This window comes from Pelodiscus sinensis, chromosome 1, assembly GCF_052426305.1.
Source record: "Pelodiscus sinensis isolate ZL-2025 chromosome 1, ASM5242630v1, whole genome shotgun sequence".
Classification (NCBI taxonomy): domain Eukaryota; kingdom Metazoa; phylum Chordata; order Testudines; family Trionychidae; genus Pelodiscus; species Pelodiscus sinensis.
This window is the reverse complement of record NC_143052.1, coordinates 89,298,097-89,792,146: the sequence shown is the minus strand read 5'-3', so window position 1 is coordinate 89,792,146 and position 494,050 is coordinate 89,298,097. Positions and strand designations below refer to the sequence as shown.

Here is a 494,050-nt window from a genome sequence, read left to right as displayed (position 1 = left end):
ACCTGTCAGTGAAGACTGAAAGAACTGGGCTTGTTTAGTTTAGAGATGATTGAGATGGGATACGATAGCTGTTTTGAAGTACCTAAAAGAGTGTTACGAGGAGGGAGAAAAATTGTTCTCTTTGACCTCTGATGATAGGACAAGAAGCAATGGGCTTAAATTGCAGCAAGGGAGGTTAAGGTTGAACATTAGGAAAAACTTAACTGTCAAGGTGGTGAAACACTGGAATAGATTGCCTAGGGAGGTTGTGGAATCTCCATCACTGGAGATACTTAAGAGCAGGTTAGACAGACCTCTATCAGAGGTGATCTAGACTGTGCCTGGTCCTGCCACGACAGCAGAGGATTGGACTTGGTCACCTCTTAAGGTCTGTTCCAGTTCTAATACAGGCAGTCCCCGGGTTACATGGATCCGACTTACATCGGATCCCTACTTACAAACAGGGTGAGGCAACCCCGCACTAGTTGCTTCCCCCCAGCAGACCAGGGAGACGCAAAGCTAGCGCCCCCCTCCCAGCAGACCAGGGAGACGCAAAGCAGCTTTTCTTAGCAGACACCTCAGCTTGAGAGTAAAGGACTGAGGGAAGTGAGATGTGGGAGAATAAAACTGAGCTCTGGAGAAATTTTGGCTAGAGTTTCCCCTACAATATGTACCAGTTCCGACTTACATACAAATTCAACTTAAGAACAAACCTACAGTCCCTATCTTGTACGTAACCCGGGGACTGCCTGTATTCTATGAAGGAGAGGAAGGGCCTTGTAGTTGAGAAACTACTGATCAGATTCAGTTTATACTCCTGTCTCTCACAATCTTCCTATTAGTCTGGGAGCAAGTGTAATTCCATGAGCAAATTCATGATAGAAGATAAGGGAGGTGTCATTTGATGCATAACCCCCCCCCCCCCCCCCTACAGAATCATAATTTCAATGTCCTTACCCTCTGTGGCGTGGTGGTAGCTGAATCTCTGGAGAAATCTGATCTGTCCCCCCCGACTGCTTGTCACCTGAGATGTCCAGATCTCAGTGTAATCTTGATCTAGGGGAGATTTTGGGAAAGTATGAGTCCTCTGTAGTACCACAATTGATGATTAAACATCATGGAGAACTGCATGTGCGCCAGACAATAGTAAGCTAACGCACATCTTATATGGTCTTCCTAAGGCAGGATCTACTGACAATGTGATTGGTGGTGCCTCATGCTAACAGAGGCCTTTCAGCATAGCAATCATAGATGGTATGACAGCTAAGAACCTGTTAAGTACTCTCAAGATTTGGCTGAACACTTCATTATGAGGCTACAGAGAAAATAATGGGTCTGCAATAAAGTCCACTCCGTGTCTGCATTGTATGCAAAGAAATTAAAAATATCAGAAAAGACTCCATATGGTATTGCAACTGTCTACTACAAAATCACTGACTTGGCAAACATCTCCAGTGTCTTAGAGAAGAAGCTATTATCTCATAAGTACATGGAGAAATTAAATGCATACTTCGCAGGAAAAATGCTCCAGCATGTAAAGAATTGCTTAAAGAATTTCATAGTCACATGGCATTATGAAGCTGCTGCCTCACACTGTTCAGTGGTTTCTTTGTAAGCTCTAGAAGACTGACAAATATCTTACATGCCATAAATGCCACAGATTACCAAACTTGAAATTTTTGTGCTAGACCTGTGGTTGTGATAGAACTGGTGGTCCATGGTGACTTTCGGTGGTCCACAGAAACATTGTCCAAAGTGACACGGTGTGAGCAGACTGTTAGGCTGTTTTACGTCGTGTTCACAAGCACGCGGCACGTCATCCATAGTATCACCTAGGACGCAACCGCGTTGTGCTGCCAGTAACTTCCATCTGAGGCTCTGAGCATAAGTGTAGCTGCTGCCGTCATGCTGAGCAGTTGCTGTGTCGTTTGTCCTGTGCTACACGTGCTGTTTTACAGGTGTGGTGTAGTTTGTTTATATTGGCAACGACAGGAAGAAATGTCAAGCGCAAGTATTCAGAGGACTACATTAAATTCGGCTTCACTTGTCAAGAAAAAGAAGGCATGGATTTGCTACAATGTGTCATTTGTTTCAAAGTCTTGGGGAATGACTCAATGAAGCCGGCTAAGCTGAAACTCCATCTCGAAAAGTGTCACCCCAACGTGTTGCAGAAGGATGAAGATTATTTTGAGCAGCAGTTATCAGGTCTGAAATGGCAATGCCTTGACTCAACAAGTGCATTCTACAATAAGACAAGCAATGCAGTGCGTGCTTCCTACATTATTGCATACAAAGTTGCACAGGCCAAGAAGCCTCATACCATTGTACAGCAACTTGTACTCCCCTGTGCAAGAGAGATGGTGTGGCTTGTTCTTGGCAAGGAAGCAGCAAGGAAGCTAAATGATATATCTCTCTCTAATGACACAGTATCTAGACGGATAAATGAGATATCACAGAACATCAGTGAACAAGTTGTGGATGAAATAAAGAAGTCTCCATTGTTTGCCATACAATTGGATAAATCGACCGACATTGCATTGTGCTCTCCAGCTATTGTTATTCGCACGATACGTGGTTGAGGGAGACTTCAAAGACCAGTTTCTTTTTTGTAACTCTTGATACCACCACAAAGGCTGAGGATGTGATGGAAATTGTTCATTTCTTTGAAGCACATGGTCTGGGATTGAGTAAATCTTGTGAGTGTCACCACTGATGATGCACCTGCCATCTGGGCTCAAGATAGGGCTTCCAAACGCTGGTGAAACAGCAGGGTCCAATGGTAACTGGAGTTCATTGCTTCATTCATAGGGAAGCTTTGGCATAAAAAACATTGCTTGATCAACTGAACGTCGTTTCCAAAGGGTTGGTGAAAGTGGTGAATCACATCAAATCATCGGCTCTCGACACTAGGCTGTTCAAAAGATTTTGCTTGGATATGGGCTCCGACTTTGATGTGTAACTGTTCTACACTTCTGTACAGTGGTTATCAGCAGGGAACACACTCAACAGAGTTTTTCAATTGAGAGAGGAGTTGGATTTATTTCTCCAGGCTCAAAGGAAAGAGGAATTCCAAAATGTGCTGAGCTGGGGGTTCAAATTTAGAACTTGCGTATCTTGTCAATATTTTTGGAATCTTGAACAAACTGAATCTTCAGCTGCAAGGGAAAGGTGCAAACCTGTTCTCTCAGCAAAGCATCATCAGGGCTTTTCTTGACAAATTGGAACTCTGGATCGTAAAAGTCAAAGGCAATAATTTGGTTCAATTTCCATATGTGGATGCCATGCTGGGGGGGAAAGGAAGCCATTTGGACGCAAATTCTCGATCATTTACGGAACCTACGAGACTAATTCCATTGATACTTTCCAGAGGTGGACAGGACAAGGGATGGATTATCTTTCATCAGGAATCCATTTACAACAGATGTTAATAGTGTTCCAGAGGATCTGCAGGAGGAATTCTTGGATCTGAAAAATGATTTTGCGGCTCAAGATGAGTACCAGCAGTCTACCATAGAGAAATTTTGGGCCAGCGTAACCGGGAGTTACCCAAATCTGTCAGCACACGCAGTCAGATTTCTTTTGCCATTTGCATCAACTTATAGGTGTGAGAGTGGAGTTTCGTGTTTGTTGCACGTTAAGTCCAAACAGAGGTATCGGCTTGCAGTGGAAAGCGATATTCGTTGTGCATCATCAAGTACCACTCCAAACATTGAAAAGCTTGTCAGTGAGAAGAGAATCCAAAAATCTATTAGTAAGAAATAAATTTCAAACCAAAATGTTCATTGTCTGCTTTTTTGTCTCAAAGGTGGTTGTCCACAAAAATTTTTTGATTGGCTTGATGGTCCGTGGACTGAAACGAGTTGAGAACCACTGTGCTAGACATAGCTAGTCTAGTGCTTTTGAGACACACTACCGAAGACTTCCACAGGATTCTGGTTTTGTGCCTGCTGGGTGTCAGCCGACGGTCAGGGCAGTGTGTGCGTGCGTGTTATACACCCGAGACTTCAACTGCTGAGACCGGGGTCCCTTGCAGCGGGCAACCTGGAGGAGGTTGACGGGCGCCCCAATAAGTTTACAGGGAGAACTTATAACACCTCAGATTTTAGCTGCTAGGATACAGAAATCCCTTTGCAGCGGGCAGCCTGGGGAGGCCGAGAGGTGCCCCAACGAATCTGTCCCCTGGAAGCGACACGATCCAAAACGCCCAAGCTCTCCCTATATCTGTTCCTTATGACCGGCTGAAGTTCTTTTAAAATTGTGCTTGGTTCTGTTACAGCAACTGAAGGAGTCAGGTTAAAGCTTAAACAGTTACTATTTTATTGTTACAGGGTAAACTTAGTTGTTAAATGCTACTACTATGTTACAGATAACAGTCACTACAAAGGACAGGACAGAAATTACACTAATAAGTCACTTACAGGTACCATGAAACCCTTTTGGTTCTCTGAGCTCTTATTAAATGCATGCAAAATAGACACCTAGCAGGTATAATTCTTACCCTGCGTTCCAGACTTGGCGTGGCCAGTGTCTCTCTCTCAATCCCTCGGGAAGAAGTAGGGCGAGGTTGGGCGTCCCACAGACCTCAGGAGACAATCAATACCTGCCAGCAGGTATAGATGATTGGAGCTCAAATGGGGTGGACTACTAAACCCCTCTTTATACCCCTTGGGTCACGTAGGCTTCTTCCTGGTCTCAAGTGGCCAATTAGGAAAAATGGCTTTGGATGCCAAGTTTCCCATGAAGGATGCAAAGCATAATTCACACCTGGGAAAATGCAGACAATGGGCACCTCTGGCATGTGATGGGCGAAGATTCCTCTCCTGGGACAGTGCAGGCGTGTCAATTACTGGTACTAGCCATCAGGGCAACAGGAGGCCCCAGGTCGTCAGCTAGCCCATTTACTGTCTGGTTTCTGTTTATGGTAGAGTCAGGGACAGGCAGCACACCTGCGTTCCCAGGGCATCAAAGGCTGACTGCCTTTCTCTTGCTCTCTGGGGGGGCAGGGAAACAAGATGGGGTTCGTGTCTGGCTACACTGGGGAACAGAATTATTGTATATCTATCAGAGATGTGTTCCTAATCGCTTGGATCATAAGACCTGCCGCACTGGCAGGTTTTCCATGCCCTTTCAAAATGTGACACTAGTGGAAGGATGGCTAGAAAGACCAAGTTATCTTACTTGAAGGCATGTGATTCAGCCTCCAAATATTCTCTCCTCATTCAGAAGGTGCTGAGAAAAACCAAGACAATCACTGAGGATATCTGAACATCTCCAGTGCACTTATGACAAGTTTTAACATTTGAAAACTAACATTATGACATATGCTGAACTACAATGCTGGATGTTTTCCTAGATATTATATGCAAATGGAGAAAGAATGTTCAACAACAACAGGTGTGTTTCTACCTACTATCAAGAGGGTAAATTATCAAGCAATAGAGTGGCTCTAGGATGACTGAGCACATCCAAAACTACCTTCCCATACTGGGTATGGATGGGCTTTGGAAGATGACCTGATCAAACCAGTTGTGAGAGAAATATATGATTCTGAAACAAATTTTCCATTATCAAATGCTTATTTGAAAAGATCTGTTATTCACCACCATAAGTGTTTGGCCAGACACCTGCCTTGTTTGGAAGTGAGAGAGCTGCATGGATAAGGATCAGGGTGACGTATAGCAGTGGTGCCCTATGGTTATGACATTGATGAATTGAGGAATGTTTTCAATCCTACATTATCAACATTAACTTCTTCAGGATTACCACAATCAAAAATTTTTTTTTGGGGGGGGGGGAGGTAAGCAAGGTATCCCTGTGTTAAAGTTGATTTTTAAACATTTTCACAAATGTATACAGGTTGGACCTCCCTGGTCTGGCAACCTCAGGACCTGAGTCATGCTAGAACCAGGGAGTTTGCCGGACCAGGAGAGGTCAATGCTCTCCCCTGCTGGATCCCCACTGCCAGCTGCTCTCTGGGGCTCCCAAGGCTGGAGCTTCCTGCCCTGCCACTGCCCCACTAAAGCCGGTCCGGCTGACGCGCGCCCCACCTTGCTGCCCACTCCCTCTGCTAGGGTTGCCTGGCCACCCCCAGCCTCGCTGCCTCTGGGGGTTCCCAGCTGGGGCTGCCTGGTTGCCATCAACCCCACTACATCACAGGGTTCCTTAGCCTCAGGTGGCCCAGACCTACTGTGGGTTTCCTGGCTGGGGCCACTAGGGGATTCCCCTGTTGGTGCCGGGATTCTACTGCTGCCACCTGGCCGCACCACTGGGGTTCCTCAGCCAGAGCTCCCAGGCTACTGCCTGGCCCAGCTGCTATCAGGGGTTTCCTAGTCAGGATTGCCCGGCCATCCCAGCCTCACTGCAGGGAGGTCTCTTGGGTTCTCTGGCTGCTACCAGCCCTGCTGGCAGGGGCTCTTCACCTGCATGACCCCACTGACACCGGAGTTCCCCTGCCCGGCTGCAATTCTGTAGACCTTAAGTTCTTCAGCCTGGCACCCACTCCTGGGGCTCTTCGATCCAGTAACATCCATGGCCTTGCCAGACCATGGATGTTACTGGACCAGAGTCCAGGATTTGGGAGGTTCAGCCTGTATCTACATAATAGCTATTCATGTTTGATAAGATTGTGTTTGTGGGAGAAAGGGCTTTGAATGATTCCCCACTCGATCCATTCCTGGGGAAACTCTAGAGAAGTCATACAACCTCCCTGTATCTCATGTTCCTGAGCAGTAAAATGGATATACTTACCTTACCTTGCAGGGCAAATCCTTTAATGTGTATGAGGTTCTCACATACTACAGTGATGAGCTCCATAGTAAAGCCTATAAATAAATATAAGGAAGAGGTCTGCATTCAATCACCACCTTACCCATCCCCATCAAAACCTTTCACCTAATGTCACATTTCTTTTGATCTCTACTACTGATGGATCGAAGCAGATAGTGTTTTATTACATTAAACAGAAATACTATTGCAAACTAAAATAAATATGAATGAAGTCAATCTCTACAAACCATAAAGTCAAACAGGCTCTCTTTAGCATTGTTCAAAAACAAAAATCAGAAGCTAAAGGACATTCCACTAACATGGAGCGTTACTATAAAAGATGCAATTCAAACTGACTATCTTATTTGAGTGATGACATGTTATTACCAATATTGCAGTTATTTAGCAAGGATTTAAGGACAGGTAGATTTTTGTACTTGAAAGCCAGATGTAGGGTGATTTATTTTTACAATGTACTTGGCAATATATACAAATTCCCTAAAAAGTTCCTGGAGAAGGAACTGTATTTGCTCCAGATTTAAGAATGGTTTCATGGCATTTTAAAAATTGTCCAAACTACTATAATATCTTGGTAAGTTCCTAAAGTCACCGACCTCAAAAAGATACTGTTGCATGTTGGCGACAAAAACAATATTTCTGTACCTTCTGGGCATCTATAAAATTCTTTACATACAGTTTAAAGTGTAAATGTGCCCGGCCCACACTATTTTATACTCAAATACTGCTAGATCTACAGTGGTATACCTGGTTAGTACTGAGCAACTGTGCTGCCCAGTGCAGGATTGAAGTATAACTGAATGGCACAGTAACCCAGTGAAAAAGAAATACATGCACTAACAGTCACAAGGTATGAGGGGGCAAAGATATGCTGTATGTCTATGTTGCAAGGGCTCACATGTGCCCTTACCGGAGGATGCAACGAGCACAATGTGCGTCTTTTTGAACAATGACTGTATATCACTGTGTAATTTAGGTGTGGGAATTCAAACTCAGAGAAATAAATATAATAACTTACATTTCTACACCACCTTGCATTGTATAGGATCCCAAAAGAATCCCTTTTAAGGGACCACTCACACACAAATGACACAGCTGCCTCTGGGGTGGAAATACAGAGAATATTCTCTGTTAGCAAAATAATGTTTATTATTATTAGGAGAAGTAAATAAACTTTTCCAAGTTGAAGCTGCTAAAAATAGGTATTGGTACAGGCAGGACACTGATGGCGATGGTAAAAGCTTTTATCTCTTTATAATCTTGGAGGAGTCATGGTCTGTTTTATGTCTCATCTGAAAGACAGAACAGTAGTAGAGTTGTATATTTAAAGCATTTTCCTTCAAATGAGAAAGTTCTACACTGTGTCTTTTCATACAATTGACCTATTAAAGAACACACACAAATAATGAGTCACATTCACCATGAGACACCAAGGTGCTCAATCTTAATTTACTGGACAATGCAGTTTACTTTTTAATTTTTATTTTATTTATTTATTTTTACAATTAAGGATGTACCATTTACATCCCACAAGAAAAAGCAGAAAAAGTCCTTATGGAAAAAAAACCCAAATATACTGAACATATACCAATCAAATGGTACAGAGATGTGAGACTGGCTTTGATTTCAAAATTTCAGTAAAAATTAAAAAAAGATGTAATGCAACAGCTGTTCAATTCCCCAGTCTAAATAGGCACTGTAAAAAATGACATTTCAGCACTCTCTGGCACAAATTCCAGTCTAAATGCTCTGACAGTAACCAACTCCTAGGTTCCCATACAATCACTGGGAAACAATCTCAAAGTAAAAGTTTAGTTACCCACCCTCCCCTCTTAAAAAGAGCCTTCAAAGCTGCTGTTTGGACTGGAACAGAATTAGAGATTTTTATAAAGGTCTGAAAGCATCCAACGCAAGTAGGACAATATAATTTGTTCACTATTTAACTTCTTTTGGAAAGGAGAGTAAAACATTGAGATCTGCACCTTGGTACATAAAACTGTCATCCTGGATAAAGATAAATTGTTCAGAAAAGTTTTACAGCTTGGTCGAAGACAAGGACACAACTTTAGGCATCATCAATTGAAGGGGTTCAATTCTGACTTAGTTATAACCACTTTTATATACTGTACATCTACCCTAGTTGGATCAGTTTTGGGAACTGCTCACTGGTGTCCCTTTGAACAACTGTAAACTAAACCATAGTATGCAACTCCATAGGAAGCTAGAGGATCCGATGAACGTACAGCAGTTATATTTCCCCTGCTTCACGTTCCTCTGAGCTCCTCCGGTCTTCTGATCGGCCATTAGCACTTTCATATGAACGTTTCCTGTCTTTATTATCACGGGGTGACCTCTCTCTTGAGCTCCGGTCTTTGTCACGCGACGTTCTGTCATGATCTCTTGACCGTTCTTTGTCTCTGGAAGATCTTTCTTTTGAGGATCTGAAAAGTGCACATTTGAGAACCCAAATCAGTCAGGAATATGCTGCTGCCACAAGAACATGTTTTGTTAAAATTCTGGTTTTATCTTTCACAAACATACCCCAACTTGGGTCAAACCCACTTTATCAGCTGAACTGGAGTAGAAATTACCAAAACCAAGAGATACATATAACAGAAGTACCACCTGTCAATTTTAGGACCTGGATTATTCAGGCTAATTAAGTGGGCTGGACGTGTCCCATGAAATAATTAAGAAATGAGAAGAGTTGTTACATCCTGGCCCACTTATCACCCTGTATGGTAAGTCTGTTATGAATGAATCCAAACACCACATCCCATTGCACTTCTAAATCAACTGGGTCTCTGTAGAATGTAGTCCCTTTTAGCAAGCACTGCTTCTCTCCCCACCGCCGCTGCTTCTGATATAGAGGCAGCAGGGGAGGAGTGCATGTAGCCCTGAAGGCTAACCAATGAGCCATTTAAATGAAGATGTTAACTATCATGGATTTGTGTAAATATGTAACTGCTTGAAGAGCTTAAAGAAGCAGCAGCTTGACGTGTACCAGCTCTGGCCTAACCCCTTTCCTGGCACTGCTGCCTGTGATACAGACAGCTCTGTGAGATCCAGTGGCTCATGGGGAGCTGACTCCCCCTGAACACCAGCTACTGCCTGCCCTGTCATGTTCCTGGATTTTAAGGGGAGCAGCCAGATCAGTGCTGCACCCATGAGGTGGGGGTGTTTGCCCCAAAGTCTGTACAAAGGGGGCCATGTGAAGTGTCAAATGAAAGCTTATGTTCTACTGATTCTGTAAGTGCTCGCATATAACTGTATGATGTCTATGTGGATTTATGAATATGGACTCTGTGCTAATACGGGGAATGTTCTCTGCCTGAGGCAGAGCAATGGGTTCTGAGCGGCCTGTTGCGAAGAGCAATTGTTCAGTCACTGACTATGCTAACTAGCAGGGCACCAAGGACAATGGCTCTCAAGATGCCCAATACACACCTGAGGAATGCGTCTGGAACCTACAAACCAGTCAGTATCTAATGGTCACTGACATGGGACTCAGAGATAGGTCACTTGGCCATGTGACTCACTCCATCTTGGAAGGTACCAGGGATGGATATAGTGCGCCATGAGGAAAACTCCATCTTGTCTTCAATTCTGCTTCTGATCCCAGATGCAGCCTTGCGAGGGACAGAGAGCCGAGAAAAAGCATGGACCCATTCTGACACAGGATGTACACCAGAGACTTTTAAGATAGCAGTTTGTAACATCTCTGCTGAGAGCCTGCATCAAGAACTTGGTGATTGGTGCATGTAATGTATTTTCTTTACTCACTACCTTTTCTTTCTTTTATTAATAAACCTTTAAATTTTAGATTCTAAAGGATTGGCTCAGCGTGATCTTGTGGGTAAGATCCAAAGTGTAAGTTGACTGGGAGCTGTGGCTGGTCTTTTGGGACCGGGAGAACCCGTTCGGGGTAGGTGAGATTGGGTTCTATAACCCCTCACCTGTGTGTTAGGCCCGGGGCTGATTGTGGCACAGGGAGAGCTTGGTTGTCCGAAGGGTTTTGCTTGTGAGGCTTCCTGCTGGCCAGATTGGCAGCTGAAGCACTCGGTGTGACTGGTTTGTGGCCTATTTGGGAAAGGCCTCCAGTCAGGGGCTGTAAGCAACCCTGATTTTTGAGCAATTCTCCCTGAGTGGATGCCCTCAGCAGTGCCCAGACCTGGCCCGTTATCCCCGCCCCCAGTGCTGCTGCCTGTGTGTGTGTGTGGTGGGGGGGGGGGGGGGGGGGGAAGGGGGGGGGCTGTGAGGGGACTGGCACTCACAGGGAGCTGGTTTAAAAGCCCCTTGCTGCCTCTGATAGAGGTATCAAGGTGTGTGTGCGCGCACATGTAGTTAGGATTAACTGATAAGCCCAAGCTATACGCTAGCATCCCTACCATTTAGAGGATCACACTATCACATCCCTAGTTGGAATTTAGTACCACAGTGCTAGTAGTACAGAACCAAGAAACAAATGACTCAATAGTAAAGATGTCAGATCCTGACTACATCTTAGGCATTTTCTCTCTTCTTGGCAAATATGCTTGACAGTTATTCATATCTGGCTGCTGAAGCTAGATCCATGTTTTCACTTTAATCCACATTTGGCTGCTAGATTCAGACATATGCTTTGTTTCTGGCTATGGATACATACTTGCCAACCATGAATCTGTGCTTAGCTGTAAAATTTTTATTTTTTTTCGTGGCCTGGACCCATGCTTTGCTGCAGCCCCAGATCTGGCTTTTACAGCTCCAAATCCTGGCTTTACTAATCATGCTCCTTCAGAAACTGGAGCCAGTGGCCAGAGCGCCCCTTAGGTCAACCTAGATAGACCAGATCCCCAAGCTGATGCTAGACTTACAAATGGCCAGACTAAGCTGATTGGGCCTGTCAGCCTGTTGACTGATGCTGTGAAATAGCCCAATCTGCTCCTGTCAAAGATATTCCAGGACCAGGCAGACTACTTCCGTTACAAATTCATTCTCACCTCCTTTAGTTCTACCACTTTCCTTACTAAGCAATGCCCTTTTACTTCTCCACATTAATTCAGTCCTACACCCAGAACCCCAGCCACATTTCTGACAACTTTGACTGAATCGTCAAATTTTCCTGCCTCCATCACTTTCCCCTGACAGATCTCTGATTTCTCTCAAGAGAAAATTGACAAGTTACAACATATGACCTTCACCCTCCTTTTACTTTGGTTTCCCTTTCCTACACTTCTCACTATTCCTCCACCAGCAGAAGTTTCTAGTTTGCACTCCTCCTGTAACCTCTCCACTTGTCTTTCTGATCCCGTCCTATGTCCTTATGTCACTCATGCCTTTCCTTACTTTTTCTCCACAACTTCTGGTTCTCCCCAATACAAGCAAGCATGCTTTAATATCATCTGCCATCTTTAAACACACCACACTGAATTCCACTTGCATCTTCATCTATAACCCCCATCTCCCTTTCATCTCTAAGCTCTTTGAACACACTGACTACCATCTCTGTCTGGAGTGCCTCTTGACCTATTCAGCCCTTTACCTTCTCCCATCTGATTTATATCCCCTCCCTCTCCACTGAAACCACACTAACGTATCTCTTATGTTTTCCTTCTAAAGCTCAGAATCAGTACTCCATTCCCATGCCTGACATGGAAACCCTCTAACACCACTGACCACACTGCATTTCTTAAAACCAGAGTTAGGCTAAGCGGTCTAAGGTGCTGTGTTAAGGCTGCAGTCTCCCATAGCTGTATGGGTTGGAATAAGGATGGCTTATTGGTGTAGGGGCATGATTCTCACTTAGAGTGCAAGAGATCCCAGGTCCAAATCCAGGACAAACCCTGGCCTGCTTCCTCTGCTATAATTCTGTAAACCCAAAGTACCTATAATTCTGTAGACCCAAAGTACATCCCTTCTGGGGAATGAAATGATAGGTGAAGCCTCTTACCTCAAGTCACTGGTTAAAATACAGCTTAGTGCAACAGGCTCGTCTCAGGCTTGTTATTTGACAAGAAGAAATGGGCTTAAATTGCCGAAAGGGAGGTTTCGGTTGGACAGTAGGAAAATATTCCTAACCTTCATGGTGGTTGAAAACTGGACTAAATTGCCTAGGGAGGCTGTGGAATCTCTATCACTGGAGATATTTAAGAACACGTTAGACAAACCTCTATTAGGGACGATCTAGATGGTGCTTCATCCTGCTGTGAGGGCAGGGTACTGGACTTGACCACCTCTCAAGGTTCTTTCCAGTTCTAGTGTTCTATGAGTTCTCCTCGCCCCCCCAGGCTTCTATAACACTCTCTCCCCGATACGCTCTTCTACACCTTTTATAACTACTTTAACATACGCTTCAGATAACCTTCCTCATGCCCCCACTTTCTGTGAAGATTCCACAAGGCTCTGCCCTTTTTGCCCTCTCTTTTCCCTCTATACCTTCTGTCTAATCTCATTTGCAAACAGATTCAACTACTATCATGATGCCGATGATTCATAGATCTACCTTTCTATTCCAGACCTTTCTCCTTCTATAGTAACTATAAAGCCTGTATGGGACACCAGGTAAACCCCCGGGGACATCAGGTTAAACACAGGGAGATGGGGCACAATTTTTTTCTAAATCCATTTGGGGGATCATAGGATTAAATGGGAGATTGACACGGTGTCTGCTTTGCTTGGTGGCTAGTAGGTCAACCCTGGGGACTGGGGCAGAAATTTTTCCAAGTCCAGCAGGGGCACCAGGTCAAACCATGGAACTGATAGGGCACCATGTTAACCCAGGGATTGGGGAGGGGAGGGGTGGGAGGACACAGGGCAGAAAAAGCTGACTCCTGGTGCACACTGGCTCCTGGGGAACCACTTGCTGCCCCATGCTGCTGCCTCTGATACAGTCGTTCAGTGAGGTGTCAGACTTTTTCCCCAGGCAGAGCACCTCTGGAATGTAGTAATATAGGTTATCTTCAGGGAGGTTCAGGTTTATTTTCATTCACAATGGAGTAAAGGATAAGGATGTTAAATTTAGATCAATCAACTAATCGAACAGGCGATGTAATTTGCCTTGACTATTCTATTAGTCAATAAGGGTGCCTCCACCTTTGAAATGTAGCAAGAGCCCGGCTGTCTCTTGCTACATTTCAAAGGTGCAAACACCCCCCAGTGCAGGGCTTCTGCCTTTGAAATTTAGAGGGCTCTTGTACATTTCAAAAGCAAAGTGCCAGAGCGCGGGGGAATTTGAGTCCCCTGCTCGCCCCAGGCTCCCCGCCCCAGGCTCCCCGCAGTGTTTCTGCTTTTGAAATGCAGCAAGAGCCCTCTACATTTCAAAGGCAGAAGGGGCCACCAGTTCCCCACTGCGCCTCTGCCTCTTCTCCCCATGGAGACGGTGCTGGGAGGGAACCAGCTTTTAAGCTAGCTCCCCCCTCCCAGCACTGGATCCTGCTCCTCCCACTAGCTGCCTCTCTTTGATACAGGCAGCAAGGGGGCAGGAGAGGAGGGCAAGCAAGAGAAAAGCAGCTAGTCAAGTCACTAGTCAACTATCTGATAAGTATTTGCTTATCAGTTAGTCAACTAGTTGCTTACATTTCTAGTACAGGGTTCACAATTTGACAAATATACTACATTTTGTCACAGCAGTAACCCTGATTCTGTATCACTGCTCATTTTAAAACTGACTGAAATCTGGAAATGTCCCACAAGGTGTTTAAAATTATTAAAGCAGCGAGGAGTCCTGTGGCACCTTATAGACTATCTGAAGTGTAGGAGCATAAGCTTTCGTGGGCAAAGACCACTTGTGCATCTGACGAAGTGGAAGTGGGTCTTTGCCCACGAAAGCTTATGCTCCTACACTTCAGTTAGTCTATAAGGTGCCACAGGACTCCTTGCCGCTTTTGCAGATTCAGACTAACACGGCTACCCCTCTGATACTAAAATTACTAAGTGTTCTTAGTAAACAATTACATTTCTACCCTAAGTGTTTGGAAACATTAACAACTGTTTTCTGATCAGTAGACCAGGGAAGGGAAACTACTACTCTCAGCAGGTAAACATTTACCTTTTTTTGCGCTCTCTGCTCCTATCCCTAGAACTATGCCTGCTTCTCTGGTGGCTGCAGCTCCTGCTGCGGCTGCTGGAGCGAGACCTGTGATGGTGGCGTTTCTCACGGGATTTGGAACGAGTTCTTCTCTTTCGTTCCCGGGAGGCAGAGCGAGACCGATGTCTGCGGCGATCTCGGGACCTCGATCTGGAAATAAAAAGAAAGAATTTACAGTGAAAGAGGCAATCACCTAGCTGCTCTACCAATATAGATCTATTTAATGCTTTATAAAATAGTAGTGAGTCTGTACAGAGATCTGTCTCCCATTATCACAGCTATTATAATTCTCAGAGGGACAGTATTTAAAAACCACAATGTTGATGGTATCAAAGATGCAGTGACAAATGTGCTTCTGGGAAGTGCTTTATTTTGCAGCTCTGTCTAAGACGATTTCTATTTAATTCCTGATAGATACATAGTACAGGAGTGGAGCTCCCCGGGAGCCGGTACACACGGAAAGCACACTGATGTTTCAAAACAAGAGCAATATTCTTATTTACGGCCACTAAAATAAGACTATTTGCAGACTTTCAAACCCCTGAAGGTTTATAATTACAATTTTTTTTCTATTGAAAGCATAACATTGCAAATTAGTGGCTTCCAACTAAAGCTTCACAGACAAAATTCACTGCCTGAAAGCTCTGGATAGGTCACCTGTGCATACTGAACCTCGGATCTCTGGATCTAAAAGCACAAATCTCTATTGCTTAAGCTAAAGGACCCAGGCATTAACTTGCAAGCAGACAAATCCAAATTTTGACATTTTCTTACTACTACTAGAGGACAAAAACCCACATTGTGTTAGCCATGGGCAAACACTTGAGCAAACAGTCCACTTCTACAGAGTGCGCAAAATAAATTGGTTCACAATGGCCAACATCTATGATGCTTTGGTGCTGAACATGGACACTGCAGTCTAGTAAGACTTGATAATTCAATATATTATGGGGTTGCACCCTCAGCTCGATATGCTTACCCACTCCCTATCTGTCTGTTGCAGCCGGATTGTGGCTCCCCCTCCTACCCGTACCGCAGCAGGAGGGGGGCTGCCACCAGCCCTTCATGCAGCCAGATGGGGGCTGGACCACGGAGCCTGCACCAGGATCAGGGCCAGGACGCTGTGGCCAGATGGGGGCTAGGCCCCGAGTGGGCAGGTTGTCTGGCCGAGGGGGAGGGGGAGGGGGCAGGAGCAGGCTGAGGGTGCGGTGACAGAGGGGGTGCATGAGCTAGGCATGAGGAGCTGGGGGGTCACTTTCTGTGCCATAGCCACTCCCAGGCATTAGAGACTTTCCCTGCTGCTCCAATGGGGAAGAAGCCATTGCCTTCCTTGGGCCAGGAGCTCCAGCCTCGCCACTGCTTCCCCACCCCCCCGGGAAATTATATACCTTCTGGGATTCTTGCTATGGGATCTGGACCTGAAATAAATGGAGATCAGCTTGTGTTACACAAACAATCACAATCAGAAAATGCAGAATATTATAAAGATTAATGAGAACAAGCTAAAGTATTGATTATTTACCATTATAGTTCTCTGAAACAGTTAAGATAAAGGCTCTTTTTAAAAGGTAAGTTACAATCTCTTTAGAGAAATTTTTCCCAGGCTATACTGATCTGTCCAAATGTTTCTGATGCACTGAACACCTGATTATAGATGCATTTCACAGTTGAGATGTGAGCTCATCAATGATGCTGTAGCATGCCTTTGTGGACTTAAGTCCACAACAAAATGCACACAAAACAGCAGTGCACATGCAGACTATTTAAATTCCTAGAAACAAAGATCATGTAGTTCACTAAGAAGATTCAGAAGTACTCCTACTGTCTAATCATATTCTCAACCTCTTTTTGAGTTCTGGTTTGAGTGTTGCTGATGCTTTCCAATCTATATTTTCCCTAAAAAACACCTAATGTATAATTTGTTAATTCTCAGAAATGTACATGTCTGAAATCACACTGAAAAGTCAATATTTATTCATGTGTATATTCACCCAGTTATATCCATTAGTTATATAGAAGAGTGTTCTAATAGAAACAAGGAGTTATAGGCTTGAGAAAAGCTGTCAAATAGCAAATAATTTTCAATTCATATAGAATGTTCAGCAAATGCAGTCTGTTGTGTCACCATGCATAAATACACATGTAAACAAAATTCAGTGTAAATATATTCTAAAAATGGCTATTAAATATATGCTACCAAAAATAAAGCAAATCGCTACCTCCTCAGCTTCTCCCTTTCTTCTTTTTCCCTTTCCTCTCTGCGTTTCAGGCGCTCCTGATTTCGTTTTTCCTGTTTATCAGCCACAACCCTCTAAAAAACAAAGGGATATTTTTCAATACATCATACTCTCAGATCTTCTGCTGAAAGGTGATATCAAGTCATCTAAACAGTTGGCTCTTTTTACTTCTTATGCATTTAATATTTACCCCTTTTCATTCTCTCAGCATCATACTGGACTTAGATATTTTATTTAGAAAGTAGACATTACTACAAAAGCGCTACAGAGAAAAGATGGTATTAATGTCAAGACCAGAAGGTGGTAGAACTATATTAATTCAGTTTTGCATGTGAGTTCAAAAGCAGTGTCAGGATTTCAATGCAAGAGATCCAAAACTAATTTTATCACTCTAGCCAATGGGTGGTAAATCAGAACAAACAATGCTATAATTTTATCTTAATTTACAGTGGAAGATAAACAAGATCTGCAGCAGAAAGACCCTGAGTGAGCTGCTGCCTGGTTCTTAGGCTACTTGTCTCCACACGAATATGAGTTACTATCTCAGAAAGGAATCTTCAGCTAACAGTATGTAGGATGAATTTAGCTAGGGACAGGGCACTAAACAGAGGGCCCTTAGGTATCTAACTCACTGCATCTGGTTATTAGGAAAAGCCCAGTCTTTCCACCTTCTGGGCATAATGAAATAAATGAATCTCTTTATCAAGGTCGTCTTCTGAGATGAAGAATTGCCCCGAGCATCTTGATATATGGATCTCTGAGGAGAGTGAGGAAAAAGGAGAGTTTTTTGTTTTGTTTTTGTTTGTTGGTAAGTGGCATACTTCCAAGATTACATATAGGATTATTATTTGTAAATCTGGAATTATACATAGACAACTTTCAGTTGTTGGAAAGAGTCAAGTATTTAATTTAATTTAATAGGGTTTTTTTTGCCTTTGTACAATAGAAACTTTACTTTATTAAAAATAATTATGCCGCCTATCTTTAGTAACTGTTGTTCTTCAAGATGTGTTGCTCATGTCCATTCCATTCTAAGTGTGTTCATGCTCACGTGTGCAGTAACTGGAGATTTATATTTTAGTAGTATCCGTACAGCCAGCTACTGCATTCCCTTATATCCTGGCATAAGCACAGCACTTATCAGGCACCACAGGTTCTATCCCAGTTCTTTCTTGATAACTCTAAAGAATAGATAGGAGAGTAATGGAATGGATCTCAAAGAACCATTAGTTATGAAAGTTAAGTAGCTCTTTGAGTGCTTGCTCTTATCGATTACATTATAGGTGACTCTCTAATAACAGAATCCTGGAAGGTAGGCTTGGAGTTTACAGACTTGCAGATTGAAGCACTGCTTTGCTGAAGTCAGTGTCATTTCAAGCTTGCTAGGTCCACATATAATGTGAAACAAATTCATGGATGGACAACTGGGTCACAGCCTGACAAATGTCTTGGACTGGCACCTGAGTGAGGGGAAGTCTGCCAAGAATACCAGTACCCTAGTCAAGTCAGCTGTCACTATCAGCAGTAGGGGCACTTTTGCTAGCTCATAGCTGTAGTGAATACAAGCCATGAGCCACGATAATATTCTTTGAGCAAATACTTGGTAATCTTTCATCCTTTCTGTGACAAACAACTGCAACAACTTGATCCCAGTGGCAGGTGGGTAAGTACTCAAACTCTTGTGTGGGGATGAAGTACATTTTCTCCGGCCTCAGACAGGGGTGAGAGGATAGAGTTTTGCCAGATGCACTTGGGAATATTCAGGATTCCCTTGTGCACTGGGAGTGTGACAAAGGTCACGGTGAATGCTGAGAACACACTGTTTAATGTGTCCATCTGCTCTTCTATCTCCTCTGACTTGAGGCCCAAGTCCAAAGCTACCATATGGAGCAGCGACTGATGTGACTTGAAGTTGTCCAGTGGGCTAGCCTGAGGTGCCCGCCACCATTTCATCCACAGAGGAGGAGGGGGAAAGGGACTGAATCATTAGGCGAGATCTGATGGTGTCCTCACATGCCAGGGAGGGTAGCCTTGGGGGTGAGCATTGGCTCCTCACCCATGATAGCCACTGAAGTATCCTGCACTGAACCCATGGCCAACACAGCCACAGGTAATTTCAGCCTGATGTGGCAACTGAGTGCTGACAGAAGTGGGGCAATGGTGACAACCCCTCCACTCCCAAATATTCCAATAAGACCACTGCTGCCAAGCTGGCACTGGAGTCATTGACACGTACGCCAGAGCTCAGGCCTGTTGCTGTCTATGTGAGGGACTGAACAGTGCCTCTGAAACAGAGGCATCATTGCCCTCTGGTGACCCTAGTGAGACCATTACCACTTAGTCTGGTAGCAAACGGTTGCCACCAATGCCCAGTGCAGGGAGTATTCTTACTGGATAAGAACGTTCTGACTGATGTGGGGAGTAGAGTGAATGGCATCATATCAGGAAGCAGCCTTGGAAGTCTTAGCACTTGGCGACAGGATGAGGATTGGTGCAGAGGAGCCTGCCTACATCAGGGCTATTCAGCATGTGGCCCGCAGGTCATCCGTGGCCCGTTTGTTTGTGGCCTGCAGTGAAGCTTGGGTTTACGTGGGGCTCAACATGTGGCCGGGAGCTGAATCAAGAAAGTAGTCAATATAATGGGTCTTCTGTTGATATGCGTTTTAGTAGTTAAATTCCTGGACTGTCATTGCTCATTAAAAGCACTGTCATATGGGTGGAAATCAGGTAAATATTATATTTTATTAATATCAGCAGAATTGACTTAAATGGAGCCTGTATGTTGTGTAATCTTGTCTTAGTTTTTATATTCATGCCCATCACTGTGAAAGAAGCTATTTGCATATATATTTGCATGTATATGCAGCCACACTTAAGTTGCGGCCCTTGGCATGTGCTTTGAGTATCATTGTGGCCTCCAGAGCTTCCGAAGTTGAGTAGCCCTGGTCTAGATTGGGGTATTCAACACAGCCCACAAGTGGGATCTTTTGAATATGGGCCTCCACTGTGAACATGCTCCACAATCGTGAGGTGTCTCCCAGGCAGGGTAAGCACTGAAAGACAAACAGACAGGCTTGCTGGAAGAGACTGGTACAGGGTGTTGGTGTTTCTAGCCCTTAGGGATGTACATGCAACCACACTTAAGTTGCGGCCCTCGGCCTGTGCTGTATCATTGTACCCCCAGGGTTTCCGAGGTTGAGTAGCCCCAGTCTAGGTGATCCTTGGGAAAGGACGGGAATTGAGAATGCAGTACTGATGATTGATAACTATGGGCCAGAGACCTGAGCTGATGTGGCGACCAAGAATGGGGCAACTTAGGGCTCCGTCTTGGTTCCAGAGACTAGTGGTGCTCACTTGTCTTGTGTAAGGCCTTGCAGGCAGGCTTGCCCTTAGGAGCCATAGCCAGTTCCATTGCCAAATGTAGTGCTGACTGCAGTGGGAGCTCTCCTGGCTTTGCAGGTGCTGAGAGGTCATCAAATGAGCCGTTGACTTGGACCTTTTACTGCTCCCTCCCTAGAGTCAGGTCTTTTCAGGGGATTAACTCCCCAGGGCAGGCCCATTTGTGAGTAGAGAATGAGCAAAAAGTCTAAACAGGGTCCTTTGCCCAGAATACCTTTATCTGGCTTACTCAGTGATGTCATCTTCGGCTTGTTTGGCACCCGCAATGGTTACTGGTGACAGGAGGAGAGCAGTGCCCAAGGGTACACTACGCAAAAGCACCCAGAACTTGGGCATTTCAGACCAACCTGGCTCTGAAGCTGGACACAGATTGTATGTCGCATTCCCTCTGCATCCGAGGACAAAAATTCTTCCTCCTGGGACAACTTCTCTGCTCAGAGCCACAGATGAACACCAACTAACGAACAGAGCTATTTACAACTAGAAGTACAAGTGCTTGTGAAACAAGGGATAGAGGGTGTCCAACTGACCACCAATGACGATAAGAAGAACTAAGAGGAAACAGGGCTGGCAGCACTGGATATACAGCACTATGAGTGCAGCATGCCATAGGGCACCACAGCTGGTCCTATGGATACCGCAAATGCAAGTATCTCCAGCAAAGGTGCATGAGTGCACACACCCCTAGAATGGAATTGAAATAAGCAAGCACTCAAAGAACTATTCTTGTTTTAAAAGCTATTTGCATTAATGCCTTTCCCTCATATGTATCACACACAGCCCAACACAACACAACACTCTGGATCCACTAGTTCTTTTTATTTATGATCCTAACAAAAGCATTTTCTGAATTTGGGCTTTAATTCAGGAACACTTCTGCTTCATTCCTAGCAAAATCAATGGGTCTCTTAAGCACAAGCTTACATGCCTTGCTGAATTGCCAAGCCATAATTCATAGATTTTCAAGGCCAGAAAGGACTGTTATGATCATATAATCCTACTACTCACATTAACACAGGACAGAATTTCACTCAGTATTTCTTGCATCAAGCCCACAATTTCTAGTTAGGTTAGAAAATCTCATTTAGAAAAGACATGATAGAGGACAGGTGGTATGGAGTAGGGATGTTAAGCAGCGATTGATTTGCTAGTTGAATAGTCGATGGAATTTCCATCAACGACTTGACTAGTCATTAAGGAACGGCACTTAAAGTGCTCACTTCCGGCTCACGCTGGGTCTTAACAACTCCCGGGTACCACTCTGCACTCTTAAAGGGACAGAGAGAAGCTGGCATGAAAAGACTCAGTCTCTGGTCCCCAGCAAGGTCTCAGGATAGCCCTCCCCCACCACTGCAATTCTGCATTCTGAAAGGGACAGAGCAGCAGCAGCTGGTCCGGTGGGTCTCTCAGCACAAGCCTCCCTATCCTCGTTGTCACTCTGAATTTTTAAAGTAGACTACTTCAAAGCTGACTATTCAACTACTTGTTCACATCCCCAGTATGGAGGTTTATCAGCTTTTAATTCTCCATCTGTGTGTGTGCTGGGACCTCAGGGAGTCCCAACCCGTTCCTTCTTGCTGCGTATTATAGGGTCTGGAGGACTGCTCCTTCCTGCCCCTTCATCTGAGATGGGATGTAGGGTAGGGAGACTGAAAGCAACACATTTAAACATCTGAAATCCAGAAAATGAATATTTAAGATAAACATTATCTCTGAGTGAGAGAACTGGCCTGCTCTGGAAGAAGGGAAAACTGGATGGCCCTGGAGTATAGAGGGGAATACCTAGCAGGCAGAAGTCTCAGGTGGTAGTGCGGAAGCCAGCTCAGTATTCAACTTGGGCTACTTAAACCTTCTGGAAAAGTGTACACAGCAGCACAGAACAGGAAACCGCAAAAAGCAATTTCTTACATGTTTAAAACTTCTACAGGGCTAACTAATGGCTTAATAGAATGGGAAAAGCAACTGGAATCAGTGGTAATGGAGATGCTACATTTTGTGGGGAATGGCAAGAGAAGAGGGAGAATGAGTACTCAAGAGAAGATGTGTATCTAAGTCACTAACAACCATATAATAAAACTGTCAAAGCTTTGGGACAGACTGTGGAAGAGATTTCTCATTGGCCCAGTTCGCAATTACACATGGCAAACATTTCAAAGCATGACCATTTTCACCATTCCACTATAACAAAATGTGCAGAAGGGGAGAAGCAATTAGATGCCACACAGCAATTGTGTGACTTAGTGGAAAGATCAGTGAACTAGGACTTTTCCTAATGCTGTTACTAGCCTGTTGGGTAACCTTGAGAAAGTCACTCCCCTTCAGTTTCCCCCATCAGTAAAATGGCTGTAACAATTTAAAAGATCTTTGAGAACCACTGATGAAAAGCACTACAGGCAGTCCCCGACTTACGTCGGATCCGCACTTACGAACGGGGCTTTTCTCACCCCAGAGCTCATGGGCGGCGAGTCGCCGCCTGTGTCCTCTGGGGCAAGAAAAGCTTCTCCCGGTCTCCCTGGTCTGCTGGGGGGGTCCAGCAAAGCCGCTGGACCCCCCCCAGCAGACCAGGGACACCCGAGCAAAGCCGCCGCCTGGGCGCCTTTGCTCGTTTGCCCGGGAGCAAAGCCGCCCAGGCAGCAGGACCCCTGCCGCCTGGGCGGCTTTGCTCCCGGGCAAACTAGCAAAGCCGCCCAGGCGGCAGCTTTGCTCGGGTGTCCCTGGTCTGCTGGGGGGGTCCAGCGGCTTTGCTGGACCCTCCCAGCAGACTGGGGGACAGGAGGAAAGCCACCCAGGAGGCGGGGGTCCTGCTGCCTGGGCGGCTTTGCTCCCAGGCAAACGAGCAAAGCCGCCCAGGCGGCAGCTTTGCTCGGGTGTCCCTGGTCTGCTGGGGGGGTCCAGCGTCTTTGCTGGACCCCCCCAGCAGACGAGGGAGACAGGAGCAAAGCCGCACGGGCAGCGGGGTCCCTCCGCCTGTGCAGGCTTTGCTTGGGTCTCCCTGGTCTGCTGGGGGGGGAGGGGGCGCAGCTAGTGCGCGCTGCCCCCCAGCAGACCAGGCTTTTGTTGCAGGACGCCTCGGGTAGAGCAGCTGGGGTGCTGCCGGGTTGGTCCTGTGGGAACCTGTCGGACAGCACCCCAGCTGTTCTGTCCCAGGCTCCAGATTCAGCAGCTGTTGAAACTGATCAGGCTGATTCCAGGAAGCTGGGGGCAGAGCAACTCTGCCTCTGGCTTCCTGTAGTCAGCCCCTGGTCGGTTTCAGTGGCAGCAGCTGAATCTGGAGCCAGTTCCGACTTACATACAAATTCAACTTAAGAACAAACCTATAGTCCCTATCTTGTACGTAACCCGGGGACTGCCTGTACAGTAAACTTCCGATAATCCGGCATCTTTAGGACCCAGAGTGTGCCGGATTATCAGATATGACGGACTATCAGAAGGTGGGGCTATGAGGGGTCTGGGGTGGGGTAGGGGGGATGCCACCCCAGACCCCTCATGGCCCCCCTTCCGATAGTCTGGCTCTGCCCCAGGCGTCCCCGATTCAGCCACTGCTGGTCAGTTTCAGCAGTGGCTGAATCAGGGACGCCTGCGGCAGAGCATCTGGGGTGCTGCCGGGTTGGTCCCGCAGCGCTGAGGGGCGGCGCTACAGGACCAACCCGGCAGCACCCCAGCTGCTCTGCCCCTGGCTTCCCCGATTCAGCTGCTGGTCAGTTTCAGCAGGGCTGAATCGGGAAAGCCGGGTGCAGAGCAGCTGCAATTGTCCGGCTGCCCCGAGCACTTCCGGGTTCCTGATGGTGCCGGACCATCAGGAGTGCCGAAGCGTTGGATGCCAGACTAATGGAGTTTTACTGTATATAAAAGTTGATCTGCTGATGACTAGTCTTCAACTGCTGCAGTGTTGATCTCCACGGGAGTGATCTTCCAGTGTTCAATTTAGTGAGTCTAGTAAAGACCCACTATATCGAATGCTGAGGACACCCTCATTAATTGTGGCATTACTCCTTGCAGTTGTGAAGAGTAGGGGAAGTTGGTGTGCGCATGTAGCAGACAGACCAACACCCCATCTCATCCATCTTATTTGCCTCTCTGAAGCATACAGGGCAGAGAAGGAGCAGTAAAATCAGCATAGTCTATGCTGGCTCATCTGATCCTGAGAAGCTAAAAAAAACAGATATGTGGAGAGAGCGAGCGATTAAGGCAATCAGCATAGCCATCAAGCTTTGATCTGCTTTAATGCAAGATCAGGATATGTGAGTGTGCCCGGCTGGCACCTATGTTGATACGAACACACAGTCCCTGGGAGAGGAATCCCCCACTGAGAAAAGAATGCCCAGTACTTCCAATTTAATCATCTCAATTCTCTCTTACAAGTGTAAATTAAGTTCACAACTCCCTTGTAAGAACTGGTCTCACAGAAGACAGACCAGCCCCATTTGGCATGAAAGACAAGAAAGAGAAATACGTGACCCCATGGGTATATAAGATGGGCCCAGCACACACTCACTTTGTGTCATTCTACCCTCTACCTGCTGGTCGGGTTAGGTGTTTGACCTCCCGAGGTTCTATGGGGACGCCCACCTCGTATTTTCGTCTTTCCTAGGAATTGAGGGACCGGCCCTGGCCTGACATGCTGGAGTCGAGAGGCACAGAAGGGGGTAAAAATTGTACCTGGATGTGGTCCTCTGTCTTAAGTGTACACATAGAAAGAGTAAGCTGTTACTTGGTACCATTATTTCTATTTTTCTATCTTTATCTTCTTTGTAACCATTTTTAAGATCTATATTTTGCTAGTAGTTAAGAAATAGAACAATAGCCATTGCAACCATATGATTTATAAGCTTCCTCAATAAACCTGTAACTGTTTAAGCTTTAACCTGACTCCTTCAGTTGCTGTAATAGAACCAAGCACAATTTAAAAGAACTTCAGCCGGTCATTAGGGACAGATATAGGGAGAACTTGGGCGTTTGGATTTGTGTCACACCCAGGTGGCACAATCCACTGGGCACCTTTCAGTCTTTACCCAAGGCTGCCCGCTGCGAAGGAATTATGAATTCTAGCAGCTGAAATCTAAGGTGTAATAAGCTCTTCCTATAAACTCGGGGCGTCTGAGAGTCTGTTGGCTGCTCTCTGCGACGGGACCCCGGTCCTAGCAGTAAACTCACAGACGTTAAACTATATTTTCGGGGCGCCCTCCAGCCTCCTAGGCTGCCCACTGCAACGAGACTGTGTGTCTCAGCAGTTGAAGACTTGGGTGTAACACACACGCACACACTGCCCTGACCGTCGGCTGACAGCGCATTTCTCCTGTTGACCTCCAACTGTGGAGATGGCACCAAAACTCGCTTTAAGGCACATTGACTCCAGCTACATTATTTACATAGCTGGAATTGTGTAACTTAAGATGACTTTAGGCTGTAATGTAGATCTGTCATAAGTCACAACAGCATATCAACTGCAAACCTAGACGATAGCTACAAAAGCTAAACAATCACAAACTTTTACCAACGAACAATTATTTGTTTAAAAAGCTAGGAAATTAAATGGCAAAAGACTTCATTAACACCAAGTTAAGGTGGCATGATAGCTCAAGCCCTTTTAGAATGTTGAGTTCTGCAAAATCAGACTTCTGAAACCCCCAATATAGTCAGGGAACATGCTCTCACACCTTACCTCTGTTTTCTTTGAGCTAACAAATGCCATTAGGAATTATTGACTTTATACCAGCTGCATTCATGATGTCAAATAAAGCTGTTTTGAATGGTGGAGGAATAAACTGAAGCAGCTTGAAAGAGCTGTGACTGTGATGAGACAATCTGTGTCAATGCCCTCATTTGAGTTATCAAAGAAAAGGAGGCACACATGTACCTAGGGGTTCTAGTCTGTACCACTTCAATATATAATTTTGTAGGTTGTGTCAGTAGCAGGGGACTGAAGCCTTCTTCCTATGGATACTGTCATTATGAGAGATATTTGTGGATTTAATGATGTGTTGGAGAAACCATCGTTTTAGGCTGCATCCTGTGTGTACATGTGAAGGGATTGTAAAAGGGTATGTAAAAGGTTGTTAAATATTATAAGTGCAGTTTTCTGCTGGGGGAGCAGGACCAGTGTTTGAATGTAGTATGGGTGCAGGCAGAACCTGACCACTGAAGAAAAATGCTGAGATCATGATTGTGTGTTCTGGAGCATCACTAAAAAGAGGGAAAAGGCTGTGTGGGCTTCTACCTTACCTCTACTTTCTAGTTTTCAGAAAAGTTCTCTCAAGTTGACATTATGGAAGGGATGAGGCTATTACAAAAAAGTCTTAACTCTGTATTTAAGTTTTTGCCATTTAATTCAGCCTTAAAAATTTCAAGTGATGGAGAAACCACCACATCCCTACAGAAGTTATTTCAACGGTTAAGCGAGTGTTAAAAATGTGCATCATATTTCTAGTTTGAATTTATCTAACTTCAGCTTGCAGGCACTGGATCTTACTGTGCCTTTGTCTGCTAAACTGAACAGTTCTCTACCACCAACATCTCTAGGGGTAATCAAGTCTCCTGTTAACTGTTTTATGGATACATTATACAGTCTGAGCTTCTTTCAGATCTTTGTTGGATCATGTCCAATTTTTCAACATCTTTTCTGAAACATGGATATTAGAACTGGAAACTATATTCCAGTAATGATCCTGGTCATGTTGAGCAGTGAAGAAATATCGCCTCTATCCCTACTCAATGTTTCCCTGGCTTCTACATCCAAGAACAGCATTACCCCAGTTAGCCATAGTATCATATCAACAATTCATGTCCATTTAATTATCCACCATGGCCATCAAGCCCTTTTCAGTGTCACTGCCTTCCAGGATACCGTTCCTTCTTCTGAATTACATTCTTTGCTCTGAGATGAATAATCTTGCATTTGACTGCATTAAAATGCACGTTCTTCAAATGAATCTACCATACCAAGTAATCCAGATCAATTTATAGAACTGTCCTTTTATTATCTTTAATTATCTTTAACTTACCACTCTTGTGAACCTGTTAAATGGGCCTACTTCAAAAGTTTAAAAATACAAGATGAATACATTCACACACAATAAAGAGCATCCATTAAAATCTTCTCAAATCATTAAGTAATCAGTAGAAGAGAAAGAAAAAAAAATAAAGTAAGACTGATTTACCCTTAGCTCCTCAAGTTTCTCCCTTATTTCAATAAACCCTAAGTGCAGTTTTCCCCCAAAGTGGTCAGCAAGCCGTCTGTCATTATCATGAAGACCAAGATAGGCAGAACACACTTCACAGACGCGGAGCTTCTGCTGCTGAAAGCTGGAGGCAGGCATTGAATTCCTGTACACTTCCTGGAGGGAAAAGACATTTTAAGAGCTTCTTATTCTTTAATACGTTAAAATATGAACACAAGAATTTTTTTACCAGAAGCAACACCCAAAATCAGGGTTAAATACTATAACCTCTGTACTCCAGGTGCCCCTAATTCAGGAACACCCATGGTATGGAACCTGAAAAACTGCCACTCCTTCTTCTTACCCAGCTGGGGGGACAGCAGCACAGTGATGTGCTCTGCCAGAGACTTTTCCCTGCCGCCCCCACAGTGTCTGGGAGTGGCAGGAAACAGAGTACCAGATAAGCACCCTACCACCCCCATATCCCTCACTCCCTCCCTGGCCCAGGAAATTCTTTAATCTGGCAAACTATGTTTCTCAAGGTTGCCGGATTAAGGACGTTCAAGAGTACTTGTTAATTAAAAGTCACAATAATTCAAGATACTATATTAGGTCTATTTTACTCACGGAAGGTATAAATCAAATGCCCCCTTTAAAAGCACAAAAATAACATTATTTTTAGATACACATTATTTGGACACTAATTCCAAAAAACAGGGCCATGGACAATTCATTTTGCTTTCCCAATAAAAACAAAAGAAAATGGACCTGTTCTTTAATCTCTATCCCACAGTAGGTGACTTTGGAGGAACTGGGCCATTTTTTTGAGAATTCAACATAGCTAGTAAATATTAGCAGCAAACCCTATGAAGATTGCAGTGGCTTCCAATGTGAATGTTTAAAATAACAGAATCCTGAAAAAATCACCTAAAAATCATATTTCCAGTCTTGATCTCTTACTGAAGGGTTCTTTTTAATTGAGCAAAATTTGTATGGCCATTTGAGTATATGAGAACAGCTGGGTAAAAGAACAAAGTCACACATCTGTTAAAAACTATTTGCAGTTATTTTAAGTTGCTCAAGCATCAAAATGATTCAGATAGAAAGCAGAAACATGACATGGAAATAGCTTTCAGTGAAAAGAGCCTTTTGAAAGCTCCAGTTTGTGTTATCTGAGTTGCACATTGCTGAAAAAGTCTCAGTGCAAATCATGATGCATAAGGCTTAAAGCTAGTCATCTTAGCAATACTGGCCAGGACACTAATGGGTCTAACAACAATAGAACCAAATGCAGTATCCATAGAAACTGAACAGCCCAACATAGTTCAAATCAAACAAAAGACTCATTGTGGAAATAAATGCATTTGAAATAGTGCAGGACTACCTAAAAAAAGTTTTATTTTATAAGATCATGGGAATACCAGCAGATACCCCAGTGGACTGAACAACAAAATAGTGAAAATATTCAGCTAGATCTAGACCATCTAACCCTGTGCAAAGTTATAATCGATTGTTTCATACCCTCAATCAAAATTAAAGTGCTCATGATTTTAAGAAATTGTACAGTATATAGATGCTGACAAGATTTAAGTTATTTTTTAATGTCCAAAAATATTTTAGATACCAAAATACACACCTCCAAAAGAAAAAACCCTTTTACATAAAAGTTCAAGTTAAAGACACTCTATTTCCATTCTGTCATGAAAAATAAGTTTAACATTTCCAATGAATGCTCAACATTTTAATCCAAAATGTCCAGAGAAATATGGTTGAAGAACCTAAAAAACATCTGAAATGAAGTGTCAATGAATTCACAGAAATAAATACAACACAATTACCTCTGCTTCTCTCTTCTTTGCCCGGGCTTTCTCCACTTCATCCATTACTTTCTGGGATTCCTCCACATTTCCATCAGCTCCCAACTGTTCTACTTTGGCCAACAGCTTCCCAATTTCTTCATTCAATTCATGAACTCGTTCAGCCTTGGAAAACAAGGGGAGCTCAATACTGGCAAGCTTTCAGGTGTGTTAGAATTGGTTTCTCACAGAGAAGCTAGATTGTGTTTGTTGGGATTAAAATCTAAAGTCATTGCTATATAAAAAACCTCTAAGGCAATGTCAATAGACATATGTAGATCAAAGGTATCTTTAACTGAACAAGTACTGTAAGCCCCACCTACCCTGTATTCTCCAACAAGTATATTCCAGAGCAGAAAATCTCCCCTGCATATTCACAAGTTATTAAATTTTCAGGTTATGATATTTCTATAGCTGCCTCCGGGATTTTCATTATGATAATTTATGATGCAAGACTCATTGCTGCTGAAAGGGTTACCTTCACTCTACTTGCTTTGTCTCTAGTTATGCTCCACTTTAAGACCATAAGTCTGTTTAGAAATGCTCCACAATGCAAAAATTGTAAGGTCATTGCTCTCTATTCGATAAATAAATACGTTTGTAAAATTAACATATCTATTTCTCCCAACATGTGCATGCACTCACTGGAAGGAGACTGGAATTTTACAGTTACAAAAATTAGATGAGACTGCATTAACTACTAAGCTCTCTCAACTGCTGAGATTCTAGGCAAAAGACAGTTACTTCTTTTTGAAGGCATGCTCCACCACAGACTGAAGTTTCCTGAAAAGAAGTGGATGACCAGTCATCTCCCTGTTCTTCCCTCTCATTTTAGTTAGTGTTTTGCAAGCCATTGGTCCCAAATCACAAAAGGGTTGCAGGAAGGTATCAAGATAAGTAATCACATCCAAGGCCAGATTAAGCTACCACTGGAGCCTAGTCTACAGACATAAGAGCGGCCATACTGTGTTAGACCAAAAGTACATTACAGGTGTGTTGTGAGCAAGACACGAGAAGTCATTCTTCCGCTCTATTTTGCGCTGGTTAGGCCTCACTTGGAGGATTGTGTCCAGTTCTGGGCACTGCATTTCAAGAAAAATGTGGAGAAATTGGAGAGGGTCCAGAGAAGAGCAACAAGAATGATTAAAGGTCTAGAGAACATGACCTATGAAGGAAGGCTGAAAGAATTGGGTTTAAGTTTGGAAAAGAAAAGATTGAGGGGGGACATGATAGCAGTTTTCAGGTATCTAAAAGGGTGTCATAAGGAGGAGGAAGAAAACTTGTTCATCTTGGCCTCTGAGGATAGAACAAGAAGCAATGGGCTTAAACTGCAGCAAGGGGCTCTTGTACATTTCAAAGCAGAAGTGCCTACATGAAGCCTGGGGTCAGCGGGGACTCCCCACTGGCTCTAGGCTCCACGCGGCGTTTCAATCTTTGAAATGCACAAGAGCTCCTGCTGCGTCCCTGGCCTGTCCCATGGAGCTGGAGGGAACAGGCTTTTAAGCCAGCTCCCCGCAGCACCCCCTCCTCTTCTCTCCCTTGCTGCCTCTTTGTGATAGAGGCAGCTGCAGGGGAGGGAGGGCGCTAACTGACCATCCGATAAGCTTTTGCTTATTGGGTAGTCGATTAGTTGCTTACATCCCTACAAGGAACAAGCAGTGTCCAGTCCCCAGCTCTGCTCGTCCCACCCCCAGCTGCAGTCCTTTCCCAATACAAAGCCTGGATCCCAACCATGGCAAAGCTCCACACCAGTGACAGGACCAGCTGTTTCTCTGCTCCAACCCCCAGCCTATGGCTGCAACTCTGTTCCCAGCTCTAACCTCAGATCCACCCCTCAGTCTCAGCCCCTTTACTCCTGGCCACCCCAGGCTCAGATTGGCAGGGAGAGAAGGGGAGCATCCTTAAAAGTTTAGAGATCACACCTCTAAATTTCCACATACATCAATCCAGGATCAGGGTTGAGGGTGTAATGGTGGGTTGCAAAATAGACAAAATGCAATTGGGTCATGTTGGTAAAAAGTTTGGGAAATATGAAAAACATTCAGGGAGGAGAGGCAATTTCTCTTGCTCACACCAAAATCCACTGTTTGGGTGGCCTATCAAAGCCTAAATTTCCTTCCTTTTAAAAATTATTTGAATTTCACTAATGGGTAGTCTCATCTGAGTTCCCTTCAAGTGCACTTGGGCTAAATAAGAAATGGTTGTTTCCTGATTAAGGAAAATCACCCCAATTAGATGTATTCCCTTAAGTTGTATGATAGGAACCAGTTGTAAATGCTTACTTTAGCTGCAACTTCAGCACTGATCTCTTCTTGGGTTTCTGCTAGTCTTTTCTTCGCCACTTCAGTTCTTCTGTCACAATCAGCAATGAATGACTGCAGGTGATCCATTGCCTAAAATATGAAAAGACCATCATGGCCAGAAAGAACAAGCAAAGCCCTCTAGACAAAGCCATAGCTGAGTGTTTGGGAAATACCAAATAAACTTATTTTAGGTTCTCATCATTAGGAAAAAAGGATCTTTTTAGCCCACGTGTAACTTATAGTGCAATCTCGAGTTTTACCTCGACCAGCCAATATGGATTACAACTCAAAATGCTTCATCATTGGGATTCTAAATTAGTTAACTAACATGGATTAGTTTAGCATGGGCTAAAACCATATCTTTATTACTAGTGAATATTAGACTAAGGGATCGCACAATATGACTATTCAAAGCACATATGACCACCGTCATTGTATACAATCTGTTACCCCAGATGCAAGAGAAAAATAAATTTTTAATGTTGTGGACAAAAATAGCACTCTAAAGCCTCTCCTCAAAGCACGAATGTGTTACTCCTGGAGGAATTCTGGGTCACTATGCACATTCAGAACTCACGTCCCTGTCCAGATTTTTTTAATTTCTTTGCAGAAAATACATTTTAGTAGGCAGGTGTTGTTGCTACTCGACTGCATCTTCTGGTTCCAAATAAAGTGTGTTTGACCAGTTCATAATTCTGAGGCATATAATAGAAACTAAGAATTACATGTATCTAGTAAAACCTGTGCTATCTAGCACACCGGGGGATTAGGGTATACCGGTAACCTAAAAATTCTGGTTATCGGGGGGGAGGGCATGCGGGAGCCAGAATGTGGCCTGCTTGGGGGGGGGGGGGGGGGGGGCGGAAGCCAGGGGGATGGAGATGGCAGGAGCAGCCTGCCAGGGGGTGTGGGAGTCGGGGGGGGGGGGGGGGGAAGAGATGGACTAGCCTGACAAGGGTGCCAGGAGCTGCAGGGTGAGCCGAGATGCTTGCTGCTTGCTTCCAGCTGCCATTCACTCCTCCCCCAGGTAAGTGCTGCATGCTCATCCAAGGAGCAGCCCACGACTTAAAGGGCCAGTTTCCATTTTTTTCCCCCCTCCCGGTGTCAGAAGTTTGCTCGTTTCTATAGTTTTCCGTATGCTTAAGTTCCGGATAGCACAGGTTTTACTGTAGTAAGGAAACTATTAGTCAAAAAAAATTTCTTGATTTTTTTTGTTGTCTGTATTGTTATAGACATACTCATTAACAAGTCTTTTGAAATAAATTACCAAAATAATTGAAATTAGCATGATTGTGTTATTTTGACAAAATATACACAATTTTAAAATATGGTGCACTGAATTTTTATTTTTGGAGCAAAATTCCCCTCAAGAGTTATTTATGATTTGCTATTTATGCACTGTAATGAACAATAATGAATTCTAAGATAGGAATTGGATAGCAACCGCCTGATGATATCCAGAGATATGGGGATAACAGATATGGAGACTGTTAACTGATCAGCCATGGACAATGCTCAATTCTTGTCACCGACTAGCAATATAGACTGGTAACTTTGCTATTGATATGTCACCATCATTGTAATCATGCAAGAGCCCTACCTTTCAAATCCATCAACTATAGTTTTGTGGACAAAGTTTACATCCTCTATATACTCAGCACTTTATATCCATTGTACATGTGTACTCAGTTGCAAGAAAAGTAGTATATTTAAATGAAAAAAACATACATCAAGCTCAAAGAAAAAATCTTGCTCCTTGGATGCAATTTCATAATCTGCTCTTAATGCCAGGTCATGCACCTTCAGACATTCTCCAAGATCCATCCTCTGAAAACAGACAAATGATTATTTGGGGTTGGAGAAGCAGAGGTATAGCTTAATCTGTAGGACAAATATTCCCGAAGTGAAGTTTGCATGACTTTTTCAACTGTAAGCTATTGGAAAGTGAATCATTTTTCTGTATGGAATTTCAGATAGATTATTTTAGTACTACTACAGGTTATTTCAGTATTGCTACAAATACAGTGTGGCATTTGGAATTATTACAGCATGCAGGTGTAAGAGGACGTAAAAACAGACAAATGACTAGCATTAAGTCAGACCCAATTCATGCTATATGTTCTGAGAACTCTCATTTCCCACCGTAATTTAACCCATTTACTAACCAAAGTCCATGAAGAAGATTGAAGTAACTGAGATCCTCTACTTAGCTAAACAATTTAAAAGGTGCAAGTCACTGCAACACTGTTTTTAGCTGAGTAACAGAATCTGCAGTGACGGTTATTGGAACACACTAGAAGGTATTTTAGTCTTAATCATCCTTGAAAATGCTGCAATTTAAGCTTAATTATAGTGAAGCATTGTTTAAAAAGCAATCCTGGACAGCTTAACTAAAAAGTTGGGATCAATCTCCCCTTCCCTCAGAAAATTTTGGTGATGAGGAGTAAAGACAAACCAGCCGTCTAAATGCATGAATTAAGACTGAGAAATTAAAAACGGAAGTGAACATAAAATGCTACACACGAAGAGGAAGAGGCAAAAAGAATGAGGTAGAACATGAAATGGATTGAGCCACTACGTATTTAATATTATAGAGAAAACACCTGCAAGAAATACAGAATTTAAGTGTGCCCATAAAGGTATAACCACTAGCAATTAAATTTTGTTTCAAGTGAAAATCAGCTATCCGTGAGTTTGCAAGTAGGTAAGAAACACAATCCAATTGGTTCATATTGAAAAAAGAAAAAAGCATCCCCCAAAATACCATATTATTATGCAAAATAAGACTCTGCAAATGTATGTCTGATTTTCCCTCATGTGAAAAGACTAAAGCAACAACAAATATAGCTAACTAACATTTTCATTATTTAACTTATACCTCATAACTTTTTTTAAACAAAATTAGTAGGGTTTTACTTAAATCAACAACCTAAGATAACAATGAGAAATGTTTAATTAATAAACTATTAAAAGTATCGGAGAAAATACAATAATTTGTAAGTTTTAAACTGCTTGTTGGCAGTGTCCATCCTCCTAAGAAGTCACCTCATGCTTGTAATTGTCAGTATGCATGGAAACTTGAATATGGTCAGAGACTAGAAATAAGTGACTGCTGTGGGTTAATAGTGATTTTACAACCAAATTATCAAATATTAGCTCAAAACATTTTTAAAAAATAAACACTGCAATAAAATGGGTTAATTTAGAAGTCAAGTATCATGTGACTAAGACAATTTCACTGGAACAAGATACCAATGTACTGCCAAAGATTCAGAAATTACTGGCATTACAAATCATTCACAAAGGTAAACATTTAAGACAACAGCCTCCAACAGCTCAGTGAAAAGTATGTTTAAATTTAACATTTTAAAATGTTTGCGGAGAAGTAAAGAACTATTAACATTGGTTAGCTTAAAAATCCCCAAGTTTTAGTTCTTTTCATAATCATCTGGTTAATCCAAGGTATTTTTTCTTTAGGATTTCATTTAATTATTGAGCTAAACAGAAGACTAGCGTTTTGCCTACAACTGCTACACAGGACAAGCATGCTGTTAACTGATAACAAATGTAATTAATCAACATTAGAAAGTGCTTGTCTTGCAGCCTCTGAAAGCATTACACATTGCATCTAAAGCACTGTTGAAATTAGAACTTGGTAAATTATAATTTAAGAGTTAAAACCTCAGGTTTTAAAGGGAACTATTAATTTTTCAGCATATTAGAGTTCCCTACTTTCAGGTGCATACATGAAACTTTCCTTCATATTGGTGATGTGCAGCAATATACCCACTATGAAGATATTGCCATAAGTTCTGAAATATGACATGCATGAGAGAGTGATTAAAGTAAACCTGAAATGTTTCCAATTAAGAAACAGAGGATTAGAGTAGAAGGAAAATTACTAATTATACTTCAAGTTATTAGCTTTAATGTTCTAATGTATCAAAAACCAAGTTTTGGACATAAAAATATTCGAATTTAAAATTCTTATACCAAACTTTGCAGACATAAGCAAAGCCTGGCTAGATGACATAGTTGTTAGTGTTAGCAGACTTCAGCCAAGTATACCGTGCAGCACGAGACACAGGGAAGTCGGGCGGGAGGTATGGCTGAATTTCTTGTAGCCACATTCACTACAGCCTTAATTATAGCTTTAAATCTCAGAGTAACAGCCATGTTAATCTGTAACTAAAAAAAACTTAACAGTCCTATAGCACCTTAGAGACTAACCAAAAAAGCGTACAGATAATATCATGAGCTTTTGAAGGCAAAGCCCACTTCTTCGGAAGACAAATATGGAGCAAGAGGCATTGAGGTTGAATTCAACTCATATAGTCTCTAAGGTTCCACAGGACCATTATTGTTTTTTAAAGTTTTTTGAGAGCTATAAGTGTCCATCTGATTTTTGTGTCTTGGAATGGAGTTAATATTGATACATTGGTCACTCAAACACCCAAGAGGTCTTCACTGAACTGACTGAAGATTCTTCACTGTGCTTAGACCCCAAGACTGCCAATGTCTGATAAGTGTCAGAAGGGTAACCATGTTAGTCTGTAACTTTAAAAACAATGAGTAGTACTGTGGCACCTTTGAGACTTAACAAAAATGTACATTCTATCATGAGCTTTTGTGGGCAAAACCTGCTGCTTCAGATGAGTGGGAAGCTGGAGCTCTTCCAGCTCATCTGGAGGAGTAGGTTTTGCCCACAGAAGCTCATGATATATATATATTTATATTTTTGTTCATCTCCAAAGTGACACAGGACTACCCACTATTTTTAATGTTTGGTAATTTCAATCAAGTTAATGACTACAGCACAAGATCAGGTCGGGGCCATGAGTATCAGGGGACTATAAATATTTGATTACCAATCAGTTGACAGATCTGGATACAGTTCAGATAAGTATTTGGAATGGGACTGTAGACTGAGCAAGACATTATTAGGACAGACCTTTCACCTGTGATTTGAGGTCATGACATCTTTTCCCACAGAGGCAGAGAATATGTTGTGGTAGTCCATGCATCAAGATGGCTCCAAAGCAAGGGTGGCCAACCCGTTATAGGCAAAGAGCCAAAATAGCTGTGAATATAGTACAAAGAGCCAGGGAGGAAAAGGTCCCTCTCCCTCCAACAAAAGAAAGAAAAGAAGCCCCCAGCCACGTGGGGGGGGGGGGGGAGAGGAAGAGAAGGACTGCCTTGTTAACAAATGCAGTTAAAGGCTTTTTGGCCACATCAGGCTCCCACTATCCGCCGCCATCTTGAAGACGCCATTTTGAATGGCTGCGCTGGACAGCTCCCCTGCCCTGGAGAGCATAGGGAGCCGGGAGCCATTTACAGGGGCAGCTACACAAGCCGCAGGTGGCGGTTTCACAAGCTGCACTTTCGGGGTGCCACGACTGCTCTAAAGTAGGCCACGACTGCTCTAAAGTAATATTATTTTCATTCAGACTACTACTGAAAGGTTGGGTCTGTGTAACAACCTCTTGCCATCTATCAGTGATCTAGTGACCTTAAAATGTCCTCTTAATCTCTCCCTTAAAAGTCATGATATTTTATAGAGAAGGTATAGCACAGACTGGCTGCAGCACTGGAATTCCCCATTTGAATCGGACTGCAAATTTATGGAATATTTGTAGTCACGTACTAAAAATGCAAGAGACAAAATAAAAGTTCTTCACCTCCACCACAGTATCTGTTAAGTCTCATTGAAAGTTGGATGGAAGTCCTTCACTAGCAATGGCAATTGGGGTCTATCAACATATCCATATGGGAAAAAACTTCCTTAAGAACAAATGATCCTGTGATGGAGCTCTTGCCTCAGAAATGACAGCCTACCAATGTGTATCAAACTATCAATTTTTCTGGAAAGATCAGCAAGTTGAAGCAGATTAAACGGCAATTTCTTGAGCCCTCCAAATGTCCTAGTTCCAAGCCAATCAAGTTTTAGATAACTATTCATCTGTATTAAGAGATCCTACATGTAGGCTCTTTCAAGAAACAGTTTTACCACCCATTCTATGTAAAATGAACATGAGACCATCAGAGTTAATAGGGGAATATGGACTGCATTGAATTCAGTATACTCAGCTTTTCAATCACGTAAGATCCAGCTGGAGCAATGAAATGAATAAAATCAAAGTCTTATGAAGATAGAACAGAGTAGTACCAGCCTGATGAGTAATAATTAAAACAAGACTGAAGCATTGATGGTGTGCTGGGAATAGCAACTGAAAGACGAGTACAGGTACTCCTGGATAAGGACAGCATCAACCATTTGTACCCCAAATTCACTTTTGGAATGATAAAATTCCAAAAGCAGCCCTGAATCCTAACAGCTGTAGCTAAAAAGGTATTTTTAAATAATTTGGATCTAGTTAGAGCCGTGGTATCCAACACACTAGCCAATAGCTACATGTAGCTATTTAGTCAGGGTATGTCTAGACTACACGCTTCTTTTGAAAGAAGCTTTTTCGAAAGAATCTTTAGAAAAAGCTTCTTTTGAAAGATTATCTAGACAGCAACAACTTTTTTGAAAAAGCGATCCGCTTTTTTGAAAGAGTACCCAGGCAATCTGGATGCTCTCTTTCGGGAAAAAGCATTCTTCCTCATAAAATGAGGTTTACTGCAGTCGAAAAAACCGCCGTGTTTTTTATTTAATTTTGAAAGAGTACGGCAGCAGTCTAGACGCAGGTGAAGTTTTTCAAAAAAGGCCACTTAATCTCACTCTTAAGTTCATGGTGTCCGAACAGTTCTGCTATAGCTGAGGCTATGTCTAGACTACAAGGTTTGGGGTTTTTGTTTTTTGTTTTTTTTGTTTGTTTGTTCGTTACAGACCAAGGCATCATTGATTTCTTTGCTACCTTGAAACAAGACTGGTGCAAAAATGGACACCACAGGGGTTGCAAAAAGACTTCAGAAACTGGAAGTAGTGCACAATGCAGACGGTCATATGATGAGACAGCCATGATGAAGCAGCATATAAACATCAATACTTCCAGGAACACCACTGCTTCCCAACAAGTTTCTGGGAGACTTTAAAGGTGCCCTTCCTATTAAGTTTTAAATGGGTTGGTATCTGAGGCATTGAACTTTGTCTTCCACTGTGGCAGTAAGAAAGAAAGGCACTCATGCTGGAGTACCATTTCTACAAATGAAAGGGAGGCTTTTATGAAGTGCACTCAATTATAGAGATGTTAAAAATAATTTATTTTAATAACTATGTAACTGCAACAATTTTTAATGGTTGCATGTGGTGGGGACCTTTTTGGATCAAGGGCCGCACACAAGTGAGAAGAAAAAAAAACCCCCATGGCTTCAAATTGAGGTGGTGGCCTAGGCTAATAGATTTTTTTTACACTCCAGTTCCACAGAGGTGCAAGGGCGGGAGGGGGGCGGAGAGGGAGGGGAGGCTGGAGCACCACATTGGGCTCCCAAAGCTTCAGGGGAGCCCTGAATCTCCAGGGCCAGGGCCAGGCAAGTCAGGGGCCACATCTGGCCTCCGGGCCTTAAGTTCCCCACCACCACCTCTGGGTTACAGTTACTCAGTGTTCCCCTGGGGGCAGGGCCCGCACCACTGCACTCCCTGGGAGCCCCCTACCACTCATGCTGCTGCCTCCAGAAAGGCTCCCTACCTGCCACCCCACATTGCTGCCTCTAATACAGCAAGTGGCAGGCAGTTTCCCTCTGTGTTCTTCATTTAAAACTTGGACCAGCAGGCTGGTACTGAAGATATTGGATAGCAATTTACAAGACAACTGTAAACAATTTACAACTTGTAAACAGTAGTTTTGTTGCTTGGCTGCTTGAGTATTTGATAGGGAAGTATGGTCAATGGTAACATGGTAGAGTTGAGATTATGGCAAAGGAACATCAGTGAATTTCCTCAGTTTCAAGGATAAGTTTTTGCTTCAAACATTTTAATAATTTCCTGAATATATATTTATAACTTGTGTCAGCCCTTCATTTTCGGTTTAAACCAATTTTTTTTTAAAAAAAGAGGTTTTTCAAAATATTTTTTCTAATTTTCACCTTTTTATCATTCAACTATACACCAATATTTTGGAAAATATAATATATTTTATGAAATACATGTATTATGATTAATATATTAATCTGTGTGTATATGCAAAGTTGCTTGTTGAAGTAATACAACAGGCACACATGCAACCTCTGAAGTGTGCACACTTCTGAATATACTGATGAACCTTCCACCCACCTACCCCATTGAAATTTTAGAAACCAACTAGACACACACACTGGGGACTTGCTTTCCTATGCAAATTTGACAGTATCTCTCATGGCTTGAGCAAAGACATGAACTGGATGGACCCCTATATTCAACACCAAATGACATCAAAAGCTAGTTGTAACACTTACAGCCCACTCAATTAGCCTCATTAGCACTGGCACTACAATTGACAGGTTTTTTCCTCCTCCCCTTCTCCCTTCGTTATAAATTTGGAGGTTCCCCTTTTTTTCCCCTCCACTCATCTTAGGAAGTGGGTTTTGACCTCAAAAGCTAATGATTATTTTTATTTATATATATATATATATATATATATATATATATATATATATATATATATATAAACTTATAAACATATTTTGTTCGTCTAAGGTGCTACAGGACTACGCTTTTTTGAAGTTTGACTAACATGGCTACCCCTCTGAGTCTTTTATACATGATCTATATTATGCTCGTTTGCCCCGGAGCAAAGCTGCCCAGGCAGCGGGACTCCCCCCGCCTGGGCGGCTTTGCTCCTGTCCCCCTGGTCTGCTCCGGGGCAAACGAGCAAAGCCGCCCAGGCAGCGGGACTCCCCCTGCCTGGGCGGCTTTGCTCCTGTCCCTCTGGTCTGCTGGGGGGGGGGGGGGGGGGGCCAGCAAAGCAGCTGGACCCCCTCAGCAGACCAGGGACACCCGAGCAAAGCCGCCCAGGCGGCGGGAGTCCCGCCGCCTGGGCGGCTTTGCTCGTTTGCCCCGGAGCAAAGCTGCCCAGGCGGCGGGACTCCGCCCGCATGGGCAGCTTTGCTCCTGTCCCCCTGGTCTGCTGGGGGGGGTCCAGCAAAGCCACTGGACCCCCCCAGCAGACCAGGGACACCCGAGCAAAGCCGCCGCTTGGGCGCCTTTGCTCCCGGGCAAACGAGCAAAGCCGCCCAGGTGGCGGCTTTGCTCTGGTGTCCCTGGTCTGCTGTGGGGGTCCAGCGGCTTTGCTGGACCCCCCCAGCAGACCAGGGGGACAGGAGCAAAGCCTTGGAGCACGCCCACAGCGGGACAGCCCAGGCGCGCTTGGGCTGTCCCGCTGCGGGCGTGCTCTGCGACTTTGCTCCTGTCCCTCTGGTCTGCTTGGAGGGGAGGGGGGGGTGCAGCTAGTGCCCCCCTCCCCCCAGCAGACCAGGCTTTTCTTGCCTACCCCTGGGGCAGAGCAGCTGGGGGCTGCTGGGTTGGTCCCGCAGCACCGCTCCGGACCAACCCGGCAGAACCCCAGCTGCTCTGCCCCAGGCGTCCTGATTCAGCCACTGCTGGTCAGTTTCAGCAGCGGCTGAATCAGGACGCCTGGGGCAGAGCAGCTGGGGTGCTGCTGGGTTGCTCCAGTAGCGCGGAGGAGCCGCGCTACTGGAGCAACCCAGCAGCACCCCAGCTGCTCTGCCCCAGGCGTCCCCAAGTCAGCCGCTGCTGAAACTGACCAGTGGCTGACTACAGGAAGCCCGAGGCAGAGTTGCTCTGCCCCAGGCTTCCTGGAATCAGCCGCTGATCAGTTTCAGCAGCAGCTGACTTGGGGACCCCTGGGTTTCTTAAGTTGAATCCGTATGTAAGTCAGAACTGGCATCCAGATTCAGCCGCGGTTGAAACTGATCAGTTTCAGCAGCGGCTGACGCCAGTTCCGACTTACATACAGATTCAACTTAAGAACAAACCTACAGTCCCTATCTTGTACGTAACCCGGGGACTGCCTGTATTGTCTTACTTCCAATGTTCCTAGAACCAGAGTACACAAAAAAAGTTTCTCTTCCTCCTCTTCTCCCTAATTCCTAGAATGCTAGCTTCTCCTGCTGGCATAAAGATGGTTGTCTGATCCATGCAGTGGTTTTCAAAGTAGAACTGGGTAAGATTTCCAGATAAAGAGTTTATTCATTGAAAAAAGTAGTTTTAGATTGACCAGAACTATACATAAATATATTGATCAAGCAAACCAGACATTTCAGTAATGCCAAAACAAAATGTTTTGTCCCCAAAAACTTGTTTATACTTTCAGGCATTTTGACAAAAGCATAGGAAAGAATTCACAAAACAGCCAGAGGAGCCTCCCTTATAATTTTTAGATCAGTACTTAGGGTATACTCACATAGGACGTGAGAGTCTGAAGTTGAACTGTCCAGGATGTGGGAGTCTGGAGTTCAACTGTCCACTCTGCCGAATGAAGAGAGCTGATGTGGGATTCCTAGTTCAGGCAGAGCAGCAAACTGAACTCTGGTCTCACATCCCAGATGAGTGCCTTAATCACTAATCTAAATCTTACAAGGGAGGTTCCTTCTCAGGCTATTTTATGAATCCTTTACTATGCTTTTGTCAAAATGCTTGAAAGTCTAAAAGTTTTCTGGAACAAAATGAAACGTTTCAACAGCACTGAAACACTGATTGGAAAATTGAAAAAAAAATCAAGTTGAAACTAAATTCAAAATTGTTTTCTATTCAATTAGCAACAATTTGTTTTTGATCTTCTGAAATTGCCAGATGAATACAAAAAACATTATTCATCCTTCTCTATTTTAAAGTTATGGAGAAAAAAAGGTTAGAGAAGCATGTCAGTACTCATTTGAATTGAAGAAATTTAAAAAAAAGATAAGATTTAAATATGCAGTATTTTGTTATTAACATTCACTCTTTCCAGTTTAATTCCATGACAGATGAACAGAATCTCCCATAATAACCTGTCTGGCCAGAACAGCAAATCCTATATACGAGAACATGAAATTACAGGTAAGGAAACTAGTTTTAACCTTTCTCCATAGCAGGATCCATCACTCTAAGCAGTAGTTATGGCAGTGGTCCCCATCCTTTTGGGGCTGCCGGGTGCCCGTGCACGCGCCGTACATCTGGGGACGGCACCGTGCCTGGGGCCGCGTATGTGCGCTGCGCGCCCAGGGCGCAAGGATGGTTCGGGCTGGCCCTGGTCACTAAGTGGGCACACAAATGCCCTGGCGGGCACCATGGTGCCCACGGGCACTGCGTTGGGGACCACTGAGTTATGGGAAATAGACAGAAGTGCACAAACTCCCTTCCAAAAATATGGAGGGTGATGTAAATTTTAGAGATCCATTGCTCTAACAAGAGGAAAACAGAAGCAGAGGTACTTATTATCTGATTTGGGAACAAGTAAAACAAAGCAAGAACACATCTGATGTACGGTGACACCATTTATATGAGGATAGCAATCTAAAATGTTGCCATCTTTCAAGATTTTGTCATGAGACTAGCAACACTTTGTGGGGTTTTATTTTTTATTTTACTTAAGAGCTCCTGTTCTCGGAATCATTTGATTATGCAAGAACCTCTGCTTCCATACCAAAAAAATTGCTCCCTCCTCACTGGGGGACAAAAACCTCGAAGATATGAATTCTAAAGGTTCAAAAATAGAAGACAGTTAAAGGTCTCATGATAATTTGGGTCCATTATTATTTTTTTGAATGTTTGATAGTGTGTTTATGCATATTATGCAGAAAGTGTCTTTGTAGGGCAAAATCAGAAATAAGTCTGAAAACCACCTTGTCTGCATGTAAGGTCATTTACTAGAAACATACTCACTCTCAGACAGCGATTCCTATAAAGTGAGTGCTAGGACTGCCATCCAAGAGATTAATCTGCTGGACTGCATCTGAACAGATTTCCCATAGCTGTTATCATATGTTTCTACTGGAGGTGCCCATCCACATCTCAGTGTGTAGAATAAAATGTATTCCATACATGGATGGAAAAAATTAGAGGGAACACTGCTCCTGGCATACTGGCTATTGACTTTATAGTGTTAGAATATGCTTAATGCTTCTACCCTCTGTTTGTAGGATGTCTTTGACAGAACCCAAAATACTCTGTTTTAGGCGCAGGAGAGGATTCTGGCCTGGGGGAGGGTATAGGAAGGGATACAGGGTCTGGAAGGAAGTTGTGCCCTGGGGCAAAGGGTTTGGATCGTGACCTGGGGGAAGGGCTGGGTGCTAGAGACAGGCTTTGGCTGGGAGGCACTTACTTAAGCATCTCCCAGACAGGAGCCTTGCAGCACCCCCAAGGCAGGGTGGGCTCCCTGCCTGATGCAGCCCCAGACTACTTGAAAACACAGGCTGCTCCCTCCATGTGGCTTTCACCTTTGGGAGGGGTGAGAGACTTGCACTGTTCTCATCCCTCTGGCCAATCTCTCAGCTCCTATTGGCTGTTTGTTTCCAGCCAATAGAAGCTGAGGATTGGACTGGAGGCAGGAAGATCACATGAAGCCTCCCTCTCCCTCCAGAGCAGAGAGACACACAGAGCAGCCCTGCATTTAAAACAGTGGCTGTTGCGTGCTTGAGTGTCCTGGCAGGTGGGTCCGTGGACTGAGTCATATCTTGCCTACTCCAGGAAAGATCATGTAAAAGGCCTGCCTATGGGGATTCTTTTGCAATTGCTGCAAATGAAAGCAATAAGTTCTTCAGTTTTTTTTACTGGGTTCAGAGCTACATGGTAGGAGATGCTCTGTATCTTATAGGGATGGAGAATTCAATTTAGTTAGTTAACCAGTTAAATTTTAAATTTAACCAGTTAACTGATTAAACAGGAGCAAGTGAGGCCTCCCTCTCCCACCCCAGACAGAAGCTGCTCCTGCCCAGCTGCTTCCAGCCCTACATGGGGCCAGCAGAGCTGCTTCAACTTCCAACAGCGGGCCATGGACTGCTCCTCGGGTACTGGTTACGTGTTAATATCCCCGGTATCTTAAGGATTCAGTCCGAGTAAGGTGGAAAAAATGTTGCTGATAAAAATGGAAATACGCCTTAAGGAGACCAGTTCTCCAGAGGTGCAAATCCTTTGTTAGAAGAGATATCAATTCTACATGAAATAATCTAAGAATACAATATTTAGAGCAGAGAGGTCCAGAATACATAAGCCTTCAAAGCACATAGGGTATGTCTACACTTGCAACCTAATTCGAACTAGGGCTGCAAATGTAGGCATTCAGAATTGCAAATCAAGCCCGGGATTTAAATATCCCGCACTTGATTTGCATCTTCCCGACCGGGCGCCTTTTTAATTTACAAGCCCGAAGTAACTGCCCGCGTCTACACGTGGCAGTGAAACGGGCATTTGAAATAAAGCCCTAGTTCGAACTACCTGTTAAACCTCATTGCAGGAGGAATAACAGGTAGTTTGTGTAGACGCAGGCAGTTACTTCGGCCTTGTAAATTTAAAAAAAAAAGGTGCCCGGCCGGGAAGATGCAAATCAAGCACGGGATATTTAAATCCCGGGCTTGATATGCAATTCCGAATGCCTACATTTGCAACCCTAGTTCGAATTAGGCTTCAAGTGTAGACATACCCTTAGTGAGAATGAACACATTTGAAAACAGACTAAGCCTTTTCATTTTTCTTGAACCAGGAAGTTTGTCCCACACACAAAAAAGGAGTTTTTATGCTGAATATAAGACTTTGAAGCTCATCTGTAGATCAGTGTAAAGTAGGCCAGGAAGGTGCTTATTTGAACAAACTTTGCAAAAAAAAATTTTCGAAGGGGAGGGATTTTCTGAGTAATTAAGTGTGAACACATATGAATATTACATCTTTATGCAGAATTATGGCCCACATACTTCTCCAAGCTAGTGATAATAAAAGCAGTCTGTGGAGAATCCTAACAGAGTATGGGGGGAAAGGGTAGGCAGGCAGCGGGAGGTAGAGAGAGGTATTAATCCCCATTCTCCATCCATGCATGAGGTCTGCAACCCATTACAATGTTTCCTACATTGCCAGGTTTCCTATATTAACAAATCAAGGAGTGGTTGAAGGTGGAGTAATACAGGCAGTTATTCATAGACCATCACTGTTTCCTAACCTGCTAGCACACAGAAGAATTTGAGAATACAAAGTGTGTTAGTCATGGTATTCCTGGAGTGCGTCAAAGAGTCTGCTTTCTAAAAACGCTAAAAGCTTGAAGTGAGTTAGTGACTTGGAGATCAACTGCTTTACCTTTTCAGAAGACTTGGGATTGAGGAAGAGTGGGGAGCTGTTGATTTAAAAAATTATCTTTGAGACCAGGACAAAAGTTAGTTATGCTAACGTAAGGAAGAAACTGTTTTAGGTAATGAGGAAAGATAAGAGGAACACAAATATCTATGCAATTCAGTGAAGCTAAAGATGTGCTCTGTAAATGGCCCTTACTGTTCTAGGTTCAGCATCTTCCACACTGTTAAGAGAAAAGCTAAGACTTTCAAATCAGCCATAATTTACTTACTTAGCCTTTTTTCCTTTTTCCTCTTATTTCTCTCATTCTCTTCTGTCTCTGATTTGGTAAAGGCCATTTAGGGAAGGGAGGGACAGAGCTACAACTTCTAGATCACAAGTACAGAGAACACGAGGCTTTCAAATGGGGAAACCTGTGTATGAGCTGTCATTCATGCTAAAATTTGACACACTACATCTGAGTTTAAACAAAGGATCTAGTTATCTTACCCATTACAAAGATAGCTTCCCCAATTATCACCTCTAATATCATTAGCCCACAGACATTCACCTTCAGAACCCCCTTCTGTTCTGAAATTTGATTTGTCCTTTTCATATGTGTTCATTTTTTAAAATTGTATCCTTTGGTATATATGGTTGTGACTATTTTCTTCTACTACTTGATCTGAGGAAGTGGGTCTAGCCCACGAAAGCTCATCATCTAATAAACCATCTTGTTAGTCTTTAAAGTGCTACATAGTCCTGTATTTTGTGATCCCCTTGTGCATCTGAAAATACTGTGAAGGGCCTGGAAAGGTTCTTTATACCTTAATTCCTAAGGGAGGAAAAGGGAACCAGCCATCATGGCTACTTGGGAAGTACACTAACGGTGCATCTAAACACTAGGGTTTAACTTGAAATAAACTAGACAAATTGAGCTATGTCAATTGCATAGCTTATTTCAAAACAGCTTATTTCGAAATTGGGAGCATCTACACAGTACTTATTTAGAAATAGAACTCTCTTCCTCTGACTTCCCTTATTCCTCATACAATGAGGGTTACAGGAATCAGAACAAGTACAGTAGAGTCCGACATAGCCGGATAAACCCTGGGGTTCCACGGACCATTGTCAGGGGTTCCGCAAGAAATCCCCAGCCAGCCTAGCGCAGCGCGAGTATGCAGCTCCCCCAAGGCCAACTGCCCCACGCTGCCATGCCGCATGCAGCCTCCCTGGCTGAAGAGGCTCCAGCAGCAGCCCCTGAAAGCCAAACTGAAACCCCGCGCTGCCGCCGGCCCGCCCTGTGACCAGGCTCATTTCTCCTGCCCCAGCTGCTGAAGTCCCTTGAATTGCAGCGCACAACGGGCGATTGACAGTCCAGCCTGCGGGTTGGAGCCTCCTGCCAGCGCCGCTTGGTCCCCATCTCTCCCTGCAGCCCCCAGGCATGGGCCGAGAGAATGGCCCTACTTGCTGCCCCGCTGCTCTGGGCGCTGCTGATACTGCTCCTGCTGCCACCACCCTCCTCGGCGGCCTCCAAGCGGAACATCCCCAACATGCTGCTGCCCTTCGCCCGGAGCACCCGAATCAACTACTGTACAGGTAATGTTCTGTACTCCATATTATCCAACATTTTCGGTAATCCGACCACCTGTCGGTCCCGTTTAGATCGGATGATCGGGACTCTACTGTAGTCCTCCAGCTTGACAGTATTTCGACATTATTTTGAAATAGTCCGCATCTATACAGCAGGCAGTTAAGTTATTTCAAAGTAATGCTAGTTATTTGAAATAATGTTCCTGTGTAGATGTACCCTAAGCTTATGTCTACACAATAGTCTCGATTTTCCGACCTTTGCTTATCTGAAATTCTGTTTTATCTGACATGCTGCCCACCAACATGAAGAATTGACAAATAAGAAATCAGCATGTACAACAGCCAATCACAATCAGCGCCGCGTACCTACACCACACACAGAAGTGTAGTTGTGCTTTTGTTTGATTATTCCAAAGTAGACTGAAATTTCTTTATCAGCATGGCAAGTGAAAAGAGAAAGAAAGTAGTTGTTTCATTGGAACAAAAACTGGAAGCTTTACAAAAACCAGATAATGGTGAAACTATGCAAAAAGTGGGGTCAGAATATGGTGTGGGGTGTATTACTGTTGGCAACTGGAAAAGAAAAAATGAAATTGAAAAATGGTGCTCTGTAGGGCTTCAAATGCAGGTCTGAAAAAAAAAAGACGATGAAAAATGCGAGTATGAAAGGTGAGTGAAGCTTTATTTTTGTGGTTCAACACAGCAAAGACAAAGCTTTATTTTTGTGGTTCAACAGCATGCCAATAACTGGACCTATTCTACAAGAAAAAGAACTGGCATTTCACAATGAAGGAGAAGCCGACTTCACAGCTACTACTGGCTGCCTCGATCATTGGAGAAAATGATGAATATAACGAAGAATCAAGTCAAGAAAGTTGTGAAAATCTTTTAGTCTTATTGAAACAGATACCGAGCTGTGAAGATGTTAGCAATGATGATGTACAGGAATGGATGGAAAAAGATGAGCAACAAGAACTGACTGATATTTAATTGACCTTGTGAATCATGGTGATGACGATGATATTATCAAGACTAGAGAAAGTGCATAAACTGAGTGACAGTGAACGAGTAAAGGCTCTCGACTCAGCACTAATTTACATTGAGCAACAGAGGGAAGCAACTGCTCCAGATTTACTGCTGTTCAGATGCTGGCGTGATCTTGCCACGAAGAAAAGTAAGGATGCCCAAAAACAACTCCCGATCACTCATTTCTTTAAAAACTAAACTTTTGTATATTCATGAAAGTGTTGTAAATTCTATTTTTGTTTGTTGAAATATTCTATTTTATTTTTTCATTAGATTTAGTAATAAATTAAGTTTATACATATTTGTACCTCTGTTTTTTATTAGTATTCCATATTATTTGACATTTCCACTATCTAACCATCCTCCGGTCCCATTTAGATTGGATAATCGAGACTCTACTGTACTATAGGACAAAGTAGAGGTATGCAACTTCAAAGCTGAATTAAGATATGCATAGCTGAAGTTGAAGTAGTTTAACCCTACTTTTTGGCACTGTCTACACTGCAGGAAGTTGAAAGAAGAACACTTTAACTTCCCTTACTCCTTGTGAAATGAGGGTTACCGGCATTGACAGGAGCGTCCCCTCAGATTGAATTAGCTGTCTTAACGCGACTGCTAATTCGAACCTGGAAGATTTACAGCAGCAGCTTTGATCTCCCTCTGCAGCGTAGACATACCCTAAGGGATAGGTGAATCAGCCATATCAAGTCTACTAATTTCAGTTCTTTTGACTTCCAAGTAAGTTTCCAACAAGGCTTTTTGTTGTTTCCAAGTTCCATTTTGGAAAATATCTCTGAAGGACATGCTTAAATGATTAAAAAAGAAAGCATAGAAAATTGATATAAAATATATAAAAGTAAAAATAAATAAAAATCAGGTCCTGCATAAAATAGGCTCCCAAAAGCCTTTTCCAGCCCTGCTACTAAATAGTAGGAGCATCTGCCTACATGTGGCACTTCTGTTAGCACTGAGTCATAATACTTCTACTTCTTCTAGCACTGGGGAAATGCTACGGGAAATCCACCAAGCCAAAAAACCTATCCGCTATCCTGCTTTTTGCAATTTATTTTCAATTATTTTTTTAACCTTCTCTAGTGGATGTGGCAGAGGAGAGGCCACTGTAATGGATTCTCCAGTAGAAAGAGCTATTTTGTCTACATGGACCATCATAGCTTCCATTACAAAATATTATATTCAACCATTCATTCCTTCTCTATAACCTTTCTAATGAAAGAGAGAACTTGAACATAGCTGCATTTCTATAGGATATATCAGAAATGTTACAGCACAGAACCCATGCATGATAAATGTCTGTAAGGATTATTTACACATGCACCCACATACTCTCTGACTATGTACGAAGTTGCCCAAAATATTCCAAATATTAGAGGGGAAACCAAGGCAGACATTTTCAAAAAACTGTAAAGTTAACTCTTTTGGATATTTAAGTCATTTTGCAGGCATACTGAGACTGAAATAGAAGACTGGATTTCTATTATTGTTCCTGTAAACAAAATACAAGATTAAGCTACATACTGTTCCTGAGAGGACATCATGAGGGCAGCAGTTTAGGAGGTGGCTCTTGCACACTCGGTCATCACTGAATTTGATTCGCTGACGGGTAGTATCCCCTGAAATATAGAAATGAAGACACTCCAGGTTAGAGAAAAGCCAGTCTGCTTTGACAAGTGTTATGTTCAAAGTGTTAACAATTCCTTTGTCCCACAATGAACAAGGAAAACCTAATGGAAGCTAAAATTTGAAGGATTAAGTATCCTTTAATATGTACCCAAACACTAACTATGTTTTAAATTAAATTAGTTGCTGCTTAAATATAATTATAAGCTTCTACTTTTCCAAGTATCTTAAAATACTTTTTTTTAGTGAAAACAGTATATTAGAGAAAAATTTTTGGCTAGGATAGCATCATTGTAAGATGCTATAAAGGTGTCTTTTCCAGATTTTATGTTAGCTACCATGATGGATTTGTACTTGGCAGTTAGCATATAAATTATCTTACAAACATGTAATACACATTTAGAGCCTCCACTGAATACCATCTGCCATTTCTTCTATTACTTTCTTCTTGGATGCAAAGCAACCTCTTATTTCTGGTGGGGTACGGTAAATAGAGGACAGAAGAATGGATTAAGTGATTAGAAACCTGAAAGAACCTGTCACACAAATGGAAATTGCCTGTAAGTAACATTACTTTTATAGAAGCTTGCAACCCCCATGTCATAGATCCCATCTGCTGCATGTTGCTGAGCTGGAAGCATTTTAATTCAATTTTCATAATGGTGTAGCTCCTGCATCACAGCAGAAGTATCAACCTGCTTACCACACAACGAAGTCCAACTGCAAGTTTAAATAAGTCCATCTGTGAACAAGGTTGTATACTTCAGTTCCAAATAACCAATTATTCAGGGGAAGAGGGGTTTATTGCAGGATTTGTTTTCCTTAAAAAGTCATAATGGAACAGTCACTATTCCATTTCTGGAAGTGAGGTCATTCAATTTTTTTCCTGTAGAGATACAGGAGTTATTAAACATCTCAAAAATCTCACAGAGTGTGTCTATCTACTCATTAAAATGCAATAAACTCCTAAGATCACTATTAAATGAAAACCTACTGGTGAATTACTGAAGCAAGGACAGCTGTTGGAGTAAAAAATACAAGTTCAGTTTACAACTTTTTCCCATCCCACCATTACTGATGTATGTTAAAGAGGGTGGATAAATTTTGCAATTATGAATGTAGTCACTTCTCCATTCTAATAAACCTGAAACATCTGAGAATTTTAAATCTATTAAAAGGTTCAACAAGCCCAATCCATTTGTATAAGTATACAATAAAATGCCATCCTTCATTCTATTAATCTCATTTTTAAATATCACTGCGATGCACAGAAAAACTAAACTGTAACATTTTCAGATGGGCTGAACTTTATTCAAGTTTTTAAACAAATGAAAATTTCCAGAACAAGAGACACCTAATTTGCCTGCAGGTGCAACACAATATTAAGACCAGTAATTCACAGGCTAGAACAGCTTCGGAGCAGTTCAACAATAGGTTTTCTAGAGGCTAAGTCTTCAGTTTTAACAGGTTATTTGTAAAACTAAAAATTTAGAAAAATCCCTTATTCAATCACGCCTGCTACTGTGGTAAAAGGTTTTTTTTTTGGGTGGGGGTTCATTTTTTAAACACAAAGCTGCGTTTGTTCCACATTCATTAACACATCTGAAAAGTTAGTGATAACTCACGGCTCGGCGAATGCGGGGCCTTTCTGACACTCCCTTGCAGATTGAAGTAGGCAGGCATAGATACATTGAACCTTTATAAATAAAACAAGGGGCCAGATTGTTCAGTTTGTATAGAATAGACTCTGCCAGCAATTTCAACACAGCATCTAGAAATACATGTTGACTGTAAAGATTCTTGTACATAACAACAAATGAACAAAATCAACTAAAGTGTTAGACAGCTGATGGCCTACTAGAACTACTACTGAGAGGGATATTGAGACTGGGAGCTAATGACTTATGTGCCTCAGGCCTAATGAAACTAGTGTTTTCAGGGATGTAACTAAGTTGCAGGAGCATTCTTTCTATCCTTCCCACAAACAGCTGAGTGTACAGCAGCAATATACCCAGTCTCTCTTGCCTTTCCATTACATGGCATGCGAGACTGAGGAAGAAGGAATGGGACAACACAGAGAAAAGAGGTAGCTACAAAAATGAATGCATGAGGCACAACTGCTTTAAGAACTTGTTCCACATTTACATTTTAGTCACTATTTATGGACTCTATATTAGGTCTTTACTTTAGCATCTAAATGTTTCCTGCTTAAGTTAGATCCGCATAAAACATTCTGTTCTTCACTATAAAAGACTGGTTTGATATATATTTGGATTTTTTTTAAATCGACTCTGCTGTAATTATAGGAAAGCTCTTGGCAACATGGCCTGAATGTGGTTAGGCTCTGAGTTAGTTCATCAGATAACTCATTCTACAGCTAGACAGACCCCTTAAATAAAAATACTCCGTCTCAAGTATTCTATGAACTGGTACTATCCCAAAACTGCACAGATGTCTTGGCAGGTCACAGAAGTAGCTTGCTCCTAAACCCACTAATGATCTGCTATAAGACAGTGAGGGCCCATTTGGTATGTGCCTTTGCTGGACAAGGTGAGAAGAAGAGAAAGACAAGGAAACACCAAATGCCTAAGGCTCAGTCTGCTGCAGAGGGAGAAACCTTTTAAGAATTATTTTTTAATGGATTAACAGATGTTCCTTCCCAGAGCTTTCCAATAACCAAATGATTTCTGTGTGAATAAGCCAAGGTTCATGAGTTCTACTATTCAAGATAAATATTTCTCTTGGTCTAATCGGATTGATTAAAGAAGCCACGGCATTGACTTTAATATTATCACATGAAAACAGTCACTAAACAATCCTATTAAATATTTAAGAATATAACCTTGTGTTTTCACAAGGGAAAATCATTTAAATGCAAGAGTAGTAATAATTTACAAGTGTTTTAAAACTATCCTAACAGATTAAATACAATGAATTAAACTCTGTCCCTTTGAAAAAAATGCATGCTTATGAAGAAATGGAGATCTGTATCACTGGCAGTTCAGACCTAGCTGCATATCCTAATTTTTAAAAAGTCAAGGTATTAAATCAGTTCAAAACAGGAACCATATTTAAACAGGCTCAGGAAGTTGGTCAACCAAACACTTATTTGATCCTTATCAAATATTCCATGAAGAATGTCCTCATACAGGCAGCAGCCTAACTTTTTGATTGCACCATTCTGCCTTTGAGGAGAAGGGGAGGAATTAATTTGTGTTTCACATTTTTCTCAGATAAAAATTCAGGTAAATTACTTATTTTTAGTTAATTTGAGATATGTACTGTGAATAAGCCTACTGGAGACAATAAAGCCTTATTCTTTGTTACCATTCTAATAAATTGGTCCTTTAAAATATCTGATTCTTGTTGATATTGGTCAATTGACAAGTCAATTACTATTTTTCAACAAGACAAAAGCCTATTTTTAAACTTGCCTTTGCAGAGTACTACATGCTTGATAGTCAGGGTTTACACTTATTAAGGATCTAACATGGTAATTTATTAATATGTTACGGAAATCGGCATCTATTATATTATGACCCATTTCAGTGCTCCAAATTGGATTTTATTTATTTGTGCTGACTGACAGTGGATTTATACGGAGACTTGAAATGACTAATTTAGTTTACCTAAGGGAACAGCAGATTCAGTTTTATTCAAGGTATCTGACCCAAACCATATTTCTGTGATGTAGTACACAAGAGGTGAGCGGGAGAAGATCTTTTAAACAGAAATAAAGCTATTCAGGAAAAATAATTGTCAAGGATGCTTCTGTGCTTACCCATCTCATTTTCTGATATGTATGCACACAAACACTCCCTCCCATTAGTATTAGTACACATATCAGGAGGAGACCAGATGCCAAACAATGGCAGTAATAATGCAGTTATTTTAGGAAACTGCTTTGCTACATTAAGTAAAAAAAAAATTTACTAAAAAAGCAGCAAAAGTCAACAGCTAAGACCAAATTATATTGCTAAGCTTTAAGGAAAATCTAAGGGCTAAGAACATAGTAGCTATAAGCTCTCAAGATCAAGCCTCATAAGTACAAGTCAAAACATCCTCCAACAATCAAACTTTGTTGTGAACATCCACTAAATTCCTTCACGGGTGAACTTAGGAAAATACAGTACATTTTGACTGCTGATTTCAGCAATGAGTTTGTATAATTCAACCATCTTTTACAATAACTACTTACAGACTAGTTTCATTTCAGTCCATCATCTTTTGTTCATAGTATTGTAACATACTATGAACCCCAATTTAATTCTTCCATTTTAGACTCAAATATTCTAGAAAGAATTACCATTCAGTGCTAAACCTTGAACTCTAATATCAAGGCACAAGTACAATGAAACCAAAACATAATGGCCATATGTATCTCCATTAGGAGTGCAGCATCAAGCTCTTACTTTTTTCTGTATTAAGCTATATTACTAAAACAGATTAGGGATGTTAGATGGCAGGTTACAGAATAGTTGACTAACCACATGAATTCTTAGGAGTTAAGTCACCTGTTCTATAATCCCGGGACAGGGCCAGCAGCCAGTGCAATCTGGCCCCACTCCTGGGGAGCCCCCTGCCACCCTATGCTGCTGCCTCTGTAACAGAGGCAGCAATATGGGGTGCCAAGTGGGAGCTGGTTCATGAGGGGAGCCAGTTAAAAAACCTGCTTCTCATGGACAGAGGCTGCAGGGTGAAAGGGGGGGGGAGAAGAGGGGAAGAAGAGAAGACGGCAATGCAGAGCCATGCTGGGGGGAGGAGGGGACCAGAATGAGAGTAGTCAAGAAGATTAACCAATAAGCCTAGGCTTATCAAGTAATCATCTATTTGACTACTCATTCACTTCCCTAAAACAGATTAGGTTCCCCCTCAATCTACCCATCTAAAGTTTACATTTAATGTCTTTACTATAATGTATTAATAGGAATTAAATATTTTTCTAAGGGCACTATTCCACATTCTTTACACTGTGTGGATATAAAATTGACAGCTATTTGCCACAGTCACAAACAGTTAACTTAAAATGTACTTCGGAACATGCAACATATTGAGAAGGAACATTATTCCCATGTGTGTCCCAAGAGGCAAGAAGCTACTCCCAATTTACTTATAGAGAGGTTGTTCCAATAGGATCTTTAATTCTAGATATCAACTCTGCAACCTGAGAGCCACAGAGGTACCTTACCATTTTTATATTTATTTAAAGAGTAATACCAGCAAGGCTGAGCACAAATCAGCAGCTCAATAGCAGATATATGCCATTCATTGAGCATGAGGAAACTCCTGTCAGTTCCTGATTATTAAGAAGTAAACCTCTCAAAAGAAAGAAATCCGACATTAAAAATCTGCATCAAGAAGTGAAATAAAATTAAACTGCAAAAAGCAAAGATCACTTCAATAAGAAAACTTCCAAACTCTGAAGGAGAAGTGGGCAGGTGAGAAGAACGCTGCTTCAGAAAATAATTGCATATAAGGAATTATATCTTCTCTAAAGATATCATCTAACTAGATTCTCATTCTTGGAATGTTAAAAGTATATGGGATGTTCCAAGAGAGCAAAGCTGCAAAAGACAACAGTAAGTCCAAAACCAATAATGTTTATAAAAACAAAATTAAACACATAAGGGAAGGTTTCAATACCTTCTAACCTCAGAAAATACAAACAGCATAAAAAAGTATAAAAACCTCAAATTCAGCCAATTCACACACAGGATATCCTAAAATTAAACAAAATACTTTTTAGCATGGAAGAGTTTGTTACTCTGTACTCTAAACAAATTTTGTAGTACAAAGAAACCAAAATGTTATTCACTCCTAATAGCTAAATCCAAGGAGTAATGTTCTGCAAACATGGAGAAAAAAAATGAAGCCTGTGAGAAACTCAGAGGCAGGAGACACAAACTTTCCTTGGATTCCATGAGGTTTGACATGTCTATCTAGTTCATGCCAGCCACACTCCAGCAACACAAAACACAACCAGCCACTTTGAAAGTATTTAGAAAAAAACTGAATCAATTCTAAATTAATCATTTCCAAGGCTGTTGGACTTTGCAAGATGTTAAGAGTGTAACCGACTAGCTGTTTAACCAAAAAGCTAATTCTTATTGGTTAATGGTGTCAGTTACACGCAGCAGGATCCTGGGGAGGCAGTTTCACTGTAGCAGGGCAGCAAAGCCTCCTCCACAGGAGCTGGGCAGGCAGGGGCTGGCAGCCCTGCTCCCAGGGAGGCTTCGCTGCAGGCTCTGCAGAATAAAGCTTATTTAAACTTTATACTGCAGAACCCACAGTGTGTAACTGCTGAAATTTTACATGGTTACCTACTTAACTATCTTTTAACATCCCTAATTTACAAGGCTGTTAGTCCCTCTCAAGGAAAGTTTAGAAAAACTTTTAAATCAAATATATGGAGAAGGATTTCCCCAGTATGGTTTACATGGAACTGGCAGTTACTTGAACACAGCGTGAGAGGACGCCCCCCCCCCCCCCCCCCACCATGATTTGTTTTTTCAGAGATCTCAGAGGTCCTCTGAGGTTGTCACATGTGGAGATGCATCATGGGTACTACAAAGCAATGGCCACAAGTGAGAATCTAGGTCAGGAAAGGGCATGATGCATCTCATGGGCCAAATCCGGCCCACCAAGCCACTGAATACAGCTCACAGGCCCCCTTGCCAGTACCCTAAGACACACAGAAGCTGCTGTTTTAAGCACAGGGCTCCTCCGTGTGCCTCTCTGCTATGGAGAGGTTTTATGTGATCTCCCCACACCCAGCACAATCTCTCAGCTCCTATCGGCCAGAAACAAACAGCCAATAGGAGCTGAGAGACTGGCCATGGGGAGTGGAGGGGCAACACAAGTCTCTCCCTCCTCCTGGAGCACCACATGGAGGGAACAGCCTGCATTTTCAAGTGGTATAGGGCTGAAGCAGGCAGGGATCCCAGCCTGCCTTGGGGGCTGCTGTAGGCCTGCCTGCCGGGAGACACTTAGGTAAGTGCCTCCCAGCCAAACCCTGCCTCTGGCACCCCAACCCCTCCTGCACACCAACTCTCTCCCAGAGGTCACCATTCAAACCCACTGTACCCCCTGTCCCAGGTCACAAGTCCCTCCCAGACCCTGTAAACCCTCCTATACTCCTCCCCCAAGCCAGAATCCTCTCCTGCTCACATACTTCCTCCCTGGCTCTACACCCCAATACCCAACCCAGATCACAACCCCCATCTTCACCCAAACTCCCTGTCAAACCCCACACTGTCTCCTGCACCCCAATCCCTTACTCCGTGCACCCTTCTCAACCTCCATCCTAGACCCTACATTCTCTCCACAGAAAAATATGACCCTTGACCACTTTCCAAAATCTTGAAGTTTCCCCCCACTTAAAAATATTGCCCACCTATGATCTAGGTACTTATTTAGCCCCTCTGTTCACTGTAGCAAACAACAATATGGGCTCACTGACTGTCAGGGTGTACTAGATTTCTTCCAGCACCTCTTCCTAGAAGGTGCACAAACATATTCTTGATGGGGAAGGATAAGAGGAGAAAGTATCTGAATCAGTCTTCTGAAAACCTAAACTTGTAGCTCCATTGAACAACTCTCAGAATGCATACGTTCAAGGTGAGCATAAATAAATAGGATAAAACTCACATTTTACCACTAACAAAGATCTTAATAAGATAGATAAAAGTGGTAGATGACTTGATGAAATCTTTTACAACTTTTTTTTTAAAGGAACTCTGGAAAAGGATTTTTAGACATTCTTTGCCTTCTGATGCTCCTGTGAGGCAGGACACTGTGCACAGGAGTTCTTAGTTCCATTAAAGCTAAAGATATCAATATGAAAGCCAAGTTGTTAGAAAAAGCAATCTTTTCCTTCCATCCATTAGAAGACAGACCTGAGGATTAAAAAACAGATTTGAGAGAATAGAGTGACCGTTATCTCCTTATCCTTCTGCAGTAAGACTTTACATGTTCCCCCAAAAAAGCTCTTTCCCATGCAAGATATTTTTGAATTTCCTCTGCACCTTTGATGAAAAGTAGAGACCTGAAACCAAGTGGATAACAAGGTATCCATATGAGACATCAGTTTACACTATTCTATTACCCACACTGAATGCCACTCATACCTAATGCTGGACTAGGTCTACATTCTTGATCACTAGCCTTCTGGAGATTTGACAAGGGGTGGGATGGGGGGGGGGGAGATTTGACATGTCTATAAATCACCAGAGCATCTGTCTTCTTGCTTGCTATGGTTAACTTCACAACCAAACTTTCATATGAAGGGTATAAATGTAACAAGCAGTATCCTCTGGAAAGACATCAATTACCTTCAGACCTTCAAGATAAAATGCATGTATGTATGATGTATGTGCCAACCTCCTCCCAGCAGCTGCTTCAAAATAAAATGCAAGGACATAACAATTGCATTGGACAGGGATCCCAATCATTGTGTCTTTCTACATTAATCCTTGTAGATTTCTGAACCAATATCAAATTAAACCCAGCTGTTCTTTACTGCTTCTGCAAAAATTTGAGAGAAGCAAGACCTTCCCTACAGAGTTATCTTCATCCTCCTCTCTAGTGGAAATAAAGCTTGGCCTCAGAAGGATCTCTTGGCTCATCAACATGATCCTCAGCTTAAACCTACCCAGATAGCTGGCACAGTCCAGTGCATGAAGAAAGACGTGGATCATTGAAACTTCCTTGAAAAGCCCAACTTTCCCTTAGCGCCAAGTGCAAGAGATTCTGGGAGCTGTAGTGTCAAAGATGCAACTTTTGAGCACTAAGAGCACTAGCCATAAAACAAAATATACCCATCTACAAAGGGAAACTCTGTTCCCAACTGAGGAATAAAGAAAGGGCTTTCAGCTGGTACTAGACACCTCAAGGGAGCCTCACAGAAGACCTGCAGTGATCTGGCTGGTTTGACAAATATACGTCATTGGCAATCCCTCAAAATTCAAGTATGACTGTCTTCCATAAAATGATAGCCAGTCTGTGGATCAAGGATTGTCTTACTAGTCACTCACAGATCCACCAGTCAAGTCATTAGCTCTCTTCTCCACTCCTGCACCACCACACCTCTGGACAGGCCCCTCTATCCAAACCCTCTTGGCCCATCCCGCCTTCTCACAGCCTTCAATCACCAGCCATCCCTCCCTCCCCCTGCACCTTTTCCTGCTCCTGCCCTACCCGCCAATAAAACAGTTTGTTCACATGCAGAGTTCGGAGACTCTCCTGGCAGCTAGCACTGGGAAGGACCATACTCTGCAAGCTGGTGAGCCTCACATGCAATTGAAAACCAAACAATCAATAAAACGGGGCCCAACACTATGCAAATCCCCTTTATTCCAGGTGCTCCTGGACACCCGGCTCACTAGTGAGAGGTAGGGGCTGGGTTACATGCAAGCGGAAAGGTAGGGAGAGAATTCCCTGCTCTTCGTGCCCGGTCACTTCCTGTCTTTGCAGGGTGGCAGAACTCCAGATGTGCTCTTCCAGCTGGCAAGCGAGCTCCTGCCATGGGGCCAGGACATGCTCCATGCAGATAGGGTGCAATGGAGAGACATGGAACCACAAGGGAGTCCCCAGCTTAATGTGCCCGCATTCTACTGAGAACCATAATTGGGTCATGAAGGAAGAGAGTCTGATGAGGTAATATGGGCCACTAGTCCTTATTCTGGAGCTCCATGACCTACAGTTCACCCCCCTCCTTCCACCTCTACCCCCGTCTCCATCCCTATACCCCTTCCTCCTGTCTCCATTCCTACATCCACCATCCTCCCTCCCCCTCCCCACACTGTCCACAGGGAAGGGCACACGGCTCCTGCAGCATGGGGAAGGGTGTGTGGCTCCCCAGAGCATGGGGGAGGCCACACAGCTGAGGGCGGTGGGATGCAGAGTGATGTGATGACATCCTGCAGAAAAATTTTTATATAGATGGAGAGGGAGAGAAAATACTAAATTTCTCATTTAAAATAACAGTTGCAATTAAATCTTATCACAACCATCCTACACCTACACTCTGTCACCTAAAAATCAATGAATTACTCTAGTCTGTCCAGCCTAACAACCAGTGCTTACCTTGTTGCATGCTAGGGGAGGGGGCGTCGGCCCCGGAGGAGGAGTGTGGAGGCTTCCCTGCGCCGGCAGCGCTGGAGGAGTAGTTGAGCACAGGGGTTTCCCTGCACCATGGGAGTGGGGGTCGGCCCCGGGGCTTTGGCTGGGCCGGGCCATGCTGCGGGAGGGGGGTTTGGCCCCGGGGCAGGCGCCCGCGGGGGTTGGCTGTGCTGCAGGAGGGGAGGGCGGGGGTTGGCCAGGGGGGAGGTTGGCTGAGCCGGGCCGCACTGTGGAAGGGGGGTTTGGCCCCGGGGCAGGCGACCGTGGGGATTGGCTGCGCTGCGGGAGGAGAGGGTGGGGGTTGGCTGGGCTGGACTGGACTGTGGAAGGGGGTTTGGCCCCGGGGCAGGAGCCCGTGGGGGTTGTCCATGCTGCGGGGGGGGGGGGGGGGGGGGGGGGGTTGGCTGCGCTGCACCGCAGTAGGGGGGTTTGGCCCCGGGGCAGGTGCCCGCAGGGATTGGTCGCGCTGTGGGAGGAGAGGGGATGGGCCGGGCCACGCTGTGGAAGGGGGGTTTGGCCCTGTCATGGGAGCGGGGGGGGGGGGGGGGAGGTTTGTCCCCGGGGCAGGCACACGAGGGGTTTCCCTGCACCGCGGGGGAGGAGGGGAGGGGAGTCGGGCCCGGAGGAGGCATGTGCTGGCTTCCCTCGGGGGGGGGGGGGGGGGAATCCTGGGAGGAGGCAGATGCAAGGGACTCTCTGCTGCCACTGGCACCCTGTCCCCACTCCCCAGACCCTACTCCCCTGTCCCCAGCTACAGAACTCTGTCCCCATTCCCGTCCCCATTCCCTGAACTCTGTCCCCACTGGCACCGTCCCCTGCTCATAGAATCATAGAACTGGAAGAGACCTCAGAAGGTCATCAAGTCCAGCCCCCTGCTCTTGGCAGGACCAGTTCCAACTAAATCAACCCGGCCAGGGCTTTGTCAAGCTGAGACTTAAACACCTCTAGGGATGGAGACTCTACTACTTCCCTAGGTAACCCATTCTAGTGCTTCACCACCCTCCTAGTGAAAGAGTTTTTCCTAATATCCAACCTGGACCTCTCCCACCACAACTTGAGACCATTGCTCCTTGTTCTGCCATCTGTCACTACTGAGAACAGCCTCTCTCCATCCTCTTTGGAACCTCCCTTCAGGAAGTTGAAGGCTGCTATCAAATCCCCCCTCACTCTTCGCTTCTGCAGACTAAACAGACCCAAGTCCCTCAGCCTCTTCTCATAAGTCATATGCTCCAGCCCCCTAATCATTTTGGTTGCCCTCCACTGGACCCTCTCCAATGCGTCCACATCTTTTTTGTAGTGGGGGGCCCAGAACTGGACATAATACTCCAGATGCGGCCTCACCAAAGCCGAATAAAGGGGAATGACGACATCTCTGGATCTGCTGGCAATGCTCCTCTTAATGCAACCTAATATGCCATTAGCCTTCTTGGCTACAAGGGCACACTGTTGACTCATATCCAGCTTCTCATCCACTGTAACCCCCAGGTCCTTTTCTGCAGAACTACTACTTAACTGGTTGGTCCCCAGCTTGTAACTATGCTTGGGATTCTTCTGTCCCAAGTGCACTTGTCCTTGTTGAACCTCATCAGATTTCTTGTGGCACAATCCTCCAATTTGTCTAAGTCATTCTGTACCCTATCTCTGCCCTTAAGGGTATCTACCTCTCCCCCCAGCTTAGTGTCATCCGCAAACTTGCTGAGGGTGCAATCCATCCCCTCATCCAGATCATTAATAAAGATATTGAACAAAACCAGTCCTAGAACCGAACCTTGGGGCACTCCGCTAGAAACCGACCGCCATCCTGACATCGAGCCATTGATCACTACTCACTGGGCCCGGCCTTCTAGCCATCTTCCTATCCATCTTACCATCCATTTATCCAATCCACAATCCCTTAACTTGCTGGCAAGAATATTGTGCAGAACCCTGTCATCTGCCCTCCCAGCACCCTGTTCCCTCTCCCCTGCCCCCAGCCGCAGAACTCTGCCCCACAAAATGTATAATTATAAATGCTTAATTTTAGATTTAAATAGCATGAATAAAAAACAGACCATTTATTTCATAACTATAAACATGTGATTTTAATTTTATATATCGCATAATTTAAAAATAAACTGTTTATCAGAGTGTGTAAGTAAGGGTTGGGGATAGCAAGTGATGGAGAGGAGGAGAATAGAGAGGGCGGGGCTTCAAGGAAGGGGCTGGGCAGTAGATCTTCGCCTGTTCTGAGATTTAAAAGTGATCTTTGGTGTAAAAAGGTTGGAGACCACTGCTCTAGACAGTACTGGGTCCTGCCAGAAGGGCAAGGAACTGGACTCAATGACCTCTTGAGGTCCCTTACAGTCCTAGTATTCTAGGATTCAGGTTTGGCATGGGACAGAACACTGATGTAGATGTGTCAGTCATCTTATTTGATTCAGAAGATCTTGCAGAGGCACAACTGACAGTACTGTTCAAGAAATTTGAGGCATTCACTGTACATAACCCAGGTTTCAGCAACATACAAGAGAGCTGGGATAACAGCAGGGCTGGGCAATAATTTTTGCTAGAGGGCCATTCTAAGATTTTGGAAAGTGGTTGAGGGTCACACTCTTCCATGGTATTAATGGAGGAGGTGCAAGGTCTGGGAGGGAGTCTGGGTGCAGAAGGGAGTTTGGGGTAAGGGACTGGAGTACAGGAGGGAGAATGGAGTCTGGGAGGGAGTTTAGGTGAAGGAGGCAGTTGTGACCTAGGACAAGGAACTGGGGTACAGGTTTCGGGATGTGACCTAGGACAGGAGGGGATTGTGATCTCAGGCAGGAGCCTGGGGTGCCAGATCAGGGAGGGGGTATAGGTACATGAGGAGTAGCGAGGCTGGAGTGGAGGGCAGAGGAAGGGAGTGGCTGGGGTGCCAGAAGTAGATTCTGGCCAGGAGACTTACCAGCTAACAGCCAAACCAGCCTGCTTGCAAAGCTTAAAATGTTTCTACCTGATTAGCCATGCGCCTGAGTGAGTGAGCAGGAGGGTGGCTGCCAGCTATTCAAACAAGCAGCTCCCATTGGCCAATTTCTGTCCAGAAACTGGCCAATAGGATTGTGCTGGGGGCGGGAGCAATGTCTGAATCTTCTCCCCCCTCTCCCCTTCCGGACTCAAAAAGAAAGTCTCAGCCACATTTCTGAGTGGCATGTGGGGCAAGCAGGAGAGCCTGCCAGAGGCTCCCCACTGCCTCCGCAGGCTGGATCCGGTAGCTTAGCAAGCCAGATTTTGCCCAGGCCTAGATAATACCCTGCTACACGAAAAGCTTGGTTTGTTGTTGATGTCAAAATCTGAAAACATTTTCTCAAGTATCTGAAAATGACTGTGGTGCTTTGAAGGCAGTACAGTATTGAATTTCCTCACCAATGCCAGCTGTCTATGACAGATAGCTACCAAAGTAAAGGAAGTGCTTGATGTTCTCCAGGATTTCTTTATTGATCTAAGATGTGCAAGAAGGAGCCTGTTGATGCAGAGCCTTCTGGAAGAGTGTTTCATATTCTTGCTGTTGTATTTGGGGCAGAGTTGGTTGTAAGCCTCAGGAAAAAGTGTTGATTTATTTGAAGATCATCTTCTGAGTGAGCGCGCAGGGAACAGTCATCTGCATATTGGAGTTCAATGAATGAATGATGATGATAGTGATAATCTTTGTTATGAATCAGAGGTGATTGAAGCTGAAAAGCTTGCTACCCATTCTGTACTGGATGTCAAATCCAAACAATGCATCATTAAATCACCAACTCCACCTCAAGAACATTAACACAGATGGAGTTTGAGGCCTCCTGAATGAAGTCTGGATTCTCAGACTTTCAGCAATGTGTCAGAGCTGCTGATTCTCTTCTAATACTTCATGAGTTAACAGGAGCTCAGTAGCACTGACTTTGAAAGCTGATACTCTCAGTGTGGCAGACACAAGGCTTGGTAGGGCACTTATATTCAGGTGATGGTGTGGGGCACTTCAAACAACTGTGCTGCTTCACTGAGCTTACTGGATAAGTGCTACAGTTGAGCCACAATGGCTAGCACAGGCACCAATGCCAACGACTCATGTCTTGGCCATGTGCGGCTTCTGCTTTGAAGATTTACCCTTCAAAGCACTTTGGCCCAGGCTCATGTCAAATGTACATAACTTTCTGGAGTTGCCTGGAGGATGCATTAGAGACATTCCTCATGTCTTCTTGGAGCTCAAGGAGACATGTGCCAATACATCTGGCACTGCTTAATGTTGTGGTGGAGTCTAAGCACAGATAATGCAACAAATACACTCATCTGTCATTAATAGTCCTATTGTAAGGATGTGGTTTGAAGCTTATGAATGATTTTCCTGGCTCCTTATGTCCTTCAGAAAAACCAAAGCAAATACAGCACCAAGATTATTAGGCTAAAGTTATGCACCAGAGCAAAGCAGATGCATCACAATCACCAGCACCAGGGTGCTGAAGTCAGGCTCCCAATTTAGGGATGTCAACATGTCAATGCCTGAGCTTATCAGTTAATCCTGTTAATTACATGCATTTCTCCCAATTGCTGTCTCTGTAGCAGAGGTGGCAAGGGAGGGGGAGAGGAGGAGGAGCCGGTGGGGAGCCTCCCCCTCCCCACCAGCTGCCTCAGAGAGGCAGCAGCATGAAGGGCAAGGGGGCAGGCAGGAGCTGATACTCGCAGAGAACCGGCTTTTAAGCCAGCTCTTCTCCGCACGTACTGGTTCCGTGTACCCACTTGTCCCTGAGGTCTCCTACAGAGGCTGGGGGGGGGGGGGGGAGAGGGCAGGAGCTGGTGCTGGGGGGAGCTGGCTTAAAAACTGGTTCCTCCTAGCACTGGCTCCATGATGCTGCCTGTCCCCTCCCAAACTGCTGCCTCAGAGGCAGCAGTGGGGGTGGCACAGGGGAGGTTACCACAAAGCAGCCTCTGTCTACAGGGGACCTGGGCCTGCCACAGATAGGAGCTCCTGCACTGCTGCCTCTGCATCAGAAGCAGCAGCGCAGGGTGGCAGGGGATTCCTCAGGACTTGGGCTGGGAGCACACTGGCTATCAGCCCCGCCTTCAGAGACTATCGAATAGTCATGTAATCACCAAAGTTTCATGTGGTTACATGACTATTCAATTACATGCTATCTAACAATTCCAAGGAAAGTGTTGGCAAAACTACTAAACCCATGATGTCCAACACACTAGCCAACAACAACTACATGTGGCTATTTGACTGGTTGAGTGTGGCTAGTTTGCTCCAGCAGCAGTCACAGCCACTATAGTGGCTACTGCTTCAGAAATGGTTGGGCACCATGGTACTAAATGGGCACCTAAGGTATGGGGTGCATGCAAAACTGCTTCAGAGATGAAGCACTGCAAATCAACAAATAGGCAAAACCATGTCTAAATGATTGTAGTGTTGAAGCAGTTGGTGCAAAAGACAAAAGTAGAACTTGGACCAGAGTGGCAGCCAAAGACTTCACTAAGAAATTATATTCTGTGTATTTCAAGGAGCTGGGCGGGGGGGGGGAGAGGGGAGAGAGGGAAGAGCTGCAGCAATGACTGGAGAGGTTCTTTGCAGACCAATCCAGGAACTGCACTGAAGGTGGTGGTTAAACTCTACAGGATGGAATAGAAGTGCTGGCCTAGTCACCACCACACCAATGATGTCCATGGAATAAATGTGAAGAGGTTGAGAATTTCTGACAATCTCAGGATTCTCACCTTCTCAGCTAACAAACATTACGTTTGTTAATGGAAAACAAAACCTCTAATGTTGCTTCTGAAGATTCCAGTTCTTATAAATGCTTGCAATCTAAAACTACACGCAAAAAACAATTATCCAACTGTAAAGATTACTCTATTCAACTCATTAAGAGTTTCTTCTACATCACTTGGAATTTTTTAAATCCCTGATTTTCTCATCAGCCTCATCAACAGACTACTCAACTCTGACTCTACATAATCTACCAGTTTATATTCCTACAAGATGAATGGCATACCCTGAACTTTATGAATACAGTTTACTACATCACTTTACCTTGGAAAGTCATTGGGCTCCATTTGTTCAATACCTTAAACTGTTTACATAGTCACAAGCATGTGTGTGTGATGTTGAAAACCATCAAAAACTTAAATTTGTACTTAATAAAAGTACTAAATTAAGTAATCTCAACAATCCTGCTATGTGGGATGGGAATGGGAGTTCAATAAGAGGCTGAAAGACAAATTGCTACTAGGATGTAAAATCAGTTAAAGTAAGAAATGCTTAAAAGATGAGCCCCTATGCCAGGGGAGGGGAACCTAAGACCTAGGACCTGGATGTGGCCCCCGGCTTGCCTGGATTAAACCCCCGAGGCTCTCCTCAGCACTGGGGGACCTTGATACACTAGACTCCCCACCATCCCCCCGTGGGGCTGGAGCACACAAAATCAACTAGCCTAGGCCCCCTTAGGCTTTGGTGTGCAAAGGAAACATGGGAAGTGTCTTTCTCCTTCTCAGTCAGGGACCACATCAGTGAGGGATCTGTTTTCTTTTCCTAGCTTCACTTCCTCCCTGGATTTTTCTGTGGCTCAGTGGCCCTCAACCCAAAAAAAGTTCCCCACCCCATGTAAGCATTTCTCAGTCTCACTCAGTTGCTGAAAATCTCAGCAATCACACAGTTACATGCATTGACAGCTCTGCTTTATACTATAGAGCCCGCAGCGAAGCCTCCGCCAGCCCCTGCCTGCTCTGCTCCCACGGAGGAGGCTTCCCTAACCTGTGGCGGGCAGGTGGAAGGGGGGGGGAGATGGGGGATGCGGTGGGCCTGGAGCAGTCCTTTGCCCAGGGCAAGCAGGGAGCTGCTCAAGACCCTGCAATAAACTGGAACCAGTAAGCATTACCCATTTACAGTGATGCTTACTGGTTATCCAGTTAACTGGTTAACCTTTCACATCCCTAGTTTCTACCTTGTCTTAATATTGAAGAATTATTTAACATTTCAATAAAATGTTACTACCTAATAAATAGATATTACAGTTTTGTTACCAGTACTAAAGCAAAATGAAAACTGATTTTAAGATGTGACACTGAGCAAATATAGGCATCCTCAACTTAAGTTATTTCAATTTAAAAATATTGTCAGGACAAAGCTACTACCTAACAGTTACATGAGATAGAGGCATTTTTAAAGGGTTTAATAACAATTAGCATCCATTGAATGTACCAAAAAAGTTAATGAGCTCGGAGCTAAGTGTTATCAACCTGAAGCCTCCCCTACTCTCCCTTTTACAAGCAAGTTTTAAAGTATTGTGTTAGATTCTTCTCATTCCAATTACGGTTTTGAGATTAAAAACAGCCTATGTGAAAGAAAAAAAGGCATGCAAGTAAATTAATGGACATGTAACGAAAGTGTGAGATGTGTATTTCCAGCCCTAAGAGAAATTAAACAATTTTACCATAACACGTTTACTTACCATGAGGCAAAAATGTATTTTTGTAACTTCGTAACTTTCATTTTATCATGGGGTATGTCTACACTTGCACCCTCTTTCGAGAGAGGGATGCAAATGAAGACATTTGAAATTGCAAATGAAGCCACGATTTAAATATCCCGCACTTCATTTGGATAATCATGTTACAGCGCTATTTCAAAATAACAGACGCTGTTAAGACACGGTTATTTCAAGAAAAACCCCTTCTCTCAAAATAACCTTTATTCCTCATACAATGAGGTTTACCAGTTATTTCGAGATAAGGGTTTTTTCTTAAAATAACAGCATCTTAACAGCATCTATTATTTCGAAATAGCACTATAATGCAAATATGCAAATGAAGCAAAGGATAGTTAAATCCCAGCTTCATTTGCAATTTCAAATGTCTTCATTTGCATCCCTCTCTCAAAAGAGGGTGCAAGAGTAGACATACTCATGCTTAATAAACCCTCATTTCCCTCCTGTAGTTTGCATTAAAATACACCTGTAGTATAATACAAACTCTACATACTCTCTAAATTAAAAATTACTGAATTTAAGATGTAACTTTTACCTTCTACTAAATTAGGACTACTTAATCTCAGGGATAGTGTCCCTAGCCTCAGTTTGCCAGAAACTGGGAATGGGCAATAGGGGATGGATTACTTGATGATCTTCCTAAATTTGAATTGTGGGATTTTTGTTACTGAATTTACAGAACTAAAATTGAGTTTGCAGGGCTGGCAGTTATATTTAAGTCACCTATTTGCTTGTAACTGAGAAAATCTGATTTGCAAATTACTGGGGCACAGATTCCAAGGCCAGAAGAGATCATTATGCTCATTAAATCTGACTCCTATATAACAGAAGCCATAGAACTTTCCCAAAATAATTCCTAGAGAAGATATTCCACAAATCATCTAATCTTTATTTAAAAGTTATCACTGATGGAGAAGTAAATTGTTCCAGTGGTTAATTACTCTCACAATTTACATCTTACTTCTTGTCTGAAATGTGGCAAGGGTCACAGTCAAAATAAATCTCCAAGGTTCAAAGGTAGTAAAAAATGCAACATTTAAGTACCAAAAGTTCAAAGCACCTAAATCTGCAGCTTTCATTATCTTCAGCACCTCTGAAAATCAAATCATTTAAAGCATCTTCATTTTTTAAACTTGACAATTTTCCATACTTCCAGAGTAGTTTCACTGCAGTCATAGCTGTGTTAATCCAGTTTTATGCTGCTATCATGGCACTTGAACTGATTTTTTAAAATTATGGCATGGTCTGCTACCAGTCTTACCTGACCACTTATTTTTCTCCAACAAGCATTTATAAGACATGCTTAAAAGCTGAGCCCCTAGGCAATTATTTCTCAAACTCACTCAATATACCCTTGTCAGAAAGGTCTGAGAAAATAGGAGAGTCTGAAAGTCAACCTCATGCTTTGTATTGCACATAAAAATTTAAAATATCTAAACTATGTCTCAATAACAATACAATAGCCTGTCAGGTTGTGTTCCTATTTTTTAAAATGGAAACCTGAATAGCGAGAATGTAAACAGTAGCACCGGAAAAGCCCTTCTAAGATGAACCTGCAGACATTAATCATTCCATTTTACTTTCTGAACAGTTCTCACGATGATGCCTCAGCCACGCCGGACTAAATTTTAACAACCTGATTCTCGTTTTCAAATGTGATCATCACTTTCCCGCCTGCTGACTGAAATGATGGTTTGGGTCAGACTTTCCTTAGACAGACTCTTAACACCCCGCCATAGCGCTGCACATGACTATTTGAAAGGCTGAACCCTCTGCCCGAACAAGGCAAATTGCTGCGTCTCAGAGCAACGAGACGAGGGCGGATTTGCACGTGTTTTATCCGTGCCGGAGCCGGGGTGGGAAGGACGTGTCCGCGGCCTCGGCCGGCTCCGGAGACAGGCCTGCGCCACCCAGCACAAGAAAGGAAATAAGGGCTTCTCCGCCTCCTGCCCGGGGCGGCTGGGGGGGACAGGGCCGCAGGCATCGGGGGTTTCCTGTCACACTCGCAGCCCGGTTCCGCCCGGCGCCCCTCACACAGCGCGTCACCGCCTCCAACCGGCCCGCGCGCCGCCCATGACCTTTCACCCCTTAGTCCCGCCCCGAACGGGAGGGGGGAGCTGGCGCCCGTCCTGCCAATCATCGCTACCAGCCGCGCTCGCTCGCTCCCCAGCCGTTGCCCCCCCCCCCCCCGCTGTAACCGTGGGGCGCAACAGCCTCGGCCCCCAGCCGGGTGGCACTTACCGTCCCGGGACGTGCCCATGAGCTGGTCCAGCATGGCGCGCATCTGGGCCTGCGCCGACATCCTGAGCGCGCGGGGCCCGGCCGAGCCGGCGGAGTCGGTGTGAGCCCCGCCGACAGCGGCCTACAGCGCTTCGGGCCTGACGCTGCGCTCGCCCCCGCCCTTTGGCGGGTCCGGGCGGAGCCTCTCGCCGCGGCCGGTGAAGGCTACGATGGCGCCTCCGCCTCGCGTTCGCGGTTCGTGCCGAAGGGCAAAGCGGGAAACTGCCTCGCGCTACTCTCGGTCTCGCGACTTCGCTTTCCCTCCTCCCCCCGCGCCGCGCGCTCCCTTCACGCTTGCTAGACGCACGCGCGGCAGCGGTAACGGAAACCCGCGCGCGCGCGCGCGCTCTCCCTTTTTGACGTCAGAGCCATTAAGTTAAACACCCGCTGATTGGGCTTGTGGACGTATCTGTCTGTGACACAAGCGGCTCCGCGGTTCCTGGTTGGATTCTGGAACCTTTAGTCAGGCTGGGCGAGCGAGCGAGCGCTGATTGGGCACGGGGCTCTCGTTCTCGTTCTGTGTGACGGCCTCGCTCTTCTCCCGCCCTCGAGGCGGGCGAACCCAAGAGTTGTATTTGCCTCTTCATTCAATAAAGGCGGAAGAACCAACCCCCGCCTCTCCTCCAAGACTAGTACAATCCGAGCGCCGCTTGAGGAGCGTACAGCGGCTGCGCTGTCCCCGCACGAGCCGCTGGAACGCGCTGTGGGGAGGGCTCGAGGGCTGCCTGCGTGGCCGGCGGCGCAGGTGAGCACCTAGGCTGCGTTCCCTGCGCGCGCCAGCCACGGGGGCGGCGCCCGGCAGCCAGGGGTTGTCAGGCTGGCTCTGCGCGCCGCCCAACGGGAGCGCTGCGACCCCGCGCCAGGAAGAGGCCGAGCTCGAGGACCGCCACGCTCCCGTGAAAGCAGCGCAGTCAGATCTTGCCATAATGGAGAAGGCGGGGGCCAGACTCAGTGACTCCCACAGGTGGCTGTATTGATGGGGACAGACCCCCCCCAGCTGCGCACAGAGACCCCCCCCCCCGCCACAAGGGCTACAGGCCCCAATTAGGGTAATTCTTTCCTCTCAACCAACTGGGGAAGTAGAATCATTTAGCCTAGATCTGCTCCTTCCACAACAATCACGAAAGAGTCAAATACACTCACACACTCTCCAAATCAGTTCATGTGTATCATCACTTCCATTTCTATACAGCACTAATCTGGCAGTTGAAGCAAACTGTTTCATCCAAACACAAATACTTAAGACATGAAACCAAAGTATTAAAAATGAGTCGACAAAGGTTTATCTTAATTGAAAATCACACCATTTTTACCAAACTGGGCTTTTCAGTCTTCAATTAATTCAACTGACAGAGACCAAAGTCTCTGTGCATGTTCTACTCCAATCTCCAAAATACAAAGGAATGAGATAATTTGAGGAAATATTTTTATCATGTGTAATAATACTTTACATTGAATATGAGGAAGAAAACTACATAGCTCCAGGAGAAAAGGAAAGAAAAAGCAGTAGCAACTTTCTTCCAAATCAGAATTGGACATAACAGACATACTGAGTCAAACCAAAGGTTCATCTAGTCCTCTATCATGCTTTATGACAGTGGCCAATGTCAGGTGCTTCAGAGGGGATGAACAGAACAGGGAATCATCAAGTGATCCATCCACTATCACCTATTCCCAGCTTCTGGCAAACAGAGGCTTTGGACACTTTTTTAGAGTATGGTTTTACAATCCTGCCCATTCTTGCTAATGGTTATTGGAGGACCTAACCTCCATGAACTTAGCTAGTTCTTTTTTGAATTATAGTCTCTTGGCATTTACATCCTCTGGCAGAATTCCACAGGTTTACTGTGCATTGTGTGAAGAAATACTTCCATTTTAAAGCTGTTGACTATTAATTCATTTGGTGCCCCCAAATTTCGTGCTATGAGAAGGAATAAATAACACTTCCCTATTTCTCCAAAACAGTCATGATTTTAACGATCTCTGTCATATCTATAAACTTGTATTTTTCTGTTGTTCTTGTGTAGGCTCTATAGCAACATCTGTATAGCATGTGGCTGTTGGTACCAGCTCTTTTAATTGAACAGCCAATATCTTTCTGTCCCTCTTTTCCACACATTCCTCTCAGACCTAAGATTTACTGCTTGACACAGTAGCTCTTTGTACTTGGTCCCTTTCACATACATGGATACTTTGTCACAGTATATCCAAAATTTTTCTGTACACTGGTGGATGACAAGCCAATTCCCTTTATTGATTTTGTACAATTCATTGCCAGTTTCTTAACTGTATTTGAAAGATTCTGCTTGTTTTTCAAGTTGTTGCAGAATTTTTGTGTGTGTGTGATCTTTCTACAATTTTTATAGTAAAATATATTAGCTACTTCATTGGAGTCTTTATATTGCACTAGAACACTTACCCAGCATTGCCCAGGGGCGGAGAGGTGGGTATGCAGGCCTCCTGCCAGGATGGAGTGAAGCAGTACACGGGCCCAGACTGTCAGTGGGAAGTAGGGGGTATGCAAGCCTGGGTGGGTGCAGGGGTGGGGAGATGCACAGGCCTCCTGCTGGCGCTCCCTAAGCCCATTACAGAGTTGTGGGAGGGCTTGCAGGCCTCCTACTGGCCCATGGGGGAAGGGTAAAGTCATGCAGGCCGGCCGGCCATGGCCATGCTGAATCTGGAGGAGAGGTGAGGATGGGGCCAGCAGAACTTTCCCACTGGAGCTGAAGGGCAGGGTTTGGGATAGGGGAGCCACTTACTTGGACTGGTGGCAGGCTATATATGTATACATATACACACATTTTTGGATCTCTATGGCTCTCTTGGTTTGGTCTGCACACCTTTATCATGTGTGTTTTTAGACTTTTGCTCTGTTCATGGACCCTTTCTAGAAACTTCTGAATCAGATTCCATTGTTCATTCAGAAACCACAGCTTCATAACAATCAAATCTAAAGCAGACAGAGGAAAAATACATAAAATCAATGTTAAGGTACTTAGACACAGTAAAGTACTATGACCTAAGATGTAAGTTGAAAAATAATGATTTTAATGCCAGTAGGATCAAAATATGTTTTTACATGAAGCATTGTGTGCTTCTGCCCCCTGTTGTTAGGTTGTTGGTAGTTGCCATGGCAATTGATTATACTTTTCATTATTTTAATTTAAAAAATTACCCCAAACTGAGTGAATATGATTTATTTTTAATCAAAAGTATGGCCCAAATTTGTTTTTTACCCAGTGTCTGCTGTTATATGTATTGTTTGGTTGGAAGCCCTATAACTCTATCTTCAGCTATCATACAGAAAGATCGACCCCTATTTTTGTAATTGTATGCATGGAACTTTAAAAAAAAATGGGAATTTGCCTGCCCCATGGTACCAAACAGTTGCCTGGCTCATGGTTTAATGCATTTGCTATCAACGTACTTTTTTTGCCCTTCACAATGTAGTAATAGTTGTATAATTTTAATGTGAATAAAATATAATTGAATGGAATTGTGTGAGGTGAGTGAATGCATAGTATGTCAGAGCACCTGCAACATCATATGCCGAACAAGTACTTTTTTTACAAGGTTTTTTTTTTTTTGTGTGTGTGTGTGTGTGTGTGTGTGTGTGTGTGTGTCCTCTGAGTCCCTTTCTTTGGATGGAATGTAACTTTTCACATCAGGGTAAATTTGGAGAACGATCATGTTAAAATACAGAATGAAATTATGGCAGTGTAATAACAGCAGTTCTTTAGAGACCTCTCTCCTGAAAGTCAGGTTCTTGTGGGTGTAACTGGCAAGACCAATAGGTTCGATCTGCTTCTTAAGTTTTATGGGCAATGTTATAGGAGCTCATTTGTTAGTCTCCAAGGCTACATCTACACTACATGCTTCTTGCACAAGAAGCCTTTTGTGCAAGAGTTTTTGCACAAAAACTTCTTGCGCAAGAGCACTTCACACCTCAAAGCACATGGCAAAAGCCATGTGCTTTTGCACAAGAGAGCGTCCATACTGCATGGACGCTCTTATGCAAGAAAACTCTGATGGCCATTCACAGAATGGCCATCAGAGCACCTGTTCTTTTTCCCATAGGGGTTTCTTGCGCAGGAAACCCTCTGGAGCATCCATACTTGCCTTCTTGCACAATAGCTGTAGCGCTAAAAGCAGTTATGCCTCAGAAAAGGAGGTTTACCTATGGTAGAAAAAGCCCTCTGTTCTGCCGTTTAACTGCCCATTTAATTGCGCAAGACCTCATTTGAGGTGTGGATGCTCCACAGATTTTTGCACAAAAACAAATGTTTTTGAGCAAAAACCTTGTAGTGTAGACGTAGCCTAAGGGTAAGTCTACACAGCAGCATTATTTTGGAATAACTGACATTATTCCAAAATAACATAGTCTAAATAACATAGTCTGCATCTACACTATAAGCAGTTATTTTGACATAATGTCCAAATATTGTCGAGCTGGAAGACTTCTTACTTTGACTCCTGAAACCCTCATTTTACAAGGAGTAAGGGAAGTGGGAGGAAGAGGTGCCACAGAACTACTAGTTTTTAAAGTTACAGACTAACACGGCTACCCCACTGAGACATAAAACAGAGAACTGCAATAGCAATCCTGCACACAAAAACCTACCAGCTGTCCAATCCCTAGAACAATGTTGCCATCTAGTGTCCCAAAAGATCCTTTGATTTGTTGTGCAAGTTCCAAAACAGCTAAGCTCTCACTCTTCTGTATCCAGAAACACATTAAAATGGTTTTACACATTGCTAGTATTGAACCAAAATGTTTTTTAAAAAGATTTAACATAATTAAAGATTTGAAGTTATTGATAAAAATTTGAGTTAAAGGGGGGGAAGTATGTTGCATTGCTCAAAATCTACTTTAACCAGATTAGGAAGGGAAATATACCACACGCGAACACACACACTCACCTCTCTTCAGCTGGAGAGAGGGTGAGCACTACAATAGTGGGGAAGTACTGCAGAGAATAACATGTATATTTTAGGGCTGTCAAGTCATTAAAAATTTAATTGTGACTAATTGCATCATTAATCACGCTGTTAATAGAATACAATTTATTTAAATATTTTGGGTGTTTTTTACATTTACAAATATATTGATTTGATATTACAACAGAATACAAAATGTACAATGCTCACTAACAAATATTTGCACTGTAAAACAGTATTTTTCAATTCTCCCATTACAAGTAGTGTAATGCAGTCTCTTTACATGAAACTTGAATTTACAAATGTAGCATTATGTACAAAAAAACCTGCATTAAAAATAAAACAATGTAAAACTTTAGAGCCTACATGTCCACTCAGCCCTATCTCTTGTTCAGCCAATTGCTCAGACAACTGTGTTCACATTTGTAGGAAATAATGCTGCCTATTTGTTGTTTACATGACACTTGAAAATGAGAACAGGCATTCACATGATACTGTTATAGCCGGTGCTGCAAGATATTTATATGACAAATGTGCTAAAGATTCATATGCCCTTTCATGCTTCATCCACCATTCCAGAGGACATGCATCCAAGATAATGGTGAGTTCTGCTCAATAACAATCCAAAACAGTAGACCAACACATGTTCATTTTTATCATCTGAGTCAGATGGAACCAGCAGATTGATTTCCCTATTTGGTGGTTAGGTTCTGTTGTTTTCACATCAGAATCTTGCTCTTTTAAGATATCTGAAAGCATGCTCCACACCTTGTCCCTCTGAGATTTTAGGAGGCACTTTAGATTCTTAAAGTTTGGGTTGAGGGCAGCATCTATCTTTAGAAATCTCATATTGATACCTTCTTTCCATTTCTGTCAAATATGCAGTAAAAGTGTTCTTAAAATGAACAATGTCCTAGGCCATCATCCAAGACTGCAATAATATGAAATACATAGCAGAATGCATGTAAAACAGCAGGAGGTATACAGTTCTCCCCAAAGTAGTTGAATCACAAATTTAATAATATTTTAAAATAAACCTCATCAGCATGGAAGCACATATCCTTTGAACTGGTGAACAAAGCATGAAGGAGTATGCCAATGTTTACGATATCTGGTATGTATATACCATGCAATGCAGATTACAAAAGTGACATGTGAATACCTGTTTTCACTTTTTAAAAATATTATTTTTACAGTTCAAATATTTATAATCTACTGTATATTTGAGTTTTCTGTCTGTCCATCTACCTGTTCAAGAACTCCTCCTAAACAGTGAGGCTACGTCTACACTGGCATGATTTTCCGGAAATGCTTTTAACGGAAAAGCTTTCCATTAAAAGCATTTTCGGAAAAGCGCATTGAGATTGGCAGGATGCTTTTCCGCAAAAGCACTTTTTGTGGAAAAGCGTCCGTGCCAATCTAGACGCGTTTTTCCGCAAAAAAGCCCTGATCGCCATTTTCGTGATCGGGGCTTTTTTGCGGAAAACAAATCTGGGCTGTCTACACTGGCCCTTTTGCGCAAAAGTTTTTCGGAAAAAGACTTTTGCCCGAACGGGAGCAGTATAGTATTTCTGCAAAAGCACTGACAATCTTACATGAAATCGTCAGTGCTTTTGCGGAAATTCAAACGGCCAGTGTAGACAGCTGGCAAGTTTTTCCACAAAAGCAGATGATTTTGCGGAAAAACTTGCCAGTCTAGACACAGCCTGAGAGTTAGAATCTCCAAATTTGGTATATAGCTTCTTCTTATTGTAACTTAAAGCAAGGTAAAAGTTTGGTTGTGCTAGGAAAACAGGGTGTGCCTGGAATGGGATCACTTATCATAAAACCATACAGAAAAGAGACAATCACCAGGCAGGTGAAAAGGGCTGCCTAGGGCCACACCCTTTCCCTTACAGGACTGCCCAGCTCCGAGTTTTCTACCCCATGGGCACTCTTTAGGGAGGATGGGGGAAGGAGGGTGGTTAAGCTCCCCCCCCTAGATTAGTATGGGGACATTGCTGACTGCTCCCCTTCATTAGGGAGAGGAAAGTGCAGTGTGCTGCATTCCTTATCATGCCTGGCAAGCACAGGAGGCAAATAAACGTGGATCTGCCCCAGTCAGGGGACATGCACCCCTTCCCTGGCTGCGCCCACTTGATTTGCAGCAACCTTGGACAGGTTCTTCTCACCAGGCCCCAAGTAGCTTCAGTGAGAGAGATCTGGAGTAGTCCTCCCTCCCACGGCAGTCTGCATACTGAACCCTGATCCATAGCCCCACCTCAAAGCGAAGATTAAAATGAAGCAGCTGTATTAAAAAACTAATGAAGGACTCAAATCTGGTAGTAAAAAGTTAACAGAAATTAATCAACAGCCCTAGTATATATATATATATATATATGTGTGTGTGTGTGTGTGTGTGTGTGTATGAAAGATTTCAATAAATAGTTTGGAAGGTATTAGAAAGGGAAAAGTGCTTGGCCAGTGCTAGTCGTACTAGGTTTTAACCTCAACAAACTCTACTTTTATGACACTCTATGAAGAATCATCAATTTGTCACAAATTTATTCAGCTAATTTCTGATAATTTTGCATGTGCAACTAAGCTTTTTAATCTGACAAGGAAGATGCACCTAATACAGCTACCTTTCATCAAATTCACTGGAAACATTAATAGTGCTGTGGAAATCAGTTACAATACCCATTTCAATTCCCAGCATATACACATCTTGACTTTTAACAGCCCATAGAAGTCCTGATAAAAAATTGAAAATGATTGTTGGGCAGGGGATCTTGAGGAGTAAGTGTAGGTTACATCTAACCACACTGTTTAGTTACAAATGATGTTCAAACCCTCTCAAACACTGCAAATTTTAGGAGTTGCGGGTGGCTAAACACCAAGGCTGTGTCTACGCTGGCATGAATTTCCGGAAATGCTTAAAACGGAATACTATTCCGTTTTCAGTTTTTCCAGAAAAGGAGCGTCTACATTGGCAGGCTGCTTTTCCGGAAAAGCCCTTTTTCCGGAAAAGCGTCTGTGGCCAATGTAGACGCGCTTTTCCGGAAAAGACTACTGGGCTGTCTACACTGGCCCTTTTCCGGAACAGTGTTCCGGAATAAGGACTTATGCCTGAGCGGGAGCAGAATAGTTTTTCCGGAATAGCGGCTGATTTTGTACAGTAGAGCGTCGTTGCTTTTCCGGAAATTCAAGGGCCAGTGTAGACAGCTCGCAGCTTATTCCGGAAAAGCGGCTGATTTTCTGGAATAAGTGGCCCAGTATAGACACAGCCCAAGGCTACATCTAGACTGGCATGATTTTCCGGAAATGCTTTTAACGGAAAAGTTTTCCGTTAAAAGCATTTGTGGAAAACAGCATCTAGATTGGCACAGACACTTTTCCGCAAAAGCACTTTTTGCTTTTCCGCAAAAAAGCCCCGATCGCTATTTTCGCAATCGGGGCTTTTTTGCGGAAAACAAAACTGGGCTGTCTACACTGGCCCTTTTGTGCAAAAGGACTTTTGCCCAAAAGGGAGCAGCATGGTATTTCCGCAAGAACACTGACAATCTTACATGAAATCGTCAGTGCTTTTGCGGAAATTCAAGCAGCCAGTGTAGAGAGCTGGCAAGTTGTTCCAGAAAAGTGGCTGATTTTCCTGAAAACTGGCCAGTGCAAAACTGAGATGTGCTTTTGTGCAAAAACATGCTGCCCGTCTACACTGGCGGGGAGTTCTTGCGCAAGAACACTGATGTTCTAATGTGTGAAATCAGTGCTTCTTGTGCAAGAACTATGATGCTCCCGCTCAGGAATAAGCCCTATTGCGCAACTGTTCTTGCGCAAGAGGCCAGTGTAGACAGGCAATATGAATTTCTTGCGCAAGAAAGCCCGATGGTTAAAATGGCCATCGGAGCTTTCTTGCACAAGAGAATGTCTACAGTGGCACGGATGCTTTTGCGCAAAAGCACATCTCTTGCGCAAAGGACATACCAGTGTAGACGCTCTCTTGCGCAAGTACTTTAATGCAAGCAGTCTTGCGTTAGAGAGTATTTGCGCAAGATCATGCCAATGTAGACGTAGCCCAACTGTTTTCACAGAATCAGGTAGAAGGAACCAAGAGTGCTACTTCCCATATGCTTTTGACCTGGAGATTGCAACATGTCCTCATAGATTCAGACCTGGCTAGAGTGATTTGTAATTGGATCAGACTACTGCAATGAACAGGCTTCATCTTAAATCCATTTGGAAGATGAAACTAGAACAGAATGAAGCAACTGACTTGTTAAATAGAATAGTTCTGTGAGTACATTACATCTTTTCTCTGGAAGATCCACTGGCTGCCTCTGTATTTTCAAGTAATTTGACTGATCAAACCCTAAATGCTCAGGGACTTTTCTACATGGGATGTCACCCGTTGCCAGCTTTGTCCACATATTCATTCTGCTGATACCATTATTGGACCTAACCAAGTGAGTTATAAGATCAAGAACACATATTCCTGCGCATCCAGAAATATAATCTATGCTATCATGTGCCGAAAGTGTCCGTCTGCTATGTACATTGGACAAACATCTCAGACACTTCGCCAAAGGATTAATGCCCACAAAACAGATATCAGACAAGATCACAAAGAGAAAACAGTTTCTTGCCATTTTAACCAGAAAGGACACTCTCTCAATGACTTAACCACCTGCATTCTGCTACAAAGACCTTTTACATCTGCACTTGAAAGGGAATCCTCTGAACTGTCATTCATGTTAAAATTCGACACTTTTCAACAAGGACTTAACAAACATTTGAACTATCTCACCCATTACCAAGATAGTTTCCCCAATTATCACCTCTAATACCATTAACTCACAAACATCCCACTCTCCCTACCTCTAATATCAATTCACAGACACTTACCTTCCTTCCTCCCCCCCCCCCCCCCCCGCATCCTCCTCCTGTTCTGCAATGTGATTTGTCCTTTTCATATTTGTTCATTTTTTTTAATTGCATCCTTTGGTATATATGGTTGTGACTACTTTCTTCCACTATTTGATCTGAGGAAGTGGGTCTGGCCCACGAAAGCTCATCATCTAATAAACCATCTTGTTAGTCTTTAAAGTGCTACATTGTCCTGCATTTTGCTTCAACTACCCCAGACTAACACGGCTACATTTCTATCACCTTCCTTCAATACTTCAATACTCGAGATCAACTGAGGAGCAGCAGGTAGAGCCTTCTCAATCAAGACCCCATATTTCTCCTCTTCCCTCCAAGTAGGCAGTTGGGGATAGTACTTTTTTGAACATGCTGGAAAGGTGGGTTGATCATGAAATTAAAAGATCTTGATTTACTGACTGAGAGGAAAGAATGTTGCTGATTTCCTCCCCCCCCCCCCCCCCGCCCCAACAGGATATTTTTGTTAAATAAAACTAAATAAATATAAACTTCAAATTTCTAGCCATGTCAATTCAATTTATATAGTAGAGATACTTCACTTTTACAGACATGTAACAATGTTTTACTTTTCTTTAGTGGCTGCTCTTCCTAAAGGAAGTGAAAAAACCTAGTAATTTCTGCAAGAAGTGGGACAACAAGCTCTCTCATACCCAAGCTTCTATTTCTTTTCTCAGGAAATCAGACTTTAATGTTCCAGCACATATGTTAAGCAAACAGTTGCCATATTTACATACATAATCAGTGTACTTATAACAGTGGCACTCAGCTCTCTTTTGTGAAACATTTGAGAGACACACTGTATTGAAGGTACAGGCAGTCCCCGGGTTACGTACAAGATAGGGACTGTAGGTTTGTTCTTAAGTTGAATCTGTATGTAAGTCGGAACTGGCGTCCAGATTCAGCCGCTGCTGAAACTGACCGTCAGTTCTGCCTTACATACAGAATCAACATAAGAACCCCAAGCGTCCCCAAGTCAGCTGCTGTTGAAACTGATCAGCAGCTGATTCCAGGAAGCCCGGGGCAGAGCAACTCTGCCTCGGGCTTCCTGTAGTCAGCGCTGGTCAGTTTCAGCAGCAGCTGACTTGGGGACGCCTGGGGCAGAGCTGGGGTACTGCCGGGTTGGTCCAGTAGCACCCAGAGCGGCGCTGCGGGACCAACCGGCAGCGCCCCAGCTGCTCTGCCACAGGTGTCTGGAGAAAAGCCTAGTTTGCTGGGGGGGGGGGGGAGGGTGTACTAGCTGCGCCCCCCCCCCCCGCACCCCAGCAGATCAGGAAGACGCGGGCGGCGGACCGAGACGCACCGCGGTCCCGCCGCCTGGGTCCTCCAGGGCTTTGCTCCCAGTCTCCCTGGTCTGCTGCCGGCTTCCCCGAGGCTTTGCTCTGCGTCTTCCTGGTCTGCAGACCAGGGAGACGCGGAGAAAGCCCCGGAGTACACGGGCGGCAGGACCGCGAGGTCCCGCAGTCCGTGTCCTCCGGGGCGAGCCCCGTTTGTAACTGCGGATCCGACATAAGTCAGATCCGCGTAAGTCGGGGACTGCCTGTACAGAAAAACCTGTGTTATCTGGTACGCTCGGGGATTAGGGCATTCTGGTTATCTAAAAATTCCAGTTATCTGAGGGTCCCATCAACCTAGAAAAAAACAATGGGACAATAATAGTAAAACTCAAGTTTTTAATATTGATAGTTTTGTAGTGTGAGGCAGATGGTCTCACATTTCTATTTTGAGTTAAAGATTATTAGCACTTCTTAAATAAAAAATTGTGAAGCCAATCATGGTAAACCAGGCCAGGCCGGTATGCCTGAAGGTGTGACAGTATTGTGGCTGGGAGCAATGCTGGTTAACAAAGTTTTCTAGTTAGAGTGCAAGATAACAAAGGTTTCACTGTTTTAGAGAAAATCCAATTCTATTCCCTGAAGAAAATAATAATAAAAAAATAGTAAAAATTAATGATTAAGGCAAATGGCGCTCTTCTCTCCTGCATGGCCGATAGCAGTGGTAGGTGCTAGTGAAATCTTTAAAAAATAAACAAAGCTCTGTGCTTATTAGGAATCCTCTGCTGTTTTTCTTACAAGCAGTTCTTCACTCTTAAAATGATCAGTTAAGGACAGCTAGAAAATGTTTTAAGGGTCTAGAAAATACATTAGACAAGTACAGTCTTATCCAGAGATTCTGGACAGTTTCTGCACAATGTCACATCAGCTGAGAGGTTTGCCCTATTTCTCAGGGCCTTATCTGTCACATCTGAAATCAGCATCTGAAAAACAGATTCAGTCTCCTTCCCAAATCTAAGGAAAATAGAAAATCTTTCGTCTGAAGTGGGTTGTGTGCAAGAAAGCTCGTGATACCATCTACACGTTTTGTGAAATCTTTAAGGTGCTGCAAGACTATTCCTTGTTTTGAAAAATCTATGTGTGAAAACGTAAATAAAAGCGTTTCAATAAATTGACTTTTATTTACAATAAATAGGAAGTGCAACTGAACAAAAGATACTTTTAAGTCCGTGAAAGGAAAACATTCCAGTGACCTCTCCCCTTCCTATGGATCCCATCCTTTCCCCCCTGGCTGCTGAGGCAGTTTAAGACCCACAAGGCCAGCAACTTCCTCAGTTGAGCGCTCTCCTTTGGCGTGGTACTCCTGGTGCAGCGCTAGGTGTTGGCGGACGCTGCGCAGAAGGCAGAGGTAAGTAGCAGCCTGGAAATGCAGCTCATGCTGGGCCCGGCAGAGTTTCTCGCTGGTGACCTGCAGACAGGAGAGGAGAAAGCCAAAGAGCAGCCTCAGCACGTGTACGACGGGCGGGCGGGCTGCAGGCCCCCGCTGCTGAAGACCCGCCGTGACCTTTCTACCGCCACCCCCCAGGGAAGGGAATGACAGAAGCGAGCCCTGGGGGCTCTTTTGGCGCCTGCAGTGGCGGGACGCCTGGCTCAGCCCGTCCCGGCACCAGGGCCTGAGCGCTGCCCGGCCTGCCGCGCGCTGGAGCCCCTCAGGCGAGGACGCGACGCCCCTTCCCGGCGCTAGCTGCAGGGGGCGGCAGAGAGCGCCCCCGGCTCGCGGTTCCTGGGGGCGGGGACCGACGGGCTTGGCGAGGCGGGCGGGAGGCTCCGCCAGCGGCGTCCCGCCCCGCACCTGGTTGGCGCGAAAGGCCTCCGTGAGGTGCCGATAAGCCGCCGTGTCCCGGTAGGGGCGGCCCGCCTGGGCGCTGACGTAGCGGAGCTCTCGAAACAGGCTCCGTAACGTGCGGAGCGGCGAGCCCAGAGCCGCCATCTTGCCCATCCGCGCCCGTCTCTGCGCGCCCGCAGCCAATGGGGTGCAGGCGCCTGTCCTGCCAGCCAATGGGAAGCGAACACCTGGAGGAGACTAGACGCCGCCCTGGGTCGGCGGGCAGCAAGGCGCAGCACGAGCCAGCGAGTCGCCCTCGGGATAGGCGCCGCCAGGGTGCGCTATGGAGGGCCGAGTCGCCAAGGCGCTGGCAGGACGGGCAGTCGAGCGCCGAGGCAGAGTTGCCATTGGAAGAGCTGCAGGGGGTGGGGGTCACTGCCCGGCAGGGCCTGTGACCAGTGGCCAGACAGCCCCGCATCCCAGCGCTCGGTCCCAGGCACCGCACCAGCCTCCTGAGTTACCTGCCTGGGCCTTGTGCGCTCATGGTGCCCCGAGGGCTCGCGCTGCGCTTCTTTAGTGTGTGACAGTGGCCGAGCTGTCACACTAAAGCTACACAACCCCAGCCCCGCCCGTCATGGTTCCCCCCTACTGAGAGAAACGGTTCTAGCAGGTTGGGGAGTGACTAGGAACATTTACTGGTTGGGCTTCTCTACTCATGCTGGGCAAGAGCCCAGGGATTTGTTAATCCCGGCAAAAAAGAATTGACTTGCATTTATGTGTTTTATGTCAGCTTCTTCTCACCTGAGCTATTTTGGAACCTCTTCTGCTGTATTTTGAGTGCCTGGTGTCATAAGACTGATGAGCAGCATTTAGGGTTACCAGATGATATCAAAAGTATATGGGACACACTTGATCTCAGATGGGTGGGGGGACCAGCTGGCTGGGAAGAGATGGGGGAGCAGAGCTGGCCAGGGGAGATCGGTGTGTGTGTGTGTGTGTGTGTGTGTGTGTGTGTGTGTGTGTGTGTGGTGAGGGGGAGGAACCAGCTGTGGAGGGGTGTCGGGGTGCGGAGGGGTGGGGACTGGCTGGGGGGGAGTGGGGCTGGCCCGGGTGCACGCAGATCCCAGGGTGCTGTCCGTCCTGCGCTCGGTCCCAGCGGGGCACATGGGCAAGTCTGGCCCCAGGGATTCCATCCCGTCCTGGGCCTGCCCCCCTCCTCTCTACTGTGTAGTTGCTACTGCCTGGCTGATAGACATGATACTCATGATAATAATAAAACTTAATTAGAAAATACAAATGTCCAGTATTTTCTCAATTTGTTTCCCGGACAGAAAGGTCAAGTACCGGACTGTCCGGTTTGAAACCGGACACCTGGCAACCCTAGCAGCATTTCAATAATAAATCAGTGTTTGTACTCTTAGTAGCTTGTGGGCAGAACTGTAGCAACACACTGATGTGCACAGCTTAGTGCAAACACAAGCTAGTGTTACCAACTTGTATTTATCTTGAATTTTGCAATATTTATTTTTGTAGGAGTTCAACAACTGGAGTCAAATGATTACATGAGCCTTTCAACTTTAATTTAAACATTCTGTTTCTTCTGTTGTAGAGAAAAAACCTCCAAAACATAAAGGCTACGTCTAGACTGGCACGATTTTCTGCAAATGCTTTTAACTGAAAAGTTTTCTGTTAAAAGCATTTGTGGAAAAGAGCATCTAGATTGGCATGGACGCTTTTCCGCAAAAGCACTTTTTGCGGAAAAGTGTCCGTGCCAATCTAGATGCGCTTTTCTGCAAAAAAAGCCCCCATCGCCATTTTTTGATAAGGGCTTTTTTGCACAAAACATATCTGAGCTGTCTACACTGGCCCTTTTGCGCAAAAGCTTTGCGCAAAAGTTCTTGCGGAAATTCAAGCGGCCGGTGTAGACAGCTGGCAAGTTTTTCCGCAAAAGCAGCTGATTTTGCAGAAAAACTTGCCAGTCTAGACACAGCCAGACACTAAAAGCTAGGGGGAAAAAACCCATCACCAACCCTTCTCCAAGCAACATCAATCTCTCCCCAAAACAAACACACACCTGTCTTCATCATCTAGTACACAGAGCATTCATTTTCTGCCATTTCATTCATGTGCTCATTTGTTGCTTCTGAGTGTCATGTCAATGGAGTGGCCTTTTTTTTTTCAATTTTTCTGTGTAACATTTCTCTAAGTGCCCTGTTAATTTGCTCACTTACCATGGAAGTTGTGTTGCTGTCATTCTCAACATATCCAAAATATGTCCAGTATTGTCTTTGTGTGATAGTTAGATTGGTTTGTTTTACTTAAAAGTTTCTTATGCTGCAAGCAACTCTTTCTAGTGGACTCTGAAGATCTTCCACAGGTATTTATTATGAGTTGATTTTCTTACAATTTCTGTGAAAGATTGATGTTGTCATTAATAATAGCAACATATTATTGTGTGTGGACCAATTATGTTACTTTTTTCAAATCCAGTAACAGCTTTGGTAATATTTGATGTGTGACAAATGGCCTGGTGCTGCCATCATTACACATCTAATTCCTTAATCACATACAATGACTTACTTCTAGTGTTTCTTCATCCAGTCTAATAGTTGCTTTGGGGATATTGGTAGCCATGTATTTTAGCTTCCGTTTGTTAATGAACTAATCAATTTGTTTTGTTGTATCAGACAAAAGCGATGTGGTGGAGGGGGTCACAAAGACACTATTTTATTGAACCTGATCTCAGTACAATATTATCAACCCAAACACTCAAAAATCACTTTACGAAATCTGGGGTTATTTTTATTTGCTTTATGGGGTGGGGGTAAATAAAAAGAACCTATAGTTATTAAAGTCTCATAATTTTGAAGCCAAACTCATGATACTTAAATGCTTGGAGCTGATACAACTGGGCTGGACAGGTTCAGTAAGAGTCTGGTTCCTTCCCCCAGAGTGTGGCAGGCAACCTACACAACTTTCGCTAGGAGCTGAGATGTTTATGCTTTCAGTCAGCTCCTTTCAGTGTTTAGTTATGCAGAGGACTATATTAGGCACTAGTCATCGCTAGTGACTTCACTTGCCCTCTAGCTGAAAGCAGAGCATACAAAGGCTTGTCCTTGGAAACATCTAACTTCAGGCCAATTTTTGAACGGATAAAGGGTTTGGCAAAAAAAAAAAAAAAAAACCACCACCCCAGATGGGACTCGAACCCACAATCCCTGGCTTAGGAGGCCAATGCCTTATCCATTAGGCCACTGGGGCTACCGCAAAACAAACTGCTTCATTCATTTACTTCTCTCTAGATCCTACTGCCGTCTCCTTTTAACGAATGGTGATTGGTCAATTTACCTGCATTCGCAGTCAATTTAGCCCGGAAGCAGTGCGCGCAACCCTCTGGGACTTGTAGCGTCTCTGCGCGCTGCCTTCTGTGATTGGCAGCGCTCCCCGCACAGAACCCTGGGAGATGTAGTTTACTCGAAGCCCGTAAGCGCTAAGGGCTGTGCGTAGCCTTAGGACCTGGCCCCTTTGTTAAACTGGGGAGGCCACGGACTAAGCGGAAGCCTCGTAGCTGGCGAGGCCATAAGGTTGTGCCTGAGTCTGCTCCTGCCACGTGGGAGCTGACAAGCATGTTTTACCGCCGGAAGGCAAGCACCGCTGCTCAGCTCCCCCATGGACCCGGATAGCAGGTTGCCGCGGGGCAAGGCGGGCTGGGTTTGCAGTTTCTGACAGCTGCGGTTGGGAGTTAATTGGTCAAAAAATAAATATGGGTCAACCTTTCCGCTCTCTAATTTAAGAACTTGCCCCTCTGCACTGTAGCCGACCTGCGAATAAAACTGATGGGAATCAGGGCAACAGTTTAATGCAGAGGCTTTCCGGTTAAAAACGAGATGAGGTGGTGCTAAGATGGTGCTTACAGGCTAAGATGGTGGAGCAAAGCGGAAAACAAAACGCATCTGCCCAGCACCACTCCCCGGGCCAGAAGCAGCTCTGGCCGTTTCAAGGAAGTGAAGGGCATTTTAAAATTATTCTGATTGGTGGAGGTAGAAGAGGGAAAAGTAAGATGAGATGTATTTTAACATCCTTACTTACTGCCACGTTTGTCAGAGTAGCCATTAGCCAGCTTGTGTTGTATAACTCTGTGATTCTTCCTCAGGCTTTTCAGATTTAAGATATGGCAATCTACATTCTTTCCCAAACAGTGGGGGACTGATTGATCATTGTACCTGACAGTGAATCTCTGATTAAATTATAATTTAATTAGTGCACCAGTAGAAATAAAGGCCATAGGAGAAATCTTAGATATGTATATGGTCCAGTCTTTATTGTGCTGAGTTCACAACCACACAGACAGTGCTAATATGTACATTCCTCTTTATTTAATACAGCACAGACACATGACATACAAAAAAATACACTCATGAAAAAGAACCCTGTCACAATTAAGGACAGGAAACATCTACACGGAATTGAATAAGGCTCTTTAGAACACAGGCCTGCTAGCTACACTTGGAATCTCAGAGCAAGACTATTGCCAAAAAATCTCAGAACCCTCTTTAGGGCAGTGAATGTAGGGAGAGAGAAAACATGTTTAGAACCTGAGAGACAGGCTCAGAAGATTGAGTTACCACACTGAGATCTGCTAGAATGAGGGCACAGATGTGGTTATAAGATAGCATTAATTCTCTGCCATTAACCTACAGGACTGAAGCATGATAAAAAGGAATTATGTTCCACCACCTTTTCTTAGAGAATGTCAGCTACAGAACCTGTCAAATCAGAACAGTCCTGCAAAACACAGGATAGTCTATATGAATATTTGGGAGGAAGGGGAAAACATCACAGTATCAAAGTGGAGACTTACCAGGAACCTCCCAAATGGACAAAGCTCTGCCAGCCACACTTGGAAATGTACACAAGAAAAATTAGCTTCCTAGTTAAATGACTAGCATGTATTAAACTGATCTGTAAGCATACACATTTGGAACTGGTACAGCCTTTTGTGGCAGCAGCTTCCCCAGTTTTCTGCTCCAGTTCAGGATGGAAATTAAACAGGCACCAGTTCCTCTGGCAAAGAGCCTTATACACTTAATTAAAAAAAAAACTAAAATAGAAAAAAAGGGAGACAAGTGTATTTACAAAATCCATGGCTGGTACAGTACATCATTTTTAAGACACGCTAAATGCTACAATCGTTCAGGTCCTGAGATTATTACAAAAAAAATCAACTCAAAACTTGTGTTCGGGTCCAGTTTTATAAGGAGAGAGAAATCAAAAATCACGTTTAAAAATACAGTATCCCTTCAAGTTACTGAAACGCATCTTTGTAAAAAAAAAAAAGTAATTGGCACCCGTCACCAATAAGTAGCTGGATTTGGTTATTAAGGTCCCTCTCTTCAAGGGCGGCTATACATACTTATTGTCACATGGGGGAAGCATTTCACAGGGGAGTTCATTAGGTAAGCACATGGCTTGCTTTTTCACCAAGCCAAGGGCTTTCCCATGTTCTGAAAGCAGGTATTAAGGAGCAAGGTGACATGAATTTGTGTGGAATAAAAAGAAAAAAAAAACACAGAATCCCCACTTAAAATTGTTTGCCAACTCACAGGAATAGTACATTCCCTTTCTTAGTAGTAAGGAAAATTACAAGAGGCTATATATTGACAGTTTATTTTTAAGTTTAGTTGAAGCATTTTTTGTTCTAAACTTGGCAATGACAGTCAAAGTACCCAAATGAAGAGCCTTCACTTTAAATAATCTACATTCCCAAGAGCAACATCCAGCCAAGCAGAATTAAGCTGGGTAACTCTCATATTTTTAAATGAAACAGCAAACAAGGATACTGCAGCCTAAACCCTTTCACTGAGAGGACTCCTGTTGCAATTAGAATAGGCAGCTTTTAAACTTGGAAGCTCTCCTGTTGAGCAAATGTCTTCACTAGGCAGAGGTAAACCATATCTGTTCACAAAGAGAGTTTAGCACAGTGCTTACAGATACCCTTACCCTTGTCCTCCTATAGTAAAGCATCTTTGACTGGTAGGCTAGAAACTGCCAACATTCTAAGGGTTATTTCACCACAAAATACATTTGACCCCTGACCCTTAGATGAAGGAGGCTGGAAGAGGGAGAGAAAAAAAAAAAATCAGGTAAATAGTGGACTAATTTAACTGGTAAAATATAAATGCTCAGCAGAAACTTTGAGGGGGAAGTAAAACAGAATTAATAATGAATGTAGTTTACTTTTTAAAATTAATAGTCCTAAATAAATATTATGGAGAGAAATAAATCCCAGTGTAAACCTTGAGAATATATGCAAGAAAAGTGCACAAGTTGCCACAGCAAGATGGAAATACTGACTTTAAAAGAGACTAACTACAGCTCTTGCCTCTGAGCTAGATTGTTCTGCTGTAACAATTGCAACACTGAGCAGTGGATGAGAAGTGGGTGTCCCAACTCATCCTCTATTTAGAAGAGATTCCATCTATAAGACATCTAGTCACTGACTAGTTGAAATCTCCTCTTGATTAGAAGCAGTCAGTTCACTAAACATTTTAATGACTAAATCCTATGTTTCTGTGGTAGGAAGGGCACAAGAAATCAATCCCACACTCACCAAATAGTGTAATTATATATCAGAATTATTTCAGTTTACTGTGGCTTCTTGATCCAGTTTTGCAAAGCTGAATATTGTGCAACCATCTAAAAGATCTCAGAATCAAACCTACCATCAACAGGAGATTTTAATCTCCCTTCTAAAGCCATTTTATTAGACTTCTGACATTAGGGTTTGCACCAGAGAATGGGTTTCTTTTCTTTTTAAATACACAGTTCATTTTCCATGCTAGAAAAAAATACTTTTTGTAGTACAGACATTCAAAAAACTATGCCATATTTCTTTGGGTAGAAGTTTAACATTTGTTTATGGGGGCAGCGTGAGGAGTGTACATAACACTGGAACATGTAAAGAATACATATCTGCATAGTTGATATTCATGACTACTAATTAAACTAAGGCCTTATCTGGAAAAAGCTAAGAACACAAAACAGTCCACCCCCTTCCCATTGTGGAAACTAAATCAGTCCCAAATAAGCTCTGGGTGTCTCATCAGCTACTTGGTTTATCTTAAACTTGGTAGTCTCTCCTAGCTTTTTTTGGTTGGACAACAGATCTTCCCCCTCTCATCCTTTTTTTGGTGCTGGGCAGTCAAGAACATTGTCAAAGTTAACCAAAGGTAGTGTACCCTGCCTATACTATACATTTTCATTAGGATTGCACATTTATTATCAGCTTATTGCTTCGAAGCCAGGATGGGGGAGACAAGAGAAAAAAAGTTGCAGTTCATTTCCACAAATATGGAATAAGTAGAAGAGAACTTCTTTCATTATAAGAGTTGCTTTGTAGAGTTATAGTTATCACATGTTGGATACTAAAAATAGACACATCCTTTGCCTCAGCTAAGGGGAGCACAGCACAATCAGGTAGAGGGTGCACATATAGAGGGAGGGCACCTTTTTGTTTCTTCATATCCTAGAACAGCTGCATGATCTATTTTGGAACAGCTTCATGGATTCTCTAAATTATCTCAACTAGCAATAATCCCAAGGGGCTATGTCAACAGCCAGGGATTGATGAGTAGAAGGGAGAGAAAGCCAGCTTTGGGGCTAGTTTGTGCTAGCAATGATCCCTAATTTATATAGATAGGTTCATGATTTTCAACAGGTTAAAAAAAAAAAAAAAACTTTTAGCCAAGTTAAAAACTAAAATCACAGCCATGCCCTATTTTCATTCACAAAACCATACCCTGGTATTTGACATTCTACTATGCTCCCTAGATTAACTTTGTCCCTAATTAGGGAGGGGAGTTCTCAACCCTCCACCTAGTTTCTGGAAGGGGAAAGCTCACTGTTCCCCATCACACTGCAACCAGACCAAACCCCTCACTAAGAGAAACACTTCACAGGGCCACCATAGCATATTTAATTTTGTCATTTTAGGTTGAAGAATATTCAGTATTAGTCAATATTTGATTTTGACTTTGACTAGTCAACATTGAATTCTCTGAATGTTTTTATATAAATGCAAAGCTAGACATTTGTTCAGTTATTTTTAGCATATAGTAAAACCTTGCTAATTTGCATTAAGTCACTTGAACAGCCATTAACAGATTACTTATTATATAAAGAGCAAAATTTAACAAAACATATGTACATTTAGTTTGATCGCTGTAGTTAAGATGTATTGTAATTATTTATGCAGCCAATTAATAAATGTTCGTACAAATAATGAAGTGTTAATACGACATCTCTCTCCAGTCTTTGCTAAGAGTGGGGAAAAATACACTTTTTTGGTGTGTGATTTCAGCAGTTTGTGAATTATAGCAAGGTTTTATTGAGACTAATTACAGGAGAACAATATAAGGAAGCCCTCTCCATACATCTATTGCATGTGAGAAAAAGTGGCACAACTTTGGTGAATTTAAGTACTCATTTAAGATAGGGACTGATGGCATGATTAATGCCAGGCAGATGTGGATAGCACCATGCAAGCTTCCCTGTAATGCACTCTCAATTCTGAGTTGTTGCAAATAGTATTTTAACTCAATCTCTTCTAGTAAAAGGGCTATCAGTTGATGGGAATCGTGTCAAACTCTAGGAGTATGAGAGAGAGTCTAATACAGGTAGACAGATTGAGACTACCAAACTAATTTCATTTGAGACCTAAACAAGATTCAAACAGACCTCCAGAGGGAAATACATCCAATTCCCTTCACACTAACCAACCTCTCTCTCTCTCTCTCTCACATACACGGCTACTATAGTGTCATCTATGCCCAAATGTCCACCTTCAGAAGGAAAACAGGATTTTTAGGAATACTGCTTTGTGTGTGAGAGAGAGCGCACAAACAGAATGAATGCCATGGTACAGCAGCTATAACATATTACACACACTCACTACACACTTTTTACAAAAGGGAAAAATAGTATAACAGCATAAAGTCATCTTGGCAAGTTTAAGATTTTTCTCCTAAATGCCTCACAGCACTTTAGGATCTCTGAGAACAGTTTAAAGGAAGGGGGAGGGGGAATAAAATAAAGAAAAGGCACTTAAACAAAGGACAAAGGCCTGAATCAAGTCAGTCATGGAGGGGTAACAGCCATTTCACCAGAGTTTGGACCAATAAGAATCTAGCAACTTTTATTTTTAAACCTCTATAAAATTAAAATTGCATAAAGTGTTAGTTAGCCAGTCATTTACCTACCACATTTATTTTCTGGTTCATTTTAAGAAAACAAAACAGCAAGTGTCCCTATTGTTATCCCCATCTCAGCAAAATATAGGGAATTGGAGTCCTGGTGTAAGCCTTCCAGAGCTTTGCTTGACTGCAGGTTTTGCTTTTTCCTGCAATTCCATCTTCAAAGAAAGTCAAAAACTAAAACAGAAGAGGGAGCACTGTGCCTTTAACAATGCACTAAAAAAAATAATAATCAAACACCCAATCATTCCTAATCCATCTGTGGGCAAAAACTACTCCAAGAACAAACTGTAAACTAGATTAAAATTTGCTAATAAATACAGCCAAAAGTTCATTTTACAAATGTAGCAGCAAATGTGATAAAGTTAGTTGGAGTCCTAAGAGTCAACCCCCGAGGGTTAGGGTTTGCGCAACTGATGGCAGGTTGGGAGAGTTGCGGGATTTCTCTGCTTTCATGTCCTCAAGTGTCCTAGACCAAGTGGAGGAGGAGTGTAGAGGAAGTTTCAGGGAAAAGAACAAGATCCTGTGTGCCTGCTTCACTCAAAATCTATGCACCAAACATCTTTGACTGGATTCAAACAAAAAGCAGAATCCAGGTAAGTAACAGTCACTTCTGATTAGCTGAAAACAGATGTTAAACCCACAGCAACCACACTCACGACTTGGTGCCACAACTCATTAACAGCAAACTAATAGAGAATGATGGGCAAAAACCGATTTAGGCCATCAATGTTTTACCTATGGAGGTGGAACACACAGCAGTCATGATCCAAATAATCACAAGCTGCAAAATTTCTGGTTCTTCTAGTCTAGCTCCTATCTCTATTGTTTGCAAAAAGTTCACAGGAAATTTAACATAGCTATTTATGCCTTTTGGAGCTTTGGAACATGTAGCAGAAGGCATTACCCACAGGGTTTTAGCTTCTAAAAATTATGTTTGAAATTATTGCTTGCACTATTTGAGGTTCAGAGTGAGCTTGATACTTTAGCTCACATAAAATCCTCAAATTAAGGTCAGCCCTGCTGCCCAGAAAGACAGCTCTTCTGGCTCTTATTGCTTGTGAATACTGAGGGTTATTTAGTATGTACAACAGTTAAACCAAAGGCCCTTAAAGTAGTAAGACTCTTGAAAAACAGCTTAAACAACACATAGCTGTGCAAGGACTAGTGAAGTGTATTAATCTAATTTTGAGTTGGGATGTTGCAGATATCCTTCACTGCATATCTGCTCATGCTCCCCCATTCTGCAAAGATCCTGGGAATTACTCTATAGATATCTTTTGACCTGGTGTTTCTGGGTTGAGCAAGTAGAGAATAGAGAAGGAGTTGGAATACAAAATCTTTCTCCTCTATGTCACTTGGTTCTGAAGTGGCCTACCAGACTGGTAGTGAACAAAATCAGTTATCCTTTGAGAACAGTTTCAGAGGCCTACAGTAAGTGATTGTGTGATCTCAGTCCAGTTTCTCATCATACAACTATTTCAACAACTAGTATTAATATGCCTTCTTGTTACCAATCTCAGTAAACATGCCAATGATTGATTGGAATGTGGAGACTGAACTCCCCCTGTCAATCCTAGAGATGATACCCTACAAATGAGGCACACTTGCGGTATGGGGAGAAGGAAACTTGTGCTGTCATCGTCTGTGCTGTATGGATAAAGGGCTCCAATCTCTAGAACTGTCAATTGTGTTCATGTCACTAGATCTAGAATTTCACTTTTTTTTTTTTTTAAAGTGTCAATGTAAAGGATAGCAATATGAGTGAGACACCTTGATGGAAGAAATATAGAAGGAGGCAGAATTCTCTTAGGGTGGGGGGGTCTTTTCCACATATTGCTGCTGGATGGCTCTTCACTTCAGCCCTCTCCCCATCCCCCAGCTACATGCATTATTAGAAATGTTGGTATGTTTGGCTTAGGTCAAAGAATTCTGGCATTACAATATCTGCTTCCTTCATCCTTCTTGGAGTAAAAGACCACACAAAAGTAAAACTTGAATGCTCCCCTCTGAATAGTTAGTGGAATCTTATGCCTCGGAGAATTTTCATCTGACTAGGAATGCCACTGTCTGTATGAATATATATACACACCCTTTTTTAAATTAACCTTGATGCCAAGAGTTATAGTTTAATCTAACCAACAGGCCACCTACAGAACACTTACATTAGCAGAAATATCAATTTGCCTAGTGCCATGGGGTGAAATCCAAAACCTAACGGATCTTATTTTGGTTTAATCTGTCATTTACAGAAATTCCTTGTGCAAAATTCTTTATTGCTGGGCTCAACCCAACATTCATTTATTTTATACTACATATACAATATATATTATCTTAAATTCATGTTTATATAAATTTATATATAAAAATTAAAGAGATCTAAATTGAAAAAATGAACTGTTGTCTGGTTTCAAGAAAAATAGTTCACATGTAAAAGAAAACAAAGCTAAAAGTTAGTCTAGCAAAAACACTAGAGATTTAATAGCCAAGGGTCAAAGTTTGTACTTGGAAGGTGTGAGATAATCAGTCACAAGTACAATCTCTAATCAGAACTACTGGAAAGTTCAAGTAAAACTAAAATTCCAATATCTGATCATAAGGATGTACTGGATTTACAAGTGAAAATGTCTCAAATCAGAAACTGATGTTCCAGATCAGAAGATTTCATACTTTCTTGCTTTTATGTTGCAAATTCTGCCAGGCTTCCCTTTCCTCTTATAGAACGATGGGACTCAACAATACAGTTTTAATCTAAAGATCTCTTCTGTCCTATTGTCAAAAGTGCAAGGTGTGCTAAATGTTTCCTAAACTTACAAATGGACCACCCAATATATTGCTGTTCAAAAATGAAAGCTAGCCATACAGTCTTGTATTACCATGTAGGGCAGAGTTCAGGTCATGAGTACCCCAGGCCAGCAGGGGCCAGAAACGCTGGAGAGAAAACACACTTAGCCCCAGGAGGAGAAAAGGCACCCCAGGTCGCTTTTGAACGACTCCTCTTTGGCTAATACTTGAAGCAGTATAACCTGGCTTTGAAGAATGCCTCATCCAGCTCTGCTTAGCTGAAGGGTTCACTAAAATGTCTGGCTTTTGAAAGTAGTTGGATGGAAGAGGGAAAGGATCCAGCAGGAATGAGGAAGTGCCCTTGTGCTTTATAAAGGATGAAGATTCCACACTGTAACAGTAGAGATGCACAAGGAGAACCAATTGAAGAAATGAAGCAAGTTTAAGGGTGGAAAACCAGAGTGTCCATCTTCCAAAAATAAGTTGTGGGGAGATAAGAATTCTGTCTGATGTGAAAAAAATCTATTTTATGTAAAAAGACAGAATTTTGTCTTTAAATACCAATCATTCTATGCTAAAATTAACTTGGGAGCAGAGATTAATAGGAAACCCCTTTGATTCTTCTCCTGCTTCTCCAACATGATTATCTCTTTGAAAGGGAGCTCTGTCTGGGGAGTACTGAGATGGCTTTTCCACAGGATCCACAAAACCAAACAGGGCCTATATTTGTTAGGCTTTTCCAAAAAGAGGTAATGTTGGACAAATGTCCTTATTAGAAACTATCTGTACAAAGTTAATTTCTTACTTATGCCATAGAGCACCCAAGCAGAGACCACCTCTGGTCTGCCACTACATATGGTCCACAACTATATGGTACACTAAGGGCCCATTTATATTCTTTTACAAGGGCCTTCAACTTGTTGAAGTGGATGGCTTTTCATCTCCCAAGATAGATGGAGAAATTTACTCCATCTTCCTTCATGCTTCAGCCTTAATAAATGTTCTGGGTAATGCATAATGATGTGCCACTGTGGGTTTGACAACTGAAACTTGCCAGTCAGAATGGATTTTGAAAGGCTGAGTTTCTTTAGGTAAGCTCAAACTATGACCAATCTACATGAAAGCATTTCCTCCTTTTCCTCCTCAATTTGATCAAGTATTTTCTTTTTCTTCTTTCCTCTCACCACAGTGCTTGGGATCAGAGTATGTAAACATTGACAGAAACAGCAGCCCTGTGACCATGTAAGCATTTTCCCAACTGGGCAGATTCCATCAGCCAATCAGAACTGCTTCATGCTCCCTTGCTCATCCAGAAATCACTGGGTTTTCCGCTGTAACTTAGTGTCCCCTTTACTTTGGCCTCCATCTAGAATTTGGGGGTGGGGACAGAAGGGGGAAAGAAGAGGAACAAAGAAACACAGGCATAAAGTTATTTTGTGATTATCTAAGTTACACTATAAATAAAGCAATGTACACTGCAGAATATTGAACTGCATTCCCACTGGTTGGTGTATTCTACCATTCAGGATACGTCTAGACTACATGCCTCTGTTACCAGAGGCATGTAGATTAGGCTACCAGACATAGGAAAATGAAGCGGCGATTTAAATAATCGCCGCTTCATTTAAATTTACATGGCTGCTGCGCTGAGCCGACCAACAGCTCATCAGCTGTTGGTCGGCTCAGCGCAATAGTCTGGACGCGCGGGTGTCGACATCAAAGGTATCTGTCGACCACCCAGGTATACCTCATCCCAGGAGGCATACCTGGGTGGTCGACAAATACCTTTGATGTCGACACCCGCGCGTCCAGACTATCGCGCTGAGCCGACCAACAGCTGATCAGCTGTTTGTCGGCTCAGCGCAGCAGCCATGTAAATTTAAATGAAGCGGTGATTATTTAAATCTCCGCTTCATTTTCCTATGTCTGGTAGCCTAATCTACATGCCTCTGGCGACAGAGGCATGTAGTCTAGACATACCCATAGTGGGCGTGCACAACTTTGACTTGTAGTAAATGAATGTACTTTTTTGCGTCAAAAGCTGTGACTGACTGACAAGTTTTCTACAGAGTGAGGGCAGATTCTGTTTTTTATTAAATGCATTTCTATTAGGGATACCCAGGTCAAACACTACTAAAATGTACTCTCTCATGGGCTGGAGGATCCCCTTATCTTCTCACTAGCTTATTTGATTTGAATTAGAGTTGTTGATGCTTAATGCTCAGCTCAAGACACTTTTCTCTCGAAATAACTAAATTGTCATTTGAGAGAATGCTAAGATTGACCTTCAGATCATTCTAGTACTCTTTACCTTGTAATAAAGCATATAAAATCAACCTGTGGAACTTACTGCCACAAAGACTTACTGAAGCAAAGAGTTGAGTAAGAAAGGTTGGACTATTTTCACAAGATCTTGGAACAGCACTTCCTAAAACCCATGGAGCAAAGCATTATGTGAGTGAAGTAAAAAGCACTCCCAAACAAATCCACCTACTTTAGACTATCTACTTCCTGTCTGAGTCATGATTCAAAGTAGCCCAGAAAGTTCCTTGCCCTAATAGTTGTAAACTTCCTCTACAACTGTGGAATGATTTTTCAGCCATAATGAGCCTGTGGACCAAAAAAGATGGCGAACCTCTGATCTAAACCATCCTGCCTTAAAAATCAATAACCTAACCTTCTCAGAAGCCACAATATTCTTCTGAACTAATATTCTGTTAGGAATTTTTAGCCTGCTCCTCCTACTGAAAGTATGAGATTTTGTACTTAGGCAAAGCAATTAACAAAAAATGAAGAAGTTGGTAAATGGAAGTTCAGCTTCACCTCCAAAGGGGAAGAATGGCTCCACAATTAAATCCCTCCTTAATCTTGTAATCAATAAAATAATTATTTCCTGGGCATTAAAAACTACATTTCATTGGAATCTTAGGATTCCATCTTTCAGTGCAAGGAAGTTCACTATCCCCCAAGATTTTTGACATTTTGAGGCAATGGTAGTGACAATTTATGACTGAAAGACCCACCTTCCATTCCCACACATACAACTGCAATAGCATGTGCACTATTTGCCATTATTGCAGCCTGAGAACCTTCCAACCACTTCCTCTGTTGTCTTCATTATCTTCAGAACAACATCAGTCTGGTCCCCAGAAAGGAAGCTGAAGCTCAGATAAATTCTCAGGTCAAATATTGAAATTTGGCCTTTTGGTTTTTAACCTCTGAGAAAGGGAGCTGGGGAAAGGATTTCCTTACCTGTGTAAGCTTGCTGCAAGTGAGCAGGCAGAGGTGAATGAGATAGCGTTGCTGCATGCTGAGCACCTGGCTGTAAACCCTTCAGCAAATCTGAAAGAAATGAAAAGAGCAGGGAAAAAAGCAGGAATTTGGACCCAATGTATACGAGAAGGCTGCCATCTTTAAAAATAGCAGCCTCCTATTTTCAGAGCTATGTTGATGGGCACTACAGAAAAACAAACAAACTGTTACCTACCTATCATAACTGTTTTTTGAGATGTGTTGCTCATGTCCATTCCAAGCAGGTGTATGCGCGTTGCGTGCTGTCATCGGAAGATTTTCCCCTAGCAGTACCTGCCGGTTGGCTGTGGAGCCCCCTGGAATGGCGATGTTATTGTGCTGTATATAGCCCACTGCCGATCCTCCCCCTGTTCAGTTCCTTCTTGCTGGAAAACTCTGACAGAGGGGAGGCGGGTAGGAATTGGAATGGACATGAGCAACACATCTTGAAGAACAACAACAGTTACGAATGGTAAGTAATAGGGATGCTAAAAGTTGTTTAATGAGGTAACAAGCCATGTAAGCTGCTCAGATTTTTGTGGTTACAAGTGCTGCAGACTCTGCCGTATAAAGCTTAAATAAGCTTCATACATCATAGCCAGGAGCAGGGCAGAGTTTAACCAATATCATTAACTAATAAGATTAATCTTATCACATCAACTTATCTGTTAACCGATTAATTGGTTAATCTCTAACTTGCCTAGCAGGTAACTGTTTTTTCTTCTGCTAGCGATTGCTCATGTCCATTCTAAGCAGGACTACCAAGCAGTTCTCTGATAGAAGGGCCAGAAATTATTGAATTGCCAACTGCAGCACAGCCCTTCTGAACCCAGCATCGTTCCCAACATGCAGGTGAACTGCTTAGTGGAAAGTGAACACATGGATAGAGGACCAAGTGGCTGCCCTACAAATATTCTGGATAGGTACATGCACCAAGAACGCAGTGAAGGATGCTTGTGCGTGTACAGAAAGGGCAGTCAGTGGTGGAGCCACAATCTTGGCCAGGTCATAACACACCTTAATACAGGTTGAGATTCAGGAAGAGATTCTCTGCAAGGTAACTGGAAGACTTCTCATTCTTTCAGCAATTGACACCAAAAACTGAGTGAACTTCTTAAATGGCTTAGTTCTAGCAGAGAATGAGCACTACAGTTCCTTGATGTTTGTCGGGCTGTAGAGTTTGATTTAGAGCACTTTGGGTAAAAATTTACACTTTGGGTAAAAATTTTGCAGGAAAATGTCCTGGCTGGCATGGAAATAAGAAACCATCTTTGGTAAAAAGGCTGGACCTATGGTTCTTATCCTTATAAAAAAAACTGTGTAAAAAGATTCCAATATGAATGTCTAAAGTTTGGATACTCTCCTAACCAATGCAATAGCTACTAAGAAAGCCACTTTCCTTGATAGATGCAGAAGGTAACATGTAGCTAGAGGTTCAAAAGGTGATGTCATTAGTTTTGATAATACCACAATAAGGTTCCACTGAGGGTCCAGCTGCTTCACATGTAGGTAAAGCCTGTCCAAACCCCTGAGGAGTCTGGAAACTGCTGGGTCTGTAAACACCATGTAGTCAGCTGAGCCAGGATGAAAGGCTGAAATGGCTTCCAAGAGCACACTTACCGAGGCCACTGTGAACTCTTACTGTTTTAAATGAAGCTGCCTAAGACAGTGTTTCTCAAAATGTTCTGTGGGCTTGCTCTGGGAAAGCTGCTAGCAGGCCTTCACTGCTTTTTTTTTTTTTTTTAAACCTAAAGGGTCCATAGCTATGGAGCCTCACAGTTACCATTGGCTCCAGTTCATCATTTCCAGCCAACGGGAGCGTGGACAGAAAGGAGGGATGGTGATGGTGGGTAGGAAGGAGGGAAGAAAAATGACTGGAGGGCATATCCCAATTGCACCAGGCTTTAGATCCATTGGTCTTAGGTGATGTGAGATAATTGTTGGCTAAACATGGGGATAGGATATGGTCCACGAGGCTGGTAAGTCATCCTTGATCATACCTTGAAAACTTTTACTTTGGACCAGGGGACTACCTGGATGACCCCTGGCCATGATTATTTGAGGAATTTGGTGGTCTATGTCGATTCCTATGACCATTCCTCCTGCCCTGGTTATGCCTCTGATGGGGTGGGTAGAGAGTGTAATACTGAGGCAGTGGTTGAGGTTTAAAAGCTTTCCTCCATGGTGCAAGTGTGTGGAGGTCCAAGGATTTCAGTGTTGCCCTGGTGTCCTTGAGGCTATGAATCATAGAATTTGCTTGTTCAGAAAGAAGTCCAGAGCCATCAAAGGGCAGGTCTTTGGCAGTATGCTGGACTTCAGGAGGAAGACCTGAGACATGGAGCCAGGAGTTCTTATGCAACAGGACTCCTGTTGACATCGGGTGCACTGTCAAATCTGCTGCATCTAGTGTTGCCCGGAGAGAGGTCCATGATATAGTTTTCCTTCCTCTAAGATCACCGAAAATTCTGATCTAGAATCCCCAGGGAGGACCAGGAGTTAAAATTATATTGGCTAAGAACTGCCAGCTGATTAGAAATCCTCAACTGAAGACTGCCTGATGAGTAAATTTTTTTGCCAATAGGTCTAATTTTTTGGCATCTTAATAGATTTAGGGGTAAGCCCCTAATGACCCTGCCTTTATTTGGGATTCACCACATCAACCACTAGTGTCCCAGCTGCGGGTGTGTATAAAAGGTACAAAGTATTTCTACTCCACAACCCTTGCAGTGGGAGGAATTGAAGCAGGGGTTAATCAAAGACTTAGTGATAGCAGATACTGTCTTAATAAAGAACAAGGCCACCCCAGAGGTGCCTTCAGGGGTCAATATGTTCACCACAGAATCAAGGTCTTCTACAACCTTCTCTACCTTGAGACTTAAATTAGCCACCCTCCCAAGGAGGTCTTAGTGGGCACAACTGTCCATGAAGACAGTGATGTAGATCTGGTCACTGCCTCATCTGGTGATGAGGAGGAGGATGATCCTAATGGTTCAGGGTCCTCTTGACCTATGAGCTCATGTTGCGTGGGTAGGTGCTCGATGCTGTGATGTCCTGCACATGATGTGTGGTGCTGAGATGGACATTGGTCACTTAATGAATCTCCATAGTTGAAGGGGCCTGCTTACCAAGCGTGGTGCTGGCTTGGATGTGGGAGGGTGTGGGTTGCGGTGTTCCCAATGCCTTGCCTTGTCATGGTGTGCATGCAGTTCAGGGGGGCATACTTGGACTTGGTGTTGCTTTGTGGTGCAACAACAGTGCTCTGCTGAATATCTGACTCCATGCTGGCTTGACCACCATATTCAGTGCTGGGTTGCATGCTGTTTCGGTGCCAGGATGTGCTGCATGCTCAATGCCCTGGAAAGTAGAGGTGCCCTGGCCAAAGAGTAGGACTGATGACCTCCTCCTGTCGGATACTACCAACACTGATCAGAGGCTGGATCTCTGGGCTTGATGGTACAACCATGGCATCCGATAGAGCCACTGTGGTGGTGCCTGCCATTGTGGCCACGACATTGCTGAAGGCCAGTGTGATTGATCCCATTGAGATTGCACTAAATGGCAACTGCTTCTCCTGGAGACATGAGCGCCACGGTCTGAGTCTAAGGACCAACCCAATCTTGATGACAAAGGAAGAGCTGATCCTGATGGCGCAGGAGAGCTGTGCTGAAATGATTGGCCTCTGGGAGTGGCGGTCTCAAGGAGAGAGGTGGTGGGATGAGGAAGACTGTTGACTAAGGTTGGCAGGGTGGCCAGCACTGAAGCAACAACAGACTAGTCTCGCAACCATGGATATGAAGAGTGCTGGGCCATCAGCTCTGTAAGATCTTGAGCCACTTCAAAAGGTCTCTGGAGTAGATAGCAAGTCCAAATCCCCAATTTGGCTACCTCTTGATGGGGACTCAAGGTAATCGGACTCAACGGCTTCTCCAGTAGTGGTGGAATCAGTGGTGCCAGAGTCAGTAGTGCAGGTGTATTTCTAGGCCCAGTAGAGTATCCCAGCATGAGGACACACTCTTTGGGCCTTATTGGACTTGATAGGCATCCTTTCTCGCTGGGTCTTTTCTTCTTGTGTGGTACTGGTGAGTAAGATCAGTGCCACAAAGAAGTGTCTGTAGCTCTTGCATTGGGAGAGTGTCAGAGCCAAGAGGTCTCGGCAGTGGCTTCTTTCAGTGCTGTGCTGTCTCGTACTGAAGAAGGCACGCTGCACACCAAGAATGCTGGTTTTGGTGTTGGTTGCATTGACTGTGATTCCAAGGCTGATTCCAACAGGAGAAGCCTTAGTCTAAAGTCTCTTTCTTTTTTGGTACTGGGGAGAAAGCCCTTACAAATTTTGCACTTCTCTCTTTGACGTCCCTTGCCCAGGCACTTAAGGCAAGATTTGAATGGTGTGTGACAAGAAGCACAGGGCTTGAAGTCTTGGGACTGAAGCATGTCCTGGCCCCTAAGATGGGGAAGACAGTATTACTCCCACTATCTAAATAACTGTAACACTTACAATAGAACACTAATTACAACTACTAGCTAAGGGAAAACAGTTGCTGGAGGCAAGAGAGTAAAGCTCCAAAGACCATCACTGGTGGTAAGAAGAAACTGAGTGGGGGGAGGGTCAGCAGTGGGCTACATATGTCACCAGCCATATGTATAGCCGACCAATGGATATTGCGAGGGTAAAATCTGCTGACTATGCATATGGTGTGGACACATCTGCTTGGTATGGACATGAACAATCACTTGAAGAATAATTAAATGCACAGCAGCACATTCCTGTTTGTTTTTTTAAAGCCATACCTCAAATCTAAAATGAAATATCAAGAATTACACGATAACATTGTCACAGGCGGGTTAGGGCCATTTGGCTATATCGCCAAAAGTTGGTCTATTCAGTCATGGTCCTGTTCAATACTTTAAAAAATGGGATAAACAAATACAAGACATGTTCAATTAACATATATATGATAAGTGCTATTAATATATTAGTACTGGTCATCTTGAATACACTGTGGCTAAGTTTTAGAACCGAGAGACTTATATAGAACATTATAACACTGTTCTTTGCCCAATCCAATTTGAAAATAACTTTAGCAGTGGTGTTTCTATAATTTCCTTCCCAGTTTGAATTTGCAAGTGGTGAAGTAAAGAATGATGTAATTACTCCCGAATTAGACTGCAGTGTGAATAATTAGCTTCACTTACTCTGAGTTAGGCTGTGGTGGAAAACCGCTGAGGTAGATCCCGAGGTGGTTGTTACTCCAGCTGTGTCCGTTCCAAAGCCAAGCAGCTCCAAGGGAAATTGGAAGGGCACGGTCACAGGAACAAGGCCACCCAGCATCCCAAAAGGAGTCAAGGGTGCAGACGTCACATTCTGATTGGTTACAGACAGCGGTGATGTCATAAGAGTCAGAGGTGAGGCATTTGCCAGTAATGATGCTCCTCCTGTTGACTGTACAGAGATGGGTTAAAATAACAACTTTTACATGCATTACTGTGACACCTACGAACCCTACTCTCAGACCAGGACATCATGGTGCTAAGTGCTGTACAAACAATGAAAAAAAATCAGTTGTTGACCCAAGGAGTTTACAATCAAAGCCTTAATGGAATAAAATCAAGAATTTTAAATTAACATATTAAGCAGTGGTTCTCAAACTGCAGTCCACTGACCACTAGTGGTTTGCGGCTCAAGCTCAGCCCCTTCTTTACTCCTCCCACAGTGGAGAACCCGTGCTGGAGCAGCAGCCTCATGCACTTGCAGCCCTGAGGTTGGAGCATTAGTGCTGGCTTGACACTTTGGGGAAGGGGACCGTTTTGAGAAAGCCCCAGCTTCCCTGCTGCATTCAGCTCATGGGGAGCCAGAATCAGCTGTGTGCTTCTGCTTCCCTTCCCACTGATAGGGGAATAGCAGCGCATGGATGCATTGTCTGGAGTCTTTCCCTGATGCTCCCAATGGGAGAAGCAGGAGGTCATGCCTGGGACATGGTGCCTGAGAGAAGAAGGGGGCACAAGGCAGGAAAGTGCCCCCCTTCCCCTCATGCCCAGTCCCTGCACTCTCATCTCCTCATGGATCCCCCTACAGAGACGCCACAATTCCAGCCTGCTCCCGTACCCTCCCACCAGCCAGATAGCCTACCCCCAGCCTAATCCCGAACATTGCTCCTACACCCTCTCTCTTGGCCACACATTGCTCCCTCTCTTGCTCCTGCCCCTCTTGCTCCAGGGGAATGAGGTGTCTCAGTTGGGGGACACATCAGTGAGGGTTTTGTTTTGGACAGAAATTAATATTTTACTTTATTTAAAATGAAGTTTGGTAAACTAACATGAGAAAGTTTAAGCACTTCATCTGTTTAATAATTTTGATTAATATTTCCTCTCTTACTCGTTAAATTAAACCGTTCTCTCTAGCTGCAGCACTAGCAAAATGGCTCAGGTGCAATTATGTAATTAACAGTGAATTTTCATTAGCAACTGGTGCTCCGCAGAAAGGTTTTCATTGATTTCATTGAGTGGAGTGGACCGGACCATAGGCCAAAAAGTCTAAGAACCAACGATTTAAAGAATTCAAATGTTCTTGTTATATCTGGTGTTTTTTAAAATACTAAACTCTTTATAAGTATCTGCTATCAGTGTTTAAGCTTCTCTCACACTGTTGGCTTGTTACATAAGCACTTTATAAGATTCATGCATAATGACATTCTTGTTCATCTCTTGTGTTTGCCTTTAAATTTAGACATAACACCATTTCTTTGTGGGTTGCACATGAGGAAGAGGGTAATCAGAGCTCTAAATAGGACATTTTCCATTAAGTTTTTGTACTGTTATTTTTCATCTAATAAGAGGAGCTCTGAATTTTGAGGCAGACAACCTCTTCCCCCTTCAAAAATATATTTTTAAAACACCGAGTCTTAATACACTAGCAGATTTTTTTATAGTTGCTTACAATAAGAAGTCCTGAAAACCACAGCTCCATATTTAAAAACAGTTCTATTTCAAGAGGTATGCGACTCTGCAAAGAAGTGTCCATAATCACACTAATTAGAATTTCAGAGGGAAAGCAAATGAAAAAAAATCATGCTTAAAGAAAATATCTGCCCAAAATTAGATATCTAAATTACCAGGGCTTGCTGAACCGCAGCGAGCCCCGCTTGCCAGCCGTGCTATCCGGCGATCTGCGCATGCGTAGATCGCCCGAACCCAGCTCTTCCGGGTTACAATCTACTCGCTACGGGCAAGTAGACCGTACTATTTGTTGAGCCCTGTAAATTACAATTGTGTTCTCTAGGACTGAAGCAAGAAGAGTCAAGAATACCCTCTAAAATGCATTAATTCACCTGCCATTTAAATATCAGCAACTGTTCAGCCCATTCCCATTAACCAATCTTCCTCCATCACTAAGTAACTAGAAAATTGATCTATCGCTATTCATTCAAGAATCAAGGTGAAAAGGACAATAAAAACAGAAAAGCAAGCCTGTGTGAATGGACACCAACATGGATATGTAAGGGCTCATCTAGACTACGCTAAAGGGTTGAAAGAGGATATGCAAATTCCATGGGAATTTGCATATCTTCTTCTGATCTCACTTACGAAAGCAGAGCTTTCCTCAAAAAATGAGGTGTACGTAGCTTTTTGAGAAACAGGGAAGGAGGGAATTGCCAAAAAAATGCATCTGGATTACTTTTCCGCTGAATTTGCATATCCTCTTTCGACACTACAGCGTAGTCTAGATGAGCCCTAACAGGCATCTGAGACACAGACATCTATTGAATATAGTACTAGGAAACAGCTTGTATCTGAATAGTAAACTTGGATTAAATACATAATCATTTTTTAAAAAGGAACTGAGATCACCAAGATGATGGAGAAATCTCTCATTTTTAAATAGAGATTCTGGTAGGAGAAACCAAGAAAGAACAGTTCATGACAGAATGGTGAAAACTTCTGCTGACTACATCAAGAATAAAACTAAGATGAAAGTGATTAAAGAAAGACCAGCTGCTGCCTGCTTTCTACAAAGCAAGCAAATGGAATGCTAGAATATCCAGTACCCCAGAAGGACAAAGAAATAAGACTGGTTGTTAAAAGCTTTACTTGTCCTCGTAGTGGTAACAGGGAAAGATCCTAGAGTAGCTGGAGGCCTACTGAATCCCATAAGAAAAAATAAACATTGGTAACAATTATTTTTTAAAAAACAAAAACACTTATTCCTGCTCTGGAGTCCTTAAAAACAACTAACGTATCATGTATAAAATCACATAAGTCAGCTGTTCACTGCCTATATAATTATAATCATTAGTCCTGCAAAGACACAGAAAAAAGGTTATATTCCCTGCCATTACACGGGCCTTAGTCATTGGTGTACCTCAGTCCTTTCTGTTGTTTGCCTGTGGCACATAATAGTCTCTTATGGGTTGTAATACCACGTCTAATTTTGATTGTTGGGTTTAATATGTGAATGCTGGGTGTGTTGGTAGGTTTGTGATATAGGAAGTAAGATTAAATGATCTGGTGATTCCTCCTGACCGTAAACTTTATTACTCTAATCTCTTCCAACAGTTCTTTTGTGAAATGTTGGAGAACCAGAGATGAGCTTCTCACAATGTTCAAAAGTAAACAAATCCAGGTTCTGCTAGACCAAAGGGCAGGACAGAACATTCCAGGACTGAAGATATATACAGACAGAGCTCCAGCTCAAATGCCTCTGATTTCTCCTACAGCTACAAGACACAATGAAAGAGCTAACGCCTGGTAACTCAGACTCAACCCATTTAGCGTTTTAAAGGTCGAAACTCATGAAGTAGCAGTAGAACAAATGAACACAAAGCTCTACTTAAATAATTAGGCTGCCATATTTTGGATTAGCTTCAATTTTGAATGTTCTCAACATATAGCCCCAAATATAGTATGTTATATTATCTATATGTCAAGCTGACAAAAGTACACATAGGTTTGTTGTGGTCTATGTCAGAACTAAAATAAAATAAAATGAATCACACTTGCCATATCAACCATAGAGGGAAAAAACGGTTACTAACATTCTGTAACTATTGTTCCTGGATATGCATTGTTCATTCCATGTTTGGCATATATGCCATGTGCACTGTAGCCAGAGTTTCTCTCTCAGTGTTATTTGTTGGGCCAACTCTAGTGCCCTCTGGAGCCTTCTTCTGCTTATATGCCTGTAAATGTGCAGAGCCAGCAGTACCCCTTATACTGTTCTTTCTTGCTGGTAACTGTCAGAGGGATAAGCAGGGTGGGTCATGGTGTAGGCATGAGCAACACATCTCTAAGAACAATGAGAGCAGCAAGAAATGGTGGCCTGGACTGCGCCACATCCTGCAGCTCCCACTAGCTGGGAATGGTGAACTGCAGCCACTGGGAACTACGAGCAGACATGCCTGTGGATGCTCAGGAAAACAAATCAACTTGTAGCCCACCAACAGCTAACTCTGATGCATCATGTGCTGCCAGCACTCCAAATGTTTCCCACCCCTAAAGAACACCATGAATCAGAATACTAGAACTGGAAGGGACCAGGACCAAGCAACCCTAGAACCACCCTGTTTATCTAACTTGCTTTAAATATTGCCAATGATGGAGATTCCACAGCTTTCCTAGGTAATTTATGTCAGTGCTTAACTACTCTGACAGGAAGTTTTTCCAGATGTCCAAATCTAAACCTCCCTTCCTGCAATTTAAGCCTACTGCTTCTTGTCCTAGCATCAGAGGTTAAGGAGAGAAATTTTCCTTCCTCCTCCTTGTAACATCCTTGTAGGTATTTGAAAACTTAGCACGTTCCCTCTCAATCTTCTTTTATCCCCCAAACTAAACAAACCCTATTTTTTCAGACTTACCCCATAAGTCATGTTTTCTAGACTTAATTATTTTTGTTGCTCTTCTTTGGACCTTCTCCACTTTCTCCACATCTTTCCTGAAATGTGATCCCCAGAACTGGACAGAATACTCCAATTGACACCCAATCAGCGCAGAGTAGAGCAGAATTACTTCGTGTGTATTGCTCACAACACTTCTGTTAATGCATGCCAGAATCAGAGAGTAAACAGACCCTATCCACATCTGGAGGAATCAGACACAGCTTTGTGTATTTAATCATGCAAGTACAAGCTGCCATGTGAATCTCCCGAAAAGCCTGTATGCAGGATGTACAGGCAGTCCCCGACTTACGCGGATCCGACTTACGTCAGATCCGCACATACGAACGGGGCTTTCTCGCCCTGGAGGTCGGGGCGAGAAAGCCCCGTTCGTAAGCTGCTCCAGTGCCCCTGGTCTGCTGGAGACCGTCTCCAGCAGACCAGGGGCACCGGGCGGGTTCCCGCGCTTCTGAGGCTTTGCCAGAGCAAAGCCTCAGAGGCGCGGGGAACCGCCGCTGCTGCGGCTTCAGTCTGGGTGCCTGTGGTCTGCTGGGGACGGTCCCCAGCAGACCACAGGCACCCGGACTGAAGCCGCAGCCGCGGGGGGGGGTCCCGTGCCTCTGAGGCTTTGCCAGAGCAAAGCCTCAGAGGCGCGGCACCCCGCTGCCGCTGCGGCTCTGCTCCCCGTGTCCCTGGTCTGCTGGGGGGGGGGGGGGGGGGGCGCAGCTAGTGTGCTCCCCCCCCCCCCCCAGCAGACCAGGCTTTTGTTTTGGACTCTGGGGCAGAGCAGCTGGGGTGCTGCCGATTGGTCCTGCAGCGCCCGCTCTGGGCACTACTGGACCAACCCGGCAGCACCCCAGCTGCTCTGCCCCAGGTCCTGATTCAGCCGCTGCTGGTCAGTTTCAGCAGCGGCTGAATCAGGACGCCTGGGGCAGAGCAGATGGGGTGCTGCTGGGTTGGTCCAGTAGCACCGAGGAGCGGCGCTACTGGAGCAACCCAGCAGCACCCCAGCTGCTCTGCCCCAGGCGTCCCCAAGTCAGCTTCTGCTGAAACTGACCAGCGCTGACTACAGGAAGCCCCAGGCAGAGTTGCTCTGCCCCGGGCTTCCTGGAATCAGCTGCTGATCAGTTTCAGCAGCAGCTGACTTGGGGACGCCTGGGGTTCTTAAGTTGATTCTGTATGTAAGTCAGAACTGGCGGTCAGTTTCAGCAGTGTCTGAATCTGGACGCCAGTTCCGACTTACATACAGATTCAACTTAAGAACAAACCTACAGTCCCTACCTTGTATGTAACCCGGGGACTGCCTGTATAGTAAAGTGAAAATAAGAATTCTGCAGGTTGAGGAAAGGTCATCGAGTCCAGTCCCCTACCTTCGCAACAGGACCAAGTACCATCCCTGACAAATTTTTGCCCCAATCCCTAAATAGCCTCTGCAAGGATTGAACTCACAACTCTGGGTTTGGCAGGCCAATGCTCAAACCACTGAGCTATCCCTCCCCCTAACTGGAAGGGAATACAGTGGCAGATGCCATGGCCGGATGCTGATGCACTGTTGTAGCAGTGGTACAGGGCTGCTTTACAAGAGTCAGTGTGGCAATCAGTGCCAATTCTGGTTTCAGTGCCATGGGTTCTGGAGCATTAATGGACAGGCTGGATGCATTAGCAGTGACACTGGACAAGTAGGTGCTGCATGAGGCTGCCGCTTGTAAGGTGCCTGAAGTGCCTAGAGTACCAAAAGTGCTGAGTCTAAGAGCAGTAGGCACCATTGACAGAGACTGATTGGAGAGCTTTTTCCGCTTCTTACTTTCTATGCAGTAATGTAGGTAGCTTTTTTTGCTGCTTTTCTCAATCTTAAGGACTGAGGCAGGGAAGGGACTGGAGACCTGTGTGTGGAAGGTCTGCCCAGCCCGGGTTAGAACCTGGTCAGAGTGACCTCTCCATTAGAATGGGTTGCAGGCTCAGGTCCCTGTCTCTTCAAGCCCTAGCCTTAACGTTGGAGCACTGGGCACATTTCTGGGAAATATGGAATTCTCCGAAACACTGGACACATTGACTATCAGAGATTGGTTTTGCCTCACTGCAGAGAGAACATCTCAAAACACAGGGAGCTGGGCATCCTGTTGACTGAAAAAGTCCATTTGACAGATACTCAGAGTGGATAAAAATCAATTATTTAAAAAAAATTTTTTTTTAATTTAAATCTGATTAAAAAAAAAAAATCAATAAAATATTAAATTTCTAATCTAAAAATAGCAGTTACAATTAAATCTTTTCAGAAACATGCTACATCAACACGAACAACCTCATAAAATAAAATAGCTTTAGTCTGTCCAGTCTAACAACCAGTTCTTGTTTTTTGAAAGTTTTGGGCTTTCCATTTCTGCTTCTGAGAAGATTATCATGTGCAAAGACAGAGACACGCTGGACAGGATTGTTTTTGTTTTGTGCTTATGTAGTGGCAGACCAGACAGAGACACAATATATCGGAACAGTGGGGCTGACTATCACCGTGGGCCCCAGGACAAGATGTGTGTGAGGGGAGGGAGTGAGAAGGCAGTTCAGTGTCCCTGGGCCTTGGGCAGAAATGGCGGGTCCAGGGGCAGCCAGCCCTCAACACTGCCCGGATTGTGGTGCTGGGCTTCCCCCACGCCGCAGAACCACGTGGAGTAGTGCTCTAGCTGCCGCTGCAATAGCAGAAGCCGGAAGCCATAGATCCCTTTGATTTGGTGGGCCCTAGTGCAACTGCCCCACTTTCCTCCCCCATCTTCCCAGTGGCAGCAATATGTAGGAAAGGATGGAACAAACACTGACCGGAAAGAACAAGGGAATACATTACTCAGCACACACACAGCTTCCTATATTTTCCTACACTTTTGCCACAGAAAAAAGGTCATGGCTTCTGGATGTAAGAGACCCTATCTAGGAATATTTTGAAGAAATTTGTTCCCTGGGTAAAAAAGGAAAATGTGTCCAGTATAAGCTATGCAAGATGATGATAAAAGGCCTCGCTGCAAGAAAACGAAAAACTGCTTATTAGGAGAAATGATGTGGATGTCAGAAAAACAATGTGGATCAACTTTGCTATGCATGGTTCTTCAAGACTCTCTCTAAGCCTTTTAATATAAGTGTCATTTAACAAGTAAGTTTCCAAGCTGCTTGCTATTTTGGATGCTGCTAGAAAAAGGTTTTTTTAGCTAATCCTTATGGCTTGTTTAATTAAATAGGGTATATAATAAATAATATATTTAGATTTGTCTTACTGCAACTTTCTGTAATGAATACTTGGACGGTAGATTCTAGAATTGTCAGTTGCAACTGAAAGTCATTTTCTTATTCTGTATTACGTAATTCATGCCTCTTATTTTGGAACATCATAGTCAGACCATAACAGTGATGCCATAAGTCTATTCCCTATTTTATTTCAGCATAACAGCTTTTCCAAAGAAACCCCGCCCTATACTTATTTTCAATGGGGCTTACTCCAAAATTAACTGGACCCTAAGCACTCTTTAGTAACCTGGAACCAGATCTGCATCAAAATGACAGTAGTAGTGGGGAAGATGACAGCTAGCTGTAGATCAAGATACCATAAAACACTAGAACGGGAAAGGACTTCGAGAGTGTATCGAGTCCAGTCCCCTGCCCTCACGGCAGGACCAAGTACTGTCAGACCATCCTTGATGTCTATCTAACCTGCTCTTAAATATCTGCAGAGATGGAGATTCCACAACCTCCTTAGGCAATTCATTCCAGTGTTTAACCACCCGGATAGTTAGGAAGTTTTTCCTAATGTCCAACCTAAACCTCCCTTGCTGCAGTTTAAGCCCATTGCTTCTTGTCCTATCATTGGAGGCCAAGGAGAAGAATTTTTCTCCCTCTTCCTTGTCACACCCTTTTAGATACTTGAAAACTGCTATCATGTCCCCTCTCAGTCTTCTCCTTTCCAAACTAAACAAACCCATTTCTTTCAGTCTTCCCTCATAGCTCATGTTCTCTAGACCTTTAATCATTCTTGTTGCTCTTCTCTGGTCCTACTCCAATTTCTCCACATCCTTGTTGAAATGTGGTACCCAGAACTGGACACAAAACTCCAGTAGAGGCCTAATTAGCACAGAGTGGAAGAATGACTTCTTAGGTCTTGCTCATAACACTCCTGTTAATGCATCCCAGAATCATGTTTGCTTTTTTTGCAACAGCGTCACACTGTTCACTCATATTTAGCTTGTGGTCCACTCTGACCCTAGATCCCTTTCTACAGTACTCCTTCCTAGACAGTCTCTTCCCATTCTGTATGTGTGAAACTGATTGTTCCTTCCTAAGTGGAGTACTTTGCATTTGTCCTTATTAAACTTTATCCTATTTACCTCAGACCATTTCTCCAATTTGTCCAGATCATTTTGAATTATGAACCTATCCTCCAAAGCAGTTGCAACCCCTCCCAGCTTTGTATCCTCTACAATTTAATAAGCGTACTCTCTATGCCAATATCTAAATCGTTGATGAAGATATTGAACAGAACCGGTCCTAAAACAGACCCCTAAGGAACCCCACTTGTTATGCCCTTCCAGCATGATTGTGAACTGTTAATAACTACTCTGAGAACAGTTATTCAACCAATTATGCACTCACCTTATAGTAGCTCTATCTAAGTTGTATTTGTCTAGTTTATTGATAAGATGATCATGTGAGAGCATATCAAATGCCTTACCATGTCAACTGCTTTTCCATTATCCACAAGGCTCATTAACCTATCAAAGAAAGCTGTCAGATTGGTTTCCCGTTTGTTCTTTACAAATCCATTCTGTCGGTCACCTATCACCTTATTTTCTTCCAGATGCTTGCAGATGAATTCCTTAATTACTTGCTCCATTATCTTTCCTGGCACAGAAGTTAAATTGACTGGTCTGTAGTTTTCTGGGTTGTTTTTATTTCCCTTTTTATAGATGGGCACTATATTTGCCTTTTTTCAGTCTTCTGGAATCTCTCCTGTCGTCTTCCACGATTTTTCAAAGATAATAGCTAAAGGCTCAGATACTCAAGAAGCTGATAGAGGAGGTATTCTAGGATACATTTCATCAAGCCCTGGTGACTTGCAGATATCTAATGTTTCTAAGTAATTTTTAACGTGTTCTTTTTTATCTTCTAAATCTACCCCATTCCTACTAGCATTCACTATGTTAAGCATTCCTTCATCATCAGACTTCTTGGTGAACACTGAAACAAAGAAGTCATTGAGCACCTCTGCCATTTCGAAGTTTCCTGTTACTGTTTCTCCCTCCTCACTGAGCTATGGGCCTACCCTGTCCTTGGTCTTCCCCTTGCTTCTAATATATTTACAGAAAGTCTTCTTGTTTCCCTTTATGTCTGTAGCTAGTTTGAGTTCGTTTTTTGCCTTTGCCTTTCTAATCTTGCCCCTACCTACCTGTATTGTTTGCTTATAGTTCTCCTTTATAATTTGTCTTCGTTTCCACTTTTTATATGACTCTTTTTTTTTTTTTTTTAGATCACGCAAGCCCGGTGAAGGAACCCCTTGCAAGGCAGTCTTTTGCCATACTTTCTGTCTTTCCTACACAGCAGAATAGCTTGTTTTGGGGCCCTTAATAATGTCCTTTGAAAAACTGCCAACTCTCTTCAGTTGTTTTTCCTCTTAGGGTATGTCTAAACTACATCCCTTTCTCCATAAAGGGATGTAAATTAGATGTATCAAAATTGTAAATGAAGCCGGGATTTGAATTTCCCGCACTTCATTTACATAATGGCAGCTGTGGCTTTTTTTCCCCCCACGAACAGAGATTTTTTGAAATAAACCCGCAGTCAAGACTGGGATCTTTCAACAGAAATGCCCCATTTCGAAAGATCCTGTAAATCTCGGGTTACAGGATCTTTAGAAACGGGGCATTTCTGTCGAAAGATCCCAGTCTTGACCGTGGGTGTTTTTTCTTTAAAAGCCGCTTTTTGAAAAAAAAGCCACGGCTGCCAGTATGTAAATGAAGCATGAGAAATTCAAATCCCGGCTTCATTTACAATTTTGATATATATAATTTACATTCCTTTATCGAAAAAGGGATATAATTTAGACGTACCCTTAGTCTTGCTTCCCATGGGACCTACCAGCTCTCTGAGTTTACCAAAATTTGCCTTCCTGAAATCAATTGTTTCTATTTTGCTTTTCTCCCTTCTACCATTCCTTAGGATGCTGATCTCTATGATTTCATGATCACTTTCACCCAAACTGCCTTTCATTTTCAAATTCTCAACCAGTTCCTCTGTATTTGTTAAAATAAAATCTAGAACAGTTTCCTCACTAGTAGCTTTTTTAACTTTCTGAAATAAAAAATTGTCTTCAATGGAGCCCAGGAATTTATTGGATAGTCTGTGCCATCCCTAAAGGGCATCCGCAGGGTGGGAGGCTTGGGACTGGGGCAGTCCTAGATGGGAGAGGAAGGAGGGTGCACCCCCAGTCAGACTCTTTCAGCAGCCTGGTGATTCTGTCTCTTTTCTGTACGGTTTTACGAGAAGCAATCCCATTCCAGGCATATCCCATTGTCTGGCTGTGGCCAGACAGACTAACCCCATATCATCCATCTTATTTGCCTCTCTGAAGCACAGGGCAGAGAAGGAGCAATAATATCAGCATAGTCTATGCTGGCTCATCTGATCATGAGAAGCTGAAACACAGATATGTGGATAGAGAGCAGTTAAGTCAATAAGCTGGCCTCGAGGCTGCGGCTGGCACCTATGTTGATTCGAACACACACAGTCCCTGGAAGGGGAATTTCCCACTGAGAAAACAATGTCCCGTACTTCCAATTTAATCATCTCAAATCTCTCTTACAAGTGTAAATTAAGTTCACAACTCCCTTGTAAGAACTGGTCTCACAGCAGACAGACCAGCATCAATTGGCATTACAGGTAAGAAAGAGAAATACTCATTGCTCAGATCCTTAACTCACGTAAGTCTGTTTTTCTTAATTTAAAACACTGTTCTGGGGTGTGCCTTGGGATGAAGAGTTCAATATGCAGGCTGCTCTGGGGAGAGGAAAACCCCAGCAGCCTGGGGCCAGGAGTCCATGGCCGCTGTAGCAGGCACAACCATGAGAGAGGTGCATGTCTCCTGGCTGCGGGAAAGACACTCTCTGAAATGTATAGTAAATAGCTGTCCCTTTCTCCAGACCTGCCCCTTGCTGGCCCAGTAGGGTTATAGCTGTCCTGGTCCCCATCTTGGGCCCCTTACTACCCTCTGTGGTCACTGTATATTATAACTGTTACTCCTACCAGACCCCTCACTTTCCATTTTATGAGACAATCAAATTCCAGGCACATCCCATTGTCCTGGCACAACCAAACCCTGACCTTGCTTTAAGTTATGATTAAAAGAAGCTACATACCAAATCTGGTGGTCCTAGCTCTTACAATTTAGCAGTTCTCGAACAAGCAGACTTATAGGCAGATAAATGCATACTTCTAAAATATATAGTAAGATTATCATCCTTCATTTTGGATACAGTGGGCATCTCTCTCCAGTTATGGTGCATTAAGGATACTGTGGCATAGGGATATGAAGGACTAGTCGACTATCCGATGTATGCTTATTGGATAGTCAACAGGATAGTCAACTAGTGACTAGTCACTCCGCCCCTCCCCTCCACTGCCTCTATCAAATAGAGGCAGCAAGAGGCGGGGGGGGGGGGGGAAGAGAAGAGAAGTAGTAGTACTTAAAAGCAGCGGCACCTCTTGAAGTCTATAAGAACACCACTTGTCACCTACAGCCCCCAACTTAAACCCGTCCAACACATTATCAATAAACTACAGCCTATACTGGAACAGGATACTAAACTCCAAGAGGCTCTGGGAGACAAACCCATAGTCTCCTATAGACAACCACCTAACCTCAGGATGATTCTTACCAACAACCACAGGACATGCCACACTAATACCAACCCAGGTACCTTCCCTTGCAACAAACCCCGTTGCCAGCTTTGTCCACATATTCACTCTGCCGATACCATTATTGGACCTAACCAAGTGAGTTATAAGATCAAGAACACATATTCCTGCGCATCTAGAAATATAATTTATGCTATCATGTGCCAAAAGTGTCCATCTGCTATGTACATTGGACAGATGTCTCAGACACTTCACCAAAGGATCAATGCCCACAAAACAAATATTAGACAGGTTCACAAAGATAAAAAAAACAGTTTCTTGCTATTTCAACCAGAAAAAACATTGGCTCAATGACTTAATTACCTGCATCCTGCTTCAAAAGCCTTTTAAGACTGCACTTGAAAGAGAATCCTCTGAACTGTTATTCATGCTAAAATTCGACACGTTACACCTGAGTCTGAATAAAGGATCTAATTATCTTACCCATTACAAAGATAGCTTATATACTTATATATTAAAAGTATGCCTTATATATTAAAAATGTATATAATTGTGACAGATTGAGATGGACACAGGTCACAGATGTGTTGAGTGTTAAGGTAAGGTTAAAAGGGGTAAAAAGCCAAGGCGATGTCATGGTAGGTGTCTATTATAGACCACCTAAAAAGGAAGAATAGGAAGATGAGGAATTTTTAAAAACAATGATCAAAATCATCCAAAAGCACAGGACTTGGTGATGGAGGACTTCAACTATCCAAAACATATGGTGGGAAAGTAACATAGCAGGGGACAGAGTATTCAACAAGAATTTATTTATTTCAGAAGTTGGAGAAAACTACTAGGGGGGAGGCTGTTCTAGATCTTATTTTAACAAATAGGGAGGAACTGGTTGAGAATTTTAAAATGGAAAGCAGGTTGGGTGAAAGTGATCATGAAATCAGAGTTCATGATTCTAAGGAATGGGAGAAGGGAGAAAAAACAAACAAAAAAAAAGACAATGGATTTCAAGAACACAAACTTTAGCAAACTCAGGTAAGGTCCCATGGGAAACAAGACGAAGAGGAAAAACAACTGAAAATAACTGGCAGTTTTTCAGAGGGACAGTACGGTTGCAAAAGCATACTATTTCTCTGCACAGAAAAAAAATAAGTAGTAAAACAAGAGAGCATCTACGTTTAACCAGAAGACTGAACGATCTCAAAATCAAAAAGGAGTCTATGAAAAGTAGAAACTAGGGAAAAGTACAAAGGATGAATGTAAACAAGTAACACAAATATGTAGAGGCAAAATTAGAAAGGTGAAGGCACAACACAAACTCAATCTAGCTAGAGACAAAGGATAACAAGAAAACAGTCTACAAATATATTAAAAGCAAGAGGAACACCAAGGACAGTGAAAGGTCTTTATTAAGTGAAGAGAAAAAACAAAACAAAAACAAAGTGTGGAAATGGCAGTGGTTTTTAACAACATCTTTGTTTAGGTTTTCACCAAGAAGGTTGGTGGTGACTGGATGCCTAACATGGTGAATGCTGGAGGAAAAAGAGGAAGGTTCAGAAGTTAAAATAGGGGGAAAACACACATGTTAAAATTACTTAGAGAAGTTAAATGTCTTCAAGTCACCAGGGCTAGAAGAAATACATCCTAGGATACTCAAGTAGCTGACGGAGGTACCTAAAAGAGGAGAGATTCCTGAAGACTAGAAAAGGGCAAATATAGTGCCCATATACAGAAAGGAAAATAAGGACAACCTTATTTAAAAACCAGCTCTCCTCACAGACCTCCTGCCTGTCGCCCTGCACTGTTGCCTTTTTTACACAGGCAGCAGTGTGGGGTGGCAGCAGTCCCTGTCCAGAGAGTTGTCTGAACTTCCAGACCTAGCATGAAGCGGAACTGAACCAGGCTGCCTTCCCACCTGGCTTCTAAAACACTTTAAATGCAGAGCCACAGCAGGGGTAGGTCCTAGATCCGATGCAAGTCAGGACTGAGCTGGGCTGCTGGCCTGCCGGCTAAAAAATTTACTGGGGGGGGGGGGGGGGGAGGGGGGAGACGGGATGTGATGTGTATAGTCTATAGCATTAATTGATAAGCTTTTACTTATCAGTTATTTGGTTAACCGACTATACTATTACATCCTAATGGAGGGCTACTCAACACTTGGGCCGTGGACCACATGTGGCCCACAGCCGATTTGCATATGGCCCGTGGTGCTTTGAGTTGCTTCCTGGGCCGCCTATCTGCCTCATCACTGTGGGCTCCAGTAGCAGTGCCTCCCCGTGAGCTGAGTGGCACCACATTGAGACAGGCAGCGTGTGCAGGAGCTGCCAACTGGCTGGTGGGGGCGGGAAAGCAAGAGGCAGTGGCAGAGCCCACCTGCCGCATCGGCCACAGTGGCAGCGCTTCCCCATGAGCAAAGCCATGCGGCGCAGCACTGAGCCAGGCTGCAGTGGTGCGTGTGCAGGAGCTGCTGGGGCAGCAAGAAGCAGTAGTGGATCTGGGCAGTGAGGCACATGGAAAGGCAGTGGCAGAGCTGGGCAGCAAGAGACATGGGCAGTGAGAGCGAGGTGGCGGCAGAGCAGGCAGTTAGGCTGGAATGAGAAAAGCCTGCACTGGGGCTTGGGTAGGCTTACCGTATGTCCGGTTTTGCCCGGACATGTCCTTATTTTCCACATGTTAATCACCATCTGAACAAGTTTTTTAGAAGGCAAAAAATAACCAGGAAATTTTGCCCCGCAAAGGGGACTGGGGAAAGGGGCCACAACATGTACCCTGAATAGAACAATTGGAGCCGCGCGCCCAGACCATTAACAGCCGCTCTGTGCACGGGCTCCAGAGCCTGGAGGGAAAAGCACATGGCTCTGGTGAGACCCAAGGCGTTACCCTCCGCCCCATTACATAAGAACATAAGAACAGCCGTACTGGGTCAGACCAAGGGTCCTTCTAGCCCAGTATCCTGTCTACCGACAGTGGCCAGCATCAGGTGCCCCAGAGAGGGTGGACCGAAGACAATGATCAAGCGATTTGTCTCCTGCCATCCCTCTCCAGCCTCTGACAAACAGAGGCCAAGGACACCATTTGATCCCCTGGCTAATAGCCTTTTATGGACCTAACCTCCATGAAATTATCTAGCTTCTCTTTAAACTCTATTATAGTCCTAGCCTTCACAGCCTCCTCTGGCAAGGAGTTCCACAGGTTGACTACACGCTGTGTGAAGAAGAACTTTATTTTATTCGTTTTAAACCTGCTACCCATTAATTTCATTTGGTGACCTCTAGTTCTTCTATTTAGGGAACTAATAAATAACTTTTCTTTATCGGCCCTCTCCACACCACTCATGATTTTATAGACCTCTATCCTATCCCCCCTCAGTCTCCTCTTTTCTAAACTGAAAAGTCCCAGTCTCTTTAGCCTCTCTTCATATGGGACCCGTTCCAAACCCCTAATCATTTTAGTTGCCCTTTTCTGAACCCTTTCCAAGGCCAAAATATCTTTTTTGAGGTGAGGAGACCACATCTGTACACAGTATTCAAGATGTGGGCGTACCATAGTTTTATACAGGGGCAGTAAGATATTCTGGGTCTTATTTTCTATCCCTTTCCTAATAATACCTAGCATCCTATTTGCCTTTTTGACTGCCGCTGCACACTGCGTGGAAGTTTCCAGAGAACTGTCCACGATAACTCCAAGATCCCTTTCCTGATTTGTCATAGCCAAATTAGCCCCTATCATACTGTACGTATAGTTGGGGTTATTTTTCCCAATGTGCATTACTTTACACTTATCCACATTAAATTTCATTTGCCATTTTGCTGCCCAATCACTGAGTTTGGTGAGATCTTCTTGGAGTCCCTCACAGTCTGCTTCTGTCTTGACTATCCTAAACAGTTTGGTTATCATCCGCAAACTTTACTACCTCACTGCTTACCCCTTTCTCCAGATCATTTATGAATAAGTTGAAAAGGATTGGTCCCAGGACTGACCACTAGTTACCCCTCTCCAATCTGAAAATTTACCATTTATTCCTACCCTTTGTTTCCTGTCTTTTAACCAGTTCTCAATCCAAGAAAGGACCTTTCCTCTTATCCCATGGCCATGTAATTTACACAAGAGCCTTTGGTGAGGGACCTTGTCAAAGGCTTTCTGAAAATCCAAGTATACTATATCTACTGGATCCCCCTTATCCGCATGCTTGTTAACCCCTTCAAAGAACTCTAATAGATTAGTAAGACAGGATTTCCCTTTAAAGAAACCATGTTGACTTTTGTCCAACAAATTATGTTCTTCTACATGCTTCACCATTTTATTCTTTACTATTGTTTCGACTAATTTGCCCGGTACTGAAGTTAGACTTACAGGTCTGTAATTGCCAGGATCGCCTCTAGAGCCCTTTTTAAATATTGGTGTCACGTTGGCTACCTTCCAGTCATTAGGTATGGAAGCCGATTTAAAGGATAGGTTACAAACTACAGATAATAGCTCAGCAATTTCTCATTTGAGTTCTTTTAGAACCCTTGGATGAATGCCATCCAGTCCCGGAGATTTGTTAACGTTAAGTTTTTCTATTTGCTCCAAAACCGCCTCTAATGACACTTCAATCCGGGACAGTTCCTCAGATTCATCACCCACAAAGGACGGTGCAGATTCGGGAATCTCCCCAACATCCTCAGCTGTGAAGACTGAAGCAAATAAATCATTTAGTTTCTCTGCAATGGCTTTATCATCCTTGATTGCTCCTTTTATAGCTCGATCATCTAGGGGACCCACAGGTTTTTTAGCAGGCTTCCTGCTTCTAATGTACTTAAAAAACATTGTTATTTCTTGAGTTTTTGACTAGCTGTTCCTCAAAATCTTTTTTTGCTTTTCTTATTACATTTTTACACTTGATTTGACAGTGTTTATGTCCTTTCTATTTATCTCACTAGGATTGGACTTCCACTTCTTAAAAGATACCTTTTTGTTCCTCACTGCTTCTTTTATATGGTGGTTAAGCCACAGTGACACTGTTTTAGGTCTCTTGCTATGTTTTTTAATTTGGGGTATACATTTAAGTTGGGCCTCTATTATGGTGTCTTTAAAAAGTTTCCATGCAGCTTTCAGGGATTTGGCTCTAGTCACTGTGCCTTTTAATTTGTGTTTAACTAACCTCCTCATTTTTGTGTAATTCCCCTTTTTGAAATTAAATGCCAGGGTGCTGGACTGCTGAGGTGTTCTTTCCACCACAGGAATGTTGAATGTTATTATATGATGGTCACTATTCCCAAGCGGTCCTGTAATGGTTATTTCCTGGACCTGATTGTAGGGTAAACTGAGGCAGCCCTAAATGTGCTAGTAGGCCTCTAAACAGCATAACTCCATTCTAGGATTAAGGCCTGGGAACACCACAGTCAGGATAAGAGCTGCAGACAGTAAAAGACCCATAGCACCATAGCAACCACGTTCTAAAACACTCGGACAGGGTCTCAGTTGGTAACGCAACACATTTTGCTTAAGATAACATTCATAAAATTTGCTTAAACTGTCTTGCTTCACTCCTAGATAATAAGCCTGAGAACCAAGCGCTGCACCACCTCAAGGCCATACCCGCCTGCTATAGCAACATCATCATCTATGCAGACTAAAATGTTATTACTGTTTTGCTGACATGTTTTGGCATTTGAACAATAACCACCTGTATATTAATTAATGAGCTGTTACTTTGCAATGGGCGGAGATATTATGTAATCTTTAGTAGTTCTATTGGCTTATGTGCTCATTTAGTCTTGCTGCTAGACCTATCAAATCATTTTTCCTCCGTCCACCTGCTGACTATATAACCTATTGTATTGTGTTAATTAACCAGTGTTCGCCAGGGTAACCCCTGCGTGTCACTCCATCAGCTGGTGTAATAAATCCTCTGCTTGTTTTCACCTGCATCCAGAGTGTCCTGGCTTATTTCCAACACTGATCCTGCACTCCACTCAGGACTAAATCGAGAATTGCCTCTCCCCTTGTGGGTTCCTGCACCAGCTGCTCCAAGAAGCAGTCATTTAAGCCATTGAGAAATTTTATCTCCACTTCTCTTCCTGAGGTGACATGTATCCAGTCAATATGGGGGTAATTAAAATCCCCCATTATTATAGAGTTTTCTATTTTGGTAGTCTCTCTAATCTCCCTCAGCATTTCAATGTCAGTATCGCTGTCCTGGTCAGGTGGTCGATAATATATCCCTACTGCTAATTTCTTATTTTGGAGCATGGAATTTCTATCCATAGCGATTCTATGGGGACACGTTGATTCATTTAATATTTTTATTTCATTTGATTCTACATTATCTTTCACATACAGTGCCACTCCGCCACCCACCCGGCCTGCTCTATCCTTTCAATATATTTTATATCCTGGTATGATTGTGTCCCACAGATTTTCCTCATTCCACCAGGTTTCAGTGATGCCTATTATGTCAATCTCCTCATTTAATACGAGGTACTCTAGTTCACCCATCTTATTAGTCAGACTCCTAGCATTTGTGTAGAAGCACTTTAAAAATTTGCCAGTGGTTATTTGCCTGCCCTTCCCTGATGCATTGGATTCTTTTGAATGTGGTTGTTTGTCTGCTCTTGCCCATGGTTTGTCCTCTCCCCTCCTCTCTTTCCGACTACAGCTTAGAGAGTCTCTATCAATGGATTCTCCTCTAAGAAAAGTCTCCCTCCGATTTACGTGCATCTCCGCACCAATCGGCTTTCCCCCATCTCTTAGTTTAAAAACTGCTCTAAGGCCTTTTTAATGTTTAGTGCCAGCAGTCTGGTTCCACCCTGGTTTAGGTGGAGCTCATCCTTCCTGTATAGGCTCCCCCTCTCCCAGAAGTGTCCCCAGTTCCTAATAAATCTAAACCCCTCTTCCCTACACCATCGTCTCATCCACGCATTGAGACTCTGAAGCTCTGCCCGCCTACCTGGCCCTACTGGAAGCATTTCCGAGAATGTCACCATAGAGGTCCTGGATTTCAGTCTCTTTCCTAGCAGCCTAAATTTGGCCTCCAGAACATCTCTCCTACCCTTCCCTATGTCATTGGTACCGACATGTACCACGACCACTGGCTCCTCCCCAGCACTACACATAAGTCTATCTAGATGCCTCGAGAGATCCGCAACCTATGCATCAGGCAGGCAAGTGACCATACGGTTCTCTCGGTCATCACAAACCCAACTATCTATGTTTAACAATCGAATCACTACTAACACCTGCCTCTTCCTAACTGGCATTCCCTCCCCCTCAGAGGTATCCTTAGTGCGAGGGGATACCGCAACATCCTCTGGGAGGAAGGTCCCAACTACGGGATGGTTTCCCTCTGCTCCCATTGAATGCCCTGTTCCCTTGAGGCTTTCATCCTCCTTAAGAGCACTGGGGCTCTCAGACTGGAGGTGGGACAGTACTACAGTGTCCCGGAAAGACTCATCAACATAGCTCTCTACCTCCCTTAGCTCCTCCAGTTCAGCCACCCTGAACTCCAAAGCCCGAATTCAGTCTCTGAGGGTCAGGAGCTCCTTGCAACGAGTGCACACATACGCCACCCGCCCACCGGGCAGGTAATCATACATGTTGCACTCGACGCAATAAACAGGATAGCCCCCACTCTGCTGCTGGGCTTCTGTCTGCATTTTTCTAATGAATAAGTTTAGGTGTAAATGGGATTCTTTTTAAATCTCTGGAATATAGATTATTCTAAGAGTTATGTTTTAAAGAAGGTCCGAAGTCACTGGTGCCCTCTAACCTCCCCCTCTAAACTCCCTCTCCAAACTCTCCTGTTAGCTTTATGTTCCCTGCTCTACAGGAGGGAAAGGGCATTGGGTTAGAGCAGGAGAGTCTGGGGGTACCTGGCTCTGGGGGAGGGGAGGAGCATTGGGTTGGAGCAGGAGGACTAGAGGAAGCCTGGCTCTGAAGGAGGGGTGGGTACACTGAGTTAGAGCAGGGAACTGGGAAAACTTCTGGCTTCTTTCCTTTCCTGGATGTGGGCAGTGGGTCTGTTGGTTAGATTTGGGGATTCCAGTCTCTGCTCTGAGAGGACTATGGGAGCTGGTGCTTGGTAGGGAGGGCAGTGGAAAGGAAGGGATTCTGGGAAGCAGGATTCCTGGGTTCCTTTTCTAGCCATGCCACTTCTCCCCTCGGTGCCTTTAACTTCACATTGACTGTACTTGTATTTCAGTAAATATTATATGGGCAGTATGTGTTTGATTTGTTAAAATTGTGAAGCAAAACCAAAAAAGTAATCAATACAATGGTCTTCTGTTGATATGTGTTTTAGTAGTTAAATTCCTGGACTGTCATTGCTCATTAAAAGTGCTATCACATGGGTAGAAATCAGGCAAATATTGCATTTTATTAATATCAGCAGCACTGACTTAAATGGGGCCTGCATGTTGTATAGTCTTGCCTTAATCTTTGTAGTCATGCCCGTCAGTGTGAAATAAGCTATTTTCATACATTTGCATAAATATTTGCATATATATGCAACCACACTTAAGTTGCAGCACTCGGCATGTGCTGTGGGTATCATTGTGGCCCCTGGAGCTTCCAAAGTTGAGTAGCCATGTCTTCATGCAAAGTACTTCACAAAGGAAGGAACAATTAGTTGCACATATCCAAAATGGGAAGTGCCTAGCTAGGAAGGAATACCGCAAAACAGGATCTAGGGGTGATTGTGGATCACAAGTTAAATATGAGTCAACAGTGTGACACTGTTGGGAAAAAAAGAAAACATTCTGGGTTGCATTAATAGGAATGTTACAGAATAGACAGGAAGGCTACGTCTAGACTGCCCCTTTTTGTGTAAGAAAATACGCAAATGAGGTGAAGCGGTGAATATCTTTGCACCTCATTTGCATATTTAATGAACCACCATTTTGCACAAGAGACGTTTGCCCAAAAATGAGCCATCTACACGGCTCCTTTTTGCCAAAGGGGGCTTTTGCCCCTTGCCCAACTCATTAAGCATACAAATGAGGTGCAGCAATATTCACTACTTTGCCTAATTTGCATATTTTCTTGAACATAAGGGGGCAGTCTAGACCTAGTCGAAAAGTAATTCTGCTCTACTCTGCGCTGATTAGGCCTCAACTGAAGGATTGTGTCCAGTTTTGGGCAGCAAAATTCAGGAAAGATGTGAAATTGGAGAAGACCCAGAGGAGAGCAACAAAAATTATTAGAAAACATGACATATGAGGTAAAACTGAAAGAATTTGGTTTGTTTAGTTTGGAAAAGAGAAGACAGAGGGATAGAATAGCAGCTTTCAAGTACCTAAAAGTGTAACACAAGGGCTACTTCTAGACTACAAGCCTCTTTCGAAAGAGGCTTTTCCGAAAGATTCTTTCGAAAAAGAGCATCTAGACTACAACCAGTACTTTCGAAAAGGCGAGCTGCTTTTTCGAAAGAGAGCTCCCAGGCAGTCTGGATGCTCCCTTTTGAAAAAGCAGTTTGCATTACATAGCGTCTTTTTTCAAAAGAGCACTTTTGAAAAAGGCATTATTCCTCGTAAAACGAGGTTTTCCGCGATTGAAAAACTGCCATGTTCTTTCAATTTACTTTCAGAAGAAAGTGGCAGCAGTCTAGACTCAGGGGAAGTTTTTTTTTTTTTTAAAAAAAAGGCCACTTTTTTCGAAAAAATCCTGTAGCCTAGACACACCCAAGGAGGAGAGAAAAATTATTCTCCTTAACCTCTGATGATAGGAAACGAAGCAATGGGCTTAAATTGTAGCAAGAGAGGCTTAGGCTGGGCATTACGAAAAACTTCCTAGCTGTCAGAGTGATGAAACACTGGAATAAATTGCCTAAAAGTTGTGGAATCTCCATCATTGGAGATATTTAAGAGTGGGTTAAGGTAAACATTTGTCAGGAATGACCTAGATCAGGGATGGGAACCTTTTTTGAGTCAGGGGCTGCTGACCCACAGAAAAACAACAGTCAGGCTCAAACTAGTAGATTTTGTGTGCTCCTGCCTTATGAAGGGAACCGAGGGGGGGGGGGGGGGGAGTACCAGTGGAGTACAGGCAGTCCCCGAGTTACGCGGATCCGACTTATGTTTCAGCAGCGGCTGAATCTGGACGCCAGTTCCGACTTACATACAGATTCAACTTAAGAACAAACCTACAGTCCCTATCTTGTACGTAACCCGGGGACTGCCTTTACTGGTACAGGCTCCCCAATACTGAGGGGGAGCCCTGAGCCTCAGGAGCCAGATCCAGGCAAACCTTAGGTTCCCTACCTGATCTAGACGGTATTTGGTCCTGCCATGAGTGCAGGGGACTGGACTTGAGGACCTCTTGATGTCCATTCCAGTTGTAATATTCTATCAGTACCACATGACATTTTGAGTAACAAACTAGTCTAATACAAAATCAACATGGCACACGTTAAACATATTAAAACAAGGTGATAGGTCTTGAAATGTAATTTTGAACAGGGAGCCATCATGCATGTTTTTAGTAGGATGCCACAGGATTCAGTTCTTGGTCCTATGCTATTTAACTATTTGATCAATGATCTACATAAACCATTACTGGCAAAGTTTGTATATAACAGAAAGACTGGGTAAGTGGTAAATAATGACGATACAGATACACTGATAGAGGGAACTGAAATGCTTGGAAAGTTGCAAGAATGCAAAACACGCATTTCAATAACCAAACTTAAAGTCATACATCTAGGAACAAAGAATGCAGGCCACACTTGAAGGAGGATTTATTCTGGCAAGCACAGTTTCTCTAAAAGAGACTAGGGGATCATGGAAATAATCAGCTACACATGAGCAACTAGTGTAACGTTATGGCCAAAGGGGTTAGTGTGATCCCGTGATATATAAACAGTGAATACTGAGGAGAAGGAGAGATTATATTAATTCTGAATTCAGCACACGTATGACAGCTAGAGGAATATGGTGTCGAGAATTTAAGAAGAACATTGATAAGTTGTAGAGGGTTCAGATAAGATTCACAAAAACAACTGAAGAATTGGAAAATATGCCTTAGCAAGAAAGACTCAAGGAGCTCAATACAACTTATCAGAAGGTTAATGGGTGAGTTGTTCATGGTGTATGATTACCCACGTAAGACAAAACTTCGGTAATAGAGGCCTCTTCAGGCTAGCAGACAAATGTATAATGAGATCTAATGGCTGGAAACGAAACCAAGACATTCAAGAAATGGGGCACAAATTTTTTAACAGTGACTAGGGTTGCCAGATGGTCTCCCAAAAAATACCGAACACATGGACTAAAAATTTGCCAAGCAAACGCCGAACACACATCCTTTGTGGCTACTACCAAGAGCCACCAAGCTAGGAACAAAGGGGGAGGCAGCAGAGCCTGCTCTGCAAAGCAGCAGCCTGCTACCCAAAGGAGAGAGAGGTAGACCCTGGGACAACACAATGGCGGGGATGGGGGGGGGGGGGGGAGAAACATGGGTAGGAAGAGGACTCCCCCATAGCCAGGTCTTTGGGAGTCCCAGTGGGAAGAAGCAGAAATTCCACCCCAGTCAGTTTTGGCTGAGCGCCCATGAAAGGCGCCTCAATGCAACTACAAAGCACCTGTGGGCTTCTCTCCTGGACTACGGCACCACAACGCACTTGAACAGCACTCAGGAACAGGGATAAGGCTTCTCCTCCTCCCCAAGGCATCACTCCTCCTCAGATGCAATCAGCTGAGTGCTCCCAGTGTGGATTGCACCCTGCCTCCCAGCCACTCCCCCCGCCTGGCTTCTGCACGCAACTACAAGCTCCCTGGCTGGGAGGTGGGGCCGCGATCAGCGCTGGGAGCCTGTGGTTGTGTGCAGAAGCTGGGCGGGGGAAGTGGCTGGGAGTCCCAGCCACTCTCCCCGCTCCCGCCAGGCTCTTGCACACTACCAGAGTCTCCCAGCACCGATCACCGCCCTGCCTCCCAGCCACTCCTCCCACCGCCCGCCCCTCCCCACTTTCTGGAAAAAAGTGGAAAAGTGGAAAAGCAGCTGGAAAAACAGAAAACACCAGACACTGCACATGTCCTGTATTTCTGAATTTTTTTTTAAACCGGACAGAGGGCGCAAAAAACGGACTGTTTGGTAGAATACCAGACACCTGGCAAACCTAACAGTGACAGTAATTAACTATTGGGATAACATTAGCAAGGTTTGTGGTGGATTCTCCATCACTAGACATTTTTAAATCAAAACTGGATTTTAAAAACAAACACACACACTCACACTCACACTCACACTCACACTCACACTCACACTAATTCAAACATGAATTAATTCAGGGAAACCCTATGGCTAGACTAGATCACCACAACAGTCCCTTCTGGCCTTATCGATGAACCATAATTCTCATACTAAGTGGAATGCCCCAAACTTCACATCAACCTTTTTTTGATGGGGGCACCCACATGGGCAGGAGCTCCTGAAATTCAAGTGGGAAGAAAAAATGGACCAGGCTCCCCCATAAGTCTCCAAATCCACAATATGGTGCCTGTAAGACTCTTTTTACTATGGGATAAACAGTGATCTCTTGCTACTAGCAAATATAGCGAGACCTGTAAGTACTATAAATCTTCAGCACAGAGGCTGGGTTCAAATCTAGCTGATGATGCATTATGAAGGAGGTCATTACAGATGTACATAACATCTATTTTTATGCCATTAAAAAGAATCTAAGATTACATACAAAATGCCATGTTAAGTTATTTCAGTTGCAAAGTCAAGCACTCAAGAAGTTAGGAAAAGCCAAATTTATAGTTATCTATCCAACTTTAAGTCAGCCCAGTTGTATATATATGCATTATGACAAAGTGTTTGATTACATGATCACAGGGTCTATTTTTTCCTACTTTCTCCAGTTCATCTGTGCAGCAAGAATAGTCGAGTAAAGACGTGTTTGATGAACTTATTACACAAAAATGTAAAAGCATAAACAGCTTATGAATAAGAGTATGGAGAACAACAAAAAAAAGTAACTGTTTACATGCTAACTTTTCTCAAATGTTAACCTGAGACCTAAAGACCTCAGACCTGGAGTGATAATTAATTTGAAATTCTGTTTTGCCCAGACCTTCCAGTGACCTGATTATCCTACTAAACAGAACAGAATATTCTGGAAATTATAAATTCTCTTCCCTGGTTCGTGGTACCAAAGCTCTCTCAAGTCTGGCCAAGGACTACTGTCAAACTCTAGTATGAGCAACTAGGAAGACTAATCTTACATAGGCTGTTTTTATTCATGTACGAGCAAATCTTGCCCATGCTTTTTTTACTAAGCTCATTTCCAGGTCATACATGCATTATTAAGCTTTCATACTCCTTCTGAAAGTATTCCATAGCCTACGTAATATGTATTAGCATAAATACTAAAAACATGCTAGTTATCCAACAATTTAACAGACGTCATACTTGCTAATCTAACCCTATACATCTTAATTCTCATTGTGCAAGTCAATCTTGGAAGAGTCAGAGCAAACATACTAGATACCCTTATTATTCAGTGACATTAGAATAAAGGAAATCAAACCCAGAAGATGTAGACAGGAAAAGTTCCAGTCTACCAATGTTTGATCCGATTGTGATTTCCAGAAACCCCATTAACTAGTTACAGTCCACAGAATCCAACATGTCTCTTCTCAGTGTTCTATAGAAGAAAATCTCTACTGCCATATACCACAGACCTGCCAATATATGTTGTGATGAAAATTCCTTCCCTCCCGAGCTATAAGATCAGCTGGAACCCTTCCCTTGTGAGAATACAACCCTTTCATGAATGTGAAACAATTTCAGCATATGCATTAGAGAGATTTAGTAAAAACACATTCATGACCTATCTTCAAACACATTTATGAGAAAGAATAGCTACAAAAAGAAACTTCAAAGCAAATCTAATTACAAGTTCCACAACCTAGTCCCACTGGATACATACCTGCACGCTGGCTGCTACAACTGGAGACCCTGAGGCAGAAGACGGTCTGTGTGGAGTTGACAACTGTTTAGTAGCACCCTGTGTTCCACTTCCTGTTCCCCCAGAGAGACTAGTCCTACTTGCTCCACTTGAATTAGGGTTACTGCCCCTGCTGGCAGGTACATTCATTCCAACTCCACTCAAGTTATTTTTGCCAATAGTCCCAGAGGAAGAAGAGTTGGACAACTTTGAAGAAGCCTGAGTGTTCTTTGCAGACTGAAGGCCTGCAGTGCGACTAGAGGGCAGCAAATTCATTGTGGGAGACTGCCTGCTGATATTAACTCCACTGGGCTGTTTATGAAGGGGGTTGTTGCTGGAGTGACTACTCTGGGGGGCTAATGCACTTGAACTGGAAGAAGTGGGTGATGTTGTGGGCCTGGAGGATGAGGTTGATTTAGATGGAAATTTATGTGATGCTGTGGGCTTGGGTGTCACAGAGGGTTTGGATGCAGTGGGCTTGGGAGAGGCAGCAGGTTTAGGGGAGGCAGCCATGGAAAAGGGAGGCTTGAAACCGTGGGAAGAAACCTGTGACACCATAGCCTTTGCAAAACAGTTACTAGAGGTAGAGGAGCTGGATGCTGTCCGAGAAACTAGTGGGTGGGATACTTGAGAACCACTTCCAGATGATGGGTTAGACAAAGGAAGGCGATACACTACTGTCTTATCTGGACTCTTGATGACTGGAGATGAACAGGAGAGCTTGGGATTACTACTCAGTTTCACCACTGGATTGGTCTGTGACTTACTAATAGTTGCTTGTAGAGGAGACACGTATTTCTGTTGGACAGCTGAATGCTGGTGCACCTTTCCCACTTGTAATGTTGAAGAACCACCTTGGCCTTCTGAAGATGATACCAGGAGAGGAGCATCCTTGCACCTCTGAGAGGAGGACGAAGTAGCTGCTTGGCCCTTGGAGGAGGAAGAAATATGGGTCTGCGTAGAGGAAGCAGCTTGGATCTGGCTTGACCTCTGTAGTCCTTGCTGAAGTAGCTTGGCTGGCAAAGGTTCTAAGGAAACCTTGGGATTTTGAATTGAAGAACCAGCAATAAGGCCAGAAGAGATGCCTGTGTGAACCAAGTCCTGGGGTTTCTTTGGTACTGGTCCTGTGTGACCAGCAATAAGACTTGATGAATGTTGAGTTTGGGCTGGTTCTACCTTCTTTGAAGTTGCTAGAGGCAACTTACTCATGATACTTGCTAGCTTCTCTTCTCTTAGCCCAGGGCGAGGTCTTGAGGCTGGTGGGTCTATAGTGGACACCACTGGAGAGATCTTGGCTCCATTGTTGATAACTGCCAAAGCATCAGATATAGAATCCAAAGAGGGTGGGTGAAAAGAGAGGTCTTCATCCAGTGAGTCATCCAGACAGATGGTCTCTGGAGCTGGCGTACTGATAGAGCTAGCGAGTGTACTTATAGGTGTGCTGGAACTCAGTGTAGTAACACAAGCTGAAGTCACCAAAGTAGTACAGGGTTTCTGCTCTTTCTTTGGACTGGAGTCCTGGTGGAAGGAATGGGATAAAATAGAGAAAAACAATAAGAACTCAGAATGCCTTCCCCAAAGCAGAGCAATATAATTTTAGTGCAAATCCAGAAGTGCAGATCTACTTCTGTATTTTTCCTTTAAAGATAGACTTAGCATTATCTGACACCTACATGCTGCAATACAGAATACCTCGCTCACCAAGTAGTAAGGTATAGGAATGAGACAACAGCCTATTCAATTATGAGGAACAGGTATTATGCTCCACAAGCAATCATATTATGCATGCTGAAAGTAAAAATGTGAGGTAAGTGGTAAGGCACCAGGAAAAGCCTCTATGATATCTTGATGCAAAATTCCAGATAATGACCTTGCTATGAGAAGCCCAGATCCTCCAAAAGGTATTTGGATGCCTAACTCCCAATGATTACAATGTGAGTTAGGTGCCTAAATACCTTTCGAGGATCTGGGTCAGAGTTTATAGAAGACCTATAAAGAAAAATGTGAGTATATATAAGAAACTTACCCCCTTAATAAGCTAAGCATCAATAAAGCTATACATTGTGGCAGACTATCCCACTTTTCTCTTCCTGTGTGACTGAATCACCAGAGGAAGAGATGGTGTAGTAAGGAAATGGTTCTAGGATGAAACATTTTAAAGTTTTCAGTCAAATTCAGTCCTGTGTACTCACAGAATACTAGAACTGGATAGGACCTCGAGAGAAAAATCAAGCCCAGTCCCCTGCCCTCACGGCAGGATCAAGCACCGTCTAGATCATTCCTGACCGATGTCTATCCAACCTGCTCTTAAATATCTCCAGTAATGGAGATTCCACAACCTCCTTAGGTAATTTATTCTAGGACATAACCACCCAGATAGTTAGGAAGTTTATCCTAATGTCCAACCTAAACTCCCTTGCTGCAATTTAAGCCCATTGCTTCCTGTCTATCATCAGAGGCCAAGAAGAACAATTTTTCTCTCTCCTCCTTGTAACATCCTTTTAGATACTTGAAAACCACTATCATGTCCCCTCTCAGTCTTCTCTTCTCTAAATTAAACAAGCCCAGTTCTTTCAGTCTTCCCTCATAGCTCATGTTTTCTAGACCTTTAATACTTTTTGTTGCTATTCTCTGAACCTTCTCCAATTTCTCCACATCTTTCTTGAAACATGGTACCTAGAACTGGACACAATACTCAGAATCATGTTTGCTTTTTTGGCAACAGTGTCACACTGTTGACTCATATTTACCATGCGGTCCACTATGACCCCTAGATTTCTTTCTGCAGTACTCCTTCCTAGACAGTCACTTCCCATTCTATTGTGTGTGAAACTGATTGTTCTTTCCTAAGTGGAGTACTCTGCATTTGTCCTTATTAAATTTCATCCTGTTTACTGTAAACAATCTATTGTATTATTTAGAACCAGACCCATATGCTCCTGGGCTATGTCTAGACTGGCATGATTTTCCGCAAATGCTTTTAACGGAAAAGTTTTTCCGTTAAAAGCATTTGCGGAAAAAAGCATCTAGATTTGGCAGGGACGCTTTTCCGCAAAAGCACTTTTTGTGGAAAAGCGTCCGTGCCAATCTAGATGCAGTTTTGCGCAAGAAAGTCCCGATTGCCATTTTCGCCATCGGGGCTTTTTTGTTCAAAACAATACCACGTTGTCTGCACTGGCCCTCTTGCACAAATGCTTTTGCGCAAGAGGGCTTTTGCCCGAACGGGAGCAGCATAGCATTTCCACAAAAACACTGACAATCTTACCTGAGATCGTCAGTGTTCTTGTGGAAATTCAAGCGGCCAGTGTAGACAGCTGGCAAGTTTTTCCACAAAAGCAGGTGCTTTTGTGGAAAAACTTGCCAGTCTAGACGCAGCCCAGGGGTATGTCTAGACTGTATCCCTCTGTATGCAGAGGGATGCAGATTAGGCAGGTCGACATTGCAAATGAGGCAGGGATTTAAATATCCTGTGCCTAATTTGCATAACAATGGCCACTGCATTTTGCCGACTCAGCACTTTGTCAGCAAAAAGCAGCAGTCTAGTGGGGGATCTGTCGAGAAAGAAAGCCTTTTTCGACAGATCCTGTAAACCTCCTTGCAGGAGGCATAAGGGATCTGTAGAAAAAGGCTTCCTTTCTCGACAGATCCCCTCTAGACTGCCGCTTTTTGCCGACAAAGTGCTGAGTCGGCAAAACGCGCTGGCCTTTTTTATGCAAATTAGGCACGGGATATTTAAATCCCTGTCTCATTTGCAATGTCGACCTGCCTAATCTGCATCCCTCTGCATATAGAGGGATGCAGTCTAGACATACCCCTGAAGTGTATTATTAGTACAGTTAGTATGGCTCACAGGAGCAAGACTTAGAGCTGTAATTTCACTTGGAATATCACAGTAAAGAAGAATAAACTTTATTATACAGGGTTGCAGAGCTAATCTTCAATATGAAGAAAATTAAAGTAAATCTGAGTTTCAACTATACCTACAACAGAACGTGAGACATACAGTCATTTAGAGGCTACCTCAGCTTATTGCATTGAACTTTTCCACCCAACATGCAGAATTTTCTAGTACTCACCTAATTTATGATGAAAATTCAGTCACCAAAGCACCTAAAATCTGTAACATTTTAATGCATTTACAACCTTCTGATAGCCTATTTTCAATGTTTATATATCTTAAAAGTACAGTAAAACCAAATGGTACGTTACCTACTTTAAAATCTATGTCATAAGGGTCTAACATGCTACCACATGCAATTAAGTGCTGTTTAAAATATCTAACCATAATTTTTCAATTGATATAAAACAGGATCATGAGCTAAATATTCATGCTAAATGGTTTAGTATGTAAACAAAAACTCCACTGTGTGGCAGGCAGGGAGCTGCTCCAGCCCCCACCAGTTAAACCTTCACATATCTACGACAGCCATGAAGCTAAGCTCTCCAGATGTCACAATGAACAGGAGGCAGACTTTTCAAAAGTGCATGTGCTGTTTTAGGTAGGTTGCCAAATTGGTCCACTCAAAGAACCTAGATAAAATGTTTGATAAAAAGTGCTGACCAAAAACTGGAATTTCTAACCTACATGGAATTCTGAGATTACAAATCTGGTTCAATCCTGAATTATTATGAAAATTTGAAAAAAAAAATTTTTGGTGCGTGAAATGAAATATTCTACAGTATTTCATTTTGATCTCACTAAAATTAGACTCTTTTTTACTTTGACTTTCATGTATAATATATGTCAAAATACTGACTTGTTATAATAATAATATAAATTGAAACAAAACTTTGACCTTAATGTTAAATTTCATTCTCTGTTGAAAATGTCAACGTTCCCCAGAAACGTTTTGATTTCATGCAGTCAGCATTTTCTGAGGGAAATATTTGCCTATTGAAAAGTTTTCAACCTGTACAAATGACTTGGCGATGGAAAAAAATAAATGTTTTAATCATGCACTATGTTAAACATCACTTCCTGAACGTTTGCATGAGTGGCTCCAATATTTACCTTTACTTTGGGCTTAGGTGCTAGAATCACCTTCTTCTTTGCCCTAGTGCAGGAGAGGGAGAGGGAGAGGGAGACACACACACACACACACCAAAAAAAAAAAGAGGGTTAGTCATTCTAACTCTAGAAGACTTAATCAAAATACGTTCACAGGACTACAGAAGACATTCTCCCTCCTTTCCTCCCCCCAATATAAATTGTAACTTTTGTCTCAGGGACTTCTAAGGGTGGGAGGGAATGGGCTAAAAGGAAGAAGCAAAGGTTATATATCATAATATCATGCTGTGTCACACTTCCCTGGGCTTCCTTAGATCAGTAGTTCTCAAACTTTTTTTTCCTCATGACCCAGTTGAAGAAAATTGTTGATGCCCATGACCCAGCATAATTTGACTAGAGTGAGAGTTCTGGGATGGGGCTGAAGATGAGCTTTGGGAAAGTAGTCAAGGTGGGGCAGGAAACACTTACCTTGAGCAGCTCCCATCAGCAATGCAGTGGGGGTTCTAAGGAAGGCTTCCTGCCTGTCTTGGCACCACAGATCATGCTGTGCCCCAGAATAGGATGTTACATTTTGATTAATTGACTAATCAAATAGTCAATTCAATTTGCATCGACTATTCAATTAGTCAATAAGGGAACCTCAACATTTGAAGAGTAGAAACAGCCCCAGGGCTGTTGCTATACTTCAAAGGCGAAAGAGCTGCAGGGAGCACGGGGCCAGTGGGGGACTCCCCCACTGGCCCCATGCTCTCCGCAGCATTTCAAAGCAGCAGCCCTGCATTCAGCCCAGGATCAGTGGGGGAGTTCCCAGCTGATCCTGGGCTCTGTGCAGTGTTGCCGCTTTGAAACATTGCGGGGAGTTAAGTGTCAGGCTCCTTGTGGCATTTCAAAGCGGCAACGCACCATGGAGGCTGGGATCAGCTGAAACGCCACATCAGTCTGGGAACTCCCCAGCTAGTCCTGGACTGCACACAGTGTTCAAAGAGGTAGTGCTGCATGGAGTCCATGGTTTGTATAGAGGAAGAAGCTTGGATCTGCTGCTTTGAAGCACCCCCTCTGCTCCTCCCCCCCACCTCTTTCTGATAGAGACAGCAGGTGGGGGTAGGGGAGGGGGAACGACTAGTTGACTAGTGTGTTGACTATCTAATGAGCATTTGCTTATTGGATAGCTGATTAGTTGTTCACATCCCTACCCCAGAAGCAGCCAAAAGCAGGCTCCCAGGAGTGCAGGGCTAGTGCTCAGAACATGGTGTGCTCTTCTGTCCCCCGGCCTCAGCTAGGAGCTGGTCCTGTTGCCAGCCGCTTCTGGGGCGCACTGCACTCTGCGATGCCAGGACAGGCAGGCTACTTGCCTTAGCACCCCCCACTGGTCACCTGACCACCCTGCAGTAATAAGATTTAGTGCCCAACTTTGCACAACCCAGTATGAGGTCATGACCCATAGTTTGAAAAACATCTGACGTATTTGCTGACTAACTAAGTTAAAAGCAGCTCTCTCATTTTGTACTCCTGAGGCAGAGAATATTTTTATTCCTATTTACAGAGAATACACTGTTTAATGTAAACTCATATTTCAGCCTATTTCAGGGACAACTGTTTACGCCTATTTAGTAGCTGCTATAGCTTTGTACAAACTGGAGTCATCTCTCATATTTGGAAGCCTGTTGTGTTACACAGACGTGGCAGCTGAGCCAAATAATTCACCAACTTGCAATCTGCCTCACAATCAAGGAAACTGTTGCATGCAAATTAGGTGTACAGTAAGGATGATGGTTGGATGAGTTACCACTGGTATTACAATGGTCTAGAACAGGGTAGGGCAAGATGCAGCCCGCGGACTGGATCCAGCCCACCTAACACTTTGATCTGGCTCACAGACTGCATCTGACCACTTTCTATTTATATGCTCCTACCCATGCCATTAAATTGTCAGGCAGTGGCTCAGGCAGCAGATCCTATTTAAATGTCTCCTAGTTGCGTGCCTCCAGGTCCAGACAATCCTAGGGGGAAGGCTGGTCTCCGCCTTGCCCCTTCCACCTTAGACCAGATCTGTTCCGGGGGTGGAGGAGGCCCAGGACCATGTACCAAAATTCATTAAGTGCCCCCTTGAAAATTATTGCCAACCCCTGGCCTAGAACTATTAATGTGGCATAGATGCATGTCTTGCTGTTGCATAGGTTTAGTTTCAAAATATGTAGATTGGATTGGTAACAGACTACAAATCCTAGTAATGATGGAATCTGGTGATATTCTGCAACAAAAAGAGCTCAAAATACTTGTGGTTTCTATCACTTCACATGGTCACTCTGAAGCCAAGAATGTCTGAATCAATCATGAAATCTTATTATTCAGATAAAAGTGGCTTATATACCTTCTATTATAATTGAGAACAACCTATAACACCTGGGTGTCCTGAATGTTTTTACATCTGTATTGAGTTGTCAAACCATACAGAAGAAATAAATATTAAAATAGACAAAAAAGCAAAAAAGACTAAATTTCTGTCTGACAAGCTTATAAAATGGCAAAATGGTCACAATTAACTTTTGGCACTTGTGTTATTGAAACAACCAGTTTGGTAAGATGCAAAAATAATTAATCATTTAAATTAATATGAATAGCATCTGTCGTTATACCAACTCAAATAATTATAAGAACTAACATTTCTTAGCTTCAAAGTCTGAGGACTACTATTCACTCACCTGTACCCTCCACTGTACACATACTTTTGCCCTTCAATTTCCTCGAGGGATTAAATATTTTTCTGCAATATACTGTTTTTATGCCCTTCTCTGAAGCATTTGGTAATAGCCATGTTTGAAACCATATATGGACCATAGTTCATACTTTATGGACCACTGTTCAGATCTGCTGTTACTATTGGTAAGATTAAGAATTGTTTTGTTTTTTGCTTATCCTGGGAGTTACAAGTCGCTTTGTGCTCCAAGTTATAAATAAGTATTCTAATTCTGGCTGAACTACAAAGACTCCTCACAGAGAAGGCAACAGCACTAGTGTTGTTTGAGGGCTAGAGAAGGTAGAGTTTTACTTACACCAGAGTGGATATCTTACTAGATAGGTTTTTGTGGAGTGAAGCCAAGAGAGGAAAAGTGAGAGAAATACCCACATGCTACAATACTTATTTGCTAAGGGTGTAGCAAAGTTTAGGATTTGTAAATCACTCGGAAATCCTTGGATGAAAGGTGTTATACCAGTATTAATATCTGTTCCAGATATTTACCCACTTCATGCTTGAATTCCACAAACCACAATGCCTCAAGGACACCAAAATGGTAGGTCAGAGAGTTAAATCATTAAAAGAAAAAAATTGGGTATATTTTAAAGCTACTCAAGCAGAAAAACAAAACAAAAAGCAGGAGGTAGAAGCAGTGAAAATAATCCATAATCCATCTGAATTCCTAAGGAGTAGAGCAACACACAAGACTTGCCACAGCTACCCAGACAACTGAAGCACAAAAAAAAGATACCAGCAGGTGCCAGCTTTGTACTCACGGAGCAGAAGTGAGATGATTGTGAACACTTCGACTTTCTTTAAAGAGCATCCTGAAAGAAAGAGGAGAGAGACAAAGTAATTCTATAGAAGCAATCATGACATGGTCATCAGCAAATCATCTACCACCAGGTTTCCAGATAGGCCATTTACTTATCTGCCCCCTCTAAGCACTAAGCAGAAGTTTATTTGCAGTTTTCTTGGTATAGTTAAAAACAAATAGTCAACCATAAACAGAAGAATGCTGCAAAACAGATTACAATTCACATTCAGTATACATAACTATTAAGCTGTCAGAAAGCAATGCAGACTAGTATTACCTTTAATAGGACAAAAGTATTGTATTTTAAAATGTCACCCCCCCCTTGTCAAGGTTTTCAGTGTAACGTACAACCAAAAATTACCATCAGTATTTCACATTATAATGGTATTGGCAATACCATGGTCCTTGATTTAAATTAACTTCTGGCACTGCAAGGGGTCTACACATCAGTTTCCTTACCATGGAGGAGGAGGAAAGCATAATCCAAAAGACAAGCTAGATCCCAAACATCTCAGCATCATGTACAGAATACTAAAAAAACTGCTACACATAACATCACTTTGGTTGCTTTGACACTGTCAAAATTCACTAATGGGGTCAACAAGTACAGCTCTACCAATGACCACAACAGCAGAAGTTTCAAGGTAGATAGCGTTCAGGTATTATTACCTTGTCACCAGATCCTGCTCTGAGATGGGTTGGACATCATGGTGCTATAAATGCCCACATCCACTTGAACGTCCTCTAATGCCACCACACCACCACCGACAGCTGCATCAGACGTGAATTACAGTCCCCCCCCTTCTTTCCTGCCAGGCCCCCTCCCCAAGTTTAGGCATCAAGGCTTTAAAGGTGCACTTGGACAATGAAGCATTTTTTTGCACCGCTTCCATTGTCAGGCAACTCATCCACCATTTCACCTAATCCTGAACAGCTATTTATACAGCTTCCACTACTGATAACACACTGGAGAGGTGCACCCCAGCAGAAAGTTTTCCAAGTATATAAAGTGCATTGCAGCATGATGCACTCATGCAGATTCAAGAGTAGAATTTCATAAATCCCATCAGAAAACTCTTCCAAATGTCTTTTCAGTACAGCACCCAACTCCCACCTCTCCTCAATTCCATTATTCATTCTTCTGACTTCATTCTCATGACTGCTCTCCAGTCCTATGTTCTCATTCAATTCCATCCATTTTAACAATCTTCAACCTCGTTTCACATCCCCTGTACCGTTCCTGCTCCTAAGCCACTGAATGTCTCTAGTCTAAAGAAAATCCAGGGAGAACATGGACTTCCTCCTTTGCAAGTTTATTTTGTTTACTCTTCCAACTTCTTCCAACAGTTATACATTTCAATCTCCTCCCTGCATCCCTTCCAGTGGCATAGCGAGGGTGTATTGCACCCGGGGGCAAAGGCAAAATTCGTACCCCCCCCCCGGCGCATGGCTGAGCCCAACTGTGGGGGGGGCAAGAGAAGAGGGGGGAAGCTGGTACTGCATCTTCCCCCGCCCCATCCAGTTTGGAGCCAGGCACCGCCCCCCGTACTGATCCACCGGTGGAGATGGAGTAGGGTCGGGCTGGGAGCGGAGAGGAGATCTCCACCTGCCAGCAGCGGGCAGAGGAGGAGCAGGCAAGGCGAGGAATGACAGGGGGAGTGAAGGGGGACTAAATTGGCACCCCTCCTCCAGCATGGTGCCCGAGGACAACTATCCCCTTCAGCCCCCCTTTGCTACACCACTGAGCCCTTCTTTACCTTGAGATCTTTTCCTCTGAGATCCTTCAGCCTGGAACTTACAAGGTTCTCAAGGTACAAAATAATGGGCTTATTCAGTAAACTAAAATTAGAAACGATTCTCAAATGATAGAGCACCATAGATTCTAAAGCAAAAAAAATCCACACACCCTAGAAATATTGAATTTTCTGAGTACAAATGCCGTGCTTAACAATACAGGAGGAAGCATTGCAAGGAGGAGGCGTTGTAACTCGAACCCTCATTTATGATCGGTGCCATGGTAAATGTGGGCCAAGGATGCAAGTCGGGGGTTTTCAGCCCCATCCGCACTTACAACAATTGTTGTAAGTGCAGAGGGTCAGAACTCGGGCAGTAGCAAGTCGGGGGCCTCCTCTATATGAAAGTTTAACCTAATGAGAATGTTCAGTTTAAGACACTCAAACTAACTACGCCCTTCAAATTATATAAACCTCATCAGACTGCAGCACCAACAACAGCTGGACCAAAACACTCAGCAAAAGCAAACAGTAAAATTCTCTTCAAGAAAGATGAATGCTTTCCAATGATGAAAACATACTTTCTGCACCTCCTTTGACACTCAAAGGGGAGAAACAAAAAAAAAAAACAAAAAAGGGACAGATGTGTGTGCATGCCTGCCACATGCACCAGAGCCAGAAGTTTTTCCCTAAGCAGTACCCATAGATGCCGGGGTCCCCAGTGCCCCCTGGAGAGGTGTGCATATACCACTCTATAAAGGCACTTCCTCGCCTCTCCCTCCTCAGTTACTTCTTGCCAGAATTCTGACAGAGGGAAGGGGGATGGGAAGTTGAATGTACACAAGCAAACATCTCTTGAAGAACACCAGTTACAGAACAGGCAACTGTCTCCTCTCCATCAAGTGCTTGCTCATCTCCATTCAACACTAATGGCTGCAAGCAGTGTCTGCGGAGGTGGATAGGAGTTAAGGACATGCAGACTGCCGTATAGCCCTGCCAAACGCAATGTCATCCATAGCCTGTTGCATGATAGCATAGTGAGATGTGAAAGTGTGCACCGATGATCATGTTGCTGCCTGACAGACTGAAGTGGGACATACGCGAGATAAGCGCATGATGAAGCCCAAGCTCTGGTAGAGTGGGCTCTGATCAACGCTAGCATCTGGGCCCTTTTCAATTTGTAGCATGTACGAATACAGGAGGTGATCCATTTTGAGAGCCGCTGGGAAGAAATACAGGAACCTCTCCCCTGCTCTACATAGCCCACAAAAAGCTGTGTGGACTTCTGAAAGGGTCTTGTCTTAAGTAGAATGCCAGTGTTGTGTAAATGTCCAATGTGTGGAGATGCCTCTCATTGGTTGCATGAGGTTTGGGATAAAAGACTGGCAAAAAAATGTCCTGACCAAATGAAAGGCAGAGACCACCTTAGGAAGGCTGTCTGGATGAGGCTGCAGCTGGATCTTCTCCATGAAGAACCAAGTATACAGAGGTTCTGATGTCAGGGCTTGGACACTCTTCTAGAGGACATGATTGCAATCAGGAAGGCTACCTTGAAAGAAAGCAACAACATAGGGCTCATGGCAAGGGACTCTAACGATGGTCCCATGAGCTACACCAAGACCAGGTTTAAGTTCCACCAGGGAAGATGATCTTGGGTCTGGGGGTACAGCTGTTCCAGATGCTTCATGAACTAAGATGTGACATTGTGGGAGAAGACATAACGACAGAGGAAATGTGGAAATGGGCATTAGGCGCACTCTAATGGTGGCCAGTGCAAGCCCTTGCTGCTTCAGATGGAGGCTTTGACAGGACAACCTGTCACTGCTGTGCCCACACTGAAAAATGAGTCCATTTGGCCATGTAGGTAGACCATGTTGAGGGTTTTGATTCTTGAAGAGATCCCTCCAAGCCTCACCCAAACACACCAGCTCTTGAGTGTTCAACTATGGATGAACCACACCGTCAGGTGACGAAGAGTCCGTCGCTTTTGCAGATTCAGACTAACACGGCTACCCCTCTGATACTTGACACCGTCAGGTGCAGCAAGCTGAGCTTAAAGTGTAGGAAATGCTGATAGTCCTGGGCCAGCACATCTGGTTTCAGGAGCAGCTGCTTGGGCACGTGGGATACCAGATTCATGAGCGCCCCAAACCAGTGGTGACATGGTCAGGTCAACATGATGAGAATCATTGTCGCCTTATCCCTCTTGACCTTCTAGAAGACCTTGCCAATGAGGAGAAATGGAGGGAAGGCATAGAGAAGACCTTCTGACCACTGAAAAAGGAATGCATCCACTAGGGAGCCCTACTCAAGACTGAACTAGGAGCAGAATCTGCTGCATTTCACATTCTATTGTGTCACAAAGAGGTCCACTTTGGGAAAGCCCCAATTGCAGAAGTGGGAAGTGATCAGAGCTGGGTGAAGAGCCCACTCATGGTGAGAACTCTCTGCTGAGACGGCCCACTATTGTTTTGCATGCTCCTGGAAGGGGACATGCCTCTAACATGATGTTGTGAAGTACACAGAACTCCCGAGAGCTTCACTGCTTCCCTGCAGAGCTCTGGGTATTGGGCCCTAAATTGTCTGTTTATGTAGTACACGATGGTGGTGGTGTTGGTGAGAATGCGCATCTCCCTGCCCATAAGGCGAGGAAGAAAGACTGATCACCCTGAGCTCTTATTTTTAAATGGAGTGATCTCTCATGTACAGATCACACCCCTTGAGTCTGAAGGGTCCACATGTGGGCTCTCCAGCTGCACTCTGAAGCATCAGCTACTAGCTCCCTCAAATGCAGCTGAAGATGGAATGGAATGCTGGTCATGATGTGCTCCATCCTTGTCCTCCACTCTAGGGCCCTTGGGACATGAGGCGGGGCTGTTACCACTTCTGTCAAAGGATTTCCTGCCTGGTGCATACAGCGCCGCTAGCCATTAGTTGAAGGGGTCTCATCCTGACCCTGGCTAGGGGCACACCATGTGTGTAGGCAGTCATGTGCCCCAGGACTTGCAAAACACCCTTGCTGTGGTTATGGATATTCTGGCGAGCTGCTGCAAGAGGGCTGACAGGGCCTCAAAGTTCTCTTGAGGGAGCAATGCCCTGGCCTGGGTGGAGTTCAAGACCACCTCTATGAATTCTATCCATTGGGTTGGCACTAACAGTGACTTCTTTTCATTTATTAATAGGCCGAGCTGGTGGCACATGTTCAGAAGAAGACAGTTGCGTTGGACCTAGATCCTCGACAGACCTCTGAGAAGCAAACTGTCCAGGTCAGAGTACTTACACTCCTTGGCACTTCAGGTATGCTTTTACCACTGACTGCATTTGGTGAAAATCCTGGAGGTCAAAGACAGACCAAAGGACAGGACAGCCAACTGGTAGTGGTTCTTTCCCACTACAAACCTCAGGACTTCGAAGATGGCAATGTGGAAGTACACATCCTTGAGGCTGAGGACAGCATACCAGTCCCCGGGATCCAGATTGGGAATGATAGACGCTAGAGAGACCATGCAGAACTTGAGACAGACCAGGAACTGGCTGAGATCGCAAAAGTCCAATATAGGTCATAGATCCCCTTTGGCCTTGGTAATCAGGAAATAGCAGTAGAAGCTTTTGTTTTCGAAATCTGGTGGAACCCACTTTAGTGCTCCCATCTGGAGCAACTGAGAACTCCTGTTTGAGGAAGTGCTTGTGAAAAGGGTCCCTGAATAGGGACAGGGAAGGAGGGTGAGAGGGCAGTGTGGAGCACAGCTGGAGGGAGTAGCCATGCTGGACAGTGGCTAGGACCCAACAGTCCAATGTGATGTCCCTCCATGCTGGAAGGAAAGGCTGGAGTCTGGAGAACAAATGGGCATGATCTGGGGAGTCTGGTATACCATCCTCGGGTGCACTCTCAAAAGGTGCACTTGGCCTGAGGCTTAGACTGGCTAGTTGACAGCTGGCCAGACTGAGGATGGTGGCCTGGCTTCCTTCTGGAGGACTTTGAGCAGGAGTGGGCCGTATCCTACTGGGGATAGTGGCCCTTCAGTTTAGATGTCTGGGGTTTACATTTCTTCCTCTCTGTCCCTGGGCGGTATAAGCCCCAGGTTTTTAATGTTGTTTAAGACCATGCATTAGCGTCCATCTGCTCTGCAAACAGGGCACTCATATTGAAGGGCAGGTCTTGGATGGAGTTCTGCACCTTTGGAGATAGGCCTGAAAGGAGGAGCTATGCTGGTCACCTAATGGAGATGGCAGATGCCATGGAGCGAACTGCCAAGTCCACCACATGTGAAACTGCCTGCAGTGCCACCAGAGCCACTGAAGACCCTTCCTTGACCAGGGCCTTACTTCAAGGCCCATCTGGCAGGGAGGACTCGAACTTGGCCAATGCCTGCCATGTGTTGAACTTGTAATGGGCAAACAATGCCTGGTGGTTTGCCACCTTCAGCTGAAAGCTGGCTGAAGAATAAAGTTCTGCTAACAAGTCTAGGCACGTACAGTCTTTATACTTGGGGGTGGGTGTAGGCTGTCCCTGGCTCTCCCTGTGGTTGACTGATTCCATCACAAGGGAGTTGGGTGGCAGGTGGGTATAAATGTAATCATGGTCTCCCCGCAGGGACGAAATACTTCTTTCTTCCTTCTTGGCTATACATGGGATAGACTAGAGGAAGGGGTCTGACATAAGGTCTCAACAACCTTGACGACTGCTTTGTGTAGAGGTAAGGTGACCCTGGCGGGGCTCACTTTTCCCAGGACTCCAAACAAGCTTCGCCTGGTTGCCCATGAGGTGCTAAGGGCATGGAAGGGGCTTATGATGCTCCAGTGACTGAGCAGGTAAAATGGGGTTGGAGCAGGAAACCCCAGGGAGACCATGGGCACCACAGCCTGCCACTGCAACTGAGACCTTGACATAGCTAGTGCCATCTCAGGGTATGTCGAATGCAATGAGGCAGAGGGCTGAGATGTCTGTGCGGGAGGGATGGAAGCAGAGTCTGAAGCCACAGTGCAGGGCCAGATGCTTCCTGATGCCCAAGATGAAGATCTTATAGGGCAACTGCCCCGGTACCAGGATTCTATAACCAGTGGAGACCTTGAGCTACGACACTCAGACCTACCCCTCAAGTGTGGGGATTGGCATCAAAGAGGGGAGCCTCAGTACAGTGATGGAGACTGGGACTACCATAACAAGCTTCTGCAACTGGCATAACTTGGTGCCAGTTTGTACCTACGGCACAGTGAACGGTGCCACAACCGACTCCAGCAGCACACAGGACCATGAATCATGCCCAGGCCTCTCTCTGACAGACCTCTGAGGACTTTGAAGAGGCCATGGAGGTTGCCATCTCTCTAGCGGAATGGGCCCTCAGTCTGGGCGGTAGCGGTCTATTGCGCAAGGAGTAATATCGCGTAATGCAGGATACAATCAGGTTGGAAATGTGCTGTGCGGAGAGCTGTTAGCCTTTTGAATGCTCCGCTATAGATAACAGAAAATGCTGCGATTTTCGAAAGACTCGTGTCCTTTCTAGGTAAAAGGCAAGCACTCTTCTGACGTCCAGCGCATGTAAGCGCATCTCTTCCGTGGTGGAGTGCGGTTTCGGATAAAAGGTTGGAAGGCTTATAGGTTCGTTTATGTGAAAGGTCAAGTTTACCTTTGGCAAAAAGGACAGTTGAACGCAAAGCATTACTCCATGCTCTGTGAATAACGTGTATGGGGGATCAACAGAAAGTGTTGCAAGTTCACTCACCCGTCATGCCAAGGTAATGGCAAGCAAGAATGTCACCTTCATAGCGAGCGTGCAGAGATCGCATGTCGCAAGTGGCTCAAAGGAGGGGGGGAGGAGTTAGAGGGTCCAGGACTAGACCTAGGTCCCATGGCTCCCGAGGAGGTCTGTGAGGGGGGCACAGGTTCGCAAGACCCTTCAAAAATCTTTTGGTTAATGGGTGAGCGAAAATTGAATAGTCAGTCATTGATGGGAGCTTGAAAGGCTGATATTGCCACCAAGTAAACTTTCATTTCAGGACTTTGGAGCCAACTAGGAGCCATGCAGTGAGGTGCAGGCAGTCGATGTGAGGATGGAGGACTGTACCGTGATGTTGCGACAGTAAGTTGTATAGATTCGGCAGTCATCATGGTTGGGACACAGACAACCATGATAACTGCAGCAGCTGTGTCTGTTGGGGCCAAAATGGCGTTAATATCACTGTGGCCCTGTCCATTGCTATTTTCTCCAATACTCATGGGATGAGTGGAATAGGGGGAAAAAGCGTACAGCAAACAGTGAGGACCCCAGTTGAGGGGGAAGGCATCCCCTGAGAAGCTGCACCAATGCTGGCCCTTGAGCAATAGCAGTGACACTGTGTGTTGTACTGGGTGGTGAAGAGGTCTATACTGGGGTATCCCCAGTGTTCAAAGAGGTTGTGGGCCACATCATTGAGCAGTTCCCACGCGTGTTGTGGGGGAAAACTCCTGCTGAGGGCATCAGCAATAACGTTGTTCTTGCTGAGGAGGTACACCGCGGTAAGGGTGATCCCGTTTCAGATAGCCCAATGCCATAAGCAGATGGACTTGGTGCAGAGGGATCGAGATCGAGTGCCGCCTTGCTGGTTGATGTAATAAATGGTGCATATGTTGTCAGCGAGGTTCTGTACTGTGATACTTTCCACACATCATACAAGGTATTTGCAAGCGTTGAACACCGCCTGCAGTTTGAGAAAGTGTGCGCGCTGCAGGGACTCCTGAGGTGCCCACAGACCTCGAGCACGATAGTTCCGTAAGTGGGCCCCCCAACTGAGTAAGGGTGCATCTGTGGTCAGTTGTGTAGCTGGTTTCAGGCTGTGAAATTGAATGCCCAATAGCATATTTTTGGGCGTGTGTCACCACAGAGTCTGACATGTTTGGGAACAGCGACTGCCTTACGCATGCTCTGGATCCCTGGTGCATATACAGTGAGTACCCAATGTTGAAGGCACCGTCAATGGAGCCTCGCTTGAGGCACAACATAAGTAGTGGCAGCCATGTGTCCCAGTAATTGTAGGCAGGTAAGTATGGGGGTCTTGGGAGTGACCAATAAGGTGTGGACCAGATTTTGGATGGTATGAAATCTGTCTAGGGGTAAGTATGCTCTTGCAGTTATCGAACCCAGCCTCGCCCTGATGAATTCCAGAGATTGGGACGACATTAGGGAAGATTTTGCCAGGTTGATAATGAGCCCCAGGGTTTCGAACGCTGCCCTGGTTGCGTTACTGCCAACGTAGCCTCGTCTAAGGTGGGGGCCTTCAGTAGACAGTTGTTCATATAGGGGAAGATCGTGATGCCGAGATGTCGTAGGTAGGCAGCGATGACCGCTAGGGTCTTGGAAAATACTCTTGGCGCTGCCGAGAGCCTGAACAGTAGCACTCTGTATTGATAGTGTTCCATGCCCAGTACAAAACAGAGAAACCTCCTGTGGCCCGGGTGTATCGTTACGTGAAAGTAGGCGTCCTATAAATTGAAGGATGCGAACCAATCCCCTTTGTCTAGAGCTGGAAAGACTGAGGCTAATGTGACCATTTTGAATTTGTGTTTTCGAAGGTGGTGATTGAGCCGACGCAGGTCCAGGATAGGCCTCCAGCCTTCTTTCGAGTGAGGAAGTACTGGGAATAGAAGCCCTTCCCTCGGAAATGATCCGGTACCCTCTCCTCTGCCTTGATGGTAAGGAGGAATGAGACCTCTTGGTGCAGAAAAGGTTCGTGAGAGGGGTCCCTGAAAAGGGACAGGGAAGAAGGGGTGGGAGGGGGCAAAGTAGTGAAAGGGATGGTGAAGCCCGATATGAGGATCTCTCGGACCCAACAGTCGGTGGTTATAGCAAACCAGTGCAGGTGGTATGGCCTCAGCTGGTGATGGAATAAACCGCCTGTGTCATGCGGAGCCTCTGTAAGGGGGATGGCACACAGTCCCTCGATCGACACATCAAACCTGCTGCCAGGCATGTTGTTGATTGGACACTTTGTTGGGCTGCTGGCAATGCTTCTGTGGGCATTGTCTCTGTCTGGGTTAGTCATATGGCCTAAAACAGGGTATGGCATAAGAGACCAGTCTCTGCTTATTGTAGGGCACGCATCTCCTGTGTCTGTATGGTGGCGTGTACATTCCCAGCGTTCTCAATGTGGTGCGAGAGTCCTTGCCCGAGTGAAATATTTGATCAGTATTTTGGGCAAAAAGCGACTGATGGTCAAAAAGTAAGTCTTCTACCTTTGATTGTAGGTGGATGCGAGGTAGAGCCAGGAGGAGCGGCGCATGACCACCAACGTGGCCGTGGTCTGTGCCGCTGTGTCTGCAATGTTGAGGGTGATCTGTAGTGCTGTACGAGCTGCTGTATAGCCCTCCTTGACAACCACTTTCAGGATCTGCCTCTTGGTAGCAGATAAGTGTTCTAGTAGAGCGACCAACTTAGTATAAGTGGCAAGGAGTCCTGTGGCACCTTATAGACTAACAGAAGTGTTGGAGCATAAGCTTTCGAGGGCAAAGACCGACTTCATCAGGTGCATCTGACAAAGTCGGTCTTTGCCCACGAAAGCTTAATCTCCAAACACTTCTGTTAGTCTATAAGGTGCCACAGGACTCCTCGCCACTTTTGTAGATTCAAACTAATACAGCTACCCCTCTGATACTTGACATCTTAGTATAGTTGTCAAAGTCGTGGTTGGAGAGGAGAGCCACATAATTAGCCATCCTCAGCGTGGCAGTGGCAGACTAATAAACTTTTCTGCCCAAAATGTCCAAGCATTTTGCATCTTTGTCACTGCCGGCGCTTTTGCCCTGTGGAGTTTTCACACTCTGCTGAGCGACGTCCAGGATGATGGAATTGGGTTGGGGGTGTGTAAACAAGAATTCTGTGGCCTTAGACGAAATGAAGTACTTTTTAATCTGACCGCTTGTTCATCGGCAATGTAGAGGCTGGAGTTTGCCAGATGTCATTAGCAATTTCCAGGATGGCCTTATCAAAGGGAAGTGCTAATTTGGATTTTTGGGACAGCTGTAGGTTCTTCAGCAGGCGATGTTGTTTTTGTGCCATGCCCATGGTCTGTACTTCCTGGGACTGAGAGACTCTTTTATAAAGCTCCTGGAATTGCTTGTAGTCATCTGTCGGGGAAGAATCCCCCTAAAACACTGCGTCGTCAGATGAGGAAGATGACTGGTCGGTGGGGGAATCTAAGCGATGCTGCTCGCGGTCAGGGTGCAGGCTGTCATCCCTCTCCTGTTGGCTAGTGGCCGAGGGCACGTCTCCCATGGGTGTCGGAGGAGATGTACAAGGAGGCGGGTTGTCCTGGTCTGATGCTGCGAAGACAGGGATTACCTATGTCTTGGTGATCTAGATCTAGAGTAGTCTATGCTATGTGAGCATGGGCGCTCGCGATGGTAACAGTGTAGTGTCACCTGTGATGATATGCATGAGGGGAGTGCCTTGGGGAATAACTGCTTGCACTCCTGTAGTGCTGGGAATATACCCAAAGCGTTGGAGATCTCAGCGATCTTGACCTCAATGTATAATGTGAGGGCGACCGGAGTGGAAAGAAAGATAATATCATTGAAGCATTAGAGATCGACGTGGTGATCTTAGGTACCGTTCCCGGGAAGAAATGTAGCATGGAACACGTTGTTGGCTCCCAGAGTGATACGAAGCTGAAAAAGGAGGCTCTGGAGAAAATAGCCAGCTCCGGACTAGGTGACGGCGTGCGGACATGCTTAGCTTTTCGCTGTGCCTCAGTGGGTATTGGAGGAATAAGCGCAGGAGGTGAAGCTGTGCGCTGCGGGCTGGTCGGTACAGAGACAACGTCACCCGGTTCCAAACCATCCTGGTGCTCGGACGGTGCTAAAGGCGTCAGTAGTGGTGATGTCGGTGCCGTAGATGTCACCGGTGCCACCTGTGCTGCTGGTAGCGGTGCTGAGGCCATCGGCACCGCAGGAGGGTGTTGCGGTGCCGATGGCTTCAGTGCCGAAGGCTTCAGTGCTGAGACTACTGGCCTCGTGGTAACATGGGCCCTTGGTGCCGTTGCTGACTCTGGTCGCAGCACCGCATGCACCGTTGGTGCCGGGTTGCTAACTATGGCAGAGCTCAGAGCCAATGTGCTACGGCCCTTACTTGCCTTGCCACTAACATGCCTGGGTGGCAAACTGGAGGTGCCAGGTCTATCTCCTGCACTCGTGCTCCTGTAAGGCGTGGAACTCCTCTTATCTTGAGACTTGTGCACCACAGGCGTCTCGTCCGCTGGCGACTCTCTGGCTGGTGGCTTCAATACTCTATTGAAAAGAAGCATTTTGAGCTGCATTTCTCTATCCCGCCTGGCTCGGATGGTTAACTTGGTGCAATGCATGCACTTTTGAGGGATGTGATCCTCCCCAAGGCACTTAATACAGCGTGAATGGCCATCTGATGCAGGCATCCCATCTTGGCATGTTGTGCACTTTTTTAACCCGGGGGACCCAGGCATGATGGTAACTGTCCCGTGTAACCAGAAATCTTAAAGTAGTCTCTCTGTCTCCGTCTTCTTTTCTTTCTTACATTGTTGGCAAACAACGAACAGGAGAAAAACGTTATATTTTTAAACTAGAACAGAATGTTATGAACTATAACTAATGGAAAGGGCTAAACTGGGACGAATAAAGTAATCTCTTATTTTTCTTATTCTTATTTTTCCTCAGAATGGAGGAAGAACTCATCTGGATTCCGTCCGTGGCTGTGGATGGTTAGGAGGAACTAGCAGGGCCAGACCTCGCTCCGCAAAAGAACGCAAACGACGCAAGACGGCGAGCGAGCATGCACGCACATTCAGCTGGGCTACTGCTAATGAAAAATCTCCGACTTGCAGCGCCAGGACGAGCCCGACTCCTTCAGTGGAGCACCCACAGGGACACTACTAGACAGGGAATCAAAAAAGTTCACAAAACTATTCACAGGTACTTAAATAAGAAGATAACTATCTACCATGCAATGGAATAGACAATGCTATCTACAAATAAGTCTGAAGCATGCTGTTCCAAGCACCACCACTGGCGATAAGGAATTGAGGGATGGAGGGTCTGGGAGCATCCTATGTAGCATGGCACGGGTACAGGAGGCCCCTGACTTGTGACATGATTGGTTCCAGGGGAAGTGTTGAAAGTCGGGGGCATCATAACTTGAACCCCATTTACGATAGGCACCATTGTAAATGTGGGCCGAGGACATAAGTCAGGAGTTTCTGGCCCCTTCTGCACTTACAAAAATGGTTGTAAGTGCGGGAGGTCAGAACTCGTGAGGTCGCAAGTCGGGGACCTCCTGTACTACTTGGGGAAAACCTTCCGGCACCAATGCATGCGGTAGGCATACCCACCTATGTTGAATGGACATGAGCAAACACTAAAAAGAAGAATCAACTGTGTTTCAGATTAAGAAAAAAAAACCCTATCAGTAAACTAAATGCTTACCAAGAATATTTTACTTTCATACAATGCTTTTCATCCTGAAGGATTCCAAAGCATTCCATCTCTACAAATGCACACCAGTGAAATAGAACTGCTGGGGTGGAGTAAGGCAGATAGTATCTAGCATATCATATGACAATGGGGGATTGCGAAATGGTGATAGGTTTTGGCCAATGACACTGGGGGCCTACTAACCAAATGCCAAGAGATCTTTAATGTCCAAGGCAAAACAGATGAGACATTGATTTAATGGTTTCTTCTGACAGTCTCTCTGCACACAGTAAATTACAAGGAATTCAATGTGTTGGTTTAGTTCATAAGAGGGAATAACTGATCAGGACTAGACAGAATCTAGATATTTCAAACCACTTGTTCAGATCATTAAACCGGTGTCATCTGGAATTCTGCATGCTTATCCATCCATCCATGATTTAACATGAAGTGTCTTATTAATTTCCAGTTTACATAGTTCCTACTGTTGAACAAATACCAATCCAAACCTAAAAAAATGGTATACATAATGGAACATACTGAGCATAATTATCAACACATTTAATAAGCAGGCTGGTTAATAAATGAGACATACCAAATGTTAAGTACTAACTGATTATTTACCCCCAATCACTCAGCAACTGCTATTACCATCTGGTGGTAGGGGCTTTAGACTGCTCTATTCATATGAACCTGGCTGTCTTCTGCTCAGTGTCCCTCATGGGTCTCTCTGGGGAGCTGAAGCAGCTGGGGCCGAGATTAGAGATGTCAGGGAAGCATCCTGAAGTCAGATTTCCAGTAAAAGGAATTAATGGGATATACATTAAAAATAGGACTGAACAAGAAATGTTCCTTATCCTCAGAGCAGACACACCTTGCAGTACAGTTGGACTCATGTCTACTGATCAGTGGTTCATACAGTTGAGTATGTAGAAAGGACTAGCTTCAGGCTGACCTTTTTTCACTGTTTCTTCTGTGTACATGTTGGGGACCTGGGCTCATTAATAGTCAACACTGAGGACTATGACCATTGCTATAGCCAGCCAGGTTGAACTGTTTGGATATGGTATTGCAATCAACAACATTAATTTTGGGTGTTGGTCAACCTCACACATGTGGAAGCCCACCCCCCTCCTCACGAAGGTACCATCTGATGCTGGACTAACTGTCAATCTGCCAATCTAATTTTTTCATTTTGGCTATTGAGAACTGCTATGTGTTCTGAAACTACCCAGGCAGGAGTGAGTGCAAGACATTTTTCCATCACTGTTAAATATGACATGTCTGACTTGATATGTGGTACACATCAGTGACATATCCTATCTTCCACATTTTCTCAGTATACATGAACTCTCTTGATAAAATATCCTCTAAATCAGGGGTAGGCAATAAATTTTTGCCAGGGGGCCACTCCAAGATTTTGGAAAGTGGTCGAGGTCCCCACTCTTCCATGATACTAATGGGGGAGGTGCAGTGTCTGGGATGGAGGTTGGGTGCAGAAGGGAGCTTAGGGTAAGGGACTGGGGTGCAGGAGGAAGAATGGAGTTTGGGAGGGAGTCTGGGTGAAGGAGGCAGTTGTGACCTAAGGCAGGGGACTGGAGTGCCAAGGTTTTGGGATGTGACCTAGGATAGGAGGGGATTGTGATCTGGGACAGGAAATTGGGCTGCCAGATCTGGGAGAAGGTATGGGGGCAGAGGGTTGGGGTACGGAGGGGCTGGGATGCCAGAGGCAGGAGACTTACCAGCTAGCAGCCAAACCAGGGTTAAGGCTTGCAAAGCTTAAAATGTTTCCCAGCCAGTCTGCTTGCCCAGCCATATGCTTGTGTGAATAACTGAGCTGAGGAGAGGGGGCATGGTTCTTCTTGGCTGCCTGTTATTCAAACAGGCAACTCCCATTGGCCAGTTTCTGGCCAGAAACTGGCCAATGGGATCGTGCTGGGGGCAGAGGCAGCACCTAAAGCTTTCCCCCACTCAGCTCCGGGACTACAGTTTTGAAAGTGAAACTGGGCCAGGCAGCTACATTTAAGCAGTGTGTGGGGCAAGCTTAGGAACCTGCCTGGGGCTCCTCACTGCTTCTGCGGGCTGGATCCAGTGGCTTGATGAGCCACATTTTGCCTAGGCCTGCTCTAAACGCAGGTTACAATTGCATCAGTATGTGGATATGTAATTATGTATGTCTTGTTTTGTAAACCTAGCAAGTTATTTTTCTGTTACACAATTACCAAGTAGATACATAAAACTAAACTCTGATAAAAGAGAAATCTTGTTTGGATGAAGAAGTGATTTAGATGAGAGTGCTGTTTCTCCACTTGTTGATATCACTTGTCTGGAGGTAATAAGAGTAAAATCTTGAAAGCTCTTTTCACACATTCCTCCCATTAAAAGCCATGTGCCAAAGGTAGTATAATGTTTTCAGTAGCAAAGTATGCCCAGGCTTAGCTTTCATTTATCTTGGAATAACTTCGCAACAGGAGACATTTTCATTTTCCTCACCAATAATCTCTCCTGACCCTCTCTTACTTAAACTGTTGTCCTAGGTCTCGTTTATCAGAGTGTAAAGAGTCACCGCACTATATAAATACATTAATACAAATACTAGACATACCCATGAAAATTGGTATTCATTAGCACATTTACTCACTATTTAAAAAAATCATTACATCTTCCTTTGTATTATTTACATAGCAGATTGGTTATTTATTTATAACCTACCAACCATAGCACAAGTGTTTATTTCAGCAATAAGTAGTGTTGCCTTTTGGCTACACTCATGATCTCCTTCTCCTTGTTTTAGATTATCAAAACTTGGACATTATCCACCTTTTAGGACTTAAAGTATTATGCTCAGGGGTGGCAGAATTCACTTTTAAAAATAAAAAGCATAAATATTATCCATACAAATTAAAAAAGCTTTTAAAACAGATTTTTATTGATCTTAATGATCAAATTGCAGAAAGTTATGGGGAGGGTCAAATAGCTATTTAATGAAATTAGATGAGACAGGAAAAAAAGTTAAAGCTTACAAATGTTAAACTGTCAACAAGTCCACATATGCAAAGTAAATAGCCCTAAACCAACAAAACATACCAGTATTTACTATTCATTTGCTAGTCCACTTTGACATTCCTTCATACATTGATTTGAATTTTAACAAGAGTAAGGCCATGTTTATACTAGCAAAAAGATAGATGCTTTGGCAGTTGATCTACTGGCAATTGATTTAGTGGGTGTAGTAAAGACCTACTAAATTGAATGTGGATGGCACCTTCCTCCCCTCACACCTGTTGATGACGATACTCCTTGATTAGTAAGGAGAAAGTAAAGTCAATGAGAGTATTTGCTCCTGACCTCCCTCTATGAAGCCAGCGCAGAAGGCTGAATTTAAAGTATGTTGACTCTAGCTATGCACTTAACAGGTAAGTAGACATGGCCCTAGAAATTGCTGTATTTTGCTTATGTCACTGCACATCAGACATGTGTTAGCCAGGGACAGTTTAGAAACAGAAGTATAAAGGATTGTTAATAAAATGTTTTGTGCACTGATAAATTAAAATCATAATCAAGTCACCATGTTAAATTGGTCAGAGATTACAGAGACAGCTTCACTTTCTACATCACCCAAACCACCAGAGGAAAAATCTCCCCAGCAATCTCTCTGTAATCTCCTGAGCTTCCCCAACAAGATGTGGTTTGAACCATGATCTTCATGTTCTGCTCTGATGTTGTTTAGCCACAGTGGCACTTTTTTAGTTCTCTTTTTATGCTTTTTAATTTGGGGTATACATTTAAATTGAGACTCTACTCTAGTATCTTTAAGAGTCTTTAAAAAGTTTCCATGCAGTTTCCGGGAATTTCATTTTTGGCATGGACATTTTAGTGTCTGTTTAACTTCATTTGTGTGTCATTCCAGTTTCTGAAATTAAATGCTATTATATTGGACTGCTGCGGTGTTTCTCCTGCCCCAGAGTGTTACATTTAATTTCCAGAGGTTTAAAAGTGTAGCCATGTAAATGGCTAACTGATAAATATGAGTTTATTGGTTACCCAAACAATTTTTCAGCAGTTACATGGTTAGCCAATTACCTGCATTTTAACATCCCTAATTATTACCAAATGTCCAGCTATATGCACCTTTTGGCCCAGATCTTGTGCTCCACTTAACGATTAAATCAAGAATTGCCTCTCCTCTTGTGGGTTCCATGACCATTTGCTCCAAGAAGCAATCACTTAAGGTGTCAAACTCTCTTTCTGTATCCTGTCCTGAGGTGACACGTACCTCATCTATATGAGTATAATTGAAATCCCACATTGAGTTTTTTATTTTAATAGCTTCTATAATCTTCCTGAGATTTGACAGACACTATTACCACTCTGCTCAGCCAGCAGTAAATCCGTACTGCTACATTCTTATTGTTGGAGCATGGCATTACTCTCCATAGAGATTTTAAGATACTTTTGGTTCATTTAAGACTTTTTACCTCGTTTGAGTCAATACTTTCTTTCACATAAAGGGCCACTTCCACACCAGCAGGACCTGTTCTGTCATTCAGATATTTTTTGTACCAAGGTATTACTGTGTTCCATTGATTATCGTCATTACACCTAAGAGTCTGATGCTTATTGTATCAATATTTTAGTGCAGGATTTCCCAATCTTTTCAGGCATCGAGTCCCTATCGGGGTCCTGAAAATTTGGCAGAGCCCTTAAAATATTTTCATTTTTAATTAAATAGGTATCCAAATATACAAAGATTTAGAATTCTATTTTATGTATTTTTTTATAAGTGTTATTTTTTCAAGAAAACTAAATAAGAAAATTAGTAACAAAAGAGAGTCACTGTTATTGAAATTAGAGATGTGCATGGTTAATCAGTAAGTATCACACTTAATGGGTGATAATTACAGGATAATGATTAACTGTTACCTGGGAGCAAGACCACCAGGGCAGAAGGCTACTCTATTATGAGGGGCTACTGCCTCCCAGCCCACATGGGTGAAGAGTCCGCAGCCTCGCAGGGAGGAGGGAGAGGTGCAGAAGTGACAGTGGAAGAGGGGCTACCAGATCCCAAGCCTGCACGGGTTGGTAGCCAGCAGTCCTTTTGCCCCCCTTCCAAGTCCCGCAGACACTTCTAGCCCCACATGAGATTGCTGATTCCCAGCTCATACGGGTGGGAGCCAGCAGCCCACTGTGGGGTCAGAAGCAGCCAGGCTTGAGCAGCCCCTATCTATGGCGCAGGGGCTGCTGCAGCTCACCTCCATTTAATCAGTTTAAACATTAAATTTAATGTTTAACCAGTTAACCAATTAAATGGGATTTTACATCCTTATTGGAGAGCAGTGATCCCCTCTTAGGTGCGCGCTTGTGAACAAAAAATTCTAAACTTGCCCACCTCCTTCCCAGCAAGGACCCAGAAGGTCCTGGACCCAGAAGGTGAGTGGCATGGCTGCTCGGGTGGATGGGATCCGGGGCCAAGTGGGGGGCGGCTACTAGGGTGGCTGGGACTGAGTGTTTTGGAGCAGCTGCTCTGGCTGCTCCGGGCCAAAGCCGAGTGGGGAGGGCTGCTCCAGCAGCTGGGAACTTTCCATTTAAATCTTGCAGTCTTAATTTTGCTTAGTCCAGCTGGAGGAGGGTCTGGGAGAGGATTATAAACGGAGGAAGTTGGCTACTTAAAATTTTGCTGTATTAATTTTTTTTATTTTACTTCATATTAAACTTAAAGTCATGCATCTTGTTAATTATGCCTTGTTTTAGAGAGAGAGAGAGAGAGAATAACTTTGATGCCAAGGTGGCACACATCCGAACAAGCACACATGTTGGTGCACAAGACAAAACTCACTGTGCTCATGAATGGAAAATCTTAGAGGGAACTCTGTTGGAGAGCCCATTAAATTATGAAAAAAAAAATGTAACCACTTTTTTTCTTTCCTTTGCAAATCCATTTAACATCAGGAATGATGCTGCAAATCTGGATTCTTAGGTGCAGCAGCAAATTTGTTCCTATCTTCTGTTTTTGATGCAGTATAATACAAAAATCCAATTTCACACAAATGTTGTAGCAGAGAGAAGGAGTTCATAAACTGCATGTTTCACAACTTTTCGGTACTCTTGAATCAGGTTACTCCAAAACTTAGTGAAAGTTTGCTGAAATTTTGCTTCAGAAGTCATGTTGATCAGGATCTCAGTCTTGAGTTGATAAGCCAAATGACTTGGCTATTATTAAAAATAGATGTCTCTCTCAAGAATTGTTGTTTGTGTGTGGAAAGTGTTCTAAAAGAGAGGAGTGTAAGTCACTTAAGTGCTGTACACAGTCACTGTGAATATCTTCACTGAGAATGGAATTTGTTTCAGTCCAAAAGTCATTCAGTGTAGGAAAGCAATCAAAGTTTTTTTCTTCTACAGAAGATGCACAAAATTCCAGTTTCCGCAATAGTGACATTTTATCTTTTACGGTGAAAATGTTCGGCTTTCTTCCTTGCAGTGCCAGATTAACTTCATTCAGCTTAGTGAATGCATATGCAAAATATGCAAGTCACAGCTGCCATGAGTAATTTTTAAACAACTAGTTGATGTTTGTGATCAATAAAGTAAACTAATTCTTTGTGACAAAGTTCAAAAAGTCTTATAAGCACTTTCCCTCCTGATCGCCACTTCACCTTCATATGTTGAAGGAGCGCTGTGTGCTGACTGCCCATTTCTTTGCACAGAATTTTTGAACAGTCTGGATTGGTCTAGTTTTTATATAATTACTAATTAGCACTGCCTCATCCAGAACACATAAGAGGTAAACAGGCATCTTCTTAACAGTAAGAACTTGTCTGTGGAGAACACAGTGACTGACCGTGCAGTTTGGAGCCACATCCTTAATTTGTGATTCAGCTTTGGCCGTTTTCCCAATCATTGCCCTAGTACCATCACTACACACATCAATGCATTTCCCAATTTCATGTCTTGTAAAAGTTACTTATCCAGTTGTATTTCTCTGCAAGGATTCGCATGCCAGCAAGTTCTCTTCAATGGCTTTATCAAACATATAATGGAGAAACACAAGTAACACTGCTAGCCCCGTCATGTTATATTGTATCCAGCTACAACGAAAATAAAATGTCAGTCCAGAAATTAGCTCTGAGGTCAGCAACAAGATCTTGAATGCGAAGTGCAACAATAGTGTTTGATAGCAGCACTGCTTCCACTTTACTAGATTGCTCATCAAGCAGACACATTGCAATATCTTTTGCACAAGGCTTGATGAGTTTTTCTGCCACCGCAGATGCTTCCTCAGTGAGTGCAATAAAGTAGCTCACTTTCTAGAATGCTTCTGTTAAGTTTTCTTTTTCCAATTTAGCAATTTTAATCATTGAGATTTTACTATTTGAAAGTATGCCAAGCTTTTATTTGAAAAAACTTATATTTGTGTCTTTGTGTTCAGAATGATTTGTTTCTAAATTCCTTTGCAATTTAGCAGGTATCAGAGAACTACTGGAACCACACACTACTCATTGGGAGCATCTTCCAATGCAAGTAATTGCAAAAAATTAGTAATTCTCATCATACTTATGTTTCTTGTTGTCTGCCGCTATTAGACGGATGAAAGTGTTTTTTTCTTCGACAGCTCACTTTCAGATTTTTTAGTCACAAAAGGTTGTGATTGTCCTCCTTTTTCAGTCCTGATATTTTGTTCATTTGTTCCAGCCAAAGTCCAATTGTTAGAAAACAAAGGGTTTTTTTTTTTAGCCTCTTATCCATGGAGAACGTGTTTGGTAATAAAGGTGATGCATTGCAAAACACTGAATGAAAACGCAGCGTGAAGAGCGCTGTATTGCAGAGAGCTTTGGTCCAAAAAAAAGCAGGAAATAAATTTCTTAAATCTTTGACTTGTGAAGAACTAGGCCACATGGATGAATTGGGCATTTAAAGCATTTAATATAAGTAATCAGGTCTGCAGCTCACAAGCAACTTGTTATAAGCTACCGCAAAACACCTTAATTTATGTCAGCTGTAGTCCCCATGTTTCATCGAGCTATGTAGTTTTATATACCCTCTGCCTCCATTTCATGTTGCAATGTCGAGCTTATTTACTGAATGTTGCCACAATAATTCTCAATATAATAGGCTATGTATAAAACGTTGCTTCATACAACTGTCATTAATATTTTCCCACGGACCCCCTGTACTCATCGGACAGAGGCTACTTGGGAAGCCATGGCCTAATGTAATACGAGGCACTCTAGTTCACCCATCTTTTAGACTTCTAGCACTGGTATATAAGCACTTTAAAAGCTTGCCACTGTCTGCCATTACATGATGTAATCGAACGGGCCTCTTTTTTAGATGACAGATGTTTTTAAATGTTCAGGTTTTAATGATCTAAAGTATTATTAGTAATAGTGTCCTTCTATACCAACAAGCTGTAGAAGGACGTCACCTTAAGTGAGACTCAAGAAGCTGTTACGTAGTGGCAAATGGAGATACTGAGGAAGTTTCTTACCTAGCCTGCATCCAGCCTTTAGGCCAGAGTGGTTTCACCTCGGTCTCCATAAAGGTCTTGAGATAATCCTCTGGAGACTGACTTCTATTTGGCTCTAGGTCATAGCATCCCAGCTTTATCTTGACAAGGTTACACAGCAAAGCCCTGTTGAAAGAGAGAAGCCAGACATGAACCATCTAATGAACTGCGGAAGTCAAGCTGAACACTCAGCAGAGTGAGGAATGTAAGAGTTGCTACTATATAATGGGGTGTTCAGTGGCCTCTGTGAAAAAGTCCTCTTATAGGAAGGGAACCAATGTAAAAGACAGTCATTGGAACATAGTGATGACCCATCTCTCCACTCTTCTTTAAATTCCCTCCAGGCCTTATATAGCTAACTCCCTCTGCTCTCTGACTCTTGACTCCTTGTCCTTTTATGTGGCGTCCCCATGTCTGGAACCTTCTCCCACAGCTGGTTTGTCATAGCTGTAATTTCTTCTTGGATCAGAGGATGCTTAAAAGCTCTATTGATAAACCATATCCTACATCAGAGTACATTGTTCATTTGAACCACACACTCATCTAGGCAGAGACCTTGTCCTTTTATTGTAACTAAAGTGTCCAGACACAAAGCTGTACCAGAAAAACTGGGTGTGTGATGCAGCCCTATGTCAATGTTAAGCAGTGAGCTGTGGAGCTGTTTAGAGTCTTGCAAATTTGTGGATATCTGCATCCATAGTTGTGAATAAATGCAGATACTTTTTATAGATCGCATGAGGATACACATTTTTGTATATGTGAAGAGCTCTACTAATCAGTGTCCAAGAGCTGCAAATTCAGCACCTTTCACTAATGCTAAATTCAGAACAGAAACTAAGACTTGCCTAGACTGGGAAATACAACCTTTCTTAATACTGATTTAGTGAGATTCCTTTGCTAAAACACAACTGTCAGTAACTGTTAAATTTCCTGGAGTAGACAATACATGTCAGGTGAGTTTCTGTGCTTTCCAGAATCTCTACCCACAGTATATCCTCTTATAATAGGGCTTTTAAGGTGGGTCTCTGGGATGCAGCCTTTCAACTGTCTTCTGAAATTCCTGCATCAGGGATATCCTCCCTTTGGCCAGATATAGTATTCTGATGGCCTTTTATACTGTTCCAACATTTTTGTATGGCATAAAGGGGTTAGATTGGAGATAAAGGTCCCTCACCCCTCAAGTTTGATATAAAACTGCCTGGTAAACTGAGATGCCTTCCTTCATATATGCCTATTTTTTTATAAAGTCATTTTCCTCTTATCCCTTTCCCAAACTTCTATCAACTATGTTTCTGACTGGGATTGTATATTAGACAATGCCGTGATGCAATGTCTCCATAGGTATGTTAAAAAGCTTGCGCAAAGTGAAAAGGGCAATTTTGTGTCACACCTCACTGTATCATCCCAGCGGAATTTCTTTCTTGGCCCAACAATCCTCTTGCCTGGCTTCTCATCATCATCTTCCTCAGACCCATTTTTTTCTCGTTCATCTTCTGCTTGCAATCTAGAACAATTTTTTTGTGAGAGTTAGACCTTAAAGACACAGGTGTATTCCCTTAAAAAGTCATCAATTCTCTACCACCAAGCTGTACAAACAGGAACACTGTCCTCAGAGTCTCATTATACCATTCCCAAAGAGGTAAACATTTGTTCCTCCTCCCACACCTCTCCATGTGATTCTCAACAACTGTGGCTGGCAAGGCAAGTTGTGTAGATTTCTTCAGGGCTGTTCACTAAGTCTAGTTCTGTGAATGGAGAATGCTCACCAGTCAATTTTTATTCCTCTACCCAACCTCAAGCCCAAATCAGTTTCCCTCATGTAGTTAAGAGGTAACGATTTTAATAATCAGGACAAAAATAATTAAGAACATAAAAATACATCTCATTTCCAATATTCTTGCTTATCTTTTTCACTCGTGTGGAATAAATGTTATGTGCTCTGAGGAGGCATGTGTACCACCAGGAGAAACACAAACTTAGCTGTGGGTGCTGTTCATCAACTAGGCAGTAGTGGACTCTCTCCTGAGCAGCTGCACAAGCACACAGCTTACAGGGAACACTGCTCAATTCCATCTTCTTGTTTTGCATTCTTAATATGTTACAGCCTCCTTTTCCCCCCATTCCTAAGATTTTACCTTACTGGGACTTTTCAGTCAGTTAACAACAGTAATTAGCTAAAGGAATCAAAAAGACTACTTTGCACTGTCCCAATTTCCTTTTACACCCCTATATGGTGTGAGTACACTGCCCTTGCAGTATTTATACCCCAGAGCTGGGAAACAGAAATGTAATCCATGTTTCCTGCACGAGTCCCCAAGCCAAACACATCCTATTCCAACTTAAAAAGTACACACTTTGCATTCTTAGCTTGGTTGCGAGCCTGACAGTCTTCCTGATACTTGAATAATTGTTCAGGCATGACGTTACTGACAGCCAGTCTCAGCTTTTGCAGCGGTTCCCGCAAACGGTCATCCTGGGAAAAGGCAAAAACATCAAAGTAATCTTAGTATATACCCTCTAAAGGCCACACCCAAGATTTTTTTTATGAATATCTACTCAGATTGCAATCAGGCCTCTAGAGTGATTTCTAATCAATGTCCCCAACAAAACATTTAGAAACTTTAGAAACAGTTCAAGAAATAACTGCTTACTGGAAAAACAACAAAATCAAGGAAGATTTTGTCTAAAATGGCCCTGAACTATTATGGTTTACAATGGTACAAAACAATGATACGCTTTTTAACTGATAATACAGCTGAGATGCTCTTGAAACCAAAAAGACAAAAAACCCCAACTGGAAAGAAACATTTCTATCTCTATATGCTTCTCACAACATTACTTCCTGGTCTTTTCAGATGACCCTTTTTTGTAAAAAGGGGCTAAAAGAGTTTGATAGAAAAATAAGAAAAATGGACTAACGTGTGCACCAACACTTACCAGCAAGTAATTAAAATGACCAAGGATTCCCGGTTGTACATGAGCCATTTGGGTAATATGGAAGATCGCTCCCCAAAATTTGGTGATCATATTCATAACAAAAAACTCATCAAACGTTAAGCTGATATTGTATTATTCCATTTACCATTTCACCAAATTGTAATTATCTTACCCTGGCCACTGCAACCATTTGTAATGAAGGAAGACTCGAATAACATTCCTACAATCAGCAAGAAGATGCTATAACATACAAGTGGCATTGTTCATTTCTTACCCTGCCCCTTTTCCTCCCCATACCACACAGGTGATGAACCTTGTACCTCCATGGAACATTTACAGGCCCTGAACAAGGCTTGGTCTCGAGCTCTTCCACCACCAACCCTAACTACACACACAAGTGGCAATGCATTTAACAGACTCTCAGGACAGCTCTGCTATTCAATCATAGATCACAAAATACCATCATTTACTCATCTGTACCAGGTAAAATAAATAAACCCATATTTAAAAGCAAAGCAACTGTGAAAATGAAGTACTAAAATAACTTAACAGTAATAAGAAGCACAAAAAGGGGTTAAACCAGATGACTCTCACGGTTCATTCAAACCCTATCATTTTGTGAAAGAGTACAGGCAATCCCCGGGTTACGCGAATCAGACTTATGTCGGATCCATAGTTACGAATGGGGCTTTTCGCGCCCCGGAGGACGCGGATGGCGGGACCGCCCAGACGCGCCGCGGTCCCGCCGCCCGCGTCCTCCGCGGCGAGAAAAGCCACTCCGCATCTCCCTGGTCTGCTGGGTGGGGGGGGGGGGCGGGGGCGGCGTGCACTGGCTGCGGCCCCTCCCCCCCCCCCAAGCAGACCAGGCTTTTCTCGCCGACACCTGGAGTAGAGCAGCTGGGGCGCTGCCGGGTTGGTCCCGCAGTGCCACTCCTCAGCACTACTGGACCTGGCAGCACCCCAGCTGTTCTGCCCCAGGTGTCCCCAAGTCAGCCGCTGCTGAAACTGACCAGCGGCTGACTACAGGAAGCCCGAGGCAGAGTTGCTCTGCCCCGGGCTTCCTGGAATCAGCTGCTGATCAGTTTCAGCAGCAGCTGACTTGGGGACACCTGGGGTAGAGCGGCTGGGGTGCTGCCGGGTTGGTCCCCGCAGCGCCGAGGTGCAGCGCTGCGGGGACCTACCCAGCAGCGCCCCAGCTGCTCTGTCCCAGGCGTCCAGATTCAGCCGCTGCTGAAACTGATCAGCGGCTGATTCCAGGAAGCCCGGGGCAGAGCAACTCTGCCTCGGGCTTCCTGTAGTCAGCCGCTGGTCAGTTTCAGCAGCGGCTGAATCTGGACGCCAGTTCCGACTTACATGCAAATTCAACTTAAGAACAAACCTACAGTCCCTATCTTGTATGTAACCTGGGGACTGCCTGTATTAAGACTCACAAAATGGGTTAAGATAGTTAAACTTCTCTTATGCGAATGGCCTATTTACATGGAATTCTGTATAATCAGGTACCCCAGTTTTGTGTGTACTTACTGTGTGTTATTGTGTAATTTACCATTGGATTAGAAACCACGCAGTGCAGCCACAGCCTTCTTGATTTCTAATCTCATCTAGCCTTCAAGAAGGAGCAGTGCAATTTTCATAAAAATCCTGAAGACAAAGCTACCTGGCAAACTAGCTTTGCCTTCAGCATCTCGTCCCCCCACCCCGAAATGTCCTTACCGTTACATACATCACTCGTGAAGCAGCAACTAGTTCCCTTTTACCTGAACATTGAGGTGTAATTTCTTCAGACGCTTTATCAGTGTGTCTTTATTGCATGGCACAAAAGCCTCAAGATGAGAGTACACGCTGTGGCGGATGACAGGACTTATCTCCTGTAACTGCAGCTCAATACTGACAGAAACAAACAAAGATAGCTAACTAGTGAGGCAATCCTGAATGAGGATGGAAACAGCAAAAACTTAACCATACTTTAGTTATGCATACAAACACATGTTGAGGATGGAAAGTATTTATATAAGTGTATCAGTAAGAATAATTCTCGCAGAAAGATGGAAGCACAAAGAAAGTATATTTAAAAAAAAAATCGAATCTAATGCATATTAGATGTTGGCAGTACTAAGGTTTGTTTTGTATATCATTCAAATTTGCAATTACTCCACCAATTTCATCCCAGGAATGATTCAGTTGTGGTTGTTACATTTACTCAGAAATAATTTGATAAAATTTTCCAAAATATTTCTTTCAACGTATATTACAATCATACAAGCGGCACGTGCATGCATGCACACACATACCACCCCAAACAAAAAATCACCTTCACACATCAGACACTAAACTGCAACGATTAGAAAATTAGAATGAGCTAGATTTTTCCTTCTTAATAAAATCTGAAATCATGTAATTGTATGAAAACATGGGCTGTAGGAAAGTGATGTACAAAACTTCCACAGAACTCTGCTAATGAACTCAAGGCCATGGGTACTGAAAAAATATTTTACACTGGTTAAACCATACATTTACATCTCTGTATTGAACTGGTTGTCACTTGTACCAGTACAGATCTTCAGCTGGTCACTAAGGCTATGTGTACACTCACAGCTTCTTGCGCAAGAACATCTTGAGCAAGTGTTCTTGTGCAAGAAGTCTTGTGCAAGAAAATGTCCACACTGCCATGTACGAGCTGTGCTTTTGCGCAAGAGTGCCTATGGCAGCGTGGACGCTTTCTTGCGCAAGAAAGCTCTGATGGCCATTTTAGCCATAGGGCTTTCTTGCGCAAGAAATCCCTGCTGAGCATCCACACTGCCCTCTTGCGCAGCAATCTAAAGATAACATTCCAAAAACATTCCAACACACACAGAACTGAAGAGATAAACACTTACTCCAGCAGAATATTGTTCATATCCTGTGTGAAGAATTTCTTCCTACCTTCTTCATCAAACAGCTTGGCAGCCTGGAAGGAGAGCAATAAAAATACCAAGAAATTTATAGCACATTTCACCCTAAAAATCTTTACAGGATTTAAATGATACACAAACTACCTTTGTGGCCATATATCACACTGTCTTGAAATCCTATACCACCATGAAATACAAAACCACTACATGATTATTTAAACCAGGACCTGAAAAAATATTACTACAGGTTGTACCTCCCTTAACTGGAATTCTCTGGTCTGGCAACACCATGGAACCCAGGAATAGGGGAGTCTGGCAGCAGGGCAGGAGCACATCTGGTGGGGGAGGGGGCGTGACACAGCGGGGAGTCTCTTCTGGGCGTGAGGGAGGGCAGTATGACAGACAGCTCCAGCCCTAATGACTAGGGATCCCCGGCTCCAGCCACAGAGCTCTGGCCTCATTCTGACATAAGTGGCCAGGGAGCTCCAACCCTAGCTGCAGAGTCAGAGCTCTGTGGCCACCTGGCTCTGCAGCCGGAAGGCCAGAGCTCCGCAGCTCCCTGGCGGCAAGCCTGGGGCAGCAGGGCTGGGCTCAAGCCCTAGCCCAGAGGCAGCAGAGCAGCATGAGTCATTAGGAGAGGGATCTCCCCTGGTCTGGTAAATCCCCTTGTTTGGGACCTTCAGGTCCCGAAGGTGCCAGACCAGAGGTCCAACCTGTATATCTGATTAAAACTACAGAAGTGCTAACAGGCAAAACAATCTTTTAATTTAGAATGTGGCCAGGTCTGTGAGGTTAGAACCCCATTCTTGCTACAAGTGCCAAAGGACTTTTAACTGGAAAGTTATTAGGATCTTTGTTTCAATTTGCTCCAAAAGATACCCCTCTAACAGAGATATCCTTCCCCAATAAAAACAAAGAACAAAAAAAACAAACAAAAAACAAAACAAAAAAACCCACACCAGACTAGAAAGGTGGCTCATTGTTTACTTGAAGGAAAGAACACGACTCAGTATACTGTACCAACAGCAGCAACAACAGGCAAATCCCTGCTTTCAGTTCATTAAGGGTTCTGTTCCTCCTCAGCATTACTAATCCCTGAGGAAGACAGAGGATCTGCAGAAGAGGACCTGTTTCCACTACTCCTGGTGAAACCCTTGTGAAAGAACCATGTAGACAGAAAGAACAACCACTTCCTGCTGTCTAGTACTGTCCAGTGTTCTCCCCAATTCTGGTCTTGCAGAACAGAGAGCTCATTTGTGCGCCCTCCTTCTCTTCCTGAATCTATGTACCTTCTTAGCTCTGTAGGAAGTGGGAGGAAAAGTGGCCTCTCTCCTACGCCTTCCCACTGAATTGAAATTTAAGGTGTGATTCACAGCTCTGGTAGGCATACCCACGCTAGCTTTCAACTAGCTAGCAAACTAAAAATAGGAGCACAGATACCGTGGCATAGGCTTTAACATAGGCTATATAAGCTAGCCTGGTCAATCTGAGTACATACGTTACTAATCCATGCTGCTGCATCTTCACTGCTATTAATATACTAAACCTCTTAAAAAGAGTGAACTTGTGAATGCCTCGAGTAGTACATGAGTATGGTATCATTCTAATATGTGTGGCTACAAATAATGTGACAATCCCACAGCAGTGCAATTGATAATATTTATGTGGAGAATGTCAATCCTTTTGAAAATGGAAAACATTCTTCATCTATTTCTACAGTGAATGTGTTATTCTTACAAGAGTAATTAAACTGCAGACAGATATCCTGAGTTGACAAAGCTCCTTTAATATTGCAACACATCTGTTCTCATTCTTTTGTAATATACACATGAACTATTTCACTTTCAAACATGTATTATTGGGATAGTGCATTTTGTAGTGCATTTTGTACTGCATAAGAGTTTAGTAGTCAATAACAAATCATTATGTTTTGTCCTTCAATCATGCACAGATAAGCCTATAATGGCAAAATAGTTTAAGTGCTAGAGCTAGACTGTATGCACTGCATTACTATAGTAGAGTTCCAGAGTCTGGTACTGTATCTCTTTATCGGTCGTAAAAGCCCTGAACCATTTGTTTTGTAAAGACTACTAAAAATACATGAACTTTACAAGTTATTTATAAGGAAAACTACCACAAGACAACAGATTTAATTGTAAACCTTCCAACCCCAATGCGTGATTAAAAAGGCTCATTTTGTAAAGTGGATTCTATTTCATTTCTTCTGACAGCCACATCATCACAGTCTATTTCCTTCCTCCAACTTAACAATATTCTCAACTATTTTTATTAGTTTCTCTTGCTTCATTTTTAGCCTTGTATCAGAAGGCTGCTGAAAAAGATTAGTTAGGGTAGGTGAGAGGAGTCGAACTGACCAAGAATAAACTGAAGTATAGTAATGACTAATGTACTCTGGCTGTGCCTGTTCCCCGCAAAGGCAGCACATGACTGGAAAAAAAACCCCATAAAGGGTTCAAAGGTGACCTCAGAAGTCTAGGTCTGCCAAATGGAATGCATGGTAGTTTTCCCATTGAAGAGAAAAACATTCAGAGGTTTGGGTATATTTTTAATCACACAGATTTCTCTAGAATAATACTAATCTGTTGACTTGTTGGAAGGCTGGTATGGCATTTGGACAACTATTCTCACAGGAAAAAAAAAATCTCATCCTGCAGCCTCCATTAGACTGCTTCTTGGTATGCATCTTTCATACAAAGGAGTAGCCAATCCTACCCATACCAGAAAAATTACTGGAAAATTAAATATTACTTGTCTGTCACAATAGTGGAGATAGCGTGTATGTGAGGGGGAAGGAATTACCTGAATTTATTTTTTGAAACAAATTTGGGAATTCACTTACATTTGTTTAAGAAAATAATGAAATGTTTAGTAGGACCATGTTTTTATTCAAATTAATCTCATGGTTTTTAAAGATCTCACACCTATTCTTGTCTGCAACCAATATTATCCATAACTGACAAGGCTAGGTAAAAGGAGGTTATTCACTTTGCAATAACTGACATTCTTCAAGATGAGTGTCCCCATGGGTGCTTCATATTAGGTCAGTGCGCCGCCATGGATTGAAGTCTTCACCACAATGTCCCTGGGGCTGCACATGCAGGCGCCACTAGCCACATGCTCCTATTATACAGGCATTGCACATGTATGACCCCCCCCCCCCCAAGTTCCCTCTACTTCAGAGTTCTGACCTCACTGACGTAGAGAAGGGAGGAAGGTAGAGTAATGGAGCACCCAGAGGAACACTCATCTCGAAGAACATAAGTTACAGCACAGGTGAGTAACTTCCTCCTCTTCAAGAGATGTCCCTGTGGGTGCTCCTCATCAGGTGACTTTATATATGTATTTATGGAGGCAGAGACTTCAGATTTGACATAAAAACCAAGTCCTTTGTTATGGTTTGCTATGGAAACGAATAGTCTAGTAGAAAACCTAAGGTGCTTAGTATGATGTAGATAAAAATAAAGTGTTCTACACAGCTCTAGAGTGTGCATTTTTTACTCAAAGGAGTTAGTATGAGGTTTGGGGAAAAACATGGGTAGGTTTATTATTTCATTGAGATGGAAGGATAATCTTTATTTTTGGGAAGAATCTGGGGTGTGTGCATAATGTCACTTTGTCCTTGAAAAGGATAATATATGGAGGGTCTGCCATGAATGCTGCAATTTCTCCTACCATCTGGCCAAAGAGATGGCTACTAGAAAAGCTGTTTTCATAGACAAGTGCAACAACAAATTTGCAGTCATTGGTTCAAATGGAGGGTGGGGAAATGCATTTAAGACCAGATGCAGGTCCCAAGGCTCCACAGGTGGAACCATCTCTCGGTTGAGTGCTTGTAAACCTTTCAGGAATCTCTTACAGACAGCATGTGCAAAAAATCAAGGAGTCGTGTATCTTAAGGTGAAATGTTGTTATAACAGTCAGATGGACCGTGACAGTAGTAGTAGCAGCAAGGGCAGATTATTTAAGCTAGTAAAAACAGGTACAAGTTATATATAACTACAAGGATACAACTTGCAATAGCACGACAACTGTCATGGGCAGTGAGAAGGAACTGAGGAGGGGAAGTTTGGAACAGTACCACCCTCTATACCACTATGCAGCAGTGCAGCGCAGCTGGGGATGCATGTGTTGCTTCAATGGGTATCCCTGAAGGAAAAAAATGCTGACAAGAGTGCAGTGGATGCACATTACATGAGCATTCCATTTATGGGTATCACTCAAAGAAAATCTGACTAGTTTATTTTTCATCTTTCAAATAGATTTGCACAAAGTAATCAAGCAATATAGTGAAAAATTCTTTCAGTATCAATAAGATTAAGGTGACAAAAACTTGAGAGGTAGCCATGTTAGTCTGTAACTTTCAAAATGAATAGTCCTGTGGCACCTTAGAGACTAACAAAAATATATAGGATGCACTTTCGTGGGTAAGACCCACTCCTTCTTACCTCTACAAATAAAAATGTTCAGAAATCATTGAAGTTAGCAAAAGGGTCAAAGTTCCAAAAACTACCACTAGAGCAGAAGCTCAGAAGACGTTTTCAAGTGTCTCTCCGGGTGTTTCTAGACCACATCCCTCTGTAGGCAGAGGGATATAAATGAAACACTTCAAAAGTGCAAATGAAGCCGGGATTTAAATATCCCACGCTTCATTTGCATAATCACATAATGGCACTCTTTTGAAAGCGCTATTTCGAAAGAGTGCCATTATGTGATTATGCAAATGAAGCATGGGATATTTAAATCCCAGCTTCATTTGCACTTTTGAAGTGTTTCATTTACATCCCTCTGCCGACAGAGGGATGTAGTCTAGATATAGCCCCCCGACACAAAATGGAAAAGTCTCTTTAAAAACCTCACAGGCTTACTCCTTCCTGACAGAACATGGCAAGAAAGGAATGAATGAAAAGACATTAACTCCTAATTCCTTATTAATTTATTTTGCTAATAAAGATGGAAGAGCTTTATTAAGTCATCTTGTCTACCCAAGCCCAAACCTCAGGAGTGCTGGATTTTTCTCTACAAAATATTCAAAATTGTTTTGTCTAGTCAAATTCAAGAGAGAGTAAGGTACCACTACCTCCCTAGGGAGAGCATTCTACAAGCTTTCATAAGTTGAAATAAAGAATAGATCTTGTTGCTGGTAATTATTTCCTTGTTACTCAACCTTTGCTCAATTTCATCTAATTAAACCAAACAGTTATGCTCCCTTCTTGATATTTCTACCAGCATTTGAAGGGTATGAAGTCACAGCTTAAGCTGTAATTATTCTTCTCAGTTCTCAAGGGTTGCTGAATGTAATCCCCCACCAATGAGTTTATACTTACTATTCGTAGGTCTCCAACACGCTTTTCAAGAAGTACAGGCAGACCTTCTGGGAGTGCAGGCACCTGCTTTGGTGTCGTGACCTGAGAAGTGTTGGTTGGCTGAGTGGCACTTCCATTCTCTCCCGATGGCTCAGACCCTGGGCTGCCATTAGAGGTGCCATCAAGCAGCTTGTCAAAGTCAATATCTCCCAAAAACTCCAGGGCACTTTCGGTTTCCTGCAGGAACTCATGCTCATTTGTGCTACCAAAAATGGGGAGGACAGGATCGGTCACCCTGAGGTTTAAGTCAGAAACATCATTTCCTGTGGTAGCAGAGGAGGAAGGGATTTTACTAGGGGTGGAGGTGGCAATAGTCATTGGGGGTTCTGGATTGGATTCTTTCTTCCTCAGTGTTTCCTTCTCCTTTTGGAACTTCCGGATCATGGCTGCCAGAGAGAGTGAGTCCTTGTATAATTTCTTCTTCTTCTTTTCAGATTTGTGTGAATTTAAAGCCATTACTCTGTAAAGAATGGAAAATTTTGTTAGAAAGCATATCACTGCCAATGCCAACATCATTTTCTGCAAATTCACAAAAGCTAAAAATAACCTGTGGAGAGGAAAGAGCAAAGTCAGCCTTGTGTGCATGCATCATGAGATTTTACCCAATCAAAACATTACAGACTTCATTGCCAACCAAAATGTTCCTTTTCCATGCTGCCCATCTCTTAATTGTTCAGCACTAATAAATCCTGTACACTATATAGAATTAGCAAAGTAAAGCTCAGACAGAGTCAACACTTATGTTCTAAAGTTATTTTCTGTATTGCCCTGCAAGCATTTGAATGATGATCAGTTTGCTTGTGATTAGGTATGTTTAACTAGCATATAATACATTTTTCCTAAGAATTTTGAAAGTGTAGGATTCACATTTATAGTCTACTCAATAAAAACGAGGATTCATTTTTATAGTCTACTCGTTATTTTAGCATGTTATAAGCTATATGAGGTTTTCAGAACTAATTCTTAGACACTCAAATGGGTTACTTTTAGTTCATGGAGAACTTTCCAAGAGTTAACGTTACAAATCTTTTTCTTTACATACTAGCCAGAGAGAACAGGTACGATTAAACTAAAAGATAATTTAGCTACCCTTACCGTTTGTTACTAGTATTTAAGATTTTGGGGGGATTATAAAAAGTTCTCCAGGATCAGACAGCAGAACAGTTGACACTCTCCTAGTATATAGTTGAAACTTAAAATGTTCTAACAAAGACTGCATTGGTAGGAAAACTGGATAGAATGGATGCATGGAGTAAGAATGTATGGACTGAAGACTTTAAAAGAAATTTATCTAGAAAGGAAGACTGATATGGTTATGAAATGCAGTGGGGACAAGCAGGATAGGAGAATCTAGCTGTGCAAAGAAACGGAGGTGGTGGGAACAAAACAGAAGATGTACACAAGAAGAAGTATGGTGAAAAGATGAAAAATAGACTAAGGTAAATTCAGGAAGGACAACATATAGCAGAGGTAAATGACTCAAAGGAGAAAAGTCTATTAGAAAATAGGGAAGAGAAGGAAAAAAAATGCAGCAAGTGCCTCAAATGTGCTCTTATTTAGCAATATCAATTTGGAGTTCAGTATCATCTTAGAGCCCAACATCAATGAATTATTTGAAGTTGAAGCTCAGACTCCATATTTAACATGTTAAGATTTCACTAGTGCATGAATGCCCAAGTTCCACTACAACTTCAAGCATTGAAACATTCAGCACTGAAATCTTTATCATCTTCAGAATTCATGTGAAATCACAGTTAGAAAATAAAGGTACCGGTATAGGAGAGGCATGGAGAAATGTGGGGAGGAGGAGGCACAAAGAGCAACAATACTGCTTTCCATCTTACCTGTCTAGGAAACTATCTAGAAATTGTTTCTTTCTCATTTCATGTCTCTCTATGCACTTGCCCTTAACAAATGTGAATGGAACAAAGGAAAGCAAGGGCATGAAGGTGAGGGGGAAGGAAAAACAAGAAAAAAGAAACTAAGGATAGGAAGGAGTCTTCATGACATTAAAAAAAAAACACAAGGGAAAAGAAGAAAATGTATTGCTGGTGTAAGGGGCCTTGGGCTGAGTAGTGATGCTGACTTTCATGGATTCCAGGCTCCTTTTGCATATAGCAGAATCTCAGTTATGAACTTGTAAAATGAAGTTGTTCATAACTGTGAAACATTTGCAACTCTGAACAAACCATTATGGTTGGTCTTCCAAAAATTTACCACTGAACATTGACATAAAAGAGCTCTGAAACTTTATTATTGAGAAGAAAAATCTCTCTCTTTCTAGTAGTTCACATTTAACACAGTATTGTACAGGTTGAACCTCCCAAACCCGGGACTCTCTTGTCTGGCAACATCCGTGGTCTGGAAGGAAGGCCCATAGATGTTGTTGGACAAGAGAGCCCTGTAGGCGAGGAGCACAAGTCAGGGAGTCCTACAGGTGCTGGGGAGCCCCAGCAAAGCTGGCAGGGGCTGGTCCTACAGTGGGTGGGGAGTCCAGCCCTGGGGAGCCCCTGCACAACTGAAAGGAATCCCCAGTCCTGGCTGAGAACCCCAGCAGCAGCGGGGCTGGCACCGGCTAGGAGCAATCCTTGGCCCCAGCTGGGAACCCAGGTGGCAGTAGAGCTGGTGGCGGGTACAGGGACTTCCCAGTGAGGACCCCGGGTGGAAGCAGGGCCAGCAGTGGCTGGAGGGGAAGGGACCCCTGGGGGAAGTGGGGCTAGCAGCCCAGAGAGGAGCCTTGACCTCCCATAGTCCAGCAAACTCCGTGGTTCATGACCGCTCAGGTCCTGAGAGTGCCAGACCAGGGAGGTCCAATCTGTACTGTGTTTGAGTTTTTGTGTGTTTGCTGTTACCTAATTGTGAAATTTCAGTTCCAAGTGAGGTATGTGGTTAATAGATCAGTTTGTAATTCTGAGGTTTCTATGATACCTTCATTTCTCCTGTTTCTCTTTCCTGCTTAACGTGTTGTGCAATACAGATGTTTAAATATTAATTACTAAATGCAAAACCACAAATTCCAAAACAAGAGTTTTGTTAGCTAGCAGTTATGGTTGAGAACAAATATAGTTATTATAGTAGTTATGAAAAATAACCTGTGGAATTGCCTGCAAAGGTATACAATTCTGATACCAAACTTTGGACATATTACAATGCCCTGCAGTTCAGACTAAGGAGATGTGAAAAGCTGTGTGTACTAAAGTGCTGCTCTTGTAATTCCTTCGTGCTGATTGTGTAAATTATTAGTGAGAAGTCAGGACCTCTAAGACTATACCCACAACATCCTCAGAGACGAGATAAAGCTCAGCTCTTTTGTACACACTGCTATTCACACTCCCTTACTCAAAAGGGCAGGCCAGTGTAATCACGTCATCTCCATCAGTTCGTTAATGTACACTTACCTAGACTACAAATCTCTGTCTGAGTAACAAGCCAGTCTCAACTCTACATCTGTATTGCTGCTCTGAAGTTGGGGAGAGAAGAAACTCAAAACAGCCTTCCCATCCATAAGAACTTTTATCTCAATGACGACAGCCACTGTAATGCATTATTGAGACTCGTATAGTAGATGCACAAATGCTATTCTGCTTTGTAGGTATATATAGTCTGCCAATCAAACATAAGAACATCCATATTAGGTCAGACTAAAGGTCCTTTAACCCAGTATCCTGTTTATTGACAGTAGCCAGTGCCAAGTGCCCCAGAGGGAATGAACGCAGCAGGACATCAAGTCATTTGTCCCCTGCCCATTCCCAGCTTCTGGCCAACAGATTAGGGACACCATCTGTGCCCATCCTGGCCAATAGCCATGGATGGACCTACCCTCCATGAATTTGGCTAGGTCTTTTTCAATACATAGTCTCGGCCTCCACATCATCCTCTGGCACAGAATTCTGTAGTTTGACTGGGTATGGTGTGAAGAAATACTTCCTGTTATTTGTTAAACCTATTAATTTCATTTGGTGACCCCCTATTTCTTGTGTTATCAGTAAGCAAACACTTATTTACTTTCTCCACACTAGTCATGATTTTATAGATCTGTATCATATCCCCCTTACTGATCTCTTTTCCAACCTGAAGCAGTCCTAGTCTTAATTTCTCCTCATATGGAAACCTTAATATTTTTGTTGTCCTTTTCTGAACTTTTTCTAGTTCCAATGTATCTTCTTTTAAATGGGGGTAACCACATCTTCACACAATATTCCAGATGTGAGGATACCATGGATTTATATACAGGCAATATATTTTCTGTGTTATCCTTTTCTTAATGATTCCCAACATTCTGCTTTTTTGACTGCTGCTGCAGAGTGGATGAACTATGCAAGATCTCTTTCTTGAATCTCTGATTATAGCTAATTTATATGCTATCATTTTATATGTACAGTTGGGATTAGGGATGTAAAATCCTGTTTAATTGGTTAAGAAGTTAAACGTATTGATTAACCAATTAAAGGGGAATAGATAGGGAGGGCTGCCCCAACCAGGCTGGAGCAGCCCTCCTTCCTGCCGCTGGAGCACAGACCCCCAACCAGGCAGAAGCTGTACTGATTTGGCTAGAGCAGCTCCTGCCTACAACCCCTGGCATGCAGGGTATATGGGCTGCTACAGACAGAGGATGTTGGAGCAGCCCCTGCCTGTGGTGAGCCCTCTGTGAGGCTGGAGGAGCACCTGCCCCTGGCAGGAAAAGAACTGGTCCAGCCCCCACTTGTTAACTGGTTAAACATTCACATCCCTAAGTGGGATATTTTCTAATGTGCTTTACTTTGCATTTATCAGCATTGAATTTCATCTGCCTTTTTGCTGCCTGGTCACCAAGTTTGAGAGATCCCTTTGCTGGTCTTCACAATGTAATTTTGCAACCTCATTCTTTTCCCCTTTTTCTAGATCCATTTATGAGTAGTTTGAATAGGACAGACTCTTGGGGGACACCACTATCCACCTCTCTACATTCTGAAAGTTCCATTCATTCCTACCCTTTGTATTCTATCTTAATTTTTACCAACCCAGGAGAGGATATGAATAAGTCATACATATTCCAATTCTCTCTTTGCCCTCTCCACCAGTTTTCTATCAGTCTACTCCCTCTAGCTTTGCATCCTAGCTTTTCACCTACTAAGCATTTGTCTCCCTCTCTAAATAGCGCGTATGAGTCTTCATTTCACCACACCAGCTCCCAGTACCAGTTTCCATCCCCGGGCTCTTCCCTCCAGTCTCCTTATCTCACCAGTCCCAGCCCGCAACCCATCATTGGCTCCTCATGTGAATGGTCTTTCACCCTCCAATGGCTCTGCATATTTCCTCCTGAACTGGTTCCCAGACCTCTTTCATGCCCATATTCCCCTTCCTCCCAACTGGCTCCCAATTTTAGTTTCCCCCTCCACAATGTATGCTCCCATTTCTATCCTAGCCCAAGTCTCAATCCTCTTGTCCCCACCTACTCGCTCTACCACCACCCATCTCAGATCCAGTTCTAGTCCTCTCTGCAGTTAAGTCAGAAGGCTGCTTCTTCCTTTCTGCCAGAGCTCCAACAAAAGGAACACAGACTACACAGTAACCCTTCTTTGAAGTTAGTCAGTCAGTGCTACTGCAGCCAGGAACAGCAACTACAGAGTGCATCTTGCTCACCCTTTGCAGATCTGTAGAATTTAGCTGACAAACTCCAACAGCACTATTGAGCATGTATAAATGGAGATTATTTTCAAAAGGCCTATGTGTGTGGTTTTAATCCCAGGAACAAGACCATGCAATTCCAGGAGGATACCCTTGCCAAATTTCCAGTCACTACTCCAAAGAATGATGGCACTAAACTGCTCAGTGACTCTGTTTTTGGATTTGATTTTAATATACACAAAACAATTTACTTTTCCCTAATCATCTTATTTTCAGAAACTACTGAACCATTTTTGCTAAAACAATCAAAAAAGTGAGCCTGAGGAAAATTCCAGCCCACATGGCTAAAATTTGGCACACTTAAAATTAAGCAACTGAAAACAGGGTCTTAATAATCAAAATGGCTGTGTAAACCTTAACTATAAGTATAACAAACTCCTTTTTGGACTAACAGCATAAAGAGTATCATACCACCATATTTTTGTATTTGTTGGTATACTTTAGGCTCTCTGAAAACTCTATCACCGTGGATTACAAAAGCAAATAGTAACAGGTGATACTATTATGCAGGAAGAGCTACAGTTGTATAAATGTGTTATATACCCCCCCTGGGTTGAAATCACTCTTAGATTTCATCTTGTACTTAAAACTGATTGTATTCTTTATGATAAAAATCATCCTAAAGGAATAATAAAGAATGGGAACGATATAGTTATGATTGCAATATACTGGTATTTTAAAAAGGTCTTGTGTCCAAAATTTAAATTCTGTAAGCTACTTAAAGTTCTTCATCCAAAAAGAACAAATCTTTCAACTTAATGGCCTCATTTTGCAAGCCTTTAATACCTTGAGTAATACATGTAATTGTGCATCTATTAGGAGAAGCACTTTTCCACTTTAAACAATCAACCACTTAAGTTTGTTAGAAACTGCATTAAGATCAAAACTAATCATGAGAAGAAAAGAAATAAGGCGACAAAGTATTAAAAAAACAAAGGGCAAAGGAAAACAAGATGGGACTGCAAAACTGTCTGGGCTTGACAACAGTTTTTTTTTGTTGCTATGGATAGCTAACCTGCTATTTTTCGTTTACTAGGTACTGCAACATATTAAATATCAGAACTAGGGATGTAAGCGACTAGTCAATTATCAAGTAACTAGTCGCTCCTCCTCCTTGCTGCCTCTATCAGCACTGTCTCCGCAGGGGACAAGGGATAGCAGGGACCATCCATCGACTAGACGATTAATTGAATAAACTAAATTTAACATTCGTAGTCAGAACCAACAGACTGCAACGTTAGCAGAAGAATCGCAATAAGGATATACATCGAAAGCATTGGCTTTTTCTGGTTTGCATAATGCCTTCAATGTCAAACAAAAAGTAGACAAGATTATGAAACGTTATTTTTTCAGTAGCAGATTATTTCACTCAGTAGACGTTCAGTCGCACCTTCAGATCTAACTTCATCTCTAACCCCCATATCCGATATAGACAGAGCATTAGTGCCAGTTGCACTTAGGTTGGAAACTATTGGTCAACTATTGGTCAACCTTAACAATGACTTTAGTCAGTCATAACTATCAGAATCTTACATCTTTAGGCTGAAAGTTTTCCAGGCCTGTTCTCTATCTGAAGGTAAATATGGAAAGTCCGAACAACAATAGTTTAACCATTTGAGTAGGAGCATGGGAAAAATAAACTCCACAGCAAAAAGGACATGTTTTCTCCCTCTCCCCACACCGTTCTAGCACCCAAACAGCGGAAGTTACAGAGCTGAAATTTGGCAAAGATACAATCTATGGAAACTACCTTTGAGCAGTGAAAAATTGACTTCATTTGGCAGTTATGACCCATATAAACACACACACACACACACACCATTCATTCACAATATCATCTGTACTATTTTTGAAGCAATGTTTGTAGGAAAATTATGTTATGTAATACGTAGTGCATGACACATGGCTACATTATCAGCAAAGAGAAAGATTTTTGTATTGAAGGTACACTGTCAATTGAAGTGGTGTTATATAGAAACCCTTGTTTTTTTCCATTGTGCTTCAAGTATTCTGATGACTTTCACAAACTGTCACACAGACTAGTATTCAGAAGTTAAGATGCCACTCATGTAGCTAAGACTGGTAAATTACACAGGTTGAACCTCTCTGATCCGGCAACATCCATGGTTCAAAATTATTTGAGTTAGCCAGATGTCCACTTATCATGGGTGCGGCCAAGTTTCCCATGATCTCATAAAATTTGTTTACAGCCACCAGTTCTGACTCTCTCAGTTTTTTGTGCTATTATTTAGCTCTAATTTACCCCTAAATGTCTTCCAAGAGCCTAGTAAGCAGTGACAGCGTTGGTAATGCTGCTATACAATACTGACCTCCTATGGTCTGGCAAATTCTCTGGTTCGGCACTGGTCAGATCCTAAGTAAGAATGTTAAGAAGCAGGTAATTCGCTAACCATGTAGGCAATACTATTTGTATTTACTACACAATTAGTCAATAAGGGAAGGGACTCTGTACTACATTTAAACTGCAGAGCCTCAGCAGGGATAGATCCCAGACCTGGCATGAGCTGGGACTAGGACCACTGCACCAGCCTACCCTGTCCCCCACCCTCCACATTGTGGAGATGGTGCTGGGGGGAACTGGCTTTTAATCCAGCTCCCCCTAGCACTCCTGCTTCCCACCTCCCTTGCTGCCTCTGATATAGAGGCAGTAAGGGGGGGGGGGGGAAATGAGTAGTCAACTCAAATACCTGAAAAGCCTAGACTTATTGGGTAGTCAACTACTTGACTAGTCGCTTACATCCCTAATCTCGAATGTGCCAGACTAGAGAGGTTTAAAACCTGCACTGTGAGAAAGTTTATGAAATATAATTCAAGATCTTGTTAAGATAATCTTAAAGAATAATGTACAAGGGGACACTGTATGGAACCTAACTTTTATATTTTATATTTCCTGACCTGCTTAAAATGTGTGCGCTTTTTGAAGAGCCAGGAATATTTTAATGAACTTCCATATTTTTACAATAATTTAATCACAAATTTGTATCCAAGAATGTGAAAAAGTGGGCTTTTTAGTAAGCAGAAAAGTTACACAACTATGTTCAAAATTTTGAATTACTTTGGAAGCTTGGTAGTTATACATAGGTTTTTAAAAAGAATGTTTTAAAAAAGGGAAGCTTATGTTAAAACTCATTTAAGAAACACCTCTGATTAATGCCACTACTTTGTACCATAAAGGCAATGAAAGCTATCTAAATCGTCACAAGTGAAGCAGAATAATAAGGCCAAAAATTAAAAACTGAAGCTTCCAACCAACAAAGAATAACGTTCATGCTTAACTTTATGCACTGACTGCTGAGTAGTGCCATGGAAATCAATTGGACTATTCACAGTGTAGAGAGTTAAGAACATGCACACATTCTGGGCAGGATGGAGGCTTCAGTCTGTTCAGTGACACACAAGTTTGCATGTTTTCACTTTGTGTGTCATATACACAATCATCTGATTTGAAAGTACTGCAGGGTAAAGTATAAATGCAGTAGGGATGTTAAAAAACAGTAATTGTTACATCCTGACTCCCTAGGAGTGGGGCCGACAACCAGTGTGCTGCTCCCAGCTCCACTCCTGGGAAGTCAGCTGCTGCCTTGTGCTGCAGACTCTCATACAAAGTCAACAGCGCAGCTGGCTCCCAACACGTACTGGGCTCCTGCCTGCTGCCAAGCGCTGCTGCCTATGATACAGAGGCAGCAGCGCGGGACGGCAGTTGGCTCCTTGGAAGCTGGTGTACACCAGAAGCTGGCTTTTAAGCTGGCTCTAGGTCCTGGGTTCCCAAACTGGGGGGCATGAAGAAATTCAAGGGGGTGGGGGCGCGAGGCGACCCAGCCTCTCCCCCATCAAGTTTTGCTGCCCTGTTCAGTTCCTTTTTTCCTTGCTCAACAAGTTTTGCTGCTATTTGGCAGGGGAGGAGGGCGGGGGCGGGCTGTTAGGGTTTTTCAAAAAAATAAAAAAGGGGGCGCATTTCTTCCAGCATTAGGCAATTAACTTTCTCCACACATGATTTTTTTTAAACAGGAAAGGTAAAATTAAAATTTATAAATCAAACTTGATTAACTGAGTAGAGACACTGTGTGTAAAGCTGCATTTCAGAACATTTTTTAAAAAATTAATGGTCACATTACTTTAAGCCCTTGAAAAAGGAGTTATAAATTGGGAAGTATGATAAACACTCTATTATTATGCTAAATCCAGGAAGTTTCCAGACAGTGAATGACAGTCTTGTACAAAGCAGAGCTACTCAACACGTGGCCCATGTGCCACATGCAGCCCATGGCCTGTTTGTTTGTGGCCTGCAGTGCAGTTTGGGTTTACAGTGTTGTTTGGGTTCATATGTGTTTTAATAGTTAAATACCTGGACTGTTGTGAAGCCAAAACAAAAACGTAGTCAATATAATGGTCTTTTGTTGATATGGTTTTTGGAAATTAAATTCCTGGACTGTCATTGCTCAGAAGTGCTGTCATATGGGTGGAAATCGTGGAAATATTGCATTTTATTAATATCAGCAGAACTGACTTAAATGGGACTTGCGTGTTGTATAGTCTTGCCTTAATCTTTGTATTCGTGCCCATCCGTGTGAAATAAGCTATTTGCATATACATTTGCATGTATATGCAACCACACTTAAGTTGCGGCCCTTGGCATGTGCTGTTAGTATAATTGCGGCCCTCAGCTTCCAAAGTTGAGAAGTACTGATATAAAGGGTGTATCACTAATACCCAGTTACAAACAACTGCCATAGTCCTAAAACTGCAGTAGATATCCATTTAAGTACAACAGACTGATTCCACTTCTAACACCTTCATTGTTCTTTAGATAATTACATTTTACAACTTTACATTTAGACTTGGAAGGATTAGATTTTTAATCGGTAAGTGTCAGCAAACATAGCAAACTGTCTTCATACACAAACCCACAAAAAATTTCTATCTAGAAGTAAAAGAAAGCTTAAGAATATTTACTTTGTATAGTTTGACGTGTGATGTATTTTTTTTCTAATGGTTATAAAGCTTTTTTTAAAAAAAAATCTCACTGTGTAATTAAATAAGTATTTGACTTCCTCCATAATTTTCCACATCTGTGAAAATTTAATTAAAAAAATTTTAAATGCTTAAAATCAATATCACTCAAAATTAAAAAAAAAAAAATTAATTCTGCCAAGCTTATTTACATTTAACTATTTTCAGCAAAAACAAAGTCAAGACTGGCAAATGAACTTGACAGCGATGGTGTGTGTGTGGGGGGGGGGGTCAAGGGACATTAAGCTCTTGCTTCTCTTGCTGTAGTGATGTGCCCTCTCCTTTAAAAAAAAAACCTGACAAATTGACCTACCCCAGCTGCTTAGGAACTTTCATTTTCCGAGGCTTTTTCTCCTTCTCTGTCCCATCCTCTTTCCGCTTGCGCTTCTTAATTCCACGATCCTCTCCTCCTTTTAGTTTCGTTTCCTAAAGAACCAAAAAGGCGTTACCTCTGCTCTACAAAGTGCTTCAGCCTCCTCATGTCTGACAATTCAGAGTTGACATTATCACTGTTAGGCAACTGGTTTAAAAAAAAAAAAAAAAAAAAAAGCAGCAAAGAAGGGCACTCCTTCACCTGTTTAACTTACCAACAGCTCCAAGCTCCAATCACACATCTTCTTATGTGTGTTCTTTTTTATTTTTCACCACTTCAGATGACAAAACAGATATAAGTATTCTTAGACTAAGTTTTCCTAACAGGTTCCTGCTTTTGAATGTGTTTATATAGCACAAGGAGGTACCTGACAGTATTAAGTATTGCCACTCATAGCTAACTAAACATTTTTAAAAATTAAAAATATACATAATTGAATGTATAACTACATCCTGGAATTTCACTGGCTCCATCAAATGGGTGGTGTAAACAGATGCTAGAATGAGTTGTAACCTGCCAGAGGAAGTGTAAATTTTAATAAAAAGCCGCCACTTTTCAGAATAGAACTATACTGAATAACATATTTAGAGAAATATTTTAGGAATGTGTTTCTAAGGCTACTTTGGACAGTAGGAACAATTTAAATTAGTGATATGAATGGTTAACCAGTAAGCACCACTCTTACCAGGTTATGGTTACTGGTTATGATTAACTGGTAAGGAATGGAGCAGCTTTCTGCCTGCTGCAGGCAGGGTCTGGTCCAGTCTGGTGGGTCCCAGTGGGCAAGGGGCACACATGGTGGGCCCGGACCATCACACTGCCGGCAGGAGCATTCCAGCCTCGCCAGAGCAACCCCCACGTACATCAGAACTGGCCTGGCCACAGTAGCACACCGCAGGCTGGCGTGGCCTCCGCTGCTCATCCCAGTTTAATTAGTTAACCAGTTAAACATTATGTTAATATCTATTAACATAATATTATATATTTAAACATTAATATAACTGATTAAATGGGATTTTACATCCCTAATTTAAATCTTACAATATTTTGTGAAATTGTAAATGTTCTCTCAAAGAATTCATACTGAATTTTCTTTTACGGCAATGTTGTTTTTACAGAAATAATATGAGCAGACCTCAAGAAGTTTTTTTTAAAGTGTATGGGTCCAATTTATTTGTTTGCTTTAAAGAACTTAGCAGCTTTGGAATACTGCATAGCTTGCAGAAGTCAGAGGTTATTTATGTAAGGAAACCTTGTGACTTCCCATTCCCTTATAAACAAGTACCAAGACAAGGACACTGACCTCACCCTTTATCTATTCATCAACAAGCTCTCAGTCTTCTCATTTTCTTGTAGCCATCTTATGAACCCTTTCCTGATTTTGAATCAGCCATAAACTCCGGGGGAAAAGAAACGAAGATCACTCACTTTAGGTGGCCTATGTTTTTTGTCCTCTGCAAAGTCTTCATTTTCTGAATCAGATGCTTGGCGAAATTGCAATGTTCCCGTGTTTATGTAAAATCCTCCATATTTGGTTGTCAGAGATGCAGGAACCAATTCATCATACTGGGCAAGAAATAGAAGAGTCAGGCAATTAACCAATATCTACCACCTTATTAACAGAAAACATTCATCTATCTAGTCTCTGAATAGGAGGTATTAAATACAAACATATTACATAACTTGACAGATATCAAATCATAAAAATATCTATGCTGCTGAAAAGTTGCCAGGTCTTGGAATGCTAGTGTCACAGTATCAACCACTACATTCGAAACAGTATTTGGGAGAAGGTAACATAGTACCAATGGAGTGGTCAGTGGCATATCTAAACACACTACCAGTCAGATGTCATACTTTAAACATCTAAGTCAATATTCTGTCTGTGCCGGTGTCTACTACTAGCAGCTTCAAACAACTGTACACGAAACCATGTAGCAGACAATATGAAATGTCCTCTCAAAGGTCAAAGAATATTTCTTCCCACCTCCATCAGTTACAGGGTAACTTAACCTACAGTATATAGATTTAATATATCTAGATTTTTTTAAAATGCTAAGATCTTGACCTCACTCATATTTGTTAACCACAGACTCTATAGATTTATTATAAGTTTTAAAAAAATCCTTTATCAAATTTTAACGTGTTGCATTTCAAATTTCACAGAATTCATTCACTCTTATTTGTCTATTGTAAGAACAAATGCCTAATTTAAATTCTCTACATCATTCATTTTTTGTGTAACATGATGCTCTCAATTTCTCTCCTAAATGGTCCTTATCTTTTTAATTATCATCATCATCTGTTCCTAGATTTGTTTCTGCTATATATTTTTGAGATAAGGTGACCAGACTGAAAAAATTTTGCAAGTAAAGGGGCCCATGAATTTATGTATAGGTTTTCATATTTATACTTTATGTAAGGATTTTAATATTTGTAATATTATATTTTTAATATTTTGTTTGATTTTTTGAACCTCTGCTCAATTTGGGATTTGTTTCACTGAATTGTCCAAGATACCCAGGTCATACCCGAACAGAAAGCTCAAATAATGGACTGTCCAGTTCAAAACCCGATACCTGGCAACCCTAGTCACAGTCATAAATTTTCCTCACTGCTTTTCATGCACTTGCAAGATCTCTAACATAGAAGTTGTATTTAGCAACTGAATAAGCAATGATAAAGATGACAAACTTCTAGCTCTCATGTTTCATTTTATGGAAGGGAGAGCTGTCTTAATAGATGAATTGCTATTTTCTGCTTCCACAAGTTTCACATGCAGAGCAGTCACATACATGTAATGCTTACTCTTTTCAGAAGGACTCATGAATCTGGCAAGTTACCAAAAAAAAAAAAAAAGTCTAATATTTAGATTTCCATGAATTGTGAAAAGTGTTGTTTTCCATATTGATTTAACATACTCTTCTGTACCACATGCTTTAAGATTACTTGGTCCAGGGCCTCTGGTGCTTCAGAATTTTTTTAAACCAAGGTTTATGGTGTATTCCAGACATTTCTCTTTGTAAAGTCAAGCATGTCTATGCAATTTTTTTTAAATACAGATGTTTATTTCGGAAGTTAGTATTTGACACAATGTTAAGCTACCTGGCTCTGACAGCAACAAAGACTTCAGTTCAGCAGGTACTTAAACATACAGTTATCTTTAAATACCATCAGGTGTCCCACTAAAGGCAATGGGATTGCTCATGTTCTTGAAGTTAAGACACTTGCTCAAGTACCCTGCTGATTCTAGGCCTCCAAAGTAATTATATTGGTACCTGAATCAACTAGGCCCTCTCTCTTCTATAAAGGGAATCAAATTACACTTTATAGAAATAGCAAATCAAGTGGTTGTTTATTTTACTACAGATCAAACCTCCTTTTTCCGGCACCCCGGGGACCTGACTGGTCCTGAACCACAGGATTTGCCGGACAAGGGGAGGTCAAGGCTCCCAGCTGGGGCTGCACCCTGTACTGCCTCCTCTACTTCATCCAAGCCTCTCCTCCCCCAGACTGCACCAGCCCCGGCCAGGGGCCGCCCTGCTGCCTCAAGCCCCAGCGGCACCTCCCACAGTGCCAAGCCACGCTGCGCACCCAGGTGCTGGCCCTGTTGACTCCAGCACTGACTGGGGTTGCACTTCCCACAACTTGCCAATCCCGCTGCTTCCAGCCCTGGCTGTCAGCTCTGCCCCACCCCACTGGGGCTACGCTCCTTGCCACCCCAGTTGGGAGTTGAAAAGGTGAGGTATACTCGCCATTCTTTAAAACTTTTAAACTAAACTATATTCAAAACTTTCTGATTTAAATAAAAACCATATCAATAACCTAGGTTGCTGTAGAAGAGAATGCAGGCAGAAGCCCAGCAGCAGAGTAAGAGCTATTCTGTTTATTGCGCTCAGTGTAGCATGTATGATCACCTGCCCGGCGGGTGGGTGGCATGTGTGTGCATTCAGCACAAGGAGCTCCTGGCCCTCAGAGACCGCATGCAGGCTTAGGAGGCCAGGGTGGCTGAAATGAAGGAGCTAAGGGAGACAGGTACGTTGATGAGGCTTCCCAGGACACTACAGAATTGTCCCACCTCTGGTCAGGCAGTCCCTGCGCTGTTAAAGAGGATGAAAGGCTCAGGGAAGGAGAGCAGTCAACAGGAGCAGAGGGAAACCTTCCCATAGCTGGGACCCTTCCTCCAGATGATATTGGGGTATCCGCTTACACTCAGGTTACCTCTCTGGGGGAGGGAACTCCAGTCATTAGGAAATGGCGGTGTCAGTAATGGGAGATTTGATCATTAGAAACATAGATAGCTGGGTTTGTGGTGCCCGGGAGAACCGTATGGTGACTTGCCTGCCTGGTGCGAAGATTGTGGATCTCTCGAGGCATCTAGATAGACTTGTGTAGTGCTGGGAGGAGCCAGTGGTCATGGCTCATGTAGGTACCAATGACATAGGGAAGGGTAGGAGAGACCTCCTGGAGGCCAAATTTAGGCTGCTAGAAAGAAACTGAAATCCAGCACCTCTATGGTGGCATTCTCAGAAATGCTTCCAGTTCCACACACAAGGCCAGGTAGGCAAGCAGAGCTTCAGAGTCTCAATGCATGGATGAGACAATGGTGTAGGGAGGAGGGGTTTAGCTTTATAAGGAACTGGGGAAACTTGGGATATTGGATGCCTATACAGGAAGGATGGACTCCACCTAAACCAAAGTGGATCCAGACTGCTGGCACTTCACATTAAAAAGGTTGCAGAGCATTTTTTAAACTAAGAGATGGGGGAAAGCTGATTGGTATAGTACAAGCATGTCCAAAGTCCGGCCCGCGGGCCAATTGCGGCCCGCGGTCGGATTTAATACGGCCCCCCGCTTCTCCCGGCTTTCCGGTGCTTCTTTTAACTGGCGCGCGCAGCGCGCCGCTTCGGGCCGCCGCCGTGGTCCCAGACCCTGCCCCTGCACTCCGCTTTGGGGCTGAGAGTGCGGGGACAGCCCCCCGCTTCCTCCCCCTCTCCTGGCTCCCCAGCGCTCCTCTGAACTGGCGCCACTTCCGGCCGCGCCGCCACCGTCCATGGCGGCCGCTGCGGTCCTAAAGTCTGCCATGTAGGGCACGTCCGCAGCCCCGCTCCCCCGCTTGGCTACGGGTTCGCCCTGCCCCCGGGCCGCCGTGAGGCCAGCGTGCCCTGCGCTCTCCGCCCGCCTCCGACCCTGCAGGCCCTCTACCTTGGGGCTGAGAGTGCAGGGACGGACTCCGCAACTGCTCAATCTCAGTATCTGAGATTGGCCCTGCGCACTGTCAGCTTCCTGGCGGGCTCAGGCACGTGGAGCTGCGAACACGCCGGAGCTCATCATTAGACACTTCGCCACAAAGGCAAGAGAATTCTTGTTGGGCAGTGTATTAGTGCAGTGTATTACTTGGGCAGTGTATTAAACCTCTGGCACTGCGCTCACATGATCCCTTCCCCTTCTGGTCAATTTAAAAAAATGGCGACTGTAAATAAGAGAAGGAAAGTTGACAGTGAGGGCCGCCGCTTCCAGGACAGGTGGAAAGTGGAATATTTCTTCACTGAAATACAGAATCACTGTGTTTGTCTGATATGCCAAGAGACTGTGGCTGTTTATAAGGAATTTAATGTCAAGAGACACTACCAGTCGAGACATAGCACATACGACAAGCTTACAGGGCACGACCGCAGTGAAAAGTTGAAGCAACTTGAAGCTGTTTTAATGTCACAACAGAAATTTTTCATAAGAGCCCGTGAGTCAAATGAAAATGCCACAAGGGCGAGCTATGAGGTGGCAACGTTAATTGCTAAAAATTGCAAATCTTTTGCTGAGGGTGACTGTATCAAAGAATGCGTTATGAAAATGGTTGAGAATATCTGTCCCGAGAAGAAGCAAGAGTTTGCCAACATTTGCCTGGCTCGTAACACTGTAGCACGGAGAATTGAAGAGATTTCAACAGATATTAAGAGACAGTTGACATCCAAAAGAGTGGATTTTGACTTCTTTTCAATAGCCTGTGATGAAAGCACGGACCTATCTGACACAGCTCAGTTGCTGATTTTTATGAGAGGGGTGGACGATGAAATGAATGTGACTGAAGAGCTATTTGACCTCCAGAGCCTTACGGACCAAACAAGAGGAAAAGATTTATTTGTTTCTGTTAGTTCCGCAATAGATGACATGAAACTGCCTTGGAACAAAGTTACTGGGATTATTACTGATGGGGCACCTGCCATGGTTGGCGAACGAAGTGGATTATCAACCCTAATCTGTAACAAGGTGATCGAAGAAGGAGGCAAAGCTATTAAACTCCATTGTATCATTCATCAACAAGTTCTCCGTGCTAAACATCTCAAATATGATCATGTTATGAAACCGGTGCTAAAGACTATTAATTTTATTCGCTCTAAAGCCCTGTGCCACCGCCAGTTTAAACAGTTTCTACTGGACATCCAGGCTGAATACGAAGATGTTTTATATCACAACGATGTAAGATGGCTCAGTCGGGGGTCTGCACTGCAGCGTTTCTACTCTCTCAGAAAGGAAATCGGAGAATTCTTGGAAACAAAGGGACAACCAATGCGAGAACTATCTGATCCTATTTGGCTGGCTGATTTGGGGTTTCTAGTTGACATAACAAAGCATCTGAATGTACTGAACACGAGTCTTCAGGGGAAAGATGCAGCGGTGAACCAGCTTTATTCACACCTCAAAGCCTTTGGGACAAAGCTGCAACTTTTCATAAGGCAGTTGTCACAAACACAGCCCAATACCATACATTTTTCAGCGTTGCAGGAAATAAACAGTTTTCCACAGGACAATATCAGTGCGCAAACGAGCAGGTATGCAGCAGACATTGCATCTCTGGCTGGGGAGTTTAAACGGCGCTTTCAGGATTTTGCAGCTATTGAAAAGGAGATCAGCCTTTTCTCCTCTCCATTCTCTGTTGACCCCGATGATGCTCCAGATCAGCTGCAGCTCGAGCTCATTGTGCTGCATTGTGACAGCGAGTTACGCAGTCGTCACCAACAGCTCTCTCTTGTGAACTTTTACCGCCAACTGGATAAGAGCCGGTTTCAAGAGATTCGAACATTGGCTAAGAAAATGCTGAGCTTGTTTGGCTCAACATATATGTGTGAGAAGACATTCTCTGCTATGAACTTTAACAAGAACCGCGTGAGGACAAGACTAAGTGACTCTCACCTGCGTGACATTTTGCACATCAAAACCACTGCCTTTGAACCAGACCTAGCCTATGTGCTGCAGTCCAGATCTCAGTTTCACCCTTCACATTAGTGTAGGCAAGTTTTTTTTTTCCAATTGAGATGAATACATTGTAAAATCTCAGTTAATGTCAGTTGGTCTAAATCAGTTATAAATATATTTGGACAACATGTATAGTTGGTGTTATGTTCCTGTTCATATTTTTTTAACTTAAAAGTTGATAATATGTAATGTACTTTACAATGTTCCTGACATATATTTCAGCTTCCTGGATTTTTTTTTCATCTGGCCTTCAGATATGAAAGGCAGAGTGATTTAACACTTGTTTAGATTTGTCATCCATGTGACAAAATGAAAAGTATGCCGTTTGCAATAAACTTTGCATAAAATAGTTAATTTGCATTTAATTTTAATGGTTCAAAGAATGTCAGGCAAAATGGTCGGCCCTCACGCATGTTCACTTCATCAAATCTGGCCCTCTTTGAAAAAAGTTTGGACACCCCTGGTGTAGTAGATCGGACAGAGACTTCACTTGGGCTGTGTCTATACTGGCATGATTTTGCGCAAATACTTAACGGAAAAGTTTTTCCGTTAAAAGTATTTGCGCAAGAGAGCGTCTATACTGGCATGTGCCTTTGCGCAAAAGCATCCATACCAGTGTAGATGCTCTCTTGCACAAGAAGGCTAAAATGGCCATCGGAGCTATCGGGCTTTCTTGCGCAAGAAATTAACGTTGCTGTCTACACTGGCCCTCTTGCGCAAGAATACTTGTGCAAGAGGGCTTTTCCTTGAGTGGGAGCATCAGAGTATTTGCGCAAGAACCACTGATTTTGCACATTACAAAGTCAGTGTTCTTGCGCAAATATTTGCGGCCAGAGTAGTCAGGCGGCAAGATTTTGCGCAAAAGCGTCTGCTTTTGTGCAAAATCATGCCAGCCTAGATGCAGCCTTAGGGGATAGTCTATTGATAGAGATTCTCTAGGTTTTAGTCAGGAGGAGAGGACAGAAGAGGATAAAGTATGGGCCAGATCGGATGAGAAACATTCATATAAAAGAATCTGACATCAGAAAAGGGAAGACAAATTAACAGTGACAAGTTTTTAAAGCACTTGTACACAAATGCTAGAAATCTAAATAATAAGGTGGGTGAACTAGAGTACCCCATGTTAAAGAAAGATAGGGTATGTCTACACTACCACCCTAGTTCGAACTAGGGTGGTTAATGTAGTCACACGAACTTGCAAATGAAGCCCGGGATATGAATTTCCCGGGCTTCATTTGCATGTTGCCGGGCGCCGCCATTTTTAAATGTCCACTAGTGCGGACTCCGTGCCCACGGCTACACGCAGCACGAACTAGATAGTTCGGAATAGGAAGCCTATCCAGTTCGTGCCACGTGTAGCCGCAGGCACGGAGTCCGCACTAGCGGACATTTAAAAATGGCAGCGCCCGGCAACATGCAAAGGAAGCCCGGGAAATTCAAATCCCGGGCTTCATTTGCAAGTTCGTATGATTACATTAACCACCCTAGTTCGAACTAGGGTAGTAGTGTAGACATACCCATATTGATATAATAGGCATCACAGAAACCTGGTGGAGTGAGCACGATCAATGGGACACAGTCATACTGGGGTACAAAATATATCGGAAGGACAGAACAGGTAGTGCAGGGGGAGGGGAGGAGTGGCACTATATATGAAAGAAAGTATAGAATCAAATGAAATAAAAATCTTAAATGAATCCACATGTTCTATAGAATCTCTATGGATAGTAATTGCATGCTCTAAGAAGAATAGAATAGTAGGGATATATTATGGACCACCTGACCAGGACAGTAATAGTGATTATGAAATGCTAAGGGAGATTAGATAGGCTATCAAAATAAAAAAAACTCAATAATTGTAGGGGATTTAAATTATCCCCATATTGACTGAGTACATGTCACCTCAGGGCGAAATGCAGACACAAAATTTCTCGATACGTTAAATGACTGCTTCTTGGAGCAGCTGGTACAGGAACCCACAAGAGGAGAGGCCATCTCAATTCAGTCCTGAGTGGAGCGCAGGATCTGGCCCAAGGGGTAACTATAACAGGACCACTGGGAAATAATGACCATAATATAACAACATTTAACATTCCTGAGGTGGGAAGAACACCTCAGCAGCCCAACACTGTGGCATTTAATTTCAGAAAGGGGAACTATGCTAAAACAAGGAGGTTAGTTAAAGAGAAGTTAAAAGGTACAGTGACTAAAGTAAAATCCCTGCAAGCTGCATGGACACTTTTCAAAGGCACCATAATAGAGGACCAATTTAAATGCATACTCCAAATTAAAAAAAACACAGTAAGAGAACTAAAAAAGAGCCACCGTGGCTTAACCACCATGTAAAAGAAGCAGTGAGAAATAAAAAGGGACCTTTTAAAAAGTGGACAACCTCTGGGTCGAGATAGGAAGCCCTTTCATTCTGTCCGCGAAAGCAACGAACAGTTGCATGGACTTACAAAAGGGTTTCGTTCTATCGACATAAAAGCATAACGCCCTCCAATCATCTAGGGAGTGGAGCACTTGCTTCCTAGGGGAGGCATGGGGCTTTGGAAAGAAAACCGGGAGGTAAATTTCTTGGGACAGATGGAACGGTGACACCACCTTGGGGAGAAAAGCCAGGTGAGGATGAAGCCTCACATTATTCTCCGAGAACACTAGGAAGGGTGGGTTTACAGTTAGCACCCTCAGCTTGGAGACCCTGCGAGCTGACGTAATGGCTATAATGAACGCAACCTTCATAGAGAGGTGCTTCAAAGAGCACACGTGCAGTGGCTCAAAGGGGGGGGGGGTGACAAGTCTAGATAACACGAGGTTAAGGTCCCAAGCGGAGAGAGGAGGGTCTAACAGAGGGGTACAACTTATCCAAACCCTTAAGGAACTCTTTGACCACAGGGTCAGAGAACAGAGAGACTCCATGTAGGTTCGGCAGGAAGGTGGAGAGTGAGGCCACATGGACTTTGATAGAAGAGGTAGAGAGACCACTGGACCGGAGTTCGAAAAGGTAGTCCAGAATGGATGGGACAGGTGCACAGGATGGGTGCACCCCCCCTTTTGGAAGCCCAAGACAAGAACCGCCACCACTTGGCTGCGTAGGACCGTCTGGTGGATGGCTTCCTGCTACCTAGGAGCACCATCTGCACCTCCTGGGAGCATTCCCTTTCTGGTTGCATCAGCCACGGATAAACCAGGCTGTCAGGTGGAGAGAGCTGAGATTCAGGTGAACTATGACCGCCCCCCCCCCCCCCCGTCCTAAGGTTGGGTCAGGAGATCCCGAACCGGCGGGAGCGTTATAGGCTCCGCGCACAGCATGTCCACTGGGGGCACTTGGCAGCCAAGTCTGTTGCACGTGCAAACGATCACGCCAGTGCCGGGAATGGGATCTATGCTGAGACGAAGCCATCGAGGACCCCGATCTAAAAGAGCCCATGTCCAAATCTGAAGAGTAATCAAACTCGGGCCAGGGTGGCGCCAATGACGAGTACCCCGTCACCATCGGGGGGGCGAACCTGGCCATGGATTCTGGCTTGCCTGCGTGCGTGCAGTGAGGTCGTACCGGTACCGAAAAGTCAGGTTTTGGGCCCGACTGTGGTACTGACACAGTGCACATGGACTGTGGTGCTGAGGTCGGTGCTGGTTGCGGGCGCGGAACTGCATAGTCCAACTGCCCCAGAGGTGGCGCCCCTATCGGTGCTGCCGTGGGCGCCATGGTGGGTAGAACTGAAGGCGTCGGAGCCGTGGTGGCCACCCTAGAAAGGATCGGCGTCGCTGGCAATGGTGGTACTGACATGGCCTACGGGGCCGATGCCAGTACTAGAATCAGTGCTGAAACTTGCAGCAGTGCCAATGACTGTACCTGCACCCCGGGAAAGGGGCCCGGTGCGGGTACTGCTGACGGTGCCATTGACGGTGCCACAAGACCTGAGTAATATGGCACCGACGCAGCTAAGACCGGTTCTGGGCAAGGTCCCAGCACCGAGGCAGATTGAGTCCAGCAGAATGCTGGGTGAGGCCTGGCAGCCTGTGGCGAGTCTGGCAACGACGTAGAGGCAAGTGGTACTGGTCCCACAGGGGACGGTCCCGCTGCATACCTAACAAGTGCCGACCAACTTGGAGACGTATGCACCAGCGACACAGTGACAGTGAAGGCCCGACCTGGACTTCCAGCTCAGAGACCTACCCCACGAAGCCTTCAGTTTCCTTGGTGCCGGGGAGTGAGAACAGTGCTGAGCCCTCAGTACCGAAGTCTGCGCATGGGATGGGACGTCCTGTGTCGACGCCAGCGCACTGCGCACCATGGAGTGGCCAGTCAGTGCCGGTTGTACAGCCGCCTCCATGAGGAGAAACTTCAAGTGCAAGTCTCACTCCCTCTTCGTGCACGGCTTGAACGACCTGCACAGATCTTACAGGCATCTGCTAAGTGGCCCTCACCCAAACACTTTAAGCAGCTATCGTAAGGGTCTCCCTTAGGCATGAACTTGGTGCATACTGTCTGGATCTGAGAAAAGGGAAGAGGACCAGAATCTTGAAGTCAAGTTGTGGGACCCTCCAGCTTCATTACTGAAGGAGTCCAAAGTACTTGGAAACAATTCCAGATTGAGACTGGAGAAGTCAGCAGTCAGGAAGTAAGCCATGCTGTGAGATGACTAATAGCCTTTGTGGTGGATTCTCCACTCATGCATTGAGAGGTAAATGTTTTATTGGGATCTCCTCAGAAGTTTACTTCTTCTGATCTATTTAAAGACTTTCCTGCTATTTGTTTTTTGTGTCTCACTAACTTCTCTTAAAATACCCTCTTACAATAATATATCTGCTCTACAAGTGCTGTAGCAGCAATGCATCATAGACACTTGGTATAGTAACAAAGTTTTTTTTCTGTCACTGTAGCAAATCCACCCTCTCAAAAGGCAGTAGCTAGGTTAATGGAATTCTTCTGCCAACTTAGTATCTATACCTGGGCTTAGGTTGGCTTAACAACATCTTCCAAGAGTGAATTTTTCACCTCCACTAGGCAACATAGGTATGCTGACCTAAATTTTAGGTGTAAACTGGGCCTTAACCCTAATTTCTATCTAAGAGTTTACTTGGACCTAGGTAGTGCTTCTATTTACTTCATTAAATGAGCTGTAAAACCATACCAACTTAATCGCCAGTAGTCCTTGTGTATTTATTTCAACAACAAAATGTTTTAAGTTAGTGAAAACAAAGTGATTCTTTTTGGAGGAGGAGAACCTAAACATTCCTTTGAAGTGCTGGAAACCCAATCATACTAGCATATTGCCACTACCTGGGACTTAATTTAACTGACAAAGGTGAATGAAGTATAATAAAGAGAATTACTGCATAAATAAGCCAATTTGATTTTTAAAATATCTGGTTTTAATCACTTATGAGATAGTAACAAGGTAAAGAATTAATATGCAGTGTACCTTTTATCATTTGAGGAAATGATAATTTCTTGGGTGCCTGAAGTCATTTGTCTTTTCAATTCGTACCACGCACACAGAAGAGTGTAAAAAGTACATTCTCCTCACCCTCCTTAGTAATAAGTACTCTCTCATGTCTTGTTGATAGGGCCCTACCAAATTTACAGCCATGCCAAACATGTCACAAGACCACGAAATCGGTCATCTTCCCATGAAATCTGGCCTTTGAGTGCTTTTACCCTATACTATGCAGATTTCATGGCGGAGTCCAGCATTTCTCAAACTGGAGGTGCTGATCGAGAAGGGAGTTGCAGGGGTGGGATGGGGGAAGTCACAAGGCCATTTTAGGAGGCTCACAGTATTGCCCCTCTTGCTTCTGCACCACCTTCAGAGGTGGGCAACTGGAGAGCAATGGCTGTAATACTGGCCATTTGGCCAGTTCTGATGGCAGCACCCTGTCAACAGTAGTGTAGAAGTAAGGATAGCAATACTATGTCCATGTTGCCCTTACTTCTGTACTGCAGCTGGAACTAATTTGGCCTTCAGAGTAGGGATGTAAGCGACTAGTTGATTGACTACTCACTCCTACCTCCCACCCCGCAGATGCAGCAAGGGGTGGAGGAGAGCAGGAGCTGGTGCTGGGGGGGAAACCGGCTTAATAGCCGGCTCCACCTAGCACCATCTCCACAGTGCAGGGGACAGGGGCAGGCAAGGCAAGGCAAAGCCGTAGCACTCCTACGGCCGGCACAAACTGGGACTACTCAGTTCCTGGGAGTGGCACAAGCCGGGACTAACTCTGCTGTGGCTTTGCACTTTACATATAATAAGAGACCTTACTACAAGTGGCTCTTACTACATTTAAGATGCAGCACTACAGTGGCGGTAGCGAACACTTCTCCTTATTGACTACTAAAGCAGTCGAAGGAAATTGCATTGACTACTTGATCAGCTAATTAACTGGTATTTAACATCCCTATTTCAGAGATTCTTCCTGGCCAGAAGCCACTTCTTTAGCTGTCCAGCTCTGAATGCAATGCAGCTGCCAGCAGCCATGCAGAAGTAAAGACAGCAATACCACAACCCCCATACAACAACCCTTCAACCTTCATACAGCTTTTTTGGCTCAGGACCCCTACAACTACATCATGCAATTTCAGATTTAAATACATGCAATTTACCATTTTTTAAATCGTATGACCGTGGAATTTACCAAAATGGAGTGTACATTTGGTAGAGCCCTACTTATTGATGCTTAAATGAGATTTACTCACAGCTTCAGAGTTATCGATGAAAGGGTCTGTTTCATCATAGCCATAACCTATATCAATCAGATCTTGCAAACGATCTTTTCGATGTTTGTGAGACTTTCCACCCTGGGGAAAAAAAAAAAAAAAAAAAAAAAAAACACACACACACACACTGTGGTAAGCCAGTCTAGGAATCACATAGTTCTCGTATCAAATGAAGACTGAAATAGGAACAGGAATCCTAGCAGGATGGCTCAATTTCAGAGACCAACGTTCTTCACATCTTGGACACCTGGGACCACACTGAACTAGTCACGAGAGAGACTAAAAGTCATTGACATCCAATAAATGTATTTTAAATTATGCAAAAATAATTAGTTGGCAGTGAGTACAGATAAGTGATTCCTAAACTTTTAGTCACACCTACTTACCAGTAGTGGAATCTATCCTAACACTGTCAAGGGGCCAAGCTTCAGTTCAGGGCCAGGATGGGACGGAGGCAGAGTTGGGCTGGATAACACTCCCTACCGCTGTCCCCACCCTGGTGAGGACAGACCCAAGCCCCATCACACCCACCCTTAACATTCCTCCGTGCCCACTAGAGGGGCATACGACACAGTTTGGGACCCTCCAATCTGGATACTTCAGTGGCTGACAATATAAACACTCAAAGTTTAACTCCAGTCTCAACATATACCAACACAAATATTAACTAGTTAATTTTCTATTAGCTTTTAAATCTCTACAAACCAAAACAAATTCTAGTTTTCAGAAAAGAGTTCTACTTCAAGTTAATTTTAGTTACAAGGATAATAGAAGGTAAAACCTGACCTTATGATAGGAATTCAGTTGCACCTTTAAATATGGAGAAACTGTCTCTCCAGAATGTTTCAGGACATTATTAAGGGAATGCATTTCATAATTATATACACCGTATAAAAATCTCTCAAGTTCAGTAATTGCCATGTTGTTCTTTTACTACTGGATAAGGTAAACAATAGTATTCAACTGCTGTTTTCTATACCAGCTATTTTATATACCTATGTCATCTCTCCTCATTAGCAAGCTCATCTGCCATAACAAGTCTAAACTATTGTGTCTAAAACACAACTATCTCCATAAAATATATTGATATCTTAGAATGAATGTTTCTTATCCTACTAAGGAAACTTGCCTTTTAATGGGAAAAGTTCCAGAGAAGTCAGATAAATCAGTTTGTAATGATATAAACATTAATGTTTACAGAGACATTAACACCAAAAGTATTTTTGCTAACGAAAAGCACTACCCTAATAGCCCCAGACATGGAAGTCCAAGTACAATGATTAAGTTGTTTTAATTGCCAACTCATAATTTAGAATCTAAGTCTATCCACGTGAATTTAAGTAGCAGGTTGGGTGTGGTCTAATCTAACATCTCATGGTTTCTACTTAGGCATTTTTAGTAGAAGCTTATTTCAGGGTGATTATTTAAAAATAAAAGCAATTCAAATAAACTGTAATCATGACTCAAATCAGCAAGCAGGAACCTTGATTTAAACAAGAGGTTTTAATCCTGCTCTGCATTTGTATTTTTTAAGCTATTTCCTAAAGAAAAAGTTGCTTCTCATTCACTGGTAACCAAGTATGTTTTATATACAACTAAATAATAGTTTTTACACTAAATTCAGTACTTTTTACTAACCAAGAGGTTATACTGTATATACATTTAGGCAATAAGACAGCTTATCATATCACTCAGATTCTGAATTCTGATTGTGTTTTTTATTCACTGAATTAATTTTTACTTATGATTGTGTCTAGTTCTATTTAGATTGAAATTGGAATCAAAAGTGCATAAACACAATTTAGTTTTATTAGTTACATATAATTGCCTTAAAAGGTGCTAGATACAAGAAAAGTTTATTCAAAAGAACTTCTGCATTTAACACTGATTTATTAAACAAAGAAAATATCTGCAGTTAGTCAATTAAAGTGTTTGTTTCTGCTCACTGTATCCTTAAGATTTTAGAACTAGTAGACATCTTCTCATGCCTCGATTTTATTCACATATTTGAGGACAAATGAGATTTCCTTGCTTTTTTATTCCCTATCAACTTTTCAATTCTGAAAGAATTGCTCACTGAATTAATTGAAACGAGAAATATTGTCTGCACCTACTACTGTGATGTGGCAGCTTGCCTAAGAAAAGGAATTAAATGACTGACACTTCTGAAGAGTAGTAGTAATGATCTGGGATAGTAACTTGGGGAAAAGAATCCCCTTGCACAGTGTTCTGCAGCACTGGTAAAAGAGAAAAAGAGTACTATCTATAGTCACCATCCTTATATCCTGCAGCACGTGTTTTTCCTCTGACATTTCCCATCCATCACTTTAGAGGTGCATCCTCTCACCCCTTGAAAAGATCTATCATAAATACAGACCAGTACTCCCTCTAAGGTGTGCGGCTGCGCAGCCACACACCAAGAATTCAAATCCTGCCCATCTCCTCCTCAGAGCCATGCAGTGACTGTTCAGCTGTTCGGCCACCATGCAGTTCTCCCCCTAGCTTCAGCCCTTACTCAGCTGGAGCTGCGGGCCACATGGAGCTGCTCCACTGGTGACTTCGGCCAGGGCCTGAGCCAGAGGTGCCTTGTTGGCAGCAGCAGCTTTTCCAGCATCCCTAGCCAGAGCCAGAGCCATAAAAGGTCTTGCAGGTGGCCAGCAGCAGCTTCTCCAGCGGCCCCAGTTGGGGCCAGGTGTTGGCTGTGGGAAATAAACAGGTGACCTCCATCCAGGCCTCTCCATCACCAGATTTATGGCACAGTCACCCTTCTCATGGCCAGATCTCAGTGGAGGAGACAAGATGCCTGTTGCCAGACCAAACTAGCACTGGTAATTATCAGATAGATATGAGAGAGCAATTAGGAGTGCCACAGACTAACAGAATGTAATTAATTAATGCATGAATAAGTCTCTCTCTCTCTCTCTCTCTCTCTCTCTCTCTCTCCATGTTTAGATCCTCTCCTCCTCTCTCTTCTCCTCTCCCCCCCCCCCCCCCCCCCCACAAAAAGCTTGCCACCTGCCAGATCAGGTAAAGTATTTAAAGTAGGACTTGCATACCCTGGAAATTTATGTGAGTGTTAAGAAATGAGCATTAGTTGTAACTGAGACTTCAAAAATGTCAGCTCCTCTTACTTTCATTTGTTCATAAACAGGGCCAGGAGCATTAGGTGATGGGTTTTACTTAATGGGATTATTAATAATCATTGGATGTACTTGTTTTCTTTGTTATTTACAGACTTCAGTTGCAAAGCTAGGTAGCCTGGTATTAGGGGCTATGTTAATGTGTATATTGTTTCCATTCATGTGTTGAGAGAGCGTGGGCATTTTTATTGTACATTATTAGTTTTCCTCTCTCTGTACAAGTTTGTGGTCAGTGTGTGTTGTCATCTGTGTAGTGTGAGAGCTTGTGTGTCTTTCGGTTCCCATTGGGCTTTTAGTTCCCAGGCTGTATTAGGTTATGCATTAATTAATGTGTAGTTACAGAGGAAGAATTATGTTAACATGGGTCAGCAGTGTGTAGTGTTAGTTTGTGCATGATGTGGTGTGGGTGCTTTGTTTTGTGTGGTCAATGGGCAAGAATTGATCGAGTGAAATCAAATGTTCTAATATAGTTCCCTTAAAAGATCTGAAGAGATCTTAGGAGAATGAAAAGAAGCTCTGTTTAGACATTGCTTCACAGCAATGATCAGACAGCTTTATCTGGCAAATGCCCAGCCCTAGTTGGGAGATTTTAAAGGGGAAAAGACCAAGCTGGGTGTGCATAGGTGCAGAGTTTTGCACCATGTTAATTATCCCTTGTTTTAGTATTTTTCCTTACATAATTTAAAATTTATATATTTATAATTTTTCTTAGTAACTGGTGGGTAACACAATGGCACACACCCAAACAAGTGCACATAGCCCTCAATATTGGTGCACAAGACAAAACTCACTCCACTTACGGATGGAAAAAAAAAATCTTAGAAGGAACACTGGTACAGACCATTGTACAAGTGAAGGTATTTGTTTAGTGAACTCACTTATGGACGTGTTCCCAGGCACAGATAATATCTAGTTAAGCTTTTTTCATTAGTATAGCCTTATCAGACAGAAAGTGTGTCCATCACAAATTAAATACGATAAGAAACTTAACTGAGGCAAGAGAATCAGCTGTGAAGTCAAGAGTAGTAACCACACCAAAAGACTCTGAAACGTTAGCAAAAGATATTACTAATAAATGTAGTGTTACAGTAGCTCTGCTAACATACTCACATATTTTGCCTCACATTTCTTGGCCCGCATTTCTACTTCATACCGCTCACGGAGTTCATCATTAAATGGATCTTCTGAGTGGATAGGTTTCTTCTGAGAGAAGAGAGTGGGAAATAATTCATCCTGTTTCACAGAAAGACATGATGAAATGAAACCTTATTTAATATCAGATTGTGCTGTGATTGTTTTAGTAATCAGAATTCAACTCGCAAAAAACAAAAAAAAATTACAGATGGACTTTTCTGCTTCCAATAGCTATTTAAAAGGAGTTAGAATGATTAGATCAGTCAGAGTTACAGGAACTACCCTTTTTCTCATGTATACTTCAGTACATAACTTCTACTATCGTATCTGTAAACAGGCATATTCCAAGTTACAGTACATCCAGTTTCTCAAGTCAGTAGTTCCTAAACTTTCTGATACCGGGGATTGACAAACCCATTCACAAACTTTTGGAGGACTGGTAACGTTTTATTTGCATATTCATTATGCAAATGATGAATATGTAAATATACCATTACCAGTCCACAAAAAGCCCAGACCCTAGAGCACCCAGACCCAGCCCTAACCCCTAGTACCCCCTACCTCTCCACTACCTCCCAGTGCCAGCCACTGACCTGAGTCCCCTGCACCCAATCCCTCCAGTGCCACTCTCCCACCCTCAGAGACCCTCATTGCCAGCCTCCCTATCCCAAGCACTTCAGTGCCAGCCCTTGCCCCCGAGAGGCCCCCACCAACTGACCCCACCAATAGACCCCACCAACAGCCTCTTGTTTCCAAAGCCCTACTGCACCCAATCCCCCCAGAGACTTCCCCAGTGTCAGTTCCCAATATTAGCACCTCCTCCTCCAACCCCCTCCAAGTGTCAGCCCTGCACCCATAGCCCCCCCACTACTTGCTCAGCCTACAGGGCCCCCCAGCAGTAGCCCAGCCCCCAGAATCCCCAGTGTCTGCCCTGCCCCCTCACCTAGCCCTGAACTGCTACCTGTGTGGCAGCAGTTCTGGGGGCTGTGGCACACTGCCCAGCACATCCCCTCCAGCCACAGCTGTTGGGAGAGGCATGTCCTGCCCCGCCTATCAGCCAACCAGCAGCAGGATCGCCTCCTGGACATGAAAGAGCACTTCCCTGTGCAGCAGGAGGGCCACGCCATGCAGGCTCTCCTCTGGCCATGGAAGAGCACTTCCTTGTGATAAGAGTGATGTACCCCAGCCCTGGCCCCCCATTGTTGCAGTATGGCAGCAGGCTGCGGCCTGGCGGTTGGAATCTGCTGACCCAAGTGATCCATAATTATTCTACCTGGCAAGCAATAGTATGGCAGACATGGAAGAACTGCTGTTTGAGGAGTAACAAAAAGAATGTCCTCCAACCCAATTTACTCTTATTGTTTATGAACGATGTGATGTGATATTTTGTGATGATAAAAAGATTAATTTGGTATATTTTTCCACATGAAAGGAATGAAAAAGAGCTAAATAAACCATGGGCAAAACAGAAAAGAAAGCAATTATCTTTGTATTCTTTCACCATCTCCTTCTCCTTCAAGCAATAAGTAGTTACAGTACATACTGTCTGCATCTCCTGCTATGGCAGCTACAATGATGTTGAAAAGAAGAGATTAAGACATCACTGTATAAATAAGCAGGAAAGAGATACTAGTTTCAAAAAAGCTATTTTCACCCAGCTACAGATAAACTGATGCAAGGGCTGGGGAAAAAAGTGTTGACAAGAACATAAAGATTTGTTTGAGAATGTGGAGTAGCAGAGGAAGCAGAATTACTTTCCTCAAACAAGATTTCATCTATAGAATGAGAGAGTTGTAGCCAAAAAAAAAACCTCCTAGAAGGGTCCACAATTATTTTTCAGGCTAATGCAGTCCTTTATGGACTGAGCCATGCCTTTCTATTCTAATTTTAATTTAGCACTTCAGAATAAGAAAATTAGTGACAGTCTGAACTTATTTTTCTGCAAGTGCCTTCTCTAATTATGATAGACAACCAACATATGACCAAATAGTTGCAATTCTAGCCCAAAAAAGGATTGTGAACTATTCTCTAATTCAGTGTGATGATGCCACAGAGAATAGATCTGCGAGGGCTACATTTCTAAAGTTCACAGGGCTTTTGAACAAGTACACAGAGCAGGGCTACTAAAGATGCGGCCCGTTTGTTTGCAGCCTGCAATGAAGTTTGGGTTTACGGGGGGTTCAACAGGTGGAATCCTTTGAACATGGCCTCCACTGGGAACATACTCCACAACAACAAGTCAGTATAATGGTCTTCTGTTGATATGTGTTTTAGTAGTTAAATTCCTGGACTGTCATTGCTCATTAAAAGTGCTATCACAAGGGTGGAAATCAGGTAAATATTGCATTTTATTAATATCAGCAGAACCAACTTAAATGGGGCCGACTTAAGTGTTGTGTAGTTTTGCCTTAATCTTTGGATTCATGCACAGCAGTGTGAAAGAAGCTATTTGCATATATATTTGCATGTATATACAACCACACTTAAATGATTGCGGCCCTCAGCAATCCTGTGAGCATCACTGTGGCCCCCCGGGCTTCCAAAGTTGAGTAGCCTTGGCACAGAGAAAAGGTTGAAGAAATTACTCATTTAAGAAATTCTGTAATGGCATCAAAAATTTACCACAGACCTAACTAAACTTAACCCCTTTGTCACTTTCATTCTTAAATGGAAAAAATTCTAGTTTATACTGGTTAAAGAATATATCTAAGGTAACAAGTGCGATCTTGCACTAGCGTATATCAGCCCTTTATTTCAAGGTCAATTCCCCCCACATTGGGACCCCATAAAAGCCACATTAGATTAGAATAACATCTTTGTTAGTTTACTTAATTCTATAAACTTCTTAACATTTAAGGACAATTATTACTACAACTTACCAAGACATCCTGCTCATCACACAGCATAATCTTTCATATTTAGAGTTAGTAGAGCACATCTTGTCAGCACTGAACTAAAATGAATGTCTCCACTTATCCAGAGGAAAAACAGACCAAGGGCAGCATAAATTTCTTCTACATAAACCTGCTGTCTATTTCTTACTTGGGGCAGGAAACGCACCTCTAGGTCTCAAAAAGAATTAATTCTTCAATGTAGGGATGTGAATGCATACCCATGTATACAGTTAGCCGATGGGTCTAGGCTCATTGGTTAACGTGCATGGTTACAGGCAGCTCCCCTTTCTCCTCCCCAGCATCCACCTCTGTATCAGAGGCAGCAACAGGGGAAAGGGGCAGGCAGGAGTATGCATGGGTACCAGCTTATGGGGAGTTGCCTACCCCCTTCAATCCTCCTGTGCTGCTGGCTCTGATACAGAGACAGCTGTGTGGGAGAGGGGAGGAACCGGGAGCTAGTATGCACGGGGAGCTGGCTTTGTAGCAGCACGGCGAAGGGGGACAGCCAGGCACCTCCATGGGAACTGCCTCCCCCCATATGTAAATGTGTAACTGCTAACATTTTTAGTAGTTGCACATTTGCCTAAAACACATTTTAACATCCCTACTTCGTGGCCACTAAATCTTTGGACTATCCGCTGAGTCTGCCATTATTATAGTGGTGTTGAAAAGTTACATATTCCCAAAGGAAGCTATACAAGACAAACTGTGAGATGCTCTTCCACTTCTTTCAGAAGTCACCTGTCTTTTCTTTTGATGATTGCTCGCTCTCAGGCTTTTCCAGTTCTATCAGATACTGTAAGATAGAAAGGCATATTCCCTGCTCTGTTACACAACATCAAACTTGCAATGGAGATAGTGAACTTCCCTTTAACTAAGCCCTTATAAGTGAGTGGGAAGCAAAGAAAAGTTTTCAAAAAAACGATATTCCTTTTTGCAATAGTAGTATGAGAAACTCATTAAGTTCGTTGATTAAACACATTAATTGATTTTACATTTACAAACGGATATCTTGCTAAAAAATGTGCTCAACTCCAGGAGCTAAAACTACTACAGTAAAACTCCATTAGTCCGGCATCCAATGCTCCAGGACTCCTGATGGTCCGGCACCATCAGGAACCCGGAAGTGCTGGGGCAGCTGGACAGGCTTCCCCCATTCAGCTGCTGCTGAAACTGACCAGCAGCTGAATCAAGGAAGCCGGGAGCAGAGCAGCTGGGGTGCTGCCGGGTTGGTCTCATAGCACTGCCCCTCGGGGACGCTCGGGGGAGTGCTGCTCTGCCCCAGGCGTCCCCAAGAGCAGCTGGGGTGCTGCCGGGTTTGTCCCGCAGCCCCAAGGGGCAGTGCTACGGGACCAACCAGGCAGTACCCCAGCTGCTCTGTCCCAGGCGTCCCCAAGAGCAGCTGGAGTGCTACTGGGTTGGTGCCGTAGCGCCGCCCCTCGGCACTGCGGGACCAACCCGGCAGCACCCCAGCTGCTCTATTGCAGGCATCCCCGATTCAGCTGCTGCTGAAACTGACCAGAGCGGCTGAATCAGGGACGCCTGGGGGGCGGCTATGAGGGGTCTGGGGTGGTATCCCCTCCCACCCCACTGCAGAGCTCTCATAGCCCCCCCTTCTGATAGTCCGGCATATCTGATAATCCGGCACTCCCTGGGTCCTAAAGGTGCCGGATTATCGGAAGTTTACTGTACTTAAAAAAAAAAAAATAGAATGACACTAACAGTTTCAATATCTGCAGGAAACAAAGAAATGGACTCAGATTCTATCCAAAGAGCCAGAAAGGACAAGGGTGTTAGTTTTTAAGGTTCATTTTAATAAGAATATGTTCTTCATTGTATTAATGGGGGAAATGTTAGCATGGCTCTTCTATATGAAGAATGCCATCAGTTCTGTTTTAACACTATGAATGCCATTTCCCCAATTCTTCAGTTCCCTGTGAAAAATTACATCTGTAACATATCCAGAAAAGTGAAACAGATTGAATAACAAAAGGGCCATAAGAAGGGCCCCTCTCCCCCTGCATATTGCAGTACTACCCTCCCCTAGCTCCCTGCTTTAAAGAAAAAAAATGATACTAGTAACTCTGGAGTCAATTTTGCTTCTATAATACGGTCGAATTAAGTATTTTCTCCCTTTGTTATCCTAGTTTAACTGAGCATATTTTCAGCCCATTCTTTACATTAACATGTCTTTTTAAAGATTCTACCATTTAACAGTTTCAAACAACGAAGGGAGGCAAGAAAACTCAAAGTACTACTTCAAATGGATGGAGGCTCTTTATGGGAAACAGAATCTCACCATTTGATCGTTTCACACTGTTCAGGAGAGAGAAGGCATCATAATCTATCATAAAGTAGGACTCTGCAGGGAATTGACAAACAGCATTGATTTCTTACAGCATGCATAATTCTTGCTTTTTCTGCTACCTAACAAGAAACTTGTTCCTTCCCATCCCAGGGACACTGAAATCCACCATAAAGGTATAGCAGTTCTAGTATAGCTTATTCCTGTTCTCGGAGAGAAATAGCTATACTGATAATAGAATATTAAAACTGGAAGGGACCTTGAGAGGTTATCAACTTCAGCAGTACCCTGCCCTCACAGCAGGGCCACAAATCATTCTAGATCATCCCTGACACGTTTATCTTACCTGCTTTTAAATATCTGCAATGATTAAGATTCTACAACCCCCTTAGGAAATTTATTCAAGTGTTTAACCACCCTGACAGTTAGGAACTTTTTCCTCATGTCCAGCCTAAACCTCCCTAGCTGCAATTTAAGCCTACTGCTTCTTGTCCTATCATCAGAGGTCAAAGAGAAAAAAAATTCCTCCCTCCTCCATTTAGCACCCTTTTGGGTACTTGAGAATCACTATCATGTCCCCTCTCAGTCTTCTCTTTTTCAAACTAAACAAGCCCAATTCTTTCAGTCTTCCCTCATAGGTCATGTTTTCTAGGCCTTTTAATATTTTTTGTTGCTCTTCTCTGGACCCTCTCCAATTTCCACACATTTGTATTGAAATGGAGTGCCTGGAACTAGACAAAATACTCCAATTGAGGCCTAATCAGTGCAGTGTATAGCAGAAGAATTATTTCGTGTCTCTCAACACTCCAGTCAATGCATCCCAGAATCATGTAAAAAAAGCAAACAATATCACTCTGTTGACTCATTTAGCTTGTACCCACTCAGACCTCTAAATCCTTTTCTGCACTACTCTATCCTAGACAGTCACTTCCCATTTTGAATACTTGAAACTTATTGTTCCTTCCTAAGTGGAGTACTTCGCATTTGTCCTTATTGAACTTCATCCTATTTATCTCTGACCATTTCTCCAGTTTGTCCAGATCATTTTGAACTATGACCCTATGCTCTAAAGCACTTTACAGCCCCTCCCAGCTAGGTATCACCTGTAAACATAATAAGTGTACTCTCTATGCCTATATCTAAATCATTGATGAAGATACTGAACAGAACCAGTCCCAAAATGGATCCCCAATGAACCATATGCCCTTCCAGCATGCCTGTGAACTATTGACAACTATTCTCTGAGAACAGTTATCCAGACAGTTATGAACCCACCTTATGGTAGCCTAATCTAAGTTGTATTTCCCTGATGTAATGCAGCTTTAAACCAGTTTATCCACATGAATAGTAATATAAATTTACACTTAAATTATATTGGCATCGTTAAAGCAATGCAACTTTTTTTAAGTTTAGAGAAGGCTCTTGTCAGCGCAATCAGTAACAACAATGGCCAAAACTAATTTTTCATGCTTTCAAAGGGGGAAAGAGAAGTCACCTGCAAGCCAGATATGACTATTATGTTAACCGAATTACATATACAGAGACCTTAAGTAAAAACTGGACTAAAAATGCACAAGAACTCAGCTATCACAAACACTAAACCTCTGAACATTTAACATTCATTTCCAGCTCCCTCACTCAACACCATTTAATGTTCATACAGGAACAAAGATAGTAACTCTAATATTCCTTAGATCCCTATATGCAATATATAGGTTTTCACTACGAGCTAGCCATTTAAGTAACCTGAACTTGCACTGGACATTCACAGTAGCTGTAGGAAGGGACCTCATTATGAAAAGCAGATCCAAAAGAGATAGTCAGAATCTTCACTTCTAATTTTCTGAAATCCCTTGAATCTGAAGGAAGAAGTGATGCTATTTCTCCAAAAAGAGCATAAGGTCAAAGGGGTAGAACATCAAGATGTAGTATTGTCTCATTCAAAGGCTTTGAATGAGTACCCAGGGTTTATCTACCCCAGTGGTGGAAAACCTAAGGCCCGGGCTCAGGACTCCCCATAGCATTAGGGAGCCCATGCTAGCACCCCAACCACCACCCCTTCACTGTCCCACCATGGGGCTGGAGCACACAAATCTACTAGCCTGGGCCCCTGTAGGCTCTGATGTGTGAGGGGAATGTAGGGAGTCTCTCTCTCCTTCTCAGTTGGGGGCCACATCAGTAAGAGTTTGGGGAGGGGTTTGTTTTTTGTTTTGCTTCTCACTTGTGTGTGGCCCCGGACTGATTTTTCTGTGGACCAGAGGCCCTCAACGCAAAAAAGCTTCCCCATCCCTGATCACCCCAATGCTCTGGATGGCCAAGTCAAATGGTGCTACAGACAACGGTATTTACGCCTTTTGTAATCAATATATCCAGCATGACCAGAATTCTGTCATTCTGTCCATATTCTCAACCTAGCCCCACATTCCCAAAGAGAGAACATATACCCCAGTGTTTTCTATACCAATGAGAGGAAAAACAACAATTACATAAATCCTCTAAGTGACTTCACTACTGTCAGCACCTACAAAAAGCATTTGGATATGATAGGCAGCATTCAACACTCAAGAACTGGTAAGAACAGAATAGGTCTAAAGTATCTATTCTAACATTGCTCCACATACTGGTCTCTGATGAGCAGCAGGTGCAGCCTACCTTGCATAAAGCTTTTTTGTAATCTACTCTCCAGTTCCAAATGGGAAGCTTTTTCTGGAGAGTGCAAGGGCATGAGCCACCCATTTTGGGGAGGAGGTTTGCCCCAGAATTCAGAAGTTCTCCCCCTACTCCCCGATAAAGTGAAGTATTTAACAAGTCTAACATTCCAAATAAGCCTGAATCTACAGGGACATACCTCTAGCACTGCTACTGCTAACAGTGTACCTTTGCCAAGCCAAGAACCTCACATAAGACTGCCTCAGTTTCACCCTGCTGCTCAAAACCTTGCAGACAAGTGTGACCTGTCAGGAGCTGTCAGTTTCACTCTGCAGCTGTCTGAAAAAGCTCACCGCAAGAAAGGAAGCACTCGACCAACTTACAGGGAATAAAAACCTGAGAGAGGCATGCCCTGATAGTCAGGCCTCCTGACACAGAGAGGCAGCACTCTGGAGTCTAAGGAAGGGAAACCAGCAGCCAGAAAGCGTGGAGATGGAGTCCTCTCCTCTGCACAGGGCATATGAAGAGTAGGGCACCTAGGCTCCTCAGCAACGCGCTGCCCGGTCCATCTCCAGCGGGGCCCACCCCCGGATTCAGAGGCGCCCAGCAACCTGCCGACAGGCTGCGGGCGCGGTTGGCTATGGGCCAGGCGCCCGGGCCGGAGAGAGGAGGCAGGCACCACACTCCAGGGACGGGGTTGGTCATGGGGTGGGCGCTGCGCGCGGCTCCCCGGGGAGGAGTTGGGGTCCCGTACCCGCGGCTCCCCGCACAGCAGCAGCAGCTCGGGGTAGCTGAACTCCACGCAGCTCTCCTCGGTGGGGTCCTTCAGCACCACCTCCAAGCGGACCGTCTGGCGCGGCTGTGGCGCCTCCTGCGGCGGCGGCGGCTCCTGCCGGCTACTCTCGCGCTGCTGCTGTTGCGGCGGCTCAGGCCGGGGGGGCTCGCACTGCTCAGGCCAGCTGGTCTCGCGCGGCGGCTCCGGCCGAGGGCTGGTCTCGCGCGGCGGCTGAGCCTGTGGTTCCGGCCGGGAGAGCTCGTGCGGCGGCGGCTGCTCTGGCGGCGGCGGCACCTCGCGCCCTAGCAATAGCTGCTGCTGCTCCGGCTCGCGGCCCCCGAGCTCGCGCTCCAGCGACGGGCTCTCACCCTCGCGTCGCCTCACGGGTGACAGACTAATGAACGGCACCCGGCGCGGCTCCGCCATCCTCCGACCCCCGCCCCCCACTCACCGGCCCCCGCCTCACCCGTACGGCGACACTCCCCCGCCGGCTCCTCCTCCCTCCCTCCCCACCCGATCGGAGCTGCTCCCTACGTTCGCCTCGCTGCTAGCACCGCCGCCATTTTGGAGCCCCCCCACATAAATAGAAGCAGGCTGCTGGGCCGCGCATGCGTAAGACAACGTGGGCCCTGGTTGAACCGCCCCAAGTCGCTGTTGTTATTGCTCATCGGTTACTACGTCACGGCAGCCCCAGTGCCCACAAGCTTCTGACGCCAGCTCCCGCCCCCAGTTGCCTTGGAAATATACACGCTGCCTGCGGTAAGGCTCTTAAAGGGCCACGAGCGCAGGTTACCCGGCGCAGGGGTTCGCACAGAGCCAGCCGGATGGCGGAGGCGCCGCGCCGTGAGGCCTACGTGACCCGGGGCACGGACATGGGCAGCACCGCGACCCCCGGGGCGGTCCTGCAGCGCTAGACGCAGGGCCCGGTGCCGGGCGCGCCGCCGGAGAGGTCCCTCCCTCAGCTCTCCAGGGAGCAATGGGGCCGCCTCAGCGACTCGGCCTGCTCGGGGCGGGCGCGTGTGACGCGGCTGGGGAGGGGTGGGCGCGCGAGCCGCTTCAGCTTCCCGGAGCGCCCTCCGGCCCCCGGCAGCCGAGGTGAGTCCTGCCCCTTGCGCGAGGGGGCCGGGAACCTCAGCTGTCACCTCTCCGACTGGAAAACCGGGAAGTGTCCCGCAGAGGAAAGTCCGGAGAGAACGAGATCACTAGGACGGTGGCAGAAGATGTTTAATAACCAAAACGGTTTTTTTTTAAAAAATACAGCCCCTGGAAAGGCGGTGGCGGAGTGCCAGGATGAGTACAAAAGATTAGCACGTGGATGTTACAGCTACCAAAGGACATAAAAGGCAGTAAGAAGTGAGGCTAAAATACTTTGAGGAAGGAAAATGTAAGAGCTTTTTTCCATTGGTGAGTTGTGTGAATAACAGATGGCCCTAAACAGGTTGAGGTGTTTTAATAATTTTTTTTTCAGTCTTCACTAATAAAGATCGTGACTAGATATGTTAGAAAGAATACAAGCCAGAAGAGAAAAACAACAGGTTACAGTATTATGATAAATTAGATATATTCAAATTGTCAGGGCCTGATTAAATTCACTTCATCTTAACTTAAGGAACTCCGTGAGGCAAACTTGGCACCATTCTCTTTGAGAACTAAATACGTGAGATGTTGGACCTCATTGATCCAGCACTCTGGGGACCTTAGCAGTCCCCGATTAGGGAATTTGCTGCACCAGGGCAGGTCCCCTGCCTCTGGCTCTCTCTGCCTGCTGTCTTTCCCTACCGCTAGCTCCTTCAGTCCCCACTGCTGGCCTGGCGACACGGCTGCCCCCGGCCCTGTTGCCAGAACTGCTGCTCCAGTCCCACTGGCACAGCAGTGCGCAGCAGCACGCAGCCCTGGCCTGCTGCTGTAGCACCAATAATGCTGCCAGCCAGCATGTGGCCCCAGATGGGCTTCTCTTGGTGTCCTTACTGCCAGCCAGGCTGTTGTGGCTCTGTCCCCACTAGCAGGCTGGAACCAGTCCTGCTCATGTTGCTGCGGCACAACCCTGCTGTCAGGGCAGCATGCACCTTACTGCACTACTGCCATTGGTCTGCTGAGGCTCTGGCCCCACTACCACCAGCCATGCCTTTCCTGGGTCTCAGCTGCTGGCCCTCCTGCCCCATGACTCTCTCGTCTGGTATCCTGCTGGACCACAGATGTTGCCAGACAAGAAAGTCCCAGTTTAGGGAGATGCAACCTGTAGTAAAATCTTTCCTTTTTTGTCCTCTCTTTTTGTAAACTAATAACAAAAGGGGAGGGGAAAAAGAGGGAAGATATGACCACTTATTTAGCACAGAATCAAGATGCTGAGAGTGTAAACCAACAAACCAAAGGACATAAAATGAATACATTATTTCATTGGCTAAACACCAGTGCTAGGAGCTTGGGTAAAATAAGTAGATTTGGAATTCCTCATTTATGACTCTAAATTTGATACTGGGCAAATTACTGAAACCTGGTGGCATGAGTTGTACAACTGCAATGTTAGAAATGAATGGTTATAAACTGTTTACGGATCAAGTGGGCAAAGCAGCACAGGAGTGGCACTCCAAAGGGCACTGCCTGCTTCTGAGTTACTGATAACTTGGAAGAAATAATCTTAAATGCTTGTGGCTTGATGTTCAAGCAAATAAAGTACACAGTGGGCTATTCGTGCCTCCTACAGGCTACCAGTTCACAGTAAGAAACAAGGTGATTTGATTCTGATACATCACTCTATACTGAATAGGGAAAAAAGCGCTCAGTTATATTGGATCAAAAATTGAATATGAACATTGAATATGATACAATTTCAGAAAAGGCAAATATTCTGTATCTTGTGTATTAACAGGAAAGTCATATGTAAAACATGGGAAGTAACTGTTCCACTTTATGTGGTGTTGGTGATGCCTCAGGGGAGGTGTCCAGTTTGGAGCACCATACTTTGGGAAAGTTGTGAACAAATTCAAGAGAGTCCAGAGAAGAGCAACAAAGAAGATAAAAGTCTTGACCTATGAAGAAAGGTTTTAAAAATGAGCATGTTAAGTCTTGAGAAGCAAAGACTGAGGGGGGGGGATATAATAGTTTTCAAATATGTTAAGGGATATTATGAGGATAGTAATCTCTTGTTTTCCATGTCCACTGAAGGTACCACAAGAACAAATGTGCTTAGTATGGAGCATGGGACTCTTAGGTTAGATATTGGGGGAAACTTTCTAACTAAAAACGAGTAGTCCTATGGCACCTTAGAGACTAACCAAAATATATAGAATCATGAGCTGTCAAGGGTAAAACCCACTTTATGAATTAGAAATGTACTGGAATGGAAATAACAGAAAACAAGTAATATATAACAGCAGAGGTAACTGTTAATTGTAGGACCTGTGTTAATGAGACTAATTAAGTGGGTGGGTCATACAATTGACAGGTACTTCTGTTTTTATCTATGTCTATCTTGGTTTCTGTTATTTCCTTTTTGCGCAAAAAAACCCTTTTGCACAAAATCATTATACCTCCTTTTTTGAGGCATTAGGATCTTGCGCAAAAGAGTTTTTTGCGCAAAAAGGAAACATCCACTCTGCTTGTTTTAGCGCAAAAACCCCTTGCGCAAAAACAGAGCAGAAGAGATTATGTAAATGAAGCACGAGAAAATGCTAATCTGCACTTCATTTGCATTGCCTCTTCCGGCAAACATTGTAGTGTAGACGTAGCCTTAGCCCTTAAGGCAACAGCGCAGAAGTAAGAGTGGCATAATATGGCACAGGAAATAGTGTTGATAGTAAGTGACTGAATTACCGAAAAGTCTTTTTACAGTCCAGGATGCCTGCCCCTGGCTAAAGGACCTCCACCCCTCCAGCATATGGGGAGGATCCACTGAGCCCAAAAAAATCAAATGAATACTTAGGACAAGTAAAAAGAAAATAGACCAGTGTGATGGTCAAAGCCTGCCTGAGTAGGATACATGACTGGTATAAAAAGCTATTCTATTAGGCCACCTCATCTGGAGGCAGTCTAAAGTTGCAAATCAGTCTTTGAAATGTTGAACTTTGAAGCCAGGATATTGTGTCTTATTTATATTCACAGTCAAGCTTTAAACAACTTAGATGAGTCACAGTTTTGTTTTAAGCAGCCACCACACCCATCTGTAACATGAATATGAAGGATTATCCTTCATAAGGAATTCTTTTTAGCAAGACTTGAAATGGAAACTTCTGAATGCAAAGGCAATAGTTGTAAAAGAGCTGTGAACATTCTTGCTTGAGGCTTATAAGTAACACAGCGTACAAAATGTATATTATAGATATTTTCCCTATAAGGGATCTTATGCAGGTATTAAGCAAGCACAGTCTGACTGCTTTTGAAACTAGATGAGAATAAAACTGGGCAAATTAATACCAGAATAGACTGCTTATTAAGCAGCTAGTGATTGCTTCTTCAATGTCATCTTTAACTGTTACAAGTACTTCATTAATCCCCCAAAGCAATTCAACACATTTACAAACTACTGCACAAGTAACAAGATAAGAAGAGCTGTTAGGCTACATCTACATTGCGGCACTATTTTGGGATACTTCCAGTTGTTCTTTTAAACAAGATTTTGAAATAACAGGCTATTCCGACATCTCTGTAAATCTCATTCCATGAGGATTAAAGGATGTTTCAGAATTGCAGTTTATTTTGAAATACACTGAAATAAATTACTTCATTTCCGTAGCTCAAATTGCATAGCTTATTTCAAGCTATGGGTGCAGTGTAGACTTACTCTTGGGAACAAGCACTGAACAGTGTTCTTCCCTCCCCAAGAGAAAGGAAAGCTCAAATGAATATATGTAAATGGTCTCAATGAGAACCAAAGATTAGTGGATCCAAATCAACTTTGTGGGGAGCAAATGGAGTAGGAAATTAGGACTTAACTCCCGAGTTGCTTTCCCAGCTCTATGCTGAATTGCTGTAATATTTTAGGAAAAATCTCTCAACTGCTTTTTGCCTCAGTTTACCAATTTCTTAAACAGTTCTTTTATGCCTTTATTACAGGGATTTGCAAAGTGCTGTAAGTTATTTAAATGATGGACATTTTATAATGGCCAGAACCACAAAAGTACATGGATGGCGAAATCCCTATTCAGGTTCCATTGTTGTTATGCAGTCCACTGCATTTTGTCTGCCAACTAAACTTACAGGCAATTATCCGACTCATCACCTCATTTTTGCAGTACAAGTTCTGTAGGCACAACCTCCGCAGAGCCTTCCCAAAAGCTTAGGGGACAGATCCCTCATCCCCTCCCCTTCCAGACAAGGCCCTGCCCCGGACAAGCTGGAAGCTGGAACAGGTTCTGAGCTGCAGACCCTCCCTGTACCTGGGGTGGGGAAGCCCAAGAGTAGTCTCTAGCCTGTGTTCCTGCCCTGTGAACCTCTTCCCTCCCAGGCAGGTGGAGGGTTTGGATCACCCCACAGCTCTTTCTCCATCCCAGCTCTGGCTGGGGCCTCAGAGCCACAGCCCAGTTATGGTAAGAGCAGTGTGGTTAGGGATCTGTGAAGAGTTATGACTCTCCACTTGCCCTGGACAAGGACATGAGCATCCCAAGCAAGTAGAGGGGCTGCATGGGTTCAATGCTCAGGCTCCAGCTGCCAGGAGGGGAGGGGAAAGGAAGGGGTGACTTGGGAGGAAAAAGAGGGGTGTGGGCAGAAGGGCTTATGGAGAAAAGTGGGGAGGGCCATGGCTCCCTTGTCTTGCCCTATTCTGATGCGAATGCCTAGGCATCTTAAACTTCAGCCACTGAGCAGGCACACTCTTGCCCAACTCTAGCTGACAAGGTGCCTGTCTCATGTATAAACTCCAGCACAATCCATGAACCAGGGGGAAAATCAGTGTTTGCTTAGCTTTCATGTGAGGCCCTACCTGGTAGGTATGCTCAGAGGCTGCCCATTTAATTGTGTCCCATTCAAAATCTGGCCACGGGATAAGATAGTGATGTCCACCTAAATAACTTTTAGCTTAGTGTTCAGAGTACTAACTAGGATGTGGGAGATCTACTATGTTCAGCTTCCCCCCTTAGGCAATGAAGAAGAAATTTTTTGAATTAGGGTTTCTTGCTTCTCAGGACAATTCTCTAACTGCTCATCTATGACTGCGGTTCTCAAACATATTGGTGACCCCTTTCATAAAGCAAACCTCTGAGTGTGACCGCTCCCCTATAAATTAATTTTTTTTATATTTAACATTATTTAAATGCTAAATTTATATCCCTATTTAAAATGAATGTACCTTTTCTTGCTGCATTTAAATGAAGATTAAAACACATTTTTATTGAATTGCTATAAGCAGGAAAAGTTTTTTTAAATAGTTACTGTTTAAAACACTAGAGCTATGTCTGTACTTGCAACTTCTTGTGAGAGAAATATGCAAATGAGCAGGGGTCGACAAATTATGGAAAACCCTACTTGCCAGACAAAAAAGGGACTCGCCACCCTCCCCCACAAAAAGTGTTTTTTTAATGGCATAAATTCCTAATAAGAATAAGAACAGTAATTACTAATAAGTTATTAATATCTTATAAACCTCTACCTTTCTCTCTGCTGCCATGTCTCCTCCCCTTGCTCCATTACCTCCCCTGGTGCCTGCTGCCCCCCAACCCCTCATCCTCTGCTGTCCTGACTCCTGCCCTTCTCAATGCCCTCAGTCTTCCTGAGACCTGCCCCCTTCCCGCAGCCCTTCTCTCCCCCCGTGCCCACTCCTCCAGTAGCCCCACTCTGATCATGTGAGCTACGCCTCCTCATCCCCTCTCTTAACACCTCCCTCTACACACCTGCCCTGCCTCTCTCCTCTGGTGCTGGTCCCTCCCCTGCAGGTGTCTGCCCTTCTGCTTCACCCCCAGAATCCCTTGGCATGTGCACCCTCCTGGTGCCTCCCCCTTCCCTCACTGCCCCTGCCCCCTTTGCCCTCTTTTTCCCTGATACCCACCCCCTCACCACCCTCTGCCCCAGTTCCCCTCATGCCTCTGTGCCCTCACAGATGCCTTGCTCCATCCCCACCTTCCTCATGCCCACCCCTTCTTTCAAGCCTTCTCCTAGCACCTCCCCCTTCCTCTCTAGCTCCCAGTGCCCTTACCCTCTCCTCTCCCAGCATCACCCTGTCCCCCCTCCCACTGACACCTCCCCTCCTGCCCTTTTCTTCATTGTTTGCACTTGGCCCCTGGCATTAGTCTCTCCTGCACCTTCCCCTTTCTTCGTATTATTCTTCTGACCTCCTCCCCTCAGCACAAGCCCCTTCCCCATATTTTTCCTCTCCCCTCCCCACAGCCCAGCCCAGTCCCTTCCCCTCCCCGGGGGCCAGCTCTAGGTTTTTTGCTGCCCCAAGCAAAACATTTTTGCTCGCCCCCCCCGCTTTTGTTGTTGTCTTTTACAACTTTGCATTTTGCAATGGGGTTTTTTTTTGTTTGTTTTCTTTTTTGTCTGGGCATTTTAGCCCTATAAATAGCAAATAGCATTTTCATTCGTTTTTTTCCATAAAGGCAAAGGCGCTTCAAGTGAACTCCCCCTTTCACTCGCTGCTGGGTCACAGCAGCCTTTTCCTTGCCCTGTCCAGCCCCTCCCTATAGGCAAGCACCCTTCACTCCCAACCCACAGGGGGAGCAGGGTACAGGGACAGCACAGAGCCAGAGGGGTGCAGGGATCAGTGGGAGAGTACAGGGGTGGCGCGGTGAATGGGAGGCACAGAGCCAGAGGGATGCAGGGATCGGGGGTAGCAGGGTGCGGTGGAAGCACAGGGAACAGGAGGAGCAGAGGGATTGGAGTCTAGGGGCAGTGCGGGGAATGGGCAGCACAGAGCTGGGGGGGCAGGGATCGGGGTGTAAGAGCGGCGCAGAGCCAAAGGGTTGCAGGGAAGAGGGAGAGCAGGGAGTCTGGGGTGCAGGGGAACAGGGTCGGTGGGGAATGGGCAGCGCGGAGACAAAGGAGGGCTGGGGCCGTGGCAGGACTGCAGCCGGTGGGGCGGGCCCTGGATGTGCCACGCACTACAGCCAGCTCTCAGGGACACGTGGCTAGAGCCGAGCTGCCATGGCCCTTTAAAATCAACGGAGCCAGGTCACGCCAGCGTCCTGGCGTCCTGCCCCGCCTCCTCGCACCAGAGCTGCACGCAGGCAGCCCGGTGGGAAGAATCGCCGCACTTCCCCCTTCCCAGCGGCGCTCTGCTCCTCCGCCAGCCGGTGGATCGGATGGGGCTGCGCCGCCCATAATGAGGGCTTCAGCCAGCCCGTCACAATGGCCCACCGGGCCAGTCCACCCCTGCACTCGCCAGCTGGAAAAATCTACTTGCCATGGGTGAGTGCATTTGTCGAGCCCTGCAAATGAGGCTAAGCGTGGAATATCACCAAGCCTCATTTGCACACCTAATGAGCCACCATTTTTGCAGAAGAGGCTCTTGCGCAAAAGGAGATGTCCACACTGCCCCTTCTTGCACAAGAAATCCCCTCTTGCGCAATGCTGCTACGCTGATTATTTTCAGGAATAAGGCATTGCGCAAAAGGGTTTTTCTTGTGCAAGAAGGGGCAGTGTAGACAGCTCCTTCTGGCGCAAGAGCCTCTTCGCAAAATGGCAGCTCATTAAGTATGCAAATGAGACTCAGTGATATTCCACGCTTAGCCTCCTTTGCATATTTCTCGCGCAAGAAGCCGCGAGTGTAGACATAGCCTAGAAGTGCAAAAAAACCTTTGACAATATCATTTTTCACATCAGCCACTCTTACTTCTGTACTGCTGCTTGCAGCAGCACTGTCTTCAGAACAGGGTGATTCATGACCTCCCACATAATAATCCTGCAATCCCTTGAGGGCTTGTGACTCCCATTTTGAGAACTGCTGATTGATAGACTAGTCTGATGGGGGCTCCCTTAATCTGTTGTGTTTTGTAGCTATCCGTTTCTAATTTGTATTTGACTTATCCCATTTTTCCTCCCATATTCCCACTCATTGCTCCTTCATTTTTCACATCCCTGTTCTTTCCTGTCTACAATCCTCCTGTTCTTTTCAATCTGCCTCACGTCCTAACTCAGCCCCTGCCTTCTACACACGTGGCTATTTCTTCTGAGTATGTATATCTATTTCTGTTTTTTGGTGTCAAGAGAGCTAGACTGCACTGGATAAGGAGAAGATTTGGTTTTGTTTGACAAGAGGTTGAGTATATAGTTGTAGAAACTCTTTAATATAAAGTATTAACCTTTAATTCTCCTTTGTGAACTACAAGAACTCCAACTCCACAGCTCTGTATTTCCAGTAAGATCTCAGCCTAAATCAGAGAAGACTTGTTCTTTTTAATCTTAAAAATATTAAACACCAAACAGCAGCAAAGAAATGGTTACTCACCCTATAGATCAGGGGTGGGGAACCTTTCTGGGGGAGAGGACCACTAACCCACAGAAAAATCAGTCGGGGGCTGCACACAAGTAAGAAGCAAACTAAGAAGCCCCTGACTGAGGAGGAGAAAGACACTCCCCACATTCCCCTTGCACACCAGAACCTGGGGGTGGGGACTGGCTAATAGATTTTGCGTGCTCCAGCCCTGTGGGTGGGTGGCTGGGGTGGGCTGGAGCGCCAACACAGGCTTTTCAATGATAAGGCTTAGGGGCCAGATCCAAGCAAGCTGGGGGCTGCATCTGGCCTCCAGGCCGGAGGTTCTCCACCCCTGCTGTAGAACAAGTGTGATTCTTTGAGATTCATACCCCTATGGGTGCTCCATTCTAGTGGCACTTTTGCTCTCTTAATCTTTGATCAGAGGTTTCTCATAGCAGTGTCCATTCAGCCCATGCGTGTGTGTTACTTGGTCTTGTGCTCTGTGGTGGTGTCGTATAGCATTGTGTGGGTGAACTCATAGGGAAATATATCTCAAAGAACCACAGGGAGCGATCTCTCAAAGCTTGACCAATGAGGATTTGAAATCCTCTCAAAGCCACTAATGGCAGATAAGGGAACCCCTGAATTCCTTTTCTAAGGAGGTAGATCATTATCACTGACATAACCTTCCAAAAGATCCTTAGAGAAGTGATTGGCCAAAAGGGAGTACCCTGTACTGAAAATAGTCCTGCAAGACAGTAAAGTGTAGGAATCATTTGTAAGATAGGGGGATCACTATATGAAAATATGCCTCTGCTTTGTCTAGTGATGGAATTATTGCTGTGTTGCTATTTTGAATTTTTGTGCCTTCACAAAGGTGTTGATTATACTTAAATCTAGAACAGGTCTCTAACTGATACTCTTTTTTGGAATCACCAAATATCTTGAATAAAATCATTTTCTTATGTGCTGCATGGGAACTGATTCTACAGCAGCCAGGAGGAAAAGAGAGTACACTTCGGCTGTGTCTAGATTGCACCCCTTTTCCATAAAAGGGATGCAAATTAGACACAGCGCAATTGCAAATGAAGCGGGGATTTAAATCTTCCCCACTTCATTTGCATAAATATAGCTGCCGCTTTTTTCCAGCTCGGGGCTTTGCCAGCAAAAAGCGCCAGTGTAGATGGAGATCTTTCAGAAAATAAAGCCTTTTCCGAAAGATCCCTTATTCCTGATTTTAAGAGGAATAAGGGATCTTTCGGAAAAGGCTTTATTTTCCAAAAGATCCCACTCTAGACTGGCGCTTTTTGCCGGCAAAGCCCCAAACCGCAAAAAAGCGGCAGCTATGTTTATGCAAATGAAGTGGGAAAGATTTAAATCCCCGCTTCATTCGCAATTGCACTGTGTCTAATTTGCATCCCTTTTACGGAAAAGGGGTGCAATCTAGACACAGCCTTCTTGTTTTAAGAGGAGTGTGTGACAGGAATATCTGAAGAGGGATGGAATAGAGGGGCTGATGGGCAGGAGAAAAAGAGTAGATGGAGTACCCAGTGGAGATTATCTCCAAAGTCACTTGTTCATAGTGACTGACTCCCAATCCTGTCAGAAGTGGTAAAGGCAGTCGCCAGTGGGGATAGTAACTCAAGACCTCAACCAATCCAGCAACATTGGTCCTTGGTGGCGGAAGGCTGCAGGTGTTTTTTCTCTGAAAACAATGTCTCTTATGTTGAGACACACATGATCTCTGGGAGCTCAACAACTGGGCGGGACAAGATCTCTGCTCTGTTAGGGTATGTCTACACTACAGCACTAATTCGAACTAACTTAATTTGAATTACAGGCAGTCCCTGGGTTACATGGATCCGACTTACATCGGATCCCTACTTACAAACGGGGTGAGGCAACCCTGCACTAGCTGCTTCCCCCCAGCAGACCAGGGAGACACAAAGCTAGCGCCCTCCCCCAGCAGACCAGGGAGATGCGGAGCGGCTTTTCTCAGCAGACACCTCAGCTTGAGAATAAAGGACTGAGGGAAGTGAGGCGTGGGAGAATAAAACTGAGCTCTGGAGAAATGTTTGGCTAGAGTTTCCCCTACAATATGTACCAGTTCCGACTTACATACAAATTCAACTTAAGAACAAACCTACAGTCCCTATCTTGTACGTAACTTGGGGACTGCCTGTAGTTAATTTGAACTAAGCTAATTCGAACTAGTTCATCTAGACCTAAAAACTAATTCGAATTAGCGTTTTGCTAATTCGAACTAGCATGTCCACATTGAGTGGACCCTGAACCGAAGCTAAGGCTGTCCGGAACAGGTGCCGGCAGGGCATCAGGTTAGGACTTAGAGCATGGAGCTGCTGCCTCAGGCTAGCTGAGGGCTGTGCTTAAAGGGACCAGACCTCCACCCCGGACAGACAGTTCTCAGGGTTCCCCACTTGCTTGTCTACCTCGATGAGGGACAGCAAAGCAGTCCTGTCTTGGAGTGCCCTGAGTGCCCACACTCGGCACATCACAGCACTCTGCCATCAGCCCAGCTGCACTTGCCGCAGGCTGCTATCCGGGGGGGGAAGGGGGTCAATCAGGGAGCTGTCAGGATCCAGGAGACCCTGCAGGAGAGATTCCATCCCGAAGAGCCCACAGAGCCACCCCAGTCCTCCCCATCGGGGGCTCGTAACCCATTCCTCCCTCACCTCCTTCCAGTTACCCCTCCCTAGCTCCCCTTCCTGATGTACAAAATAAAGGACACCTATGTTCAAAAATAGAAACTCTCTTTATTTAACAGAACTGTGGGAGGGAGGAAGTAACCTCTGGGGAGACTGGGAAAAGGAGGTGGGAGAGGGGAAGAGAAAGGGTGGGAGAGAGGAGGGGGAAATCTGGGAGGAGGGAGCTGGAAGGGGGAAGCCAGGGGAAGAAGGAGGAGGGGAAGTATAAAACTATGGTATGCCATATCTTCAGTACTGTGTACAGATGTGGTCTCCTCACCTCAAAAGAGATGTTTTGGCCATGGAAAGGGTTCAGAAAAGGGCAACTACAATGATTAGGGGTTTGGAACAGGTCCTATATGAAGAGAGGCTAAAGAGACTGGGACTTTTCAGCTTAGAAAAGAGGAGACTGAGGGGGGATATGATAGAGGTCTATAAAATCATGAGTGGTGTGGAGAGGGTGCATAAAGAAAAGTTCTTCATTAGTTCCTATAATAGAAGGAATAGAGGACAGCAAATGAAATGAATGGACAGCGGGTTTAAAACTAATAAGCAAAAGTTCTTCTTCACACAGCACATAGTCAACCTGTGGAACTCCTTGCCACAGGAGGCTGTGAAGGCTAGAACTATAACAGAGTTTAAAGAGAAGTTAGATAAAGTCATGGAGGTTGGGTCCATGGAGTGGTATTAGCCAGGGGGTAGGAACGGTGTCCCTGGCCTCTGTTTGTGGAAGGCTGGAGATGGATGGCACAAGACAAATGGCTTGGTCATTGTCTTTGGTCCATCCCCTCCAGGGTACCTAGTGTCAGCCGCTGTCAGCAAACAGGCTACTGGGCTAGATGGACCTTTGGTCTGACCCAGTACGGCCATTCTTATGTTCTTATGTTCTAAGCTCAGGGTCAGGGGTCTCACTGGACCACCTTGATTTTCATGCAGACCTGCTCCTGGGTTTGCATGTGGCCTTTGGTGGCCAGGCTGGCAGCTATCCTGCCCTAGACGGCCACTTTTGTGTGCCAAGTGCAGAGGTTGTGGATGTTGGAGGCCTCCCCCCAAACCTGAATGAGGTCCACGATCTCCGCACTAGACCAGGTGGGCGCCCGCCTCTTGCAGTCCTGGGCAGGCTCCTGGGAGCCGCCAGCATGGTCCCGGGAAGAATTGGAGGGCTGGATGGCAGCGCGTGGTGGGCTCGTGCCGTGCTAGATGCAGGGTCTGCTGGCTGGGTTCTGGCAGGCTTGGAACTGGCACGGGCACCGTAGCAAGACCGTGACCCTTTAAGGGCTGAGGGGCCGGGAGGGGGGCAGAAGACTTTCCCTGGTTGTGCCCAGAGTGGCCACCAGGGAAAGCTGGGGAGGGCTAGCCTCCCACTAGTTCGAATTAAGTGGCTACACAGCCCTTAATTTCAACTACTTAATTCGAACTAGGCGTTAGTCCTCGTAGAATGAGGTTTACCTAGTTCGAATTAAGCGCTCCGCTAGTTCGAATTAAGTTCCTACTAGCGGTTTGCATGTGTAGCGCCTATTAAAGTTAATTCGAACTAACGTCTGTTAGTTCGAATTAACTTTGTAGTGTAGACATAAGAGTTCCTAAACCTTCTCTTGTGAGCATATCTGTATTCCCCAACACAGCGTTTCCTCTAATTTTTCCCATCCCTGAGCAAAATGAATTTTATGTGCACCAATATAGAGGTGTTGTGTGACATCACCTCCATGTTAGTACACATAACAAAATTCATGTGGTAGGTATGGGCCAAGAGGTTCTGAGTGTGGGAGGGAGCTCAGGGCTAGGGCAGAGGAATGGGGTACAAGGGTATGAGGACTCTGGCTGAGGGTACAGTCTATAGGATGGAACTGTGTCAAAGAGTTTGGGGTGAAAAAGGCTGCTCACAGGCTCCTGCTGGGAGAACTCCCACCAGCTTTCTCTACTCACAGCAGCACCTGGGCTGTGAGGGAAAGGCACCACACCCTGCTGTGGGGCTGCAGCAGCAGAATAGGTGCCTCTAGTCTAGCCCCTCTCCAGTTTCCAGCTGAGGATGATTTGGAGGTGGGGGTTGCAGCTGGCTCTTCAGTGTCAACAAGGGTGTGACCCACAGCCAAATGGGTGTGAAGGGACCATCACAAGCTATTGAACAGCAGGTGAATTGTAACCAAGAGATTTTCAGTTCTATGACAGGCAATTACACAAGCATGACAAAATGGGGAATGCTGAACTCTATGACTCAGCAAGACCCACCAGGACGTGTCTGGGCCAGCATCTTTCATGCAACATGAATTGAGAGTTGTTGCTTGTCACTAGTAAACATCATGAAAGACAGCCTAGGTTGGAGATTTATGGTGCTTCAGTGATCCCACAGTTCTAGGTTGTGCCTCAGTGATCTGATCAAAATAGCTAAACTAAATTACTACTACAAAAACAACTCTAATACATTAACTAAGGGTGGTGGTGGTGGGGGGGGGGGAACAGTTGAGCTAAAACTCAAAGTAGACAACTGCAAAGGCTCTGTTTTAAGCAGAGGTGATTCAGAAGAAAATGCGATATAATGACAGCATGTACAATGCAATATAACGACAGTATGGAGTATGAGACTGCGTGATATGCATTTGAGGGCTGAACAGACACGACTATGAGAAATCTCAGATGAAAGGTGGAGGGGGGGTGTGCCAGAGCACCTCTAGTGGAGCATGCAGAGGGATACTACCTTAAGAAAAGAACGGTTACTTACCTGTAACTGTTGTTCTTCGAGAAGTGTTGCTCATGTCCATTCAAAATAGGTGTGCGCACCCATGCACCGCGTCTTCCGGAGCGTTTTCCCTAGCGGTACCTGTAGCGCCGGCAGGGCACTCCCTGGAGTGGCGCCACCATGGCGGGGCATAAGTACCCCTGCCGGTGCTGCCCCACCTCAGTTCCTTCTTGCCGGACACTCCGACGAAGGGGAGGTAGGGTGGGAGTCGAATGGACATGAGCAACACATCTCGAAGAACAACAGTTACAGGTAAGTAACCATTCTTTTATTCTTCGAGTGGTTGCTCATGTCCATTCGAAGTAGGTGACTACCAAGCTAACCCCACAGAGGAGGGGTCGGAGCAGGCATACCACCAGAGTCATGAAGGAAGGTGAACAATAAACGGATTTATTTGAACAATCCAACACTGATAAGGCACGTATTAAGAACAATGACAACAGGATATATTTACATATTTACATCACAGACTCGAGGACTGCAGAGCCCACTCCTGCATCCTCCCTGGCCTGCTGTGGTAGCGCATAGTGCGCTGTAAACGTGTGAAGGGAAGACCATGTGGCCGCCCTGCAAATTTCTGTGATTGGTACCTGGGCACCAAAGGCCACCGAGGACACCTGCACCCTGGTAGAATGTGCCTTCACCCTGGGTGGGGTTTTACCAGCCAGTTGATAATATTCTATGATGCATTGCACCCCCCCATCTTGATAGCCTTTGTGTCGAAATAGGCGACCCTTTCACCCTGTCCCCAAACGCAACAAACAATTGTTGTGATTTACGGAACGGCTTGGTTCTGTCAATGTAGAACACTAGCGCCCGCTTGGCGTCCAGGGAGTGAAGCACCCGCTCCTTAGAGGAGGCATGAGTTTTTGGGGAAAAAAACGGGAGATAAATCTCCTGGGACAGGTAGAATGGTGATACCACCTTCGGGAGGAAGGCTGGATGAGGCCGTAGCCTTACGTTGCCATGTGAAAAAACAAGGTAGGGCGGGTCTACAGTTAGCACCCTTAGTTCCGACACCCTTCGAGCCGATGTAATGGCCACAATGAAAGCAACCTTCAATGAAAGGTGCTGCAGGGAACACGTGGCCAGCGGTTCAAAGGGGGGTAGCATAAGCCTGTGGAGGACCACATTGAGGTCCCAGGTGGGAAGCGGGGCCCTCACCGAGGGATACAACTTTTCCAAGCCAGTAAGAAACCTTTTAACCACCGGGTTAGAAAAAAGGGAGACTCCTGCCGTACCAACATGGAAGGCGGAGAGAGATGCCACATGGACTTTGACAGAGGAAAAGGATAGGCCACTAGACCGAAGCTGGAAAAGATAGTCAAGAATAGTTAGAATAGGAGCCAAGGACGGGTGTACTCCTCTCTGGGACGCCCAAGACGAGAAGCGCCGCCACTTGGCAGCGTACGACCGTCTAGTAGAGGGTTTCCTGCTACTGAGGAGGACCATCTGAACCTCTTGAGAACATTCCCTTTTAGGTTGGCTCAACCACGGATAAACCATGCCGTTAGGTGGAGAGACCAGAGATCCGGGTGAACCATGATCCCCTTGCCCCAGAGTTGAGTTAGCAGGTCCCGGACTGGAGGGAGTGCTATGGGGTCTTGGATAAGCATGTCCACTAGGATGGGGAACCAGAACTGTCTGGGCCACCTGGGGGCTATGAGAATGATCAAGGACCAAAAAGTCCTCGCCCTGGTCAATACCCTGGAAATTAGGGGAAATGGGGGAAAAGCATAGAGAATGCCCTCTGGCCACACGGTCATCAGGGCATCCCCCAGGGAATATTTCCCCAGCCCCAGCAGGGAACAGTAGTTCCTGCACTTGGCATTGCGTGCTGAGGCAAACAGGTCTAGGCGGGGATAACCCCACCTGCAGAAAACCTGGCGGAGAGCAGAGTCCTTGAGTGTCCACTCGTGGGCTCCAAAGGATCTGCTCAGCGTGTCTGCTAGCAGGTTTTTGCACCCCAGGAGGTATTCCGCCTGAGGTGTGATATCGTGCGTGACGCACAAGTGCCAAAGTCACAGGGCCTCTTTGCAGAGGGGAGGCGATCGCGCCCCACCCTGCTTGTTGAGATAAAAGACCGCTGCTGTGTTGTCCATACGAACCAGGATCAAGCGGTGGGAGAGCCGTGGCAGGAAGGCTTCGCAGGCTCTCCTCACCGCCCGCAATTCCCGGATGTTTATGTATAGGGCTCGCTCGGAGGGAGACCAGAGGCCTTGAGTCCTGTGCCGCCCCAGGTGTGCTCCCCAGCCCAGGTCGGACGCATCGGTGACCAGCATCAGGGAGGGGGGAGGGGCATTGAAAAGAACCCCACTGCGTACCACAGTTTCCTGGGTCCACCATAGGAGGGAGTCCAGAATTTCTGGGGGCACCATAATTATCGAGTCCCAAAGACCCCTGGATTGGCTGAAGGCCCTCGCCAACCATGCCTGCAGGGGTCTCATCCTCATTCTGGCATGGCGGATCGTGTACATACACGCCACCATATGGCCCAGGAGCCTGGAGCAGACCCGGGGGGTCGTGATAGGGGACCAAGTTAACCCCGAGATCAGCTCCACTATGGAGAGGAACCTGCTCTTGGGCAGGAACGCCCTTGCCACCCTCGCATCGAGGAGGGCTCCCACAAATTCTATCTGCTGGGAGGGAGTCAGGGATGACTTTTCGACATTTATCATGAGTCCTAACCTTAGGAAAAGGGCTCTTGTGGGTGCCACGTGAGCTTCTACCTGCTTGTATGAGCGACCTCGGATCAGCCAATCGTCAAGGTACGGGAACACGTGCACCCCGTTTGCGGAGATATGCAGCAACCACCACCATACATTTTGTGAACACCCTCGGTGCCGTACATAAACCAAAAGGGAGCACCGTAAACTGAAAATGGTATTGGCCCACCATAAACCTGAGGAACCTCCTGTGGCTGGGCCTGATCGCTCATCAAAAAGGGGGTTTTGAGGGCGGTGGGCCTAGGAATGGGATAGAATAGCCTCCATTTACTATGTTCAGAACCCAGGCATCCAATGTTATTAGGGCCCATGCATGGGCAAAAAGGGATAGCCTGGCCCCAAACGGGGGGCCAGGGCGGGAGATTGGTACGGGACTCTCGAACAGGGCATCAAAATTGGGGCTTGCCCTGATGGGAAGGACCGTGGGGACCTCCCCGCTGGGTATCGGTCCTGGGGTGACAATGTCGACCCCTAGACCCCTGAGGGTGCGCAGCCGCCCCGGAACCTCCACCAGAGGCCCGGGAGCGGCGCCTCCAGTAATCCCCACGGGGGACCTGGGGCTGCGCTCTCCCCTGCTGCCTATAGGGCAGCTGCCGACGCTGCGGGGCCGGCGTGTGGATGCCCAAGGACTTCAAAGTGGACATTCTGTCCTTTAGGGTATGGAGCCTAGAGTCAGTGTGCTCTGAGAACAGAGTTTTGCCTTCAAAAGGCAAGTCCTGTATCGTATGCTGCACATCCGGGGGAATTCCCGAGATGTGGAGCCATGCCCCCCGACGCATAACGACACCAGTCGCCATCGTGCGGGCTGCTGAATCCACAGTGTCCAGAGACGCCTGGAGAGTGGTTCGCACGATGACTTTACCCTCCGAGGCAACGGCCGCGAACTCCTGACTGTCCTCCCTTGGGAGTCTGTCTCGGAACTTTTCGACGGCCTGCCAGGTGTTAAAAACATACCTACTTAGCATTGCCTGCTGGTTCGCGATGAGGAGTTGTAGTGCCTCTGTGGTGTAAACCTTACGGCCCAACAGGTCCAGCCGCTTAGGCTCTCTCGCCTTTGGAGAAGGACCGGGCTGAGGGAGTCTTTCCTTTTGGGCTGTAGCCTGCACGACCAAGGACCCGGGGATGGGTTGTGAGTACAGGTATTCATGCTCCGAGTGTGGGACGTAATAACGCCTCTCGACCCCTTTTAAGGTAGGGGTCAAGGTTGTCGTCGTTTGCCTCAGGGCATTAGTAATTTTTCACACCGTTTTGTTAAGCGGTAAGGCCAACCGTGTAGGCGCATCTTCCGTGAGGATGTCTACCAATGGATCCGTGTCCTCGATGACAGGTTCCACCGGAACGGCCAGGTTGGAAGCCATGCGGCGGAGCAGATCCTGGTGCGTGCAGGCATCCATTGAAGGCAGACTCGGTGCAGGGTCTGCTAGTGCCTCGTCCGGAGACGACGACAAGGACTCCTGAACTGGCACAGGAATGGTTGTCGCCAACTGCGGTGCCGGTTGGGCAACTTGTGCTCCCGATGGGTCCGCCTCCAGTGCCGGCGATTGCGGTGCCGCTGGATCGGGTTGCGGCGCCCGAAGAGGGGAGGGAGGGGCCCGGGACAGGCACGCCGACGGTTGGGAGCGGTGCCTTGAAGTCTCCGACCCCAGAGAAGGAGGCAGCTGACCTTGCCACTGATGGTAGGCCCAGGGGGTCCAAAAGGGCCACTGCGGGTGCAGAGGCCACGTTTGCTGAGTGTGGTCCCTCCGATGTCTGGACCTGGACCTGTGGGCCGAGGATGCTCCCGAAGACCCCGATCGGACGGAGACAGCATCCGAGTCCGAGGAGTAATCGGACTCCGGCCAGGGTGGAGCCGAGGAAGAATGCGGGGCAAACTTGGCCATGGACTCAGGCTTACCCGCATGGGTACGGCGGGGCCACACTATCTGTGGAACCGGGGGACCCATGCCCAGTGCCGGGAGGCCCGCTGACATTTGCGGCACCGGGGGACCCAGACCCGGTGCCGAGGATTCTACGGAACCCAGTTGCGGCACCAGGGTGCTCAGGCCCAGTGCCAATTGCGTCGCCAGCAGTTGCGGCACTGGAGTGTCCAGGCCTGGTACCGGTTGAGACGCCAGCAGTTGTGGCACCGGGGTGCCTAGGCCTGGTGCCGGTTGAGACACCAGCAGCTGTGGCACCGAGGTGCTCAGGCTCGGTGCCGAATGACATGGCACCATTGGCTGCGGTACCGGGGTGCTCAGGCCCGGTGCCGGTTGAGTTGTGGCCAGCGGTTGCTGCACTGGGGTACCCAGGCCCGGTGCCGGGCGAGACCACTGCATTGATGCCGGTGCAGATGAAGGCACGGAGACGGATGCCGGCTCCTGGGTGACCTCCATGGAGGAGAGAGATGTCTGAGTGGATGCCACATGGCTACGGAGATACGGCACCGGTACCGCCAGCGGGGAGCTGGCAAGGAACTCATCTGCAGTGAAGTTCGCGCATGGCTGGAAGCTACCTGAGACTGACGGCTCGACATCAAAAAGGGAGCTGAAGTAGCGATCGGTACTGACCCCACATGGGGTGGTCCCGACGCATAAGCCACCTTAGCATGCCGACCTGGGCCATGCTGGGGCGAAGCCGTAGCCAGCCGAGCCTCCGACAATGGTGATCTCGACCCTTCCAAGTCAACCGAGGATGGAGGGGAGGTCGTGAGGCTAATAAGGTCCTGCGCCGCTTCAAACGTGTCCGGTGTGGATGGGCGGTGTGGAGGCAGGTGACCAGGACTATCGAGGCCTCCTTGACGCCGACGGTGTGCCGGAGGAGAAACGCGCACCGGTGAGCCCACGCTGCGGTGCCCGACCGAAGTTGGCTTCTTTGAAGGGGACCTTCCGCGGGACTTCTTCACCCTCTTGGATGGAGGAGAGTGAGACCGGTGCCAAGACCTCGATGCCGACACACAGTGCCGGTGTGAAGCCTCCCGCGTGGAAGCCGGTGCGCTGCACATCGCAGGCTGCTCCGGTGGCACCGGTTGAAGCGCTGTCTCCATGAGGAGAAGCTTCAGGCGGGAAACCCTTTCTTTTCTGGTACAGGGCTTAAAGGACTTACAGGCAATAGCCAGATGAGCCTCACCCAAGCCCTTAAGGCAACTGTCGTGTGGGTCGCCCCTGGGCATAAACTTCCCGCAGTCAGCGCACGTCTTGAAGCCTTGCGGCCCTGGCATTCCTTACCCCCAAGGGGGAAGGAACAAAACAAAGAACTTAACTATCTAACTACAAGAACTATTTACAAACCAATGTGAGAATGGGAACCATTAACTAACTAAGAGACTAAGAGAGATAGAGACGCTCCAATGACCGTCACCGCGGTAAGAAGGAACTGATGTGGGGCAGCGCCGACAGGGGTACTTATGCCCTGCCATAGCGGCGCCACTCCAGGGGCGCCCTGCCGGTGCTACAGGTACCGCTAGGGAAAATGCTCCGGAAGACGCGGTGCACGCGGTGCGCACACCTACTTCTAATGGACATGAGCAACCACTCGAAGAAGAACTTTCTAAATCAGGGTTACTCAATACATGACCTGTAGGCTGCATGTGGCCCATGTCCCGTTTGTCTACGGCCCATGGTGTGGTTTGGGTTTACACGGGATTCAACATGCAGCCTGTGGGTGGGATCCTTTGAACATGGCCTCCACTGGGAACACGTTCCAAAACGGCAAGGCATATCCCAGGCGGAGTGAGCATTGAAAGACGCAAGCGGACAGGCTGGCTGCAAGAGACAGTTACAGGATATCGGCGTTTCTAGCCCAGAAGGAGGAGGTGCTGGGAGTGCTTTAGCATTGTGGGAAGTGCTGGCTGTTTAGCCTTGTGGGCAGAGCCTGAGAGGTGCTGACTGGCTCACACTGGCCACGTTTGGGTCCAGCACCATGGCTTAAGATGTATTGTTCATATTCATGCCTGTCAGTGTGAAAGAATCCATTTGCATATATTTGCATACATATTCGCATTTATATATAACCACACTTAAGTTGCAGCCCTCGGCCTGCGCTGAGTATCACTGTGGCCCTCAGGACTTCCAAAGTTGAGTAGCCCTGTTCTAAACTAAACCTTTCAGATCTTCTTTATACATTATCAAGCAAAAAGTTCAATCCCTTCCTTAATTCAGATCATCTTTATTATCAGTACATAGACTTGCTCTACACTAGGGATATAAACTGTGTTGGAAGACATGTTAAGTAACACTTTTCTTTTCAAACAAGTTAAATTCCTCTTAACAAATATTGTAAACAAAGACTAGCATGTATAAAAATGTAGTTGGCCATATATCAACATTAGACTGTTACAATCAGCTAAGTCATTTAAAAACAAGAAATATTTTAAGTATGACAATTATTGAGATTCTAATTAAGTCACAAAAATACAGTTCTTAAAAAGAAAGTTTAACGCCCATGAATTAACACTGCCTGACTGTGAAATAACACATACACTTGGACTGAAGCTGAGATGAAACTAGGAGACAGTCTTGTTGAAAATCTCTGGGTAAGGATAAAAGACATAAAAAGCAAAGACAATATCATGGTAACTGTCTACTACAGACCACTTAGGAAGAAGAGGTGTATGAAACTTGTTTTAAACAACTAACAAAATTATCTAAAGCACAGGACTTAGTGGCGATGAAGGACTTAAATAAAACGGCAGGGCACAGACTATCCAACAAGTTAATGTAATATATTGGAAGCTTTTTTTTAAAATTTCAGAATGTTGAAGAAGCTACTAAGGGAGAGGCTGTTCTAGATTTGATTTTGACTAACAAAGGAATTGGTTGAGAATTTGAAAGTGGAAAAAAGCTTGGGTGAAAGTGATCATGAAATGATAATTCATGATTCTAAGCTAAGGAATGGTAGGAGGAAAGATGGTACAATACAGATACAGGCAATCCTCGCTATACGTCTAAGATACGTTCCAAAAAACTTGGACTTATAGCGAAACAACTTAAAAGCGGAATTTATTTTTTCCATGGCTGACTTCCATTTAAGCAAATTGGAGGGAGTGTTTCACATGACTTATAGTGGGGAATGGCATCAGTTCCTACAAACGTCAACGACTTTAGTGTGGAATTGATGCATGCTGGGGCAACTTATAGTGGAGATGCCCTGTACTAGATTTCAAGAAGCAAGAGTTAAGCAAACCCTGGGAGATGGTAAGTAAGATCTTATGGGAAGCGACAATAAAAACTGTTCAAGGGACTTGGTAGTTTTTCAAAGAAACATTATTAAGGGCACAAGAGCAAACTATCCCACTGCATGGGAAATAAGGCAAAAGACCACTTTGGCTTAACCAGGAGTTCTTCGATGTTCTAATGATCAAAAGAGAGTCCTACAAAAAGTGGAAACTAGGTCAAATTACAAAGGATGACTATAAACAAGCATATAGGGCTAATATTAGAGAGGCCAAGGAACAAAACAAGATTAAACTAGCTAGAGAAGGTGTCAGCAACCTATGGCTTGCGAACCAAATACGGCTCTCTAGGGAGCCAGATATATGGCCCTTCTGGAGTCCCAACTCAGCCCCTCCTCCTTGTTCCCCCCCACAGCAAGAAGCCTGCACTGACACTACAACCTTACGGTCTCCCACAAAACTGGAGGATCAGCACTGGCTTCCGGGGAGGGGGGTGGAGGTAGAAAGCCCTGAGGCTCTGTGCCAGATCCAGCATGCAGGGAACAAGCAAAGCAAAAAATGTCTCAGTGTGCTGCAATTTTTCCTTCCCTCCACGTGCAGGAAACAAGCAGAAAAATGCTCATGCACATCACTCCTTTTCATCCCTTCAGGAAACTTCCCTGGAGGATTCCTCTGTGAATCCTTCTTGGAGGCTTCTGGGGAATGGAACAACAGGCATGTTAAACAGTGCCTGCCATGTGGCACACAAACAAGTAAGTGCATCACCGCCCCCTCATGCCCAGACCTCAACCCCCTCACTCACTCCTCCTGGCCAGACAGCCCCTGCCCCCTGGCCAGAATCCCCAAGTCCAAAATCCTCCTTACCCCGTCCCCTGGCCAGACACCCTCTGCCTTTCACCCCTGGCCAGAATCCCCCGGCCTCCTCCCCTGGCTAGAATTCCCCACTGGCCAGGCAGCCAGCTTCCTGCCCTCAGCTCGCTCTTGTCCTCTGGCCAGACCTTGAACCCTCACCCCCTCCTACATCCTACCTCCTCCCACCTAGATCCTGCACTCCCACATCCCTATCCCATTCACTGATAGCCCTGTTCCGCACACATAACCCTGCATTTTGGCCCCACCCAGAGCCATGGGGGGCCCACAAAATCTACTAATCCTGGATCCCCAGAAGAGTAAATCTAACCTGAGGCCTTGACACTCAGTCCTCCCTGCCCCCTCCCCATTATGGGGCTGGAGCACCAAAGGTGTGAGGTGGGGGGGCGGGGTCACATCAGTGAGGGTTGGGTTGGGGGGAGGGTTTGCTTTTCACTTGTGTGGTCCCCGACTGATTTTTGTGTGGGTCAGTGGCCACCAACTCAAAAAAGGTTCCTCACTCCTACCATAAATCAAGACAATGTTGAAATCTTTTGTGTTGGACATTATATTTTATTTTATTTAGAAACTAAGCCTGGCCAACAACCCTCCAACTGGAGCTCAGCCCCCATCTGGCTGCAGTGTCATAACATTCCTGCACCCCCCCCCCCACACCAACCCTGAGTCCATCATACACCAGAATCTCCCGTCCTGAGTCCCTCATATCCCCACATCCCTTGACTCCTGTACCCCCACATCTCCAGTACCCTGCCATAACACTCTTGTACTTCCACACACCCCAACCTTGTGCCCTGAGTCCATCATACACCCAATCTCCTGCCCTGAGCACCTCATATACCCCAACCCAGTCTCCTGCACCTCCACATCACCAGCCCCCTGCCATAAGATTGACAGAAGACAGCCTGATTGTATACATTAAGTTGGATTTGATCAGTTATGATGTAAACTTCAAAGAAGTGCTAATCTATTAAAAAAGAAACAAAGACAACCTGGGGAATTATAGGCCAATCAGTTTAACTTCAGTAATCAGAAAGATAATGGAACAAAGAATTAAGTAATCAATTGCAAACACCTAGAAGTTTACTCACCTGGGGCAGTAACTGAGGTTCTTCGAGATGGTTGTCAGTGCAGGTGTTCCACCTTAGGTGTCTGAGCGCCGCTGTGCTTCTAATAGAAGATTTTAGGTAGCAGTGCCTACAGTCAGCTGCCCTGCGGAGTAGCCAGTGCACGGTTTGAAATGACTATTCCGCATGCATAGCCAACCATCCCTTCAGTTCCTTCTGCCCTACACATGGGAGATTCCAAAGCAGAGGGGAATAAGGATGGGTGGTGGAGTACCCACTGGAACAACCATCTTGAAGAACCTCAGTTACTGCACCAGATGAGTAACCTTCCCTTCTTTGAGATGTGTCCCTGTGGGTGCTCCACTCTAGATGATTATGAAGCACTCATCATATTTGGTAGAGGGAGCTTCGGGAGACCTGAATTGGTTACAGAAAATACTGTTCGGCCAAACTGAGTATCAAAAGCGGACTAGGTCTTGATGGCATAGTGGTTGTAAAATGTATGTATCGAAGCCCAGGTGGCAGCTCTGCAGAGGAGGAAGGTATGCCCTGGAGGAAAGCCATGGATGCTGTCATTGCTCTTGTGGAATGAACCTAAATGGCTGCTGGGGGCTCCTGCTGGAATATGCTATACACAAGGGCTATGTCTAGACTGGCATGATTTTCCGCAAATGCTTTTAACGGAAAAGATTTTCTGTTAAAAGCATTTGCGGAAAAGAGCGCCTAGATTGGCACGGACGTTTTTCCGCAAAAGCACTTTTTGCAGAAAAGCGTCCGTGCCAATCTAGACGCAGTTTTGCACAAGAAAGTCCCGATTGCCATTTTCATGGTCGGGGCTTTTTTGCGCAAAACAATACCGCGTTGTCTATACTGGCCCTCTTGCGCAAAAGCATTTGCGCAAGAGGGCTTTTGCCCGAACGGGAGCAGCATAGTATTTCCGCAAGAACACTGACAATCTTACATGAGATTGTCAGTGTTCTTGCGGAAATTCAAGCGGCCAGTGTAGACAGCTGGCAAGTTTTTCCGCAAAAGCAGCTGCTTTTGTGGAAAAACTTGACAGTCTAGATGCAGCCAAGATGTATGCATCCTGAGATCCATCTGGATAGCCTCTGTTTTGAAATAGGTAGACTCTAAGACCTCTCTGTGGTTGAAATGAAGAACTTTGGAGATTTTCAGAAGGGTTTTGTGCATTCTAGGTAAAGGGCAATTGCCCTGTGGATGTCTAAGGTATGCGAGGCTGCTTCCCTGCTGTCCTTGTGAGGTTTAGGATAGAAGACTTAGTAAGTAAATTCGGGTGTGCAAGGAAGACTACCTTATCTTTATGAAAGACAGTGTAAGGAGGGTCCGTCATGAGAGCCCCTAACTTGCCTACTCTATGTGCTGATGTCATTGCCACAAGAAAGGAAACTTTCATCGAGAGATAAGCAATGAGCAGGTGGCCAGCAGTTTGAAAGATTTGCCTGTTATTACTCTCAGCACTAAGTTTAAGTCTCATGCTAGAGCTGGGTCTCTCACTGATGGAAACATTGTGTAGGCCTCTGAGACAGCACTTCATCAATGGGTGTGCTAAGATGGAGTAGTTGTCTATAGGGGGATGGAACACTACATTTGCAGCCATGTGCACCCTGATAGAGCTAAGGGAGAGACCAAAATGCTTTAGACAAAATAAGTATTGGAAAAATGTGTGGGAGGTCTGTGGATGTTGGTGGACATTTGTGTTCAGAGCACCATACTGTAAAACGATGCCATTTATGTTTATATATCTTTCTTGTAGTGGGTCTATGGCAGTTCATGATGACCTCCCGTACAGATGCAGGACATGCAGTTTCAGGAGGAGTCAGCCAGCCAGAAGCCACACCTAGAGGTGGAGAGCCTGTACCTTGAGAAGATGTAGCTGTTCGTTCTTTTGTGTGAGCAGAGATGACACTGGCAGGAAGCACCACAGAGAAGCTAAACTCATATGTAGCAGGTACAGATACCATGTTTGTCTGGGCCTACTGGGGGGCTATGAGAATGACCCAGGCCTTGTCCTGTTTTATTTTGAGAATTACCTGTTGAAGGAGTGAAAACATGGGAATGCATATAGCAGGGGCATTTCCTATTTTACACTGAATGCGTCCCCTAGAGAGTGGTGGCCTATCACTACCCTGGAGCAATAGTTGCAGCATTGGGTGTTCGAATGAGTTACGAACAAGTCCACTGCGGGGAATCCCCACTGTCTGAATAGAGGAACCAGCACCGAAGAGTTGAGTTCCCATTCGTGGTTCTGTGGAAAGTGTCTGCTGACGTTGTCTGCCAGCACATTTTCTTTACCTGATAGGTAGGTTGATTAGGTGGATGTTTCGTGGAATGCACCATGCCCATAGAGCCGGACTCACCCGGGCATGTGCAGATCCCAGGGTGCTGCCTGCCCCATTCATGCATCCCTGACTGAGACAGAGGCGAGTGGAGAGAGAGTGAGAGGCAGGAGGGGGAGAAGAGAAAGAGAGAGATGGAGTGGAGAGAGAGAGGCAGGAGGAGAAGAGAAAGGAAGAATAAGAGGCAGGAGGGGGAGAAGAGAAAGAAAGAGACGGCAGAAGGTGGAAGAGAGCTGAGAGAGAGAGAGAGAGAGAGAGAGGGAGGAGGAGGAGAGAGAGCGCAAGCGCTCAGGAGAGAAGACTGACGTGGAGGAGATACCTGAAAATCCCGTCTTATGACGGGCTAATTGGCTAGTTGAAGGAGATGGTCCAATTTATGCAGGAACACATCCTCATGAAAGGGGTCTCTGCAAAGGGATGTGAGAGAGGGGAAACTGAAAATGGAATACAGTAATCAGTTAGAATAATTTCTAGCACCCACCTATCAGTGGTGATGCTGGGCCACACTGAATAAAATGAGTCTAGTCTCTTGCCAAATGTTGTGGATGAGGTGGATTGCTGCCGTGCAAATATTGGGGCTGTCAGACCCTCGACCAACACTTCAAAAGGTCTGATGTGAAGTGGATGGTTGTGGGGCTGATGTCTGATTGGATGTCTGTCTATGCCTATTTGGCGTGGTTGGCACTTTTTCTCGTATTGTCTATTCTGTTGGTTAAAAGGCATTGGTCTGTATCTCTGTGTAAGCGACCTTCCCTGATTTCTTTTTATGACAGGGACATGGATGCTGAGCATCTTGAGCATGGCTTGTGAATCCTTAAAAGTGTCCAGCGAGGCATCAGAGGACTCAGCGAAAAGTTTAGTGCCCTCAAAAGGCAGATCTTCAACTGTGGACTGCAGCTCGCAGAGAGCTGCGTCCATGAGGCCCATCTCATCACCACTGCCAAAGAGATGGATCTAGCCGTCATGTTGGCCAAGTCTAATGTGGCCTTTAGGGCTGTTCGGGAGACTAGAGCACTCTAATTGATATTTGATTTAAATTGCTCTCTTTTGTTGTCTGGGAGGAATTCAATAAAGGTTGTCTACTGGTCAAAAATGTTGTGAGTGTATTTCACAAGAAGAACTGTATAAAATTTTGAGCTGAAGGCTGGCTGAAGAGTACGCCTTCCTCCCAAACAAATCCAATCTCTTCCCGTCCTTGTCATAAGGTGTTGTGCAGGCTGTTTGTTGCCGACCCCACCTGTTACCAGCATCCACCACCAGAGAATTTGTAGTAGGGTGGGAGAATAAGAAGTCTGCCCCTTTGGGGGGGCTATGTAATACTTTTTGTCTGACCTCTTCCATGTTGCAGATATTGTTGCAAGCATCTGCCAGATGGTTTTTGCTGGATTCATCATAGGGAATGCAAGCCTGGCATAAGGAGAGGCATGAAGTATATTTGTCAGCTTATGCTGATTCTCTGGCACGGTTGATAATGGGATTTCCAGGGAGTGTGCCATTCTTTTGAAGAGCTCTTGGAATGACTTGAAATCATCCCCGCAGTTGGAGGTAGGGGCATGATTGTGTCATCAGATGATGAAGATGACAGGTAAGTGGATGGAGGAGAGTCAGATGTTTGCTCCTCACCCATTACATCTTCTGCCTTCTCCTCTCCCTCAGAGAGAGATTGGTCAGGTGGTGGGTGCCTGGGACCTGGGTGCTGGGGAAGGTTGCTGTGGCTGTTGTGGTTGCTGTGTCTGGTATGCAGCCCATGGGTCCCAGTACAGCTAGCTGGAAGGGATTGGTGATAGCAGCCACTGCGATGGTTTCCACTGGAGAGGCTGTTTGCTCGGCTTAGGAGAACAATGTCTTGGAGTATGTATCTCCAGAGGATTGTCATCACTGTTGTCGCTGGACAATGGTAGAGCTGATCCCGCAAGGGTAAACTAAAATGGGATGTATTTGGGGTGCTGTTGGTGCTGAACAACAGCTTCCCGAGCACCGAGGAGACCATGAGATCATGGTGCCCGCTGGGGCATTTATGTGTACCTGCCTGGTGACCAGAGCCGGTCCGAGTCATTCTTGCGTCTCGGGTGCCCAGCGCATGTGTGGTCCCGCCCCTGGGCGCCCAGCAGCCCCAAAAGTTTGGGGACTACTGTGCTAGGCAGTGGAGCTGGTACTGGGGCAGTTTGTGGCAATGTAGGTTGAATTGCCAGTGCTGAGTGCTTAGCATGCATTGGCAGCACCATTTGTTTCATATGGGCTCAGAGTGATGGTGCCATGGGCAGTGGCATGGTAGCGTTCGGTGCCAGTGCTGAACATGGTCTGGTTGGTACTGTGGTCGGTGCCAGCAGTGCCTTGGCCAGTGCCAACACCAGAGGCTTTTGCTTTGCCTCTGTTGGTGCCTTGGAGGAGGATCAAGCCTCCTCCTTAGAGTCTTGGCCCTTGTTGGTGTCGGACTTGCCAGTTGCTTCCTTTTCAGGCATCTTCAGTGCAGCTGGTGCCAGGGCAGCTTTCTTATGGAGAGAGCATTACCTTGAGGGGGAGTCAGAGCTTGAAGAGGAATGGGATATCTTCTTGGGCACCTGAGCCCTATCAAGAGCCTTTGGGGCTCAACCTTGCGGGAGCTACTGTCTCAGGAGACGGTTGCCTGAGCAGTGTAGTGTGCTCTGGGTCAGAAGCAGGTCAGACCATTTTCTCAAGGATCATCATTTTTAACTATAGCTCCCTGGTTTTCCTGGTCCTTTTGGTGAGTTTCTTGCAGTGGGGGCACTGGGAGGTAGACTGCTCTTCGTCTAAGCAGCGAACACACTGGGAATGTCCGTCTGAGATGGGAATGGACAGCCTGCAGGTTATACCCCTCTTAAAGCCAGGTGAACCAAGCATGTCCCAAGAAAACAGCCGTTACTGGAATGCAGGAACCTTAAAAACCTAGAACTAGAACTAACTCAAGTTGTCCTATGAATTTTTTTAACAACTACACTACTAACTACGGACTGTTAAAACTGAGGAAAAAACTAGGAAACTGCTATTAATAACTATCTAAATGATAACACTAACTGATGCTTGAGGGCAACTGCTGGGTTCCTACTGAAGCTGACAACGATAAAAGAAGGAACTGAAGGGATGGTTGGCTGAACATGAGGAGTAGCTGTTTCAAATGATGTGCATCAGCTGCTCCATGTGCTCAGTCGAACATGGGCACAGCTACTTAAAATCTCGATTAGAAGCACAGAGGTGCTCAGACACCTATGATGGAACACCCACAGGGACACTCCTCAAAGAAGAAAAAGGCGATTTCCCATCTGTGAGAATAGCTAAGCACTGGAATAAATTGCCTAAGGAAGTTGTGGCATCTTCATCATTGGATATTTTTAGGAGCAAGTTAGACAAACACTTGTCCGGGACAGTCTAGGTAATACTTAGTCCTGCCTTGGGTGCCGGATCTAGATTAAAGAGCTCTCAAGGTCTCTTCCAGTCCTATGATTTAATTATTGTTGTCTACCAGTCTACAGTGCCTTAAAATGTGTTGCTGTGGGATATTCACCTAACTTGTTAAAGATTAGCAGTGGATCTGGAGGTTCTCAGGCTTTCCTGCTGATTAAGCATCAGTGAACAGAATGATTAGCTGCATTTAACATCTGTTACAAAGTCACCACACTGATTTTTCTGTAGCTTTAACCAAGACCCACAGCAGCCATTCCAAACTGTTTTCAAGTTAATTAGACTGTCAAGGAAAATAAAAATATCTCTTACAAATTGAATGTTTTATGTAATTGCCTTTGGTGACAGCATTTTATGTGGTCTCTTTTTGCAACATGGTGACACTACCCTTGTTCCTGTCAGTTTGAGAACTTTATTTGTACCACTATCATGATGGGGTCCTTAAAATGGAATCCTTTCTTATTTTTGTATAAAAGCAGGTGACCTACAGCCTCTCAAATCATTCCAGACATCACATTGTGATACAGGTAGAAGTTCTTGTTTGAAGATTTGGGCATGCTGCAGAAATACCTTTGCTTCTGCTGTAGTAAGATGATAAAAGGTAAATGAAGTTCCTTATCTCCAGCAGAGACCTACTGATATCTTAAAAGATAAGCGCCTATTCTTTAGAAGCTGGGGAGAATTCAGAATCTCTTCGGGAGTAAGAAAAAGCAGAACCAACACCACTTACAAATATAAGGGTTATCCAGCTACCCTCATTTCAGAATCCAACATCAAAGGTAAGTACATAGGCTCTTGGGTCAGGCTGCTTTAACATGGTTCATCTTCATCTGACCATGAAATGCTGATTTGGCATTCAGTCAATTTACACATCTGCCCACTTCTGAAGTGAAATAAATTTGTCATCTCAATTACCAGCCTCATCATAATGAGGCAACAAAGCCAAGCAAGAAGTTAGACTGAAAATCCAAGTATAATTTTTAATCAAAGTACAGAAAATCCAAGTATAAGTATTAATCAAGTAGCATAGTGTTAAATTAAATACTTTCTAGCAAGGTACAAAAATACTTTGTAAGTTAAGCAGTTTTTCTTTACAAATAATGTACAAATCTTATGTACTGTAAACACTACAATGTGTTTCTACATCGTATCCATTGTGCCTTTTTCTTATAATTTCACCTTCTTTAGGATTAAGTGCTATGTCCTGAAAAGGATTCTCCACAGTTCCCTGTTCAGACCCCCTTGAAACACAGCAGAATATTTGCTGAGCAAAACTGTCAAGCAAACACATGACAGTTAACCACTGAGGAGGTTAACTTCCAGTCCTATGATAGCGATTGACAAACAGTCTGATCCTGTAAATAAACATAAATAACTTTATCCTTCCAAAAAGTAAACTGATGGTACAATTCACATGATTAAACTTAATAACATGCACAAATGTTTGCAGAATAAGGCTCAATAGCAAGAAACAGCTCAATCAGACCTCATGCTTTGGTAAGTAATCCCCCAAATCTTGTAATTATCCTCCTTGAAAATAAGTAAGCAATTTTGGAGCCCTGCATTTGTGGTTAATTCTGAACATGAAACTAATCAATCTGACTTTGGACAAGGGATAACAAATCGTTTTGGACAAAAAGGAAAGCAATAAAGAGGCTAGTAATTGGTCAGCAGGATCCATCTACAAAATGGATGTTGCTTGGAACGCTGGCCCTGAAATAGGCCAGGAATATTAAAAGCATGTTAACTGTTTAAGTCAGTCACGAAGGGTATGTCTATACTACCCTCCTATTTCAAAATAGGAGGGTAATGTAGGCATACCGCAATTGCAAATGAAGCCCAGAATTTGAATTTCCCAGGCTTCATTTGCATAAGCCGGGCGCCGCCATTTTTAAATCCCGGCTGGTTCGAACCCCGTGCCGCGTGTAGCCGCGCGGCACGGGGTTCGAACCAGCCGGGATTTAAAAATGGCGGCGCCCGGCTTATGCAAATGAAGCCCGGGAAATTCAAATCCCGGGCTTCATTTGCAATTGCGGTATGCCTACATTACCCCGCTAGTTCGAAATAGCGGGGTAGTGTAGACATACCCTAAGATAACACAATCCTTCTTCCATTTGTCTTCAACATTATTGTGCTGAAGCAGATTTGCTGAGCCATTTTAAAGACGATTCTTCTTTGGAAGCCACGAGAACTATTTTAAAATACAAACCTCTCCAACTGCCACAGTATATCTTCTGCAGTACTATTAGAGTTGGTACAAAGGAATCTGGAGTGCATGTGAGAGGCAGGTTGAGTTGCTGAATGTTGGAATCAAAGTATGGAAAAGATTGAAAATCCTTGGACTAGACACTGAGATCGGTGTAGAACAAAAAAAATGCCACTAAGATTTGGATGGAAAGAGCATGAAATTCATCCCCCTTTTCTGTTCAAAGAAATGCTCCTTAGCAAACTCATGGAAATTTTTTTACAGTCCAACTGTGGTACTGTTCTTGCTCCATCTGAGAGTTTGGCAGTCATGTTTAACGATAAACCAGCCCTGAAAGAAGACTACAAAGATGAGGGGCGGATGGGGTGTGCGTACGTGCGTGCGGTATGTGTGTAAACCAGCCCTGAAAGAAGATTACAAAGATGAGAGGGTGTGTGTGTGCGTGCGCGTGCACGCAGGCAGGCAGGTAGGGTGAACGGAGAGGGCTAAGACTACAAAGATGAGAGGGGGGGGTGTGTGTGTGTGTGTGTGTGTGTGTGTGTGTGTGTGTGTGTGTGTGTGTGTGTGTGTGTGTGCGCGCGCGCGCGCGCGCGCACACATGTCGCGCGCAGGCAGGCAGGTGGGGTGAATGAAGAGGAGAGGGCTAAGTTCCATGCCCTCTAGATATGCACAAAAAGAGGGCAGCTGACCTGATTTTCTTGGTGGTGCTGTTTTAGACAGGCACTCTGTTCTCTTTGGCCCACTTCTTCATGATGCGGATGATATACTCTACCTGAGGATTACCAGTGCTCCTTAGGAGATGCAGCACTTCCCGCAGAGTCTCTCTGAGAAGACAGAAGACAAAAGTTTAAAGCAGGGTGAGGATCACTTGGATAGAAACAGCTGATATTTCTGTGCATCTTTACATCCTGAAGCACAGATTCTAGGTATGTAATCTACTTCATCTATGACCGAGGAAGGTGACAGCTAATAAACACAGCAGAAAACCTACACAATCGTATGGATCTAGAAATAAATAAAGAATATTGTATTTAGGTTCATCTAGAAGGGGAATTCTAGGTCAGCCAAATTTGTTTATTCTGAAGCCTATCAGGACATAAAAATTAACATTCCTTGCAAAAAAAAAATGCCACAGGACATTTAATGGCAAATTGTTAGCACTTCAGTTTTTCAGGCTGGCAGACTTCAACAGCACAGCATTACCTATCTCAACACAGGACCACAGCTCAGACTAATTAATCACTGCATTTTAAGCATATTAAGTGTTATACTAGAAGATTTATCCAGCATTGCTTGGGTCCTTGAGGGCAGGGGATTGTAGGTGTGGGGGGTGCCGGAGTCAGGGCAGGGGCTTGGGATGTGGGGGGCTCAGGGCAGGGAGCTAAGGTTGTGGGGGTTGCAAGAGTCAGGGTTGGGGGTGAAGAGAGGCTCAGAACAGAGGATGGGGGATGCAGGAGTCAGGGTACAGGGTTAGGAGGTAGGAAGGTTTAGGGGTGCAGGAGTCAGGGCTGAGTGTGGAGGTAAAGAAGTCAAAGCAGGAAGTTGGAAGTGGGGTAGGGATCAGGGCGGGGTGGCTAGTGGGTGCTCCCTGTGGCTGTCATGGAGTGGCAGGGACCATGCTGGGTGACCAGTGACTGCTCCCTGGGACCAGCCCAGGGCAGTGGGCACTATACTGGCCAATCGGTGGCTGCTCCCTAGGGGCAGCAGGGGCTGTGATGGCTGGTTGGTGGCTGCTTCCCAGGAGCACCAGGGGTTATGCTGCCTGGCCGGTGGCTGCTCCCCAAGATTGGGGCACTTACTGCCCCCTGTGGTCATTGTGGAGTTTAACTGTCCCTGCAGTCAGAGCCCTTCCTTTCCATTTGATGAGAAACAATCAAATTCCACATCCCATTGTCTTGGCACAATCAAACCTTGCTTTAAGTTATAAGAAGAAGCTGCATACCATATTTGGTGGTCTTAGCTCTTACTGTTTAAGAGGAGTTCTTGAACAAACAGACTCACAGATAGACAAACATATACAAATTCTCTCAAATATATAGTAGATGACTAAGACAGACAAGTGCTTTCCCCAGAAGAATCACTCCCTGAAGTACAGTACCTTATATTTTCCTTGTTAATCTTGTTAGTAGGTGAATGGGAATCTAATCCAGAGATATCTGATGAATTTATTCACAGTCTGAGGTGGTTTGCATTATTTAGGGGGAATAAGACCTGATACAACAAGTTAATCAGTTTGTTTCTTGAATGTCTACCAGCTCCATGCAGAAATCAGATTTTGTGGAAAGATTATCTCAGTTGCAGTTCAGAAGTTTAAGGTGCACTACTGAGTCCGCACTATTTTAGTAAATGTCGCAATTAAAAAAATGGAGGGCAAGCAAGGGAGAGAGTAACAGATGCCATGGCTCTGTGTGCTCCTGTCTTGTTGAAAGGTATGCATTTAAGAAAGCAATGGCATCTTCTCCTCTGTGTGACCTTAAGTGGAGGAAAAATAAGAATTCTAGAGTTTCTGTGAATGTTAACCAGAAGATACGGGTACTCTGCCAGAGGGAAAGTTAGAGGGTGCATTAATTAATACCACTGCTTTCAGAGCTTATTCGCCCGCAGCATAGCTGACTTCTTACTAGACAACAGGAGCAGAAAGTATCCCTCTATCTTCCCCCCTTCCATATCCAGAGAGATATGCCAAAGGCAAAACAATCAATAAAATCAAGGAAAAGGACCATTTCCTTTTTTCTTTTAGTGATTCAATCAAACCAATATCCAAGCTATGCGTGGAATGGATGAAATGTGCAGTAAGAGACATTGGGCTTTCACGTCATTCATTCATCATTCAGAAACATGTTTCTTATCCCTCTTTGAGGTGTGAATAACCATCCTCCCATTTTAATTCTGCTGTCCTTGAAATTCCAAGACCAAAGAGGAGTGGATACAACTTCCACTCAGAGGTTATCAGTACCTCTCCTTAAGCTAGGGGTGGGCAATCATTTTTGATGGGGGGGGCCACTCCAAGATTTTGGAAAGTGGTTGAGGGCTGCACTCTTCCATGATATTAATGGAGATGCGGTGTCTGAAATGCAGAAGGAAGCTTGGGGTAAGGAACTGGGGTGCAGGAGGGAGACGAGTCTGGGAGGGAGTTGGGATGAAGCAGGTGGTTGTGACCTATGGCAGGGGACTGGAGTGCAGGAGTTTGGGGTGTGACCTAGGGATTGGAGGGGATTGTGATCTGGGGCAGGAGATTGGGGTGCCAGATCTGGGAGGGGGTATGGGTGTAAGAGGGGGACAGAGGGTTTGGTTATGTTGAGTGTGGGGGGAGGAGGGGAGTGCTGGGATGCCAGAAGCAGGCTGTGGCCAAGAGAATTACTTGTCATCTGCCAAACTAACCTGCCTGCCTGCAGAGTTTAAAATGTTTCCCAGCCAGCCTGCCTGTTTGCCTGGCCATGTGCTTCATGAATAATTGAGTGCAGGAGAGGGGGCATGATTCTTCTTAGCTGCTTGTTATTCTAACAGGCAGCTCCCATTGGACAGTTTCTGTCAGAAACCAGCCAGTGGGAATGTGCTGGGGGTGGGGTGTCTCCTAAAACTCTACCCCACACCCTTCGCATCCAGTTTCAAAACAGAAACAGAGCCCTGCATCCACTTCTCTAAGCAGCATGCGGCGCTACCTAGGGAGCCTGCCTGCCTGGAGCTTCCCACTGCGTCCGTGGGCCAGATCCAGTAGCTTGGCGGGCCACATCAGCCTGTGAGCCGTATTTTGCCCAGGCCTGCCTTAACTAGTGATATGAGGTCCTCTCTCACTGCCTTTAGGTAAGAAACATGATGTGTCTGTAGTTTAGCTACTTCAAGAACTATGTCCTATTTGGGTCTTTGAAGTGCAGAGCATGACTAGATGATGGATTATTTTCCAAAACATAGACTGCTCCAGTTGGCTGGAAGATAGAGATTAACAGTAGTTATTTATTGTTCAACTACTGGGGTAGCAGAGGTTTCTTTCAAAAAAAAAAAAAATTGGAAGTATATGGGACGTCTGTTCCTGAAATTGTGTGTCTCTTCACAAAAGCAGCTGTAACTGTGGTTCTAGCTTCAGCTTGCTGGGAATGGAAGACTAACAAGAGACATTCATACACAGCAATGGTACGTACTTTGGTTCTCGGCCAGCTAAGATCATTTGGAAGATGCCCACACAGGCACCCCTCTTGCCTTCCCAATATTCAGGGTTAGGATCTAGTCTCTCCAGAACGTCAAAAGCTTTGGCTGAATAGTAAAACTGGCCCATCTGTATAGAAAGAAAAAAAATACATATTTTAGTCACAAGATTGACTATATAGAATGAGAGCCAAAGTTACAGCCTGGTTCTTATGCTATTTGTCTGGTGTTAGTCAATAAGAGGAATAAGTCATGGGAACAGCACACATTTTCCTGCTCTTCTAAGGTAGACTATAACTAGAACAGGTAGATTCCAATTCCACACAGGCCATATATATAGATATAGATATAGATAGACTAGGAAAATAGGTAATATTTTATTTAATATGATTTTAAACATGATTTTTTAAATCTAGTATAGACAGGCCAAGTTGAGATGTTTTGTTAACCTGTTGTGATCAATTCGAGGCTCACCCTCTGTGTAAATCACATTCAACTAATATGAGCTAATAAAGCTTATAAAAAATGTCATCCCCTTATTTTCGTATTCAAAGTAGTGTTGATCCCAGACTATTAGAAAGGCAAGTGGGGTGAAGTACTGGACTATCACCTGTTGGTGAGAGAAACTTTAAGACTTACACAGTGTTGACTCAAGAAGAGTTCACTGTAAATTAAATTGTCTCTCTCATTAACAGAAGTTGGTCCAATAAAAGATTTTACCTTATCCACCATGTCTCTCTAATCCCTTTACTTTTGACAATTTCAGGTTTTTTTCAAGCAGCCCTAATCTTTCGCCTTGTATATCCTAGGTGCAAAGTCCAATTTAAAAGCATGTTTGTTAAGACAAGTTTATCTCTATGTTGTTTTAAAACACGATGAATTTTCGTAGTCCAGGTCTGGGCATAAAGATAACTGAAAATTGCTTGTGTATTAATTCAGAACGCTCATTTTAGCTTTCACTATAAAAGTAAAAAGAAAAATCAAATGCAGTACCTGATTGGTACAGTTGGGAAATTCTCATTTCTTCTCTTGGGACTTTTCTAAGTTAGATTTTAAAAAATGTAATGTTAGCATGTTAGCTAACACGTTTTTAAAATCTACTGTACCCAAGACAGAGTATATTTTATTATGTGTGAATTTGCTCGAGTTAAAGAGTATGGCATTTTAGCATAACTTAGCTTCATATTTGTTCTCATAGGAAGAGTGAAAAAAGGTTAAAATGTGTGCATGCCAGTCCTGGGATAATTTCCAGCATATCATCACAGGACAATTATCAATGTGCTTTTGAAATCTTGCATGATCTGTATCTCGATATAAAGAAATGGACAAAAATTCCAGTGCTAGAGGCTGAAGATGGCGATCTCATTTGGTGGCTTACTGTATTTAATCTTGAAAGTGGAAAAACAAATACCAGAGTATCTGTGCTAACTGACAAGGTAGGAAAATGTTAAACTTTTTAATGGACCAATTTCCGTTGGTGGAAAGGACAAGCTTTTGAATTTCACTAAGCATTCTTCAGGTCTAGGGAAGGGAACTGGACTGTAAAATATAAGATGGGGGCAGACTGTTAAGCATTAAGGGGGTTACATAGGCTCTAGGAGATCTCTTAAAAGGAAGTGGACAGTTAAGGGTTAGCAGGAAGAAGGGTGTGAAGGCAAATCATAATGGCCCACAAAACCAGTGTCTCAGTTTAGCTTATAATTTTTAGCATCTGGCAAAGTAAGTAATTTAAATTCCTTTGTCTTCTGAAGCTGTTGTGAAGATTTTCTTTGAGGATGAGGACTGTGATTTCAGATATGGAGTGATCATTGTGTGCAAAGCATTCAGCAGGAGTGATGATGTTTCTGTCATTTTTCTGTGTGAGCTCATTCAAGAATGTAGTGATTGTCTGGTTTCACCAACAAAGCTGTTAATGAGGCTTATGATGCACTGGATGAGATACACATTTTGTGCTAAGCATTTGTAGGACCCATAGACCTTGAAAGGTTTGTTGTGGGTGGGTATTGATCAATGTAGCAATAGAGATATGTCTGCAGGTTTTGCATCTGTTGTTCTGGTGGGATCTGACAACACTTTAAATTGGTTGGCTCTTGATCCTTGGGAAGCTTACTTCTGATGATGAGCTTAGTGAGGGTGGGAGGTTGTTTGAAAACCAGAGTACGGGATTCAGGAAAGATTTCATTCAGGATGCGGTCCCCATCATGTATGGATTGTAACTGTTCAAAATGGGTTTCAGTGTAGGGTGACAATTAGGATTGTGTGGTCAGTGGAGGTTTTCCCCCTGTACTGAAGCAGTTTCTCCTGAGATATTTGGATAGCCTATTCCACAATGTGATCTACTTCTCCGGTGGAATGTTCTTGTTTAGAGGAAGCAGCTTAGAATGTGATTTAAATGGCCAACTACAGATAACAGAGAATGGTTGCAGAATCTGAGGAGGTAAATGTGGTGATCTGCAGGTTTCTTGCATACAGTCATTTGTATGCAAGAAATCCGCAGAAGGTGAAGTTGATTGTGGTATAGGTTGAACCTCTCTACTCTGGCACTCTTGGGACCTGACCGATGCCAAATCAGAGAATTTGCCAAACCATGGGAACTCAATATCGTCTAGCAGCATTATCAACACTTCCACTGCTTACTGGGCTCTTAGAAGACATTTAGGGGTAAATTAGAGCTCAATAACAGCACAGAACACTGCGAGCCAGGACTGATAGCTGTAAACAAACTTTATGGGACTGCGTGAAACTTGGCCACACCCATGATAAGTGGACATCCAGCTAACTAAAATCTTACCAGACTATGGATGTTGCCGGACCAGAGTGTGCCGGACAAGAGAGGTTCAACCTATAACCAGGAAGTTGATGCTGAGGTGGGTGTTTTCTAGAGAACATGGTTGTGGTTAAAGTTATGGTGGAAATCTGAGGGAACTGATGTAATCTGTCCAGAGGATGAAAACGTCATTGATGTACCTCAAGTAAATCATTGGTTTTGTGGTATATTTTTCCAGAAATTCTTCCTCAAGGTGTCCCATGAAGAGGCTGGCATACTGGGAGTCGGGGGAGGCATCTTAGTATCAATGGCTATTCCCATAGTTTGGAGAAAGTGTTTGCTAAATGTAAAGTTGCTATTTGTGAAGATGTCTGATGAATTTTGCAATGTGTTTGAGTGAATTTTTCAATGTTGTATATTATCTTGCAAATATTTGAGGCAGGCAGCAATGTTATCATGGTAAGGAATCTTGGTTTATAGAGACATAACATCCATGCTGGCAAAGATGGTATTCTGGGGGAATATGCTGATAGAGTTTCTGGAGGAAATCAATAAAGTCTTGGAGTCTTTGTGCAATAAGTGGTTTGAGGGTGGTTTCTATGAGATCTAATACTCCTTCTGTAAAAGTCTTGTAACTAGATATGACAGATCTGCCTTGCTTCATTTTTTGTGCATCTTGGGAAGCATGTAGCAGGACCCTACTATGGGTTTGTTGGGATGAGGTTGTAAGATTCATGTTCTGACTACGAAGGGCAGAATCTGCTGTTCCAAAGAAGTCCAACTTATAGCCTCTGGTGGTGTCTGCATTAGATTTTTCCTCTTAAAATTTCCCATTGCGCCTGCCACTGAAGCTTTAATAAAGGTAGAAATTGTGATTAGGTCTAGTGTAACCCAGTCACCAGCATTTTAACTTGCATATTGTCTAACTAGAAGACATGCTGGTTAAAATATTGACAGATCTCTACCAGACCGTATATGTTGCAGAGCTTCACTAACAGTAGCAATGGAAAGGACTTTTACAAAAAGGAGGCTGCTGTAGACAAAGCATCTGAGTGTCGTGCCACAGAATTAACACACTAGATACCAGGCTTCGAAAAGAAAACTCACCTTGTAGCAGTCATTCGCAATGAGTTGCAAGAGACTAAAGGACTCTCCTGAGGTTTCCATCTTCAGGTAGAGCTCCCAGGCCAGTCGAGGCTTCTTATTCATGATATCTACAATGAGAACAGAAAATTGGATCAGACTGCCCAATAACAGTGAAGAAATGCCATAGTGCACTGCCCAATAACAGCAAGACTAAAATGTTCACCATCTTATCACTCATGCGAAAGATTCAAAAGAAGATATGCAAATTCCACGACAATCTGCATATCTTCTTCCGATCTCACTTTTGAAAGCAGAGCTTTCGAAAGTGAAAGTAGTTGAGATGTGGGTTTTTCGGCAACCCCCCCTTTTCGAAAAGCCGCGTAAACCTAATTTTCCTTCAGAATTTGCATATCCTCTTTCGAATCTTCCGTGTAGTCTAGACATAGCCTTACTGAAAACTATGGAGTTTAAGTGAAAGCTAGCCGTCCCCTTAGCTAAATTACTGATGGTGGTAAAGTGCTAGTTTGCAAATACAAGAAAAAAGAGTTATGAAATCGACACCACCTCAGATTTATATTTCACAGATTGAGCACTTACAACGCTGGAACTCAATGGTCCATCTAGTCTGGCATCCAGCCTGGTGATACATCAAATCAGTCCACTGCTCTAACTACTCTAATATTCTGCCCCTGATTACAGACAAACCAAATGCTTAACAAGATAAGGGGAACAGCGACGGAAATAAGAGAGAAATTCTATTATACATAGCTAGTTATACAAAACTATACATAAAAGAAACAATTCCTGATCCCCATTTTATCCTTTGAAAGAATTTCATATTGCTCTCATTATCTTAGTGTTCACAAACTAACTGAAGAAGTGGGTTGTGCCCATGAATGCTCATGATACCATCTACATGTTTTGTTAGTCTTTAAAGTGCTACTAGACTACTTGTTGTTTTTTAAGTTTTCCTGTTACAGACTAACTCAGCTACCTTGCTGAAGCTTACAAAATTAAAGAAGTTCTAGCTACCTAAGTCAGCAGAATTTTACACTAAAAAGCTTATCTGCACCTCAACACATGAGCCTATAAGATAAGCCCTTGTCTACATCACATAGAAAGTACGCTTATTAAGTTTGCAGATGATACCAAGCTGGGAGGGGTTGTGACTGCTTTGGAGGATAGGGTCATAATTCAAAATGACCTGGACAAATTGGAGAAATGATCTGAGGTAAACAGGATGAAGTTTAATAAAGACGAATGCAAAGTGCTCCACTTAGAAGGAACAATCAGTTTCACACATACAGAATGAAGAAGCGACTGTCTATGAAGGAGTACGGCAGAAAGGGATCTAGGGGTTATAGAGGACCACAAACTAAATATGAGCCAACAGTGTGATGTTGTTGCAAAAAAAGCAAACATGATTCTGGGATGCATTAATAGGTGTGTTGTAAGCAAAACACGAGAAGTCATTCTTCCGCTCTACTCTGCGCTGGTTAGGCCTCAGTTGGAGTATTGTGTCCAGTTCTGGGCACCGCATTTCAAGAAAGATGTGGAGAAATTGGAGAAGGTCCAGAGAAGAGCAACAAGAATGATTAAAGGTCTAGAGAACATGACCTATGAAGGAAGGCTAAAAGAACTGGGTTTGTTTAGTTTAGAAAAGAGAAGATTGAGGGGGACATGATAGTAGTTTTCAGGTATATAAAAGGGTGTCATGAGGAGAAGGGAGAAAACTTGTTCATCTTGGCCTCTGAGGATAGAACAAGAAGCAATGGGCTTAAACTGCAGCAAGGGAGGTTTAGATTGGACATTAGGAAAAAGTTCCTAGCTGTCAGGGTGGTCAAACACTAGAATAAATTGCCCAGGGAGGTTGTGGAATCTCCATCTCTGGAGATATTTAAGAGCAGGTTAGATAAATGTCTATCAGGGATGGTCTAGTCAGTACTTGGGTCCTGCCATGAGGGCAGGGGACTGGACTAGATGACCTCTCGAGGTCCCTTCTAGTCGTAGTATTCTATAATTCTAGTATTCTATGATTTTGAGTATCACTCTCTGGATGAGAGGAATTGGTGGGAATGCATATGCTAGAGGCGCATCCCATCTGATGTTGAACGCATCCCCCAGAGAGCTGGGGCCTAATCACACTCTGGAGTAATAGTGAGGGAACCATGAGTTTGTGTGTGTGGCAAAGAGGTTCATTGTTGGGAACCCCCGTTTTCAGAACAGATGATTGATGGCCGACCTGTTGATCTCCCACTCGTGATTGAGGAAGAAGTCCCTGCTGAGATCGTCTGCTAACATATTGTCTCTGCCTGGGATATATGAGACTATGAGGTGAATGTGCAGAGGATGCACCATTCCCGTAACCGTACTACCTCCCAACAGAGCTGGCAAGAGCGGACATCGCCCTGCTTGTTGATGTAGTGCATCTGGGAGAAGTACATGCATGCATACTGGACTGATCTGAGCTCAAACAAGTTGATGTGTTTGCATTGCTTGTCCAGTGTCCACCTGGCTTGGACTCCCTGGTTCAGCCTGTTAGTGAGGCATCTGTGGTAACGGTAAGTATTGGAGAGTTCCATTGAAAAGGAAACCCCTCTCCATACACTCTGTGTTTGTGTCCACCAAGTAAGAGAAGCTTTTATGTTGCATGGCATGATGAGAGACTTGTTCAATGGGTGTACATGCAGCCTGTACACTGTCCTGAGCCAAGTCTATATCGGACTCATATGCAGGCATGTTTAAGGCACTATGAATGTGGCAGCTGCCATGTGACCATGGAGGTGCAGGCACTGCCTGGTGGTTATACAGGGGCTGAACTGTGCCAGATGCCCCAAGTCTTGAATTTGCTGTGAACCTGTGCTGTGGAAGCGAGGCTGTGGCTGTTTTGCAGTCCAGGTGTGCCCTGATGAAGTCTAGTGTCTGCGTAGGGAGCAAGACAGACTTTGCCAGGTTTATTCATAGTACAAGTCTATCAAATAGTTCCCTGGTAAATGTCACTGCCTGCTGCGTATGGTAAGGTGACTGACCCTTTATGAGGTAGGGAATCATTGAGGTAGGGAAAAATGGTAATTCCCCTTGTTCTGAGGTGAGCGGCAACCACTGCTAGCACCTTTGAGAATACCCTTTGGGGCAGTCAACAGGCCGAAAGGCAGGACTCTCTGTACTGGAAATGTTGGTTCACCACTGTGAATCTGAGGAAGCATCTGTGTAACAGGTGTATTGTGATGTGGAAGTAAGCATCCTGAAGGTCGAGGGTGGACAGCCAATCTCCTTTCTTGAGGGCGTGTCTGACTGTGGCGAGGGTCACCATTTTGAAGTGTTGATAATGCACGTACTGATTGAGTTCTCTGAGATCTAGTAAAGGTCTCCAACCCCCTGATTTCTTGGTTGTGAGGAAATAGTGAGAACAACCTCTCCCGTTGCAGTTGAAGGGCACTTCTTCTATGGCTCTCAATTGCAGCAGACATTGTGTCTCTTGTACGAGCACAGCCTCGTGAGAAGGGTCCCTGAAGAGGGATGGGGATGGTGATTGTGGGTGGAGGTAAAGGGGATGACATAACCCGTGTTGATGATCTTGAGAACCCACTTTTCAGTCGTAATGGATCACCAGGCAAGATAGAATGCTGCTAGTCTGGAGCCAAATGTGGTATAAGGCTTGGATAGCTGCCCTGGATGGATGGGGGCTGTCCGACTCTTGACGAAGACTTCAAAATGACTGATATGCTGTAGCTTGTTGGGTGAGGGGTTGTTCCAATGATTGTCTATGTCTGGGTTGTCTTTAACAGCGTCTATTGTCATAATGTCTAGTGTGGTTGAAAGGTATTGGCTTGTACCTATATGTAAACTGTCTATTTTGCTTTCTTCTATTGGCAGGAGGTTGGATGCCAAGTGTGCGCAGAGTGACTCGCAAATCTTTCAGGGAGTGAAGAGTCGTATTCTTAGTGTCTACAAAGAGCTGGGATGTCTCAAACGGGAGGTCCTCGACTATGCTCTGGTCTTCCTTTGGAAAACTTGACAGTTGAAGCCAGGACACATGCCTCATCACCACTGCAGATGCCAGAAATCTAGCTGTATCTGAGGAATTGAGGGCAGACTGAAGTGTGGATCTAGAGATCAGAGAACCTTCCTTCATCAAAGCTTTGTATTGCTCTCTTCTGTTGTCCGGTATAATTTCAATAAAAGTCAACAGCTGGTCAAAAATGTGGTGCGTGTATTTGGAAAGAAGTGCCATGTAGTTAGCAATATGGAGCTGAAGGCTGGCAGAGGAGTCTGATCTCTTGCCCCTGGCATCAAGCCTCTTGCATTCCTTGTCATATGGGGTTGATCACATAATCTGCTGTTTACCCCTCTAGTTCGCCGCCTCTACCACTAGAGAGTTTGGAGAGGGGTGAGTTAACAGAAATTCTGCGCCCTTTGGAGTGATGTAGTATTTTTGATTTATTCTCTTTGATATAGGTGGAATTGTCACCAGGGTCTTCCAGAGGAGCTTTGCTGGATCCATCAATGCCTCATTCATGGGTATTGTGACCCTGGTTTGCACCAAGGCATGAAGAATATTAATAAGCTTGTGCTGTGTGTCAGGAGAAGTGAGGAGGGCTATTTCTAGTTTGTCAGTTACCCCTTAAAAAGGTCCTGAAAGGACTTAAAATCATCCCCCGAACTCATAAGCAATGGCAACATAATTGTGTCTGCAGATGAGGCTGGAAAGGAGTGTATAGGTAGCGGGAAGTGGAAGGATTGTTCTTCCCCTGTGACATCCATGTCCTCTTTACATTCAGAAAATTCAGACCTGTCTAATGAATGTAGGCGGGGAAGGTGAGGTCTGTCAGACGAGTGGTATTGGCATCCTGATTGGGGTAAGGGCTGCTGTCTGAATGGGGCCCATGGATCATAAAATGGAGAATCCTGAATAAATACAGAAAGTATTCTATAGAGAGTAATGGACTGTGACATCCTCTTACTCTCTATTCAGATTGTGAGATTTAGTGTTGCCCACTCTCATGTTCATAGAAAGCAAGACAGACATGAAGGACTGATGTCTTGAATGACTAGCATCCACCTGATTTTAAACACTGATTCCCCACAATTCTCATTGCTCCAAAGAAAAATAAAAGTATACACAAGATCATTGCAATTGTGTTTCCTGTGAGGAAATTATTTCAAGAATCCATAGAATGTGTAGTCATTTTAACAGGGTATATATGAGCAAGAATTGCAATCAGCCTTTAACAGAATATATTTCTGGTACAGCACAAATAGTCATAAGTGCCAGAATGCACCCCAATAACATGCATCTAGCACTTTTGGAGACAGAAAATTCTACAAACAGACCTTCTGAAGGTAAGAAAGTGTTTAACCTAAAGTTTGGCCTGTTAATTCCAGACATCTGTCAATGTTCTCTTATTGTGGAGAAAAAAAGTCCCCTTGGATCAGATGTCTATCTCTTTTCGAGAGTTTCACCATCTACCATTCTGTGTGCTGGCCATTAATATGGGAGAAATTGTGCTCTTCAAGGCGAAGGAATGCTTGGTATTATGTGCACAGAAGTGAAGTGGAGTAACAATCATTTCTGACAATTATCAGAGATACCAATATAAATCCTTTCACACTACACTGGAAACACTCTAGTTTCTTTGCACAATCAAAGATCCTAAATAAAACAATAATCTAGGGATAACTGAATTTAAATTACAAGAACTTCTCATATTTCTGAGCACAAACTGTTCAACTGCATTCAGGGAGAAATCCACCTTTCCTTCACAATCAACCTGGTACGGTATTGTACTAGGAAGTGTATTATGAAGAAATTACATCCTGCAGTGGTCACCATTATAGATAGTACATAAGAACAGGTGATCACTGGATTCTCCTGGTATGGCAGAAATTAAGGCACCAGAGTAGGGTTTTGTGTCTTTAGCTTCCGTCACAGCACACTTATCAGAAAAAACACTTCTTCTCCCTACATATGATGACCAGATGTCTGAGCACTGAAAACCTTATAAACCATAATTCCTTATGGGAAAACAATGCTTGGATAATTTAGGAACAACTAGCAATCTGTGCATACAAAGAAACAAAGTACAGTAAAACTCCATTAGTCTGGCATCCAGTGCTCCGGGACTCCTGGTGCCGGACCATCATCAGGAACCCGGAAGTGCTGGGGCAGCCGGACAGGCTTCCCCCATTCAGCTGCTGCTGAAACTGACCAGCAGCTGAATCGGGGAAGCCAGGAGCAGAGCAGCTCGGGTGCTGCCAGGTTGGTCTCATAGCACTGCCCCTCGGGGCTGCGGGACCAACCTGGCAGCACCCCAGCTGCTCTTGGGGACGCCTGGGGCAGAGCAGCTGGAGTGCTGCCGGGTTGGTCCCGCAGTGCCAAAGGACGGCGCTGCGGGACCAACCCGGCAGCACCCCAGCTGCTTTGCCCCAGGCGTCGGGATTCAGCCGCTGCTGTTTCAGCAGCGGCTGAATCGGGGACCCCTGGGGCAGAGCAGCTGGGGTCCTGCCGGGTTGGTCCCGCAGCGCCGTTCTTTGGCACTGCGGGACCAACCCGGCAGCACTCCAGCTGCTCTGCCCCAGGCGTCCCCAAGAGCAGCTGGAGCACTGCTGGGTTGGTGCCGTAGCGCCGCTCCTAGGCGCTGCAGGACCAACCCGGCAGCACCCCAGCTGCTCTATTGCAGGCATCCCTGATTCAGCTGCTGCTGAAACTCACCAGCAGCGGCTGAATCAGGGACGCCTGGGGCAGAGCCGGACTATCGTATGTGGGGGCTATGAGGGGTCCGGAGTGGCATCCCCTCCCACCCCACTCCAGACCCCTCATAGCCCCCCCTTCTGATAGTCCGGCATATCTGATAATCCGGCACCCCCTGGGACCTAAAGGTGCCAGATTATCGGAAGTTTACTGTACTATGCTAGGAGGTAAAACAGAACAGGGCGTCTCTTCCAAGAGTCACCCCAGTATACATTGGTTCTGCACTAGCATTGTTGACACTTGTGGGAACTGTTCCCAATTCCCCACTCTTTCTTCATGCAAAAAAACAAACAAAAAAAAAGACCAATTTACGAAAATGGAAGTCAGCCAGAGGAAAAATTTTTCCCCTCTTAACGTCCTTTCACTATATGTCCATGTTTTTTTGAACGTATCTTGGACGTATAGCAGGGATGCCCTGTAATGGCTTTTTCAAGATAAGGTCTAAGTAATTGGTACAATAGTTTGAGACCAAAATATTACAAAGAGCCCTGAATGAGTGCACTTCCAGCATCTCTTGCCTCCTGCAAATATACGAGGACAGACGTGTCCTGGAGATGATCTGAAGGCCAAAAATACAATGGGGTTCAAAATAGAATTAAATTAGTTCATGAAGCATAGATCCATCACTGGCTATTAGACAAGATGGCTAAGCCTCTGAATGCCAGTTTCTGTGACTGGAGGGGATGGGTCACTCAATAACTGCCCCAGTCTGTTCAATCCCTCTGAAGCATCTGGGATTGATCACTTTCAGAAGACAGGATATTAGACCAGACGGACCATTGATCTGACTCCAGTATAGCCATTCTTATGTTCTTACAGTATCTACTCATGCTCAAAAATGAATATGCTAACATTTGCATATGCTAGCTGTAGCATTTTTCACACAGAAAGATCCCAAAGTAATACTTTGCACATCCAAGGATAATTTCAACCACTACTGAAAGTAGCTGGCCCTGTAATAAGTTGTAGCAGCTGTTTAATAGCACACATCAACATTTTAAAAGATATGGAAGAAAACAGCAACTTTACTGGAACTTCAGAGGAAACATAGTATGAAGAAAATAATTACTAATGCTACATTTATCTAATGTACCCAAGAATAATTAACTATTTTTATGACAGTTCCACAGAATTTTTTAATGACCACAAGGTCACTATAGAAGTCCTAGCAACATAGTAGGGAATTGCTTTACAACAGAATTAAAGGGAAAGCATACAACCTATAGAATCAACACCACCATTTTATTCTGCATCTTGGGTTCTTCCATCAAAATAAAACTTCATTCACAGGTAAATGCAAAACATAAAATTGACAATACAAATTATAGATTTATGGATTCATGAAGAAAGAAACTGTGAGGTCCCAAAGCAGAATCAGGGATGGGTGGTCAATGTATGTAGTGTGGAAGTTTCCAGCTATCTGTCTGGGAAGGGCATAGCATAGATGGTGAACCTATCTCCAAAACAGCATAATGAAGCTACCATTGTGGCTCTGGAAGTCATTGGGGTGAGAGGAGGGCAGTTGAATGCATGTTCTTAATACTGTGTTGAGGCAACAAGGAAATAACTGCCTCAGGACATGTCTCCAGTTGGAGCTGCGCAAATATGAGCAAAGGCCACCTCCTTGATACTCTGTTCTGAAACAGTGATACTGCTTATGTGCCCTCAAATTGACAAAATGCCACCTAAAGTAAGTGACATTGGCAAGCAATCATCACAGTGACAGCCCATGTGTTCTTTAACTAACTAGACAGTCTATGGTTTTCTTCATCAAAGCACAATCACTAATAGATTTTATCGTCATAATATCCTTTACAGTTAGGGAAATACTGTCCCCATTTTATAGATGGGAACTGAGGAACAAATATAAATGACTTGTCTAAGATCCTGACTGTTAGCTTGGTGCCCTGTCCACTTTGACTATCTTTCCTCCCACTGGTCTCCTCCTATTTCTCTAGGTTTTATATGGCGTCATCACCTGTATATTAGCATCTTTTCATGAGAGGGACTTTGCAAAAACTGGAGAGAACCAATATTAACGTAACAGCAATTCATGTAAGCTATTTTAAAGGTTCAGACAGTGTCCTGTTCAGACAATGTCCTGGACTGGGAAGAATGAGATCAAGAATGAGGTATACTGGCAGAGCTGTGTAGGGGCCAGAACGGAAATAGGAGGGGTTATGCACTCCAAAGAAATGCTGCTTGCATAATACTTGCTGACAATGGCTAGAGCAAGTGCCATTTACACTTCACTTTCATAAATACTAAATCCACCCACAACATTAAAAAGCGATTAGGGAAGGTGGACTGGCAAGACTAATGCAAAACATGAGGATCCACATCCTGCAATCTTGCAATTAAAGTGACTCACAGCAACGAGCCAGCCAGCTAAGGTAAACATAATCATTCTTGATCTTCTCACTCTGGATTAAGAGGAACACCTGCAGGAAAGAAGGAAAAAGAACATTATGTGCATCTGCTCCACCATATACGCAGTAGGCCTGTCCTTGTTCCAATATGTAGCCAAGGCTCAGGCCAGAGAATACTCAACAACAGCTTAATGGAAAGTTAGAGTGTGAAATTGTAATCTATAGGGGCATCTCTCTGTCTCAAGCAAGTGGGGAATTCAAACAGTACAACATTTATCATGAGATTATCTAGAGCTCTAAAATGCCAAACTATGGTGTGGCCTCACTTGAACAGCTGCCAGTGAATGCGTTTGTACATAACAAACCAATCATAAATGAAGACAGGATTTGAGGGAAGACAGTAGTTTGCCTAAGCAGCAATTGAGAATGCACTAATTTATAATGCAGTGCAGAGACTGAAATCAGTATCTTTCTGAAATACTAGATGTCTCATTGTAATGATGATCCCTTCCCACCCCTCTGCCACATATTGTATGTAACACAGCAGTCTTGGATTAGCAATAACAATCCTTAACCATTAGTTTTATCAAGGTGCTGTGTCAACATCTTAGCTTTGTACAACATACTGTGGAGTTAGTCACAATGGATGATCTTGTTGAGTTCCTGAGGCCTGATCTACAGTATAGTGTTATGTTGACCTAAGCTGACCTGTTTTACATCTATCCACACAACAATCTGTATCCTGCTGATGCAGGCACCCAGCAACATCAGTGCAATAATAACCCAATAATTCAGTTACAAAGGTTACATTCTTCCATTTAGTGCTAAACTAGACAATGCACTACCTGTATCAACTCTAACAGTCCTTCGGGGGCTGTTCCACAGTGACCCTCCTCCACAGCAGCGGTTGCTCCATTCTCTATTTTAAGCCCCACATCCTAGGGTTCCCAGATACCAGAAACTCCTTTCTCCCATTTAGAAAATTCAGCATGTTTCTGAGATGACTTTCCCTGGTTGTCCACCTTAGCAAGCACACCTACTAGCCCACATTTGCAAGCATCCAACTATGATGGTTCAGCACAGAGAGCTACAATTAATCTAGAGGAGGGCAAATACTGGCCCACAGGTCGGATCCGGTCTATCAGGGTTAGCTCCGGGCAAGCCATCACTGATATATTTACCTGCGCCTCTGCAGGTATGTGCAATTGGCTGCAGATCACCGTTCCCAACCAATGGGAGCTGTGGGAAGTGGTGTCCTGGTCCATGCCACTTCCCACAGCTCCCATTAGCTGGGAACAGCAATCAGCGGCCAACAGGATCTGCAATCACCTGTACCTGTGGAGGGATAGGTAAATATTACACTATCAGACTAGATGTGGCCTGCAGGCTGGTATTTGCCCACCCCTGGACTAGTTGTAGTTCCTCCCTCTACCATAAAGCCCCACAGTTGGCTCTTCTAATAGTCTTTGTGTCTGACTGGTCAAATTGAGCCGACAGCCAGTCCAACTCACTCCTCCATTCTCCTAGTAGTCTTTCTCCATTCATTTCAAAACTATTATGTAATACACAACATGCAGCAGCAGTAATAGTAATGTTTGCCTTCCTGAGATCCAATCTTGTCATTAAACATCACTAACGAGCTTTGAGTATAACAAAAGCACATTTGACAGTCATCCTGCACCTGGTCAGCTGGTAGCTAAATATTTCCTTGATTCTGTCGAGGTGGCTAGTGTATAGTTTTCATGAGAAAGGGACTGGTTGAGTTCCTCCAAAAGCAGTAATGGAGTTTCAATATCCTTATACTGGTATCTCCCTACCTTGCCAATGAATACATAAACTGAAAAAGGGTACTTTTCCAAGTTTATTCAAGTACTAGTTGATCACCAGAGACACTTCATTGCTATAATTCTGGGCTGGTAAGGGAAAATGGATGAAGCTGTCATCTTTAAGAACAATGTATGCTCCCCAAAGCTGAAAGTATGGACAATCTTTACTGACCAGCACATCCATTGATACACCACATTTTCTACTGACACAACCATTCATAATGAGGACATGTAGCAACAATGCAAGCAGTAAAGCAAGCATATGCTCAAGACAGTTAAAAAAAAAGTCACTGACTGCAAGCTAAGATAATTATTTCAACCAAACTTTGTAGTGCAGACACTGCCTCGATCATCTCTGGCTTCTCCCAGCAAAAAGGTACAAATATCCTTTCTTTAGAGTCAGTTTATACTGGGATACTGCTAGCAAAAATAAAAAAATCCTATCTCTGTATAGGCTAGTTTTTATGCCAATATTTATAATACACTTACTAGAAAAGTGTGTTCTGTCAAAAAGTTGTATTGATAATGAGGTCTTTGGCCTTCCTCTTGATTGGTACTACTTTCTGTTCATGTGCCTGTATATTTATACCTGCCTCTGGAATTTCCACTACATGCATCTGACAAAGTGGGTCTTTGCCCACGAAAGCTTATGCTCCAATAAATCTGGAGCATATTTATAAGGTGCCACAGGTCTTTTAGTTGTTTATGCATATTCAGACTAACATGGCTGATACTCCGATACTGATCTGAAGAAGTGGGTTGTGCCCATGAAAGCTCATGATACCATTTACATTTTTGTTAGTCTCTATGGTACTACAAGACTATGTTATTTTTTAAGTTTTTTCAGTTGTAGACTAACACGGCTACCCCTCTGAAACTGATCAAGAGAGCATTCTTTGATCAGTTAGAGATAGCTTGGAGTGCTTCTCTCCCAACATGATCCTCACATACCCCAATGCTAGGAGGTTAGCAGGACTCTGACTCCCTTGAATAAGGCTCACTGAAAGCAAGACATACATTTAAATTCCTGCAGGAAATGGCAGCTCCATTTCCACACAATAGGCAGAATCAGAAAGGTGTGAGGGAACAAGTGTGGGACTGTGTGTGTGGTGGGGTACATAGGATTTCATTGTTTGTTTTTTAAGAAAGCAAATACATACCTCCTCACCCTCGCTGGTATTGCCAGTGGCAGCTTTGGCTTGGGCATAGTTAAAGTTAAATGTATCATCATTGTAGAAATAACTCTAGAAAATAAGCCAGACAGACAGAAAACCATGGCATATAATATTAAAAATAAAGATCCAAAATCTGAATCAGTCTATATCAGACAATTGAGGAAAATAAACAACCCATACACTTTAAACATTAGGCTTTTACAAACAGTGGCTAAAAGAATTATGGAGGGCCTTTCCATCCTGAGTCTATGACTACAGGCAAAACCGAAACATTCCACTATATTAACCTTGGTTGGTTGTAGAATGTTCCAAGCCAAAAATTGTGGCGTGGCAGCTTTTGTTGGGTTTGGCTTTGGCTTTCATTCTGGGCATGCTGAGACTTGCTTTAAGGCTGTAACCGATTCCTCCATGTAACCCTTCATATAATCTCAACACTTTAAAATATAGGGTGGTAAACAAAGAGCTCTGACTCCCCAATGATTTAAAAGGGTAAACTCTTGCTTTGTGAAGCTAGTTAGGTGATACTCAGAATCATAATTCTGTGCTGAGTATTCTCCCTCAACAATTGTTTTGTCAGATTTAGAACAAATCCCAGAGGTAGGGAAACTTAGTAAGCAGGAAGCTAGCTTCTCTGACCCACCACTTCCTTTTGTACAGATACAACCAGCCTTCTCACACAAAGTTCAGCACTGGATGTCAGAGGATGTCAATGCTACTCCTTCCTGTGACTTTATATCTCAGAATTCTTCAAGCTGTGGGAATCAGCACAAATAAGGCCCATGTCCACTCTACAACTTTTACAAATTCTAATCAACTATTGGCATGGTTGGCTATACACACAATTCAAAACTGTGACAGCAACTATGGTCAGCAAACACCAATTCACTCCAATGAGAGTGGATCTGCAATACAGCAGTGAACAAAATTGGGAGGAATACGCCTTGTGTAAGGACATCTGTTGCTGTAAATTCACACTAGTCCTTTTGATTTTATTTGCTCTTGTTGAACACATTGACACTGCTCTAGAGAAGACTGACAGAGGTGGACCACATGGTGGTTAATTTTGCTTGCAGCATATCTAATCAAAACAGCACAATGATCACTTGAATGCCATTGGAAACACAGAATCATAGAACACTTAGAATTGGAAGGGACCTCAAGAGGTCATCGAGTCCAGTCCTCTGCCCTCATGGCAGGACCGAGAACCATCGAGACCATACTGGATAGATGTCTAACCCATCTGCTCTTAAATATCTCCAGAGATGGAGATTTCACAACTTCCTTATACATGTGATGTTTCTTGCATTCGTGGGTACAATGAGAAGGTTGTAGGAACAAGTGGTTATTAGTGACCAAATTTCTCTGGAATAGACCAAGTCACATAGTTCTAGGCTGGTAATGGTTTACTTCCTTTATCCTGTTCAGCACTCTTTTTTACAGTGGGATTTGGACAAACTAGTTATATTCAGATAATTAGTTTAACCAGCCTTCCTTGCTTCAGGCTCTCTTATCTTATGTCCCAGAGTGCATTGCTCCACACGCTGCTGATGTTGCTTTGTTTGCATTTCCTTGGCCAAGGTAGTTGCCCAGATTTTCCCAAAATGCACTGATAAATGTGCTTAGATAGCATAGTAAGTGCAGATGTACAAATAAAGCTCTTCAGGGAAAAAGTATGCCCTGTTACACTTATCCAGTTAAACTGCTTTAGCCTCTATTTACAAAATCATGGATAAAAGTTATATGGTTGAGGGCCTAAAAGATCATTGGCTGCTTTTTTTGGAAACAAAGTACAAGTTGAACCTGTCTAGTCTGGCACCCTCAGAACCTGACTGGTGCCAAAGCAAAGAGTTTGCCACAGAAGGTCAATATTCTCTGACAGCATTACCAACACTTCCATTGCCTACTGGACTTTCAGAAGACATTTAGAGGTAAATCAGAGCTAAACAACAGCACAGAACACTGAGGGCCAGAACTGGTGGCTGTAAACAAATGTTATGGAGCTGCAGGAAAATTGACCACACCCATGATAAGTGGACATCCAGCTAACTAAAATCATGCAGGACCACAAATGTTGCCAGACCAGAGTGTGCTGGACTACAGAGGTTCAACCTATATTATTACTTACCCACTCTTGTTAATGTTTAGACCATGCATAGGGACACATCTTTCATCTACAGCTATGACTATATTAGATTATTTTGTGTACTCTTTTTGCTTGAAAGCACTGGCAGTGCATTGTATACAAGGGATTAACCCAAACATCATGGCTACGTCTACACTGGCCCCTTTTCCGAAAGGGGCATGCTAATTTTAAACTTCAGAATAGGGAAATCCGCGGGGGATTTAAATATCCCCCGCGGGATTTAAATAAAGATGTCCGCCGCATTTTTCCGGCTTGTAGATAAGCCGGAAAAGAGCGTCTAGACTGGCCCGATCCTCCGGAATAAAGCCCTATTCCGGAGGATCTCTTATTCCTACTTCGAAGTAGGAATAAGAGATCCTCCGGAATAGGGCTTTATTCCGGAGGATCGGGCCAGTCTAGACGCTCTTTTCCAGCTTATCTACAAGCCGGAAAAAAGCGGCGGACATCTTTATTTAAATCCCGCGGGGGATATTTAAATCCCCCGTGGATTTCCCTATTCTGAAGTTTAAAATTAGCATGCCCCTTTCGGAAAAGGGGCCAGTGTAGACATAGCCCATTGGTTTGGAATGTAAGGAGGGACTTGGTGCAAACTGGCACCAGGACTTAACCAGCAGGGAATGTTCAAGTACCCTCAGGCTGGATTATCAGACTTCTGGAACTGGCTTTGTAAAGCACCCTATTTCTCCATCACTTCTTAGCTGTCCTTTAAACCAACTGCATTGTTTGCCAGCTTCATGTCCAAGTGCCTTTATTTTAGTCATCTCATCTGCATTAGGGATGTTAAATTTCGATTAACTAATCAAATAGCTGATGGGATTTCCATCAACTATTTGATTAATCAATAAGGACTTTTGTGGCGTTCCACCTTTCAAATGCACAAGAGCCAACAGGGGGTCCTGTGCATTTCAAAGTATAAAGCACCCACATGGAGCCCGGGGTTTCAATCTTTGAAATGCACAAGAGCCCCTGCTAGGGCTCTTGTACATTTCAAAGTGTAAGCACCAGTATGGAGCCTGGGGTCAGTGGGGGACTCCCTGCTGGCTCCAGGCTCCATGCAGGGTTTCAATCTTTGAAATGCACAAGAGCCCCTGGGCTCTTGTGCATTTCAAAGAGGAATCCCCACATAGAGCCTGAGGCCAGTGGGGACTCTTGTACATTTCAAAGTTGGAACACTACCTCTGCACTCCTGGCCCCTCCCACGGAGCTGGAACTGGGGGGGGGGGGGGGGGAACTGGCTTTTAAGCCAGCTCCCCCCAGCACTCCCTCCTCCTCCATCCCCCCCTTGCTTTCTCTTTGTGTTAACTAGTGTGTTAACTATCCTATCAGCTTTTGCTTATCGGAGAGTCGACTAGTCACTTACATCCCTAATCTGCATATTAAATTTCTACGCTTCTTTCTTTCATCTACTTCACATTTCTACAGTTACTCTGAACTCTGCTATACTGTAGTGAAATAATATACATAATATCAAATAAAATATAGGAACTGTTTTTACATGTGAATGATCAAAGAAATGAGAAAAGGCAAGGGTATGTGCCTGTGTACAATAGTGTCCTCTAGTGGGTGGCCCATGAAAGATCTGCTCATGTGCAAATTGCCAACTAAATGCAGGAAGCTGCTCCTTCAGCATGTAAATGACAGACAAGAAAAAGTATGTGTGTGCGCAATAATGTATTTTGTGGTTGGAATAGGTTATTCACCCGTGACCCCTGATTTGCTCCTGGAAGGTTTATATTTAAAATCAAATTATAACCTATACATTAGGGAAAATTAAAATGTGTAAAGATGTTGATGATAAAAATAATTAAAGCTGTAATGCAAGTAGGGAAAACAAATGCAAAAACGTGCGCAACAGGCTCTGCAAAAGTTGGAGGCATAGAAAGTTAGCCTAATGTGCTTGACCTAAGGTTTTAAGATTTAGTAATATTAATTTTTTGTTAAACAAATAAACCACAAAAGAGCAGTTTAAGTTTGAAATAATGTATTTTAGGGGATTTTTGGTATTTGTAGCCATCAGGTTAACCACATTAACATGTTGGAAATACTGGAAAATATATTGATACAAATAGCTTATGTCAGCAATCAGAACACCAATTCTGATTTCCAAAAAACACACACATGGGAAGGAACTGATAGGCAATCTAAGTATGGATACTGGATGCATGAGGGACGTAACACAAATTGGCATACAAAGATTGTCAGACCAATCCCAGTGGATACATCAGCTTGACAAGATGATACAAGTTTGGATTGTCAAATCTCACTTCTGATTTTCTTCCTCTTACTTTTCCTTTATCCTCTCCTGACCAGATGCTTCTGATAGTCTTCACATGGTTGTGAGAATGCATAAGGCAAGGGATTGTTCTGCTATACTTATTTGTTTCATAACTACTATGTCTTTATGTATTTAAGTATTAAAAAAATGTCTGATGTCTCTGTGTGATTCACCAATCTCATCTCCTTTAATAAATTTGTATAGCCATCTGAGTAGGAGACTCTATTATTAGTGACCCAGGCTATTTGGATGCTAAATTAATCAAAGGCCACAAGGTCAGGTTTTTCCATGCATATTTTAATTCCTTCTGTTGGGTGTATTGGAAAAGGGTCCAGCAGGCTGCTCTTGTTCCTCAGCACGTAGAGGTTTGCAGCTGAAGATAAACCTCTTGATGTAAGGTATTAACACTGATAGCAACATTATATACAATAAAGCTCCCTTGTTTTCACTTTGCCTACAAACATAAACCATACAGAAAAAAAGATAAGGCACCCAATGACATTTTCCCATGCCACACAAGTAGGTTATCTTCTTCTCTCAATAGGAATTATGCACACAGAAGCCTGAGAGAAAAAGCTCTTATCAGAAAAAGTTGGTAAACCCACAATAATTAAGGTGCTCTACTGACCTTGACAGAGTTGAGGTAAATCAGGACATCATCAAACTGTCTGAGCAGAAAAAAGCAGGAGGCCATGCACTGTCTCCCTGGGATCGTATCTGAGGCATAAGAGGAAAAGGCAGATATTTAAAGTTGGGGTGTGGTGGAAAATTAACTCAGACATCTGCCTTTCCAACTGCAAAAAAAAAAAAAAAAAGCCCTAGAAAATAATATAATCTGCCCCTTTCAGACAGGGGGCTACACTATAGATGGAGAAAAGCTAGCTACTAGTTCATCTTGTAATCCTTCCCTATCTTACTCAACCGATAATGCAAGATTTTTTTCCTAAAATAACTTTTCTAACCCTAAAATATTCACATATTTTGAAGTCCATTATATTAGTCTCTACATGAGGCCATACTATGTCCCACTGGAAAAACTCTTAATTTCTCTGTAAATGGCACACTGATAACACAGTACTCTTATATAGCACTTTTCATTAGTAGATCTCAAAGCAATTTACAAAGGAAGGCATTATTATTCTCATTTTACAGATGGGGAAATAGAAGCCACATCTTTTGAGTCCTCTGTATCTCTGTGATCTTCTCTCACTGGTTGGGGTTCCTATGCAATCTGGAATAATTTAGAGGAGAGATGTTTATAATTAATTTAAATTCCCAGTGGTGGTTATGCAAATATTCAGACCGGTGAAGCTGCACCATGTGAAGGAAGCAGCACTGACTTAATTTACCTGATTCAGGAGCTCTGAAAGACAGCCTGATGTGACTCAGGACAGACCCATTCTGCAACAAAAGACTGACAAATTTGTATATTGGCCTATCAGGATTTCATGCGGATGATGGAAATACCTGGTAAATTTAGCACTTATGTAGACTGTTTATTACTTTATGATGAGTTCTCTCTGTAATACTTTTGACAGAAATAAATGCACTATGCTTTGTGAAAGCTGGCTGGTTACTGATTTAATAGTTATTGTCCCTGAGAAACAGCAAAATGGTGCTGGAAATAAAGTTAGGTGCTGTAATAAAGTCAGGCTGGCTGGGATAACAATGAATTGTAAGCTCACTGTAGCTCTAAGGTTTGGATCTGGAAGGAGAGGAGCACTGGTTCCTGCCCAGAAAAAGAGTACCACTAGAGGATTGAGACCTAGCTGTGTGACCTTGAGGCAGTCATGAAGGTGGGAAGTATATAGTTCACATCAATATCATGACAATTTTCAAACACAGAAAACCTATCCCAAGCTGAACACTATAATCTGACCGCTGGGCAGGAGATCTGGAATAGAAAATTCACTATTTGAGGGGAAAAGTTTTGGTTTTGCTTTTTAAATGAAGCAGCAGTTTGAAGTTGTTCAGAAGACTTGGAAAATAAGAATAAATTCTACAGGGATATGGATTAGTGGACAGAGGATTAGGAGGAAATCAAGTGTTATCACAGGGCTCTGCAATTTAACACATTAATATCACCTCTAGGGGTGTGTCTAAATTGCAGGGTTTTTTCGAAAAAAGTGGCCTTTTCCCAAAAAAACTTCCCCTGCATCTAGACAGCTGCCATGTTCTTTCAAAAGTAAATTGAAAGAACGCAGCAGTTTTTTTGACTGCGGAAAACCTCATTTTACGAGGAAGAATGTCTTTTTTCAAAAGTGCTCTTTCGAAAAAAGGCGCTATGTAATGCAAACTGTGCTTTTTCGAAAGACAGCATACAGACTGCCTGCTTGCTTTTTTGGAAGTACTGGTTATAGTCTAGATGCTCTTTTTTGAAAGAGGCTTTTTTGAAAGTATCTTTCGAAAAAGCCTCTTTCAAAAGAGGCTTGCAGTCTAGACACAGCCTAACTGTGATGTGTTTATATGAAACACACATGTACTTTGGTTAAATGTTAAAACAGAACAACTTGAGTGTTTAAATAGTTTCTTATATTACCCATGAATGGAGTCTATCTGAAAACGGTAAGTTTTTGTTCCCCTTCTCTATCTACAGACTCAAATCTTAATGTCTTTTCTTCTAGAATTGTTAGAATACTGTTTGTCTACATCAATGGTCCCCAAACTTTTCTTTTCACACATTCCCTGTAATGGAGTCTGTCTGCAACATTCCCCTCCATTACTGCACAGCCAAGGCTTCCTCAGGAGAGGTACCTAAGATGAAGGCAGAGCTGTGGGCAGAACTGGGGATGCAGGAGGAGCTGAGAATAAAGGCAGAGCTGGCATGAAGGAAGAGAGGGAAAGATGGCAGAGCTGAGCAAGAAGTGGAACGGAGCTACAGCTGGGACCAGAACTGGGCTGGGGCAGAAAAGGGGTCAAAGCTGGGCTGGCAAGTGGAGTGAAAATGTGGCTGGGGCATGAATGGAGCTGTCACTGTAGGCATAGGTGGTCTGGGGGTCAGAGTGGAGCTTGGGCTAAGATCAGGGCTGGTTTGGGGACAGAATGGAGTGGGTGATGTTCTCTCCCCACCCCTCATGTTGGCTGGCCAACCCCCCACCCCAAATGTTGCCCTGGAATACTGCCCCCCAATTTGGGGGCCACTGATCTGTACTCTGGCTTCCAAGGACACTTCACTAATATATCATATTCTCCTACCTAACTTGGGAATAGAAATTAGCTTGTGTGTTTAATTTTCCCTTCACTTAAATGTATGCCCATCACCAGGGCTCGACAAATCAGTGTATGTACTCGCCCGTGGTGAGTAGATTTCAGCTGGTCGCCCCGTTCACTGGCTGCGCGTGCATGTGCAATGTGGGTCTGGTGCATACTCAGTGCGGGTCTGGCGAGTGGATTTTGCCATGGTTTGTCGAGCCCTGCCCATCACTATGTGCATCTTTACATGTCAGGGAAATAAACTATATACACTTCAGTATTCTTCCATCCTTCCTCATGGCAACAGAAGGCACAAAGCAACCACAAAAGAGTCCCTTCCCGACCTAACAAGATATTTGAGTTCATAAATTCATAGTAATTTATAAACTACAAGATGTAAAGAAAATATAAAGAAATATTTAAAGAGAACAGTCGTTGAGAATATATTTTCTTTATGAATTAATCAATATAATGGAACATTAATTTATAAAAAACAGAATGTTCAAAGGTCAATAAATTCTCTCAAGATTTATTCTTTTCTACCACATCCCTACTCATCTTCCACTTTTTAGTAGATCATCTTATTCCAGCACACTCCCCTCTGCATGTATTTCTTTAAATTGCATTTTATTAAAGTAATATTCATACATTTCATACAACTCAGATTAATGCTATACATTTCAAAGACAGTCAACTAGTACATTGATCTTAGCATTCTAATTTTTCCTCACTGTCACATTCATATAGTTCACAGAATGTTTTGGGATGATGACTATATAAAATATGGCATTAAAAAGATAATAAAAGAACACAAGAAAGTCATGAATTGGTACCACTATTGCCAACCCTGGTTTACCATACATACTACTCCTTTTATGGCAGGAGATGAATGGGAGACTTTGCCTTAGCTCTGTTCCATTTTGATGGACGTAAAATAGTAAAGTTGGGAATTTCTAGACCTGATCCATCCCATGTGATTTCCACAGAAAAGAGGAAAAAACATCACATTGAGAAACTCCATTCTTTGTGCAACTTAAAGCGACTCAAGTGCAAAGTAACAAAAACCAGAAAAGAGATTTCCCCCTTTCGGTGATTTGATGTTTTTTCCTTTACCACATGCCAGATTTGGTCTTAAAACTACTGAAGATGATTACATTCCATTATTTTGGCAAGCCTTATGTTCCAGCAGGCAGAGCTACCACCAATCCACTAGATCCGTATCCCAGAGGGAGTTTAGGGCAGGCTCTCTGTTTACCCCACCCCCACAAACCGCTAAGAGAAGGGGGCAAAAGGGATCATGTGCTTCTTTGAGTGCTGCTGCAAGCCAGGAGAGAGGAGAGGCTTTGCATGCTGCTCCCACTCCCAGCACAATCTCACAGCTCCCATCACCGGAAACTGGCCAATGAAAGTGCCTGGGCCATGTTTGTGGGGCAGGCAACATACAAAGTACTCCCTCCCACCTGGGACTTGCGGTACTCAGTGAAGCACATAGCCCCCCACAACTAGCCATTCTGAGCAGTGTATGGGGTGTGTGGAAGGCAGGAAGTTTGCCGCTGGGAGCCACCAACATAAGCGCCTCCTGATCAGAGCCTGTACCTGGCACCCCAGCCTCTCTCTTCCTTTCCCCAATATTCTCCTCTGCCTCCTGCATCCCTGCCCCAGGTCACAACCCCCATCCAGACCCTGCAACCTCTCTCCTTCACCTCTCCAGGTCAGAATCCTCTCCTGCACCAATACCCATACCCCCTTATAACCCTGCATCCCCTCCTGTACTCCAATCTCCTGCCCCAGGTCATAACCCCCTCCTTCACACAAACTCTCTCCTAGACCCCATACCACCTTCTGTGCCCCAATCCCCTACTCATGCTCCCTTCTGAACCCAAACTCCATCCCAGATCCTGCACTTCCTCCATTAATATCACGGAAGAATACGGCCCTTGACCACTTACCAAATTCTTGGAGTGGCCCCTCATCAAAAATTATTGCCCACCCCTGAGCTACCAGCTATAGATGTGGCAGCAGCAGCCATCTGAGTGGGCTACGGGTCCACTCACATTGCGAATTAAGTTTGTCTAGTGGTAATTGGATATTTGAGAGTTATGCTCAGCCACATAAATCATAAACCATTTATTAAGTGAATGTGGCAAATCACTGCCTCTCCCCATACTTCAGTTCTTCTTTTACTGTATCCAATAAATCTAACTCTCATTTAATTCTCCACCAATAGGCTAAAAAAAGGTGAGCTATTGGGAAAGATCACTCAGAGCACCGGCATTAACTGCTGAGAGAACAGGCAACAGTAAAACAAACAAACAAATAAATCATGCAACCTCTAGTGCCCTAATCTGCAATGTGAATTCCAGTTTATGAGCCATTGGTGACCAATAGTTTAAGCCATCTTTTTTTTTCCCTGAAATGAAATGTACAGCTCTTGACTTTGGTCAGGTTTTATTCTGGAGGAAAAGTAAATATTGGTTGCTACATAATGGATATTTCTTGGCATAGGTGACTCATGGTAGCACTCAGTGGTCCACCACCACTCTGTGCCCCCCTCAAAATTGCAATTGCCAAATGGGGTACCCCCTCATACCTCCTCCCTGTTCCTCCAGGTGACCCTCCCTGCACCCTCTCTCTCTACAGGTGCCAATTGCCTATGCTTCTGAGGTTTTTCTCAAACTACACAATAATTAAAAGTCTAGACTAATATAGCTCCTGTATGGAAGGACTCATATCCTAACTTTGCTCATTGTGTGTTTCTTAATTTTCTGAGTCATTAACCTAACTGGAAACAACAGATTCTGGAAGACTTTGCTGAAAGTGTGACATAGTTCTCATAAACTACACTGTTCCTGACAGTTTTTTAACATTTTCCATGTCCTCATTTTCTGGTCCTAGGATCTCTACAGAGAGTGAGGGTACATCTACATTGCATTCCTCCTTCGAGAGAGGAATGCAAACGCAGACAAGCGAAATTGCAAATGAAGAGCAGATTTCCCACGCTTCATTTGCATAATCACAGACCGCTGCTATTTTCGAAATACCCTATTTAGAGATAAAAAACACCGTGTAGACGCGGTTATTTTGAAAGAAACCCCTTCTTTCAAAATAACCCTAACAGGGTTACTTTCAAAATAACCGAGTCTACACGGCGTTTTTTAATCTTGATAAAGGGTATTTTGAAATAGCGGCAGTCCGCGATTAGCAAATGAATCGCGGGAAATTCAAATCCGTGCTTCATTTGCAATTTTGCTTATCTGCGTTTGCATTGCAAGGAGCAATGCAATGTAGACATACCCTGAGAGATGTAGCAAGACTGGGCTCAGTGAAGAGAGTGCTCTGCTTTTTCTGTTTGATCATTTATCTTTGAAAATTCCCAGTAAGTTAACGGGCTTGTGAAGGTGCTATCAATCACTTCTCTAGCTCACCTTTCAGAGACAAAACAAACTCATAACCCCCAAAATCCTAAAGCAGGGTTTTTTTTCCCCACAAAACATTATTCCTTTCCAGTTTTGTGAAACAGTTAGGTATCCTGATGTAGAGCACTGTCTAAGACTTAAATAGACAATCTAATTGTACTGGCTCTTTACACTCCTGGGGACCACCAAGAACTAGCAATAGAAAGACGTACTAGAAATAGACTTCTAAGCCAGCAATGTTTGCAAGAGCCCTCATACAAAGGCAGCAAAACTATAATCCCCATCCTAATTCTAGGGAAGCAAATGCAAACACCAAGATCAGCTGGATGACTGTAAGTAGCCAACAGAATGGTGTGTTATACCTCCAGTACACTGGATTTTGGAATATTGCACTGAGAATTCTTATTGCTCCTGTTTATTAAATGCCAACATAATTTGACTGGAGTGTGGGCGCTAGGGTGGGCTGAGGATGAGAGCTTTGGAGTGTAGGAGGAAGCTCTGGCTTTGGGGGGAGCGGGGAGTCAGGGCTGTGGCATGAGGAGCTTACCTTGAGCAGCTCCCAGTCAGTGGTACAGCAGGGGTACTAAGGCAGACTTCCTGCCTCTCCTGGCACCGCAGACAATGCTGCGTCCCAGAAGCAGCCAGCAGCAGGTTCCCAGCCAATGGGAGTGCAAAGTTAGTGTTTGGGACGGAGCACTGTACAGAGCCCTGTGCACTACCTTCTCTGCCCCTCTCCCATCTAGGAGCTGGGCCTGCTGCCGGTTGCTTCTGGGGCATAGGCAGAAGACGGGTAGCCTGTCTGAGCACCCCAACTGGTCACCTGATCACCCTCAGCAATGAGACACAGTACTTCACAACCCCAGTAGTGGTCGTGACCCATAGTTTGAAAACCACTGGCTTACAGTCTAATTTAGACAAAAATACGTTCTATGACAATAATACTGGTAGATCACCAGGCCCATCTCTAGCCCAAATTATGTTGTTAATGTGATTGTTTACAAACCATTTCACATGGGTAAAGATGCTGTTTTATTACAAACCAATTTCTTTAACTGGAACAATGTAGGTGTCTACAACATGCACAAAACTGCATGTACCGTATTTTCCGGCGTATAGGGCGACTGGGTGTATAAGACGACCCCCTATCTTTTTAATTAAAAGATAGGGTTTCATCTTATACCCCAGCGCCCCTCCGCCTCCTTTGCTCCCGGTGTCCCTGGTCTGCTGGAGATGGTCCCCAGCAGACCAGAGGCACCGGGAGCAAAGCCGCCAGGAGCGCCTGGGCTGCCCCCCCCCCGCCGGAGCCCCTCCGCGGCTTTGAAAGCCTCGGGGGAAGCCGGCGGGGGGGCATCCCAGGCGCGCATGGGCTGCCCCCCCGCCGGAGCCCCTCCGCGGCTTTGAAAGCCTCGGGGGAAGCCGGCGGGGGGGCATCCCAGGCGCGCATGGGCTGCCCCCCCGCCGGAGCCCCTCCGCGGCTTTGAAAGCCTCGGGGGAAGCCGGCGGGGGGGCATCCCAGGCGCGCCTGGGATGCCCCGCCGCCGGCTTCCCCTGAGGCTTTCAAAGCCGCGGAGGGGCTCCGGCGGGGGGGCAGCCCATGCGCGCCTGGGATGCCCCGCCGCCGGCTTCCCCCGAGGCTTTCAAAGCCGCGGAGGGGCTCCGGCGGGGGGGCAGCCCATGCGCGCCTGGGATGCCCCGCCGCCGGCTTCCCCCGAGGCTTTCAAAGCCGCGGAGGGGCTCCGGCGGCGGGGCATCCGGCGTACAAGACGACCCCCGATTTTTGGGGGATGTTTTTTAACATCAGAGGTCGTCTTGTACGCCGGAATATACGGTACATGTATGTGAGAGCACAGCCTCAATTTCGTATGACAGCAGATGTACCATGTGGAAACACCGTGTTACCAGCATAACTACAGCAACACAATACCTGGCACTACACATGCTGAGAGTCAGCAACTTCACAGACACTATTATAGGACAGTATATACTAAAGTATCAGTAGACGAGTGTTTACATAATGGAGAAAGAAAACTTCAAACGTACCACATTCACTAGCTGATCCACCCACCAGCTGGAAGAACTGCTGAGCAATTTTCAGATGATCCCTCTTGGAGAGAAACAAATGATATGAGATTCAAAGTATGGAGTGGTCTCATGGAACAGAATGAACACATGCTCTACCGTGGGTGGGTAGGGTGAACTGGAGCAAAGTGAATACATACACTGGAGAGCAAGGGGGAAGATAGGGACAGAGATACAGTAAACAAGGAAGAAATCTTATTGGGTGAACCCATAAACAAGGAATCATTGGAAAAGGAAGCGAGACTTTTGTAAGCAGGGATAGAGAGACTCCATTCAGTTTGGATGAGTCTCAGGGCTAGTAACCAAAAACTCATAATTCACTCACTCTGGACTGCAAATTATGGAGAGAGGAAATGAAGGGACTCAGAAAGCATGGGATCTGAGTGTGAAACTACCACCTCTTTCCCATTAGCTCTATTTTAAAATACATTTATTCCTCCCCTAATACTCATGTAAATGCTGGAGAACAAGAAGGGTTTTACTTACTGAGCCCATTTCCTGTCCAAGGGCTGCATTCACCACTCCCTTGAGTATGTACTCCTACAACAAATAAGAGAATCAGAGAAGACAAGTTAAAGAAATCAGAAGTCATACAACAGCAGCAAGCAACTCAGAAATTATTTTGTTCCTGGCCATATCAACTCTATTCAAACTTTATTTTATTAGTAGTCAGATATGATTGCACATCAGCAGTGTGTAATAAATAATAATTTAAAAAATCAATCCTGCACATGAGCCAGTGGTTTATCTGAAATGAGCTAGGGTTCTGAATCAAGATCCTAGTGTAGACATAGCAACATTATAAAAGCACTATCCAAATTGCCAGGAATTGTCCTGTGGTTATCAGTTGCAGCAGAGGGATCCAAGCAGATTGAACTCCCTTTCCATGCATATAAGTGGTCCCTCCAGGGAGGAGGAGATGTGTCTCTGACTCAGGACATGGAAGTTTGCATTGCCTCTGCTATTTTATATCTACCCTGCGAATAAAGAGGACTTAAATCTCTTTCTGAGGGTATGTCTACACTACAGCACTAATTTGAACTAACAATTCGAATTAGTTAATTCGAACTAAGCTAATTCGAACTAGTGCATCTAGACCTAAAAACTAGTTTGAATTAGCATTTTGCTAATTCGAACTAGCATGTCCACATTGGAGAGGACTCTGAACCGAGGTTAAGGCTGGCTGGAAGCAGTGCCGGCAGGGCATCAGATTAGGACTTAGAGCATGGAGCTGCTGTCTCAGGCTAGCCGAGGGCTGTGGTTAAAGGGACCCAATCCCCACCCCGGACAGACAGTTCTCAGGGGTTCCCTGTTTGCAAAGCAGTCCTGGCTTGAAGTGCCCTGAGTGCCTACACTCAGCACATCACAGCACTCGGCCATCAGCCCGGCTGCACTTGCCGCAGGCTGCCATCCCGGCGGGGAGGGCTGTCAATCGAGGGGCTGCAGGAGAGCTTCCACCCCGAGAAGCCCGCAGAGCCACCCCAGTCCTCCCCATCGGGGGATCATACCCCATTCCTCCCTCACCTCCTTCCACTTACCCCTCCCTAACTCCCCCTTCCTGATGTACAAAATAAAGGACACACGTGTTCAAAAATAGAAACTCTCTTTATTGAACTAAACTCGAGGAGACTGGGAAAAGGAGGTGGGAGAGGGGAAAAGAGAGGGTGGGAGAGGGAAGGGCAACTAAAATGATCAGGGGTTTGGAACAGATCCCATATGAAGAGAGGCTAAACAGACTGGGACTTCTCAGCTTAGAAAAGAGGAGACTGAGGGGGGATAGGATAGAGGTCTATAAAAGCACGAGTGGCGTGGAGAGGGTGCATAAAGAAAAGTTCTTCATTAGCTCCCATAATAGAAGGACTAGAGGACACCAAATGAAATGAATGGGTAGCAGGCTTCAAACTAATAACAGAAAGTTCTTCTCCACAGAGCAAATAGTCAACCTGTGGAACTCCTTGCTGCAGGAGGCTGTGAAGGCTAGAACTAGAACAGAGTTTAAAGAGAAGTTAGATACATTCATGGAGGTTGGGTCCATGGAGTGCTATTAGCCAGGGGGTAGAAATGGTGTCCCTGGCCTCTGTTTGTGGGAGGCTGGAGATGGATGGCACGAGACAAATGGCTTAGTCATTGTCTTCGGTCCATCTCCTCCAGGGTACCTAGTGTTGGCCGCTGTCGGCAGACAGGCTACTGGGCTAGATGGACCTTTGGTCTGACCCAGTATGGCCGTTCTTATGTTCTAAGCTCCGGGTCGGGGGTCTCACTGGACCACCCTGATTTTCATGCAAACCTGCTCCTGGGTGGCCAAGCTGGCAGCTATCCTGCCTTAGACGGCCGCTTTCCTGTGCCTAGTGCGGAGGTCGTGGATGAGGTCCACGATCTCCGCACTAGACCAGATGGGCACCCGTCTCTTGCGGACCTGGGCAGGCTCCCGGGAGCCGTCAGCCTGGTCCCGGGAAAAGACGGAGGGTTAGGTGGCAGCGGGTGGCTGGCTCGTGCCGTGCCAGGTGCAGGGTCTGCTGGCTGGGTGCTGGCAGGCTTGCACTTGGCATGGGCACCGTAGCCAGACCGTGCCCCTTTAAGGGCTCCGGGACCGGGAGGGGGGCAGACGAGTTTCCCTGGTGGTGCCCAGAGTGGCCACCAGGGAAAGCTGAGGAGGGCTAGTCTCCCACTAGTTCGAATTAAGTGGCTACACAGCCCTTAATTTGAACTACTTAATTCAAACTAGGCGTTAGTCCTCGTAAAATGAGGTTTACCTAATTCGAATTAAGTGCTCCGCTAGTTCGAATTTAATTCAAACTAGCGGTTTGCCTGTGTAGTGCCTATCGATGTTAATTCGAACTAACGTCTGTTAGTTCGAATTAACTTTGTAGTGTAGACATACCTTGATTTATTTTGATACAATCTGAAACCTGCTAGTGGCTTTTAGGGATGCAAAGGACTAGTCGATTAGTCAACTATTTGATAAGCAAATGCTTATCGGATAGTTGACAGGATAGTCGACTAGTCATTTCCCCACACCTTGATGCCTCTATCAAACAGAGGGGATAATTCAAAGCGGCAGCACCACTTGCAGCCTGAGGCCAGACCCTGGGCTGACCCTGGGCTCCACGCCGAGCTTTCACCTTTGAAGTGTAGCAACAGCTGTAGGGCTGTAGCTACACTTCAAAGGCAGAGGTGCCCTATCAACTAATAGAACAGTTGATGCAAAATGCATCCTTAGTGGCCGCCCAGGAGGCCCCCAACCTGAGGTTGAGAACCAGGATGGTTAAGGACACAACCCCATACTCTGAGGCTACGTCTACACTGGCGTGATCTTGCACAAAAACTTTTTAGCGCAAGACTTCTTGCGTTAAAGTAGTTGTGCAAGAGAGCGTCTACACTGGCATGTGCTTTTGTGCAAGATCATCCTTGCCAGTGTAGACACTCTCTTGCGCAAGAAAGCTCTGATGGCCATTTTAACCATAGACCTTTCTTGCGCAAGAAATTCATGTTGCCTGTCTACACTGGCCTCTTGCACAAGAACAGTTGCGCAAGAGGGCTTATTCCTGAGTGGGAGCATCATAGTTCTTGTGCAAGAAGCCCTGATTTTATACAGTAGAATGTCAGTTTACTTGCGCAAGAACACATGGCCAGTGTAGACAGGCAGCAAGTTTTTGCGTAAGAGCGGCCGCTTTGGCACAAGATCGCGCCAGTGTAGACACTGCCTGAGTGTTTTAAGCCTCTTACTACAAGAAGCTGGGACTGGACAACATGGGATAGATCACTCAATCGCCCTGTTTTGTTCATTCCCTCTGAAGCATCTGGCACTGTCCACTCATGGAAGACAGGATACTTAGCTAGATGAATCATTGATACAACCCAATCTGACCCTTCTTGTATATATTACATATTGTATATTATCAGCTTTGTGGCCAACACTAGCATATACACGAGGAATGTATTTATAAATCAAGCACATGCATAGAAATCCTTCATGTGGAGATGGATCTATCATTCTTAATCTGAGGAGCTCCAGTAACCTTTTCAAAAAAGCCTCCTAGAGAAAAGTTTCCTCTTTTCCTTCAAATCTGAATTTCCTGCCAAATACTGATAAGCAGGACTTAATAACATCCAACCTAGAATCAGTGACAGATTTACAATTGTAGAAGGTCTCTGCAGGGCTAAATAAAGGAGTATATATCATTGCTATAGAAAGATGTCCATTTTGCTAGTGGGAACAAGCATTTGACGTTAGCCATTGAAGGTTCTAAAATGTCAGATCTGAAAAATTATATGATTTTTGAAAATACTGTTTTAGGCAATATTTACATCTCCCTAACATTTATTCATTGTAATTTCTCTCTCTCAAAAACCCTACACAGTGGGACTAATGATGACTAAGAAGCCTGGCTTTACAGGCAGACAAAGATAATAAAATAGTACCAATGAATATTTTAAAATTTTATAAAATATTTTTCTGTAAAATATGTGGCATATGCACAATTGAGGTGATAGGAAAGATTTACTTGTACTCATCTAGAATGATATGCATAATTTGCCTATAGTATTGCCATTCTCAACTCATGTTCACATAAGATTTATAATATATCTCCACTACCAGTTAGCAGATAAAGAATACATGAACACAAATAGATAACACATGATGAAGTGGTATGGACAAAAGGCATTATCAGCATGAATTTGGGATGACTTGCACAAAGTCATCAATAGCTGCCCCAATGCAGTCAAAAATAGGTAAATTATTGATGGTGCTACTCCACCATCAACAATGATGGAAGCTGGAGGGTAGGTACACAGGTTTCAGGCATTCTGGTCACTGTATCTAATCTTCCAGAACACCCATTCCGCCATGTCTGTTTTAGACATTCTCTCTTGTTCGTAAAACTAGGAATGTAAAATCCTGTCTAATTAGTTAACTAGTTAAACATTATGTTTAACCAGTTAACTGATTAAATAGGAGTGGGCAGTGGAGGGGGAGAGAGCCGGGCTGCAGTACCATCCCCCACTGCAGATGGGGGGGTGGATAGGAGCACGCTCCACCTGCATCGGGCCCCAGAGGGCTGCTCCAGCCTCCACCAGTTAATCTTAACCATTTATTCAGGTCCCTAGTTCAGACCCACTGTATTTATACAATGTATGCGTGTGTATGCGTGCTCTTTCAGAAAGAAAACACAGGAAGGAGCAAGAGACCGAAGCTGGCTCAGCAGTTGTAGTAAGCAGTTTGAATTGGGGTGAGAGGTTAAAATAGGGCCCAGCTGGGACCACCTCTCCCACCTAGAATGATCCAGACCTATGCAGAGGACACCCTGTCCTCTCACAAGAACCTATGAAATCTTCCCTCTCCTCCTCAGTCATGTAACCTATGAGGGGAAAAAAGCTAAAGGGAAGAGTCAGTAAGAGACAGAAGCAAGCCCAGCAGCTGCACAAAGCAGTTCAAGCAGCAGCCAAGGACAGGGCAATTTTCACCCTGAGCAGTCCTTCCCCTGTGCAGATTGGCTGTTGCTCCTAACACCTCCCTCCATCACTCTTCCTATATAGCTAACATGCTTAACATAACCCAACTGAAAGGATTTAAATAATAAAATTGCAAAGTTAACATTATTTTTACTGCCATTGGATTGTTCTCTCTGTTTGTACATTCTATTCCTTTCTACTACCCTATTTCTGTCTGGTCTATTTAGACTGTAAGCTAAATAATACCTGTATGTCTATATTTCACATATATACAAAGCTTTAGCATGGGTGAAAACTAGTGAAAGGATGAAAGCAGGATATTAAAGGGAATGAATCCTCAGGGATCTGGCTTGGATGTGACAAAGTCTATCCCAAATTGTAAACTCTCTAAGTAACCATGCCATAAACCTTAAATTACCTGTGGAGTTGTAGGTTCCAGGTCCTTAATCAGATTATAAGCCTCCTGCACGTCATCTGAAATACCAAAAGTTATATACATGACAAACCACAGTGAATTGTATTCAGAGAGACCACTCACTTCCACAACATTCCTTTACCCAGTCACAGAGGGCATGTCTACACTGGAAACTATTTTGAAATAACAAGGGGAGTGTGCACACTACCAAGCCTGTTATTTCAAAATAATGGGCTTATTATTTTGAAATAACTCTTGCTTGTGAAGAAGAAGAAGCTTATTTTGAAATAATTATTTCCAGAGTTATTATTTAGAAATACTTATTTCAAAATAACCTGGTAGTGAAGACATAGCCAGAGAAACAAAGCATTTGATGGGGAGGAGTCAGGGGACTATAAATCTGTATAAATGTATACTTGGCTGGTGGTGGCTTTCTTGAGCCTGTATAACAAACATAGTTTGAGTAATAGCTTCTTTTTAAATACATTTCCCCTAGAATAGAGATCACTTATGCCTCTTGTTCATAGTCCAGTGAATGATTTCTCAACTGTATTAGGTTAAGATAATAAATTCCTCATGCTCCTGTCTCATCCAACATGTTTATTCCTCCCCCAGGGCAAAACAAGATTAGATGCTTCTGAATACAGACTTTATAGTTTCCTTATTAATACTTCAACATTTGGCAAATTAGGGTATCTGATTCTAATTCTCCCATACAGAAAACACTGTTAGTGCAAAAGTTAAAGAATGTAACTCACACACAAAAATTATATATAAAAAAGTACTTTAAAAAAAAAAAAAAAAAGGATCCAGTCTTAGATCATCTTAACTCCATCCCCGCCTCACTTTCATATATTTTCATAGGGTTTTTTTGGTCACACAATTATCCAACAAGTTAATTCTCACTAATAGCCAGGAAATCCACTGCAAATTAGCAATTGCTGATAATAAAGCAAATGAATTTGATTTTTTTTTAAAACAGAAGTACTATATAAACAGCATATTTTGTTAATGTATTTTGACAAGTATAGTTTAACTTTAATGATACTTCATTGTATAATATTGATGCATTATTTTACATCTTCAAAACACTGTACAAAAATCAAATCCCACATAATCATGAGCTACTGAGGTACAGATGAGGCAAATTATTTTTTAAATACTTTACTCTTAAATACCAAGTACTTTTGGTTCACTAGTGTATATATTCTTGCACAATTTGTAAAAGTAATGAAGTCTTAATACAAGATCTTACTGCACATCTCTGGCATTAAATCTTTGATAATAAATTAGGAAAAATTGCCATATTTATGAGACTTAAAGGGCCTATGGATTAGCAAAATGATATGGAGGTTCTTCTGTAAAGCAGGTACTGCAAATGAGTTAGATTCATTCAGGGCAATAGAAAAAGAACACACCTATGTACTAAAATTTGTCACAGCTCGTGTAATGAAGCTAAGTACCAACTGGATGTGCAGATACAGGGACATCTTTGGAAGCAATTAAATAGAAAGATGAAAAAACTCATTTGAGACAAGTCCTCTGACAAAGGGATTAAATATCAACAATCGTATTGGCATGGCATAAATGTTGCAAAAACTGGCATAACAAGCATAAGAATCAATATAATTAAGCTACAGAAGGCTCACAGAGCTTTTTCTTTTCATATTTTTTTTGCCACTCAAACTCCTAGATGCACTTATTGGTATGTAAAGTTTAGGGTATGGTTTATTTCTGCTCTTCAGGTAAGAAGCCTAAAGTTTTTCTGATTATTTTGAACCAACATGACCAAGGCTATGGTGCCACTGTAGTGCTTCAATATAGATACTACACCAACAGGATGGGTTCTCCATTCCTGTAATTAATTTGCCTCCCTAAGAGATGGTACCTAGATCAATGGAAAAATTGATCACCTCACTATAGGCATGTATTCACTATCCACCAGATTGATGGGAAGCGATTGATCCAGCAGGACAGACACAATAAATCAACTACAGTAAAACTCCAAGGGTACGTCTAGACTACAGGGTTTTGTCGACGGAAGTTTTGTCGACAGATACTGTCGACAAAACTTCTGTCGACCTAGAGTGTCTAGACACATTCGGTTCTGTCGACAAAGCAAGCTGCTTTGTCGACAAAACCCTGTAGTCTAGACGCAACCCTACAGGCAATAACACCTTCTGTCGACAGAACTCTGTCAACAGAAGGTGTTATGCCTCGTAAAATGAGGTTTACCAGCGTCGACAAAACTGCTGAGTTCTGTCGACGTTTTGTTGACAGAACTCAGTGGTAGTGTAGACGCTGGTATAGTTTTGTCGACAAAAGTCCACTTTTGTCGACAAAACTCAGTAGTCTAGACACACCCCAACTGTCCAGCATCCAGTGGTCCAGCACTCCTGATAGTCCGGCACCAACTGGAACCCAGAAGTGCTCCGGCCAGCCAGACAATTGGAGCTGCTCTGCCCCCGGCTTCTCCAAGTCCACCGCTCGTCAGTTTCAGAAGCAGTGGACTTGGGGAAGCCCTGGGGCAGAGCAGCTGGGGTGCTGCCAGGCTGGTCCTGTAGCGCCGCCCTCTCCCATGCTGCGCAGTTCCCCGCCAACCCCCCACCTCCCACCCCAGACCCCTCATAGCCCCCCTTCCAGTACTCAGGCATATCTGATAATCTGGCACCCCCTGGGTCCTAAAGGTGCCAGATTATCAAAAGTTTACTGTACTGATTTACCGGTTGATACCAGTATTCCACCAGAACAAGAAGCATAGGTGGAGCTGACGAGAGAGACTCAGCTGTCAACTTACCACAGTGAAGCCACCGCAATCTGTTGATCTAAGTACATCAACTTCAGCTACGTTATTCACATAGTTGAAGTTGTTTAATTTATATCAACCGTTATATATAAGATCAAGTTGTTTAACTTATATCTGTGGTAATGTAGACTAACCTCAGATTAGGTTGTTTTAACTACATTGCTCAGGGGGGTGGATTTTTTTACACCTGTGAAAGAGATAGCTATGCAGACATAACTTTTCACTGTAGACCAGTCACAACTCTAGACAAATAGGTGACAAATCTGGAAAGTTTACTATCTGAGGCAGTCAACATTACTGCAACCTTCTTTGAAATACAATAAAACAGAATATGTGGGACACAACCATAAAGACAACGGAGATAACATCTACTGCTTTTAAATACACTGCTCTAAATAACTAGTCATGCAAAATTGATGAATTACCATGAATAAGGAAGTCAACAAGTAGAAAAGTGATCAACATATCCCATTACATATGGTGCAATTAACACCAAATCACCAATCAATCCACTTCTGAATGGAGAAATACAGTGGTGATGAGCATGAGGGGAGAAGGAGTCACTGTAACCAATAAAAATACAAAAGGAACCAAAAATAAAGACTGAAATGAGTTGGACACAGAAGAAACTTGCTTCTGCTGCCTGGGGAATCTACCTACATTCCTGTTACTACGGCAGGGGACTGGACTTGATGACCTCTCAATGACCTCCAGTGCTAGTATTCTATGATTCAATAATTGGCAAACGTATAAAGAATGGACATTTTTGTTCACAGACTACAGCCTTGTGTCGGGCCTCTTTGATTTATAGCAGGTTTGTGCCACATTTACAGAAATAGTTTTCATTGATAGGTTGCTGTCCTATGTACATTTTTAGCATGTTAACAGGCTTAAGGGGAAGGATTTCACTAGTGTAAAAAAAGGTCTCTGAACTTCTGCTGAAGTGGATTTGTTCAACCCCTTGAAAATGGTTTTTCTTCAAAAACCAAGAAAGCTTATAAGTTGTTTATTTCCCATAATGCTACCAATGAAATAGCGTAAAGAACACTATGGCCTATCTGAGGAATGCTAGTTGTGAGATGAAGAACAAATGTCACAGAAAAAGAAAAGTTTCTAACCCCTGTATGTAAGAGTCAGAGGGAAATTTCTTTACCCTGCCGAAGATAGTAAATCACCAGGTTCAATCTGGCTTCAGGAATAACATCAACTAGTGGTGGCAGAACCTGCAGAGCCCCTTCCCCTCCTCGGAACACGACCTGCAGAGAAAAAAGCACCAATCTTGTTAGTCCTATAGAGTATTCCTGTATGTGGTTTCACAACCACCCTTGAAACTTCTACAGTAATAAGGGGCTGTAGTCAACAGAATCAGACATGTGAAAAGTGTCATGTAATTTTTAAATGACCAAAAACAGACAAGTCTTCAGTTTCATATAACAATTCTCTCCTTCCCAAAAGCCATATGGAACACTGATTCAGGTGTAACTTGGGAGGGAAATTTACCACTTGCTGAATCATTGGTAAAAGGATCAAAACATAATTCCACCATGGACATCAGAAGTTATGCTTAAGTTTGCTGTGACTGGATGAATGACAAAACAAACTTGCCATTTGCATAAGTTTCTCAATCACAATGCAACTTACTGAACAAAAAGAAGAGAATCCTGAACTTGGCAAGGGATGTGTTTTGGTGGCTCTTGTGATGGGAGAGGACAAAAGAACATGTCTTAAGAGATTTCCAGCTCCACAGGACTTTCTGGATAAACTTGAGGTTTTATAGGATTTCGCCCATTATTTGGATACATAATCTTGTAGGATTTGGAGCCATATAAGCCATGATAAGATTCATATTCTCAGAGCTAGACTTTGTTTGCTAGTTTCCGGTAGTCAAATAAGAAGCAAGCACAAGGAACATATGGATCATAATCAGCAGTCTGGCAATGACCAAAACCTGCCTGATTATGCAAGGCATGTGGCTGACCATCTGTGGACCAAGAGCCGGAGGGGGGGAGTGCAGCAGATGGGCAAACAGACCCACTTAGCCACTTAGTACAGAGGGCCGTGTGTTACCTATCCCAGACCAGGAGGCAACCAAAAGTAAGGAAAGAGAGAAAAGAACATGAATTCAGGAAGAGAACCACATTCTAAGAGGGCAAGAATAGGGCAACTCACAGAGATAACACAGTCCATTTCAGGTCGGACTGGAGCCCTGGAAAATAAGTCAGGCACAGTGTGAGTTCACAAACAGTTGGGTTCCACTGGGAGAGCAGGGGAAAGCCCCAATGGTATGACCCCATCAGTAGGTATATTTGGATTCAGCACACTCCTCTAGTGTGACCATTTTGTCTCAGGCAGGTAGAGCAAAGTGGGAGCTCTGGTGGGAGCAATGGGCTGGGCTCTAGGTAGTTTCAAGATTAGGCCTGCAGGAGAGCTCATGGGGAACATGAATGGAAAGTTATAGAACATGCCCTATTGTCTGCAGGCATAGGCAACCCTTAATGGCCAGGTGTATTCTCAGCTATTGGCCTTCCAGCTGCTAGCTCCTCAGAGAGTAGCCTTACAGTAGGCTTGTGCCCTACATTATCTACATGAAGGTGACAGGACAGCTATACCCAGTAACATATGAGCCCATGCTGATGTATTTTGACATTATATATCATGCATATAATACATTTTCAAGCACCTGATTGCTCATGTACGATGAGCATATTACAATTAAAGTAAGCTTGAACCCCACCCTGTGCTGGGATAAAATTGATAAAGGGACTATGGCTGGAGTGCATAGTTCAGAAGCACGAGAGCAGACCCTTCCCCAAACGAATTGCAGTTACGTATTGGTAAAGCTGGGGTGTGAAAGGAGCGAAGGGGCTTGCCTCAAGGCACTACACACCTGAACAGCTGAGGCTTTCATGCTGAGACTACAATAAAACAGGAAAATGTCTTCACATATAGTGTATGTTATGGAATGAACATGAACATTATGAGGTCTTCAGGCGACCCACATTTTAAGTGAACCTTCCCCTGAGACCAAGACTGCACGGAGTGGGGGCAAGGCCAACAAGGCTGAAAAAGGCAACATCTCCATTAATATGGGTGTTTTATCTCCCCCGCTCTTTAAGGAATTGTTACCCCAAGATGGAGTCCAAATATTTCTGGGAGGATTTTGTTCAGGATTTCAGGGTCCTGTATGAAGGGAGAGGATGAACATAATGACAAATAACCTCAGATCTGTTAAAAGCATGGAGGGCACATCTAAGAACAAGATTCAAAAGGAGGTACATTTGGGCAGAGTCAGTGTCCTTTCCCAAAGAAAGTGCCTAGCAAGTATTGCCTCACTCACTGTCTCTCATACACAAAAGAGGAACTGGTGACTGATGAGAAATAACTTCGGGCTGTTCACTTTGCATCAGTTGAAGTGGCAGTGCACATGGTATGCTCATGTGGCCTTGCTTGTAAAGAGCCACATTAGGTTAACCTTTGACATCCACCCAGTGGACTGTGCCCTATTGGGCTTTTCCTTCAACGGTCAATTTTATGTTGGCAAAGCAAAGTCCATGGGCATGCGTGCAGCCTTTGAAAAATGCAGTACCTAAAAACATAATGGTCATACCATGTCTAGCTCAGTATCCTGTCTTCCAACAGTGGCCAATGCCAGGTCCTTTAGAGGGAATTAACACAACAGATAATCATCAAGTGATGATCATCTCCTGTTACTCATTCCTAACTTCTAGCAACAAAGGATAGGACACTTCAGAGCATGGGTTTGCATCCCAGCCCAACCTCACTAATAGTTATTGACAGGGGTGAAAGTAACTTAAATATCTTACAGCTACTATCCTATCACAACAGTGCTTGTAACAAATGCAAAAATACTTGTAAGAAATTTTTAAATGTGGGGTGGAGTGCCGGGGGCTCAGAGCAGAGTGTTGGGATATGGGGGTGCAGGAGTCAAGATTGGAGAATATGAGAGGCTCAAGGCAGGGGGCTGGGAAGTGCAGGAGTCAGGGTTGGGATATGAGGAGTGACTCATAGGAGTGTGGGCGAGCTCAGAGCAGGAGGAATATGGGATGCAGGATTCAGGGGCAGGGGGCTGGGTGTGTGTAGGGATGAGTGAGGAGGGGGTGAGGGTGCCATTTTGGGAGGTAGGTGGGCTGCAGCCACACATACTGGGTCCCTATTGCTTTTACTGCTTCCTCTGATTAGGAAGTGAAAGGAAAGTGCAGAGCCTGCTGTGTTTCTCTTGCTCCTGGCTGCCCAGGAGAGGGACGGAAGAAGAACACAGCAGCCTCTGCACTCTTCCCTTTGTTCCCTAGTCAGAGGAAGCAGGAAAAGCAACAGGGACCTGGTATGTGTGGCTGCATTCCAGCAAAATGGGGAGGGCAGGAGCTCAGGGCTGGGGCACTCCTCTAACATGCCTGGCTGATTGCTTCTGAGTATAGTCCTCAGAAACTTTTCCCCAGCAGTCTCCATGTAGTCAGCCAGGATATGTCTACACTACAAAGTTAATTCGAACTAACGGACGTTAGTTCGAAATAACTTTAATAGGTGCTACACATACAAACCGCTAGTTCGAACTTAATTCGAACTAGCGGAGCGGTTAATTCAAACAAGGTAAACCTAGTTCGAATTAAGGGCTGTGTGGCCACTTGATTCGAACTAGAGGGAGGCTTGCCCTCCCCAGCTTTCCCTGGTAGCCACTCTGGGCATCACCAGGGGAACTCATCTGCCCCCCTCCTGGTCCCGGAGCCCTTAAAGGGGCACAGTCTGGCTACGGTGCCCGTGCCAGGTGCAAGCCTGCCAGCACCCAGCCAGCAGACCCTGCACCTGGCATGGCACGAGCCAGCCACCCACTGCCACCCAGCCCTCCGCCTCTTCCCGGGACCAGGCTGGCGGCTCCCAAGAGCCTGCTCGGTGCCGCAAGAGGTGGGCGCCCGCCTGATCTAGTGCAGAGATCGTGGACTTCATCCACGACGTCCGCACTAGGCACAGGAAAGTGGCCGTCTAGGACAGGATAGCTGCCAGCCTGGCCACCCAAGAGCAGGTCTGCATGAAAATCAGGGTGGTCCAGTGAGACCCCCCGACCCAGAGCCCTGTGCTTAGAACATAAGAATGGCCGTACTGACTCAGACCAAAGGTCCATCTAGCCCAGTAGCCTGTCTGCCGACAGCGGCCAACACTAAGAGGAGATGGACCGAAGACAATGACTAAGCCATTTGTCTCGTGCCATCCATCTCCAGCCTCCCACAAACAGAGGCCAGGGACACCATTTCTACCCCCTGGCTAATAGCACTCCATGGACCCAACCTCCATGAATGTATCTAACTTCTCTTTAAACTCTGTTCTAGTTCTAGCCTTCACAGCCTCCTGCAGTAAGGAGTTCCACAGGTTGACTATTTGCTTTGTGAAGAAGAACTTTCTGTTATTAGTTTGAAGCCTGCTACCCATTCATTTTATTTGGTGTCCTCTAGTCCTTCTATTATGGGAACTAATGAAGAACTTTTCTTTATGCACCCTCTCCACACTACTCGTGCTTTTATAGACCTCTATCATATCCCCCCTCAGTCTCCTCTTTTCTAAGCTGAAAAGACCCAATCTCTTTAGCCTCTCTTCATATGGGACCTGTTCCAAACCCCTGATCATTTTAGGTGCCCTTTTCTGAATCTTTTCCAAGGCCAAAATATCTTTTCTGGGGTGAGGAGATCACATCTGTACACAGTACTGAAGATATGGCGTACCACAGTTTTATACTTCCTCCCCTCCTTCTTCCCCTGGCTTCCCCCTTCCAGCTCCCTCCTCCCCTCTCCCACCTCCTTTTCCCAGTCTCCCTGAGTTTAGTTCAATAAAAAGAGTTTCTATTTTTGAACACGCGTGTCCTTTATTTTGTACATCAGGAAGGGGGGCTAGGGAGGGGTAAGTGGAAGGAGGTGAGGGAGGAATGGGGTACGATCCCCCGATGGGGAGGACTGGGGTGGCTCTGCGGGCTTCTCGGGGTAGAAGCTCTCCTGCAGCCCCCTCGATTGACCCCCCCCCCGGATGGCAGCCTGCGGCAAGTGCAGCCGGGCTGATGGCCGAGTGCTGTGATGTGCCGAGTGTGGGCACTCAGGGCACTTCAAGCCAGGACTGCTTTGCAAACAGGGAACCCCTGAGAACTCTCTGTCCGGGGTGAGGGTTGGGTCCCTTTAACCACAGCCCTCGGCTAGCCTGAGACAGCAGCTCCACGCTCTAAGTCCTAATCTGATGCCCTGCCGGCACTGCTTCCGGCCAGCCTTAACCTCGGTTCAGGGTCCCCTCCAATGTGGACATGCTAGTTCGAATTAGCAAAATGCTAATTCGAACTAGTTTTTAGGTCTAGATGCACTAGTTCGAATTAGTTTAGTTCGAATTAACTAATTTGAATTAAGTTAGTTCGAATTAGTGCTGTAGTGTAGACATATCCCCAGAGAGTCCCCTGGAGGGCTGCCGGTATATGGCGCTATGTATGACCCTGCTGATCCACCCCTTCCTTGGTTCCTTCTTGCTGGCTACTCTGACAGAGGGCAAAGAGGGTGGGTATTGGAATAGATGTGAACAACATATCTCAAAGAACAACAGTTATGAAAGGTTAGTTACCAGTTTTTCTTTTTCCAGCGCTTGTTCACAGGTTGATTCCAATTTAGGTGACTCCCAAGCTATTACCTAAGTGGTAGGTTTACAGTGAGTCTGCCACTGATTGTAGGACTGCCCTGCCCACAACATCATCATTACCGTCCTGCCAATCAGTGGCATAATGGGCCATGAATGTGTGGATCGAGGATCAGGTAGCTGCTCTGTATACATCCTGAATTGGAACCTGGGTTAAAAAGGCTGCAGAACAGGCCCTCATGGTATGAACAGTAATCATTGGTTCAGGGACTCCTGCTAGCTTGTAACACTTGTAGATACAGTCCGTGATCCATGAAGAAATGTGCTGAGAGACAACAGAAAGACTTCTCAAATGATCTACCACCTACACAAAGAGTTGCAGTGACTTTCTTTAAAGGACTTTGTACACTCAATGTTAAAGGGGAGTGCTCTACGCATGTTCAGTGATGGAAGTCTTATACTAGTAATGTGGCTTAGGATAGAAAACTGGGAGGAAGATGTCTTGACTTAGGTGAAATTGTGACACCACCTTGGGAGAAAGGCCAAGTGAGGCCTGAGTTGCACTTTGTCTCTGTGGAAAATCATATGTCTGAGCCCTCCTTATAAGTGCCCTCAGCTCCAAAACCCTTCTGGCAGATGTGGTCACCACCAGAAAAGCCAATTTCCAGAAGAAATAAAGGAGCGAACAAGTAGCTAGTAGTTCGAAAAGTGGTAGCATCAACCTGGAAAGGACCAAGTTGAGGTCCCGTGCAGGGAGCAGCTGTCTTACCCAAGGAAAGGATCTATCTAGCCCCTTAAAGAAAGGTACCACTAAGGGATTTATTAAGACAGAGCGGGCCCCATCCCTGGGGTCAAATGCTGAAATAGCTGCTAGATTAATTCTGACCAAAGACAGGGCAAACCATGCTCCTTCAGATGGAGCAGATTATTCCTTTCATTCTGGACTGACACCTGGGTCAGGAAGACCTGGCACTCAGCATACCAGCATAAAACCCTCTTCCACTAAGCAAGGTAAGTGGTCCTGGCTTCCTATGCCTAAAAGAATCTGCTGGACCTGAAAAGAGCTGTGAAGTTCCATGAACTTTAACCATGGAACTTCCATACCATGAGGTTCTGCAACAGGACATCTGGGTGCCGCAGATGCCCATTGTCCTGCATGGTCAGATCCAGGTGAAGAGAGAGTTCTATGGGTGATTCCACCAAAGCTCCAGGAGCATCATATATCAGCGCTGGTACAGCCAGGCTGGCACCAGCAGGGTCACTTCAGCCCCATCCCTGCAGATCTTGAGGATAACCTTGTTGATCAGGGAAAATGGGGGAAAGATATACATTGGCTGGTCCTTCCAAAGCAGCATGAACACATCTGCAGCAACTCTACACCGCGGCCTTGGAAAATACAAAGCGGAGGTTTTCCTGCTGGTCTCCATCATGAACAGATCAATGTGGGGAACTCCAGAGTGATGGAAGAGGAAGTGGAGAACGTTGTCCCTTACCAACCACTTGTGGCTGAGAAAAGACCTGCTTAGGCAGTCTGCCACTATATTTCAGATCCCTGAGAGATAAGAAGCCTCCAGTTGTGCGGAATGAGCTATACAAACTCCCAGAGGAGAAGAGCTTCTTTACATAGTGGTGACAACCTCACACTGCACTGTTTGTTGATATATAACATGGCAGTAGTATTGTCTATCAGAACTGTCATGCTTTGACTTTCCATAGTAATGTGAAACATATGACAGGCCAAACAAACCTCCCTGACGTTCATGTGGAAAAACATCTGATTGTCTGACCATAGGTCCACAGGTCTCCCAGGTGCATCCCCCCCCCCCAGGTCCAACATGTTTGTGACTAGCATAATCTCAAGCTTGAGGACCCAAAAGGGAACACAGCCCAGGGGTCTGCCCACTCAATAGGGTCTGCAGAGTATTCAGAGGAATGTTTAGGACTTGATTCTAGCAGTCTTGACCTGGATGGTAGACTGAGGAAAGCCACACCTGGAGCGTCCTGAGACTCAATCTAGAGTGCGCAACCATATACATACCCACCACCATGTGGCTCAGGTAGCTCCAGGCAGGGGAAGTGGGAAAACACTGTAGGGACTGTATGAGCCAACACATGGCCTGGAACCTTGAGTCCAGCAGGGAGGCCCTCGCTGTCATGGAGTCAAGGATCGCTCCAATTAATTTTAGTCTTCTGGTGGGAATGAGCGTTGACTTTTCCAGGTTGAAAAGAAAGCTCAACCTCTGGAAAGTGTTCCTGATAAGATGAACATGTGCCCCCACCTGCTCCTTGGAGTTGCCTCTTAGCAGTCAATTGTTGAGGTAAGGGCAGTCAATTGTTGTTCTCTGCTCTCTCCTGTGGAGAAATGTGGCCACCAATGCCATGCACTTTGTGAACACATGGGAGGCTCTGGAGAGGCCAAAGGGAAGCACCATGAATTGATGCAAAAAACAGGAACAACAAGATGGTTTATTAGGTGATGAGCTTTCGTGGGCCAGATCCACTTCCTCAGATCAAATAGTGGAAGAAAATTGAATTGATGGTGTGCCTGACTTACCATGAATCAGAGAAAGCATCTGTGCATCTGGTGAATGGCAATGTGGAATAGGTGTCTTTCATATTGAGGGCTGCATACCAATCCCCTGGATCCAGGAAGGGGATAATGGAGTTTAGTAAAAGCATGTGGAACTTTAGTTTCAACAGGTTCCTGTTGAAACTGCAAAGATCCAAGATGGGTCTGAAGCCCTCTTTCGCCTTTGGAATAAGAAAATAGCAGGAATAGTACTCTTTCCCCCTGAATTCCTGAGGAACCTCCTCTATTGTCCCCATGGCCAAAACCAATTGCACTTTCTGCTGAAGGAATTGCCTGTGAGAAGGGTCCCTGAAGAGAGCTGGGGAAAAGTACTGGGAAGCAGAACTGGAGCATGTAGCCCATGTCTACCATTCAAAAGGCCAAGTGGTTCAAAGTGATAAGGATCCATGCCTGGTAGAAGCAGGATATGCAATTGCCAAATAACAGGAAAGGATCTAGGGTAGAGATTGGTCCACAAGTCCTCAAGCATGAACCTGGGTGAACCTTGATTCTGGCCAGATGACCAGGACAGGCTTCTACATCTGTTATTTCAGCCCCTGCACCAATAGGAGTCTAGGCAAAGTTGGGCATACAACTAGTTCTGGCAATGTTGTTACTGTTGCTGTTGATGTGCTCAGAAGGGCCTATATTGCATGGTCGGAGTGTGCATCCCCCAGGAGTACGTTGGGGCTCTAGTGTCTTTTAAGCTGTGCAGCTAAGTTGATTTGTTCAGAGAACAACCACAAGTTTTCAAATGGGAGGTCCTGTAAAGTATGTTGCACCTCCAGACGGAGACCAGAAAATTGCAACCATGCCAACCTGCGCATGACTATGCTCAGAGATTAGGAGCGGGCTGCTGAATCCACCCCATCCAGAGAAGCTTGGAGAGCTGTTCCCCACTACCTTCCCTTCCTCTATCAATGCCGCGAAGTCCATCTGAGAGTCCTCCGGAAGGAGCTCCTTGAATTTCCACGTGGCTTCCCAGGTACTGAAATTGTATCTGCTGAGGACAGCCTGCTGGTTTGCTATCCTCAACTGGAGGCCCCCTACCATGTATACATTTTGAGGTGCCTGGCCTCTTTGGCTTTTGGTGCCGGTTGGTCCTGTCATTCCCATTCGTTGACCAAAGAGCTGGGAGGGAGAGTAGAACTATTTATATCCCTTAGGGTACGTCTAGACTACATGCCTCTGGCGACAGAGGCATGTAGATTAGGCTACCCGACAGAGTAAAATGAAGCGGCGATTTAAATAATCGCCGCTTCATTTAAATTTACATGGCTGCCGCGTTGAGCCGACAAACAGCTGATCAGCTGTTTGTCGGCTCAGCGCGATAGTCTGGACGCTCCCCTGCCGACATCAAAGGGAGTTGTCGACAACCCAGGTATGCCTCATCCAGGCATACCTGGGTTGTCGACAACTCCCTTTGATGTCGGCAGGGGAGCGTCCAGACTATCGCGCTGAGCCGACAAACAGCTGATCAGCTGTTTGTCGGCTCAACGCGGCAGCCATGTAAATTTAAATGAAGCGGCGATTATTTAAATCGCCGCTTCATTTTACTCTGTCGGGTAGCCTAATCTACATGCCTCTGTCGCCAGAGGCATGTAGTCTAGACGTACCCTTAGATGGCACATAGTACTTTCTTTCCACTCCCTTGGCCATTGGGGGAATGGAGGGAGGAGACTGCCATAGAGAGAAATTGCTTCTTTTCCAGAGTCTTTATGAAGGTGCTAGAATGTCCACCATAAGATCCTCAGCCTTAGCCGGATTTGACAGTGCCTGGACTGTGGAAGTTGGTGGTGCCGCCTCTCTCTGCCTTGAAGTTCTGCAACCTGAGAGAGGCTTAGCGGGCTGAAGAGGGGAGCACTCTGTCATTTTTCTTATGCTCTTGGATACCGGAGAGTTGGATTGGTGCCACAGCTAGGTATCTCACTGTGGTGCTGGGACTCTTTGGAAGTGTCCTTAGGTTGTGCCATAGTTGCTAGTGGCCTGAGTGCCACTTCCAATAGTAACTACCACAGACAAAAGTCCCTTTCTTTCTATATATGAGGCTTTGCCTGATGGGTTTCCTGTAGACAACGTTGGCAAGAATTGTGGGTGGTCACTGTTGGGCATTCTTGGGCTTGTGGTATAACACAATGCCAGATGGTAGGTAGTTGTTACCACCTTCTATCTTATCTAACAACTACAATGATTAATACTTAATTAAGAACAATGCAAACAAACACCTAGGCAATGACACACTTGTAAAGCAAGCAAATGATGTTCCAACACCATCACAGATGGTAAGAAAGAACTAAGGAAGGGATGGTCAGCAGGATCATACATAGCACCATCACTCCATGGGGCTCCCTGCTGACCCCATGGAGGCTATTAGGGGGAAAGTTTCTGATGATCATACACAAAATGTACACACGTTTCATTGGAATCAGCATGAACAAGCTCTCACAGAAGAACACATAGAGACCCTCATAATGTGATAACTGGCACCTCCATCAAAAGGAGCCTCCAAGAGTTGGCGAAGGACCAATGCGATTCAAGTGATGATGCTGGGCTGTCCAATGTGAGCCTTGGATGTAATTTAACTAATAAAGTTGTATCCTGGTTAAAACCCACACAAATGTGTCTGCCTTTTTCTATCCAGGGAGCACACCAAACTGAGCAACTCTCCAACATCAAATAAAAGCAAACTACTATAAACAGCCATTTAACAGAATAGCAATAAAATCACTGAACTGGAATGTTGCCAGATGATCAATGTATCTCCTACGTCAAACACAAATATTTTTATTTGCCTTAGTATCTGCCCAGCATGAGTTCCTAATCATTAGCATGGCAAATAGAGACATTTTAATTCCACTGATACTGTACCCTGATTAGACAACATTGTTAAGAGTCCTCATTCATCCTAACTTTTGCATTACAGTCCTGATTTTGACAGAGTTATTCAAATAAGATTTGGGATTTAACCAGTACAAAAATAATTGGTCAAATAACATAAAAAATGATAAAATAAAGTACTAATTTATTAGAACGGTAACAAAACAAGTAAGACTTTATGGTCTCCAACAGGGTTAGCCTTAGATATTTATGCCTAATTACAAAAAAACCAAGTACTTAACTGAGTCGTTTTAGCTAAAAAATGTGAAATATAATTAAATGAAGTTGTAAAAATGAAAAAAGGCACCATGATGCAATAGGCTGTAGTCTTGCTGGAATATATGGTGAATATTTGATTATGATCAAATAACTCACAGTCAGTTCTCAATCCTAACCTCAAGTCTTCTGCAAGGACAGGCTCACAGGATATTTAAAGCATCCTAAAATGCTCCTGACAATAAAGCAAGATTTCTTCATGACATGGTAACAAGCTGTGCCAATTTAAAAATACCTCTAGGCTAGGAGGTACTGCTGTGACAGAACCCCACCTCCCATGCTTTATGAAATGGACTTATGGACAAGAATATATATAACTCAAAGGTGCTTTGAGCAAATTATTTCATGTACCCTATCAATCTTCATGTCATGATCCTCTGGTTCTGTTTATCTTAATTTGATATATGTATTATTTTTGTGTGTAAAATTAGACATATGGAGTGGGGAATACTTTGTGGGTTTTAAATGTGTGAAAGAGGCATCGAGGGTATTACCCTCAATGTCTTAATGAGCAAGTGTTAAACTATCTCTTTTGTCCTTAAGTCTGAGCAGTAGTTGGTAGGGAGTGGCCTCAATTCTTAAGAATAGGAAAGCAGGGGCCAAGGTCTTTTGGCTGGGCTGCAATTGTAGGAAGGAGCCTAAGACCCCAGGATGGGAAGACAGCCCTGGTTTGGAGGGACAGTTGGAAAAGAGGTTTTAGGGTGAGTTTGAAAAGTTTGTATTGAGGTTTCCGTGTAGAATTAGCTAAGTGTTTTTGTTTCTTTTAATTTGTAACTTACTTTGCTCTGCCTGTTCTCACTTATTACCAGTTAAATCCTACTGCTTGTACTTAATAAAAATCACTTTTATTTTCTGTCAAACCGACTGTAAATCATTGTTACCTGGAGGGGCAACCAGTGTGTACATGCTCCTTTCATTGTTAATGGGAGCTTACCTAGGTAGTTCATTGGGGGTTTCAATTCCATTTGGGGAGTGGTATCTCAGGGTACTGGGCCCAAAACTGCACTCTCCTTGGACCTGCAGAGGTTCAGTGTTTGTACTGCTTCTCGGTGGGGGCAGGGATCTCAGCTTGGGGCTTTGGCTGGGGGAGACCAGGGAGCTGGCCCAGCAGGACTGGGAAGTGAGGAGCCCCAGAGAGCAGGAAGGCAAGTGGCAGTGGCCATGTCAGCCCTCCCAGAGGTACCCCCAACATGTCTTCTGTGACCTCACCCCATTGCAACTGCAACAATTTTGCCCCAGAAAATTAAGTAGAAAGAGGGAATAGGAATGCAAGCTCTTGACTTGAAGTTGGCATAGAGACAAGCAAGAAAATGAAACTGATTAAATAAAAGTGGGAAGCATATTAATCAGACTGCCTCCATTCCTTACATGATGACCTTTATGGATTAAAACAACCTCTTAACATCCCACCTTCTAATGTTCAGTTTCCAATTATCAGTGGTGCCTCATCACAAAAAGCTCCACAGATCAGAGTTTGAGATCCACCAGCTTAGATGAATTCATTACTCACCAGATTGTGCTTAATGAGCTCCTTAGCAAACTCAAAAGATGATGAGGCATTGTCCATCAGACTCTTGAGTTCTGCCTGAAATTAAATATTATATCTATAAAAAACTATACAACTTAGCACCCCCCTACACACACATACATATACGTGTAGATCCATACCACATCTGAAACTGATGGGGAAGCAACTCCAGTTCTGATTAACTGAGTTGGTAGAAGAAAACAAACACATCCCCATTATACCTTGATGATTATTGCGGATGGATAATTCATACAAATGCAAAGCAATACTTGCACTGGGAAAATGGAAAGGCCTGCATACCAGAGTGGCCAACCTGTGGCTCGCAAGCCACATGCAACTCTTCTCCCTCAAAAGTACGGTTTGTGAAGTTGCTCCTGCGCCCCCCCCCAACAAACCCCGCCCTCCTCCCCCGGCTCCCCTGTGCTCACTGGGGCGGTGATTCAAAATGGCACCCAAGATAGCAGCCACTGACGGGAGCCTGATATGGTCAAAAAGCCTAAGCTTGTTTCTTAAAGGGACAGCCTCCTTTTTTTTTTTTTTTTTGCGCTTGACAATTCGGGGGGGGGGGGGGGCTTTCCTCCCCCCCCACCCCAACAATTCTGGTGTGGCTCGTCACATTTTTTCTGCCGCTGTGTCGGCTCTTTTTGTTAAATGGGTTGGCCACCCCTGCTGTATACATACAAAAACTAAGTGCCCAACAATGTGAGGACTATGGCTAGGTAATATCCTTTATGGGAGAAGACTCACATGATAAAAGGCCATTTATCAATAACCTGTAATTAAGAAAAACATAACATAACAGGGAAAAGAAATTTGCATGGTATCTTGAATGAGACTGACAAGCCAAAAGGGCTTTTCAATAGTTACCTCAGCAGCCTTGCCATTGTACAGTCGGAAGTGATTACAAGCCTTGAGGTTTAGAGCTATGGTGCTGTCAGGAACTTGCTGAAGGTAAACAGCCAGCACTTCTTGTGACACATCATAGTAATCCAGCTTGTAGTAACATAAAGCCACATATACATTGAGAGCCAGGTATTCCCTGAAGGGTAAAAGAGAAAGAGTTCACAGAAGCATTCATCTCCTATCAGAAAATTGTGCCAAAAATGAATATTACAGACCATTATGCACGCTCTCTCACTTTCCCAGGTACCTTTTACAAATACAACAAATACTGAGTTCCTGAAAACAGCCTTATACAGGCAGTCCCCGGGTTACGTACAAGATAGGGACTGTAGGTTTGTTCTTAAGTTGAATCTGTATGTAAGTCGGAACTGGCGTCAGCCGCGGCTGAAACTGATCAGTTTCAACCGCGGCTGAATCTGGATGCCAGTTCTGACTTACATACAGATTCAACTTAAGAGACCCAGGCGTCCCCAAGTCAGCTGCTGCTGAAACTGATCAGCGGCTGATTCCAGGAAGCCTGGGGCAGAGCAAAACTGCCTCGGGCTTCCTGTAGTCAGCCATTGGTCAGTTTCAGCAACGGCTGACTTGGGGACGCCTGGGGCAGAGCAGCTGGGGTGCTGCTGGGTTGCTCCAGTAGTGCGGCTCCTCCGCGCTACTGGAGCAACCCAGCAGCACGCCAGCTGCTCTGCCCCAGGCGTCCTGATTCAGCCGCTGCTGAAACTGACCAGCAGCAGCTGAATCAGGACGCCTGGGGCAGAGCAGCTGGGGTGCTGCCCGGTTGGTCCGGAGCGGCGCTGCAGGACCAACCGGGCAGCCCCCAGCTGCTCTACCCCAGGGGTAGGCAAGAAAAGCCTGGTCTGCTGGGGGGGGGGGGGGGGGACGACACTAGCTGCACCCCCCCCCCAGCAGACCAGGGAGATGGGGGTGGCGGGACCGCCCAAGTCCTCCACGGCTTTGCTCCGTCTCCCTAGTCTGCTGACCTGGGAGACCCGGAGCAAAGCCGCAGAGCACGCAGGCAGCGGGACAGTCCAGGCGTGCCGCGGCTGTCCCGCTGCGGGCGTGCTCCGAGGCTTTTCTCCCCATCTCCCTGGTCTGCAGGGAGACGGGGAGCAAAGCCGCGGAGCACGCCCACAGGGGGACAGCTCAAGTGCGCCCGGGCTGTCCCGCTGCGGGCGTGCTCCGCGGCTTTGCTCTCCGTCTCCCTGGTCTGCAGGGAGATGGGGAGCAAAGCCTTGGAGCACGCCCGCAGCGGGACAGCCCGGGCGCGCCACCCGTGTCCCCCGCGGCTTTGCAGACCAGGGAGACCGGGAGAAGCTTTTCTCGCCCCGGAGGACATGGGTGGCAACCCGCCGTCCGTGAGCTCCGGGGCGAGAAAAGCCCCGTTCGTAAGTGTGGATCCGACATAAGTCGGATCCGCGTAAGTCGGGGACTGCCTGTATGTGACTTTCTCAATGCAGCTTCTCCTACAGACAAGCACAAAATTATTCAGGATTGTATGCAAAGATCCCATATGCATTTGTCCAACAAGAGGAAGTAATAGTGTTGTGACCTTTGCATATATGAAGACATTCTGTCATGCACGGACTCTATGATTCAATGTACATTGACTCAATGTCACAAACACATTATCCCAACATTATGTGGGTAAACCAAGAGCTGCTTCTTCCAGGTACTAGTGAATACAAGAATGATGTGTGAAATTTGAGGCTCGTCATTTTGGAAATTGGCAATAATCCCATGTGAAGGAGTGTAAAAGAGAGAGTGCAATTATTTTATTTCAACTGATGAACTAAGGCTCATCCACATAATGAACACAACAAGGCAATTTGACTGTTTCCCTTTACCAAGTATATTGCATGCATACAAAACTTCAACAATATTTGTTTAATGTCAGTATTTATTTTTATTTCAGGTATAGTTAACCTGTGAAACTCACTGATGCATAAAAGCAAGCCAAAAAGGACAAGACAGTTACTGTAAATGTTTTTCTTATTCATGTAACAACAAATTGTAGTATAACAGTATGCATTGTTGTGGTAGCCATGTCATCCCCAGTATATCTGAAAAATGTGATGGGTAAGGGAAGGTTACTCACCCTGTGCAATTACTCGAGTTCTTCAAGATGGTTGTCCCCGAGATGGCTGCACTCATGATCGGCAGACTTTTGGTAGCAGTGCCACTGTGGTTGGGTATGCACGTGGAGCGCTGGCATGTGGCAGTTGGAACAGTCATCCCACGCACACAGCCAACCATCTCCTCAGTTCCTTCTCTGACCCAGAAGCAGACAGATCCAAAGTCAAGGGGAGAAGGGTGGGTGGTGGAGCATCCATGGGGACAACCATCTCAAAGAACTCCAGTTACCGCATAGGGTGAGTAATCTTCACTTCTTCTTTGGGGAATGTCTCCGTGGGTGCTCCACCTTAGGTGACTAAAAAGCAGTGTTCGTGCTTGATGGTAGGTGTGACGGCGCGATGGGGTTCCCCCGTGTCCTGCACCCCGAAATGGCACAAACAGACTGCACCAGCCGGTGGACTAGAGGAAGTTTATTGCCTCTCCAGGATACAGCACAGATGTAATCTGGTCCCAGAGCTGGGCTAGGATGCCTCAGGCCCCCTTGAGATGGGGGAGACTGGGCCCCTAAACTCCAGCCCCTTCCCCTAGGCTCTCCTCCATGCTCTCAGACAGCCAGCAACCAACTAACTAACTTCCAGCCCTGCCCCCCAGCCAGGGCAGCCTTCCACCTTCCTTTGTTCCTCTCCATGGGGGGTGTCTGGCCACTGGTTTGCATAGTGACTCATCCTGTTTTGCTGGGTCGTGGTACCCACGGCAGCCAGTGGGGGTTCCCCCAGAGCCAGCAGCATAGAAACCAGCCAGGTACCCCCACTACGTCACAGTAGGTGCTTCGGCATCGTTGACTCAGTGACTGCAAGTACAGTTCGGCTAAAGTGTGTGTCTGTGTCCACATAATGCTGTGAGAATATGTGAATAAATCCCCATGTGGCAGCTTTACAGATGCCCTCCATTGGGATTCCACTGAAGAAGGCTGTTGTTGTTGCCATTGCTCTTATGGTCGTTGGGGGTGCTCTGTTAAATATACGATAGGCTAGGTGTATACAGTCCAAGATCCATTTAGATAGTCTATGTTTGGATATGGATAGCTCTTTTGATCTTTCCACAGATGAGACAAAAAATTGTGGAATTTTTTGAAAAGGTTCCATGCATTGGAGGTAGAAGGTGATTGCCCTACGGATGTCTAGGGTGTATAATGCCCCTTCTCGGTCATCTTTATGGGGTTTAGGAAAGAATACCGGTAAGCATATTGGTTCATTACAGTGGAAAGAGGCAAGTACTTTTAGGAGGAATTTAGAGCGAGTACGGAGGACCACCTTGTCTTTATAGACATTTGTGTACGGTGGTTGTGTCATGTGTGCCTCTATCTTACCCACTCTTCTTGCGGAAGTAGCTGCCACAAAAAAGGCTAACTTCATTGATAAGTGTAATAGGGAGCTGGTAGTTCATGGGGTAGTTCAAAGGGTTTACCCCTATGAGCCTTTAGTATAAGACTGAGGTCCCATGAGGAGAGCGGGTCTTGTTGGGGTGGGAATGTGTTTTGTAGACCCTGTAGGAACCTCTTGGTGAAAGGGTGAGTAAAAGCCAAGTAGCCGTCTATTGGAGGATGTAATGCCGCTATTGCAGTGAAGTGTACTGTGATTAAGTTTACTGATAGTCCTGTTTTGTGTAGTTCTAGCAGGTGAGTAAGTATTTCTGACACTCCTGATCCTATTGGAGTGCAGTTGCGTTTGAGGCACTATAACTTGAAGCCGTGCCATTTCTAACTATGTTTTTCTTGTTGCATGTCTATGACAGTTTACCAGGATTTGCTGACCTCTGAAAGCATCATCCAATCACCATCCACACGTGGAGGTAGACAGCGTGTACATCCAGATGGAGGGGAGGCAGCTAGCTCCGCACACAGGATGACTGTTCCAACTGCCGCATGCCAGCGCTCTGTGTGCACAGCCAGAGGTGCACTGCAATCAGAAGTCTGCCAATTACAGGCACAGTGGTGCTGGTACACTTAAGGTGGAGCAGCCACGGGGACATTCCTCGAAGAAGGTAATATCTTTTATTAGACCAACTTTTTTTGGTGTGACCTGAAGAAGAGCTCTCTCTGCATAAACTCGAAAGCTTGTGTTTCACAGCAACAAAAGTTGGTTCAATAAAAGATATTATCTCACCCACCTTATTGAGCTTCACATTTCAGGGCACAAGTTGATCACAGCCTGAGGGAATGTCAAACTGAAATTTCCTCCCAAAATGCAGACTTATACAACAAGGTCCATTATGGAAGCATTTCAGCTTTGTCTGAAGCATTCATCATGATACATTCCAGAATAGCAATTTATACACTGTCAAATGTTCCCGACTTCTTGACCCTGCTTCCCAGGCCAGAAGCATCTAGAGAATTATTACAAAGGCAGCACACTAAAAACTATCTGTGAAGATGTGGTTGAAGGAAAACACATGCCTTGTACTGCTCAACAGCAATATCTCCAAAGATTTGGTTCCTTATCTACTTCCTGGCTGAGTTTGGTGGCTACAACTTGGAGTCCTGAGACAAGGGTTATAATTAGGGATGCAATAGTGTAGTTGATTAACTGATAAGCAAAAACTTATAGCTTAGTGCTATAGACTACATGCATTTCCCCACCCCCATCAGTACATTTTTTAGCAGGCTGGCCAGCAGCCCAGCTCAGGCCTGGCTCATGCTGGGTCCAGGACCTACCCCAGCTGCAGCTCTGCATTTAAAGTGTATTAGGAGCCGGGCGGGCAGGCAGACCAGCTCATTTCTGGCTCGTGCCATGTCTGGGAGCTTAAACCCACCCTGGACAAGGGCTACTGCCACTTTGCACTACAGCCTCTTTATCAGAGGCAGCAGCACAGGGCGACAGACAACCAGTCTGCAAAGAGAGCTAGTTTTTAAACTGGCTCCCTTTGTGGACCAGCTCCTGCCTGACACCCTGCACTGCTGTCTCTGATACAGAGGCAGCAGGGTGGAGTGGCAGGGGGCTCCTCGGGAATGAAGCTGGAGCGCACTGGCTACCAGCCCCGCCCCCAAGAACTATATAATAGTCGACTAATCAATAATAATTCATGAAATTAAACTACTATTCAATTAACTTATATTTAACATCCCCAGTTATAACAGGATAAATGGGAATTGAAAGAATCCTCAGAGCTCAAAAGGACACATGGGATCCCTTGAATTTAAAAAAAAAAAAAAAAAAAAAAATCTGAGAATTTCTGAAGAAGGCTGGGGTGGAAGAGAATTCAGTTATTAAAAATCAGGGCCAGAGAGGCAATCAGTCAAACAAAACAAAAGACAGGTACATGATCTATACTGAAGATAAGACACACAGAATATTATCTACTCCGCTAATAATTCTGCAGCATTTCATAAGAAACAGGAGGGGGAGTCTCAGGATGAGCTACAAAACAAAGCATGTTAAAAAAGGGGCTCAGGGTGGATACATTCTACATGTGCCTTATTGGTGTCACAATTCCATTTCCAGTGACAAAATGGAGATAGATGCATTGTCCCTTTCTCACATAGGGAGAGACACAAAAGCATGAATACCATCACAAATCACAAATAACAGTTTCTAGAACCAACTACATGGAATGGAAACACAAATTAATTGGAGATACTGCAGTGAGATTGAGACTAGAGAGGGAAGGGAAAGAAAAAGAGACACCAACCGGTTATCAAGCAGTATGCGTTTGTAGATATCAATAGCCTCTTGGTAGTGGGACCGCATATAGTGGATAGATGCCAGACTGAGCTGATCTTCTGTGATGTCCTGCAAATTCTGGTGGAAGCTCATCAACTTTTTTTCATCACTGAACTAACGAGAAAGAGACAGACAACCTCTAAAAGCATTCAGCATGGAAAACAAAAGCAATTAGTCATATTAATCAGGAAGGGCATACAACAAGTAGTGAGACTGAACTGCAGCAAAGATGATTCAGGTTAGACATTAGAAGTTACTTTCTAACTTTAAGACGTTTTGTCAATGGAGAAATCTATTGAGGGAAAACATAGAAAGCCACTGTTGGGAATAACTGACGCTGAGGCCAAACACACAACTGTCAGGTTTGATTCAGACATAATTAAATCTGCTATGCCATGATATTAGGGGATACTAGCAGAGAGATGGACTAGATACACCATGCTCAAAATAAATCTGCAATTTAAGACTTTACTACTATAATTAGAGCTAAGAAAAAAATTGGTTTTGGATCCAAAGCTCAGTTTTCAGGGACCCCTCTTCTCACCCCTCCCCACAATACATACATACATACATACATTTTTTTTAAAAAAAAATCTCATGCTGAGCAAAAGCCTACCAGAAAGAAAATTACTACAATACTTGTTTGTACATTTTAGATCTCTCTTTCTACAGGGCTCATATCTTCAATTTCTGCAATTCCATACAGTTTAATGTAGTAATTTCCATTTAAAATAATTGTTGAATTTTAAATAACAAATGCACACATGTAAAATGGAGGGAGCACAATTAACAATTTTGTAATTGCAGAAAACAATGTCAGTCCACTCAAGGAAATGAAGAATTATGTTTTCAAATAAACCTTCAAAAAAACAGAATACAACTATCGAAATTAGAATTTGCCAGGTTACCAGGAGTTTTTGCAGAAAGTGCCATTATTTGGGTGAGAGAGAAAACCCAAAACACAGAAGTACAGTGTTCTTTTGGTGCATGCTGGGGCATGGCACAAAAGTAAGTCACATGGAATAACACAATGCCTAATGAGGACCCAATCCAGCAAAGCACTTAAAACGATATGCTTAACTTTAAACATATTCGGAATGTGTCTTTCACACATTACAAAGCATGTGCCTGACCCACTTTTGTATTTGGCTTGTCAATCTGATAGCCCACTGATGTTAATGTGGCTATTCATATACTTACAAAAAATTAAGTACCGTGAATTAGCATATAACGCACGGGTTATACATGTTTTTACAAACTCCCCCACACACCCCTACGGGGTATACATGTCCGCATCTTATATAAATTGATTTTTACTCCAGGAGCATCAGTTCTCCTGAGCGGCTCTGCCCGCCCCCCATTAGAACTGGGTTAGCTCCACTGCAGGGAGGGCCTGACGAGCTTCCAGCACGTCTGCACTGCACTCTCTGTTCCCCCCGCCTGGAGGAGGGTGGGTGGTGCCTGGCTGTGGCTGCACGGGGCGGACCTGGGCATGAGCGTGGCTCCCCTCCCGCAGGTCGGTCGGCTTGCTGACAGCAGGATGGCTATTGCCTTGTGTCTGCTCTCTATGAGCTGCTACTCAAGTCCCTGGGGCTGCTGCAGAAGTCTCTGTGGTTTATACATGTCCGCAGGTAATCTTTTTTTTTTTTTTTAAATACATAGGATAGAAAAACCATGGGTAGTACAAGGGTGCGGGTTATACATGGATGCGGGTTATATACGCTAATTTACGGTATATGCTTAAACATTTTACTAGATCTAGGGCTTGCATAACAAATACCACTTCTTACAGGACTTCAGTTTTCTGTGACTGTGCTTAGTTTATATGATCTCACAAAAATCACAGCAATTAATAATATATATATAATAAAGACTTTTGTTGGGAAGTGAAAGGCTTTAGAATAAGTGGCATTTTATCTGTTCCTTTCTCAAGTTGAAAAGCCCATTCTGAAAGATATCTGTTGATAAAATTAAGTTTCATTCTGAAAACAGAATCACATCTTGGTGTGGTTGTCTTATTAACTTTTCATGTTTCTAAATTGCAAGTAAATAAAAACCACTTATTCACAAGTGGCTTATGCCGTGGACATAAAAGTTCCCTTGTTAATAATAATAAACAGATCTATTTATGGAATAAAAGCAATCTAATTAGCAGGCTAGAAGTGAAGGAGCTCTCATTAGTGGGCTAGGATAAGACAGACCTAGTCCTCTAAAAATCTGTTTACTTATTCTTGCACATACCATAATGTAACAAAGTGAAGTTTATGCTTCAGTCATTTTTTAAATGAAAATTAAATCTTCCTGCTAGAAACAAGATTGTGTTTTGGGGAACTGAATAACTCAGAGGTTTAGTATCAGAAATGACAGGGTTTTTTTTCTTAAGTTGTTCCAAGACACACACACTCGGAGAAACTAGCTGATCTCGGAAGAATGGAAGTGTAAGTAGAAGTCTTTCATATTGTTCGTTTTAATTAGGTCATATAGTGGTGGAAATGGCCAAAAAAATATCAGACAGATTCTATTAGGCCTATGTGAAATGAACTGGTATGTCTCACTCTAGTTCCTAGCACACTGGTGTCTTCTGTAAGCTCCTCTTTTACAGCTACCAAAGTAAATGGATTTAAATAATGTGATTTAAACAACGGATTTAAATCAGGATTTAAATAACCAAAAATCATTGAATTAAATCAAGTTTTCCACTGATACTTCTTCACATTTCTTCAAACTATGGTGCAAAACTAATCCCTAAAACATGTTAATTTATGGCTTAGTACTGCATTTTACAATATCTAAGAGGGTATATTTTGTATAACTTTTAGATACCTTGATTTTATTAATTTAGGAAATAGTACATAATACTCAGTACTTGTATCAGCCTTCAGATGCAGTAGCAGCACATTAGGAATGGCAAGAACTAAATCACACAAACATAATAGCAGTTATATAACATTTAAGATGTAATTTAATCAAATGTTTCATATTTGCAATTGGAGCAGTGTCCTATGTTACCGGCTGACAGCTGACCTTAACCCCTTTTTTTATTTAATTTTCAAATGTTGTTAAATCTGAAACACAAAAGCTTCAGACGGTTAGCCACATTAGTCTGTAACTGGAAAAACTTAAAAAACAACAACTAGTCTTGCAGCACCTTAGGCCGTGTCCAGACTCAAGGGTTTTTTTTAAAAAAAGTAGCCTTTTTTCGAAAAAACTTCACTTGCATCTAGACTACAGCCGCGTTCTTTCGAAATTAAATCGAAAGAACACGGCTTTTCTTTCGACGGCGGTAAACCTAATTTCACGAGGAAGAACGCCTTTTTTCGAAAGTGCTCTTTCGAAAAAAGGCATTCTTAAATGCAAACAGGGCGTTTTCGAAAGAGAGCATCCAGACTGCCTGGGTGCTTTCTTTCGAAAAAGCACCTTGCTTTTTCAAAAGTACTGGTTGCAGTCTAGACACTCTTTTTCGAAAGAGGGCTGCAGTCTAGACGTAGCCTCAGAGACTAACAAAACATGTAAGTCCTCAATGTATGGTGTCCTTAAAACTGCTACAACTAGCTCTCCTCTTCCCCACTCCTATTGTCATTTTGATGAAGATCTGATTCCAAGTTAATAAAAATGCTAAGACTGATTGTGCTTAGAATACACTTAATTTTAGAGTAAGCCCCACTGAAAACAAATATAGAATGGAGTTTCTTTGGGAAAGAGGAATTATGCTGAAGTAAAATAGGGAATAGACATATGGCACCACCATTATGATCTGTGACCATAATGCTTCAAAATAGGGGGCATGTATTATGTAGTATAAAATAAGACAATGACACGCTGTGGCAACTGGCATCTCGAGAATTCTCTTATTGCAGCTTTCTGTGCTGTATATTTGGCTAATAGAATCTAAACCTAGTTAACTAATTAAACAAGCCATAAGCGTTAGCTAAGCTAAACCTTTTTTCAAGCAACATCTAACATAGCAAAAAACTTGGGAATTTACTTGTTAAATCACACTTATACTAAAAGAAATAGAGAGAGTCTCAAAGAATGATATAAAGTTGATCCACATTGTTCTTCAGACATATGCACATCTTCATCCACATCATTTTCCTTATAATGTTTCATTCTTGTAGCTAGGCCCTGCATTTTCTTCTTGCACTGCTTACACTTGACATATTTTTCTTTTTTTCCCCAGGGAACAAATTTTTTCAAAATATTCCCAGATAAAAAGTTCACTTTTACACCCAGAAGACATGACAGTTTTTCTATAGCAAATGTTGAAAGGCACATAGAAGCTGTGAGTGTGCTGCATAATATCTTCCCTTTTTCTTTCCAGTCCATTCCACTGCCTCTGTCCTTTCCTATATATAGGCTGTCTACACTACAGAGTTTCTTTGGAAAAACAGACGTTTTTCCGAAAAAAACCCGTCAATTACATCCACACTGCAATCGCGTTCTTTCGGAAGAAAAAAATGAAATAACAGAGGGATTTTTCTGACAGCGGTAAACCTCTTTCTACAAGGAAGAACGCCTTTTCCAAAAGAGCTCTTTCGGAAAAAGGCATGTGTGGATGGGGAAAAGTGGGGGGGTTTTTTCGAAAGAAGAGGCCTCCAGGAAAAAGCACAGGTGCCCTGGTGGCCACTCCGTTCATAGTAATCACAAATTAAACGCGAGATAACGTTCAATGAATGTGGATGATGTCTTTCGAAAAAGCAATCACTTTTTCAATGCACTTTGGCAGTGTGGACGATCTCTTTCAGAAGAAGATTTTTCGGAAGATCTCGTCTGGAAACGCTTCTCCTGAAAAAGCCTGCAGTATAGACATAGCCAGTCTCACTGTCTTTAGACAATATATCTTAACTAATTCTGCTGTGCTTGGGCCAGGCCCACTACCACATAAGCACAGAATGAAAACAATCCTGTCCAGACTGTCTGTCTTTTCACGTTAGTCTGCTGAGAAACAGAAATTGAAGACCCAGAACTTTCAAGAAGCAAGTGCTCGTTGTTAGGCTGGACAGACTAGAGCCATTCATTCCTTTTTTTTTAAGATTGTAAGTGTAGGAGTAGCATGTTTGTGATAAGATTTAAATGTAACTGCTATTTTTAAATTAGAAATTTAGTATTTTATTGGTGAGTTAAAAAATTTAAAAAAATCTGATTTAAATACAAACACTGATCGTTTAAAATAATTGATTTTTATCCATCCTGACACACACAGAGAATTACTCTAAATCAGATTAAAGCAGTTGTGTTGGTGGTTGGGAAAATCTGTTCTGCTCATGATGTATCTACAATATAGACTCATTCTAGAAGGTTGTCAGTCTAGCACCAATTACTGATCAACATTCAGAAAGACACATGATGAGTGAGCAAAGAGACATACATACCTTATGTGCTAGATGAAAGAGCAGACGATTCTGGAGTCGACTTTTAGGTGCTGAAAGAAAAATCCAAAAGTAAATTACAGAGCCCCAGTACCAACACAAGATGCCCCTCATTGTTTGTAACATCCCTCAGACATTCTACTATCTTGCCTAAACACACGTCACCAACACCACATAGTCTATAGCTGAACTTCTTGGAACTTCTCACAATCTTGGCACTGTTTAAGAGTCTTTCTGTATTTCCCAACTTCATCAGCTCTACAGCTCTTTTTAATTCGCTGCTGAACACACATGTTCTCCCATGCTTTTACCTCTTGTCTTCCTTATTTTCATGGCTTTATTACTTCTCTCTAAAACATTTTGTATATTTGCTAGAGTTTATATGAAACATGCTATACAAAGCACACTGAAAACAATGTATCTGAAAAGAAATATAGGCAACCAACCCTTAATCAAGGCTCCAAGTACCATATGTTACAATTGCTGTAAATTATGTGGCAAGACCTTTAAAATTACATAGCAAGATTCCTGGAATTATGAGGCAAGGCCCAGCAAAGCTGAGAATCCAAACAATATCAGCATCCTTCAATAATACCATCTTTTATGCCTGCTAACACAAATCAGTTCTAATTATTGTATTAATGAATATGGAATAAATGGGTCCCAGAGACTCAAATTTGTTGTAACCTGTCTAATATTAAAGAGTTTTAAATAAATTTCATGGTTTGGTATGCAAAGACTTTGGCCTGCTTAGTACCATTAAAATAATTTTTAACCTTTTGTTAAAGACATAGAAAAGGGAAAAAACAGTTAAAGCATTTGAAATGTAAAGTATTAAATAACGCTTTATTTTTAATAATGGCCCTTGTTCACTTTCCCTGCAGCTAGAGAGAATTTTTAGATGGAACCACACCCTTACCCCTGGAATTCCAGTCTCCTAAGTGGTATTAAAAATATTTATTGTACTTTTGGGGAAATTGAAGAATCTCCTGCACTCGATACTTAGTACTATGTTAAGTGCAGGCAACTAGACTAGAAAACTTCTCAAGATCCCTTCTAGTCCTACCATTCTAAGAGCCTACAAGTTAGTTGAGGTGTGTGTCTCTATGGGTATATCTACACGACAGCACTAATTCGAACTAACTTAATTCAAATTAGTTAATTCGAACTAAGCTAATTCGAACTAGTTCATCTAGACCTAAAAACTAATTCGAATTAGCGTTTTGCTAATTTGAACTAGCATGTCCACATTGAGTGGACCCTGAACCGAAGTTAAGGCTGGCTAGAACAGGTTCTGGCAGGGCATCAGATTAGGACTTAGAGCGTGGAGCTGCTGCCTCAGGCTAGCTGAGGGCTGTGCTTAAAGGGACCCGACCCCCACCCCGGACAGACAGTTCTCAGGGTTCCCCGCTTGCTTGTCTACCTCGATGAGGGACAGCAGAGCAGTCCTGTCTTGGAGTGCCCTGACTGCCCACACTCGGCACATCACAGCACTCGGCCATCAACCCAGCTGCACTTGCCGCAGGCTGCTATCCGGAGTAGGGGAGGGATCAATCGGAGGACTGTCAGGATCCAGGAGACCCTGCAGGAGAGCTTCCACCCCAAAGAGCCCGCAGAGCCACCCCAGTCCTCCCCATCAGGGGCTCGTACCCCATTCCTCCCTCACCTCCTTCCACTTGCCCCTCCCTAGCCCCCCTTCCTGATGTACAAAATAAAGGACAGCTGTGTTCAAAAATAGAAACTCTCTTTATTTAACAAAATTGGGGTGGGGGAATAAACCTCTGGGGAGACTGGGAAAAGGAGGTGGGAGAGGGGAAGAGAAAGGGTGGGAGAGGGGAGGGGGAAACCTGGGAGGAGGGAGCTGGAAGGGGGAAGCCAGGGGAAGAAGGAGGAGGGGAAGTATAAAACTATGGTATGCCATATCTTCAGTGCTGGGTACAGATGTGGTCCCCTCACCTCAAAAGAGATGTTTTGGCCTTGGAAAGGGTTCAGAAAAGGGCAACTACAATGGTTAGGGGTTTGGAACAGGTCCCATATGAAGAGAGGCTAAAGAGACAGGGACTTTTCAGCTTAGAAAAGAGGAGACTGAGGGGGGATATGATAGAGGTCTGTAAAATCATGAGTCTTGTGGAGAGGGTGCATAAAGAAAAGTTCTTCATTAGTTCCTATAATAGAAGGACTAGAGGACAGCAAATGAAATTAATGGACAGCAGGTTTAAAACTAATAAGCGAAAGTTCTTCTTCACACAGCACGTAGTCAACCTGTGGAACTCCTTGCCACAGGAGGCTGTGAAGGCTAGAACTATAACAGAGTTTAAAGAGAAGTTAGATAAAGTCATGGAGGTTGGGTCCATGGAGTGCTATTAGCCAGGGGGTAGGAATGGCGTCCCTGGCCTCTGTTTGTGGGAGGCTGGAGATGGATGGCACGAGACAAATGGCTTGGTCATTGTCTTCGGTCCATCCCCTCCAGGGTACCTAGTGTTGGCCGCTGTCAGCAGACAGGCTACTGGGCTAGATGGACCTTTGGTCTCACCCAGTACAGCCATTCTTATGTTCTAAGCTCAGGGTCGGGGGGTCTCACTGGACCACCTTGATTTTCATGCAAACCTGCTCTTGGGTTTGCATGTGGCCTTTGATGGCCAGGCTGGCAGCTATCCTGCCCTAGACGGCCACTTTCCTGAGCCTAGTGCAGAGGTCGTGGACATTGGAGGCCTTCCCCCAAATCTGGATGAGGTCCTCGATCTCCTTACTAGACCAGGCGGGCGCCCACTTCTTGCGGCCCCGGGCAGGCTCCTGGGAGCCGCCAGCCTGGTCCCGGGAAGAGGCAGAGGGCTGGGTGGCAGCGGGTGGCTAGCTCATGCCATGCCAGGTGCAGGGTCAGCTGGCTGAGTGCTGGCAGGCTTGCACCTAGCACGGGCACCGTAGCCAGACCGTGCCCCTTTAAGGGCTCCGGGGCCGGGAGGGGGGCAGAAGAGTTTCCCTGGTTGTGCCCAGAGTGGCCACCAGGGCAAGCTGGGAAAGGCTAGCCACCCACTAACTCGAATTAAGTTGCTACACAGCCCTTAATTCGAACTACTTAATTCAAACTAGGCGTTAGTCCTCATAGAATGAGGTTTACCTAGTTCGAATTCAGCGCTCCACTAGTTAGAATTAAGTTTGAACTAGCGGTTTGTATGTGTAGCGCCTATGAAAGTTAATTCAAACTAACGGCTTGTTAGTTCGAATTAACTTTGTAGTGTAGACATACCCTATGTGTGTACATGGAAAACACAGTTTTCGTCTGTGGTAGTGACTTTTACTTGCAACCTCGATGCTGGAGGAACACTGGCCCAGCACAATCTTGGCCACTCTGACCAGCATTAGGCTTTGTTTTTAGTTGCTTCTTTCTGGTCACAGGCTTAGTGTTGCAAAATATGCAGTCTTGGGTGGGTAACCAAGCCTCGTATTACATAGAAGGAAAAAGGGGTATAGAACAGAAAAGAAATAAGGTAGGAAAGGAAAAAGGATACATCGGAGTGGTGCAGGAGAGACACAAAGTCTCTTCTTGCATGTGGTGGACAGGCTTCAGCCAAACCTGATAGCAGGAGAGATGTCATTTCTATCTCTCTTTCTGGTCTGATCTTTCCAAGACTTCTTTCAGGATCAGGATGATGTAGACATAGGGAACCAAGAGATGTGTCGTCCATGTCTGGGTGTTGGCCAGGATAGTAAAGCTTGCTCCAGGAACCAATTTTTCTCCTAAAGTTTATTTTTTAAATCCCCTACATCTGAGTGATGCAGAGATCATCCCATTCCCTCATTATTTTGCCCACCAATCAGGCACAATATCCAGAACGCCAATTTTGATTGGTTTCTGGATCCACATTCTTCTTGTTTACCAAGCGTGAGCTTAACACAGACCTTAAGTTAAGTCAATTGCCCTTTTTTCTCATTGACATTTGTTGCGATAAGATGGTTATTGTGAGATCTTATTAACTAATATCCTCTTTTTACAACTGAGTTCACAGGCTACATCTAGATAGCGGCGCAATTTCAGGATACTGGAAATATCAGCTATCCCAAAATAGCTATTCCGAGTCTTTAAACAAGCCTGTTATTTCAAAATAGATTTTTAAATAACATGCTATTCCAGCATCCCTATAATCCTCGTTTCATGAGGGTTAAAGGATTTGTTGGAAGAGCACTTTATTTAGAAATAAACTATTTCAAAATTAAATCAAAATAAGATACACAATTTGCATAGCTCAAATTGCATAGCTTATTTCGACCTATGTGTGCAATGTAAATACACCCACAATTAGAGTACATATGTAGGTCCAGTTATTGCAACAAATCACTCTTCTCTGTGGAAAGAGGTATGTGACAGCAGTTGGGAGGAAGAATAGAAAGTATTGAGAAAAAGATTGCATACAAGGAGTTGTTAATATTCAAATCATGAAACAGAGGGAAGTTCATACAAGATATCTCCTCTATGCAGTTCCTAAATTTCACTGCAGCACCGTCCTAATCTACAAAGATTAGGAATGCCATAAGGTACAGTTCCCCATCTTAAGAGCTACACAATGGAAGGTGCCTATCTTAAGCTGTGTCTACACTGAGGAGCTATTTCAGGATACTTCCCATATCGCAAAATAGCTATTCCGCATCTTTTGAGTAAGCCTGTTATTTTGAAATAATTTCAAATAACGGGCGGCTTATTCCAACATCCTGGTAACCCTCATTGCACCAGGTGTAAGGGGAATTTTGGAATAGTGAGTTATTTCAAAATAGCATCAAAGTAAGCTACACAATTTGCATAGCACAAATTGAGTAACTTATTTCAAGCTAAGAGTGCTGTGTAGATGCACCCTAAGAGTGTACCTCAGCCCCATAAATTAGCAAAGTAGTTTGCACCAGAATCTTTGTTAGTGCTGATTTGCTGAGGTAGGAGTATCATTCCTACCTCAGCAAATGACTTAGATCAGTGGTTCTGAATGCAGAGGTCTTCCAGGATGTACACTAACTCATTTAGATATTTGCCTAGTTTTACAATGGGCTACATAAAAACTACTAGTAAAGTCAGTACACACTAAAATTTCATACTAAATACTTGTTTATGCTGCTCTAAATACATTTCAGTGTATAGTAAGAACAATATTTGCATTCTGCGACAAAAATGAGAAAGTAAACAATTTTTCAACAATAGTGTGTTGTGAAGCACTTGTATTTTTATGTCTGATTTTGTAAGAAAGTACTTTTCAAGTGAGGTGAAAGTTGGAAGTACACAAGACAAACTCCTGAAAGGGCTACATTAATCGGGAAAGGTTGAGAGCCACTGACTTAAGATTCCATATTTTTGGAGAAAGGCTGTTTCTTTTCCTCCGTCTAATATGGTATTTCCCAGTGTTTGGAGCCATGATGAGGCTCTTTTTAGCTTTGCCTTTTAGCCTCACCCATAAGTTGGGACACCGGTGCTGGTCCTAAAAATGCAGTTGTCTGTGCCAGGGCTGCTAGAGTTCAGGCCAACCTAATATCAGTGCCAGTTACTAATCAGTGCAACTGTACTTGGTGCCAAGATGGTTGGAGTTGACGTAGCTAGCACCAGTTTTAACAATGTTTTCCCCCCTTGTTTTCCTATCCCTGATCAACCTGTGGTGTGATGTCTATTACAAGGAGTACTCACTGAAAAAGTACTCTCCTTGTTCTTTGGAGGTAATAGTCTCTTCCAGGTCCTTGGTGGCGCATGTTGATTGTTCAAACAAGTGCAGTTTCAGCCATGCATTCCTTGACCACCAAGTCCTTGAGAGAAATTTACAAACCACACACTTTCCTCCAAACAGAATAAGCATCAACCAGAAAGGATTAGTAAGTCATGGATCAGAGTGGGTTTAAGCCTAGAAGGTTTGGGGTCTTCCATAACAGTAGGCAGGGGGTGCATAGGCCTAACATATGGGGGGGGTGTTAGAATGTCCAAACTGAAGAAGAGAAAAGATAAGAGGATTAATATAGATTTCTTCACAGAACAGTTGAAAATGGGTGAGTGCAGTAGAAGGAGTGGGTCAGAGACTCACTGGATTCCATCTTGCTGCACAACACTTCTCTTGCTGCACAACACTAGCTCCAATCACTCCTGTCCAGAAGAGCTCAGAAAGCAGTTTTCCTTCTCTCCAAAGGCCTTCAAAACTATGCAGTACAAATGTTCAAATTAACATCAAGTTGGCTTAGCCCTTGTTAAAATGAAATACAGTATAGCTAACAAAGTATTTTAGCATAATTAATAACATAACATGATAAGATTTCCCCAACAGGGTCTCAGATCCAAATTGGGTTTCTTACTGAGAGTTCAGTTCATTTCCAGCATCAGGGTCCTGAGTCCCAAAGAGATCCTGGCTTTTGGGGACAGATTTTCACTGGCTTCCTGATGTTTATCTTCTAATGACTCTTCTAATAACTCTTGTTTCTTGTCCACATGGGCTTATTGCATGGGTGTTCAGTAAAGCTGTAATTGATCAAAATCTAGTCCATCTTCTCAAAAGATTGATAGATTCCATTTCCATTCCCAGATCTTTTCCTGATGTCCTTAGTTTAATGTACATTCTTCTGAGCTGTTTGCTCTTAATTCTGTACTAATAGATATCTAGGTTATTTTGCCCCTTTGCAGTCATCTACTGTACTTAGCAATGTCCAAAAAAATCATCTTTACTTCCAGTGACCAGTCACAAGAGCTTCCTACATTGATGCTTCTCCCCAGATGGCAACGAGATCTAGGGTCTCAGCATGACTCCAAGGTCCTAACCATGCCAGTTACAAGATCAAGAACACATATTCCTGTTCATCCAGAAATCTAATTTATGCCATCATGTGCCTAAAGTGTCCATTTGCTATGTACATTGGACAAACGTCTCAGACACTTCGCCAAAGAATCAATGCACACAAAACAGACATAAGACTCTCTCACAGAGAGAAAGCTGTTGCCTGCCATTTCAGCCAGACTGATCATTCCCTTAATGACCTTAAAACATGCATATTGCTTCAAAGAGACTTTAACTCCAGACTTCAACGAGAAGCTTCAGAACTGTCATTCATGCTTAAATTTGACACTTTATGTATGGGTTTAAACAAAGACTCTAATTATCTCACCCGTTACAAAGATAGCTTCCCCGATTATCACCCCTATGTCATTACCTCACAGAAACTTACCTTTCCCCCTCACCCCCACTCTGTTCTAAAATTTGATTTGTCAATTTCACATGCGTTCTTTTTTTGATTGTATCACTTTTTTCGAAAAAACTTCACCTGAGTCTAGACTACAGCCGCGTTCTTTCGAAATTAAATCGAAAGAACATGGCTTTTCTTTCGATGGCGGAAAACCTCATTTCACGAGGAAGAACGCCTTTTTTCGAAAGTGCTCTTTTGAAAAAAGGCGTTCTTGAATGCAAACAGGGCTTTTTCAAAAGAGAGCATCCAGACTGCCTGGGTGCTTTCTTTCGAAAAAGCGGCTTGCTTTTTCGAAAGTACTGCTTGCAGTCTAAACGCTCTTTTTCGAAAGAGGCTTTTTCGAAAGTATCTTTCGAAAAAGCCTCTTTCGAAAGAGGCTTGCAGTCTTGACGTAGCCCTGCCCTCTCCAATCAATCCCTTTTCCCCAAAACAAACATACCAACTTAAGCAACAAGCCAAAAGACAAAACACCCAACCCTAAACAAGGCTTTTACCCGGAAAAGGGAGAAGAGTCAGAAACTCCATGAAGTCCACTAGGCACTCCACTACCACTATTAATTTTAAATGGAATTTGATTTTATTCAAATATTACACTGAGGCAGAGGGAAAGTGATGGGTAACTTCTCAAAGTGAAACTGCAGTGAGAATTTTAGGAAGGCAAAACAGGTAGTTACTCTACCTGGAATTGGGTGCTGATCCATCCTCTTTTAGTCAGTGCTGTGGAAACTTTAGAACCTTTTCTTGCAACATCCAAGTCCTTCAGCAAGGTGCTGAGCAAGGACATACCCTTCATACAGCATAGCATACAAAAACTGGAAATAATACTCAAGATAAAATTTCACCAATGCCAAGTAGAAAAGGACAATTACCTCCTGTGCCTACATATAGTATTCCTGTTAACACACCCAAGAATTATATTTGCCTTTTTTTGCAACTGTACCATATTAATGGCTTATGTTCAATTTGTGATCCCCCATAATTCCTAGATCCTTTCCTGTGATACTACTAAATAGCTTTTTATTCCAATTTTTATATTTATGCACTTGATTTTTCCTTGTTAAGTGTAGTACTTTGTGCTTGTCTTCACTGAATTTCATCTTGATGATTTCAGACCAATTCTCCAAGTTATCATGTTATTTTGTATTCTAATCTTGTCACTGTAGTGTCTTCTGCTAATTTTATAAGCACGCTCTCCACTCCATTATCCATGTTATCACACAATCAGGAAAAAAGTATTCCTACTAGATTATTTCAATTCCAGATGTTCCACCTGCCCAAGACTTTCTTACATAGCAAGAGACTTTACAATCCTCATGTTAAATAAAAACAGCTTAGAGTAACAGAATCACTGAGTTACAAGGAACACAAAGATCATCTAACTACCTGCCAAGATTTAGGATAAATCAGCCTCTTGCATTTTTGTTTCAGATCTTACTTTCCAAATCATAAAATACTTTCTGTAGAACACGCTGTAAAGGCTTTTAAATCACCAACTTTTACTACAGTCAATCAATGTGATGCACCTCACCTTTCAATCCTGCCTGTTCAGCTTGTGTATACATCCCCAAGAGGAAGTATGTGCATGCTAGATTCACCCAGACATCCGGGTTACAACCCGATTGCTTGCTCAGACCCTCATATTCCTGAAAGACAGAAGTTTTTAAAAACACTTTCTCTTTGCTAAACTAGACATTTGACAGTAAAACAAGTATTATGTAGACCTGAAAGGGAGTATGCTATGAAGAAACCCTGGAAATTTCTGATCTACCAGCTTCCCGCATACCCCATCCCTTCTCAGTACTGATACTTTGTGTGTTCTTCTTAACACAACTTGTCTTTAACAATGAAATATGGACAGATGGCTACATACACATATAGTACAACATATACAACTGAAAAAGCCCCTCTCAGTAAGTACTGAGCTCAGTTAGACTGGACAATTGCTGGGAAACAGAACCCATGCTGTATGGTGATTAGAAGTGAGGACTAACTAACATATGTTACATAAACTCCCACAGAGTTTTAAAACATTGAACAACCCATTATGAAAATTCAATAAATAATTAATAAATAAAATTGACCATTACACAATTTTTTCTGTGTACTTCCTATCCTGTCAGGGGTACACATATCAGAGTTTGGGAATCCCAAAGGTAGACAATATTACTCTCCCTTTCTGATACTGGACAGAGTGCTATCTGTTTATATAGAGCAGCCAATTTTTTCCAAAATACAAAAAGGTAAGTGAGCTGTATGAAATAACATTGGGACAGGGATTTGAAAGTATAAATGCAGGAAAGGAAAGAGGTGCTACAGACCATTCTAGATTTGCATCTAGAATTTCAAACCAGATTAGCTGTTTGTGGCTGTTCAAACTCTGGGAGGAAAGGGGAGGAGCAGAGATGGAGTGCAAATCAGGCAAATTCATGCACTCTGAAAGTGCTGGGAGGGAGTGGGGAGGTCTCGGAAGTACAAGGCTTCAGTATCCAGTGCACAAAAGGAGTGTGCAGGAAAGAGAAAGACAGTGGGACAACAGGGCCGCAGGTAGAACCCCAGTGGGCCACGGCTTGCCGAGACTGAATGAGGTGAAGAAGGTACACTCATGTGAACAACTCCCTATTTTTGGTTGCCCATTGGTCTAAATGATCACGTGCAGGTTTGGGAAGAGATTTTTCCCCAGGTCAGATTGGCAGGAGTCTTGGGAGTTTTTCTGCAGCAAAACACAAAGGTCACTTACCAGGAAGGAGAGATCTCACTCATTTCTCTGCTACTAATACAGAGTGTAATCCCTCTTATTCTCTGTCTGTGCCACGTAATAGTTAGGTCTCTTATATGCAGTAATACTTTGTTTTAATTTCAGTGGTTTGATGTGAGGGTGCTAGGTGGTATTGCTGGCCTGGGACACACAAGAGGTCAGATTAGATTATCTAGTAGTCCCTTCTGGTCTTAAAACTCTATTACCTTTGTTTCATATTAGATTTTGACATCAAATGTGTGTTCCCTTTTCACACTATAGAACAAGTCAAGAGTATGGAAAATCTATCAATATAAAAGTTAATTGCAGGGTTATGTAATATATTCTACTAGCATATTTACCCAGCATTGTTTGGGTCCTTAAGGAAGGCCTCAAGGCTGAGGGTTAGAGGGTACAGGAGTCAGGGTTTCGAAGGGTGGGGTGGGGCTCTGTGTAGGGAAGAGAGAGAGAGAGAGAGAGAGAGAGAGAGTGTGTGCGCGCGCAACAAGCAACTTTATGCTTTGTGAAAGACAGCTGTGATAATAAAAATCATAGAAGAGACAAAGACCAGGCCATAAAGGGTATAGATGTCCCACACACATCATTTTTCACTGATTTGCCTCAACCCCTCATGTAAAGGGACCATTTTTAGGGAAGAAGGGAGCATTAGTCTCCACAAACTATTCAACTGTTGGGGTACCAACTGTAACGTGGATATATGGCTCACTAGGAACTGACTGAGACACATCTACTCATTTCACACAGACCCCTGAGCAGATTTTAGCTATTATTATTCAGACTAGGGATGTAAAACCCTGTTTAATTGCTTAAACAGTTAAATGAAGTGCTAATATTATGTTTAACCATTTAAAGGATTAAAAAGAGAGGAAGGTGGGAGGCTGTACCACTGGGCCTAGAGTGGTCCCCTTGCCCATTAGAGTTGGGCTAGAGTGGCCCTGCCACAGGCAGGGGCTGCTCCAGCTTGGCTGCTCTCAGCCACTCCAAGGGGGCTGGCACCATGGCTTCCGGACTCCTGCGAAGGGTGCAACGGCTGCCCCTGCCCCCTGCCAGTCAGCCCCCAGCCCACGCAGGCTGGAACCCAGCAGCCTGTGCAGGGTGCCTGGCAGGACTGCTTCCAGGTGTCGGTTAACCATTACCCAGTAAGCATCACCTGTTAAGGCTGATGCTTACAAGGTAACCATTTAACTGGTTACCTGTTAACATCCCTAGTTCAGACATGACCATTCTGGACCAAATTAGATACAGAGTTTTTCAATATCTTAAATGTTAGAATTGAGTAGGCTAAATGACATAAGTTGCCTCCACTGAAAAATTCTTTAATTACATCCAGAAACTATATGCCTATGTAGATGGAGAGATACTCAGTAAAAAAACCTGACTTCTTTACATGTGCATAAAAAAAGATGCCACGCCACTTTCAATTTCAACTTAAAAACTGGTCTTCGCGTATATTTATGTGTGTACACACAGACTTTGTCTACACTGCGAGTTTTTGCGGCAGAAAATATGCTAATGAAGTTGTGACATAAGTAACATATTTTCTGCCATTTCGTTTTGCGCAAGGGGTTTTTGCACAAAAAGAAGCAGTGTAGCTGCTTCCGTTTTGTGCAAAAACCCTATTTTGTGCACGATCCTTATGCCTCTCCAGGACAGACAAGGATCTTGTGCAAAACAGGGGGCTGAGCAAATCGGAAGTGGCTACACTGTTTCTTTTTACGCAAAAACCCCTTACGCAAAAAGAAATGATAGAAAATATGCTAAGGATGTCGTGATTCATGCTAAGAGTCCCTCATTAGCATATTTTCTGCCGCAAAAACTCGCAGTATAGACGAAGCCACAGAGACCAGCTCCTAATGCCTTTATCAGCAAACAGCAGAAGAGATGAATACAAATATGTGAACTTTTTAAAAGACTGAATTCAACAATGCCACCTGGAAATGAAACAGATCTAGACAAACTGGATAATGTGTCAGTTTCTCTTTTACTCTTGCATGCAAGACAGTGTTCAAAATTTGAAATCCATCCCAGCTTTCCTTCTAGTAATAGATAAACAGGATAAACGTTTTTTCTATGGACTGTCTCTTCATCTCATAAGTAAATATTACCAGCAACTAAAAAAAAGTTTCAATGCCAATTCATACCTTTTAGCCAGTTGGTTGGCAAAACATGGCTCATGGGCTGAATCTGGGCCACTAAACATTTTTTTCAAGGGTGAAGCTGGAGAAAAATGTCTCACCACCCAGCATTGTGCTTAGGCAGTCAGTCTGCCTGTCTGCCACAACTCCTGCCATGCCATTCCTAGATTCGCCATGGCCAGAGGCTGCTGGCAATCATGTCTCTGCATGCCCCTTTGGAGAGGAGGCAGTAGGTCTCTGCAATGCTGCTCCCATCCCCAGCACCATTCTCAAAGCTCTAATTGGCTGGAAACCAGCCAATGTGAGCTGCAGGGGGGGTACTTGCAGGTATGAACAGTGGATGGAGACACAATAAACCCCACCTTCAAGAGGTGCACAGCTTTGAGCAGTGTAGGGCCACCATGCAATGAAGGTTGCCTGCCCACCTGCCTCACTATGATGGTGGCCAGGAGTCACCTATGGTAAGTGCCTCCCAGCCAGGGCCAGAGCCCACACCTTGCATCTCCTTCCACACTCCAACTCCCTGCCCCAGGTCAGAACCATCTCCTGCATCCAAACTTCCACCCAGACCCTGTACCCTCTCTTATACTCCTATCCCAGCTCAGAACCCCCCTTTGCACCCAAACTCTGTCCCACATCCCTTCCAGCAATATAACTGAAAAGTGCAGCAGCTGACCACTTACCAAAATGCTTAGAGTGCCCCACTGCAAAAATTATTGCCCATTTCTCCCTGTAGTTAACCCACTTAATTTAAGGTGATAGAAAATGTAGAGGTCCACCTGTTCTAAGCACCCCTTACAACTGTAGGGAATATAAAAAATCAAGCAAGATATTTTCCCTTCTGCTCCTAATTTTGTCCAAAATAAGGGTAAGATGAAACATCCTCAAGAATCTTGCAGACATATTCCAGGATGGTTGAGAAGGGAAATTTCATCTCCATCCCAAATCTGAAAATCAGTTTAAACCTGTATGTGTGAACAAAAGTTGCCACCTAATTTTATAAGGGAAAAAGTCATCATAGTCCACAGTATAAAACTCTAAAAGCTATGGAGAAATTGTTTTTTCCCTTGTGATCCCTACTTCTATGAATTCACTTCTTTAGTGAAGCAGGTGGTACTGTGGAGCCAGTGCTGGAGAGAACCAGCTTTTAAGCCAGTTCCCCCTAGCACTAGCTCCTGCTCCCCCCTTGCTGCCTCTGATACGGGGGGGGGGGGAAGAGGGGAGAGGGGCAAAATGAGTGAAGTTGACAAGATTAACCAATAAGCCTAGGCTTATCAGTTAATTGTCTAGTCGACTACACATTGACATCTCTAGCCCACACACACAAAAAAGCCACGCCCATACAGTCCAAGCCTCTTTGGTAGGTTCACATAACCCTTTGCTTTTAGATGGGCAGCTGTGATTAATATAGCCTTACCATTATGTTAACTGAAGAGTATATTTGCACCCATCAATTGCAACGAGGTTTTAACTCAATCCATAAGGAGATTATAACAAAAGCTTTCTACATATTATTTTCTCAAAGTGTACATACCAAAAAGGTGAAAGAATAGAAGAACAGTTGTAATGAAATTAAGAAAAGGACAACTTAGACTTTTGAGCAAAGATTAACTATGATACCTAACCAATAGACTGTTTCAGTGTGGAAACTCATACTTTTCTAATACAATTCTGTATAGTTTGCTTTATACATAAATGGTCCAGCCCATTTCTTCCACAGCACAAAAAACATCTCTCATGCCTGCTGCCACCACTTTAGGATAGCATACTGATTCTCTCCAGCAGGATGCAGGATTTTTTCATCTCACCTCCAATGCTCTCTTGTAGTCCCCCAGGTGAAAGGCACAATATCCAATCCAGAGGTCAGTGTCCTCATCTTGTTCCCCAACATGACGTTTAAACTTCAAAGAAAAAGAGATGCAAAAATGACACCACCTGCCAGTAACTCATGTGAAACAAATCCATTTATAAAATTAATATTTGGATGATTTGTGCTGGCTTGACAACCTGGACCCTGAAGTTAGGCACTGTCAATGTCACATTTTCAAGGAGAAGCAGTTTCTATCACACGGAGGGCCAGTGATTATTCAGGTTGGTACAGGGCGGCATAACAAGGGTGCGAGAAAGAAGAGAAAAGCCAAATTAGTTGGAATTGCTGGACCTTTTTCCAAACTGGGAGCTCTGCTGGAACTGGGAGCCGTCTGCCAGAAGGCACCTCCTCACCCCAGTCACTGAAAGGAGGGACTGGTCAAGGCGCCGGGGGCTGCGTTCTGCACTGATCCTGCACTGATGGGGGAGAGGGGCGGATCGCACCCGATTACCTGAGGCCCCTCCCACTCGCACCTCGTTAGCGCAGAACCCCCTAAGCTGGCCCCTGCAGTGAGCCCGGGGCAGCGCTCGGTTACCTCCAGCAGGGCGATGGCGCCGGTGAAGTCCCTCTGGGCCAACAGTTCCTCCAGCTGCGGGACTTTCTTGCCTTTCTTCTTCCGCTTGTCGCCCTGCGGCGGGGCGCCCCCCACGGCCGGCTTGGCCCGGGAGAGCATCTGGACAGGGGAGAAAGAAGAGAGCAGACGGGGTCAGCGCTGGGATTGGGGGTCAGACGTCCCCGCTCCTGTGTATCCTCCCTCCCCAAGCTCCAACCCGGCTGGGGCGGCGCCGCCCTCCCCGCCCCGTCCCTCACCATCTTGCCCCTCTCCTCGCTTCTCCAACGACTCCGTTACCGTGGTAACCACGGGGGGGGCAAGAGGAAAGAGGACTGAGTGCTACACAGAATAGGACTCGGCTGGAACTTGCTTTCTCGCTCATAGTTCCGGTTCCGACCCCGGGGCTCGGGCGGATGGGGAATCGCTCGAGTCTCTGGGGAGGCGGAAGGAATTTAAAAGGGATCATTTCCGGCGCTCCTGGCGCTTATCGCCATAGCAACCCACGGAGCGGGATGTGATTTTATCGCCGCAGTGCCACACTAGTTGGCGTGCACAAGCGGTCGCTTAAGACTGCGAGTTTCCGTGTATAACACAAAACCCGGCGGCCTTCAGGGGCATGGAGACAAGCTTGAGAAACCAGGCTCCAAGTACGCGGGAAAGGCTCAAAAATCAAGGAAGCGAAGAGAACAGTTTTGGGGGCCCGATTCATGGTTGTTCAGGGCCTGGGGTTGGCAACAGAGGGATCGCGCAGCGCAAACACGGTACGACACCAGCGGTTTGTCAGGCGCAAACATGGACAAGAGCCTTTGGCAGCGCGTAGGACAGAACATTGAATCGCGAACGTGAGAACAAAAGGGGCAACTGATTTTCATCGCAGGGAGCAGATGATGCAGTGGCGCTGCCATGACGTGTATCAGCATGTGGTATGTGATGTGATCGCTGCATTCTTCAATGCCATCCGTGTGCAGAGACCTTTTCAGACACTATATGAATTCTGCCCCCCACCCTCCGCGTTGGCTCATTAACTCTTCTCCAGTCATAGGGAGGAGAACGGAGGAGAGCAATTGTGGGGTCGAGTGGTTGTTAGTGGGTTATATAGATTGTCCTCATCCTCAAAGAAAGCCTGCACCAACAACTCTTGGATCTTACATTCTTAACTTCGTTGGAAATTAAAAATCACGGATCAAATAGAGACACTGGATTAATGGTTTATTTGAAACGTATAAGTGAAGTGTAAAAGGGCCACTACACCTTGAATGGGCCCTTCAAATATGTGTTAACTATCTCCTGAGGGGGCTTTTCTGTGGGCTCTGTAGTATGAAGCTTATTTAAGCTTCATACTGCAGAGCCCACAGTGAATGTAACCGTGTAACTGTTACCTTATTAAATGACTTTTAACATCCCTAGTAGACATGCTGTCTTGGAACTCTAGCCTGGGGTGCCTTTTGCATGGCTTTGTTGTATAAACAGTGACTCCTGGCCTGTTTACACAGTTTTCAGCATTGTGACAAGTATAAGAGGGGTAGCTGTGTTAGTCTCTATCTGCAAAAACAACAAGGAGATCTGTGGCACCTTAAAGACCAACAGATTTATTTGGGCACAATTGTGTGCAAAAACCCACTTTATCAGATGCAGGGAGTGAACATTATAGAGACAGGCACATGGACATCTGGTGCTGGTGGCTTAGGGGGCAGAAGACTCTGCTTTCCCCAACTGCCAGCCTGGCCCCGCCCACAATCCATCCCCAGTGCCCGCCCTCCCCATAATCTGGGGAGGCTTGGGTCATGCCACTACCTCCCTTCCTGCTGCTCCCCGGGGTGGGGAACTTGGGCCCGTTCAGGCTGAACAGCCGCCTCCTTACCTGCTGCTTCTGAGGGCGGGGAGTCTTGGGCTGGCTCAGGCCATGGCTGTCTTTCTTCCCGCTGCTCCCAGGGGTGGGGAGGCTTGGGTTGTGCAGCCTCCTCCTTTCCTGCTGTTCCAGGGGCTGAGGAGGCTGGAGCCATGTGGCCTGCTCCCTCCCTGCTGCTCCTGGGGGTGGGGAGGCTTGTGCCACACAAATGCCTTCCTTCCCACTGCTCTGGGGCTGGGGAGGCTGGAGCCATGTGGCCGTCTCCCTCCCTGCTGCTCTCAGGGCTGGGGAGGCTTGTGGCTCAGGCTGCAGCCGCCTCCCTTCCCACTGCTCCCAGGGTGAGGAGGTCTGCCTCTCCCAGCCCCATCTGCACTGACTATCCATTGGCAGGCATAAATATACTAGTACATGAAAAGTTATTAAGTGGAGGACCTGTGCTAAAATAAATAAATAAAGACAATTCAATCAAGGTGGATGTGGCTCACTCCCAACAATTGATGAGGAGGTACAAATAGCAAGAGAGAGAAAATTGCTTTTGTAGTGAGCCAATCATTCTCAGTCCCTATTCAGAACCCAGACTACTGTAATAGTGTCAAGTTTGCAAATGAATTGCAGCTCCGTAGTTTCTCTCTGAAGTTTGTTTTTAACTTTTTTTTTTTTTTTTAAAGAATGGACACTTTTAAATCTATTACTGAGTGTCCAGGGAGACTGAAATATTTCCCTCTTCGTTTTTGTGTGTTACCATTCTTGATGTCTGGTTTGTGTCTATTTATTCTTTTTTGTAGAGACTGTCCAGTTTGATCAATGTGCATGGTTGACGGGCATTGCCAGCACAAAATGGCGTATATCACATTAGTAAGATGTGCAGGTGAATGAGCCCCTGATGGTATGGTTTTATGTGGTTAGGACCTATGATGGTGTCGCTTGAGTAGATATGCAGGCGGAGTTGGGAATGGGACTTGTTGCAGGGATTGATTCCTGAGTTAGTGTTTCTGTGATGTGGTGTGTAGTTGTTGTTGAGTATTTGCATCAGATTGAGAGGCTGTCTTTAAGCGAGGACTGGCTTGCCTCCCAAGGTCTGTGAGAGAGAGAGAGATCATTTTCCTAGATAGGTTGTAAATTATTGCAATGTGGTGGCCATTTTTATTCTAATGAAGCAGGGGATATTTAAATCCCCGCTTCATTGACTATGTTGGTATGTCTAATTTACATGCCACCGTTGGCAGAGGCATGTAGTCAAGACATAAACTATGTGTGGAAGTAAATATATTAAACCAAGGGATAATTAACAAGGAGCAATGATTACAATATTTAATATGAAATCAAATAAAGAAAATTAACACTACCCTTGGAGTACATGTATCATCATCCTTTCTAACAACTCAAGCTAGTAACACACCGGAATGCATATTATCCACACATAGCTCAGCTTTAAGATGCTAAACAAATCTGAGTCAACTAGAAATAGTATTTGCAAGGAGAGCATGACTAATACAATATTTACTGACACTGGAAAGGAGAATAAAAAGCATTCAGTAAGGCTTATATAGTTTTTCTGGGGAATGTTTAGGATCCATGCTGTAAAAACAGATAAAAGTTCTTTTTCACCTTGTGTTTGTCACCAACTCAAAGACTCAGAGGGATAGCGTGTTAGTCTGTAAAGGTATGCCTACACTGCATCCCTCTTTCGAGAGAGGAATGCAAATGCAGTTGAGCGAAATTGCAAATGAAGGGCAGATTTCAATTTCCTGCGCTTCATTTGCTTAATCGCGTTTGGGTGCTATTTCAAAATACCCTATTTCGAAAAAAGAAACGCTGTCTAGATGCGGTTATTTCAAAAGAAAACCCTTCTTTCGAAATTACCCTTAAACCTCATTTTATAAGGAGTAAGGGTAATTTCAAAAGAAGGGTTTTCTTTCGAAATAACCTCGTCTGGACAGCCTTTCTTTTTTCGAAATAGGGTATTTCGAAATAGCGCCCGGGCGTGATTATGCAAATGAAGTGCAGGAAATTCAAATCCATGCTTCATTTGCAATTTCGCTCAGTTGCATTTGCATTCATCTCTCGAAAGAGGAATGCAGTGTAGACATACCCTAACTGAAAAAAAATGTAAAAACAATGAATGGTCTTGCAGCACCTTAGGGTATGTCTACACTTGTATCCTCTTTCGAGAGAGGGATGCAAATGAAGACATTCAAAATTGCAAATGAAGCTGGGATTTATATATCCTGAGCTTCATTTGCATAATCGCGTTATGGCTCTTTTTCGAAATAGCACTAGTTCAAAATACAAAACGCGGTGTAGATGCAGCTATTTCGAGAGAACACCCTTCCCTTGCAATAACCCTTATTCTTCATAAAATGAGGATATTTAAATACCGGCTTCATTTGCAATTTCGAATGTCTTCATTTGCATCCCTCTCTCGAAAGAGGGTACAAGTTTAGACTCTTAGGGTACGTCTACACTACAGCGCTAATTCGAACTAACTTAGTTCGAATTAGTTAATTCGAACTAAGCTAATTCGAACTAACGCGTCTAGAACTAAAAACTAGTTCGAATTAGCGTTTTGCTAATTCGAACTAGCATGTCCACATTGAGTGGACCCTGAACAGGGCTTAAGGATGGCCGGAAGCAGTGCCGGCAGGGCATCAGAGGAGGACTTAGAGCGTGGAGATGCTGTCTCAGGCTAGCCGAGGGCTGCGCTTAAAGGGACCCGACCCCCACCCCGGACAGACAGTTCTCAGGGGTGCCCTGCTTGAAAACCAGTCCTGGCTTGGAGTGCCCGGAGTGCCCACACTGGGCACATCACACCACTCGGCCATCAGACTGGCTGCACTTGCCGCAGGCTGCCATCTGGGGAGAGGGGGCAATTGGGGGGCTGCAGGAGAGGTTCCACCCCCAGAAGCCCGCAGAGCCAGCCCAGTCCTCCCCATCGGGGGCTCGTACCCCATTCCTCCCTCACCTCCTTCCACTTACCCTTCCCTAGCCCCCCTTCCTGATGTACAAAATAAAGATAACGTTTCTTCCAACATTGACTCTGTCTTTATTGAACAAAACTGGGGGAGACTGGGAAAAGGAGGTGGGAGAGGGGAAGAGAAAGGCTGGGAGAGGGGAGGGCAACTAACATGATCAGAGGTTGAGAACAGGTCCCATATGAAGAAAGGCTACAGAGACTGGGACTGTTCAGCTTAGAAAAGAGGAGACGGAGGGGGGACAGGATAGAGGTCTCTAAAAGCAGGGGTTGGGTGGAGAGGGTGCATTCAGAAAAGTTCTTCATGAGTTCCCATAAAGCAGGACTAGAGGACACCAAAGGAAAGGAATGGGTAGCAGGCTTGAAACTAGTAAGAGAAAGTGGTTCTTGACAAAGCAAATAGTTAACCTGTGGAACTCCTTGCTGCAGGAGGCTGTGAAGGCTAGAACTAGAACAGAGTTGAAAGGGAAGTGAGATCAAGTCATGGAGGTTGGGTCCATGGAGTAGTCTTAGCCAGGGGGTAGGAGTGGTGTCCCTGCCCAAAGTTTGTAGAAGACTGGAGAGGGATGGCACGAGACAAATGGCTTGGTCACTGTCTTCGGTCCATCCCCTCCAGGGTCCCTAGGGTTGGCCGCTGTCGGCAGACAGGCTACTGGGCTAGATGGACCTTTGGTCTGACCCAGGACGGCCATTGTAAGCTCAGGGCTCAGGGTCGGGGGTCCCAGTGGACCCCCTTGATTATCATGCACACCTGCTCCTGGATGGCCAGGCTGGCAGCTCTCCTGCCCTAGCCGGCCACTTTCCTGTGCCTATGCGGAGATCGTGGACGAGGTCCACGATGTCCGCACTAGCCCAGGAAGGTGCCCGCCTCTTGCGGTCCCGGGCGAGCTCCCGGGAGCCACCAGCCTGGTCCCGGAAAGAGGGGCTGGGCTGGGGGACATCGGGTGGGTGGCTCTGTGCCGTGCCAGGTGCAGGGTCTGCTGGCTGGGTGCTGGCAGGCTTGCACCTGGCATGGGCACCGTAGCCAGCCCGTGCCCCTTTAAGCGGTCCGGGGCCGAGAGGGGGGCAATAGAGTTTCCCTGGTGTTGGCCAGAGTGGCCACCAGGGAAAGGTGGGGAGGGCTAGCCTCCCACTAGTTCGAATTAAGGGGCTACACACCCCTTAATTCGAACTAGTAAGTTCGAACTAGGCTTAATCCTTGTAAAATGAGGTTTTCCTAGTTCGAACTAAGCGCTCTGCTAGTTCGATTCAAATTCGAACTAGCGGAGTGCTAGTGTAGCGCCTATGAATGTTAGTTCGAACTAACGTCCGTTAGTTCGAACTAACATTGTAGTGTAGACATACCCTTAGAGACCAACACAACTCAAAGAGTAGAAGCTCCAGAACAAAGTAACACGTGCCTTCAGGATTGGTAGACAGAAGGAGTTTCAAAGAGTTTACAAATAAGGTTTCATCCTACAAAACAACTAGCATCACACCTAGTACTTGCCACTTCTGACTGGTAAGAGCCAGAACTTTACCACATAGCAAAAATCTCGCATTGATGCAATAGAACAGCGTTTCCCAAACTATGGGCCACGGTACCTGGCCGTGGGAAAAAAATACCGGGCCTCAGCGTAGCTGCCAGGAGGGGGACCAGGTGGGCTGGGAGGCAGTGTGGGGAGGCGGAGAACCAGCCGCTGGGAAGCAGGGTTGGGGGCAGTGGGGCTGTCCAGCGGAGATCGGGGGGTGGGGGCGACGGGCAGCCGGCAGAAACAGGGTTGGGGCCAGCGGGGCTGTCTGGCAGAGATCGGGGCTGGCGGACAGGGGCAGCAGGGCTGGCCAGGGGTGGGAGGGCTGGCTGGGGGAGATTGGGAGGAGAAGAGAGGAGTGAGGGGGACGAATCAGCCAGCGGGAAGCGGGACTGACCTGGGCACACAAGTGAGTCTGGCCTCAGGGATTCCATTTCCTCCTCCCCCCCCCCCCCAATACTCTTCCTCGAGTAGTTGCGAACTGCCTGGATGGTAGACACACTCGTGCAGCGTGAGCACGTCTACCAGCCAGGCAGTTTGCAGCTAAGGACTGATACACCTAATTATAATAAAATGTAGCTAATTTGTTCCCCAGACTGTCCGGTACAAAACTGGACACCTGGCAACCCTTCCCCTCCTTGCACCCTCCCTCCTAGCCAGATACCCTACCCCCAATCTTCTCCTGCTCCTGCCTTCTGGAGTGCCCATGCGGTACCGGGTCCCTCAAGCCCTGGCCCAGGCTGGGCGGAGGATGCAGCCGGGTGAAACACTGAAAATTTATTCATTTTTAATTCTTTTTTTTTATATGTGTTTATAATTTTGGGCTGCAAAAAACAGTACTGAAAAAAAATGGGTTCCAACCAGGGCCGATTTATCCATTAGGCACAGTAGGCACAGTGCCTAGGGCCCACGATACTTTTAGGGGCCCACGAAAATGTTTTAATTTCTTTTAAAATCAGAAGAAAAAAATGAACTTTTAAGGTCGAAGAAAATGTTTTAATTTTTTTCTCACATCACGAAACGAAACTTTTAGGGCCCACGAAAATCTATTAAATTTTGCCTAAAACAGAAAAAAATAAAATGTTGAAATATTTAAAGTTATATAAAAAATAATTTTAAAATATTTTTTATGGAGGAAGGGGCCCACGAAGGCAAAAGTGCCTAGGGCCCATGAAAGTCATAATGCGGCCCTGGTTCCAACTAAAGTAAAAAGTTTGGGAAACCCTGGTCTAGCCAGCTTTTATCCATCTTACAGTCCATTTATCCAATCTGTATTCCCTTGACTTGCTGGCAGGAATATTGTGGGTGACTGTATCAAAAGCTTTGCTAAAGCTGGCACTGGAGGCTTTGGGAGGACCAGAAACAAATTATTTGAATATTCATCATTTGCTTAATGAATATGCAAACATGCAAATGAATGTTACTGGTACTCCAAAAGCTCGTGAATGGATTTACTGGTCCCTGTGTCAAAAAGTTTGGGAACCCTTGCAATACAATATACCATGTATTAATTAGTAAAACAGAATTTTAAAAAGTCATTAAGATCAAAGTTTTAGATATCTACAACTTTCCAAAAAAATTGTTAAAAGAATCTTTTCTTTTCTTACTATAAGCCGTTAACACACCTATGTAAACTTTGTTTGAAAAGTAATCATGCAAATGTCCTCCTGGCATGTGCACACACCATGCAGCCTGCTTTCCCTCCCTGCTACCTCCAACCCACGCAGACAGAGAGGACTGCAGCAAGTCAGTCAGGACAGCAAAAACAAACTGCCCCTGCCTCTACCTCACTGCACAGATGCCAGCACCTCCTTTTCCCCACCTACCCCTGTGCAATCCGCTTTTCCCAGCCCACATAGGGGCTGGGATAAAATCCTGCTTCTCAAACTAGCAGGCACCAGCAGCCTATCTAGGAGCTAAAACAGGACAAAGCACAAACAAATTATCCACACTGCCCCCACCTCACCTCAGGACACAGCACAAACTCCTCACCTTCCTCCACCTCACCCCAATGCCAGCACTCACCCACCTCTTCTTTTCCCCCACTAACCCCATGCAGTTAGCTCCTTATCTCCTCCTTACGAGGAGGCTTGAGAGTGCTGAGTTTCTGCCTCTTTCCCCTCATACAAACGGGACTCTCCAAACTGCACTCCACTCTGACTTTCTCTCAGACAATTCCTCCCTACTTCTGCTCTTCCTCCCAACAGCCACTTATTCTCTTCTTATCTCCCTTCTTTACCTGCTGTGGGAGCTACTCAGTTTCAAGCACGCAGCTGCTCCATTTAGCTGCTAGCTTAGCAAAACAACACCCCTCTCCCTACCAGTCAATTGAGCTTCCTGTCTGTGCGGAAGCTTTGAACCTCTGAGAGGAGCACAGAAAACAACTGTGTGGCCATGCAGCTTACAAGGAATTTAGCTTGGGACTGTTCCTTGGTGTGCTGATCATGCCACTGACACCCACTTTCTTGCTCTCTGAGGCTTCCCACCACTCCTTCCTGCTGGGCCAGTTCCTTTGGTCTCCCCCAGACAAGGCACAGAGTTACTGGAATTACTGCCCCCCTGAAGAGCATGCAGATACTGAACCATTTCAGCTCTGGGAGAATGCAATTCTAGGGCACAGTACCCAGGAAACCAACCCCCAAACGAAGGAATCAAAACCCCAAATAAATCTGTCTTTTTAAAAAAGTTTTACACAATCAGTGCTCATTCAAATAAGCCTTCTTTATCAATGAAAGAAAAGTATGGACACTGATTCCCCTCAAGTAACAGTTATTTACACTGGGCTTGATAGAAAACAAAAGTGTTGTTTTTTTAAGTACAAACAGTAGGATTTAAGTGGTTGTAAGTGAAAAACAAAGATCAAAGTAAGTTACAAGATTAAAATGAAAAGAAAATGCATAGCAAGTTCTAATACACTAAAACTTATTGGAAACAAATTCTTATCCTAAAAGCTGTTCTTGTCCTAGCCATAATCTTCAGGTCAGAGACTCTTTTACCCTGACTTGGGTCCCACCTCTCTTTTTGGGTGTGTCACGCCAGCCAAAGACAAAGGGACTAAGAGCTTTCCATTGCTTAAATAGACTTTCTCCTGGATGGTAATCTTTTCTTCTCCATTCCACCTTCTATGGAAAATTACCTGGTCAAAATGGAATCCCAATGCCAGGTAGTGTGGTCACGTCTTACCAGTCTAGTCACCCTTGGACTTATGGAACAATCAAGGCTGTTTATGACTTGTTATGTTGATCATCCAGTCATTAAGGCTTCTGGAGCACCAATGATGGCTGTCATTAGCATATTTATAACCATAAACAATCTCATACTTCAAAAAAATGAGTGGTCTTGTAGAGATTAACAAATATACATATATGTAGTGTCATGAGTTTTCATGAGCACAATCCACTTCTTCAGATGAGTGGAGTAAAAACGAAAAGTGGGTTGTGCCCACGAAAGCTCACGATAAACCTGTTAACTGGCCACTGAGGTGTGTTTATTTACCAGCTCCACAGCCATGGAGCCTCACGGCTCCCATTGGCTCCGGTTCACCATTTGCAGCCAAGGGGAGCCACAGGAAGCAGCGGCTCCGCTTGGCTGCAAACAGTGAACGGTGAATTGGAATCATTGTCCCTCATATCCCTCTCACTTCACTGCGGTCATCTGAAGAAGTGGGCTGTGCCCACGAAAGCTCATGATACCATCTACATATTTTGTTAGTCTATAAAGTGCTATCAGACCATTTGCTTACTTCTTTGGGGATTATTCCAGTTAAGATCTATGTGATAAACAGTCTCTTTGTGGACTTGAGGTTTGAAATATTACTGTGCTGCAATGTACATGTCTTATTCATGCCTACCTCCTGGTGAAGTGATTTCCCCACACCAGGAAGTGGTGGGGTTAAAGCAGACCAGAGGGAGCCTGTGCAGAACCCTCCAATCAGAGAAGGGCTCACAAAGTAAGCCATTCAGTAGGTGGCTTGTGGCAGCTGCCAACCAGGGACATATATAATGGACTGCTCAAAAGGGCAGAGGGCAGTCTTTCCTGGGCCTGCTAGGGAGAAGGACTGGTTGCCTAGGAGCATCTGAGCTGAAGTAGTGCTGGGCAGAGTAGCAGAGCAGAAGGAGCTTCTGGCTGATCACTGCCAGACTGAGGCCCTGGAAGAAGGGTAGATAAGGTGCTAGAACTATGGGAATACTGGCTTAGGGAAAAGGGGCAGCAGAAGAGTTGGAGTAGGGGCAGTCAGGATTCCAAGTAGCTGCTAAGTCTGATCCCGTTCCCCCTTTCGCCTACACTTGCTGCTGAGGGAAGTGGCAAACTCACACTGCAGTTTGCCCTTGGAGCAAGATACTAGACTGCTGACCACAGCAGGCCATTGAGGAAAGTGGCTGGACTACAGTCTGCCATTTCCCCTCCCTCCCCAAAAAAATGGGGAAGACAGTGGAGTGAGTTGTGCACCACTTGCATTACTTACTCTGCTGGTCCCTCCCCTCACCAGTCAGGAGTGAGAGGAGTGCACACAAACTGTGTACTTTCCCTGCACTATTTGAAAGTGAGGGGACGAGGAAGAAGAACAAGCAGTGTCTGGGTACATGCATTTGTAGCCCCACCTGCCCTCCCAAAATCATGCCCTTGGAACTGAGTAGTACTCAGTTGCTGCATAGAGCTTGAAGAGTGAAGGCTGGCTACCTAGCTGGCAGGACAAGCAGCAGGTCCTTGAAAATATCCGTGTAGGCAGGCTGAGCCTGGGATACTGATCACAGAACTTGGCTAGACCATATAAGGATACCAGTATGGGCCCTGCTGTTCTGGTGTTTAAAAAATGCAGTGCTTTGGGGAAGAAGCCATAGAGCTACAGCCCCACATCAGGGCCAAGAAAGATTTGGACTGTATACCCAGGAAGGAGGGAGACAACATGTATAGCTCAGCTGGAGGCCTGAGCTACTGAAGACCCTCTGAGAGAAACATTGGCTAGTGATGGGGGGCTTGTGAGAGGTGGGTGCCAATCCTGTTACTTTTATCCATGAAGGACATAAAGGATGAAGACATTAAATAAATGCCATAAATGGGCCAACCAGCCAGTGTGATCGCTTGGTTTCAGCAAGGAAATAAACAATAAAGTGTTTGCATGTGAACATTAAAGAACTAACAAACCAATACAACATAAAGTACTTTTAATAATTAACACATCTACCTAGCGGACAATGGAAAAGACTATTTACAAATTTATGTGAATATGAGGCTATCATTACCTGGTTGTAGGGGGACTATTTTTTCAGGTGTATTGGAATAATGTACTTGAAAGACATAACATATCACAATGTTAACAAGAAACTGCAATGCACTTTTGCTTACTTTGATATTCTAGAACAAAGGTTGGACAACGGACCAGAGTTCAGTGCAGCAGAATTTAAGTCATTCTGTACAAAACATGATTTTGATTATTTTACTAGCAACCCATGCTATTCAGAAGCGAATGGAGTGTCTGAGAGAGCTGTACAGACAGCCAAGAAATCCATAGAGCAGGATGGTCTCTGAACTATAGGTCAGTATCAATAGCAGCTATTAGATATAGTCCAGCACAACATTTGATGGAAAGATAACTTAGAACTACTGTTCTAGCTGTTGAAAATAATCTATTTTCAAAGTGCCAGATATAAAAAAGTAGCTAAATCAGATAAAGGCAAAAAAGAGCTTTTGATCACATTTATATCACGCAACACTCAGAACTGCTGAGTCTAGAACCCGGTGACCATGTTCATGTCAAATTTAATAGAGAGATAGTATTGACAATTTCAGCTGCCATAAAGTGAAATAACTCAGAGCCCAGATATGTGAATGAGACCAATAGTGGAGAGAGCAACAGAAACCTCATTAGCATCTGAAGTTGTTCTTCAGAAAAAAAGGTCAACAGAGAAACTCTATAGATCGTGAATGCAGAACAAAATGAAGAATACTCAAGGATTCCAAACTGACCACAGCATGTTATTGCATGGGATGCCAGATGACCAAACTATTACACATCCAGATTGTGTAATTAGAAAGCTAATATGATTCATAGACATTAAACAGATTAATCTGTGCTGAACTTCAAAAATAAATTAAATAAATTTTGTAAATGTAAGAATGTACTTAAAGGAGGAGATGGAATGGAATGCGGAATGCTAAACTGTATTATGCTGTGAAGCCATGAGGTGGCACATAAGATCAGCCATACTGGATAAGACCAAAGGTTCATCTAGCCCAGTATCCTGACTTCCAACAGTAGCCGTGCCGGATGCCCCAGAGGGAGTGAACAGAACAGGTAATCATCAAGTGTTCCCTCTTCTGTCATCCATTTCCAGCCTCTAACAAACAGAGGCTAGAGGCACCTTTCATACCCAACAAATTATATTCACCCATGTGTCTGACAATTTTATTCTTTACTATAGTTTCAACTAATTTGCCCGGTACTGATGTTAGACTTACCGATATGTAATTGCCAGGATCACCTCTAGAGCCCTTTTTAAATATTAGCATCCCATTAGCTATCTTCCAGTCATTAGGTACAGAAGCTGATTTAAAGGTTAGGTTACAAACCACAATTAATAATTCTGCTATCTCCCATTTGAGTTCTTGCAGAACTCTTGGGTGAATGCCATCTGCTCCCAGTGACTTGTTACTGTTAAGTTTATCAATTTGTTCTCTCCTAGGGGAGGGAATCACATGAGGATTACCTGTTGTGTTCCCTCCCTCTGGGGCATCTGGTATTGGCCATTGTTGGCAGACAGGATACTGGGCTGGATGGATGTTGGTCTGACCCAGTATGGCCGTTCTTATATTGTTCCAAAATTTCCTCTAATGACATCCCCATCTGGGACAATTCCTCAGATTTGTCATCTAAAAAGAATGGCTCAGGTTTAGGAATCTCCCTAACATCTTTAGCCGTGAAGACAGAAGTAAAGAATTAATTTAATTTCTCTACAATGACCTTATTGTCTTTGAGTGCTCTTTTAGCATCTCAATTGTCTAGTAGCCCCACTGGTTGTTTAGTAGGCTTCCTGCTTCTGATGTACTTAAAAACATTTTGCTATTACTTGTTGAGATTTTGGCTAGCTGTTCTTCAAACTCCTTTTTGGCTTTTCTTATTATATTTTTTCACTTAATGTGACAGAGTTTATGCTTTTTTCTAATTTCCTCAATAGGATTTTAACGTCCACTTTTTAAATAATAGCTTTTTATCTCTTTCTGTTTCTTTTTCTTAGTTGTTTTTTAATTTGGGGTATATATTTAAGCTGGGCCTCTATTATGGTGTATTTGAAAAATTTCCATGCAGCTTGCAGGGATTTTACTTTTGGCACTGAACTTTTTAATTTCTGTTTAACTAACCTCCTCATTTTTATGTAGTTCCCCTTTCTGAAATTAAATGCTACAGTGTTGGGCTGCTGAGGTGTTTTTTCCACCACAGGGATGTTACGTTTTATTACATTATGGTCACTATTTCTAAGAGCTCCAATTAGATTAACCTCTTGGACCAGATCCTGCACTCCACAGTGTACAGCATACTTTATTTCAATTAACCTCAGCTTTACAAGGCAAAACATTAAATGATCTTATGAAAGCTGCATTTCAGGTATATATCTTTGAGGAAGAAACTCGATAGTCAGCCAGTATCTGACATAAAAGTTTAACCTACCAGTAGCAGCCCTACAGCCTACTGTGTATGAGGTATATATGACATCTGTGACATTGGAAGACTCCCTTAGCAAAGGGAAGTACAGCAGTGTTGGGAAGAAACCACCTGTATCTACATTCACAACGAGAGCATCCCTGGCCCCCACTTTTCTGGAGAGAAAGGTTGGCTGGGTTGCTGAGCTCTGATGCCCTACAAGCTCTCCAATATTGGCTCACCCAATTGATTGGTGCTTGAGTACCCTGATGGTGCCCGTGGGATTGGCTCTCCATTGGTTGGCATTACATGCCCCTGAAGGTGCCATGGTCACTCTGGCCTTTTGCTTCCACAGCATCAAATGAGAGACCATTCATAGTAAATTATGAAGGTGGGTGATCTCTCTTCTCTTTTCTGACTTGTGATGAAGCAGCAAGTTAACCATGTTGACAATTAAATAATCATAATTGGTAATCTGATCTAACATGTAACTGAGATGAATGGAACTGTTCATACTTCTCAGAATTATTGGTTTATGTTCTCTGCAGATGTCATCTAGTTATCACTATATAATCACAGCTGTATAGTTAGCTTATATAGTCACTCGGGGGACATCTACACAGCAGCGTTATTTTGGAATAATTTTAAGATGGATGATTTCTTAGTCCTGTAACCCTCATTTCACAAAGAGTAAGGGAAGTTGAAGGAAGAGTGTTCTTCCTTTGACTTCCTGCTGTGTAGACAGCACCAAAACCGAATTAAACTATTTTGACTTCAGCTACACAATTGACGTAGCTGAAGTTACGTATCTTAATTTGACTTTTGCCCTGCAGGGTAAAGATGTCCTAGAAGACTTACCCAGCATTGCCCAAATCCTTCAGGCAGGGGACTAGCATTGTGGGGGGTGCAGGAGACAGGGCAGGGCCTTTGGGATGTGGAGGGGATGGGGCAGGAGGCTGGAGGGTGCAGTAGTCAAGAACTCCTCCTAAATGATAAGAACTAGAGCCTCCAAATTTGGTATGATAATGAAAAAGGGGACGTTACCAGAGTGCTTCTGTGCTCCAACAATTTCTTGCTTTTAGAAGGATATCTCAGGAGTTCCTTGCAGCTGGATGCAATTTAGAGCAATGGTTTTCAAAGTCTGGTCATGGGCCTACCTGGGTAGCCACTGGTGGGCCCATAACACTTTGTTTATCTAAGTATCTGTAGCCATGAAGCCTCGCAGCTCCCATTGGCTGCTGTTCACCATGCCGCTTTCTGCAGCCAGCCTGACTTCTGCTGGGGTCCTGCCACCTAGGCCCATCACCGGGGAGGGAGGAAGGCTGCTCCCACCAGCCCGACTCTCCAGTTAACTGGTTACCCCAGAAAGCATGCCGGTAAGGCAAATGCTTATCAGGTAACCAGTTAACCTTTTATATCGTTAATGCCAACATGCTTTTTTTAAAATGCTGTGCCAGATTAAGAAATCTGGCTGCTTTATTAATAATACTGCTGTAACAACAGTGTTATTAAACACCTGCATTATCTCCCAAGCCATGTACTTTTAGTGTGACTGATGATCTTGTTTATTCCCACACAGAATTGCTGGGAGACAGTGGATTTACTTGCACTTCGAGCAGCAAAAAGGGAAGTCGTAGAGCTAGGGCTAAACATAGAAATAAGCGTGGGAACACAATAAGATTTTAAACTAAAAAACAAAGAGTAGATTATAAGGCTTGAGAAGAAGGGAAAAAGTGAAAAATGGAGCAAAAGAAAAGGCAAAAAGTGAAGTGCATTCTGACAGCATTAAACATTGCTCACAAAGGCAATGACAGTGTCAGTTTGGCAAACACTGAAAGCAGTGCAGGGTGAAAATCCTATAGCCTTTCTGAAGTTCTGGAGCTAGTATTCTATAGAATTTGCCTCTCTGATGCCTTGCATAGACACATCCACAGATAACAAGCCAAAACCGTATAATGAGCAAGTTGTTTTATCTACAGTATTTAGTCACAAATAAATCTTACAGTAGTGATACATAGTCTGAAAACTGCAGTAATTAAAAAAACTTCCTCTGGCCATGGTTCTTGGTTGAAAACTACAAAGATGGATGAGGACAGAAATTACTACTATTTTAAATGTTTTTTATGTCATTTAGATTATTTGGTTGTTTGAATAATTATGGACTTTGGGATATTGGATGACTATGAATTTTGGATTGATTTAAAAAAAATCTCAACCTATCACTTTGTGCTGAGGTCTCTCTCTCTCTTTCTCTATTCCCTTTTCTATGTAACATTGGCCTGGCCACAGGTTTCAGTAATGGTTCAAAGAGCTCCATGTGGGAGAATCAGAACTTTTATTCTCAGTATGTCAGTTTCAAGAAGCAAAGTACGATCAGAAACATTACTGTGAAAAAATTTTACCTCTCTCTTTAAGCCTTCCGCCATAACTTATCAGCCTTCTTTAATTAGAAATAGCTCTGAAAAGCAAGTGCAGATTCTATTATGCTTTGCTTGTCATCAGCAATACTCTCTTCCAGATCTGGAAAGTAGAATCCTTATTACAGTGGTTGATGTAAGAGACAGAAGTTAGAATTTCTGATCCCAGAGGAATTTTAGAATGTTGGCAGTTAGAAAAAAGTCACCTTTTAGCTAGCTATACTGTATCTAAGGATGTTAAGGAATAGAAGACTAGTCGACTATCCGATAAGCAAATGCTTATCGGATAGTCTAATTGACTTGTTGATTCTCCCCCTTGCTACCTCTATCAGATGCAGGCAGCAAAGCAGGGAGGAAGAGAGGGTACGTCAAAGAGGTAGCGCTGCACGGAGCTGACCCTGGGCTTCATGTGGCTCTCCCCCTTTGAAATGGAGCCCGGGATCAGCTGGGGACTAGCTAGTTGACCCCTGGCTTCCTGTGGCATTTCTGTGGAACCTGGAGTCATCTTGGGAGTCCCCAGCTGATCCCGGGCTCCGTGTGGCGCTGCCACTTTGAAATGCCAAGAGGAACCCAGGATCAGCGGGCTCAAATATGGCATTTCAAAGCACACAGAGCCCGGGATCAGCTGGGAAGCCCCCAGCTGATCCTGGGTTCTGGGGAAATGCCGCTCTGGGCCCAGGATCAGCTGAGGACTTTTCAGCTGACCCTGGGTGCTGTGTGGCATTTCAAAGCGGCAGCACAGCATGGAACTTGGTATCATCTGGGGACTCTTGTACATTACAAACTGGCATGCCACATGCAGCCCAGTGCCAGCAGGAAGTCCCGCTGACTCCATGCTCCATATGGGTGCTTCCACTTTGAAATGCACAAGAGCCCCCAAGAGGCTCTTGTGCATTTCAAAGGGTAAGCGCCTGCGTGAAGCCCAGAGTCAGCGGGACTTCCTGCTGGCCCTGGGCTGCACATGGAGTTCTGCATTTCTCCTTTGAAATGTACAAGAGCCCCAGCTATACCACCATGTTTCATTCAGAATATAAAATCAGATATTTGTGTAGCAGTGTATGATTCTCTACATGACTATTTTAAAATATTCTTTTAGCTGATTGAATGTTCCTTAGTACTTCAGACAGAATGTGGGATATTAGGCACCAAATAAAAGATATCCCTAAAATGCAGAATATGAGTTCATGCACCCCTCCAAGCTAGTAGGGGGACAGAAATAATGTTAACACCCATGCTTTGTTATTCATTGCTGCTACATTCATCTGATATGCTCACATCACTTACTGATTGCCAGGCTGTATGTTTTCAGGAATCCTCAGTTACTTGCTTCTCACTATTACTCCTCTATCTCCACCTTTCAGGAGGGAGAGGAATTATTATGAGTTGACCAAGGAGTACAAATAAGAAAGTGGGATGTAATTAAGAAAAGGAAGATAAGGATGGATACCAGAAAAGATTGTTAACAATGAAACAATGATCTCTATTAAGGTGTGGAAATATAACTGGCCCACTCTGTACCCCATTACACCTTTAGAATGCGAGTTCTCTAGACTAAGGGACTCTGTTACACCATGTCTGTTATGTTCCAACCAGTGCACAGTGTTCTTGTACTTCTAATAATGTTTATAATACAATTAGTGTTTAATGCCCCGTCACTTGAGAAATTTAGAACTGGACTGGATAACATTTTACAGGGACTAATATTAATTGGCTGAAGGAGCTAACAGAGCAACTCAGTAGGTATTCTCCTTTTCTGAGTTCTGTTATTCTTTGTGTATCTGAATATTCCAGAAGAATAAGACTGAAGCACTCATAGTAGTTTTAGAACAGGAAGTTAATGCAGTATTATCTGTTTAAACTCAATTGAACAAATTCCAGTTGTTTATTATCCAATACAACAGCAAGGTGAGCAAACAAAGCAGTGTCCTTGAGTTGAGGATGAAATCTTAGCTCCACTTACGTCAGTATAACACTCCATTGACTGCAATAGAGCAAAGATGTCAAATCTAACACAGAAATTCAGGAATCTCTCTGTCCCTTCCCCTCTCAATATTTGTGATATTTACAACAGTCTGAGTGACCACATAATACAGTATATTACATACTTCCCATAGGTATAATGACATAAACATGTAACATAATTAATTTACTGTACTTTACTAGTATCTGCTGAATGCTTCCAGAAGGCAGGCTAAGAAGAGCATTTAGGTCCAAAGCTTGCTCCCGCTGGAATCAATGACAAAACTGCCATTGACATATGTGGGAAAATAATTAGATCCTTAATAATTACCCCAGAACAGCCAGAGATGAGCCAATGATCTAGACACAAAATGCTTCTTATTCCATTCCCAATCTGCTGGTCCATCCATCCACTCCCATGCTCTTTCTTCTATTACACCTTGTTATTTAGAGTTCCTACATTGTTTATGAGCACAAGGTTAGATGGGCTGGTTTGCAGTTCTAGGCTCATATTTATATTCTGGATAGAGTAATATGGTTTGCTCGTAAACCTGAGTTGCTGCCATTGAGTTATCCCACCTTCAGAACTAAAGAACAGCAAAGCATTTATTTGGCATTATGGGATGGCTCATATAAAATAATACATAGATGTTGTAAAGAGGTATATAAATATGTGATGCTCCTTTAAACACGGGCTTTAATAATGAGATAAACCAAGAAAATTATGGTCAGTGGGTCTGTGCCGCAAACACTGTATTTGTTCAGAGGGTGTTTAATTTTCTTTGTTTAAAAATCATTTTCAGAAGCTTATAAAAGCTTATTTAGTCTCCAGTGGGGCTTCAGTCCATGTTCTAGTGGGCAGGCAGTAGCTCCCATGGATGTCCATTAGTCCAAAAATGCAAGACCCATCATATTAAGTAAAACATGGATTCAATATTTGTCTGTGTTAAGGGCTGTTGGATTCCTCCACCTTTCCATTTACTTTTTTCCCTTATCAGAATAGTCAGGGGTCAGTAGATACCCCCCCCCCCCCCCCGTCTTTCTGACCCCCTGCTTTGAGAACATTCTCAGGACGTGTTTTTGGGAAGATTCACTCCAGAAAACTGCCCTATTATTTCGACATAAGAATGGTCATACTGGGTCAGACCAAAGGTCCATCTAGACCAGTATCCTGTCTGCCAACAGTGGCCAATACCAGATGCCACAGAGGGAGGGATCACAACAGGTAATCCTCACGTGATCCCTCCCGTCACCCACCTCTAACAAACAGAGGCTAGGGATACCATTCCTACCCATCCTGGCTAATAACCATTGATGGACCTAACCTCCATGAATCTATCTAGCTCTTTTTTGAACCCTGTTAAAGTTCTAGCCTTCACCACATCCTCTGGCAAGGAATTCCACAGGTTGACTGTGCGCTGAGTGAAGAAAAACTTCCCTTTGTTTGTTTTAAACCTGCTGCCTATTCATTTCATTTGGTGACCCCTAATTCTTTTTTGTGGGAATAAGTAAATAATTTTTCCTTATTCACTTTTTCCATACCAGTCATGATTTTATAGACCTCTATCATATACCCCCTTAGTCTCCTGTTTTCTAAGCTGAAAAGTCCAAGTCTTTTTAATCTTTCTACATATGGGACCCGTTCCAAACCCCTAATCATTTTTGATGCCCTTTTCTGAACCTTTTCCAGTGCCAATATATTTGTTTTGAGATGAGGTGACCACATCTGTACACGGTATTCAAGATGTGAGCATATCATGGTTTTATATAGAGGCAATAAGTTGTTCTCTGTCTTATTCTCTATTCCTTTTCTAATGACTCCTAACATTCTATTTGTTTTTTGACTGCCGCTGCACATTGAGTGGATGTTTTCAGAAAACTATCCACAATGATGCCAAGATCTTTCTCTTGAGTAGTTGTAGCCAAATTAGTCCCCATCATATATATAACTGGGATTGTTTTTTCTAATTTGCATTACTTTACATTTATCAACATTAAATTTCATTTGCCATTTTGTTGCCCAATCATTTAGTTTGGTGAGATCTTTTTGAAGCTCTTCACAGTCTGCTTTGGTCCTATATTGAGCAGTTTGGTATCATCTGCAAATTTGGCCACCTCACTGTTTATCCCCTACTCTAGATGTCAACTTCTTCTGAATGTCAACTGTACCATTTGAGGTTTGGCTTTGGTCCCACATGTCAAATCTGTGACCTGCAAGAACTGGGTCCCTGCATGACTCTTAACAGCCAATCACAAAAACAATTAATACAGTTGCTCCTCTCATAGGTAGTCTCAGTAGACAGGCCAAGACCTAAATAGACTATTAAAACTGCATTCTCTAGAGATGATTTCTCTATAGCAGAGTTGGGGTACGTGGCCCCATGGTGATATTGGGAGATTCCTATCATATTGATTCGGTGCTGATTCTATTCTGTGGATAAAAATGGAGGTTTTCAGTGAGGCATTTTTTTCCATCACTAAAAATTATTTTTATGGGAAACATTTAAGTAATGAAAATGGTATGTTAGGTGCATCTACACCGCAGGGCTTAACTCAAAATAAGCTACACAAATTGAGCTCCATCAATTGCGTAGCTTATTTTGAAATAACTTATTTCAAAATTGGGAGCGTCTTATACAATAAGTGCTATACAGCACTTATTTTGAAATAGACCACTCCTCCTCCAACTTACCTTCCTCCTCATACAATGAGGGTTACAGGAGTTGGAGTAAGAAGTCCTCCAGCTTGATGGTATTTCATCATTATTCCAAACTAACTGCCTGCTGTGTGGACACAGACTAAGTTATTTCAAAATAATGCTAGTTATTTCGAAATAATGTTGCTTTGTAGACATACCCTTAAAGACATAAAAATTATATGTAGTAATATAATAATCCCCAGAGTTAGTGGCACAGCCAATATGGGTGGGATGGCAGGCCAAAACACAAAGGAACCATCTGTGTTCCTCTGTGGCTTTAATGGAGCTCTTCTTTTATATTAATTTTAAAAGGCCTCCTTTTACAATCAGGTTGGCCCCTCCTTCTTTCTCTTCTCTACCCATCACTGTGATGCAAAGTTATATTGTTCTTATCAGACAAGGTGCCAGTAATGTCTCCTTTTTATAGCCTAAGCCTTTTAATGAACAAACATGCAAAGCAACCTTTGGCCTCGCTCTGTGCCTGAGTTCTGTTATTGCTCACAAGCAAATGTGCGAGTTAGGGTAAATGGATGTGGGGTGGATGTAGATACTGAAAAGGGGAAAGAATTAAAGTGTGAAAGAGATGTGGTATAGCTGATCGCTGGATATACAATGCAAATCTTTGTTTCACCCTACCCAGGAACAACGTAGAGAGGACGTGAGCAGTGGGTCTAAACTGAGAGGAATAATGAAGCAACAAATGCAGGGTCGGGATCTCTGGCCATTACTCCTCTGTCTCCTGATGCTTTGGCAAGTTGGTGAGAGCAAGTGCATCAAGGACAATTATGTAATCAATGTGATGCAGCTGAATCACTCAGATCTTCCATGGACCTTTGATAAAATAAAACCAGCGGTGGAACTAGGATTACGTATGGTAGAAAAGGAGCTGCAGGGGGAAGGTAAGAATATGATTCCTTTCTCCTTTAGAGTTTTTGGATCAAACTCCAAATCCTGGCCCACCCTCACTCAGTGCTTTTACAAACTGCCCCAAAGAGCTGTTGTAGGGCTTTCCGGTCACCATGTAGATTAGGCAATAACTGTCCTCCTTCTCTCAAAACCAGTGAGCCACAATGCAAGGGCTGAACTAGGGATGTGTGTGCCAGTTGATGCAAATCCTTCCTGAGATAATTTCTGAAATAAAATGATCATTTGGGAATTGAGAACATAGGAAGTACTGAACTAGATCAGATCAAGGGTCCATTGAGTCCAGTATCCTGGCTCCTCCTTTATTAGAACAGGCTAGTGATCTATCTAATCGGGTAACTTCTATGTTAGATAATGACAGATGTGTCAACCTCCTGCTCCAATGACGCACATAATTTTGTAACATTATGGTAAAGAAATGGACTCCAGCTGCTGCTCACATTATTCTTTGAAAAGCATAGATCAGCAGCCCTCATAACTTTTAATTTTGGTAGTATCACTGCAGATATTAGTCTTACTCCTTTTCATATTTAATACTTCTTCTCAACATCACTAAACAACTACCTGCCTCCATAATGTCCTGCGACAGCAATGTCTAAGAAAACTATTTCCTTTTCCTTCCAAATTTGAGTGTTTTGTCCTTTTGTTTCATTTGAATTTGCCTTCTGATTTTTTTTTCCTGTAGCTTTAAAAATCAATCCGATATCCTGTCTCTGATCATGCCCAATATGTTGTGCATCAGAGGAGGATGTCAGTCCTCTATATTGGCACTAATTCTGTCGTCACATCTAGTGGAATGGAGGGTAGGGAGAATTGCTCCACTGAATGTTGGGATGGGAGACATGTGCAGGTATGATGGACGGGCCTCTGGGGTTGGAGCCCAGGCCCCTCAGAAAACCCAACCCTCCCCAAACCCATGAAGTAGTAGTTAGTAGCATTGTGATCTGCACCCAGGGTTGCAATGACACTTACATTTGGCCCAGCCACTTTTCCATGACCAATGTGCAGCTGGACAAACCTGAGCCGTGTTGCAACCCCAACTGCTAGGTCACCATGCCTAGAACAGAGAGCCAGCTCCAGCCCCATGAGACAGGGACCACTGCGGCAGGGTAAGTGCAGGTTGCACAGTGGTTTTTGAAACTGGGGCCCTACTACCCTTCAAAAAAAATTAAAAACTACTGACAGGAGGCCTCAGGAGCAGAGAGTATAGCATCATAGGTGACTTGTGGTAACACTTATGAGGTGTACTGCTCCTCTATGCCCCCTCCAAATTTTAATTGGCTAAATGAGGTGCCCCCACATGCCCCTCCCTGCCTCTATAGGTGGCCCTCCCTGCACCTCCTCCCTCTGCAGGCACCAGTCACTCCATAGAGCAGGGCTCAGGTTATTATGTCTGCAGAGTCCAGAATGTTCTTAATCTGGAACTGTTACTATAGCTATGTCTACACTACATCCCTCTTTCGAAAGAGGGATGTAAATTAGACAGATCAAAAGTACAAATGAAGCGGGGATTTAAATATCCCGCACATCATTTGCATAATCACATCACAGTGTTCTTTTGAAAAAGGGTATTTCAAAAGTGAAACTGCAGTCTAGACACGGTTCTTTAAAAAAAATCCTTTTCAAAAGATCCCGTACTCACAGCTAGACTGCAGTTTCACTTTCAAAATACCCTTTTTCGAAAGAACGCTGTGATCCGATTATGCAAATGACGCGCGGGATATTTAAATCCCTGCTTCATTTGCACTTTCAATCTGCTTAATTTACATCCCTCTTTTGAAAGAGGGATGTAGTCTAGACATGTCCATGATTGTTGCCCTGTCATGAACTGAAGGATCATGAGTGAGTAGATGTGGCTTGTAATGCTATTTTCCATTTTTCCCATAGAAAAAAATGTGACGATCAGTGCCACCTACCATGGCTTCAACACCTCACTGTATGTCTCACAGGGCTGCCATACTAGTACCTGTGAAGGGGTGGAGGTCATCAGGCAACTCTATGTAAGTACTGGGCATTTCTACCAGAATCCTTCTTTTCTATATGTGAAAGTGAGGGTTACGAGTGTTGACTAGAGGCAGGTATAGTGTGTGCTGGTGGCAAAGTACACGCTTCCTATACAGATAATCATTTCTCCTCCTTTCCAATTTATAGAAGCCCCATACATATGTATAGCTAGCCCCTCTTTAGCTACTTCACTCCTCACCTGCAACTCCAATAGAGCTCGGATGATGCATTTTTATTCTGACATCTAGTTCTCCGTGCTGTTCCAGACTTGAGCTCCCACACAACTTTGTTATACATCTCTGTGCAAATCACACACTGCTATGCATCGTTCTGTCCCTTCCCTGCTCCTCTTGCTCCAGATTCACCCTCTTATCCTTTCCCTCATTCACTAGCCCCTTCTCTCACTACCCTGCATTTGCTCCATGGCAGTTCATCTCAGTTCAGTTTTCCCACATTTCAGTCTCCCCCCTCAGTCCTCCTTGCTTGCGCCTCGCTCCATATTGTGCATTTTCCATATTGGTAGTCCCTTCCCTTACGTTGCACTTTCTGTTGCAAATGCTGTTTTATTTCTTGCAGGATAGTGGCACACTTGGCTGTGTTGTCCTGGGACCCACTTGTACTTATGCCACATACCAGATGGTCTCGTAAGTATACCAAAAAAACCTTACTGTGTTCCAGGGAAGTAAGATATTCAACAAAATTGTTTCCTACTTGTGTGAGCATAGACACTGAACTTGTGGGGGGAGGGGCATAGTGTGCTTCACAATCAGGATCCTACAGATCTCTTATACCTAGCCTTAAATTTCTGGCGAGGACAAAATGCCCCCTTAAAGAACTTATCCATGCAACTGCTTTACTAGGTAGGACTCAGTAGAGAGTGATAATGATTACTCAAGGTTGCAAAAGGCTATGTCTTCAACACTCCCATCTGGAGAAAGAAATTATCTTCAGCATAGAAATCTCCACATTGGCTCAGACCAGTGGTCCATCTAGATAAGTATATTGTTTCTGGCAGTGGACTGAAGTGCAGGGTGGGCAATAATTCGTGATGTTAAGTGGTCAAGGGCCACACTTTTTTATGGAAGGGCTGTGGAGTCTGGGATGGAGGTTGGGTGCAGAAGGGAGCTCAGGGTAGGGAACTGGAATACACAGTGGCATAGTGAGGGGGAGCAGGAGGGGGCAATTGCCTCCAGGTGCCGTGCTAGGAGGATGCTGATTTAGTCCCCCTCCGCTCCCCCCTGTCATCCCTTGACTCGCCTGTTCCTCCTCTGCCCGCTGCCACTGGCTGGAGCCTTCTCCCTGCCTCTCCGCCCCCAGCCCGACCCTCCTCCATCTCTGCTGGCAGGTTAGTGCATGTGGAGGTCCGGCCCCAAACTGGAGGGGGTGGGGAAGACATAGTACAAACTTCCTCCCTGCTCCCAAGGTTGGGTTCAGCCATGATCCAGGTTCGGGGCCCAGCCATGCGGTAGCAGCAGGGGGGGGTCACAAATTTTGCCTTTGCCCCATGGCACATAACACCCTCGCTACACCTTTGGGGGTGCAGGAGAGTGTGGGATCTGAGAGGGAGTTTGGATGAAGGAGTGGGCTGTGATCTAGGGCGGGGAAATAGGGCATAGGGTCTGGCAGGCGTATGGATGCAGGAAAATGTTCTGGCCTGGAGGAGTGGTATAGGAGGGAGGTGTGATAGGGGTAGAATTGTGATGTAAGGCAGGGGGGAGGAGGGTACAGAGGGTTTGGTTGTGACCTGGAGCAAGAGATTGGGGTGCAGGATTCAGAAGGGGGTATGGATTCAGGAGAAGGATTCTGGCTGGAGGAGAGTTTAGGAGGGATGCGGGGCCTGGGAGGAGAGTGGGGTGTCAGAGGTGGGCTCTGGCTGGGAGCTGCTTATCTATACATCTCTTGGCCAGCAGCAATCTCAGGCAAGCTTCCCACTACACCTGCCTCAGCAGTCCCAGCTCGCTGGTTGGCTGTGCATTTGGGTCTCTGTGCTGCCGGAATTGAGGAGGGAGGGAGAGGCTTCACATGCTGCCCCTGCCCTCATCATAATCTCTCAGGTCCTATTGACCAAGTTCCTGCCAATGGGAGCAGAGAGATTTTGCTGGAGGAGAGAGTGGGACAGCATGCTGAAGCCTTTTCCTTCTCTGTGCAGTACATAGAGCAGGAGTGGCCAATAATTTTAATGGGGGAGTGGCACTCCAAGATTGTGGCAAGTGGTCAAGGGTTGCACTTCTATGGAGGGATTGTGGGGTCTGGGATGGAGGTTGGGTGCAGAAAGGAGCTTAGGGTAGGAGACTGGGGAGCTGGAGGGAGTGTGGGGTCTGAGAGGGAGTTTGGGTAAAGGAGGAGGATGTAATCTGGGGCACGGGCTTGTGGTGCATGGTCCAGGAAGGGGATAAGGGTGCAGGAGATGATTCTGGCCTGGGGGAGGGGCTTTAAGAGGGGGTGCAAAATCTGAGAGGGAGTTGTGAAGGGGTGCAGAGGGTTTGAATGGTGACCTTGGGCAGGGGAATAGGATACAGGGTCTGGGAGGGAATATGGATGCAGGAGAGGATTCTGTTCTGGGAGAGGGGAACAGGAGAGTGTGCAGGGTCTGGGAGGGAGTTGTGACTTGGGAGAAGGGGGGAAAGGGATTCAGAGGGTTTGAGTGGTGGCCTGAGGCAGGCAGGCAGAGTGGAGAAAAGGGGTGGGGTGCCAGAGGCAGGTTCTGGCTGAAAAATGCTTACCTAGGTGGCTCCCAGCCAGCAGCCCTGCAGAAACCTGAGGCAGACTGTCTGCTGCAGTCTGAGGCTGCTGACTGCTTCATGTGGCTCTTCTCCGGGAATGGGAGGCAGGGAGGGAGATTTCCCACACTGCCTCCCAGCAAAATTTCTCAGCTCCTATTGGCCAGAAACTGGCCAATGGGAACTGAGAGATTTTACAGGGCAGGGCGGGGGCAGCATGTGAAGACTCCCTTCTCCAGAGTGGGGAACAGCTGGCTGTTTAAAGTATGAGCTGTTGTCTGCTTAAGGGTTCTGGCAAGGAGGCCACGGGCTGGATCTGGTGGTTAGGTGGGCCGGATTCAGCACTCTGGCAGCCTCTTGCCCACCCTGGCATACAGCAACACGGAGCAGCTAGCTGCTGCAGGGGTAGGTGTGGGCTGGATCAAAAGGCTTGGCTGGCCAGATTCAGTCTGTGGGCCATATCTTTCCCGCCCCTGGTGTAGTAGATGCTTCAGAGGAAGATGCAGGAAACTGTGCAGAAGACAGTGCTGGGATAATATGCCCTAAAGGGCTTTCCTTCTAACCCCCAACATTTAGAGGGTTACTCATTTTCTGAAAGATCCCTTATCCCTTATTTTAAGAGGGATAAGGGATCTTTCGGAAAAGCCTTTATTTTCCGAAAGATCTGCGTCTAGACTGGCGCTTTTTTCCAGCAAAGCTCCGTGCCGAAAAAAGTGGTAGCCATTTTTATGCTAATGAAGCGGGGGAGATTTAAATCCCCACTTCATTAGCAATTGCGATACGTCTAATTTGCATCCCTTTTATGAAAGAGGGATGCAATCTAGACGTAGCCGCTGTGTATATAGAGGTATTATAATTATTTCTCTATTACACTCCATCTTATTTCTTAAACATCCTAGCATTGCCTTTTTGGACTCCTGATGTACCTAGATCAAAGATTGTCATTGAATTGTTTACAGTAATTCCAGGTCTTCTTCTTCGAGTAGTGTCCCCATGGGTGCTCCACTGAAAGGTGTCGGGCTCGTCCTGGCGCCGCAGTCTGGAGATTTTTCTATAGCAGTAGCTCCTGGAGGACCGCGCATGTGCAGAAGCCGCCTTGCGCTATTCGCACCCTTTCTGCAAAGCGCAGTCCGTCCTGCGGGGTCCTCCTAACCGTCCACGGTCGCAGACAGAGTTGGGACAAGCTCCTGCCTCCGCCTGAGGAGAAAGCAGAACCAATCATATTTAGTCTTTTCTTTCATCCCAGTTCAGCCCCTACATTATAGTTAGTTAGTATTTTACAGTTCTAGTTAGTTAGTTTAAAAAAAAAAAGAGAGAGAGACTTTTTAGTTACTGTATATAGTTCAGTGTTACTCCGCAGACTCCCTTAGTTTTAGTCTGACGGATGATCTCAACGTGCCCAGCTCCCCGGGTTTCAAAAAAATGCGCATCATGTGGAGACGCCATGTCTGCATCGGATGGACACTCCAGATGCATAAAGTGCCTGGGGGAAGGCCACATTCCCCATAAATACAGCCATTGTTCCAAGTTAACAGCCTGCGCCAGGCGAGATAGGGAGATGTGGCTGAAGATGCTGCTCTTTAACAAAGCTCTCCAACCGCCGCCTCCCGAACAACAGAAAGATCTTCCAGCCCATAAGTCCCACGAGGACATGGGCCCTGCTATGCTTCGAAGCACGAAAGCGGGAGATGCACCAGGCACTTCAGGCTTGCCGTCGGGACATACTGCAGCTAAGTCTTCAAAGCCCTGTAGCACTTCAGCGCCTAGCCCCGCAATCTCTTCTACATCGGGGTCGGCGTCGCATGAGCCACCCCACCCGGAATCAGCACCGGGCGCAGCACCACGAGACCAGCCGACACCAAGAATGGTGCAAAGACCTGAGCCAGTGCTGTTGACGGCACCAATGGCTGAGTCGGCACCGAGGAGCCATAGGGCACCGAGATTGGTGGTGTGGGGTGACCCGACGCCAAGAACTCAAATGACGCTGAGGGCTGACACGGCGCCGAGACCCAAAGCGGCACCAAGACACGAGACGGTGCCAAGGGCCGAAGTGGCACCGGGACACGAAACGGCGCCAAGATACCACACTGCGCCGAAACATGAAGACGCGGCACCGAGACACGAGGCGGCACCAAGAGCTGACCCGTTGCACAAAAGGGATACGGCACTGAAGAACGAAGCAGCGCCGGGCAGTCTGCAAGATGCACCCATTCCCTCGGCACCGGGCAACATCAGCGTACCGGAGTCTTCCCTCTGCATCCAGCGCCGACGTCCCCAGTGCCTAAATCACCTTCCATGGATCGAAGCGTATCAGAGGTTGGTTCAGTCTTATCTGCACCAGTTAGCCCTGCACTTACAGTCCTTTCCCCACCACAGAGGTCCATCTTGCCAACCAAGGCACAAAGAAAGGCTCAGTATGTGCATACTCCTTCCCCCAGCCCTGACAGGACGGTGTTCTTTCCTGAGCTGTCTCCGTCTCCTTGTCGTCATACAGACAGGCATGATCATAGTCTGGACAGGTCACCGTCTCGCCGGTACTGGAGATCCCCACGCAAATCGTGCACACCTCCACGGTACTACCATTCATATCGATCCTGATCTCCGTTGCATTACACAATCTGTTTGGGATTGGAGGTGTCTCCACCACGGGCACACTATTCCCATTACAGGAGTGTCAGCTCCTATTCTCCTCGACGCTCCCCGCACACCATGGTAGTCATCATACTTACTACTAACGACATCATATGCATCCCCATAGTACGGCTCACTCACCATCAATTTCACCAGAGAACCCTTGTTCTCGCTCACCGCATCTTCCCACCCAAGAAATAATTCCCCCGGGACAAGCTCCACCAACACCCACGGGGGACGCCCCCTCAACTTCCACCCAACACGAGAGGGATGACAATTGCTCCCCTGCTTGCGAGGAGCAACACACGGACTCTCCTACCGACCAGTCGTCTTTGTCGCTGGACGATGCAGTCTTCCCTGGGGACTCTTCCCCGGTAGACGACTACAACTAACTTCAAGACTTGTTCAAGAGAGTGGCTCACTCTCAGAACTTGCGTGCCTCAGATGTGCCACAAAATCAACATGCCCTCCTGAGGAATTTACAACATTCAACCAAACCAAAATTGGCTCTACCCTTCGACAAGGCCATATTAGAAATATCCAATGACATCTGGCAAACCCTGGCGTCTGTACCCCCTATGAACAAATGTACAGACAAAAAGTACTTTGTTGATGCCAAGGATGCAGAATTCCTGTTCACGCATCCTCCCCAACTCTGTCATTATGGACGCAGCAACGCAAAAGTCCAAGTCAGCACAGGGAAGAAACGCAACGCAGGACAGAGAAGCGAAACGCCTAGAATTTTTGGGTAGGAAAGTTTATTCTTCGGCCACAGCAACACTGAGAATGGCCAATTATTCAGCCCAATTGGCCAATCACGATTTTGACAATTATTTCAAGTTGGTACCTCTGTTGGAATATTTGCCTGAACCCAAAAAGCAGATTCTCAAGGCGGTGGTACAGGAGGGGTACACATCAGTGCCCACTGCCCTCCAAATCGCCCTTGATGTCACCGATACGGCCTCACGAACAATGGCGACATCTGTGGTTATGCGCCATGCTTCCTGGTTCCACCTTGCCTCTGTGCCCAAAGACTTGCAGCCCAAGGTCGAGGATTTACCCTTTGATCGGCATTCTCTGTTTGCCCAAAACACAGATCAAGTGTTCAATTCCGGGAAGGACTCACACACCACCCTGAGGACTCTCAGTATGTACACGCTGCCCTTCAGGCGTAAGAAGCCTGGCCCATACAATACGCAAAGGCCTTTCTCATATGTCACTCCCAGATTCTGGCCCTATGACCAGACAAGGCAGAGACAACGTCCACAGCGCCAACACCAACGACTCAACAAGGCATCGAACCAGCAACAATCTAGGCAGCAAGTTTGACATGCCGGTTGAGAGACTGCACGCTATTCCCCTCCCAGAGGCTTCTCACTAAGACGCCAAGCTATTTCACCATCGCCTAAGACCCTACTACGCCTGCTGGTATGCCATAACGACAGATCGCTGGATCAGAGGATCATCGCCTCTGGTCTCACCATTCCCTTTTCAACTCATCCCCCTCCCAACCTTCCCCTTCCGTCTCTCTTCAGGGACCCATCTCACAAACCTCTATTGCAGCAAGAGGTTTCTCGCCTACTTACCATCGGAGCAGTGGAGAGGGTCCCTCATGAGTTCAGAGGCATAGGTTTCTTTCCTCAGTACTTGCTTACGCAAAAGAAGTCCGGAGGATAGAGGCCTATCCTGGACCTACGCAAACTGAACCGGCACCTGTGGAAGCAAAAGCTCAAGATGGTTACATTAGCCTCTATCATTCCAGCACTGAACGAAGGGGATTGGTTTGCATTTCTCAACCTCCAGGACGCATACTTTCATGTGGCAGTACACACAGCCCACAGGAGGTTTCTCTGTTTCACTCTGGGCGATGACCACTACCAATACACCGTGTTACCATTTGGCCTTTCCATGGTGCTGAAGATGTTTTCCAAAACCTTGGCCGTTGTAGCCTCTTACCTCCGGCATACTGGCATCACAATTTTCCATTACCTGGACGATTGCCTCTTAAAGGCCCCTAGCGTGGAAGAGGCACGGATGGCAGTCAATATCACCAAGCATATATTTGAGGCGATAGGCCTCCTTATCAATGTACCAAAATCTTCTCTAACTCCTTCCCAGTTGCTCGAGTTCATTGGAGCGAGACTGGATTCCAAAGCTGCTGCCGCATACCTACCTCTCGACAGATCCCAGACCATTTGAGACCTAGCAAACGTCCTGCTTACCACTCCCAAATCCACCATACTTACCTTCCTGAGGCTCCTGGGCCACATGGCAGCCACCGCTTTTGTCGTCCCCCACGCACGCCTTCATCTCAGTTGCCTCCAACATTGGGTTCTCACAATTTACAAGGCATTCACAGTACTCACAAGCTGGTGGATCTCCCTGCACACGTCAGAGATTCTCTGATGTGGTGGCTCGATCCAAGCAACATGCTGATTGGCGTACCTTTCCATACCCAGAAGCCATCAGTTCAAATCACTACAGACGCATCCCTAGTTGGGTGGGGTGCGCACATGCGTCATCACCAAGTTCAAGGGCTATGGTCACAGAAAAGTCCCTCCTGCATATAAACTTTCTAGAGCTACAGGCTGTCTTCAATGCCTGCAGACATTTCATGCAATGGATCCGCGGAGTCGCAGTGCAAATCCTCACTGACAATATGTGCACGGTCTATTACATCAACCGCCAGGGTGGGGCCAGATCCAGATCCCTTTGTGCGGAGTCCATTCGACTGTGGAATTGGGCCATTCGTCACGGGATTACTTTCACAGCGGTGTATCTCCCTGGAAAGAGCAATATTATCGCCGATGCTCTGAGCAGATCCTTTCACCTACAGCACGAGTGGGAACTGCTCAATCAGGTGGCCTGTACTCTCTTTGAAGCCTGGGGATATCCCACTATAGACCTGTTCGCTACTCAGCGCAACAAGAAGTGCTGTTTCTACTGTTCAAGAGCTGGCATAGGAACCAATTCTCAGGGGGATGCCTTCCTTATGCACTGGGGAACACACACCCTCTCGTACACTTTCCCTCTGATCCCGCTTATCCAAAGGTGCTAGAAAAGATAGCCACAGATTGAGCCACTGTGATACTAATAGCACCCTTCTGGCCTCGTCAAACATGGCTAGCTCAGCTGATGTGGATGTCGGCATCCCAACCGTGGCAGTTACCACAGTTACACAAATTACTGTCACAACAGCACAGGTCGCTCCTTCACCCCCACATCGATCGACTACACTCGACGGCGTGGCTCCTGACTGGCTCCAAGGCCCAGACTTAGCATATTCTCAGGCGGTCAAGGACATCCGGATACATAGCAGGTGCCAGACCACATAGAAATCTTACCTTTATAAGTGGTGTCGTTTTCTATCTTGGTGTCAAACAAATAACCTGATCCCTTCCTCAGTCCCGATTCAGCGAATTCTGGACTACATACTTCACCTGCTAGTCAGCAGGCCTAGCATTATCTACACTTAGAGTACACTTGGCAGCAATCTCCGCCTTCCGTCTACCAATCGATGGCCACTCAGTCTTCATCCACCAGCTCACGAAAAGGTTCCTGAAAGGCATCGTGAATCTCTATCCCCCACGCAAACCGCTCCCGGAACCTTGGGATCTGGGTCTTGTCCTGGACACTCTTACCCGACCACCCTTTGAGCCAATGGCAACTTGCGATTTAAAAACTCTTACCATGAAAGTGTGTTTCCTGCTGGCTATCACATCTTCCCGTCGTGTGAGCGAACAGGCGGCGTTGTCTGCTAACCCTCCCTATACGTTATTCACAGAGCAAGGAGTAAATTTACGCAGTCATCCTGCCTTTCTGCCGAAGGTCAAGTCACCATTTCACATCAACGAACCCATCACTCTACCTACCTTCTATCCAAAACCGCACGCTACAGGAGAAGAGGCGCATACACTCACTGGACCTTAGACGAGCGCTCGCTTTTACCTGGACAGGTTATGCCCTTTTCGAAAATCACAACGTCTTTTGTTGTCAGTAGCGGACTACTCCAAGGGCCAACAGCTTTCCTCTCAACGCACCTTTTCCCACATCGTAGCCTGCATCACCCGCTGTTACTCTCTGAGAAACAAACCCTTGCCTGGCAGACCAAAAGTGCACTCTGCCAGAAGCATGGCTATTTCTACAGCCTTTCTTAAGGGTGTGCCACTTCGTGACATATGTCAGGCCACTACCTGGTCCTCTACATCAACCTTCGCCAGGCACTATGCCCTTCAATGCGTCATGGCTATGGATGTGGCAGTGGCACACGCAGTGCTCTCCACGGTTCAAAGACCTTGATGCTGAAGCAAAACAAATTTGGGGTTACTGCTTCACATTCATCTTTCAGTGGAGCACCCACGGGGACACTACTCAAAGAAGAAGGAGTTACTCACCTGTGGAGTAATATCTGTTCTTTGAGATGTATGTCCTCATGGGTGATCCACGACCCGCCCTCCTCCCTGCTTCGGAACTATTGTCCTTATGTTTTTTTTTCAGATGTTCTGGCTAGGAGGAACTGGTGGGACGGACCGCAGAAAGGGCGCGAACGTGCGAGGCAGCTTCTGTGCATGCACAGTCCTCCAGGGGCTACTGCTGTAGAAAAATCTCCGGACTGCAGCATCGGGACGATCCCGACACCTTTCAGTGGAGGACTCACGGGGGGACACATCTCGAAGAAGAGATGTTACTACACAGATGAGTAACTCATTCTTCTCCCTACCAACCCCAGTTAATTCAAAAGATTCCCGAGGAGTTGAAGCTTCTGCATGGCAATGAAGAGCACCAACTAGGTTGACCCAGGGTAAAATGAAGAGATTTGGGAACCAAAAGCAGGTTCTTTATCTGGCAGTACTCTAGACCAGCCTCATAAATTTCCATTTCAACAATGAAATCCTCTTCCTAGTTCACTGCATCATTTATCCTCCTGAGCTTCGTACATCCCTCCACTGGCTTCCTCTTTTCTACTGCATCAAACAAACTACTTCACTTCATAGAATAATAATAGCCTTTTCTGGAAACAAAGTTCTTCAGTATTCTATTATACCCAGTGCCAGACAATTCTAATTGTTCAGTACAGTATTTCCTATGAAGTGTAAAAGCTTCTCCTGCAGAATTTTTCAATATGATAGCATTGCAACATTGCAGAAAATGCCTTCACCCATTACAACCTCTGTATGGAGGAAAAATAGTGATGTTTTCATAAAATTCATCCCAGGGGGAAGTTTACCATGTTTGTCTCTATAACTACTACTGTTTCTCTGTTCCCACAACACACTAAGGCTATGTCTACACTGGCAAGATTTTCCGAAAATGCTTTTAACGGAAAAGTTTTCCGTTAAAAGCATTTTCGGAAAAGCACATCTAGATTGGCAGGATGCTTTTCCGCAAAAGCACTTTTTGCGGAAAAGCATCTGTGGCCAATCTAGACGTGGTTTTCCGCAAAAAAGCCCCGATCGCCATTTTTGCCATTGGGGCTTTTTTACGGAAAACAGTACTGTGCTGTTTACACTGGCCCTCTTGCGCAAATGATTTGCGCAAGAGGGCTTTTGCCCAAACGGGAGCAGCACAGTATTTCCGCAAGAACACTGATGATCTTACATGAGATCAGTGTCCTTTCGGAAATTCAAACGGCCAGTGTAGACAGCTGGCAAGTTTTTCCGCAAAATCAGATGATTTTGTGGAAAAACTTGCCAGTCTAGACACAGCCTAAGGGTATGTTAATTGTGTATCTGAATTTGAAGTTGCTTAACTCGGCTTTTGGCACTATGTACGCTGCAGGAAGTCCAAGAAAGAACACTCTTCCTTTGACTTCCCTTACTTGAAGTCAGCGTAAGAAGCCCGTTATTTCAAAATTATTTTGAAATAACGGGCTTGCTTTGTAGATGCACACGCTGTTATTTTGAAATAAGCATGCAGTGTAGACATAGCCTAAGAAGTCTGGGTTTTCCATGAGCTTATAGAAGTAAGATTTGTCAATGGCTTTGAAATCTCTCCTCCAGCCTTGCTCCCTGAAGTGCTAAATCCCATTTAAAAAGAGTGGCCTGTGATTAATTTCACATCACTCACCTGGCAAAGGGTGGCAGCCAGTGTTCCCGCTAAGATTTTCCATCCAGGAGCAGAGTGAGTTTTGTCTTGTGCACCAATATTGAGGTCCTGTGTGCTTGTTTGGATGTGTGCCACTGTGGCACCCAGGTTATTAACAAATATATTTTATATATTTTTTAAAATGTTATGAAAGAACGAATACTAAAACAAGGGATAATTAACAGGGTGCATGACTTTAAATGTTTATGTAATATGAAGTCAGATAAAAAGAAAATTAATACCGCAAAATTTTCAGTAGACAACACCCTCTGTTTATAGCCCTCTCCCAGACCCTCGCCCAGCTGGAATAGATGATCTTCCTTGCAGGCTTATTATTACTATCAGAATTCAAAACACCAAAAAGATATTGGAGGGTTTGCTAGCAATATGAGAATTATGAGATCCAGCAGAAAAGTCTGAACTACAGCAGCTCTCAACTTTTATTAGGATACCAAGGCATGACCACCGTGCATGAATGCAGGAACGCTGAAAGAGTGAAAGATGTATCTAAGCTCCCTTTGTGCCTTCTGTATTTTCCATCTAGCCAGAAGCAAGTCCAGCTGCTGGTGTATGTTAGAGCAGCCTCAAGGCTGCTGTAAGTCTGCACTGCCCACAGTTCCATAGAAGTCATAGGAGGCCAAGAATAAGCACAATGCGGCACTGTTCTAGTTTTCCTTCAGAATGCCCCTAGCTCAGGAGCTGGGTGGGGGGCACCATAGAGCCATTTCATTGGCTCTAAGCAAGATAGGGAGTCCTACCTACACTGAGGGTTAGACCCAAATAGGGAAGTGAGATCACTGGAGTGCAAAATGGCCATACTGCATGATGTGCATAATGCTGCACAAATAGGATGGATTCCCACTGGCACAGCCAGGCAGAATCTGGGGCAGGGCGCTCCTTTGCCCCCTTTGCAGTGGTGCCGGCAGCCTGTGGCACACTATTGGGGGAGTCAACATCACTCCCTCCCCCAGCTGGATCCCTGCCCTGTTTTTCTCCACCACCACCCCCATCCTTCTACCAGTGTCTGAGCCGTGTGGTTGCTGTCAGCACAGGGCGGCAGAGCAGCAGGAGAACAAGTGGTAGGCAGCACCATGTGGGCTGCAGGGCACCCAGGTGCTGGGGCGGCAAGCCCACAGTGACATCAGAGCACTGAGCAGCGCCATCATGCGCCTTCCCCTTGGGAAGGAGACTCACTCAAGGCCTGATGTGAAGGCCCTAGTGTCTCCAGTGCCTCTTGTGCCTGCTCCCTCTCCTGCACCCCTCTGCCGGCGATGATGACAGGAGAATGGCAATCTGATACCCCGTAACAGCAGCTCCCAGTCTCCCCCATGCTGCACTGCAACCCCAGCTCCTGGAGCAGCCACACCGCAGCCCTGGCTCCAACTCCAGCAGCTGCCCCGGCCCCAACCTCCAGAGCATCTGCCACCCCCTATGTGTCCCTGGCCCCAGCTGCCACCCGTCATGCAGCTCTGGCTCTGGCTGCCAGAGCAGCTGCTACCTGCCATGTGGCTCCAGCCCCCAGAGCAGCCAGACAGTCACTAGATGGCCCTGGCTGTAGTTCCTGCTGTGGGGAGTTGGGGACAGCAAAGAGCTGCCTGGATGAGCCCCCACTCACCCACCAGCACTCCTAGCAGCAGCAGCTGGTCTTCACCTCTGCTTAAGAAGTGGGCAGGATTGAAATTTCCTCTGTGTGCCCGCACAAGTGCGCACCTTAGAGGGAACTTTTAGCCCACAGTTCATCTAAAGCTGGATTCATAGAAATAACAAGACTTCACTAGGCTGTTTTAGATTTCCTTAGTGCATAGTCTGGCACTGTATAATAATTTTACCCCCCTCCATCAGATGGAATGTAGTAACTGTCCTGGAGATCTTTAAATCACATGTAGAGATTGAGAGATTACACAAGGAATTGGTCAGAGGACATGTAGCTTTTTGTTTCTATGTTATTAGCTTCCACCTGGCCTCAAGAAAATGCCAGTCATCACCCTTTGATAGCTGTTAATTGATAGATTTCATAACAATTCCTAGCGGTAGGTTTCATAACAACTCCTAGCGGTAGAAGATGGCATCACAATAACCATCATCACATTTTGCAGTAATTTGTCCCTTGTTAGCAAACCCAGGAGATGTAACAAGGACAGAATAAGTCACAGATTCTGCATTCTCATCTTACCTCTCACCTCCACTGCAGAAATGGAAAGGTAGCGTGTAGTGGAGACCGGGAGTGTGCCTATACCAAGGTTAGTTAAGTACCATTATTAAGCTGTTCTTTAGTGGGATGGGTTAGGCTGTTATTTCAAATATAGTTTGTTGTAAAACTAAGTCAGTAAACAAAGTGAGAGGGTGCATATGAATTACATGGTAGCTACCATGATGTGACATCAATTCATGCAATAGCCATATTGTTCCCCCCGCCCTTTCTCTTTTCCTTTAGCCTTGACACAATTATGGGCCTGCCTATGATCTCTGCAGGAAGCTTTGGACTGTCATGTGACTACAAAGAAAATCTGACTCGAATCCTGACTCCAGGCAGGAAACTGACCTACTTCTTCTTTGATTTCTGGGCAGAGTCCAGATTGCCATTCAAAACCGGCTCTTGGCAATCCACCTACTTCTATAAGACGAATGACAACACAGAAGACTGCTTCTGGTAAAAGCATTCTCAAGTCTCTCCCAGCTACTGTCTTAAAAAGATACCTCTGGAATGATTCCTTTAGGCTGTCCTTAGATTTTTTTTTTCCTCCTTTTTCTCTCTACCGCTGTCATAGAAATGACTTGAGCATTGGAAAAGCCCAATTAGATTAATTAATCCTTCTCCCCAGAACAGCAAAATTCTCTACACAGCATTTTCCATTGTTACATCCAGTCTGCTTGCAAATATTCCCAAATATTTGGAAGTCACACTTTCATCAGGTGCCTTGAGAGAGTATTTCACAGTCTAATAGATTTCACTGCCAGAGTTTTTCCTGGTATGTAAATTAAAATGTTCCTAATTAGGTTTCATCCCATCACTCCTAATAATGACCTTTTGTATTATCCTAAATAATTCCACTCCTTCCTCTTTGTTGCCTGATTGGCCCCACACAGGATACTAATCAGTCCTATTATTACTTATATCTTGCTAGGAGGAAAAGGGTGTGTCTGGTGGTTGTGAAAGTGGGGGAGGAATCAAGTCCTTGGTTTTTCGTCATGATGTTAAGAGGCGGGTAATTGGCCAATCATGTAGTAATAGAGGTAGCAGCAAGGTTGGGGGGCAGGCAGCACTGTGTAGATGGTGCTGTGGGGAACCGGCTTTTAAGCTGGCTCCCCACTAGCAATTGTTCTTGCCCTGCCCTTGCTGCCTTTACATCATGGTGGGCTGTGTCTACATTGGCACCCCTTTCCGGAAAAGGGATGCTAATGAGACCAGTCGGAATTGCAAATGCCACGGGGGATTTAAATATCCCCCGCGGCATTTGCATGAACATGGCTGCCGCTTTTTTCCGGCTCGGGGATTTGCCGGAGAAAAGCGCCAGTCTAGACGGGATCTTGTGGAAAATAAGCCCTTTTCCGAAAGAGGCTTGCAGTCTAGACATAGCCTTAGAGGGAACACTTCCCCCAGCCTCTCAGACCCTGAGTTAATGTCACACACATTGGGTTAATGCTATTGCAGGATAGTTGCATGAGGGGGGTTTGGTGGGGGTCAAAATAATCCCTATTGCAGTGGTCCCCAATGCGGTGCCAGCGGGCGCCGTGGCATTTATGTGTGCCTGCCTAGTGACCAGGGCTGGCCCGAGCCATTCTTGCACCCTGGGCGTGTGGCGCATGAGCGGTGCCGCACCCGGCAACCCCGAAAGGTTGGGGACCACTTCCCTATTGGTAGGAGGATGGTGGGAAAAATCCTTAGAGGGGGGGTCACATGACACCTTTTACTTCTGGTCATGTGTCCATTTTGCCCCGAGAGTGTTACCTCTAGAGGCCTGGCTAATGGGAATCGGGGTGGGGCTAATGGGGGTCAGAGGTGTGGTTAACAGGGGTCAGGGGTATGGCTAATGGGGGTCAGAGTACATTTTTAAACAATTATTTGGGTGCACACCCTAACAAAATGTGCTGCACACGCCTATGCCTTTCAGTGTGACTTATGCATGTATTTAAGTGAATTGGGAACTAAAATACAATCCCAGTTCCATTATCTCATAGATGTTTAATGGCCATTTTCTCTTAGTATTTGTCCTTTTATTAAGGATAGGAATTTGACTTGACTTAGGATGATATTGGCCAGGATCATTTTTCTTTCATCTTTTGGAAGTCAGTTGGGTTTTTTTCCATCTAATCTTCTGCTATATTCCCAAGTCATAACTTTCTAAAAAAAATGTCTATGGTATCATACATTGTTTAGCTAGATTCCTTTAATACTTTAGGTTTTCTACCATTCAGTACTGTTGCTTTCTATATTTTCATAATTTCCAAGTATTTTCTTGCTTTTTCTTCATAAATACTACTTTACATTATCTTCTTTATTTCCTAATTGTTCAAACCTTGTTTCTTTTATTGTTATATTCAAGGAGGACTATTTTAAAAAAGGAGTTTAGTATCTCTGCCACTTTTAGTTTTCATCAATTTAATATTTTCTCCTAATTTTCTAGTGCTTATTTTTCTCCTAGTACAGTTATATAAAGGCATCTTCTTCTGTGTAAAGTATTTTGGTTAACTGAAGTGTTTAAAATTTATTATTTTATTTTTTAACTGGTTCAGTTTCCAATAAAGCATCCATTAAATAGTATGGCATGGTTAATTCTCCCACTCCCCCACAAATATTTCAAGGCATGAGACTATTCATGTATGAAAAGTTAAGATACCGGAATATGTGCATGATTGGAACCTTATTCACAGAGGGTGTGTCTAAACTACACCCCTCTGCTGACAGAGGGATGTAGATTACGCACATCACTATTGCAAATGAAGCGGGGATTTAAATATCCCACGCTTCATTTGAATAGAAATGGCCGCCACTTTTTGCCACCGCGGCAATTTGCCGGCAAAAAGCAGCAGTCTGGACGGGGAATGGTTGACAAGGAAAGCCTTTTCCGACCAATCCCTTATGCCTTGTGCAACGAGGTATACAGAATCGGTCAGAAAAGGCTTTCATTGTTGACCGATCCCCATCTAGACTGCCGCTTTTTGCCGGCAAAGTGCCACATCGGCAAAAAGCGGCGGTCATTTCTATTCAAATAAAGCGCGGGATATTTAAATCCCCGCTTCATTTGCAATAGCGATGTGCCTAATCTACATCCCTCTGTCGGCAGAGGGGTGTAGTTTAGACACACCTTAAAAGTATGAACTTGTAAAGTGAAAACAATGGGGCTGTGTCTACATTGGCACCCCTTTCCGGAAAAGGGATGCTAATGAGACCAGTCGGAATTGCAAATGCCGTGGGGGATTTAAATATCTCCCGCGGCATTTGCATGAACATGGCTGCCGCTTTTTTCCGGCTCGGGGTTTTACCGGAGAAAAGCGCCAGTCTAGACGGGATCTTGTGGAAAATAAGCCCTTTTCCGGAAGATCCCTTATTTCTACTTTCAAGTCTAGACTGGCGCTTTTCTCCGGCAAAGCCCGGAGCCGGAAAAAAGCGACAGCCATGTTCATGCAAATGCCGCGGGGGATATTTAAATCTCCCGCGGCATTTGCAATTCCGACTGGTCTCATTAGCATCCCTTTTCCGGAAAGGGGTGCCAATGTAGACACAGCCTGGGAGAAAAAGGGATTCAGCACTTCACAGGATGTAGCCCCAAGTGCTATTGGATCACCAAGGGTACAACTACACTGCACAGTAACTCGAAATAAGATACGCTATTTGAGCTGTGCAAATTGCATATCTTATCTTATTTTGATGCTATTACAAAATAGCTTATTTAGTCATTTGTTGCTGTCCTACACAGTGCCAAATTTTGAAATAAAGTGCTATTCTGAAGCTTCCCTTACTCCTCGTAGAATGAGCCTTACAGGGACATTGGAATAGCGAGCCCAAAATAATGGGCTTGCTGTGAAGACACAGGATAGATATTTCGGGATACTCCAGTATCCTGATATAACGTTGCAATGTAGAGGTAGCTCAAGGGAGAAAAAATAGAGAAAACTATTTCTTCTCCCTCCATCAGTTTTTCAAATATAGTGATCTAAGGTAACTAAAGGAGATAACATAATTTTCAGCTAAAAATAAGATATTCAAGCAATTTCCCTTTAGTGTTTTTATCTAGCATTTTTTTATTCTGCTTTTTAGCCACTCCTTATCTTTCCAGCAAGCTTGAATTGACCTTGCACTCTTATTTTTAATCATTTTTTTAAAACCTCCAGTATTTAAGCAGTCCTTTGAAAAACCACATTTGCTCCTTTGCACTTTTATTTGTATCTTCTAGGATTCCCTAATCTCCCATTCAGATTCATTGACTAGATTTTTGTAATTCCTCAACATTTTCTGATTTGAAAATTAATATGTTACTATACTAATGTCTTATTTGAACCAATCCTTTATAATACCAGATTTAAGTGGCTCTTGGTCAGGGTCAAAGTTTTCCTTTTTATGCTCTGTATTGCTTTCCCTCCCACATTCTGTTTAATTTTATTGATGTTGAATGACTATTGGATTCTACCCCAGAACAGGCTACATTTCTGTAATAGGTGTAGTGATTCTTATTTGCTGCAAACAGTCTATCAGACATTTTAAGATTATTAATGAGAGAAGGTGATATATAAATGTAAGACAGTAGCGATATTTTCAGTTGATCTATAACCTGCACATCATTCCCTGCATCAGGTACCTCAATGCACTGGAGGCCGGAGTCTCATATTTCTCTTCAAAGCTGACGACCAAGGAGGTTTTAAGGACTCCAGAACAATTAAAGAAAATTGTGAAGGATCAGGGTCGGAAGAGCAACGGTAAGAGTATATCACAGTTCTCTCTCCCTTGCATGAATGCTGTTGGTCTCTTGTTTATGCACTACTGCCTGGTTATGTTCCACTTATGGCAGAAAGAGCTTAGATAATGGTTTTTATCTTCTATTATTGTGAGTGTGGGAAGATGGCTCAGAATTCAATTCACCCACTGTCCTGATAAACCCTATGGGAATATTCTGAGTCTAGAGTTTTCTTGGGGTGGGTTATCTTCTGCAGACATGGCACTATTTTCCTACAAGCCCTGTCCAGTGAAGGATTTATAACCCAGCAATCCGAGGCCATAATTTGTATTCCTGTAACCCAAAAACGTCCAGCTCCTCTCTAAGTGCATCTACAATGCACCATAGCTTGAAATAAGATAGGCAATTTGAACTACACAAGTTGCGTATCATATTTCGATCTTATTTCAGAATAATTTAATTCATACTTTGGCGCTGTCTACATAGTGTCAGATTTCGAAATAACCCGCTATTCCAAAACGTCCCTCACTCCTCATGGAATGAGGTTTACAGAGATGTCAGAATAGTGAGTCCGCTATATTTTGAAATAATGGGCTTGCTGTGAAGACATGGGATAGCTATTTCAGGATACTCCAGTATCCTGAAATAGAGTTGCAGTGTAGATGTAGTCTGTGTGTGTCTGTTTCTCCCTCACACCCCACCCCTGATGTGCAACAAAGTGGCTCATTCCAGACAAAGAGGACCAATCCCTACTGGAAACCCTGGCCATGCTGGTGATGCCTCAGATCTATTAGCAAATGTTTATGGTAATCCTAATCCCTGACATCTGTGGAGGGGGGAAATTTAAGAATAAGAAAGCCAGTGGCAGATGAATGATTTTCTTTTAAGATACTCTGTTTCTGCCTGGTTTATTTTTCTATTGCCCTTTGCCTTAGAACCTTCCATACTATGTTATTGATATTATTTTCTACTGCACTCCGTGTCTGTGTGCAGTTTTAATCCTGATGAAAGTGAGGTGCTGATAATAAAAGCTGGAATCAGGTGGAAGGTGGACTGGTGCTGAGAGAACTTTCACCTCCGAGTGTAGTTCAGTCCTGACCCACAACTATCTATTCCCCCATTTGTGGCAATGCACCTCAGCCCTGGCCTGCTGTTTCCCTGCTGTTCTAGAGCAGGGTTTCTCATAACAAAAATTTTGGAGGCCGCAGACTGAAGTCACCAACACTTACGGGTGGCAGCTCTGACAAATTTTCTTTAAATACTTAATTACCTATGCACCCTGAGGTCCTTTTTGTGGCCTCTCACAACTCTCCTTGCCTCTTGACGATAGCACCAGATAAAGCCAGTACTGCTGAAGCCTCACTGATGTAACCGAAGCCCAAAGCAGTAGCCTTATGGCTGAAGTAGGGGGACTGGGAGGCATCAGGCTGAAGCCCAAAGGCTCTTGGGGTGGGGAATAGGAGTTAAGGCTGCCTCTAGAGTCTGTCAGCATTGCAGGTAAGGGCCACTGATTTTTCATGCATCCCATCTCTTTCCAGGAAGCTGTTGTGGTCACAGGAAAAAAAACAACAACACATAATGGCCACATGCAGCCACAATTGCTGCATTTGAGGAATGCTATTCTTGAGTGTATGTTCTAAAAGTAGTATGTAAACTCCATTTGTCCTCTCCTTATTTGTATGTGTCTCACCTTCTCTCCATTTGCCTTTGCCTGGGCGATAGTGATCATCATGTGTGGCTCCCCAGATGAAATCGAGAAAATCCTAGGGCAAGAAAGACTGGATGAAGACATAGTCATCATTCTAGTGGATCTTCACAAGTAAAGTATCACCAATGATTTTCCTTCTCCTCCTACCTCTGTTTCCTTCAGGATGGAGATAATGGAAATAGTAAAAGGGAAATACTCATGATGAGACATTTCACCATGAAACACTTCCCACTCACCTCTTTTGTAGTCTTCTTGGTCCCCTTTTAGCCAATTATCAGAGCATGTTGGAGTCTGAATCAGGATGCATTTTCTATCACTTATCCAACCCATATTAGATTTTTTTCTAAAGCATCTAAATTTTGGACTGTGATGTCATAATCAGTCATGACCTCACTGCAGGATGAAATTATAGAATAATAGAAATCAAAGTTGGACTCTAATGTCTTTTTTTATTTACTTCCTCCCTAATACCCCACCATCAATTGCAGGAATGCACCCTGAAAGATATTCTCCAGTGCTTTGTCTTGTCCAATTTTAAATGGCATAAGTAGTGGGGCTTCCACCACTGCTCTTAAGAAACTATTCCATAGCCAAATGGGTCTTTCTACTAGCATATATTTCCTGATATTCAACCTAAATGTGCACCTGCTCATTTTAATCTTAGTGTTCCTAGTTACACCCTCTTACATGATTTGTCTCCTTCATTAAAATGGGATTTTCAAAGGAGCCTGAAATACCCATATCCTATCTGGGTAGTAATGAGTATCTGACTACCTTAGGCTCTTTAGGCTCGGAACACCATGCAGCTTCCTCTTAGCATATCTTAAAGCAAGGTCAGGGATTGGTTGTTCCAGGAAAATGGGATGTGCCTGGAATGGGACTGCTTCTCATAAAACCATACAGAAAAGAGACACAATCACCAGGCAGGTGAAAGGGGCTGGCTGGTGGTGCACCCCTTCAGGATTATCCCAACCCTTCCCTGATTTGTACTAGGGATGAAAAGGACTAGTCGACTATCCGATAAGCAAATGCTTATTGGATATTCAAGTTGACTAGTGGCTCTTTCCCCGCACTTGCTGCCTCAATCAGAAAGAGTCAGCTGGAGGGGAAGGAAGGGGTACTTCAAAGTAGCAGTGTCACGTGGGCCAGACACTGGCTCCATGCAGTGCTGCCGCTTTAAAACACTGCATGCAGCCTGGGGCCCACTGGGGTGTCCCCAGGCTGTACACGGCTTTTCAAAGTGGCAGTGCTGCGTGGCAGTGCTGCGTGGAGCCCAGGATCAGCTGGGGACTCCCCTGCTGACTCTGGGCTCTGTGGGGTGCTGCCACTTTGAAAAACTGCATGGAGCCTGATGCTGGGCTCCCTGTGGCATTTCAAAGTGACAGCGCCACATGGAGACCGGGTCAGCTGGGGAGTCCTCAGCTAATCCTAGGCTCCACGGAGCGCTGCCGCTTTGAAATGCCACAAGGAGCCTGATGATGTGCTCCCCACAGCATTTCAAAGAGACATTGCCGCATGGAGCCTGGAGTCAGCAAGGGAGTTCCCCACTGACCCTGGGCTCCACGCGATGCTGCCACTTTGAAATACCATGGGGCGCATGGGGCCTGCAGGGGACTGCCCCGCTGGACCCATGCTCCCTGCAGCACTTTCACTTTTGAAGTGTAGCAATAGCCCTAGGGCTGTTGGTACATTTCAAAGGTGGAGGCACCCTATCGACTAATCAAATAGTTGATGCAAATTGCATCAATTATTTGATTAGTCAGTTACTCAAAATTTAACATCTCTAATTTGTACAAGGATGTTGCTGGCTGTTCTCCTTTGTCAGGCAATAAAGGGAAAGTGCACAGTTTGCTTAATTCCTTACTCTGGCAGGACAGTGCAGGGGGCAGACAAATCTGCACCTGCCGCAGCAAGGGGACCTGCACCCCTCTCCCAACTTTGTCCACTGGAGCTGCAGAGGCCACAGAGAAGCACTTCTCACTTAGCCTTCAACTGTTGGGGTGATAGAGGGTTAGAGTAGTCCTCTGTTCCCAGGGCAGCCTGGATACTGAACCCCTCATCGTCAGCCCCACCCCAGAGCACTAATTTAAATGAAGAAACACAAAAATTAATTGAGTTAAGGACCCAAGCAATGGCGGGTAAATATAAAAGTGAGAGAGAGAATGGCTGTTACCAGGCTAGTTTTGCAATGACTTCCACAGCAGTGATCTCAATGGGATTTCACAAATACAAGATTCTGATTTAATTACAGGATGGAATAGAAGCTGGAGGCCTAGAAGTTTTCACTCACTGAATCTAGGACTCAAACACGTATCAGCAATAACAGGAAAAGAAAACAGGAATTGATAAGGGTTGGTGGCATTGAGAGAAATGGTCTTTCAGGTTTGCCCTATCATGAATCCCTCTTTGAAACATACTAAGCTCAGACATGAGCAAGTGTATAAATCTGAAGGAAATCAAATAGCAGTAGTATATTGACCATCTTTTTGACAGTACGGATAAGACAAATTTTGATTATAGATTTTGGAATAATATTAAAGCTATTGAAAATATTACAAAATAGGGTGCTATTAATGGTATTCTAAATATCCTCTGACAATAAGTCACCAGGTCCAAACAGGTTCATGCCAAAGCTGGCAAGCAGAGAAACTGGAAAACTCAGATTAGGAACCGGTTTTGGAACTTTTTACTGGGACAGTTCAGTGTGAAATGGGCTGGTAATCTCACTATCACTGGGACAATAGGTGATTTTTACCATTCATATTAACTAATTCCAGTAGTGGTAACTTCAAAGAGGACAAGAATCTCCAGGACCATGGAGTCTGAATGCCTCTCAGTCCTAGAGCTAGCTTCTCTGTGTCAGAACTGAGGTTATGAATGGTTTAGCTACAGAAGCAGCAAATAGGGAGTTTTGAGAGGGCGTTCTCCAGGTGAAGGAGGAGCAAATATGGGACCCTTGAGATAAGTGACTGTCTGTAGTGTTTGTTTGGGGATTACTTGCTGTGTGCTGAGCTTGTGTTTGTCTGTTTGTTTGTTTGTTTGTTTGTTTGTTTGTTTGTTTGTTTGAAGGAGTGTGTGCTGTGGCCGGCAGTTGGAAGCTCTGAGTTTCTAAAGGTTTGAAATCTTGAAGCCTCTGTTAATTGGCTGAGCCTTAGTCAGGGGGTGGGCTATCAGGAAGGCCATGGCTTTATAAAGCAGTGAGTCAGCGACCAGGAGCAGCAAACAGGAAGTTTTGAGAGGGAGTTTGGAAGGGGAGTGGGAAGGGGCCAAGATACACTTGTCACTCTTTATAGTTTAAAGGTTTTAAATCAGGAAGTTTTTGATTAATTAGAAACCCTATCAATAACCTAGGTAGCTCTAGGAGAGAATGCAGGCAGAAGCCCAGCAGCAGAGTGGGGGCTATCCTGTTTATTGTGCTCAGTGTAGCATGTATGATTACCTGCCCTGAGGGCAGGTGGCGTATGTGTGCATTCGGTGCAAGGAGCTCCTGGCCCTCAGAGACCTCGTATGGGCTTTGGAGGCCAGGGTGGCTGAATTGGAGGAGCTGAGGGAGGCAGAGAGGTACATAGATGAGGCTTTCTGGGACACTCTAGAATTGTCCCACCTCCGGTCAGACATTCCCTATGCTGTTAAGGAGGATGAAAGGCTCAGGGAAGGAGAGCAGTCAACAGGAGCAGAGGGAAACCTTCCCATAGTTGGGACCGTCCTTCCAGATGTTGGAGTATCCTCTCGCACTGAGGTTACCTTTCCGGGGGAGGGAACTCCAGTCAGGAGGAAAAGGCAGTTAGTAATGGGAGATTCGATCATTAGAAATGTAGATAGTTGGGTTTGTGATGCCCGGGAGAACTGTATGATGACTTGCCTGCCTGGTGCAAAGGATGCAGATCTCTTGAGGCATCTACATAGACTTATGTGTAGTGCTGAGGAGAAGCAGGTGGTCGTGGTACATGTAGATACCAATGACATAGGGAAGGAAAGCAGAGACATCCTGGAGGCCAAATTTAGGCTGCTAGGAAAGAGACTGATATCCAGGACCTCTATGGTGGCATTCTCAGAAATGCTTCCAGTTCCACGCACAGGGTCAGATAGACAGGCAGAGCTTCAGAGTCTCAATGTGTGGATGAGACGATGGTGTAGGGAGGAGAGATTTAGCTTTATAAGGAACTGGGGATACTTTTGGGATGGGGGAGCCTATACAGGAAGGATGGGCTCCACCTAAACCATAGTGGATCCAGACTGCTGGCACTTAACATTAAAAAGTTTGCTGAGCAGTTTTTAAACTAAGAGATGGGGGGAAAGCCAATTGATGTGGAGGATCATGTGGATCGGACAGAGATGTCTCTTAGAGGAGAGTCTATTGATAGAGATTCTCTAGGGTTTAGTCAGGAGGAAAAGATGGAAGAGGATAAAGTATGGGCCAGATCAGATGAAAAACATTCACATAAAAAGGAATCTGACACATCAGAAAAGGGCAGACAACTAAACAGTGACAAGTTTTTAAAGTGCTTGTACACAAATGCTAGAAGTCTAAAAGATACGATGGGTGAACTAGAGTGCCTTGTGTTAAGGAAGGATACTGATATAATAGGCATCACAGAAACTGGTGGAATGAGGACAATCAATGGGACACAATCATTCCAGGATACAAAATATATTGGAAGGACAGAACAGGTCGTGCAAGTGGGGGAACGGCACTATATATGAAAGAAAATTTAGAATCAAAGTAAAAATCTTAAATGAATCAAGATGTTCCATAGAATCACTATGGATAGTAATTCTCTGCTCTAATAAGAATATAACAGTAGGGATCTATTATCGACCACCTGACCAGGACAGTAATAGTGACTATGAAATGCTAAGGGAGATTAGAGAGTCTATCAAAATAAAGAACTCAATAATAGTGGGGGATTTCAACTATCCCCATATTGACTGGTTACATGTCACCTCAGGACGAAATGCAGAGACAAAATTTCTTGATACCTTAAATGACTGCGTCTTGGAGCAGCTGGTAGAGGAACCCACAAGGGGAGAGGCAATTCTCGATTTAGTCCTAAGTGGCGCGCAGGATCTGGTCCAAGAGGTAAATATAACAGGACCGCTTGGAAATAGTGACCATAATATAATAATATTTAACATTCCTGTGGTAGGAAGAACACCTCAGCAGCCCAACACTGTGGCATTTAATTTCAGAAAGGGGAACTATGCAAAAATGGGGAGGTTAGTAAAACAGAAATTAAAAGGTACAGTGACCAAAGTAAAATCCCTGCAAGCTGCATGGACACTTTTCAAAGACACCACAATAGAGGCCCAACTTAAATAAATACCCCAAATTAAAAAGCATAAAGAAGAACTAAAAAAGAGCCACCGTGGCTTAACAACCATGTAAAAGAAGCAGTGAGAGATAAAAAGGCATCTTTTAAAAAGTGGATGTGAAATCCTAGTGAGGTAAATAGAAAGGAGCATAAACACTGCCAAATTAAGTGTAAAAATGGAATAAAAAAAGCCAGAAAGGAGTTTGAAGAACAGCTAGCCAAAAACTCAAAAGGTAATAACATGTTTTTTTAAGTACATCAGAAGCAGGAAGCCTGCTAAACAACCAGTGGGGCCCCTGGACGATCGAGATACAAAAGGAGCACTTAAAGATGATAAAGTCATTGCAGAGAAACCAAATGAATTCTTTGCTTCAGTCTTCACGGCTGAGGATGTTAGGGAGATTCCCAAACCTGACCCATCCTTTGTAGGTGACAAATCTGAAGACTTGTCACAGATTGAAGTGTCATTAGAGGAGGTTTTGGAATTAATTGATAGTAACAAGTCACCAGGACCAGATGGCATTCACCCAAGAGTTCAGAAAGAACTCAAATGGGAAATTGCGGAACTGTTAACTATGGTTTGTAACCTATTCTTTAAATCAGCTTCTGTACCCAATGACTGGAAGATAGCTAATGTAACACCAATATTTAGAAAGGGCTCTAGAGGCGATCCCGGCAGTTACAGACTGGTAAGTCTAACATCAGTACCAGGCAAATTAGTTAAAACAATAGTAAAGAATAAAATTGTCAGACACATAGAAGAACATAATTTGTTGGGCAAAAGTCAACATGGTTTCTGTAAAGGGAAATCATGTCTTACTAATCTATTAGAGTTCTTTGAAGGAGTCAACAAACATATGGACAAGGGGGATCTAGTAGATATAGTGTACTTAGATTTCCAGAAAGCCTTTGACAAGGTCCCTCACCAAAGGCTCTTAAGTAAATTAAGTTGTCATGGGATAAGAGGGAAGACCCTTTCATGGACTGAGAACTGGTTAAAAGACAGGAAACAAAGGGTAGGAATAAATGGTAAATTTTCAGAATTGAGAGGGGTAACTAGTGGTGTTCCCCAAGGGTCAGTCCTAGGACCAATCCTATTCAACGTATTCATAAATGATCTGGAGAAAGGGGTAAACAGTGAGGTGGCAAAGTTTGCAGACGATACTAAACTGCTCAAGGTAGTTAAAACCAAAGTAGACTGTGAAGAACTTCAAAAAGATCTCACCAAACTAAGTGACTGGGCCACAAAATGGCAAATGAAATTTAATGTGGATAAATGTAAAGTAGTGCACATTGGGAAAAATAACCCCAACTATACATATAATATGATGGGGACTAATTTAGCTACAACTAATCAGGAAAGAGATATTGGAGTCATCGTAGATAGTTCTCTGAAGACGTCCATGCAGTGTGGAGCAGCAGTCAAAAAAGCAAACAGGATGTTAGGAATCATTAAAAAAGGGATAGAGAATAAGATGGAGAATATCTTATTGCTCTTATATAAATCCATGGTATGCCCACATCTTGAATACTGTGTACAGATGTGGTCTCCTCATCTCAAAAAAAATATACCGGCATTAGAAAAGGTTCAGAGAAGGGCAACTACAATGATTAGGAGTTTGGAACGGGTCCCATACGAGGAGAGATTGAAGAGACTGGGACTTCTCAGCTTGGAAAAGAGGAGACTAAGGGGAGATATGATAGAGGTATATAAAATCATGAGTGGTGTGGAGAAAGTGAATAAGGAAAAGTTATTTACTTGTTCCCATAATATAAGAACTAGGGGCCACCAAATGAAACTAATGGGCAGCAGATTTAAAACAAATAAATACAGCACATAGTCATACAGCACATAGTCAATCTGTGGAACTCCTTGCCTAAGGAGGCTGTGAAGGCTAGGACTATAACAAGGTTTAAAAGAGAACTAGATAAATTTATGGAGGTTAAGTCCATAAATGGCTATTAGCCAGTATGGGTAAGGAATGGTGTTCCACGCCTCTGTTTGTCAGAGGGTGGAGATGGATGGCAGGAGAGATATCGCTTAATCATTACATGTTCGGTTCACTCCCTCTTTGGCACCTGGCATTGGCCACTGTCGGCAGAGAGGGTACTGGGCTGGATGGACCTTTAGTCTGACCCAGTATGGCCATTCTTATGTTTTTAGGTTCAAACACCTCTTACAATGACAGGTTGAAGCCTGACAGGCTCAACTCAATCTTTTCTCTTCTCCAAAGGGAATAAGTGAAGTCGTGTGAAGTTCACTTAAGGGGTGTGTTTTTCAGATGACTCCTTTAAAACATTGAGTTCTGTAAGCTATTTATTGACATTGAGGATCACATGACACTTTCCATAAAATCAGAGGGGGATGCCTTCATGTCCTTAACCATAATTTCCCTGCCTTCACCAGTGTGCAGATTAGTGTCTGAAATGGTTTGCCTCTCTCACAACCAACTGCTTTTATTTCAGTGGTGTTTTGTTCAATATAGTTGTAAACAGTAGAGTGGGGAGGAAGATGTGCTCCTAATTAAGGTACACGCCTTGGACTTAGACACTTGAGCCACGTTCCTGGACCTTGGGGGCTCTTCATTAAGGGTTTGTGTATATGGCATTGGCAAAGTACGTTAGAGGGGTGTGATTTATAAAGCACTTTAATGAACTGTGTTACTATTGCCCTGTATAGCCCCTCCTGGAACAAGCTAAAAAGATTTTATTAACAAAATCTTTTAGTTTATGCCTGTAACGTCTACATGGGGCAGTTAGAACATTTTATAAATCACACCCTTCTAATGCACTTTTCCAGTGCCATATAGACAACCTTTACAAAGATATTTTGAAAATAAATGTATTAATACGCGGCTCCGTATCACCACCTTTTCTAAAAATATCTTCAAGTAGGGTGGTCTGTGCATGGTAGCACAGACTAAATCTTTACTCTGTCTGGACTGTGGGGGATAAGATTATCTTTTCTTCCTTCAGTGGGAAGTTTGGCGCCACCACTGCTATTGCTGCAGTATGTGGTCTTCTGACAGGGCCAGATGCCTCAATGCTACCGTGCCCTCCTGCCATTTGCTGCTGCTTGTGTTTGAGTCAGATCAGGTCTTCTCGTACACAAAAGTATTCAAAATCAAACACTCAGCAGAGCGTAACTGTGTCAGGCCCCTCTTTAGTGATGGAGTTCCCCAGGTATCTCTGTGGATTTAAATTCAGTTGGGCCAACAGACCTTTTCCAGCCAAGATTCAAACATCGATGTTGATATGTAGAAGACTTAAGTACCACTGATAGGAGGGATTTTGGAGAGCTACTAAATCCTGTGGACACCATAGAATTTTCTCCATTGGTCAATCCGAAACCTGATTGTAAAGCACAGGGTTATTCCTCAGGGTGAAAAATGCAGTGTGAGTCTGAGGATATTATTTATGGACCAGGGTAGTGTGTGTGCATGAGATAGGGAATGCTGCTGCTGTCTGTGCTTGGGCTAAAGAGAGGATTTTGGTCTCCAAAGCTCTTACTCTGGCACTAAATTCATTCTGAAAGTTAAAAAGACAAGAATGAGCAATCAAATGTGAGTTATGGGAGGAGATTCATAACAGGAGGGGTATTTTTTTAGCAATCCAACTGTATCAAAAGCATAATACTGCCCTTTCCCATTGATACTTATAGTCAATCTCCTCTGACTGATGCTTTCAGCAAGTGGTTCTGACTGTGGCCTGTGGAGCTGCTCCTGTCATGGGGTGATGTCGCAGCCATCTTCAAATAGTGACACATTCTGCTAGTGTAGCTGATCACCAAGGCTACGTCTACACTGCGGAGCTCTTTCAGGATACTGGAATTATCCTGAAATAGCTATGCTGCATTTTTAAAGCAGCCCGTTATTTTGAAATAGATTTTGAAATAACAGGCGCGCTATTCCGGCATCCCTGTAACTCTTGTGGACGATTCAGAATAGCGCTTTATTTCAAGGTAAGGGTGCAGTGTAGAAGCATCCCAAATGTTGATGGTTTTCTTTCCACAGTCTCTTTCAGCTCACCAATCTAAGGAAAAACAGCTTCCTTGGCCAAGTGTTTCTTTATTGTAAATTCTGCCATGATCAAATTTGTAAAGGACACCAAAATTAGAGGAGGTCAAAAACAAATTAACCAAATATCCTGGAGAAATTGTAGTAGAGTCTGAAGACACCAAGAAGTGACCCAGACCCAAATTTACCAAGGTATTTAGGCTCCTAACTCGACTGATTTAGTGGAGTTAGGAGCCTAAATACCTTGGTATTAAGCAGTTAGGAGACTAGATAGACAGACTGAGTCCTAGAACCAAAAAGCTAAGTTTAAAGTGCTGCAAGCAGGCAGAGAAAATAAACAGCACAAAAACAAACCAGGGCAATAGTACCTACTTAAGCATATGTGTTTATTTTTATCTGGTCTCTTCAGATCTGTTCCAATATTACCATATTGTGTAACTAAGCACTATAGTTGCCCCAGGGACTGTGTGAACAATGGAAGGGGATGTATCTTCTAGTGAAAAGTGATTTAAAATGTCAAAACGTTTGTTTGAGAACCAGCATGTGAGTCTGTAACCAACAGTTCCCTTTGGGGGAGAGGGGAAGGTCTTCCTAGGTATTCAGAGTTAGAGGTCTCCCCTGTTCCTGTTATCGTTGTCCTATTGCACTTGTGTTTTTTCTTTGCAGTAACATATACTTTCAGGAAAACACCACATCCGCCAATTATATGCAGAATGTCCTTGTTCTGACGCTGCCACCACCCAGTTACAGACCGAATTCCACCAATTCCACAGAAGACTACCTGGTAACCATACTATTTAATGCCCTGTCAGTTAATCCAGTTCACTTCTAGAAAAAAAATCTGCTATTGACTGTACGTGTAACCCACACACCTAGTGGGTGTCGTTCACTGTCCCATGTAGTGGCACTGGGACCACCTACAGCAAGAGATAAGAATGAGTGAGCTCTACAGTCTAAGCTGAGAGCAGTGATGGTTACATATGCATCTCACAAAACAAATTAATCACATTGCAACAGAGCAGCGTGATACAGCAGCATTTAGCTCTTCATATAATAACAGTGCAGGATTACTTCTCATTCTCCTTCTATAGTCTGCCATCACGATGTAAGGTGGCAGAAGGGATACAACATCACAAGGCAAAGGTACACGCTAGTTATGCTACATTATGAAGCCCAAACTAAGTTCAAACTTTTTAATTGGCCTGTTAGTGTCTAGTTCATCAGACTTGGGAGAGATCTGGGAAAATAGGGACTCTAGCTCAAATCTATCAGATGTTTTTTAGAGTAGCAATACTACATATTTCAGGCAGTATTTATAGATGTGGTGGGGCTGTGAGGAAAAGGGAGCAGTGGCCAAGTTTCAGAGAGACAGATAGTGGAGGAAACAAGGGCTGAGAGTCAGATGAAGCCAGGGGAAAAGTAGGGTCTGGAATTTGGGGGAGTTGTGGGAAAACAGAGATGAAACAACTTGCCCCCCAAGGAGAATAAGTGGGGGATTTGAAGAGGACACTATCTTGCATTTAAACTGTGATTACTATGGATGGAATGGCCACCAGGGCACCTGGGCTTTTTCCTCTTTCTTTTTCTTCCAAAATAACTCCCTCTTCTCTCTCCATACATGCTGTCAAGGGGCACACCCCTGACGGGGGTTGCGGCCCCCTTCTACTGGCCCGTGTCTCGGTCCAGGCCCTTCTCTCAGGGCATATACAGTACCCAAAGTCCCAAAAGTCTCGGCCCCTCTCTCAGGGCATATACGGTACCCAAAGTCCCAGCCCCTCTCTCAGGGCATATACGGTACCCATGGCCTAGTTCTGGGGAAGAAGCCTCTCCTGGCCAGAGTGATTCCCCAGGTGCGGCAAAGGGTGGTAGGGGGACCCGGGCCCTCCCTCTCCACTGGGTCCCAGCCCAGGGCCCTGTAGGCAGGGACTCTAGGTCCTGCCGGCTCGGTGGGGAATCCAACTGCTACGCACCGAGCTGAATTAGGAAACCTCTGCCCTGGGCTGCTTCCTACCACCCTGGCACCCCTCTTAGTCTGTCCGCCTGTGCGGTGGTCCTTACCAGGGCTGGGGTCGGCAGGGTAGGTGTTCCCGTTACTCTGCGGGGTTGTGGCCGGCTTCACTCCCGGGGACCAGCACTGGCCTTCAGTCTGGTCCGAATTGTCACACGAACACCAGGTTTGCAGCCTGGCTCCTCCTAACCTCTAGTTGCCTTCTCTCCTGCTGGGCAATTGCCTGCTTTATATACTGTCCCTACTGGGAGCATGCCCAGCAGGGCTGTAAGAGCTCTTTCAGCCAGCTGGGCCTGGGCTACTCCCAGCCCTTTAGTGTGGGGCTTGTTCGCCCCATCACACATGCCTTTTTCCGAAAGAGCTCTTTCGGAAAAAGGCTTCTTCCTTGTAGAAAGAGGATTACTAATGCTGGAAAACCCCCTCCGTTCTTTCAATTTTCTTTCAAAAGAATGTGATTGCAGTGTGGACGTAATTGAAATTTTTTTGGAAAAACAGTTGTTTTTCCAAAAAAAACTCTGTAGTGTAGACGTAGCCCCAGCTATAATGTCACAGCAGATCCAGCTTTGTTTGGAGCTTGTGCATCTGCATTTCTGTTCTGGGTTCTCTCTGCTACCTTAGTTGCATCAGCAAAGAGTCATGCAGGATCAGTGCCTTATGTCAGTTTAATATTAGCAAGTCTCCCTGGCAGGGTTCTAGAAACCTGCAAAGAGCCATCAAGTTTTATAGACTAGCGAACTAAAACACAAGGCATGGAAGATTCAGAATACAACATTTCTCAGGAAGTGTCTGCTATGGCAGGGCTTGATCTGCAGTACCCTCTTACTATAGTCCTGTGACTCTCTCACCTCACTCTGCTTTACATATCAATCGCACCTTGCAGCACCCCATTTTTCCAAGCCTAGGTGCTTCCTCCCTCACACCACTACCAATGTACCACACTCTGACCCGCAGCAGCTTCTGTTGTTCTATTCCTGAAGTTTCTGCTGAGCTAATACCCCAACTGTGCTGTAGTTTTGGATGGAGGTATAAACAAATATGTTGCCAACTTCTTTTTTTCCTCCATTCTAGCTGAATAATGACTATATTGTTGGCTATTTGGATGGAGTCTTGCTCTTTGGACATGCCCTGAAGAAACTTCTAAGCTCCCAACAGCTAATTGAGAGTCCTAGTGTTTTCATTGATCAATTTCGGAACATCACTTTTAAAGGTAACCAAGTACAATCCTGAGCAACAGCTCACTGAGAGGGAGAGGGAGTTTGGTTTCCAGGAGGGCATGAGGGGAAGTTCCCTTACCACTCAACTGGTTCAAATTCTGCAATGAGTTGTCTTCCTTCTTGTTTTGTTCAATTGATTTTTGAAATATGATAATCAGCACTGAAAAAAAGACTAAATAATATCTATAAAAATGGATGATTGATTGCAGCTGAGGCTAGGGGAGGCTGCCCCTAGCCCCACCTACAGTCCCACCCCCTCTGCTAAGGCCCGGCACCCACTACGGGGAGGGGAGGATGCCAAGTGGGCCCCCCACAACATGGGGAGAGAAAGAGATGGGAGGGGACATATGCATGCCCCAGTCGTCCCAGCCTCCGGAGCACCAGGGAGGGAAGAATCTGTGTGACTCCAGTCTTCCCTGCCCTCAGAGCACCAGGGAAGGAGGAGACTGCTTGGCTCCAGCCTGCCCAGCCCAGAACACAGGGAGGGTGGGCACTGGGGGCAGCAACACTCTGCCCACACAATGCCTACAGCAGGTGTTCTGGGGGCAGAATGTAGACAGAACCATGTCTGACAGTCTGGGAAGGCAAGCCTTCCCCTACCTAGGCTAACAGATGCCCGTGTCCATATACAGAGAATCCCACTCCCCATGTGTCACATATAAAACAAGAGGTGAAGCATTTTATAAATGTATAAATTTCAATTTAGGGCCAAAATGTTTGGGGGCCAAAATCTCTCCTGGCTGCAGGCTCTTCACCAGGTGTAAAGGCTAAAGAAATGACCTAGGATCGATATTTCTGTTAGTGGGAAAGGCACACCCTGATCGGCACAGAGTAGGATGATATATATTAAACTCCATAGCCTTATTACCTTGGCTAATACTGTACTTTTCTGATGTAGGTATAGAGGAGTGAATTGTCTACATGGGTCTATTGCCTGGGTAGACCAAAGGATGTGTAACAGTGATGCAACCAAGTGCATTGCAGAGTCCACTAGACTCTTCCCTGTCATCTGACTGGCATCCAGGTTTTATTTTGGGCTCAACACAACCAAATCTATCTCAAAGCTTCATTCCCCTATGGCCCGCAAATGTAGCAAGTTCTTCTTTTGTCATTGTTCTGGATGGTAATGCAGGGGTATATGATAATAGATAACATAAAGCATCAGCATCAATTTCACCATTTACTTCAGAAGGTGCAGAATTAGGTTAACAATGAATGCTTTTGAAGCTTCCTCCCAAAAATCCTGAGTTTAGAACATTAACATATCCTGAGTTAGGGTATGTCTACACAGCAAACCGCTATTTTGTTATTTCGAAATAACACAGCAAACCACTATACCATTATTTCGAAATAACTTTCCTAGCATCTACACAGCCAAATTGCTATTTCGAAATAAATTTGAAATAGCGGAGCGCTTATTTCGAATTTGTAGACCTCATTCTACGAGGAAAAACACCAAATTCGAAATAGCTAAAGTCGAAATAAGAGCTGTGTAGATGCTTATTTCGAAATAGGGGGCCTCCATCCCTTCCCAGTGTGCCCTGGTGGCCACTCTGGGCCAAACCAGGAAAACTCCTCTCCTCTTCCCAAGCCCCGGATCCCTTATAGGGGTAGACTCTGGCCACAGTGCCAGCTGCAAGCCTGCCAGCACAGAGCCAACAGTCACTGCCCCTGACACAGTGGCCCCACCATGAGCCAGGCAGCCAGTGCCAGCCAGCCCTCCACTGCTCCCTGGGCCCAGTCCCCCAGCTCCCAGGAGCCTGCCAGGGGTCAGAGAAGGCAGGAGCCTTCCTGGTTCAGTGAGGAGATCATGAACCTGATTGAGGTTTGGGGGATGCCTCCAATGTCCATGATCTCTGCACTAGACGGAGGAACGCAGCCGTCTACAGACGGCTGGCTGCCAGCCTGGCCATCAAAGGTCACATGCGCACCCAGGAACAGGCACGCATGAAACTGAAGGAGCTGCGGCAGGCCTATGCCAGGGCCACACGGGGCAGCTCCCACACAGGGGCAGACACCTGCCCCTATTTTGACGCCCTGGATCGCATCCTGGCGGGTGGGACGGTCTGTGCCACCCTGGGGGTCATCGATCCTGGAGCAGAGGGCCCTGACCAGGGCATGGAGGAGGAGCGCCAGGAGCTGCAGGAGCCCAGAGGGAGCGTGCCACGCAGCCAGGACCCCCAAGCTGTCCCAGCAGACCCATCACCAGTGTCATCTGGGGAGGCAACAACATGTGAGTGCCATCACTGTCTCCTTGTTGGGGGGCGGAGAGGGAGACCAGGGACCGCGTGCTTGGGCCTTGCTGACCACGGATCATGCAGCAACTTGTGCAAGTGCGAGCATGTGCCATGCCTCCCTTGGGCACGTGGCCCCAGCTGGCTGCCACACAGGGGCTTTGGCCTGTTAGCCACACGCATGTGTGAAGAGACATGACCTGCTCCTGATCCTGGGGTGGGACACAGCAGGACGCCCTTCCTCCACAAGGCTATTCTACACAGAGGCAGGGGACATGTCCCCCCCACCTCAGCCACACTGTACACAGTACAGGGGCATGGGTGTGGTCTCGGGGCAGCTCCCACTCCTGGGGATAGCAGGACATTCTGACCATGGCCTGTGTGCAAGCACATCGGCTCTGATGGTGCAGGGCACGGTCATCCTCACCTTGCAGAGTGTGGCTGGGCTTCACCCACTGTGTCCCGAGGGAGAACTGACCGCTTCTCTTGTTTCTCCACAGCCGCACCAGCTGTGCGTGCAGGGTGCACCACCCCGCCCAGGACATGCTACCGCACCTGAGGGCTCCGCAGGACCACCTGTGCAGCGAAGGGGTACCAACAGCAGCACTTGGGGGAACTGCGAGCCCTGCACCGCACCCTCCAGAACTGGGTGCAAGAAAACTTGGAGCTCCAGCGGGAGTAGCTTGCCCAGGGCCGTGCCATCTGCCAACACCTGCAGACCCTGGTGCAAAGCGTGCTGCCTCCTGCTGCTCCAGCCCCTGCTGCCTCCCCAGCTACCGCTCCTCCTCCCACTTCTTCTCCCCCTCCTGCTTCTCCCTCCACACCCTCCACTCCTCCCCATCTCCCTGGGGATGCCGAGGCACCCACATCCGCGATGCTGGGAGACAGTTGGCCTGGCGAGACCTCCACCCCTGAGCTTCCCCTCTCCCTTCTTCCCCTTGCTTCCCCCTTCTAGCTCCCTCCGCCCAGGTTTCCCCCTCCCCTCTCCCACCCTCTCTCCTCTTGCCTACTTTCCCCAGTCTCACTAGAGTTTCATTCCCCTCTGCCCAGTTTTGTTAAATAAAGACAGTTGGTGTTTATGAAAAAAACGTGTATTTTGTTGTACATCAGGAAGGGGGACTGGGAGGGGTAAATGGAAGGACGTGAGGGAGGAATGAGGCACAAGCCCCCAGTGGGGCAGACCAGGGAGACTGTTAGTGCTCCTCAGGATGGCAGCTCTCTCACATGGCCTCCTGAATACTGATAGCCCCCCGATGGACCGCCCGGATGGCAGCCTGCAGCAAGTATAGCCAGGCTTGCAGCAGTGCGTCCAAGAGAAGCACCAGAGTGCCCAGGGACAGCTCTGGCTCCATGTTGCAGAGTGCTGTGATGTCCTGAACTCTGGCTCCATGTTGCAGAGTGCTGTGATGTCCTGAACTCTGGCTCCATGTTGCAGAGTGCTGTGATGTCCTGAACTCTGGCTCCATGTTGCAGAGTGCTGTGATGTCTGGTTGTGGCACAGTTCATCTGTGTTGTACACACCGAGACACAAATGCTTTGCTGTCCCTCATTGAGGTAGACAAGCAAGCAGGGAAACCTGAGAACCGGCTGTCCGGGGGAGGTGGGGGAGTCCTTTAGGGACAGACCTCAGGTAGCCTCAGGCAGCAGCCATACAAGGTAAGTCCTGACCTGGTGCCCTGCTGGAACTGGTTCCGGCCAGCCTTAAATGAATTCACAGTCCACTCAGTGTGAACGTGCTATTTCGAAATAGCAAATATTAACTATTTCAAAATAAGATATTTTGAAATAACACTGTAGTGTAGACATACCCTTAGAGAATGAGGTTATTAGCTCGAAACAGGAATCCCTCAAAAGATGAAGCCCAAGTGAAGCCAATAGAAAAGATCATAAAATATCTCTCTTTGATGACAGACTTTGAGACCAAAGGTAGAAGCAGAGTTTCATTCTTACACCTAGAATTGGTCCCGTCAAGGCACTTTAGTAAGATCAGTATATGGAAGTAAAACAGACTGGTTGCAATGTGAGTTGTATCTTTTCTGAGGTTAAGGAGAACTTCATTCTTCAGTACTGTCAGTTCTGCTCCTTTTACCAATGTTAAACTCGTATTTTTAACTCAAACGTAGTAATGAAATAAGGGAGAATCAGAGGCTAAATAAATTGATGAGTACCCTTCTTAGCACCCACTAGTGTGGATGCAGAAGGTGGATGGGAAGAAAAACCCGAATGTCAGAAGTTTCTTAATTTCCACCTCTCTTCCTGTCATGTATTAATGCATCGTAGGAAAGTGCCAGGCTCCTTTATTGATCTGTTCCTTGTATCTGCAGGTGCACTGGGTCCAGTAACCCTGGATGAATTTGGAGATCTTGATGTGAATTTCTCCTTACTGTATACAACAACAGACAAGAAAGTATGTGATTCAATTAAGAAGATATTCTATGATATGAGAGAGAGGAACTAGAGGGATCTGGGTTGGAGTGTGATAGCCAGACCTGAAATGGAGGTGTATTATAACTGTCAGTGTAGTGAAGGTGTTGGGGCCAAGGATCCCCTCTGGTCCCTCCCAGATCCCACTTCAGGTCCTTGTAACATCTTTCTCACCCTCCTGGCAGCTGCCCAAGGGGTTCTTTGAGCAAGCAAACAAATGAGGAGCCCTCTCATCGCTTTCTTCCCTTCTGGGAGAGGGAAATTTGTGTGAAATTAAAGAAGAGTAAGGATGGCCTAGAACTCAGGCAGTCTTCCTGGATCAGCTCTTTGGGCTTAGTCTAGATGGGCTGTATCTCCAGTCCCTCCTCATGGGGTATATTGTTTTGTGGCTCAGTTGTGCAACTTTGGGAAAAGTGAAACTGGTTGCTGTCTTTCAGTGAGCCTCTCTTGGCTTTCAGTGGTAGGGCAGCTTTCCCCACTCCAGACAGAACAAACCTTGCTGGTGTGCCTTGTTGGTATTGAACAGGCCCCAAAGAGCTTGTTTGTTTAATCTCTGCCAGGCTATGTCTACACAGCAGCGTTATTTCAAAATAACTGGTATTATTCTGAAATAACATAGTCCATGTCTACACTACAAGCAGTTATTTCGATGTCATGTTGAAATAATGTCGAGCTGGAGGACTTCTTAATCTGACTCCTGTAACCCCTTACTTCTCCTAAAATGAGGAAGTCAGAGGAAGAGTGCTCTTTCTCGGACTTCTTGCTGTGTAGACAGCGAAAAAAGCCGAAATAAGCTATTTTGACTTAAGCTACACAATTGATGTAGCTCACGTTGCGTGGCTTATTTCGGTTTTAGCCTTGCTGTGTGGACATGTGTGAGGGCATGCCCATTCACAGCAGTGCAACGAAGCAAGTGGGGAAAGAAATCACTCTGAGGACTTGGCAGAATGATGTAGTCAAAAATACCAGAGACTTTGTGGGATTGCTGTACCTCTGAGAAGGACAGAGTAGTAGTACAGCCAGAATATGAAAAACAGAGACATGGACCAGGCTAGAGGGTGACACATCACTTTAGTAGAGGGCATGAGTCTATTTTGCTGAGGGTATGTCTACCCTATAAAGTTAATTCGAAATAACAGCAGTTATTTCGAATTAACTTTAATAGCGTCTACACAGCCAAACCGCTATTTTGAAATAAATTTGAAATAGTGGAACACTTATTTCGAATTTGGTAAACCTCAGTCTACAAGGAGTAACACCAAATTCAAAATAACTATTTCGAATTAAGTAATGTGTAGACACTTAATTCGAAATAGGGGGCCTCCAGCCCTTCCCAGGGAGCTCTGGTGGCCACCCTGAGCACAACCAGGAAAACTTACTCTCCTCTCCCCCAGCCCCGGAGCCATTAAAGGGGTAGACCCTCGCCATAGTGCCTGTGCCAGCTCCAAGCCTGCCAGCCCAGAGCTAGCAGTGGCCACTGGGGCCCCTGCTCCAGTAGCCCCAAAACATGAGCCAGCAAGCCACTGGTAGCCAGCCCTCCACCGCTCCCCAGGAGCAGTCTGCCAGCTCCCAGGAGCCTGACAGGGGCTGGAGAAGGCGGGTGCCTTCCTGGTCCAGGTTGGAGATCATGGACCTTATTCAGGTTTGGAGGGGATGCCACCAACTTCCACGATCTCAGCCCTAGACGGAGGAACACGGCCGTCTATGGTAGGATAGCTGCCAGCCTGGCCACCGAAGGCCACAGGTGAACCCAGGAGCAGGTTTGCATGAAAGTCATGTTGATCTGGTGAGACCCTCAACCCTGAGCCTTGAGCTTCCCCTCCCCCTTTTTCCCCTTGCTTCCCCCTTCCAGCTTCCTCCTCCCAGGGTTCCCCCACCGCTCTCCCACCCTCTCTCTTCCCCTCTCCCACCTCCTTTTCCCAGTCTCCCCAGAGGTCCATTCCCCCCCAGTTTTGTTCAATAAACCCAGTTTCTATTTTTGAACATACATGTCTTTTATTTGACATCAGGAAGGGGGGTTAGGGAGGGGTAAGTGGAAGGACATGAGGGAGGAATGGGGCATGAGCCCCCGGTGGGGAGGACCGGGGAGGCTCTGAGGGCTTCTCGAGATGGACGCTCTCCCACAGGGCCTCCTGGATCCCCGGATGGCAGCCTGTAGCAAGTGCAGCCGGGCTGATGGCAACGACCCCACGAGACGCACCGGCGTGCGCAGGGGCAGCTCTGGCTCCATGTGGCCGAGTGCTGTGGTGTCCCGAGTGTGGGCACTCAAGGCACTCCAAGACAGGACAGCTTTGCTGTCCCTCATCGAGGTAGACAAGCAAGTGGAAAACCCTGTGAACTGTCTGTCCAGGGTGGGGGTAGGGTCCCTTTAAGCACGGAGCATAGTTAGCCTCAGGCAGCAGCCCCACACACTAAGTGCTAACGTGATGCCCCGCCAGCACTGGTTCCGGCCAGCCTTAACTTCGGTTCAGGGTCCACTCAGTGTGGACGCGCTATTTCAAAATAGCAAAATGCTATTTCAAAATAGTTTTTGTGTATAGATGCGTTATTTCGAATTAGCTTAATTCAAATTAACTATTTCAAATTAAGTTAATTTGAAATAGCACTGTAGTGTAGACATACCCTGAGAGTTGTGACATGAATTATGGGAGGAGGAATCAAAGGAAAGGGACTGAGCATGAGATTTTTAATAAAATTCATTTCTATATTTTCACAGTTCCAAACCCTTTTGGAGTATGACACTCACCAGAATAAGACCAAACCAATTACTTCCAGCCCATCTTTCATATGGAAGAACGGAAAGCTGCCTAATGACATTCCAAGCACCGGTGAGATACCTACTAAAACTGGTCCCTGATTAAACGTGCTTGTGCACAGTTAAGATAACACTGATCGTGCAATGTAGCCACTCAATCCTAATTGTCACAGAGAGTGACTCTCAATTAGGAGCTGGGTCTATAACAGTACTCTAACTTAACCTGTCATTTTTTTATGCATCTAGTATAACTTCAGATGATTGTTTCTGTTCATCTGCCAGGCCCCTCACTGTTCTGGTTGTGGCACAGTTCATCTGTGTTGTACAGGATGGTTAACTGGAAGACATCATACTGGAGAATACAAGTGATAGTGTTAAGTGAAGTGTAATGCTATTGTGATGGACCAAAGAGAAAGAGTTAATGTTGCATTGCAAGTGTCTCCCTAACTTTTAATTTTTTTACATTTGCAAGGTTTGTGCTTTTTTTGCCCAGACAATAGTACCTCCACCATCTTAGAACTTAAATTAAGGATGTTAAATTGCAGTTATTTGGCTAACTGTGTAGTCAATACAATTTGTATCAACTACACGATTAGTTGATAAGGACCGCTCTGCACAGCCACAGCAGGGGTAGCTCCAGGAGCCGGCTCTAGCTGGGACTGAGAAGTCTTTGCTTATGTCGGTTCTGCGAACCACCTATGCTGCGCCTCTGCATTTTAAATGTAGTAAGAGTCCGGCAGCCGGTACTGCTTGGTCCCAGTTCATACTGAGTCCAGCCCTGTTTGTGGCAGCCAGCCCTGTCCACCGTGAACAGGGGCTGGTGACAGAGCAGCCTCTGGCTGCTGCGAGCTGCTGCTGGAGCACCTTCTGTTCGCGGTGGCCAAGGCTGGCTGCAGTCTCCCCTATCCTGCCTCCTCCTCCCCCCTCCCCCCGGTACCTCTGATAGAGGCATCGGGGTGGGGGATGGGGGCCAGGCGGCATCACAGAGAAAGTGGTAGAGGGCACTGGCTTTTAAGCTGTCTTCCCCCTCCCCCCTGCCCCTTGCTGCCTCTGAGAGGCAGCAAGCGGGGAAGTGAGTAGTTGATACTCCAGTCAACTACCGGATAAGCTTATGCTTGGGCTCCAGTCCTAGCCCTGCAGCAGCCTGTGGGCTCTGGCCCTGCTTCTGTGGACTGTCTGGAGCTCTGGCCCCATGCTGCTGGGACCTGCCACCATCCTTGGCCCAAGTCCCACTGCTGTGGGCTGCCTGGAGTTCAGGCTCCTGCCCCGTAGCAGGTCACAGGCTCTGGCTCCACTTCCACATGCTGCCTGGGGCTTTGGCCCAATCCTGCGCTACCAGGGGCTGCCCTGACCCGGTCCCATTGCCGCGGGCTGTCGGGGCCTTCCAGCCCCTACCGCAGCCCGCTGCTTCAGTCCAGCCCCTCCTGGATTGCCCTCCTGTTACTAGGCTATGGGCTTCTCTGATTCAGGAACATCCATTGTCATGTTGGACCACGGATATTGCAGGACCAGATAATTCCAGTTTTGGGAGGTGCCACTTGTAAAACATAGCACTTTATAGTGTGTAATTTGCAACAGCTTATCCAATGCTGCTACTCTTCCCATCACATTCCCTGCAATTAAGGCTTTCACTCTACCCATCTCTGGATGAGGTCTATGGACTCCCAACATAAATTTTATTCTTGTTCTTTAGGAATCTGAATACATGGTATTAATGTGTGGTGTAATATTCTTTAGCATGCTATACTATCATCAGCCACAAGAGAGTAGCAGAGTCTCAAGAAGGAAACTGGTAATGTAATATTACCATTTCAGATATCACCCAGTCACATTATTGAAATAGGAGTTTGGAATCATGTAGGCTTCTATCATTGAGACTCATGTTTCAGGTGGTTTGGCAGTGTGACACCTTGTGAGTCTTCATGCATATCTTCTTGGTAAATGTATTTATTGGTGACCTGATCTTCCGCTTTCCTAACTGGAGGCCAGTCTTCCACTAATGTGAACGGGCTTTGCATCAGGCCCTGGGTATGTATTTTTTGATACGTGTTCAGTGTTCTCTCAGTTTTTATATTTTCCCATTTCTCTTCTTTGCAGGCCTTGACATCCTGACTATTGCTGTCTTTGCACTCACAGGGACCGTGGTATTGGTTCTGATCATCGCTCTTCTGGTGTTGAGGTACCATTGTCATCCTTCTTCTCTCCTCCATTTGCTGCTTCTGGATATAGGTTGTTTGGTATCTCCTTGAACATTTGTCTTATTATGTCCCACCCATCAGCAGAGTTCTTACTGGTTTCTCTGTGTGTGCCACTCCATGCACACAACTTGCATGGCACCTGCATTCAGCACACTCTGCTTTGAAAAATGATCCAAATGCTCAAGTGGTAGCCATGACAGATAGGCCTATTTTGCCCATTAGAAAAGGCACACACACATACTCAGAAAATATCTTTGTGAGGACAAGGCCAATCTTCAGACTTTTTATCACGTATTGCTCACACTTTATATTATTCTACCATGTTTCTTTATCCTTCTGGATAAGTTCATTCTGGAAGGATAACTCTATCTTGTGTCATTGCACAAATAAAAACACCAGAAAATTTTGGTGCCAGAGTCTCTAGACCCACTTTCTGTCTTAGGGTACATCTACACAGCAACATTATTTCTAAATAAATAGCGTTATTTTGAAATAACTTAGTCTGCATCTACAGCAGGCAGTTTATTTTGCAATAATGTCAAAATACTCTCAAGTTGGAGGACTTCTTACTCTGACTCCTGTAACCTTCATTGTACGAGAAATAAGGGAAATTGGAGGAAGAGTGCTCTATTTCAAAATAAGTACTGTGTAGATACTCCCAATAAACTACGCAGTTGATTTAGATCAGTTTGCATACCTTATTTTGAGTTGAGCCTTGCTATGTGGACGTGCCCTTACTGTTTTCCCAGACGCCTCCTGCCTCATTGCAGCTTGTTCACACTCTTTTTCTATGGCTAAATTTTTCTGGCTAGATTGTTGTATTACTGAAATCCACTCTATAATCCTCTCAGACAAAAAATCTCAACCCATTTCCAGTACATCTTATATTCACAGGACTCAGCACCATTGTTTCTGGTGGTTTCAAAGATGTATATTTTACCTGAGCCTTTAGTAGCTTGGATGACCCCTTTTCCACAGATCAAAGGACTCCAGAGACAACAAGAAAATTGGATTCCATGAAAGACTGATTAGTAGCACACTGTAATCTTTGTCATTTTTACCTGATGTGTTCGCCTTGCTAGATAACACTTTTTATGAGGTAAAAATCCAAATTGTAGTCAGTCCATTATTGGATGTCAGCTGTATGCAAGAAACAGAAGAGCTTATTGTTCCCAAACTTAAGGATAAACATGCCAACAGAGTTAATCTGTATTTGTTTATTTCTTGGAGCATTAGCAGAAATTTGGCATACAGCTATTTCCAAACCCTTTGCACTGCTGCCAGAAGTGCTGCTATTCCTCCTGAATCTGTTCCAGTGAATCTATTAAGAGGCAAAGGTATTAATCATTAAATTCTATTTAGAATGTTATGTCACACCCAACACTGTGGTCTCTGAGATCTTCCAATGCAGAAAAAATTCTGGGGATTCCTCAGAATCAACTCTTGCTATTTTTTTTCTAAAGAATTTACTTTTTGAATATAGAAATGTTACCAAACTTCACAGCCCTAGCTAATTCAGACGATGCAGTGGATCACCTCATAATTGTCAAGGAATACCACCTGATAATGGCATTCTCTTTTTCCAGCCATGTAATTCCCTGGTTAACAACTGTCTACATCCCCATACCAATTTTGCATGTCGTATCAATAGAGCCAAGTTCCACAAGCAACCCGACTTAAATGGAGAGCTTCTGTCCCTAGTTTTGATTGTGCAATAATCTCCTGCTCTAGTAAGTTTTATCTCTTTTAGAATATAACAGTAGTCCTAAGGATCCATTAGGCAAGAAAATGAACAAAAGCAGCAGTCATTTTTTTTATATCTCATCCAGTATGCCACACTTTTCTGGGTAGTTCTGGCTTCCAAGTAAACAAATCAATCCTAAATCCTCAAAACTCACAATACCAGTATTCGACATGGGAAATGTCATTCCTGTCCAATAAGTGTTTAGGTACTAATAAATAAAAATTATTTTTATCTTTTGTACTGGGATTAGTTAATTTATTCATAGTTCATAGAATTTTCTTGTTAAGATTATGTAATGGGAATTTTCCACAATTTAAGGTTTTCTTAATCATCCTAAAATTTCTCCTCTATGATATCTCTATTTTTGAATGCTGTGAGAGCTTCATATGGAGAACTCAGAAGACACAGTGAGACCCATGATAACTAGAGCTCCATTATCTCAATTTTTCAGAACTTTGACTGGTGCTCCTATTGGTAAATTAAGATAGTACAAAAGCAGCTCAACATTCCATACTAAAATCAGAAAAAATATTTACAGCCAGGAATGGACATTCCATTCCCCTTTCTCCTTAGCAATGGCAGTTAAAATATGTTAGAAACATAGAGTATTTATGCTGGTCAGCTTCCCAGAATCTTCAGTGGTCCAGAGCATTCCTCAGCTGCCAATCATTTTTTCAGGATTTGTCAGCATTCCACTAACCAATATGTGGGGCTCATGTATTTTTTTACACAGGAATAACCTGCTTAGAAGAGTGGAAATTCCAATGAATTGCTTTTCTATTTCAGTTTTCTTATCATTCTTCTGTTGAGGGAGGTCAGAAAAGACAGGGTACTCCATGCCCCGGTTCCAAGGATTATTGTTTCCCCTATATAATAATCACGTAATTGGGGAATCTGCCAGAGGTAAAGTCCCTGCACAAGAAGTCATTCTGTTCCCTCCCCGTTGACTTCTAGCTTTTCCTGGATAGCACAACTCATTTCTGCAAGAGCCTTACTGTCAGGGCTCATCAGATCCATGTTTGCCACTGGGATTGCCCTCAGAGGACGATCAATAGCACAGAAAAGTAAAAGGTATAAGCTACCATAGACTCATTCTATGGTAACTTCCCCTGTGTGTAAATGTGAAGAATTAGGCAGCAACCTCCCAGCAATACCTCTCCTGCATTGACTCCTTAGATTTATAGACCTGAAACCTCGGAGATCCAGGACTTCTCTACAGTCCAAAAAAAAAAAAAAGGAGTAAGTAATGGAGAGAGCTTTTCTCCCTTGCAGGCCTCAAAGCTAGGAACTCTAGGAGCAGACTCTCCAGGAATGCATGAAGAAGAGAGTACAGGAGTTAGTGCTTGGGAGCCTGTCAAATTCTCCAAGATTCCCCACTACACTTAGCAGTATGGATTCCAGTTGTTTGATAAAATAATTTTAATGAAATAGGTTCTCTTTGTTTCACAGGAAGTACAGAAGAGATATTGCACTTCGGCAGAAGAAATGGTCTCACATACCACCTGACAAGATTCTGCCTCTGGAGACCAATGAGACAAGCCATGTCAGTCTGAAGGTAGGCAGGACATGATATCCCTGCGGAGGGAGAGGTGGCTCAGAGTCTCTGCACTATTGAGGTTTAGTGTTAGACAAACAGCGACTGCCATTTGGACTTTGACAGTAGTAAAAGTATTTGTTTAAAACTGATTAAAAACATTGTCTTTTCACCTCCTGCACACTGTGCAGAAGAGGAATGAGATTAATCCTCAGTAATTTTGGCATTAATCCCCAGTAACTTTCTGCAGTCTGGTGCTTGCCAAGTGGAGTATATCATAAGCACTGGTTAATGAGGTGTCTTTGTTCCCCAGATTGATGAAGACAAAAGGCGTGACACAGTCCAGAGACAGCGCCAAGCCAAATATGACAAGAAGGTAAAATAATCACAGCATCTCTGCTCCCCTTCCCTTCTTTAGTGAGATGCTTTTATGAAGGACAGTTGATTCTCTTCAGAGATAAAGAAGCAATATCACCCACTCCCATTCTCATCTAATCTTGATAAATAGTTGAGTTTATGGAGGGGGTGAGGCATTCATTTTCCTTTGAGGCCCTCTTGCATGCATCTGCCAGAGACAGAATACTGGACTTAGTGAATCATAGGCCTTGTCCTGAATGGCAAGAGGGAGGATGTGGAACCCAACCGATCACTGGTCTGATTAGTGGTATGAGGTAAATTAATGCACTAGAGGAGCAAAGGAGAACTCTTATTATTAGACAGTCTTTCTATTAAGTAATAGTTCTTGTCTGTCTGTCACAGAATTTTCAACTTTCCCCTCCTGCGCATTCACTTTGCCCTGCCTGCATATGTGCTGGCCATCCTTACCAGCTCCTGCAGCAGCTCCTGCAGGCATGCACATGTGTGCTCTGCCGCATGGCTCCCTTGATGAGGCAGGCAGCCCGCCATTTCCTATATGCGGGCCCGCCTGCCTCTGTGTTGCCAGCTCTGGGTCTCGGCCCCCCTAGGCAGCCTGCTAACCAGCTCCTGCCCCCCCTTAGCAGGATGTCCCCACCAGCTTCAGCTCATAGACCCCCCATCCCAGCAGGCCGCCCCTGCCCCCTGGCCTGCCTGCCTCTGTGCTGCGCCACACAGCTCCTGGCCTATGTGGCTTTGCACCGCGTGGCTCATGGCCCCCCGGCAGGTTGCCCCCGCCCACTCAGACTTCCACTCCCCCGGCAGGTCACCGATGAGGCAAGCCGACTCTGCCAACTCCGGCACCCAGCCCTCCTGGGAGCCCACCCCCGTCACCTCCTACATGGGGCCTTTGCCAGGCTTCATCCCAGCCCCCCTACAGCTCACAGTCCCCCCTCACCAGGCTTCATCCTGCTACCAGCTACCAATTGAGGAGAAAGATTGGATGGCTAAGTACAATTCAAGGCAGTTGCAAACAGTTAGCTATTCAATCTTTGTCCTGAATTGGTATGTGAAAACTTTATTTTCAGTCTTTTGGTGAGCTTTTAGAAAGATTGTCTTTAAAATTTATTTATTTATTTATTTGTTTATTTGTGTCTGAAGTTCCCTAAATTTCAGTTGAACTTTTTGCTTGAGTAAGGTCACTCATGAATGAAGGGTTTGAAAGATCAGCCCCTTAGTCTGTTCCAGGACAAAAGAACCTATCAACTTGGTAAATATTGTTAACAGTAATGTAATAATCCATTGTTTATTAGTGGATAAGGTTGTACTTAAATACCAGTAGTTTAAGGGAGCATGGATGGTTGTACTACTGCTATGGTTTTCTTTCAGTTGTTTCTTCTTTCCAGATCGTGATCCTGAAAGATCTCAAACACAATGATGGGAATTTCACAGAGAAACAAAAGATAGATCTGAACAAGGTAACTGTTTCATGTAGCAGCTAGATCAGCAGTGGGCAATCTGTGGCCCACAGACTGCATGCGGCCCCCTGGGGCTCCACCTGCAACCAGCAGATCCCCTGGCTGCACCCCTCCCCCACGTATCAATCATGCACCGGTGCCCTGCACTTTCTGCTCTCCTCCTCCCTTCCTCCCGCGCCCTTTCAGAGAAGCTGCAAATTGCCTTATTCACCCTCTGTCCCCACTCCTCCCCCTCCCTCACAGAGATAGAATGCCGCAAATCAGCTATTTGTGGTGTCCCAGCTCTGGAAGGGAGGGGGAGGAACTGGGACGGAGCATGAATCAAGCGATTTGCATACTCCAAAAGTGCTGGGAGGAAGGGGGAGGAGTAGGCAAGTGTGGGGCTCTGGTGCATGAGAGGTGCATGGGGGAGGAGGACCTTGCCTACCCCTTACAGCTCCAGTAGCTTGAGGCCATGCAGCCTGGGAGTTTGGTTGGCCAGAGCCTCCCCAGCCCTGCCTTCCTTCCGCAGCACTGCTCCATCTCTAGGAAGCCTCCTGCTTCCCTGGCAATCATTTTCCCTACTGCTCTCTCCAGAGCAGCAGTCAGTTCTCCCTCCAGCTGGTCTATGTCTACACTGGCGGGTTCTTGCACAAGAACGTCCGTTCTTCCGCAGAGCGTCCATACTGCCTGCCCTTGCGCAAGAAGATCTACAGTAAAGCGTGGTAAGAGAGGGCTTCTTGTGCAAGAGCTACACTCTTTTCTAACAAGTGTACGCTCTCTTACACAAGAGCTCTTGCACAAGAGGGCAGTGTGGACGCGAGGCAGGGGTTTCTTGCACAAGAAAGCCCTATGGCTAAAATGGCCATCAAAGCTTTTTGCACAAGAGAGCGTCCACAATGCCATGGATGCACTTACACAAAAGCACATGGCAGTGTGAACGTGTTCTTGCACAAGATGTTCTTGTTCAAGAACCTGCCAGTGTAGACATAGCCCAGGAGCCCTTCTTTATATAGCCTCATTAGCAAGAGCTGCCTCAGCTGGGGCTTTGCTCTCAGCCCTCACTCAGGGCTGGGGTTTTGCCCTTAAAAGGTCAGTGCAAGGCAAACACCCTGTCACACATACCCCCCAGAATTCTCTCTAATACCCCTAAGGGTACTCGTACCACTGGTTGGGAAACACTGTTGTAGTCATATCTCCTTTTATTAAGGGCTATATTCACCTCTGATGTGTACAAATACATCTTTATTAACTTTCATAGAGTTATGTCCTGCATTAGTGTTTAATTTGTCTTTAATACCTTATAATATTTTTACAAAATATGCTAAGTATATTTTTACATTAGGGATACCTACATTGTAAAGTACTATAAATAATTTAAATTAAACTGCAATAGCCTAAGTACATGAACAAAGTACATCCTTCGGGATCATCATATTTTTATTATTTGTTATTTTATTATTTATTATTCATTATTTACTAATTTGCAACATTCAGTCAATTATAAACTGTGTCCGGAGTGTGAAACTTTGAGGTTCTACTGCAAAGGCAATAATGGAGGTTGATAGAGGAGGTTCCTGAGCCTTTAGCTATCATCTTTGAAAAGTCATGGAAGTCGGGGGAAGATAGCAGAAGACTGAAAAAGGGCAAATATAGTGCCTATCTATAAAAAAGGAAATAAGAACAACCCAGGAAACTACAGTGCAGCCAGTTTAACTTATATGCCAGGAAAGATAATGGAGCAAGTAATTAAGGAATCAATTTGCAAACATCTGAAAGATAATAAGGCAACAGGTAACAGCCAGCATGGAGTTGTAAAGAACAAATCACCACAAACCAATCTGATAGCTTTCTTTGATAAGATAACAAGTCTTGTGGATAAGGGAAAAGTAATGGATGTGGTATACCTAGACTTTAGTAAAGCATTTGATATAGTCTCGCATGACTTTAAGGGGCGGCCCATGGCTATAGACGGACTTGGCTGCTGCCGCCCGGGTCGCCCAATGATAACGTCACGGGGGCGCCCGGGGTGCCCGCCGATGACATCAGGCCATTGACGGCCCTGCAGGTGAGGGTGCCAGTTGCGCACTCCGCCTGGGGCACCAGCTGCCGCAGCCGGCCTCAGGCCTCTCCTGTCACCTTCTTATCAATAAATTAGGGAAATAAAACCTAGATGGAGCTACTGTAAGGTGGGTGCATAACTGGCTGAATTACCATTCTCAGAGAGTTGTTATTAATGATTCGGTCATGCTGGGTGGTCATAAAAAGTAGAGTTCCGCAGGGGTCTGTTTTGGGACCAGTTCTGTTCAATATCTTCATCAACAATTTAGATATTGGCAAAGAGAGTACGCTTATTAAGTTAGCAGAGGATTCCAAGCTGGGAGGGGTTGCAACTGCTTTGGAGAATAGGGTCATAATTCAAAATGATCTGGACAAACTGGAGAAATGGTCTGAGGTAAATAGGATGAAGTTTAATAAGGACAAATGCAAATTACTCCACTTAGGAAGAATAATTAATTTCACACCTACAGTATGGGAAGCGACTGCAGAAAGAGATCTACGGTCATAGTGGACCACAAACTAAATATGAGTCAATAGTGTGACACTGTTGCAAAAAAAGCAAACATGATTCTGGGATGCATTAACAGGAATGTTGTGAGCAAGACATGTGGAGTAACTCTGCCGCTCTACTCTGCACTGATTAGGCCTCAATTGAAGTATTGTGTCCAGTTCTGGGCACATTTCAAGAAAAATGTGGAGAATTGTAGAAGGTTCAGAGAAGAGCAACAAGAATGATTAAAGGTCTAGAAAACATGAGCTATGAGGGAAGATTGAAGGAATTAGGCTTGTTTAGTTTAGAAAAGAGAAGACCGAGAGGGGACATAATCACTGTTTCAAGAATCTAAAAGGGTGTTATATGAAGGAGGGAAAAAATTGTTCTCCTTGGCCTCTGATGATAGGACAAGAAGCAATGGGTTTAAACTGCAGCAAGGGAGGTTTAGGTTGGATATTAGGAAAAACTTCCTAACTGTCAGAGTAGTTAAACACTGGAATAAATTGTCTAGTGAGGTTGTGGAATCTCCATCACTGGAGAGCTGTGTCTAGACTGGCTGCTTGAATTTCTGCAAGAACGCTGACTTCCTACTGTCTGAAATGAATGCTTCTTGTGAAAATACTATGCTGCTCCTGTTTGGGCAAAAGTCCTTTTGCGCAAAGCTTTTGAGCAAAAGGGCCAGTGTAGACAGCTCAGATTTGTTTTGCGCAAAAAAGCCCCGATTGCGAAAATGGCGATCGGAGCTTTTTTGCGGAAAAGCGTGTCTAGATTGGCACGGACACTTTTCCGCAAAAAGTGCTTTTGCGGAAAAGCGTCCGTGCCAATCTAGATGCTCTTTTCCACAAATGCTTTTAACGGAAAACTTTTCCGTTAAAAGCATTTGCGGAAAATCATGCCAGTCTAGACGTACCCGAGATGTTTAAGAGCAGGTTGGATAGACATCTATAAAGGATGATGTAGACAGGGGTGCCATTTAGGGGAAGCTAGGGAGCAGTAGCTCCACCTCCTGAGTTTGAACCCCTGGATTTCATGCTTGGATTCTGCCTAAAGCCCATGCCCTGACTCTAGAGGTAGTTCTCAAATGCAACACTTCAGGCTGCTTGCAGCTTTGCCTTTGGAGTAGGGAGTTTGTTATAAAAAGAGGGAGGGGAAGGGGAATTAACAATAACCAACGGCAGGTTAAATTTAAAAAACAAAAAATAGTCTAGTACAGTGGTTCCCAAACTTTTCAGCACCGTGCCCCCTTTTTGATTTTTGAGAAACCCTCACGTCCCCCATGCCCCCCCTCCAATAGCAGCAAAACTTGTTGAGCCAAAACAAGGGGGGGGGGGGACTGATGGGGGCCGAAAAACAAACATAGCAGGAAAACTTAGGGAGGAGGGGATTGACGGGGGGGAGGGAGGTATGCGGAGGTCACGTTGCACTCTCCCTGGAATTTCTTAACGCCCCCCCCCAGTGGGGCATGCCCCTCAGTTTGGAAACCCATGGTTTAGTAGCACCTTAAAGACTAACAAAACAAATAGTAATAGAAATGTAGCCATGTTAGTCTGGTGTAGCTGAAACAAAATACAGGACTACAAATCAAATAGTGGTTGTGACTATTTTCTTCCACTATTTGATCTGAGGAAGTGGGTCTGGCCCACGAAAGCTCATCATCTAATACCGTGGTCCCCAACACGGTGCCCGTCGGCACCATGGCACCCGCGGGGGCATTTCTCTGCGCCCGCCAAGTGCTCAGGGCTGGCCTGGCCCCGGGCACGTGGCGCATGTGCGGTGCCGGAGCCGGCCCCGGGCGCGTGGCGCACAGTGAGCGCCGGCCCCGGGGGCGCCGCGGATTCATCCCCCGCGGCGCATGGGGGGGAGAGAGCGCCAGCACCGGCCCCGGGCGCGCGGCGCTTGGGGGGAGGGGGGGAGAGGAAGCGCCGGCTCCGGGCGCGCGGCGCTTGGGGGAGGGAGGGGGGAAAGAGCGCTGGCGCACGGCGCTTGGGGGAGAGAGCGCCGGGCGCGCGGTGCTTGGTGGAGGGGGGGGGGAGAGCGCCGGCCCCGGGCGCACGGCGCTTGAGGGGAGAGCGCCGGCCCCCGGAATGCGGCTATGGGGGAGGCCCTGCCCCCCCCCGGGCGCCCGGCGGGCGAACGGCCACGCCCCCTGGCGCCCGGCAATCCCTAATGGTTGGGGACCACTGATCTAATATACCATCTTGTTAGTCTTTAAAGTGCTACATAGTCCTGTATTTTGTTTTAACAAAACAAAGGCAGGTTATTCAGGTAATTGAAGGATGGTTAGATCATCATGAAAACATTGCCAGGTACTCCACTTAAAAGATGCGTGTGGGGGGGAAAGTGTTGTGCTGCAGGGATCTGCATTTAGATCACTTCTGTTAAACTTCTCATAAATGTTCTTGAAAAAGGGGTAAACAGTGACTAATCCAAAACTGACTTCAAGGAGTTACAAAGGGATCTCACACTAAACTGGGTGATTGGGCAACACAAAAGCAGATGGAATTCAGTGTTGATAAACGCAAAGTAATGCACATGGAAAAATATAATCCTGACTATAGATACAAAAATAATGGGGTCTAAAATAGTTGTTACCTCTCATGAAAGAGATCTTGGAATCCTTGTGGCTAGTTCCTTGAAAACATCTGCTCAATGTGCAGTGGCAGTTTGAAACTAAAAAGCTAACCAAATATTGGGTATAATTAGGAAAGGAATAGATAGTAAGCCAAAATACTATATTGCTTCTATATAAAATTATTGTATTTCCACATCTTGAATACTGTATGCAGATCTGGTCATCCCATCTAAAAAAAGATATATTGGATTTGGAAAAGGTACAGAAGGGGCAACAGAAATGTTTAGGGGTAAGAAGCAGCTTCCACACGAGGAGAGATTAACAAGATTGGGACTTTTCATCTTGGAAAATGACTGTAGGGTGGGGGGGGGGGATATGTTAGAAGTCTAGAAAATCATGAAAGATTTGTAAAAATAGAATAAGGAAATGTTATTCTTTTCTTCACTAACATAACACAAAAAAATGATTCAATTTACTGTATAGGCAGCAGATTTTAAAAAAACAAAATAGTTGACAGGGGAGATGGATCATGATGATTGCCTCTTTTGTTTATACCTTCTGAAGCACCTGGCATGGGCCACTGTCAGAAGACAGGATACAGGACTAGAAGGACCGTTGAAGATATGTTAAAAGTCCAGAAAATCATGAATGGCGTGGAAAAATAGAATAAGAAAATGTTATTAATTTGCTCACTAACATAACACAAGAAACTGACCCAATTAAATTTATAAGCAGCACATGTAAAACAAAATAAAGTATTTCTTCTCGGCCAACTTGTAGAGTTTTTGCCAGGAAATGGTGGAAAGGCCCAAACTGTAATAGGGCTCTAGTCAGAATAAAATAAGTTCAAGGAGGATAGGTCCCTCAATGGCTACTAGCCAGACTGGTCAGGGATAATATCCCTAGATTCTGTTTCCCAGAAGCTGGGAATGGGCAACAGGGGATGGATCATCTGATGATTGCCTCTTCTGTTTATTCCTCCTGACACACCTGGCATTGGCCAATGTTGGCAGACAGGACACTGGGCTAGAAGGACCTTTGGTCTGACCCAATGTGGCCCTTCAGGTTTTCTTATATATAACTGTAATGTATCTTCCCTCTGCTGTAACCCACCAGACCCCTCTTCCCTTCCAGAGCTGAGAGAGAGACCAGGAGTCCTGCCAGGGTCTCTCTCTCTCTCTACCCAGAGTTAATAACTAAGTAAAAATATACATTAGCCTTATAATGTTAACTAGTGTCCCTTAAGTGACTTGCCATAAGATATCAGAATATGTTAGTGTTAGAGCTGAGTGTGTCTAATATTTAATTTCCTTTCTTTTTATTTAGGAAATAGATACAGTGCTCCTGCTAACCGCTAAGTTGTCTGCCAAAAAAGCAGAGTTTTCCAGTGCCTTAGTAGCCCTGAGACAGAGATGAGGTGGAAGGGGGGAGGGTGGAAGGAATTGGTTTCTCTGCCCCCCTTCCCCCGCCATTTGGTGCTTGGCTTGCACTGAGCATGCTCAGTAACACTGCAGAAGCTGCTGTCCTCAGTCTACCTCCCCATGCTCTCACTCCCCCACCCTGCTCATAGCATGCATAGATCGCCCCCTCCCACCAAAATTTGAAATGGTGCCTCTGGATCTAGACAGTGCTTGGTCCTTCCGTGAGGACAGGGGACTGGACTCAATGACCTCTCCAAGTCCCTTCCATTCTAGTATTATATGATTTTACTGAGATAGCAGAATTTGGAATATATAAGAATCACTCCCTGTCAATGATTCCTCTAATCTTTTCCATCCATGGGTGGATTTTTTTCCACCCATGTGCGGAATAAATTCTTTTGTGCACCGAGACATGAATGTGTACCACAAGTGGAAACTTAACAACCTAATTGTGGGTGCTCTACTAATCAATTGGGCACAATTTGAATCTCCCCTGAACAGATGCACAAGTGCACAGTGTACAGGGAACACTGCACCTCACCCTAATCTCCCTAAACCAGAAGGCTCTGGAATGAGAGCTACTCTTCAGCAATCATTCACTTTGGTTCCCCACACATGCACACTGAATGCATATCAGGATCTGGGACTGAGAGCCTCTTCACACCATCAGATTTAATTTTGGCTCCCACACTAACTATTGAATTTGTTTTTAATGGATGAATTATTTTTGCTTTAGCTCCTCCAGATCGACTACTACAACCTGACAAAGTTCTATGGCACAGTGAAGATGGATACAATGATCTTTGGAGTGATTGAGTACTGTGAGAGAGGATCGTTGCGGGTAAATAACTGTGCAAGCCCCTCTTACCAGTTTGTATAACAAAATGCTAACTTGCCAGATGGCAGAGTCTTAGGGCAGGAGAAGGGAAAAGAGCCAAAGAGAAGTCAGTAATATTACTTTAATATTTACATGAAGTAATATCACTAATTTCTCTTCTGCTCCTTTCCCTTTTTCTGCTTGGAGTCAATCAACAGCAGGCATAAACTGACATTGCTTCTGAGTCAATGGAAAGACTATCTTTGACTTCAGTGGGCTTTGGATCACTTTCCTAATTAAAGAGTGCCATGACAGACAAGTCAGAATGTCTTGCTAGGCTTTGCCCAATGTCATCAACATATTCACAGAGTCTCATTTTTGCCACTGGAAACCACAGTGGATACAAGTTAGGTTCTCACTTTTTTGTAGTTGCCATGTAAGACAAAGATGTTCCATTCCTTAGCCTCCAAGTAAACCTGTGTCATAATTTATGTAGAAAAACTTAAAAACAACGAATAGCCTAGTAGCACCTTAAAGACAAACAAAACACTTAGATGGTATCATGAGCTTTTGTGGGTGCAACCCACTTCTTTAGATGACTAGAGTATTAAAAGTCCAGATTCAAAAGTAAATAAGGGAAGTAGGGGGAAGGAAGAAAAAGAAAAAAAGGAGAAAAAAGACAGTGAAAGGTAATGTGGGAGCCAGCCAATATCCTTGTTCATTTCATTCTGATTAGAATCAAACTTGTAAATAAAGGTAAGTTCCAACCATTCCCTGTGTATTTGGCTTGTGGAATTGGCCTGAAACAACAGTGATCCATTAATGACTGCTGGGCAGGTTAACATGTTCTCCAACAGATTTTGGTGTGTTGCCTTTTCGGATATCTGATTTGTGTCCATTAATTCTTTCCCGTAGAAGCTGTCTAGTTTGGCCAATATACATGGCAGTGGGGCATTGTTGGCATTTGATGGCATAGATCACATTAGTGGATGTGCAGTTAAATGAGCCCCTGATGTAGTGGCTGACGATGTTGGGTCCAGTGCTGAAATCAGTTGTGTAGATGTGTGGTCAGAGTTGGCACCAGGGCTGATTGCAGAGATGGGTTCCTGGATGATTATGATGGAGGTGTATTGGGTGGTTACTGAAAATAATTTGTACTTTATGTACTTTTTAAAACAGAGGGGTACCCCTTTTTAGTCATTGGCCAAAAGGCTGTTTGATTTAGAGCTTTGTTAACATTACACAGAGATGTCTGTTCCGGCTGTTTCCTTGCTATAGATTAGCCTTTCTTTGTGTCCTCCCAGGATGTCTTAAATGATAAAATCTCCTATCCAGATGGCACTTTCATGGATTGGGAATTTAAAATCTCTGTCATGTATGATATCGCCAAGGTAAGTGAATCAGTGGCACTGAAACATTTATGAATCTGTTCACATGCTATAAAACATACATAATGGGGAGCTATAGGTGAAAAGTCCTAACATAATATATGCTTTAGACTCCTGAGAGAAAAGGTGCGATCTATTGGCTAGAGAAGGGATTTAGGCACTTGAAGCCCTAGGTTTTATTCCAAGCTATGCTGCTGAATTATGGCGTATGGTGTTGGGCAATGGTAGAATCACACCATCTTGTATCAAAACCAACAGAATTGAGTTTGTTTTTAAATTAAACACTGTAGTTAATGTTTTAAAGAATGGTAAAACTTACTGCTAGGTGAAACCATTTCAGGAAGTAAGAGCAAATTAGAGAGTGAAGAAATTAATCCTACACCAAAATCAAGGCTGATTTTAAGAACCTTCACTATGTATTTGCATATTTTGGACGGTGGCCAGGTGAGCTGGATAGTAAAAAAGGCTTGTTTTTTTAACAATTTTATATTTGTTTTATTTTTAGTGAAATGGGGCCCAAGAATTCCACACAGAGATAAAGATGATTTATGCCCTTACCTTTCTTACTTCTCTATAAAAATCATATTCCCATTCCTACCCAGTCCTCCCATTTCCCTACATGCCTCAGGTCAGATGGGGTCTCAATGATGAATGCATTTGCTATGTCTGTTTCAATGTGATAATGACAATCTCACTTTTTATTAAAATCTTCTTAATCCAAATTGTCACAGTTTGTTGGTCATGTTAATAACCATTTCACATTCAGTTAACCTTCAGCATTAAGAATTATTTTAAATATTGTGGATGTGTTCCCTTCTCTTCTGGAATCTTACAAACAAGTTTTCTTAATCTTTGGCAGTTAATCTTCATAGGACTCTCATCCAGGCACTGACCAAGGCTGAGCCTGCTGAGAGTATCAGAGCTGATGAGATCATACACGGAGATAGAGTGAATACTGATTCCAGTGAAGTCATTTGCAAACTTCTCACTAACTTCAGCGGGTTAAGGATTTCCCAGACAAGCTGCCAGCCACTGCACTGTTTGTAAATGGGATATGGAGCCCAAGGGTAAAAGGAGTATGAGGCCCTTTCTATGGAATATCACCTGTTGTTATTTGAACCAGTCAAGATGATTCAGACAAATTCTCTGAAGAGTCCTCCAAAATACATGACCTCTACCTGTGAAATCTGCTTTCTGCTTCCCCTACTCTTTAGCTGACCCTGAAGAGAACTGGTGGAGGGGCTGATACCTTTAGCAGCTCATTGTTTCTGGACAAGAAGCTAGTACTATCTTCATAGCTGCAGATGAAAAGAGCATGAAGCAGCTGCTGTCCCTATAGTAGGCCCTGGCAGTGTGTAGAGGACAGTGCAGGCTCTACCAGCAGAAGCAGTTTTAAGCCAGTGCCCACTGCTTCTGCAGACCTGTGACAAGTTCAAAGAGTGGCATCTTCTTCGACACAGATCATAGGACCCCAGGACTGGTGTGTCTGTATTGTGTACTAGCTGCAAGTGACCAAAAAGGCCTGACAAAAACCCTGATACAAAGGGATTGTGGTAACTGAGTCTTATGGGAACATGTGCCCATGTTGCTATTGCAAGGTTGTTGCTTGTTAATCAAGAGGGTGTTGTTAAATACACCAAAGAAAACTGCAGCTGAATACAATATTTTTTACTCTATCAGAAAAATAGCCTGGTTGAAAGGGCTTGGCCACAATTAAAGCTAAAGGATTGAAGACTCAAAAATGTCATGGGGCTATATTTTAAAAGGTATTGAGGTGCCTAAAGATGCAGAGAGGCATTTACTGGGATTTTTAAAGGTGCCAAGCCATCTAACTCCTATTGATATGTCCTTAAGAAGTGATGCAGAAATACAAGCCTCACTGAAAGTCAATGGAATTTGTGCCCCTAACTCACTCATGCAATTTTGAAAATCCCAGCCAGGTGCGTAACCATGCATTCTGCTTTCAAATCTGCTTCCCTAGTCAAAAGGGTGGTAGTGAAGGAGAAAGTTTTATCATACACACCAACTCCCCAACTTGAAGGCAAGGGATTTCTGTTACACGTAGACTATAGTATTATCAGACCCTCTCATAAGAGGCCAAAACTGGTAAGGAGTTTTCTGCTCTAGTGGGTTTGCTCTTTGGGTTGGTGTCAGCAGGAGTGTATAGGAGATGCAGTAGCAGAAGGCGGGCCTTGAAGCAGGGCTGCATGGGTGTATCAGCAATTGTTTTCTTTCAGCACACATTACTACATAATCCCACAGGTTCAAGCATGATATATGTATGCATAGGGTAATGAGTTCCAACCACTGCTGTTTCTGTCCCAGCTGTGTCACAAGACTTCCAGACTCTTCCTCTGCTGTAAGCAAAACACAGATCTCTTTTGTGAACAAGCAGCATGTCACACCCTGTGATTATGATCACACAATTTGTATAATCCAGATTCATGATTATAATCTATTATCCTTGAGGATGACCTTTGCATGTGTGTTTAAAGTTATGGAGACAAATTCAGAGGGGAACTTAAACTGGTGTCATATACACCTTCTTCTAACCTCCTCAGCATACAGATTGTACTTTATATATAATGGGCTAGAAGGGAGTCTTGGGAAGAAAAAATCACTATTAAGAAACTGTAAATATGTGTAAATTGTGCACCATCTACTTAAACTTACACCTACCTACTGGTTGTTTCTCCTGCTATACCACTCTTTCAGCTTTCTTGACATACAAGATACACCATCTTTGACTCCCCTTCACTAAGTGGGCCAAATTCACAAGTATTGAATAAAGGGGTGAAATTACATGTCTGCAAGTATGTGTCAGAGAAAAAGATTCAGAAAGTCTGAGTCTAAAAACACCTGAATTAGCATAACCTGCATGCTGAGGGCACTGGAAGATTGATCTCTGAAGTTAGCCTACAGGTTGCAAGTACTATGTATTGACTCATGTGTAGAGAGTCATCATTTGTAAGATCAGAAAGGATCTTTATGATCATTTAAGAAGGCCTCTTGTGGCCATAGAATGTCATCCAGTAATCTTTGCATTGCTCCATCAGCTGCCCTCTACTTTGGAGAATCAAATCTGCTCAAGTACTACTGACCAAGTCCCACTTGTAGATTGATATTTACAGCAAGGATACAATCTTAACACTTTTATCAGTTAATGAGGATTTTTCATTTATCTACCGTCATCATTCTTTACAAAATAAAAAACATTTCCCCAGCCACATTTTTAGGGTTGTGAAATACTTATACAAGACTGTAACCTTTATTAAAAGCACTATAAAAGCAGTTGTTGCAAATTCAATGAACTTCAGTGGGAGGAAATACATTTCCTCAAACTCAGCAGATCTAGTACCATCAAGGAGCAAATCTCATTATCACATAGTGTTAGCTGAAAAGAAGGATAGGTTTGTTAAGGCACTGGCCTGGAATTCTAGAGACCTAGCTTCATTTCCGAGATGTATCAAAGACATCTAATTTAACCTTGGAAAATCCCCTTTAGTAAAATAATTCCCTGTCATGCATGGATATAGTGAGGATAAAATTCTTATTAGTTGTGATATGCTCAATTCTATGTGGAGGAGGGTCATGTAAGTACCTAGATAGATTTTATGATGAACCATCAAATTCTTACTAATTCTGGTACAATCGAGTCACACACATACAGACTCTCTCTCTCTCTCATATCAATCACAGGGAATGTCCTACCTGCACTCAAGCAAAACTGAGGTCCATGGCCGCCTCAAGTCCACAAACTGTGTAGTGGACAGCCGCATGGTGGTGAAGATCACTGATTTTGGCTGCAATTCCATTCTTCCTCCAAGGAGAGGTATGCCAAAATAGTCACAATCCCAGCTCTTGTTGTCTCTTTCCTACCTGTGGAATAAGATAGTTGGACTATTAGGCCTTATTACAGAATGTGGGAAAACAGTCTTAATTGAAAGCAATATGTATGTTTCTATGCAAAAGTACTCTTATTGGTTTGTCTAACACTAAAATGGTGTTGAAGGTTAGATTTTCTTAATCCACTGAGACTTTTTAATGTTTATTCTCTAGAAACTACATGATGTTCTCTGATCTATTATGCATTAGATGGGCTGGGTACAGAGAAAAGAATGCATGACATGTAATACAACTTTATTTGGTATAGCATTTTTCATACAAACTGTGTCTGAAAACATTTTACTGAGTTAAATAATACAATCACAGAGCGAAGTAATGGCAGAAGGAAAAAGGAAGCAAGTAGTTAAAAGAAGAGAGAATTTTCAACTGATATTAGAAAAGCATGGGGAGTTTGTGGGAGGGTGGGATAGGAAGGTTGTTCAGATGGTACGAACTGCAGGGAAAGGCTCTCTTACAGCATGTGGCAGGGTGGCTCCAGCTAAAGTGTCCCCCTGTGGCAGACTCAGCATATCTAGTTCAGCTATCTGTTTCCTCTGGTCCAGTCATAAAAGAAATACAGTCTCTCTCAATGTCCAAGTCAAAAGCCCTCTTCTAGGCATGGGGGATGGAGTGGGGATAGCTCAGTGGTTTGAGCATTGGCCTGCTAAACCCAGGGTTGTGAGGCCTATCCTTAAGGGGGCCATTTAGGGATCTGGGGCAAATCTGTCAGGGATGGTATTTAGTCCTGCTGTGAGGGCAAGGGACTAGACTCAATGACTTCTCAAGGTTCCTTCCAGTTCTATGAGATGGTATATCTCTGTATGTTATATTGTAATGTATTCATGTACACATTGAGTAATCTGCATAACCTTTATGATAAAACCGTTCTCTGGAAATCCCAAGTGACAGCAGGTATAAACAGAGCAATTTTTCATGTGCTCTTCAGTGATGTCATTTCCAGGTTACCCACCCACAAATTAATCACCAGTGTTTCACAGTTCCTTTGCCCTTGCTCCACTTTCCAGGCCATGTGTTGGAGAGTTATCAAAGTTGCTTTTCTCCCACAACTCTGGTACCAGTGTTCTATTTCCCAGTCCTTTCTGCCTGTGAGTCCTAACCTGCTTAAGGGACATCCTTCCAGATTCAACCCTCTTGTTTCTGGATTCAGCTTCCTGCAGCCCTCCATTCAGACCTGGTATAAGAAGGCTCCCCACAGTGTTCCAGTTTCCCTGGCCTCCTTGCTTGTGAGTCCTACCTCAGATCCTGGGATCCTAGGATTCACACTCCAACATCAGCCCACTTGTTTCATTCTCAGCTTTCCCTGACCAAATTGATTCTTCCTTTTTATCCTGGGGTGTTGCACAAGCTCTTCTGCAACTTGGCAGGGGTCCCTAGCTCTGGCCAATGTTCACTAACAACTTCTGGTCTTCCAAACAGCCCTTGGTTCCAGCTCCCATCAGCATCTTCCCTCGCTCCATCCCGTTTCCTGTAGCTCTCTCCCAGTATCTCTTGCCAGCTCTCCTCTGCTCTACTCTGTCTCCAACAACTCTTCTCTGCTGCTCCTATCTATTTCTTGGTATCTCCTTTCTTTTCCAGGCAGCACTCACCTGTCCTTTCTGTCTTTACTAGCTGCCCCTCTGAAACCCAATGTAGAGACAACTGATCAGTTATAGTACACTGGACTTTGCTTCTCCTCAAAGGAGACAGTCACTCTGACAGGCCTACAGTGATGAGATTATGTGACTGGTCAGAAAAGAGGCTAGGTGATATTACTGATCACAAAATATCACCATCATATTATTGATCATAAGACATACCCAGGTGGACTGCATGAAATATCATTATATCTTGTGATGTACTATGATATAATTCAAACATTAACATGTCATTTTATGCTTTTAATTCTCTAAAGAGATCCTTAATATATGATATTAGATGGAATTCCAGTAAATTATAGCTTTCACTGTTTTTTCCTCACATTTTTTCTGTCTGATAATAATCACAAGAGTATTTCTCTATAAATAAGCATTCCTTTCTTCTCCCCACCTATCTTCTCTTCCCACTTGATCTTTGAGTAAAGATATAAACCTGAAATTGTGACACTAGAATCACGTGATTGTATCATATCTATGATGAGTGGTTAAAAGAGAACCTAGGGGTGGAATGGCAAGAAAAGGTTCTTAGATTTACACACAAACATTTGCAGTAATAGAGATAAGAATGTGGAAAATTATTGGGTAGGAAAGTGCACAGAATGTACACTCCTCCTGCTTAGGTCTTTATCACTCTCAGATTTCATATTTATATTCATTTTATTCACATTATTGGTAACAAAAATTATTAGAGGTATGGAATGGCTTTCAGATGAGGAGCAACTAATAAGATTGGGACTTTTCAGCTTGGAAAAGAGACAACTAGGGCGCAAATGATAGAGATCTTTAAGATCATGACTGGTGAGGAGAAAGCAAATAAGGAAGTGTTCTTTACTCCTTCTCATAACACTAGAACTAGGGATAATCAATGGAAATTAATAGGCAGCAGATTGGTGAACAGGTGGAACTCCTTGCCAGAGGATGTTGTGAAGGCCAAGATTATAACAGGGTTAAAAAAAATTAGATACATTAATAGAGGATAGGTCCATCAATTGCTATTAGCCAGGATGGGCAGGAAATCAGGGATGGTATCCTTAATCTTTTTTTCACAGAAGCTGAGAATGGGAAACGGGGGTACATGTTGGCCTCAATTGTAGTATTGTGTCTGGTTGTGGGCACCACATTTCAAGAAAGATGTGGAGAAATTGGAGAAGGTCCAGAGAAGAGCAACAAGACTGATTAAAAGTCTAGAGAACATGACCTATGAGGGAAGACCGAAGAAATTGGGCTTGTTTAGTTTAGAAAAGAGAAGACTGAGAGGGGACATGATAGAGGTTTTCAGGTACCTAAAAGAGTGTTACAAAGAGGAGGGAGGAAAAACTATTCTCCTTGGCCTCTAAGGATAGGACAAGAAGCAATGGGCTTAAATTGCAGCAAGAGAAGTTTAAGTTGGACATTAGGAAAAACTTTCTAACTTTCAGGGTGGTTAAGCACTGGAATAAATTGCCTAGGGAGGTTGTGGAATCTCCATCTCTGGAGATATTTAAGAGCAGGTGAGATAGACATCTATCAGGGATGATCTAGACCAGTGTTTCTGAAAGTGTACCACAGAAACACTTTCAGAAACACTTTAACTGGCCACCCTGGTTTGTTTATGTACCAGCACTGTGGCCACGGAGCCTTGTGACTCCCATTGGCTCCGTTTCATCCTTTTCAGCCAAAAGGAGCTGCGGGAAGCAGGCAGGCAACTGGACTCGATGACCTCTCAAAGTCCCTTCCAGTTCTATGATTCTATGTTCTGTTAATTCCTTCTGGGGCATCTGGCATTGGTCACTGTCGGAAAACAGGATACTGGGCTAGATGGACATTTGGCCTGAGCCAGTATGGCAGTTCTTATATTCCTATTTTTATATTAGTAACAGGTTTGTCTTCGGTCTCTGGTAGCTCAGGGGGAAAAGTTGTTACAAGCAGACTGAAAATTACTAAGTGTTAGACATCATCCCTTTAAACAAAGTTATTGTATCTCAACAGGGGGATGTATGCATTGTGGTGGCTATGTTGCAGCTAATAGAATGACTTTGCTTTACATTATGATACAGTATCAACATGTGGTGATAGGGTGCCACAACAGAATAACACCACAATGACTAAATATCATGGTGACTGGTATATAAGAAATACATATGCATGTTGTTATATAGCCCCAGATGTTACTACACAGTGATGTTGTCAGCCTCAAAAACAATTGGGGATTATTTTCATGGTTCATGGAATTTAAGTCCAACCAGGACCTTTTGGCCCTCTAGTCAGATCTTCTTCACAACATAGACCACAGAACCTCATCAAGTAATTCCTGCATCTAGCCCAACAACTGAGCATATCTGTTAGTCAGTTATCCAGTGTGTATTGAAGTTGGCCCTTCTACACAACACCTGATCTAATATCTAAAAAATACCAACCTCTTGGGGGGATGGGGATAACAATAGTAAAAAGAGAATATTAAAACAACATGAAGGGGATGAGGTTTAGAAGAAGCTCACAAAAATCAATTTTGTCACACTGTCTGTACCTCTTCTGTCTGCTCAGATCTGTGGACAGCTCCTGAACACCTTCGTCACGCTGATGTGTCTCAGAAAGGTGATGTGTACAGCTATGGAATCATTGCACAGGAGATCATCCTTCGCAGGGAGACCTTCTACACTAACTTCTGTCGGGACCATAAAGGTAAGAGAGTAAACACTATCATCTCTCTTACACTACAACCACAGCGTTTGGGTGCTATGGCTGTGACTGTCACATATTCCACAACTTTTAGTGAAAAACACCATCTCTGTTAAGAGTGTAAGCTGCTATTTCTCTACCTGGGCAATGAATGAAGAGTCCAGTAGCAGTGACACAGTGGAGCAATTGCTGTTTTCTTTTAAGTTAAAATATTTATTGTTTTTCCTTTCCTTCTGTCCTCCTTGCAACATTACATAATCCAACATGTCACAATTCAGCACTACCAACATCAACAACAAAACCAACAATAAGGGCAAAATAAATCCAATGACATGAAATAGGAGTGCTTGGTGTTTATAAGTGGGCTAGCTAGGCATTCCTTATGACATTTCACAGAGCTTACAACTAATGCATCAGGAGAAGAAAATTTTCTTCTCCATTTCATCCATGAAATCACATTTCATGGTACTATTCTGAATAGTTGACAGTCTGGCAAATTCTAGTTTCCTTGGCTCAGAAACCTAATCAGATCTTTTGTGCTGCAGGGAATTTTCAACATACTTCAGGAACAAGATTAATTATATGTGCACCAAACTGGCTGCTATTTTAGAAAACAGATCCATGCCTTGAAGGGTATTTTAGGAAGTTTTGGTAGTTCTGGTGTCACTGGATGAACATCAACTTGTGATTTTTTGAGCTGAAGACTCATACTTCTCATAGCTAGTAAAAACAAGCAGAGAGGTTCTGAATCCTTTGATCCTGAAGATGAATAATCCCAGATTGTGTGTTTCAGAGAGTTAGCTGTGTTAGGTTGTAGCTGGAAAAACTTAAAAAACAACCAATAGTCTTGCAGCACCTTAGAGACTAACAAAAAATGTAGATGGTGGGCACAACCCACTTCTTCAGGTGAATAGAGTTAAGTTTTCTGTGCTCATATTTTTGTCAGGTAGCTGGAGCTTTAGGCATGAATTTTGTATACACTGTGCAAATGATGAAACAGTAAGACAATGCAACTTTAAACCAGAACACCATTAAAATTCTGTTGAGGCCTGCTGGGGCTTCATCTTCAGAGGGAATTAAAAGCAACATTTTCAAAACTGCCTCAGTGACACAAACTTTAGTCCTAGGCAGTTCTGAAAATGTACTGTTAATCCTGTTTCCATCTAATTGTGCACAATGCATGATCCTTCCTCATATTATAAAACACAACTTTTAGATCTCTGCCTGATTTGTAAAAAAACTTTGCAAGAAGCTTTGTAGGCCAATGAGATAATTGTGTGAGATTTACATGGAAGGCTATGCTAATAAAAGGCGCTCAATGGACAAACTTAACCCTAAAACTTCTTGTTTCAAAGAAGCTATCAAAGAAGTTTTTTTTATTGGAAAGCTAGCATCATATTGGTCCTGAAATGGACACATTTTGTTTGTATGATGTAAATCCTATAATGCCACACCACCATAATCCATCTATCATTATAATTATAATAACCACAAATACCTAAGAATTTAAGATTTCCCACACTCCATACCAATAACAAGTTCAGACTCCTCTTCTACCTTTGAGTCATGCTGCCAAACCCTCCCTGTGTGTGTTTGAACAAGTAGTACAGCAACATGTCAGCCTCCCTATTAGCTCTTTCCTAATAAACATTTTAAAATAATTCCTGGGGTAACCTCATAATGCTCCCTGACCAGACATATAATCTTTATACTCTGAGAAACACAGCATCTCAAATTACTAACTCAATATGAATGAACATCTGAGAAAGCTCACTTGGCGAGGTGGGGACATTTCAGATTTACTTATGGATTTCAGTTTGCCTAAAAATGGAAATCTTCACCAATTTTTGAAAGTTTACAGTGTTCTACTTAGTTAAAAGATAAGGAATCATTAACTAAATATATTACATTCATGGCATATTGGTCATCTTTAAAGCCCTGTCTGCCTAAGAGCACATGTGTGATAAATATCCTAATGGGTTTCTCACATTGTCTTTTGCCATGGCTACACCCTGTCCTGAGAGAGGCAATAAAATGGCTACTGCCCATTTGGGAAGATATCATGTCTGTGTTTGTCATGCACATATGCATTCCTGCTCCTTTCATTTCCCATGTGGCTTCAAGTCATTCTGTTCTGGCCTTGAGCCTTATAACTAGACACCCCACAAAGTTCAGATCCAGAAAAAGTGGGTGTCAAAATCCATGCTTTTTCTTTGGGCCCTTCTCTATTTATAAAACTATTTTGGCATATTGAATTAACCTAGAAATTAACCTCTTATTTTTTAAATATTGTACTTTTTTTTTTTCATTAGAGAAACTTTGCAGAGTGGAGAGTAGCAAAGAAGTTAGACCCTTCCGCCCAGACCTGATCCTAGAGACAGCAGGAGAAAGAGAGCTGGAAGTAAGCCTACACAAAAGAAAAGAGGAAATGCTTCCATCCAGGCCAGAGATGTCTGTGGTGGGAGGATGAAGACTATATACACTGAATGGTCCAATGCTCTGGTCTCTCAAAAAGAAAAAAAAAGTTCATAATTAAAATCAATGCAGTGAAATGTATTTTACTGGATTTTTTTCCTCCTCACTCCAAGGCCCACAACATAGCATTTCTTTCGTCTGCAAGTGGTGACTTTTGATAACTACAACATGTATGAAAGGTGGTTCTTTCTGAATTCACATGGTGTACAGTGGCATGCATTTGCCAATCCCCTGGAAAAGAAAACAAATAACAACAAATCAGAGTCTATTTCCTGCACATTTAGAATTTTTTAAAATTCTGTTAATTTTTTGATGGGACATATGGAACAAAGGAGACCAGTGTTCTCTTTTAGCTGTGCCACAGCACAGCTTCATAGGAGATTAATCAGCCCCATCCAGTCAGTCAGCTTGCACTGAGCCCTGAGCATCTGACTGGGCCAGGCTGACTAATCACCTGTGAGGCTGTGCTGCCAGTCAGCTTAGAGCAGTGGTCACCAACCAGTAGATCGGGATCTACTGGTAGATCTTGGAGCCTTTAACAAGTGATCCTGACTGGTTTGGCCGGGAGGCTATCAAATGCAAGCACTTCATCTGCCCCTCTAAGCATTGCTGTGCTGCTCCTGTCCTCTACCTTGGAGGTGCCCCTCACCCCTTGGAGTCTCCTGTTTGCTGTGCAGGACACAGGAAGAAGAGGAAGAGGGGTGCTGATGTCAGGGTGTCCCTCCACCCTGTACTACATCTCCACCGAGCAGAGGGGGGCAGGGATGAAGGGATTTTGCTGGCTGCTTTTGGGAGTGGTGCAGGGCCAGAGTAGGAGTGGCTCAGAAGCCACCTGTGGTAAGTGGTGCCCAGCTGGAGCCCACATTCCGAACCCCATCCCCAGTCCTGAATCCCTCCTGCATCCCAAACCACTGCCCCAGCCTGCAAAAGTGAGTGAGGATTGGGGAGGGAGGATGGAGTGGTCAGGGGCGGGGTCTTGGAGAAGGGGCAGGAAGGAGGCGGGGCAAGAGTGTTTGGGTTTGAGGTAGATCCTAGATTGCACTTAAATTCAAAAAGTAATCTCATGCTTAAAAAGGTTGGAGACCACTGGCTTAGAGGGAACACTGAAGGAGACACCGTTTAATTTTAAGGAACGTGTATGTTTAGTATGGCACAGTGTCTGTTGGTCTTGACCAGATGAATCAAGCGGAAGAAAGATATTTTACTTTTGTCTGAAGCATCAGCTGTTAAGTCAGTTCTACTGGTGGAATAACTAGACTAAGTTATTGATCATCTGATTCTACCTGATAAGAACCCAGATTCCACTCATGGATTTTGAAAGGAAGATCCAGTGTGACAAATCCTGAATTCCTAAGTGGAATGATTTATGAGGATCTATGTAACTATTTGGAAAAGAGTTACACTTTAAAACAGTAGTACAGTATTAATTTCTATATTACAGTGGCATGTCTTTTAGAATGTGATATTATTAAGCCACGATGATCATTAAAGGAGTCTGAAAATCAGTCTTTAAACAAGAATGGATATCTCTGAGGATTGGTAATAGCATAACAATTTTATTCTGAGTCACCAATTCCAGCCAGGACCCACGCTCAGGGAATCAGGGATGGAATTACTAAGACTTTCACCTCTAGGTCAATAACTACAATGTGGTACCATGTTGAGGGATTGGATCCTTTAACTTGGCTTTCATTTATGGACCACAGATTCAAAATCTATTCAGGTTAGTCATCATTACTGAATGTTGGTATCGTCTGATGACCAGTAGCTAATGTGAAATGGATGTTACTGTAAAGTGCCTATAATGAATTCCATGGTCACAGATTAGTAACAGTTGGTTGCATTTTAATGAGTCACTGGCCAAGAAAGATGGGAGAGGAATTCTGTACTGACTAGTGAACAGATCCTCATTTTATTGTTTAACACCATTATACTTCTTTGCAAATGTTCACCTGATTTCTCCTGGGTTGTACATTCTCAGGTATATATGCTTGTGAAAAGTTGCTGGGAAGAAGACCCAGAAAAAAGGCCTGACTTTAAGAAAATTGAGAGCACTCTGGGTAAAATATTCAGGTAAGCACTATGTTTCAAACTCCCAGCTACTTGGAAGCAGATAGTTGTAGGTGGATGTTGTGATGCTGGCATGACTCTGTCAGTGGAAAAAACCAAGCTTACTGACTGGGGTGCTTTCTCATGCTTTGACAGAAGGGCAGGTGTGTCAGAGAGATTTTCACCTAGAGCCTGAATTATTACATTGTGTAAGGAGGGACTACTCAAGTATCAGGTAGTGGGTCATGATGTCCAGGTTTCAGGAAATTAATGGAGATGGCTATTGAATTAATGGATTCAGATGACCACAAAGTGAGATAATTAAAAAGATCAGGTTACTCAGAGTAAGATAATTATAGGGTTTGGATGAAATTAGGTCATTATTCGTAAAATACAGAGATGGAAAAGTCCCATTCAATTATCCAGTCCTTTTATATAGCCATTATAGGATTGTTCCCTGCCATACTTTTTTCTAATATAGTTATTTAAAAGTCCCAAACAATGGGTTTTCAGAGACTATTTAACAATTTTTACACCTATCCCTATACACCTAAATCTGTTCCACCACTCCCATGCTTATATTTTTGTTGCTGTTCTCTAAACATCTTCCAGATTGTCATTCTTGTTCTAATAATGTGGTGTTCATAACTGAACATAATGTTCCAGATATGGCTACTCCAAAGAGGTGCAGAAAAATAGCTAATTCACCTGCAAGGGCATAGAGGAGCACACAGTTCTGACCTACAGCTGCAGAGGCAGCAGCATTACAGGGTGGCTTACCTCTTGGGAGGGCAGTTGGTTCTACTACCACCATAACATGGATGTTTTGCTTGGGGAAAAGGCAGTTTTAAAATCCAGCCAGGACTGTCAGAATGTGAATGATTGGATCTTCCAGACATTTTGGCTTCATCCACTACACAGGCTGCATCCACTAGCTCTGGACCCCAAGTGAAGGAGAGATTGTGACTGGCTTGTATATCATCTATGCTTCTGGCAATTGTCTATTGATGGGAGTCTTCAAACTTGGTCCCATCAATGGAAGCCAGCAGATCTCAGTGAGTGAATGTAACCGACAGCCTGTTACTTCCCTGCTTGGTGATAAGATGCCATTGCAAAGGCAGCACAAAATTGCACTGGATTTTTTGATACTATATCCCACTGTAAACTCCTATCTAATTTGCTGCCTCTTATCCCCTCTACCTGCTCCTCAGAATTCTTCCTGTCTGTGGAACTCTCTCCCATTGAATATTTGTGTCTTGGGTTATTTCATATGATCTGAAACTGTGGAGATTAGCAGGACCAGGAGATCTGGGGCTCAGAAAATTAGCAAGACGGGTGACCTGGGTTGGCCACAGGCCTTTTTGCCTTAAGAATAAGCTCTTTGCTAAGTGGTGAAATTATGAGCTTTGAGCAGTTATTCTAGCTACAATTAAGCCACATGCTGTAGCTCATGTTTGCCTTTGTCCTGCCAATATGCTTTGTTCATCCTTTTCCCAACTACTGTTCCCAGTAACTACCACAGTCAGACCAATGAAAGCTACATGGATACTTTGATCCGGCGTCTGCAGTTGTATTCCCGGAACTTAGAGCACCTGGTAGAGGAGAGGACAGAGCTATACAAGGCAGAAAGGGACAGAGCAGACAGGCTTAACTTCATGCTGCTCCCACGGTGAGTGTTGACAAACAGAGGTTTCCATTTAGTAGGAAGCATTCAATATTAACTGAGAGGCCTACTGGTGCGTAATGCATCAGACTTGTGGGAGGCTCCAACCACAGTGAGAACAAAGACATGAATAACACTTGCTCCAAAGATAAAATTATCTAAATTATTCTGTCAAATATAACAAGTGATTAAAAGCAGAATTTGGAGCTGTAGAACTGAGGTCCTGACTTTGTAAACTGATTAAAGATCCCATGTCTTTACCATTTAGTCTTTGCTAACTGATAACACACATTAGGACACTCCTCTTGAGATGATGGATTTGGTATGGTTCTGCAGGGCCGTTATTAAAAATACCGTTTTGCCTGAAGACCATAATAGTCATGGCCTGGTTTAACATCCACACCTTTGCCTTTCACTATTTGATCATCCAGAGGACCAGTTATGACATGGTCTTCATTAAAGCAGTGTTCCAATCAGTGAATGCCTCTCACTATCACCTGAACTTGGGCATGTGAGTCACCTGATTAGAATACACATGAACAAGCATGCGAAGAAGAAAAAATGGCTATTCACCTTTTCATAACTGTTGTTCTTTGAGATGTGGTCTTCATGTCCATTCCAATACCCTCCTTCCTACCCCTCTGTTAGAGTGGCCAGCAAGAAGAAACCGAGAAGGTGGGGTCAGCAAAGGTCTATATTGGATGACATGAAGGCGCAACTCTTTGGGGTGCCTAGGCCAACCCTATGTCTAGCTGCTAGGTGGAAAATCTTCCTGCTACCATATACATGTGCTTGCACACACTTGATTAAAATGGACATGAACAACACATCTGGAAGAACAACAATTAAGAAAAGGTGAGGTTTTTTTTCTCTCAGATGCAGGCAGGCCTCACCACTGTTGTTCATACTTTTGTCACCTTGAGCCTAGAATAGATTAACAAACTCTTGATATCACTTGGAAACTGAAGTTGGTGCAGAATTCACCTGCCTGCTTATTGAGAGAAATTTACACTAAGGCCGTGTCTTCACTTACCAATCCAGAGATCGATCTTCTGGTGTTCGATTTAGCTGCCTAGTTAAGACCCACTAAATTGAACCCTGAAGGCGGTTCCAGACAGCACCAGTACTGCTTCAGTCGCAAGGAGTAAGGGAAGCTGATGGGAGAATTTGCTCCCATTGGCCTCCCCCTGTGATGACAGTGCCAAGATCATCTTTAGGTAAGCCAACTCCAGCTACGTATTTTACCTGGCTGGACTTGTGTACCTTAACTTAACCTTCCACGTCTAGTGTGGACCTTGCCTCAGAGCACATGCTAGTGCTCTAGGATCTGCATAGGTTTGCCTGTTGTTATCCAGGTGGAATTGAAGGTGTTGAGTTTTATCTATAAAGTACTAAATAGTTCTGACTTGGTTTCCTATGAGACCGTCTCTCTCCCCAAACTATACTGCTGAAATTGTGGTCAACAGAAGACCCTGATACAAAAGAAATGGGTCACATTCTGTGTGAAGCCTGATCTGCTCTGCATTTTGCTTCTCACTTGGTCTGACAGATCAGCTAACTTCCCAGAAATAAATCCACACTCCTGAATGACATAGTCTGATGACTTAATTCTCAGTGTTGACACAGCAGTGTTGATGAGAGAATACCATTGTTTGAAGAAATGGCATTTCTTCAGCAACAGAAAATCCCCATCAGTTGGTGGAAGCTGCATCTATGCTACAGGGTGGGTTATGCTGGTATAGATATGGCTATTTAACTATGCTGGTATATTCTCCATAGTTTAGTCATACCCCAGTTTGTTATCTGTAAAATGTGTTTGAGTATAAATAGATTATAATTGTTGCAAGGCATTTCCGATTCTAAATTTGTCTTGCAATAGATGAGCACTTTCTAGGTTATGCATGTCTCACCATGACCAGTAACATACTGATCTATTTGAATGCTAATCATGTTTAAGAGGGTTGTTTGCTTAGAACTGGCTAAACCAGTGCTCCTCAATGTATCTAGGGGTACATCTATACAGCACGCTTATTTCTAAAGAAGTTATTTCAGATTTTTTTTTCCAAAATAGCTTATTTCAAAATAGCACGTTTACACTACAGGGAAGCTTCAAAATTAGTCTGAGGCAGGCTTCTCTAATGTGGACATGCTACCTCGAATTAGAGCCCCAGGAGGCACTGGAGAGTAATTACACTGAATGGCCCTGAAGAGGAGCTATTTTGAAATAGCAGCAGTGGAGCATCCACATTACTGCTATTCCAAAATAGCTATTTCAAAAGAGGCGTTATTCCTCGTGGAATGAGATTTACAGATTTCTAAATAAGCCGTCTGTTATTTTGAAATTATTTCAAAATAAAGGAATTAGGGTATGTCTACACTAAAGCGCTAATTTGAACTAACTTAGTTCGAATTAGTTAATTCGAACTAAGCTAATTCAAACTAACGGATCCAGACTAAAAAACTAGTTCGAATTAGCATTTTGCTAATTCGAACTAGCATGTCCACATTAAGTGGACCCTGAACCGCGGTTAAGGATGGCCGGAAGCAGTGCCGGCAGGGCATCAGATGAGGACTTTGAGTGTGGAGCTGCTGCCTCAGGCTAGCTGAGGGCTGCGCTTAAAGGGTCCCGACCCCCACCCCGGACAGACAGTTCTCAGGGGTACCCCGCTTGCAAAGCAGTCCTGGCTTGGAGTGCCCTGAGTGCCCACACTGGGCACATCACAGCACTCAGCCATTAGACCGGCTGCACTTGCTGCAGGCTGCCATCTGGGGAGAGGGGGCAATTGGGGGGCTGCAGGAGAGCTTCCACCCCCAGAAGCCCACAGAGCCAGCCCAGTCCTCCCCATCGGGGGCTCGTACCCCATTCCTCTCTCACCTCCTTCCACTTACCCTTCCCTCGCCCCCCTTCCTGATGTACAAAATAAAGAAAACGTGTGGTCAAAAATAGAATCTCTCTTTATTGAACAAAACTGGGAAGGAGGTGGGAGAGGGGAAAAGGAGGTGGGAGAGGGGAAGAAAGAGGGTGGGAGAGGGGAGGGCAACTAAAATGATCAGAGGTTTGGAACAGGTCCCATATGAAGAGAGGCTAAAGAGACTGGGACTTTTCAGTTTAGAAAAGAGGAGACCGAATTAACTTTGTAGTGTAGACATACCCTTACTGTGTAGACACTTGCATTGTTATTTCAAAATAACGTCTGTTATTCTGGAATAATGCTGCTGTGTAGGTGCAACGTAGGTGTCACATCTGAAAGGCATTTAGGACTGATGCCAGAGGGAGACCTATAGGTGCAATAGAGGACTAAACAGTCTGGAGATCATTTGAAACATCTATTTTGCACTAACTCCCCAGGTGGACACTTTTATTTTGCCCTGTGTGTTTTAGCTTAACATATTTCCAAGGCCCTGGGATATGTAATTGAGAACTGAAACAGGAGCAGGAATGTAGGGAGACAGAATAGTGAATCAATGAGGAATTTGGCCAGGACACCAAGCCAAACACCTCCGCTGTGTGTATATTGGCACCCTTTTCCGGAAAAGGGATGCTAATGAGACAAGTCAGAATTGCAAATGCCGCGGGGGGTTTAAATATCCCCCGCGGCATTTGCATGAACATGGCTGCCATTTTTTTCCGGCTCGGGGCTTTGCCGGAGAAAAGCGCCAGTCTAGACGGGATCTTTGGGAAAATAAACCCTTTTCCAGAAGACCCCTTATTCCTGATTTTAAGAGGAATAAGGGATCTTCCGGAAAAGGCTTTATTTTCCAAAAGATCCCGTCTAGACTGGTGCTTTTCTCCGGCAAAGCCCCAAGCCGGAAAAAAGCGGCAGCCATGTTCATGCAAATGCCGCGGGGGATATTTAAATCCCCCGCGGCATTTGCAATTCCGACTTGTCTCATTAGCATCCCTTTTCTGGAAAAGGGTGCCAATGTAGACACAGCCCTCAGTATTGTCAAGAGTGAGATGTACAGAGAAAGTATGTGCGCCAAAGAGCACTGAAAAATAGATTAAATTTCCAAAGCTGTTAAATACTCACTAGACAGATTGGAACTAAGGAGAACGAAGTATGGCTATGTGTACACAGCCCTGCAGTTGGGTCTATGAATGTGTGAACTGAAGCGCACTCCAGTGTACTGTGTTGTAACTTCTCCATATGGACATTGTAAGTGTGAATTAACTACTTCACATTAACATAGTCCTCTTTCAAAAGCACTAAGGGTATGTCTACACTACAAAGTTAGTTCGAACTAACGGACGTTAGTTCGAACTAACTTTAATAGGTGCTACACTAGCGCTCCGCTAGTTCGAATTTGAATCGAACTAGCGGAGCGCTTAGTTCGAACTAGGTAAACCTCATTTTACGAGGACTAACGCCTAGTTCGAACTAGCTAGTTCGAACTAAGGGCTGTGTAGCCCTTTAGTTCGAACTAGTGGGAGGCTAGCCCTCCCCAGGTTTCCCTGGTGGCCACTCTGGCCAACACCAGGGAAACTCTATGCCCCCCTCCCGGCCCCGGACCCCTTAAAGTGGCACGGGCTGGCTACGGTGCCCGTGCCAGGTGCAAGCCTGCCAGCACCCAGCTAGCAGACCCTGCATCTGGCACGGCACAGAGCCACCCACCCGATGCCCCCCAGCCCACCCCCTCTTGCCGGGACCAGGCTGGCGGCTCCCGGGAGCTTGCCCTGGACCGCAAGAGGCGGGCACCTTCCTGGGCTAGTGCGGACATCGTGGACCTCGTCCACGATCTCCGCACTAGGCACAGGAAAGTGGCTGTCTAGGGCAGGAGAGCTGCCAGCCTGGCCACCCAGGACCAGGTGTGCATGAAAATCAAGGGGGTCCACTGAGACCCCCGACACTGAGCCCTGAGCTTACAATGGCCGTACTGGGTCAGACCAAATGTCCATCTAGCCCAGTAGCCTGTCTGCCAACAGCGGCCAACCCTAGGGACCCTGGAGGGGATGGACCGAAGATAATGACCAAGCCATTTGTCTCGTGCCATCCCTCTCCAGCCTTCCACAAACTTTGGGCAGGGACACCACTCCTACCCTCTGGCTAATAGGACTCCATGGACCCAACCTCCATGACTTGATCTCACTTCCCTTTAAACTCTGTTCTAGTTCTAGCCTTCACAGCCTCCTGCAGCAAGGAGTTCCACAGGTTAACTATTTGCTTTGTCAAGAACAACAACTTTCTCTTACTAGTTTCAAGCCTGCTACCCATTCCTTTCCTTTGGTGTCCTCTAGTCCTTCTTTATGGGAACTCAGGAAGAACTTTTCTGAATGCACCCTCTCCACCCAACCCCTGCTTTTAGAGACCTCTATCCTGTCCCCCCTCCGTCTCCTCTTTTCTAAGCTGAACAGTCCCAGTCTCTGTAGCCTCTCTTTATCTGGGACCTGTTCCCAACCCCTGATCATGTTAGTTGCCCTCCCCTCTCCCAGCCTTTCTCTTCCCCTCTCCCACCTCCTTTTCCCAGTGTCCCCCAGTTTTTTTCAATAAAGACAGAGTCAATGTTGGAAGAAACGTTATCTTTATTTTGTACATCAATAAGAAGAGGGGCTAGGGAAGGGTAAGTGGAAGGAGGTGAGGGAGGAATGGGGTACGAGCCCCCGATGGGGAGGACTGGGCTGGCTCTGCGGGCTTCTGGGGGTGGAAGCTCTCCTGCAGCCCCCCAATTACTCCCTCTCCCCAGATGGCAGCCTGCGGCAAGTGCAGCCGGGCTGATGGCCGAGTGGTGTGATGTGCCCAGTGTGGGCACTCAGGGCACTCCAAGCCAGAACTTCTTTGCAAGCGGGGCACCCCTTAGAACTGTGTGTCCGGGGTGGGGGTCGGGACCCTTTAAGCGCAGCCCTCGGCTAGCCTGAGACAGCATCTCCATGCTCTAAGTCCTCCTTTTATGCCCTGCCGGCACTGCTTCCGGCCATCCTTAAGCCCTGTTCAGAGTCCACTCAATGTGGACTTACTAGTTCGAACTAGCAAAACGCTAGTTCGAACTAGTTTTTAGTTCTAGACGCGTTAGTTCGAACTAGCTTAGTTCGAATTAACTAATTCGAACTAAGTTAGTTCGAACTAGCGCTGTAGTGTAGACGTACCCTAAGTTAGTACAAACTAGGTACCTTTTAGATTGCATACATACAAGTGAGTTATAGCGCAGCACACAAATGTGTGCTGCAATTCACATCCCTTGTAGTTTAAGGAGTGGTTCCATATAGACAGGTCATGGGGCTCTTGGCTTTAGTGTTCACAGTTCCAATCTAGAGCCTTGATAGCAGGTCTTGGGATGAGGCTGCCTGCCTGATACAGTCTGGTCTCTGGATTTTCTCAGAATCTCAGTTATGAATAAGGTAGCACAGAGATGCATAGTGTTTTGCAAAAATATAAGAAAAGTCTCTTCCCCAAGTAGTTTACAATCTAAATAAGAGCTCCTCAGCTATAAGGCTCTTGTAACCAGAAATCCTAGCATGTCCAACTTTCCAAGTACTGGTTGAATTCAGCACCAAAATGTTGGTTTGTTTATTTACCAAACCTCTATTTCTGGAACTCTTCCTCCCCTGTCAGCTCTAGAAGGTTGGGTTGTCCTCTAAAGCACAAGGTATACTTATTTGCATTTCCCTTCCACCTTTCCTCACAGGCCAGTGGTAAAATCTTTGAAGGAGACTGGGCGGGTAGAGCCAGAGCTGTTTGAAGCAGTCACCATCTACTTCAGTGACATTGTCGGCTTCACCACACTGTGCCAATACAGCACTCCTATGGAAGTGGTGGACATGCTCAATGACATCTATAAGAACTTTGACCATATTCTTGACCATCACGATGTTTACAAGGTGAATAGAGCCTCACTTACATTGAAATAATCATCAGGTTACATAGAACATCACAGACTGGGTAATAGGGAATAGAGTTTGGTACAAAGGCTCAAAAACGTGATGCTAAGTAAAGAAAAAGGAGAGAAGTACAGGCCGAGATTATTTCTCCCTAATGTGTGTAGCAATCTGTAAATGGTTTCTGATGCTAAGTGGTCACAGATTCATTACCTAGAATGCTGTGTACTGAGCATTTCACTAACAGAAAGATGTCATCTAATTTGGTAATCCTGTACTGCCAAGAGATGACATAAGGGGCCTTTTCCATCTCCAATTTATAGGTATCTTCCAATAACTGGGAATGGTAACAGCTAACCATGTTTTTACAGGTGGAGACCATTGGTGATGCGTATATGGTGGTGAGTGGCTTGCCAAAGAGAAATGGCAACCGCCATGCAGTGGACATCTCTATGATGGCATTGGATATCCTTAGTTTCATGGGATCCTTTGAATTACGGCATCTTCCAGGCCTGCCTGTTTGGATTCGCATAGGGATTCACTCTGGTATGGGGTCATGGCATATGAACATGAATGATGTAGCTATTCTATCTAGATAAAAAAGTAACCTCTAGTTAGAAGTGCTCATGCTTCACTGTTCATAAATTGATTCTCTGTGAGGATGGTGATTTAGCATGACACACAACTGGCCCAAAGCCCTGTGACTAGCCTTCCTCGAAAGGATCACATATAAAAAACCATTGATGGAGGAAGGGCAGTGTAATTTAATAGACCACTGGCTTGCTCCAATATCATTTAACAATCCAATCTGTGTGAGGTTGGTAGCTGAGCAAACCAGCCTCTATAGTTACTTATGAGATTGAGTTGGTGACATTATACCCTTCTGAGCCCTTAGTTCTGGTCTACATTATTTTGAAATAACTCCCCTTATTCTGAAATAACAAGCGGAGTATCCACACTACCAAGCCTATTATTTTGAAATAATAATGCCTGAGGAATAGTTTCCATGAGGAATAATGCTTATTTCAAAATAGTTATTTTGAAAGGGTATGTCTACACTACCCTGCTAGTTCGAACTAGCGGGGTAATGTATGCATACCGAACTTGCTAATGAAGCCCGGGATTTGAATTTCCCGGGCTTCATTAGCATAAAGCCGGCGCCGCCATTTTTAAAAGCCGGCTAGTGCGAACCCCGTGCCGCACGGCTACACGCAGCGGCACGGGGTTCGCACTAGCGGCTTTTAAAAATGGCGGCGCCGGCTTTATGCTAATGAAGTCCGGGAAATTCAAATCCCGGGCTTCATTTGCAAGTTCGGTATGCATACATTACCCCGCTAGTTCGAACTAGCGGGGTAGTGTAGACATACCCAAATAGCGGTAGTGTGGATGCCCAACTGCTGCTATTTTGAAATAACAACTCCCCAGAGTCATTCAAAGTTATTACTCCCCAGTGCTTCCTGGGGCTCTAAGATGAGTTAGAGGACTTTAAGGGAGCCTGCTTTGGACTAATTTCAAGGCTTCCTTGTCATGCGGATATGCTATTTTGAAATAGTTATTTTGGGAGTTATTATTTCAAAATAAGTTAATTTAAAATAATTTCCTACTGTAGACATGTTCTTAGAGACCACCCCCTCACCCTGCACATACATTGAGAAGCAGGATTATATTAGATGCTTTTGAGGCAAATGTTCTCATCTGGCTCATGTGAAAACCAGTTTTTGGTTTAATTTATTAAAGGGGCTTTGTAGATAATCCAAAGATCCTAAATTCTCAGGGAAACTTTATCTTTCTGTATTTGCTTTTTTCACTACTCTGTTGTTTATGTCCATCAGTGGAGAAGGGATATAACAACTAATTTCCTTAGGAAGACCCTCATGACGTCAGCAGAAACTTCTCCATAATGAAGTTAATTCTCTCTATCCCCTGGTTCCTGAGCTGACACTCGGAGCAGGTTTACACTTACTGGGAGATTGGCACCACAGTGATCAATCCCCAAGAACTCAATTTATCAGGTCTAGTAAAGACCTACTAAATCGACTGCTGATCATACTCTCATCAACTCTGTTAGTTCACTTGAATGAGACAAATAAGGGAAGTTGGCGGCAGAGTTTCTCACATCAGCATCCCTGCAGGGGAGACCCCACAGCAACTTGATTTAAGGTATGTCGACTCCAGATACTCTATCCATGTAGCTGGAGCTGCATACCTTAGTCAACATTATCCCATAATACATACACTATGTCAATACTTATGCATTTGTATGTATATAGAAATATGTTCAAATATTATGAATAGTCTCTTAATATATTTAATACATTTTATATTTTACAAGGTGAACAGAGACTGGTCTGGTCCACACTTGGATGTTAGATCTCCAGATGGTGTGGAAAGTGATATAGATTGTGCTTTCAATCTGTGCTGAATCCAGTGCCCCTGCTCTGCTGCTTGAAGTGCTGTCTTCCAGATGAGACCATCCACTCTGCATAACCCCCATAGCAATGAGGGCACCATACTAATTCCTAAGCTTCGGTTTCTTTCAGGCATGTCTGATATCTCAAAGACTTCTCTGAATCTCCAAGGAATAACAAGAATGTCTTTTCCTCTACCCTGTTTCCTGCTTTCAGGGCCATGTGCTGCTGGTGTGGTTGGAATTAAGATGCCGCGTTACTGTCTGTTTGGTGACACGGTTAATACAGCTTCCAGGATGGAATCCACGGGTTTACGTAAGAATTGAAGCCCACCTGTCTATGTAGTCTGGCAGTAGGCTAGATGTACACTCAAATACAGTGTCCCTTCTCTAGCCAAGAAATACTTCATCATCAAAGTATCGAAGTTTAAAGATAGAAAAGACCTATTAAATCATATTGTCAATTCCTCCACTCCGTCCTGAATAACACAAGCCTATCCCTAGTTCTTGCTTGCTAGTTGATGAAGGTGCTAACTGTCTGGCTGGCTGGGTTCCTGTAGAATTGATTTTAATACCACTGAGATTAAAGTAATTGCATGTATTATATAATTGATTTATATGGGTATGTCTACACTACAGCACTAATTCGAACTAACTTAGTTAATTCGAACTAAGCTAATTCGAATTAGCGCATCTAGACTTAAAAACTAGTTCGAATTAGCATTTTGCTAATTCGAACTAGCATGTCCACACTGAGTGGACCCTGAACAGAGGTTAAGGATGGCCGGAAGCAGTGCCGGCAGGGCATCAGATTAGGACTTAGAGCGTGGAGCTGCTGCCTCAGGCTAGCCGAGGGCTGTGCTTAAAGGAACCTGACCCCCACCCCGGACAGACAGTTCTCAGGGGTTCTCAGTCCTGCTCACACTCGGCACATCCCAGCACTCGGCCATCAGCCCGGCTGAACTTGCCGCAGGCTGCCATCCGGGGGGGGGGTCAATCAAGGGGCTTCAGGAGAGTTTCCACCCCGAGGAGCCCGCAGAGCCAGCCCAGTCCTCCCCATCGGGGACTTGTACCCCATTCCTCCCTCACCTCCTTCCACTTACCCCTCCCTAGCCCCCCCTTCCTGATGTACAAAATAAAGGACACATGTGTTCAAAAATAGAAACTCTCTTTATAGAACAAAACTTGGGGAGACTGGGAAAAGAAGGTGGGAGGGGGAAGAGAAAGGGTGGGAGAGGGGAGGGCAACTAAAATGGTCAGGGGTTGGAACAGGTCCCATATGAAGAGAGGCTAAAGAGACTGGGACTTTTCAGCTTAGAAAAGAGGAGACCGAGGGGGGATATGATAGAGGTCTATAAAAGCATGAGTGGTGTGGAGCGGGTGCATAAAGAAAAGTTCTTCATTAGTTCCCATAATAGAAGGACTAAAGGACACCAAATGAAATGAATGGGTAGCAGGCTTCAAACTAACAACAGAAAGTTCTTCTTCACAAAGCAAAGAGTCAACCTGTGGAATTCCTTGCTGCAGGAGGCTGTGAAGGCTAGAACTAGAATAGAGTTTAAAGAGAAGTTAGATAAAGTCATGGAGGTTGGGTCCATGGAGTGCTATTAGCCAGGGGGTAGGAATGGTGTCCCTGGCCTCTGTTTGTAGAAGGCTGGAGATGGATGGCACGAGACAAATGGCTTGGTCATTGTCTTCGGTCCATCCCCTCCCGGGTACCTAGTGTTGGCCGCTGTCAGCAGACAGGCTACTGGGCTAGGTGGACCTTTAGTCTGATCCAGTACGGCCATTGTAAGCTCAGGGTCGGGGGTCTCAGTGGACCACCTTGATTTTCATGCCAACCTGCTCCTGGGTGGCCAGGCTGGAAGCTATCCTGCCCTAGACGGCCACTTTCCTGTGCCTAGTGCGGAGGTCATGGATGAGGTCCACGATGTCTGCACTAGACCAGGTGGGCGCCCGCTTCTTGCGGACCTGGGCAGGCTCCCGGGAGCCACCAACCTGGTCCCGGGAAGAGGCGGAGGGCTGGGTGGCAGCGGGTGGTTGGCTCGAGCCGTGCCAGGTGCAGGGTCTGCTGGCTGGGTGCTGACAGGCTTGCACCTGGCATGGGCACCGTGGCCAGCCCGTGCCCCTTTAAGGGCTCCGGGGCCGGGAGGGGGGCAGAAGAGTTTCCCTGGTGGTGCCCAGAGTGGCCACCAGGGAAACCTGGGGAGGGCTAGCCTCCCACTAGTTCGAATTAAGTGGCTACACAGCCCTTAATTCGAACTAGTTAATTCGAGCTAGGCGTTAGTCCTCGTAGAATGAGGTTTACCTAGTTCGAATTAAGCGCTCCGCTGGTTCGAACTTAATTCGAACTAGCGGTTTGTATGTGTAGCGCCTATCAAAGTTAATTCGAACTAACTTCTGTTAGTTTGAATTAACTTTGTAGTGTAGACATACGCTATCAGAGTGCTTAGTGACTTAGACAGGCATCAGTGTTCCTTCTAATCTTTTTCATCCATGTGTGGACTTTTTTCTGTCCACATGAGGACTACATTTTTATATGCACAGAGGCATGTGCGAATGTTCACCACCAGTAGAAGCAAAAACCTAGCTGTGAGTGCTCTGTTAATCAGCTGAGAGGCATTTGAATCTACCCTGAGCAACCACACAAGCACACAGCTTACAGGGAACACTGATAGTCATTTTTATTATATTAAATATAAATAAATAAGAAGGAGTCCTGTGGCACCTTAAACACTAACAGATATATTTAAGCATAAACTTTTGTGGGTAAAAAACACTTGGTCAGATGCATGATGTGGAAATCCGTACATCTGATGGTGTTTTTTATACACAAAAGCTTATGCCCAAATACATTTGTTAGTGTTTAAGGTGCCACAGGACTCCTCGTTGTTTTTACAGAAACAGACTAATATACCTACCCCTCTGAGATTTATAAATATCCCATAGTCTGATAGTTTTGCCATTAGGAATGTTTCTTGAGAGCCAGCCTAAAATTTCTTCCCTTTGCTCAATTTCTTCCCATTCCTTCCTCTTCTTGATATTTACTCCTTCCAAATACTGCTATCACTTCTATCCTGAGATATTGGTTGGTACAGGTGTAGTTGTTTTAGTCTTTCTTATATAATGCTTTGTGATGGAGTAGTTCTTTCTGGGTTTAACAATATATGAGTAGCTTCCATGTCATTTGAATCACAGAGTTGGTCCTAAGACATCAAAGACAACTAGATAAACCTCTCTAAGCACAGATTTGCACAGAAAATGAAAACATTCATACATTAAGTTTCTGAACTGAGCATTTCTGGTTACTTTTAGCTTTACGGATTCATGTAAGTGGGTCTACTATTGCCATCTTGAAGAGGACAGACTGCCATTTCCAGTATAAACAGAGAGGAGAGACTTACCTGAAGGTAACGTTCATTATGTCTACAAACACACTTGAGATGTTTGCCTATTTTAGACAAACATCTAGGAGCAAGAGAGACATATTTGTTGGTTGTTCAGTCACAGGGTGACGGAGACATCCCTCTAGATTTAATGTAGTAGTTGAAAAAGCATCTGAAACATAAGTAAAGGAAATATAGATATGTGTAAAGTATTGTAGATGAAACCTATCACTGGTAATAAAAATTTGAAGAGTGGGTAGTGGTGAATGGGCTTAGTGGTAGAGTGCTATTAAGTTGCTCACCTTTGTTGTGATACATTATTTGTTTCAATTTATAAGATTTGATAGGTGTCTGTCCTATGCTCTGGTATCTGTTACATACAGTAAGCAAGAACAATACATCAATCATATAATACACTATCACATAAAGTATATAAATCATATAGTTTGCCTAACTAATCCTTAAACTGTGCTTCTCTCCTGTCTATCATATTAGGGCAAAGGAACAGAAATTACATACTGGCTGACAGGAGTGAAGGACCGGCAGTATAATCTCCCAACACCTCCTTCTGTGTAAGATGTTCTTTATATATAACAAGGGAGAAAAAAGCTCTCAGCCTTTGCACTTGAGCCTTCACCATTCATTCAGATTTTCACTTTTCCCCCTGAAATTTTTTATTTACAATACTTTTTGGTATTCCTTGGACTCATGAAAAGGACACAGCAATATATGTGCATATGGACACACTATCATTAGTTCTGGAATTTCTTATATGCTTAAATACTTTGGGGGATCAGGGTTTTAGGTGGGAGACATTCAAGGAAAATTCACCAGAATGGGATGTTGATTTAGTAAGTGCAGGGTTCAAATTGGGGGAAAACAGTGGTGGTATTCACCCAAGTTTATCGCCAGTCCAAGCTCCACTTACTTTTAACACTAAAAGGAGATGCTGGTCACAATCGATTGTGCAGATTTCATGTTATTTCCCTTCTTTATTCTTGTATGCTTTGATCAGTAGTGAAATAGTTAATAATATTAAATTGTCATTACTAATCTTCAGACCCAATTCCAAACTGAGATGAATGAGAACTGTGCATATCTCTTAATTACCCTTTTATGTTGTTTGCAGACTCAGGACCTCTTTTTTTATATTTGGTTCTAATTTTGAAAGTTACTTTCACAGGCATAAGGTCTAGATAGTTTTTTAAAACTTCTAAAGAAAACTTGTTTTGGGGGTATAAGAGAGGCATTACAGGCAAAAATACTTGATCGATGTCCTGGTTTAATCAGACCCAGTTAGGTAACAGTCTTCCTTTGAAGTAACACTGAGTCAGTTTCGGAAGAAAAGAGTTGTGATGACACTGAAGTGCTGCTTTTCAGAGTTTGCAAACTAAGTTCTGGACAACTTGTGGTAATTTCAAATGTACTTTGCACAATACAAAGGGCATCAGTTACTCTGACATGATAAAAATCAAGTCTGGCTGATAACATTTTTCCAAACAATTTCAGTGGGATATGGAGTTTTTCTTCACTGCCTATCCTAACCCAGATACCAATGGACTGAGGGACAATTCCCACCTATGTGCATATCCACTTGTCACAGCTAACTCTGTAAAACTTCCCATGGGTGATGTACTCAAACACTTATTCCCTACTACTTACCTAAAAGCTTGCACACCTAAGTCTGGGTCAATGCAGGTTATTTACAGTATGTACCTTGTCACTTTTTAAGTAAGACTTCTAATTTTTTATAATCCAAGGTATGACCCCAAATGTACAGAGCCATTCTTCTAAACCTTTGTAATGCTACTTTTTATTTCAAACATTAGCTTTAATTTAAAAAAATGAAATAGCTGCCACAATCCTCATCAGGAGTGACTGTTGCAGTACAGATCCCATACTGCACATGGTAGTTTGTAAAAAATATTGGGATATTTTGGGGGTGTAAAATTTTATTAATTATTATTTTAATTGCAAATTTTTGTGAGAATTAGGTCATGTCCCATTGCACAAGTTTAACATTTTGCCCATTCATTCCTGTCTACCTGAAGAAGGAGGGGTGGTTTTTGCCAGGGTCTTTCCAGATCAGAGAGTATCCAGTTTTCTGGATAGTATATAATACCAAAAACTCTTGAGAGATTTGTTATGCAAATATTTATCTGTGGGATGAACAAGTAATACTCGTAGTCTGTTTTCTTCAGTACATTTTTTTTTCTAATTAGGCACTTTTTTATCATAAATAAATTTTAAAAAGAGAAATAGAAAGTATTAGCTTTAGGGGTTTGGAACTCAGTTTGTCGGTGTGTTCAAAGGTATCTCTCAGACCTGACTAGTTGCTATTGGTGGTGGTATTTATGTGTTCACTCCATGATATGCACCACTGCCAGTCTGATATATATATGGGAATTTTTTAATTATTCAAAATGGAAAATACCTGTGAAAATTATACATGTCCCATGAATTTCTGGCAGGGAGACAATTCTAAGAATACGGACATTATTTTGAGAGATCCCTGCTGCTGAATATTACAGGTACTTGAAACTAGGTCTAGTCATAGAGAGAGAGCCATAGTCCATTTTAGCTAAGTTTGTGAATCTAGTTCAGAGGCTTTTCTCCTCTTCATTTTAAGAGCATTCACAGACTCCACAGGTGGGAGATTGTGATGCAAAACAAACTTCCTTGGCAGAGAGAGTATCTCATATTGTCAGGGACAGTCACAAGTAGATCCTGAGTTGGATTTATATGTTCACTTGGAATTGATTCTGCTAACAATCTGTCTGCAAGAATGGTACGATAAAATTGTCTAAAAACACTTTGGGAACTGAGGATCATAGTACCTGTATTACATGAGTCACTGATATCTTTCCTCTCCTGCTATTTCCAGGGAGAATCAGCAGCGGTTGCAGGATGACTTAGCAGGGATGATAACAAAGTCTCTGGAGAAAAGACAAATTGAAGAGGTCTTGGTGCGTGAGCCTTCCCGGGTGGCCAGCTACCGAAAAGGCACCTTAGAATACCTGCAGTTGGCCACTACAGAAAACTCCAGCACCTATTTGTAAAACTGGATGTCTAGTGTAACATAAAAAACAGCTAATCCTCATACAGGCCATGGAAGATACTACAGAGACTGGAGACTGACATTCTCAGGGAAAGCTAGAGGGGAAAACAAGATCGTTTTCTTTTTGGGAAATGTCTCTATCATCTGCCTTTTTATCAGTGGATGGGATAGACCCTTTGCTGTATTGCCAAAATGTAGTTGCCTCCATGCTTGCTGCATCTTCCCAGTCACCTAGTGGTCATGCACATGCACCCATGCACATGCACATCTATCTTGCTTTGGGGGAAAAGAAAATATGTATTTGAGACTGAAATATATTGTCTTATAGTTTTAAATGTGATCAGCTGTTCAATGACCCATTTCCCAAAGTTTTCTCTGTGGATTCTTAATGTATCATGATTTTAAACTTAGCGTTTCTCTTGTAATTTTTTATTTGGAAATAATGCAGTTTAATATATTTAAAATTATATGTAGATATGGACCAGCAATTTTGTTTCTTTTGTAATTTCCTCGCTATATATTTTCAAGTGTTTTGTTTAGTCAGATTTATCTAGCTCAAGAAATGGTGTTTGCCACTGTTTCTCTAAGGAGATTACTCAAATGTATGGATGGTTTCTGAAGCGTATTTGAATCTCTTGGGTCTGCAGAATTAATCTTGCAAAAATTGGCTCTGCCATAGTATTTCTTTACTTCTGCTTCTGGCCCCAAAACCAGAAGCACATAGACCACTGCAATATTTAAAAATACAATGTAACGGAAGATAGCATAACTTAAAGAGTTTCATTTCATCTTTTTTGTTTTGGATTTTGTTTGGATTTTATCTGAGTTGGCTCAATCAGATGCTAAAATGAACACTTGATATTAATTATATACTTTAGCAAAGAGCCAAACCACAGTTGTGTAACAGAGGAGACAACTGGGATTTCACTGAAGAAATAATCACTCGCAAGCAACATTTTGCACTTTCTTTGCATAAGTGTCTTTCAAACTCTTCTTCATGGACTTGTAAATGACCTGTATGAATGACCAGTGGTAAAGTACTGGTCAATATTTAAACAGTGAAACTTACTGTTCAACTGTCATTAATTCTAGCACTCTCTTTTGTATGTTTTCCAAAAGCTTTTTTGACTGAGGATTTGTCTAGGGATGTAAGGGGGTAGCTGACTAGTCAACTACCCAATAAGTTGTATCAGGTAGTCGAGTCGACTACTCGCATTCCCCTCCTCTTGCTGCCTCTGTATCTGAGGTAGTGGGAGGGAACAGGAGCCAGTGCTGGGGGAAGCCAGCTTAAAAGCCGGTTCCCTCCAGCACCATCTCTGTGCTGCTGCCCGTTCTCCCTCCCCCCATCACATTACTGAATTTGAGGGAAGCAGCCAGATCACTGCTGCACCCATGGGAGGGGAGTTGGCCCCAAAAGTGGTATAAAGGGGGCCATGTGAGGTGTTGAGTAGAAGCTTACTGTCTGCTGATTCTATATATGCTATTCATGTAATTGTATAGTGTCTGTGTGTGAAGTTATAAGCATGTACTTTGTATGAGTACTGAATGTTTATATGTGGTTGAGCAATGGGCAGAGCTCGGCCTATGGACATGCTAATTAGCGAGGCTCTGTGGAACAATAGCCCTCAATAGGCCAAGGATACACCTCAAGAATGGGGACTGACATCTAAGGGCTACCAACAGGGAACACGGATAGACCGCTGGCCAAGTGACCTGCTGCAGCCAAGAAGAGATTAAGAAGGAGCTATAAATATGCCATGTGACCGACTCTATCTTGGTACTCAGCTCAGCCCTTCATCTCAGAGGCAGCAATGCAGAGATCAAAGAGCCGAAAGGAGCTGTGGAAACCATCCTGATGCTGGATGTTCACCAAAGACTTTTAAGCCAGCAGTTATAACATCTCTGCTGCGAGCCTGCATCGAGAACTGGGAGATTTGATGCATGTAACATATGATACCTTAACAACCTTACTCTCATGTTTTTCTTTCTCGTAGTAATAAACCTTTAGAGTTTAGATTCTAAAGGATTGGCTCAGCATGGTTTGTGGGTAAAGTCCAGAGGGTAAATTGACCTGGGATCTGTGGCTAGTTTCTTGGAACCGGACAGGACTTGTTCAGGGAAGGTGAGATTGGGCTCTAAAACCTCTCACCTGTGTATGAGGCCCGGGGCCATCTGGGGCACGGATATTGCTGGGGCGTTGGAGGGGTCTTGCTTGTGAGGCTTCAGGCAGGCAGCTGAAGCGCTCTGTGGGACTGATTGTGGCCTATTAGGAAAGGTCTCCAGTCTGGGGGCTGTAAGGAGCCCCGAATTTGAGCAATTCGCCCTGAGTGGATGCCCTCAGCTGTGCCCAGACCTGGCCCAGTCAGTTACATCCCCCTCCCCCGATAGGGGCTCTAGTGATGGCGGAGATGTGTGGCACCATGGAGATGGTGCTGTGGGGAACTGGCTTTTAATCTAGCTCCCCGCAGCACCAGGTCCTGCTTTCCTCCCTTGCTGCCACTATCAGAAGCAGCAGGGGAGGCAGCAGCTGCTGCCACGAAGAAGCCCCTGTCTGTGGGGGGTCCCCCTGCACACAGGGCCCAGCTGTGAGCAGGGGCTTCTTTGCGGCAGTAGCCACTGTGTGTGGGAGGTCCCAACTTCTGCTAGGACCTCCATGCAGAGGTGCTGCTGCCAGCTGGCCAGGTAGCCTGGCTCAGTCCTGGCTCACGCCTGGTGCAGCTCTGCAATTTAAAAGCCTCCACCTGCCCCTGTCTCCTCCGTCCTCTACTACATTTTAAATTGCAGAGCTGCAGTGGGGTTTGATCCTGCACCCAGTGTGAGCCGGGACTGGTCCAGGCTGCCTGCCCACCCAGTTCCTACTACACTTTAAATGCATAGCCGCTGTAGGGTCTGCATTTAAAATTTAGTAGGTGCCAGAGGGGCCTGGCTCTGTCTCAGTTCACGCTGGTTCAGGACCAAACCCTGCTTCAGCTCTGCAACTTAAAACACAGTAGGAGCTGGAGCGTGGGGGACAGGTTGCCTGGCTCCTACTGCCTTTTAAATTGCAGAGCCACAGCAGGGTTTGGTCCCACACCCAGCACAAGCTGAGACCGAGCTAGGGTGCCTATTGACTAATCGAGTAGTCGATAGAATTTTTATCAACTGCTCGATTGGTTAAATACCCTCCTCTTAACATCCCTAGTTTTGTCTACGCTGCCAATTGAGTGACAAAACTTTTAGTGTTCACAGGTGCTTTAAAAAAAACCCAAATAACAAAAGTTTTGCTATGGCAAGTGCTAGTGTACATGGATGGCAGGTTTGCACAATTTTTGTTGGTGCCCAGAATAGGTCAAAGTCCCACTCTCTTACAACTGACTAACTCTGGGAGGGGGTTTGGGTGTGAGAGGAGTGCAGATACTGGAAAGGAGTTTTGGGGCTGGGTGCAAGCTCTGGGCTGGGCAAGGAGTTGGGATGCAGGGGGCCAGGCTCTGGGAGGGAGTTTAGCACCTCAGTATATTATATAAGATATGGTATGTCTATACTACCCTCCTAGTTCGAACTAGGAGGGTAATGTAGGCATACCGCACTTGCAAATGAAGCCCGGGATTTGAATTTCCCGGGCTTCATTTGCATAAGCGGGGAGCCGCCATTTTTAAAACACCGCTGGTTCGAACCCCGTGCAGCGCGGCTACACGGGGCACGAACTAGGTAGTTCGAACTAGGCTTCCTAGTTCGAACTACCGTTACTCCTCATTTCACGAGGAGTAACGGTAGTTCGAACTAGGAAACCTAGTTCGAACTACCTAGTTCGTGCCCCGTGTAGCCGCGCTGCACGGGGTTCGAACCAGCGGTGTTTTAAAAATGGCGGCTCCCCGCTTATGCAAATGAAGCCCGGGAAATTCAAATCCCGGGCTTCATTTGCAAGTGCGGTATGCCTACATTACCCTCCTAATTCGAATTAGGAGGGTAGTGTAGACATACCCATAGAGAGGAGATGCAGTGTCCAAGCATTGGCAGTCTAGGAATTGATACACTTGGCCTTTTAAGAACACAGCCCCATGATGACATGCAGCATCCTCTGAGAGGGGAAATAAGAAAGTCTCTCTGCACACACATCCCAGTCCCGATCTTTACAAACACAGTAGATGTTTCATCCCATCAGGGTACCTGTTATCCCCTCTTCACCGTCCTGTGTGGGGGTTTTACTCCTGCATGCAGTCTGGCACTTTTAGTGACACAACCTTGTTGAGATGGCTGTGTTAAAAGCTGTGTAGTACTGTAGACAAAGCCTTAAGCCTTGTTTACACTACCAAGTTTTGTCACAAAAAACCTGCCTTTTGGAATCAAAACAGAGGGAGTGTACACATTGCAATGTAGCTTTTGTTGGGGAAAATGCCCAGTTTTGGCAAGAAAAAATGTCCACCTCCGCAGAAGACACTTTTTCTTTTCCCCTTCCTTTATTGCTGTTTGTTTTGTTGCCAGAACTGTCTGCCAGGATTCCACAATGCATGCCCTAATAGTTCTGTTCAGTGTTTTGATCTTTGCTGCCCTGCAGACATGGTGTACTTATCCTAAACGGGAAGACACTGCCTTCCCAAACCTCCAGCCTGGCCTTGCCCACACTCCACCCCCAGAGCACCTACTGTAGGTATTCTGGGGGCGGAGTGTTGCTGCCCCGGTGTCCACCCTCCCCCTGCTCCACGGCCAGGTAGGATGGGGCCACACGCTGCCTGTCCACCCTGTGCTCTTGGGCATGCGCGCGCACCCACCCACCCTCCTCGTGATGATGGGGGCCAGGGAGGTGGCTTGGCTCCCATGGGGACAGGGCCTCAGCAGAAGGGGCGAAGTTGGGGTGGGGCTGGAGACTTGCCTCCCTCAGCCCTGCCTTCACCCACTGCCCATGCCTGCAGACATGCATTCCTCTCCTTTCAAAGCTCTGGGAAATATCTGACACCTGAGTGTGCTTTTTTGCTTGGGGAACATGCAAATTAAATCATTGGAATGCTTCTATTCTGCACTAGGAACATTGTGGCAGGCAGATGCCAGGATGAAGGTGAGGGAAAGACTGTTGTGCTGCTTTCACATTCCTCAGGTGGAGAGCTCACAGAGCTACTGGTGAAGCCACTCACTGAAGAGGCTGTGGGAGAACTTGGAGGGAATCCTAAGATGCTTTGTGCCCTGGACCTCCATGAGTCCATGACCAGTCCTACTCTCTGATTTATTTTGAGAGACCCCCTGAAACCAGCCTATGGCCACACAAGGAAGGGGCAAGCCCAGGCTGAGAACCACTGTATAAACCAAACAAGGTGGTGGTGGGAGGGGGGAAGACGGGGATAAAGACTTAGGAGAGATCTCGGTTCATTTCCCAGGTCACAAGCTTCGTCTATCATCTTGGGGGAGCCAATTAACCTTGCACCTGTAAACTGGGAGTAGCCCTCCCCCCCCCCCCCCAATCGCGTGAGGAGGCCAGGTCCGCTGCCAAGGGCCATTGGGCCAGGAGTGTGAGCAGCAGCTGTTGGGTGGCGGCTCTGGTACTGTTGCCGGGCTTGCACAGATGGATTTTGCAGGGAGTCAGTGGGGGACGGCAGCGCCCGCCCAGCCCCGGTGTTTGGCGGGAAATGCTGCCCAGGCCGACCCGGGAGCGTCCAGGTGTCGCTGCCGCCCGCCCCCTCTATGGCGGCGCAGTGTCCCAGGGACAAACCCCGCGGCCAGGCACAGCCCGGACGGGAGGGCGGCCCCGGGAGTCCGCAGCCGCAGCCTCTCCCCCAGCCTGGGCGTGAGCCGGGCCCGGGAGGAGGCGGGGGCAGCGGCGGGACCTGACCTGAGCTTTCCCAAACTTCCCCAAGTCCCGCAGCCGCCCGGCCGGGAGTCTCGGGGAGCAGCATGGCCCGGCTCCGCGACGCAGGCTGCTGCTGGGGGCTCGTCCTCCTGTGGGCGGCGGCGGCGGCCCGAGCAGGTGAGAGGGGCAGACGGACGGACAGAGCGCGGCCCCCTAACGACCGACAGACACCGCCGCTGCCCCGGGGGGGACTGACAGACTGAGCCTCTCGGGGAGGGACAGGCGTGCACAAGCCCTCGGGGGACGGACGGAGACCGGGGCCCCGACACTCTGCAGTCCCCGCTGCGTCGGGCGGGCGGGAAGCCCCTGGTGTGAGAGACAGAGCCCCTCAGGCTCCCCTGGCCCCCCTCAGAGCAGCGTGGCCTTGCCGGGTAAAGAGCTGATCTGTTCCCTGCACTGCTTGGCTGAGCTCGTCCCTCCGGGTCTCCCTGAAGAGTCACGTTGTATCAGAAAAGCAGCTAGGGAGATCCAGCGGCATTGCATATTTAGGTGCCCATATTGTCTGTGCATAGCTATCATACCCAGCGGAGGACAGTGGCCATAGGCAGGGAGTATTATAGTATATTATAACATCTGCTTGAGAGCGCCGTGTTAATCAGTAACGTTAAAAACAATGAGTGGTCCTATGACACTTTAGAAACTAACCGAAATATATATAGACTCATGAGCTTCTATGGGCAAAACCCACCTCCTTCTGATGAATTAGACTTCATCTGATGAAGTGGGTTTTGCACCTTTGTAATTGTAATGAATTTTCAAGTAGCTTCAACCCTTTCCTGCTGCTTGCAGAGTTACTGTTCTTAAACATATTCTTATTTTTGGATAACAGTTGTAATTAAGAATAAACCCTTTATAGTGGAAGCAAATGCAAATTCAGCGATTGAATTGTGCACCAGATCCATTCTCTAGTAAGCAGATAACTGTGACCCTGGCTGCCTACAAGGATCAGCTTTCAGAGGTTTGTCTGTTTCACCAAAAACAAAAAGGTCCAGTGACACCTTAAAGACTAACATTATTATTATGGCATAAGCTTTCCTGAATTGCAGCTCACTTCATCAGATGCATGAAATGAAACTGAATTGGCATAGAATCCTGGGTCTGGCCAGGATAAGAATGTTTGAGGCAGACTGCATACATTATAGAGGGATTTAAAACAAACTTCCCCTTGGCCAAGCCCTTCAGTTCTGGTAGGAACTAATGATAGTCAATTGGTAGACAAAAACAGATGCAGCATTATTTTGGAACCATCTCATTCCCTGCAGTAAGGAGTCCATTCAGATTTTGTGCCTGTGTGTGTAGCCATGTATTTAGTAAAATGAATAGGAGAAAAGAGAGACACACATTATTTTTAAAAAACACCAACAAATTATTTAGGTGCCCATATTTTTTTGTGTATAGCTTATCATATGCAGCAGGGGATATTGTTTGTAGGCAAGAAGTATGGATTTTTTTAAAATAAATTGGTTCACTATTCAATATATCTTGAAGTAATATGAAAACATTTCATTCCGCAATTGGGCTGCTGTTTATAGGAAGTATTCAATTGACTACTCTGTGTTTTAAATTAATTATTTAAATTTCTGATTAACTATGTCATCTAAATCACTTTTGTTCCCTTTTATAACCATTTTACAACCCTTTCTAACAACATTTTATACAAACAAAACATAACTGTTATACAGGACTGCAGAGAGCCATTTAAATTAAAGTGTGTGGGAGCTTCTTAGGCATTCCCCCATCCTCAAGAGCCTGACTCCCCTGGTCCAGGAACCCTTGTACCCATTTCTATCAAATTTGAGTGTGTGGATTTGAGGTCTGGTGCATGGAGTCGCAGTACCACTTAAATTTGTCCTTGCCAAAAAATTGGTCACACCACGGCTTGGGTACTTCCAGTTCCACAGCCTGTGCTTATATGTATGTTTGTGAAAATCACGTATGGACAATTTAAAATGCAATACATAATTCACATTGTGTTTGAATACTTCCCCCTTACATCTTCCCAACATTTGCACATATCAGGTAACTATCTTCAGATAATGGTAAGTATGGTGAGATGAAATATCTTGCTTTGACCTGATTGCTTGGGGAAAATAAACCTAAATTTGGGCTGATAGTTAAGTATTCCTACTGGAAAAAGGAAAACCCAAGTAGCATCGAGTCACATAAAACAGAAGGCATTGTCCTTAGACTTGTTTCTTACCTTGGAAAGGATTAGTTTTCTTCTCTAGTATATGTGCAATATAAAGAAATCTGTTTTTAAAAAAGTACCAGAGATTTAACTTTTGATATATTTTCAATCTTAAATGTACTTCCAAATGAGTGTAAACTTCCTATTTTTGAGGCGGGGGATAGTACAAGCAGTATCAAAATACAAGTTAAAAAAAAACTGGAAAAACACCATAAGTTCCTCCTGTGGTTGAACTGAAATATTAATCTTGACATCTAAATATTTTGCAATGTGTTTGGCTGAAAATGAAAGAAGTACAAATTGGTACAAGTTCTGCATTTGTGGGTACCAAGTACTGCAGAAATAATTTTCACAGAAATGGTAGTGATAGTGTTGTATAATTAATTATTTGTATTAGTCCATCTAATACTTCCCAGTCATATTAACTGTGTGTATTTTTTGTAATTTAAAATATGCTGTTTAGCATATTCAAACATTTGAAGAATACACCCAACACCTACTTACTACCCTAAGGACTAAGCCTGCTAACTTGGCCAAATAGTATTATCACTCCTTCAAAGTTGCATCTCCTACAGCAAGGGCCTTAAACTCAGTTTAATTTACCTTAAGGCCAGTGCCAGACCTCAAACCCTTCTAGCGAGCAAGCGGGCACCTTACTCTGGCAGGACTCTGGGAGATGTCTCGGTGCATTTCTCCGCATGACTCCCAGCCCCACCTGCCACCCCCAAAAGATGGTACTTAGTCCTGCTGTGAAGGCAAGGGACTGGACTGGACTTGATGACCTTTCAAGGGCCCTTCTAGTTCTAGGAAACAGGCATCTCCATTCATTAAGCTACATTAAGGATGTTAATTCCTGATATCTGGTTAATTGTGTAGTCTACACAATGAGTTGAGTCTACACAATGAGTTGAGAAGGGCTGCTCTTTAGAGTCACAGGGGGGTAGCTCCTGGTCCCGGCTCATGCCAGCTCCCGGAGCTACCCGCGGGTGTGGCTCTGCATTTTAAATGTAGTAAGAGCTGCCGGGCTCTTACTACATTAAAATGCAGACACACAGCATCCCGGAGCAACATGAGCTGGGACTCCTCGGTCCCAGCTTGTGCTGAATCCAGCAGCCTGTTTGTGGCAACCAGCCCTGTCCACCGTGAACAAGGGCTGCTCTGGCAGCAGCCCCTGTTTGTGACAGCAAGGCCTGGCCATGGACAGGGGCTGCTGCTTGAGCAGCTCCTGCGTGCAGCCAGCCAGGGCCACCATAAACAGGGGCTGTTTGGTGGCAACAGCTCCTGTCTGAGGGGGGGAGAGGGGGAGGGCAGCTCCCCTCTGGGACCCCTGTAGACAGGGGTTGCTTTGCAGCCACCTCCCCATCCCTCCTCCCTGCCTCTGATATAGGCAGCAGTGGGGGAGGGGCAGGCGGCACTGCGGAGATGGTGCCGGGGCAGAACTGGCTTTTTCTCATAGAGGCAGCAAGCAGGGGAGAGAGTAGTCGATACTCCACTCGACTATCCAATAAGCTTATGCTTATTGAGTAGTCAACTAGTCAACTCCTTGCTAACATCCCTAACCTTCATGCTGCTGCCCGCAAGTCCCTGTGGCCTGGGGGAGGTGTGTGCATAGGTGTAAGCTGTGAAACTAACAACTAGCTTTGTTAAAATGACTAGATATCAGTGATGCCAACTCTCCTGATTTGATTGCAAGCCTCCTGATCACTGTGGTTTTTTTTTTTTCTTTTCTGGAAAGCCCCAGCCATGTTGTTAGAATTAAGCCAGGTCCGGGAACTTTACTATCTGATACCTCCTGCACGGCTATCAACTGTGATCGCTCTGACTTAGTAGATTATACTTGTTTGCTGATACATTGCTGGTATTGGAAGAGAATCCCAGCTTTCTTTTTCTTTTTTTTCTTTTTAAAAGGAAGCCTTTAGGTCTCATGGTTCTAGAGAATAGCTAGAAAATATGCCCCAGGTTCATCCAGAGTCCTCAAACAACAGATGCCAAATAAAAAGATCCCCAAGTGTAATTTTTAATCTATGGTTTCTAGAAGCCATTTTCTTCTTTTCAGTGGAGGAGGGGGCTGATTAATGAGTTTTGAACTCTTAGGGTTGTCACTATAGTACATGCAAGATGATAGTATCACCTCCTGTGTCCAGGAGCCTAGACAAAGACCAGGATCATACAAAAGACATGAAACTGAGTCCTTACCCTGTAGGGATGTTAAAATGCTGATAATTGGGTAAATGTGTAACCACTGAAAATCTCAGAGGTTACATGTACCTGCAGCACAGTGTGGCAGCTGGCTCCTCTGGAGCTAGTGTGCACTGGAAGCCTGCTTTTAAGCTGGCACCTGGTGCATACCAGTTCTTGCCTGCTGGCCTGCTCTTAGGGAACCAGCTGCCATCCTGTGCTGCTGCCTCTGATAAAGAGGCAATGGGGCAGGGCAGCAGCCAGCTTGCCGGGAGACGGTGCACCCCATGAACCAGCTTTTAAGCCAGCTCTCAGTGCACGCCAGATCCCACCCACAGCCTCACTCCTGAGGAGCTGCCTTTGATACAGAACAAGAGTCAATAAACAGGCATACAAACCAGATTCTCTTGAAAACAGATAATGGAACAGGTCCATTATAGAGGTGTCCTAGTATCTCCATTACTACTCTGGGATTCCAGTTATAAGTCTGATTTCCCAAAACATATCCATTTTGAAAGTCACAACCCAGGAATGAGAAATTTCTCAAGACTGTTTTACGCTGTATATCTCCAACATGACTTGGCCTACATACTCCAAATGCTTTCACTTATTTTTGTTGGCCTTGCTGAAGAGTAGACTCTTTCATTGGTTTGGGTTGGGGTTTTTTTGGTTTTTTTTGCGAGATGGAGGAGAGAAAGAGTAAAGTGTTTGTATGATTGTGTCTACATGCTCTGTGTTTGGGTAGGTGGGACAGGTTAACTAGGGGCTTTTAAGAATAAGGATACAAAGAGGAGGAAGTGAAAAATTGGGAGGAGGGTCTGAGAGGACGGATTACTGGGAGTCAGAACCAGGTTTTACCTTTTTTTTTTTTTTTTTTTTTTTTAAGGCAAAACAGCAAACAGTTGGTTTAAGTAAGAGAACATCTTACAATGTTACTAAATTAATACTTCTGTGTGAGAACAATAATTAACTTCCCCAGTTGTCCTGCTTGCTTCCTATTTAGTCACTAAGTTAAGGTGGGAATAGAGCATTTGATGTCCTCTCAGACCCTCCTCCCAGTTTTCTACCCTTGTTTTCTCATCCTTCCTTACCCTTTACTCCCAAATGCTCAGTGTTGCAAACTAAGTTTGCAGAGATTATTTGTAACTCTTTTCAGCACTACCTGTTTACCAACCTTATGAAAACAACCTTTGTTTTCAGAGTCGTTCAGCCCTAGTGAGTCTCACATGATTTCAGTTCCTCCTAAACCTGGGTAGAGAGATATTGTGCATGAATAGATAACTAAAAAGTTTTAAGCTTTCTTTTTTGTAATATGTGTCCAAGTCTTTCATGTCTCAAAATAAGGATATTAAGAAGCGGGTAGTTAACTAATCGTGTAGCCAATACAATTTGTATCCACTATATGATTAGTTGATAAGGAGAGGTGCGAGCCGGAGCGAACCCTGCTGCAGCTCTGCATTTTAAATGTAGTAGGAGCTGGGTGCGCAGGCATTTAAACTGCAGAGCAGCAGCAGGGCTAGGTCCTAGTCTCAGTGTGAACTGGGTCTGAGCAGTCCTGGCTCATGCTGAGTCCCGGACTGCTGTGCCTCTGTCTCCCCTGTCCCCCTCCTCCCCGCACTGTAGAGATGGTGCTGGGGAGAATCGGCTTTTATGCCAGCTCCCCCCCAGCACCAGCTTCTGCTCCCTCTCCCACCTGATACAGAGGCAGCAAACGGGGGAGGGGAGAGAGTAGTTGAGTAGTGACTTGACTACCTGACTAGTCACTTACATCCCAAGTCCCAGTGCATCCATGCATTATCCTCTAACTCCATCCACAACAAGCAACACCTTTTAAAATAGTGATGGGAAACCTAAGGCCTGGGGCCTGATTTCAGCCCTTGGCTTGTCTGGATCCAGCCTCTGAGGATCAGGGTCTCCCTCAGCATTGGAGAACCTGCGTTGACATTCCAGCCTCCCCCCACCACCACACACACATCCAACACCCCACCACAAGGCTGGAGCATACAAAATTTAGCCTAAGCCACCTTAGGTTCTGGTGTGGTGCAAGGGGAAGTGGGGAGTATCTTTTTCCTTTCTTCTCAGCTGGAGGCCATGTCAGTGAGGGTTCGTTTTGGTGGTTATTCTTTAACATTGCAATGAATCACAAAATTAACCGTGATTGTGTTAATTGATTGACTGTCCTAATTATTTGTGATTATCAACATTGTATTTTTCACTGTAAATTGGCACATGAATTGTCATACTCATTGAAGGCAGACAGGAAGTTAAGTCAGAAGACAGTTCAGTAATCATTAAAATTTAAAAAAGCCTTATTTTTAAGATAACCTCATAATTTTGTAGGTTCTTTACTACTAATTTTTTTTTTAAATACTATGCAGGTATCTTGATGGGCTGTGAATGGAGACCTGATGTAACCAGGTCATTGAGGGATGAAGTATTAAGATTGGGATTTACAGAAGTTCTCAACACTGGTCTTTTGCCATTGATTTCCAGTTAGAGCAGTTGAATTGGTAGAATAAGTGAACAGGGACAGGTCTCCATAGAACAGCACCATGATGTGCTCTTGGCATGTTTTCCTGTATTCCGTTCAATTGAGTTTCTGTGTTGCCTTCACCTTCAGTCTTTGATCCAGCAAATTAGAATAATCCCGTCTATACTTGACTAATACATAGATTGCTGGGGTCACATATTCAAAAGGAAAGTGTCTGATTATCTAAGTGCTACATCCAACTTCCCACAAAAATTAGCTCTTTTAGCCTTGTGACTTGAAGAAACAGTAGTGAGAAACATCCATATATATCTGTGCAAAGCATGAGTGTACACGAGTTGAAAATTAGTCTAATTTACCTGCATTACTGTCTTAGTTGAATGTGATTTTCAAAATGCTATAGAAAATAAGCTTTGTGGGTTTTTTCTGTGATTATCTAGAAAAGCAAGATAAATCTAAATTTATAGGGAGCCACTGTCATAATAGCTTGGGTTTACCTGCTTTAATATGAGATGCTGAACGTCTATCAAGTAGTTCCTTCACTATTAGTTGCACAAGGGAACTGTTTTAAAATAACCATTGGCAATCTTTTTGAATCTTAGCTGGAAATCAAGACTGATGATGCTGATGACACTCTGTTTGTAAATTGAGTTCAGTATCTCTCTTTGTAGGATTTCTTCTGAGTCAGGTACGGAAGCATCTTTTCTTTATTTGAACTCAACTTCGGCTGATGCTATGCATTGAAAAGACCGTGGACATAGTTTCCTGCAAGTGATATAGCACATGGTCTCTAGCTTTTTACAGGGCTAGTGTTAACAGACTGAGCAGTTAATGTAGTATGTTTCTCTCTTGTCAAAGAAGAGTGCTTTGCTATAGTGTAAAGTTGGTTAACTTTAATTGAACGAGTTGTATGTGATGCTTTTGTTGTTGTTTTTTTAAATTCAGTAATTATTTTCACATGTGCCAGAATTTAAGTCCTGGAATCTGAGGATGTGCACAGGTCAAATCTGGACAGGAAGCATCTGTACCTGCTTCTCCACAGCTCTCGCCTACTAATTAGCTTAACTTAGATCTGTCTTTCCGGGGCCATCTCTAGGTCTGAGTAGGTAGCCTGTTTTTTTTTTTTTTTTTTTGGTCCCAACCAGCCTGTCCAGTTATCTGTTACTTAAGTCAGCAAATAGGCATCTGCTGAGAAGTGTTCCCTCTAAACTGCCTGGTAGCACAGCTTCACAGGTGATTAACCAGCCAGCCCCTCCCTCTCCCTCCCTCAGTCAGTTAGCTCTGTGCATGGAACCCTGAGCTCTTGAATGGGTGGGGCTGATTAATCACCAGTGAAGCTGTGCAGGAGGGAACACTATTGCTGATAATTATTCTAAATCATTAGATCTAGATTTGGTTGGCTGCATGAACTTCACTAGCAGTTGTCTGATCCATCTAGTTCTCAGCGACGGATAGGGTCTCTAAGTGTAGCAAGGTCCCCACACTTCTTGTCGTTGGTGAGATGTAGTATAATGTTTTAACTTTCTCCTCCTTGGTTTTTGTTTGCAGAAATCCGCTATGCAACTGTATATTGGATGAAAACTGAGAAAACTTTCCAGGTCAAAGACATATTGGACAGGAATGGCAATGCCTATGGCTTTTACAATGACACCGTACAATCAACAGGGTGGGGAATTCTGGAGATCAGAGCAGGATATGGGAGTCAGTCCATAGGCAATGAAGGCCTCATGTATGCAGCTGGCTTTTTGGAGGGTTATCTCACTGCTTCGTGAGTACCTATGTAATGGAATTTCAGTGCATGATATTGCCATCTATTTCTTCCAGTCTCTTTTCTCCCTGTCTGTTTTGACACCATATCTAAGTTTACTGTAAGTGTGATAGTTCAAGTATGTTACAATATTAATACTTACCTCCTTTCATCCAAATATTTCAAAATCTCTCAACAGCTTGGAGGGAGGGGCTTAATATTTATCTATTTTCTTAATGAGGAATTGAACCACAGAGATTAAGTAATTTGAATACAATTCAGCAATTGGAATGCAACCTAGGAATCCTGCCTCACATTTCCCCCAGCAAGATCACAGATGGATGAATTAGTCACTATTGAAAAATAGTTCTTATTCCTTTTCTTTCCCTGCTCAAATGCTGAAAGAAGCCTACCTGACATAAGGCAGTTGTTCTTCCTTAGGACCGGTGTGTAAATCTTCCATGCTGAAATCTGAAAACAAATAAAGACAAGTTGTACTTTGTTCCCCATCTAACTGTCTGCCAGCTGCCACATTTACCTGGTCTTTGGAAGGTCTGTTCTCCCAAAGCCAGCATTGCCTGAATTCTCTCCCACCAGAGATAAGTCTCTTTATGCCCTTGTTCTCTCCCTTTTTGCACGCAACTCTGACCACTTTTGATGCATGCAGCTTAACAACAGCTTTTAGGATTCTTCTCTTTTTTGATAACAGGAAGTGGAAAACATAATAATCTGTTCCAAGATGCTGAAGGCTTTGCTTGCCTCAAACACTACTCTGCTGTTAGGCATCAGGCTACAGCAAAACTATCTAAATAAACAGGCATACTCTATTTCAATAAGGAGCACCTAGGCCCTCCCTGGCTACGTCTAGACTGGCATGATTTTCCGGAAATGCTTTTAACGGAAAAGTTTTCCATTAAAAGCATTTTCTGAAAAGTATGTCTAGATTGGCACGGACGCTTTTCCGCAAAAGCACATTTTGCGGAAAAGCGTCCGTGGCCAATCTAGACGCGCTTTTGCGCAAAAAAGCCCCAATTGTCATTTTCGCGATCGGGGCTTTTTTGTGCAAAACAAATCTCAGCTGTCTACACTGGCCATTTTGCGCAATAGTTTTGTGCAAAAGGGACTTTTGCCTGAATGGAAGCAGCATAGTATTTCCACAAGAAGCACTGATTTCTTACAGTAGGAAGTCAGTGCTTTTGCGGAAATTCAAGCGGCCAGTGTTGACAGCTGGCAAGTTTTTCCGGTAAAGCGGCTGATTTTCCGGAAAAACTGGCCAGTCTAGACACAGCCCCTATGTTTCAGAAAACCAGTAAAGCATTTTATGGTGAAATAAACTCAGAGGTGCTGATGCTGTTTTATTATATCTTATCATTTACCATATAGATTAAGAAAGTATGTGTGCTACTGTACTTTTTTAAACTTCTTTAACTTCTTATAAACAAAATGACTTTCAAATAAAGAAGACTCACCACTTCATCCCCTCTCCCCCATGGCTGTTCCTATGTTCATGTTAGTACCCTGGACACTGATTAACATGAATGGACACCTTTTTTAGCATTGTGCCCAAAAACTGTGCATTGCCTGGTGAAATGTATGGGTAGGTAGGAACCGGGTAAGAAGTTTATTTTATAGTTGCTTTTATATTTTCAAAATTCACACAGTTCAAATTTGGTGGGCACTGCCTATTAAATTTTACTATTAACTAATTGTATTCAGACCAGGATGCAATCAGCCATTGCTTGGTCCAAAAATGACTCTGAGATCTTTAAAAAATCCTTTTAAAATAAATGGTCTTAGAATTATTGGCTCGTTTTTAAAAGCAGGTATCTGAAGTTAGGCACCTAAATTCATATGTGGACAGCTAAATAAATGTCCTGACTTTTGATCTGAGGAAGTGGGTCTGGCCCACGAAAGCTCATCACCTATTAAACCATCTTGTTAGTCTTTAAAGTGCTACACAGTCCTGTTTTTGTTTCAGCTGCACCAGACTAACATGGCTACATTTCTACCACTGACTTTCAGAGGCACTGACATAGTTACAGGGCTGGCTGCATCTCAGATCCCCTCTCTGAGTGTACCTCCACAGGCAATAATCCTCATTTCCTTACCTCTGCCGGGAGGGAATCCTGCAATGCTCAGTTTGACTGGGTCCTGAGTTACAGTACCAGTGGATTAGCTGAATTTAGCTCTGCAAACCCAACTGGTTTTGGGTCCTCTCATACTTTCTTCTAGTGACAGAGAAATAAAATTGAGATGCGTGTTAGTCCTCCCTTTGCACAGCCTATTACAGAGAAGCTCCAAATCCATCACACTGAGCTCTTATGTTTCTCATTTATTTCAATGGGATATGATTAGGGATGTTAAGGACTAGTTGATTTCACCCCCCGCTGCCTCTGTCTGATAGAGGCAGCGAAGGGGGCAGAAGAGGGGGTACTTTAAAGCGGCAGCGCCGCACAGCTGAGCCTGGGATCAGCTGTGTGGCAGTGTCCCTTTGAAATGCTGCCTTGGCGTTTGAAAGGGACAGTGCCACACAGCTGAGCCGCCGCGCGTGGAGCGCAGGGTCAGCTGGGGGCTCCCCAGCTGATCCCAGGCTCCAGCATGGCATTTCACATTGCTGGGGACTCTTCTACATTTCAAAGCTGGCATGCTGCATGGCTCTGGGCTGCACACAGAGTTCCGCATTCCTCCTTTGGGGCTCTTGTACATTTCAAAGGAGAAATGCGAAGTGCCTATCGACTAGTTGATGGAAATTCCATCGACTACTCAACTAGTAAATTAACTGCTACTTAACATTCTTAAACAATGATAGGCCCCAGAGAGCAACCTTTAAACCTGAAATATGATTGGTCAGATGTCAATCTGGTATGAGGTCATCCAGTCAGTGAAGCTCCTGTTGATTTTACAGAGGTAAATTGTAGGGATGTAAAAGACTAGTTGAATAGTTGACTACCTGTAGTTTAGGTGACTACTCACATTCCCACCCTTTTCCTGCCTCTGATATAGAGGCAGCAAGGGGTGGGGGAGCAGGAGCCAGTGATGGGGGATGCTGGCTTAAAAAACGACGCTTACTACATTTAAAAGACAGAAGTATAGTGGGGGTAGTGAGCACCCCCCGCAATCGAGTAGTGGATGGAAATTCCATTGACTACTTGATTAGCTGATTATCCACAATTTAACATGGCTAGTAAATTGAAGCTCTTCTTTGGAGTGCACCTTGAGATTCTAAGTCCATTTTCATGATTCCCTACCTTTTGTCCTAGGTAGAATAAAAAAAACTTTAACTTAATCTGATGACCTGATCATTGCTTGAGTATGACACCATTATAAAGCATGAAGGACTTAGGACATTATATATTGCAAGGCAATTAAAAAAGAATCACTGGAATCCCTGAACTTCTTACTCTCTTGTGCCTGATGTGTGCAAGGAGGCCGGGCCTCTCTGAGAGCTACTAGTCTCTGATTCTGCACTGGCTTGGTCCTGGCATCACTGAGAGCAGCCTAGAGATGCCACTGGTGCAAGGTCTGCTCTGTGTTGCTGAATGTTTACTGGGTGTGACAGAGCCATCTGTCCGGGCTGATTGAAACTCTTTGATTACCTGCCCTGCCCTTAGTGAAGCAACCAGGGAGCTGCTCTAACCTGCATTATCTGGCTGTCATCCCCAAGGGACTATCTGCTGCTAAAGATCACTTGAGTCTATTGCACTCTGGCAACTCCATTTCCCTGTCCCCAACATGTCCTTTCTGGTCTTGATGCTAGGAGGAAGCACTTTATGAGTGGCTCGGCTTAGCTCTGCTCACTCAGGATACCAGCAAAGCTCCTGGCAATTCCCATCCATTCCTTTTCCTCAAAATTGTAAGGCCCAAGAGAATCTTTGGTGCTCTGGAAGTGTGCAGGCTCCATTATTCCTTCTCTAAATATACATTTTTGCATAGATATTTAGCTCCTCTTTTTTGAGAAATCAACTAACCAAGTGTTTCTAAGTAAAACACTGTTAAATGTCAGTTGAGTTTTTCATAAGCTATCAAATCAACATTCACTGGAATGATCCTCCTCCAGTAACTATCTGTGTCATACTTTCAGTTAATGTGCTAGGAGGTCCAAGATGCTACCTATTATATTCTCAATAACAAATGTGTCATTACAGGGATACTTTAATCTCACCCTCTCATCTTTTTCCACTGTAAGGTGTTTGAGTGGGTGTTGAGCAATGCCATTTGTTCTCTGGAAAGTCTGTCCTTATTACAGTCATCATGGCTTGTCTTGCACCAGAGAAGCAAGACTAATACTGTGATAAAGAAACAGCTGACTTGCAAAGTGTGCTGCTTATCTGCTACTATTCATTAAATAAGAATTGATGGGAAAATAACATGACACTTATTCTTTCAGACATATGTATGACCATGCTTCAAACCTGTATCCACAACTAATTAAGGATCCCACTATTCTGACCAAAGTTCGGCAGTTTATGGGGTATGTACTAAGTTACTAGAGATGTGAATCTTGCGTTCATGCTTAGAAATAAAAGAATGATGGAATCTTTAGGTCTTTCCGCATAGTTTGTGTGCTAAAGAGGAGGCATAGGCTCCTTCTGTTATACTACAATAAGAAAAAGTAGTACAAACAGGCATTAAGAAGGGAATATGCCCTGTTCCCCATTCTGTTCCTTCAGAGGCATATGAACTAGCACTACAGACAGGTATAATTAATGCCAACTAACTCACAAGCTTATTGTATTCAATAACTTTATGGACAAGCTTGTGTTCTGAATACCATATTGGGCTATCTCTTGGCACCTGTAATTTTTCCCTATATTTGTCCCACTGTAGGCATTTGTATAGTTTATATTGTATAAGGCCAAGTATATTATATATTAGTTACTGAGTTCTGGGACCGCTCATAAGTGGGAGAATCAGGAGTGATTTTATTCAAGTCAATGGAGTTACACTAGTAGAAATTAGGTACAAATGGGAAGAGAATCCGTCCCTAAATGGGAAGCTCAACATTTGGCCTACATTATTTATTTCCTTACGTTTATGTGTTGATGTAAGTTCTATTTTCTTTCTTTGACTACAAATACTTCTGCCAAATCTCAGCCATTTCTGTGAGCCATTTCTGCCTTTTGTCCATTTTTTTGCCAGGAAGCGATGGTTCCACCAGTAGCTTGCTTTTAGTAGTTCTGGATCTCACACTAGGACTTGTGCTTGTGGCTCATGCTATTATTGCTGCACTGATACTTCCCATAAAGTATCATATTAAAGGCAGTTTTGGTCCATCAACAGAAATTAGGCATCTCAATGCTTCCATACTGCTCCTCTAGCCTCCAGCCCATCTTTCCTCTCTGAAAAAAATAGTGGGCAGTCACCATGCCCTGGTAAACATTCCTGTGAGGTTCTGTGCTATATCCCCAAAGAGACTCAGCGCAGCAGGCGTAACCCATGGAGATGGATGAGAGTTAAAAATGGCTTTGTCACAATTCATAGGCCAGATTATGGATTGTTATGGGGATACATCAACCTTTGCTGGGCTGCCTTAAAAACCTTTATTCAGTACAGAAAACTTGTAGCCCTGAGAGTTATAACTATGCCCCCAAATGTTCCCATGATGCACACTATTCCTCATCCTGTGGAAGGAAGAATGAGAGCATCGTAGAGCCATTTATGTCAGTCCTACTTTGCAACAGGCACTGGGGAAATTCAGCTGTAGCCATTTTACACTCCTCTATGCTTGCCAGTTAAAGGGTCTGAAGCAGGGGCCAGAATCTGGTTGGGCCTGTTTTAACAAAAGTAGCTTTTAATCCAAACTATGTCTCTAGGAGAGAGGCAACTGTTGCTGCGTATCACTGTGGTGATTACGTTTGCCCATTGTTAAACCACTCAATTGTTGAATCATAGAACACTAGAACTGGAAGGGACCTTGAAAGATCATCAAGTCCAGTCCCCTGCTCTCACAGCAGGACCCAGTACCATTGAGATAATCAGTGATGGAGATTCCACAGTCTCCCTAGGCAATTTATTCCAGTACTTAACCACCCTGACAGTTAGGAAGCTTTTCCTAATGTCCAACCTAAACCTCCCTTGCGGCAATTTAAGCCCATTGCTGCTTGTCCTATCATCAGAGGCCAAGGAGAACAATTTTTCTCCCTCCTCCTTGTAACACCCTGAAATGCTATCAATCTTCCCTTTTTCATGCTAAACAAAGCCACTTCTTTCAGTTTTCCCTCATAGGTCACCTTTTCTAGATCTTTAATTATTTTTGTTGCTCTTCTCTGGACCTTCTCCAGTTTCTTCACATCTTTCCTGAAATGTGGTGCCCAGAACTGGACACAATACTCCAGTAGAGGCCTAATCAGCACAGAATAGAGTGGGAGAATGCATCCTAGAATGAAGTTTGGGGTTTTTTTGCATCAGTGTCACACTGTTGACTCATTTAGCTTTTGGGTGATGGTGTAAAGTGTTGGTCTTTATAGAATACACAAAATGTGAACTGTGCTCTGTAAAACCAAATTTCTTCCTGTGTAGGAAGCAGGATCAATGGACCAGACAACAAATAAAAAATAATAAGGATGACCCCTTTTGGAGACATGCTGGCTATATTATTGCACAGCTGGATGGACTGTACATGGGTGCCCTAGAATGGGCTAAGCAGCAAAAACAAACAGTAAGATTGATGAAGCTCTCTTAAGTTGTTCTAAAATGGGGAGGGGAAGGATGGGGTAATTCAGAGTTAAAGATGTAAAAGATATTTAAAGGCAAGAGTCTCTGCCTACCTATTCAGCATACAAAGCTTCTGTTATCAATAGTGGATGTTCTATACGGCATATGTAACAAATCTTCAATGCAGATCAGAAAAGTGTTCCCTAAAACTAATTTGCACCTTTTCCACTTGAATGCTGGTTGGGTTGAGAATAATTTTTGAAAACACTCTCAGACTAGAAGGCCACATTATTAATTGGTTTGTGGACAAATAATACTTGGGTGTTCAAAGTGGCAGGAATATTGTGAATAAAAAGCTAGAAAGTCACTAATGGATTCATCTTTATTTTCCAAGGATGCTTTAAAAAAGCCCTTTGAAGCCCTGACATTTTTTTAAATATTCTATTTTAGTGTATATTTGACTGTATTACTGCAGAGTGGGGTTTGAGTCATATCATAATTTGTACTTGAAGTATCATTGCCACAATCCAGATCAGCAGCTAATGTAAATCAGTGTTGCTCCATGAACTTCAGCAGAGTTACGATAATTTACAGTGGCTGAGGATCTATCCCAAAATGTCTAAAGCATTTCACACAGTAAAGGCAATGATTTGAGTTCCTGAAAATGACCTTTCAGTCATTGTGATATGGATGGTGAGCTAAAAAGCAGTAACGTTTAAATGTGTGTGTGTGTGTGAGAGAGAGAGAGTGAGAGAGAGTGTGTTGCTTTCGGCCTTTATTGCAGGGGAGCCCAGGCTGTGAAAGAGAATAGGGCCATGTCCATTCAGAATAATGTAGAGAGGGACTTCCTTGTAAGCAAGAACTGTTGAGATTGTGTTAAGATGGCTTGACAAGAGTACACAAAATTTCATACTATAACACTGGCATTTAGCTACTTGTAATCCCAGCATTCTTTTGATTTAGGGTGAAAGAAAGACTAACTGGTGAAAGAAACACTAACTGGTAGTAACAGCTGAAGTTGCTCCCTCGGTCACATCTCCATCCAAAAATAAATGTTATGGTCTCTTTGTCTCCAAGCCCCTGAGTATCTTTGAAGTCCACTTCCTGAATGTAATTGGAGATCTGTTGGATCTTATTCCTGCATTATTCACGAATTCAGCCGTGGGTTGGCACAAGGGTGACCCAACAGGCCATGGGAAAGATCATTGGAATATGGGTCACTGCTCTGCTCTGATCAAGGTGAGGGCAACCTTTCTCATAACTTCGATCTCCTGAGTAGAATTATATGATGATCATGTTGCTGTAACTCTCGTTTATATTTCAGAAGCATGCAGGGCCTCAGTCAGGACCCCATCGTTCTGGACACTTACAGACACATCAATCTTGATTCCATTTTGTTGTAACTGATACTGTATATAGATAAGTTTTCTAACATTCTAGTTCTTGCTTTTGTATCTTGTTTCTGTTGTATTTTGTCTTTCATGTGTGTCTGAACTGAAGTAATCTACTATCTGAAGATGGCTAAAAGCCATGTTGGAGAGACAGAAAAGACGTTCTCATGACTTTTTAAAAGGTGTACAAAACACCTCAGAATGGAGGATCCTGGGATTCTGCAGTGTGCTACCTTTGAAAGGGGCAGCATTTGATTTTCCAGAGCTAGTCTCTTGTCCATTGGTCTGGTAGTGATCAGGAAGGCTGTCTAGGAAGCATTTTTAGCTGTCTGGGAGGAGGATTCTACAAAAGACATGAAACTGAGTCCTCACCCTATCACCCTCATGTCCTCATGCTGGGATCTTGCCTTCTCTCCACCCCCTCTCCCACTAAGATCAGCACCCTCGCACTTAAATCCTGCCTGCTGTCCCTCTAACATCCATGTCCTTACCCTGGGATCCCCCACCATTGCCTGGGGTAACCGAAAATGAAACTCACCAGCTCCATCTTGCTGGCCTCAGAAGTGCAGCAGAGGATAGCTTCCCTGGCTGAACGGTGTCCTCAGTGGCCATGACCATGGGGGCTGCTGGGAGCCATGCGTGTGAGTGAATCCTTAGACATCAGCCTTTCCCTTCACCTCGGGCTGGCAGCCACACGGGCCCGATTAAATAACTTCTCAAAATATTTCACAGGCCGGATTGGGGAAGTGCTCAGGCTGCCCTAGGCTGGGAGTTTGAGACTCCTGATTTATGGGATACTCCTTTTTACTGCAGGGAATGTTCCATCTTAGCAGCCTTAGCTGAATTTGGAGAAGAGTCAGATATTTACTTATTGTAACTGGTTCCTGGGTGAATATTGGATATTAGAGCTGAATCAATATTTAGAAAGACCCTTCTGTCAATACACATTTAAATTTTTAAACAAATTTGCTTTTCCTGATAAAGTCCCTTGTTTTTGCCTAGTGTGCTTTCTATTTAACTAGTTCACCTAGAGGAACATTCACAAAACCAGCATATTTTCAGCTAATATTGAGGAATATTTGCAGAAAGCAAATTTTGCATTTGCAAACAGTCACCTGACCATTCCCAGAAATGTCAGTGACTAATTTTTAAGGGCTGTAGTTAGCTGCCATAGGGTAGCTTTTCCCAGCTGATCTCTGTAAATTGCCCTTAGCGGTTCCACCAAGGTTGGCAATAAATTCTTTTTAAAGGCAAACAACTGGGAGAGGTCCACAGGTGAGCAGTGCTTCCCCTGCTTATGTCTCTCTGAGTGAGGTTGTGTCTACACTGCAGGGAAAAGTTGGTAAAGATACGCAAATTGTGAACTGCAATTTGCGTATTTTTTCCACTTTTTTTTCCTGAAAGAGGCTTTTCTGAAATTTGGCACGTCTACACTGCGCCATATTTTGGAAAAATCTCCTCTTTTGGAACATCCTTTATTCCTCTCAAAAAGAACATGTCCGCTTTTTTGGAAACTGTTCCGAAAAAGCAGACTCATTCCTTGGACGCGGCAGAGCTCAGCCTAGACATAGCCTGAGGGAAGAGTCGGGTTGTATAGCATGCGTTTCCCCAGAACTTAATTTAGGGTGACTGTCAGAGAAGAGCCTTGTCCCAGTCTATACTGTAATACTCCTGATCCCAGGCCCTTAAAGAAACAGTAACCTGGATCTTCCCAGACACTAACCACTTTTTCTCTCTCAGCACCTACCTCTGTCATTTCCTAGGCCCTCACCTGCTCCAGATTTCCTGCTCTCTCAGAAGTTCCCTCTCTGATTTTAAAAGGCCAGTATGTTCCATTACAAGAACAGATTCAAATGTAACAGTCTGATAATTCTTGAACAAAGCCAAAATCCATTGAATTGGTTATTTGTAACAAACTGTTCTGCCAGCTCTACTAGTGTAGAGTGTTACAAGGATTAGGATTATTCACTGTTCAGCTTCTGTTTTCTAGGTTCTCCCTGGATATGAGAACATCTATTTTGCTCATTCCAGCTGGTTCACATATGCAGCTACATTGAGAATATATAAACACTGGGACTTCAACATTACTGATCCAAAGACTGTGACTGGTCGTATGTCATTCAGCAGTTACCCAGGTACCTGGGGTGTGAATAGGAAATCCCATGCACAGTGTTCATAAATGCATTCATGTCCAAATGTGCCTTCACATCTCACTGACTCTTGTGTGTGGACTTTTCTATAGGACACTGTTACTGTAGGCACCGAGACTGACTTATTTTAGAAGCCAACAGAGAAAAAATTTCTTCCAGATTTACTGTTTTGAATGTGTCCTTAAAAAAATGTCTGACTTGGGGTTCTGAGGAATACTTGTTAAACATTCTGCAGTCCCCTAGCAGAATTATGGTTCCTTTTAAAAGAGCTTGAATTCTGCTTGCTTACATCAGCATTGCTGATCTGTCCCCCACCCTGTCTAAGATTAGCATGTCTTTAGTGCAGTGGTTCTCAAAGTGGGGTCTGCAGACCACTAGTGGTCCGCGGATGCCTTGCAGATGGTCTGTGGTTCCAGCTAACCTCCTCCTCCCCCGCTCCCTGCCTTAGGGATCCCATACTGGTGATCCAGCCTTGTGCCCTGCCCCACGAGGTTGGAGTGCCAGTGCCAGCTTCCTGCTGTGTGGTGTCAGTGTGTGAGTGAGTGGAGAGAGAGGTCCGTGGACGTGCTGCCTAGAGGCTTTCTCTGCTGTTTGTATTGACTGGATTCCAGCCAGTGGTAGCAGCAGGAGAGCACATTAGACAGTGCCTGGGAGTGATGGGGCGGGGGGGAGGGATGGGGCGTGAAGACAGGTAAGTGCCCCCCTTCCCTTCATGCCCAGACCCTGTACCCCACCCCCCTCACACATACTCCAACTGTGACCCTGCATCCCCATCCTGCTCCTGCACCCTCCCTTCAGGCCAGACACCCTGTCCCCACTGTGCTCCTGCACTCTCCCTGCTGGTCAGACATCCTACTCCCAACCTGCTCCTGCACCCTACCTCCCACCCAGACCTGGCACTCTCACCCCCTCCAGCACCTCACCTCATGCCCAGATCCTTCATCCTCATCTTATTCACTGGCAGCCCTGTCCCACACACTGACCCTCTCATTTTGCCCCCTCCCCAGGCTGAGCTCTAGGAGGGAGCGGGGGTTTCCACGAAGTCCACTAACCACAGAATCCCAGAAGAATTAATCCGGCCAATGGGAAGCCTTGAACCTTACTCCTCCCTGTTCCCTCTCCATGGGGCTGAAGAATGAGGTGTCTCAGTTGGGGGCCACCGTTGGAGGTAGTGAGAATTGGGGGTTTTGGGAGGGTTTTTTTTGCTTCTCACTTGTGTGGTCCTCGACTGATTTTTCTGTGGGTCAGTGGCCCTGACCCAAAAAAGGTTCCTCATCCCTGCCATAAATACAATGTTGAAACCTTTTGGCTGTGTCTAGACTGGCAAGTTTTTCCGCAAAATCATCTGCTTTTGCAGAAAAACTTGACAGCTGTCTACACTGGTCGCTTGAATTTCCGCAAAAGCACTGACGATCTCATGTAAGATTGTCAGTGTTTTTGCGGAAATACTATGCTGCTCCCGTTTGGGCAAAAGTATTTTTCCGAAAAACTTTTGCGCAAAAGGGCCAGTGTAGACAGCAGAGATTTGTTTTCCGCAAAAAAGCCCCGATCGCGAAAATGGCGATTGGGGCTTTTTTGCGGAAAAGCGCGTCTAGATTGGCCATGGACACTTTTCCGCAAAAAGTGCTTTGCGGAAAAGTGTCCTGCCAATCTAGACGCGCTTTTCCGAAAATGCTTTTAATGGAAAACTTTTCCGTTAAAAGCATTTCCGGAAAATTATGCCAGTGTAGACGTAGCCATTGTGTTGAACATAAATTAATATTTTACTTTATTTAAAATGAAGTTTGGTAAACTAACATGAGAGAAAGTTCAAGTGCTTAGTCTGTTTTAATAATTTCAGTTAATATTTCCTTTCTTACTGGTTAAATTAAACCATTTTTCCTAGCTAGAGCACTAGTAAAATGGCCTGGGCTTGCTTAATGGCAAGTTTCCATTAGCAGCTGGTGATCCACAGAAAGGTTTGCATTGAGCCAGGTGGGCCACAGACCAAAAGGTTTGAGAACCACTGGTGTAATACAGGAGTGGGCAAAGATTTTTTTCCTGAGGGCCATATTGTCTTCAGAAATGGTATGAAGGGATAGGTAGGGAAAGCCGGGGGAGGTTGTACCAGCCCAAACCACCAGGCATCCCTACCCCCCATCTAGCCCTGTCATCTTCCCACCTCCTGATTGGGATCCTTTGCAGCCACTCACCCCTACCTAGCCCACCTGCTCCCTGCTCTCCCAGGACCCACAGCCCCCACCAAACTGCCCACCTGCTTCCCACTCACAGACTGCAGAAACCTGGGAAACAGTGATCATGAGATGGTAGATTTCAAGATCCTGACAAAGGGAAGAAAGGAGAGTAGCAAAATACACACTGGACTTCAGAAAAGCAAACTTGGACTCCCTTAGAGAACTGATGGGCAGGATTCCCTGAGATGCTAACACGAAGGGGAAAGGAGGCCAGGAGAGCAGGCAGTATTTTTAAAGAAGCCTTATTAAAGGTACAGGAAGAAACCATCCTGTGCAGTAAGAAAAGCAAATATAGTAGGTGACCAGATTGGCTTACTGGGGAAATCCTTGGTGAGCTTAAACACAAAAAGGAAGCTTACAAGGAGAAGAAACTTGGACAGATGACTAGGGAGAAGTATAAATATATTGCTTGAAAATGCAGGAGAGCTATCAGAAAGGCAAAAGCAAAATTAGAATTGCATCTAGCAAGGGATGTGAAGGGTAACGAGAGGTTTCTACAGGCATGTTAGCAATAAGAGGGTGATCAGAGAGGGTGTGGGGCCCTTACTGGATGAGGGAATTAACCTAGTGACAGATGATGTGGGAAAAGCTGAAATACTCAATGCTTTTTTTGCATCTGTCTTCACAGGCAAGGTCAGCTCCCAGACTACTGTACTAGGCAATGCATTATGGGAAGGAGGTGGGCAGCCCTCAGTGGAGAAAGAACAGGTTAGGAACTATTTAGATAAGCTAAACATACACAAATCCATGGGTCCGGATTTAATGCATCTGAGGGTACTGAGAGAGTTGGCAAATATAATTGCAGAGCCTTTGGCCATTATCTTTGAAAACTCGTGGAGATCGGGAGAGGTCTCAGATGATTGGAAAAAGGCAAATGTAGTGCCCATCTTTAAAAAAAGGGAAGAAGCTGTTGGGAATAATCTCCGGACACACTGGGTGTTGGTGAAAACAAGCAGAGGATTTATTGGTTCACACAGCGCTGGTGGAGTGCGGGCCAGGTAGTTAGCCCAGAGCACACTAACTTAACCAAAACATACATTAGATTATATAGGTAGCAGATGGACGGAGGAGAAGTGATTTGATAGGTCTAGCAGCGGAAGTGAGATATGCACATAAGCCAATGGTCTAAGACAGTTACACAGCATCTCCGCCCATTGCCAATTAAACATGTTATCACTAATACAGGTAGTTATTCCTAACAAGCTAAATGTGCCAACATAAACAGGATGGCAGCCCCCAGAATGAATATGTTGCTGTAAGCTTGTTAGCCAAACTTGTGATGTCTAAGTGGGACAGACAACTCCATCCCCATCCTGCCACAGTCCTTGAGATTCAAGCTCATTAATCTGAAAACACAAGAGACAGCGAAACCTGTGCAGCCTGACTGATACCAGCCAGGCCTTATCAGAATGAGAGAGGCCCCTTTGGAATGTAGTTGCCATGGGAATCAGGGTCATAGTAACTGTTGAACTGTTTTACTTCCCAAGCTTGGCCTGATACTTTCACATTTGAGTTGGTCAGTTCTCATACCATGGACTGCTTTAACTTACCCTACAAGGACAATCCAGAGAACTACAGACCAGTCAGCCTTACCTCAGTCCCTGGAAAAATCATGGAGGGGATCCTCAATGAATCCATTTTGAAGCACTTGGAAGAGGGGAAAGTGATCGGGAATAGTCAACATAGATTCACAAAGGGCAAGTTGTGCCTGACCAATTGATTAGCTCCTATGATGAGGTCACTGGCTCTGTGGATATGGGAAAGTCAGTGGATGTGATATACCTTGATTTTAGCAAAGCTTTTGATACGGTCTCCCACAATATTCTTGCCAGCAAGTTAAGGAAGTATGGATTGGATAAATGGACTGTAAAATGGATAGAAAGCTGGCTAGACTGTCAGGCCCGACTCAGTGATTAATGGCTCGATGTCAGGTCAGTGGTTGGTTTCTAGCGGAGTGCCCCAAGGATCGGTTCCAAGGTCGGTTTTGTTCAACATCTTTATTAATGACCTGAATGAGGGGATAATTGCACCCTCTGCAAGTTTGCAGATGACACTAAGCTAGGGGGAGAGGTAGATACATTGGTGGGCAGGGATAGGATCCAGAGTGACCTAGGAAGATTAGAGGATTGGTCCAAAAGAAATATGATGAGGTTCAACAAGGACAAGTGTAGAGTCCTGCACTTGGGAGGGAAGAATCCCAAGCATTGTTACAGGCTGCAGACCGAATGGCTAAGTAGCAGTTTGGCAGAAAAGGACCTGGGGATTACAATGGATGAGAAGCTGGATATGAGTCAACAGTGTGCCCTCATAGCCAAGAAAGCAAATGGAATATTAGGTTACATTAGAAGGAACATTGCCAGCAGATCTAGAGAAGTGATTATTCCCCTTTATTTGGCTCTGATGAAGCCACATCTGGAGTATTGCATCCAGTTCTGGGCCCCCCGCTATAGAAAGGATGTGGACGCATTGGAGAGGGTCCAGCGGAGGGCAACCAAATTGATTAGGGGGCTGGAGCACATGACCTATGAGGAGAGGCTGAGGGATTTGGGCTTATTTAGTCTGTAGACGAGAAGAGTGAGGAGGGATTTGACAGCAGTCTTCAGCTTCCTGAAGGGAAGTTCCAAAGAGAATGGAGAGGCGCTATTCTTAGTAGTGACGGATGGTAGAACACAGAGCAATGTACTCAGGTTAGGTACTAAGGGGAGATCAAGGTTGGATATTAGGAAAAACTATTTCACTAGGAGGGTGGTGAAACGCAGGAAGGGGTTATCTATGGAGGTGGTGGAATCTCCATCCCTAGAGGTTTTTAAGTCTCAGCTTGACAAAGCCCTGGCTGGGTTGATTTAGTTGGGATTGGCCCTGCTTTGGGCAGGGAGCTGGACTTCTGAAGTCTCTTCCAGCTTTATGATTCTATGATGCTGCAGCGGTGCTGCCTGGAGCTGGGGAGGGTGATGCTGCGGAAAGGGCGGGAGCAGAAGGGGCTGGAGGCTAGTTTCCCCTGTTTGATGCACTGCCTGGGAATTGGGCTGGCACCTCTTGACAAGGCAATCCCGACCTGGCTCTCCAGCAAGAACTCAGGGGCCGGACTGAAGTGTCCGATGGGCCAGATTGGCCTGCGGACCATAGTTTGCCCAGCTCTCATGTAGTGTCACATGTCACTGAAAGAGCAAGATACAGTGATTTCATCAGTTTGCACAAGGTGACAGTGAGGCTCACAGACTTGTTTTCCAAATGAAGAACTACAACCTAGATGCAGGCTTGGTGGCCATCCAGAGATACCTTGCAATAAGGAAAACTTCCAGTTCTACTGCTGCAAGTTATAGTAATGAGATGGAGCCCTGAAACTTTTGCTTATTTGATCTTTTGGGGTTTGCAGTAGAACCCACTGGTCACACGTCCTGGCTCCAAATGAAGATTGCAACCTTCTCCATGTTCGTGATCCACCTCAGAAGATCACTTTTTGCCCTGAGCCCACATAACGACTGATTTGAGAGAGCCAGCCAGCACTGTCCTGATAAAATGCAGTGTATTCTGCTTAGTTGCAATCCTGCTATTAGCAGCTTCTGATTAATGACGACATATTATCAGGAACCAGTGCCATCTCATTAACACCACTGTTAATGGGATATGGATATTAGCAATAGCATGCTGCTTTTACAGTTTTGGGGCAGGGGGGAAAGGATTATGTTTTCCAGGCTGCAGCCCAGAAGGAAGCAGGGGGATGTGCAAACCTGCCCGCGGCCAGGGCTTAACATGTCCTAGTCACTTCCTTTAGAGGCTACATCCTAGAAAACCTGCCTGCAGACAGGGACCCCACAAGAGCTAAAGGGTTGTTAGCTTCGGGGGAGATGGCTATGGACTGAGCAGAAGCAAGGAGAGAGAGACTAGCCCGGATGCGGGAGCTGCACAGGACCGCTCCCTGTCTCTCTGGGGGATTGCATGCACAGAAGGAAGCAATGGGACATACCAAGCTCTGACCACTGGAGAATGCAGGGAAAGGTGCCATGTAGCAACATGTGCTCCAGTGCTCCTACTCCCTATGGAAAGGCCCAGCATCCAGACTGCAACTCCCTTCCCACAGCACGGATGGGACTTGTCTTCCATGGCTGCACCCCTTGGACAGGTTTTCAGGGTCTGCAGCCATGGAAGACAAGTCCCGTCCGTGTTTCCTTCTCTGGCTGTCACTTTGCATCCCAGCCTTCTGCTTATTAGCAGCTACTGGATAATAGCAACTTTTTGCTGGCAACCCAGAAACAGAATCTACTATAAATTGAAAACCCAAGTCAACATAGTGTAAATATAAGTATTTAATTGACGTTTCTCAGAGAAGGTATTAAAGACATAAAACAGAGATCGACATCCTGCCAAGCCAACTCGGATACTTAGTTGACAAAGTAATTCTAGATTATATCTGGTCTACCTCATGACAGAAAAGTGTTTGGCTCTTCTACTTTCTAAAGCTGCTTCCTATCCTCTGTAAGGTCTTCAAGAAGTGATGTATCCTCCCAGGAGGAAAAAAACCCTCCCCATTTTGTGTACTATTTGACACCCTTTTCCTGCAACACAAGTCATGTTGCCCGGGATAGGTGATCTATACGAGTCACAATAATACTGTTTTTTAAATCTAGCACCCTCTTTTGAAGTCTGGAAAATAAGTTATTCATTAGATAACATTGTCACAGCATTTATTATGCTTTTGATTAAGAATCCTTTATTTATTTTGTGGTTAGGAATAGCTACAACCAGAGGGTTGTACATATCCTTGCTTATGCAGGCCAATCTGAGAAGTGGAGGGATGGGGGGAGGTAGCAAAGCACTTTCTATCTCTGAACCTCTAGAAGTTTCACAGGATACTGCCACAAAACATACATTTTATTGTCCATTTTGTCCCATCTGTTCCTCTTCACCTTTCTTGATTTATCAATTTCACATCAACAACAAATTTTCCTTGATGGTGCCATTTGGTGCAGCAAGCAGAGGAGCCTGAGCAGTAGTATTGTGACATCAGAGGTATCTCAGCCAGTTCTCTCTCACTCCTTTCAGTGTTCTTGACCATAACCCTAACCTTGCTGCCTGCAGGGGTTGGATTGGTCATTTCTTCCCTGGACACAGCCCATGTGGTGCTAAACACTGAGGAACATTGTGACCTCATGACAAACAGAGAAATGCCATTGAGTTGAGCGTAAGGCATGATTTTGCTGGGCTAATTAAGTTTTAAAGCCAAGCTGAAAACACAATGCTTTAGCCACTGGCTCACCCTTAAGGAGAATGCCACATGAATCTAAATATAGCAGATACAATTCAGAATTGTCCAGGATGGGACCTGATTTCTGCAGCTGCTGGGGGAAGCCATGCTACATGGACCATGGAGCCAAGTCTCAGGCAGAAACCAGAGTCTGGAGCTCCTTGGCCCCAGTGGATGTGGCACCCAACTTCTCTATCAAAAGAATAGACAGTCTGGCAAGAAATGGCTTCAGCAAGTAATTTCCAGTGTGCAGCTATGTTCAAGAATTCAAAAAAGGCCTTCAGTGTGAACAGAAAACAGCTTTATTGACAAAGATGACTTACATGATATGCCTGCTGCTTTTAGAAGGACTCCTGTTACTGGGATCCCCACTCAGATTGACGTGTTTCCCCCCCCCCCCCCGAAAGACATAATTGTTGCCATCTTTGAATAAGAAAAGGTACCATCCAAACTACAACACACAATACATGTAGCCAGCTGTCAAGTAGCCTATCAACCCTGTGGATTGAGTCAGCAATTTATTGATATCTGATCTTCTGTTTAAGCAAAGTAATAGAGAGCTATCTCCAGCGACACCTGTCTGCTACCCCTGTCTGCTGACAATAATCTTGGACTGTTCCTGGTCAGGACACGTTGCAGAGAAGCATTATTCATATCCCCATACTCATAAGTTCTGGCTAGAATGTGAGAGGCCTGGCGGGAACAGAGACATGAATGTTCCTGCTGGGGAGGAAGGTCTAGTTGGAGTGGGAACAAGTGCCCCGGTTGGGGATGGGCTGGAGTTGGGTTGAGGAGCCTGGCTGCAAGAGGGCCACAAACTCCTTCCCAATTCTTGCTCTTTCCCTAACTTGATATCTCCTCCTCATGCCTATATCCAGATTGACTCTGCTCCCCTGCTGCAGCTCTTTCTGAGGTCACTGTCTCCTCTTTATATTCTGAGTGATGACTAGAACATTCCCTGTAATTTTGGAATTCATGGGATGCAATAGTCAAAAGATATTGTGTTACATGCAGATAAATTGAGAAATGCCATCAAATTATGTACAAAGCCTCACTTTGCTCAGCAGTTAATAGTGCCATGATGAATGAGGCTCCAGATCCTGAAAGATTCAGTCTCTTACATAGCTTGGAGATAAGCTAAGTGGCTCCAGTCCAGAAGATGTAATCAGAAGTGCTTATGCTGGCTTTTATATAGAAGTGACAGAGTTCATTTGAGAAGTTTGTTTGAGAGATGCTGATAACAATGGGAGACTGGTTAACAGATGAAGTAGATGAATTGTACAGACAGGAAATAATTGACACACACAAAAAAAGGCAATTTCAGTTACATCAACCTCTCATGCATCTTTAAACATGGAGCAAAAACCAAGGATGAATGAATGGAACTCCAGTCATCTGCTGATTTCTCATTTTCACTTGTGCTTATTTCTGAGGGCCTTTCCCTCTGGTTGAACTTTCTCAGGTTATAGATATGCCCCAGGCCACACAAGCATGTGTAATTAGACTGGGCAAGGTTGGCAGATGGTATTTTATTGAAAAACAATTGGAGGACAAAAATCAGTGAAAATGAAAACCCAGGAAGAAATAATCCTTTCTGGCTTACCTGGATTTTCGCATTTTTGTAATTAAAAATTCCCCTTTGTAAATAACAGTCATTGTAGAATAAAATCACAAATTACAGATGTGACTTGCCTCGGTTGGGGAATCCAGCTGGCCAGACCATATGCTACAGAGAACCACACACAGTCTCCTGGAAACGTCTAAGATCCTTGAAAGACATGGTACCCTAAAAGATGGCTTGTTTGAGTCAGGACCATCAGGCCATTATGTCTTCAAGGAGAAACAGGAACTGGCCTTTGCACTCCCATGGTAGGGCTATTTCATTGCAAGACCTGTATATGGGTATCTAAGTCTTGTCTCCATGGAAGTTGAAATGAACATTCAATAAGCTGGAGTTATTTTAGAGCAAGCCTATGTGTGAACAGTTATTTCATAATAAGAATGTCCTAGTCCAATACAACTTAAATGGGTAAAATCTACTTTTATTCCAAGTGAGTATCCACACACAGGCTTGCTCCCAAAGTAACTCCAGGTGTTGATTACAACTAGTTTAGTTGTTTCAATTCCAATTTCCATGTATACAAATCCTAAGCATTTTGTACTTCCTCTCATCACTGTAGTATCCAAGTGTCTTCTGTGTAAAATACTAGCAATAGAGAAGTCTCGTCTCACTTCTTTTGGCATCTCTAGCTCTTCTCCCATATCTGTTCTTGGGATAGGTTTTATTTGTTGCAGACTTTTGGTTTTTGGAACTAACTACTCAGAACTTCAAGCCATGAGTGTTCCCTACCAGTTTTGTGTTTGCAGATACATGTTGCAGCTGCATGTTCAGACAATAGAATTCTGATTTATGAGGGGGGATAATGGCTTGAGCCTTCAAAATTGCTATTGCTCTATTGGAGCACATATAGCTGTTGCACGTTATGTGCCTTGATTGTTTGAGAGAGGCCCATCTTTTGGTTAAAGCATAGCAATGGGAGGCAGAGCTAGGGTCTGTTCCTAACTCTCCTGTGGATTTCTTGTGTGACCTTGACAAGGTTTTTTATGTGCGCTCAGGTCCTTATCTGAAATATGGGAATAATATTTACTAAATTTGGGCTGCATAGTATTAATTTAATGCATTTTACAAATAATGAAACTCTCCAATAGAAAATGCTGTAGAAGTAAAAAATAAAATGGCCTGCATAAAATTACCTGCAACCTGTCTGAATAATCATACTGAAAGGGATGCTACTCAGCTGTTTAGAAATGAACATTTTAGGGAGTTCTGTTTACTCTGAAAAGTTATGCGATTATAAATTGTATTTTAGGGGTATAAGTTTGTTTTTATGACTTCTTTTTAATCAGGGTAGCTCATTTAAAAAGTTCCCCTCTCCCAGCTTTCACAATTGCAGCCCCAAGAACTGCACTTTGGGATCTGAAATTCAAGGTATTTGTGATTTATGGATAGTCTGCAGATACTTGTGCAATCTCAGTATTATACTGGCTCTTTATAGCTCTGTACATCTTGTGGTGTGGAATCTGCAACTGGAATGCTAACAAAGGGATCCTGTTCAGTGTCCTGTGGCTGTATTATCTTTAATAGGCCGAAGTAAAAATTTGGAAATTTGTCAATAGTGACAACTAGAGAGGACTCTCAACAGACACAGCACAGAAACGATGTCTAAGATAGCACCATTTTTTACTTCATTTTTCAGAGTAGAACTAAACTTTAAAAGGTGGAGGTGGGAAGAGGATTTCCTGCTATAATTATTTAATCCCTGCTGGGCTGACTAATTATAAGAAATACCTCTTGCCCCAAAACTGAGAGATCTGAAGCTTGAACAGGTTGATGATGATCCCTTGAAAAAAGGAGTCACGTTATTTTAAATGGATCCTTTGTGTGCAGTTATATAACCATTACTATGGAAATAAGATTATTACTTATCCTCAAGTCTCTGCTGTGCCTTGATGGCTGTTTATCTAACAAAGCAAGTTAAGAGCCTACAAAGATAACAAGGAACTCTTCTGTTTTTCTTTAAAGGTTTTTTGATGTCTGTGGATGACTTTTACTTACTTGGCAGCGGCTTGGTAATGCTGCAGACCACAAACATTCTGTATAACCAAACTCTACTTGAACACGTGGTGCCTGAATCTCTCTTTTCTTGGCAAAGAGTCCGTATTGCCAATATGATGGCAGACAGTGGCAAAACCTGGGCACAAACCTTATTAAGGTACAACTCTGGTAAGTACATTTTCTATGACCCTCTGAACAGGGAAAACACTCCCTACTCTCCCCCCCCCCCCCAGCTTTTCTAGGCAATAGTGAAAGATCTAACCTCCTCCTAATTGCACTCACAGGAACCTACAACAATCAATACATGGTCCTAGATATGAAGAAGGTGAAGCTGCAATATAGCCTGGATGATGGAGCGCTCTATATCATTGAGCAGATTCCAATGCTTGTAGAGTATTCTGATCAGACAAATGTTCTTCGTAAAGGTAATCACTGACTTGAGAGCTTTAGGGTTAGGAAAATTAAACCATTTGTTCAAGGTGGCAGGAATATTATTTTACATATGAGAAGGGTTTACATTGGAGTCTTAATGCATGTGTCCAAGTTGGGAAGCTTTTTGTGTAAACGTTTCCTAGCTCTCACCAACAGTAATTGCTTGTGAGCACCATGCTGTACCATATGTAACTGGAGCTAACCTGGTGCCTGTGCTGAAGGTAAGAATTGATGACTTGTTCTTTCCCTGACTTGGTTTTCTCCTGCATGGTTTCCCTCTGTACTGGAGTACTTTATTTTGTCCCTGAGGCAGGAGGCAGTGCTTTTGAATTAATGCTGAATTATTGTGACATTGAGAGTCATTTGGACTTTTTTGTGGTAGTCACCCCAAAGGGAAATGGGTTTAAAAGGGGGGGAAAAAGACTCTGATAGCCAGACTCAGTCTCTGAACTGAGCTTTCTTGGGGTTATGCCATCTAGCAAATACTTGCTGTCCAGAAGATGCCTTAAGCTTATAGCAAAACTAGTGACAGGTTGACTGAAAATGTCACCCACAGGTGTACTGAGAAATCATACTAACAGCCCAGTATCAGCAATCAGAGCACATTCACAAACATTTTCTAGACGCTTGGGTCTGAGTTCTGTCCACCGACTTCACTGTTTGTTTCTATGGTGCTGTTGCACAGCTGAAGATATGATGAGCTGGAGAACTGATGCGCAACTTTTTGGTGTGATGCTTATGAATAATCAGTAAAATTTCTTCACCCACCTTACATTTTTTGTACCATTTACCCACTGAAGCAGCTGACATAAGTGGTTTTTCTCCTTGAGATGTTCACTATTATCAAAATGGCATAATTGGGAAACAAATTGAGGCTTCGTTAATTCCTTCCGGTTAGGGGAGTTCATTTCAGAAAGTGAAGTTTGCCAACTAGCGAATCTGATGTTGGCCATTGTGGGCAGATGCTTCCCCCATATCCTCTCTGAGGATCTGAAACAGGGTTATTTACATGGCAGCTGGTTGTTCTTGCTGCTGAGTGGGTGGGCTTAGCATCACTACTTCAGTGGCTGTTCTGAGGGGGTAGAAATGAAGGTGCTTAATAGCTGATCTCAAGGGAGGTGGCAGGAGAGAGATCTTTAGCAAGATGGTTCCTCCTTCTCCTTGCTCTGAGAAGTTTGCGACGGACACTGAAGTGCAGTGCCGGCTGGGGATGCATCAGTGACTGGGACCAAACCATCTGCTCTGCCTGGTGGGTCCATGCCTTTCTTAGGCTGAACTGCAGCTGCTTTTGTGCAATTGCAGGTTTTTCTTGTCTTGGTATAGTCACTTTGCCAAGTCCCCATTTGTGAAGCCAGTTGCTCGCCCTTTATTATCCCCGCAGCCCATATTATTGATTATCTGTGGCTTTTCCTTGTCAAGTCTTTCTGTCATGTAACCAGAGTAAGGTGGTTCTCTGACTGTGCTTCTGTGTCTGGACCCCCTAGACTGCCCATTCACTTGCACCATGTATTCAAGACAAAATGGGGAGGCTAGATTCAGGCCTGGGTGTCATTTAAGCTGTTCCATTTGTTTCCAAGCCCTAAATCTTTCCTGACTTGTATTGTTGGGCTAAAATCAAGAAAACTACTGGCCTCATCCCCCACCTATAGCTGCTTCCCAGAACCTATTGTGACAGGGTCAGGCCAGAAAGTTATGGGAGAGTAGTAGAAGCAAAGTATATGAACCCTAGATTAAATAGGCAAACTAACAAAGGCTAATCCAGAACCAGCAGAAACTTGCCAGGATCAATCAGGCCAATTAAGACACTTGGAATCAATTAGGTGGTTTCCAGAATCAAGTAAGCCAGGCTAATCAGGTCACCTTACAGCCAATGTTGAAGTGTAGATGGGTTGAAAAGGGCTCCACTTCTGAGCTGAGGAGAGACAGTGCTGAGGAAGGTCTAGGAGGAGCAAGTGCGTACATATATTAGGAGAAAGAGCCTGCAGTAAGGAAGATGCTAGGGAGGGCCATGGGGATCATAGATGTCACACAGCTGTTGCTGGATACATTGCAGGCAGATGCGATCACAGGGTCTCTGGGCTGGCACCCAGAGTAGAGGGCAGGTCTGTGTTCCCACCCATTATCCAACTCTCTAGTCAGCACAGGAGAAGGACTAATTTTGGCAAAGAGATCTGTTCTGCCCAAATCGTTTGGAGGGGCAGCAGAAGCTATGCAGCTCGGTCTCCCCTCTTTCCCCCATGCTGGCCAATGATGACGCTGGCTCAATAAACGGCAAGCTGGTGCCCTAGAGAAAATATCTAAAATAAAGGCTGCAGTGAGCCTCTGAGGTGAGCAATCTGCCTGAAAGCACAGGACCCACCAAGAGGAGAAGCTTTGACAGCTTATCGATAGTCTGTATTTAGACATGACTTACCCTTCACTCCAGCATCTGCTGTCACTTCTCCCAGTAGCCTGTTCAAAACTGTCTGCTCTAAGCCTGGCACTAGCAGTTCCTTTTTAAGGTCTGGCCTGTGAATCTGGCTGCTGAGAGCCAAGCAAACAGAGTCCTGACTTGTCTCCAGGGGAGCAGGACATACTACCCCTCTGTTTAGCAGCTGTATGCATCTGATCTCAGTAGCTATCTTCCTGCCTATCTCCAGTGCTGCCAATTGGCTCCTTCCTTCAGGTAATTAGGGCTAGCAGTGGCGCTAGTCAAGAATGGGCCTGAAAAGTGATGGGTAGCATCAGAAGACATTGGGGAAGTCCTGATTCCATCCAAGCTGTTGGTCAATGACAGGCAGATAGAAAATATGCAGCGAGGACTAAAGAACTAAAAGGAAATCAGACAAGGAAGAGAAACAAGTCACAGCTAGTGCATTTACAAAAACTAGCAACCCACAAACTGAAAATTTTGCAATAAACAGAACAACTTTGCATTTGAATGTTTCTCGTACCACATGTAGGAGATCTTAGGGAAGGGTAGAATAAGAGCCAAAAGATGTTTTCATTGCACAATTCAGGAGTAATTGGGAAAACTGCAAGTATGTAGTAGTTTGGTTTTTTTTTTAAATAGGAGTGGAAAAGAATGTTTCCTCTAATTTTTTCCATCCATGTGCAGATTGAATTTTGCACCAATATCAAGATAATATGCTATAGATATGGAAGAAAAATATTAAAATAAGGCATAATTAACAAGATGCACTGCTTAAGATATGTAATATGAAATCAAATAAAATTAATACTGCCATTGGAACATATGTTTTTATCATCCTTTCTAACAATTAAAGCTAGTAAACACACCAAATGTAATATATTTAAAACAGGTACATAAAGAAAGACAAGGTCGTTAAATAAAAGCATAAAAATATGCACCAGAGGCCTAATTTAATAATCTACTCCTCTTTACATAGACTACTACATCTTCATGGAAAGCTGCTCTCAAAAAATGAAGCACCTGCCAAAACACTACCATACTATGGATTTTTGTAGTTCACAGAACTATTGCTCTTGCCTGCATGTTATCTGCACACATAGCTCAGATTTAAGATGTTAAACAGATCTCTGAATCACTAGAAATAGTCATGATTTCATCATAAACACTAATACAATATTTTCTGATACTGGAAGGAGAGTAAAAGGCACTTACTGTGGCTTATACAATTTCTATGGGATATCAACTCAATTGAATACTTTACTCACAGAAAATAATAAAAATAAATAATAAAGCAACACAGAACAAACAAAATTGCAAACAAATGACAACAATGAAAATACAAAGGGAAGTAAAACATCAAGTGGTTGGCTACATGTATTTTAAATGGGCGTTTAGGACCCAGACACTGTGCAAATGCCACAGAGCCCTGCAGAAAAAGGGAAAGTTTTCCTGGTTTTACACAGTATTTCACTGGCTTAAAAAAAATCAGAGAAAGCTCATTAAGTTTTTACACATCCCTTAAGTAAATGGAGCTCCTTAACACACAGCTTCAGAGCTTACATTCCTGCTTCAAAGAGCTTGCAAATAAGGTCTTTATTTTACAAAGCATAAGTAGCAAGCACTATGTTTGGTGTTATGAGTCACTGAAGTACTCTGAAGAGTCAGAACTATACTAGACAACAAAGATCTGGCCTTAATGGTTTTCATACCTCTCTTGAAAAATTCAAAACCTAATGGGAATCACTTGCCTGGAATCCAAGTTCTAATTGCTCAGGAAGAGGCATCTCTCCTGGCCAGTGCCACTGTAGCCCCTGAGTGGAGATTTGGACACGACAGGTTAAAACCACAAGAGTTTGGATTCATTTTAAAAAACAAACCACTGTTACTCCAGCCAGAACATCTCTCCCCTCCCAGCCCCCAAACAGCCCAGCTGGGGTTGAAACAGAATCAGAATCTCCTCTGCCTGCCCTCCAGCACTGCTGGAGCTGGGACTTTTATTCTCTCCCAGCTCCCAGGCAGCTCAGTTGGGGATGAAATGAAGTTGGACTCTCCTCTGCCTGCCAGCTGCTGCTGCAGCTGGTGTGTTTCCCTGGCTGTTGCAAGCAGCCCAGTTGGTAGACCCCCAAACTTAGTCCCAACCCCATCTAACCCACTGATCCTCATGCACCCCTTTGCCCCCCCCCCATTCCTTATTTCACCCTTTTAGCTCACTTTCCACATCCTCTTGAGGGTCCAGGAGGCATCGAATTAGCAGAATCATAGCCAGGCCTGCGCAAGTCCACTAATTAGATGTGCAGTCCTTCATTTTCTTGTGTGGGTGCACGCCTGGGCACCCTGCAGGGAACTATGGTGGAAAATGAAATAAATTGTGAGGCTTAGACAACTTACAACTTTGAGAGAGTCTTTTGAGTGTTACATGTTGGAATAAACATTTTACATTCCGTGTTATAGCAAGGCACCTCTTTTCCCTCACCAGTCTTAACATTTCCCTTCCTTTGGTGATGGTGAGCCTGGGCTAATCCAAACAAAGGCTGAAACCTTTCCCTGCCTCCTGGATGGGGTGTCATCCTGTTTGCTTGTTCTGAGGGGGCGTGTCTGCTTCCCTATGGGAATAAACTGTCGCCTATCCTGCTGGAGAAGCTGCTTCCCTGCTGCTACTAGCCTGGTACAGGTTGAACCTCGCAAAGCCGGGACACTGGTCCAGCAACAACTGTGGTCTGGCAAAGCCACGGATGTTACTGGACCAAAGAGCCCCAGAACAATGCTGGGGCTGGGGAGCCCTGACTGGGCCAGGCAGCATCTGGGGAGCCCCTGGTCTGGCCGGGAACTCCCACCATCAATGGGGCCAGGTGGCAGCTGGGAGTTCCTGCCCCACCCAGGGAATCCCCAGTGTTGGTGGAGCCATGGGCTGGGTGGCCCTGACCAGGAATCCTGGCAAACTCCCTGTGGCAGCAGGATGAGGGTGACCGTGAAGTGGGGCTAGCGGAGGCAGGCAGCCCCAGCTGGGGAACCCACAGAACCCCCAGCAGCAGGGAGGGATGGCTGGGCAGCCCTGGCTGGGGAACCCCTGTTGGCAGCGGGGCTGAGGGCCCCGGGTGGCTCCAGCTGGGAACCACAAGGAACAACCTGTGGCAGTGGGACCACCAGCAGCCAAGTGGTCTCAGGAGACCTTGAGGCAGCAGGCGGACAGCAAAGTGGGGAGCCCCTGCCGGGCCAGCTTTAGCAGGGTTAGCAGCTGTGATCCCTCTGCTGTGCGGCAGCACAGCTTCACAGGTGATTAATCAGCCCCGCCCAGAGGCTCAGGACTCCATGCAGGGAGCTGACTGACTGGGTGGGGCTGATTAATCTCCCTTGAAGCCATGCTGCTGTGCAGCTTAGAGGAAACACTGGTCAGCAGGAGCGCAGGGAGCTCCAGGGAGGGGAGCCCCAGAGCAGGGTAGTCAGCAGGGGAGCACTGACCTCCCCTGGTCCATCAAACTCACTGGTCTGGGACAACTCGGCTACATCTAGACTGGCATGATTTTCCGCAAATGCTTTTAGCGGAAAATATTTTCCATTAAAAGCGTTTGCGGAAAAGAGCATCTAGATTGGCACAGATGCTTTTCTGCAAAAGCACTTTTTGCAGAAACGCGTCCGTGCCAATCTAGACGCAGTTTTGTGCAAGAAAGCCCCGATCGCCATTTTCCCCATCGGGGCTTTTTTGCGCAAAACAATACCGCGTTGTCTACCTTGGCCCTCTTGCGCAAAAGCATTTGTGCAAGAGGGCTTTTGCCCGAATGGGAGCAGCATAGTATTTCCGCAAGAACACCGACAATCTTACATGAGGCCCTGGAGGTTTTTCGCCTTCCTCTGTAGCATGGGGTACAGATCACAGCTAGAGGATTCTCTGCATCTTGGGGTCTTCAAAGTATTTGAAGGCTTCAATATCTGAGATATAGGTGAGAGGATTATTCTAGGAGGGGTGGGTGAGATTCTATGGCCTGCACTGTGCAGGGGGTCAGACTAGATGATCATAATGGTCCCTTCTGACCTTAAAGTCTATGAGTCTATGAGGTCGTCAGTGTTCTTGCGGAAATTCAAGCGGCCAGTGTAGACAGCTGGAAAGTTTTTTGGCAAAGGCAGCTGCTTTTGTGGAAAAACTTGCCAGTCCAGACACAGCCCTCAGGTCTGGAGAGTGCTGGACCAGGGAGATCCCACCTGTAACAGCTGCTCTTTTTCTCTTCTCTTCCTCTCACTGGAGGAGGGGTTTTAAAAGGTTGCAGGCAGCCCTTAATTGGATTCAGGTACCTCTAATTAACCTGAGGTAACCCCTTTTCAGTTTGTGGGATAAAGGACCTTTAACATTCTGGGGCTAACACATCTGCCTTCCACTACCCTCTTCAGCCATCTGGCCTGACTCTTACAGTGTTTTGATAACATGGTCATTTCCCGACTATCTGGACACACTTTGCAAATATTGGAGCAAGCACAGGACAAATCAAACATTTTCCTGAAATCTGAAATACATACACCACTTCTTCTCATCCCAAAGAACTTTTACAGTCATGGGAAGCATTATAACATTGCCTTTCATTTCTGTCTGTGGCTTGTTGCTCCATTAAGCCCAGCCTGGTCATGTTCCTGCATACTAATTCCCATCAAGTCAAAACGAGTCCTGTGGCACCTTGAGGACTAACAGATTTATTTGGGCATAAGATTTTGTGGGCAAAATTCCACTTTGTCAATCGCATCTGCCAAAGTGGGTTTTTACCCATGAAAGCTTATGCCCAAATAAATCTGTTAATCTTTAAAAGGTGCCACAGACTCAGGCTTGTTTTTGTGAATACAGACTAACACAGCTACCTTTGCCATACTTATCATCTAGTCGGGGGTCAGGCTCCGGGTCTGACTGACCATGGTTTTAGGCATCATTTTTCACGGCATCCTGTCATCTATTTGGCTTTTATGGTGGCAGAATCATTGTAATCTTTTTGTTTGAAGCCAAACTTGTACTGTCACTTCACATCCTGCGCCTGCTAACTTCTTCAGTTATCGTAATATCTTTCCATGGTACACTTGTCATTTGACACTTGTCATCTTCCAAAGAATGGTCATCTCTGTTGCCTCCAGCCTTCTGATGTCTGTTTCATTTAAAGCATCAGCTTCCAGGCCACAGAGTAATACTGCTAGTACATTGGTTTGATTCATTTTCATTTCGGAGCCAAAGAATTGTTTTATCAAATGCTTAATTTCATCAGCTTTGTTACGAAAGCACATGTCCTTTTAACCTCATCCTTGATGGAACTATTGGCACTGATCAATCTTGCTAGGTACTTGTTCTATGACTTCAATACTTCGGCATTTCAACACTTTATATAGTGTCACTTTTCCAAGCTACAATAAACGTCAAGATGATGAAGTGGCTGCCAGTCCGGATTGACTACACCAGTTTTTCAAGGTAGTAAAAAGTGTCAGACAATTCAAACAGGTCTGCTAGTTGTACAGTGTCATCTACAGGATCTTAACTTCCGATTACCCAGCATCAAGCCCTCCAATCTATCATTTTTAACATCCAGTTTAAGAACGTCATAAAAAGTGATGGTGATTCCATGCCCCTTGTCTAACACCCAACTTTGACTTTCATCACTTGCTTAATTTTCCACCAGTTTTTATGTCACTATAGTATAGGAATCTTTCTACATAACTGTTATAATTGAAGTAATTCTCTCTGGAACTGCATATGATTTGACTACTTTTCATAATGTTTCCCTCCAAACCAAATCAAATTTTTTCATGAAGTTGACGAAAAGAGCAAACAACTTTAACTCCATTCTCAACTTTTCTTTTTCCCATCAACTGTTGGAGAGTGTGGGGGATCAGTTCAGTTTTGACCTTAAATGAAGCTGCACTGTTCTTTTCATGCCTCTTCTATTATGCAAATTGGCAGGATCACCTTTCTTCAGGATTGGTAAAATTATTGTCTTCACTCACTCATCCAGTACTTTTTGCTCTTTGCTCCCACACCACTTTTATATATTTTTTTCTAATGCTTTGATAACACTTATTCCACCAGCCTTTAGCAGCTCTGCTGTTATATTATCTATTCCTGCAGTTTCCCCCGTTTTTAACTGCTTCATTGCTCTTTGTTTCTCTTTTAGATGGTGGCTCAGTGCTTTTATCCATTTTGCCCTGTTCATCTGGCATGTCTAAAATGCTTGCATCTGGAAAAATTACATGGTTAAGCACTTTCTCAAAATGCTCCTTCCATATTACCAGAAACTCTAAACTATTTCTTGTGGTTTCACTGGCAGCATTTCTTACCACTTGTGTCACTAGCTCAGTTGTGTTTCGTTACAACAACGTAGCCTTTTTGTAGATAGACAGGAACTCTGATTTCAAACCAGGGCAGATAGATCTCAGACCGGAGGGAGTGATGCTGAATGATCTAAGCTCATTTCACCTCTTTAGGCAAGTCTGTCTAGGACAGGGTGGGGAACCTATGTCCCATGAGGTTCATGACTTGCCCCCATCCCCAACTGTTTGTTCCCTGCTTTGGCACAGGATTCCTACCCCTTCCTTACTTCTGAGCTTGTTCAATGCTTTAGCATGTTTCTCAACTGTTCAGCATGCTGTTTGGATGCATCTATTTGGTGTGTGAAGTTGGCCACCTTTTCCTTTTAGGAATCATTTTTTTCTTTTACAAAAGCAGCTCAGGGTAGCTTCAAGATGTGCTTGCAGGAGACAGGTGTTACTGTGGATGAGTCGTCTGGCTGCATCTTCTGCTTCAGCAAGTCTTGAGGGTTCATAGGTGGTCAGCTTATGGGTACTATCTATAGGTGAACAGCTCAGATCTCCCCTCTTGTAAGTCTAGCCTGCAAATGACTCAAAATTGCTTTGTGGGATTAAGCCTCCAAAGTGGAAACCTGAGGCTTGGGACTCTGTTGATGCCATCTATCTGGCGGAATTATTTGTGAGTTAACTCACTGGCTTCTGTAGGTAGCTGACATGTTATGCTGCTGTTAGACTGGGTCTAGCTTATGTTCCCTCACTGGCATGGATAAGGCAACAGAAAAATTAAACATTTTTTTAAACGAGTGCATAGTTTGTTTGAACAAAACGGGTTGTCTCCCTTGCAGGATACTGGCCTTCTTACAACATCCCTTTCCATGAAACCATCTACAACCTTAGTGGGTATGCAGAATATGTTGAGAAATACGGCTTAGACTTTTCTTATGAATTGGCTCCCAGAGCAAAAATTTTCCGGCGGGACCAAGGGAAAGTGACTGACTTGGAGACCATGAAGTACATAATGAGATATAACAGTAAGAAGCTCATTTGTTTTCCATTACCTGATTTTTATTTATTGTTTATATTACAGTGTTGCTCTAGCAGCCCCAGTCATGGCTCAGGATCACGTTATGTTCAGTGCTGTATGAACAGAACAGAGACAGTCCCTGTTCTGAGGAGTTTACAATTTAGGTATGAGATTAAAAAAAGAAGGGAAATGATTTTCATGTCTTGAACTCCATTTGGGAACAAGGGAGGGCCTAGTCTAGCTAACCTTTCCAGAGAACATCTGAAACATCAACAGAACTAGGAGGCTTGCTAGGGCTTTCTAGGGAAAATTGTTCTTGGCTACAGCTAGAGCAAGGAAAGGATATTGCATCATTTTATGTACTAAGCAATGTGTCTATAATACTAACAGAGAGGAATTAGCATAACATCTTTAAAAAAAACCCTACTTTAACATTCCCCTCAGAAGGCGTGTCCTTCAATGCACAGTGCTTTGTCTTAATGCTATCAGGCTCTATCTTATTGGGTTTAACGGGAAAAAGTGGTTTAAATAAACCTCTAGTTATAGGTGACCTTAGCTGCTTTATTTTGATTCTCTTTTGCATGTAACATTGATTGCCACCTGTAATGTTTGGGAGGACTTTTGGCCAGGGTGAACTGGCAGTGATCTAAGGGAAAGGGCAACGGGACTCCCGATTTTCTGCTCCTTGCCATCTTGATCTTTTGTCAACATTATTTTGTAATTTTCTTTTTCTTCTGCTCTAGACTAAAATATTAAGACCAGAGTTGTTCACTCCCTTCTCTCTCCTGATCCCTCCCTGGTTCTCGTGTTGGCTTTCTTTCATTACATCTTCCTAGGGAGCGTTTGTAGCATCAGATTGCAGAGTATTCCATTCCGGACTCTGTGGGAGGAACTCTTATCCCTACTGTGGATGGCTGTGTGACCAGACTGACTTGATTTCTTTTCTCTTCCCCATTTATTTCCCAGACTACCTGAAGGACCCCTATGCCAGGCACAATCCGTGCAACACTATCTGCTGCCGGGAAGACCTGAACCCTTCTCTCCCAATGCCAGCAGGCTGCTATGACTCAAAGGTAAAGATCCCCTGGCTGGCCATACATACTGTCTGACTGAAGAGCTTCAGGTGGTAGAGGAGTTAGTCTGTTACAGAAAAAAACAACAAATGGTCTGGTAGCACTTTATAGACTAGCAAAACATGTAGATGGTATCATGAGCTTTCATGGGCACAGCTGATGCAATTTGTATCGACTGCACGATTAGCTGATCAGGGGAGGTGCTCTGTCCCAGCTCACGCCAGTCCAGGGGCTACTGCAGTTTACATGTAGTAGGAGCTGTGTGTGCAGGCTAGTGTCAGTGCATTGGTCAGCATGGGACAGTTTGCAGAGGATTGTAGAGCTCTGCCTTGCCTGATACTTGACTCCCTCTGGTGGTGACTCAGCCCACAGGCTCCTCAATCTATACAGGCTCTTCAAGATATGGGGGGAAGCAGCTTCTGGGCCCACGTATGCCCAGCCGCAGAGAGCACCGCCTGGTCTGGAAAGCTGCGCTGGCTGCCACTGGCCCAGGGAACTGCCTGAGCTCACATGCAGCCGGTGGGGCCAGTTGGTTTTGCTTTCAGTCAGCCCGAGGCAAGGGTGGGTGATCTCAGCGCAAGGATGCAGATGCTAGTGGGGAGGACAGGCAGGACTCAGCGTGAGGGGGTGGATGGTAGTGGGGGGCAGAGGGGTGTCGGGGGGAGGACTCAGTTTCATATTTTTTGTAAGCTCCTAGACAGGGAGGAGACACTATCAACTTGCATGGACTGTATTACTCACCCCAAGAGTTCAAAACTCATGAAGCAGCTCCCCCCCCCCATGCCCAAAAGGGGATGGCTTCACGGCCTATGCAGTCACCCAGCAGGCCAGAGACTTCGCAGCCACTGGAAGAGCAGTGCTCCCAATTAGTGGCTAACTCTGACCCCACCTGCTGAACTGAGGCTTGGGAGTCACCTGATTTGGAATGGATAGGAAAAAGCACTTGGAGAAAAAATGGCTACTCACTGTCTCATAACTGTTGTCCACGTCCATTCCAATACCCACCCTCCTGCCCCGCTGTTAGAGTAGCCGGCAAGAAAAGATGGTGGTGTGTCAGCTGGGATCTATATTGAGGGCCATGGGACGCAACTCCAGGAGTGCACAGGCTGACCCAACGGATGCTGCTATGGGAAGAATCTTCCAGCTACTGGGTGCATGGACGCAGCTGATTTCCTTTGCTCAGTTTCTTTCCCTTACTCCTGCATATACCCGCTTGGCCCAACCTGAGCAATGCCTCCCTCTCCATGGAATGTAAGTACTTCAAGTAGGATAGAGCAATGTATTCTCTAGCTGTAAAATCCTGCTCTGTCCTTCACAGGTGGCGGATTTCCATATGGCTTCGGTGTTTGCAGCCTGGGCTGTCAGCGGCCCAACTGTAGAGGATGGGCTTCCTGTGTTCAGCTGGAAACAATTCAATGGGACCAGGCATCAGGGTCTGCCAGAAGTCTACAACTTTGACTTCATCGCCATGAGGCCAATCCTATGAAACCGGTATCAGAGTTTCAGAAAAAGGGAAAATATTCATAAAACTTTCTCTTGCGCATAAAATAAAACATCCTGGAAGTCCCTGTGTTTGTGCCGTCACCCCTTTCTGCTTAACTAGCGTCCAGAGCTTTGTTCTGTGAAAGAACGGGCTTGACGGGGCACCATCTAATCAGTCCTATATGAACATAGTAACTACCATGGGTTAGTCACAAACGGCAGTTGAACAATGAGAATAATGACAAAACAGCAATGAAGGAGGACGTGCCTTTAGCAAATCACTTGTCATCTCTAGGCCTGAGTTTTTCCATCTGTAAAATTAGAATGATGCCTGCCTTTCCTTTGTTTCAGCTGAAGAAGTGGGTTGGGCTCACGAAAGCTCATGAGACCATCTCCTTTTTTTAGTCTCTAAGGTGCTACAGGACTAGTAATTGTTTTTTAATTTTTTTCCCTTTGTAAGGTACATCTGAGAGTCAGGGGTGAAAAGTCTATGCAAGAGTTGAATTGTCTTATTACACAGTAGAGGCAGAACATACCCACTTTGCACAGCTTGGATAGCACTGCTCTTAGGGGCTGGATGGAGTCCTTCCTTCTACAGTGCATTCTTGTCAGTAGTTGGTATTAAAGCACTTGTTGTCTCTCCTGGTAGAGAGGGAAAGAGCCAGATTGTTAAAAAGTATTTTGGTACCTAGCTATGCAGAAAGACACCTGGTGCGCTTTCCCCACCACACACCTAAGTATTTCTAAAAATCCAGCCATGGAGCCTGTGACACAGTCATGTGTGGAGGAAACCTTTGAATTCAAAGACTGTTTTGTGGCTGGGTTGGGGCTAGTCAATAAGGTGTGAGGACTAGGAATGTGAGGTATTTTCCTATCTACCCACAGGCATGTGACTGGGCAGCCAGAGACATGGGATTTGTTACAGCTCATCCACTGAATTGTTCATTGGACTTGTATGAATCACACACTCTGTCCAGTAGGTAAAATGTGGCATAGGAATGTCTCCCTTTGTGAGATACCTTAACATCTGTGAAGGAGCAGCCCTGTAGCTATTATTTCTTCTTTGAGTGCCGCTCCCTGTGTGTATTTGGCACATGGGTATCCAGGCGCATCATGTGCCTGAGTCTGGAAAACCTAGCAAGTAGGGTACATTGGTCGACAGCTGCTCCCTGAAGAGGAATCGGCTCAGCACAGTAAAGGAGAAGTGCAGACTGTCTGCCTCTCTAAGTTCCTCTCTACAGGAATCCTTTCTGCCTCAAGATATCTTTGCACCAGCTTTCTTATCCATAGTTTTAGTAGCCCCTTTATAGCTAGCATGGATTAGTTTTCCCTGTCCTTGGGAGGTTTGAGGTTTAAGAATCATGGCTCCTGTCCTTGCTCCTCAGTCAGCTGTGACCATGAGCATCATCTTTACTGCCTGGGGGAGGCACAGATCCCTGTCAAATGCAGGCTCTGCTGCTCCTTCCCTCTCCTGAGAGGGACAAGAGCTTAATCTAAAGAAGTACTTCATGGAGAAAGCCATGGGGCCTCAATCAGATCCAGGCTGGGGAGATTCCTCCCTGCACACCAGCTTCATCCCTTGAGTAGTGTCCCTCCAACCATGAACTCTGGAGCAGAGACTGATTGTCTCAGACTTCTCATGGGAGTAAGGGGCAGCTTGACAGGCACAAAGACAAATCCTCTTCCAGGTCTGCTCCAGAAGGAAAGGATCCCTCCCTGCCTCCTTCCAGCTCAGGTGAGTCATTGCACTCAGGGGCTACAGACTTAGGCCTCCTGACCAGAGAAGCAAGGGGCCCAGAAAATGACCCAAGGGTACCAACTCAGGGACCTCCTAGTTCTCTGGAGAGCTGGCATTTAGTGACACTGATCAAGAGCTCTGAATGGGACTATTTTGACACCAGAAGAGGAGTCCATGTTGAGGAGAAGGCGCAGGGGAGTCTTATCAGCACAGAGTCTCACTGACCTTCGTCATGGCTTGAAGTCGATGTCCAGGGTGAACCATTGCCTCCACAAAGGGTAGTGAGCCTAGACAGGGCTTCTTGACATGCTTGGAGGCATCCACCAACCAGACAAGATTACCCTTCCAGAGACCGCTGGTGCCTGGGGATCCTTCCTGCAACTGCATTCGAACTGGTGTTATTGGGGTCCACAGGATTCCTACCCTTAGTATCCTGTATCCACACAAGAGTCTCGCCAGTTCTCTTCTCGCAGGCAGTGGCAATTGGCTCCACTGAAGTAAACAGAGGAGAAAGCTGTTGAGCTGGACAAGCAAGTCATCCTGCTCACCCGATGGGGCCATCGCTCCATCTTCACTCTGCCTGCCCAGTAATCACAGGCACTACCTAGAGCTCTTACAGATGGTGGCAACTGAGCTTCATATCCCACTTGAGTAAGGTCATGGCCCATGGCATAAGCTCCCAGTAAATGAAGCTGTCATGGAACCACCCAGGCTGGTACAGCACATACCAGCCTCATGCTTTCCTACTCCCAAAAGAGCCGAGTGATACTTTGTCCTTGTGCAAGGGTCAGAATTTTTCTTCATCCCTCCAGCTCTAGCAGTATGTGCAGCCATGGAAGGATCAAGGCAACAGTGCCCCAAGACCTTGCAGCCAAAGGTGCTAAATGCTTTGACCTCCTGGGAAGGAAGCTGTTCACATCCAACAGCTGTCAGTTTAGAATTTTTAACTACCAGGCCCGTTAGTTGAGTGAGGTGTGATTTTATGAATGACTCCAAGTTGTTGGATGATACAGATAAATGTACTCGGAACACAGAGTAAACTCATGACCCAAACTTCACTTCAAGCCGTAGTTGACATGGTCGATCCCATATCTAGCACAAAGCAACTGCAATAATAAAGGGCTTCACTCTTGAGGGGTTCAGAACACTATTGAGGGCTTTCCCTTTGACAAAACTAATCACTTTAATGAAAGAACAGATGAGTCCACGTGCTGATTAAAAAACTCCAGGACAATTTCCTGGGTTCATGCAAACATCAGAAGTTGCAAAGACTGGGGCAGGGTTGGGGAACCTAAGGTCCAGGAACTGGATGTTGCCCCCAGCCCCTGAGGCTCAGGGCTCCCCCTCCCCAGCACTGGGGAGCCTGTGCTGGCACTCCAGCACCCCCCTCCACCACCCTACCATGGGGCTGGAGCCCACAAAATCTACTATGCTGGGCCTCCTCTAGGCTCTAGTGTATGAGGGGAATGTGGGAAGTGCCTTTCTCTTTCTCAGTCGGGGACTATGTCAGTGAGGGTGTGGGGTTTTGTTGTTTTGCTGCTTCTCACTTGTGCATGGCCCCCGATTGATTTTTCTGTGGGTCAGTGACCCCACACCCAAAAAGGTTTCCCAAATCTGGGCCCTGAACTCCCATCCATCTTGATGTCAGCCACCCAACCTCATCCACCAGCTAAAGCTTATTTCTGAAAGGACATTGGAGAGTTGCACACCATCACTGATGCCATCCCCACCTCTTTCCAAAATCTTTGGTGGCCCTAACATACTTTGTGCACAACTGGAGGGCTACAACAATGGACAAGTAGCTACTAGACACCATCCACTTTAGCTAAACTACTGAGTTGTTTCTGCACCTCCCCAGAGCCCCTCATCAGAAACCACTCTTGCGAGAAGATCCTCCAGTAAGAGGTGTATTCCCTCCTCCAATGAAGGTTACACAGTATCAAGATAATTCTCAGTTCCCAAGGAAAAGGGAGGATGGCCATCCATTTTTTACTTGTCAGCTAAATACATTTGCAAATTAAAACTCCCCATGTCTAAATTGGCACCAGTAATTCCCTCCCTAGAAGAAGAAACATGATTCATGGCTCTTGACAGGAAAGTGCTTGTTTTCATGTGAGTATTTCCCTTTCCAACAGAAGATTTCACAGGAACACCCCTAGGTCTGAGCATTCCTATTCAGTCTGGCAACAGCACTCAGGGTCTTCAGAAAGGTCTTCTCATAACTCCAGCGAGGAACGGAAGTTTCACTCTCTTGACATCAAACAAGCTTTACAAAGAATGAAAAATAGCTTGTCTCTTTGTTGCCATAGAGCAGCAGTTGCCAACCGCCAGTCCATGGCCCAGTGCTGGGCCGTGAACTACTGACTGCCAGGCAGGGGCTGCTGTCGAGGTCGGGGCTGGGGTACACCACCCTGTGCCTCTCTTCCCGTCACGGCTGTTGGGAGAGGCGTGTTCTGCCCTGCCTTTCAGCCAATCAGCACCAGGCAGAGGCGGGGTCTCCTCCAGGACACAGAAGAGCAGGTCGCTGCGCGGTGGGAGGGCTGCACAGAGCCCGGCACAGCAGCCTTAGAGTTGCCGCAACCCAGGCAGCAGCGCTCAGCTGGCGGCTAGAGGTAGCGCAGGGCGAGGTGAGGGGGACCGGGCAGGCGCTGGAGACGGGGCTAGTGCTGGGGAGATCTGGGGGTAGTGGGCTCTAATAAGTGAGGAGGTGGCACTGGGGGGGGGTGCTGAGGCCAGGGCTAGTACTGAAGAAGTCTAAGGGGTGGGGGGCTCAGAGGCAGGGGGCTGACACTGGGGGGCATTGGGGAACTCTAGGGGCGGGGTTAGTAGTGAGGGCTCTGGGGATGGGGCTGATACTGGGGACTGAGGGCTGGCACTGGGGAGGGTGCTGGGGGGGTTGGGTGCAGTGGGGCTCTGGAAACAGGAGGCTGGCACTGGGGGGTCTGGTGGTGGGGGGCTCTGAGGGCAGAGGGCTGGCACTGGGGTTTTGAGTGCAGGGGACTCTGGGGTCAGTGGCTGATGCGGGAGGGTGATGGTGCAGTGGGGGGTTCTAGGCATTAGGGCTGGCACTGGGGAGCTCGGGGCTGGAGTGCTGCCACAAATAGCCAGCTTCAGCTTTGGAAGCCATCTGGGGGCTGGGGCTTTTGGCAGCCCAGGAACATTTTATTTTAATATTTCTTATATGCATAATGAATATGCAAATATACATACAATGTTTCCGGTCCACCAAAAGTTTGTGAATGGGTTTGCCAGTCCACGGTATAAAGAAAGGTTGGGAGCCACTGCTCTAGAGGATGAGCACAGAACAAGCAACAGCAGCTCCGAGACACCTTAGGTAGATCTTGTTCTGCACCTCTGCTATCAGTGCATCTCCCTCCCCAGAGAGGGGTGAGAGCCCATTCCACTGGTGTACAGGCAACCCCAGCAGCATCACTTTGTGCTGGTCCTGTGTTCGTCATTCACGAGTCCATCCACAGGGCCACAAAGTATTAGGCTTTAGTCCATGCCTCTGCTGCAGACACAGCCCTGCAGTGCAATACACATCTATACTGCCTGCATCCTTGCTCCTCCCATTTCACTGGCATGCATATAGGGATCAGCCCTCAAAGGAGAAATGGAAGTGACTTACCTGTATTTGGAGGTTCTTTGAGAGGTCCAGTCCCTCTCTGTATTCCATTATCCTTGCTCCTTCCCATTTGCTTCAGAACAAGAGTGGATTTATGTTAGAGAAGAAATTGAAGAAGTGGTCGATCACACCTTCCCTTACTTTGGTGCTGAGCATGGGGGAACTCCAGGGTGCAGACACAATCCAATGGATACAGCTTGCAAGAGTTTCCCATCTGAGGCAGATGGTGTGCGTGTGTGTCTGTGTAGAATACAGAAACTCTAGGTAAGTAACCTTCATTTCTTATTTGTGCAGTAGTGCCTACATCCCCATTTATGGTCCAGGACTTCATTGCTCGGGCACACCCAACAAAAAGATCATTCTTGCCCCAAAGAGCTTACCATCCAAGCTAAGATGCTTTAAGCACTATTATTTATCCACATGAAGGTCTGTCCTCAAAGTTCCCTATGCCATCTAGTGCCGATGTACTAGAGCTCCTGATTCAGGTTTCATAGTACTGCAAGGAACCTTGAGGGGTCATCAAAAGGCCAGTCCCCTACACGCATGGCAGGACCAAGCACCATCTAAGATCATCCCTGACACGTGTATCTAACCTGCTCTTCAATATCTCCCATGATGGAGATTCCACAACCTCACTTGGCAATTTATTCCAGTTTAGACCTCCCTTGCTGCAATTTAAGCACATTGCTTCTTGTTCTGTGCTCAGAGGTTAAGGAGAGTAATTTTTCTTCCTCCTCCTGGTAACACTCTTTTAGATACTGGAAAGCTGTCACCCAGTTTTTTCAGTTTTCCATCATAGGTCGTGTTTTCTACACCTTTAATATTTTTTGTTGCTATTCTCTGAACTTTTTCCCGTTTGTCCACATCTTTCCTGAAATGTGGCACCAGAGCTGGACACAATACTCCAGTTGAGGCCTAATCAGTACAGAGTAGAACAGAAGAATGACTTCTTGCTCACAACACTCCTGTTAATGAATCCCAAAATCATGTTTGCTTTTTTTGCAACAGCATCACACTGTTGACACATATTTAGTTTGTAGTCCACTATGACCCCTAGATCGCTTTCTGCAGTATTTCTTCCTAGTTTTGTGCCTATATGGTCTGACTAATTTGCTCCATCCCTTCCTTACAGTAAACTCCCCCCTCCCCCCAAAAGGCATAACTGACCTATTAGGACCAAGTTGTTGTGTGGCTGTAACATGATGTGAATTTAACTGAGGATAATAAACACATTGTGAGCATAGAAAGGAAGGGTTGCTTTCTCCAGGAGACTATGTACAACAAATAGTTGCACATGTACTGTGAGGAGGAATGATAGTCTAGAGCAAGGGAGATGTGGGGGTAGGAATGCAGGTAATGAACAATTTTATTCTTGAAATAAATGAACATAACAAAACAACATGACTATAAATTAGCCGTTTCTATTGCAACACGTTCAAATGAGGGCTTTGGCCCCACTGCCTGAACACCCTCTCTGGTGGAAAAAGCAGCAGAACTGGACTTTTCACTTGTAATTATTGAGCCTCCCAGCTGCTCTCTTATTTCACTTTGCATGGAATTTTGAATACAGTAATCACATCTTTGCCCTTGATGAAAGTAATGGTTTTGACATTTGGCTGGTATTACTTAAGTTCCATAAAAGCAATGTGTAGGTCCATCTGTTACACTTGTTGCTTCCACTGTATGTGTGAATAGAAGACAGTTCTACTTCATCTGTACAAACTGCCAAACGCTCCACTTACCTTTATTCCTTTTTTAATTTCTTTATTAACATAAATGTCTTTTAAAATGGTACCAGTTTTGAAATGAATCGATCCACTCAGAATGTAGTGGTCCAGGGGGTGGGGAGGGTAGAGTGATCACTTCTTCACTTACCATTTAGCTCTGTCCTTGTCTAATGCTCCACAACACACACTGGCAGGTGGCAGCATAGTCTCACTCGTGCACTCTGCGACGGGCGCAGTGGCAGCACTGTCCCTCCAGATGGCATGACTGTGCCTCACACAGTCTGTGTGTGTTTAATACGTCCCGATTCCAGATAGACTAGCCACAAAGGCAGGGACATGGGGCCCAGGCTGTTGAATAAGAAACCCGCAAGCCCCTCATGGCCTGTTACTTTGAGAGATTTTAAAGGATTAAAAATTGGGCTGGGATTCTATTTACTTTGGACTAATATGTAATTCAGGCTTGGCCAGAATCCCCTATGAGGCCTGGGGAAGTTACCTGCACCTGTTCCACCATGGCTAACTGAGGCTAACCCCGCTCATTCTCCTAGGTGCACAGAGGATCTAGCGACTGTTTTATAGAAGCTTTAGAGCTTGAAAAGAGCTGTCAGTACACAGTGTAATTCTAACGGTCCCACCAGAACACAAACAGCAAAAAGCAACAGCGCAGCTAGTGACCAAGAAGTGCAGTTAATCCCATAGAGCGGTGAGGAGCCATTGGGAGCGTGAGAGGAAGTTGCATTTACTGGCATTAAGGCACCATCAGCCAGACAAGTATTTTCATGGCTGTGGACGAAAATCCTTGCTATACTCGTGGGAAGCAGCTCCAATGGACGTTGCCATCCTGAAGAAAAGGTACAGTTCAGGTCTCTTCTGTCTCTCTCTTGCCAGCCTCCTGGGAGTGTGGGGGAAGGGATGGGATAAGATACATACCTCTGCAATTTCAGGCCAGAGGAGTGTCAGCCACAGGTCTGGTAGGGCTAGCTCTTTTTTCCTTCCTCGTGTGTGTATTTTGGGAGAACGGAGTATGGATGGTGGGGCACAGGGAGGTGGGTGCTGTGTCACCTTCACCCATCATGTAAATTGCTGTACATTTGCTTGGTATCTCAGGGCTGGCTCTGACACAGACATCCAACATCAGGCCCTTGCATTCTGTCAGCCCTGGACGGATCCAATTGGTTGTGATGGTGCGAGGCCTAGGAGGCTGATCATGGGAGCTGCCACGATCCTCTCTTAGGTTACTGTAGACATGAGGGAGGAGCAATTGCAGCTAAATGGCATTTTCCATCCACTCCACTGGAGGATTTCTGGATCCGTGTCTGATGTCAGCCGGGGCATGCAGCATGTGCAGCAATGCCCAGGGAAAAGCTAGAAAGCATAGGCTTTTTAATTGTTTGGCTCTGAAGCAGGGGAGTAAATTGTATGTTGGACTAAAGTTTTCCAGAATATCATCATCCTTGGTCCAGTATAATTTCTGTAATAAAAGCGTAAAATTCTGATGAGGTGTATTCACTGTGGAAGCTCAGCTTTAACATGCAACCTATGATCACTAGGTGGCACAGAAGAAAAGTTTTTGCTTTGGATTAGTGGAACTGTGTAAGGTTCCAGCATGTTGTGCTTTATTACTGGGCGCTCAATGTGCTGTGGGCCTTGGTTCTTTGGTAAGTCTGAATAACTTAAGCATAAATGAATTACATATTTTTGGTGCAACGTTAACTGAGTGAGAATTGCAGGCTGAAGGGAGCAGCGCACTGTTCAGCATCCCTTTGGGTGCCATCTGAGTATCTCAAAGGCAGGAAGTTCCAGAGTTTGGTGAGAAGTACGTCCATGATTCAGGAACTGGAAATATCTGGACACAGATGCATTGTAAAGGGAACAAAGGAGCTAAAAACTGGAACAGCATGTGCTTTGCTGTGTCCTCATCTCACTGCAGGGAATTAATTGGATCCTTGCTGAGATTCAGAGCCTAGACTTGCTGAAATTGCACCTGCCACTGGGCAGTTTGAGGTGTGTGTTACAGCTGGTGCATTTGGAAGTAAAATAACTTGAGAGAAGTGGATAGAAATAAAAATTAAAATAATTGGAAAACTTGTGTTTTAAAAAAGTCCTCATAAAAACCCGCCGAAGCATTTTTAGCTTGAACCTCAATGAACAATCAGTCCTTGCCCCAGAGTTGATGAGCTAAAACCCTGCAAACTGGTAATTATTTTTATATATGTATGAAGCTGAGCGTGACCGACTTCATAACACCTATTTCCAGTATCTGATTGTGTCTGTATACCCTTCCCAGTACATAAGTGAATGATATACATGAAGTAATAGAGCATAGGACGGCTTAGCAGATTTTACATAGCAAAAGGTAAAGTGTTATCTACATATTTACATGAATTTATTTTAAATAACAATTTTAAAATATTGCAATAATTCTGCATCAGGGGAAAAAGCTGTTTTAAATAACCAGCCACTATTAAATTCTCTCCAGTACCTGTTTATAGACATATTGGAAGAGTTCTCAGGTGTTGCCTGGGTCTTTCAAGGGCAGGGAGTTGGCAATGAGGGGTGGTGGTGCAGGAGTCAGGGCAGGAGGCTGGAAACATGAGGGTGAGAGTGTGTGGGCTAACGGGGTGAGCAGTGGCTCAGGGCATCTCGTCCGGTGGAGACTACTGTCTTCCTCCACATGCCACTAGCTACCAGGGGCCTTTTGTTTCCCACCCCTTTTGCTGCCAAGGGCCAGAGGAAGGGGTTTGGGGCAGATGGGTTACTTACCCGGTCTGGCAGTAGGCAACATGGTGTAGCCCCAGCCCTGATGGCTGCTCTCTCCATCATGCAGCTGCCCACAGTGGTCACTCTCAGCATTGCATCCCTCTTCTCTGCCCCCCACCCTTTTCATGTTATGGAAAACTGTCCCATTCCTGGCACTTCCTATTTTCTTGGCACGACAAAAACTCGACTTTGCTTTAAGTTAGGGTAAGAGGAAGCTGCATGCCAAATTTGGTGGTCCTAGCTCTGACCATTTAGGAGGCGTTTTTGAACAAATGGAATTGTAGACAAACACACAGACAGATGACTCATGGACAGATGCACAAAACTCTGTATAGATGTACTTTTCAACTAGTGCCATTGCATGTGAACATTCTTTGCATCATCAATTTAGATAAATGTTGACCATATCTAACCAAGTTTTAACTTAAGTAGGAAGAGTACAGCTCCCTGTCCCCTAGTGCTCTCCTATTTAATTTCTTACACCAAGACCATCACCACCTAGGAACATGCTGCTGAGCCACCCTGCCCATACCAGTCTTGGAGGCATTTGGGCTGGAGGCTGAGGTGACTGGCTCCTGCTGCAGCTAGGCTGTAGCTCTCAACACTCAGTTCACTGCCTCTGTCACAAGAGGAAAAAGTATGCAGCACTTTAAAGACTAACATGATAGTTTATTAGATGATGAGTTTTTGTGGGCCATTTCACATTACCTTACAAATTACAGACAGCTTCCTCACCTATTGATAGTCCTAGTAACTCCAGATTAGCCATTCATTGTCTTACAATAAACTATTTCCTCCTTTCCCTTGCCCCACCTTCTGTTCTAAAATCTGATTTGCTAGTTTATAAGGTCTTCACTTTCTTCATTGTATGTGTTATATATGGTCATGCCGATTCTCTTTCAGAATATCAATAGGACTATTAATAGGTGGGGAAACTGTCTTTGTAATAATGTGTAAGGTAATGTGATATGGCCCACAAACTCATCACCTAATAAACTATCTTGTTAGTCTTCAAAGTGCTACATATTTTTCCTTTTGTTTTACCGAGATCAGACTAACACAGCTAGCTCTCTATTACTATTCTGTCACAAGCAGCAGCAATGTGGGAGGCTGCTCCACATTTAAGAAGTTTGTTTTCAGTGAATAAAGGTTTAAACCGCTGGCAAATGCAGACCCTCAGGAATCACTTTTATGCTAATGAGACTCTTCCTACAGCCTTTTACTGCCTTTGCCCTTAAGAGTCACCATGCTCCTATGCAGCCTTACCTTACCTGCTGTGGCCAGCATCTGTGCTTCCTTCAACAAGCTCTTATCTGCACCACATCTCTGCTGCGGTGCCTCTTAGAACATAGTCTAGCCAATACCAACCTTTCTGGGTAGTGGACATTTCCCAGCCTTTCCAGAATGGCAGATTCATCAAA

General features: G+C 44.4%; 5 protein-coding genes, 2 long non-coding RNA genes and 1 other non-coding gene across 17 annotated transcripts; 3 read left to right on the top strand and 5 right to left on the bottom strand.

The window, feature by feature from the left end:
* Positions 1-8,227: 8,227 nt before the first annotated feature.
* On the bottom strand, positions 8,228-83,279 carry LOC102463405 (putative RNA-binding protein Luc7-like 2). Of its 4 annotated transcripts, XM_014575832.4 has the most exons (12): positions 83,065-83,279; positions 82,567-82,680; positions 76,906-76,912; positions 50,111-50,205; positions 33,508-33,606; positions 31,759-31,869; positions 29,459-29,602; positions 27,621-27,797; positions 17,047-17,138; positions 16,216-16,245; positions 14,789-14,977; positions 8,228-9,203 (listed from the first exon to the last, which is right to left on the bottom strand). In XM_014575832.4, the coding sequence occupies exons 1-12, from the start codon at positions 83,209-83,211 to the stop codon at positions 9,011-9,013; spliced, it is 1,398 nt and encodes a 465-aa protein (XP_014431318.1). In that variant the 5' UTR covers positions 83,212-83,279; the 3' UTR covers positions 8,228-9,010. The 4 variants fall into 4 exon arrangements, with proteins under 4 accessions (XP_014431318.1, XP_075791516.1, XP_025042876.1 ...); XM_075935401.2 differs by lacking the exons at positions 76,906-76,912; positions 82,567-82,680; positions 83,065-83,279 and adding exons at positions 51,838-51,908; positions 70,045-70,177; XM_025187091.2 differs by lacking the exons at positions 76,906-76,912; positions 82,567-82,680; positions 83,065-83,279 and adding exons at positions 50,916-51,098; positions 51,838-51,908.
* Positions 83,280-86,225: 2,946 nt separating this feature from the next.
* Positions 86,226-86,298, bottom strand: TRNAR-CCU (transfer RNA arginine (anticodon CCU)). The gene has a single exon. It is a non-coding gene; the product is annotated as a tRNA-Arg (tRNA).
* A 1,039-nt stretch (positions 86,299-87,337) lies between these two features.
* On the bottom strand, positions 87,338-209,969 carry UBN2 (ubinuclein 2). Of its 3 annotated transcripts, XR_016350347.1 has the most exons (18): positions 209,383-209,969; positions 200,757-200,879; positions 196,486-196,587; positions 183,963-184,100; positions 182,475-182,587; positions 171,425-171,923; positions 166,065-166,135; positions 164,946-165,075; positions 162,606-162,724; positions 161,642-161,755; positions 160,234-160,377; positions 138,562-138,612; positions 135,052-135,094; positions 130,023-131,558; positions 103,557-103,803; positions 98,560-98,759; positions 98,325-98,414; positions 96,392-96,438 (listed from the first exon to the last, which is right to left on the bottom strand). XR_016350347.1 is itself a non-coding variant. In XM_025187092.3 (17 exons), the coding sequence occupies exons 1-17, from the start codon at positions 209,827-209,829 to the stop codon at positions 96,389-96,391; spliced, it is 4,017 nt and encodes a 1,338-aa protein (XP_025042877.3). In that variant the 5' UTR covers positions 209,830-209,969; the 3' UTR covers positions 87,338-96,388. The 3 variants fall into 3 exon arrangements, 2 of the variants coding, with proteins under 2 accessions (XP_025042877.3, XP_075791359.2); XM_025187092.3 differs by lacking the exon at positions 98,560-98,759 and having other exon boundaries at positions 87,338-96,438; XM_075935244.2 differs by lacking the exons at positions 96,392-96,438; positions 98,325-98,414; positions 98,560-98,759 and adding an exon at positions 98,767-102,804.
* An 85-nt stretch (positions 209,970-210,054) lies between these two features.
* On the top strand, positions 210,055-237,447 carry LOC112546549 (uncharacterized). Of its 2 annotated transcripts, none has more exons than XR_012905674.2 (3): positions 210,055-210,787; positions 235,772-235,966; positions 237,128-237,447. It is a non-coding gene; the product is annotated as an uncharacterized LOC112546549 (long non-coding RNA). The 2 variants fall into 2 exon arrangements; XR_003090267.3 differs by having other exon boundaries at positions 210,055-210,807.
* Positions 237,448-240,734: 3,287 nt separating this feature from the next.
* On the bottom strand, positions 240,735-324,706 carry IFT56 (intraflagellar transport 56). Of its 3 annotated transcripts, none has more exons than XR_003090266.3 (19): positions 324,577-324,706; positions 324,302-324,439; positions 323,705-323,797; positions 318,535-318,649; positions 309,813-309,862; positions 304,409-304,554; positions 298,613-298,784; positions 297,728-297,802; positions 285,031-285,133; positions 281,075-281,130; positions 275,689-275,742; positions 275,164-275,227; positions 267,144-267,232; positions 262,083-262,166; positions 259,099-259,168; positions 249,998-250,104; positions 246,120-246,253; positions 241,984-242,804; positions 240,735-241,129 (listed from the first exon to the last, which is right to left on the bottom strand). XR_003090266.3 is itself a non-coding variant. In XM_006127813.5 (19 exons), exons 1-18 carry the CDS (start codon positions 324,577-324,579, stop codon positions 242,693-242,695), a joined length of 1,665 nt encoding a protein of 554 aa, XP_006127875.2. In that variant the 5' UTR covers positions 324,580-324,706; the 3' UTR covers positions 240,735-241,129; positions 242,670-242,692. The 3 variants fall into 3 exon arrangements, 2 of the variants coding, with proteins under 2 accessions (XP_006127875.2, XP_089636904.1); XM_006127813.5 differs by having other exon boundaries at positions 242,670-242,804; XM_089780778.1 differs by lacking the exons at positions 318,535-318,649; positions 324,302-324,439; positions 324,577-324,706 and having other exon boundaries at positions 242,670-242,804; positions 323,705-323,790.
* A 50-nt stretch (positions 324,707-324,756) lies between these two features.
* GUCY2C (guanylate cyclase 2C) lies at positions 324,757-436,399 on the top strand. The gene is made up of 28 exons (XM_075935275.2): positions 324,757-325,242; positions 346,004-346,262; positions 348,175-348,287; positions 348,868-348,935; positions 362,161-362,376; positions 366,520-366,641; positions 368,342-368,438; positions 378,322-378,439; positions 380,732-380,870; positions 385,436-385,518; positions 388,252-388,363; positions 390,388-390,469; positions 393,682-393,787; positions 394,080-394,142; positions 395,527-395,598; positions 402,861-402,965; positions 404,246-404,332; positions 408,029-408,161; positions 412,393-412,530; positions 414,840-414,928; positions 416,984-417,075; positions 418,562-418,720; positions 425,336-425,528; positions 425,897-426,071; positions 428,150-428,248; positions 431,248-431,342; positions 431,814-431,890; positions 434,203-436,399. Exons 1-28 carry the CDS (start codon positions 325,204-325,206, stop codon positions 434,375-434,377), a joined length of 3,306 nt encoding a protein of 1,101 aa, XP_075791390.2. The 5' UTR covers positions 324,757-325,203; the 3' UTR covers positions 434,378-436,399.
* Positions 351,848-368,740, bottom strand: LOC142830439 (uncharacterized). Of its 2 annotated transcripts, XR_012905678.1 has the most exons (4): positions 368,564-368,740; positions 368,310-368,382; positions 355,229-355,355; positions 351,848-352,208 (listed from the first exon to the last, which is right to left on the bottom strand). It is a non-coding gene; the product is annotated as an uncharacterized LOC142830439 (long non-coding RNA). The 2 variants fall into 2 exon arrangements; XR_012905675.1 differs by lacking the exon at positions 355,229-355,355 and having other exon boundaries at positions 368,564-368,738.
* Positions 436,400-439,974: 3,575 nt separating the features above from the next.
* On the top strand, positions 439,975-482,863 carry PLBD1 (phospholipase B domain containing 1). The gene is made up of 11 exons (XM_075935232.2): positions 439,975-440,311; positions 448,597-448,816; positions 453,183-453,266; positions 455,315-455,453; positions 456,527-456,688; positions 458,831-458,975; positions 470,053-470,253; positions 470,370-470,510; positions 480,046-480,231; positions 481,191-481,297; positions 482,616-482,863. Exons 1-11 carry the CDS (start codon positions 440,239-440,241, stop codon positions 482,781-482,783), a joined length of 1,626 nt encoding a protein of 541 aa, XP_075791347.2. The 5' UTR covers positions 439,975-440,238; the 3' UTR covers positions 482,784-482,863.
* Positions 482,864-494,050: the final 11,187 nt, after the last annotated feature.

Bases quoted from the DNA above. Each gene is read 5' to 3' on its own strand.
- PLBD1 (XM_075935232.2), top strand. From the start codon at position 440,239: ATGGCCCGGCTCCGCGACGCAGGCTGCTGCTGGGGGCTCGTCCTCCTG. The intron at 456,689-458,830 runs GTGAGGGCAACC...TCTGTTTTCTAG, and splicing joins ACTGCTCTGCTCTGATCAAG to GTTCTCCCTGGATATGAGAA. The intron at 481,298-482,615 runs GTAAAGATCCCC...TGTCCTTCACAG, and splicing joins CAGGCTGCTATGACTCAAAG to GTGGCGGATTTCCATATGGC.
- LOC102463405 (XM_014575832.4), bottom strand. From the start codon at position 83,211: ATGGGCAAGATGGCGGCTCTGGGCTCGCCGCTCCGCACGTTACGGAGC. The intron at 82,681-83,064 runs GTGCGGGGCGGG...TCCTGTCTGCAG, and splicing joins AGGCCTTTCGCGCCAACCAG to GTCACCAGCGAGAAACTCTG. The intron at 31,870-33,507 runs GTATGTTTTTTT...TTCATATTTTAG, and splicing joins ATTTTTTCTTTGAGCTTGAT to GCAATGGATCACCTGCAGTC.
- UBN2 (XM_075935244.2), bottom strand. From the start codon at position 209,829: ATGGCGGAGCCGCGCCGGGTGCCGTTCATTAGTCTGTCACCCGTGAGG. The intron at 138,613-160,233 runs GTAAGAAACTTC...TCTTTCTTTCAG, and splicing joins AAAGGCTGGATGCAGGCTAG to GATGCTCTTTAAAGAAAGTC. The intron at 135,095-138,561 runs GTGAGTACAAAG...CTCCTGCACTAG, and splicing joins AATCATCTCACTTCTGCTCC to GGCAAAGAAGAAGGTGATTC.
- IFT56 (XM_006127813.5), bottom strand. The intron at 275,228-275,688 runs GTAAGTAAAACC...TTTCTCTCCAAG, and splicing joins TTGGACAGGAAATGGGCTCA to AGGGATCATCTGAAAATTGC. The intron at 259,169-262,082 runs GTATGTATTTGC...TCTTTCCTGCAG, and splicing joins ATACCAGCGAGGGTGAGGAG to GTGTTCCTCTTAATCCAGAG.
- GUCY2C (XM_075935275.2), top strand. From the start codon at position 325,204: ATGATGCAGTGGCGCTGCCATGACGTGTATCAGCATGTG. The intron at 402,966-404,245 runs GTAAATAACTGT...GTGTCCTCCCAG, and splicing joins GTGAGAGAGGATCGTTGCGG to GATGTCTTAAATGATAAAAT. The intron at 431,343-431,813 runs GTAACGTTCATT...CTATCATATTAG, and splicing joins GAGGAGAGACTTACCTGAAG to GGCAAAGGAACAGAAATTAC.